The 576,716-nt window shown below is 40.4% G+C and overlaps 2 protein-coding genes across 5 annotated transcripts; one reads left to right on the top strand and one right to left on the bottom strand.

Moving 5' to 3' along the window:
- Positions 1–122,853: 122,853 nt before the first annotated feature.
- LOC129456330 (uncharacterized) lies at positions 122,854–123,335 on the bottom strand (the record flags this gene model as incomplete). The annotated part of the gene is made up of 2 exons (XM_055222550.1): positions 122,854–122,938; positions 123,247–123,335. Coding segments are annotated over 2 exons (174 nt in total), but the record flags the coding sequence as incomplete, so codon positions are not given.
- Positions 123,336–269,366: 146,031 nt separating this feature from the next.
- LOC117372641 (leucine-rich repeat and immunoglobulin-like domain-containing nogo receptor-interacting protein 1) lies at positions 269,367–515,707 on the top strand. Of its 4 annotated transcripts, none has more exons than XM_055222500.1 (3): positions 269,367–269,453; positions 383,910–384,049; positions 513,603–515,707. In XM_055222500.1, the coding sequence occupies exon 3, from the start codon at positions 513,615–513,617 to the stop codon at positions 515,463–515,465; it is 1,851 nt and encodes a 616-aa protein (XP_055078475.1). In that variant the 5' UTR covers positions 269,367–269,453; positions 383,910–384,049; positions 513,603–513,614; the 3' UTR covers positions 515,466–515,707. The 4 variants fall into 4 exon arrangements, with proteins under 4 accessions (XP_055078475.1, XP_055078478.1, XP_033824355.1 ...); XM_055222503.1 differs by lacking the exon at positions 269,367–269,453 and adding an exon at positions 316,160–316,193; XM_033968464.2 differs by lacking the exons at positions 269,367–269,453; positions 383,910–384,049 and adding an exon at positions 463,390–463,675.
- The last annotated feature ends 61,009 nt before the right edge of the window (positions 515,708–576,716 follow it).

Below are 576,716 nucleotides of genomic sequence, written 5' to 3'. Positions count from 1 at the left end.
TTCATTTTTCCCTTTATAAAAAAAAAAAAGAGGTTTGAATTGCTAATGGCAATAGCAACAGTGCCCAGTTTTCATTTCTCTGAACCCACTGGAGAGACGCAGTACTTCACTTGAGCACACATTACTTTGATCGTGTGTCGTGTAATCTGAAGTGAGTTCAGTCAGACAGGTTGAATTTGGCGAATTATTATTGTAATTTTTTCTCTCTAAAATCCCAGAAACTGACTATTTCATAATAAAATGTCAGTTTAATTTTCAAAGCAGAGCCGTTCTGTTTTGGATTCACTTTGCGTCCTGCCTCTCGGTGGAGAAGTGGTGACTTGTGAAAGGTACAGCTTGTCACCGTGGCGAACAAAAATCAGACAAAAAGAAGCTGATTCGGAATTCAGATCTTGTTCGCGCAAACTGATAATGTTTTTTTGGGGGGATTTTTGGCTTCATGACAAAATTCTAATGGAAAATCATGGCTGTGGAGTCTCAGATGAGCGACATGCTACACCTGTCCTTTATTCAAATGAACCACTATTGTTGAAGAGGGGGCATTATGCTAAATCAACTTTTTGGAGTGTTCTACCATGTGATTACGTTGCTCCCTCTTCAAAAAACATGCCTGAAGAGGTTTTAGATGTCATCCATTCATATTTGAGTAATCTACCTACTCTCCGGGGAGCTATTCAAACCCAGTTAGCAGCAAGACTCTGTCCAATGCTCAGCTCTAATGTCCTCAAAAACAAGAGACACCAGTGGACAAGTGCTCTGGTGTTGTGGGACGTCTGTTCTAAAGTGTGACTGTGGGGATAATGGATGACTGGTTTTGACAACAGGAAGTCAATGAACATAAAAACACTTCAGGGGTACAGGAAACAAGTGACTATGTTTGTAAAAGTGTTTTTGAATCCAGTACACACACACACACACAAACACACACAGTCAATCTTTCTGTTAAATGCATGAATGAACTCTGAACTTTTGGGGAAAGCTGATGGATTTAGCTTCCCCTTAATGACCGATATAAAGATCTTGGCTTTGAAAAATCGTGTTGTGATGGCAAATTATGGACATGAATTATATCCCAACACAAGACATTTGTTTATATCATGCCATAGTGTTTGTCTGATGATGTGGTGTAATATCTTTAACCCATTTCAATGCACTGGTCATAGTGACTACAAATGTGCACTTTATCATTAAAAACTGAACGAATAAAGTCACATGACCAGAGATGTTTACACCATGACACCTTGAGAAGATCATGTTCAGAAAGCTCTCAAATAAGAGGGTAGTTCTTTGACACAGAGCTGATTTTTGGTACACTACATCATGTAAAACCTAGTGCTTTGTCTCTGATCTCGATGGAGAAAAGCCGTGTTTACTGCCGGTCACATGTTTGACAGAGATAGGTCGCACACACAGCGAGAGGAGGGCTCACTCTGCGATCAAGACTCCAAATATCAGACACGCTTCATATCAGACACAGCTCTTCTTTGATGGCACAACGGTTCTAAATGTAATCTCTGTCCCGGCCTCACTGTGAGACACTATTTTAAACCAACAATCTTTCACTGCAGATGGACAGTATCATGCAGTAGAGACGCAACTCCAAACGCGGAGTCAAAATCACATGTTCTTTCCCCATCTATGTTCATCTGAAGCTTATCACCCGACATTAGCTAGACCTCTAATTATTGCACTCCTCAAGGACGTTATAAATGACCTCATCTCCTGGGGCTGGTCCAACCTGGAGTCAGCCATCCGCACCACATCTCCTTATATTATAGTCACATGTCCTGATAACACACACACACAGTAGACACACAATACACACGTAATACACACATTAATAACAGTAGAATCATTAATCAAGGTGTTTGTGCTCGGGGGGGGGGGGATCCTTCTCATAATTATGAACGTGTGAACAGCTCAGAATCCAGGGCAGCCTTTGAAAAGACAGAAAGAGACAGTTTTTTGTCATTTGTTTCACTTCCTTCTGTGAAACACTAACATCCCTGTGGAAAAGCTAATATCATGGTGAATGTGACAAGACAGATGACAGTGGTGGAAGGTAATGAAGAACAAGTACTAAAGTACTGTACTCAAGGGGAATTTTTAGGTATCTGTACTGTACTTAAGTAAATGTTACAGTAGATACTTTTTACTTTTACTTCACTATATTTAAGAGCAGGTATCTGTACACAAAATGTATAAGAAAAGTTAAGAAATTGATTCATGTTCTTACTGTCGTCCAAAATGCACTTATATTTACACTTAAATGAACAACACTTGTGTGAAATATTACTCTTTAAGTAAATTTTTTATACGGGTACTTAAATATTTTTACTTGAATATATTTTTTCATGTGATACTTTTACTTGAGTAATTTTTTTTTTTTTACCTCGGTGCTTGTATTTTTACTTAAGCAAAAAATAAATAAATAAGTAACAAAATGCAATGCTTCTGAATGATTATCAGTAGTTTATTTATTTATGTACTTGACCAAAATGTCTTCCCCCAGTACAGATATAGTGTATAAACAGCTCTTGAGATCAAAATAATCTGCTATGTACTGTCTGCATCTAAAGTGTTATAATGTCTGATAATAAGGAAGTGCACGATTGTTGTTAGCATTACAGTGACGGCAAAAATCCACTCTGGCCTCTGAAAGTTGTGAATAGCACTTATAAACTCATCGCAGTGAATAATTAGGATGTTCTGAATGCATAAGGTCAGTGAGGAATAACATTGGACCACTGCAAACTGTTTAAAATGAACTATTTCTGTTTTTCACATTTTAACTTAGTAAAAATTAGCAACTTAAATTGCTCAGAGTCAGTAGCGGCAGGTGCACAGCTGGTCCAGGGTGGGTTAGGGTCACAGCCACACCTTAAGAATGCCTCGTTTAATCTCAGACGCTGAACAGGGTTGGGTCTGGTTATTAAGTGGATGTGAGAATGATGTGAGTGGCTCTACCCCATACGGTTGTTGTATCTTCAGGCAAGACATTTCACCCCTCCTTACGAATGCGGTGTGTGAGTGAGTATTGGTGGTGGCCAGTGGTGCAGATTGGCAGCCTTGCTTCTGTTAGTCTGCCCCAGAGCAGCTGTAGCCACATAAGAACCCTACCAGACAAAAGTTTGGACACACCTTCTCATTCAGTGTTCTTTTTGTTTATGTTTACTACTTTCTACATTTTATATACACACAGAATACATTAAATATCTTCTACATTTACATTATTTATATATATATATATATATATATATATATATATATATATATATATATATATATATATATATATATATATATATATATATATATATATATATCCTCCCTTTGCTTTGTTGACAGTTCTGCAAACTCTTGGCCTTCTGTCAATGATCTTCAAGTCCCTTGAGATGGTTTTCACTTCACAGCTGTGCTAAGAAATGCCAAAAGTGCAAACCAGGATTCAAAGCAAATAGTGGATATTTTTAAAAGTCTAAAATTATTTTGCATTTATTTATTTATTTATTTTTTTGCTTCATGCCATATGAGTTCATTCCTGATTATGAACATAAACTAGTTTGGACTGGTGTGGTTTACCTCCACCGAGTACAAAATGAATGAAGAACACTGTGTAAAGGATGTTTGGCTTGGCTTGTTTCTCTTGTAAGGCACTATATCTGCCCAATGTGTTATTATCGTTGTTAGTAACTCACATTAGATTGTTTTTAACTCCACTCAACTCTAAACAAGATGAAAAATAAAATAAAGGTTTTTGAATGACATAACATAGATTACATATAAACATTCCCCATTGTTTCTGTCCTTGTGTAACCAGCTGCGGTTACACAAAACCCTTATCAGCATCAAACATCTTACAAAAATCCATTTGAGGAAAACACCAGGCTTCAGTGCACTGTAAATACCCAGAATCCCACACTGAGGAGACGGTGGGGCAGAGCTGTAGCCTGCAGCTGCTGGAACATCACAGTGAAACATGTCTCAGAACACTGGTCTGTGGGTGTGGGAGCCTGATATAAACCTTTTGTTTTGTTCACACTGAAATACAGGAGGTGAATGGATTTGTGTACTGTTTTTATTTAGTACTCGACAATATGTTGACTGTCCAAGATGGTGGGCACGGCATAATGGGGACAGAGTCTAAAGAATTCATATCAACACACGAGTTGGACCAGACCACGCAGTTATCAGATTTTAGGATAATCCATCTCCTTTTGAATATCCCCTTGACATTTTTATCTTTCAAATGTCAATGTATCAAGTGTAAACTCAGCAACTGGTTCTGGGGTGCAAAACAAGGTCTGGTATATCCATATTGTGCTGATGCTATGGTGGGCGTAACTCAAGGCAGAAGATCTATGTCTGTAGTGATACATAACCATCCAACTGATACTTTACAGTGACATCGCACTGGGGGTGTTTTACAAGTATGTGCATGGTGAAATGTTTAGAAGTTTCCATGGTGACACAATGTACTCATTAGCAAACACTGGCAAAAAAGTTTTAAGATTGTTTGAAAACTCAAGAGAAAATATAAAATGGATTTGCGTCGGATGCTATCATCACTGATAGACTCGCGGTTGCGGACTTTCCATTACCGTAATTCCGCAACCAATTATGCTCTCATGTAAATTCAAACGGCGTCTCAAAGCAGAGGCATGGGGCTCTTTAAATATGTTACTTTCATTACGCTTATGTGCTTACGTTGGCCCTCAAAGATGACCAATCAGAGTGAAGGTGCCGTCGGGATTCCCCCAGTCAGTTATTTGATGCATCAAAGGAAGAATAAGGATGGGTATGTAAAATAGAGGTCGCTTTGTTTAAAAAAAAAAAACGGCAAAAGTACATCTGATACTTCCTTTAACATGATTTTTATGGCTAAAAAAAGAATAAAAGTCCAGGTGAGCTGTAATGGTCTATAATGTGCTCAGGCCTTAAAGGGTTAGACAACACATGAGCCTGTGATCAAAGCGAGCGTTCAAAATCCTGTTTAAGTGTTTGATTTTCATCCAAAAAGGTGAAAATGGATCTGTTAAAATAACTGGACAAGGTATTGCTTCTTAGAGCTGTCTCGAGTTAGACTAGTGGCCACTCATTGGTACTACAATGAAAAAATCCTCCTGCCCAGAAAGGATTTTTGTCATAGATCGTAATGTAATCAAAAACTGCTCATGTTCAGCTGACAGGGGCTGACAGGGGCTGACAGGGCACCTACAGCTTTCACACAGATCAAATTTTTACCTATTTTCAGATCATAAACTTTTTCTCGGCTCAAATCCATCTGATGTCTTAAAAAACGTTTTTTAATCGTTACCTCTGGCTACGCTCTATGTCCGCTCTAGCTAAACTCAAGGGCTGATTAGTTAGAGCGGTCACGTAGTACGACATGAACGAGCATGTGAGCGATGTGAACGAGCCCAACTGTCAAGAACAAACCCATTGACTCCAGTGGATGGCCACGTTTAGGACCCTGGACTTGGGTGAGACTGACTAACTGAAAAACTGTTAGCTTTTGGTACCTACCTTGTGACTGTAATTTGATGTCTGACAGATATTTAACAGCACAAATCACCTCACCTGTTGTAGCTCCAGCTAAATCAGCTCTTTCTGACTTCTTTATACAGTCCGTCACAACAGCAGTCACCTCACAGAGCTTCACCAAAATTGTTACTTTGCCCAACAAAAGCAAGGAGAATAACAAACAACCGAACAGTCATCAGTCAATAGGACGAGCACATTCACCCACAGACAAGTCGATAGCTGTCCCAGGCGATCCCATGTCCTTGGACCCTTATTCTCGGCAAGAAAAAACTCCAAATAAACAAGTGAGAAAATGTTAAACCTCCAGGAACTCTCAAATTCACCATCGCTACTTAGACTTTGCTGCTTTGACATTTCTTGTGTAATAACATTTGAGAAGAGAAAGTGCTCCCAGGTTGCTCACACAGACATCACAGCGTGTCCTTCTTCCCCGATGAGCTGCTCAGACACTGTGAAACCTCGGCCCGCCCCCTCAGTCCTCCCCCTCCGCCTCCCGCTCCTCCCCTGCGCTCGCTGGCTCTCGTTCCCCCGGGGGCCGGTTTAAATGTCGCGCCCGGGACACAGAGATGAGGTCTGCGCTCAGGTCACTGTCATCGCCTTCACAAAAGTGCACCATGAGTTTGACTGCAAAACAATGAGACAGCAGGGGTACGGCGGAGGCAGCTGCAGGGCCGACCGGTTTAATGCTCGCAAAGGTCACGCGGGAGAGGACGTGGTGAGCGGGAAGAAATGATGGATTATTATGGGGTACCTGTGCAAATCTGGAAACAATTATACACTGCGAAAAGTAACACGGTTCTACTTACGATCAACTTCTGCCTTAAGGTTCTAAGTTCTTTTAAGATGTGACTTTTAAGGTAGGTGTTCCAGTGCTTCTACACATCAATCCAGGATGGCTCTCGTTAACAGTTTGGGAAAAGGTGGAACGCCATGATGAATATTTGAATCTGATTGGTCGAAACATCATAACAGTGGAACAAGCCCAAAAAATCAAACTTTTGTTAAATCCACTTTGCTAAATCAGTCATTTTGTAAAATTAAAATAGGCTAAAGTACCTCTGTGGTGCCATGTTTGATTTGGTTTGTTTTTGCTGTGTTACCTTTGGTTTTGTCCATGGTATGATATGCTTTTATTGGAACGGGAACAGTCCACAACAATATAAAAAAAACTAGAAAGATGTATGGTGCCAGGTTATAGCAAAAGTACTAATTTCCATCTGTAGTCCCTGGACAGGCTGATGTCTAAGTAGAAGTAACAGTGACTGGTCCAAACCATCGGTGGCCCAGGTCCAACCACAGACGAATTGTCATGAGTTTGTGAACGCATCGTGAGAAACCATCTTGCTGGCCAGGTTGTCCTCCACGTACTTGACTCAGCGATGTCATTGCTTTGCCTGGAATGAGACGGTGTCATTTCTCATTCATCCAGGACAGAAGAGAAGGTTTTCAGTTTGACGGTACTGGTTTGAGACGCTATATCTGTACTGGGGCAAGACTCATTTTGCTCAAATACATGGGAGACATGTCCTTTAAAAATACAGGATGCCCCACTCTGCTATAACCTACATTTTTCATTGTCTGAATATAAACATTTCCTGTGTATGTTGTTTTTCTCTACCCTTAACAAGCTGCTTTATGTTTCTGCGGTGTACATTTATATATGCCCCTCTTACTCACTGTTGGTGGTCCATTACACCATGTACTTGCTTTCTTTGCTCGCGCGTTAAAGAAACATGCTAATGATGCGCCGCTGCGTGTGCTATGCTAATTTCAAAGGCAGTTCACCCTGAAATTGTTCAAAAACACACATGGCCCCAGTCCATACAGAATAACGCCACATGAGCTGCGCACAAAGAGTAACAGGATCAAACACAATTCACTCAATAAACCGCTCCTAAAATGTAGCTTTATGAGAACTCAAATGTATAATTATGTTATTATCTTGTGAGTTAAAAGTAGGAGTCTTAAACGTATTTGCTCCATTGTATTCACAGTGCATTATGATCTGCACCGTGAAGTTTCCATGACAACTGCATTAAACATAATTATTGTGGTTCCCGTCGTTAGCAAAAGAAAGTAATTTTGCTCAATAAAGATTAAGAATATCAAGATTTTTTGAGCTACATTTTTGATTGTGTAATCGCTTGTGTAATCCGAGATCACATACTGTGAAACTATTGTCCATAATTACTTAGAAATTGTTATTCATTGAACAAAGTGCAGGCTGAGGAGCGGCAGGAGGAGCTCAGGGCAGAGACGCTGCTCCTTCACAGAGAGAGGCGGTTTCAGATTTGGCATGGTTTGTGTTGGCCTGGTTTAAGAATTCCCAAAACCGAGGGAACTTTTTGGAGTGAACGGGGGAAAGGACATCATTCATTTGTTTACTTTTGCCATTGTTAATTCATTAGAGACGGAGGTGTTGTTCATAAAGTTTAATTTCCAAAGCTGACATTATTCCAAGTCAGAAAATGTGAAATATTTTTCCCAAGGTGACCAAAAGCATGTTTAAAAGGGGATTAAAGCCACAAGAATGCGTAATGTGTGTAACGTTTCCATTAGCGTACAGCGTAGCATCACAGCAGAAGGTTAAAAAATAACTTTCTAAACTTCAAAATAGAGTTACGAGAACACTTATTCACTCACTTTCAAAACGCTTTCTCAACATCAACTTAATTATTCACTGTGATGAGATTATAAGCTCTTTTCACAACTTTCAAAAGCCAGATAGGAGTAATCCAAGCAACAACTAGCATGCTAACAGCGCACCAGCCTTACTTTCTGGTTCACGGATTATAAAAACACTCTAGAATTTGATGCGGACAGGACATAGCAGGACATTTACGTTGACCCCATGAGCTGCTTTTCCAATTTTTTTCTTTTTTAATTTCACACACGTCTTCATCTCCAAACCTCAAAATGCTCTGTTCCACCTTGTGATGTCATGAAGCGGTTGTTTTCAAGTTAACCGTTCCGTTTTATCTTTAGTCCAGCAGATATTGGCAATTCCAGAGCTGAAATTATCCAAATGATTGTAGTGAAGGTGTATGGAGTTTAAAAACACAGTGGAGCACTTCCTGTATTACCACATGATGACATCACAAGGTGGAACAGAGTATTTTCGGTTTGCGAGAAGAACTCAGCGTAAATATGCAGGGTTTCTGTGTTAAGCAAAACAAAACTCCACATATGTCTTTGATGAGGATACATTATAAAATAGATCAGAAAATAGTGTAATATTGTTGTTGTGAGGTTTTTAAACGGATAAACGTGTGTTACGAGAATAATTGAGCGTGTGTTGTACCTTAACCTGCGCTGGAGGGTTCTGACTAATGCTCTGACATACTGCTGCTGTCCACTGCACTGTTTATTATCAGACCAACACCGGCGAAAACACATAGGATTAAATGGAAGAGTTATAAGAGCCGCAACGATTGACCTTTAAGCAGTCTTCGAATGAGAAACCCCCATTTTTCCCATCATGCTTTGCCTGTCTGCGCGAATGTCCACAGCTAGCACGGGGAGACAGATAACCGGCGATTCTACCGAGCCAGAGAGGAGAGGGAAGAAAACTGCACCGTCCAATCCGCCGTGGCCTTAAGACCTATGGCGATCCCGGAGATGAATTTATCCATTATCAAAGGTGAAGGGTCCGCGGAGGGGGGTGCTTACATGGGGGACAGAGGGGAGAAATTGGGCAGTTTGGTGGCCAGGATTTTTGAAATACGACAAAATAGGGAGAAGCAAGAGAGCGACCACGCCCGTATAATCTCACGCCTATAATTGGATTTCCTGGAGAGTTTCTTAAGGAGGTACAGCCAGGATACGAGCGACAGACAGAATTTGGATGTTTTGTCAAAGAAAAACAAAATAAATAAAATTCCTATTGTTGAGTATTGTCGCAAGTTATAATTCATGTTACAAACAGGCGTGAAATATTCTTAAAATGATAAATAAAACTTTAATGGCAGGGAATTTTCCACTATTTTCATTATTTCGTTATCGTCTTGCCTGGAATGCTCCACAGTACGGCATTAAAATAATACTGTATATCTTGCTTTTTATTCAAGTACAGGTGTTTTACTGAAAAAAGTAAACCATGAGCGGGATCACCTCGCCACAGACCTGACCTGTAACTTGGCCTGGTTGCATCACCTGCTTGTCTCCATGGCGATAGATACTGTAGAAAATAAATCAATAAAACAACCAAGGAGACGAGCAGACGAAGAATGGTCGTCCACCTTTAACAGACTGTAGATGTGTCGTTAGGTGAGACATTTGATGATCAGATTTTTCTTGGGTGTCACATACCAAAAGTCTGATATAATCATTTTGAGTCTGACTTTTCTCGTTATCTGATTTTTACTGGTCCGGTAAATGTAACATTGTTTATCCAACTATTTCTATTCCTATCTGTGGACGGACAGGTACAGCGCTCCCACAGTGTATTAGTCCTGAGATATTGGCATCTATGACAGAGGCTAGTCCCTCCCACGCACAGAAAGAGAGAGATGGAGAGAGAGGGGGGGAGAGAAGGAGAGGGGGGAGAGAGAGAGGGGAGAGGAGGAGAAAGAGAGAGAGGGGGGGAGAGAGCAGGAGAGAGGGAGGGACAGGGGGAGAAAGAGAGAGGGAGAGGAGGAGAGAGAGAGAGAGGGACAGGGGGAGAAAGAGGGGGAGAGGGAGAGAAAGAGAGAGAGAAACAGAGGGGGAGAGAGAGAGCCAAAGAGAGCGACGGGGAGAAAAAGAGGGAAACAGTGGGAGAGAGGGGAGGACGAGAGAGAGAGAGAGGGAGGGACAGGGGGAGAAAGAGGGAGAGAAAGAGAGAGAAAGAGAGAGACAGAGGGGGAGAGAGAGAGCCAAAGAGAGCGACGGGGAGAAAGACAGGGAAACAGTGGGAGAGAGGGGAGGACGAGAGAGAGTGAAAGAGAGAGTGGGAGAATGAGAGAGAGGATGGGAGAGAGAGAGACAGAGAAAGAGATGGTGAGGTGAGAGAGAGGGAGAGAGGCATAGACAGAGGGAGAGAGAGAAAAAGCGAGAGAGAAGGAGGAGAGAGACAGAGGGGGGACAGACAGAGAGAGAGGGGGAGAGAGACAGAGAGAGAGAGAGAGGGGGGCAGAGAGGTGTTCACTTAATCCTCTTTAAGACTGCCGCTCTTAATGAGAGACGGGTTCCTCACATCAGCAGTAGCTGTGTCCCTGTGGGCGGCCTGTTCTCTCCACAGCTCTCATTCAAACCTTCACAGGCTGCTCAGAGGAGAAGGACACTGCCTTGTTACTACTAAGTACTAAAAATTGTCAGTTCAAGCTTGGGTACCTTATTTTCACACCGGGGAAGGAAGAAGCAGGTATTTAAATCTGTCTTACTTGTTCGTCGCTCTCACAAACATTTTGGCACATGGTTAATAGGAGTTTTCATGCACATTTACAGCTTTACAAAGATGGGAAAGTGAAAACTGAGGTGGGACGCCCAAGCACAGCCAATCAGAGCGCTGCCAGGTCACAATGACACTTATGAACGATTAGATCATATGAATCCCCCAGTGCTACAAACTTAGGAGCTTGTCGTCTTTTGTGGAGTGGGGGCAAAGTTTCCTACACCCTTAAGATGTTTTCATCCTTTCTTTTCTCAATAACAACTTAAGCCGTTCTTGTGGAAACCGGTACAATGGTCGTGGACTTAAGAGATCAACAATAACACTAAAGCGTCCTTGAGGAACACTAACCCCCGAATCTACACCAAAGCAGTAACTGACCAGCAACGGACGTACTGTAATTATGCTACGTGTCCCCCTAATTAGGTTGCCGTTTTAATTTTTCAGTGTCAGTGGAGCGTCTCCGGGTTTTTCAGCAGGATAAGACAGGAAAGCAAAACTAAACTTCCGATGCCCTTTCAAAATAAGTTCTCTAAAAACACTTTCAGTCACATTCAGGACCTTGGGAAATGACTCGTGATGGACTAGGCGAAGAATAATACACTTTGCAACACGGTAAGAGAAGATTGTAGGAGTGAAACCGTTTAGCGCTTTGGATGAGAAACGGCTTTACTCCTGCAACTTTTTGTCCAGTTGACAGATCTGAATCCAGAAGCGCAGGTAGGCATCCCACTAATGAAGCTACTGCACATCGCATCAGGTTTGTGAAGTTGAAGTGTATTTTTTTGTGCTTTTGTATATTTATGGAGAATTGCCATGTGGGTGCTTGGGTGACGTAGGCTTGTGGACAGGCTCATACTGCAACCATAATGTGTGTTCGGATAGGGTCAAGGAGAGATCATTTAAACTTCTTCAGACATGTTTTTGATGCAGGAACAGCGTTATAACATGGTAAAATGCTCCACAAAGTCAGTTTTGTATAATACTTCCTCTTCAAATAAGAGTTAGTTAATTATACTGTTTTTATTTGCTCCTCAGTGATCACACCACTTGACATCTCTGACTAGACTGTCTGCTCAGAGTAGGTCAAGACAAGGTGCACGCTGGGAAATAAAGTTAGCAACGGCCAATTTACCGGTAATCGCTCCGAAGCAAACTGTATTTAGATGTTTAACTAATTAACACGCGCGGGTGGGCAGATCAGCACCAGTATGAAGACACTGATGCTTAAGAGATCGTTTACAACTGTGCTAATGAATGTTGAGGTGACATTAACAGTGTTATCCAAACAATGAAACTATCCCATGAGAAAAAGACCAGCCAACACCTAAGCATACAGGTCCATGAGTGCTCCTCAGGCATGAAGGGAACGAGGCTGTTGCTAATTAGCACATGTTGACTTAATTAAAATGCCGTCATGCTGAGAAGAAGAGGGAAAAAATACTGGACAAAAGAAATAAAAATTAAAGTTGCAAGCAGCATCGAACAGCCCTCACAGGCTCCACTTTGCACTCGGTCGACCCGGCACTCCCTAAGGATCACACTGACGTGCCACTTCTGTTACTGCGGCTTTGGGCTGCACTTGTCACTGAGCAAAGTCAACACCCAATGGAAGCAATGATGCACTAAAATGGAATAACATGTTTTTTTTCACGCATCGCCATGGCAACACCATGCAAAATACAACTTTGGCCGTGGGACTTTTTTGACGGGGACCACCTGAAGAGTCACTGTGCCAAATTTCACATTCTTCAATTAGGATAAGTTGTTATATAACTTTGAAAGTTAGGAAAATGTCCCCATTAGAATAACAAGGAGTTTTGCACATTGCCATGGTAACACCATGTAATATACGACATGGCTCCCATTGACTGTTTTGATCGTGACGACATGAAGTCAATTTCACATTATTCCATGAAACTAATATTTTGGTCATGAATGTATCACTCCCATTAGGATAATATGGGCACTTTGGCGCATCGCCATGGCAACACAGTGCAAGAAAAACAACATGGGTCCCATTGACCTTTATGATTGGGATGACCAAATGGAATTTTGACTGAAATTTCATTTGGAAACAAATTTTTCAGCCCATCCAACATATTTATTTGTTGTTCTGTAGGGGGCGCTATCACACCAATGTTATTTATTTTACAATGAGTAGGTTTAGGCAAGAAAGTTTTACAACTGATTTGAATTTGAGCCCAGTCGGACTTTGTATGCTCAAACTGGATGAGATTTTGAAATTAATTTTAGAGAAGAGAGAGAGAATATATTCAAATTAACATTTTTTTTTAGCAAAATCAATATATCCGTTATCACTGCAGTGACATATTATATGTTTTGTGAAAGCTCCCAACATTCCCCACGACGCCATGGGTCAATGGGAAATGATGGGCGCTAACGGGCGCTAACGTAATTGTTTAGCAAATAACGTGTTTACCTAAAGGGCCCATGTTGCACTATTTTCTGATCTATGTTAAAATAGTATTTCTTCATCACAAACAGACCTGGAGTTGTGTTTTGTTTCATTCACACATGTTTAACACACAAACTCTGTATATTTAAGCTGAGTTTTTCTCTCAAACTGAAAACACTCTGTTCCACCTTGTGATGTCATGTGGTAACACAGGAAGTGCTCCACTGTGTTTTTAAACTTCACACACCTTCACTAGAATCATTTGGATGATTTCATCTCTGGAATTGCCGATCTCTACTGAGCTTTGGAGATGCAGACAGATTAATAATAAAGTGTTACTCAAACATGTGTGAATGAAACAAAACACAACTCCAGATATGTTTTTGAGGAAGTAACAACATTCTGGCATGGCTTAAAGCTCATAAGAGTCTATTTTACGTAATATAGGACCCGTAATATTTTTGACAGCAGTTGTACTTGTGTCCATGGAGCACGGCTGGGACAGTTTTCCATTTGAGGACAACACGGAGGACGTCAATAACCAACTGAGGCAGCACTGATACAGCAGGAAGAGCATGAAGTATGATCTATTAGACATACAAAATGGAGCAGGACTTTTTCAGAAGTGACTCCAGTGATCCTTCAGATGTCGAGTCTGATTACATTCATGGTCACTTGGTTAAAACTTCCCCTCTGCAGTCATCGCTAATGGGCTAATAGCTTTATCCCACTTCAGTGAATCAGGCGAACATGACAGTGTCCTTAGAAACTATGCACCGAGTAGCGATTATGAAAAAACAGGTTTAATATTCAGTGTCGGGAAGCATACTTGTACTTGAATATTGTGAATACTTTTACATTGAGTTGCATTATATTATAAAGCAACATTTGATCACAGCTGCTTTGTGTTTGGACTATTTGATATTAATTTATTTATGATTATGAGTCTGGTCACCGGGGAATCTCCAGTAGCCAATCAGGGACGCGCATGGTCCTCCATATTGGGAATAATAAAGGAAAAACATCACAGGGGCTGAAAAACATTGAGGATTTCTGCAGAATCAATGAGCGAAGGGGTGACCAGTGAGCGCTTTCGTTTCAGATGTGTCGCTGAAAACAGAGGACCTGGGACCAGACTTACATCAATCTATAAAAAATACAGAGAAAGATCAGTCTGGATTTGACAAACAGAATCAGTAAAGACCTTGAATAGTTTTTTTCTTCTGAAGTGCGTGTCATTTTTGTTCTGGCTCATTGCGTGTGTGTGTGTTTCTGTCTAATTTTAAATGTAAATGCTCTTGAATGCTTTTAAAATAGAAACTGTGATCTGAATCTTTATTTTTACAATGAATTGCAATTTATAAAAGATGTAATTTGACACAAGGACACAACTGTAAGTGCTCCGACAGCCAGAGACCATAGGTAGATAGAATTCTGGTGCTATAAACCATGTTTAATTGGGACATTTTTTATCATTTTACAATAGATGGATGTGTATAATATGTCATCTTTCAAACTTGATGACACTGCAACGTTTCAGTCCATTCACTTACGCGATATACAAAAAAAAAAAGAAGTCACCACCTGGATTTAACTAAACAAATATATACGAGCCTCCTGCAGTTGGTCAGGTCTAGGTTCAACAGAATGAGGTCAGCTGACACTTGAATATACTGAATGACCAGGTTATTCCGCAAATGGATTTTTTCTTCCCTGATGACACGGGCATATTCCAAGATGACAATGCCAGGATTCATGGGGCTCAAACTGTTCAAGAGTGGTTCAGGAGCATGAGACATCATTTTCACACATGGATTGTCCACCACAGAGTCCAGACCTTAAGCCCATTGAGAATCTTTGGGATGTGCTGGAGAAGCTTTGTGCAGCGTCAGACTCGACCATCATCAATGCAACATCTGGGTGAAAAATTAATGCAACACTGGATGGAAATAAATCTTGTGACATTGCAGAAGATTATCAAATGTGTGCTGTAATCAAAGCTAAAGGCGGAACAACCAAATATCAGAGTGTGTGACCTCCTTTGTTTTTTTTTTGGCCAGTGCACTTGAACCTCAACTAAGAAGGATACAATTTCTAATGGATTGCAATATCGTTATCTTGAAAATCTGCCATAATATCAAGAATTGTATTTATTTTATCTCAAAAGTACCCACCCCCAACGAGAACCTAAAGCCTCTGACAGAGCCTGGAGTAAAATGGTGATAGAATCTCAAAGGCCTAAGTCGGCATTCTTCACAATCACCTCCGCGACGCTCCTCCCCTTCAATTCTCCTGCTCCGCTTTCTATCGATGGAGCCCCTCTCTCCTCTCCCCCTCCACACACTCCTCATTCTCATTCTGCTCAGCTCTCTGTCCGGCCCCGGTTCAATATTTCAGCAGGCCTCTTCCAGACAGATGTTGGCTGCAAGAATTCCCGAAGGTGGGAGGCACAATCACATTCATAAAAAGTCCACTTACACAGATCGCAAATCCACCGAAAACACGAGGGCGGTGAGCGGTTTGACAGCCATGGAAATCAAGGCTATTCTGACAGGAGAGTTTGACAAAGCGACACGGTAATGGTGTTTAAAGCAAACCGGGTTATTTATGGTTTTTGTGTTGACAAGGAAGAATGGGTCCTCACAAAATACTGGGAAATGCGGGCGTTTTATTTCGTCTGACCTGAGATTTATGGGTTTATGGTCAGACGCCGAGTGAGAGCGGGACTAAAGAGGCCAAGTGACAGCACGCCATCTCGACTATAGTCATCTGAAGTTCTCAAAGGTTCTGTATTAAAGGTGCACTGTGAAACTTTTCCTCCTGCTTGTCTCCATGTAGATGTGACTGATTTGCCCGTAATGTTTCGCAGTATAGAATTAAACGCATCCATCTTGCATTTCAATCATTGCTGAAAGAGTACACCCATTCTGCGCAGTTCTCCACAGATCTGACCTGTAACTTGAACATTCCAGGCAAAGCGGTGGCATTTCCCTGAACATGAGTACGCGTAATTCCTCCAGCAAAAAAGTTACATAGTGAATCTTTCATTTCAATCAAAACCAAATAACTAAACATTGTAAGATGGGTTTCATTCTAAAGTGTGGCAGAAGCCTGTATTTTTGGCCTGGGAATATGTTTGGAGCTGGTCATTCAAGTTCTCCAGCATCAGAGACTGAAAATCAGCTGCTAAAAAGGGAAAAATGTAAATGAACTATAATAGGTACATTGATATGTGGAAAGATATATGTTAATTTCAGTAACATGTCAGTCCTCTGCAAAGCCGAGCACTGAGACTCTAAATGAGCCGACAGGGGTCATGTAAAAGTGCCACTCAAATACGACCTCTTGAAAATGACCGCCTGCTTGGCCAGAAGGTTGATAAATTCGCTCTAAATTAAATGCGCTGTTTTGCATAAATCTCAAAGTTGGGATCAAAGGGGATTATTTTTGTAGTTGTTTAGGCTTTGTTGTGAGTCTTAGGAAATGTTAGATCCTGTTCATAAAAGTGATTGTAGCTGCCAGCGTTTGGGCAAAGTTCCCAAGAAAATCTGGCAGAAAAACAAAGTGAGAGCGGAGTTACTGTAGGCAACTGTGAAACATTACAGCTGTGACGGAGAGCCGTATCTCATGACAACAAACGTCTGATACAAGGCTCGCGCTCCAACAAACTCATTTAGGCTGTTTGACACCAAAACAAACCAGGGTAAAGTACGATTATGGATCATATGGGCTGCTGTAAACTTTCTGAATGATGTGCAGTGTCTGCATAATGTTGGTAAAGTGAGTTTTTTCATTTGTGCAAAAACACAAAAATCATCTTTTACTTATGTTTTCTTTTTGCCTTTTGTCCACAGTATTGTGGGTCTTTAAACACTGTTCAGTATTGATACTAAGAGGCTTAATATGTGTTTCAAAGGATGTTTCAAAGTTTCAAGTAGTACTTATATTAGTACTATTAATAGAGTAGTATTTTTTAGATACTGATACTCAATACTTGATACTCAACACTAGTCTAACCTTATGAGTGGATGCATTTCAATAAATGTTTAAAAGGGGTTCAAACAGGCTCTAAAGGATCATATTCTGCTGGTGGAGGTGTTTTAACGCAAAATGAAGACATGGCCCTTACATGTCTAAAACCAATGCTGAGGATTAAACTTGACGTATGTGAACTGTCATGATCCTGCATTTTCTGTCTCCCTGCGTGCTTTCCCCTCCTTCACCTGTTTGAGCCTGGAGCTGGGCGGAGTTCCTGGCTCCTCCCAGGAGCCAGGACTAGACACTTGGGGCGAGATCGTTGTCGTTCCTGTGTTTCTTCACCCTGTTCTGTGCTGGATTATCTGCGTATCTTCATCCTGTTCGGTGCCGGATCCTACGCATGTCTTCACCCTGCTTGCTGGACCGTCCCTGCTCCAACCCTGCTTCCCAGCCCTGGTACTGTCTTGGCTTATCTTTGCACTCCACGTTACTGGACCCTGGCTTGCACTCTGCTCCCTGCCCTGGTGCTGCCCGCATCGTTGTCTCCGCTGCACTCCACATTCCGCTCCTGGATTCTGGCCCGCACCTGGCTTCCTGCTTACCAACAGATCAACCCTCGTTTCTGTGATATTATATTATTATCTGTAAATAAACACCATAAATCTGCCCCGAGTCTGCACTCTTTGGTCCGCTACACCCACCGTTACGACAGTGAACCATGTGTCCTCTTTTTGTTCGATGGTTGGTTCCTTGATATTAAGTGTTCATTGGAGACACAAAAACATTTAAGTTACCTCTCGAGCAACTGAAGACTAGTGATTCAAAAACAGATCTTTTATGGTTAAAACTTTGACACATGTATTCACACTGTGACCGCCTCACCTCTACACAGAGCTGACATGTGACTTGGCCTGTTGGCGTCACATAATTGTTTAAGTAAGAAGAGAACACTTCAGGCAACGCAGTAACATCTCCATAGAGACAGGCAGGTGGCGGACCCAATACCTGAAAAGTTGCACCTGCTGAAAAGTTGCACCTACTAAAAGTTTGGACACATTCTCTCATTCAGTGGATTTTTTTTTTTCTTTAATATATAATTCAATATATCTTCATATATTTGATGTCATCTGTATGCATTTAAATGTAGAAGGTAATAAAAATAAAGAAAGTTAAATATTAAGATGATTAAATATTAGATATATAAGATTGAGAGGGTGTGTCCAAACTTTGACTGGACAGAATGAACAGAAATGAAGGACAATAAGATTCTCATATTGTCCATAGGGGAAAGGCAAGGAATCTGTACAGCACAATTCGCACACAAAGTAATTCAAAGTGCTTTACAGAATAAGAAGGACATTAAAATCACAATACAACAAATCAAGACATAAATAATCATCATAAAATGGACATTAAAACAGAAAAGTGCAGAATAAAAACCTTTCAGTCATATGCACAGCTTGTAAATAGAACCATTTTGAGCCCGGATTTAAACATTGTCAAAGTCGAGGCCTGTGTCACATCTTCAGGAAAACTGTTCCAGGTTTTGGCTGCAGAAAACTTAAACGCTGATGATGATTTAAATGCCCATGTTTAGTCCTGACCCTGGGCACCAGCAGGCAGCTTGGACTAAACCAGGACTACATCTGGACTATAGCAAGAGGCCGGTCCCTGAAGTCCTCAGAGTGTGAGATGGTTCATGTGGCTCTAACCTGTTGGAGTAGATGTAGAAAACTTTGGGTAGACAAGGTGTCTTTCAGCTCAACGGTTTAGATAATTTAATTCACTTTCTGCTGAAACACCAGCGATGCACATTTGAAACTATTACAGATATTAAATATATTACAATGAGAAGTCAAACAGTTTAACAGTCTCTTTACACTGTGATTACAAAATTGGAATTTACCTGCACAAAAGTGTGTGGATGTTATCTCACACCTTTGCCCAATTACCAAAACCATTTGCATTTTAATGGCTGAATGAAATGAACTGAAGAGCTAAGAGAAAGCGAAAGTGAACTCTGGTTTCCCAAACAAACTCGTCTTCAGAGAAGGCACCGTGATGAGGAAGATTATGGTGCAGTACTTCATCACTTATAAAGTCAATCAGTACACCTGATTATAGAGCTGATTTAAAGTGACTAAAACATCTAAACACTACAAGAGCATCCCCTTCTCCTCAACAGGATGTTTAATGCCATACTGTGGAACATTCCAGGTAAAGCAATGCTCCATGGAGCTTTAAATGGAGCGTATGTATAATATGTAGATCAGACTGATAAACATAGCTGGTCCAAGATATTAGGCCAAATGTATCTACAGTGAGAACATCTTGTGTGTGTGTGTGGGGGGGGTGTCCTGTATCTACAGTGAGAACATCTTGTGTGTGTGTCCCATGTCTGCACTGCACACCCAGGTTCACTGGTGGCTCCAGGCTGTGGCGTCCCTTTAAAGTAACTTGCTTGCATACACTTTTTGAAGTGAATGTGATTATTGTATTGAGTGTGGTCCACAGGAGGAGGGAGCAGATGGACAAAATGACAGACAGAATGAAGCTAAGGCCTTTTGACGCGCTGTTTATGAAGTGTCACTTTGGATCAGGATCAAGCCTCACAGAGCCTCACAGAGGCTGCACCGGCCCACTGCATTTATGCTCAACACTGCCCTGACAACCATTTCTCTGGAGGGAGGGAGCTGAAAGTACTCAGGTACCTTGAATATTCAAGTACAATTACTTATCTGAATTACTGTTCATGTGGTTGTTTTTATTTCCGTTTTGTTCTTTTCAAATGTTTATGGAGTTCTGCTACAAAAACACAAAATTAACTATTTTAAAAATATTTATTTTGTAACTTTTTTGCACATACTTATGATGGCGGGAGTAACCAAAATTTCACATTAGCATCCGTTTTACACCAGCTAAGATCATGTGTTCAGATGAACACCCAGGTACTTGTATGAGTCCACTCTCTCAATGTCCCTTCCCTGGATGTTCACTGAGGGGGCAGTAGAGTGGCGTCTGCGGAAGTCCACCACCATCTCCTTAGTCTTCTCTACATTGATGATGAGGTAGTTCTGCTGACAGTCCTCTGTACTCCACATCGTCATCATCCTTGATGAGGCCAATGATGGCAGAGTCATCAGAGAACTTCTGCAGGACGCAGCTGTCCGTGTTGTGTCTGAAGTCTGCAGTGTAGAGGGTGAAAAGAAAGGGTGCATGTTCTCAGTTACAGCGGTGTTCAGGAGAATACACGTGCTTTTGTTTAGTGATACAGAATGCTGCAGAGGCCTAGAGTTTTTATGAATAGTGAGTGTCATAGACACAGAATGTGTGTAAATAGGCCATTGGTCATCATGGCATTTGTATTTCATGTTTTTCAATGGAAAACAATTCTATATTTAAAATACGTCTGGCCTGACCAGATCTTGACCTCGACAGAAAAGCGCAGCAGCCTGACTTCTGAGCGTTCTGACAAACCTTGAAAATTAAAATGATTAATTATGAAGTGAATGAAATCAGATATAAGTTCAGGTAAAGTTACAGAAGTCACAGAGTGACAGGCCTCTACTTTGACAATGTTTAAATCCAGGCTCAAAACAGTTCTGTTTAGCTGTGCATATGACTGAAAGGTTTTTCTTCTGCACTTTTCTCCTTTAATGTTAATTTTATGATTATTTGTGTTTTGATTTGTTGTATTGTGATTTTAATTTGTTTCTTATTCTATAAAGCACTTTGAATTGTTTTGTGTACAAATTGTGCTGTACAAATAAACTTGCCCTGCCTTCACAGTTAGTCAGACGTCTCTGAGTGATGATATGACTGACACATTCACATATATTTCATGGTCTGTTGAAAACTGTTTTCTCATTTTATGATTTGAGTCCATTTGCTTGGTTTTACATGTGTGTACAGAGGACCGTGGGCTTGTCAGTGTCTATAGGCAGCTGTGCAGTTTGACTAATGTCAGAACATATTAATCCTGGTCTGACAGAGGTCCTGCGGCTATTCCCATGATCAACCCTCTCTCATCCCGGCGTTCCCATTCCCACTGTCTGCTGTGTACTGTCTGCTGTGTACTGTCTGCTGTGTACTGTCTGCTGTGTACTGTCTGCTGTGTACTGTCTGCTGTGTACTGCAGTGACTCAGGGCTTTTCCAGAGGGATTATTATTACCCTGTTCTGTTCTTGTTTATGCGTTTGTGACTTGTCCTCCTCCTCTCCTCTCTTTTCTTCCCTTGCTCCGAACGCCAAGTCAGCTGGATTATTTGTGCTTGGTGTTTTTAAAGGAAAGCCTGCTTCATTCCCCGTGACACGTCATTTGTTTTGTTTTTGTGGAGTAGCACAAAGGCCCATGATGCACTAGTTCAAGGCCACACCAACAGTGCTGTGTTTGTCTGGGTTAGCCTGTGTCATAGCCAATGGTTCATGACATAAACACCCTGACACTTCTGTATCAATGAACGATACTCAGATAGGCTCTACTGTCTCCACAGTGTGACTTCAGTGGGTGTGACTGGCTAAAGTGCAAAGATCCAAGAACACAGACATGTGTTTCCTTTAGCTTTTGCTTGTGCTTTATTTTTAGTTCTTTGTATATTTCATGACAGTTCCCTTTCCGCAGCGCTCCTCTCCTACATTGTTCTGATTGGTTGGTTGGCGCTGACCCCGCCCCCTGCTCTATAACACAGCTTCAGTCAGAAATCCGGGGTTGACAGAGAGAGTTGTGATCCCACTTTGTAGTACTGCTTATCCAGCTCATGTTTGGGTTAGTTTATCCGGGTAAGAGAAACTTAACCAGGATGAGTTAAACCAGCTTCAAAATACATGGGCTGGTCTGGTTTAGTCTGTGTTAGCCTGGGTTAAACTTGGTTAGTCTGGATTCGATTGGGTTAGTCTGGTTTAGCCTGTGTGTTAGCCTGAGTTAATCTTGGTAAGCCTGGATTCAATTGGGTTAGTCTGGTTTAGCCGGTTTTAGCCTAGGTTAATCTTGGTTATCCTGTGTTAGTTTGGGTTAGTCTGGTTTAGCCTGTGTTAGCCTCAGTTAGTCTGTGTTAGTCTAGGCTAACCTGGGGCTGGGCTGGATTAGCCTAAATTAGCCAGGGTTGGATCTGATGATACAACAAATATTTTGCTTGGTACTAGGTGTGAAAAAAGTGAGAGCCCTTGTTCTAGGCTAGCATAGGTTAACCTGGGTTAATCTTGGTTAGCCTATGTTAGATTGGGTTAGTCTGTGTTAGCCTGTGTTAGCCTGGGTTAATCTTGGTTAGCCTATGTTAGATTGGGTTAGTCTGGTTTAGCCTGTGGTGCCCTGGGTTAGTCTGTGTTAGTCTAGGTTAGCCTAGGCTTGGCTGGATTAGTCTGAGTTAGCCTGAGTTAGCCAGGGTTAGATCTGATGATAAAACAAATCTTTTCTTAGTTGGTGCTTGGTGTGAAAAGAATGACAGCCCCTGTTTTAGGTTAGCATGGGTTAACCTGAGTTAGCCTGGGTTAGTTTGTGTTAGTCTGTTTTAGCTTGTGTTAGTCTGGGATAGTTATAGATTAGTGTAGGTTAACTTTGGTTAGTCTGGGTTAGCCGGTGTTGTATTGTGTTACTCTAGGTTAGCATGGGTTAACCTGTGTTAGTCTGTTTTGTCCCGTGTTAGCCTGAGTTAGTCTCTGTTATTGTCATTGTGTCCTTAGGCAAGACACTTTACTCACTTTACACCTAATCCCTGGTGGGATTGGGAGGGTTTTATGCTGCAGATTGGCCTGGTTTATATCAGTCTATCAACACCAACTATGAGGCGAATGCTTAATGCAGTGTAACGCTCAGTAGTATGTTAAATGTGCTATATAAATACAAAGGTACTATTATATTAAGTATTACTTTGCAGAGGAAATGTATATTCTTGTATTGGACTGTGCTAACATAACAAATAGACAGTGAACCGAATAAGTGTCTGTCAGTTAATCAGATAATGAAAGCATAAAAACAAATTATATATATATATATATAAATAAATCTTAGTATAAGTCGCACCCCTGGCCAAACAATGAAAAGAAGTGCAACTCAATTTTCCTCAAATCACAAGTCTCTCTTTATCTTTTTATATGACATAAATGCATCTAAATCCATATCAAACTTAATTTGCTTACAGTTTTTTCTTTCTTTTGCCGTTCCCCTTTTTGTTTAAGTACTGTTGGGATTATCAGATTACTCCAGTAGATTTTACTGGCCATATGCATGTATCTGTGGATTAAGATCTCTCAAGTATTTAACTAATAAACAATCTGTTATTGAGTATTTGCTAGCCTCGTGCACACTGGCTAGCCATCTTACACACACGGTCTTATATCATATTTATGTTTTAACGCTTGTGATATTCTTAAACCGTCTGTTTATTGCGTTTTGCTTTTCGTAATAAAACATTTCATGACGACAATTTTCCCAAAAGTGGATTCATAAAATGCGCTAACGATGGAAAACAAAAGCATTTAAGATGTTTTATCGCCTGGCAACAGCAGAGCGGCGTTCTCTGGTTGCGTAGCTAGCTTCTCACATTAAACTAGTTCTGATTCATCGCGTCATTTTGGTGCAATTTTATCACGTTTTTTCTCGACAGAACTTGGATTGGCTGTGGGGCAGAAAAACACTCAGCGGGTTGTTGATCTATATCTTAAAGTACCTGATTTTTATTGTCTTAAAAACGTGAAAAACATAACTAGATTAATTTACAGTGATCCAAAGTTATTGGTCACTTGCCTTATGCACTCAGAACATCCTAATCATTCCCCATGATGAGTTTATAAGCTCTTTTCACCACTCTCAGACACTCTCAACACACTTCCTGATTACGGGACACTAAAATATATTATAATTAGATGGAGACAGTACACAGTGGACATATTTTTTACCTCAAACACATGGAAAAAAACTGTCCCTGCTCTCGTCTGCCTGTGCGCTCAGATTTTAATTGACACATTTAATGATAGAAATGGGAAGAGAAAAATAATTAGATCCACTTAAGGATTAATATTTCATTTTGGTGTTACGATAATTGTGAAATGCTTAATTTTGTTTCATTACAGCCTAATGTAATTCCTCTTGTATCAGATGAGCTTTATGAAATGAAACTTCATGAATAATAAAAGGCGGCTACAGGGGGAGCTGGGGATACTAACATGAAGTGTCTGACAGGTTACAGTATAATTATAAGAACTAAAAACACAACAACTGAAAGAAACACAAAATACATCATTTTAATTAAACAAATACGCAGTAAAAAGTAACCCAGCAAACAAAAAGCACTTTCTGTCAAAATAAAGGCCACTAACATAACATAACATATAACATAAGCAGACATTATGTTTACTTCTTTTAAAGGTACACTATGTAACATTTTGGAAGTGGCACGTCACCTAAATGATTCCATGGAAATAGAAAGTTAAAACCATACATCGGAACATTCTGCACACAGTTAGATGCATTTATTTATAGAGGACGTATGTTATATTGTGGAAGAGTATATCAAAAGAACAATATTTCCATGGAAACAATCAGGAGAAGCCCCTCCTCCAGGCCAAATATGAGTCAGGTTTGTGGATATGCAAGCCCACACACAGTAACAATGCATGTTTTTAGTGCATTATACATTTAAAAAGCTTCATTTCAGTATATTTTTGGCAAAAAATTTACATAATGTGGCTTTTAGTATAGACTGAATGGAAATGACTTCTTATTAAAATCATCATAATAGGCTCTGTGCAGAGCAGCGCTCGGTAACCTCACTGTGAGCGTCACTACTCTCCTGTCCAAGTTTATCTCTAGGAGGTTTTTCTGAGTCTCACTAAAATGAATAAATATTTAAAGATGAGGCAGTGACAGGGAGCTGCAGGTGAATGTCACTGACAACATGTTAAACACTAAAATAAAATGAATACTTCACCAGAGACACTTCTGTGTTTAGAAAGAGACATGTTTGTGTCTTAATGCTAATGCTAATGCTAATGAGGCAAAGTGTGGTATTTCACATATTAAAAAAATCATAATTTGGTGGTCTTTATTTTAATTAATTTGAATTTTAATAAGTTGTTTATTTCATGTTTCCCAATTTTAATAAAAGTGACCGTTAGCTTTGAGACACAGTGAGCTGATTAGTAGTTACTGTGATTATTGTGTGACCTGAATAGCCACAGTTATATATTAACCAAATAACATTGCCTTCCCTGCTGTGTACGTGTGGGTGACCTCTGTGTTTGTGAATGGGACGTTATCAGATTGTCCTTTATGGTGCCTCCTTCACCCAAGTGGAGAATTGCTTTATCAGGCAGCGAATGGCGTCTGTAATGTGGGATTAAGAGTGGACACAGGCTTTCATGAGCAGAGGACTAGCATTGTGTTAAATGAAAGATCGTTATCTGCTCTGCTGCTACAGTCCGGCTCCTACTGTAAAATACTGTCATTAAAACGCTCATGAATATCTTATAATAGTTTTGATTTAGAGTTTTATTGGTGTCTGAACAGAGCAGCCTCCATCACTGTGGTCTTAAAGTGCATATAAAAGGTTTTCATGTTTTTATAATTATGACTTGGTTTGGTGGGATACCAAAATTATTTATATTTGCTAATATATATTTCTATTTGTCTAATGAGACAAGGATTTTTATTTTTTTTTACTCAATTATTCATTACTTTCTTCAAAGTCAAAAGTTTCATACAGTAAGATTACTTTGCCAATTTGGGAAAACCCAGATGATGATGTCATGTCTTTGGAAGCTTCTGAGGTTTATTGACAACATTGGAGTTCATCAGAGACACACCTGTGGATGTATTTGAAGCACATCTTTACATTTGTGTAACATCATGGGAAATTCAAAAGAAATCAGCCAAAATATCAGGAAGAGAACTGTGAACTTGCACAAGTCTGGTTCATCATTGGGTGCAAACAACAACAACAAAAACAAAAACAGATTACAGTTTGCCAATGCACACAGGGACAAAGACCTTATTTTGTCCTGTCCTGTGGTCTGACGAAACATATTACACTGTTTTCTTACCTTCTGTTATAATGTATAACAAACCTGGAGTTGAGTTTTGTTTCATTCACATATGTTTAACACACAAACCCTGCATATTTAGACTGAGTTCTTCTCTTTGTTCCACCTTGTGATGTCATGTGGTAATACAGGAAGTGCTCCACTGTGTTTTAATAAACTCCATTCAGCTTCACTAGAATCATTTGGATGATTTCAACCCTGGACTTGTCAATCTCTACTGAAATAAAGGTGTATGCGGCTGTTAACTTGAAAACTGCCACTTCATGACATCACAAGGTGGAGCAGCATTTTGAGCTTTGGAGATGTTGACAGACTAATAATAAAAAAATAAATAAATACTCAAACATGTGTGAATGAAACAAAATACAACTCCAGGAGTCAATTTTGTGTAATATAGGACCTTTACTAGAGCTAGTAAAATGAGTCATCTGTCAGTTTGACTTTAAATCCTTCTATTTTTCACTTTATAATCATCTATCAAGTATTTGAATTATGACTGGTCTGTGTCTATTGGAAGCATGCATAATTAATCTATATGCAGAACAGAACTGTCTTCACTGTAGATGCCAGTTGGCTCTGTGCACGACGGCAAACGGCTACTTCCTGTCTAATTATCTCTCTGTGGGATTTTTGCTGAGTAAAATGAATAAATCATTAAAGAGGGGGTATTATTTATTCTACGGGGGGTATTCGCTGCTAACATATAACATATTAAGATCATCATGTTATCTTTTATTGTTTTGAAAATGTCATATTCGCAGTATGACCTTGTCTTGTTTCACTTTCATTTTTGATGCTCTGAGTGTCCTCTCCCTTTGCTCCCTGTATTAAGTCACTCCCCATTCAGAGCACTGTCACAGCACAATCAGCTTGCCTTCCGCTAATGAAACCACTGCACATCACATCAGGTTTGTGAAGTTGTAGTGTACAGTTTTGTATCATGTTTTTGTATATTTATGGAGCACAGGTGATGTAAGCTAAGGAAGGTACAGATTAAAGATAACGCAGTGGAGTGTGAGTTTTGGGTGGATGTTATGTACAATTTAAAGACTTTGGGTCTTTTTGTCTCAACGCTAATGTCTGTGTAATCCCTCAGTCGTCTAGATCTGATCCATATCGAAAGGTGAAATTTCTTAAACAGGGAAGGGGGCCTAAGACATACTCTCTCATCGATCTACAACTCTATCTTCAAATCCAAATCAAACATGAACAAAGAGAACAATAGACCGCCATTACAAGTTGAATAGGGTTGTTGAGGCTGAAACTGGAGGCAATAGCTGTTTATAGTTTCAGTGTAGTTAGCCCCTCCCTTCAGACAGATATAAGGCAGTGTCCAGTAGCAATCTGACCAGAACTGAAGAAGCGGCTTGGATGAGTATCGAAACGTCTTCACTCCTACAACGATTTGTCCAGTTAACAGATTTAAATTTCATCTTTTGCTCTCAATGCTAATGCTAATGCTAAGTTTTAGGGCTAAAAAATATTAAATATGAAAATAGCGCCACAAACTGGAGTAATCAACATATAAAGACAATCAGTTAGTTTCATAGTTTGCTTTATATTTTATGTTTTAATAAAAATAAACATTAGCTTTGAGACACGGCGACATAGTTAGCATGCAGCTGTTCACTGAGCCTATTGGAATTGCCTTTCAGATGACAACATAACATTCTACGGGGCAAAAATATGTGATACAGATGGGAATAAAAATGCAGATTCTTATTGATTACAGCTAGGTCTTAGGCCTGCTCACTAATGAAAACGATCAGGTTCAACATGTGTGCATTTACCTTTTGAATATTCCATGGCAAAGTACAGTGTAATCAATAGGGGAAAAACATCTCTTGCCGTTGACATCTAGAATCTGACAAGCACCAGTGGACCAACAATGCAAATCAAACTCCACTTTCATACCACACTAATGAAGGCTGAGTGACAATAATTGGAAACTAAAGAGTTGCCACTAGCAAGGACTTTGGCGCCTAATTGAAGGATTTTAAAAGTTATCAGCAAAAAACAGTGACAATATCTAGAGGCAAAGTCACTTTCAATTCAATTAACATTATTAGTGGCAGAGAGGCAACTAACTCGTTTAAACAGTTCACATTCCAGACCAGAGCAGAACAAACTCACCAAAAGAACCAGCACTAAAAATCATATATATATATATATATACCATATATACGCAGGGCAGGTACAGAACAATATGACAAACCCTTTGGAGTCTATGTCATGTAATCTAATTAATAAATAAAGATTACAACATTACAAACATTAAAAGTTCTGCTTGTAATTTCTTAGTTGAAATCTAGTGTTGTACTGGTTTTGATACTGGCATTCTAACAGCACCTTGCATTCTCAGAGTTGGTTACTTAGTTCATGTTTACCTTGCACAGTAAGTCTGTGTTTATGCTCCAGCCACTGGATGACCAATCACAGGGCAGAGTTATGTTTTGTTGGAAGCCAAAGGTGAAGCGCCCACTCAGACTTAAGTTGTCGCCTTTTCAGTGAGAGTAATCCAAGACTGGTCATGTGTAGACTTACTAAATATACCGTATTTTCCGAACTTTTCACACTTTTTTTTTATAGTTTGGCCAGGATCAAACAACTGATACTCAGATGCAACTTATATGTGAAAATCCTAAAATATATTATATCAGCCTGTTGTTCTCTATTTTATTGTTATTATTATAACTTGCCTTTAAAGATAAAATGTCTGTTCTTGAGCTCAGATTTTGTAAAATAAATTTCCCCAAAAATTGTGACTTATAGCCCCGTTCGACTTATATATGTTTTTTTTCTTCATTATTATGCATTTTTTGGCTGGTGCGGCTTATACTCCAGAGCGACTTATAGTCCAGAACATACGGTAATAATGATTCTTCTTCTTCACGTTTAACATAGAACACAATCTACAACTGTAAGGAAAACTTTTACGGACTTCTACATCCCTTCCCAAACTATTTTCTTGCAGTGTTACTTATTGTTCAACCCCGTTCTCTATTTTCTACAAAATATTCTGACACCCAGAGCAATCTGTCGTAGTTCGACAGTGCTCTCTGCTGAACGCTGCTTGGCCTATACGACTGTTCTGTTTAGTGACTCCCAGGCCCTCTGCTCCCAGCTACACTTTTAATGAGACCAGTTTATTCTATCAGAGCTGCTTTAGAGAGAGATGGAGAGAAACGAGAGAGGAAGAGAGGAAGAGCAGAAGAGAGTAGGGATTTAGTACTTTAGTCGGAGAAGGTACTGAGTGAGCTAGCTGAAGATTTGGGAGTGAGTCTGCCTTTTTTACATACATATAAATACATAGTTTCCTAGTACTTTTTCTGCATAAATAGTTATTTTTGCATGAAATCCCCCTGCAGGTGTGGTTTTGTGAGTGCAGTTTGGGTCAGATACACAGAGATACTGCATAGTTTTAAGAGCTTTTGCCATACCTGCATTTTTATTTAGACCATTTGACTGAAGGCATGTTTTAGTCAAACAAGAACGTCTTTAGTCGACTACAGCCATAGAAGAGAGAGAGAGGGACCAATCACACAGAGAGAGAGAGACAGAAAAAACAAAGAGAACCATAGAGAGAAGGATCAATCACAGAAAGAGAGACAAGCAGACAAATAGAGAGAAACAGAGAGAGCAGGACCAATCAGAGTGAGAGAGAGAGAGAGAGCAAGAGAAAGACAGACATAGGGAGAGACAGAGGTAGAGAGGGACAAAGGAGAGAGAGAGACAGACAGACAGATAAACAGAGAGAGGCAAAGGAGAGAGAGAAATGAGAGGGAGAGAAGCAGAGAGAGAGAGAGAGAGACCAAGGCAGAGAGAGACAGAAGTAGAGAGAGCGAGAGAAATGAGACAGAGAGAGAGACATAGAGAGACAGAGGTAGAAAGAGAGATATGCTGAGCCAGAGGGAAAGAGCAACAGAGAGAGAGAGAGAGGTAAATAGAAACTCAGAGAGAGACAGAGGTAGAGTCAGAGGTAGGGAGAGGGACAGAGAAAGATACAAAGCTAGATATAGACAAGGGTAGAGAGAGAGTGGCAGAGAAAGAGAGACAGAGGTAGAGAGAGACAGAGAGAGAGACAGAGAGCCAGAGGGGGAGAGAGAAACAGAGATAGAGACAGAGGTAGAGAGAGAAACAGGGAGAGAGGCAGTGGTACCAAGAGGGACAGAGAGAAAGAGACAGAGAGAAACAGTGGTACAGAGATGTAATCCGGCTGTCGCACTTTGTGCCAAGTCTCTCAAACCTCAGAGGTTCTATTTCCTGTACAGACGGAGCGCTCACCGTTGACCAGGGAACATTTGATTTGACGCTGCACTCTGGACTTATATTGCGATGGGAAATGAGTCGACATTTTTTTATCCATCTTGTACTAATTCAACAAGTACCCCCCGGCCACAAAGCCCACTGTCTCAATACAGTCTTAAAGAAGCTCGCCAACGTATTGTCTCTCTCCCTTTCAAATCCTCTGTCTTCATGTCAACTTCACTGTAAGCTTTTGGAAACGCCTTATATTTAAGTTGGAAAGTCATTTTTTGGTGATTGCAAGCACACCTCTTCAATTACCAGCTGACTGCGACTTCTGAAATCCCCCCGGAGCTTTCACGTCTGGCTTTAAAATATTCTTTTTCAGACATTAAGACGCCGCAGATCAGCAGGTGGCTTTCAAGGCGATGTGTCAACTCGGCGGCTCCGTCCACCCACGTAGTCGAATGACATGGAGAACGAGCAGGGACACCGCGCTCCCGAATGTATTGCAGGTTCATATTTGACATCTAAGTATTTTTAAGTAAAAGTGCTGAGGTGATTACGGGAGAAGCAGATGGACTCAACAGTATGGTCTGAAAGATGTTAAGAGAGCTAAAGCAGCATGTTGGTTTGAAATTATATGAAATAAAATTTAGTGATTCTTGCGATTAATTGGACTGACGGAGTGTAAAAACAGAGACAGAGGTAAAGAAAGAGGGACAAAGAGAGAGGCAGGGGTAGAGAAAGAAAGAGACAAAGAGAGATGGCAGAGGTAGAGAGAGAGACAAAGAGAGAGGCAGAGGTAGAGAGAGAGACAAAGAGAGAGGCAGAGGTAGAGAGAGAGACAAAGAGAGAGGCAGAGGTAGAGAGAGAGACAAAGAGAGAGGCAGAGGTAGAGAAAGAAAGAGACAAAGAGAAAGGCAGGGGTAGAGAGAGAGAAGGATAAAGAGAGATGGCAGAAGTAGAGAGAAAGAAGGACAAAGAGAGATGGCAGAGGTAGAGAGACAAAGAGAGAGGCAGAGGTAGCGAGAGGTAAAGAGTGAGGCAGAGGTAGAGAGAGAGGGTCAAAGAGAGAGGGAAAAAGAGAGGTAGAGAGAGAAGGACAAAGAGAAAGGTAGAGGTAGAGAGAAGGACAAAGAGAGATGGCAGAGGTAGAGAGAGACAAAGAGATATGGCAGAGGTAGCGAGAGAGGCAAAGAGAGAGGCAGAGGTAGAGAGAGGGACAAAGAGAGGGGCAGAGGTAGAGAGAGGGAAAAAGAGAGAGGTAGAGGTAGAGAGATAGAAGGAGAAAGAGAGATGGCAGAGGTAGAGGGAGAGAGGCAGACGTACAGAGAGGGACAAAGAGAAAGGCAGAAGTATAGAGAGAAAGGCAAAGAGAGAGGCAGCGAGGTAGAGAAAGAGATGATATACTGCTCCAGAGCCACACAGTGATAAACAATAATACTGAACTTACTTTATGGCACTGACAATTACAATAATTCAAGATAATTCCAGTAAACCATTTTTAAATAGACAGTATCATTAAAAGACATGAGCTGCAACAATTTTAATAAATGAAGCTATAATTAGCCATAAAAGTCACTTTTTCCAACCTTTTACAGCTTAAATGTTATTGGATTACAACAAAAATACACAAATTCCCCTAATTTTATGAAGAAACTGTTCACAATATATTGTTCTAATGGGCCTTGTTTTAGTGGGCCTGTAGAGAAATGTGTCCTCTGCATTTAACCCATCCTTCAACGCCACTCGGGCTGCCTGTCAGGAGCAGTGGGACCCATCTCTAGATCTTAAGCTAGTCTTGGTCAGGAGTACCTTAGCTGGAGGATTTGACCTACTGAGGGTTTTTTTGTGTTGATGGGGAAAATCAGAGAGGGAGAACATGCAAACTCTACACAGAAAAGCCCGAGAGTCGAACCTGGAACGTCCTTGCTGTGAGGCGAGAGTGCTAGCCTCTGTCCTTCCAGACTTCCTCGCACTACGTCGAATAAAACCACAGTACATGGCATTATAATGTTGTACTATGACAGTAAACTACTAAATATAATACATACTTATAAAATGTCAAAGGAAAGAGACATGCAGGGATCTCTTTTCGGCAAGCTAGGTTTTACAGCTGTCCATTTGACCTACTGGTATATCATCTCGACAAGATTAATATAGAGAACCTTTATCTGTCCCACAATGGGGAAATTCCAGTGTTGCCACGAACAGTTCAAAGGCATCAAGAGAATAGACAAAGACACTCACAAATCAAGTCAAACACATATTAGAAAACAGATTTAAATTTACCATAACAGTGAGCAAATACAATCAAATATCACAGCGCAAATTTCACATAAATTGTTCTTATAAACTTTCAGAAAAAAATAAATGATATCAAAAGCTTGGTGTAGCATGTATAATGCTGCAATATGATAATCATATAATAACTACCAATGATAACAATAGTACAATAAAATAGGCTAGCATCAGAAGATATCATCATGGAAGGAAGGAAGATGGCGGATGGTGCAGCACGCTATGCGCCAGCTGCTCCTACATTTGTGCCTTCTAGACTGAAAACTGAAGTCTATGAGACAGTGGATGGTAAAATAATAGTGGAAGATGAATTTCTAAACTTCCTTGCTGTGAAATCTAGAACTTTAACCCAGGATGAACTTGATTTACTGGCTGCAAACACGTTTGACACAGAGTGGATAGAGGCCTATAAGAAAATATTGTTTGAGCTGTGCCCTACTACTCAACGTAACATATCTCACAAGGGAGCGCAAAAGGACATTAACAACATAAAGAGCTGCTTAAGAGTCCTCAATGAATGCGGAGAAAATGTACCGCGATTTGTATCCCACTATTTAGATGATCTGCCTCCTGTGACATTCTCAAGCATGGATGTGTGCGGCCTGCTCAAGAAGATGGAGCAGTTACAAACCGACATCAATGCCATGAGGAGAGCGCTAAAGGTACAAGTGGATATGTGCGCAGATCTCCATGCGATTACAACTGACGTGAACCGCCGGGTGTGTAGCCTGGAGTGTGCTGCGGTTGTGACACGAGAGGAGGGCCTGGACGCACGCGGATCAGCGGCGCTAGAGGCCCCCTGCAGTGACGGAGGCGGCGGCTCTGAGGTAGGCACCGAGACCGAGCAGGTGACTGAGGCTGCCGGTGGCGCTGCTGCTTCTTCTGGAGAACGAGAAGAAGATGGAGTCCTAGTTGAGAGCGGCGAGGGAACTGCTGAATGGAGTGCTGTTGTAAAAAGGAGAAGGTGACAGCCAGGAGCAGTTAAAACGTCTGTGCACCCTGGTACACCTGGGGCGAGAAACCCGCGCAAGTGGTTTGCAATCGTGGGCACGGGAGCAGCGAGCCACATAAAAACGGTGACAACTAAACTGGTGAGTGTTTTCGCCACCAAATTCTCGCCTGATCTAGATGTCCAGATACTGTCTGACTATTTGCAAGCTCAACTTAGCCGTGAGGTTACGTGCCAAAAAATAACCACTGCTAATGGTAGATTTGCCTCGTTTAAAGTTACGGCTGAGCGCAAAGATGTGGCAGAGATGTCCAATCCGGAGATTTGGTCTGTGGGCACCTACGTGCGGCGTTTTTATGAGCCTCAGAGCAGGGCTGGTGCTGGCTGTAACCGAGCTGGTGTGGGCGCGCAGTTGAGTGGTGTCCCATCGGCCGTTGGCACGGAGGCGTAAGAACTTATATGAACTTAAAAGTTATCTCATACAACTGCCGCGGCCTGCGCTTGGGGCTGAGGACAGAGGATATAATGCGCAGAGCTGCTGTGGACCACCTGTTGACCCAATGCGACGTATTGTGTTTGCAAGAGACATTCCTAACGAACCAGGATTTGGAAGGATTAAATTCACTGAATCATAATTTTCACGGGGCTGGGGAGTCCTGCGTTGATATTGGTGATGGGATAATAAGAGGGTGCATTCCTGGTGGAGTTCCAATCCTCTGGAATAAAAGGCTTGACTCTTTTATTAATGTGATTAGACTTGAAGTGGATTGGTGTATAGCGATCCATCTTCCAAAAAATGGCAAGGAATGTATTATTTTAAATGTGTACACCCCGTATGAGTGCCATCTTAATGAGACAGAATATCTTAATAGACTGGCTTTTATTAATTCATTTGTACAAGACAAGAAGTTTTTAAATGTGGTTGTAATTGGAGATTTTAATCAGACATTATGGACGATAAGTCTATGTTTGGCAATCACCTGAACCAGTTTTGTGAGGATAATGGTTTAATACTGTCAACTAAGGACCTCTTGCCTGCAGATAGTTTTACTTACATAAGTGAGGCTTGGCACTCCACTTCTTGGTTGGACCACTGTATAGCTACAGCGGATGCACATGCATCATTGACAGATATGAAAATATTTTATGAGCTCACAACAACTGACCATATTCCATTTGGGATGCAAATAAACTGTCAGTACCTTGGACTGAGATTTACAGGGAAGAATGTGATGCATTGATTTTGGACTGGAGCTCTCTCTCAGAGGAAGAAATACTGTCTTATTCTGTGTGCACGGATAATTTGCTAAGAAATATCTACCTGCCCAAGGAAGCAGTCGTGTGCAGTGATGGCAGCTGCAAAAATTCTGAACACAGAGCAGCCATCAGTGCTATGTATGAGGATATTGTCAAAGTGTTGTTTAAGTCAAGTGAAACTCTTCATAAAACAAAAGCTAAAAAGAGGACGGCCAGGCTGGAATGCCCATGTGGCTGAATTTTATGCTAAGGCACGAGGGGCTTCCCAGGAGTGGATACAGGCAGGAAGACCAAGAAGTGGGCCTGTGTATGAACAAAAGCGGGTCACAAATGCTCGATATAAGTATGCCTTGCGTTTTATAACCAAAAATGAGCAAGCCATGAGAGCGGACTCGTTTGCCAGAAAACTCTCTTTCAACAACACGTTTGGCTTTTGGAAAGAAGTAAAAAAACATGACTGCCTCTAAAACGTCTTTGCCATGTGCAGTGGATGGCACCTCCGGCACTGAGAACATCTTGGAGCTTTGGCGTCAGCACTACAGTAGATTATTTAACTGTGTTCAGAGTGAGCCTTGTGTTATGCCTGATGTTGACCATGCAGATGTAATCCTGTCATATGAAGTCCTTAAAACTGTCACAAAACTGTCTAATAATAAGGCCAGTGGGCAGGACGGTGTTTCAGCAGAGCATTTAAAATTTGCAAGTGTGAGGTTAGCACCACTGCTTTCCATCTGTCTCACGGGTTTCCTTATTCATGGATGTTTACCTGACTGTTTGTTAACTGTACTGCTAGTCTCTGTCATTAAAGATAAGACTGGAAAAGTTGGCAGCTCTAACAATTACAGACCTATAGCTCTGGCCAGTATAGTCTCAAAAATTATTGAATTAATCTTGCTGGACAGGATCTCCCACTGTATTAAATCCACAGACAATCAATCAAACAAGATTATTGACAAATACAGGAGGCAGAACTCATCAGTTTTTATGTGTTTTTTAGATGCATCCAAGACATTTGACAGAGTGAATCACCGAAAATTATTTATGAAGTTGATTCAGAAAGGTGTACCCAAATATATTGTGCGTATTTCAATTTATTGGTATGGACAGCAGACAACGTAGATTAAGTGGGGAAACAGGGTTTCTGCCCCATTTAGAGTCACCAATGGGGTTAGACAAGGAGGAATCTTGTCCCCAGTTCTGTTCAACTTGTATTTAGATGAACTGTCTACAAAGCTCAAAAGATGTAAAACTGGATGTGTGGCTGGGAATTTTGTCCTTAATCATTTAATGTATGCAGACGACTTGGTTGTGTTTAGTCCGAGCACCGCTGGGTTACAGCAGCTACTCAACATCTGTTCAGCTTATGGTGTGGAGTATGACATCAAGTATAATGCAACTAAGAGCATGATCATGATTTGTAGGACTAAAGAGGATAAACACATGCGGTATCCTGATTTTTGCCTGTCTAATGTTGTTGAATGTTACAGCTAAAATTAAATATCTTGGGCATATCATCACTGCGGACATGGCAGATGATGATATTTATAGACAATGCAGGATGTTGTATGCACAAGCTAATACTCTTCTGTTCAAGTTCGGTTCATGCTCTGATGATGTAAAGTTAATGTTATTTAAATCATATTGCACACCACTATACACTGCCCACCTCTGGACTCAATACAAAAAATCCAGTCTCCAGAGGCTGCAGGTGGCTTATAATGACGCGTTGCGGGTGCTCTTGAGGAGGCCACGATGGACCAGTGCGACTGAAATGTTTGTCACTGCACGAGTGAATACGTTGCAAGCTGTAGTGAGAACTTTAATGTACAGGTTTATCTGCAGACTGTATAAGTCAGAAAATGAAATTATACAGTCACTCACAAGCATAAGATGCAGTGCAATTCGCTACCAATCCAAAATGTCAAGACATTGGTATGGTTGTCTTTTTAAAACACAGATGTTTATTGTTTTGTATTGTTACTGTCTGTCTGTTTTTTGAATGGACCACGAGTCCGAAATAAAGATGAATTGAAATTGAATATAGGTCGGCTCGGAGGAAAATGGGGTGCTCAAAATAGACTCAAATATTGGAGTTGAGCTCAGTGGTGATGTTATTTACAAAAGTACTATAGACAAACAGACATTATATACAATAATTTTCAACATGTGTGTGTGTTGTAGAACAAAAATGGATCCAATGCATTTAAGGAGTTATTTAGGTTGAGTGCGCAAACTGAGATTTTTTCCCACTGTTAACCATAAAAATACCCCATAAAAAGAGTTCATAATCCATGTAAGCGCAAAAAGGGTCCATAAATCCACATAGGCGCAAAAAGAGTTCAGATTTGGAGGATCGGTGAACCAGTTGTCGGTTTGTGCAATACTTGCAAAGTCCAGAACCCTATCACCAGCAGAGATTGTTGGTGTGCGTGCAAGTGTGTGTGTGGGGAGCGGCTGCAGCGCCTCCTACCGCACTGGCGGACGGGCGCACTCAATATTTGTCCAGGCTCGAGGCCTTCTAGCTCGCCATCCAGTTCTGGAACCTGGCCTGTACAAAACAGGACCAGCAATAAGTAATACCATAAACCATGTATCACAGCTAAGTTACAAAAAGTAACTGACAGTACAACAATGTGTCACAATAAATCATCATAATGATCATAATTCAAACCCATGTACATGTATAAATATTTGTTTCATCACAGAGTACTCGTTGTATAAAGGTCATATCATTAGCACAATAATTCAAAGTGCATTAAGCTTTAAATACTAAACACCACTCAATAGTTTCAGTGCTAACATTATGTAGAAAATGTCAATAATTCTGTGCAATGTATATATTAATGCATTTCAAAACAGTACAGAATAAATATAGCATTTTAAGAAATGATTGTCTTAATCTTCATAGGACCAAGTGCAGCTAGCGCCAGCACCAGCTGACGGGTCCGTATCTTAATACAAAGGAGCGCTAGCATTAGCATGGTAGCTCCAAACAACCAATAACAAGTCAGCAGTCACCAGTTCCACTTAATACAGTCAGTCACAGCGCACCGTCACGCAGCAAGAGGCATCTAGAAAGGTCGGCAGCATAACAATTACTTACAGATCGTTTTAAGCCGAGATCAGTGAGTTTTAAAGGGCTAAATGTCTACCTGCAGCAGCTCAACCACTCCCCAGACCCACAACACTCGCGAGCCGCGTCGCAGCACCATATTTAAAGAGACGCTCCAAATCTCGCAATACGTGTACGAAGTCTCACGATACTTGCGACTTAGTCTCGGGGCAAAACCCAAGGCAGAGACGAACCGGGAGCAGAAAAATACCCGGGTTACATCGGTCTGGTATAATGAGATTCATGTAAATAAACCTCCTGTATATGTAAATGGATATAGCTAACGTGCTAGCCACTGCGCTTCAAAGAGGAAATGATCATGGACTGCACTTCCGGCTCCAATTTACTTTACATGAGAAAACTGTTGACCCTCTTTCCGTAAATGCTGCTGTCAGGCTCGTCATTTTGGTCTTAAAATGTTCGTATGTGGTGTTTTTATTTCATTATTGTGTCCGTAACTCAAGGTATGAACATATATAAGAGACAAATCAGCTGCTTTTTTCCCCCCCGAGGTCACTAGCATTAGCAACAGCAATTGCATTTTAAAACAACTGCATGATGGATGTTAGTTAGCATGTAGCTGGTTAGCCTAGGTAATGCCTTTGAACTCTAAATGTTTTAATTTTTCAAAAAGTCTATGAGAAAAATGAATGGAAATGTACTTCTACAACCTGGGCGGTAACTGTTGAGGTCTGTGGTTATGTACAGTGCTGCATACGAACAGGACAAACAGCAGGTAAAGCGACTTCAGTACATTATACAGGTGAGGATTCATAAGATGTTACAGTACTGGTACAAGGCCAACTCCACAGAACAGTGACATCTCATTCTAACAGGAGGGAAAACCATTCTTCCACAGAGCACCAGTATTGTTCTAATCCAACAGTGGAATCTGCCCACACTGCAGGCCCTGGACCGGCTGTTGGAGCGGAGGTGCAGTTCTAGTGAATGGGGATAATCATCGGGGATCGTCACACACCAATTACCGCACACCGCAGGACGCCTTTAGCCCGGCCATGTTATAATCAGAGCGCGGCAAGATCATCGAGACCAATCCAAATTGTTTTTAATGTGGAAATACAACTGTTCATTTGAGCCAGCTGAATGTGAGTGCAGTTAGCTTCTCTCTCTCTGCAGCATCAGGATCTATTGTTTTCCCCGGGCCATAATCCTCGCGTCACCCAAAGCTTTTTATATAATTAGCCATTCTCTCTCGTAGATGGAAACGATTTAAAGTCATTTTAGAGTCAGCCAAACTGGGAAGGTCTGTGAGGTTGTGAAGAAGTCAAATTGGAAGAATAAAAACTCCAGCAACAGCCGATAGCTTGTCACACGTGCATGTTTGCAGTTTGAGCCTACATAAAGCTCCTGTTAGCATCATGGTGCTAATTAGCCATGCTCGTTTTAGCATTTCAAACTGCCTCAGTCATAGTGGCTGCTGCAGATTTTTTCCCCCCACATATTTAAGCAAAATCTGTCTTGTCCCAGTACAGATATATAATATAAAGATAAAATAAGTCTACATCTAATTGTAAAGGGCTTTATTGCCCAAGAAACAGGAAGAGTGCTGTTAGCGTGCTAGTTGCTCTTAGCAGTACTGTGATGAAAGTTGTGAAATGTGCTTTTAAACTCATTGTGATGATTAACATTGGACCACTGCAAACCGTTTAAAACAATCTAGTTCTGTTTTTCATGTTTTTAAGAAAGTAAACATCCGGTACAGCACCTTTAAGTGTTTTTAGTACAAGTTGGGAAACACTAGCTGAACTTGTTGAACTTGTTATCTCCATTGGGGCCTTGACATGAATGGCTGAGGTGGCTGGTCATTTTGCTGCTGCGGTGGACAGATAACCTCCTGATCCAATCTTTAAACTGGAAAGTGAAGTCAAAGTGGTGCACAAAAACATGTTTCTCAAATAAATGATAAAAGGAGGAATGTGTCTACCACCAACATGTCTCCATGGAGATGTTTTTGCTATAACAAGAATATTCCACAGTATGGCATTAAACTTATCAATCTCTATGGAGACAAGCAAGTAGTGCAAGTACTGCAAGTTACATGTCAGATCTGTGGAGAGGACACCATGCTAACACAAACACATGTATTTTCAAGATACGCTTTTGGCTATGAAATACATGTTAAACCCCAGTGTTTCTCAAACTGTGGTACGCAGACTTGTTCTTGTGGTGTCTGGATTCCCCTTAGGATCTAATGTTTGGTTCACAGTCAATTTTATCCATATTTGAGTTAGTCCTTGTTTGGAACTTCTGTAGCAATGGGTTAGTGTTATTTCAGAAATGGAATAGTACCGTTACACACTTGGTTTAGATCTGGTGGTTTTTGGAAAGCCAAATATTCCAAAGCAATCTCCATGGAGACGCACAAGTAGCAGGTCCCAAATAGAAAAGTCACATATTGCACCTTTAGTAGTCATATTACTACTACAATACTATTAGTACTAAAGTCACATTTTTATTTAGAACTTTTTCACCTTCTAGGCACACAAAGTACTTTACATCAAGGAACCACTCACCCATTCACACACACACATTCACACATTCACACAGACACTAGGGGGTGAGAGTGGGTTAAGTGTCTTGCCCAAGGACAGAGCAAAAGCACTCATCTGTGAGAGGTGGATTCGAACCGCGAACCTGTGGGTCAGTGGCACGCAAACATCAGTGACTCTACCAATGATCTTTATGTCGACAGTGGGATTCGAACCACTGACCTTCAGATCAGTGAACAAACACTTTACCAACTGAGCAACTGTCGCCCCTAAAGTTGAAAACAGTTTCTCAAAGCCCATCTTTTAACTTTCATAAATTCAAAATGTTGGTATGTCAAATTAATAAACATGTCATGCAAAGTGGCTTCAACACGAGACTGAGTTAATGTGTTTTAATGCCACTGAGCCTCACATGAAAATAAGACAAAACAGGACCATCACCGAAGCGTCGTTTAAGAGTTTAGCATAATAAATGTGTGAGGGAAGTTAGTCTGTCTCCATTTAAATTGCTGATGGGACATTATAATGCTATTAGTGATGTGAAGTTAGAGTCAGGAGATGGCACGGTGATGATTGATCTTCATGTTAAACAGCTAAATGTAATTTCACAAGCACATTTACTGCAGAAAAACAAAACAGAGCTTACATTAAGTATTGGCCGTTATCACGATTTATGAGTGGCGCTGGCATACAGACGCAAAATGGCGACGTTTACTTAAATGTGCAATGTGACAGAAGAATAAATACGATTTTGATGGATCCTTGGGGAGTGTGGTGATATATAATCATGCTATACACTGTTTGTTTCTGCACCCGCCTTTCACTGCACTGCATTTTAAGTCACGACGTGTGTCCGAAATAACGATTTGGTGATGATAATGGGAAATATATTAATTAAAATGCATTACTAATTGGTTTTCTAAAATTGAAGAGCACCATGTACTGTGTAACTGATGGTATCACACCTCTTTCACTTGTATCTAATGTTTCCTGAAATGTGGCCCTAGCCTTTAAGGGGCCCTCAGCTGAATTTGCCCTCGGGGGCCCTCTTCACTTCAGTGCCACATATTCATATTTAACAAGATTAAGATATCAACACAACCACTGATAAAAAGACTGCTAATTCTAGAGGCTCACAACAGCAATAACCACAAGTACAACAGTATAAAAACATGTAAGAAAGGACCTGCCAAAGAAATGTAAAATTCTGGACATCTTTTCTAGGTTTCTGGTGCATTTTAAATGTGTTCCACTTGACTAAAGTGGGCTTACATTTAGCCATTATTTATGTCATAAAATACAGAATTGGATAGAGCAGCCAAACGATGTACTTAAACAAGAGTACACTTACTTCTAAATCATATCACTCAAGAAGTACAAAGTAGTGATCCAAGTTAAGAGTTGCATAAGAGAAACAGCCTGGACATAACATCAGATTTATAATCATCACCTTATTAAGAACTGAACATTAAATTAAAGAGAATTTTAGAATCAAAATATTTTTATGTTTATTGCCAGGCTTTGGATGCTGTGATTTCATGTAAATGCACATATTAATGAGTAGAGATGCACAGATACCGATACCAGTATTGGGTGCCAGTACTCGTACTCGTCAATGCACTGTGCTGTTCTGCACATTAAGCACAGCTGTGATCATATGTGACTGTCATATGAAATATACAAAATATTTAGGACTTTAAAGGTATTTCTAGTTCACAGAGGATATCAGCCCAGTGCTTGTGTTTACAATAGTAGCATGCTAAGGCTGCTAATTGGCACTGGCGTTAATTTGCTTGTGCTGCATTGTAACTTATTATAATTGACAAACACATTTAAGGACTGACCAGAGTGGACTCAGAGCTTTAAAAAGAGGTACAGCAGGAACATATGTGTGAAAGTGTCACTGTGGTAAAAGTAACAACACTCACTGTTATGCTAACAGTGGCATGTAGCAGTTAGCGCGTTAGCTCGTTAGTAGTCAGCTCGTTAGCAGTTAGCGCGTTAGCAGTTAGCTCGTTAGCAGTTAGCTCGTTAGCAGTTAGCGCGTTAGCAGTTAGCGCGTTAGCAGTTAGTGCAGAGGGCAGTCTGCAAAGCCGAAGTGGTAAATATTAAAGCCAGGTGCAAACTACAGTGATTTCAGTAGATAAGATAAGAATTCTAAGTAGACTATACTATTCTACAATCAAACACCAGTAAAAATAATGTCTGGAAACTGTATTTTTAATCGATATCGGCGTGTACTCAAAATGAAATACTCGTTTTGCAAAGTGGTATCGGCACATCCCTATATGAGCATTCATAATGCATTCAGGAGTCGTTCACAGGTCGTTCTTTCATACAGCAGATGTAACAGAGGTCTGTGCCATAATCAACATATTTAATTTGACACAGGAGCAGTGACGCTTTAGCTACACTAACGTCATCTGATGTTTAGAGACAAAAGGATCAGACGCAACCAAAAACAGCCAGTGTAATAAACGGACTCACCTGCTCTCCTCTGTCCCTCTGAGGTGTGTCCTGTCTGTCCTCTGTCCCTCTGAGGTGTGTCCTGTCTGTCCTCTGTCCCTCTGAGGTGTGTCCTGTCTGCAGAATTCCACACGTCCAGCTTCACTGTTTTATCTGCAGGTCCATTGATGTTAAAATGTTCACATATTTCGAGTCTTCTCTGAAAAGTCCCTCTTTCCCCAAAATGATCTTCCTCTGGGCTCTCTTCATACACTGTCTTGTACTTTAGGTAAACTGAACTTCACTAACTTTTAGTCTTTTAGTTTGTAAAAGACCCTTTCAAATGTCCCTCTGCTGCCTCAGTGCACAGTGCACCTGGAGGGGAGGGGTCCTTCACTCCAGTGTAGCTGTCCACACCACTGCCCGACACAAAAAAATGTAGTCAGCATATATCTAGCTACTGGAAATAAAACATATCTAATAGTTTAAGATGGATATGTAGACTAGTATAAACACCTGAGTCCCATTTAGTGTTTTATAAAAAATCCCAATAGTTATTTTCAATATAAATGCATGGGGTCTTGGGGGCCCTCTGGTGGCCTTGGGACAATAAAGCGGCTGCTTAGTCTACTTAAAGGCTGGGCCGGCCCTGGCTCCAGTTTAATGCTGCTCATCGAGGCTAGCTGCTCTTGGGGCCAATTTGGAGCCGTGATCTATATTTGAAATGCACACCATGAGTATCATAGCAACCGAAGAGCCAATCCAGAGTAAGATTGTTGAAGGTTACGCCCATCCTGCACCACTGGTTTAGCAGGGAGCAGGCACTATCAATCAAACCTGTTGCTAATCCTAGCGGGAGCAACCTGGTTCAAAGAAGGGACCTGATGTGTCTGTTTTTAATGTTAATATGTTAATTTATAGACAAAATAGCGAAATAGGATCATGTAGAGCAGGTTAATGTGAACATTTAAGACCAGTAAGCCTGACAGCAGCAGTTATGGAGAGAGGGACGTCATTAGACGTCGTTAGAAAGTGAATTGGAACCAGAGTTGATGGAGCTGGAAACGTGCCTATGCTCACTTTCTATTTGGAACATGGCGGCTAGCGGGTTAGCTATGGTCACTTATATATACAGTCTATGATGTGGACAGAATTAAAGTGAGTGCAACCAAACGGATAAACAAAAGAGTGTCTTTGATGTGAGCCGTATGAGCTGTAGGAGGCTCGTGTCTGTGTCCTCTCCATCACACGAACAGAAAACCAGCTCTGCTTTCAAGCCGCTGAGATATCTTCATGTGAGAAATTAATTTAGTTTTGGCCCGAGATGCAATGAATAATAAATTGGCATAAAAGTCAGTCTCCCATCTGTGGACGTGGAAGCCTGGATCTCCGGAGGGTAAAACTTTAAGACCACGACGCCTCACTGTGTCTGCCACGGGCATTCAGAAGAGTTATGTAAGAGTTGTGTTCTGTGTTAAGATTAACTTGAGGATAGAAAAACAAGTTTGGTGCAAATCTACATGGAGAAGTAGTTTTATATTAGACAACATATAACAAATGCAAGACTATGGTCCAGTCTGCACATCAACAAATCACATCACAATTAGGATTACTGCTTTAATCAATTACAAAAACGTGTAAGTCAGTAATCGAGAACTTAAAAAACAGTTTGCAGTGGTCCAAAGTTATTCCTCACTTACCTTATGCATTCAGAGCATCCCGATTACTCACCGGGAAGAGTTTATAAGCACCTTTCACAATTTTTAGAGGCCAGAGTGGAGTTTTTTTTCCATCACGGTAAAGCTAACAACTAGCATGCCACTGTGCACTTCCTGATTATCAGACGCTTTATGATAAATGGTTACTTTTTATACAAACTGGGGGCAAGGTGGGTTAAAAACACTGATCTGTAGGAGCTTAATCACACCGCTAACCTGATTGCTCTGCCAATGATGTTTACGTAGAGAGCCGGATTTGAACTGCCAACCTTCGGATCAGTGGACAAACACTCCACCATCCAGGCTACTGTCGTTCATAATTATAATTAGATGCAAACGGTTCACAACGGACTTACTTTGACCTTTGCCTATACAATATATATGTCGAGGCTCTTTAAGTGCGTTCATCTCTCTGTCACCTACTTTCATCTGTCCGTTGTCTTTATTTTAAACGTTCTGATGCCCACCTTCTCTGATTTGATTTCAATTATGATTTAAATGCAGTTTTCCCTCACTATAACGCGGTTCATCTTTCTTGGCCTTGCTGTTTTGCGGATTTCTTACCGCAATTGTGCATGCTTTATGTTCTGCGTCCTGATTGGCTGAGGGACTGTAGACCATTGTCCATCAATCTCCTCTGTGCCGTGTCTCCTGTACAGTACAGAATGTGTTCTGACAAATTTACATAAATGTTGGATCGCAGTGTGACTCTGAAGTGCTGTATGTTTGCAAGTTTTCTCCCCGACAAAACCCACAATGTCGATGAAACGTTCTGCACGGACAAAGGCGCCTACAAAGGTTTGAACTTTGAGAGAGTTTAAACAAGAGAGAGAAATGTGAGAAAATGTTAACGCCTGTGTGAGAAAAGTGTATAAAGTGTGTGGTGAGGGGTTTTACAGCCAAAAACAGATATAATAATTGGAAAAAATAAAGCTGACTACTTCGCGGATTTCACCTATTGTGGGTTATTTTTTGAACGTGACCCATGGGACCACTGTAGCTGATTTTCTGTGGGACGCAGTAGGTTAAGCATACATCGATGAACCAGAAGAGTAACGCTTCAAGTGAAATCTGAGTGTTGTGACTGATTGCGACTGGAAGGGCATCGGGCATAAGAAACACTGCATTAAGCTTTTAATGCAATGGGTTCACCGTGGGAACGCCTTTATATTAATCTTTCTTATTATCAAAGAGACTGGGTGCATTATATAGTCACTGTTCGCATGGCTATTTAATGCAATAACAAAAAGCACACACATGGACACACATACGTTCTCACACAGTTGCTTTAAGTATGATAAACACATTGAAATTAGCGCTAACTGCCTTTTAATTGAAGTCTGAGGGGGAGTGGATGGTGGAGTAAAGACGCCCATAAAATACACGGATTACAGTGGTCCTCCTGGTTCCTAAGCAGCCCTGTTGGTCCAAACGGATTCCACCAGTTAATGTGCTTATGACCGCTGGGCCGTGTGCAGAGCCAGAGCGTTGTATCAGCTGTATACACTATCTGTGCTCTCATAATGGAGGGACATAATGTTCATTAGCCAGAGAGGACTCCACCACTGCTTTTATTGTTGTCTTATGATGCAATGAAAGAAGGGAGGGTATGTAGAATTATTATTTAAAACATAATAAACCTCGTGTCTCCAGATTTGATATAATGTTGCGTTTACAGGTAACAATTGTAATGGAGATTTATTCATAATTAAAAGCTTTGGACATGATGATCAAGTTGTACATGTTTTAATTTTGTGGTTTTAATGTTTTGGTTTGGTTGTCCAATTAGAATGCAGAATGAGTCTCACATTAGCCCTACGTTTGAGGTTTAAAGCTAAAATGACTCTCTCAGATTTGAATGGTCACTACCTAAACTCCAGCACCTGCAGCTAATCATGAGTTAGTGCTAGTCCAGCCTCTGCAGCTCACAGAGCGAATTTCTGCCCAATTCTGCTGTAAATGTGACTAAACCTTGCTTTCTTCGCGGTTGCACTTCCACTTTCTTTTCAGTGGTGAATTTGAGAAAGGTTTTGTCGCTAAAGTCTGATATAAAGTAGTCTGATTGGTGTAAAATGTTCTATGTTCATGTGACCAACAACTGAACATTGCACTGATTCTGTGGAGGCTTTAAATGGCTCCGTAGTCCTTATAGAACGTATTTGGTGTCAAGATCAGCAACCCTGTGCAAAATAATACAACCCCAAAGATAATGGTGGTGTCCATGGCAACTTCAGGAATAAGGTGGATACTGAGAATGAGAAAAACCTGTATGTAGTCCTCATAATGTAAATGGCTTTTTTTTTTTTTACTAGTAAGGCCACAGGGTACAGGTCCTCCCTTTACATTTATAAATACGAAAATATATCTTTTTTAACTTATATATTATTATTATTATTATTATTATTATTCAGTGTTTTATGCTGCACTTTATCACCGAAGAAAGTTCCTCGTTTGTGAGTTGTGTTCACTGACAATGGCAATAAAAGTCTTCTGATTGTGATGAAACTATACAATGCAGGGTTAAGCACTGCACGGCCCGCCAGGATAAAGTGGATAGACGGTTGTTGCAACTGGAAGAGCTGGTTCAAGTAGTAAAGATAAAAAGTGTAGCAGTAGTCGTAATTGTAGTAGTGGGGCAACAGTACCTCAGTCGGTAGAGTGTTTGTCTCTTGATCCAAAGTTTAGTGGTTCGAATCCATCATTGGTTGAGTGAGATTCCAGCTCCAACAGATGAAGGCTGACGTTGTGTCCTTGGGCAAGACACTTAACCCACCTCTCCCCGTGTCTGTGTACTCTTGCGTATGAATGGGTGAGTGGTTTCTTGATGTAAAGTACCTTGAAAGTGCCTTAAAAATGGAAAAGCGCTATATAAAATTGTGACTATTTACCATTTAGTAGTAGTAGAAGTAGTAGCGGTAGTAGTAGTATTGGTAGTAACAGTAGTAAATAATATTCTGGCATGGTTTGATCGTCTATATGCCCGCTGTCACTACACCTCATTGGACTTGTTTACACATGTTCTCACAGTAAACACAGTGAAAAACGTCGTTGTGCGGTATAATGTAATTAGCTCTTGTTGTAAAGCTGACACTGCCGTCGCTGGATTAATCAACACAACTTGTCCTAATTAATTGTTTGTAATTAACTTTTCCACTCCACTGTGATTGTAAATGTTTGTCAGGTGATATATTTTCGCTCTTTTCCGTCAATAAAACACCGTCTTACTTAAAGAGCGGGTATTAGGCAAATCATCCCTCATCAAAACACGCCTGAAGGGGTTTTATATGCCATCCATTCATGTCTGAGTAGTCTTGCGGCCTCTCCCGGTCACTATCTGAACCTGGAGGAAAGGGGGGACTCAGAGCTTGAATATTTTGCGGTATTTTAGCATTTTCAATTGAATAAAAGCTAGCGTGGTCATCTAAATATGTTATGCGTTCGCAATTAATTTGCAAGAACGGTTAATTTCTTCTTTATGTGTTCTTGTTGTCCCCATAAAGCACATGTAAATTGTTGTACCGTCGCACTTTCTTGGTAGGTTAAGAAATCCTCTGTCTCTTATGTAAAGCCCATTCATCGCCGTCCTCTCGTGGTATTAATGGCGTCTAATTGCTGTTGAAAATGAGCCGGCCTGTGTCAAATTGTTTATTGAGCTGTTAATGTGCGCCCTGCTCTTGTCACCTGAGGCCAGCGCACACATGTATACACACACACACACACGCACACACACGCACAGGGACCAAAGAGGCTCCCGGATCGATGTCACTGTGTCTCTGTATCACCAATACAGCTGTACACTTCAATACACTATACTGCAGGCTATACTCAAATATGCTGCTACACAATAAATGAAACTTAAACAAACTAATGTATTGTAAAAATAAATAAATAAATAATAATAATAATAATAATAATAATAATAATAATAATAATAATAATAATAATAATAATAATAATAATAATAATAATACATGGAAGGGAATTTGACATATATTTAAACAAAAAATCTCAATAAATGTCTTTTACTGTTTTGAAAAATTAAAGGACCTGTATGTTTTTTTTCCCCCATGTTTTAAAGCCAAATTTGTCCTGCCCCAGTACAGATATATTGCATAAGGTGCTCTTGAGGTCAAAATAAGTCCTGTGTGCTGCCTGCATCTAATTATGAAGCATTTTACTGTCTGATAATCCGCTAATGTGTGTGATAGCATGCTAGTTGTTCTTTAATGTCGCAGCAAAATCCAGCACTGGTCTCTGAAAATTGTGAAAAGCGCTTATAAACTCATCGTGGTGAATAATTAGTAGGCTTGGAATGCATAAGGTAAGTGAGGAGTAACTATGGATCATTTCAAACCGTGTAACATGAACTAGGTCTGGTTTTCATGTTTTTGAGACAGAAAAAAACAGGTACAGCGCCTTTAAAGAGGAGCTAAAATGGGTCAGTTGAAGATTCTCAGTTTCATTTGGCAGGAAATGATGATAATTCTATCTTTTGATACAGAATTTTACTTACAAACGGATGTTAAAAGTGCAATATGCAACTGCTGCCTGCTTGTCTCCATGGAGACGCTATGGCTTGGCCTGGATTATCCCACAGTATGGCTTTAAATTTATCCCTCTCCTTGGAGACGCCACCGGGCCAGCTTACGGACTGGATTTGTGAAGAGCCTATGGTCTGCCGGGTTTTCAAATGTGTTATTTTTTTTAGCTATAAAAACACCTGTACCTGAATACATTACAGATAAGTTTAAAGTCATGATCTGGAACATTCAGGCAAACAAGATCTCCATGGAGACAAGCAGGTGGCATACCCCTCACAAGAAAAGTTACATAGTGCCCACAAATAAAATGCATGCTTCACTCGAGGACTATTCTGTGTTTAGAAACAGACATGTTTGTGTGTCAATGCTAACGCTAATGCTAATTTTGAGGCATAATAAATATTAAAATCACACCACAAGCATAAAAATAATTGGCTAGTCTTTATTTTAATTAATTTGAATTTAAGAGGTTGCGTATTTTATGTTTTCTGATTTGAATAAAAGTGACTGTTAGCTTTGAGCCACAGAGCTAGCTAGCATGCTGCCGTGTGGAGCGTGTACAAACTGTAAGCTCATACATCATGGCCTCTTACAGTGTTTACAGTGTACTTCCATTGTACAGCCTATAATGCACCGACTTTTCCACATAAATGAAACACTATTGACACAGTGAGCAGCGACAGGACCGTCCTGTACTCACATATTTAACCTAAGCTAACTCCGCTCTGCTCTGACGGCCTCTTTTATCTGTGTATGAAATATTAAGCTCCAGACCAATGGCTAAGTGTTTCATACATATTACATGGTGTGGAAAAGTAATTGCTTCCTCCATCTATAATATCTGTCACCAAAGGCCAGCTGGAAACCAATGGATTTTTCTTATTACATTTAGCATACAGACCAGAGCTGAAGCCAGATTTCACAAAGGCAAATCTGTACATAAAGATAATTACCTTTTTTTTCAGTAATTAAGAATATGACAAGACCTGTGTCAAGGCCCTAGACTGTATAAAGAAGTGGACTAAGAGAGTGTGACGTCGCCAGTTTTCAGCTCCAGTCAAATAAAGTTCGAGGCTAGAGCAGTTATACAGGTGAAGTTGGATCCATTTGCTCATTTTTATATATTCCTTCAATCTATAACTGATTTAAAACTGTGATCACAACGTGTTTAAAGGTGCACTGTGTAACTTTATTGGTAGAAGGTACGCTACCTGCTTGTCTCCATGGAGATGTTCTGGCTTTGACTAGAATGTTCCACAGTATGTAATCAATCCTGTCCATCTCCACAGACGAGCCAAGTTACGCACTCACGATAAGAATATATGTTTTTTTTAGCAGTAAAACACCTGAAATGTGAAACAAATAAATAAAATGGTTGCTTGTATGGCACAGTAGGGAATTTTTTAATGCCATACTGTGAAACATTTTAGGTAAAGCAATAACATGACTGTTTTGATTGCTTCAGGTGCATTTGGTGAATCTAACCGTCATAACCTGAACCTAGTCCTGAAAACACTGAGTGAAACGTGGGAAAAGAGCATAGTGCATTGTGGGATGCCACATAGGAATCTCCCATGGGTCCTACACTAAATGAGCTATGAAAGGAAAGAACACAAGGTCCATCTTCAGGAGCGAGGAACTTTGTGGCCAATTTGACAAATTCAGAACGAGTTTGAGTCATGGTCCACCAGAAAATTTACATAGTGCACCATTAAAGAAGAAACTAATGACTTTTTTACAGATTCAAACTTGATTTTCCAGCTCTATGACATGGACAGGACATCTGAAATGAAAAGCTTTTCAAGGAGTACTATGGAACATTTCCACAGAAGGGTCTGCTGTATGCTCATCTCCATAAAGATGTGGCCTGGAATGTTCCACGGTAATGCATTAAACTCATTTATCCCCATTGAAACAAGCTGCTTACACCACCACGCCAAGTTAAAGGTCAGATCTGTGGAGAGGCGACCCCACTCACAGTTAGGACACATTTTTAAAGGCATTTTTGAGCAGTAATTTAATGAATGCACGATCACGCCCTGCTGTAGAGTAGTCCAGGCAAAGTAATAACATCTCCATGGAGACAAGCAGAGGGCGACAGTCGCTCAGCTGGAAGAATGTTTGTTCACTGATCAGAAGGTTGATGGTTCAAATCCTGCTCTCGGCATAAAAAATATATATATATATATATTGTCGGTAGAGCAGTCAAAATCTACTGATCCACAGGTTGGTGGTGGGATTGCAGCTCCCACAGATGAATGCTGCTGTTGTGTCCCTGGGCAAGACTCTTAGCCCACCTTTCCACCAGTTTATTGGTGTATGAATGGGTGAGTGGTTCCTTGATGTAAAGTGCTTTGAGAGCCTTGAAGGTGGAAAAGCGCCGCAAAAATATGTCACCATTTACCGGATGGCGTACCCTCCACCTGAAAAGTGACATACTGCACCTTGAAGTTCACTGTATCAACTGCAAAAAAGACGTTAGCTCCAATGACTGCTGGAAGAATACACCCATTTTTCTTTTTGTTTGTGAAGAAATTTGCTTCAGAATGAGATAATGACTGAGCACTTGAACTGGTGGTTTATTGAGGAGCTGTATTATCTGGTGTCCTTGTCACTGCCTGGTTTCTGACTAACTGAAGGATTCAATAGTGGGATCAATACTTCTAATGTTAGCAGTGTTTCAATTAAACAGAGGCCTGAAAATCGTTCTTACATGCTTCTCCCTTCAAGGCTTCCACCAGCACAAAGATAAGAGCCATGTACTTAAATGTGTTTAAATGGTTTAAACTGAGAGTGGGACTGTGTTTACCCTTTGGAATTATGCAGAATCTTTATAAAATGTTGCACTAAGATAATAATAATAATTGTAATGTTAAGGTAAACTTTTAATGATTCCAAATATGTTTCTTTCTGTGCTGATTCTTGTGTTGGTTCAGTGTTTAAGTATAAAAGTGCATAAAATTAGAAAGAAAAATATTCAACTCTTTTAAAAAATGAGACCCGGATCCAAATGTTCACGTTAAGGAATCGTTCAAAAGAGCCGACTGGTTCACGAACGTCGCTAGTTTCATGAGGGTGTGAATAAAAAGAAAATTTTCTCCAAAGAATCGCCTCCAAATATCCACTACACTAGGCCAATTAACGAACACATATTATACAAATTTGAATTTTTACACTTTTGAATTATATGATCTTCATCAAAATCATACCTGGAGTTGTATTTTTGCTCCTTTCACACTTGTTCCGATGTAATCTAAAGTCATCTTCTTTGTGCACTCAAAAATCTTCTGTTCTCATTTTGCACTTTTAGTTACGTCATAGACAAAACTCTGGATTTTCCTACACAGTTTTAAAGTCCATAAACCATCACCAGACTTATTCTTTAGTCAGATTGTGTTCACAACAAACGTACGGCTCTATTAGCATAGCATTCACAGGGATAAGGACTTCATTTGTTTACTCTGACATTGTTCATTCTTGTTTTTGTTCAAGTAAGAAAGTGCAAAATACTTATCAAGGTGACCAAAAACTTGTTTTAAAAAATAGGACCAAACAATGCAGAACTCAGGGAAGGTTTACAGTGTTTATTTATATGTAGTGAATGAGAGGTCAATAATGTGGGCAGATCTGGCGGGGGACGGGGGCGAGGTGCAGGCCGGGATCCAGGGACGGAGCTGGCGGCGTGGCAGAGCCGACGGTGCGGGCAGCGCCGGGGCGGGGAGCAGGGTGCTAGCCGGGGTCCGGGAACGTGGGGTGCAGGAACAGAGACAGGACGACCAGAGCCAGAAGAAGGAGCAGGGTGCACATTACTACATTACATTACATTACACTACATTACATTACACTACATTACACTACATTACACTACACTACATTACACAACTAGCATGCTAACACACACTTCCTGATTATCCGACAATAAAATGCTTTATAATTAGACGCAGACAGCACACAGAGACTTCAAGAGCTGATTACGCAATATATCTGTACCGGGCCAAGACAAATGTTGCTCAAATACATGTGAAAAGTCGTGGAGATGCCCTTTAAAGCCTTTGACGTGATTTTCCTGGAGAGTTGGGATCTGTGGGTTTGTTGTGCCAGAGTAAGCAATCTGTATGATGTGCCACTGAAACGTGTTTGGTGTTTTGGTGTCTTTGTTGGTTTCAGAAATAGGACGCAGAGAAGCGTTTGTGACAGAAGCGAGTGAGAGGAGCCACTTTCAAACCCTCAGCTCTTTCCACGACGTCCCTAAATAATAAATGACGACTTGAAGATGGCCACTCAAATTTGTCTCACTTCAACAAACAAACAACAGCTACTTGGTATTGTAGTTTTGTTCTAGCTCATTCTCTCTCTCCCCCTTTCTCTTTTTTCCTATGTCTCTCTATACCTTTCTCTCTTTCTTCCACCATGGCATTGTAGTTTTGTTTTCCCGCTCTCTTCCACTATCTCCCCCAATCTTTCTCTTCCTGTCTTCTGTCTTTCTCTTTCTCCCTACTCATCCCCACTCTGTTTGACTCTTTGTTTCTCTCTCTCCCTCTCTATTTTCTTTGCTTTCTCTCCCTGTCTCTCTCCCTCTCAATTTCTTACACTCTTTCAACCTGTTTTTCATTCACAATCTCTCTCCCGGTATCCCTCTCACTCTCTCTCCCCTTTTCTTTTCTTTTCTCTCTTCTCCATCTGTTGCTCTCTCTTCCTGCCTCTCATTTATTTTCATTCACTCTCCCATCCCTCTCTCTTTTCCCTCTGTCTCTCTTTGTCTCTTCTCTCTTCCTATACTAGTATGATATTGCCATCCTGTTTTATGTCAATCTCTCTCTTATTTTTCTCACTTTTTCTTTCTTTCGCGCTCTGTCTCCCTTTATATCCATCTCTCACGCTCCCCCTTCTCTCTTTTCTCTCTTTTTTCTTGTCTCTAGTTCTCTCTGTCCCAAAACATGCACCATACTTACAATCCTCCGAGATAGTCCTAACCTAGACTTATTTCTTTCTCTTCCCCCACTCTTCCCCTCCTCTCTTCTTCTCTCTTTCTCTCCTTCTCTCTCTCTTCATTCTCCCTCTCCAAACCCATCTCTCTCTCTGTCTTTCTGCACGTACAATCTATCAAAGAAGCATCAGCGGAGCACATCTCAGAGCCGAGTACCTTTAATGGGACTGTTTACATATGTGCAGTGTTTTAAGGAAGTGAATGAAACTCCCAGAATCCTCTGCTCTGCTGCTCTGAAGAGGCTTTGTAGCAGCTTTGGCAACGCTCTGGATTTGCTCCGGACACAAGAGCATTATGAGACGATCCGCTAATTTGGGTTAATAACGCCTCGGGACAGTCACGGCTGTGGTCAGGCCTCCTCTCATAGTGTTTTAGTGGAGAGAGCGCAGTGCTTCTCAGAGCTCATTTTACATTTCAGTGAGGATATAAAAACGACACTGTGCTACTGTCGATATTAGGTCAACGTCAGGTCCAGATTTAGTTCAAGATTCAAATGTACAGTGGTTCCTTGTTTCGCGGGGGTTAGATTCTAAAAATAAGCCGCAATAGGTGAAATCCGCGAAGTAGTCAGCTTTATTTTTTACAGTTATTTTATATGTTTTGCAGCTGCAGCACACACTTAATACACTTTAAAACCTGAAAATATCTGTACTTCACAACACAGTGGCTGCCTAGCACTCTCATTTCACATCAAGAAGGTTCTGGGTTCGACTTCTGCGTTCTGTGAGACGTTCTGCGTGGAGTTTGCAGGTTTCCCCCATCATCCCAAAATCATCCAGCTATGCTAGTCCTGACCAAGCCCGGTGCCCACTGCTCCTGACAAGTTACCTGCAGAGGATAAACTTCCCTCTGGGGACTATAAAGTGTATTAACCTTAACATTGGATCACTGTCACTAAACACTGATGCTGCGGATAGATGGTAGATGAACTTTCAGAGCAATGACGTCTTAAAATGGTTGTATAACTCATTTCATTAAAACATAGTTAACTTTGTCATATTTACTAAAAATCTTGTTGAATTAAAAAAATAATAATAATAACTTCCTGGTTGGACATGGGCTTTTGAGATGACATACACAGGGGTAATTGCTCTATGCACAACGGTAGCAGTTAATTCCAATCAGAAGGACAGTTAGCTCGACCATTTAATCTGTAATTTAATGTCTTTGAGGTTTAATGTAATGTCTGAGTCGCACTAAAATCACTATATCCTGACAGATCAGACAGTGGACAGGGAGCTGCAGGTGGATGTCGATGACAACACTTAAACACTTTATAAATGCGAGGAAGACTTCACCAGAGGAGAAGATACGTCTTTGTGTGTCGGAGCTAATGCTAATGATAATTTTCGAAGCCTAATAAATATTTCAATAACACCACTGACTGAAATAATCTAAACCTCGTCCTTACAGCAAACTGAATGTAGTTAAGTTACATTTAACATTTTAATAGAAGTTAGCGTTAGCATTGACACACAAAGACATACAGTGACGTGTTTATGTTGTCAGTGACATTCACCTGCAGCTCTCTGTCACTGTCTGATCTGTCAGGGTTTATTGATTTTAGCACCACTCTGCAAAAACCTCATAAACATTACATCACAGAGGAAACGCTCGAGCCGACTGTCCCTCTGATTGGAGCTAGCGGGCTACTGTTGTCCCACGACTGTCACCGCAAGACCGCTAGAACACTCATAAATCACTCAAAATACAACAATTACAACAACTACATTGAATTAATTATTGATGAAGGGAAATCATTATGTTACGTTTAATCAGTTTAGCATAACATGAGTTAGCATTAGCGCTACACTGTCCCTTTTTGTGTTCGCAGTGATGGAGGTGGTGTGTTTTACGGCCCTGTACACAAAAAAGAGGGTCATATCTACTGATCTGTCACATATCTGCCACATGCATCCATCGTCTCTCTCCCGCATCCTCGGGCGCCATGACGACCGCCTCAGACCTGTCACCGCGGCGACGGACCGTGAGCCCGAAATCACGCTCCAAATCCCAGTCTGTCACAGCACACACTTCCAATTTCACAGCCATTACTGCACTTATGAGGCCAGCTGAGACGGTACCCTGCCCTCATCTGTCAGAGCCACAGGGAAAGCGCTCGCATTGGAATAAATAAGGAGAGTAGAGCGCCGTTTATACATTTAACCACCTTCCTCTGTAAAATATAGGACAATTTACAGTATACGGCACTGCTACTTCTGCGCAGCCTGAACATATATGTCAACACAAACTATGGACACATTTTAAAAGCTGTAACGCACCGCTTCACACTATATTAGCAATGAAAATCCATCCATCACCTGATATTGTTTTGAAAATGTTACATTCGCCCAAAACAATGTATTACTTTCGCTTTGACGTTCGTTTGACGTTGCTCATCTATGTAGCTATGTTGTTTCCTCATTAAAAAGCAGACCTGGAGTTATGTTTTGTTTCATTTACACATGTTTAACACGCAGACGCTGCATATTTAAGCTCTTACGTTCTTCTCTCAAACTAAAAACACTCTGTTCCACCTTGTGATGTCACAGAAAGTGCGCCACTGTGTTTTTCAACTCCATAGATCTTCACTAGAATCATTTGGATAACTTCAGCCCTGGAATTGCCAATTTCAACTGAACAAAAGGTAAAAGGAGCTGTAAACTTGAAATCTACCACTTCATGACATCACAAGTTGGAACAGAGCATTTTGAGCTTTGGGGATGTAGCCAGACTAATAATAAAGTGTGCATATGGATGAATGAAACAAAACACAACTCTAGATGTGTTTTTAAGGAGGTAACAATATTATAACAAGGTTTAAAGCACACAAAAGTCCATTTTGTGTAATATAGAACCTTTAAGCCACTCCCCATTTCGCTAATGAAACAACTGCACATTGTATCAGGTTTGTGAAGCTGTAGTGTACAGTTTTGTATCATGTTTTTGTATATTTATGGAGAATTGTCGTGTGGGATCATGGGGGACGTAGGCTTGTGGGCGGAGCATTGAACAGAATCTTACAGCTAACCATCAGCAGGGTTTAAATAAGGCCCGGAAGAGATCTCTAAATTACTCAAACATGCATGGATGACATCTGAAACCTTTAGGCATGTTTTTGACTAGGGAACAATGTTAGAACATGGTAGAAAGCTCCAAAAAGTCAATTTTGCACAATGCCTTCAGTTTAATAAGTGTCATGAGGGGAAAAAAAGCAGTTTTAAGAACCATTAATCAAACTTTAAACCATAAGAGACAGACGAGACGCAAAAATCCTGTGTTTTTGTGTCGCGCATATGAGTTTTTGTTAAGTCATTGTTCCCTGAAAACGGCAGAGGAGCTGACACATACGTTTGTCAAATGCACCTCTCCGCATCGTACATCATTCCTCATGATAGTGGCTCACGTCGCACTCCATAAAGCACCAACGCGGCACTTTTTAAGCACAAAATGGCTCCTCTGACGCCAAATGGACCGGCACTGCGCTCCAACATCATCCCGAAGTGAGTTCATTTAAGAGGAAGAGCAGACGATAAACAGAGCGATAAACTAAAGGTCAAATCGAGCTTTACCGGAAGCTTACACGCCGAGTTTTAACCCGCTCACAAAAGGCACCGAAAACTAGCATCATGGGTTTGAATGGAGATGTTGACTGCAGAATACCGAATAAACTAACTCTATGCGCCATTTTGATTTAAAATGTCATAAACCTGATCGATCTGTGTCTCCACATGTGAGGTAGACGTGTTCAAATCAAATACAGGCTTTACTGATCACGACTGTGATGCTGATTTATTCTTAACAGGCTCTGAGCACAGCAGCACCCAGCAGCCTCACTGTGAGCGTCACTACTTCCTGTCTAATTTTATCTCTATGAGGTTTTTCTGAGTCTCACTAAAATGAATAAATATTTAAAGATGAGGCAGTGACAGGAAGCTGCAGGTGAATGTCACTGACAACATGTTAAACACTAAAATAAAATGAATACTTCACCAGAGACACTTCTGTGTTTAGAAAGAGACATGTTTGTGTCTCAGTGCTAATGCTAATGCTAACTTTGAGGCATAATAAATACTAAAACAACACCACTAACAGAAATATTGTACATACAACAATAATTGAGTAGTCTTTATTTTAATTAATTGGATTTTAATAAGTTGTTTTATGTTTTCCAATTTTAATAAGTGACTGTTAGCTTTGAGACACAGTAAGCTAACTGTGCACAGAGCCTGTTACAAAAACATAGGTGTTTTTGGCCTGAAGTCGATTAAGTGAAAGCAGAATGAGCCTCACATGAGTCTCTCATTTGTGTTGCAAGTTTCAATACTCAAATACAGTTGTTTTAAACCTAAAATGCCTCTCTCTGATCTGAATGGTCTCTACCTAAACCCCAGCACCTGCAGCTAATCATGAATCAGTGCTAGTGCAGCCTCTGCAGCTCAGAGAGGGAATTCTGGGGGTTCTGAGCTTTCACATGAGGCCTGTCCATAAACTGAGAATGAGACACACTTGTTTGTGTCTCTATCTGCAGGTGAAGGCTCTGGACACACAGGTTCAGTTGTGATAGTAATATAGTTTTTCATGCATTTATATAACAGTGGTGACACCTCCTAGTGACAAAGTCTAAATCACACTGTTATGATTTGACAAATACTAACTCTTGGCATATAGGGGGATTCTTCTTAGAGCACTATTTCTGTAATCTAAAACATTTTGCTTTCAACTTTTCTTCACAAACTGCCATTTAACTGATATAAAGCAACTTTACCACAGGCACATTCCACAAACAACATAATAGAAAAAAGAAAAAAACACAAACAAAAAAACCAAAAACATGAAAACCATAGCCATATGTTCTTATTTAGACAATCCATTCAGACCCATAGGTTGGCAGTTTGACTCTAGCCACTAGCAGTGCACTCTCCCATTGTGTCCTTGGGCAAGACACTTAACATACTGCTGTACTGTTTGCCCTCTCTTGACAGAAACAGCAGTCAGCTCTTTCCCTCTCTCCTCTGCTCCTCTGCTCCTAAAACTTCTCGTGCAATTACAAGTTGATTATCCTCGGCGACATCTCGCGCTTATGTTCGGTTATTGCTTTATGTAATATTTAAGCCGCTCTGTTTGTGACTTCATCCAGTCGACAAACACAGAAATCTAATTATGAGTACAAATGAGGAGCCGGCGACGGGTTGGGACACTCTCGCCTCTTTAACTTTTGTGCTTACTGAAGCTTGAAGCCACTTATGCTTTTTACCTCGTGTTTTTTTATTGTCTTTAGTCTATCTGACCTACTTTAACCCTACCCAAGGCCCAGAGCAGCTCCTGTAGCCTTTCTGCATAATCAAGTGGAGGTGTTATGCAAGAAATGGTAAGGTCAAAGCTACGACGGAAATACAAAACACTTGAAACATTTGCAAACTTTTTTCTTCCTTTCTTAGTTAAAGATGTCTGGTTAGTACTTGGATGTTGTTGTGTTCTTAGGCAAGACACTTCATCCACAGCCTAGAGTGAAGGTGGTGTGAGCTGGTGGTGGTTGGAGGCAAGGTGGAAGTTAACAAAGTACTGTACTTAAGTAGAATTTTAGAGTGAATATCTTTTACTTTTACTTCACTAGATTAGAGAGCGGTATCTGTACTTTTTGCTCCACTACATTTTTGAGCTGGACTGAAAAATATAAAGTACTTTCATTTAACATCCTGACTAATGTTTTCGAGTTTAAGCTTCAACTTCGATCAACAAAAATAAATTGAATTCATACGGAAAATTAAGAAATCGATCCGTGTTGTTACTGTCGACCGAAATATGTATATGAAAGTTTAATCAGTATCACGACAATCTAAAAATGAACAACACTTGTGTGAAATACTTTAACTTTTTACTCTTTCTTTACTTTTTACTCTTACATTTTTAAACGGGTACTTAAATACTTTTACTTCAGTAGATTTTTTTATGTGACTTGAGTAATTTTTATTTTTATTTTTTACCTCTGTGTCTGTACTTTTACTTAAGTAACACAATTGAGTACTTCATCCAGGGGGCGGATGGCACAGATTGGCAGCCTCACCTCCGTCAGTCTGTCCCCGGGCAGGTGTGGCTACAATAGCGTGGAGGAAATGAATAATACACCAAACTGTACTGTGAGTTTGAGCGTCTGGGGGAGCTGATGTATTGTTATTATTATAATTACTATCAACTACAGAATGTTTTTGTTACTCGTCAGAAAAGCTTCCAGATGCTTTATTATGTATGATTGTGTGGAAATATCATATCTGTTGTTAGTGTTGGAAAGTTACTGAATACACGTACTGGAAATACATATTCTGAATACGCATTTTGAATAACTGTTTTCTTGGACAGTTACTCTTCATTAGGTGATATTCAGAGTACACTTACTTTCCTAGAGTGAAAGTAATACATGACAGTACTTTATGCAATTACGGCTTTGAACAGCACAGTATTAGTGAGAAAAAAAAACAAAAAAAAAACAACTGTGATTTTCTCTGTGTATAACACTGATTAATGCAAGACTGTGGAACATTCCAGGCAACACATCAACAAGCAGGTGATGGACCCTCTACCAGAAAAGTTACATAATGCACCTTTACGTATTTACGGAGCCTGGCATAGGTCATTTGCAAAATATAATATTAAAGCATGACCACAAGATAATAAGACTTAATTATCACAGTGGAATGAGATATTTTTATTTATTTATTTTTTAAGTTAAATATATTGTGCGCTGGTGAAAATATATGTATAGAAATGATTATGATTATGATTTTGTAAACAGACCTCACCTTTGACAATATGCAATTGCTGTGCATATGACTGAAAGGTGTTTATTCTGCACTCTTCTCTTTTAATGTTAATTTTATGATGATTATTTATGTTTTGATTTGTTGTGATTTTAATGTTTTTCTTATTCTGTAAAGCACTTTGAATAACTTTATGTACGAATTGTGCTATACATAATCATTTCATTTCAATGAGAACGTATGAAACTAATGCAAATATATTTAAAACCCCACTGCGTGATCATTTGGGGGTGAGAATAAGTACTTTTTTGACTATTTCGTGTCGAGTAGTCATGTGAGAGGAAGAGCCCCACTGGGATGAGAGGGAAAATAGCAGAGATCGCTCCTCATTATAATCTGCCTCCAGTTCACAACCCAGCGAGTGCAAATGACTTTCTGCATTTGTGGAGTAAACTGTACCTTTTTTACAATCCTCCAACTCAACTGCTCAGTTGTCACATCAGAATTGTGCACCGCGTCTACAGAAACACGCCTGTTTATGACAAATAAATAAAGTAAAACATTCAAATTCATAGGTGAGATCTGCGGAAAAGGCAAGGCCGCTCCCAAAATACAGATGCATGTTTTTTAAGTTGTTTTGAAATGATAAAAATACTTCAGGAAATGCAAGAAATAATGCTGTACTGTGGAACATTATAGCCTAAGCACTAACATCAGGCGTCTTTTAACTAACACAACTCACAGAGACAAGAAGAAAAGGCTCAATGTGCATCTTTAAAGAAGTTTTAGCTTGTTTTTTTTTTTTTTTTTGTAGTGTTTATTGCACTGAAAAAGTAGAAAAAACATGCTTTGATTCTATGAGTGGGCTTGCATCTCCACAAACCTGACTCGTACTGAGCCTAGTGGAGGGTCTTGTCGAGCTTGTTTCCATGGAAATGTTGTATGTATAGACTGTATAGACTGTGTAAAGAAGTGGACTAAATAAGTGTAACGTCATCCACAGTGTTCGGCTCCAGTCAAATGAGGCTAATCGAGGATAGCAGTTATAGGGGCGAATTTGGAGCTAAGTTCTATATTTGGTAGTCCGCGAGTATCATAGCAACCAAAGAGCCAATCCGGAGTGAGGCTGTTGAAGGTAACTCCCTTCCCGCCTGCACCACTGGTTTAGCAGGGAGCGGGTGATTAGCAACAGTGTCAAACAAATCTGCTGCTAACGCTAAAAGGAGCGACCTTGGGGAAAGAACGCCTGATTTGTCTGTTATTAATGTTCATATCTTGATTTGCAGACACAATAGTGAAATTAAAACACCAGGATCATGTAGAGCAGCACTCACTGCAGCAGCTACACAGAGAGAGAGGCGAGAGTTGTTCAGTAAAAAATGAATTGGAGCCAGTGTCGATGGAGCCGGAACCATGGCGCCATGGCGAATGACGGGCGCGTCAGCGCTAAAATGAATGGAAGTCAATGGAAGGTCAATGGTGGACCCCGACGTCATGACCCCACGGTGACGTGGGGAAAGTCGAGACCTTTCAAAAAACGTATAATATGTGTTTCTAATGTTATCGGATATATTGTTTTTGCTAAAAATATTATTTTTAGGCCCGAGCCCATACAGGGCGTAGGGCCTATTACTTACTATTACTACTGTCTTAATGAAGTTGCGCCTTGCACAGACTCCTGTGTCCTAGCATAGGACATGCATATTTGTTCTTGCTAGCATGGCAGCGTCAACATTGAGTCAATGAAGCCCATTGACTCAATGTTGACGCTGACGCAGCGCGAAACGCTCATGTTCCCAAACACACTCCTGGCATCGAGCCCTATCCAAGCCCCATGCCGCAGGCATGGGCCATCTTTATTACTGCTAAAATGAATGGAAGTTAATGGCAGGTCAATGGCGGACCCCGACATCATGGCGCCATTGACCCCACGGTGACGTGGGGAAAGTCGAGATGCCACATTTTCGTCAACTCCTCTGAAGACGCTTCACCTGCAGGGCTGAAATTCACTGTACATCATCCAGACAAGTGGGGCATCAAAAGTTATCCAATTCATGATGATGGCTATCACGGTTTTTCGTGTGGCGAAGCCGCAAAATTCCATCGGAATTTTTGCAATTTTCAAAAGTCAAAATTTGCTCCCGTTTGCACATGCAAAGTCCGATTTCGCTCAAATTCAAATCAGTTGTAAAACTTTCATGCCTAATTCTAATGTTTGTGAAACAAATACATTTGGTGCGACACCGCCCCCTACAGAATAACAAATACATTTGTATGGAAGGCTGAAAATTTAGTTTTTCCAAATGTTACCAAATTTGACACAAAATTCTATTGGGTCATCCCAATCAATAAAGTCAATCAGACCTTCCAAATGTTCCCAAAGTCGGCCATCTTGGATTGAAAATTCCAAAATGCCGACTCAGCATTTTCGCTGACATCGCATTTTCGTCAACTCCTCTGAAGGCGCTTTCTCCTGCAGGGCTGAAATTCACTGTACGTCATCTAGACAAGTGGGGCATCAAAAGTTATCCAATTTATGATGATCCCTTTTACGGTTTACCGTTTGCGCAAGCAAAGTCCGATTTGGCTCAAATTCGAATCAGTTGTAAAACTTTCGGGCCTAAAGCTACTCATTATGATAGAAACTAAATTGGCGCGATAGCGCCCCCTACAGAACATCTAATACATTTGTATGGAAGGCTGAAAATTTAGTTTTCCCAAATGTTACCAAATTTGACACAAAATTCCATTGGGTCATCCCAATCAATAAAGTCAATCAGACCTATGTCGTCTTTTGCAACGTGTTGCCATGGCGATGCGCCAAACTGCCAATGTTATCCTAATGGGAATCCTCCCAATTTTTCCCATCCATCCATCCATCCATTTTCTTCCGCTTATCCGGGGCCGGGTCGCGGGGGCAGCAGTCTAAGCAGGGACTCCCAGACTTCCCTCACCCCGGACACGTCCTCCAGCTCCTCCGGTGGGACCCCAAGGCGTTCCCAGGCCAGCCGAGAGACATAGTCCCTCCAGCGTGTCCTGGGTCTTCCCCGGGGCCTCCTCCCGGTGGGACATGCCCAGAACACCTCCCTAGGGAGGCGTCCAGGAGGCATCCTGAGCAGATGCCCGAGCCACCTCAGCTGGTTCCGCTCAACGTGTAGGAGCAGCGGCTCTACTCCGAGCTCCTCCCGTGTGACCGAGCTCCTCACCCTATCCCTAAGGGTGCGCCCGGCCACTCTGCGGAGGAAGCCCATTTCAGCCGCTTGTATCCGCGATCTTGTCCTTTCGGTCATTACCCAGAGCTCATGACCATAGGTGAGGGTAGGAATGTAGATTGACCGGTAAATCGAGAGCTTTGCCTTCCGGCTCAGCTCCTTCTTTACCACAACGGACCGATACAGCGACCGCATCACTGCAGACGCTGCACCGATCCGCCTGTCAATCTCCCGCTCCATCCTTCCCTCACTCGTGAACAAGACCCCGAGATACTTGAACTCCTCCACTTGGGGCAGAGACTCACCACCCACCCGGAGAGAGCAAACCACCTTTTTCCGGTCGAGAACCATGGCCTCGGATTTGGAGCAGCTGATTCTCATCCCAGCCGCTTCACACTCGGCTGCAAACCGCCCCAGTGCCTGCTGCAGGTCCTGGCTCGAAGAAGCCATCAGGACAACATCATCTGCAAACAGCAGAGATGAAATCCTGTGGTTCCCAAACCAGGCCCCCTCCGGCCCCTGGCTGCGCCTAGAAATTCTGTCCATAAATATAATGAACAGAACCGGTGACAAAGGGCAGCCCTGGCAGAGTCCAACATGCACCGGGAACAGGTCTGACTTACTGCCGGCAATGCGAACACAGCTCCTGCTCCGGTCATACAGGGACCGGACAGCCCTTAGCAAAGAGCCCCGGTTCCCATACTCCCAGAGCACCCCCCAAAGGACACCACGAGGGACACGGTCGAATGCCTTCTCCAGATCCACAAAACACATGTGGACTGGTTGGGCATACTCCCATGAGCCCTCGAGGGCCCGATGGAGAGTATAGAGCTGGTCCAGTGTTCCATGACCAGGACGAAAACCACACTGCTCCTCCTGAATCCGAGGTTCGACTATCGGTCGGATTCTCCTCTCCAGTACCCTGGAATAGACCTTACCGGGAAGGCTGAGGAGTGTGATTCCCCTGTAATTGGAACACACCCTCCGGTCCCCCTTCTTATACAGAGGGACCACCACCCCGGTCTGCCATTCCACAGGTACTGTCCCCGACCGCCACGCGATGTTGCAGAGACGTGTCAGCCAAGACAGTCCCACAACATCCAGAGACTTGAGGTACTCAGGACGGATCTCGTCTCCCCCGGAGCCTTGCCACCGAGGAGCTTGCCAACCACCTCAGTGACTTCAGCCAGGGTGATGGACGAGTCCGCCTCTGGGTCCCCAGTTTCTGCTTCCTCCTCGGAAGACGTGACAGTGGGATTGAGGAGATCCTCAAAGTATTCCTTCCACCGCCCGACAACATCCCCAGTCGAGGTCAGCAGCTCTCCACCCGCACTGTATACAGTGTTGGTGAAGCACTGCTTCCCCCTCCCGAGGTGTCGGACGGTTTCCAGAATCTCTTTGAGGCCGTCCGATAGTCCTCCTCCATGGCCTCCCCGAACTCCTCCCAACCCCGAGTTTTTGCCTCTGTGACTGCCCGAGCCGCGGCACGCTTGGCCCGCTGGTACTCATCAGCTGCCTCAGGAGTCCCACGAGCCAACAAGGCTCGATAGGACTCCTTCTTCAGCTTGACGGCATCCCTTACTTCTGGTGTCCACCACCGGGTTCGGGGATTGCCGCCGCGACAAGCACCACAGACCTTACGAGCACAGCTACGAGCAGCCGCATCGACAATAGAGGTGGAGAACATGGCCCACTCGGAGTCCATATCATCTCCATGTCCGGAGATCCGGTCGTCAAGGTCCCCGCCTTCGACTGCCGCCCGGATCTCTCTGCACCCGCCCCGCATGGCTCCTCCCGCAGGTGGTGGGTCCACGGGAGGACGGCCCCACGTCGTTCCTTCGGGCCCGTGGGGAAAGGCCCGGCCACCAGGCAGTCGCTGCCGAGCACCCACCCAAGGCCTGGCTCCAGGGTGGGGCCCCGGTAACGCCAGTCTGGGCGACGTAACTGGCCTTGTTCTTTGTCTCTTCATGTACCGCAGGGTACACACCACCATGAAGGTCCTGCCTTTTTGTTCCCACTTACATCTTCCCCTAAATTTAGCGTCTGTGTAATACTACTCCATTCATTCCAATGAGACTATTTATGACAATTTCACACTTACACAGTTGGAAATAGAGATATGTCTTCAGTGGGTTTTTTATTCAGTGATGTGCAGAATATGTAATATATGTAAATATTACATTAAAGATTTGGCCTGTAACATGTAACAAAGCATGATTATACAAGGTTCATTGTACAAATTGTTTTCCAAATGCATTAATTAAATTAATAATGAATTTATAACATTTCAGTTAAATAAACACAGCAGAAAAACTTTGAACAAGGTTTACCCTTACCTATTTGAATATAATTTGGTCACATTCAGCGAGCCGGATTAATAAACTCCAAGAGCAATGTGAGGCCCCCGGGCCGCAGATGGCGGCGCACATGGTCACAGCGGCTCATGGCTCTCTGTGTTGTATTGGAGGGTGAGTTGTTTTTAATCTCGCTGTGCATGTGTATGGTGTTGTGCATGTGTATAGTGACAATAAACGCATTCTATACTCCTCACATACAAAGCTCTCCACAACCTGGCCCCTCCATACCTGTCTGACCTCATTCACATCTCCACACCCGCCCGCTCCCTCCGCTCCTCCTCTTCCCTGCACCTCACTGTCCCTCCTGCCCGTCTTGTCACTATGGGGAGCAGAGCCTTCAGCTGCTCTGCTCCCCAGCTCTGGAACTCCCTCCCTCACGACCTCCGCAACACACACTCACTCCCACACTTCAAATCTAAACTCAAAACTTATCTGTTTAGAAAGGCCTTCTCATCCTGACCTCTCTGACCATAACTGCTCTGTCTTTTAATCTATATTTGTTTTTAAATGTATTTTTAATCATTTTACATTGTTCTATTTGTATTGTGTATGTGTGTATATGTGTACGGCGACCTTGAGAGCCTTGAAAGGCGCCTAACAAATAAAATGTATTATTATTATTATTATTATTATTCTATTCTAGTTTGCCCATGTCTGTCTTAAACCATAAAAGCTAGAGTCATGTGACTCTCATATTGTGACCCATCACAGATAACACACCTATGATTTTTTTCATAAATTCACACCAAATATATTGTGTTATACAAATTTTGACAATAAATCCAGAAGAGGGCGCTTGAGAGCCATTTTGTGAGATACCATCATGATTTGCGTCTGCAAATCTGCATAAGCACTCTATTGGCTTTTTCCAAACAAAAAAAGAGAATATAAAAGAGAATTTTTGTAGGCCTGAGCCCCTACAGGGCGTAGGGCGAAAGCTATGCACTCATCATTGTGGTCTGTTTTCACAAAGTTGCGTGCATTGCATCAGCACCCCTCATTCGTCATTGACCCCATGGTGACGTGGAGAAATTCGAGAGCTTTCGAAAAATGTATTATATGACAAGAGTTGACTAAAATAAAACAAAGCTAGTCTAGAATATAGAATATAGCAGTGACAAAACAGTGAGTAGAACAGGATTCAGGTCCAAAACCATCTCAAAACAGACTAAACCATACTTTAACCCGGGACACTGGACCTGCCCGGACCGGGACTAGACCAGAACACAAGTGAAAACTTCTATCTGACCTGAGACACATCAAACCACACACACACAAAACAGACTCTCGCTGCAACAGCATAGCAACCGCATAGCAACCAAGATTCCCGCTCTTGAAATGAGTGATATAATTGGCTGTTTCTAGGCTCACTGCTTTCTGATTGGTTAAAGGACGCAGGCACACATACACGGGCACACACACACACGGGCACACACACGGACCAGAACCAGGACTAGACCAGGTCTAAACCAGGCCCAAAACAGGTTAAAACCAGGACTCAACTAGGACTAAACCAGGACTAGACCAAGACTAAACAACAAACATCATAATGACTCAACATCAATTGTGAAAAGCTTAATTTTAAAATCACAGATTATCTGTGCAAACGAGTTCATTACATTTACATTACATACAAGTCCCCAAAATCCAATACACAATACACAAATTGTTACAACAAGAGTTGACTAAAATAAAACAAAAGCTAGTCTAGAATATAGAATATAACAGTGACAAAACAGTGAGTAGACCAGGATTCAGGTCCAAAACCATCTCAAAACAGACTAAACCAGACTTTAACCCAGTGGTTCTCACTGTAGTACTGTACGCAGCGCGTATGCAGCAAAGAGCAGGAGAGCGAACAGACTGTGACACAGGGCAGTGAACAAGAAACACTTTTGCTAAAGAGACAATATGGAAAACATTTTAACAGGGATGAAAAGAAAGGCGGAGATAAACGGAGGTAAAGTCACCCGAAAAATAAGACGAGGAAGTCTGAAGCGTATTTAGCACTTGGCTTCACCGTGACTCCGGTGGGACACGTGGACAGACCGGTGTCTGCTGTGTCTGAAAATGTTTGCAGCGGACAGTATGAAGCCAAATAAGTTAAGACGCCTCATTACACCTTATTCACGCTGATAAGACGCTGGAGTTTTTTCAGCGTAAATGTGCCAAATATTGCCAACAATCATCCGCTTTGTAAATGTCACTTAAAGCAGCAAGCACTGAGCATCATATAAGGTGGCGTCCCAAATTGCTAAATTACTTGTTTTAATTTGATATTTATTTAATTTTAATGTATTATTTTGATATTTATTTAATTTTAATTTATTCATCTAATTTTTTTATTTGATATTTAATTAAATGTCATTATATCATTTCATTTCTTTTATTTTTCAGGGGGGGGGGGCGCGAAATTTTTTCTTCTTTATAGGGGGGGCATGATAGAAAATAATTGAGAAGCACTGCTTTAACCTGAGACACTGGACCTGCACACATAATACCGGGCCTGATCAAAACCAGGACTAAACCAAATCATAGCAGAACTGAAAGTGGTTCCTAACAAACAGCGCAGTTTTGTCCTAAGCTGCAAGTTTACAGTCACGTCCACGCATAAGGAACTCTCCTGAGGCCCTGACACGTGCTACGGGATCCAGCTACGACGAGCTACCTACTAACTCCCAACAAACACTATTACGCTATTATTAACACTTTAACGCAATAAAGTTATATCTACATAAGTACAAATCAGCCACAAGTTACAAGACCGAGACTAAAGAAGAATATTACTACTTTTAAGCACACAAAAACCTATATATAGGCCAGTATTTGGCACCATGCAGCTGGGATTAGCGGCTACTAGGCCTCGCTTGGTACTAGGCCTCACTAGCACTTTAGCGCTAAAAGTATAGTCCGTAGAAACACATACAACCACACGTTACAAGACCGTGACTAAACAAGAATATTAGCACATTAGCGCGCACATACACAGCCCATATAAAATATTAGACACAGCACATGGGGAAACGCCCTAAATAAAACGTTAGCTTAGCTTTTACAAAATAGACGGTGAATATTAGCACATTAGTATGCACACATACACAGCCCATATAAACCATTAGCCACACAGCACATGGGGACACGCCCGAGAAAAAAAGTTAGCTTAGCTTTTACACAATACACGGTGAATTTTCACTACAGCTACGTTCAACTAACAAAGCAGCTTTATTTAACACATATTTGAAGTAACCAGCAGTGTAAAGTAAATAAAAGTCAGATGTCTCAATCACATTCTGGAGAGATGGCAGCCTAGTTCTGTTCTCTTGCCAGTACATAGTAAATTCCTCCCCCTCAGCAACTAAGACAACTGAATTCAACAAATAAATTGTGGAATGGAAGGGGGAAACAAACAAGAAGGACGTCGTACTAAAAGTGCCCGAAACAAAGCATTGGAACAAGATGTGGAAAGAGAAAAAAACGTGGCATGCACCGAAGCTAACACGCGAGCGGCTAACGCACCAGCGTGGAGATGCTATCAGGCCTGGTAACAATATTGGAAGATTTAAAGCAGGAAATAAAAAACGGGTTTGCATCGTTTAAAGAACAAGTGAAGGCTGATATCAGGAACGAATTTGACGCATTTAGAACTGAAATAAACAAGAAACTTTCTGACAATGAGAAGGAGTTACAGGAGCAGGAGGAAAGACCAACACACGGAGCGACACCACCGTCTATGATTGTGAACTTTCTCCAGTTTGACACGAAAGAGTTGATACTCAAGAAAGCCTGGCAGAAGCGTTTGAAAATAGATGGAAAACCTATATTCTTTGATCACGATTATGCCCAAGATGTGGTTCAAAAACGAAAAGCTTATGGAGGCATAAAGGCGCTAAAAGAAAACAGGGTCAGATTTCAGACACCTATGACAAAGATAAGAATTCACTGGACGGACGGGACCAGAACATATGGAAATCCACATGATGCAGCAGAAGAAATGAAGAAACGGGGTTTTGCTATGACGGCTGGGTCTACGGAGAGAGAAGACGAGGAGCAGCGGAGGATTCAGCAGGCCTGCTCATGGGAACGCGGGCACACATGGGATACACGGAGCAGATCTCCAGGACGGAGAGCGAGGGAGAGACTACAGGAGTTTCGGAGATAAAATATAAGAGAATGATGGGAGGTAACTGCTAACAGGAAAACAAACAAATACATTTAAATATTAAAGAATAAAGAAAAAGTTTACCGATATAAACACAGACAAGCATGTGGAAATCCGGCAGTACGCTTCTTTAAAAAAAAAAAAACGTCTCATGAAAAATAATGATACTGGCAAGAGGGAATTGAAAGTAGTTGGACATTGTAGAATGGAAGTTAGACTTTTTGAGTCAACACTTACATCTACAGAGGGGCCCTTCTTTTGTGGGAGGCGTAACCTCTCCCCTACCAACAGGACACTAGGGTCACCCATAGGCCCAGACTTTTACCAGGGGGTACTGTTCTTTAATATTTTAGTTAGGGTTCATAATGTTCACTGGGTTGTTACGGTCATGCTGTCAATATTTTTTTCCTTGGTTAAAGATGTGTACCAGTAAAGTGAAGATTGTCTCTCTGAACGTGAATGGCTTAAATAATCCAATTAAAAGGGGCAAAGTTCTTAAAAAGTTAAAGAAGGAAAAGGCAGAGATCATTTACCTACAAGAAACTCACCTGTTTGATACGGAACATGAAAAAATGTTCATGTCCAGGTTTAATCAGAATCCTTTTAATCCTTTTTTAAAGTTCCCATTTAAAATAATAGAGCCCATGAAAAAAAAAAGAATAAAATAGAATACTGGGACTGTGTCCGATTGTCCACCTTAGTCTCTAACCACTCATTCACTACATAACCCCACACTCTTTAAGCAGATTATATAGTGCACTCCTTCACAGAGTGATTCGGACACACAGCACATTACAATCAGGTCATGTGACTCTGGGTCTGGGTGAAAAAAGTATAAAGGCGAAACTCTGCTAAAATTTGATCTCTGTCATAAATAATGATCAGATTTGACTGGCACACAAATAGTTATGGATTAATATTAATCATACTAGTTAGCCTCAAGATGGACCTCACGCAAATGGATTGGATTATTCTTTTTTTTAAATCTGAGATGTGGAAATTGTTGCTATTTTAAACCAAAATGGTTTATTTAAGACTGTTTTAACCATAATCAGGATCAACAGTGTTATACAACAGCACTTCCTTCTGCTTCATTCAGTTGTATTGTAGCTCTGTTGTTTCCAACTCTCGCAGTGCATTGTGGTCTATATTGACCAGTGTAGTGACCACTGATGCCCGGTACTTTTCAAGGTGTATTGTGGGAAATTTTGAGTGCCCTACTTTTTCATCTACTGGACATTAGGACACCACGAAAAATGACGTGATCCCTAAATAGTGTCCTAATTAGGGAATAGTGTGGATGTTTGGACAGAGTCTTGGAAATATGACACAATGACTCTTCATGTCATCCTGATCAAAAAAGTCAATCAGACCGATGTCATATTTTTCACTGTGTTACCATGGCGATGCATAAATGATCCCATGTTACCCTAATGGGAAAATTTCCAAACTTTCGTACATTTCAAAGTCTTATAACGAGTTATTCGCTTCACTGAGGAATGTGAAATTTGGCACAGTAATTCTTCTGGTCGTCCCCGACAAAAAAGTCTGGGGGGGGCCAAATTTGTATTTTGCATGGTGTTGCCATGGCAATGCCTGGAAAATCCCATGTTTTTGCATTTTGTGCATCAGCACTTCCAATGTGTTTTCACTTTGTTTGATGACAAGTACAGCCCAAAGCTGCAATAACACAGACAAAACTGGCACGTCAGCGCCACCCACAGGGAGTGCCGGGTCGGCCGAGTGCGAAGCACGGCCCGCGAGGGCCGTTCGATGCCGCTTGCGGCTTTAATTTTATATTCATTTTTATATAGATTGCTCTCCTCATGTCCTCTGTTGCATCTCAAGCCCAATCAAATGTGATCGTCCAATCAGATTTGTTTTTTTTCAGTGACATGCGAAACGAAGGAGCTCATTGGTCACCTGTGATTTACAAATAAAATCACGCTTATCTTGACTTCAGATTACTAGTTTAGTGCTTTGTTCATTGATCTGCAGAAATCTGTCATGTTCTTCAGCCCCTGTGATATTTTTTCCTTTATTATTTCAGATAGAGACAGACAAGGCGTGTCCCTGATTGGCTGATCCACCTGTCAATCACTGCCATTTAAAAACGGGATGATTCACCAATGACCAGACTCACATCTTCATAAAGTGTTGAAGAAAGGTGTATTCTGGATCCCAGGCAAATTTCATTGTGGTCAGTAGTTCAAATCTTGGTCAAATTGTGTAATGTTGATGTGTCCCTGAGCAAGACGCTCCAATGGTTGTAACACTGAAAACCGTTTTAAGAAATTACAGCTGTAAATAAAACTGAACTGACGAGTGTCTCTTATTAGTACTTTGGCATGAGTCTATAGTAACAGAAACACTCTTTAATAACTCAAATACCATCTATCGTGGTTAAGTATTAGAGTTTCAAAACCAAATGTGTCCAGAGGCTACATGTTCAATTAGCCTGTTCCTCCTCTCTCTCAGTTTGTTCTCTTTCTCTTTGTTCATTCTCTCTCTGTACATTCTCTCTCTCTTTCTCTCTGTTCATTCTCTCTCTGCCCTCTCTCTGTACATTCTCTCTCTCTGTTCATTCTCTCTGTCTGTTCATTCTCTCTCTGCTCTCTCTGCCCCTTCACTTTGTTTTCTCTCTGCTCTCTCTGTTCATTTTCTCTCTCTCTGCCCCTTCACTTTGTTCTCTCTCTCTCTGCTCTCTCTGTTCATTCTCTTACTGTCTTTGTTCATTCTCTATGCTGTCTCTGTTCTTTTCTTCTCTCGCTGTTCGTTCTCTCTCTGCTCTCTTTCTCTCTCTCTCTGTTGATTGTCTCTATGCTCTCCTGTTCTTTCTCTCTCTATTCTCTTTCTCGCTGTTCGTTCTCTTTCTGCTCTCTCTCTCTCTGTTCTCTTTCTTTCTCTCTGTTCTCTCTCTCTCTCTGCCCCCCACCTCTCCCTCTCTCCCTCTCTCATGTTGCCTGTGCTCAGCCTGAGGGTGACTCCTACAGCACATCCACAGACTAATAAACTCTGAATTATGTTTATTAAGGCAAAAATGAAACATGAAAAGCTAATTTGAGTATAGCTTTCTTGACGAATGGAGCTCCAACATGTTTGAAGCTGAGGTCGGTAAAGAAGCCAATAACTGCACTTAAGGGTCATGTAGCTGATTTTTAATTTTTTTTTTTTTTTTACTATTTTGAAAAAAACGTGAAAAACACAACAAATATTTTAACCAGTTTCCAGTGCTCCAACGTTACTCCTCATTTACCTTATGCATTCAGAACATCCTAATTATTCACCACGTTTCAGTTTTCAGAGGCCAGAGCAGAGTTTCCGCAGTAGTTCTAACCACAACTAGCATGCTAATAGAGCACTTCCTGATTCTCAAACAATAAAACTCTTTATAACTCTATATTGGATGTCATTGGACTATAGACTATTGTGATGTCATCTGAAACCCACGAATTAAAGTACAGAATAAAAAAGTAAAAGTATTTTTCACAGATTTTGAGTTTTAGAGTTTTAGAGTTTTAAATATAGTGATTTTGATACAGATTTGGGGTGAATTTTGTTTAACTGAAACAACTGAATCGATTGTTTTTTTGTTTGTTTTTTTTAGCTGTTTTTCTTTGTATATTTGTTTGCTCAAATTGTGAACATGCAAATAAACTCCTTGGGCTTTAGGGTTAGGAGATTAGAAGGTCTCAGACTGTAATAATGTAATGTAATACTTTTACTTTTCAGTCCTGTTCAAAATTAGTGGAGTAGAAAGTACAGATACCTGCTCTCAAATGTAGTGAAGTAAAAGCAAAAAGTATCCACTTAAAAATCTATTTAAATAAAGTACAAATACCTAAAATTTACACTTAAGTACAGCACTTTACTACGTTTACTTTGTTAGATTCCACCACTGATGATCAGATCGTGTTTTGTCTGCGTCCCGTGTGCAGTTAGTCGGTCGGAGCAAGGATGGAAGAGAAGACGAACTCGCGAGAACTGATACAATCCTACAGAAAACGAAAAGTAACGGGACGTGTCTGTCGATGTTTATTTGGCGTGTGGACCCTGCGTGTGTAGTCGTCTCAAGTCCAGTTTGTTGCGTGCCCTCCAGCCGGCGCCGTGCTGCTGGTGAGAGGCAGGCCCAAAGATGTCAACAAGGTAAACACATCTCCTGTTCTATTGTGTTGGGTTTACATATTACCTTTTATATGTTAGATTGTACATTATACTTCTATTCTATTCCACTTTGCCTCAGTGTATTTGTATGTATTGAGTTGGACATGTTTTAATAAGCAGAAGCCTCCCTCAGAGCAGCGCAGCGGGGGAGTGCTTAGCAGAGCACTCTTAATTCTCTATGCAAAAAAAAATAAAAAATATCGAGCATCATCTGAAACACGCTGCTGTGGGAATAAATGTGTTGATTTTAACAGTTCAGTGAAAATACACAATTTATGAACTATCTTATCCAACCAGGTATAGATCATGGTCCCATGTTATAAGACACACATGAATTAACCTTAAAAAAGGATTTAAAAAAATAAAATAATGAACAGTTTATTAAAGAGAGGGTCTTTTATGTTCACGTTACCTTTTATTGTTTTGAAAATGCTATTATCGCCAAAAAAACCAACATATTATCATGTTTTATAAGTTACATTTTCATTTTTCACGCTCTGAGACTCCTCTCTCTTTCCTCTCCACGCTAAGTCACACCTCCTTCAGAGCGCTATCACATTACAATCGGTGCGCAACCGGCTACTCATGAAACTCACGCTTATTTATGGAGAATCGTGTAGGAACATTGAACAAATCTTACAGCTAACAGTAAGAATGGTTTGAATAGTGCCCAGGAGAGATCACTACATTACTCAAACATGCATAAATGGCATCTAAAAACTTTTCAGCCATGTTTTTGATGAGAGAACAGCGTTGTAATATGGGTGAAAGCTAAGCGTCCTTTTGCTGAGTGCTGTCCATGGGTTTCAGAATGATTTTTTTTTTTAAATTGCACCGTTGCCGTAACAACTGACACAAACAAAACATTATATCTTTTGAGCCAGGAAGCTGAAACCCTTGGATAATACCTGAACATCCACTTTCCACAGCACAGCCCTGAAATTTCATGAGAATCCAAGTGTTGTTTTTCTCATCAGTCAATCAGTCTTCCAGTAAAAGTTCAAATCCGTCCGGAGAGTCAGTCTGTAAATACATCTTTCTGTATAACCTTTTATGAGAGCGTGTTTGGAGCGCTGTGGCCTGGTTGTGCATGTACTCACAGAAGTGGAATGCACTGTATGTTTACCAGCGCGTCTTCAGAGGAGGCCTCGAGTGCGCTCTGCCTAACCCCTCTGATGCCGTGGAGTACGCAGCAAAGGACTTTAATGGAAGGCTGCTTTTAAGACGGAGCGAGCCATGAAAAAACATTGCCGGAGATGCACAATACGCACTTCCCCCCAGTGTTTTCAAAGATGTGAGTCTGGTGAGGGGTGGATATCGCGAAATTCAGATGGGTGTGAGTAACAGGTGGAGTAGCCAGTTAAGGATATGCGCCACAATTCTGAGCTGTCTCCAGTTCAGTTTTAAATGTTTGGGATTGGGTCTATTCACATGAAACAAAAACTGGCACAAAGTTCAACGTCATCTCTGTCGGTATAAATAAACAAAAGTTAATTTTTTTTTTTTCCTCATAAGATGATAATGCCATTTTTCAAACCCAAAGATGTGATTATTGTCAGTTGAGCCACATGATTAATATATTATATTTTTTTGGGGCCAATCCCAAAACAAATATGAAAGTTAAACATTTGTGGGTTATAAATTGGGATATTTTTATCAAAACTAATAAATCTCCCATAGAGTTCCTTGCATGTAATCATAAAGCGCTTTGTTGTCCAATAATCAGGAAGTGCAAGTTAGCATGCAAGCTGTTGTTAGCATTACCACGATGGCAAAACTCCACTCTACTCTTTGGAAGTTGTGAAAACCGCTTATTAACTCATCATGGTGAATAAATAGGATGTTCGAAATGCATAAAGTAAGTGAGGACTAGCACTGGACAAGTAGAAAACATTTAATATGAACTAGTAAAAATCAGGTATAGCAACTTAAGAGGCTGATGTTGAGTGAGAAAGTTGGAAAACCTTTGGGTGGTTTGCAAATAAATCACATTCGAATGGAAATTATGACACAGCTCGTGCACAAAACCCCACCTCTTGTTGTTAACCTTATTAAGCAGATAGTTTAGTTTCATTTTTACCAACTTTAGGCTTTAAATCTGCCCGCGGCACCACTTTTTGAAGACAAAATTTCAGATGCAGCAGAATTCTAAAGGTTAAAAAGTGTCAAAAGAATGTTAAATGTTGTGTTAGGATGCAATGGTAAAACAAGGACGCACAGGGTTTTTGGCCCCTCTGTGTTAGCGACAGCATTACGCTACACGTCGCTCTTCACCTCTGCTCGTACGGACTAGTGCACACCGGACATACAGATTCCAGAGCAATAACATCTCCATGGAGACCAGCAGGTGGTGGTCCTTGAGTCTGAAAAGTTCCCTAAGCCTCGTTTCCATGGGCATGGTACACTTGGGGCCATTTTGGAGCTGCTCAGTTTAGTTGGGCCAGCTCCAGATAGAGTAAACACGAAACTACTTCTGGTTTATCAGCCTTTTCAGCGTTTACTTCTTCACGCGTCTGTGGCTCTGCACTTTGCTTTAACGTCTCTTTATATAACGCAGTGGGTTTGGTTGAGATGTATTAAGCTTTGCAAATATTACATTTTTGATCTCAGAGCCTGTGCCGTGCATCAGTAAACATGAAAACAGCTGTTGCTAACGTGCTAGCTTTGTTTTGCTCATCGTGTCTGCTCAACATACAAGTTCAAATCATTGGAAATACAGCGGTTTATTATGACGGAGTATATGGGTCACTTAAATTTAAAAAATTATGCGGGCGCTATGAGAAAAAAGTCATAATATTACGAGAATAAAGTTTAATAAAGTTTATGAGAGTATAGGCTGCTGTGCGTGAATGAATGACCAGTGCGTTACGGAGAATTTAGAGCATTTTGTTCAGATAAACTTTTCAACTGGGGTTTACGCACGATGAAATACTGTGTCTTTTATCCCACCATCACCACACTATCATTAGTATAAGTACTTTGAAGGGACACTGCCAGCATTTGAGTTTGTTTAGTTGAAGGAACCATACAGATTTGGAAGAAATTGCTATATCTGAACAAAATGCTCCAAATTCTTCATAATGCATTAGTCGTTCACAGCAGCCTATATTCTCATAAAAATATGACTTTATTCTCGTAATATTCTGTCTTTTTTCTTGTAATATTACGACTTTTTCTGGCTTCGACTTTATTCTTGTAAAATTACAAGTTTAATGTTGAAATGCTACATCTTTATTCTCGTAGCGCCCGCATAATTTTTTTTATTTAAGTGACCCTTATACTCCGTTGTAGTTTATCACAAGATCAAGTCAGCGTTTGGTGAGAAACACCAATTTTCTTTTTATATCTGTTTTTTTTTCTCCTGTGTCTGTGTTTAGTCTTGTTTGGTTTGCTTTGGAGCGGATTGGTACAGCCCACTGCCTCCATAGACTTAAATGAGCCGTAATGGCCCCTTTTTTGGAGGTATTATGAGGACTTTAGCTCGTTTTGGCTTAGATCACTTTAGCTATGCAAAAAGCTGAACAGATAAAAGTAAAGTAAAAAGCATTTACATTGTCCGTTAACCAGGATGTAAGGATGGTGCTCTGTTTGCATGCCAGTTGTTGTTAGCATTGCTGTGGCTTTAGTGCAACATTTATAGGGCCCATATGACGCTATTTTCTGATCTATGTTATAATATTGTTTCCTTATGTTTTGTTTCATTCACACATGTTTAACTCACAAACCCTGCATATTTAGGCTGAGTTCTTCTCTCAAACTGAAAACACTCTGTTCCACCTTGTGAGGTCATCATGTGGTGATACAGGAAGTGCTCCACTGTGTTTTTTTGAACTCCACACACCTTCACTAGAATCATTTGGATTATTTCAGACCTGGAATTACCAGTCTCTACTAAACAAAAGGTAAAAGGCAACTGTGAATTTGAAAACTACCACTTCATGACATCACAAGGTGGAACAGAGCATTTTGAGCTTTGGAGATGTAGACAGACTAATAATAAAGTGTTACTCAAACGTGTGACCAAAACAAAACACAACTCCAGGTACGTTTTCAAACTGCATTATAACATGTCCTAAAAGAGTAAATTTTGTGCAACACGGGACCTTTAACCATGATTTAGAGAAAGTGTTACATCTCATCAGAAGGTTGTATTAACCCTTTAATTGTATTACTATATGCAAGGCTCTCAAGTACATATGCCTTCTCCACTTAAAGTACTGCTAACATGCTCCAAGAATTGCAAATACCCGTTTAATTAGGTGCTTAAATATTCCATCAGGGCTCTCATTACTTAAGCAGGAGGAGGCCGTGTGGGTTTGACACAGAGCCCAGTGCACACTGCATGTCTGCTGCTCTGAGATAGTGAGAAGTCCCATACCAGAGGGGACAGTCTGCAGCAGCTAACCAACCATGGAGCCAACATTTAAGAGACTGGAGCTCGGAAAGGGCGCAGTGTGTATGTATGTGAGATATGTCTAGATTTAAGTCGCTTCCTCAACTAATAAGACAGTCCATTTTCAAACAGCATTTAAGTGTAATGTGCCAGAGTGTGTAAAGTGACAGATCACAGTTGCTGTAAAAAGAGTTTCCCTTATGCAAAGCTTGGAACCTGCAGAATCTGTAAAGTGGAACGTCAAGGGTGTGGTTTTAATGTCTGAACTTATTTATTACTTTGTGTCATTTTTTTGGAGGTAAAGTGACAAATTTTATGATATTTATATGATATGTAGGAGGGTCCGCTACCTGCTTGTCTATATAGAAATGCCAGTATTAAACATATGTATTTATGGAGACAAGGAGGTAATGCAAACAGTCCAAGCTACAGGTCAAATCTGTGGAGAGGCAAGTCCGCTCACAGCAAGGATCTAAGTTTGTCAGTGTTATAAACTGCGAGCTCTGGAACCAAAAGTAGAGCCCAACACAGGTAAAGGTTAACAGGTTTATTTTATGGGTGGATTTGGAGCTGGAGAGGGGGGTCTGGTGGAGCAGGCAGGGACTGGGCAATGGGGTCCGGTGAAGCAAGAGCGACGTGGAGACAAGGTGAGTTGAAATTGTAGATATCCAGGGAGCACTGAAAGCAAAGTGACCAAATTTCAAAAGGCAAAACGTTCAAAAATCACAGTCTTCAGAAAGGAGCCAAGAGGTAGTTTGCACATGAGGAATAACTGGTCAACTGGCAGGGAGCGGAGGAAAAAAAAACAGACTTATATAGACAGGACTTGATTGCACCATCTGCAGTCCAGCATCTTCAGGAGCGTAAAAAGAAAAGGAAACAGGGAGGGCATGCACACAAGCAACAAAACACAAAGTGGAGCAGAAGCGACTCAAATGGACCAATTCTGACCATTGTAAAAGAGAGAACCACGTTATGGACTGGGACGGAGCAAACATCATCGAGACAGAGGATCACAAACATCGTCGCTGGATTAAGGAGGCAATCGAAAAACGGAAACATGCACACGGGACTTTAAACCGGGACGATGGGGCCTTTTTATTCTCACACACCTGGGTTACTGTCCTGAAGAGGTCGGACTGCAGATGGCGCTGTCGTCCTGCCTTCACCAGTAGGAAGACAGTGCCAAAACCTGTTTAAATCAGATGATCCGACACTTCACAGCAACATCACGAGACCACTCTGAGGAAGAGCACTAGTGAACAGTCCGAAAAAATAATCTGTTAAAATAAAAGTTGCGGACAATATCGTCATCATCTAATATATATTTAGCATCTGTAGTTCTCCAACATAAAACCAGCAACCAGATCATGTAAATACTCACTGCTAGCCCAATGCTCATGTCTGCAGCCCACTTTTACTACTCACAAATCCTGCATTTTACCCCCATAGATAAAGTTAGAGGAGAAGTCTGCGGGTTCCACCGTCACAGATGGTATCAGATCTATATATTTGCAGTACTGTGGGGTCCATCTGGGCTCCTCACTGCGGCGCTGTGTCTGATGAGCGGCCCCTGTGGAGACCCTCTGAGTATGTATTGCCGTTGTAAATGTTGTGTACTATAGAGAGCAGGCTGTTTAAATATTCAGAAATCTATATGAAAAACCTGACCGTTATCAAAAAAGCAATATATCACAACTTGACTCTGTTTTTATAATATTTACATTTCTTGAATTAAAGAGGGGGATATTATGCAAAATCGACTTTATGGATCTTTCTACTATGTTCTAGCGTTTTTCCCTCATCATAAACATGCCTAAGGAGGTTTTATACGTCTCTTGCATGTTTGACCTCTCCCGGCCCAATTTAAACCCTCCTTATGGTTAGCTGTAAGATTATGTACAAGGCTCTGCCCACAAGCGTATATCACCCAGGCTCCCACATGATAATTCTACATAAATATACAAAAACAAGATACAAACTGTACACTACAACTTCACAAACCTGATGTGACGTGCAGTCGTTTCCTTAGCGAGATGCGCGCTGATTGTGTTGTGCTAGCGCTCCGAAGGGGGAGTGACTTAGCGCGGAGAGCAAGAGAGAGCGTCCATAAAGAAAGCGATACTTCCAAAAAATGTTAATATGTTGTTTTCGGCCAATGTAGCTTTTTTCAAAATAATACGTTGTAACCTGGTGAATGTAAAATATGTGTGCTTTCTGCATGGAATCGTAAAGCATTTTTATCACTCATGAACCAGGAAGTGATGCCAGAGAGCTATTAGCATGCTAGATGTTATTAGCATTAACTTACCTCCATCAAGAAAAGCCATATGTCACTGCCGCTTATGCAACTGCACGGTGAAACGGAAACGCTCACTTCGACACGGCAGCCACAACTGGACTGGATGCAGTTTGAGTGAAGAGTATGATAAAAATAAATAAATAAGTAAAGCCTTTTTATCGTCTGTGAACCTGGAAGTAAGGCTGGTGCACTATTAGCATGCTAGTTGCTGTTGGTATTACTGTGAAGGCAAACTCTGCTCTGGTTTCTGAAAGTTGTGAACAGATATAAACTCATTGAGGTGAATATTTAGGATGCTCAGATCGCATAAGGTAAGTGAGGAATAAGTTTGAACCAACGCAAATCGTTTAAAATGAACTAAAAGCAGGTACAGCGCGTTAAACTTTCCATTTCTCACATTCAGTCTTGCTTCTTTGTTTATTTCCACACTACAGCAGCCGCTAATCTGTAACCAAATGGAAATATTAGTTCATTTTGTGCAGTAGAAATGTGCGCTCGTGGCCGTAGCAGAGCCAAAACCAAGTCTCCTGGCAGCCCGCGAGCCAGAGGATCATATGGAAGCCCTCTGAGCCTGCAGCATCAACACATTGCATAATAGGCAGTTTCTTCAAAATGCTAACAGCCTCAGAAAAGGTCTTAGCAATTCTCCGATTTGATGCATGTGAGCAAGAGCCAAGATGAGGGGGAAAAACAACACGGGCTCTGCAGCTGACAGTGTAGACAAACCATCTTCCTCCGGCATGTTTTAAATGAGACAGAAAATGTGAAAAGGGCATTTCTGTGCAAGACATATTTCTGCAGTTAGCACAAAGTTTGGGGCGTTTGAACAGTGGATTCAGAGGAGTATCTTGAAGCAACGCTGGGTAAATACTGAAGGAGTCACATATGGAGATATATTACAAAAAATCCCATGTAGGGTGTCAGCTTCCTGTTATTCACGGCTTTCAGAATTATGGATTATTAGGCCCGTTGCTATAGAATATACACTTGTACAATACTTTACAAAGATGTGAGTCTGGTCACCGTTGAATCAGGGGTGTATTATTTGTTCAAAATAATAGATGACCAATGAGCTCCTTCGTTTCACTAAAATAAGTAAATCTGATTGGACAGCCGTGTTTGGTTCTGGCTTGACGCGTGACGGAGGGAGTGGTGACCAGACTGATATCCCTCTGTATGAAAAAATACAGAGATCATTCTAAAATTGCCAGGGGATTCACATTTTAAATAAAACAATTATATCTTGTCAATGGGGAAAAGTCCTCAAAATGTCGCAGTTAACAGAAACTCATGAATATGCAACCTTTTGAGGACTTTTCCCCAGTCACTATTTTGTGTGGTAGCTATGGCAACGGTTCTAATTTCCCTAAATTCTACTGCGCCAAAGATACATTTTGTCACTTGAATCGCAGGTGTACATTTTACAGACAAATATATGTGCTGTTTACCTTGACATGTTTTGACAGACCATTGCAATTTACTTGAGACGATTCAACGTAAAGATGCCTCCAACTATAATTTTCTGTCTGAAAAGAACCTATTTACATATTTTAAGGTCTAAATGCAGCTGACAACTTCACCAACCACAGCCCCAGAGAACGTGGATGGACTTTCTTGGATGAAGGACACAAACGCAGAATTATTGAGGAAAGCCTGAGCAAATAAATAAATATAAAAATGAACATGCCAACCTTTACTCATCCCACAAGAAGAGAATTGCAGTATTTCTTCAGAAAAGTACAAAGAACTGTTTGAAGTACCAGAATCATTCCAGATGAACAAGGATTCAACTAGGCCTATCGTAGAACTGCGTAACTTTTCTGGTGAAGATGGATAATTTATTGTTCAGAATGTTCCACAATATTCCTTGGCTGGCCTGGTAACGCCTTGGGGTCCCACCGGAGGAGTTGGAGGACATGTCTGGGGTGAGGGAAGTCTGGGAGTCCCTGTTTAGACTGCTGCCCCCGCGACCCGGCCCGGATAAGCGGAAGAAAACGGATGGATGGATATTCCACAGTATGGCATAAAAAATATCTATCGCCATGGGAATAGGCAGGGAGAACCACCAGGCCAAATTACATGTTAGATCTGTGGAGAGGCCACCGCTACTCACAGTAAGAAGAATGCCTGCTTTGGAAACCCATGGCTGATAGGAGGACTTTGAGGTACTCGGCTTGTTCGGCCTTGAATATTCTTTGTTTTTCTGTATGTGTTTGTTTTATCTGCATGTTTTTATTCAATTTAATTACTATACATATATTACTATCTATGTATTCTTTTAATTACTATCTATTTTTTGTTGATCTCTGCCTAGTATCAAATGCGATACGGAGATGTTGAATGAAAAAATATAAGCCTTCAAGCTATTTCAAGGTATTTTTGACTAATTAAAACAACTAAATAAATGCTAGATATCCATTTTTCTGTAATAAGTAAAATATGTGCGCTGTCTGCATCTGATTATGAAGCATCTTTATCATCTGTGAACCAGGAAGTAATGTGGGAGCGCTGTTAGCATGCTAGTTGTTGTTACCATTAGCACTCAAATAGGCGCAACGATCCGCGAGTATTCCTTATAAATTAAAAGTAAAAGAAGCTTGGACAGCACGATCAAAACAACTACATAAATGCTAGATATACTTAATGCCCTACTGTGAAACATTCCAATCTGATCAATACCTTGTTCTTTTTAACGATCCTTTTTTTTTTTTTTTTTCTTTGACTCGCTACAGCGTAGGTGGCCATAACTAACGACCAAAAACAAATAAAATCACATATACGCACACAGCACACAGGCAGCCTCGGTCCCGCCCACACGCCAATGCAGAACGCTTAGGGACCTGTTTTCTTTCCCCAGCTCCTGTCGTACGGTTCGGGGGCTGTCACTGCTCCTTCATTGCGATAGGTTATTAATTAAGTCACCTTTAGCCCGTATTTACTTTAGCTCGCACGTAGCGACAAAGGAAAGGCAATTTCTGTTGGCTTATCAAGAGCTGGTGTCAAAAGAAATAGTGCATTCATCATTTGCTGTGTGGGTAGAAAACAGGTTTGTACAGAGTCCCTGGGGACCTTGGGAGAGAGTCAACAGTTTGCCTGGAGATTAGGGCTGTGCTTTTGTAAATAAAATAGCAGCTGCATCTCAGGAGGAGGGTTTCAGTATTGGCTCATTCATACGACTTAAGTCCTAACGTAAAACAAAGGTAAAGCAAGATACACACATGGTCGCAGTATGTGTGTATCTTACCTTCATGCACATGTGTCAAACTCAAGGCCCAGGGGCTAAATGCAACACGCCATGTAATTTAATGTGGCCCGCGACAAGGTAAATTTAAATGTATGACTGTCTTAAAATGTCAGTTTATCAGGAGTTACGCAGTTAGACAGACATATTTTTTATCTCTTTGCAAACTTAGAGCGAACCATTTTGCTGATGTGGCCCTCGGTGAAATTGAGTTTGACACCCCTGCCTTAATGTGTCTCCTGCATTTGACCCATCATTCAGTGTCTCTGGGGCAACCTATCAGGGATCCATCTCCAGATCTTGACCTAGTCTTGGTCAGGACTACCTAGCCTGTTGCTATAGTTACTATATTGACTTATTCAAAATATGACAGATGTTATTATGTTCATATTTTTGTGGATTTATCATGTGCACATTTTTATTTATTTATTTATTTGCAATAGTGGCACATTTTTGGCTAGATAATACGATTTAAGCCATAAAAGGTTGAATTAATATTATTGCAGCTCATGTTTTTTTTAACAGTATTGCAGATTTAAAATAGTTTTTTTGTGGTTTAAATCTGCTCTTGCGTTTTTCTTCTTGGATGTCAGTGGCATCAATTAGTTTCAATATTATCGGTTATCGTCTATATTTACTTCAGCGATATATCAAACTTTGACATTTTTTATTGTGACAGGACTAGGACTTCCTTAGCTGGAGAACAGAAATGTGCTGTCCTGATACTGTTGTCATTAGAAAAAATAAAGATTACCACAATTAAGAAATAAATTAGGGCCATCAAAGCAAATGTGTTAACTCATGTGATTAATTAAAGAAAATGAACACATTTTTCATTAATTAGCACAAATAAATCACACAGCGCACTTTGAACACGCCTGTTTCGGTCCCACACAAAGAGAGACTTCCCTGACAGGAGGAGCTCGGTACTTGGTTGATGGTTGATAGCACTGCTTTAGACAATATCTTTCGGTTTGTCAAACTGAATTGTGTGGAGCTGTAGTCAGGGCTGCCTTCAGTTGTCAAAGTAAAAAAACAACAAAAACTTGTTGAAGTAGCTCTCATGAACAATCTTTATTCAAAAACACATACTATATTTCTCCTGATTTTGAATACATATTTTGCCTTCAATACTACAATACTACTTCAATACTACTAGAATACTAATGCAGTGAGCCTCATCATTTTGGTCTTACAATTGTCCGTATTAACCTGCTCTATGTATTTCCAGTGTATTTATTTTGCTATTTGTCTGTAAATCAAGATATTTGATAGATTAAAAACAGACAAATCAGGCACCTTCTTTCTCCAAGCTTGCTTCCCCTAGCGTTAGCAACAGGTTTGATTGACAGCGTTGCTAAGCACCTGCTCCCTCCTAAAATAGCGGTGCTGGCAGGAAGGGGAGTTACCTTTAACAGCCTTGCTCTGGACTGGCTTTTTGGTTGCTTTGATACTCGTGGTCGGAACTTGGCTTCGGATTCGCCCGTGTAACTGCTAGCCTCGATGAGCTTCATTTGACTGGAGCCACTCACTTAGTCCACTTCTTTATACATGTGTCACTGAAATAAACAAATCTGATCGGACGAACGTGTTTGGTTCTGGCTCGAGGTGCGACGGAGGGAGTGGAGACCAGACTGATATAGACCCTCTGTACAAAAACACACAGAGATATCATCGTGGACTTGCAGATCTTGCCCTACTTAAACCGATCACTCAGGTGAGCGCATTGTTCTTGTCTCTAAAGTGGAGCTCTGCCCTAGTACGAAATCTCAGCAGACTTGTGGAGCACGTGCAGCACATGACTCCACTGTCTCTGCACAAGGAGAATTTCACTGTGTAATTCTACATCGAGCAGCTCTCACTTCTCTGCTAAAACTGTGCTAATATGTGCAAAGCCTGTATAACAGTACCACCAGCTTCCATTGATGACACAAGGATTGGTTTGGATGATGTTAAAATCTATCTTGCAACAAAATTGGTTTGTGATTTGGGGGAGTTATTATTTTCAAAACAACAGCTGATAGTCCTCTATTCTTTCAGTCATTTTGTGTGTGGTTGCAATGTAAAAGTCCTGTTTAAATTGGAGTGGGACAGTTGACCAATTTCACTGTTAATGTGCGCGTAAACGTAAAGTCTTGTCTATTGAGAGCAATTTGAGTGGTAATCTTCCAAACAAAAGTATAAAGTGGCACAGGTGGTTAATTTCATGGTTAAATCGCTTTTTTCATGGCACTTGAACTTAAGGTGCAGTACTTAAGGTACTTAAAAATGTGGAAAAACAGAAGTACTTCATTAAGCCATGTTAGAATATGGTTACCTCATCAAAAACATAAAACTTTAAAATCTGGTATAACGCAAAATGGACTCTGGGGTTGTGTTTTGTTTCATTCACATATGTTTGAATAACCCTTTATTATTAGTCTCTCTACGTCTCTAAAACTCAAAATGCTCTATTCCACTTTATGATGTCATGAAGTGGTAGTTTAAGTTAACAGCTACATTTTACCTTTTGTTTAGCAGAGATTGGTAAATCCATGGCTGAAATCATCCAAATGATTCTAGTGAAGGTGTGTGGAGTTTAAAAACACAGTGAAGCACTTCCTGTATTATATCATGACATCACAAGGTGGAACAGAGTGTTTACGGCTTGAGAGAAAAACAGCTTAAATATGCAGGGTTTGTGTGTTAAACATGTGTGAATGAACCAAAACACAACTCCAGGTCTGTTTGTGATGAGGAAACAACATTACAACATACATCAGAAAATAGCATAATATGGGCACTTTAAATGGTTTGTGGTCCAAAGTTATTCCTCACTTCCTCACCTTACACATTCAGGGCATCCTAATTATTCATCGCAATGAGTTTCTAAGCTCTTTTTACAACTCTCAGACACCAGAGCGGGGTTTTGCCTTAATGGTACAGTCAACAATTAGCATGCTAACCTACATTTCCTGTTCATCAGACAATAAGACACTTTATAAATTGGCGCAGGCTTACCTCAAGACCTGTTTATACATTATATCTGTACTGGGGCAAGACACATTTTTCTCAAATACAATAAAAATCACTGTGTCAATATCATCATCGCTATAATACAACACATTTATGTACATTATTTCTATTCAGTCTTCATTTCTACCCTTAATTTCAGTTCATAACATTACACAGTGCTTACCCTCCTATACTTCCCCACACATTTAGGAGAAAGAAGTTCTTTCCCATTCGTCACTGTCCTGTGCTGTCCATGCAAAGTGACCCCATTGGCTGCTCCAGAGTCCACCTGGCCCCCCCACCCTGCTCCGCCTTGGTCACAGTCGGTGGGGTGTCGCTCTGGTCAGTCTTTAAGTGACAAAACCTGGCTCTACCTCATCATTCAACTGGGTCAGAGGGGGGCCCCACTGTGAGCGCTCTGCTGGAGAACGGGCACAATTAGACCAGGAAAAGTCACATAACACAAGGAGGAGGTCATGGGGCGTCGCTATGGAGACTGTGCCACTGTATTCGGATATGGCACATGGGACTGTAATAAGATCTGGAAGGTGAATCACAGATGGTGTCATATTGGTTTAAATGGCCTGTGTTTGATAGTCCAGATTTAAAGGTCTGATATTACACAAAATTGACTAAAGTTATAATGCTATTACCTCTTCAAAAACAGACCTGGAGTTGTGTTTTGTTTCATTCACACATGTTTGAGTAGCATGTTATTATTAGTCTGTCTACATCTCCAAAGCTAATTTTCATGTTAACAGCTCCTTTTACCTTTTGTTCAGTAGAGATTGGCAATTCCAGGGCTGAAATCATCCAAATCAATCTAGTTTTAAAACACAGTGGAGCACTTCCTGTATTACCACATGACATCACAAGGTGGAACAGAGTGTTTTCAGAGGAACTCAGAGAAAATATACAGGGTTTGTGTATTAAACATGTGTGAATGAAACAAAACACAACTCCAGGTAAGACATATTTGTTTAAAGAGGGGGTATTATTACACTTCTATGGGGTATTATTTGCTAACACACAACACATTTAGGCTCCCATATTACCTTTTATTTTGTGTTTTTGAGTCTCCCCTCCCTTTGCTCTCCACACTAAGTCACTACCCCTTCAGAGCACTATCATAACACAACCAGCATGTGTTCCACTTAATCACAGCACATTGCACCAGGATTGTGAAGTTGTAGTGTATTGTCTTGTACCATGCCTTCTATATCTATGGAAAATTGCCTTGCGGGATCATGGGAGGTTTAGGCTTGTGGGCTGAGCCTTGGACCAGCTCGTACTGCAAGACCGTAAGGAGGGTTTGAGTAGGGCCCGGGAGAGATCACAAGATTACCACCTATTTAATAAAGAAAAATAAAGACACTTCCTCCAGCTCCTCCTAGATTTATGCAGAGCTAAATGTTTGAGACAAGTAAAATTTGTGAGAATAGCCAGTTTCAGCAATACCAATACCAATAGCCAGGATGCTAATAGGTGTGAAATCACTCATTAGGGGCTTGCATGGCTATGCTAAGTAGGATTCAGGCAAAATGCACACAACAGACCTAGCCTACAAACAGGAAACAATAGGTGTTTACAGTTTCAGTGTAGTTAGCTCCTCCCTTCAGACAGATAAAAGGCAATATTCACAAGTAACCTGACCAGAACTGAAGAAGCAGCTTGGATGTGCAGCGAAACGTCTTCACTCCTACAATTTACTGTCCAACTGACAGATTTGAATTTTCATTTTACAACCTGGACAAAGCAGGGCGTTCATGATTAATCTGTAGAGGCCCATGAGATTAGGAGAGGCTCTGTACAGAAGAGGTCTAGACACAATGGCCCGATGTCTTTGTGAACAGATGGATGTTTTGTCTATGTTTGGAAGCGCCGCTGGTATCAACAAGGTAATAAGCTTTGAGCCGCAGTGTAATCATATAAATAATACAGTGCTCAGAGGCAGGCTGTGAGGAAACTATTCTACTGCAACATCCCAGAGCGGGGACAAGTACTCTAAAGCTACGGAAGCTACAAATACTCTTGCTTTACTACTGCTACTTCTACTACTACTACTACTCTTTATTGGTTCCAGGAAAATCATTCCTTCGTGGTTTGAAGGAGTTCGTAAAAACCTTTCCCCATTCAAAAGACCCATCCATTTTCTTCCACTTATCCGGGGCTGGGTTGCGGAGCAGTCCAAGCAGGAACTCCCAGACTTCCCTTACCCCAGACACTTCCCCCAGCTCCTCCATAAACAAGATGTAATATTTTCTTTGAATTGTTTTATTGCTATGGTGATGGAGGACCATTGCCATAGACAGAGGTGGGTTGTACTCAGTTACATTTACCTGAGTAACTTTTTTAAAAACAAAGTAATATATATATGTATCTTTTTATTGAAGTAACAGTACTCACTTACACTTGAGTAAAAGTTGTGGTTCCTTTTCCCACTGTCTACAAGTGAAAAAAGCTCTATGTTGACAGTATGAAATGATTTGTTTGTGTTTCTTGCTCCGGTCCTTCAAATATGATTTAGTTTGTGTCACTTTTCTTTCGATCCTTTGAAAACAGCAGATTTTGTGCATTATTTATTGTTTTGTCCTTCAAATTACATTAACTTGAAAATGATAAATCAGATGTTACACCCCAACAGTTACTCTTAAATTACTCTTACTTGTGCCGTCGTTTTTCCAAATACTTTTTACTATTATTTTGAAGTGATTCTAGTTTTACTTAAGAAAAAAATGTATCTACTCTACCCACTAGAAGTTGAAATCATATATAAATGGACATATGTAACCTCATGGGCGTACTTCCGGCTCCATCAGTTTTGGAAATGTTTGTATTAACCCACTCTAAATGATCATAGTGTTTTCATTTCACTATTTTGTCCCTGATTCAAGATATGAACATTAATAACAGACAATTCACTCACCTTTTTTCCCTGTTAAAAGCAACTTATGTAGGTTTTTTGCAGGAATGGAACTGTGAACGCACCCTTAGAAACTACCCACAAACACATCTGAAATGAAACTACATATGTAAAAAGAAAAAAAGTCAAAGTCCATTATGTAGTTCTCATCCTTAGACATGTGCAAAATGCAGATAAGACCCTGTAATATCTGCGGTTCTGCTGTTTATCATCTAATCTACAGGTGCCACAGAACAAAACACTTGGATTTGAGCAGAACGCGGGCGCTTTCTTCTGCAGCATAAACAGGCGTCTTCTTCTTGACAGCCTCCTCTGTTTCCAAAGATGTGGGGAAAGCCTGAGATGGTTTTATAACAATGATAAATGTTGATGCGGTTCACAATGAGATGCATTGGGTGATTCTTCAAATGTGTCTGTGCTATCAGGACACCCAAATGAATACAGATGTGAGGCAGGAGCAGAGGCGACAGCAGGAGCAACAGATGCTGGCTCACGCGGGGACGGCACGGGGAGAGACGAGAGGGCGTCTCACACATGTACCAGCGGCCCACTCTGATATGACATTTGTGTGATGTGATTGTGAAAAAAGACTGAAATGAAGAGTAACAGATCATGTGTACACTCCCTCTTCAGAACACTATCACAACACACCCAGCATGTTCAGCTAAACCACAGCACATTGCACCAGGATTGTGAAGTTGTAGTGTATTGTCTTGTATCATGCGTTCTATATCTATGGAAAATTGCTTTGCGGGATCATGGGAGATGTAGGCTTTTGGGCTGAGCCTTGGACCAGCTCGTACTGCAAATCATAAGGAGGGTTTGAATAGGGCCCGGGAGAGGTCGCATGATTTAAGAAAGAAAAATAAACAGATTTATGCAGAGCTAAATGTTTGAGCCAAGTAAAATTTGTGAGAATAACCAGTTTCACCAATACCTACTAGCCAGGATGCTAATAGGTATGAAAGCACTCATTAGGGGCTTCAATGTCTATGCTAAGAACGACTCAGGTACAGTGGCCTCTTTGGGAAGCACAACAGACCTAGCCTACAAACAGAAACTGTAAACAATTACTCTTTGGAGTTTCAGTGTAGTTAGCTCCTCCCTTCAGATAGATATAAGGCTGTGTCACCCAGTAATCTGAACAGAATGAAGGAGCAGCTTGGATGAGCACAATTTAGTCCTAGAGTCAAAAGGTTAAAGGTGTACTATCTAACTTTTCTGGTAGGTAAATTACAAATGTCCATGAACTCTCTTTACAATATAAACAATGCCTTACAAAAGCAATTGATAAGATATCTTAATCAGACTTGTTCTATTGTACTCAGTGGCTTCCAAACTTTTTGAGCTCATTTAATACACCCCTATAAGGGCAGCATTAGTCGCATGAAGCACATCAGGATGGGACTGGATTTCTTGCCATGTTCACTGTAGCAGAGCCTCATCGATGGCTGCAATCACATCTGCACATCTGTATCGTTTGCATTAGTTCAGTTATGTCTTATCTTTGTTTGATACACGAGACACAATACACGATAACCCCATAGAAAGAAATCCAGAGGTGTGATATCTGGTGAGTGTGGTGGCCACAGAATTGGTCCATCTCTTCCAATCCAACAGTCTGGAAATGTTTGACTGAGGAGCTCGCGAACATGCAGACCCCAATGTGATTACAAACTTTTATAACCACTGACTATTGTCTTTGTAATTACATTTTTAAATTGAGACTTTATGGACACCCCGTAGAATGAAGACTTGTTTTGTAAATGTAATTAGCTATGGTTAGCACGTAGACCAGTGTCACTTTCTAGTCTAACTGGATTCACACTTTTCACAACACCTTGGTGACTGTCACAAATCATGTACAATATAAATCTGTTAATTAGTTTTCACATCAATGTAAGCTTGGAGCTTCAGTTTTCAGCTGAAGAAAGTAAGTATACACCAAACACGTGCGGTATGTGCCCGTGTTGTGTGTGGGTGTGTTGCATGTGATGAAATGTGCGTATTATTTGTGTCGCAAACTGATTTATAAATGATAGTATCCAGCGAGTGCAGAAGTTTGCCTCCGCTCCCATGAGCTATTCAATTCTTGAAGTGTTTCTTGTGAATTAACGCTTGGGACAGATGTCCTTATTTACCCGGAACAGTCCCAGTTTTGAGCCCTGTGTCCCCTGTCCCAGCAGAATTATCCAAACCAGTGATTTGTCCCAGTTTTATACAAGAAATGTCCCTGATGGTGTTTGATCAATCTGATTTAGACCAGGTCTAAACTAGGCCTAAACTAGGACTGAACCAAGACTAAACCGGGTCTAAACCAGATCTAAACCAGGTTTAAACCAGGACTAAATGAAGACTAATCCGTGTCTAAGCCAGAACTAAATCAGGTCTAAACCAGGACTAAACCAGGTGTCCCTATTTTTGATACCCGTCAGCAGTAAAGAGTGGAATATATTGTTATTTGTTTAGCTCAAATACAGGAAACTGTTCTTAAATGAGCGTAAGCCAAAACATGCACCAACAGAAGTCCCTCAGATTATGACTCAGAAATGGACAATGTTACATGCTCTTTTCACATTTTATTTATACCAACCATCCCAAGCCGAGTGTGTCCTAGTTTTGAATTTTGAAAATATGGTTACCCTAAGTGTGATGGCCCCTCAAAGGGAAAATAAAAGCAGCTCCGGAGGTGCTGGGCACATAAACAGGATCGATATCAGAGGAAACAACAACACCCATAAGAGTACAGCCACATGCTACCTGACATTCCCCCGTGTTCAACTTCAAATGGAACCAATTACCGATGCTTGGCTCTGCTGCTGTAGCGAGGGCTATCAGACAACAGACTTTAGCATGGTTTCCTGCTGATTCCATAAAGCTACACTCAAACTTCTGCCAAATTGGTGCCAAGTTTAGAAACAAACACAATTCACTGACCTCTTCTATTTTCAGCAAACAGCAGGATATGAGGAATGTCTGGGTTTCAGCGACTAGGGATAGGTACAGAAATATACCAGGATTCACTTGTTTGGAGGTTTAGCTATTCTGAACCACAATATATGGACATATTTTCAAGTAGACTATAATTACATACAAGTTTAAATGTTGTTACCATTATTAAAATTCCTGTATTATGCAAAATTGACTCATTAAGCCATGCTATAAAACTGTTACCTCCTAAAAAACATACCCGGAGTTGTTTTTTTTGTTTCAGTAACACTTTATTATTTGCCTGTCTACATCTCCAAAGCTCAAAATCCTCTGTTTAAAAACACAGTGGAGCACGTCCTGTATTACCACATGACATCACTCTGGACTGGCTCTTTGGTTGCTATGATACTCGCAGGCAAAATTCCAAATGTGGAAATTGGCTTCAAATTCACCCCTAAAACTGCAAGCCAAAAGTGGACCAAACCATATTTAATAAGGACACAGAAACAAAGATAAGGGTTCAAAGCTTACTTTTTAACGCTCTGGTTCTTAGGCATTTAAAGGCATTGGAAAAAACCTTAACAAACCCTGTGCCCAAAAAAAGTAACAAAGGAAAAAGATGATGGTGAGCGGGCCAATGTAAAATAAGGACAGTGCGCTGGGCAGGACAACCCAACACAGGGCCATCAGAGCTGCCAGTGCGCTGCTGTTCCTACACTAACCAAAAACAACTCATAAACATTCCCTACACAAAATCAAGAATGAAGACAGGACGTCCGGACTCACCAGGCCAAACGAAAGCAGCCAGGCTAACAAAAAGCTAAGAACCTGGCATAGATGTGCCAGCAGCGAGCAGCGCACAGGAGACTGACGGAGAGCGGCGAGAAGAGAGAGAACGAGCGCGTCAGGCTCAAGCTGTTTAAAGGCTCCTGGGCGCCAAACAAAACGACCAGGAGCAAAACTATGAAAAAGGAATACTTTGCTAAATATTAAAAAAAAAAAAAAAGGTAAAAAATTCTAAATCAACTAATGACTATAAATCACAAAAATATTACTAGAGCCGCACGCTATGAGTGATGTCACACAGACTTTGTCCACTTCTTTATACAGTCTATGGATGCAACAGAAGCATGGGGATCAGACTGATATCCATCTGTTTAAAAATACAGAGAGATATCATTCTGTGTTTTCTGAATTGATGTACCATATTGTGATTTAAAATGTCCATGATATAAAATTATGATCCATGGTGTCATAGATTAGAACTGTACCAAACAGAAGAATAATCTCCAAAGAAATCACGTCATTTTGTCTTTGGATACTGTATCAAATTATAACTGTAACGTCATAGGTCCAGTCCAATAGAAAACTACACACACTAGCCCTGGTTTGGCTCTGGTTATCAGAGACTAGACTTGGTTTGGCCCTGTTATAGTCCTGGTTTAGTTGTGTAATTGTTGTGTAATTTACAAATGTGATGTTTGCCTGTCACAATAAGGACGATATCGACGTACCTTTCAATACATGACAGGGCGAACAGTAACTTTTGGGGGTTAATATTTATCGTGTGAACTTTTTCTTTGCACCAGTGGAGAACATTTTAGCATTTTCTTATTTTTCTATAACATTTCAGCAGTGGAGAGTTACATAAATAACTTCTATCTACATACAGGATAATTTTTGGGGGTAAATCCTGCTTTAGAGTGACAGTGGAAAAAATTAGTTTCCATATTATCGTTAATTGTCTATATTTTCTTTAGTGATATATCGTCCATCAAAATGTGTTTTCGTGACAGGCCTAGTTGATATTGGCGAAGGCAGAACTCCAAGCTCTCTCTTAATTAACGGCACAGTCTACATGACTTGTGCTAATTGGTAAAGTGTTGGATTGGAGACACCGCAGGGGGTATTTTTAGCTCCAGAGGGGATGTTACTGTAAATTAGCCATTAAGATACAAGACACAAGCAGAGGTCTCAGTCCATAGAACTGTCAGCTACATAAAAGACGAAATAAAATGAATTATGAACCCATGACTTTAGCTGTCAAGGAATTGTACATGTGGTGAAGCTGTGTACATTTGTAGATTTCAGTACTGCTGTATTAGATTTGCACCTTGATCAGACTTGACAAACAAGAACAAAACTGAAAACTGAGCTAACTTCTTAATTCATACAGAAGAGATAGTTTATTAGGAACTATTTAGGCTTAGTAACTAGGGGTTAGGGTTAAGTTAGGATGCAGAAGCCCTGGATTAGCCCCAGACACATCTACAACCTGTTCATCAAGGTTTAGCCCAGGTTTAGTCCTGATTCAGTCCCAGTTCAGTCCTTGTTAAGTCCTGGACATATCTACAGTCTGTTTGTCTTCGATGGGTCACGTCTGGTCCAGTTGTGGTTTAGTTTAGTCCTGGTTAATTCCTGGACACATCTACAACCTGTTTGTCCTGCAAGATTCAGTTCTGGTCCAGTAGTGGTTTAGTTTAGCCTTGATTTGGTCCTGTTTCAGTCCTAGTTCAGTCTTGGTTTATTCCTGGTTCAGTCCTGGTTCAGTCCTGGTTTAGTTCTTATAATTGTGAAGGAAGTGATCGCAGAGCAGGTAGAGAGTTGAAAGAAGTTTATCTCATGAGATGAATGAAGATACAAACAGCAGGCACGTGCGTGTGAGTTACATCACAAAGGAGCCTCCAGTACTTCCACTCTGAGAAAGATACTATCTATAGAAGACTGGTTCTATAAGGACTTAAGTTTACATACTGCCAGTGCAAGGTCATAAATGGATAGACAGTTAACTATTGCCAGAGGGTAGAATATGCCACTGAAAAGAATGCTTACAGAGGTCTCTTCTCACAAAACAAAAGTAACAGGTGTCAGTGAAGACATCTTAAAATAGGCATGTGTAGCATTCTTACAGAGAAACAAGTTCACCTCCAAAAAAATCAAGCTTTCAGTCCTGGTTAAGTCCTAACTCAGTACTGGTTTAGTTCTGGTTTAATTAACTACTTACAAAGCCTGAAGATGAATGCTGCCCACCTCACCCCCAGTGTCTGTGTACAATAGTGTATAGATGTGTGAATGAGTGAGTGGTTCCTTGATGTAAAGAGCTTTGAGTGCTTAAAGGTGGAAAAGTGCTATATAAAAATGTGACCATGTGTGTTGACCTTGTTTATGGTTATAATATCTCAGCATCTCTGTAATTACCGGGCCTATCCATAAGAAACAAAAACTGGCACAAAGTTCAACATCTTCTCTATCTGTATAAATAAACAAAAATGAAATTCGTTTTTCATAATAGCCTCAGACGTGATGCTATTGGGGTCCCACTGGAGGAGCTGGAGGAAGTGTCTGTGGTGAGGGAAGTCTGGGAGTCCCTGCTTAGACTCCTGGATGGATGGAAAGCATTTGTACATTACCACAGGTTCATCATTGGGCTAAAACTTGATGACAATTATATCCAAAGTAAAAGTTTTCTCCTGGCTGTCATACCTGTCACTGTTTCTGCTGCTCCAATTATCACCACTAAAATCTGAACATACATAAATATTCATGGCATTGTGTTGTTTGAATAATGCAACTGTCAAAACAGTAACTCCATGTGCTCTGGTCATGCCACACTGGGCCTCACCTCCCAGTGCAGCAGAGGAGAGTCCGCACCACATTTACATTTTATTTTTTAACTCATTTGCCAACTGCAGTTATAACAGCTGTTTTATGGCAAATGCGTCTAATGGTTTAGTTCTGGTTCAGACCTGATTTAGTCCTGGTTCAGTTCTGGTTCAGTCCTGGTTCAGTCTTGTTCAAAGCTTATTTAGTCCCGGTTTAGTTTTGGTTCAGTCCTGGTTCAGTTCTGGTTCAGTTCTGGTTTAGTCCTGGTTCAGTCCTGGTTCAGTCCTGGTCCAGTCCTGGTTCAGTTTTGGTCCAGTCCTGGTTCAGTTCTGGTTCAGTCCTGGTTCAGTCTTGGTTCAGTCCTGGTTCAGTCCTGGTTCAGTTTTGGTCCAGTCCTGGTTCAGTTCTGGTTTAGTCCTGGTTCAGTTCTGGTTCAGTCCTGGTTCAGTCCTGGTCCAGTCCTGGTTCAGTTTTGGTCCAGTCCTCGTTCAGTTCTGGTTCAGTCCTGGTTCAGTCTTGGTTCAGTCCTGGTTCAGTCCTGGTTCAGTTCTGGTTCAGTCCTGGTTCAGTCTTGGTTCAGTTCTGGTTCAGTCCTGGTCCAGTCCTGGTTCAGTTTTGGTCCAGTCCTGGTTCAGTTCTGGTTCAGTCCTGGTTCAGTCCTGGTTCAGTCCTGGTTCAGTCCTGGTTCAGTTCTGGTTCAGTCCTGGTTCAGTTCTGGTTCAGTCCTGGTTCAGTCCTGGTCCAGTCCTGGTTCAGTTTTGGTCCAGTCCTCGTTCAGTTCTGGTTCAGTCCTGGTTCAGTCTTGGTTCAGTCCTGGTTCAGTCTTGGTTCAGTCCTGGTTCAGTCCTGGTTCAGTCCTGGTTCAGTTCTGGTTCAGTCCTGGTTCAGTCTTGGTTCAGTTCTGGTTCAGTCCTGGTTCAGTCCTGGTTCAGTCCTGGTTCAGTCTTGGTTCAGTCCTGGTTCAGTTCTGGTTCAGTCCTGGTTCAGTTTTGGTCCAGTCCTCGTTCAGTTCTGGTTCAGTCCTGGTCCAGTCCTGGTTCAGTTCTGGTTCAGTCCTGGTTCAGTCTTGGTTCAGTTCTGGTTCAGTCCTGGTTCAGTCCTGGTTCAGTCCTGGTTCAGTTCTGGTTCACTCCTGGTTCAGTTCTGGTTTAGTCCTGGTTCAGTTCTGCTTAAGTCCTGGTTCAATCTTGGTTCAAACCTTATTCAGTCCTTGTTTAGTCCTTATTCAGTCCTGATTCAGATCTGGTTCAGACCTGATTTAGTCCTGGTTCAGATCTGGTTCAGACCTGATTTAGTCCTGGTTCAGATCTGGTTCAGACCTGATTTAGTCCTGGTTCAGTCCTGGTTCAGACCTCGCATGTGTGAATGAAACAAAACACAACTCCAGGTGTGTTTTTGACGAGCTAACAATGTTCTAACACAACTTAAATCTTGCAAGAGTCAATTTTGTGGTTGGATCCATTGCTGAGGGTAAGGACAGGGGGCGCTCTGTGACAGTTATCCATTTGCTTGTTCCTTGTGAATGCCATAGTTCATCAGCACTGAAGTCTCATGTAACTCTGAGGCATCGACTGAAGTTAGACCAGAGCAGTGAATCAGTGAGCACTTGCACTCTTTCAAATGCACATCTCTCCATTAATCCAACCACATTTCTCTTGAGTTACCAGGACTTTCGAGGACTTTTTGTTCCCTATCTTTTCCCTGTCAGGCCTGATCATGCAGTGATGTCTTACTCCCAGCCTTATAATGATATTCTAATCTAATACTGTAGGGCCTGCACTGGGCTAATTAGGGGGCCTTATTGAGTCCTGTCTATTTGCATGTTTCCCATCTCCAGCGCTTGTTTGTCTCATCCATATTTAAACCATCATTCGCATGTCAGCCGCCCAAGCCTTCAGCATCAATATTTTATGTCCAATCATGAATTAATTTGCAACTGAGACTTTGTGCGTAACTTAAAAGAACATTGTTTTTTTTTTGTTTATTTTTACGGGACTGGGGTAACGAGATGCAGTGGGTAGCTTTTTCCAAACATAACCCACATTCTTGTTCAGTGTTGATTCAGACAACAGTAACGATTAATTTGTCAAAAAAAGGTGAAGAAAATGCACTTGTAAAATTAATATTCAAGTGGAGTATTGTAAAGTAGAGCGTAAAGGGCCCGTATTACACTAGTTTTCTCTGTTATAATGTTGTTTTCTCATCAAAAACATACCCAGAGTTGTGTTTTGTTTCATTCGCACACGTTTAACACACAACCCTTGCAGTCTAAGTTCTTCTCTCAAACAGAAAACACTCTGTTCCAACTTGTGATGTCATCTGGCAATACAGGAAGTGCTCCACTGTGCTTTTAAACTGGATAATTTCAGTCCTGGAGTTGCGAATCTCTACCAAACAAAAGGTAAAACGTAGCTGTCAACTTGAAAACTACCACTTCGTGACATCACCAGGTGGAACAGAGCATTTTGAGCTTTGGAGATGTACACAGACTAATAATAAAGGGTTCCTCCAACATGTGTGAATGAAACAAAACGCAACTCTGGGTATGTTTTGATGAGGTAACAGCAATATAACATGGCTAAAACAACACAAGGGTCTATTTAGTGTAATATAGAACCATTAAAGTCGAACCTGAGTTAAATTCACCCTCGTGGGACAAAATATTTATACATTGCAGCGTCTCAAACAAGTACCATCACTGTCCCACTCCGAATGAGGGATCACACATGTCATCGAGTGTAGTTTTCTTAGAGCCCACATGTTTTAGCGATAATTACGATGTTCTAGACCTTAATAGGAGCGACAGTGACTCGCCTGGAGCATATTACTGCAATTAGACACTGGCCTTTTAAGTCATTGTCTCTGTCGCAGAATGTAGGTCTGTACTTTCTATAGAGCTAAAGTGCTGAGTGAACACTATCCACACCGTATGCTCCGACAGTAACAGCGGAAAAAGTTAAAACAATAACTCATTTTTGTTTTATTTATGCTGACAGAGAAGATGTTGAACTTTGGGACGGTTTTTGTTTCATGTGAATAGGCCCGGTAATTATCTTAACCATTAACCAGGTCACAAATCTGCTATACGTCAGCTAAATCCACCATACATTTCTAACCTGTGCTTTTAACGTCATACAGCGGGACGATCCAGGTAAGGGGATAACATCTCCACGGCGACAGGGTAGATTATTCAGAAAGAATGTTACATAATACACAGTAAAATGTCTAAGCTCTAAAGAAAAGAGTGATTGAGCCCATGTGATTATATTCTATATGGACCTAATAAAGGAGTGACTGGAGCATGTTACTGCAATTAGACACTGGCCTTTTAAGTCATTGTCTCTGTAGCAGAATGTAGGTCTGTACTTGCTATAGAGCTAAACTGCTGCGTTTTTTAAATTTATACTGACAAAGACGTTGAACTTTGTGCCAGTTTTTGATTCACGTGAATAAGCCCGGTAATTACAGAGATATTACCCCTAAACCAGGTCAAAACATCTACAATCTGACAGTTAAACAGCAAATATCACTATACAGCTCTGACCTGTCATACTGTCAACAATCCAGGCAAAGGAATAACATCTCCATGGAGACAGGGTCGACCTTCTACCAAAAAAAGTTACATAATAGACTCTTACTGCACTAAAAATGTCATTGAACAGTACAGTGTAAAGAAGGTTTCAACTGTGGTTATCTGGACCTAGCCACTGTGTTCCAAATATAAGAAGTGAGCATGGATGCACTTCCAGCTTCATCGATTCTGGGTCTGATTCATTTTATATTGAAAAATCGTCACCCCTCTCTCTGTAACTGCTGCTGTCAGACTCATCACTTTGGTCTTAAAATGTTCACAATAACCCGCTCTACATGACCCTGGTGTTTTTATTTCGCTCTTTTGTCCGTAAATCAAGAGAATAAGAAGAATATTAATAACAAACAAATCAGGCGCCTTCTTTCCCAGTCACGCCCGCTAGCGTTAGCAACAAGTTTGATTGACAGCGTTGCTAATTGCCCGCTCCCTGTTAAACCAGTGGTGTGGGCGAGAAGAGGCGTTACCTTCAACAGCCTCACTCCGGATTGGCTCTTTGGTTGCTATGATACTCGCGGTTGGAATTTTTAATGTGGAAATCTGCTGTGGGTAACGTCACACTCACTTAGTCCACTTTTTTATACAGTCTATGGTCTGGACACTGTTTTTGCAATCAAGACGAGACGCTAGAATGCATACTACACTGAGATGGATAAGTTCTGCCCCAAACGAAGAGGTTTTAGACTGAAACTGCTCTTTGGGGCTAACTCAGCGTAGTATAAATCCTAATAAACTAGTATCATAAGTGGAGCACTCCAAATGAGAGGTCAGACCGTCTCATCGAGCAGTGCAGTTTTCTCAGAGCCCACACGTTTTAACGATAATTACGATGTTCTAGACCCTAATAGGAGCGACAGTGACTCGGCTGGAGCATATTACTGCAATTAGACACTGGCCTTTTAAGTCATTGTCTCTGTCGCAGAATGTAGGTCTGTACTTTCTATAGAGCTAAAGTGCTGAGTGAACACTATCCAAACTGTACCAGCAGCCAGCCCCCGGGGGAGGAATAAAACCCTCCAAACTTTTCATCCAAGTTCATTGTCGTCCATGTCCCTTCTTTTAAACCCCCTTTCCCCTTATGTGAGGCTATATCCTTCACTGTTTAAATGAATATATATGTAGTATATTTAAGAACTTAGTACAGTTACAGTGGAGCAGACTTTGAACTTTAAAAAATGTCTAGCTCATTATAACTGCTAATCTTAGAAAGTGAAAAATGCTGTAAGAACGTTTCTCCAAGAGCCCAGGGAAACTGACAATTTAAGATTCATGAGGTTGCATAATGGTCAGTTATTAAACAGTTTGGGGGGAAATTCCCAAAACACAAGACACTGATGTGGAATTTTCAAGTTTAAAAAAATCTAAGCATTGCCGACTTTTGCTTATGCGGGATTTTACCACATAAACACGGATTTGGAGCGATACGTTTTTTTTGGATATGGTTATGATGTTTTGTCTCCACACGGACCAATCGTTTTCATATCTGTGTAACTGGTGAGCAGAATGGCAGAGTGGTTAGCCCCGTGCTTCGTAAGGATGTTGTGGGTTCACGTCTGAATGCCCTGCTCGAACGTGGGACTGTCACTTGGAAGAATACTCATAGCTGTGAGGAAACATTCATGCAAAATTGACTTTTTTGAGCTAAAACCATGTTACAACACTTTTCCTTCATCAAAACCACACCTGAAGTTATTGATGGGTTTCAGATGAGATCACAACATTTTACAGGCTAATCATATTTAATACAGATGGGAGCAGCTAAAATGTATATTGTTTAAATGCAGATTTTTGTTGTAATATACTGATTCTTGGGTTGAGTCACTAATCAAGTAATTTTAACAGATTTTAACTGTCCTTATCTGTGTTCGATATTACTGATCTATAGAATGGGGTGACGCCATCTTAAACCCAGCAGTAGAATCCAAGACTCTCCTGCAATTTTTAAGTCTGTAAATTATCATCCGATTAAAATTTTGAACGTTTTTGCCGTCAGATATGATTTCGCTTGCATATCCGGTTGCTACGTGGTTGCTATGTTGCTTTTTCATGAGTAATGCCTATTGTTTTCATGAAAAGAAGCTCTAATTCAAAATGGATCGCTATCAGTGAGAAAAAGCATGTTTAGAAGTCAGTAAAGACCAAAATGAAGCTTGATACATCGTCCTAAAAAATAAACTCTGTGCACAATAGCACCTAGCAGCCTGTTAGCGTCACTACTTCCTGTCCAATTGTATCTCCATGAGGTTTTTTTTTTTTTCTACAAGTATTCTACATATAAAAATAAGTAGTAGTCTTTATTTTCATTTATTTGAATTGTATTATCTTTTATGTTTTCAGGTTTTAATAAAAGACACAGTAAGCTAGCTAGCATACTAGTGTGCGCCGAGCTTATTCCATATATCGTTTCGTAAATGAAAGCCATTTACGTCACAGAGCTCAAATACCGACAGGGGTCAAAAAATGATTGAAAAGAGGAAGCTGTGTTCACCCAGAAGAAAACGAGAGTGAGGATGGTCGATAGTTTAATGCCATACCGTGGAACATTCCAGGCAAACGCAATGACTCAAGCAGACAAGCTGAAAAAAGAAAAAAAAAGTTACACAGTGCACCTTTATTTGACAGCGTTAGGCAACTGGGCTTCGGGCCTGAACAATGGCCAGTTAACTCAGAGCAGACAGCCAATTTCAGAAGCACATTTTCAAACGCTAGACCTAAATGAATCACACACTGACAGGACCTGGGCACGGCATTTTTACACACAGTAAACTCTGCGATAGACCCAAACATCTCCAGGACTGCAAACACAATAAAATATATGACATCGAAACTCTGATGGCAGTTTTGTCACTACTATTTGAACTTATCACCTCAACATTGACCAGGATCAGCACTTCAACGCACACACAACGCACTATCTGTTAGAGTCATGTGGCTAAAAACGCACAACCAGCTGCTTACGTATAGCTTCTCTTCACTCTTTTGTCGGCTATATAGTTAGAATCTATGACACGCATGGATCATTATGTTATATGGACGTTTTAAATCGCAATACTGATCTAAAAAGTACGCTGCCTTCCGGGTTGGAAAATTGTGGGGCCCAACGGGAGCCGATGTTGCTGTGAATGTTCCTGCAGATTAAAGATGACTCAAACATACGTGAATCACTCCAAATACACCTTCGAGAGAGTAAATGAGACATGGAAATAACTATACTATGGTTAAAAGCTTTGCAAAGTCGATTTTGCGTAACAGGTTTGCTTTAGATTAAAACGCTGATGTAAAAGGTTTAGATTGCTTTCCCCGTAGGAAGTTTGTCCTTTGACCCATGCATCAATTCCTGAAGCAACCTGTCAGCAGCATGAGCGCCACAGTGCAGCGCCCGGGGACCTCCAGATGTTAGCTAGGCTCGGGCAGGAGTACATAGCTGGAGGATTAAACGGTCTGTATCTGATTTCCATCTATTATTGTCAAGATAAACGCTCTTTACGTCATGCGCTCGTGCTGTAAAAGCAGCTAAATAAGAAAATAATTGAGACACATAGCATTTCCTCTGGTGATCACTAATACAGAAGGTGCTGACAGGGTCCAATCAAGCACGTTGTTACTAAGAATCATGGGAAAACAACTGCCTGATACTATCCCAGACACTTGATTAGCTATAATGGTGCAATTTCAAGAGCGATAAAAAAGCAAATAGAAGCAAAGATTGGAGAACTATATGAAAACAAGTGTATGTAACCAAACCAAACAGTTGTTTCTGTGTCATGGTGCAATATCACAGAGACAGAAAGGACTAAGTGGGCGGGGCTAAACATTCAAACTAAAACATGTCACTGAGTCATGGTTCGAAATAAGGTACAGGCCCTTATTATATATTCATGACTTCCCATTGGGCACCGCAGTGAATGGGCTTATTTCTTTTATTAAGTCTTTTTAGATCAACGTTGCTATTTAAAATGTCCAAATTACAAGTACCATCTAAAAAAACATTGCAAAAATCAAAGGTATACTGTCAAAATCAGACTTAGAGAGACTTGGCTTTGCCTTGATGATCCACGGGTGTCACTGATTATAACTATATAGCAGACACAAGCACAATATGTCTTCTTACTTGAGACTAAACTTAAACTAAAGTGATTGTTTTAGGTGTTGCAGGGGGAAAAGAAAACAATAGAAGTAGCATGAAATGAAATAGCATGAAATAGTATTATTATTAGTATTATTGTCCAATCGATTAGCGCGAATACACAGGAGTATGTTGAAACCACAGCACAGCAGGCAGTGTACTGAGCGCCTGCATGGTCTGTGTGATAGATCCTCTCCATTAGTCAGACATCAGCGGGCGTCGTAATGTTCAGGGCTAATTGCAGGTAGTGAGGAGAGGAAGAGCATTAGTTGTGAGCTGGACGCCTGAAGGGAGAAGCCCACCTCACAGTAAACTAATGGGCCGTGAGTAAACAATGTGCACTTCGCTCCACTCTTTGGCTTCCAATATAAATGATTTCTTCTCTAATAATATCATAACCTGCAGAGAGCAAGAGGAAGAGTGTACAAGATGGATGGATGCTTTAAAGACAGTGACAATGCAGAAGGCAGGAGGCTGAGTAGACAGATGTTTACATTGTCTTTCAGGGTGACAATGGGTATGTGATGGGTAGAGGTTGGTGGTAGAGCAGCCAAAACTCAACTCAAGTACATAAGTAGAAGTAAAACATGTATTTGAGAAACTACTATTTAAGTAAGAGTAGTTGTATGAGCCGGAGTGGTTCAATTCGACGGTTGCACACTTCCTCGGGTGAATTAAAGGGCACTTATGTAATTTCCAGTGCGACAAGGCCTGTCCCATTTCATGCGTGCCACAAATACGGCCGAAAATGTGCCCTGCGTTTCCATGGAGATCGGCCGTGAATGAAGCGTGCATCCGAGCAGACTTCGCGCACTGCTATATCCCATCATGCACCACGCGTGACTTCTTCTATGGGAGAAATAAGGTATATATTTTCTTAAAGTTATGAAGTAGCTACAATTGGGGAAAAAAAAAAAAATCACCTCAAATGTTATATTTGCCTATTGATATTCAAAGGGAAAGATCAGAAATAAACGGCTGCGACAACGACACCTTCAGTCTTCTTTTATTACTGTAAATAATAAAGAATTAAAAATAAAACTGTAATTATTTCAGCGTCCATTTTGCACCTTTAGGTCATAAGTCAACAGCCGTATAGCTCATTAGTCAACAGTCGTCACGGTTGCTAGGCGACGCAAAGTAAGCGCACAGACAGCGGTTGAAGTACGCTCCATGGTGTAGGCCTGTCCCATTTCGGCACAATGGTGGCCCTTCATCAACTGATGATGTACTCACTTAAGTAAATGTACAGATACCGATGTAAAAAGTATAACTCAAGTGAAAGTAAAAGTATCACTTGAACAAAATCTACTTAAGTAACAGTATTTAAGTACCCGCTTAAAAATGCACTTTAAGAGTGAAAAGTAAAAGTTTTTCACAGAAGTGTTGTTCATTTGTTAGTGTAAGTGTTAAATATAGTGATGAAAAAAATATACATATCAGTAACAATACAAATCAAACAAAATACAAACATAACCGAAGCTTGAACTCGAGAACTTTATCCAGGATGTTACCAGGAACATTGTAAAAATAACCCTCAAATCATATGAAAGGGACTTTTCACTTTTCAGTCCAGTTCAATAATGTAAAGTAAAAAACGTCCACTGTAAAATTTACTTTGGTAAAGTGCAGGTACCTAAAAATTCAGTAAAAGTGCAGTACTTTACCACTTATCTTCCAACACTGTGTATGAGTCTCACTGCAACATCAAATTTCAAGGTAATGTTTTCATAAACCACAAAAAAAAAAAAAAAAAAAAAAAAAAAATCATACTTGAAGGAGCGGTGCAGGTAATGTTCAAATCATTTAACACCGTTGACAAAAAGCTTTTGTAACTTTTGCTTGCGTCTCTCTGCCATCGTTTCTTCTCAGCGACAGTGTCATCTAAGCTCATGTTTTGTATGAAGCAGTTTTATCATGTGTGTTTGGAGAGTCTAAACGTTTCATGATGATTTCTGTAGTCCCTGTTTGTCTTCAAAAACTAAAGGAAACAAGTTCATCTTTTTACATACTCCATTCTGGTTTCCATGTTTTCCCTTTCAGATTTATTATTATTATTATTATTATTAATTCCAGTTTAATTCCAATCCACTCCTATGGGCTGAGGGGTTTATTCAAACAGGGGTTACTTCATTAAAATTTGAGCACAAACTGTTACTGTCATTATCTGTGAATGGCACCACTCACATGAATGTGCTTTGGGAGTTGGGTGCAAACATAGTGTAATGATACAAAAATATAATGAAAACATCAGGGGTGGGCGTGATGGCAAACATTCACATGACAAGTTTATTGGAGCCAGATCTGGACTGATGTACTATTTTTATTTTTCTATTGCTTTTTAAGAGACATAAAGTCACCTTCAGTGTGACTGGTTGAACACACCAGCCCCTCTCAGAGTCTTATATTTGCTAATCATTTGGAGAAGTGGGGATGAGTGTCTGTGTATATGCATTAAACAGAGAATAAATGAATCACAATATGACGATGTAACCAAAATTGGTAGTTTTCAGTTTCAAGAAAGTGAAGATGTCATACTGCCAGACAGGGGCAAGAAAGTGCTTTTTTGTATTGGTTATATTGTACTTTAATACGAAATATTGAAGAGAAAATGTGACTAATGTTGAACCTCATAAATTCTTTTAGTGACTAGACCCTATAACTATCTATATTATAACAAAAATCTGCATTTTACCAATTTTAACTGCCCTCATCTGTATTAAATAAAATTGTCCCAGAGGATGTTGTGATGTCAACAAATGCAGTGATAGGAAATTATCACAGGAATGAGGTCACCATCGATACTAAAACTAGACACACATTAGAGCAGGTACCAATACTGAAAAAGTCACAGGACAGAAATGAACCTTTCCTGAATATCTTTAGAATGATCTTGAGCTGCATCAGAACAAGTATAAGACACAGACTAGAAAATGTCCCTTAAAGAAAATCCTATTCTGCTGAGTCCGATGAAGAAGAGGACGCAGTGCTTCATCTGCCTCTGGAGCAGGTGGAGTTGTTCAGAAGCGACACCGAGGATGAAGAATTCAATTGATTTAGTGATTTGGAGTGAGATCCAGAGTAAACTTGTTAGCTTGTTTTTTATGCTTTAGTTATGTGATTAACTGTTAATATCTTACGTTAACAGACCAGACACGTGCTCAGTTCTGTTTATGCTTCATGTAACTGAATAAATATAAATATGTTATGTTAGCGTGCTGTACTGATATTCAGTCTGTTGTTCTCTATTTTATTATTATCATTATAACTTGTCTTTAAAGATAAAATGTCCGTTCTTGGTCTTGGATTTTGTAAAATAAATTTCCCAGAATAATGTGACTTATAGTCCAGTGAGACTTATATATGTCTTTTTCTTCATTATTATGATATTTTTTTTTTTGACTGGTGCGACTTATACTCCAGAGCGACGTATAGTCCAGAAAATACGATACTACCATTTAACGTTAAAAATTACATTGTGTTGTCTAAAGACCTTAGTATTGAAATTGAGCTTGAAATTTTAGCATGGTGACAACAGCACCGGCTGCCTCGTCACTATCAATCATCCACACAGACCAGGCAAAGGTGAGTGCAGTGTCTTTCCACAGAACACAAAGATTGCAGTGCTAGCATTATTAAACCGCCCTCTGATCTGATTAGAAATACCATCCATCCATTTTCTTCCGTCAAACGGGTCGCGGGGGCAGCAGTCTAAGCAGGGACTCCTAGTCTTCCTTCACCCTAGACACTTCCTCCACTCCTTCAAAATACATAAAAAATACATTATCTTAAATTCAATCTATTTTATGTTGACATGAAAGTACACTCACCGACTTTAGCATTTTACATCCCAAGTTATCCAATCAAATCCTCTTGAATTTATGGCACATTTGATTTCCTTAGATCTTGATTCTAGAGCTGATAAATCCGTCAAACGGTTACACACAGTACAGCAAATGAAATATGTTAATGAAAAATGTATTGGCATTTTGCTTCTTATCGCAATCTCCGTGGACCTCCTATCTGCGGAAGCACATACAAATCTCCCCTGCAAAGAAACACGTCTGCAGATACAACTGGGTATTTCAATAAAAGCGCAACACTGTTTACAGAGAAGTTGAATGCTCCCTACAAATTACATAAACCCACAGTACATCGAATAGAAAGACCAGGTTACGATTTTAAGGCGCTTTACCTGACTTTTTACTGGTTTGTAGTGGTCCAAAGTTATTTCTCACTTACATTTAAAACAGTAAACATCAGGTAGAGTGGCTTTAATCATGCAGACGACCTGTAGATAAAAAGCATAGGAAACATCAAACGGAGAACCCCACAACCTTAATGCGTTTTTTTCCTGGTTAAATCCAATCACTTTCTAAGCAGTTTGTTTAATTTATTAGCCAATTTAAATTTTACCACTGCGAGACATGAGATTTGCACTTTATTTCACTCCCTTATTCTACATTACGTTTGAGGACTTAGATCAGTGTGGACATGACGTATGATTTGAACTGCAAAGTGAAGTTAATTAACCAACCTTGAGATAGCACCTCCCAGATCATAGAAAGGAATAGGCTGGATAAATCAGAGGAACGACCAGCACCTGACAGCTAACGGTGCTCTGCATATGGAGCAGGCGAGGCACAGAACATACTACGTAGAGGGAGGAGCTGACACGCACAGTTTGACTAATTTTCTCCCTGTTACTAAAATATGAAAGAGGCCCCTAGTATTTTTTTTTTGTTTTGTTTTCATACGTGAGAGTTTCGACTGTTCACAAATGCTCTTCCTCAGAGTGGTCATGCGATGTTGCTGTAACTTGTCCGGTCAGCTGATTTAAACAGGTTTTTTCACTGTCTTTCTACCGGTGGAGGCAGGACAACAGCGCCATCTACAGTCTGTATCCCAGGTGTGTGAGAGTAAAAAGGCCCCCTCGTCCCGGTTTAAAGTCCCGTGGGCACGTTTTCATATTTCAGTTGTTTCCTTAATCCAGCGACGATGTTTGTTGTCCTCTGTCCCGATGATTTTTGCTTCGTCCCAGTCCATAATGTGGATTTGGACTTGAATACTTTGAGAAAATTCATGAATATATTAAATACATATAAGTTATTAACTTACTTTCTATTTCTACATTTCTATTGTTTATTATAATATTCTTTGATTATTTGATTTTCTCTTTCATATCACTATGTCCATATCAGGTTTTGCTTCCAAATACTCCCACTTAAAGGTGCACTATGTAACTTTCCTGGTAAAGTGTGAGCCACATGTTGTTTCTTTGGAGATATAAATGTTTTGGTTGCACAGATTTGACCAACAACCTGATCTGGTGGTGCCAGCAGCTGCCCCTCTCTAGTGTTATAAAAAACTTCAATGCCATACTGTGGAACATTCAAGGCAGAGGAATAACATATCCATGGTTGTGTACTCTATCAGATATAGTTACAAAGTGCACCTTTTGATTACTACAATGGCTGCTAATATTGGCAAAAACTGTAAAAGTATTATTCCTCCCAGTACTAACATCTAATGAAAACTTTTAACAGGTCACGCCCATAGACTGTATATATAAACAGACATAGCTAACCTGCTAGCCGCCATGCTCCAAATAGGAAGTGAGCATGGTTGCATTTTGGCTCCATCGACTCTGGCTTCAATTCACTTTCTATTGAAAAACTGTCACATCTCTCTCTGTAACTGCTGCTGTCAGTCTTGTCGTTTTGACCTTAAAATGGTTGTTTTTGTTTAACTATTTCAGCCATAAATCAAGATATGATCATTGCTAACACACCAATGCTCCGCTTTCTTTCCCTGAGGTCACTCCCGCTAGCGTTAGCAACAGGCTTGATTTCTAATTATCCACCTCCTGCCAAACCAGTGATGCGGGCGGGAAGGGGCGTTACCTTCAACAGCCTCATTGTGGAAAGGCTCTTTGGTTGCTATGATACACACCCTCGCATTTCCAAATATGGTTCTTGGCTCCAAATTAGCCGCTATAACTGTTAGCCTCGATTGGCTTCATTTGACTGGAGCCGAACTCTACGGGTGACGTTACACTCCTTCAGTCCGCTTCTATATACAGTCTATGGTCACACTAAATTTGTCACCTGTGACTTGTACAAATGGTGGTATAGGGACACCCCTGACTGAGCGATCTTATCTCTGTTATCCGCCTCCTCTGAATGTGTGTGAGTGTGTGTGTGAGTGTGTGTGTAACTGAAGGACGCTGCTAAGCCTGGAGATAGCCATTGATCCAAAGCCTTTGACTCCAAAACGCAATTAGCAGATTGGCTGTGACTTTGTGGGTGGTTATCACAAAGAAGGAGAGCATTAAGATGTGTGGATCTGAAACACACAGCAACGATTATTTCCTAATTACTAGAGGTTGGATTCCTGTGACTTAATGTCTTCCCAGGATCAATTACAATAAAGGTGGATCTTGTAGAGCTTGTGTTGGAAGGGGGTTACATAGGTTTAAAATTGAAATGTGCTTTCTCTGTCTTGATTGGGTTCAGTTTGAGTGGTGTCAGGGCGTAGGAGTGGACTGGAGCACTGATAAATTAGCTGTTCACTGAGAGTTCAACCTGTGGCTAATCTCCTCCCACTGTATCAAGTTCTAATTGAGGAATATTGGACAGTCTCCAGTACAAATGTTGAGCTGTGTTTACTTCTGCTTGAGAAGACTCAGCCTCCATCCTTAATGTGTTGTATAAAATTACACATTATTGGACTTTTAAAAATGGCGAGAGGAGCCAGCTGAGGTGGCTCGGGCATCTGTTCAGGATGCCTCCTGGAGAGGCTTAGGGAGGTGTTTCGGGCATGTCCCACTGGGAGGAGGCCCCGGGGAAGACCCAGGGCACGCTGGAGGAACTAAGTCTCTCGGCTGGCCTGGGAACGCCTTGGGATCCTCCCGGAAGAGCTGGAGGATGTGTCTGGGTGGGGGAAGTCTGGGAGTCCCTGCTTAAACTGTTGCCCCGAGACCCAGCCTCGAATAAGCGGAAGAAAATGGATGGACATTTAAAAATGTGTTTCTTTCATCCACATAAAACAAAAACAGAGAGCAGTTAACCATTTGTATTCAGTCAAATCAACCATTCCATGGTGTGAATCTGGACCATAGACTGGATAAAGAAGTGGACTGAGTGTGACGTCACCCACACTGTTCAGCTCCAGTCAAATGAAGCTCATCGAGACTAGCGGTTACAGGGGTGAATTTAGAGCCGAGTATGACCGGGAGTATCATAGCAACCAAACAGCCAATCCAGAGCAAGGCTGCTGAAGGTAACACTTCTTCCCGCCCGCATCATTGGTTTAGCAGGGAGCGGCCGCTTAGCACCGCTGTCAATCAAACCTGTTGCTAACACTAGTGGGAGCGACCTCGGGGAAAGAATGTGGCTCATTGGTCTGTTAACAATGGTCATATCTTGATTTATGGGTGAAATAGCTAAATAAAAACACAAACATTTTAAGGTCAAAATGACGAGCCTGACAGCAGCAGTTACAAAGAGATTCGATAGCTTTTCAATAGGACGTGAATTGAAGCCAGAGTCGTTGGAGTCAAAATGCACCCATGTTCACTTCGTATTTGGAACGTGGCAGCTAACGAGGTTAGCTGTTCCCTTTTATATATACAGTCTATAATCCGAACCAATTTCTATTCCAACCCTACCAAATTTAACAAGTATAACTTTTTTTCTAGCTAATTACATTTTTTGTGTGATATCTGCTTCCGCTTTTACAAGGGAATTGCAGGAGAAGTTCAGTTGGTAGAGTGTTTCCGAAGTGATCCGAAGGTTGGCGGTTCGAATCCCGCTCTTGACATAAACATCACTGTTTGAGCAGTCAGATCCACTGACCCACAGGTTGGAGGTGTGATTCTAGTTCCCACAGATGAATGCTGCCATTCTATCCTTGGGCAAGACACTTAACCTACCTCACCCCCAGTTCATGCATACACTGGTGTATGAATGTGTGTGAATGGGTGAGTGATTGCTTGATGTAAAGCGATTTGAGTGCCTTGAATGTGGAAAAGCGCTATACGAAAATGTGACCACGACCATTTACCACCGTCAAAACCCCAAAAAAGTCAGTCCAACATCAGCTATTCATGGGTTTCAGAGAACCAATTGTGTTCTGATTTGAAGGACTTTGAAGGACTCCCCATTCAAAATACCTAATATTTTGACGGTTGCCATAGCTTGAAACCCATTATTACCCCAAAAACAATCTAAGCGGGGTTTTAAATCAGATTTTCCTCTAGCTTGTTACTTCTTATAATTAGAAAATGCCTCCAATGACTCAAAATGCAAAAGTTCACCAGTACTTCAGCTGTCACGAAGTTGTCACCATCTATTAATGAACTTTTGTCTATTTTTGTTTGTTACTATTGCAAACTTTACCTCATTTAAAATTGCTGAAAAAATATTATTCCACACTTTCCTAACACATTCATATCCCAGTTATTCATAATCACTTTTCACCACAAGCATTTGTATTGCAGACAATACAAATGCTCTATAATTAGATACAGAAAGTACACAAGAGTCGATTTTAAAATATACCTATAGTGGGGCAAGACATTTTCTTTACTGCATGAAAAAATCAGGTCCATGCAAATACAGTACAATGATGCAGTTGCAGTAATCACTTGAAGTAATCATAATTCTAGTTGTTTCCAATAATAACAACACAGAACTTTATGGCTCATTGTTTCCTCTTAGCTTTACTTACCAACAACACTGCTGTTTGTAAGGGGCCTATTAAAAATGTATGGGGTTAGAGGCGTCTCCACAGCTCTGTTCCCTGCTCACGATCCCAAAGGTGAATGATGCAAAACTAATTGGTTGAATGACACACTTCTTTAAATCACTATAACATATTGACATATATACAGCTCATTAAACCAGGTAGAACGCACAGACCGACACACACAAAACAGCTGGTACGAACTGGAAGCATTACAAGGGGAAAACTGCACTTCAAACATGGGGTTGTATTGATACTTTTTGCAGCTGACGTCTTCAACGCTCCCTGGGGAAAGGGGAGGTGATGCTAACTAGAGGCACTGCTTTGTCTGACGCTTTTGTTACTCAAGACTTTAATCTTTAACACAATCTGGCTCGCTCTCACCTTTTTGTTGAAAATCAAACTCCTAAACAGGATCATGAACGCTCGTATTGATCGCAGGCTCCTGAAAATGTGTCATTTAAATCCATTTTGTATTTTGTCTTAATCTAAATATAAATCTGGCTTTGTTTGCTAATGTGTGCATTGTGTAACTGCTGAATATTCCTCCATAGACATACATGCAGTACTCTCCAGTCACTGCAAAGTATCAAAAGGTTGCATGTTCTACAATTTAATGAAGTATAAATCGCACTGTAGTATAAGTCGCACTGTAGTATAAGTCGCACTGGAGTATAAGTCGCACTGGAGTATAAGTCGCACTGGAGTATAAGTCGTACTGTAGTATAAGTCGCTCTGGAGTAAAAGTCGCACTGGAGTATAAGTCGCACTGGAGTATAAGTCGTACTGTAGTATAAGTCGCACTGTAATATAAGTCGCACTGGAGTATAAGTCGCACTGTAGTATAAGTCGCACTGGAGTGTAAGTCGCACTGGAGCATAAGTCGCACTGGAGAATAAGTCGCACTGGAGCATAAGTCGCACCAGCCCCCCCGTATATTTCACATATAAATCACATAAATTTTAGCTTTTTGAAAATATAATTTCTTGTGAATAACCAAATATTCTCCTTTCCATGTGAATTATAAACTGCCCTGACAAACGCATTTCTTCACTGTTACATTAGATTCATAAAATTCTTGTCATACAGCTGTTATATTCCAGTATATGTGCATCATTTGACATGTTTATTAATGGTTTGAATATAAAACTTGACAAACGTGCATGAGTGAGCCGTCTTTGGAGAGAACATCATAAACATTACTGAGTGACACATTTTTGCTGATGATAGTGCTGTTTTGTACAGACGCAGTAAACAGCTGAGGAGGCAGGAGGCGCTCACATGAGAAATAAGTCCGATGCACAGTGACCGCAGGCAGAGAAAGAGCTGCGGTCATCACATAGCACAGATGAGACGCGGCTTGTTTCTACACACACCAACAGCATACAAACTAACACAGCAAATTCAAAAGTCTTATATTTACAGTGTTGGTGTAGAGGGAAGCAGAGATGGGACTTTCGGCTCTTTTACGTGATCCGTATCTTTTGGATCTGTTCATTTCAAAGAGCCGTTCAAAAGACTGGCTCTTTTACTTTACTTTACTTTATATGACAGAAGAAAATGGACAAACCTCTCACTCTGTCGCCTGCTCTGCTTCTGTGCTGATTCTTGTGTTGGTTCAGTGTTATCAGTATAAAAATGCAGACTTATTAGAAAGAAAAAGATTCAACTCAAAAATAAGAATGGGATCTAACCGTTCAAAAGAGTCCACTCGTTCATGAACGTCACCTCACTAGAATGAAGAGTTACTTTAACTATGGCACTGTTGTAGAGTCAGATGAGTAGTTGTTGATTCACATTGTTCATGCTTAACACTGACAAAGTGTGTGCATTACAAAGTGTGTGTATTACAAAGTGCGTATTACAAAGTGTGTGTATTACAAAGTGCATTTTGAATGTAACTCTACATCAGTGTTACAGACTTCTGTAACGTGTCCAGTATTTTGGAAGCATCTTTCAATTTATTGTAAAATAATAGCTGTAAAATAATTCAGATTTAACAGAAATGTCCCTGACTGTAGCATTGTGCTAGCTTAGCCTTATGTCAGAGTTATTAGTTATCAAATGTGTGAGAGTGAATGTTCCACTGATGATTTTGATTCTTAAACAAGAAAAATCCAACAAAATGAACATGCAGGACTGTTGTTACGCTGAAGTGAAGGGCAGGTTAGCATTAGTTAGTTTAGCTCTTTTCACCATTTGAAAAACCTGGGTCCTGCACTCATTTGTTGTTTTAAAACAATACATTATGAATGTGCACACTTGAGTTGAGGCAGAGTATTGTACCAAGTGGGGAATTGTAAAAAAAAAAAAAAAGTGTAGTGTGTAAGTGTAAAGTGTAGTTTGAGAATTTCCTTTTTCCTTTGTTCTGTGACTTAGCGCTGGGACCTTCATTGTGAGGGCAGTATATTGTAATGGGGGTTTGGTCAAAGTCACATTTGACCAAAATTCAAGCATGAGGAGAGTTGTTACATCACTCTACCAGTGTTAAGCCTCAACACCTTGAACAGTGTGGAGTCTACATGACAATGAGAGTGTTAAAAACAACAATACAAGAGTTGAATTGACACTCTTGAATTTGCTGGACACATTTGGCACATTTGAAGGTTCCTCTTGGTCGTAGCTTCCAAAATGGTCTAACCTGCTTGATCTAAGGAAGAGCTACACACCACAGCCACTGGATTAGAGCGAACACTGACTCACACGTAAAGCAGACATAATAATAAAGTCATTTCTCACCAAATGCTGACTTGATTTTGTGAAAAATCAATGTATTTCCAGTGATGACATGCTTGGTAAAACAGAGCTAGTGCACATTAGCAACAGCTGTTTCCTGTTTATCAATCCACGACACTCAGTAGAAGATAGAAAATATTACATTTGCAGTTCATGGTGCATCTAACAGCCCAATAAACCCAATGTGTCCTCTGCATTTGGTTTAGATAGACTAAGTCAGGACTAGCTGCAGGACTTTACCTATAGTTTGTGTTTTGGGTTGAGAAAATAGGGCTGAGCGATTTGCGAAAAACAGCAAATTTCAATTTTTCTGACAAGGTTTGCGATTGCGATTAGACGTGTGATTTATGTTTTAATAATCAGATTCGGTTCAAAGTTCAAATTTGAAAAGGTGACCAAGAAAATTGACAAAAAGACTGAAACAGGAACTGAAAAACGTGTACAAGAATCACATTTCAGAACATGTTTGTACAGTATTGGCTAAATGGACACATTAGAACCATGTCATATACGAAAGAAACTTTACCTGGATTGTATCTGTCCCTTTCAAATGTAGCAAATTTCCATTTCCTGTCAGCTTTTCTTTTTCGTCTTGTTTACCTTTTCTGACAGTGACTCGAGAGGTGAGCAGAGTTAATGATGCTAGTGTCTCCTCTGCCGCCCCATAACGAACACTGATCCTCCTGCTCCTACCAACACGCCCAACGAAAGCAACTGTGTGCGCGCTTTAGCTGGTAATTACGCCCTCTGGATATTTCACCTCCCCACCCACACTCACCTCCACCGTCCCCCGGCAGGACCCCCAAAGTCACACAGCCTGCGCGAGAAGAGGACTTGAACTAATTAGAAGCAGGGATACTATATCAAAACATTGCTAACATCATTATATTTAAGATTTTAAGTGTATAAATTGACCTGGTTGGATCTGGTTGGACACGGGCAGCAGATATGACGTACGTAGAGGTAATTACATAGCAGTTACCTAGCAACCATAATGTAAACAAGGGCCAAAAATTGTCTAAATTACACATTAGTTATGATGAAACCCATAAATACATGAAAATGCCTTTTCTTCAACTTTTTTTAAATATAAACTGCCACTTGCCCCTGATGTAAAACCATGATAACGATTTAGCACAGGCACTAGCTCTTCACAATAATAATTAGAAAACATAAAATATTTGACCCATCATGAGAAAACGACTTGAAGCAGGGGTAACATGAAGTAGGGATATTGTGTTCCCAGAGTCTCCTCTTAGACAGGAGACAGGTGCTATATACCAGCGGGCCAGCTCTAATGCACATTTGATATGATCTCACGGGCCACATATAATTACACAGCGTGCCAGATTTGGCCCCTGGGCCTGAGTTTGACATACGTGCCTTAGACCATCCATCCAGGGCCAGTGTGAGGGAGACAGCTGGAAAAAGACAACTCCAGTTCAGAAGGAGAGGAAAGCTGTTCTTATAACAGGACCAAACTCCCTCTACACCAGAAATACTCTTGAACCAGGAACACATCTGAATAAGTGTCAATACACCTAATGTCTCTGCTTTGAACAATGCATTCATTCACCCCTCTGACTCAGCCATGTTAAAACAATATTTTTAAGGTTAAAGACAAGATATTTGACTTCTGTGGGGTATTATTTGTGAATACATAACACATGAAGATCACCATGTTGATTTTGCTTAATACCCCCTTCTGCATTTGACCCATCCTGAGAAGAGGACTTGAACCAATTGGAATCAGGGACACTGTATCACTAGAGTGCAGTGTGCGGTGAGTGAGATCGCTGAGAGGGACGCCTCCAGTTCAGATGCAGAGGAGCCGTTTCCTGGTTCAAACTGGATAACAAGGAGTTGGTAATGAGGAAGTCTTTAAATTCGACTCAGTTTGGACTGGACGAATTGAATAAAACGCATTGACTCAGGAGGGCTGTTTTGGCTGCTTTGAAACCTGGTCTAAGGACACAGGTCTTTGAAGAATTGTAATCGTCCATGCAGGTGAAATAATTAAATCAATCTGTCTGATGTCAGGACTTGGCCATTTCATTTCCACAAATTTTTTGAATGGAAAGTCTTGTTTCTGTGTGATGTTATAATCCAGACAAAAGGGCTGGCAGTGTTCTGGTGATGGACTCATGCAGATAAAGGGAGGGCATCTGAGGTAACACTGAAATTAAAAGTCAGCTACCTGCTTGTCTACATGTAGATGCTATTGCTTTGCCTGGAAATATATCTATGTGCATCGGATCTGTGGAGTGGTAAGTCTATTTATAGTAAGAATTGATGGTTTGCAATAAAAAAAAAAGTTAAAAAATATGATATACTTAAAGGGATATTATGGTATATTCTAAGCAAACCACTGACATTTCCATGGAGACAAGCAGGTGATGTACCCTCTAATGAAATATAAACATTTATTAGACAGCAAAGGTTAAAAAAAGTGAATTACAAGTTATGAAATGTTCTAATGACCTTTGCTGTGGGTGTAAACAGGGGCGGTGCCAGGGGGGCTTGAGGGGCACTAACCTCAACTAGAATGGCCAATGCAACCCCAATAGCTCCATCAAGGCTTTTTGCCCCACTTTCATAGCACATCTTGACCAAAACTGTTCAAAATGACACCCCAATAAAAAAAATAATAAAAATAAATAAATAATAATAATAATACAAATAAATAAATACATAATAAAATATATACAAAATAATAAAAATAAATATGAATAAATAAATAAATATGTATTCTGTTATGACCCAGCTCATGTAGGGAAGTGACAGAAAAAAAAAAGATGGAAAAATTGGAAAAGTCAGATGTAAATTAATGAACAGGGTTGTAAGAGGTAAACTAAACAATATGGATCCAAAATATTCAAACAAAAGGCAGAGTGCAGGGTTTAAACAAAAGAGTACCAAAGGTAAAGAAAAAAAAAATCTTGATAGACAAACACAGACAGTACTGGCAGTCGAGTGTCTCTTAAACAGAGTCACCTCCACGTTAGTGACATAACAAGAGACACGGCCACAGAACGGCATAGACGCAGGCCAGCAGCTCCGAACAGGTGAGCTGAATCTCCTTAAGTAGAGGAGGCAGCTGCAGGTGGGTCACGGGATTGGCCAGGTGGGGAAACAGTCCTCCAATCATCAGCAAGGGCTCACACAGGCAGGGTTTCATGGGGAACAGATTCAGCAACACACATGAAACATAATGGACAAAAACTACCAATGACAAGAACTTAAGGCCTAGGATTATAACAAATTCCATAGTAGCTTTTATAAATCACTACAGAGGCTAACTACAGTTAAACTTATGCTCCGTCGTTAAAAGGCTCAAAATGTTAATTCAGCACCCACACTGTAAGCACCGCCTCCACTGCTTCTGCCGCTGCCTCTGGGTTAACAATTAAATATGTGATTGGATACAAGATACGGGACTTGTTTTTAGTACAAAGAGAGCCGTAATAAAACTGTAACTTCTTGCAAATCCTCCTTATGGTGAGGAATGCTGTAGTCAGTTTAGGGTTTAAAGGAAAGTCTTGTAGAGCTGAAGTGTGTCTGCAGCAGAGTGCAGCTCAGAGCCCTGTGTCTGCCAAACACTGGGTTATTACAGAGAGCGGAGAGGGCAGGAGAGGAGAGGCCTGCTCAGAATGCACAAAATACAACATAGTTTTGTCTAACAGATGTAGTACAGCAGAAATACGCACCTTTATCAGTGGTATTTCAGGGTATTTCATTGTGTCAAACAGTTACACACGGCTACTCGAGTATGAAGAATCATTTAAAGAGTAACTGTTTAGATGTATTGGATGTATATCACCTCATTTTGATTTATAATTGTAAGTTGAATCATTCTCTTTCTAAATTTGATGCGTTTTTACTATAGACTGTATATGTTTTTTACATGATCAACAGAAGAATCAGCAGAGGAGCAGAACAAGCGACACCAATGAGAGATTTGTGCACAAAAAACATATCTGGCATCATAATCAAAGTTATTATTATTTTTGTAGTGCATAATTTGAAAGAGTAAACACACCCACTCTCAGTTTGAACCATTTTAAACACATCTGAGCCTTGGTCGTGTCTCTCTGTGATTAGTTTGTTGATAAAATGAGTTCTCACATTTTGTTCTGTCATGTAAATAAATATAAAAAGAACCAGTATTTTGAACAGCTCTTTGAAATGTACAGATCCAAAAGATTCGGATCCCACAAAAGAGCCAAAAGTGGCTTTTTGTTCTGTTTGACCGGCTCCTCAGGTCCACCTTTCTGTTCATTACTTTTACCAACTTTCTCTCTATACCTCTTCTCTCTCTCTATGCCTCTGCTCTCTTTCCTGTGTCTTACTTTCTGTCTATCCCTCATCTCTCTTTCCCCTGTCTCTCTATCCCTTCTCTCTCTATCCCTCATCTCTCTTTCCCCTGTCTCTCTATCCCTCCTTTCTTTTCCTCTCTCTCTATGCCTCCTCTCTCTTTCCTGTGTCTTACTTTCTGTCCATTCCTCCTTTCTCTTTTCTTCTGTCTTTCTCTCTTCCTCTCTCTATCCTTCCACATCTATCATTATATTTAAGATTTGACAAAAATATCTCTCTAACTCTTTTCTAGTTTTGTTTTAATCATTATAAATCCAGTTGATGATGTGACTTCCTGTTTGGACGCGGGCAGCAGACATGACGCCCATAATGCCATAACTGTTACCTAGCAACCATAAAGTAAACATATGTTGTTAAATTAATGCATGAAGAACAGCTGATGACATGAGGAGATTCTGTGTTTTGTCTTTTTTTCTATATTTCTTTACAAACTGACTTAAAAATGATGAATATTTACCTCAAGTACAATCCCACCAAACCAGGTCCTAATTATAAAAATACATTCATGTGTCAAATGTCTTTTACTCTGCAGAGTCGAGGTGAGCCCAGACCTGCCTCCGTCCCGTCATGTGTGGAGACGTGGTATTAGAAAAGTGCCAAGGTCAATAGAGAGTGGCCCGGGAGAAGAGGACAAAATGGCCGCCTGACTTCTCTGTCTGAGGCTGGGAGCGAATCACCTCCACAGACCCGACTCAGCTCTGTCGGGACAATTTCTCCAAGCGCTGAGGTGCAAAAAGGCCCTGAAACCTGTTTTACTCCACTTGCTCTCTCTCTCTTTCTCACTCTATTCCTCTCTCTCCCTGTCTGTTTCTGTCCTCTCTCTTTCTCATCTCTTCTTCTGTGCCTTACTTTCTCTTTCTATTACCTTTCTCTCTTTACTTCTCTCTCTCTCTGTCTCTTACTATCCTCTCATCTCTCTTACCCTCTGTCTTACTTTCTCTCTCTATCCCTCCTGTCTCTTTACCTTTTTTATCTCTTGCCATCCTTTCCATCTCTCTTCTTCTCGGTCTCTCTTTCTATTCCTCCTCTCTCTTTACCTCTTACTGTCACCTTTCTCCATCTCTCTTCCTTCTCTGTCTTACTTTCTCTCTCTATCCCTGTCTCTCTTTCTCCTTCTCTCTTTCTTACTTCCTCTCACTATCTTCCTCCTCTCTTTCCTCTCTGTCTTACTCTCTATTCCTCCTCTCTCTTTCTATCTCTTTATCTCTTCTACTCTCAATTTCTCTCCTGTCTCTTTCCATCCCTCTCTCATCTTTATCACTCTCTCCCTCTTTCTCTTCCTCTCACTATCCTCCCACTTTCTTTCCTCCCTTTCTTACTCTGTCTCACTGTCTATTTGTCCCTTTACTTTATCCTTCTCTTTTCCTTCTCCCTCTCCTCTTTACCTCTAGCTCTCTCTTTTTACATCTTTCCTTTCCTTCCTGTCCTTTTCTGTTTAAATCTTCAGTTCCCGCTCTCTCTCTTTCTGTCTTTCTCCTGTTGCCTCTCATCTCTCTTCTCTTTTCCTTTCTCTTTCTTTCTCTCTTTCCACCTTTCTATTTCCTCTCCTTTCTCTTTTCCTCTCTCGCATCCTCTCTCTTTTGGCCCTCTCTCTTCTTAACCCCCTCTTTCACTCTCTCTTTTCATGTCTCTCATCCTCTCTCTGTCGATCTTTGCTCTTTTCATCATTCTCTTTTCTAGCTTTCTGTGTTTCTATTCTCTCTCTTCTTTGCCCCCTCTTTCACTGTCTCTGTTTCTGTCTCTCATCCTCTCTCTCTGTAGATATTTGCTTTTTTCATCATTCTCTTTTCTAGCTTTCCGTGTTTCTGTTCACTCTCTTCTTTGCCCCCTCTTTTCACTCTCTCTTTTCCTCTCTCTTTTGGTCCTCACTCTTTTCATCATGTTTCTGTTCTGTCTTCTTTAACCACTCTTTCCCCTCTCTTTTCTTTTCTCTCATCCTCTCTCTCTTTCAGTTCTTGCTCTTTTCTTCATATTTCTGTTCTCTCTTCTTTTCCCTCTCCTTTCCTCTCTCTCTTCCCTTGCTCTTTTCCTCATATTTCTGTTCTCTCTCTTCTTTGCCCTCTCTTTTCTTCTCTCTCATCCTCTCTCTCTTTCGGTCCTGGCTCTTTTCACCATATTTCTGTTCTCTCTCTTCTCTCTTCTTTGCACCCTCTTTCTCTCTCTCTTTTCCTCTCTCTCTTTCGGTCCTGGCTCTTTTCTTCATATTTCTGTTCTCTTTCTTCTTTGCCCTCTCTCTTCCTCTCTCTTCCTCTCTCTCTTGTTCTGTCTCTCATCCTCGCTCTTTTCATCATATCCTCCGTCCTCTCTCTTCTTTACCCTCTCTTCCTCTCTCTCTTGTTCTGTCTCTCATCCTCTCTCTTTTCGTCATATCCTCTGTCCTCTCTCTTCTTTACCTCTCTTTCTCTCTCTCTTGTTCTGTCTCTCATCCTCACTCTTTTCATCATATCCTCTGTCCTCTCTCTTCTTTACCTCTCTTTCTCTCTCTCTTGTTCCATCCCTCCTGGGCGGAGGTTAAGTGTCCCGGGCCGTCACCATGGTAACCTCATGCAGTATTTCTCTTGAGTGTTGCCTGTTGTGTGGGACACATTAAAGCCCGTGGACAGTGGAGATGAGGAGTGACCCTGCGCCTCTTTAACATTCCCAACATGGACACAGTGCCCCCAGTATTATGGGATGTTTACGTTTACGTTCAAATATGTCAATACTTTAGGTTTTAATGTGGATATGTTTTACTTTTACTTCAGGTCTCTGTACTTTCTACTCCACTACATTTTTTAACTGGACTGACAAGTAAAGTATTTTATGATAAAGAATGAGGGTTTATTTTTAACATGTTCAGAATTCAGCACAGATCTTTATCAAAATCATTACATTTGGAGCCCTAAAAGACCTCAAAAGCTGTGTGAAATACTTTTACTTTGTACTTGTTAACCTCCTAGGTCCCGGTGTCCACATTTTGGGTTGTCTACCCCACAATACAAGTTTTTTCTCCACAAGGTCCTGGTGTCCACATATGAGGACATTACACTGCCCCTCAGTGGTGACAGAAGAGTATAACACATTATAGTTCAGACTCCAGATGGACTTATGTGTCTTCCAGCTCGTGTCAGCAGCTCTTCTCATGAGAACTCAACTGTTGTTTCTCATTTTATTTTTACTTAGGAAAAATGTTGCTGTTTCAGGCATTTAATAAATAGTTTTTGCAAATCATGATTCAAATGTGACTTTATTGTGTTTGATCAAAATGATTAAAATATAGAACAAATGTCCTCATATGTGGACAGCATTTTTCTCATAATGTAAAAAGATAATTACTCATCAGGTCCAATCAGCTCAAAGAACAAAGTGACATTAATAAAGTCACAAAAGAGCTCGGGTCCAAGGAAATCAAGCACATTTTTAAACTGGTAGTTTTAATATTTTTACTTACATGTGATACTTTTACTTGAGTATTTTTTTTATTTTTTTTTACTTTTGCTACATTATTTGTACTTTTATTTAAATAACAATATTGACTGTTTCTTCCACCACCGCATGTAGCTCAGTACTAGTAGTACTAGTACTTACTAGAGATATTCTTTTTCAGTATTTTGCTCCTATCAAACATTGTATTAAAGCTCTTGTATTTTTTTCCTCCATGTATCTGAGTAAAATGTGCCCAGGGACATAAAACAACATTGTCTCCATCTTATTAGAAAACATTTTATTTTCTGGTAATTAGGAAGCGTGCATTAGCATCCTAGTTGTTAGTAATACCGTGCCAGAAAAAAAAAAAAAAAAAGTGCTTATAAACTCATCATGGTGAATAATTAATAATTACTCAGAATGCATAAAGTAATAGTGATGATGTTAGACCACTGCAAAAAGTGAAAAAAAGAAAATTCTGTTTTCCATGTTTTTAAAATCAAGTACAGTACATTTATTGATTTACTTTTTATTTGTTTATTTATTTTCAATTGGCAAGCATCAATACTTACAACATGGAGTATATATTTACAGGAGAAAAACACATAAGTAATGTGTAATGTGTAAGAAATATGAGATGAGAAACAGAGGTGTGTAGTGAGGTACTTATCAACGTAAAGGGACAGATGCAACAGAGAAGTGTAAGTTCAATATAATATGGGCAATAGCAGCACAGTGTTTGTCCACTGATCTGAAGGTTGGGGTTCGAATCCTGCTCTCGATGTAAACATCATTGGTTGAGCCTTGGTCCAGCTCCACAGATGAATGCTGTCGTTGTGTCCTCAGGCAAGACACTTCACTCCCCAGCGCCCCCAGTGTCTGTGGACGCTGTGTATGAATGTGTGTGTGTAAATGTGTGTGTGTGAATGTGTGTGTGGTTCCTAATGTAAAGAGCTCTGAGTGTCTTAAAGGTGGAAAAGCGCTATATAAAAATGTGACCATGACCTTTTACCATAGACATTGTTACAGTACAGCCCTTTAGTTGGAGTCAGAGTTTGATACTTATTGTACATGGCATGTGAAAAAAAAAAACAGTGGACTAGAATATGTCAGACAAATGAAATCATTCAGAGGTGTTTTAAGTGCACAGGACAGTTAAATAAGTATTGTAATAAATGCTTTTTTGGAGGTAGATGAGATCTGCAGAGAACAAGTTAAACACTGTTGTATCAAATCGCTGGTTGCATAACTTGTACATGACCCGATAACTGGAACAACTCAAACTGCAGAGGCTAATGATGAACACTGGTTCTGGTTAGAAGAAATAGAATAACTGCATCATGTAATTACACATATGCCAATGTGGTCATTCAAAGTAAATCAATTATCAAAAGTATTACTGCATTTTGCCAATTTTCCTTTTTTTTTTTTTAAACAATCATAAACCTCACTTTGGTGGTGTTTATTGCGGTATTTTCTCCTCATGTTGTTTGTACCAGGCCTTTAGATCACAGTGGTTAAGCATCAGCTGGCGTTCAGATACAGTCACGCTCTGATTTGCAAATACATTTTTTTGTGTTGTTTTTTTAACAAAGGGAAACATGACCATTTGAAATCCACTGGGATCCTCTCTCTGCTCACGGAAATGTTTTATCCAAGCCATTTGTAAAAAAGACAAAACAAAGTATCTCTGTGAACAGCAGGGACAGCAGTGTGTATACAGTGTGTATACAGAGTGTGTACAGTGTGTATACAGAGTGTGTACAGTGTGTATACAGAGTGTATACAGTGTGTATACAGTGTGTGTACAGTGTGTATACAGAGTGTGTACAGTGTGTATACAGAGTGTGTACAGTGTGTGTACAGTGTGTATACAGAGTGTGTACAGTGTGTATACGGTGTGTATACAGTGTGTGTACAGTGTGTGTACAGTGTGCGTACAGTGTGTGTACAGTGTGTATACAGAGCGTGTACAGTGTATGTACAGTGCGTATACAGTGCGTGTACAGTGTGTATACAGTGTGTGTACAGTGTGTATACAGAGCGTGTACAGTGTATGTACAGTGCGTATACAGTGCGTGTACAGTGTGTATACAGTGTGTATACAGTGCATGTACAGTGCGTATACAGTGCGTATACAGTGTGTATACAGTGTGTGTACAGTGTGTATACAGAGCATGTACAGTGTACACACACTGTATACACACTGTACATACAGTGTGTATACAGTGCGTGTACAGTGTATGTACAGTGTGTATACAGTGTGTGTACAGTGTGTATACAGTGCGTATACAGTGTGTATACAGTGCGTGTACAGTGCGTATACAGTGTGCATACAGTGTGTGTACAGTGTGTGTACAGTGTATGTACAGTGCGTATACAGTGTGTATACAGTGTGTGTACAGTGTGTATACAGAGTGTGTACAGTGTGTATACGGTGTGTATACAGTGTGTGTACAGTGTGTGTACAGTGTGTGTACAGTGTGTATACAGTGTGTGTACAGTGTGTATACAGTGTATGTACAGTGTGTATACAGTGTGTATACAGTGTATGTACAGTGTGTATACAGTGTATGTACAGTGTGTATACAGTGTGTATACAGTGTGTGTACAGTGTGTATACAGAGTGTGTACAGTGTGTATACGGTGTGTATACAGTGTGTGTACAGTGTGTGTACAGTGTGTGTACAGTGTGTATACAGTGTGTGTACAGTGTGTGTACAGTGTGCGTACAGTGTGTGTACAGTATGTATACAGAGCGTGTACAGTGTATGTACAGTGCGTATACAGTGCGTGTACAGTGTGTATACAGTGTGTGTACAGTGTGTATACAGAGCGTGTACAGTGTATGTACAGTGCGTATACAGTGCGTGTACAGTGTGTATACAGTGTGTATACAGTGCATGTACAGTGCGTATACAGTGCGTATACAGTGTGTATACAGTGTGTGTACAGTGTGTATACAGAGCGTGTACAGTGTACACACACTGTATACACACTGTACATACAGTGTGTATACAGTGCGTGTACAGTGTATGTACAGTGTGTATACAGTGTGTGTACAGTGTGTATACAGTGTGCGTACAGTGTGTGTACAGTGTATGTACAGTGCGTATACAGTGTGTATACAGTGTGTGTACAGTGTGTATACAGAGTGTGTACAGTGTGTATACGGTGTGTATACAGTGTGTGTACAGTGTGTGTACAGTGTGTGTACAGTGTGTATACAGTGTGTGTACAGTGTGTATACAGTGTATGTACAGTGTGTATACAGTGTGTATACAGTGTATGTACAGTGTGTATACAGTGTATGTACAGTGTGTATACAGTGTGTATACAGTGTGTGTACAGTGTGTATACAGAGTGTGTACAGTGTGTATACGGTGTGTATACAGTGTGTGTACAGTGTGTGTACAGTGTGTGTACAGTGTGTATACAGTGTGTGTACAGTGTGTGTACAGTGTGCGTACAGTGTGTGTACAGTGTGTATACAGAGCGTGTACAGTGTATGTACAGTGCGTATACAGTGCGTGTACAGTGTGTATACAGTGTGTGTACAGTGTGTATACAGAGCGTGTACAGTGTATGTACAGTGCGTATACAGTGCGTGTACAGTGTGTATACAGTGTGTATACAGTGCATGTACAGTGCGTATACAGTGCGTATACAGTGTGTATACAGTGTGTGTACAGTGTGTATACAGAGCGTGTACAGTGTACACACACTGTATACACACTGTACATACAGTGTGTATACAGTGCGTGTACAGTGTATGTACAGTGTGTATACAGTGTGTGTACAGTGTGTATACAGTGCGTATACAGTGTGTATACAGTGCGTGTACAGTGCGTATACAGTGTGCGTACAGTGTGTGTACAGTGTATGTACAGTGCGTATACAGTGTGTATACAGTGTATGTACAGTGTGTATACAGTGTATGTACAGTGTGTATACAGTGTGTATACAGTGTGTGTACAGTGTGTATACAGAGTGTATACAGTGTGTGTACAGTGTGTATACAGAGTGTATACAGTGTGTGTACAGTGTATGTACAGTGTGTGTACAGTGTGTGTACAGTGTGTATACAGTGTGTATACAGTGTGTGTACAGTGTGTATACAGAGTGTATACAGTGTGTATACAGTGTGTGTACAGTGTATGTACAGTGTGTGTACAGTGTGTGTACAGTGTGTGTACAGTGTGTATACAGAGTGTATACAGTGTGTGTATACAGAGTGTATACAGTGTGTGTATACAGTATTTTGTATACAGAGTCCGGTCAGCACTGGTCACCTCCCACACGCATGAACCAGACTCAAACATGTTCGCCCAATCAGATTTCTTTATTTCCATGACACATGTAAAACATTGATCACTCATCAATTTGTGATCAATTTTGAACTCAGAGATTCACCGGTGACCAGACTTGCATCTTCATTAAGCATTGAAAAAGTGTGTATTCTGGATCCCAGGCAAGTTTTTCAGTACAAATCTTTAAACCTCACTCTGGTAGTATTTTTTTTTTCTCTTAACAGCGTCATTCCCCCCCCTCTGAGCCCCGTGTCACTGCTGTAGCCTGATGATGATGTAACACAGTAGAGGTGACGGCCGTGTGTCAGAGCTCCCTCCACGCCGCTGCCGTGTGTATGTTTGTATGACGACATCTACAGTAACACAGCACACGCATGAAACAACACACTGTCATCCCTCTCTCTGCGCTGAACGCTAATGCTACTAAACGCTACTGAACCGAATCCACGTAACACTCCCCTCATCCCTCTCTCATCTCATTCTTCATCGTACTCTCTCTCTTTCTATCATGTAATGGACACAATCAAAGCCAGCCTTTCTGTCTCTCTCACTCTTGTCTAATAATTAGGAAGTGCACATTAACATGCAAGTTGATGTTGTTCTTACCGTTAGCGTGACGGCGAAACTCTGCACTGGTTTGCTCCCTCTGTTGCTCTCTTCTCTGAGTATTTACGCTACTGAATGTTACTGAATCCAGTCCAGACCAGCCTTTCTCTCTCCCTCTCTCCCTTCCTCTCTCTCTACCTCTCTTCTATCCATCCCTCTCTCCTCCGAGTCCAGCTTATCCCCACGTACTGGACCCAATCCAAGCCAGCCCGCTCCAGCCCGCTCTCCGAAATCATCACATCTGGTTTATACCTTTGTCAGCATTCTTCCTCTTTCCATCTCTCTCTCTCTCATATCATCTCTTTACTGTCTGTCTCTCTCCATCTCCATCTCTCCACCTTCTTTCTCCATCTGTCCATCTCTCTCTTTCCGTGGCATATGTCCGCTGCTTCAAGTTGCTGGTGTTTTAATCTCAGCGTTGTGTCAAGAGCTGTTTGTCTGAGGTGAACGCGGCGCAACTGGAACAAATACTACAACAAATACTACTCTTAGAATGTTTTCAGGTATATTTCGTGTTGTGGTGTACTACATATTCAAATTGTACTACTAAAAATACTAAAAACTTACTGCGCGCTCGCTCGCCTCTCCACAGATCTGAAATAAAACCTAGCCCCATGATGTCTCCTTCTTGTCTCTGCAAAGCAATAACATCTCCATGGCAACAAGCAGGGGGCGGACCCACACTAAGCAGCCCCGATCCAAGCTATAATTTAAGTGCGTGTTGCTTTTGTGTCACTGGGCAAGACACTTTACAAACCCACTCTGTGCTCGTTTATAGCAGAGATTACGTTTTAAAAATAACCCGCAATAGGCGAAATTCACTTTATCAGCTTTATTTTTTACAATTATTCTATATGTTTTTGGCTGTAAAACCCCTCACCACACACTTTATACACTTTTCTCACACAGACATTAACATTTTCTCACATTTCTCTCTTGTTTAAACTCTCAAAGTTCAAACCTTCGTAGGCGTCTTTGTCGGTGCAGAACGTTTCATCGACATTGTGGGTTTTGTCGGTGAGTTTTATTTTTTGCAAACATACAGCACTTCAGAGTCACACTGCGATACAACGTTTATGTAAATTTGTCTGAACACATTCTGTACTGTACAGGAGACACGGCACAGAGGAGACGGATGGATAATGGTCTACAGTCCCTCAGCCAATCAGGACGCAGAACACAATGCAGGATCATACACTGTAAAAAAAGATACACAATAGCAGTAAAAAAAAAATCTGCGAAAAAGCAAAAAACGGGAAAGATGAACCACAGTATAGTGAGGGACAACTGTATTTGAATTGTACTAAAATTATGATAACTATGGTACTTTTATAGACAATTTAGTCTTCTTCAGTTCTGACAGTTGTGGTTACTGGTACATCAGGTAAGTCACACCGAGGGTAATAAACTTATCTAATACTTTTTACTGTAAACAACTAGGCAATGACCTGAGTCAGAACTGAGGAAGCTTCTTAAAACAGATATTAAACGTATTCAATCAACTTTTGTCCACTTGACTTATTTTAAAATATAACCTACCTGGACAACTGAGGGATTACAAAAACTACTTCTACTACTACTCCTGCGATTCTTCTCTCATCTTCACATCTACTTTTACTGCATCACAGCTAATAACAGTCTATTATACAGTCTGGCTAAACACATCCTCTTTTGAACGCTGCCAAAACTCCTAAAAGCCTTTTGCAGTACTAGTATTTGTAAAACAATCAATGACTAATTACTACAAACAAAGCAGTTACGAGAACTGCCGCTGCCAATGATTACTACTACTTTAAAAGGTACAGTGTGTAATTTTCTGGAGGTGGCACGACACCTGCCTCATTCCATCAAAATAGAAAGTTAATACCATACTTTGGAACATTTTTCACGGGGATAGACGCGTTTGACGGCACACTGTCGAATGTGAAAGCCAGAGGAACAACATTTCCATGGAAACAAAGGAGGAGAGTCAGGTTTGTGGAGATACAAGCCAGCTGACAGTAAGGACACATGTTTTTCTGTGCAATAAAAACAACCATAATTAAAAAAAGAAAAAAAATAGAGGTAGACCGACTGATATATCGAGCCGATACTTAGGCTTTTTAGTGTATCAGATATCGGCCTTAAATCTCCAGCATTGGCCGATATTTTGTTTTGGTCGATCTGCTGCCAAACAAAGCTTTATATTAACACTTAAATATGAAGAGATAACTGCACAAAACATGACTGCACAGCTCTTTTATAGGTTTGTGGCTTATATGTTGGCTAAAAAGGTACTTACTGTGGCTTTAAAATGAAACTACAAAAAGGATTTTAATTTTGAACTTCAACACTGTACCTAAGAGAAAAAAGTTACATATCATACATTTGGTTTTGACCTTTACGCAATCAAACACATTTCCGCCGCTTTGAGCTAAACTTTTTGTGAATGTTCTTCTTTGGTTGTGAAGTGAAATCCCATCCCACACCGTCAGCGTTGTCATGGCACCTTCCCATAAATAATAGATGTGGAAGCGGCGCACTCAAACTCACTTTACCTGATGCAATAGTCATTAATTATACAGGACAGAGGAGTAAAAACAGGCGGCCCTAATAGGATTTCATTGGTGCATTGAAAGCCTCAGAGACTGCTCCGGCTGCTTCTGTCCCTATGGTTCATGTCAAACTGTCAACAATGATTCAGACACAACGATTCAAATAATAGAGTCATGTGAAGTATAGGGAAAAGCACAGAGATGGTGAAAGTGCATTTAAGCTGATTTAGCATTTTAAACTTATAATAAAGTCGTTGCAGTAATGGTAATCTTTAAGGGAGCACAAAACACTGTTCTCTGATCTGTTCTAATGTTGTTTCCTCATCACAAACAGACCTGGAGTTGTGTTTTGTTTCATTCACATGTTTAACACACAAACCCTGCATATTTAGGCTGAGTTCTTCTCTCAAACAGAAAACACTCTGTTCCACCTTGTGATGTCATGTGGTAATACAGGAAGTGCTCCAATGTGTTTTTAAACTCCACACACCTTCACTAGAATCATTTGGATCATTTCAGCCCTAGAATTGCCCGTCTCTGCTGAACTAAAAGGTAAAAGTAGCTGTTACTTACTTGAAAACTACCACTTCATGACATCACAAGGTGGGACAAAGCATTTTGAGCTTTGCAGATGTAGACAGACTAATAATAAAGTGTTACTCAAACATGTGTGAATGAAACAAAACACAACTCCAGGTCTGTTTTTGAAGAGGTAACAGTATTCCAACATGGCTTCAAGAATGGCACAAGAATAAATTTTATGTAATAGGATCTTTAAATAATGGTAAATATATATACTGTATCTACATGAACATGTTATTGCTTTGCTCAAAATGTCCCACAGTATGGCACTATTTTCATTTTTAATTTATTCAGTTACAGATGTTTCATGCAAAACAATATACCTTAAAAAACTACATTTATTTACAGTGAACAGGGTTGGCCTCTCCACAGATCTTACTTGTAACTCAATTTTCTATGCTGTTTCCCCATAGAGACAGATTGGATGCTGTTGTGTGGAAATTCCAGGCAAATAGCACCCGCTCCAGAGACCACATCACCCCTGTCCTCAAACACCTCCATTGGCTCCACATACAACACAGCGTCCAACTGGCCCCTTGTTGGACCAAGCCTTGCTTGGCTGCCCCCGCCCCGGCGTTCTGGAGCTAACTCCCACAACCCATCAGGAACTGGGACTCCCTAAAGCACTTCAAATCACTACCAAAAACTCACCTGTTCAGTCTGGCATTGCCCCCATCATTTACACTGTTGATTTCTACTGTTTTCTTAATGTTTGTAAAGCGTCTTTGAGTGTCTAAAAGAGCACTATATAAGTCGGATTTATTATTATTACTATTATTATTATTATTATTATTATTATTTAAAAAACAAACAAAAAAAAAACCCAAAACATTAACATTATGAAGACTAAGCCTAACCAGAAACGTTACATAGTGAACGTTTAAGCCAGAGGTGTCAAACACATTTTCACCGAGAGCCACATCAGCAAAAATGGCTGCTCTCAAAGGACCAAAATAAATCTAACTAATTTTATAAATTGTTCATTAACTGTTTCTGTCTTTATTACCTATTCAAGTTACAAATATCGCATGTGCATTTGCCTAGATGTAAAAATATGGCTCTATAACTATGTATCTCCTGATAAATTGAGATTTTAAGACCATCATACCTTTTAATTTACCCTGTCGAGGGCCACATAAAATGATTTGGAGGGCCAGATTTGGTCCGCGGGCCTTGAGTTTGACACATGTTGTTTAAGCAGTTATATGAGATAGAGGGTTGGCTTTGAGTGCTTTTTGTGAAATCTGCATCAAGCCATCAATGTAAAACAATGGTCACAAACTTTTTTACCCCCATCCAGCAGAAATTATATAAATATTTAGTTGTTTTGTTTTGTTTTTTTTTTCTTTTTAAGGTACACTGGCAAAACGTTAGTCTGAGAGTGTGAACAAACTTCCATTCTACGTTGTTCTGTATACACCTTAAATCATGGCAAACAGACACATTTTTATATAGCGCACTCCCAAAGCGCTTTACATCAACGAACCACTCACACACATTCATAAACAGTGCACACAGACACTGGGGGCGAGGTGGGTTAAGTGTCTTGCCCAAGGACACAACAAAAGCATTCATGTGAGAGCTGGAATCACACCGCAACCAGTGGATCTGACCACTCAACCAATGATGTTCATGTCGAGAGCGGGATTTGAACTGCCAACCTTCGAGTCAGTGAGCTGAGCTACTGCCGCCCCAGTAACATTTCACTTTAGGATTAAAAAGGAAGTCAGACAAAACATACAACAAACCTGCACATTTACCATAATAACCACATTTTAGGATAGGCACAGATTTAAATATTATAAAGACCTAATCAGTTTGTACCATATTCATTTACCCATCAATGATCAGGTGTTAAATGTCCCACAGTATCGAAATGATTCTAGTGAAGGTGCATGGAGTTTAAAAACACAATGGAGCACTTCCTGTATTACCACATGACATCACAAGGTGGAACAGAAAGAAGAACTCAGCCTAAATACAGAGGGTTTGTGTGTTAAACATGTGTGAATGAAACAAAACATAATGAAATAGATCAGAAACCAGCCTAATAAACCATATCGCATCTGACACAGGCACATTTGCATCTAAAGACCTAATCAGTTTGTCTCACGCACTGTTCTGACATAGAGCGTTGTACGTATTTGAATTGGTGCTGTGACATATAGTAGCACCAGCAGACAGCGCAAGAAAAACTGCCTCCCGCCACATAGAAGGTCATGAGCGTCTTCATCATGAGAACGGCTGCTATAAAATATGAAATCCACTCCTCTCTGAGCAAAACACATACAAACCAAACGCACAGGACAGCTTTAATGGCTACGCATGTGATTTTCTCTGCGTATTTGAGAAAAAACGTGTCTTATATTGTTTAAATAGTTCTTGAGGTCAAAATAAGTCCACTGTGTACCGGCAAGAGTTGCGAAAAGCTCTTATTAATTCATTGTGGTGAGTAATTAGGATGCTCGGAATGCATGAAGTAACTTAGGAATAAGTTTACATCATTACAAACATTTTAGTTACGGTAGGAATATTAATTTTTCACATTTTTAAGCCTGTAAAAAGCAAGTACAGTGAATTTTAATATTATCAAGTTATGCAGGATGTTGTGGCTAATGAAATGGGCCAAATACAATCAGAAAAAAATAAATAAATAATGAAAAAGCCCTATGTACCAGTTAAAACGCTATGGGGAAATTACAATGTCGCAACGTGAAGCTCAAAAACAGCAAGAAAATAGTTGCGTAGGATACAGATACTTCAAGAAAATGTGCGTCTGGCCAGTGTTGAATCTCCCCCGAGTTCTGGTTGAGTGTGATTGACAGGTGGATTAGCCAATCAGGAGCATAAATGGTCTGTCAGTATCAAAACAAATATGGCTGCTTACGAGAAAGAAGGAAAAACATCGTGGATATCTGCAGAATCAGTGATCTGAGGTGAGGGAAATGTGATTTTGTTCATGAATAATTGAGCTTTGTTTCATGTGCGTTACTGAAATAAACAAATCTGATTGGACGGCCATGTTTGTGTTGCTCGAGGCGCGATGTAGGAAGTGGCGACCAAACTGAATTCCCTCTGTTTAAATACACACAGAGGTATATCATTCTGTATTTCATATAAAGGCTAAAACTGTACCTCTAGTATTCATAAAAACAATCCTGTCTCTGGTCTCTCCCCATCGGCCTGGTCCCTGCCCGGGTCAGTCTCGGTGACTCACTGGCCGCTCTACGGGGCGGTGTTGACAGAAGAGGCGTCTTAATCTTGGCCCCGGACCAAACTGCAGTCTCCGGGCCAAATGCTCCCAGCCTGGTCCAGTCCTCTCTGCGGTGATCGTGCCAGACACAAGTCCAAAGACAGTGGCACAGAGAGGAACATATGCAGCACTGTGGGATTTCAAACACACCAAGCCCCAGTCTGGAGTGTATTTATGAATGGCAGAGTAAACAGATGGGCTTATAGGGACAGTAGAGACACTTTGGGTTTTTGTTTTGAAAGGGGTCCGTGCTAATAAGGCAGTGTATATGTGTAAGTGTGACACTGGACTCACAACTAAAATTTCAAACTCGATTTTTGATACTAAGGAATAGACTCCGTAGTGATAATTAAATCCAGTTTTTGGACAATATAATGTGATTTTTAACATTAAATCATGGTACTTTCTTGTATATTCCCATGTGGCCTTATATCAGTGTCCAAGTAGGTTCCATATTTTAAAAAATAATAAAAAATATACATTAATGCACAGTAAGAATGCATGTTTTAAGGTATTTTAAAGCAAATAAATAAATAAATAAAAAAGTTTTTGAATAAATGGAAAATAGATAAGTTTAAAGCCATACTGTGGGACATACCATGGATACCAGCAGGTTGCATACCTCTACCAGAAAAGTTACAACGTGCAGCTTTATAGATAGACCAAGAAATGTGATATTGTGCACATATTCATTTATAGTAAAAGCCAAAAGTAAAATCTGTCAACTGGACAAATCGTTGCTCATCCAAGACACTTCTTTAGTTCTGGTCAAATTACTCGTGAACACTTCCCTACTTTCACACCTGTGGTCATCCTGGCTAGCTCTGTTGTTCTAAGGATGGAGTTACAGATGGGGGAATGATAATGAATTATCTTTTCCCCCATCTATAACTCCATCATCAGACCCAAAGCAAACAAAGGAAACAAAGAGAACATCAAGGTTAGCCAGGATTCCAATTGGTGTGAAAGTACCCATTAAGAGTTGAATGAATATTCTAAGTATGACTCAGGCACAGAGCACATTTAGTGTAGCTCAATAGACCTAGCCTACATACAGAAACTGTAAACAAAAGCTGTTGCCAGTTTTAGTGTAGTTAGTTCCTCCCTCCAGACAGATTTAAGGCAGTGTCGACCAGTAATTTGACAAGAACTGAACTTGGATGAGCAGCCAAACGTCTTCAGTCCTGCACCTTTTTGTCCACTTAACATATTTTACTTTTGGCGATTCAATTTCAAATTAAGTCCGCAAGATTATTCACCATCAACGTAAAACAGCCATGTGTGGTGTTTTTGTATTTGCTCCAAGATAAATTGTGGTTGTTGATTACTACGGGCATGTTGGCCCACAGGACCTGCCCAGTGAAAGTAATGCTGTATCTTTCATCATTGTGACAGGTTTTTATGCAGTTGTGCTTTAAACTAACTTTGATGAATGTGATACTTAATTTAACTGTGATGAAACCACACATGGTCATCTTAATTGACTGTTCCACTTCATAATGTAGGATGCAGTTTAAGACAAGATTGAAAGCCTACCTCTTCTCCCTGGCATTTAATACTAGCTAGACAGGATGTCTGGTGTGTTATTGTTCTTTCCTATAGACTGTATAGTTGATACCAGACGTTTAAGGATAACAAAGTCAGTGTTTTGGAGTGGTCATCACAAAGCCCTGATTTCTGATGTCCTATTGAAAATTCATGTGCAGACCTGAAAAGACATGTGTGAGCAAGACGGCCTACAAACTTGACTCAGTTACACCAGTTCTGTCAGGACGAATGGGTGTTGTGTAAAGTTTGTGGATGGATTGACACAAGTCATATAGTTTAAAAGTAATACCAAATACTAATAAAATGTTTGTAAACATCTGACTTTGAAAAAAGTATGAAAAATTGTCAAAAAAAAAAAGAAAAAAAAAGAAAAAGCAATCCTAAATGACCTAAAACAGGAACATTTTTTGTCTGATTTCATGTCAGACAGTGTCTTTTTATATAGTGTAAACTTCTGGTTTCGACTGTATATATAAATGGACATAGCTAACGCGCTAACTGCAACGTTCCAAATAGGAAGTGATCATGAGCGCACTTCTGACTCCATCAACTCTGGCTTCAATTCACTTTACATTGAAAAATTGTCACTCCTCTCTCAGCATCTACAGCAGTGAGCCACATCATGTTGGTCTTAAAATGTTTGTATTTACCCGCTCTACATGATTCTGGCATTTTTATTCCGCCATTTTGTCAGTTTTTTTGTCCGTTGCTCTGCGCCCGCTCCCTCCTAAAGCAGCAGTGTTTACGCGAAGGGGCGTTACCGTCAACAGCTTCGCTCCAGGCAGACTATTTAGTTGATATGATATTTGCAGTCTGAATTCCAAATATGGAGCTCTGCTCCAAATTCTCCCCTATAACTGCCAGCCTCAGTGAGCTTCATTTGACTAGAGCCAATGCTATGGCCGATTGGTGGAACAGAAATAGTGTCAGCTGCTACAGCTTCAGTGCTCTTTGATGAAATCAGGTTGTCAGGTAAAATGAATAAAGATAAATGTTGTAAATAACTCGATATTTGAAGATTTCTGCAGACTGAAGGACAGGGAAAGGCTTGAAGTGCATATAACAGGTTTTCATGTTTATCTAATTATCACTTCATTTGGTGGCATAGTTACTGTGGTAAATATTTATCATAGTTTACATTTACAGTTAAGTGGCGTTTTTTGAAAAAGTTGAGAAGAAAAGTACAAAAATACAGGAATTAACTTTGAGTTCTAAAGGAATTCTCAAGGATATCGCTACCTATGTCATCAACACGGAAAATCCCATCCAAAATGCAGAGACAATTTACACACAAGGAAGGATTTTTTTTTTTTTCTGACAGTTTAAACATTGATTTAAAGGTCTTATCATCTATTTTTATTTGTCTAATTATAACTATTGAGTATTTTACACAAGGTTTGGCTCTCGTTGACATTATAGTGACTAGAAACAGAACTAAAATTATCTCTACGTATGTCACATATGTTGTCCATGTCAAACCAAGAAGTAAAATTATTAACTTACATTTAAAAACTGCAAAAAATTATTTAGATAACATTTTAAATATAATCATATCAAACATGATTTGGATAAATTATATTACACAAAATAGACTCTTGTGAGCTTTAAGCCGTGTTAGGATGTTGTTACCTCATCAAAAACATGAGCTGTATTTTCATTCACACATGCTTGAGTAGTCAGTCTACATGTTCAAAGCTCAAAATACTCTGTTTCACCTTGTGATGTCATGTAGTGGTAGTTTTCAAGTTAGATTACAATGTTCACTGAGTCCAGGCTCAGACCTACCACTGCTCCAGCCTTTTTAATGAACTTGTTCGAAGGTTTTTGTCCTCCATGGTGGTACTCCCATCCCAACACAGTACTGCATAAAACAACACACTGGCCACAACACCCTGATAGAACACAGTCAGGAGCCTCCTGCTCTCTAAGGATCTGAATTTCCTCAAAAAGAAGTATGTGACTGAGCCTTTTTGAAAACAGCATCACTGTTCCTCAACTATTTCAATAGACTGCCCTTTCATGACCACTGGAGAGACAGCTTGTTTTTTTCCTTTCAAAGTCATTAATTAGTTCCTCTATTTTGCCCACATTAAGCTGTAAAAAGTGGGAATCACACCAGCTAATAAAGGAGCTAACATCATCCCTGTAGTCCAGGCCATCACCCTTGGAAAATAGGCCCAGAAGGGGATTGTCTGAAAATGTTTGCATATAACAAGATTCAAAACTGTGCCTTTACTCTGCCATGTACTACGTAAATAAAAGGGTGATAAAATAGTGTCCTGTGGAGCTCCAGTGTTTAACATTGTCACCAAGTCTCACATACTGAGGAGGATTTAAAAGATAGTCCAACACACAAAAAACTGTTGTTAGGCAACTTAAGACTCATTAATTTATTTGCTAAAATATGTGGTTGAATCGTATTAAAAGCGGTATTTAAAAAAACAAAAAAAACCAAACATAATACGGACAGATACCAGGTGCTGGTAAATAGTGTGGAGCATGTACCTGTAGGCAAACTGTAGTTGGTCCTGAAGTGATCTGACCCAGAACAACTTATTCAAAGCATTTCTTTATATGTGATGTCAGTGCAATAAGTCTAAGATTAGACAAGGTGCCACTCACATTAGTCTTTTTAAGGATAGGCACTAAACAGGAGGTTTTCCACATAGAAGGAGTTTTAGCACTTGATAAAGACGACATAAACATAAAATACAAGACAGGCCCAAGTTGCTCAGCACAGACTTTGAGGGTGTGGACGAACACCATCTGGGCCACTGCCTTGTTAGACCTCAGGCGCTTAAGCTGCTGTGGACATCACTGACACTAACAGAGTCCTCCTGACCATCAGCAACAAGTACTGAGAACAGTTTTTGATGTCCATGTGCAAAATGTAATTCAGCAAATTGTGCAAGGTATTGGTTCAATTCATTCACATTAATCTCTGTGCTTGGCAAACTGGACCCCAGATCCATATCCAGTAATCATTTTCATACTGTCCCAGAGAGACTTAGTGCTGGAATCATCAATGGAGCTCTCAGACTTTGAGCTCTTTTTGTGCACTCCTAATCTGTTCTTCATCACCGCTATAGAATGCAAACTTTTCCTTGTTTATTGCCACTTTGACCTCTCTATTCACCCACGGTTTATTATAAGCAAAAACTTTCACCTGCTTACAGGGCAGCACTAAATCAATGCAAAAATTAATGTAGCAAGTCACTTTATCTGAAATGTCCTCCATAAACACAAACCAGTCCATGCACTCGGAACATCCTCTGAGCGCCTCACAACTCCTCCCACCAAATGTGCAGTCTTATAAGTAGCTGGCTGCCTTTGCACAACAGGTGTATATTTGGATTTTAGTAACAGGCTGTGATCCAATTGTCCAGGTGGAGGGAGGACAGAGGAAAGAAAACTGCCTTTCATGCTTGTATAAAACAGGTCAGTAGTCTACTTCCCCCTCGTGGGACATTTAACCATTTGTCTAAAAGAAGGCAACGCTGATGAAAGAGCAGTGATTAAAAGTCCTCTGTAATAATAAACAGTGTGTCCGGGGGAGAACGCTGCAGCCACGCAAGTTTGGAGACACTCCTTTACCTTGCCTTTTAGCTGTTAGGCTAATCTCGGCCTATTCTGTGTAGCATAAATCCATCAATCTTCACGTGGGACTCTGCCAAGTTTCCGTAAAATATAGTCGTATCATGGTCCCAGTCTGTCTTGCTTTTCTCCACTGTTTTCCCCCCCTCCCTTCTGTATCTGAGCCTGGAGCTGGGTGAAGATTCTGGCTCCTCCCACACACCTGCAACTAATCAGCAATCAAGCTGCACCTGGGGAGGACAAAAGGAGCCAGGACCTAACGCTCAGCACCAGATCGTCCGCGTATCCACAGTGGTACAACTCTGCTTGGCTCAGTTTCATGTTTTTGCATTTTGTACTCCTTCTAAGTTGGATATTTTTGCTCCTCGTCAGATCCCGCTCCCTGGACCCGCTCAGCTCCTCTGTCTCCGACCCAGCTCTCCACAACCAGTACGAACCTCACGTTTCCTGACCCAGTTCACCTCTACCGGTACTGCTCACCTCGTCTCAGACCCTGCTGCTCACGCTTCACTCCTGGACCACGGCAACCCCCCCGCTCTCAACTCCCTGATCGATCTACCTTCATTTGTACATTTAAAACTGTCAGTAAACATTGTTAAACTTTTCCCCGTGTTCTGTCTCTTTAGTCCCTCCTGTCAGTCGTTACAACAAGTAAACGGCTCCTTTTACCTTTAGTTCAGTAGAGATTGGCAATTCCATGGCTAAAATCATCCAAATGATTCTAGTGAAGGTGTACGAAGTTTAAAAACATAGTGGAGCACTTCCTGTATTACCACATGACATCACAAGGTGGAACCGAGTGTTTTCTGTTTGAGAGAAGAACTCAGCCTAAATATGCAGGGTTTGTTAAGCATGAGAATGAAACAAAAACACCTCCAGGCATGTCTTTGATGAGGAAACATTATAACATAAATCAGAAAATAGCGTAATATGGGCCCTTTAATAAAATGTTGTAAATGACCCTATATTTGAGTATTTCTGCAGGTTGGAGCGCAGGGCAAGCTTCAAACATCAGTGGTTTGTCTTTAGGGTTGGGGTGCTCATTTCCACCGTGTTGCAGCATCATTTGGGGTGGCACGTTTGGCGTTGGGAGACACCCTGCTGTGCTAAGCTCCCGCTCTTGGCCTCATCCTGAATCCCTTTTTTGGCAGCGTCACCTCCATGCTAGCACACATTCACATTCTGTTATTTATTTGTTTGTTTTGGCTCAGAAATAATTGCCTCACGTTGGCGAACCTACCCACATCTCCCCTCTCTCGAAGCCGGCATCCATGTGACAGTGTGCTCTCCCATAGCCAGCACGTGGCCATGATAAATTAGCCTAATGCCGTGCAAATATTAATCACATTGTCACTAGAGCTGAGCGGGGCAGGCATTTCAGTGCTGCAGCCTTCACCAAGCCCCATTTATCAAACTCTGCTCTGCTCCTCACATCCCCTCTCCCAAACACGAGCTCTTACTGCCCAGTTACCAGTCACCTATCGCTGTAACCAACGGCAACCGAGCCCTGAATGCATCTGTTTGATCACACGCAGGTACAAATGAGGAAAGTCTTACCAGAAGTGGCTAGCACTCAGTTTACATTATTTTGACACCATATAGTATATTATATATACTATATATATATATATATATATATATATATATAGTGTAACGGTACTTGAGTAAAAGTTTTGGCTTCTCTTCCCATTGTACTACAAGTTTACCAGTTACACAATCTTATCAATGCTGCTACAATGAGGAAGTTAAACAGGGAATTGCCTAAAGCCCCAGACTGTAAAAGAACAAATTATTAGAATTTTATCACTCATATTATGCAAAATTGACTATCATGAGTTTTAAGCCATGTTATAATGCTGTTACTTCCTTAAAACCATACCTGGAGTTGTGTTTCATTCACATTTTGAGTATCTCTTTATTATTAGTCTGTCCACATCTCCAAAGCTCAAAATGCTCTGTTCCACGTTGTGATGTCATGAAGTGGTAGTTTTCAAGTTAACAGCTCCTTTTACCTTTAGATCAGTAGATTGTCACTTCCAGAGTTGAAATGATCTAAATGATTCTAGTGAAGATGTATGTTTAAAAGCACTGTAGTAAAAGCACTGTAGTAGCACCTGTATTACCACATGACATCACAAGGTGGAATAGAGTGTTTTCAGCTTGAGAAAAGAACTCAATTTTCAGGGTTTGTGTGTTAAACATGTGTGAATGAAACAAAACACAACTCCAGGTCTATGATAAGCAAACAACATTATAAAATAGAAAAACTGTGTGTGTGAAATGTGCAAAGAGTGGAATGTGCATTTTTGTATTTTTATTTTAGCCCTTTTGTGACCCAAGCCCATGGGACAACAGATGGAAATTAGCCTTTGGCCATCATCCAGTGTGTTTACATTCATGTTGTATCATGTCTGTTCATTAGCATGCATTGTCCCAGTCAAATGTGTCAATAAATAAAAATGTCATATATGAGGCGCCTCAGAACATTAATTGTCTAAGACTCCAAGAGAACTCTGGGTACAGTATGCACATTTCTAGAGATGGCATGTCACCTGCATGATTCTATGGGAACAAAAAGTTAAAACCATATTTAGGAACTTTCTTCATATCACATACAGTGTTGAGCAAAAGTACTTGCCCCCTTACTGACTTGATGCTTTTTTTTCACCTTTGTCACTCTTAGCCTTTTTCAGATCAAGCAAACTTAAATATTAGACAATGATAACTCACAAGTAAACACAAAATGCAGTTTTAAGTGGAAAAAAAACAAACATCTGAAGCTACTTGGCCCATGTGAAAAAGTAACTGCCCCCTAAATCTAATAACTGGTTGAACCACCCTTAGCAGCAACAACTGTAGTCAAGCGTTTGCAATAACTGATAATGAGTCTTTCACAAGCTGTGGAAGAATTTTGATCCATTCTTCTTTGCAGAATTGTTTTAAATCAGCCACATTGGAGGGTTTCCGAGCATGAACCGCTTCTTTAAGGTCATGCTACAGCCTCTCTACTGGGTTCCGGTTCTGGAATTTGTCTAGGCCACTCCAAAACCCTTTTTTTTTTTTTTTTTTTTAAAGCCATTCAGAAGTGGACTTGCTGGTTTGTTTTGGATCATTGTCCTGCTGCAGAACCCAAGTGCACTTGAGTTTGAAGTCATGAATTGGTGGCCGGACATTCTCCTTCAGGATTTGTTGGTGTAGAGCAGAGTTCATGGTTCCTTCAATCACAGCAAGTCGGCCAGGTCCTGAAGCAACAAAGCCCCAAACCATGACACTACCACCACAATGTTTCACTGTTGGCATGATGTTGTTTTTATCAAATACTGTGTTCATTTTACGCCAGATGTAACGGGGTGCACTCCTTTTCTTTCATCAGTCCACAGAATATTTTCCCAAAAGCTTTGGGGATCATCATCATCAAAATGGTTTTTGGCAAAAGTGAGTCGAGCCTTTTTGTTCTTTTTTGTCAGCAGTGGTAGTTTTGTCGGCTGGCCACTCCTGGGAAGGTTCACCACTGTACCGTACTTTCTCCATTTGTGGATAATGGCTCTCACCGTGGTTCGCTGGAGTCCCAAAGATTTAGAAATGGCTTTGTAACCTTTCCCAAACTGAGACATGCCAATTACTTTTCTTCTTATCTGCTCCTGAATTTCTTTGGATCACAGCATGGTGTCTTTGTTCAATATGGTCGACTTCACCTTGTCAGACAGGTTTTATTTATGTGATTTCTTGGTTTGAAAGGTCTGGCAGCACCAGGCCTGGGTGTGGCTATGAAATTAAACTCAACTTTCCACAATAATATGATTAATCCCAGTTACCTCATGATTTAACAAGGGACAAAGTTACTTTTTCACACAGGATCATGTAGGGTTGGATAGTATTTTTCTTTTAACAAATGCAATTGTCGCAGAAAACAATGCATTTTATGTTTACAGGGTTATCTTTGTTTAATATTTACATTTGATGATCTGAAACAGTTGTGTGTGACAAACACGCAAAAAAGTAAGAAATCAGGACTGTACTGCACTGTACTGTATAAATCCATGGAAACGAGCAGGGAGAGGCCATTCTCCAGACCCAATAAGAGTCAGGTTTGTGGAGATGCAAGCCCACTCAGAGTAAGGACACGTTTTTCAGGGCAAAAAACACCAAAAAAAAAAAAAAAAAAAAAAAAAAAAAAGCATGCTTTTACTTTTAACAGCTAAAAAAATTCCATACTGTTGCCTCAAATGACTTGGAAATGTGTGTTTCTTGCACCGTTCCTTCAGATATGATTTAGTTTGTTATTTTTGTCTATCCTTTGAAAAACCCACATTGTACATTATTCCATTGTCTTTTCATTCCTTGACTTTGAGAGGTGATTCTATACTAAACTGTTCATTTATACATTTATACGCTGTTTATTCTTGTCTTGACAGCACATTATGTTATGTACCAGTGTGATTACTAAACACCGGGCCATTCAATGTACTAATCAAGACTGATTGCCATAACTGCGACAATGACCTCTCTAAACACCAAGATTAATTACATAATTCAAGTGCTTTCTGTTGAGGCTATATTTATACAGCGATTGTTTATAGCCCTGTTCTTTTGACAAACAGCTACTTAAAAGCGCTGTACCTGATTGTTATTGTCTTAAAAAATGTGAAAAACAAAGCCAGTTCATTTTACACAGTTTGCAGTGGCCCAAAGTTACTCCTCACTTCAGGGCATCCTAATGATTTACCATGATGAGTTTATAAGTGCTTTTCTCAACTCGCAGAGATCAGAGTGGAGATCTGCCGTGTCCGTAAACATTTGGCATACTAAGGCACACTTCCTGGTTGTCAGACAATAAAACGCTTTTTAAATAGATGCAGACAGTACGTATCAGATATATATTGACCTCAAGAGTAGACACCCACCGATGTGTTTTTTTTTTTCATGGCTGAGGCCAATACTGAGTGTTAAGCTCTGTCGATATTTTTAGGACGATATGTGGAGCTGATTTTGATTTATTTTCCCCAAATTATATGATTTAACTTTACTAGAAACTCCCCCCAAGCCCTTTTTTAACCACACATCTATAATACAGCTATGTGCGTTTTGTGCAGCTGTCTCTTTGTATTAAAGTGTTAATAGAAAAGCTTTGTGTTTATTTTTTAGGCAGCAGTTCGACCAAAACAAAATATCGGCCTGTGCTGGAGATTTAAAGTCGATAGCTGATACACTATAAAGTCCAAATATTGTCTTGATATATATCGGCCAACCAATATATAGGTCTATCTCTACCATAGACTGAATATATAAATGGACATAGCTATTTTGCTAGCTGCTACCATTACCTTCAACAGCCTCACTCCGGATTGGCTCTTTGGTTGCTATGATACACGTGGTCGGAATCCTCAATATGGAACTCCACTCCAATTCACCTCTATAACCTCCAGCCTCGATGAGCTTCATATGGTTGGAGCCGAACGCTGTGGGTGACGTCACACTCACTCAGTCCACTTCTTTATATAGTCTATGATGCTAACACACACTTCCTGATTATTGACAATAAAACGCTTTATAATTACATGCAGACGGCACTCAGTGGACTTGTTTGACCTCAAGAGCTGTTTGTACAATAGATCTGAACTGGGGAAAGACACATTTTGGTCAAATACATAATACAGAGTTTTAAATAAACTTTTCCTACCATTTTAAAAGTCTTTCTTTGTTTTCCTTGCTGTATTAGTATGTAGTGTGCCAGATTTGTGGACACATTGTTTTGGCAGTGTCTGTGTTGTGCCCTGGGCTGTTTATTATTGTGTCGTCAATGCTGCGTCGTGATCTGGATTAAATCTTCCTGTTTTGTGGAGAGGCTCTGACGGCTTCAGCATTGAGGTCATTGTAATCGCAGTGGACACTTTTCACCTGCTGCCTTCAGGGAGTGTGTGGGCCCCAGACAAGAAAATCCCAAATATTAAACAAGAGTGAAGAAAATAAACAGAAGGAAGGGAGTTACTGTGTATTTACTGTGCTGTCTTAAAGGGCCCATGTGACGCTGTGCTCTGATAATTGTTCTAATGTTGTTTCCTTATCAAAAACAGACCTGGATTTGTGTTTTGTTTCATTCACACATGTTTAACACACACACCCTGCATATTTATCCTATATTTTATTATTTGAAAGCACCATGTAGCTTTCTGCAGGTGGGACCTGCATGATTACATGAAAACAGATCATTAAAACCAGTTTAAACCATATTGTGTAATATTATATATATATATATATATATATATATATATATATATATATATATATATATATATATATATATATATATATATCCTCCTCACCCTCCGCCGGTGGTCTCATACCCTCTTTTTCACTGTCACTGTCCCGAGTGCTCCGATGACCATGAGCACCACTGATACCTTCACCTTTCAGGCCTTCTCCAGCTCTTCTTTGAGCCCCTGGTATTTCTCTAGTTTCTCATGTTCCTTTTTTCAATATCTTTATCTCCATCTCTATAGCTCTATATCTCTATCTATCTCTATCTCAAGCTATCATAAAAATACTTTTACTTTTCAGTCCAGTTCAAAACTGTAGTGAAGTAGAAACTACAGATACCTGCTCTCAAATGTAGTGAAGTAAAAGTTAAAAGTGTCCACTGTAAAATGTACTTAAGTGAAGTACAGATACCTAAAATACTTGTGTCTGCTAATATACTTTTTTAAATGAATGTTTTGTTTCACTGGCCTTGACCCAGGACACATCTATGCCCCTTAGAAATTTCTCTGAGGTGTTTTAGACTAAATACAGTTATTATATTTTCTGCTTCTTGAATACCTTCTGTACTTTTATCATAATTACATTTTTGAAGGGTTTGGTGCATTTTTTTCATTTATATGAACAAAAACCTATTCCACTATTTCATTATGCTCTATAGGTCCAAACTGTAAATCTAAACATGTCAGAACTACTTAGAGTGCAGAATGAAGAACCATTTAACCGGTTGGCAGTTCAAATCACACTCATCATTGGTAGCAAGGTCAGATCCACAGACCCAGAGGTTGGCAGCGCAATTACAAGTCCCACAGATGAATACTGTCGTTGTATCCATGGGCAATGCACTTAACCAACCTCAACTCCGTGTCTGTGTCCTCCAGAGTAATAATGTGTGTGTCAATGGGTGAGTGGTTCCTTTTGAGCGCCTTGAAGATGAAAAAACGCAATATACAAGTGTGACCATTTACCATTCTCAATAGTAATAATCTCACTGCTACGACATCACAGTTTGCACTTCATATCTGCGCCTTTTTTGTGATCTTTACCATGAGTTGTAGGTCAGTCATCCCAGCTATACCCTCGTCTCCTGGGGCACACCGCTCCGACTGGCTACTAATTTGGTTTTATTGGAGGAAATCAGTGTTCTAGACCAGAGCCTCATTGAGTGGCACCACGGGGAGCACTTTACCCATTAGTGACCAGAACACGACCTTCACACGGTCCATCCATTAGAGCCGTCCTGCCCCCTTCACTGGGCATGGGCCGGCTCAGCGCTGCCAACAGCACCCGGTCAGGCCTTTTGGAGTCAGGCGATTTGGCGTACAGTAGAATTGCTATGAAGTGCAAGGGCAGGAGTGATATTTGTAGGGCGATGGTAGTTTTACGGTGAGAGTTGGTATAAAGAGGTTACGATGGAGACGAGCACAAATGTAATTTATTTTGTATTTATTTATTTATCTTTAGTTATACTGGGAATGCAATGAGAGCACTTAGACTCTCTTTTTCATGGGCGCCCTGTTCAAACTACAGACAAAAAATAATAATAATAGCGCAAACAAAATGAATAAGAATACAAGTTCATTAAAAAAAGGTGCAAGTGTGTGTATGAAAAGTTTGTTGCCACATTATTAAAGTGCATTTGTGGCACCAAAGCATCCAGTTTTGCTTGTCCTTGAAATATATTTAGTTTTTGTGAAGCAAAACAACCGAAAGCCCTTTTTCTCATTTCAGTTCTGGTGCGGTCCAAACCATATAAAGAAGTGGACTAAGTGAGTGTGACGTCACCCATAGTGTTCGGCTCCAGTCAAATGAAGCTCATCAAGGGTGAATTTAGTGCTGAGGTCCTTAAACTGCGAGTATCATAGCAACCAAAGAGCCAATCCAGAGCGAGGCTGCTGAAGGTAACGCCCCTTCACACCCGCACCTCTGGTTTAGCATGGAGTGGGTGCTTAGCAACGCTATCAGTCAAACCAGTTGCTAACGCTTGTTGTTGTTAATATCTTAATTTATGGACAAAATGGCGACATAAAAACACCAGGGTCATATAGAGCGGTTAATACAAACTTTTTAAGATCAGAATCACAGGGCTGACAGCAGCAATTACAGAGAGGGGCGACAATTTTTTGACGGAGCCGTAAGCGCGCCCATGCCGACTTCCCATTTGCAACCCGGTGAATAGCAGGTTAGCTAACTTTACATATACAGTCTATGATTCAGGCTTACAAAATCATGTGATCTTGTACTAAAAGTTCCTGTATCAATGATTAACAAGCAAGTGAGATATTCATGCAGTCTATCAAGTAGTCCCTTTGAAATAAATGTCGTAGTGTTGTTCTTTTCTGACAGACAGCGAAGGCCAACCCACCTGTTCATAGAGCAGACATTAAAGATCAGTGAGATGACACGCGGGTGATGCAAACCACTTAAATCTGACTTTGACTGAAAAAAACAACTGTTGAATCGCATCATTATTTGTGAGAGATTTGCTGCACAAACTTAGTTCTTAGTCCTTTCAACTGACAACAGCTGGGTTGAATAATGGAAACTAGTGAGGAGAAAAATGTATATTGTAGCGTTCTGGTGTAAGGAAACATGCCACATTTCTTCTTGTGTATTTTCTGAACATAAGGATTATTGTAGGCCGTAACCCGCGCCAAAACAAGAGCAAAACAACAGTGTCAACTCACTCAGTCTCCAGAACAGACCAGTGACTGACCAATGTAAACTTTACATCAATTCGTCGCCATAGCAACCAGGTGTCACATGCACAAGTAGCTACGTGACGACAACACGTAAACAGAGGATTGACCTATTTACAATACTTTGTGTGATTAATTGCAGAGATATTAACCATAAACCAGGTCAACAAATTCCACCATTGACCTCTGACCTGTCTCTAGCTCAGTGTTAAACTATAGAGATACTACAAAGTTGCGATGTCCATGGGATTCAGAATAATAAAACATTAAGATTTGGATGATTTTTTTAATACAAAAAAATAAAATAAAAATCCGAAATATCAATGAATTCCAAGTTTTGAAAAAGTCGAAAGTTCTCAAAGCGATGTCCACTACAGAAAAAGGTCATGTCATGGGGCGACAGTAGCTCAGTTAGAGTGTCCACTGATGCACAGGTTGGCGGTGATTGCAGCTTCCACAGATGATTACTGTCGTTTTGTCCTTGGGCAAGACACTTAACCGTCCTCACCCCCAGTGTCTGCATGAACTGTTTTATGAATGGGTGAGTGGTTCTTTGACGTAAAGTGCTTGGAGAGCCTCGAAGGTGAAAAAGCACTATATAAAACTGTGACAATTTCCACGTTTTTGAAGCTCTATAATTCAAGTCAAGTTTAGAGTCGTCAAATTTGTCCGCCAGCAATTGGAAGTCGAAAAAAATCTTGTATCAGTAAATAATCTAAACCTTGGCATGTGCAGCTATAGCGTATAACCCAGGACCTTCTCACTATGAGGCAGAAGTGTTATACCACTGTGCCACCAAGACTTATTGCTTATCAAGAATAGATTTTTACCAACACAAAAATATAGATTGCAGCTAAAATTGCAAGAGTTTGAAATGATTTCTTTATTTCAGCCCATCTTCTCCAGACCATCGAGGAAAAATAAAACTAAGCATTTTCCAGCTCTTTTGGGCTGAGGCAGTATACATTCTTTTACTGTACGATGATGATTCATGCATTCCATCAGCAGAGATCTGACTTTATGGTTGGAGGGGGAAGCGCAGTATCCAAACTGCAGCTTACTTTTAGTTGAGGTCAATCAATATTTGAAGAAATAAAAAATCTATGTATATTTTGATGGTATTTTCCCCTCCATAGGACACAGTGGAGTCGTTGGCGGTGACCTTTTTGTACTTTCCTCGACTAGCTCAGAACTTCTCGACATTTCGGTGTCTTGGGCTGTTTCCGAATGTCCACACTATCCCATACTTAGAGCACGATTTAGGGATCACGCCATTTTTAGTGGTCTTTGAACGTCCAGTTGGTGAAAAAGTGGAGTACTCAAAGTTTCCCACAATGCACCTTGAAAAGTGGTGATCATCGGTGGTCACTAAACTGATCGTTATAGACCACGATGCATTGCGAATGTCGGAAAAAACAACAGTGGACACAACACGACTGAATGAAGCAGATAAAATTGCTATAATTTCCACATCTCAGACAAACATTTTTAAAAATCGAATCCGTTTGCTCTAAGAGGGACATTCAGACAGACGTCCAATACATGTTCTTGTGCAAAAGTGCTGTAGCTAGCCTGTACATTTTAAGATAGTCGCCATGTTCTGTCACGATCCACTGACAGAACAACCATTTTGAACATTTCAGCAGAAAGAAACATAAAATAAGAATAGACTAATTTAGAACTTAAAAGGCACCTTACTTGAGTTTCTGTTTTACAATTATTTGCAGTAAAATGTAAGCATAAATCCTGATTAAAAGTGTTTCACAGCTTTCAGAGACCAGAGTGAAGTTTTGCCATGACTATACAGCTAACAACAACCAGCATGCTAAGGCACACTTCCTGATTATCGGACAATAAAATAATTCTAACCTCAAGAGCTGCTTATACAATATATCTGTACAGGAGCCAGACACATTTTGCTGAAATTCATGAAAAAAATCGAATTCAGAGCCTTTAAAGAGGTCACTTTAATTGCGTTTCCCAGAATTTTCCCCAGTAAGGCATTAAAGCTAACAAGCGTTTGTTCAATTACATTTGGTTTAAACTGCTCAACAATACCTTGAAAGTACACATTCTTCTACTGCGACCTACAGCTTGACCTGGTGGTGTTCCCTGTTCATTTCCTTGAAGTTACATAATTCGAATGCCATACTTTGGAACTTTCTAAGCAAAGCAATAACAAGCAAGTCAGTCAAGTCAAACCCTCCACCCAAAAGTTACATAACGCCCCTTTAAAAACAGAATCCCGTCAAAGAGCACATTACCTTGTCTCTCTTCATCACTGCAAACCCAATGCTGTTTTTGCTCTGACAGGCCTGACATTAAAAATCAATAAGCCGCCATAATTTGAGCTGTATGTGAAAAGGGTCTGCTTCTTCTTTCTCAGAACTGTAGCCTGCCAGTGTAGCTGGAAGCATAATTATTTATCGATCTCACCTCTAGATCGACACACGCCCACGGAGCGCATGCAGATCCAGGTGAAAGGAAATTTATGATTGAGACAAAGCTAAGGCAGGCAGCAAATTAACTCCACATTGATTTATGTTTACAGGTCAGACCCACACTGACATAAAGACCATATATTTTGACTGGAGGCCCCACTCGTCAAGTCTGCTGCCAATACACTGTGCCGTGGACAATCTGTAAGGGTCATTCTATGCATGTGCCATTATTTTTACTCAGGATTAGGGATTGTAACAGTTACTCAAGCAAAAGTGATCATAAAATGCGTGTATTTACAACAGAACCATATTTAGGCATATATTGCCTATACTGAAGGTGACGTAGTGGGCAACAGTAGTTCAGTTGGTAGAGTGTCCACTGATCCCGAGGTTGGAAATCCGAATCCCGCTCTTGACATAAACATCATTGTCTGAGAAGGCGGATCTACTGACCTACAGGTTGGACTTCCAATTCCAGCTCCACAGATGAATGCTGTTGTTGTGTCCTTGGGCAAGACACTTAACCCACCTCACCCCTTGTGTCTTGCCTACACTGGTGTATCACTGTGTGTGTGAATGGGCGATTGTTCCTTGATGTAAAGTGCTTTGAGTGTCTTGAAGGTGGAAAAGTGCTGTATAAAAATGTGATGATGACCATTTACCAAATGCTCATGAAAAATGGTGAAGTTTGATTTTGTTACATTGCTATGAGGAAACGCTCTTGGAAGTAAGACCAGCTGCAAAATCTGAGAATTAAAAGGACATTTATTCATATATTTATTCTTTTTTTTAAAAAGGAAATTTATTCATATATTTATTCTTTTTTTTTTTTTTTTTTTTTTCAAACTGTGAAAGGAGAAAGTGGGTATTTAAATGCATCACAAACCCTTTGGCACATCTTTACTCACATGGGCTCAATTTTGGGCACACACGTTTTTTCAGGCGGCAAAGTGAAGCAATGGTGGACCAGCACAGTTTGACCATAAAAGATACTTTAGTGAGTTATTATTTGAAGAGCATCTTTTATCTTATATGTAATTTACCTCGTTTTCAAACCATACACACTGCATTCATTTGAAATTTCAAGAACAACTGACAAAGCAGTGCAAAAACATCTTATAGTTGGCACAATGTCTGTGGCTAGTCTCTCACCTCACAGCAAGAAGGATCAGGCACTTCTGTTTCTCCCATCAACCCAAAACATGCAGAATATACAATAAGTATAATATAATCCTCCAGCCAAGGTAGAACTGCCCAAGATTAGCTCAAGATCTGGAGATGGGTCTCTGCACTGTGGCACTGAAGAATGGGTCAAATTTCCTTATAGGGACATTAAAGTGTATCTTAAAAGGTCCTATATTACACAAAATTGACTCCTGTGAGCGCTAAGCCATGTTAAAATTCTGTTACATCATCAAAAACATATCTAGAATTGTGTTTTGTTTCATTCACACATGTCTGAGTAACCGTTTATTATTAGTCTGTCTACAAAATGCTCTGTTCCACCTTGTGATGTCATGAAGTGGTAGTTTGTAAGATAACAGCAACTTTTACATTTAATTCAGTTGAGATTGGCAATTCCAGAGCTGAAATCATCCAAATGATTCTAGTGAAGGTGTATGGAGTTTGAAAACACAGTGGAGCACTTCCTGTATTACCTCATGACATCACAAGGTGGAACAGTGCGTTTTCTGTTAGAGAGAAGCAGCACATAACGCCACTGGACATGACAGAACTTCTATCTCGGGCTTTACTTGACGTTAACTACATCCAATGGAAAGATGAAAAAGCAAATAACTGAACACCAATGAATCAGGTGAGAAAAATGACCAAGCGGAGCCATATATTGTGATTAGCTTGATACATAAATAAGTGAACCAGGTCTTCCCCACACTGCATACAGACACTATTACACGTATTAAATCAAATTAACCTCATGATAAATGACTTCATCTCCACACGTTTGCTTTGTCAGTGCATTCTGTTTGTGCACACACGGAAAAATTGCTTACACATAACGTCCCACTTTTGCTGATTAACGACTCTCCCCGATGTGCCGCTGTAAATCTCCATAGGTTTGCATTGGCAGCAGGCAGAGTTGGGTAGTATTCGCTTACATTTACATTTAATACTTTATAAATTGTACTTTAGAGAGTACTCTTCAAGCAGCGTACTTTTACTCCTACTTGAGCAATAGTTTTACTGAAGTGCTCGAGCAGAGTTGTGTAGGCTTGTTTGTTTGTCCATCTACATGTAGTTACAGCAAGACAAACCTGGGCCCTGGTTTGCTCTTCAGTGGAAATATCACTTTCTGATGGTTAAATGTGTTTGTACAATACGCCACATTATGCCCTCCCTCCTCCCTCGCTCATAAATTCATCTCAGCAACAGTACGAAAACACAAGAACAGCGTGATGTAAGGTTGCCACACGTTTGTCTCTTGTCTTGGCTTCACGTCAAGATTTCAGTCAGTTTAGTCTGCAGTGAGTTACTTCGTGCATAATCAATGAGTTACGCTGATTTATCTGTACATTTGTGTGCATTAAAGCATATTAAACTGTTTAATCCATACAATGTATATATAAATGGACATAGCTAACCTGGTAGCCGTTGCCATCCAAACAGGAAGTGATCATGGGTGTGCATCCAACTCCAATTCCAGTTCCAATTCGCTTTACACTCATCATTTTGGTCTTAAAATGTTCGTATTAACCCGCTCTACATGATCCTGCTATTTTTATTTCACTATTGTGTCTGTAAATCAAGATATGATCATAAAAGACAAATCAGGCGCCTTCTTTCCCTCAGGTTGCCCCCGCTAGCAACAAGTTTGATTGACAGCGTTGCTAAGTGCTCGCTCTCTGCTAAACTAGCGGTGCAGGCTTCAACTGTTTCACTCTGGATTGGCTCTCTGGTTGCTATGAGACTTGCGGTCGGAGTTCCAAATATGAAACTCGAAACTCCAAATTCAATAACCGCTAGCCTCGATGAGCTTAGTCCACTCACTTAGTCCACTTTTTTATACAGTCTGGTTTATTTACATATTTATTTGAATTTTTCCTGCATTTATTGAACACAAAGAACATGATGATGAAGTCAAACTAAAGTGAACGTTTCTGGGGCAGTGTATAGGACCTAGTCACGTTATGATAAAGAGATGGTGACCCTATAATATTCAGGCTACAATGAATAAGTCAAAGTGTTATGTTGAAGTATTCAGTTCAGTTTAATGTAATCACACTTGAGCCAACTGGAATACATTACAATACATTAGAAAACAGGAAAAATGTCTGTACTATTCCAAATTTTCTGCCCCCTCTGGTCATCAGAAATGTATTGTTGCTAATTTGTTGGGCCTATCATTGTTCTCAGCCTCTATAAATGCCTTTGTACTTCACTGTCTGATGTGGTATTACAGATACATAGTGCAGATGATGCCCGAGTGGCACTGAACTGACGAGGACCTCCAAGCCAAATTTCGCTTAGCGTCCCCTGAAGGTTAGACCCTGCTCTGTACTAAACTAAAGGTTTTTAAATACTCTTCCCACTGTCAGTAAGTCTACAAGTGACAAAATTTTGATGAAATGATTTGAACTTTTGTGTTTCTTGCAGCGCTCCTTCACATATATCGTAGTTTCTCATTTGTGTGTCCCATTTTGTGCATTATTTAATATTTCGTCTTTGTCTGTCCAAATTACATTAACTTCAAACTATAGATCAGACGCTACGCCCCGATAGTTACTCCTACTTGAGTGGTATACAGTTTTCTTTCGCTTTTTAACTCTTACTTGAGTAATTTCTTGGTCTACTACGTTGTACTTCCACTTGAGTAATATTATTTTATAAGTAACGCTCTTACTTAAAGTACAATTTTGGCTACTCTACCCACCTCTGGCAGCAGGGGGCAGCACACATACATAAAGGCATCCGCAATACACAAGCATTAGTCCTCCCAGCATGCATTGTGCCTGTCCTTTTGCTTGTCTGGGTGGCACGGCTTTCGTTAATTGGGTTTTGCGATTTCGAGATACAAGGCTTAGATCATTCGCGGCGCTCACCTCCCCTGTGTTTATAAAGCTCCATTACTGAACTTTCCACAAGCAAACTGAGTGGGGCATCTTAATTAGATTGTTTCTCACTGCATTTATAATATGTGACTAATTAGCGGGAGACAAAAGGAGGCTGAAGAGGCGTTGTACCGCGGGTGAATTTGGGGGTTTATTTCAGATACTCAGTAGGTCACTCAGCAGTTCTATGCAGGCAGATTAGCCAAATGTTGCCTACTGGGTTTAGCTTATCTCTCATTGACAAGACTCTTTGAGAAGAAGCCCCCAAATCCACAAAAGAATTTAGCGCAAAGAAAGGTCAAAGAGGAGTAATTAAAGCCCGTAAAAAAACTCCAATTATACAAGCCACTGTATTCAGACACTAAACCCAATACTGTTCAATGGACCAGTTCAAAGTGGGGTCTCTGCTGTAAGACAATAATGATTTGCTTTATGTGCGAAGAATCAGAGGTTAAAGACGGGGTAGTTTACTTCCACGGGGTATTAACCGCTAACACATAACATGTATAGATCACCACGTTGAATTTTATTGTTTTGAAAATCCTATATTCGCAAAAAAAAACTACGTATTAACATGTTTTATACGTTGCATTTCCGTTTTGGACGGTCTGAGCCTTCCTTTCCTTAGCGCTCTGACAGAGGAGTGACTTAGCGCAGAGAGCAAACACAACACAATCAGCGTGCATCCTGCTAAAGAAACTACTGCACATCGTCTCAGGTTTGTGAAGTTGTTGTGTACAGTTTTTTATTTACAGGGTGAGTGGGTGAAGTGGGCTTGTCGGTGAAGCACTGGACACAATCTTATAGCTGAAATACGGCCCGGAGAGATCGCTAAATTACTCAGACATCTAAAACCTCTTCAGGCATGTTTTTGATGAGGAAACAAAAAGAAATAACGCCTCGTCTTTAAAGTAACTGCATGTAGTACATATACATTTACGTCGTTTGATTGTGTCTTGTCACGAGTCTCAAAAGGAGAAGATATTTTGTGAACCAGAGGAAATTAATGTGCTCCATAATGACTCGTTTGTAACTGGGGAATTACAAATCTTATTCAAATTAAGTCGGTGGCCAGGTGAGATGTTATTTGTCTGGAATGTTACAGAATCTGGCATTAAACATATCCACCTCCAAAGAGACAAGCAGATGCCAAAACCAGGTCAGATCATATAATGCATGTTTCAAGGTACTGCTGAGCCATAAAAACACTTGTAATTTAATTAATACATACCGTGAACCATGCAGGCAGGCCTTCTCTTGGAAAGTTACATACTATACCTTTAACTAACAAACTTAAAAACTTAATAAAAGAAACAAGTCCGCTGCCATCTGATTAAAAACTGAGGCGCCGATCTCTGCTCGCCCCTTTACAGTGCGTCAACGCCCTGTCACGATAATGACTATATCGACTTCTCGTTTAATATATGCTAGATTAACAATATTTTTTCACGCTCAGCGTTTATACCTACGCGCTAGTAGGGTATTTTTCTTCATTTGATGTAGTATTAGGCCTGTATGATGAGATCTGAGTTGTCGATGATGCAATAATTAACTTACACGACACATTATAGATACTAGAACTAACTGTTTTAATGTTTCATTGCGCTATTTATATATTCCTGGCCACATTATGTTTAAAATGAAGGTTATTGTTAAGGTTATTGTGAATGTGCTATACATTTATTTCAATGCTATTGTTTACTGTAATATATATATGTGTTATCATGCTAGGCCTAGTCAACGGCATCTCAAATGCAGGAGAATAAAGAGGAATTAAACATGCATGAACCCAATACAACTTTGAGTGGGTGAGTGAAAAGGAAAGCAACAATAACATAAAAACAAAGGCTTTTCAGACTTTTTGCTGTACACAATCCCTTTAAAGAAGACGTCCATACTGTAGTTATAATCTATGAAACCTGTGGATCATTATGTTATAATTTGGACATTTTTGTCAATATTGATCCAAAACAACTGACTTTCGCGTTAGAAAAGTGTGGTGCCCAATGGGAGCTGACGGCAAGGCAAGTTTATTTGTACAGCACAATTGGTAGACAAAGTAATTCAAAGTGCGTTACAGAATAAGAAAGACATTAAAATCACAATACAACAAATCAAAACAAATAGTCATCATAAAATTCACATTAAGAGTGTCGAATAAAAACCTTTCCGTCATGTGCACAGCAAAACAGAACCGTTTGAGCCTGGATTTTAACGAAGTCGAGGCCTGTCTCACATCTTCAGGAAAACTGCTTCAGATTTTAGCTGCACAAAACTGAAAATCTGATTCCGGCCCGGTAAACATCATCACAACAAAGTGCCGGGGAGATAGAAAACTACAGATCACGCTAGCTAGTAGTAGTTTCTGCAAAAGTTGCTACGCAAAGCTGTCAAATTCTACGTGCGTTAGTGATTAAGAAAATAAAATTGAAGAGCGATGTAAGTGCATCACACAGGCGTGTACCGGTGTGAAGGAAGCAATGACGCCTTGAATTATAAAGATTATACAAACATGAATCACATTAAATGCAACTTCGAGAGGGTACATTAAAATGGAAAACAATTATAGCGTGGATAAGGCTCGTCCAAGTCAGTTTTGCATCACACGTCTCGTTTAACATTTGCGAGTACTGTCCTACTTTAATGTTAAAATGAAAACTATTAACAAGAGAAGTCACGGTGACCCACATTACAACAAAAACTAATAAATATAAAAATAGGTTTCATTTTAACCAGTGGGCCCTGAGTTCCATTTTCCAAAACAAATGTGGCTTTAGGGAAATAATAAAGAATGATCCCGTTTCAAATTGATCCCGATGGAGGTGCCACTTTATTAGATCATGCACAAAAGATAGATTTTATAAACACGTTTTATTTTCAGAAGCAATTAGCCCTCTCCTGGAGTCTGCAAACAAAACGACTTAATAAATATTTACAATCAGGGACAGCAGAATCCGACTAAATCATTTAAAATGTTGAGTGTCGTCCCCGATGCTGCAACATGAAGTCAAAGAGATCCCTAACCAACCAATTAGTCTCCGACTCAATGCTCGTCAAGGCCTATTAATTAAAATGAGAGAGGAACAAGGCTACGCGGCGGGCTCTGCAGACTGGCGCGCAATGCGGTTAGCGGCTAATGTGAAATCTCGCGGTGATGAGGTGAGGGAGGGGTCAGGGAAGGTAAGGGCTTGTTAAATTTGGATTGAGCGACGACCTGCTGATTCAGAAGTGAAGATAATCAGTCCCGTGGAGCACTGTGCCGACCATATAGAGAAAACAGGAAGAAAGAGATCGATACGAGCTCGGCACAGGCAGCACTTTGTTAATTATGTCTACAGCCACTGCACACGGCCCGCTACCAACTCACTCACCTGTCCTGGAGGTGCTTAAAGGTTTGTGAATTAAATGTGTACAGTTAGGAATAGCAAAGGCAAGATGAGGTGAGGCTATGAGGAGAATGGAAGTATAAGTTTACAGGTCCTATATTACGCAAAATTGATTCTTGTGAGCTTTAAGCCATGTTATAATGTCACCTTTTCAAAAACAGACATGGAGTTGTGTTTTGCTTCATTCACATGTTTGAGTAACTCTTTATTATTAGTCTGTACATCTCCAAAGCTCCAAATGCTCTGTTCCACCTTGTGATGTCATGAAGCTGTAGTTTTCAAGTTAACAGCTCCTTTTATCTTTATGAAAGCATGAATTTTTTGTTTTATTACTTTCCTCTCAAACCTTGTGTTGAATACTGGGTGTTTAAACACTGAGGTGAACTTGTTTCTCTGTGAGAATGTGGCACATGTTTATTTTTAGATGTCTACACTGGAACCTGCTACTTCAGTCACATGATACGGGTATTCATCTTTCGATTGACAAGAGGTCTTGTAATACATCTGTTCAGTGACTGTAAGCATCTTTTAGTAACTTATTCTACCTTCATGTAAACAGCTAACTGTATATACATTTATGACCGTGTACAGACAGTATGGAAATAGGACCAGACTTCAATAGATAGTACCTTTCTCGGGGTATAAGTACTGGATGGTTCCTTTGTAATGTAACTCACAGACATATGCCTGCTGTCTGTAACTTCATTCATCTGATAAACCTCTCTCAACTCTCTACCTGGTCTGCAATCTCTTTCTTGACACTTACACTTAAGTTCAGTAGAGAATGGAAAATCAAGGTCACTACAAAACTATTTAAATATCTGTCTCAGAATGGACTGACTGAGTCGACACTGTCTAGCTGTGACGGCAGAAATGTCAACATTGTCGGTCTTAAACCTGAAAAAGCGTAAAGGTGACCAGGCTGTGTGTGGCACTGCTGCGTTCAATGAGTAAGAGTAACAAATACGACCTTCAGAGATTTAGATAATAATAACATTGACTGATTTAATGTGGTGTTTTTTGAACATTTAAAGCCTTTTAATATATTCTAATGCAATTTTATCCACATAAATGGAGTTTTAAAATATGTTTTTTTTAGCAGCTGAACAATCTGAAATCTGGACACATAGATCTTGGATCAAAGCAGGGGTCTCAAACTCGCAGCCCGGGAGCCAATTGCAGCCCGTGAGACGATATTTTGTGGCCAGCAGGACAATATGAAAGTTTAATGTTTTTGTGGCGTTACTATGTTGCATGTAGAAGCTTCCGCCAAATCCGCAAACCCCAAACACACGTCTCTCTGGCTGTGTACTCTCCTCACAAAAGATTCAACAAATAATGATCCACAAGAATTGGCATATTTCTTCATGCATGTTGAAAACAGCGATGACGTCTGAGAAGATTTTAATAAAGTGTTTTTTCTGGGATACTTGACCAACCTCACCCAGACTCTGCCTCCTGCGGCTCCCAGCTAACAATTTTTCTATACATTTTTGTGCTTGAAAGAGGACCTGTTTTTCCCCAACTCACAAGAATGATCGACATACATTATTATTATTATTTTTTATTTTTTTTTCTAATGAGGACAATGCACAGAAAATAAACATTTCTGTATGCTGTTCCATATCCGCCAGTATTAGCAGTGCAGATACTTTCCAACTGTAGTCCCCAGGCAAGTGTAAAATGCCGGCACAAAAGATAAAATTTACATTATCTACAAAAAAGGTTAGTAAAAGTTATAAAAGTTAAGATGCCACATAAAAGCCGACAACATAGACCTGTAATCAACAACAGTTACAACAAATGTATGCTTGTAGTCTGCCTTTAAAAAGAACTAAAGTTTGTAGATAAATATAAAAGTAGATATAAAAATAAGACAAAAAACATAATTGGTAAAACCGAGGTCTGCTTTTTAGCCAGAGGATCCATAAACCCAAACCACATGGGGCTCATTTTACTTATTCTCTTGGCAAAGTGTAAATCTGAACTACAACACAACATTTAAACGAACTATTTAGCAGTGTAGAAGACCTGGGATTTAATCTGAACCAACCACCAGCTGATAAAGTCACATGAGATGTGCTCGCATGAAGATTAAAGATGTGAGCGTAATCCTACCTAAACCTCACCTTGACTTGGTTGTTGGGTGAAGGCTCCTCAGCTGTGAAATGTCGATCATGAATAATCCTTGTAATAATCCTAACCCAGTTTAAATTATCATGGTAAAAATATGTGGAAACTGTGATTTCCTACTTCCAATTGCATTCCACCGTACAGTACACTGCTTTATTAATCTGGTCACTAAAATGTAGGTCTGTAGTTACATATGTTAAGGGTTTATGGATTATGTTATCCAGCATGCCTTTTTGTTTCTGCAAATGGGGTGGGTTACTTCTTTTGTGGGTTTTAGGGGCACTTTTTCATCCGATAAGACCAATACTGACCGATACTGCCGTCTACTGTTGGGTCATTATCTATTATTATAGATAATGATTCAAGAATATTATATATTCTTGAATAGGGTTCAGGTTTCCTTTTCTTCTTGGTTTTAATGGTGAATGGCATTCATAAAAGTTGAAATTACAGCTGTCTACTGAATTTTTTTAAAGTGCTTTTTAAATGGATTCAGGAAGAGAAAAATAAAACAGCAATACCATTAAAACCACAACAGTGACTTTTTATTCATTTCCAAGTGATGTTCTCTTTTCGTACACTATTTTGAACAAATCCTCCTCAGTTATAGCCTCCAATGTCCAAAAACATCTTTGCTGCATTTAAAATCATATCAATCCTGTCAGAGTTTTTCTTCAGAGTTGACGCACAGTTCACCACCATCACCATGAACGCCAAAAAACACTTCTTGTCAAAGGTAAAAAAGTTTGGACTATTGTAAGTGTCCACAGAATCTCTCTTCTCATGATTCTTGAGTTATTTTGGTGCCACAGTTTATGTAGAAGAACCTTTAAGAACCTTTGAGGGAAAGGGTCAAACGCTCAAGCAGGACATGAAATGTAATCAAGGTAAATACGTTCTGATGACATGTAAGAGTCAAACACGCTGAAGTTGAGTCTTCTTTCATCCCATTCATAAATCTTGTTGGTCATTTAACTAATGGATTTGTTAAAATGACTGAATAGGATATTACGATCTTAGAGCTGTCTCGAGTTGGATTAGTCACTGCTCATTGGTACTACAATGAAAAAAGTCCCTCCTGCCCAGAAAGGAATTTTTCTCACCAATGTAATCACAAACTGCTCATGTTCGGCTGACAGGGCACTTACAACTTTCACAAAAGTTCAATTTGCTGGGATTTTTTTTACCCTATTTTCAGATTATAAACTTTTACTCAGCTCAAAATCCATCTGTTGCCTTAAAAAACACTTTTAGCTTCGGCTACGCTCTATGTCCGCTCTAGCTAAACTCAAGCTCTGATTGGTTAGAGCGGTCACATGGTACGACATGGACGAGCATGTGAGCGACGTGAACGAGACCAACTGTCACTAACGAACCACAAGTTTAGAACACGGTTAAGAAGCTCCTGGAAGCACAAACATTAGCATTTATTATAATTTGTAATTTATTTATTATTCCCTTGCCTCCTTCGTGGCTGCTTCGTTCATTCACAAAGTCTCATGGCCGGACGCTCGACTGTGCATGGTCGATTGGCAGGACCGGATGTACCTAGCTGCTAAAGGCTAAACTCGCAACATCAAGAAAATGGTATTCATCTAAATTACAGGGGACGTGTCGTAATGGCTAGTGCGGGTGTGGACCAAGGAGTGCAGGCTCGGGGCAAATTGACAGTGTTTATTTACAGTTTGTGCTAAAACAGTTTTCAATAGTTCGTTTAACACACACGGGGAGCAGGGAGCGGGAGGCAGACCAGGGACAGGAAAACCAGGACAGGATCAGGACGAGACCAGGGCAAGCCAAGCAGGGGTTGTCCGGAGCGGGCACGGAGACAGCCAGGGCCGGAAACGGGAAGCAAGCCGGAGACCAAGACGCTACAGGAGGCAAGGCAGAAGGGTGGACTGTACCGGAGCTGGAGTGCAGGAGCAGGGGCAGGAACGAGCGAGAGCAGGAATGTTGACACACGGACGGTCTGGCTCTGAGTGTCTTCTGCCGAGCCCTCAAATACTTGGCAGCAGGTGGAGGTAATTGTGCTGATGCGCTCCAGGTGTGCGCGGGAGGAGTCAGGAACTCCACCCAGCTCCAAGCAGACAGGTAGGGGAGGGGAGAGAGCACTGGAGGACAGATAATGCAGGCCCCATGACAGGACGCCACTCATGACTCCTTTTTTTTGAACATATTTCCATGAAAAACCAAACATTGGACAGAGCAAAACCATATGTAGCAACCAATATTTATATTCTCTTTATATTCTATTCTCCTCTCTGTTTCCTACTTCTAAATGCAATAATAGAGTCTCACCTTGTGTCACTCTCACAGATCGAACACATCCAAACATTCTGTCGATAAATCTCCCAATCTCACTGAAAATCCTGTCGTTATCGTTCACAGTGATCATACCCATAACATACTCCTCACTAACTGAACTTTTTGCCAACTCCTTTGCAATCTTCACACTCAAATACATCCATTTCTACCATGTTGCTGCCTCTACTCAACCTAGAGCTCAAGCCAGGTTTCAAAACGGCCACTTCTTTTTGGATGGCTGGACTCTACCATTTGACTACAAACATTAGGGGTGTCTAACATATAGGCTAACATTTGTAGCTACTATATTTGCTGAGTTTATTTAGTTATTGATTATGTTAAGATGTGTAGTTCGATCATAACTTTACTTTGTTTTACAGTTTCAGTTTGATTTGTTTAGTTTGTAATAGAAATATGAACAGATAAGGGTCAAATTGTCCTGTTGTTTAAGCTGAAGTCATCTTTTTCAGCAAATCTATATAAGTGGTTAGATTTTCACTTGGTGCATGATGTGAGTGTCTCTCTGTTGTGCATTTTACTGTATTTTTCTGTTTATTTAAGTTATCTGTTTAATCCCTCAGTCGTCCAAGTCTGATCCATAGCAAAAGAAAAATATAAAATCTGTCAGCTGAACAAAATGTTGTGGGAGTGAAGATATTACGCCGCTCATCCAAACCGCATCTTCAGTTACACTCAAAATGTAGCTAGCTCCTCCCTTCAGACAGATATAAGTCAGTGTCCACCTGTAATCTGACCAGAACTGAAGAAGCGGCTTGGATGAGCAGCACAACATCTTCACGCCTGCAATGTTTTGTCCAGTTGACAGATTTTATATATTTTTTTTGCTATTTATTCAAGTGTTGATGATTCTGTCTCAAGCTGACCATCTGCAGCTATCCACAACACAAGAGAAACAGCCAAAAATGACAATGTACTTTTTTCTCTGATCCAATACATTCTCTAGGCCACACTCACACTTAACAGAATGGATTCACTTTGACTTTGTGCAAGTTTCTGTTTGTATTTGAAGTTTGTTCTGATGAGAAGCAGTGTTTTAAATGTACTTATTTACAATTTATGGAATTAGCTTGACGCTAACGAAATATCATGTCACGTGTAACCGGTTCATATATATGTATAATTAATGTATAATTACACAAAATGCTGCTTTTGTTTGTCACAGTTTTGTCCATACCTGGTGTTTTGATTTTATGTGCAGCCTTGGTCCTCCAGCCGCTTCTTCTTTGTTTTTCTTTCTTCTTCGTGTGTCCCTCGCCTTGCTCCTGGTATAAATTCGGGGTTTGACTCCCGCCTCTTCCCTTTGCAAACCCGTATTGGGAAAAGGTCAGTCATTCATTGTAATCCCAAGTGTCCTCTTTTAATTGTCTTTATCTTTGTATACATCTGTGGTTATATTTTATTTGTATTTAAGTTAATATTGATCTCCTGTGTCGTTTCGTTGTTTTTGTTTGTTCATGTGAGCAAGTGCGGGAAGATGTTGATTTTCTCTATTGTCTTTTGTTGTATAGTGTGGGCTGGACCGATGTGTAGCGGCACGTGTTCATAAAGTTTCATGCTTTTTATTGAACAGGTATGTTGTTGTTAGCCCTTTGCAAACCCGTATTGGGAAGAGTGTGGGCTGGACCGATGTGTAGCGGCACGTGTTCATAAAGTTTCATGCTTTTTATTGAACAGATTAAAGGCGATTCAAAAGTTCCCGCGGTGTCTTGTGGTTCCATAGCACCCTTACAACACAACGCAGAAGTCCACCGGTCACACTTGGTGCCGTGACCCGTGACATCGCCATTCAGCGGTCTCCTGGCCTCCGTGCCGCTGTCGGTGTGCCTTGGCTCCTCTGCTCTGCTGCCGCTCCCTCCCCGCAGCTTTGGCGCGCTGCGTGCTGGACCCTGTGACGTCACCTTGCCGCTAAGTGCTTCCCTGAGCGCTGTCTGCCAGGTTTTGGAACGTATTGACTGTTTCATTCGGGCATAACGCTGTTAAACGTGACTTTTGTTTTGAGAACTAAAACAAAAAAAGGGGGTTCTTGTTTGTGTTTTGACCAACATGTTTAACTCAAATCCGCCTTGTATTGGGAGGGGCATGGCTTTAAATGCTGATAGTAATACCATGAACTCTGTCATTAATAAGACTATGTTAAGCCCACCCATTGCCACTTCTACTCCTCTGGGTAATGTACACTCAGACCCCACTCGTGTTGTGACACATGATGCACTTAGTGGTATAATAACTGATCTGGCAAAACAAATAGGGGATAGTATTGCTAACAATCTGAACACCATGCACCAGTATCAGCCCTACCAGACCCAGCTGCCTGCTGTCGGTGTGCCCCCCTCTCACCTGGACCCTTCCCAGCTGAAAGTTGTGGTGCAGTCTGAAGCCAAAGCCCCACCGTTCTTCAGAGGTGACCGGAGTGACACATTTTCCGTGCAGGAATGGGAGGGGATGATGAAGTGCTACCTGTCTAGGGCTAACTGTGAAACGCCTGAAGAAAAATATGAACTGATAATGTCTAGACTGGCAGGAAAAGCTCGTGATGTGGTGAAGGTGTCACTCCGCTGTCGCCCTGACCTGGGTGGGAGCGATTTGATTTCTGCTGTATTTGACATTCTAAAACGCCACTTTAGTGAACTCACATGCTCCAACATGCCAATGAGAGACTTTTACAGTACTGTGCCAAGGCCAGGTGAGGATGCGATGGACTATTGGATTTGTCTGAATAAATCTATTGATGCTGTGGATGAGTGCCTCAGGAGACGTGGTAAATCCGTGGAGGACCCCAGCTCTGAGGTTGTGATGATGTTCATAAGTCACTGTCCTGACCCTGCTCTTTCTCTGTCCTTTCAAATGAAGGCCCCTGAGGAGTGGACAGCTGTTGAGGTCCAGCGCCGCTTGGACAGTCGTGTGAGACGAGTGGGGGGAGTTGTATCTGCTAATACCCACATAATGGCTGGTGCTTTACCTGAACCATCTATCACACCAGACTCTGCAGAGCAAGCACCTTCTTGTCTAGGCTCCCTGTCACCCAATACTGCCTATGGGTCCCAACAGCCACTGTTTGGAGCTGTAACCCAGCCTCAGCCTTTGACTATTTCCACGCCTCTGCCTACTGTGTCTGCAGCCTCCAGTGTCGCCACATCTGAACCTGTCGCCCAGCAAATGGTGGCCATGTTTGACAAGGTGCTTTCTCTGTGCACTGCCTCTGTGGCGAACAACCAGAAGTGGGCAGGTCACAATCAAGCCCCCCAGCGTCCGCAGCGACGGGCTTGTCAAGTTTGTGGTTCCTGTGAGCACACAACACATTCACATTGTAGATTGTACCGGCTGTGTCTGAACTGTTTTGGACCTGGACATATGAAGAATGAATGTACACAAAAGGCCAGGCCTCTGCCCACCACTCCTCCCCCTAATGTTGATTTAAACTAGTCAGCCCGTGCGATGAGAGGGGCAACACGGGCGATGTCACTAATACCCTCACCGATCTGCCTGATGCTCACTCGGTGTATGTCAACTGTTGTAAAAGCTACCCTGAAGACAAGACCATAATTCTGGTTGGGTCTCAAAAGATTGAAGGAGCCAGTGAGCTGTTTTATACTCCTGTGTCTGTCAGCGATAAGATGTCTTTGAGAGGGATGCTGGACTCTGGCAGTATGTCATGTACACTCAGTGAGTTGGCAGAGGCCAAGTTGAGAGATGCCGGTCTGGTCTTAAATCCGCATCCTGTCCCTGAGCGGGTGGTTTTCATCGGTTGTGGTGGTCTCGTTACTCAGCCTCAATGTATCTATGAGTTGGACATTGAGATCTATGGCTTCAAGTTTAGAGTGCCAACATTTCTGGTTCCTGGGCAGAAGGATGAGTTTATTATTGGCACAAATGTGATCCGTCCCATTGTCCAGAAGATGAAATCCGACGAGAAATATTGGGAAATGATATCCTCTCGTACCTTTGATTCTGACTGTGAGCAGTTCCTCCAGTTGTTCTGTTGCACCTCCCGGTGGTTGGGCTCAGAAATTCCGGACAAGGTTGGTACGCTGAGATTACAACAGGCTGTTACGTTGCTGCCGCAGATGGAATACATTGTCTGGGGCAGGTTGCCGCCCTCTGCTCCTGTGTCACCCGGCAGCACTGTCATTGTAGAGCCCACATCTGCACGTTCCACGCCCAAGAACATCATGGTTGGCCGAGTCGTTACACCAATGTGGGGAGATCGCTGGGTCCCCATGAAGGTCCTCAATCCCACACAGACTGCTGTCACCCTGCGACGAAATGCCAAGCTGGCTGATGTGTTCCTCTGTATGGCCTTAGAAGACTTTCCTGTCACCCAGGGTCTCTGCAAAGTTGAGGAGGGTCTGTTCACAGCTTCATCTGTCCTTCGAGGTACCCCTCCTGACCCTGTGCAGTTGTTGAAAGACTGTGGCCTCGGTGACATTGACATAGAGGGCTGTCAAGTGTCTGGTGAGTGGAAGAACAAGCTGGCTGACCTGCTGTTGAGCTTCCAGGACGTGTTCTCCAGGGATGGGCTGGATTGTGGAGAAGCGAAGGAATTTGTCCATCGGATTCATCTTACCGATGACCGTCCCTTCAGGCTCCCTTTCCGAAGAGTTCCACCTGCTCACTATCAGAAATTGAGAGAAGTTCTGTCTGAGATGGAGATGAGAGGCATAATCAATAAGTCCATCAGCGAATATGCCTCTCCTCTGGTGTTGGTGTGGAAGAAGTCTGGAGACCTGCGGATATGTACGGACTTTCGCTGGCTTAATGCTAGGACTGTTAAGGACGCCCACCCACTGCCCCACCAGTCGGACTGCCTTGCTGCCCTTGGAGGGAATGCCTTATTCAGCACTATGGACCTGACCTCAGGGTTTTACAACATCCCTCTCCATGTATCTGACAGACGTTACACGGCCTTTACTACACCCCTTGGCCTGTATGAGTACAACCGCTTGCCACAAGGCCTCTGCAATAGTCCTGCCTCCTTTATGCGAATGATGCTGAGCATATTTGGTGACCTGAACTTCTCCAGTCTCCTATGCTACTTGGATGATTTGTTGGTGTTTGCTCCTTCTGAGGAGGAGTCTTTGAGTCGCCTCAGTGTTGTCTTCTCCCGGTTGAGGTCTAGTAACTTGAAGCTCTCACAGAAAAAGTGTCATTTCCTCCGGAGATCAGTGAAATTCCTTGGACATGTTGTAAGCTCCAGCGGTGTTTCTGTAGACCAGGAGAAGGTGTGCGCCATCTCTAGGTTTAAAAAGGAAGACCTGATGGAACCTGATAGCTGCACTCCGTCCCAGCAAAAGGTCAGATCTTTCCTTGGAATGGTTTTGTTTTATCAACACTTCATCCCAGCATGCTCCCGTATTGCCAAGCCGCTGTATGCTTTAACTGCAGGGCAGAAGCGGAGATTTAAGGCCAACCAAGGTAGAGGAAGACCTGGAACGTACAGGCAGTTGACTCCACAGGATTGGACCCCTGAGTGTGAGACAGCCTTTGAACAACTGAAGACAGCGCTTCTGGACTGTGTGGTTTTGGCCCACCCAGATTTTGAGAAACCTTTTATTCTCTCCACTGACGCCTCCACCGATGGTCTTGGAGCCGTCCTTTCTCAGGTACCTGCGGGTGAGAAGAGGGCGAGACCAGTTGCTTTCGCCAGTAAGTCCCTGAGCCGCAGCCAGGCTAAATACCCTGCTCACAGACTTGAGTTTCTGGCCCTTAAGTGGGCAGTTTGTGATAAGTTCAGTCATTGGCTCAAAGGTCATCAATTTACAGTCTGGACAGATAATAATCCACTCACGTACATCTTGACCAAGCCGAAGCTGGATGCCTGTGAACAACGCTGGGTCTCCAAACTGGCTCCGTATAACTTTGACATCAAATATGTTCCTGGCAGGTTGAATGTTATAGCGGATGCCCTGAGCAGAAAACCTTTTGTCAGACCTTTGGCTGAGCGCCTCCTTTCTGAGCCTTATGTTGATCTGTTGAAGCAGGCCTGTGAAGTAAAGGAAGAGTCTGTGCAGGGCGCTTTCCATCTGACCTGTCAGCCCCAGTCATTGAACCACCCACTCTCCACTGCAGTCGAGGTCTCTATGTCAGAGGATGAGGTCTCTGCTGTTTTATCAGCATCTGATGATTGGGAGATTGGATCCAGACACCGTGTCACTTCTCTGGCTGGCCATCTTAATGCAGTTGTTGGTCCGGAACCTAGTCTGTTTTCCGCATTGTCCAAACCTGAGCTCCAGTCTCACCAAGAAAATGATGCTATGGTGTCCAGAGTGGCCTTCTATGTGAGAAGGAAACAAAGGCCTTCTAGGCGTGAGCGTGCCCATGAAAGTCAGCAGACCCTGAGGATTTTGAAGCAGTGGGATAGGCTGACAGTCCTGGATGGGATTCTGTACCGCGTCACTAAAGATCCTCTGACCAAGCACAAACGCATCCAGTTTGTTGTCCCAGAGTCCCTCAAGTCATCTGTGCTCTCTGGCATCCATGACAATGCTGGTCACCAAGGGCAGCCACGCACTCTATCACTGGCTCGTCAGCGTTTCTTTTGGTATGACATGGAAAAGGATGTACGCAACTATGTAAAACAGTGCCCACGATGTGTCCTCAGTAAGACCCCTGAACCATCTGCTAGAGCTCCACTCGAGAACATAAAGACCAGCTTACCAATGGAACTGGTGTGCATTGACTTCTGGTCTGCCGAGGACAGTAACAACAAGTCAGTGGATGTCCTTGTGGTCACGGACCATTTTACTAAGTTGGCCCATGCTTTTCCTTGCCGTGATCAGTCCGCAAAGAGTGTGGCTAAGAAGCTTTGGGAGGGGTTCTTTTGTATCTATGGCTTTCCCCAGCGCATCCACTCTGACCAAGGTCCGAGCTTCGAGAGTGAATTGGTGGCAGAGTTGCTGGAAATGGGTGGCGTCATCAAGTCTCATACCACACCATACCACCCTATGGGCAATGGAGTCACAGAGAGGTTCAACAGGACATTGGGGAGTATGTTAAGATCTTTACCCCCACGGGCTAAGCAGAAGTGGCCACAGATGGTTCAGGCTTTGACATTTGCATATAATTGCACAGCTCATGAAACGACAGGATTTGCGCCCTTCTACCTGATGTTCGGGAGAATTCCCCGGTTACCTGTTGATCTCCTCTTCAAGAATGTTCTTCATGATGACTCTGTTGGCGACTACAATGCCTATGTCAAGTCACTCATGGATGATCTTCATTCTGCCATGATCCTAGCCCATGGAAACAGCATTGTTGAGCAGAAACACCAATCAGAACAGTACAATAAGCGTGTCAAGGGCTTACCTCTGTCAGTTGGGGACCGGGTGCTGTTGGCAAATAAGGGTGTCAAAGGAAAGAGGAAGCTGTCGGACAAGTGGGAGGCGGTAGTCTATGATGTTGTCGCTGCTAAGCCAGACCTTCACATCTACAAGATCAGAGATCAAGTGGGTAATGAAAAGACTGTGCACCGCAACTTGCTCCTTCAGGTCAATTTCCTTCCACTGGATGTTTCACTGGATGTAACAGAGGCTGCTGGTGTCGCTTTTCCCCTAGAGGAGCATGAGGCATCCATGGTAAATGGAGAAGCCGAATCCTACCCTCCCAGTGCCCCTCTGAGTCTGTGTGAGTCCAGTTTTGACCGCACCACATCCTGGGTCCAGCATCAGTCGCCCAATGAAAGACCGGAAACTGATGTGATGTCTTATAGTTCCTCTCCCGCAGTTGCTGGTGTTGCTTGTGATGTGTCTGACAATCCTCCTGATGAATCTCAAGTCACTAATTTGGGTAACAACCTTACTTCACGATTTGGTAGGATTGTGAAGCCAGTGTGTAGATTGATTGAATCTATGACTCAGATAGAATCGCTGTTTGGCCCAGAGAAAGTTCCTTCTCCTGTTATATCTATTTGACTTATGGGGTTCCGTTTCCTATTAACTGTTACCTGGGGCGAATTGTGATTATTGGGTCACTTACTACCCTATGTCTATGTTCCTCCTATTTTATGCACATTGTGAATGGTTGTTTCTATGTGGTGTAAAGGGCACCACTTTTTGTCTCTTGACCTTTGGATAGATGGTTTTCTTGCCTACTGGGCCTATGATTTCTGTGACTGGTCTTCTTTTTTTTTTGGCAACTCGTGTTATGTGCTGTTAGTATTTTGTGTAATTCTAGGGGGGTGAATGTAACCGGTTCATATATATGTATAATTAATGTATAATTACACAAAATGCTGCTTTTGTTTGTCACAGTTTTGTCCATACCTGGTGTTTTGATTTTATGTGCAGCCTTGGTCCTCCAGCCGCTTCTTCTTTGTTTTTCTTTCTTCTTCGTGTGTCCCTCGCCTTGCTCCTGGTATAAATTCGGGGTTTGACTCCCGCCTCTTCCCTTTGCAAACCCGTATTGGGAAGAGGTCAGTCATTCATTGTAATCCCAAGTGTCCTCTTTTAATTGTCTTTATCTTTGTATACATCTGTGGTTATATTTTATTTGTATTTAAGTTAATATTGATCTCCTGTGTCGTTTCGTTGTTTTTGTTTGTTCATGTGAGCAAGTGCGGGAAGATGTTGATTTTCTCTATTGTCTTTTGTTGTATAGTGTGGGCTGGACCGATGTGTAGCGGCACGTGTTCATAAAGTTTCATGCTTTTTATTGAACAGGTATGTTGTTGTTAGCCCTTTGCAAACCCGTATTGGGAAGAGTGTGGGCTGGACCGATGTGTAGCGGCACGTGTTCATAAAGTTTCATGCTTTTTATTGAACAGATTAAAGGCGATTCAAAAGTTCCCGCGGTGTCTTGTGGTTCCATAGCACCCTTACAACACAACGCAGAAGTCCACCGGTCACACACGTTTTCCCATCAGCACAGTGGCTGGGAAGGTTTCCTCCATCAACCTAAAACACGGAGAATACGCAAAATCCTCCAGCTAAGGTAGTCCTGACCAAGACTAGCTCAAGATTTGCATGGTAAATTGTAAATTACAGTTCCCCTACGTGGTTCCCCTTTTGCAGTCTCGCAGATTTTTTTAGTGCAATTTTACATGCTTTTACAGTGTCTGGATTCGAACCAACAATCTTCGGATCAATTGACAAACACTACAAACTGATCTACCGTCGCTCACTGCCCCTGACATGTTATATTATTAAAGTATACGATTTAAACAGACCACCATTACATGACTTGAGAGCCCAGATGTTTCCCAACTTGGCACCAGCAGTTATCAGCACCCTTGGGCGTCAGACGGCTCGAAATACTGCTGTCTTGAGGTTATTAAACATGCACTTGCCTCATTTTGTTGTTTGGGCTTCGGGAATGGAAAACATGGAGATGAAATGTGTCTGTGCTATTGAAAATCTGTCCCGTCTTTGTGGCATTTCGGAGTTTTGTACACAGCATCTCAATTTGTCTAATGGGAGGGAGTTCCGTGGTAATAAGGTTTGTTTACAGCTTGCCAACATGGTGAATTTACCCAAAACAAGTGAAATGAGAAGTTTCTGAATGTTGTATTTGTGTGTAGTTTTTACAGTCTCATTATTTTTTGCCATCTCATTGTGTTGTTTTTGCTTCTTTCAAGGCACACAGCACCAGAACAATTTAGCACTAACATCGGATTTTAGATTTGCAATCGTTTTCGTTTTAGGACTGACTTTTGGACGCATTCAGGAGAATTGTCAAAAAGACTGAAATATGAACACATGACAAACTTATACAAGAATCTCATGTTTTTCAGAACATGTGCATAGCTGTTTGAGAATAGTTCCTCTTTAAAGGTTCTATATTACGCAAAATTGACTCTTAGCCACGTTAGAATCTTGCTACCTCATCAAAAACACACCTGGAGTTGTGTTTTGTTTCATTCACACATGTTTGAGTAGCCCTTTATTATTAGTCTGTTTATATCTCCAAAGCTCAAAATGCTCTGTTCCACCTTGTGATGTCATGAAGTGGTAGTTTACAAGTTAATAGCTACATTTTACCTTTAGTTTAGTAGAAATTGGCAATTTCAGGACTGAATGATCCAAATGATTCTAGTTAAGGTGTATGCAGTTTAAAAACAAACAGTGGAGCACTTCCTGTATTACCACATGATGACATCACAAGGTGGAACGGAGGGTTTTCCATGTGAGAGAAAAACTCAACATAAATATGTAGGGTTTGTGTTAAATATGTGTGAATGAAACAAAACACAACTCCAGGTCTGTTTGTGATGAGGAAACATTATAACATGGCTAAAAATTCTCAAGAGTCAATTTTGCGTAACATAGAACCTTTAAAGTGGAACTATTCTCAACCAACTGTGCACATGTTCTGAAATACATGAGATTCTTTTATAAGCTTGTCATTTGTTCATATTTCAGCCTTTTTGTCAATTCTCCTGGATGCGTTCAAAACAGAGTCTTAAAATGAAAACGACTGCAAATCTAAAATCCCTATTTGTGATGAGAAAACATTATAACACAGATCAGAAAATACAGTAATACGGGCACTTTAAAAGTCCTGCACCTCATTTTCTTTCCTATATATTTGAGAATTGGAAAGTTGGTCTTGCCCCAGTACAGATATATTGTATGAGCAGATCTTGAATTCACTGATTATAAACCGTTTTATTGTCTGATAATGAAGAAGTGCAGGTTAGCATGCTATTTGTTGTAGCATGACCCTGACGGCAAAACCCTGGTCTCTGAAAGTTGTGAAACGTGCTTATAAACTCATCATTGTGAATAATTAGTATGTCCTGAGTGGATAAGGTAAGTGAGGAATGACTTTGGACCACTGCAAACTGTTTTAGCTCTGGATTAGTTCTATTTTTTCATGTAAAAATCAGGTGTAGCGGCTTTAATATCTTGGTAAAGGTTGGGGTCAAGTAGGGTGTGCTGCAGTTCGCCGAGTTTTGCTTCACTACCTATTTCCCAAAGCACAAACTCCACAACATTGCAGCGCTGTACATAACCACTGAATATGTGACAGTTGTGAATGGCTTTTTGAATACATCCAGTCCATTCAGACAGAAGCAATAGGAGCCCAGACTCTGCTGTATGGGCTCTGCTAATCTCACGTCCTACTTACCGACTGGCTCTGTCTATGGACTCGGTTTTGTATGGTCTTTTATACGCTGGCCTTTTATACGAGACTGACAAATGAACATGCCATTTGAATGTTGGATAAAAACACAAAATAAATTGTAGCGCTGGGGACAGACTTGTGTTTATGATATAGCACATCGAGATTGGAGGGCGACTTTCCCAACTCACAAAACAGGACCTTTCTGTGAAGAGTAAAGAGTGTCAAAGTAACCTAAAACAGGCGGAAAGACTCATCTGCTGGCTGGTACTGAAGTGTGCTGTTAGGATCGATGGTTTCACTGTTTCTGGCAGGTTTATCCCCCAGTTCTACAACAGTGACAAGAAAGTCTAAACCTTAAAAGACCTATGTGTTGTGTCCCCATATGCAACATGTTCAACTTAAATATAGACTTTACTAATAACAGTTGTAATGTTACTTTATTCTTCATTACAAAACCATTGGACCTGATGCCCCATTTATTTACAATTTGATGTTTTGGATCTCAAGATGTTTATCCAGTCAGAAAGCAGAATGCCCCTCTCGTTTCATTTGCCAGTTTCAGTGCTGAAATTCATTTGGTTTAAACCCAAAATGACTCACTTAGATCTGAATCCTCATTGAATTCTGGATGTTCTGAGCTTTCACATCTTCATCATCATGGATCTTCACAAAATTGAGTCTTATTTGACATGGAGAAAGTCCCTCTGCTGCGCCTTTGGCTATAATAGTTCACAGTATGGAATAAACTGTATCTATATCTATAAAATGTTCTGAAGCATGGTTTTAACTTTCCATTTCCATTGAATCATGCAGGTGACGTACCACATTCAGAAAGTTTGGAAACAAACAAATGTGAACTTTATATAATCTAGATTTTCTTGACATTATTTCCAAAACCACACAGTTTCTACCCGTTTCAGCTCTTCACCATTATAAACATAATCAAATAGAGATATTGTTGTGAATGTAATTACAAGTCCATTAGAGGTAGTCAGGTTTAATTATTGTCACGGCAGCATCACAGCACAGTGTTTATCTGCTCTGTCTGTTTTCTATTGTGCTCCTCCATTTGCTTTGTGGAAGGTTCACTAGTTTGTGATTAACACTTAATAGAGCTGGGACATAAATATCAAACCTCATCATTACAAAGTTCTGCTGCTTTGGCATTTGCGATCTCTGATGTGACAACAACTCTTTAGTTATATCCATACACATGCCAGAGTATATATTTAAAGCTGCACTGTATAACTTTTGTGCGTGTGTGGTGGTGTGGTCTGCCAGTTGCCTGTCTTCATGGATGTAAGTGCTTTGGCTTCCACAATATGGAATTAAACATATCTATCTTGCATTTATCTATTTTTACTGTTAAAATGCATTCTCACTGTGAGTAGACCTTGGCCTGATGGCGTCACCTGCTTCACCTGGAGATAAGTTTAATGCCATATTGTGGGACATTTCAGGCAAAGCAATACTCTCTACAGAGACAAGCAGGTGGTCTTTACCAAAAAAGTTACATATTGCACCTTTATGTTTAGCAGTGTCCTCAGTTTGGGTGTGAGAATACTCTGCTGTGACCCAGGACCTTGTGCTTAGGTCGACTGCAGCTGAAGCGTGGCTGCCCCCTTCTGCAGTGGAGGGTCACTGCTTCACCGCTCCACTCACCTGATCCAGACTTGACAAACCAATCAGTGAGGTTCAAAGAAAACACAGTACTTTTATACTCTGAAATAGACTGACATCTATTCAATTCAATTCAATTCATTTATTTTTGTAACGCCCAAAATCACAACAACAGTTGTCTCGAAGGGCGTTCATGTTTTGGTTGATCTGGTTGATATTGTTGTACAGCTGGATGTTCTTAAGAACATCCAGCTGTACAACAATATTCTGTTCTTATACCAGGCTATACTTCAGTGGATGTTTTTTGAGAGGTCTGATCTGAACTTGGCCCCTGCTTCTAAATGCCTGGTTATGTCCAAACTTGGAAGCTAAGCAAGGTTGGACTTGTTTAGTACTTGGATGGAAGATGGCTGTGAATACCAGGTGACATACAGGGGTCTAATATGTTGGTGATGGTCAGAGGAGCCAATAGTGTTCATGAATGAATGACTGTTTGGTTGTTCACATTTCAGTTGCAATCAGCCTAGTCTCTTACAACAACTGATTAATGAAAGAATGAATAACGCACTGTAAAGCATCTCTGTGTCCAAAAAAGCTTTACAAATCAAATGTATTATTATTATTACAATTCTAGACAAAGGAAGATCATCTCCATGGAGACAAGCCGCGGGCAGTGGACTCACCCGCAGACAAGTTCAACAGTGCAACTTTAAAGATGAGTCTAAACAGTGATTGTGTTCATTGTAGACCTTGGTGCATTTGTGATGAGTGAAGTGCAGAGGTGGAAGGTTGCGCTCTCTATCATGACTCATGGTGCGTTCACATTGAGGCGTCAAGAACACGTTGGACGCCTCTGCATTTGAGGGAAGACGCCTCCGATGTGTGTCATGGATGCCCTGGACGCCAGAGCATCTGTTGCGGTCTCCGAGAGCTTTTGGATGTTTGTGTCTGTGAACGCTGCAGACCAGGTTAAGAGTGACTTTAGTGTATTTATTACATAAAACTCATCAACAGAGGCGATCGGCTCTGTGGAGGCGTGTCTGTGACTAGCCTTTATGCTAGCCGATGCACCCAGCATAATTAAGTTGCCTCTAGTTTGTGACTGATGTCCTTCTACTTTGTCCAGATAATGATGTTGCTCTGTCACTGGAGTGTAGTCTCTGATTAGTTGACGCTGCATGTCAGACGCCAAAAAGTTCAGCTTTTTCAACTTTTAGACACGTGAACAGTGTCTGACGCCTGTACGCTGAAGACACATCAACGCCAGATTCTGACGCTTGAAAACGTGCCGCAAAACCTCAGGACAGCCAAAACGCACGTCCACCATAGACTCCCCCGACGCCTCGGTGTGAACGCACCATCAGAGTTCTGTTATTCTGTAGACAGCAAGTTTTGTGAATACGTTTGATTGATTCTTTACAGTGTGAATATGGAGCAGACCCGAAAAGTAAAGTTATGTTTTTCTCACTGTGCATGTGACAATAAACACATTTGAATCTTTAAAAACTTGGAAACTTAGAGCTTGTGCTGGAGTGAAATTAAACATACAAGACCATTGGAAAGGTAACGCTGGATGATATTAGTATAAATTTTTAAATTTATTTTTTTTTTTACTGCATATCTCCATACAGCCGATAGGATATGTTAGAGCTCTTGGTGTGTCTATCTTACCAAAACAGGGGTGCCCAAAGTTTTTTCCTCGATGCCAAAATGAATACGGAGTAGCAGGTCGAGGGCCAAATCTAATGACTTGTTCTGCCAAGAACTTTCTGCTTACCTTGACTTGAAACATTAGGAAATAGACTGGACTGGCCTCCTTTCCATCTCCTGACAGTCTTTTCAATACAAAACTGATCAAAATAGATTTTTCTTAAAATCTCAGAGCTCCCTTGTGGGCCAAAGTAGGCCAGATGGCCAATTTTGATCCACAGGTTCCATTTTTTCGGCACCATACAAAAATGTAAAAAACAAAAAAAAAAGGAAAAAACAAAAACAAACAAACAAACAAACATTGATTGAGTAAGTGTGTCCAGAATTGTAACTGGTAGTGCACATATTGTCTATTAAAGGTTCTATATCATGCTATTTTCTGGTCTATGTTATAATGTTGTTTCCTCATCACAAACATGAGTTCACTCAACACTCTGTTCCACCTCCTGATGTCATGTGGTAATACAGGAAGTGCTCCATTGTGTTTTTAAACTCCACACTCCCACTTAAATCATTTCAGGCCTGTAATTGCCAATCTCTACTGCTGTTAACTTGAAAACGACCAGTACATGACATCACAAGGTGGAACAGAGCATTCTGAGCTTTAAAGTGTTACTCAGTGTGTGTGAATGAAACTAAACACAATGTGGTTATGTTTTTGGGGAGGTAACATCATTCTAACATGGCTTAAAGCTCTCAAGAGTCCATTTTGTGTAATGTAGGACCTTTAACAGCTCTCAAAAATCAGAGGAGGGCACATGTCGCCTTATCTCATTATATAAAGTGTATGTTTTTATGTGTTCTGGCTGTAAGCTCCAGTCTGCTGTGAGTGTGAGATCTGTGGGCACTGCCTCCATCTGGCACCATGTTACAGCAGACAGTCTGTCTTTGTCCCCGGTCTGCTCCTGTGTCTGTGCTGCAACCAGACCACAGGACCACAGGACCAGAGGACCACAGGACCACAGGACCACAGGACCACAGCCTCTTCTGTAGCCCACTCTCTCTATCCTCTCTCTGTCAGTCGCTCTTTCTCTTCCTCTGTCTCTCCTCTCTGTCTGACTTTCTCAAAACTCTTTCAAACTCTCTTCATCTCCCTGTTTGTCTTTCTCCCTCCATTTTTGGCTCTCTATCTCCTCTCCCTTTCTCTTTTCTCTCCTCTCTCTTGCTCTCGATCAGTTCTCTCTCCTCTCTCTCTTTTCAAACTCTCTCCCTGCTTGTCCCTCTCTCATTCTCCCTCCATCTTTCTCTCTCTTTCTGCTCACTTTGCTGCTACTCACTCTTGGTACTCTCTCACAGGTCTCTCTCTCCTCTCTCTCGTCTCTGTCCGGAGGGCTCTCTTGGTACTCTCTCACAGGTCTCTCTCTCCTCTCTGTCCGTAGGGCTCTCTTGGTACTCTCACAGGTCTCTCTCTCCTCTCTCTCGTCTCTGTCCGGAGGTCTCTCTCTCTCGTCTCTGTCCGGAGGGCTCTCTTGGTACTCTCTCACAGGTCTCTCTCTCCTCTCTGTCCGTAGGGCTCTCTTGGTACTCTCACAGGTCTCTCTCTCCTCTCTCTCGTCTCTGTCCGGAGGTCTCTCTCGTCTCTGTCCGGAGGGCTCTCTTGGTACTCTCTCACAGGTCTCTCTCTCGTCTCTGTCCGGAGGGCTCTCTTGGTACTCTCTCACAGGTCTCTCTCTCCTCTCTCTCGTCTCTGTCCGGAGGGCTCTCTTGGTACTCTCTCACAGGTCTCTCTCTCCTCTCTCTCGTCTCTGTCCGGAGGGCTCTCTTGGTACTCTCTCACAGGTCTCTCTCTCCTCTCTCCCCTCTCTGTCCGGAGGGCTCTCTTGGTACTCTCTCACAGGTCTCTCTCTCGTCTCTGTCCAGAGGGCTCTCTTGGTACTCTCTCACAGGTCTCTCTCTCCTCTCTCCCCTCTCTGTCCGGAGGGCTCTCTTGGTACTCTCTCACAGGTCTCTCTCTCCTCTCTCTCGTCTCTGTCCGGAGGGCTCTCTTGGTACTCTCTCACAGGTGACATATGTGAGTGTGATTAGCATATGGCTGTGGGTTAGCGTGTTAGCTTGCCGCAGGTGCAGAGATCCAGAGCTGCAGGGCGGCTGTAATAGAATCCCAGTCTGAGTGTTTTTTACCTGGAGCAGAGGCACTAGTGGCCATTCCATCAAGACATGTTTATTAATGGCTCTTTGAAAGCTGGTTTTATTTTTGTAAGTTAGTATTTTTATTTCTTTTTCTCTCTCAAAAATTATAGTGTAAAGCAGTTCTTAGTTTCAAAATAAGACAACTGCACACTTTCTAGTAAATGGTCATGTTTTTATATAGCACTTTTCCACTTTAAAGGCACTTTACATAAAGGAACCGCTCACCCATTCACACACACACACACACACACATTCAAACAGCGGTGTACGCAGACACTAGGGGCGAGGTGGATTAAGTGTTTTGCCCAAGGACACAACGGCAGTATTCATCAGTGGGAGCCGAACACAACCTAACCAGTAATCTTGTGTGTATCCATATGTCTGTGTTGTAAAGTGTTGTTTTAAATTGACTATAATCCCAAATTGTTTAATCGTTTTTCTATTTGTAAAAGCCTTATTTTGTCCATTGTTATTCCACACCACTGATTTCATATTTGTAATAATATCCAAGACAATTACTGAAAGCCTTCTAATCTCCTCTTTATCTGTTAAAAGGCAATAATTACATAACCACAAAATGTACTTCAAATGTTGTCAGAATCTCTTTAAAAATGCCACTTTAAATGCTCTTTATTTGCTATTTTCTTTCATCTTTGTGTATCAGACCAAAACAGCTCGATGTCTTTCTGTCAGATGTTGTTCCTCTGCAGGGTCGTGGAAAGGTCATGGAAAAGTCATGGAAAGGTCATATGAAGAAGAGCTGTGAATGTACTGATAACACATTAAAGACCAGATCCAGAACACACACTTTCCCAGTACTTTACAAAGATATGAGTCTGGGCACAGATGAGAGTGATTGACAGGTGGATTAGCCAATCAGACACAGGCACAATCCGTCTGTATCAAAGCAAATATGGAGCTTACAAGGAAACAAGAAACGGAAAAGTGTTGCAGTTTTCTGTAGAATTAATGAGTGAAGCCGAAACTCTGAATCTGAGGTGAGAGAAATTTGATTTTGTTCAAAATGATGAGTGACCAGTGAGCTCCTTCATTTATATGTGTCACTGAAATAAAACAAATACAATTGGTTTGGTCTGTATTGTGTCTGTGTTGCTGTGACAAATGTTTTGTAGTAGTACCAGAATCAGTAGCAATATTAATAGTAGTAGTAGCAGTTGGAGTAGCAGCAGCTTTTGTAGTAGTAGCATCTTATGTAGTAGTAGTAGCAGTAGTAGTAGCAGTAACTTTTGTAGTAGTAGTAGTAGTAGTAGCAGTAAGTTGTGTAGTAGTAGCAGTAGTAACAGTAACTTTTGCAGTATAAGTAGTAGGAGTAGTAGTAGTAGCAGCAGTAGCTTTTGTAGTAGTTGCAGTAGCAGTAGCTTTTGTAGTAGTAGCAGTAGCTTTTGTAGTAGTAGTACTAGTAATAGCAGCAGTAGCAGTAGTAGGAGTAGTAGCAGTGGCCGTAACAGCAGTACTCGTAGCAATAGTACTGGTAGCAGTTGCAGCAGAAGTAGTTGTTGACTAGTAGCAGTATCACTAGTAGTAGTTGTCACTGTAGTAGTAGTAGTAACAACCATATTTGTTATATTTTTTTTATTAGATATTTCCCAGTTTTGTCACTCTTTGTATTCTTGGCTCAGTATTTTCCCATCAAAAGTTTGAAAACCACTACCTTACTTCCTGTGTGTTCTTGCTGACATGTTTGCGACTCTTCCTGACCGGAGCACCGACTCAGCCTCACCCGGCCCGGAGGAAGGTCCAGGCTGTTAATTACTGCACAGAGGAGAAATACTGTCTCCCTCGTCCACCCAAAACTGCTGACTGTGTCCAGATCCTCCCGAGCACACACAGTTTAGACCCCTGCTCTGATCACTCCACAGACCCATGTTCTGCCTGAGCTCACTGGGCTTTTTCAGAGTCTTTAATGTGATGATGTCATACGGCGTGATGTGGGCCCGAGCCAGCTTTTTGTTTGTTATGATACTTGTGGTCGAAATTCCAAATATGGAACTCGGCTCCAGATTTGCCCCTATAACCTCTAGCCTTGATGAGCTTCATTTGACTGGAGCCGAACACTGTGGGTGACGTCACACTCACTCAGTCCACTTCTTTACACAGTCAGGGACAGGTAAAACTGCAGTGAGTTCTTGGGTGTAGTCAAAATACAAATGGGTTCAACATTTGTGCATTCACCTTTTGGATATTTAATGGCAAAGTACAATGTAATACTGGATTTTGCCCCCTTCTGGGAGTATGACATCATCACATTTAAGAATTTGAAAACCAGTTGATCACATTACATAATTTACAAATGTTGGCCCTGGTCATTTTTATTAGTGACTAGACTGAAGAACTTACTGTATTACAACAAAACCCACTATTTTAAAGTGGCACTAAACACTTAAACTCCGCCCACAACCACATTTCAAATAGAGCTGCTAACTTGGGCAGCACCTGGAGGACTAAAGAAGAGAGGAAAGGAGGGAGGGGCGGGGCCTGGGTGTATGAGAAACATTGTGGTTGGTCCAACAGGTATCCACACTTTAAACTCCGCCCCTGCAGCCAGGTGTTTGTGATCAGAAACACGTGGGCAGTGCTGTGTGACATCACATAGTACTTGAGACTACACAGGTCATTGGAGGCACACGCCCAGTTTTTGACTGTTTTTTTTACGAGAAAGCTGCACTAGCAATAATACTGCCAAAAGGGGTCAGGGGTCAGCAACCTTTAACACCCAAAGAGCCATTTGGACCCAGTTTCCACAAAAACAAAACAAAACAAAAAAAACAAAACACTGGGAGCCACAAATACATTTTGACATCTAAAATGAAGATAACACCATATATTGTTTTTTTTTTTTTTTTTTTTACCTTTTGTATAAACAACTATAGTGTGTTGCTTATGGAATCCATGAAGTACTACAAAGAAAATACAATTTTATTTATCTAATGAACACATTTTGAACATTTTGTAACACACCGAGTTGAAGGTCTCTTTCAAATAAATTAAAAAGCTGGACTTAAATGATCCATGTAGCAAACAAAAATCCTGTGAGCCTTATATGGCCTTTGGGCTTATTTCGAGCAACACAAAATAATAAAATCTTTTAATGTTTCAAGATCACAGTCATCTTCCAATTTAAACTACAATTTATAAAAAGATCTAACACAAATAAAATACACGTCAATTAAATACTATTATTATTTCCCAAGCCACGGGAGCCGCAGTATAAGGACTTGTTGATTTAGTATTTAGTTTACTATTTTCACAATATTCATTTTACCTGCCCCGTCATCTGTATTAAATATAACTGACCTGTTGATGTCATCTGAAACGCCGCCATATGACCACAATCCAACTGCCCCTGTTACAAACCTATGCCATCTCTCTGCCATTTTGCTTTAATATTTTCATCAAAAGTAGAAGCCAAGTGTTGGAGTTGTTCCTTTGTTCTTTCACAGTTGAAGTGGGGACTACAGCAATGTGAAAAAAGATATTAAAGTCTGTAGCATAGGTCAAGTCTTAGCAGAAATTCAAAATTTTAAAACCCCTTTAGTTTTTTATGTGAGATTTGAATACCATTATCCAACAGACAAAAATGACCTTGGCTGTTGCATGTTTTATTACCCGGCACTTGTAATGCGCTTTAAGCTCTCAAAGTGTCTCTGCAACATTTTACAGAACCTGACATGGAGTGAAGTGAAGCTCTAACTTTTTAAATAATCAAAACTAATGACGTTGGTGTGATTATGGTGTGGTGTGGGGGACAGGGGGCGGGTGAAAACAGACACATTCTGAGCACTCAAGGACAACACAGGATTACTCAAACATACATGAAGAAGTTGAAACACAGCTCTAAAGCAGCTTCTTCTACATTTCTTGTTCTATATCTCAATATCTACTAACTGGTGGATGGGCTGGCCTGGGAACAACTTGGGGTCCCACAGGAGGAGCTGGAGGACATGTCTGGGGTGAAGGAAGTCTGGGAGTCCCTGCTTAGATTGCTGCCCTTCTGGATAAGAAGAAGGAAATGGATGGACGGATAAAATGTAAATACATAAAAAGATATGTCGTCATACTCCTCTAAAACCGTTCCATCTCTTTGGTTAAAATATGAATCTTACAATCTTCAAAAAATGAGCAAGAGCTTAAAACATTGTCCAGATGAGTCTTTCTGAAACCGTATACCGAGGTCCACACCGGGTTGACTGAGGGATTACATGTACTTACATAAGAAAAACTCCAATACTTGGTACATCTGCCAGTCATAAAGCTGCAGTGCGTGACTTTCTTGCCAGCTGCTTTGTCCATAATGTTCCGCAGTATGGCACGACCTCCTTAGAAGACACGCAGTGACACCATCAGGTCACGGCTAGCAATGAAAACACCTACACGTACGACAGATAAGATATACGCTTGCCATACTGTGGAGGTAATACAATCTCTATGGGAACAAGCAGGTGGCGTACTGCTCGCCAACACAAAAGTTACAGAATGCACCTTTTATATGTACTCTGAAAGAATAAATAACCAGCCCAGAAGTGTTTGCCATGACTTGAAAAACTGATCTAAAAATTCAAAGTTGACTTGTTCTAATAATGGAGGAAACTAAAGTAATCTAATGTGTTTTGGCAGAGGTACACAGAGGACAGGCACATGCAGACAGCGCTGAGGGGCCAATCTGTCCCTGTTTACACATGAATCATTCATGGAGCGCGCATTGATTTCACATTTGTCCAAAACAGGAACAACTTTATGTCCGGAACACGCAAACAAGCCACACATCTGCTGCAGCTTTCATCACAAAGCGTGCACACATGAAGGAGCTGGGAATAATTGGGATGAAAAGTAAATAAAAAGTCCCAGACATGAGGACTGGGAATTATTAGGATGAATCGTAAACAATTTTCCTTCAAATACAATCAAATCAATGACAAATGATTAAATGTGGACTTTCACTTTAAAAGTAGAGGGTTCGCAACCAGCTTGTATCCATGGAGATGTAATTCTTCTATGCCGACAATGTTCCACAATATGGCAGTAAATGAACACAAATGCTCCCAAGACGCTACAAGGCTGATTAACTGGTCAGATCTGTGGAGAGGTGACCCCGCTCAGTTTTATATTATGTTTGAGCAATAAAAACACCTGTAACTGAATAAATATAGTAATAACATCTTCATGGGAAAAGCAGGTAGCAGACCCTCCACCGGAAAAGTTACACCGTGCACCTTTAAAACAAGAATGTCATATTTTGCATTGTACATTTCAAGATTCAAGGAATTACCGGTACTTTCATCATCACAAGTAAAAATGACATTACATTTTAGAGCATTAAACAGTGAGCGCGGATGTAGTGGAACAACAGCAGAACACGCCAATAGCTCCGGGCTGGTGTGGCTGTGCACGCCGCCATCTTGGACTGTTTACATTTACCTTTACACTCGAGAAAAGCACTGAGCGCATTGAGTGGAGGGGATAGCAAATGTATCAGTGTTATACCTTATTTCTGTTTTAAATCATCTTTATATAAATATTATGTCGACAATTTAATTTAGAATGTGAATAGAAGAGTTAGATGCACATACTGTATTGGTTCTGTAAAGTAGTTGAAATACAGGGCACCGAGGTAAAAAAGTTTGGGATAAAAAGTAAAAGATGCTATTTGAAAACTAAAATCTAATGGATGGTCACATGGTCACATTTTTTTTATACAGATGTCCCTCACTATACTGCTGTTTTGTGGATTTTTTAGTACAATTTTGTATGATTTTTTTCAGTCTATGAACGTGCATTGTGTTCTGCGTCCTGATTGGCTGAGGGACTGTAGACCATTGTCCATCAGTCTCCTCTGTGCCGTGTCTCCTGTACAGTACAGAATGTGTTCAGACAAATTTACATAAACGTTGGATCGCGGTGTGACTCTGAAGTGCTGTATGTTTGCAAGTTTTCTCCCCGACAAAACCCACAATGTCGATTAAACGTTCTGCACCGACAAAGGCGCCTTTGAACTTTGAGAGTGTTTAAACAAGAGAGAAATGTGAGAAAATGTTAATGCCTGTGTGAGAAAAGTGTATAAAGTGTGTGGTGAGGATGATAATTGTAAAAAATAACGCCAACTACTTCGTCGATTTCGCTTATTGCGGGATATTTTTAGATCTGTATCATGCTTTTCCTCCTTCAAGGCACTCAAAGCTCTTTACATCACGGGTCAACTGAGGGTGAGGTGGGTTAAGTGTCTTGCCCAAGGACACAACATCAGCGTTCATCTTCGGGAGCTGGAATCGCTACGCCAACCTGTGGGTCAACGGATCCGACCGCTCGACCAATGATGTTTATGTCGAGAGCGGGATTCGAACCGGCAAACTTTGGATCAGTAGACAAACGCTCTACCAACTAAGAACTTGAACAGAACAGATCAAATAGACTGAAATTCTCTGGAAAAGTAGCTGAATTAAAACACATCTGAAAGTTTAACACAAAGAAAGTTTATTTGTTTGTTTGTCTTTTTTTCTCATTGTCGTTTTTATTAATTGGGTTTGTGATTAAGGTGGTAATGATGTGTGAATAACAACACTTTAAAGTCTAAAAAAAGATACAGCAGAGTCACGATTTTTCCTACAATCGACTGCCTCGCCTAAGAGCTGGAGGACAGGTCAGAACGAACCCTTTGTGCTGTCAGATTGCAAGTGTTTTGTTTTGGTTTCAGGTTACTCTCCCTGTAATTAACTTGCGATGAAAAAATGTTCTGCGTCAACAAAAAAGTAGTGCCATTATTCAGCTCCAAAGACGATTGTTGTCAGATGAAAGGACCATAGCCATAAGATTAATATGACAAATTTGTGACGCAAATCCCAAACAAGTAATGATATGGTTCAGCGTTTATAGGAAGTAATGTTGGATATTTCTTTCAAAAACAGTAACTATCCCAAAAAGCAAAAGAAAAGTTCACATCTGTCAACTGGGGTGAATACGTTTGGCTGCTCATCCAAGCCGTGTCTTCAGTTCTGGTCAGATTACTGCTGGACACTGCCTTCACATAGATATAAGACAGTTTAAGGCAAAGTTTTGTTTCGCTATGGATCATACCTGGACGACTGAGGAACTACACAGACCTCCCGTAGAGTTATAACGCCCCCTACCCACCAGTGATGATTATGACATAAACAAATTGTGGAACGTGAACACAACCAACAGAATGGAGGGCATGAGCCAGATTTTCCTATTAATAACAATGTATTTTAACAAATGTTGAACCTGATCGTTTATATTAGTGACTAGATCCAAGAACTCACCACATTACAGCAAAAATCCGCGTTTTAAAGGTCCTATATTACACAGAATAGACACTTGAGAGCTTTAAGCCGTGTTATAATGTTGTTACATCATCAAAAACAGACCTGGAGTTGTGTTTTGTTTCATTCACACATGTTTGCGCAATCCTTTATAATTAGTCTGTTTACCAAAGCTCAGAATGCTCTGTTCCACCTTGTGATGTCATGTAGTAGTAGTTTTTTTAAGTTAACAGCTCCTTTTACCTTTTGTTCAGTAGATTGGTAATTCCAAAGCGGAAAACATCCAAATGATTTTAGCGAAGGTGTGTGGAGTTTAAAAACACAGTGGAGCACTTCCTGTATTACCACATGACATCAAAAGGTGGAACAGAGTGTTTTCTGTTTGAAAGAAGAACTCAGCCTAAATATGCAGGATGTGTGTGTTAAACATGTGCGAATGAAACAAAACACAACTCCAGGTCTGTTTTTGATGAGGAAACAACATTATAATATAGACCAGAAAGTAGCGTAAAATGGGGCTTTAACAATATTATTTTAGCTGCCCCTGTCTGTATTAAATATGATTGGCCTAAAATGTTGTGATGTCAACTGAAAAGCAGCAATAGCCTCTAGAAAGTGGTGCCATTTTTTTTTCAATCCCAGAGATGTGATTGTTGGCAGAAGTTTGTGAAGCCACTCCATGACAAAAAAACAAAACAAAACATAAATAAATAAATAAAATGTGATTTATGAACAAAAAATACCACATTTTCCCATGTACATTCAGACATATGGATAACTTTAATTATTTATTTATTTATATTGATTTATTTATTTTTCTTTGTCAGCACCCAGACAATGGAACAGCGCCCTCTGCCTGTCAGATCCTCTCAGTCTTTAATGCAGTTTAAGACTTGACTGAAAACTCACCTCTTCTCCCTGGCATTTAACACCAGCTAGACAGGATATCTAGTGTTTTATTATACTTTTGCTATGCATCATGTGATCTGTATATATTTTTATTTATTTTTTGATCAGCTGTAGTTTAAATGTGCTATATAAATACACTTGAATTGATCTGATCTGATCCACACCTTAGCCACTGACATCTAAAATCACTTTACACGCTGGGCTAACACTAACGACAGTGTATACAGCACTGATTAAGCCCTGATGAAGATGATGGCGGCACATCTTCATCAGGTTTTAGATGAAGCTAGCTCTCTGCTGCATGCACACGGCAGCGCTGCATCCTAACCACGCTAATCCCTCCACTAAAGCAGATTAGAAAACTGGCAGCAATATGTCTCGTTACGGTTACGCTCCCGAAGTGACTGTACGGATGTCGGGAGCGCCGCGATTCGTGTAGAGTTATCATCTCGGAGAGGCGTCGCCAAGGTCAACTGCTGTCAAAGCTTTCTGGGAAACGGAGGTCGCGCAATGATGATGCGGATCCATCAAAGTCAGTTTAAACACGTCTGTCCCCGCGGCAACACAGAGCCACATGACTTCAAAAGGCTCATTTGCAAGAAAGCGTTTACGGTCAATTTGTGCGTGAATTATGGCTTAGTTTGGGGTTTCCTGAGCACTTTTGGCGCTGGGACGAAAGCCAGTGTTCTATATAGCTCTGTATTACTGCCAAAATGTTGGATTATTTGCTAGCTGTTTTCGCCTCAGCTCCAAATGTCTTCACTATGTCTCATTATCGCTCTGCTTTTTTTCGGGTTTCTTGGTCTTTTGGTTTCCACTGCAAATCAGCTCTTTTATGTTTACAGCTGAGGTCAATGTTAATATTATTCATGCTTAAAGAGCCCATATTATGCTATGTTTTCATCTTTGTTATAATGGTTTTTCTTCATCACAAACAGACCTGGAGTTGTGTTTTGTTTCATTCACACATGTTTAACGCACAAAACCTGCAAATTTAGGCTGAATTCTTCTCTCAAACAAAAAAACACGCTATTCCACCTTGTGATGTCATCATGTGATAATACAGGAAGTGCTCCACTGTGTTTTAAAATTCCATACACCTTCACTAAAATTATATCGAGAATTTCAGTCCTGGAATTGCCATTTTCTACTGAACTAAAGGTAAAAGGAGTTAACTTAAAAAACTACCGCTTCATGACATCACAAAGTGGAACAGAGCATTTTGAGCGTTAGAGATGTAGACACTTTACAGCTTTGCCAATTATCACTTTATCTTCTATCATTTTAACTTATTTCATTTTAATAAAAGGCACAACTTTTCTAGTGGAGGGTCTGCTTCCTGTTCGTTTCTATGGAGGTGCCACTGTATAAAGTGGTTTTGTTATTGCGGGAATGTTCCAGAGTATTATGGGATTAAACTTGGCTGTGTTCATAGAGACAAGCAGGTAGCGCCACCATGCTAAATTACAGGTTAGATCTGTGGAGAGGCAACCCTGTTCTAAGTAAAAATCAAGGTATTTTTGTGCAAAACACCTGTAGTGAAACATGTGTGTAAGCAAGAAAGATAGATAGGTTTACTGGCAAAATCTACGAAACAGCAAGACCGCGAAAGATGAACCGCCATAGAGTGAGGGACAACTGTACTGTGAAACATCCCACGCAAAGCAGTAACAACTCGATGGAGACAAGCTGGAAGCGGACCCCCATCAGAAAAGTTACATCGTGCACCTTTGAAGATTACAGAGATTTTTGTCCAACTATATCTTACATTGTATCTAGCAAGCTTTCATTCTGTACTGGATTATGGAGATATAATACACATGCCTCCACTTTGAAACCTTTAGATTCAGTCTTTCACTCAACCCTTCGTTTCATAGCAGCTGATGAATTTAAAACCCATCTGTGTTCACTCTGAAAAAGTAGGTTGGCCATCGCTGTCTGTCAGAAGAGAACAGCACTGTATAAAATGTATTTATAAGGGACTATGGAAATAGACTGACTCAGTATCTCACCTGTTTGTTGAACTTTGATACCGGAACTTTTGATACAAGATCTCATGGCTGTAAAAGTCTATTGGCTGCACCAGAAGTGAGAACTTGGACTTTTTAAATGGACTTACTTATTTGTTTGCATTTTGTCTGTATTTTGAGCAGGTCGCCCATGAAAAAGACAGTCTAAGTCCTCTCACTGGGCAAATAAAGGATACATACATTTGCTACATCCTACTCAAATAGCACTTAAATAAAAATGAAAACAACTAAAGAAAAGCCACTCCATTCAGTTCCACCAACCTGAGTCCCACGTTTGTCTTGTTGATTCATTTCTGACAATGCCTCGAGCGTGGGCCTTTGACGCGATAATATGGAGCTCATGACTTGGAGCCAGTGTTCCATGCCAGTCGCGTTAAACCCATTTATCCCTCTTACCCTGCGCAGGGCATCTCTTTGGGGGTACACACAGTCACTCACACCAGCGGCCATGACAGGCACAGCGCCAGCCCACATGTTTTCCACAGCGATATGAGACGGGCTCGGTGTCTAAATGCTCCCCCTGCTCCATCCGTCTCCATTGGCCTTTCGATATGCATACTTGAGTCTGTTCTCTGGCTCTCGGGGCTGTGTGGATGGGCCCATAGGCAGTAGCAGAGAGCTCTTTTCCTCCCTCACGCTCTCTTTCTCTTCACTGGAGTGGTGGGACAGGGCCAGGAGAGGAGACGCGTCAGGACTGCTCATTTAAAACTAATGGATCATGTGAATGTAATAAGCCAGAGTGGAGTTTCACTGAGCAGAGGTTAATGTAGTTTAGAAGCTCCAGTGCTAAACTAACTGTTCAGGGTAAAGAATACCTACAGCCTGTCTCCACACCATAGACTCTATATAGAAATGGAGCTAATCTGCTAGCTGCATTACAAAGGAAGTGAGCATGGGTGCAATTTGGCTCCAATTGACTTTCTATTGAAAAACTGTCATAAATGTTCGTATTAACGTGCTCTACGTAGTCCTGGGGTTTTAATTTAGCCGTTGTTTTTTTTCCATAAATCAAGGTATGAACATTAATAACAGGACAAATCAGGCGCCTTCTTTCCCAGACATCTCTCATGCTGTCGTTAACAAAAGATTTGATTGACAGCGTTGCTAAGTGCCCGCTCTCTGCAAACAGGAAGGGGCGTTACCTCACTCCGGAATTCCAAATATGGAAGTCTGCTTCAAATCGGCTCCTATAACCGCGAGCCTCGATGAGCTTCATTTGAGCGGAGCTGAATGATACGGGTGATGTCACATTCACATAGTCTACTTCTTCATACGGTCCAGACTCATTCTTCTACCTGAAGTCACTGATGATGACAGTTTAAGTACTGTCTAGAAGTGAAATTCATATGGACTTAAAATGAAACTACACACTAAATCCACTTTTTAACTACAAAGCTGTGTACATGGAGTTTTAATAGCATCATATACCGCTCCTATAGTCATTTTATTTGAGCAGTTTTGGTGTAAACTAGGTTAATTTGCAGCTTTCTGGTCAAAAACACCTGGTAGCCTCTGCCATTTCAAGAACTACATAACATCACACATGACCTGATTACATCCAGGTGTTTCTGATTATAAACACTTGGCTGTAGGGGCGGAGTTTGAAGTGTGGATACCTGTTAGACCAATAACACTTATACCTCCACACCACGCCCCTCCTCCTCCTCGCTTACTCTCTTCTTTAGTCCAGTTTAGCAGTTCTATTTGAAATGTGGTTGTGGGTGGAGTTTAGGTGTTTAGGTCCACTTTAAAGTATTACTTTCAGCTTTAGCCTTAAGATGGTGGTACCTGAGAACAGACTAGGGATGTTGAACTAGGCCTTCCTGTTTCTGTGGCCTATTGTTTTGTGTGTTTTGTTTCACTACAAATGTAAGGAATGGTTTATATTTGCCAATCAATATGTGCTGATCCTATTTTAAAGCAGCGGATTTTTTTATATTATTGTTTTGTTTTTTTCATGCAGAATCCTACGTGTATCATTGATTAACAAAATAAACCTGATGAACGAAGTGACGGTGAAAACGAGGGTTGATCGGCAATATTTCGTCTTAAAAATAAACAATTAAACGCTGCTGGAATATACACGTATCAATCCATATACAACTTAGAGAGGGTAAATTAAAGGGGAAACAGCTATACCATGGTTAAAAACTCTCTAAAAAGGCGATTTTGCATGATAGTTCTAGCTTAAGTATTATTTGATGCACTGACTATACACTGTGTTTGCAGAACCACGGCCATAGCAATGTAAAATATCAAACTGCATTAACTGTCTCCTGGTAGTCTGTGGCTACAGTTAGAACACTCACGCTCTCCTTCTCTTCTTTGGAGTGGTGGGACGGGGCCAGGAGAGGAGACACATTGAGACTGCTCATTTAAAACTAATGTATGATGTGAATGCAATCAGCCAGAGTAGAGTTTCACTGAGCAGAGGTTAACCCAGTTTATCAGCTGCCAGGCGTCTTAAGTGGCGGGTGGGCTGCAGACATGTACATGGTTAGTGAAGATTGGATGTCGCGGTTTACAACTTTAAGAGGCATTACTTGAACTGCTCCTTATGTTTCTAATTGCATTGATTCCTAGACAAGTAACAGTATCAGTTAAAGGTTTGGATGCACTTACATATCATCATATATTTGATGTCTTCTGTATGTATATAAAATGTAGAAAGTAGTAAGAAAAAAAAAATCGAATAAGATGGCACGTCCAAACTGGTATAGTTTTTCATAAAGTCTGGACACACTCTCCCATTCAATGCTTTTTTTTTTTTTTTTAATATTTTGACTACTTTCTACATTTTAGATTCATATGAAGTGGAATTATATAATAATAATAAAAAAGCAAAAAACAATTCTACTAAATATTTTTTGACAAAGGAAAGGTTTGTGAATATACTTTGAGGATGTGATTTTTTAAAATTTATTTTATTGTAGACTTGTTTGACTTTTTTCCTTTACTTTGGATCATTCTAGGCAATGCAACAACATCTCCGCGAAGACTAGCAAGTAGGGTGAACACATAAAAGTTACATAGTGCTCCTTTACTTAGTATTTACATCTTGCAGAAACCGTATTGTGCTTTTGTCTTCTATAATTCTAATCTGTCATTTATATTTTGGACATATTACACATTACAAATGACTCTACATACAACTCTGAGTGGGTAAATAAGAAAGGAAAACAGTTACAAAAGTCAATTTTTTTATGTTTTACTCAAAGATACAAAGTAGACGTGTGGTATCTGAACCCGCAAACTTTGGAATAACTTAGAGGGTGGACTGTTAACACCTTAGCAATATATTCCATGCGTCACAAGTCCCTTTTAAACTATCTTTGTCACCAAGGCTAAGTGCTATGGCAACATGGTACTTATGGAGAGCTGGCGATAAGAAGTGGAGGTCATTTTCCTGTGGGAGCTGTGCATCTCCGTGTCCTCTCCTGTGTTTCTTAATGGGAATATATGTGAAGGTCTTGGTAAGGAGGAAAAGAAGCAATCTTTCTCACTAGTAACATCTCTGGAGCTGCGTACACTCCTGATTTACACATGCTTGAGTGCCTGAGCCTGTTGTACATCACAAACGCCCGCTGTGGTCCGGGAGGCGGTCGCAATTCCTAAAAATAAATCTACGCTTAAGTGCTGTTGTGGAGGACTACATGTGCTGGACAAGACTTAAAGGAGTAAATACAGCCCATATGTAACACCGCTTTTGTACAGCGGAGGTAACAGCGTGGAGCGGCGTGCTAGCTGTGCTACTGTGAAAGAGCAAAGAATTGTGCTAACACATAATTAGGGTTTCAAACTGGATTTCAACAACAAGGAATAAACGTCATGCCCAATATAGAGTCCGATACCTCAAATATACTTAAAAACACTCTTTATTTAGACAATAAAATGTGATTTTCAACCTTAAATCATAGTACTTTCTTTTATATTCCCATGTGTCCTTATATCAGTGTAATCCCTCAGTCATAAAGGTAGGTTCCATAGTGGTCCAGGGGCGTATACTAGTCTATGTGTCTTATACTTCATAAGCAAATCAGGAAAGGTTCATTTCTGTTCAGTGTATGTACCTTTTTAGTTTCGATACCTGCTCAAATGAGTATGAGTAGTTTTAAAGAGGGGGTGTTTTACTTCTTTGTGATATTAATTGCTAACATATAACACATTTAGATGACAATGATGCCTTTTATTGTTTTGAAAAAGCTGTAGTCTCCTTTTCCTTTGCTCTCCGTCCTAAGTCACTCCCCATACAGACCACGATCACATTACAATCACCGTGCATCCCGCTAATGCAGCTCATGGTTTTGTATATTTATGAAAAATTGTCGTGTGGGAGCATGGGTGACGTAGGCTTATGGGCGGAGCATTGCACAAAATCTTACAGCTAACAGTAAAAAGGGTTTGATTGGGCCCGGGAGAGATTGCTAGATTACTCAAACATGCACGACATCTTAAACCTCTTCAGACATGTTTTTGATGAGGGAACAATGTAATAACACGGTATAAAGCTTAAAAAAGCACTTCTGCAGAACCCCATCTTTAAAGCTATGGGTATACACATACACAAGCAGATGCTGACATTTGCTTTTGTCTTTCAAAACACTCACGTCTTGATGATTTTGCAGCGTTTCCAGGTCTTTCTTCTTCCATTTGAAACTGTTTTTGAAGTGATTCTGTGATGTCCTTTTGAGTGCATCCTTCACAAATGCAGGGCTTAGCCAGCATTATGTTAGGGCAGGTATGTGTGCGGTAAGCTGCCCACATCAACAAGAAAAGAGCTACAAAACAAGAGGCGGGCTCGGCTTCAGCTCCTATTGGGGTTAGCGCAGAGACAGCGGCGCAGCGATCCGACAGGTATCCATGTACATCTGAGCCAAAGACAATACACCTGCCCGCTAACGTGACACTTCAGTCAGTATTCAAACGTAAGTCCTCTCATGACCTCCTCCGCTACTAAACAAAAAGGGACTCAAAGGTTGGATCAGATCACATGGGTGCCATTTTGGGATCCACGTAAAATGAAGTATCAAGTATGGCAAACTTTTCTTCTCTCAAATCCTTAATCCTCATACTTTTTAAACATATATCGCACATATCAAGACACTCAAAGCGCTTTATATCAAGGAACCGCTCACACATTCATACACCAGTGTACACAGACACTGGGGGCGAAGTGAGTTAAGTGTCTTGCCCAAGGACACAACGACGGCATTCATTTGTGGGAGCTGGAATCGCGTTGCCAACCTGTGGGTCAGTGGATATGTGCTCTACAAATGGTAGCTTTAACCGTTCATAATTTCAGGTGATGTAATTTTGAGGTAGATTAGGGTCTGAAACCTTCTTTTCACAATCCTTTGTCATCTGATCCGAAGGTTAGCGGTTCGAATCCTGCACTCGACTTAAATAAACATCTTAAATAACTTAAATAAACATCATCACAGATCCACTGACCCACAGGTTGGCAGTGCGATTCCAGCTCCCACAGATAAGTGCTGTGGTTGTGTCCTTGGGCAAGACACTTAACAACCGGTGTCTGCGTACACTGGTGCATGAATGTGTCCGTGAATGGGTGAGTGGCTCCTTGATGTAAAACACTTTGAATGCCATGAAGAAAGCACTTTACGTCAAGGAAAATGACCATAACCATTTACCGATATGGCCTAAAATTTTGCAGTCTCCATAGAAACAGCAGGTGACTCACTAAATTTGGCCATAAAAAACGCTGTAATTGAGTTGATATAAATGCACATCCATCCATCCATTTTCTTCCGCTTATCCAGGGCCAGGTCGCGGGGGCAGCAGTCTAAGCAGGGACTCCCAGAGTGCCCTCACCGCAGACACGTCCTCCAGCGGGACCCCAAGGCGTTCCCAGGCCAGCCGAGAGACATAGTCCCTCCAGTGTGTCCTGGGTCTTCCCCGGGGCCTCCTCCCGGTGGGACATGCAGAGAACACCTCCCTAGGGAGGCGTCTAGGAGGCATCCTAAGCAGGTGCCCGAGCCACCTCAACTGGTTTCTCTCAATGTGTAGGAGCAGCGGCTCTACTCCGAGCTCCTCCTGTGTGACCGAGCTCCTCACCCTATCCCTAAGGGTGCGCCCTACGGAGGAAGCCCATTTCAGCCACTTGTATCCGCGACCTTGTCCTTTCAGTCATTACCCAGAGCTCATGACCATAGGTGAGGGTAGGAACGTAGACTGACCGGTAAATCGAGAGCTTTGTCTTTGGGCTCAGCTCCTTCTTTACCACAACGGACCGATACAGCGACCGCATCACTGCAGACGCTGCACCGATCTGCCTGTCAATCTCACGCTCCATCCTTCCCTCACTCGTGAACAATACCCCGAGATACTTGAACTCCTCCACTTGGGGCAGAGACTCACCACCCACCCGGAGAGGGCAAACCTGGAGAGGGTTCTCGACCTTTTTCCGGTCGAGAACCATGGCCTCGGATTTGGAGGAGCTGATTCTCATCCCAGCCGCTTCACACTCGGCTGCAAACCGCCCCAGTGCCTGCTGCAGGTCCTGGCTCGATGAAGCCATCAGGACAATATCATCCGCAAATAGCAGAGATGAAATCCTGTGGTCTCAAACCAGACCCCCTCCGGCCCCTGGCTGTGCCTAGAAATTCTGTCCATAAATATCTGGAAAAGTCTGACTTACTGCCGGCAATGCGAACACAGCTCCTGCTCCGGTCATACAGGGACCGGACAGCCCTTAGTAAAGAGCCCCGGACCCCATACTCCCAGAGCACTCCCCAAAGGACACCACGAGGGACACAGTCGAATGCCTTCTCCAAATCCACAAAACACATGTGGACTGGTTGGGCAAACTCCCATGAACCCTCGAGGACCCGATGGAGAGTATAAAGCTAGTCCAGTGGTCTGCGACCAGGACGAAAACCACACTGCTCCTCCTGAATCCGAGGTTCGACTATCGGTCGGATTCTCCTCTCCAGTACCCTGGAATAGACCTTACCGGGAAGGCTGAGGAGTGTGATTCCCCTGTAATTGGAACACACCCTCCGGTCCCCCTTCTTATACAGAGGGACCACCACCCCGATCTGCCATTCCACAGGTACTGTCCCCGACCGCCACGCGATGTTGCAGAGACGTGTCAGCCAAGACAGCCCCACAACATCCAGAGACTTGAGGTACTCAGGACGGATCTCATGCACCCCCGGTGCCTTGCCACCGAGGAGCTTGCCAACCACCTCGGTGACTTCAGCCAGGGTGATGGATAAGTCCGCCTCCGGGTCCCCAGTCTCTGCTTCCTCCTCAGAAGACGTGACAGTGGGATTGAGGAGATCCTCAAAGTATTCCTTCCACCGCCCGACAACATCCCCAGTCGAAGTCAGCAGCTCTCCACCCGCACTGTAAACAGTGTTGGTGAAGCATTGCTTCCCCCTCCTGAGGCGTCGGACGGTTTGCCAGAATCTCTTTGAGGTCGCCTCCTCCATGGCCTCCCCGAACTCCTCCCAACCCCGAGTTTTTGCCTCTGTGACTGCCCGAGCCGCGGCACGCTTGGCCCGCCGGTACTCATCAGCTGCCTCAGGAGTCCCACGAACCAACAAGGCTCGATAGGACTCCTTCTTCAGCTTGACGGCATCCCTTACTTCCGGTGTCCACCACCGGGTTCGGGGATTGCCGCCGCGACAAGCGCCGCAGACCTTACGACCACAACTATGAGCAGCCGCATCGACAATAGAGGTGGAGAACATGGCCCACTCAGAGTCCATGTCCCCAGCCTCCCCTTGGATCAGGGAGAAGCTCTCCCGGAGGTGTGAGTTGAAGACCCCTCTGACAGAGGGCCCAGCCAGACGTTCCCAGCAGACTCTCACGATGCGCTTGGGCCTGCCAGGTCTGTCCGGCTTCCTCCTCCGCCAGCGGATCCAACTCACCACCAGGTGGTGATCAGTTGACAGCTCACCTCTCTTCACCTGAGTGTCCAAGACACACGGTCAGAGATCAGATGACACAACAACAAAGTCGATCATCGACCTCCGACCTAGAGTGTCCTGGTGCCATGTGCACCGATGGACACCCTTGTGCTCGAACATGGTGTTTGTTATGGACAAGCTGTGACTAGCACAGAAGTCCAATAACAAAACACCGCTCGGGTTCAGATTGGGGAGGCCATTCCTCCCAATCACGCCCCTCCAAGTGTAACTGTCATTACCCACATGGGCATTGAAGTCCCCCAGGAGAACAACGGAGTCCCTGGTTGGTGCACTGTCTAGTACCCCTCCCAGGGACTCCAAGAAGGCCGGGTACTCCAGACTGCTGTTTGGCCCGTAGGCCGACACAATAGTGAGAGACCTGTCCCCGACCTGAAAGAGCAGGGACGTGACCCTCTCGTTCACCGGGGTGAACTCCAACACGTGGCGGCTGAGCTGTGGGGCAATGAGCAAGTCCATACCAGCTCGCCGCCGCTCCCCGCAGGCAAAGCCAGAGAGATGGAGAGTCCAGCCCCTCTCAAGAAGTTGGGTTTCAGAGCCCAAGCTGTGCGTGGAGGTGAGGCCGACTATATCTAGCCGGTAACGCTCAACCTCCCGCACAAGCTCAGGCTCCTTCCCCCCCAGCGAGGTGACATTCCATGTCCCCAGAGCTAGTCTCCATGTCCGGAGATCCGGTTGTCGAGGTCCCTGCCTTCGACTGCCGCCCAGATCTCTCTGCACCCACCCCTCATGGCTCCTCCCGCAGGTGGTGGGTCCACGGGAGGACGGCCCCACGTCGTTCCTTCGGGCTGGGCCCGGCAGGGCCCCGTGGGGAAAGGCCCAGCCACCAGTTGCTCGCTCACGAGCACCCACCCCAGGCCTGGCTCCAGGGTGGGACCCCGGTAACGCCAGTCCGGGTGACGTAGCTTGCCTTGTTGTTTCTGTCTTCATGGGGGGCTTCTGAACCGCTCTTAGTCAGACCCGTCTCCCAGGACCTGTTTGCCATGGGTGACCCTACCAGGGGCATGAAGCCCCCGACAACATAGCTCCCAGGATCATTCGGGTGCTCAAACCCCTCCACCACGTTAAGGTGGTGGTTCGGGGAGGGGTAAATGCACGATTTCACCCAAATTAGTTTGCGGTTTACAATAGCCATGTCTTACAGCGCCACAAACTTGGAATTAGCAAACATTGTTCTGCTAATTGCTATACCGCAGCTAAAACGCTTCATATACATCACACACTGCTGGATAAACAATATTGTAGCCCCAATGTTGGTGCAGTCAGTACACAGCACGCAGTTTGGTGTTTGGATGATAGAATGGAAATCAGCACAGCTTCTTCTTGGGTGTTTGACTTTTAATTTAAAATAATTGTTGTTTCAGTGCTCACGTTTTTCAAATTAAAGCGTTTCAATTGTTATCCTGCAGCGACATACAATAATGGTAATGATAAGGTTTGTGTAGACATGCTGTACCCATAATGAATGTATTTATACTCTATTTAGGTTTGAATTGGAAAATGCAGTGAAAACATCTCTTTTATGGGCCCTTGAATTGCAGCTTTTATCATTCAGACATCTAGTAGCTATGGCAACGCATTTACGCTTCCCCCATTTTATGAAGTAATAAGCGCAGATTTGTCAAAAACTGTATTTTTCAAGTCATTTCGACATCGCGCCATCTGCATATAGATATAAACCACTTTAGCGACTTGACGAAGCGCCGTGAAGCTGAGGCATGTTTTTTTTTTTTTTTAGTCTTATTGTGCAGATGGCGATATGCATAATGAATTCAAAAGTACACAGTGGCCCCAACGTAGGTGTGTACAGTACTAGACAATATGCAGCTTGTGCTAATGCATAAGATATAGAAAGAAATGTAACAACAGACAGTCAGGTGACATTTTAAAGGTTAAAAAGAAGAGACTAGAAATGATGTGGTTCATAAAAGAAGAGAGAATGAACAGAGGGAAAAGCAGGCAAAGGAACAGGCAGAGAAACAAAGTACTTAAAGAAGACCTATTCTGCAAAATTGATTTTTCAGAGCCACGTTATACTTGTTTCTCCCTCTCATTTACCCTCTAAAAGTTGTTTTGGGAGTGATTTGTGCATGTTTGAGCAATCTTTAATCGCTTATTTTTCGCCATATTGCTGATCAATCCTCGTTTTCACCTCCGATGGCATACACCCGCTGCTCTGTACTTACATCGTTCTTTAGTTTTATTTTCTTAATCAACGATATGTGTGGGATTTGGCAGAGTCGTGTAATAGTTTTAGTACAAAAAAAAAAGCGCTAACAGCTCCACAGCGCTTTGTTGTGATGATGTTCACGGCGACGTCAGCTCCCATTGGGCACCGCAGTTTTCCAACGTGGAAGTTAGTGTACTTGTTTCTTTTATGAAGTCGTTTCAGATGAATATTGTGATCTAAAATGTGTACCGTATTTTATGGAGTACTGGAGTATAAGTCGAACGGGAGTATAAGTCGCACTGTAGTATAAGCTGCACTGGAGTATAAATTGCACGGGAGTACAATTTGCACTGGAGTATAAGTCGCATCAGCCAAAAATGCATAATAATGAAGGAAAAGACAAATTTCACATATAAATTGCACCTGAGTATAAGTCGCACCCCCAACAAAATTATGAAAAAAAAGTGTCATTTATAATCGTGAAAATGTGTCATAGATTATAACTATAGAGCAAATAGAAGCACAATAGGTCTGCTTTAACCTCCTGAGACCCGAGCTCTTGCATGAGATGCTTTATTATTTTTTCTTTCTTATTTGGGCTGGCTGGGACCTGATGAGTCTAAATACAAAGAATTATCTTTTTACATTATGTAGATTCTGAGAAAAAATTATGTAAATCAAATGTCCTCATATGTGGACATTTTAATCATTTTGATAAAACATTTGAATAATGATTTGCAAAACCTATTTATTAAGACCCTGAAAACGGCAACAATTGTCCTGAATGTAAAAACAAAATGAGAAACAACAATTGTGCCTCTTGGAACAATGTGTCTCGTGTGAAGATCTGCTGACAGGAGCCGAAAAAAAAAAAAAAAAAAAAATTAAAATAAAATATTCTAAACATTCTAAACTGTTAAAAAATGAATATGTAATATATTTACATTGTTGCTGTTCTTGGTGCTGTTATTCTTCATCTAATAATTTGCACTGTGGCCTAGACAACCCAAAATGTGTCGTCCACATATGAGGGTGCCAGGTCTCAGGAAGTTAAAGCCACTCAGAAACAATTAGTTCAATTTAAACGGTTTGCATTCACCCTGATGATTTTATAAGCAATTTTTACAACTTTTGAGACTAGAGCAGAGTTTTGCCAAGAACAGCTAGCATGCTAACTGCACACTTCCTGATCCTCTGACCAAAAACACGTTATAGTTTAATGCAGACAGTACATATTGGAAAAGATATGGGCAAAAGAAAAATTGGTAGAGGTCCTTTAAAACTGGTGTCCACTGTGATGTAACATGACTGTGAGGAATAGCTTGGGTTTCAGCTAAAAATCATGGGTCATAGGTTTCACAGTGAGACCAGGAGAAAGATTAAACTTAGAACGACCAAAGACGAGCCGATATCGAGTGCGTCTGGTGTTTTTGGCTCTTGGTCACAGAGTGGGCCCTCCTCTCGCTGTGTCTGCCATCAATCTTTGTCAAACATCTGAGGAACAGCAGAGGAGCCTTTGCCGATGTTCATGTGGTGTCGGATAAATCGGAAATATGACTTTCTGAGCGGAAGTTGGAGAAATGAGAATTCTGGAAGTGGCATGAACGACACGAGTCAAGTCAAAATGGAGTTTACAACAAATAAGATATTTTGTATCAAGTGAGCATTAAGTTTTGGAGAACTCCTGTTGGTATGAGCTTCAGATCAAAACAGATGCAGAGAGTGACAGGTCAGAGGTCACCAGTGTTGGGAAGAATACTTTGAAAATTAGTTATAGAATACCAAATAACTGAATTAAAATGTATTTTGTGACATATTCCCTTTCATGGTCCAATCAGAGTACTGTATTCTGAATAGTTGGAATACTTTTACATTGAGTTGCATTTGAATCATAAGACGCAACATAGGATTAAAACCAGCTTTATGATTGTTCCACGGTTTGTTATCTGTTGTTATTTTACATTTTTCCCACTAGTTACCTGCAGTTTGAAGCCTAAATTTAGTTAAATACTGCAATATATTCCTTTGATTTTAGGAAAGTAACTGTACTCTGAATACCACTGAATGAAAAAGTAATTGTACTGGAGAACAATCCCTCAAAATTTCAATTTGTAATACGTATTCTCGGTACATGTACAACAGCAGAGGTTTTAGCACCTGATATTTGCTCAGACAAATGCTTCAGACAAATTAGAGTTGGTGCAAGTTTTACTGCAGGATAATGGATACAATTTTGTCACAGAAGAGAAAAAATAAATTGTACTGACAGAAAGGACAAACAAAAAAAAGCTGAATTGAGCATCTGTTTTTGTATTTCCGTGTTTTGAATATCCCCTGAAAGATCTTAAATTATTATGCGCAATCCACTTTTTGGAGCTTTCTACCATGTTATAACTTTGTTCCCTCATCCAAAACATGCCTTAAGAGGTTTGACTTAGTGACTTATCGCAGAGTAGAGGGAGGTGAAGCGTCAAAAATGAAAGTAAAACACATAAAACATATTAATACATTGTTTTCTTTTGCAGAATTTAGCATTTTCAAAACAATAAAGGGAAACATGGTGATATAAATATGTTACGAATTATAATACACAAAAAACGAATTATAATACACAAAAACATTATTATTAGTGTGTCTACATCTCCAAAGCTCAAAATGCTCTGTCACACCTTGTGATGTCATGAAGTGGTAGCAGCAACAGCTACATTTTACCTTTAGTTCAGTGGAGATTGGCAATTCCAGAGCTGAAATCATCCAAATGATTCTAGTGAAGGTCGAGTTTAAAAACATAGCGAAGCACTTCCTGTATTACATCATGACATCACAAGGTGGAACAGAGTGTTTTCAATTTGAGAGAAGAATTCAGCCTAAATATACAGGGTTTGTGTGTTAAACATGTGTGAATGAAACAACATTATAACATAGATCAGAAAATGGGCCCTTGATGAGTCTTCGCTGTCAAATAACTTGTATTTCTCTGTAGGAAGCGTTTGGGGAGTAAGAAACCTGGCCATCACTGAATCTCGGTATTTTTTTTCGATAAGTGGTTCATATATCTAACAAATACGCACACACATACAGCTATAGACTCGTCCTATAGAAGCCCTCTTTCGCTTTAGAGTCTGGTTGCACATCTAATTGCCCTGTTGTGTGCATGTACCGTACAGCAGCATCCATCACAGATTCACTTAGAGCCTTGTCTCAATCCCACAAACTCACAGGGATAAACCACTTTGCTTTGCCTTGCACATAAGCACCATTTGACCTGTTAAATCTTTGTCGTGGGTCGCGCTTTTCAGAAGGTGACGGATAGATTTCTTAAAGTGGACCTCTTAACTCCTCTCATCCATCATGGTCTTAAGGTGACAGGGGACTCTGCTTTTGTAACCCACATCTCGCCAAATCAATCCCGTTACAGGCTTACACGTGTCTCCAATAATTCTGATTCCAAAGTGGGATTAGCTGCTGTGGCTTTATTTGTGTTGCCAGATAATGTCAGTGTTCTGGTGAGGGAAATGTTGTTGCTTTGCCTGGATTGTTCCACAGTATGGTATTGAATGCACATTTCCCCATGCATTTTAGTTTAATTTGTCTCGCCCTTGTACAGATATATTGTATAAGCCACTGCTGGGGTCAAAATAAGTGGGCAAATAAAGGATCGAGCATTATAGGAACGTTTATTAAGGAAGGGGAGTTGGTAAGATTCCAAAATATAAAGCACAGATTTGATTTAGAACATCAGGATTTCTACATGTTCATTCAAGTGAGAGATTATTATCAAAAAGTGATCAGACTGGACCTCCTGAGTGAATTAAATATAATCACTGTGATACTTTGCGATGCGTATAAGAACAAGAGTGCAAAAATTATATCTAAATGGTATAAAGATTTAGGAGTCAACAGGAAAAATACGTCGTTATACGTTAGGGATAAATGGGCGAAGTTAAAAGAGAAATAAGTGATGATAACTATAAAATTTGTCAAAATCAGATAACCTCAACTACTTCAACAAATTGGTGAATCTTTTGCTGGAAGAACAAGAATTTTCAACATACCAATAATAAAAAAAGCATCACTATCACCATGTTGGAGACAATTGGGGAGTATAATGTGGGAAATGTGCATGTGTTTTGGCAGTGCAACAAGGTGAAACAATTTTGGGATTCTTTAGGCAAAGAAATGGGGAAAATATTTGGCTACACACTACCAAGAACATGCATAACAATGTATTTTTGGGCAAACCATCCGAAAAAAGGACTATTATTTAATCAAGATATTATTGGCAGCATCAAAAAAAGCCATTACACGCAAATAGCATAAGGAAGATCGCCCTACGCCTGGCAGCTAGAAGGACATGGTGGAACAAATATGCGTTATGGAGAGACTTACATATATTCTAAGGTTACAAAAAGAAAAATATAAAGAACACTGGGAAAAATGGAAACTGTATATGATAATTGTAAATGACAGCTGACCAATTGTTCACTGTTCTAATGTTATGTCTTTTAAAAACAATAAAATACAAGTAAAAAAAAAGAATAATAATAAGTCTGCTGTGTGCTGTCTACATCTAATTAGAAAGTGTTTTATTTATTTTATCTAGAAGTGCACGCTGGCATGTTAGTAGTTGTTAGATTTACAACTTACAAACCTACAGTGGTGAATAATTAGGATGCTCTGAATGCACGAGGTAAGTGAGGAATAACTTTAGATGACTGCAACGCGTTTTCAAGAGAGGTAAAATCAGGTACAGCGCCTTTAAATTGATCAGTCAAAAAATTTGGGATTTGGCGTGGTTGTGTGACTTACTGGAAATATGTTTAATGCCATTCGTAGCAGTAATAGCAGTAGTAGCAGCAGCGCCAGTATATTTATCAGTGTATTCAGATATCAGAGTCAGATATCTCAGTCATTTGGAAATGTCCCTAAAATGTACCTGACCTGTGGGGTGCCCCAGGGTTCAATCCTGGGACCCCTGCTGTTCAATCTGTACATGCTGCTGTTAGGCCAGTTAATACGTAGCAATAATGTGTCTTACCACAACTCTGCAGATGACACTCAGATCTATGTCTCACTGCAGCAGGTGAATATGGACCAGTGGAATATGGACTCTGCCACTTCATCCAACAGATCAGTGTGTGGATGCAAAACAACTTTCTTCTGCTAAACTCAGACAAGACTGAAGTCATCATCTTTGGCCACAGAAACATAGAGAAAGTGTCAGCAGTCACCTCCAGTCTCTCTCTCTAAAACCTTCAAATCAGGCTAGAAATCTAGGGGTAATAATGCACTCAGACTTGAACTTTAACAGACACATCAAATCAATAACATCAGCAGCTTTTTACCACCTAAAAACATAGCAAAAATCAAAGGTTTACTGTCAAAACCAGACTTAGAGAGACTTATCCATGCATTTGTCTCCAGTAGGTTAGACTACTGTAACGGTCTGCTCACTGGCCTCTCCAAACGAGCCTTAGCACAGCTGCAGTACATCCAGAATGCTGCTGCTCGGGTCCTGACTAGAACCAGGAAGTACGAGCACATAAGTCCTGTGCTCAGGTCTCTGCACTGGCTTCCTGTAGCTCAAAGAATAGACTTTAAAGCAGCTCTGCTTGTGTATAAGTCTCTCCATGGCCTAGGTCCAAAGTACATCTCTGACATGTTGGTGACATATGAACCATCTCGCACTCTGAGGACTTCAGGAACTGGCCTCCTGCTGGTGCCCAGAGTCAGGACTAAACGTGGGGAATCAGCGTTTAAGTTTTATGAAGCTAAAACCTGGACCACTCTTCCTGAAGATGTGAGACAGGCTTTTACTTTGACAATGTTTAAATCCAGGCTCAAAACGGTTCTGTTTAGCTGTGCATATGACTAAAAGATTTTTATTCTGCACTCTTCTCTTTTAATGCTAATTTTATGATGATTATTTGTGATTATTTATGTTTTTATTTGTGTGATTTTAATGTCTTTCTTATTCTGTAAAGCACTTTGAATTACCTTGTGTACGAATTGTGCTATACAAATAAACTTGCCTTGCCTTGCCTATGTTCCATAGTGGTCCATGGGTGTATACTAGTCTATGTGTCTTATACTTGTTCTGATACAGCTGAAACATCATTTTAAAGCTATTCAGGAAAGGTTCAAAGGTCCTGTGAATATGACTTCATTAGTATCGATACCTGCTCAAATGAGTATCTAGTTTCAATACTAGTTTTAGTTTTGATTAGTATCTGGTTTTCAATACTTCTGCCAACCCTAGTAGTAGTAGCAGGCTTCCCCGTGCTCCTAATGTTCATGATATCAACATGTGATTATCCTCCACGCCCTTGTTGTGTGCTAGATAGATTGGAACCTGCTCTTTATTGCAGTAATTTTGCGAGCCTGAGGAGAGTAGATAGCTACTACAAGAAAAATGTATTAAAACTCATTTATCTACAAGGAATGAAAGTGAGGTGGCAGACCAAGAGGAGTAATTGTTTAGCTTAAGGTACATATTAGCTTAGGAAAATGAATTTGTTGTCAGGAAAGTCCAATATAAGTTTGAGAAGAACTTTGGGCTCAGAAATTAGTTTGCAGAATGTACACAAGGCAGATTTCTATTTTGTTGTGGACATCTACACTGTTATCTGGTAAAAGTTTGGAAAATAAATACACACAAAAAAGTTTTTTGTCTATCTGAGAAAATATATTCTTAAAAGCAAACCTATATAACCTGTACACTATGCAAAGCCGAGTGGACGAAGTGGGTGGGACGTCACCCACATCAATGCTAGCAGTTATACGGGCGAATCTGGAGCCGAGCTGCATATATCCTCTTTTGTCCCCCCAAAAGCAGATACAAACATAACTGAATAACATTTTTAAATTTTGTCTTACTGGCCAGAAGTAAGTAAAGTTGTCACCCAGACAACCAGGTTACGCCAGGTAAATTTGTCTGACCACAACTTATGAAAAAAACCCGAAAAAAACCCCAAAAACTATTGGATAGTATGCTGCGTGTTATTGATGTGTGTATTATGATTCGTGTATTCACTTTGACCCAGAAATTTGACAAATCTTCCATTTTTTTTTCAGAGTTTAGGTTTGGCATCATCCAGGCCTGGCCCTCCCAGAAGATGGGCCCTCACTGGTAAGAACTGTCTGCTCCTGTCTGCTCCTCTTGTCCTGCTCCTCTGACTCTGCTCTTCTGGCTCTGCTCCTTTGGGTTTACTCCTTTAAGAGAAGGTTCTTACATTGACCATGATATTTGCGTCCAGTTATTTTTTCATGCTTTATTGTAATCTGATTTTCAGCTGAGGGTCACTGTGGGTCATAGACGTCAGAATGTACAGCATGTAACACAAATTCCTCAAATATTTAAAGTAAAAGCAGTGCCTTCTTGTATTATACCGTAAATTTCGGATTATAAGCCGCTACTTTTTTTCCACGCTTTGAACCCTGCGGCTTATACAGCAGTGCGGCTTATTTATGGATTTTTTACTGGATAACGGCCCCTGGGTTTTATTTTCACGGACAAGCCTTCTACACGTGGCAGATAAATATGGCAAAAACAACTTAAGTGCATTAAAAAAATACAACTCACCAAACCGCTGCATCAGAGGGAGCCCTGCGCTGATTATGTGATTATGTCTACTCTGCTCCGCAGTTTCTTAAAAAAAAAAAAACAAAAAACAAAAAAAAACCTCTAAAGGCATATTGTTTAATCCCAGGTGCTTATTCTCCATGTGCCAAAGCAGTTTTGAAGGTTTCATTGCCTTATTTGCTTTTCCCGTATGTTACGTAGAGCGGACTGTGCGTGTGAGTCACCTGCAGCGACAAACCCAGATTTTAAGTAGGTATTGTCTGTTAAATTTATCTTTCTTTTTCTTGGAGGTCGTAGTCTCCTCTTCTGGCTCCTCAGTTGTCCTTTTCCCCTTTGTTAAAAGCTCTCCAAAGACTTTTGTTTTGGCTCATTTTCACTCGCTTGTGGCTCTACTTTTGTGCGTCGTGTCTGATGTGTTATACGTGATACGTCACCGCGGAGACAAAAGCAGATAATAAACTTGCTACTACATCAAATAGATTTCTGTGGCGATTTCCAGCAGGATTTTCATGATACATCTACGGACGAGCTTATTAGTGTGTCATTAGGGACGGGCGAAAGTTGCTCCTGACCCCTGTGCGCACAGCGTTTGAAAATCAGGGCTCTTTACGCAGGACTGTGAGCTGTGTGTCAGTGTCTGTCTCTGTCTCTGTGTCTGTGAGACGTGAGACGTGTGCGGTGTTTGTTTTGAACATTGTTCCGCGAGTGTGACGCTTATTTTGAGCAACGAAAAATAAGAAAATATAATTTTATTTTAAGATCATAATAATCTTCCAATTTAAACTACAACAAAAAAGAGCTAACACAAATAAAATACACTTCAGCCACGCAGAGCCGCAGTATAAGGCTGAAAGAGGCGCATGCGGCTCCGGAGCCGCGGGTTGCCGACTCCTGAAATAGAGCCACTGCACGTAAGCTCGACATCAATGAATCCAACTTGGTCAATGTAAAAGACGACAAAAGTTTTCAGAGGAAATAAAAGCAGATTTTCCGTTTTGGTGCAGTTTTATTTTCTAAACCTGCAGATGTGTTCATCCCGTGTTGTTGTCGTGTTGGTTCCAATTTTCAGGCACAGTTTAAAAAAAAAGCGTGTCAGTGCACCGTCTTTCTGTGTAAATATCTCATGTTACAATATGAAAACCTGCGGCTTTTATTCAGGTGCGGCTTATATATGTACAGAATTGATTTTCTCTTCAAATTTAGCTGGTGCGGCTTTTATTCAGGTGCGCTCTGTAGTCCGAAATTTACGGTAGTTTCATTTAATTTTAAAAGCACTGTATGTCCCAGCCTGTACAGCAGAGTTATATGGGGAACAGTTTACACAGTCAAAGACTTTCCGGTTTGTGCCTCAGTTTCCAGATTCCACAGCTCTGCTAATGCAGTCAATGTAATATGTAATATGTAAGTCTGTGTACATCATCAAGCTCTCATTATACACTGCACACCTCTATTTTTATTTTTACCAACTCATTTTGCACCTTTTAGAGATAGACTGATACATAATTTTGATAATATATTATTTGGTTGATATATCGGTTGGCCGATATTTGGACTTTTTAAAGCAGGGGTGTCAAACTCAAATTCACAGAGGGCCAAAATTAAAAATTGGGACTATATTTATTGAAACATTTTAATACATGGGGTGGATTAAATTTGATTGAGGCGACAGGTAGCAGATGCTAATGCGTGTCAACAGAAGTCATGGGGACCGGCGCCAACGTATTTGCAAAGCATTCTGGGATTTGTAGTATTAGATGTGCATGAGCTATACTCACGCGGGCCAGCGGGTCAGCTCTAGTACATATCTGATATGATCTTGAGGCCAAATATACTTATATCGAGGGCCAAATTTGGCCCGCGGGCCTGAGTCTGACATGCCTGACCTACTGTGAGTGTGACCTTAGAATGATGAGTAATTAGAACTGTTGCTATAGCGATGAACAATTTAAAACCCAAAATGTTGCACAGAACAGAAAACCTATGATTATGATTACGATGACTGTGATTATTTTTATAACCAACTAGTCACGATTAGTCAATTATACATTTTTACAACACATACAACAACATTTTTACAACTATACAACACAAGATGTTGTGGTCAAACGTGCAGGAAGAAATTGATTTGACAGTAGACAATATAATTTCTGGATATTTTGGCTCCTTCCAGATAAAGGAGATGAAAGGAGAAGGCGTCTTTGGGCGTATAGCCCGGTGCACTGACCTTACAACAAACAAAGATGTGGCCTTGAAAATATCTAAAGTTAAGTGGTCTAGAGCAACCAAACATGAGGCCAAACTTCTCTGGGACCTTCGCCATTTGAGCAAAGACAAAAACGTGGTTGAGTTTATTACATCGTTCCAATGCCAGGGCCATTACTGTCTGGTCATGGAATATTTAGATCAAAGTCTGCACGATTTCATGGAAAGCAGAGATTACGAACCTTTGCCCGTTTCAGACATCTGATACATTGCCAAGCAGCTGCTGGGAACGTTCAAAGAACTGGCCAAATGCCAACTTATTCACTCCGATCTCAAACCAGACAATATAATGCTGGTTAACCATGAGCTTGAACCATTCAAAATCAAGCTAATTGATTTGGGTGTTTCTACTACTGTGAGAAGCCTGGTTCCTGGTTATGACATCCAGCCTATTGGATACCGGGCCCCGGAAGTGTCTTTGGGAGCAGAATTGAATGAGGCTGTCGATGTGTGGGGTCTTGGCTGTGTGCTGGCATTTTTATATCAAGGCCAACATCTCTTTCCTATTCATTGCGAGTGTGAAATGATGAGAATTATCACACAGATCCAAGGCATGCCTGATGTCCAGCAAGTCGTAGAAGGGCTTTTCACACACTATTACTTTACTCAAAAATGTGGCCGATATGAGCTGTGCTCTCCACAGGAGTACACAGCCCAAACAGGCAAGCCGGTCCTACACTGTCGGAACTGGTCCAGAAACTTCACCTGTTTGGAGAACATGACGCGGGTCCACCCCAAGCCAGTCCTCGAAGCACAAAAGGAAGAGACCAGGCATTTTTTGGACCTTTTGAACCAACTTCTGCAAGTAAATCCGGCAAAAAGGATCACCCCGGAAAAAGCACTGACACACCCCCTTATCGTGCAGAAGGCCCATATACAGAAGAAAGAAATGTCTTTCATCAGATGGATCAAATCCGTTAGCTTGTCTGTTACTCCCAACGAAAATGGAGACACATCATCTGTTTCAAAGGAAAAACTCTACACTGTTGAGACTAGCACCAACAAAATGAAGGCATTTAGTATAAAACGGCCCAAAACTACTAGGGAAAATAAAGGCGACTTGGATTTCACTTTTGAAGATGAGGGCACTCCGGCAACCTCCAGCTTGGTAAAAACTCGAAAGATTCAAAAGTGAGTGTCCCATGTAGAAAAGGAAAACAAAGACAGTGACAAAAGCCAAGCCAAAGGGTCAACAAAAACAAAGGGGAAAAAAATAAATGACACGCCACACCCTTCAGTTGTTGGTAGAACGGAGTCAAGTTGCTCTTTGCCAAGTTCTGAAGATGAGTGTGAAAGTTGTCCAATAGTTGACAAAACACAAAATATAGAAAATATAGTTCAAACAAGAGGGGACAAAACAGGGGGGAAAGAAAGCAGACCAGGAAAACCATACAGTATCAAACCTGTTGTACAAAATGAATCGGCCCAAAAAACAACAGGTACAAATGTGGACACAAGCAAAAGACGCAGGAAGAAACCACTAATTGACAGAATTAACAGTGTCTTTTCTAACATATTTATCTATGGTGGGTCCTGGCAGGATCCCCCTTGTGAGCAGGAAAGTGAGGTAAACATATTGCCTCCTTTCTTACTGTAATACTCACTGTTGAAATTCCTAATATTCCTCGTACACAACTCCAAACTCCAAATCCCTTCATTTAGACTTTCTACAGTCTAGTTGAGGGATAAATGAAAGGCGTTCCTGTTGGGGGGTGTGAGTACTGGTCATACCTCACAACAGGAGGGTTGTGTGGACCCAGGCAGACTAGTTTGTGTGAGCTGACTTCAGATATTGATAGGCAAAACAAGGTAGATATAAATGGGTAACCAACCAGCACTGGAACCGACAACCCATGATGTGGAGCAATGTGAAAGCTCTGGTCTGGTATGTACATGTACATGTACGTATGTATGTATGTATGTATGTATGTATGTATGTATGTATGTATATATATATATCATCTTAATGAGGGTAAAATGCCGCTACCAACACTGTCTCGGCCTTTTGCTCACAAATATATGTCGCCACAGCATCAGGTACGGAATTTTTATGTTGCTCCAAAACAATCAATTCTACCAGCTGTTCAAAATTAGTGACTTTTGCCGCTGCGCACCAGCGCGTAAAATGCGTTCTTAAGTCACGGACAAACTCCAAATAGCTTTGTCCAGCGGCCTTTCTGCATGATCTAAACCGTTGTCGATAAGCCTCAGGCACTAATTCATATGCCTTCAAAACAGCAGCCTTCACTTTACCATAGTCCTTGCTATCGGCCGCAGACAGGGCAGAAAAGACCTCCTGCGCACGCCCTACAAAAACGCACTGAAGGAGCATAGTGCACGCAGAGCTACTCCAACCGCGCGCCTACGCTAAACACTCAAAAATGAGAAAAAAGGAGTCAGGATCATTTTCTGAGAATTTTGGCAGTAAGCGCAAATTCCCAATGACATCAAATGCGCCATCAGAACTGTCAGAAGACAGAGAGGAAGAACGCTCAGCTTCGGTCTGTCGACCCTCTTTAATTTGCTCCAACTTTACTCGTTCAATTTGAAACTGCAGCTCCAACAACCTGACTTGTTGTTCAAATGTTAAACTTGGTACTGAGGCATCTATATTCACTGAGGAACCGCGTGGTTTGTCCTCAAGCACCCCATTTTCAATCAAATTAGCAATTAATATCGTCTTCACATTTTCTTTCAATCGTTTAACGTCAATTTCAATTCCATAATGCTTACCAATTTCCAATAATTGCTCTTTGGTACACTGAGCCAAAAACTCCTCAGATGGAGAGTCAGAGATATTCACCATTTTTTTTCCCAACTATCACACCAAAATCAGAAATCAATGTGAAGTGAAGTGCTGACTGTGCCAAATGCGCACCTAACAGACCCGATGCCCCGCTAAGTCTAACCTCAACCCCTAATCTTCACACAGTTCTACGGTGGGATTTTAAGCACTCCAAGGGGAGATCAGTGGGTCCACAAGGTTGTCTGAAACAGACGACCCCACGAGACACCACGATTTGTGCACCCGAGAACACCACGCAGCGCACGGTGAACACTAGCTGACTTAAAACAAAAAGGTAGGCGCAGCCAAAAGAGCAGCGCAACTGAGCCTAACCGGGACACCGGCCTGTGGATAAAGAGTTAAGGCGCGCCTAAGTCAACCACTTTACTCACCTTGATTTACTGAAAGCGGGTCAAATGCTCACCCTTCCACTCCCAGCCAACAAACACCATGCTCTTCCTGCCATTGGCAGTACGGAAGAGACACCCAACGGAATCTCCCACAGGAAAAACCCACTGGATGTCAGCGACATTCAGAGCCAACCCTTCAAACAAGGAATTGCACCTGCAAACTAACACTACCAAAACCAAATGAACGCAACAAACTTTAGCACACACAAGTTACCAAATGCGTCCTAAAACATTAATAGTTTGGACGATCCCCCAATCTGTCATAACCCGGCTCCAAGCCATGACAGAAAATACACAAAACCAAGTATTCAATTAAATAAGGTGTTTATTAACCCAAACGAATTGCGAAATAAGGTAACAAAAAGAAGTGGGAGACGCGCAGGTGACCGGCTGGGAGCAGGATGAGCCAGCACTAGCTTCTAAAGGTGCAGTGCGTCGGGCCCTTGACGCACGCACCGGGAGTGCATCATCCAGCTCCACCTGCACAAAGTAATAACATAACACACGGTAATTGGCCGTGACACCCCCCCTCATAAAGATGGGGATTCCCCCCAGGAATCATCGTGCCCAAAATTACATCATATAATAAAACACCAACACCCAGTGTCAACCAAACCAAACTCAACCACTGTCACACAGACTTCAATCATCCTCAACCACTCTGGCGCCTAGAGAAGATGAAAAGTGACAAAGTTAGACCAGCAGGAGTGTCAAAGCATAAAACTTAATCCAAATGCACACCTAACAGGGGGGGGGGCTGGCTCATCCTGCTCCCAGCCGGTCACCTGTGCGTGCGTCTCCTACTTCTTTTTGTTACCTTATTTCGCAATTCATTTGGGTTAATAAGCCTTATACAACCTTAATACACCTTATTTAATTGAATACTTGGTTTTGTGTATTTTCCGTCATGGCTTGTCCTTTCGGTCATTACCCAGAGCTCATGACCATAGGTGAGGGTAGGAACGTAGATTAACCGGTAAATCGAGAGCTGCGCCTTCTGGCTCAGCTCCTTCTTTACCACAACGGACCGATACAGCGACCGCATCACTGCAGACGCTGCACCGATCCGCCTGTCAATCTCATGCTCCATCCTTCCCTCACTCGAGATCAAGACCCCGAGATACTTGAACTCCTCCACTTGGGGCAGAGACTCACCACCCACCCGGAGAAGACAAACCACCTTTTTCCGGTCGAGAACCATGGCCTCGGATTTGGAGGAGCTGATTCTCATCCCAGCCGCTTCACACTCGGCTGCAAACCGCCCCAGTGCCTGCTGCAGGTCCTGCCTCGATGAAGCCATCAGGACAATATCATCCACAAATAGCAGAGATGAAATCCTGTGGTTCCCAAACCAGACCCCCTCCGGCCCCTAGCTGCGCCTAGAAATTCTGTTCATAAATATAATGAACAGAACCGGTGACAAAGGGCAGCCCTGGCGGAGTCCAACATGCACTGGGAACAGGTCTGACTTACTGCCGGCAATGCGAACACAGCTCCTGCTCCGGTCATACAGGGACTGGACAGCCCTTAGCAAAGGGCCCCGGACCCCATACTCCCGGAGCACCCCCCAAAGGACACCATGAGGGACACGGTCGAATGCCTTCTCCAGATCCACAAAACACATGTGGACTGGTTGGGCATACTCCCATGAACCCTCAAGGACCCGATGGAGAGTATAGAGCTGGGCCAGTGTTCCACGACCAGGACGAAAACCACACTGCTCCTCCTGAATCCGAGGTTCGACTATCGGTCGGATTCTCCTCTCCAGTACCCTGGAATAGACCTTACCGGGAAGGCTGAGGAGTGTGATTCCCCTGTAATTGGAACACACCCTCCGGTCCCCCTTCTTATACAGAGGGACCACCAACCCGGTCTCCCATTCCAGCGGTACTGTCCCCAAACACCACGCGATGTTGCAGAGACGTGTCAGCCAAGACAGTCCCACAACATCCAGAGACTTGAGGTACTCAGGACAGATCTCGTCCACCCCCGGAGCCTTGCCACCGAGGAGCTTGCTAACCACCTCGGTGACTTCAGCCAGGGTGATGGACGAGTCCGCCTCCGGGTCCCCAGTCTCTGCTTCCTCCTCGGAAGACTGACGGGGGGATTGAGGAGATCCTCAAAGTATTCTTTCGACCGCCCGACAACATCCCCAGTCGAGGTCAGTGTTGGTGAACATGCACTGGGAACAGGTCTGACTTACTGCCGGCAATGCAAACACAGCTCCTGCTCCGGTCATACAGGGACCGGACAGCCCTTAGCAAAGGGCCCCGGACCACATACTCCCAGAGCACCCCCCAAAGGACACCACGAGGGACACGGTCGAATGCCACAAAACACATGTGGACTGGTTGGGCAAATTCTCATGAACACTCAATGACCCGATGGAGAGTATAGAGCTGGTCCAGTGTTACGCGACTGGGACGAAAACCACACTGCTCCTCCTGAATCCGAGGTTCGGTTCAATATACAGTACAACTAAGCAGAACTATCCCGGGTTTGTTTTGTTTAGTTTTCAGTTAGTTTACCTTGAATTTAATTACCACACACACGTTACTTTAAAGACACTTTATTTGGTGAAATGTAGTCAATTCAGATAACACATTTATCCACTTACCTGAATATCCACTTGGTCCAGACAAGGCTTGGGTGTGGTCGTGGGCCAGACCACGTGGAGGGGAGAACTGGTTTATGTTCGTTTGCTTCTTCTGTTTCAATGTCTTATGTATTTAGTTTTAGACATCAGTGTAGCCAGGGAACACACAGGTTCTTCTCCTTAATTTCTGTTGCTTTGTTAAGTTGAGCACAGTTGATTTTTTTGTAAATATATATTATTTTTGATCCACGGTTTACCACTTTGCTCGAAATAAATTTTGTCAATCGGGACTTCTGAGTCTGCCTCCTACTTTGACCACATCAGCCCAGCTTCCCCACACTCCCGATACATATGCATTCTGAGCATCCTAACTGATCACTGCAATGAGTTTATGAGCGCTTTTCCAACTTTTAGAAAACAGAGCATGTTTTTTCCAAGATGGTAAAGCTAACAACGACTAGCATGCTACCAGGCTCTTCCTGATCATCAGACAATAAAATGCTGCATAATTAGATGCAGTCAACACAACTTATTTTGACCTCAAGAACTGTTTTTACAATATATCTGTACTGTACTGTGGGTCACGAACAGGATGACGTTAGCTTCCAGGAATTATCAAAACACACACAGTACTTAAGTCCAGGTTTGAATCTGTTCTGTCTACACAGAGATTACCTTCTGTTACTGTAATCTTCAGTCATTTTATATTTATGTTTTCATGTATTAGACTTTTGCTCCTGACCCATATACTGCAACATTGACCTCATATCAACAAAACAACAACAGTGTCAAATTAGGAGCCAAATATCAACAGTTTAATGTCGGGCACAACCAAGCATCCAGATTTAAGTTCTTTGGTCCTCAGGCTGGAAGATTACAACAACATCAATGCGGAAAGACGAAGCTCCATTCTCACCAAAACATTACGGAGAGTGTCCATAGACGAGACAGTGGGATTCTGAGGCCAGGAAAACCTGCAGCAACCTTTCCGGCAAAATCATAACCCAATAATCTCGAATCAAAGGCAGAACAGAGGGAAGAGTTGTCCGGACTCAATACACAGTGGGAATAACCAGTCCAGTTTGCGGAATACACTTATGGAAGATGGCGTCCAAGAGTTGAACGAGAGTAGGTTTTCTGTAGTATCTGAGGATGACCGGGTGGAGGAGGTGTTGCTGTGTTTGAACATGTTTCATCACGGTTTTCACCTTCTGAATGGGCAGACGAGGCACTTGGGTTTGTCGTTTATCACAAATGCGCAGGGACAGTAGAAGAGGGAGCAGGTGCAGTCGTCTTTCAGGAAGAAATTTTCCGTAACTCCACGGTGCGACCTGGCCTCGGAACTCGATATATATATGCAAGAAAGCTGTCCAAAGATGGTGTGTGCAACATCAGTGAAGATGTGGACGAGTAGAACATGGAGGTGAGAGGAGCTATACAAATAAGGGAAAGAGAAACTGTCTCTGAGGGGAGCTGTTGAAACATAAAGCATTGGGATTACAAATTTATTCCTACTGTAAAGCACGGAGGTGGATCGCTGATGTTATGGGGATGTGTGAGCTATAAAGGTACAGGAAGCTTGGTCAAAATTGATGGCAAGATGAATGCATCATGTTATCATAAAATACTGGGGGAGAATTTGCACTCATCAGCCCGGAAGCTGTGCATGGGGCGTACTTGGACGTTCCAACATGACAATGATCCAAAACACAAGGCCAAGTCGACCTGTCATTGGCAACAGCAGAATAAAGTGAAGGTTCTGGAGTGGCCATCTCAGTCTCCTGACCTCTCTCTCTCTCTCTCTCTCTCTCTCTCTCTCTCTCTCTCTCTCTCTCTCTCTCTCTCTCTCTCTCTCTCTATATATATATATATATATATATATATATATATATATATATATATATATTTATTTATTTATTTATGTATTTATTTATTTATTTTTTCCTGCAAATAAATAAAAATTGTAAGAAAATGTATTTGAAACTTCAAATATTCACAAAGAAACCATAGGAGACACAGTGGAGCATCATGGGAATTGTAGTGTTTGAATATGAATGGAGCCTGCTGCATCTGTCAGTGTGTAATGCAACTACAGTAAAGATTAGAAAAAGATTAGAGTAAAAATATGAGAAAAACAGGTCTAAACCAGGACTAAACCAGGTCCTGAGGTAGAACCTTGTACCTTGATGTAGTGAGTGACCACAGCACCAATGTTTTCCTGGAGTCTGCCTTCAACTCCATGAAGCATCAGGTTTCCATGTTTAGTTTCTATTAAGCCTTGGTTTAGTCTTGGAGTTAGTCCTGGTTCTATCTTGGTTTACTCCTGGTTTTGCCCCTGTTTATCCTGCTTTAGCCCTGGTTTAGTCCTTGGTTTAGTCTTGTGAACGTGAGCGTTAAATGTGTAAAATGGGTCACATAGTTTACCAAATGACAATAGAAGTCTGGCTGGTGTAATTTCATATTCATACATGTGTAATATAACACACTGGTAAATAACAGGCCAACCCTATCTGGCAGCTTGCCACACCGTCTACAATGACATTTGAATTGTGAAATGAATTAATTATTTTTTTAAAGAAAATGTCCAAAGAATGCCTCACATTAGAACATCTAATCATTTTAATGTATTTTTACATATTACATATGAAATAATGTTTCTTATTTGTCAGTTTGAAATAGTGTTTTACCTAGGTTTCATATGTCATTACAGTGTTCTAAGACAACATTTATATTACGAATAGGAGGTTGCTAAAATAAATACAGTCAAAATACTGATTTTTGTTGTATTAAAGCTAGTCACTAGTATAAATTATCAAGTAAAACATTTGTGATTATACTTTTTTGGATATTTCATAGCAAAATACAATGTAGAATGTTACCATGTAAAGTCTCTTGTCCCTCATCTGAGTGTATGACATCACATTTTCTGATATTATAAATACCAGTGCTGAAAAGCAGTGGTATTTATAATACTATTAAATTGATTGACAGCCCTAATTACAAGCTACAGTACTAATTTTTGATGTGAGACTTTAGTCCAATAACATATTGACCTATGAAAAAGTAGTTGTGTGTTGTGAGCCTTGGTCAAACATCTTAAAATTAGATTAATAGTTGTTTTAAGACTCTTAATATCAGATTTTAAAACTGAATGCCTAGATACTTTCTAAGATAATAAAGTATTACAATCTTAAATCTAGTAGAATATTCTTTCATGGCAATATTGTTTTTAAAAAAAATATTATTAAAAAAATCTTATCAGTTAGAAAATAAATATTTTTAAGTTTATTTCAAGTTTCTATATCTTACCAAGATTTCACTTTTTCCATTGTGTGAGTGCAATCTGTTCCTCTGCGGATGAGTCCACCTGTTTGTCTCCATGGAGATGTGTCTGCTTTACCTAGAATGTTTCACTGTATGGCCTTAAACGTGTCTGTCTTTGTAGTAGGTAGTGGGCGACACAAGCTCAAGTTACAGGCCAGATCTATGGAGAGGAGGCCCTATTCATAGAGAGGGCATGTTTTAAAGGTCCTACAGTATATTGCGCAAAATGGACTCGTGAGCTTTTAGCCATGTTATAATGTTGTTATGTCTTCAAAAACATATCTGGAGTTGTGTTTTGTTTCATTTACACATGTTTGAGTAACACTTTAGTCTGTCTATATTTCCAAAGCTCAGAATACTCTGTTCTGCCTTGTGATGTCATGACGTGGTAGTTTTGAAGTTAACAGCTAACTTTTACCTTTAGTTCAGTAGAGATTGGCGATTCCAGGGCTGAATCATCCAAATGATTCTAGTGAAGTTTAAAAACACAGTGGAGCACCTCCTGTCTTACCGCATGATCTATAACATAGATTAGAGAATAACATAATGCGGACCCTTTAAAGTTAATTTTGAGCAATAAAACCGCACGTAACTGAATAAACGCAAGATGGATACATTTAATGAATACATTTAAGGCAAAGCACTAACAACAGAAAACCCTGCACCAGAAAAGTTACTTGGAACACCTTTAATAATGTCCAAAAGTCAAAATATGAGATGATAATGTAAAAAACAGATGGAAACACTTTGCTGTATCAGAGCTGTGTCCTGTACATGTTTAAACGCTGCAGACTTTTGAGTGTTGTGCTGCTGCTGTCTGCCTCCGCCCCACAGCTCTGGGCTCTGGATCTATGGCTCATATTTCTGACAGTGACACGCTCAGTGCAGTCTCTGAAGGTCACATCCGCTGCACGGCCTTCCACAAGAAATGAATCAAACTCATGGATGGGGCGTTTCTAGGGACTCACATGTAGATCCTGAATACTTAATGTGGTCAACAGTAAGAGATGTCCTGTTTCATCTGTACAGGCTGCACAAGTGTAAGCACGTAGCGATAGTGATAATGATATAGATGGTTTGCCTAAGTTTGTAAAACTACAGATACAGAGGATGTCTGTGTAATCCCTCAGTCATCCAAGTGTGATCTATATCAAAAGTTGAAGGTAAATCTGTTAACTGGACAAATCGTTATAGGCGTGAACACGTTTTGCTGCTCAATCAAGCCTCTTCTTCAGTTCTGGCCATATTACTGGTGGACACTGCCTTATGTCTGTCTGAAGGGAGGAGCTAACTACACTGAAACTGTAATTGTAATTAACTGTAAAAAAAAAAAAAAAATTACACAGATTTTGGTCAATAGTAAGAATAAATATAAATGTTTTAATTTTTCTCATGAATTTTGTGTATTTGGTTGTGTTTGCTCAAAGCTAAAGCTTGAGCTTTAAAGCTTAGTCACGGAGTTTCCATGAACATGGTAAAAAAATAACCCCTCAAATCATATGAAAAGTACTTTTTACTTTTCAGTCCAATTCAAAAATGTAGTGGAGTAGAAAGTACAGATATCTAATCTCAAATGTACTGAAGTAAAAGTAAAGTATCCACTGTAAAATTTACAAAAAGTACAGCTACCTAAAAATTCTACTTAAGTACAGTATTTTAATACTTGTATTATGTTCCACCACCGCAACATTGTCCCATCTTTTGTCTCTATCAGTGGCAATGCAATGTTTGATCCAATAACAATGCTAACTTAAGGTGCTCTATGTAACTTTGGTGGAGGGTCTGCCACTTGTTTGGTCTCCATGGAGATATTATTGCTTTGCCTAGATTGTTCCACAGTATGTCATTAAACTTTTTTTTTTTGTGGTCAAAACGCCTTGAAAAACATGCATTCTTAAGGTGGACGGGGTCACCTCTCTACACATCTAAATTGTAATTTGGCCCTCCATCCATTTCCTTCAGCTTATCCTGGTCTGTGTTGCGAGGGCAGCAGTCTAAGTAGGGACTCTCAGACTTCCCACACCCCAGACACTTCCTCCAGCTCCTCCGGTGAGACCCCAAGGTGTTCCCGGACCAGCCAACAGTTCCTCCAGCGTGTCTCCTCTAGCCCAAGCTCCTTACCCGCTCTCTAAAACATGTCATGATCATAGGTGAGAGAACATAGACTTTAACTAGGACTAAACCAGGGCTGAACCAGGTCTAAACCAGGGACCATAGGTGAGAGTAGAAACGTACATTGAGCGGTAAACCGAGAGCTTTGCCTTTCAACTCAGCTCCTTCTTTACCACAACAGTCCGTTACAACGTCTGCAGCGATGCCTGTCGATCTCACGCTCCATCTTTCCCTCACTCATGAACTCCCCCACTTTAGACAGCGACTCCCCACCACCTGAAGAGTGCACCACCTTTTTCAGGTATAGTCCCTGGAAATAGATGTGTTTAATATCATTCTGGGAAGTAATAATAGTACGGTAGTAATTTATTTCCAAGTAAGCTAGGTACAACACATCACAGAGGTAATTAGTTTTTGGATCATTTGTGTAGCAAAGCCTGAATAAATTGTGTTGCGTCTAGAAAGGCATCCAAATAGTATTCAAAGTGGTAGTAAGCAAACCTATGCCGATGATATAGAATACTGTGTGGTTACCGCCTCTTTAACGATGTTTCTGTAGGATAATTTCATCAAAACAAGAAAATGTAATAGTTATAAATGCTGTTGTACTAGTAAGCAGATTTATGAGTATCGTTAAAAGTGAATACTGAGCGTACTCAAGACAAAAAAAGTTGGGAACCACTGCCTTAGAAGGAGAACTTCAAGGGTCTATTCAAATATGGAAGGGGTATTTTTTCATTTTTGGTTACTTTTTCCATTCAAAACATCAGACTCTACAAGACCTCACAGCACATTTCTCTTTCTCCCACTTTTGTTTTTGTCTTTTTGTGCGTGTGTTTCAAATATAATACAATTACGCAAAACCTCTTCCCCGGCTCAGCTCCCTTTGTGCTCTGGCTCTATTCAGTTTGAAGAAGGAAGCCACAACAAGCGCTCGGCAACCCCAAATATGAGGTAAAGCCAATTACGTTTGAGTCTTTTCTGTGTTGACAAGATCAGTTCTCCGCGGGGCTGGTTCTGAGCTGCAGGTCGACAGCGTAGAGGATAACATGACAGAGTTTCAAGTCGCTGCTCCCACCGCTCTGCATTTATTTAGCCTGTATTTTGTGCTTACCTGAGTGTCTCATACCAGCCCAAAAGTACATGAAATTATATTAACAACATGTCATCAAATCTGTAATCAAAATGGGTTTCAACACAGATAATTAACACAGCAAGTCCCAGTTGCTGAAAGACTATCGCATGGGAAATACTGGAAAAGTTTATTATCAGGGTTTGTCCGTTGATCCGAAGGTTGGCGGTTCGAATCCGCTCTCGACATGAACATCGTTGGTCGAGAGGTCTGATCCACTGACCCACAGGTTGGCTTTGGGATTTCAGCTCCCACAGATGAATACTATTGATGTGTCCTTGGGCAAGACACTTAACTCACCTTGCTCCCAGCGTCTGTGTACATTGCTATGTGTGTGTGAATGGGTGAGTGGTTCCTTGACGTAAAGCGCTTTGATATTGGATATGATGAACTAATTTATACACTGTACTGTGTTTTTCTTATTCTTAAAGGGGAAGAACTCGATGTTTATCTCCTTAAAGATGCACTATGAACTGATTTGCCTGTAATGTTCTAAAGTATGGCATTAAACCTAAAAAAGAAATCAATAGAACAGGGTGACCTCTCCGCAGATTCGACCTGTAACTTCACCTGCTTGTCTCTGTGAACATAGATCAGTAATGCTATATTCTCAGCAAAGCATTACCATTCCATAGAGACTGACCACTGAAGTACCTTTGAGTTTGTGAACCTTTTGCAACTTTTACTTACTCACAATAGGAATAAGTCAAATATTTAATCACGCAAAAGTACCATTATACTGTAAAATATATTACTCAAGTAGAAGTATGCAGAAGTACGTACAATTTATTGAACAGTTAGTTCAATTAATGTACTTCTAGGTACTACCCACCTGCCGATATGCAACGCAGTACAGGTATACTGTAAAAGCAGCTCTTCAGGTCAAAATAGGTCTACTATGTACTGTCTGCATCTAATTATTGAATTATTGAAGAATCAGGAAGAGTTAGCACTACCGTGACAGCAAAACTCCGCTTTAGTCTTTGAAAATTGTGAAAGGCACTTATAAACTCATCATGGTGAATAATTACTATGCTTTGAATGCATAAGGTAAGTAAGGAGTAACTTTGGATCATTGCAAACTGTTTAAAATGAACTACGTCTGTTTTTTCATGTTTTTAAGACAGTAGAACTCAGGTATAGTATCCCAAAAGACAACTATTACAGCTTGCTTTTTATGTTATCAACCAAAACTAATTTCATATTATTAATAATGACATAATTCTAGCACAACACATTTCCAAAGGCCAGCTCGGATTGCTCTCTGTCAACTTTTATCACCCAATTCTTACTTTTACCCATTTTTTGACCATTTTGGCATTTACATTTTTTTTTTTCTCCCTCAAATGAAAAGTCATGTCATATCTATTTGAATGTTGTCTTCATAATAAGTCAATCTTTTTGGTCCAAGTTTGCATTTGGAGATACAGACAGAGAAATGTGGGCTGTTTAAACAATCTCAGGGCCCCGTGCCGTCGCGTGGTGTGGGATGGGGGGGGGGGTTGGCCTATCCATTCATTTCAGCCAAACCTTTTACTGACACACTTGGTATTTCTCATCTCATTATTTGGGCTGATTATAATTCATAGGCTATATTAAATGTCACAGAAAGGCCAGGGATTGTTATGCAAATGTTAAGCATAGATTGGGTGCTTTCATTTGAATGTAGTGAGTTTTTTTTCTCCCTTTTTCCATTAGCTGGTTAAGAAAGCAAATACCGATGACAATGTAATGGACTGCTACGAACACAAGGAGGAATTATTCAGTGAGGTGTTGTGGCGTTCTGTTGGATCATATCGTACAGGATTATCAGTTAAAGAATAGTAGTAGTCAGTTGCGGCCTCTGATTTGTGACATTTATTACCTTTGATGGTGTTCATTAAAGCTCAACTTCACAATTTGAGTCCAAACCTCCATGTTTTAATCACAGACTGTAGAAAGAAGTGGACTGAGTGAGTGTGACGTCGCCCGTAGCGTTCGGCCCCAGTCAAATGAAGCTCATCGAGGCTAGAGGAGTTACGGGGTGAATTTGGAGTTCCATATTTGGAATCCCGGCCGTGAGTAGAGTAACGGGTATATTGGCTAGAGACCCAAGTAGACCCGAGGTGTAGGTTGTAGTAGCACTAGGACCGAGTGCAGATCGTTGGGCTAGGATCAAAAGACCAGAAACGACTCGTTGAGAGAGTGGACAGAGACAGTACGTTGCGTTTAAGTGGTACCATATGTTAAATGTTAAGTAGACAACAAAACAGACAGACACACAAACGTTCATTGAGCGGTTCACAACGATAATGTACAGTTCGGCTAGTTCAAATGCCCCACAACCGGGTTAAGAGCTCAAACACATTCAGAGCTCATAAATACATTGAGGTAGATTGTAAACTGTATCAATTTGACCAGAAGGTGGAGTAGATTTTAAACGTATCAATTGCGCACAAGGTGGAGTAGATTGTAGGCTGTAATAATTTGACCAGTTGGTGGAGTACATTATAGGCTGTATCAGTTTGACCAGAAGGTGGAGTAGATTGTCGGCAGGTGCAATTCAAAGTAGGGAAAAGTCTTCAGATTTAGGCTCGAGGATTATTCGATAGCTCGCCCTCCAAGAATGAGAACCTGGCCCACTCCCCTTTATATCACGGAATCACACTCCAGATGTGGCAAGGACCCGATGACATGTACCGGCTTCGCATGCTCCTCGCGCTACTTCCTGAGTGTGCGTTGCTGTCGGCTAATATGATTGGACGTAACGACGAGCCACATGAACGAAAACCAGTCTCGCGAGGGACACTGCGGAGAGAGAGACAACTAGTCTGCGTTTGTCACCCGGGTTACACCAGCGTAGCAGCCAAAGAGCCAATCAGGAGCGGGACTGCTGAAGGTAACGCCCCTTTCCCGTCCACACTGCTGGTTTAGCAACGCCGTCAATCAAACCCGTCGCTAATGTGAGCGGGCGCGACCTCGGGGAATGAAGGCGCCCGATTTGTCTGTTTTTAATGTTCATATCTTGACTGACAGACATAATAGCGAAAAAGTTAAAAAAAACAGCAGGATCATCAGCAGCAGCTACAGAGAGAAGGCGACAGTTTTTCAGCAGAAAGTCCATAGAGGCAGAAGTAATTTCCTATTTATTACGCGGCGGCTGGCGTGTTAGCTATGTCCGTTTATATATACAGTCTGTGGTTTTTAACATCGCAGTTTTACTATTTCCTTACCAGTTAAAGTGAAAAGTATCAGTTCATATTTGTCTATTTAATAATATCTGGACATTTTGGATTCGCACTCTGACATGATACTTTCTCAGTCCATGTTGTGTATTCTTCCCCGTGGCCTCCCTCCTCATTGATCCCTGTATTATTATTTCATTAGTGGATTGTGAACACAGTGGAGGGGCCGACTCCAATTAGGAAACACAAGAAACACTTCAGTTTGACTTCATCCCAACTGCAGGCTCGTTAAGACCGACTCTGGGAAGAGGAGGTGACAGAGGAGGAGGAAGAAGAGGGGAACGGAATGACAGAGGAGGGAGGAAGATGGAGGAAGAGAGGAGAGGGATAAGAGAAGGAGAGACAGAGGAGCAAAGAGAGAGAGAAGGGCAGGGAAAGGAGGAGAAAGAGGAGGAAGGAAAATGGAGGAGGAGAGGGGAGGAGGAAAGAGAGAGGGAGACAAGGCCAGAGTGCGGAGGAAGAGGAGGGAGGAAGATGAATGAGGAGGAAGAGAAAGTGAGACAGAAAAGAAAAGAGAAAGAGCAGAGAGAGGAGGAGGGAAAGGGGGAGGAAGAGAAGGAGAGACAGAGGAGCAAAGAGAGAGAGAATGGCAGGGAAAGGAGGAGAAAGAGGAAGAGGAGGAAGGAAAATGGAGGAGGAGAGGGGAGGAGGAAAGAGAGAGAGAGACAAGGCCAGAGTGCGGAGGAAGAGGAGGGAGGAAGATGAATGAGGAGGAAGAGAAAGTGAGACAGAAAAGAAAAGAGAGAGAAAGAGCAGAGAGAGGAGGAGGGAAAGGGGGAGGAAGAGAAGGAGAGACGGAGGAGGAAAGAGAGAGAAAGAGCAGAGAGAGGAGGAGGAGGGAGGAAGATGGAGGAGGAGAGGGGAGGTGGAAGAGAAGGCTAGACAGAAAAGAAAGAGAGAGGAAGAGCAGAGAGGAAGAGGGAGAGGAAGATGAAGGAGAAGAAGGGAGGAGAAAGAGAGGAGGAAAGAGAGAAAGAGCAGAGAGCGGAAGAGGAGGGAGGAAGATGGAGGAGGAAGAGGAGGCAAAACAGGAAGAAAGAGAGAGAAAGTGCAGGGAGAGGAGGAGGAGGAAGAGGAGGGAGGAAGATGGAGGAGGAGAGAGGAGGGGAAAGAGAAGGAGAGACAGAAAAGGAAAAAGAGAGAGAGAGCAGAGAGAGGAAGAAAAGGAAGAGGAAAGAGAGGAGGAAGGGCATTTCTCACCATATTTCCTTGGCACTGGCTGCATCATTACTGCTTAATGGAGCCCCAATGAGCTATGAGAGCCTGGGTAGGTTTCCATTCAACCAGAGGTCAAGCTGCTTCCAAACACATTAGTGTTGTCACGACGATAACATTTCAACTCGATTTCAGTTCCTCTATTTTAGACGGAAGAGGCTGGACACACGGTACTGATTTCAATACCACAAAATAATATTAAATGTGTACTGTGTAACTTTCCTGGTGCAGCGTATGCCACTTGTCTCTCTGCAGATGTTACGTATTTGCCTAGAATGTTTCACAGTATGGCATTAAACATATCTATCTTCTGTTTATTGAATTACAGATTGCGCAACTCTCCACAGATCTGAGCTGTGACTTGGTTTCACCCAGCAAGTTTGATAGATCAGATCGACCCGACCAGTTTAAACTATTGAGGATGAAATTCGTATCTTTTTTAGTGTCAAAACTCAAAATTCAAATCGAGTTTCAATACTGCTTTTATTATCTCCATTTTTGTTTAACCAAATTCAGTTGGAATGGCCAGAAGGAACATCTGGCCCATTTAAAGTGATCTCACAATACTTTATTTAACTGTTCCAGCTGTGAATACAAACACCACATTATATTTTGTCTTTTTATCTCAGTTATGCATTCGTATTTCTCATTGTACAGGTGTGAAAGGGACAAGCGAAAATACTTAAAAAAAAAAACAAAAAAACAAAAAACACTTTACATATGTCGAAATTTTTTCTTCAAACTGGCAAACCAACCATAAACTGTGTGTATAAATGGACATAGCTAACCTCCTAGCTGCTGCGTTCCAAATACAAAGTGATCATGGGCGTGCTTTTGGCTCCATCGACTCTGGCTTCATTTAACTTTCTATTGAAAAACTGTCACCCCTCTCTCTGTAACTGCTGCTGTCAGACTCGTCATTTTGGTCTTAAAATGTTCATATTAACCCGCTCTACATGATCCTCCTGTTTTTACTTTGCTACTGTGTCCGTAAATCAAAATATGAACATTAATAACAGACAAATCAGGCACCTTCTTTCCCTGAGGTCGCTCACACTAGCGTTAGCAACAGGTTTGATTGACGGCTTTGCTAAGCACCTGCTCTCTGCTAAACCAGTGGTGTGGGCGGGAAGGGGCGTTACATTCAACAGCTTCACTCCGGATTGGCTCTTTGGTTGCTATGATACTCTCAGACTCAAAACGTCTCCTCTATAACCACTAGAATCGATGAGCTTCATTTGACTGGAGCCGAACTATCATTTTTCCATGTTATTCCTTCTTACTTATTCGAATGGCAGAATCACCACAGCACAAACGCAGTAATGACAGCCCCATTAAACCCGTGTATACGCCGGTATGTAAACAAAAGCAGAGAAGTTTTCTCAAGGGAAGCTTTGTCATACAGACCATAATTAACGCTGTGCTTTGGGAATGAGCAGAAATAATGAATAGTACTTAGGCTTAAGGAAAGTGTTCATTTTTCAGGATTATATGATGACTACGGAATTTTGTTCCCTTAGATACAATCAAATTAGCACTGGTCAACAATAGCAACCGAACAGCAACCCTAGCAACAGCGATGCCTCCATTCATACCCACATTATGAAGTTAAAATACTGCTAATGCTGTTAAAATACTGTCATCACGTACAATGTCACTTTATTGTTTGAAATGTCGCTTTGTTTGGATTAAAAGGGTCTATACCTGATTTTTTTCCCATGCATTTGAGTGAACATTGTCTTGCCCCTGCAGAGATACATCTACTTAGAAAGCATTTTATTGTTTCATGATCAGGAAGTGTGCATTTGTGTGCTAGTAGCTTTGGCAAAAATATCATCATTTGTGTGTCCAAACCATTTAAAGGTCCTGTATTACACAAAATTGACTCTTGTGAGCATTAAAGCATGTTATAATGTTGCTGCCTCATCAAAAACATACCTGGAGTTGTGCTTTGTTCCACCTTGTGATGTCATGAAGTGGTAGTTTTCAAGTTAACAGCTCCTTGTACCTTTAGTTCAGTAGACATTAACAATTCCAGGGCTGAAATCATCACCAAATGATTCTAGTGAAGGTGTATGCAGTTTAAAAACACAGATGAGCACTTCCTGTTTCACCACATGACATCACAAGGTGGAACAGAGCAAAGTATGTAAAGTGCTTTGAGTGCCTTGTAGGTAGGAAATGTGCTATATAAAAATGTTACTACTGAGGAAGAACATGAGCAGGAGACAAGCATATGGCGGTTCCTCCACCGGAAAAGTTACATTGTACATGTTTAACTGTAAGATGAGTTTCAGCCACATAACAGGACGATGTGATGCGTTTTACTGTGGTTGTATTTGTGTAGATGACAATTAGCGAGCGGCACAGATGCTAAACTCTGCTGAAACGGCCAAATGCTACATTAACAAACTCACTGATGTCCAGATGTGATGTGAGGCAGCGATTTTTCATAACCACAGAAAATATATGCATTTCAGATACACTAAAATACTAAAAAACGAATGCAAATATATACATGTAGTGAAATTATCTGATATTTTGAGTTTAGTTCAGTGTTTGGTGGTCTCTGTTTATGTGTTGTTATGTAAGTGCTTGTGTATGTGACTCTTGGTTGCTATGCCGACATGTTGATGTGATGTTTTATTGGTCAGTCACTGGTCTGTTTTGGAGACTGGCTCTAGTGAGTTGAGACCGCTGTTGTTTTGCTCGTGTTTTGGCGTGGGTTCGGACTACAGAATGATTTTGGAGGATTGGTTTAAGAGTGCATTAGTTCAGGCAGCTTTTTCACCTTTCTCGTTTATAATAAAATTGCATATTACAAAAAGCACAAATCTGAAAATATCAGGTCAGCTGAAGTATAAAACCCATGCTCTGCTCTCAGAAGTCTAACATTATTTCTCAGTTGCATATACTTAGCTTCTGGCCTGCGTCCGGGTCGTCCAGCCGGGGCCACTGCTGCAGTTTATTGGACCCTCCAGCCTCCACCCAGCCTCCACCACCACAGCCTGTGAAACCCTGCAAATAAACAGTGAAACCGTACCTGTCTCTGACTCTCCTTTGAGGTCCACATTGCAAAAAATGATCTAATTTCTTTCTGATCATGGCCTTTTTGATTACTCACATCAGATTTTGGGGTTTTCATGTGATTTGATAATTTTGATTTTGGTGTGCATGGAAACAGGGCCAGTGTCTCTACTGATTCTTCTAGGCTCAGTGGTGGATGAAGTACTCCATTTCATTACTTAAGTAAAAGTACAGATACAGCAGCTAAAGATTACTCATGCAAAAGTATCACATGGAAAAATATAAGTATAGAGTGCTGCTTAAAAAATGTACTTTAAGAGTAAAATGTAAAAGTATTTTGCAGAGATTTTCTGAACTATTAAAGGCAACGCAAGTTTATTTGTATTGCACGATTTGTACACAAAGTAACTCAAGATGCTTTACAGAATAAGAAAGACATTAAAATCACAATACAACAAATCAAAACATAAATAATCATAAAAAAACATCATAAAATGAACATTAAAAAAGAGTGCAGAATATAAACCTTTCAGTCATATGCACAGATAAACAGAAATGTTTGAGTCTGGATTTAAACATTGTCAAAGTAGAGGCCTGTCTCACATCTTCAGGAAGACTGTTCCAGGGTTTAGCTTCATAAAACTGAAACACTGATTCCACATGTTTAGTCCTGACCCTAGGCACCAGCAGGAGGCCCGGACTAAAACAGGACTAAAACAGGACTAATACAGGACTAAACCAGGGCTAAACCAGGACTAAACCAGGACTAAACCAGGACTAAAACAGGACTAAAACAGGACTAAACCAGGGCTAAAACAGGACTAAACCAGGACTAAACCAGGACTAATACAGGACTAAATCAGGACTAAACCAGGACTAAACCAGGACTAATACAGGACTAATACAGGACTAAAACAGGACTAATACAGGACTAAACCAGGGCTAAAACAGGACTAAACCAGGACTAAACCAGGACTAAATCAGAACTAAACCAGAACCAATACAGGACTAAACCAGGACTAAACTAGGACTAAAACAGGACTAAACCAGAACCAATACAGGACTAAACCAGGACTAAAATAGGACTGAAACGGGAGTACAGCAGGAGGCCGGTCCCTGAGGTCATAAGGCACATCAAATGTACTGATTTCTATAAAGATTTTTTTCAGATTTAATGTGATTGAATCGATTTATATATTGTGCATTTTATTTGCTCAAAGTTGGGACGTTAACTCAAATGTGCTAAAAATAAATCTCAGCCATTTCAGCTGGTCTCAAAGCATAAAGAAAAGCACTTTGAACTTTTCAGTCCAGTTAAAATATGTAGTGGAGTAGAAAGTACATCTACCTGCTCTCAAATGTAGCGAAGTAAATGTAAAAAGTACTTTACAGATTACTTTACGATGAGCAGTACTTGCCACTACCACTGCTTTGACTAGAGACAGAGCTTTTTCAACCTTTTTCAGCTGCAACACTTTTTTTTTGGTTATAAAGAAGATTCTGCAGCACATCACCTACTAAAAGGAAATTACACCATTTAGATTGAAATTCTGCAAATATTTTTTCTCGACTTCTGCCGAGGACACTCCGAAATGATAAATTATTCCATTTAATAGTTGTATAAATTAACTTAAGGGCCCTGCATAGCAAATTTCCCTTTATGAGCTAAAATGTGTCTCACCTCAGTACAGATATATTGTATAAGCAGCTTTTTAGGTAAAAATAAATCTTCCATGTGCTGTCTGTATCCTATTTTACAATAATCAGAAAGTGTGTGTTAGCTTGCTAGTTGTTGTTAACTTTACTGTGACTGCAAAACCCTGATCTGGTCTCTGAGAGTTGTGAAACGCCCTTATAAACCCATCGTAGTGAATAAAGAGGGTGCTCAGACTGCATAAGGTAAATGAGGAATAACTTTGGAGCACTGCAAAGTCTAAAGTACACATAGAAATACCTGAAGGCACACCGGTTGAAATTCAATGGACTAGAGTAGACTATAGGAGGACTGAAACGGCACAGATCTGAGCCTGAGAAGCTGTACAAAACTTAACCTAGATTAATATTGGACCTTTTATTAGCCTCTAAACAACATCTGTCAAACTCTCCTGGATGTCGTAGCCCTCTGGTCTTTAGAAAACCTCTGCACAGCGACAGAAATGACCTGGAATGAACCCACCAAACTCCTGTGAATCACTAATGCAGCAGTTTGGCTTCAGAGGAAGAGCTACGGGTCCAAATGTCAACAATGCGTTTCTATTTGGCCCATGATGATAACCCTAATGTTATGCAAAGGTAATATTACCAGCGCTCTCTTATCCCGTCTGCAGTGTTGGGAAGTAATTGAATACATTTGAAAAAGTACATTTTAGATAATCAAACATCTCCACACCAGTCTAGTTAATTTGCAGTGTTCCGTTTCACTGTAAAAATGCACATAATGATTTCTTTATATTGGTTTGGACTGTAGGAAACATACTGTACATACATTTTTTGTATTTAACTGTTAATGTTAATGATGAACTGAACTATGTATTTTAATGTGTGTTCACCTGCACAGGGACTGCACATGGAAAGCAGCAGTAGCTAAATCTGGTCCAAATCATTTTTTCTTTTGTAAGATTAATAAATCTGTCCATGGTCCCTGACAAATAAAGAAAGACTGTACTAAAATATGTATTCTGAGTACTACTTTTGAAGTGTTTTCCGGTTACTCTTTCATTTTGTGGTATTCAGAACACAGTAACTTTCCTATATTGAAAGAAATACATGACGGTACTTCATGTTACAATTTTGGCTTTGAACGGCACAGTATTAGTAAGAAAAATAGAAAACAGTTGCAGTTCGTCCGTGTGCAGTTTCCTTCTCTAATTAGACATAAATGGGTGCATAACAAAATAAAGCTGTTTAAAATGTATATGTCCAATATAAAATAATCCAACTCAGTGTAAATATCTGTGTAATCCCTCAGTCATCCAGGCCTGATCCATCGCAAAAGAAAAAGAAAATCTGTCAAATGGACAACAGTGAAGATGTTTGGCTGCTCATCCAAGTTTCTGTTTTTTCTTGAGTTTCTGTTTGTAGGCTAGGTCTATTGTGCTATCCTGAATGTGCAGGAGTCTTACTTAACATAGTCATTCAAGCACCTAATGAGTGATTTCACACCTACTAGCATCCTGGCTAGCCCTATGGACTCAGACTATAAGTTGCACTTTTTTCATAGTTTGTCTGGGGGTGTGGCTTATACTCAGGAGCAACTTATATGTGAAATAATTAAATATATAATTCCTGAGGATGAATAATTCAATGGATTTAGTGTATTAGAGTGAGATCCAGAGTAAACTTGTTAGCTTGTGTTTTATTAAATATTTTAAAGCTGCACTGTGTAACCTTTCTGGTGTTTCCCTCCATGGAGTTGATATTATTTTACTCAGAAAGTTCCACACTACAGCAACTTTATCTTACAAGGTACCTCTCAAAAAACCTAGAAATCTGATCTGCAGATTGTCCTACTGTCGCACCTGCTTCCATCGACCTTAATAATGCCATACAGTGGAACATTCCAAGCAAAGCAGAAACGTTTCCATTGTGGGGTTTATAGAAAGTTACTATGGGATCACAACACCAATACCCAATAAATGAAACTCAGAGAACCCAGGTTATAATCCCCAGGTGAATTCACTTCATTTTATAGCTCCATGGCCGTTCCATCCTCCGTGACATATGGACGTCCCTCTGGAGCATCCATTTTAACAACGCGCTAGAAATGACCCAGTAATATCGCGGCCACGTTTTTTCTCTATGTAACAAAATGCTTTAAAATTAGTCTGACATGTAACCTAGTGAGCCGGCACGCCACACTTAACCCTGTCGCCCTCGCCGTAGCGCTCATAATGGAAAGAGCTATCACTAATTGATAGGGGCTTGAAGGATGGGCAGCCCCAGACAACAGTGGCATTTGTCTCTCATTGTACAGTGCTCTATTCCCCATTGGGTGCATGGTCAGTCACGCCTCTGGACATTAACAGGCTGCTCGCGTGTTCCTCACTGCCCTTGTACGCTGGGTGGTTGCTGTCTGCATGCTAAGTTCAATATTACATGAAAAACCAATTTAAAAAAGGGGCCCATCAGGAAAAATAAAGTTGCTGGAACATGCACTTGGAATTCCATCAACAAGTCTGGACTCCGAGGGCTCTGTGTGACTTTGTACCTTTTGCTTTTCATGTAAAACAGGTTTTGTTAGTGTAACGCCTCCAAAGACCACAGTTTATCCAGAGAATATCTAAAGTTTGTTTTTGAAAAAGTCCAGGTTGGAGAAAGGCAATGGGAACAGCGAGTACAACATGCATTTTGGATGATTCTGGTTTGAATAACAAATGTATTATAAAAATGACATAAAAGAATAAATAAAATAGAATATATATAATTTAACCAGTGTTGGGAAGTACCAAAAAAACATGTTCTGAATACAAAGTTACCCTTTCTTTGGGTGGTATTCAGAATACAGTTACTTTCTTAAATTAAAAGCAATACATTGGCTTTAAACTGTGCAGTATTAGTGACAAATAAAGAAAACACAGCTCTTGCAGTGCATGTGTGAGTTTTCATCTTTTACACTATAACATAATACAACTCAGTGTAAAAGTACTCCAAGTATTCAGAATGCAGTACTCTGATTGGACCATGTAACAGAACATGTTACAAAATACATTTTAATTCAGGTCTTCAGTAACTTAATACATTTTCAAAGTATTCGTCCCATTACGGAGTCTAACCATGTCTCTTTATTCATTTTTCATTATTGCATGAGACTTTTGTGCTTGTGTTTCATTATTTTGGGTAATGTTCCTAAATGTGAAACGAGTTTAAAGATGTCAACTATGTAAAATATGACTCAGTGACAGTTCACACCTTAGGTCTAGTTCAACCGACTAATAACTAACTAATAACAAACGTTCCTTACTGTAAACAATTAGGGTGTGCTGGTTTCAGTGTAGTTAGTTTAATGCATAAGAAACAAAAATAAAGCTGTTTGCAATTATACGTCATGTTTTTAAATTATAATATAGTGCAACTTGGTGTAAAAGTATTCCAAGTATTCAGGATACTGTACTCTGATTAAACCATGTAACGCAATACTTTACAAATACATTTGGGTAATGCAGTAGGCAGTAATGGTCTATGCAGTCAATGACAATATAATTATTTGAAAGGTGCACTGTGTAACTTTTCTGGTGTTTATCTCCATGGACTTGATATCGTTTTGCTCAAAAAGTTCCACACTATAGCAATTTTATCTTGTAATTTCTCATAAAAGAAAACATACCTTTACGAATAACAGATACCCCTTCATGTAAACCAGTGGTTCTCAAATAGTGGGGTGCGACGCCGGGGGGGGGGGGGGGCGCGTATGAGCATGCTTTTCTTTTGCCGTACTAGAATAAAGTGTAATTGCACGTCCACTATTGTAGGTGGCAGTTGCGCTCTAATTGTCAGAGTGTGCGCAGGCCCTACACCATAGAGCTAATACTATGCCGTGTACGAGCGCAAACCCTACACTGTAGGTAGCACGTACACAGCAAAGAGTAGGAGAGAGCGAACAGATCGTGACGCAGGACAGTGAACAAGAGACACTTTTGCCAAAGATAATCAGTTCACATGAAGTTCACATGAAGGAAACTCAAAAACACTATTCTCACTCCTCTCACAGATCACAAAACCCTGGACTCACTTCCACCTCACCTCTATTCCTCAGAATTTTGCAATAACCTGGCTGCTTTCTTCACCACCAAAATTCAACTGATTCATCAGCAACTCAACCCCTCTGTTTCAAACCCACCTGTTTCATCTTCCGCTTCCCCAATGCACCTGCTTTCTTCTTTCACCCTGCCCTCTGTCACCCAAATCTCTACTTTCATTCGGAACTCCAAATCCTCCACCTGTCAACTAGACCCTCTCCCTACTGTCCTCATCAAAACCTCCATCCCTGCACTGTCCCCCCTCATAACTGATATCATTCACTCCTCTCTCACCTCCGGTACTGTTCCCTCCACCCTCAAAACTGCTGCCGTCACTCCGATACTCAAAAAACCCGGTTCTGATCCCTCTGACCTCAATAACTTTCGTCCCATTTCAAACCTGCCCTTCATTTCCAAACTCCTTGAGAAAACAGTTGCTGCCCACCTCCACACTCATCTTTCCTCCAATAACATCTACGAACAATTTCAATCTGGCTTCCGTCCCCTCCATAGCACTGAAACTGCCCTTTTGAAAATCACAAACGACCTGACTCTGGTTCACTCTCCATCCTCCTCCTGCTAGATCTCAGTGCAGCATTTGACACCATTTCACACTCCATCCTCCTTGACAGACTTTCCTCCATTGGTGTCTCTGGTACTCCCCTCTCCTGGTTCCACTCCTACCTCTCAGATCACTCTCAGTTTATTCAGCTCAAGTCATTCACCTCACACCCCTTCCCTGTCACATCAGGTGTTCCTCAGGGTTCTGTCCTCGGTCCTCTGCTCTTTCTAATCTATCTTCTCCCCCTTGGTTCCATCTTTAGAAAACACCACATTCACTTTCACTGTTACGCGGATGACACCCAGCTCTACATTTCCAGTAAACCCAACTCTACACTTCCACCCTCCTCCCTGACAGACTGCCTCACTGAAATACAAACCTGGTTCACCTCAAACTTCCTCAAACTTAACGGCAATAAAACAGAACTCCTACTCATCGGCACCAAATCCACCCTAAGCAAAATAAATCCTTTTTCCATATCCATTGATGGTTCCTCTATCTCCCCCTCCCCTCAGGTAAAGAGTCTGGGTGTCATCCTCGACAGCACACTTTCCTTCACCTCCCATATCAACAACATCACCCGGTCCGCCTATTTCCACCTCAGAAACATCCACCGCCTCCGTCCCTCACTCACCCCACACACCACCGCCATCCTCATCCATAGCCTGGTCACTTCTCGTATTGATTATTGCAATTCTCTTCTGTTCGGACTCCCACAGAAATCACTCCATAAACTCCAACTGGTCCAAAACTCAGCTGCCCGCATTATCACACACCCTCCCATCACCACATCACACCTGTCCTGCAACAGCTCCACTGGCTCCCCATCACACACCGTGTACTCTACAAAATCATACTCCTCACGTACAAAGCTCTCCACAACCTGACCCCTCCATACCTGTCTGACCTCATTCACATCTCCACACCCGCCCGCTCCCTCCGCTCCTCCTCTTCCCTGCACCTCACTGTCCCTCCTGCCCGTCTTGTCACTATGGGGAGCAGAGCCTTCAGCTGCTCTGCTCCCCAGCTCTGGAACTCCCTCCCCCATGACCTCCGCAACACACACTCACTCCCACACTTCAAATCTAAACTCAAAACTCATCTGTTTAGAAAGGCCTTCTCACCCTGACCACTCTGATCATAACTGCGCTGTCTTTTAATCTATATTTGTTTTTAAATGTATTTTTAATCATTTTACATTGTTCTATTTGTATTGTGTATGTGTGTATATGTGTACGGCGACCTTGAGAGCCTTGAAAGGTGCCTAACAAATAAAATGTATTATTATTATTATTATTATTATTATTAAAGAGACACTATAGAAAAAAAAATTAAACAGGGATGAAAAGAAAGGCGGAGATAGACAGAGGTAATGAGACGCACGGAAGTCACACGAAAAGTAAAGTCCAGCTAAACACTGAGCAGGAGCTGAGAGTTGCAGTATCAGGCTTCAAACCCCGGTTCGAAAAGCTGTGTCCTGCAAAACGTGCTCATTGCACCATTAATCCTGACTTCTTCATTTTGATAAAGAAAAAAAAAAAAAAAAACTGGACAAATTGTTTTATTTATTTTTGTCTTGTTAATGTTGCTGATCAATTAATGTATTATTATTTATTGATTTTATTTAATTTGAATGTTTTAATGTGATATTTATTTAATGTTAATGTATTATTTTGATATTCATTTCATTTTCATTTATTCATTTGATGCTTATTTAATTATATATTTTTATTTGATATTTAATAAAATTTCATTTTCTTTTATTTTTTCAGTGTCAAATGGTTCATTCAGTTGTTCAAAAATGTGTATAGTTCAAATAAGGATAAATATATATATATATATATATGAATTTCAAGGAAATTTATGCATTTTACATTTTACAAAAAAAAACAATGTTATGTTAAACTAACATTTCCAAGGCCTAAACTGTTATATTTTGACTATTTAACATTTTATTTTATTCTGTAAAATGTGTAAGAAGGCTAGTTGGATGACAATTTCTTGTTTGTTTTTTTTTGTTTTTTTTATTTATTTATTATTTTTCACTCCTTTTTTTTTTTTATTGTATACATACAAACATAATGACCATACATATACAAGTGGTAGTAAGACATTCAAGACATGCCAAGACGTAACAAGACGTGACATGGTTTTGTAGACATAACAGCCATTTACAGACAGAAGTTCATTTTAAAAGTAACTGTTGGTAACCCAAACTATTTCCTGAACCTTAACCATAATCATTTTCCTAACCTTAACTAGTCTGCACACTCACCTAAACGGGTGACAGTAGCTCAGTTGATAGCGTGTTAGTCCACTGATCCTAAAGTTGGTGGATGAATGCTGTTGTTGTGTCCTTGGGCAAAACACTTAACCCACATCACCCCCAGTGTCTGTGGACACTGGTGTATGAATGTGTGTGTGTGAATGTGTGACTGGTTCCTTGATGTAAAGTTCTTTGAGTGTCTTGAAGGTGGAAAAGAAATTGTCGCTAGCACGCTTGAGGTGTCCCTGCTAGCATAAAAAGACCGGACATTCAATGACAAGATGGCTGTGCCCGTGATTAGCCGTGACCTTTGACCCCTGTCTCCAGGAGCACGGTGGATCTGACCCCGGGTTCAAACTGTTAATGAAAATCAGGATTTGAACTGTGGTTATGTGGAACAGGGCCACCGCGCGAAATGACTCAACAGAGCAACAAACACGACGAAAGGGGCAAGGTCTACGGCGAGGATGTCAGAAGCGTATGTGTGTGGGTTTAACGTTAGCTTTGGGAGGATGTGTAAGAAAAAACGCACAAAATCATAATGCTTCAGTAGTGTTTTGCAAATATCAGGCTTCACTGAGGAAACACTGGTGCTTGGGGTTGATGCTTTCCCATGAGCCAGAGGGTGAACAGTTAACAATCCTCAACACTATGAGTCATTACTTCAGTCACACCTCGAAAACCACATTTCTAGCTTCTTCCGATTTGACCAAGATTTATAAAATGAGGATTAAATGAAGATTGTGTAAGGCAGATTTAAAGGTCCTACAGTCATGTTATAATCTTGTTACCATAAAACCATAAAACCATACCTGGAGTTGTGTTTTGTGTCATTCACGCATGTTTGACTATGTATGCATTATTAGTCTGTCTACATCGCCAAAGCTCAAAATGCTCTGTACCACCTTGTGATGTCATGAAGTGGTAGTTTTCAAATTAACAGCCACGCCTTTTATCTTTTGTTCTGCAGAGATTGGCAATTCCAGGGCTGAAATCATCCAAATGATTCTAGTGACGGTGTATGAAGTTTAACAACACAGTTGAGCACTTCCTGTATTACTGCATGACATCACAAGGTGGAACAGAGCATTTTCTGTTTTAAAGAAGAACTCAGCCTAAATATGCAGGGTTTGCACGTTAAATATGTGTGAATGAAACAAAACAACAATGTCTGCGATGAGGAAAAGAGATCAGAGAACAGTGTCATATGGGGACTTTAAGTTATCCTTTATTGTCCCCGTAGAGTACTTTGTCCTCTGTATTTGACCCATCCTGCTGGGTTAAACCTCTCTAGATCTTAAGCTAATCGTGGTCAGGACTTTGGTCGCCGGAGGGTTGTAGCTGTTATGCATATTTTGGGTTCAACGCCCAAAGGAAACCCAGGGAGAAACATGTCAGGTGGCATGGGAGTCAAACCTGGAACCTTCTTACCACTCAGCCACGTGGAAAGTACCTTATTTTCTGGTATTAATGTTTTTCAGAGACAACGCAAAGGATAAGAAAGAGAACGACACCTCACGTAAACCTGCAACTGTCTGAAAACCACCTCACATACAGAACACGAATCAAAGAAAGTTAAACAAACTCTGAGTGCAAGAGTTCAGCGCGTTCCCTCCATATGGCCATGCATATACAGTTTATTATCCAAACCTATTCCATGAAATATGCAAAAGTACAACAGAAAAACTCATTACATTTACATCACACCCAGCCTTCAGCTCACGGAGAGAAGACACGTGGCTAAAGCGCACGTGATCGTATGCAAGTCGTGAGCTAGCTTTGGAAATGGGACAAATTTCTGTGAATGAAGCTCAAGGATAAGTGGCCCATTATGTCCACTACTTTGTACCTGAGAGAGTGCTCCACAGCGCTGCCAATGACCAGCTATTAGCGCTTGGCAGGAGAGCCGTTAGCATTTCAATGTAAAAGTGACATTTCGGGGGGAGCAGATGACGCTATTGACACTGAGATAGGCAGTAATTAGCTCCCCCTTTAGCATTCATTGTACGCGGCATTTCATCACTAAATGTCAATTTTCATGCAGGCTCGGTTCTGGCCTATTCGGTGCACAACCTCCAGTGATATCAGTAAGCGTTAAAAGTGAAGGGTGCCTTTAAGAATAAGCTGACTTTATCCCAACCCTGACAGCTCTCTTTGACTGTATTAAGTGATATGGAATAATGTAACATTCATACGTTCAAAGGGAATTACCTGCCTGAAGGGCTCTGCATACAAAGGCGTTTTCAAATGGGACCAGACGAAGCTGAAAATACCAATGACCAACGATCCCTGAGAAAAAGACAAAAAATCAATGTTGCTTCAAGTGTTTCTATTGAAGTGGACATGCAAACGTCATTAGAAATCTCACCTTATCCAACTGTTTCTTTGACAACAGCAAAAAGACACTTTGTATAGGGAAGCCAATCAAACTGGCATCAATAGAGCTTATAGGAGTGACGTGTTTAGAATCAGCTCAGCACGCATCCTTCTGCACCCATCCATTCTGTCAAACGCATGGGGTAGCAAAATAAAAACTGGATTTTTTACATTTTATGAAAAAAAAGTTGAGGTCTAACTTCCCACTCCACTTTCTAAAGTTCACTAATTTAAGTAAGGTCTGTACTGCTTAATGGATTCAAACAAACATTTCATCGTCACTGTGACTGTTCAGGTCTGCAGTTTTATCAGTACAATTATTTTATCAGTACAATTGTCCAGCAGAAAATGAGTCAAAACTGGAACACACCCGGGTTGGGATGGTTCGTATAAATAATAGTGAAAAACATTGTCCATTTTTGACTCATTCGTGCGTCATTATATCTGAGGGACTTCTGTTGATGCATTTTTTTTTTTGCCTTATGTTGATTTTCAAGCAGTTTTATGTATTTTAGATCAACAAATGACAATATATTCCCCTCTTTACCTTTAGTGGGGATCAAATTGGTTAAGAATATGGACATCTGGGACATTTCTTGCGTAAAACTTTGGATGAATCTGCTGGGACAGGGGACACAGACCTCAAAACTGGGACTGCCCCGATCAAAACCAATGTCTGGTCATCGTATATTAAACAATACGTGATCATTAGCTTTTATGCAAATTTTAGCACTAATCGCTACATCCGTATGCTAAGCTAAACGCTAAAAGCTGCAACACGCTGTTTTCTAATGAGGCTCTGATGTTGCTCACAAGTGGTCCAGTGGTTTTTCATAGTTTGTGATGTTTGGCGGCTAATGCTAACTCTCCCATTGAAAATACATTGCAGCTAATGCACACAACTGCTGCCGCTCTGTAAACACTGGTTTTTCATAGTTTGTGATGTTTAGTGGCTAACGCTAAGCCCCCATTGAAAAAGCATCAGAGCTAACATTCCATATGGTACTAGCCTTTAGAATATTCTGTTTACACTGTTTTTATTTATTTATCTTCATAGGACAGGGGGCGCTCTGGAACAGTTATCCATTTGCTTCTTTACTAGGAATGTTGGTGAATGTGCTTGTCTGACCAATGCCTGTTTCAACGTTTGATTTTGTACCTTTTAGCTGGTTGAATCAACAGTTTTATCATCCCCGGAGTAATGATTATATTGACTTATTGTTCCGTATATGGAAGTATATTTTCGGGGGTTGGTGTTTGTTGTGTTTCTTTGCACTAGTAGGAAATGATGCGATTTAATGCGTTTTTGGCATTGGGATAAGAGACTAATCTAATTACTAAAGTCGTGCATTCTTCTTTTTATTTATTGCAGGTAATTTTTAACCATCTTGTACGTTTATAATAGAATATCATATAGGGATAAACCCGCTTTAGTGCTTTTATTTTGTCAGTGGCATAAATTACTTTCAATATTAGCATTTATCGTCTATTTACTTGAGCAATATATCGCATTTTGAAATGTGGTATTGTAACAGGCCTAGCCCCAATCCAGAGTGAGGCTGTTGAAGGTAACGTCTCTTCCTGACCACACCGCGGGTTTAGGAGTGCTTAGCAACGCTGTCAGTCAAACCTGTTGCTAACACTAGTGAGATCAACCTCGGGGAAAGAAGCCACCTGATTTGTCTGTTATTGATGTTCATATCTTGATTTACAGACACAATAGTGGAATAAAAACCCAAGGATCATGTAGAGCGGGTTAATACGAACATTTAAGACCAAAATTATGAGTCTGACAGGAGCAGTTATGGAGAGAGGGGCCACCGTTTTTCAATAGAAAGTGAATTGGAGCCAGAGCCATACTCACTTCCCATTTGAAATGCAGCGGCTAGCAGGTTAGCTATGTTCATTTATATATATAGAGCCATGGCTGTAAACAATACGCCTACCTTGTCACCTTGAGGCAGGGGGGCTGGATCTTGGCTGATCTTCACAGGTAAAACAGATGAAGTGTTTTGCTCAGGGACTGAACATAAAGTACACTTGATGAGGGATTTGAACTGCCAACCAATTGAATCTGTATACCCCTTGGACCACTGTGATCCAGGTATAAAAAGAAAATCATATGACAGCGTGTCATTTACAAACACATGGCTTCAAACTAGCGCCCCCTGTTGGATCTGTCCCGCTGTGTATGGGCAGCGTGGGTGAGATATTTTTACTGGAGAGACACGACTATTCTGAGGGAGACGTTTGAACAGGAACGGTTTATGTGCAGCCAGAGAGCATTCTACTGCAGAGCCATCAGCCAGGGGTCTGCCTGCAGGGGAATACACTACACTGGGACAGAGAGAGACGAAAAGAGAAAGGCAGAGAGAGGGGGAAAGAGAGGGGTGGTGAAGAGAGAGAGGGAGGAAGAGGGGGAGAGGCCAGGGTGGATAAGAGAAAGAGTGAGATGATAGAAACAGAGGGAGAGAGGGATGTGGATAAGAGAGAGGAGAGAGAGAGAGGGGTGGGTAAGAGAGAGAGTGAGAGGATAGAAACAGAGTGAGAGAGGGATGTGGGTAAGAGAGAGAGGGGAGAAAGGGAGAGGGGGAGAGAGGGGGTGGGTAAGAGAGAGAGTGAGAGGATAGAGACAGAGTGAGAGAGGGGGTGGTTAAGAGAGAGAGAGGGGAGAGAGAGGGGGTGGGTAAGAGAGAAAGGATAGAGACAGAGTGAGAGAGGGGGTGGTTAAGAGAGAGGGGAGAGAGAGGGGGTGGGTAAGAGAGAAAGGATAGAGACAGAGTGAGAGAGGGGGTGGATAAGAGAGAGAGGGGAGAGAGGGAGAGGGGGGGAGAGGGAGAGAGAGGGGGTGGGTAAGGGAGAAAGTGAGAGAGAGTGAGAGGATAGAGACAGAGTGAGAGAGGGGGTGGTTAATAGAGAGAGGAAGGGAAAGAGAGTGAGTGAGAGGATAGACACAGTGAGAGAGGGAGAGTGAGGGATAAGAAAGTTAAAGAAAGGGAGTGAGAGAGGGGGAGGGAGGGAGAGCGAGAGTGAGTGGGTAAGAGTGAGAGAGAGACTAAGCAAGAGAGAGACAACACGAGAGAGGGAGGTGGGTAAGAGAAAGACAGAAGGGTGAGGGGGTAAGGAAGGAGAGAGAGAAAGAGGTAGGGTAAAAGAGAGGGAGGTGAGTAAGAGGGAGGGATAGGTGGGAGGGTGAGAGAAAGAAAGAAGGCAGTAAGAGAGCGGGAGGGAGAATGAGGGGGTGACAGAGAGAGGGGTAAGAGATGGGGGTAAGGGAGAGGAAGAAAAGGAGGGAGTTAGAGTGAGAGATGATGGGGAGAAGAAAGTGAGAGAACGCAGAGGAAAGAGAGAGAAGGAAAAAGAGATATGAGATATAGACTGTGGGGAGAAAGGACGAGGGAGAGAGAAAGCGAGAGAGGCATAGAAAGCAAGGGAGTGAGAGGGAATGGGAGAGAAAAGGAGAACAAAAGAGTGAAAACAGAGGGGAATAGAGAGAGGGAGAGATAGATACTTTATTCATCCCAAAAAGGGGGAATTCAGGATTTAGGAGTGAGAGAAAGTGGGTGAGAGAAGGAGGGCAGGAGATAAAAAGAGTGTATAGGTGAGGGGTGAGAGAGGGAAAAAAAAGGGAGAGAGCTAGACAGACAGAGAGGAAAAGAATGAGAGATAGAGAGAGAGAAAGAAATGGAGTGAGAGGAAGACAAATAAACATGTTCTCTCTGTAACTGATACCTCTGCTTTTTAACCTGCCTGCGATGTTCCACAGTATGGCATTAATCACATCTGAAAAAAAAAAAAAAAAAAACACTCAGAAACATGTTTTATTCCCTTTCCAAAGATCTCATTTTATAAGTTCACCCTCTTGTCTCCATGGAGGAAGTTTAATAAGAAGTTTAATGCCCTAAAGTGGAACATCTCCATGGAGACAACAGGTGTCTGCCCTTCATAAACTTTACACTTTTTACTGTTTTAAGTTTTTCAATAGCAAAGACCTGCAGATTGGGTGAACTGGCAAATGAAAAATCCCATGTTTTAAGGACATTAAAGCTGAAATAATGTCCAGTGTGTTGAAAATATACAAAATATACTTAGACTTTGGTTTGATTCTGAGTTTGACCGAGACAAAGTCGGGTGAGAGCGCCTGCACCTGTCACACTGTGTACTTTGGACAGGTCTTACTGCTCACAATATCCACTCTACTTCAGTTATAAGAGAAAGAACAGGGTTTTTAATACACACATAGTAACATAATATCCCTATTCCCTAAATATCTCCTCTGAACATTGATTTGCTTTGTCTCTTAGTTCCAAAAATATTACCATATCTTTGTAGTATTTAGTATTTAACTTTAACCGAATCATTATTTCACAATTTGTTCATTGAAAACAGCAATTTTGATCTAAAATGTTGATCTGATTGCTTTACCCTCCTTGACATTTCACTGTAGCAACAGAAATTCATTTGATTTTGTTGATGAAAAATGGTTAGGTGACATTTTTAAGTTCTTCATGTTTGATGAACCGAGAATTAGCACAAAGCTGTGGGTGGAGATAGGGGGTAGGGGAAAAGTGTCATTTCAGAGCACTGGTGGTTTGAATCTTTAGGATGATAATGGACCAATCAGATCCGATTATAAGTGTGATGATGTCATACTCCCAAATGGGCGACAAGAGCCAGTTTCACCTATTTTTTTAATGCACTTTGCCATGAAATATCCAAAAAGTCAATTCACAAATGCTGAATCTGTAAATTTCTATTTTTGTCTAGACTCAAAACTTGATTTTTTTGGTGCAATTTTGGTTTTGTTTGCAAGTTTTCTCCCCAATAAAACCCACAATGTCGATGAAACGTTCTGCACCAACGAAGGCGCCTACGAAGGTTTGAACTTTGGGAGAGTTTAAACAAGAAAGAAATGTGAGAAAATGTTAATGCCTGTGTGAGAAAAGTGTATAAAGTGTGTGGTGAGGGGGTTTACAGCCAAAAACATATAGAATAATTGTAAAAAATAAAGCTGATACTACATGGATTTCGCCTATTACGGGTTATTTTTAGAACGTAACCCCCGTGACGAACAAGGGACCAATGTAACAACAAAAATCTGGATTTTAACAATATTTATTTAGCTGCCTCACATCTGTATTTAATATTATTGGCTTAAAGAACGTTATGATGTCAAAATACAGTAGCGAGCTGAATGTGTGAAAAGATACATATCCATCATCTTGACTATTTCGTCTGGGAAATTCTTCGACTTTAAATACCTATGGCTAACTGTTTGTCTTTCATTTATTTGTACAATTCTCCAAACAAGTGCAATTACAAGCGTGGCCACTAGGGTTTTCCTGAGAAACCAATGGACAGAAAAATAATCTCATGTAAAATAGACAGTTTGAACACGATTTCTCCGTAAATGAAATGTCCCCTCTTCACTGTATGAGCAGAACAACCTTGTGCTGCCGACAGAAGGTTAGATCTCCCAAACAGCGTAATAAGAGCGCTGTGTCATTGGATGCACAAAGCAGCATTGTATGTGAGGCTGCCACTGTTCATTTAATCAGAGCCTCTATTGTGAAGCGGGTAATGCCCTCAAGAGCCCGCCACAAAACGCCATATTTATGAGTAAATTAAAGGGAAATTGGATCCTTACTCAGAGGACACTTGTTTGACTCTATCAGACACCTTCACACTGCTCTGTCACTGCACAATTCAAAGGATTCGTTTATCTTTTGGAGTTCTTTGAGAGTTATAACAATGGGTTGAAAAGAGACGCTTCAAAATAGCATTGTTTTATTTTTATAATCAGGGTCAGCCGAGTCTAATCGTCAATGGGTCCCGCTAAATCATCAATTGAACTATTCTCTTTATTGGAATGTGAGAGACGGGAGTTATTTTGCAGTATCACCAATATGGGAGCAGGAGCTGAGTGGTTTTGATTTGAGATAAAACAGATAAAGCTGCACTGTGTAACTTTTCTGCCACTCATCTGCTAGAGTGTTTGTCCACTGAATGTGTATTTGAGAAGTAGTTTTCCCAAATCCTTTTTACTCTTACTTCAATCATTTCTTGGACCATTACTTTGTACTCCTGCTTGAGTTATATTATTCTGAAGTAAAGTTACTATTATTTTAGTAAAATGTTTGGCTCCTCTACCCACCTGTGTCAGATGTTCACCACAAATATTGTTTTATCTCCACATGAGAATACAAATACAACTTTACTAATAGTACAAAAGCTCATTTAGCCAGACCTCAAAGACACATTTTAAAACACTTTCTTACATTTACATAATTTTTAATTAAGCATTAACAGAGAGAAATGCTGCACACCGTTTTACTTGCAAATTGTGGATTTTATTAGGACATCAACAAAGTTTCAGCACTAGGCCTTCATCAGGCATCCAGTAATTTATTAAACAACGAAGCACCGAGTCTTAGAACAACACAACGCTCTGTGAGTTTCTTTCATTTGGATTTTTTACTCTACTCTTTAATAATAGGAATAAAATAATGATCACCTTGAGACTCTATGTAGCCTCGGTCTTGGTTCACATGCACATCAAACTCTGATTATCTGATTTCTGGACATGGTTACTATGGTCTTGTTTGACTGCTTTTGTGGTCGACTGTCTGGCACACTGAGGAACTTTTTAAAGTATTATTATTATTATTATTATTGTTATTTTTATATTTTACCAGCTAAGAACTTTATGCAGTGTAAAGGACAGAAATAAAGTATTACTGGATTGTGTGATTTGAGCAGTTTGTTTATCCTGTATCCACTGTGACCCTGCATGGATCTAACTATGTTAACCAGCTAGCTCTGAAATACTACAGACTTTTTATAACAATACAACAGGTTTTCTTCACAAAATATGGCAGAAGACGATTCTGTAGAGAGAACGGCTTGTCTCATCACCGACCAAAACAACAGAGCAGAGAGTGAGGCTCAGGAGAGGCTCTCCTGTGGTGTCTCCAGAGTTCACCTGGCTCCCCCTGGACACTGTTGGAATACCTGGACTTGAGGACATAGCGGATAGAGAGGACATAAAGGAGGGACACTTTTGTCCTGAGGGCTGTTACTAACCTCAAACTGCCCTAACACTGAATCTGTTGAGCTGCACAGAGACATTTGTTGGAGCTTTTTATTAATATTGTATTTTGCTCAATGACCCTTGGGGACAAATACAGTGATTAAAGTATTAAAGTTGTTTTTTTTTTTTTCTTTTACCAACTAAGATCCTTGTGCAGTGTAAAAGTGTTAAGGACAGAAGTAAAGGACTATTGGATTCTTTGATCTGAGCAGTTTGTTTATGTATCCACTGTGACCCTGCATAGATCTACAGACTGTTTATAACAACAGGCTTAACAATACAACAGTACATTTTCTACAGATGTTTGTATAAAAAGAAAATGTCCACAGATCTGACTTGTAACTCTAGTCTAGGGTCACTTGTTTGTTCACACGGAGATCCATAAGTTTAATGTCATACTGTGCAACATTCCTGGCAAAGCAATAGCATCTCCATGGAGACAAGCAGATGGTGAAAAGTTAGATTGTGCAGTTTTAAAGATGGGAGGAGAAAACCAAGAGTGCAAACGTTTATGTACAAAAAAATGTTATCTAGTTACAGTATGACAAGCTCAAACTGCACAAACCTGAGGCCATGTGAGCACCACGATGTACACCTGCATGAAGAAACATTAAAACATCTCATTTTGACTCATGGACAAAACCAGGGACGAGCCAATCGATACACAGCAAAGAGCCAAAGCTGAGGGAGGAGCTGAGTCAGGGGCAAAACTATGCAAAAATAAACTCCTTAGAACAGGTGGTGGTGAGTCAAACCAAACAAAAGCACAGAGCAGCACTGTCCTGGTAAAACATCTCAAGCAGGTGGTCTGGTTTTCTCACAATATTTGAGATAAGTCCCATTTTTTCACAGAAACTCAACTTCATTTGTCTTTTCCGATGGCAAGATGTGTGATTTCACTATGTCATGGTTACATTTCTTCCTTTAAAATCCTTAGTGGCATAGATTCATAACAAACTAGCCAGCTATTTTGATGCTCAGATAATTTCAGTAAACACAATTCTACATAATCTTACATTCTGGGTTTGAATTATTTTTATTTTTATCTCAATTTCATGGATCACAATTGGCTTGCAAACTGGTTTTACTCATCAGGATCTGGCAACCCAAAGTGAGCAGCTCATTCTGTTTGTCTGATTGGGAAATATCTTGAGAACCAAACCATAAAAGAGCCACTAAGCTAAAAATCACACTTTATTTCCAGCTGTTTGACCACTATAAACTGCATATATATATAAATGGACATAGCTAACTTGCTAGCAGCCATGTTCCAAATAGGAAGTGATCATGGGCGCGATATGGCTCCATCGACTCCATCTGTGTTCGTATTAACCCGCTCTACATTATCCTTTTGATTTAACTATTTTGTCTATACATGAGGATATGAACATTAACAATAAACCAAAGAGGCGCCTTCTTTCCCTGAAGCCACGCCCACTAGTGTTACCACCAGGTTTGATTGACAACGTTGCCAAGTGCCCGGGATGTTATCTTCAACAGCCTCGGCCCTGATTAACACTTTGGTTGCTATGATACACGCAGATTTTCAAATATGGGTCTTGGCTCCAAATTAGCCCCTATAACCGCTAGCCTCAATTGGCTTCATTTGGCAGGAGCTGAGCGCTATGGGGTGACGTCACACTTCTTTATACAGTCTGTAATGATCACTCAAGACCAAAGTGCACCCCTAAGGCTAACTCTGTCCACATATCAATGGCTGATGTATGGATAGAGTTAGCCTATAGCTTCTTCTCCGCTTCATTCCTCTGTTTTTTTCCTATTTCCCTGATGATTACCACGCACAGATGTTTGTTGTCATATTTGCAGAGTTTATCCGCAGTTCCGCCTGTGATCGCGGTCGTCCCGAAGGATGCCGACGCTGCCAGGCTCCAGACAGGGCCAGAGCCAATGGTAATGGGCCCCTGGACGCTGCTCAGGGTGAGTGATGCATAATGAGCCTGTATAAATATGCATGGGTCACTGGGTGGCCATTAGAACGCCACAGGAACAGGTCCGGCTCGTACCAGCGGTGTAGACACAGACGTGATGTTCTCAGGCCAGATTTCTGAAGTGTGTAGTACTCACAGTTACATTTACTGGAGTAGCAGCATATTGTTATTCCTAATTGATATTTTCATCAGTAACAGTACTCCAACTTGAGTAAAAGTGTTGGTTACTCTTCCCACTGTGAGGCTAAAGTGACTGAATGATTTGAACATTTATGTTTCTTGCTTTGATCCTTCAGATATGATTTAGTTTATTTTTGTCGGTCCCTTGAAAATACCAGATTTTGTGCATTGTTTAATGTTTTGTCCTTCAAATTACATTAACATTAAAATACAAAATCAGATCTTACGTCCCAATAGTGACTCTTTAAGTTGCCTTTACTTGAGTAATAGTTTTCCCAAATACTTATTTCCTCTTAGTTTAATATTTTCTTGGACCATTACGTTGTACTCCTGCTTGAGTTATATGATTCTGAAGTAAAGTTACTATTACTTTAGTAAAATGTTTGGCTCCTCTATCCACCTGTGTCAGATGTTGACCACAAATATTGTTTTATCTCCACATGAGAATACAAATACAACTTTACTAATAGTACAAAAGCTCATTTAGCCAGACCTCAAAGACACATTTTAAAACATTTTCTTACATTTACATAATTTTTAATTAAGCATTAACAGAGAGAAATGCTGCACACCGTTTTACTTGCAAAATGTGGATTTTATTAGGACATCAACAAAGTTTGAGCACTAGGCCTTCATCAGGCATCCAGTAATTTATTAAACAACGAAGCACCGAGTCTTAGAACAACACAACGCTCTGTGAGTTTCTTTCATTTGGATTTTTTACTCTACTCTTTAATAATAGGAATAAAATAATGATCACCTTGAGACTCTATGTAGCCTCGGTCTTGGTTCACATGCACATCAAACTCTGATTATCTGATTTCTGGACATGGTTACTATGGTCTTGTTTGACTGCTTTTGTGGTCGATTGGCTGGCACAAGGAGCAATTTTTTAAGTATTATTATTATTATTATTATTATTATTTACCAACTAAGAACCTTGTACAGCGCAAAGGACATAAGTAAAGGACTACTGGCTCCCCCTGGACACTGCTGGAATACCTGGACTTCAGGACATAGGGGACAGAGAGGACATAAAGGAGGGAGGAGGGACACTTTTGTCCTGAGGGCTGTTACTAACCTCAACCTGCCCTAACACTGGATCTGTTGAGCTGCACAGAGACTTTTGTTTGAGCTTATTATTATTATTATTATAGTATTTTACTGCTCAATGTGATTAAATTGACCATTGGGGACAAATAAAGTGATATTGATTGATTGATTTAAGACTGTTTAATTGACATCCAAACTGCAAAATCTTATGTGACTAAATCAGATCCGTACTTTAACTATTATCACACTGTTTACATGTCATTTAAATGGATGTATAACAAAACAATCAAATAATAATTAGATTTAGAGTGCACATGTAACTGCAGACACTGTTTAGCCTCCATCAGTGACTTCCACGTTAGCACTTAAACATGACCTGAGCCTGTATATGTCTGTGCTCACTGCGAGAAGAGCGTAAACATCGGCAGAGCAGTAAAAGTCAGGATTACAGTTTACACTCTGAGAGAAGGAGACAGAGACAGAGGAGATTGGATTTTAGATTCTAGACCAGTCACCTCTGCTCACCTCTAGCTGCTGTTTTTTTGTTCTGGATCATCAACCCACTCAATATAAAGAGATAGAAGAAACAGGGTCAGAGCAGGGAGGCCTTTAGTGTCTGCTGTCGGACACTCAAATGGAAAAGGAATGTGTCAATTTTGTGCATTCACAGTTGTCCTTTTTTGGTGATAGTTTTAGCCCAGTTTTAGTTTAAATGTAGATGTAAATAGTTTAAATGTAGATGTAAATGTGGCACTGTTCCAGTCCTGGTTTAGTCCTGGGCCAGTCCACACGTAGTCCCTGTTTAGTTCCAATTTTGATGTAGTGATTGTGCAAGTATGAACGTACCTGTAGACTGCAGCACCATATTGCAAATGATCACATGCTGTTCTGCCTGATTAGAGGCTTTAGGCTTTTATACTTGAAGGACCCATATTACTCTATTTTCTGATCTACTTGAAAACTACCAGTACATGACATCACAAGGTGGAACAGAGCATTTTGAGCTTTGGAGATGTAGGAGACTATCAGCAAGGGTTTCTCAGACGTAAGGGTTACACAGACATGAGAGAATGAAACAAAATAGAACTCCAGGTATGTTTTTTGGGGGAGGAAACAGCATTATTACATGGCTTAAAGCTCCCAAGAGTCAATTTTGTGTAATATAGGACCTTTAAATGACATGTAAACCACACAATATGCATATATAGTTTTTGTTGTTGTTGTTGTTGTTTTGTTTTACGATCTGTGTGAGACAGTTCCCTTATAAAAAATCTTCATAAATGCTTAGAAGAAGCAAAAAGAAACCAAAACAGAGGTGATTTTATTTGGGCCACACACAAATCACCTTGAAGAAATCTTTGTTTTTTATCTTAATTTTGAAAAAAAAAAAAAAAAAACCTCAGTGAAGGAATATTATTAGAGGCAGTTTCTTCCAACTCTCCTCCACAGCTAAATTAAACTAATTCTGTCTCACCAAGACTTGGAAACAAGTATCCATCCATTTAAAGGCACCAGGCTGGACTGGACCTTTGTATTTGTGAACCTTCCAAACACCAGCGTCCACAGATTAGAGCTGGTCCAAAACACAGCAGCCAGGTTTTAAACAGGTACTTTAAAAAAATGAGATCACATCATTTAAGTTTTAGGTCAACTCCTTTAAAATGTTACTATTTGCTTTCAAAGCTCTTAATGATGCTGCCTCAGGTTACTTGTCTGATCTCCTGGCTCTTTACCCGGTCTCTCGAGCCTCAGATCAACCTCCCAGCGTTCACTTAGAGTTCCTCCATCCCGTCTCAAAGCCAAAGGCGAGAGGCCGTTCTCTGTCAGAGCCCTGGACCTTTGGAATGAGCTCCCGATCCATGTAAAGAATGATCATTTTAAAACTCTATTAAAGACTCACCTCTATGATCTGGCTTTAACTACTGCTACTATTTTACGACTGTCTTGTTGTTGCTAATGTCTGGTTGTTGTTTTTATATCTTTGTATTTTATTGTGGTTTGCTTTTCTGTTTGTGAAGCACTTTGGTACAACTTGTTTTTAATAGTGCTATATAAATAAAATGACTTGGCTTTATTCTGGAAATGTGGTTACCAAAAAGCCTTGCAGGATACACTGTCCCTTTAAGTACCTAAGAGCAGGCTGCACATTGACCATTGACCTTTATGTCACTGGTTTTACTGTGTTTTAAAATACAGTCCACCATTACAACCCAACATCTCTCTAACAGAAAAACTGCGTACAAGCTGGTGGGTTTGTGTCAGAGGACGCAGCAGGCGGCTCTTTGCAGGGTTAGGTTTCTATGCAGTCGATAGTCTATTGTTTTCATTGCAAAGACTAATGCATGTGTGTATCAATAAAATATGCATAAAAACTCAATGGGGAAATTAAAATGCAGCAGTGACACAAAATTGATTAACCTGCTTTTATATGAATAAGACACGCTACGGTTTCTCAGCCAAGTCTGGTGTTTCTGTTGAATTGTATAAAAATTACAATGTGATAACAGAGGCGTTGAAGTAAAATGCAAAACCAGAATAGGCAGAATACAATGCCGCATTCAAATATTTATAAACAAGCATGAAATTAATTATACTGAGAATGTCCAATTTTATCGTAAGCTTTGCAATGATGGGTCTTAGAAATACTCTCTTTATGCAAAATTGGCTTTTTTGAGCTTTAACCAGGTTGTTATCCTCTCATCAAAAACATACGTGGAGTTAATCTAAAGTCATCTCAGTTTTGTTACGTCATAGACAAAACTCCAAACTTCTCCTACACAGTTTTAAAGTCCTTAAACCATGACCGGACTCATTCTGTAGTCAAACTGTGTTCACAACAAATGTATGGCTCTATTAGCATAGCATTCACGTGGATAAGGACTTCATTTGTTTACTTTGGCATTGTTCATTCTCGTTGCTGACAGCAGAGGGAGCTCTAACGCCTATAAACTTCACTGGAAACAGAGGTGTAGTTTGTAAAGTATATTTTCTAAATGTAGACATTATTTTAAGTTAGAAAATGTGAAATACTTATCCCAAGGCGACCAAAGGCATGTTTAAAAGAGAATTAAAGCCACAATATTTTGTTTTTCTCTACAGCACCGAGCGCTCTACCCAAGACAAATTGCCTCTCGAGGACAATACAGTTTATTCTATAGTATTCTCTTCTAACACTTGGATGAGAGACCGCTGGGAATACTGTCTGCTGGAGTAGGAAAGTAGTGGCTGTAGCATATACTGTTGTTCAGTCCTTAGGCAAGACACTTCACTTGACCAATAATTGCCTTATTGTTTTATTTTCTAAATGTTTGTGTTGGTTGAATCAACAATTTTGTGAAGACCTGCAAGGAGTCTGCTGTTGTGCTTTTGGGCTCTATAAAAAATACATTGAATTTATTTGAGTCATAAGTTGTTGGTGGTCAAAGGGCTAGACAGCGTGAACTGGCAGCTTTACTTCTGTCAGTCTGCCCCACGACGACTGTGACTATAAGTGCGATGCAACTTATTCAGGATGTTGTCATGGCAAATAAGTTCTATTCAAGGGTTTCTGCTTCCATTTTGAGAACTTTTTCGCCACTCAAAAGCCATTATATTTAGTTTTAAATTGTTAATCTCTATAGCAACAGTTGTAATTTCTCATCATCGTGAAACCCATGAATGCAGACCACAAAGCCGTTTTCACATCACTTTTTACATTTATGATATACATATATGTTTTTTCCTGCAAGACTTCTTTAACTTTAACTCAACTTTACCTCTTTACACAGGGAGGTGCGGCCAGTGCACTTGGGCTGTTGGTAACTTTTGGGAAGAGCCCTGTAACTGGAGCCAAGTCTTTTGCAGGAAGCATAGTCGATCTCCATGGCGATGCCCTCAGTCGCCCGCTCCTTTGGATACGTTTCAATATGGGACATTTCTCTGTATCCCAGGAAGTTCTTGAACGAGTTAAACAGCTCTGGAAATTTCCTATTTAAAGACATAAAGATGTGGGATAAGATCTTGAAAATTGCTACAAAATGTATTTTAGTTGTTTATATTTAGATTGAGTTGTGTTAGACTTTGAAGAGAGCAAAAATGAACTGAAAATGGACTGAAAAAAATATACCGTGTTTACCGGACTATACATTGCTCTGGAATATAAGTCGCACCGGCCAAAAAATGCATAATAATGAAGAAAAAAAAATATATACATATATATATACGCACTGGACTATAAGTCGCACTATAAGTCAGTATTTTACAAAATTCGAGACCAAGAATAGACTTTTTTTTTAAGGCGAGTTATAATAACAATAAAAATACAATAAAATACTATAAAATTTCTACATAATATGATCTACATAACGTGATTGGTCAACTCATCCATTTTTTTTTTTTCGACTATGACGCCATCAACCTGCTTATTGACTAAACGACTAAAGCGCTTCAATCCGGGTCTAAAACATTATTACTCATGAAATATATGTACCTGCATTCACTATTATTCCATTATATGAGACGGGCTCTTTCCTGCTGTTTTGCAAACCAAGTCCACAGTATATAAAAGCTACTCGAGCATAGTGTGGTGGTGTCTTGGTGATGAATTAGAGGCAAAACATTTGAGTGTCTAAATGAACTCTCATTATAGAGACGAGACAGAGGAGGTAATAAGGCCAGGCCTGCACAGGTAATTAGATCTCCCTGGCAAATGGCTCCGTAAGCAAAGCCCCACAATAAGACAAAGTGCGGTTTCAATGTCTGCTCTTTATGAGGAAGCAAAATATGAAAATATGATAGAAATTTGAGGTAGCGTTTGTGAAAGAGTATACCTCACTTACAGACTTAATATATTTGAGAATAATATCAAAGCGTTATGAGTTCAGAATACACATTTCTTAATAAACCATTAAACAAGTTGAAGGTGTGCTGTGTAACTTTCATAGTTGGGGTCCACGGTCTGCCTGTCTTCATGGTGATGTTATTGGTTTTTATGGCTTTTTATGGAATGTTCCACAGTACGGCATTACATCTCTCTACCAAAAACAAAATGTGACTCAATGAACATTTTAATATGTTGTTTTGGGTGAATATAGCTTTTTCAAAACAATAAAAGGTAACATGGTGATCTAAATATGTTATGTGTTAGCAGTTAATACCCCATAGAAGTGTAATAAACCCACTTTAATATATTTCACAGTAACAATAAATCTTTGAATCTTTAATGTTCCACAGCATGGCATTAATTAAACCTATCTATCTAGTGTTTATTCAGTTAGTTGTTAGTACAGCTAAAAAAAACATCTCACTGTACAGATATGACCTGTAACTTAACCTGGCCTGTCTTCATGGAGATAGAAACTTTTAATATCACATATTGTGGAACATTCCCAGCAATTCCCAGAGAGATCAGCAGTTCCTCCACCAGAAAATGTACACAGTGTGTCTTTAACTTAGCTCACTAAATACTGTAAATAAGTGCCAATATTTATTTTAATAGATTATTTTTTCAGACCAAGGTTTAGTGTGTTTTCATACCTGAGACCTCTTCCTCAGAGTGGTCATGTGACGTTACTGTGACATGTCCGGTCAGCTGAATTAAACAGGTTTTGGCGCCGTCTTCCAACAGGTGGAGGCAGGACAACAGCGCCATCTGCAGTCTGGCCTCTTCGGGACAGTATCCCAGGTGTGTGACTAAAAAGGCCCCCTCGTCCTGGTTTAAAGTCTCATGGACATGTTTCCATATTTTGATTGCCTCTTTAATGTTTTTTGGTTTGAACTTTGGTCTGAAAAAATAATCTATGAAAATAAATTATTGTAAAACCAGATGAACCTCATTGGACAAGTGTCAATATTAATCAGAACATAATTAAATAAGAGATTTTTTTTTTTTTTTAACATTTTGTACTTGATTTGAGCAATAATTGTCATCATGAAGACGTGATTAACTGCACAGCCCTAATTGTTAATTTCTTAATTAACCTCAAACTGTCAGCGCCCTCATGCAGATTATCAAATACAAAATGGTGTAGAAACCCATTATATTTGAGCAAAATGAGTCTCTTTTCAGTACAGATATAATGTATAAGCAGCTCTTGATGTCAAAATAAGTTCTTTGTGTACTCTCAGCATCTATGTATAAGACATTGTATTGTCCGATAATCAGGAAGTGCACATTAGCATGCTAGGTACTGTCACCTTTAGTGTTACGGCAAAACTCCGCTCTGGTCTGTGGAAGTTGAAAGTGAAAAATGCTTAGAAATAATAAAAATATGAACAATTTGGATGTTCAGAATGTATAAGGTAAGTGAGGAATAACCTTGGACCACTGCAAACCTGTTAAAAATGAATCAGTTCCGTTTTTCACATTTTTAAGTAAAAATCAAGTACAGGGCCTTTACATTTTTGTATTGTTCTCAGTATTGTTGATGAAAATGGTGCCCACGGAGCTGCTTGGACCTGTTCGTCTTTCTCACACATAAATACATATATTCCTTGGACCTGGCTCTCCACAGGGACCTCCCCGGTACACACTGGCAGAGGTCACATGATCGCAGATGTCGTGCAGAGAGCCGTGATTTTCAGACCGCGTTACCCTGGGGAGCGAGCTGAAAATGCTAAACAAGGACCATGAATGCAAAGCAAAACGGGAGCCATCTTGGGTTGGGATGGACATAAAGTGTACAGATTGCTCACGGTGTTGTTTAATAATTCATGTGTGTGTGATTGGCTGCTGTAGTAGTCACTTGTCATAACATACATGGGGCAGTGGTTCTCAAAATGGGGTGCAGGTACATCTGGTGCAGGTGCTGGTGCTGGTGCTGGTATAGGTTGACGTGCAAATGGATACTCATATTAGTAAAATGTACACCACCAAGCAACAGTTTGGACACACCATCTCATTCAATTTGTTTATTTGTTTTTTTTACATTTATTCCACGATTCAAACTTTATACCAAAAGCACACAGATTTTTCCAAAGAGGCTCCATGCTGTTAGGTGCTCAGTTGTACAATGGGGTTGTACTTCCCGGTCACGCTTTTACCGCAGTTTGTTTTATATTTTTTACTTTTTAAATATAGAAAGAAAAATTGGATTACACTGGGGTCCGTGGCAAATTCATAGTACCGTGTTTTCCGGACTATAAGTTGCACTTTTTTTCATAGTTTGTCTGAGGGTGCGACTTATACTCAGATGTGACTTATATGTGAATTTCACATCTTAGTTATTGTCACACTGACGACTGCGTGAGGGAAATCTAGGCTTGAACCAGTATGGCAGCCATCTACTTCCAGAGCGACGGCTCATCTGCCTCTGGAGCAGGTGGAGTTGTTCAGAAGCGACACCGAGGATGAAGAATTCAATTGATTTAGTGATTTGGAGTGAGATCCAGAGTAAACTTGTTAGCTTGTGTTTTATGCTTTAGTTATCTGATTAACTGTTAATATTTTATATTAAAAGACCAGACATGTGCTCAGTTCTGTTTATGCTTCTTGCAGCTGAATAAATATAAATGTGTTATGTTAGCGTGCTGTACTGATATTCAGCCTGTTGTTCTCTATTTTATCATTATTATTATAACTTGCCTTTAAAGGTAAAATGTCTGTTCTTGGTCTTAGATTTTGTGAAATAGCTTTCCCTAAAAAATGTGACTTATATTCCAATGTGACTTGTTTTTTTCTGCATTATTACGCATTTTTTTTGCTAGTGTGACTTAAACTCCGGAGTGACGTACTGTATAGTCCAGAAAATACGGTAATTCAGTTTGTATATAGACCTAAAATGGACCAGAGAGACATTTTCAATCACTATTAGCTTCAATGAAAGAATGAAAAACAGACCAATTTACAGACATGAGCGTTCACACTGGAGTAGAATCACCTGAGGAGCTCTGAGTTTACTAGAAACACAGACAACATTCGTAATTCTTACAGTTTCCCAGGGGACCATAGGTAAAACTAGTACTGCATGAATAGAGCTTATGTTATATCTGCCGCCTGTGTCCAACCAGGATTATAACGTTCTCCAAATTACTAGCACACTAGCAAAGACTATTTGAATCTTACATATAATGATATAATGTTCACAATGTTTTAGAGAAACCAGTTGTCCAACCTGTCATATGCACTGTAATTGAGCGATAGTTTACTACTTCACCTGCCAAAAAAAGGATTCTAATATTTAAGCGTGTCCTAAAAGAGCCTCCGTAGACAAACCCAGTGGTTACATATTTACATTATGGAGGTGTGTGGTTGGTCGCACTCTGGCTGGACCTAAAACAACAAGCAGAGCTATCAATCCAATCCCACAGTGGTCCGCTGGGCAAATATTGACTGGGCTCACAGATAGGCAATCATTGTTTGTCCTGCTGTTTATTAGCCATTACTGTTCACACTAAACTGTCCCGCGTTGTAATTTAGTTTTACATTTGAGATAAGGCCACGTTAAAAAAGCAATTTCCCCATGATGCCTTTTCTAATCCCCCTGATCACCATGCTAATATGTACATACTTTATTTCATAGCGGTTATTTTATTTTAAAATCACTGCCTGTGTAAAAGTTGATGGAGTTTATAAAGGCAGTGGATGTCACACTTGTATTTGTAATGACATGCGGTAACATTTAAACATGGAAACATTGCATTACATATTGTTCTCATATATAAATGTCATCATAAGCCTACCACACAAAGGATATGGAAATGTATCACTGTATTTTTTAACAATAAACACGAGCAGATGAAAATGCGCTTGTTGCTGTGGTGAAATGCCACTTTGAAGAGGTGGGGATTCTCAGTGCTACAGTTTTGAACAGAAAGTCAATGTGGTTTGAGCGTTTTAGATCAATATTACATTATTATTATTATTAGTATATATTAAGTGCTATCTGTATTGTGTTGGCCTTTACACATGCTCTTGGTGTAACTTTGCTTTGGTGTTTCATGATTTAAAACTTGAAACGACTCATTAAAGCACCATGTATTATTTCCCGGCTTCAGCGCTCCTCATACTGGAATCCTACTGACAGCAAAGGGAATTACCATGGGAAAAACAGTTAAACTAAACTGTTATGTAGTTGTAATGAACGCAGTTGGAAGGAAGAAATACTTAAAACAAGTCTGGCTCTGCAGGGGTTCTGCCCGTGACGCAACAATCTGGAAAAGTTAAACCATGTATTCTCTGAGACTCAGGACTTATTGAGGATTACTGAAACCAGCGTGAATTAAGTGAAATACAACTCTAAGTGTGTTTTAGATGGGGAACAATGTTATAATATGGTTAAAAGTGCCTTTGGACTAATATGTGTCTTGGTGTTATATTTGTATATTTGTTTGTGCTTTTTAAGCAGCTGTAGTTGTTTTAAATGTGCTACAGAAATACTTGAATAGAACTGAACTGAAAAAGCACTGTCTTTAATTACTTCAGTGGCCAAATCTGCCTTGGGGTAGACTGACCTGAGCAAGAATAGTGGGTAAAGTCCAATGGCAGCATGGTCTGGTTGGATATGGAATCAAAACAACTCACCTTTCGGTTGGTGGGTGAATGCACTGAACCACTATGGCTACTGCCAATACAAGGAGTGGCATTTCAGTTAATTTACCTCATCCAACACAATTTACCACTACAATTACTTCCTACTTTCCCACTATTCCCAGCACCCCTCTGCCACTGAAACACTCACCCTGGTCTCTGGGTGGACCATAAAGACTGTCACATTAAAGTTTAACTGCATGAACATAAATAGAATCCTGTGTAAATGACAGATGTTGTGATCCATACATTATTTACACCTGCCGTCCTCAGCACATGGAAACGATTACACAGGGAAAACAGCTCTGCACATATAGACAGTACTTTCAGAAAACACTCAGAAAAATTAATATTTAGCTTTGACTTTATCTGCAATTCACTGTAAACTATCTTCGGTTGGAAATGCACGACAGTCATAATGCATGTATTAGCGGTTGCTATGCGTATAACGAAATGGTCTCCACTGTCCTTAAAAGCCATAAAAGTGCTGTGGCTGCATGGAAATGAAGAGTATATTTTTACTCAGAAGGAATAAATTAGGTTAAGGTTGAAGTACATTTTATTGTCTCTGTAGGGAAATTCGTCCTCTTCATTTGACCCAGCCTTCAATGCCACAGGGTCATCTCCTCAGGGACCCATCTCCTGATCTTGAGGTAGTCTTGGTGAGGACTACTGCTACTTCAGCTGGAGGACGTGGTAGACGGGAGCGCTCAGAGGAAACCCACCCATTTTCCTTTGTAACAAAATCAAGTTTGCAATTTTAGCATCATGATTGATTGATGGACTGATTTTGTATCGCACCAATGTTTACTCCAAACCGACAGCGTGGAAACTCCATGGACTCACTATTTGGTTGCTTTAGGCATGTATTGTTAAAGGTGCTGCCCCTTTAAAAACCTAAAAACAAGGGAATAACATGGAGGTGATGGCAGGAAAGGTTTCAGAGGAGGTCATCTGGACTCAAGTCGTCTCAGCTCCCATCCTGAAGCCATTTCCAATTTGATGGGTTTTCTCCCTTGGACCATTCCTGGACAAATGCGCGATTACACCATTGTGGTTGGAAATTTGTCTGCGATTTAACCCACACACCAAAATGCAACCCTTTAAATGTTCCCCATGCTCTTTTGTAACCTTCTATATCACTGCTGCTGTTTGCCGTGTCCGAGGTCATCCAGGAGGCACAGTCTTTTGCTCTGGTTGGATAAGCACATTGAGCCAGCTGAAACATGCCCCTATAAGAGCACCCACCCCGCACCCCACAGCCATCGCACCCCTCCACACCCACCCACCTAATCCCGTCTGTACCCTGCTCACAGTGGGACGTCCCGGCTGCTTTCGCCACCCATGCTCTTAACCCCGGCCTCGAAGACTGCGTCGATTTGGAGCGTGAATCATGAGCGTAGGATTATGTATGTGACTCATGTTGGCTGTGGGGAGCCTGCTGTGCTTTTCAAAGGCAGCTTGGTGCAGGGATCTGGCTCTGGACTCGCTTGGTTGGACACTGCCAGAGAGGGGAGCAGTGCAGAGGCGAACACCAGAGGCTATTGTGATACTGGGTCAAATTGGACTTTCTTTTAAAAGTTTCTGCAGGCAACAGTTAGGCGTGCTATTCTTGGCGCGTTATCGAACCCAGCAGCTGAAAATATCGTGTTATGTTCCGCACAGCTCCATGCACAGAAATAAAAGTGGAATTTTCAAGGACTACTGCCTGTGGTCTCTCAGCTGTGTGCTCCGTGTCTCTGTTGTAGTTGGTTGTGTGGATAAAAAGCTGCTCTTTTGTCAAGCATTTTGTCAGCCATCTTGTTTTTATTGCCATTGCATTGTCAGGGAACAAAACAATGTTTTTTGACAATATGGTGCAACATAAAATACTACTACTATCAATAATAATAATAATAATAATAATAATAATAATAATAATAATAATGGTAATAATAATAATAATAATAATAATAATAATAATAATAATAATAATAATAATAATAATAATAATAATAATAATAATAACAGTAATAATAATAATAATAGTTTGTTAAGTATGAAAAAAAAAATCTGTTCTTGGCTCTGTCTTGTAGCATCATGTCTTATTGTCCTGACATATCCATAAGAAGAAAAAAACTACAATCACTGAGTTACACTGACTTAATAATCACACCTTAATTTGCCTTAATTAAGCATCAACAGTTAATTAATTTGAATCATAATATTCATAATGAACAGTTTATTCATAGTTTATTATGATGATTCAAACTTACGACTCAGTTAAAGGGTTAGGATCAAATACTGGCCGATATGGGTTTTTTCATGACCGATGCTGATACCGATTGTTTCACATCCATAGTAACTAATGGCGGATAATATATGCCAATATTTTTGGACTGATTTTTATTATTTTTCCCAAATTCTGTCATTTAAACTGACAACAAGCTCAAACTCTTTGTAACTTCATGCAACAATGATTTTGGAAGAAATATCCAAGGGACTGGCTTCACAAACTCACTATATTATTGGTTTTGTATATTGTATAACTTCCTAAATTCCTTTCAAATGACACTAATCACATAATTGGGGGTGAAAATTGGACCACTTTATGCAGCTACTGAGAAAACATGTAAATTCTGAAGCAACAGGGATGTCACAGTCTGATGTACCAAAGGCTTCTCCAACTAGTACATACAGAGAATGGACAGAGTTTGTAATGCGTCTTATCTGATGTAATGCAAAAATGACCATGTTCACCGCCAGCAGGAAAACCAATCTATATTCAAATTAATAGGCAGATTGTGTTACATCTCTCTTACAAACTCTCGTTAATTTTTTGGCGAGATCAACTTTTTGAGTAGAGACTGTAAATCTGCCTGATGGTGCCTGCTCAGATCTTTTATTTAAAGCTCCGCAGGATTCTGTTTGTAGTCTGCGACCTGCGGCTGTTTCACATGCCCTCCATAACAAAGGTCTGTGTGTCTCGTCATTTAGTGCTATTTCATGACAGTTACTCCAGACTTACACAAGCAGCCTTTTATCAAGAGCCTATTAAAAGTGCGCTGGTTTATTTATGGTCGCTGTGTAATCCTGAAAGATGGTCCCGAAAGATGTCACGCTATTAAACTCTTAATTAAAGGTGCACTGTGGAACATATTCCAGTGGGAGGGCCTGTCAACTATTGGTTTCCATGGAGATGTTAGAATTTCTTTTTCAGGTATTTAGTATCAGTAATATCTTCAGGGCACTCAGAGAGCTTTACATTCAGGAACCGCTCACTTAATCACACATCGATGTACACAGACACTGGGAATGAGATGGGTGAAGTGTCTTGCCCAAAGACACACGGCAGCATTCATCGGTGGGAGCTGGAATTGCACTGCCAACCTTCGCCTCAGTGGACAAAAACTCTACCAACTGAGGTACTGTCGCCCCAGTGTCATCATTTCGCCCTGTGTTTATTTTGAAACACAATATTGATCTAAAATGGCTTAATAAAAACTGCCTCGCTTCTAATGGCACGTTACCATAGCAACCTGCCTATTTTCATCTATGTTATTTTTCTAATGTTGAAAAGTGGCTATGTGAACCCTGCACATGTGACCTGGAGTCTGAGAATAATGTCTGAATAATCACAAGTGCAGGCAGAGCAGTAGGTCGGTGAAAACGGACATTTTCAAAGCCACGCAAGACTAGAATATATAGGGTAATATAGGATTTCACACACACATGCACACACACACTCAAAACACAACTCCGAGTACACTGTTATAACATAAAAAAAAAAGCTTTTAAAAAACCCACAAAATTTTGCATTTGCGTTCCCTTTAAAGGCTTGACAGACACATTTACAAGCCAATTCTGGGGAGAGGCGACCCTGCTCACACTAAGAATGTATATCTTTCAAGTTGTTTTTTGCAATAAAAACACCTGTAATTGAATAAATACAAGATAGGTGGCAAAGTCTTCAACAAAAAAATAAGACCGCCCAGTTTTGGACAATAAATAAAAACGTCTAATAACGATTTTAAATAATTATGTTGTTTAAAAGGATTGTGGTAAGCGTGCATAACTGTAAACAGGAGCATTAACATTTGATAGAAAACTGAAACCTGAGCTAATAAACTAATACAAGAATCCCATGTGTTTCAGAACACGTTTGCATAAAATGTTCCAAACTGATCCTTTATTTTGACCTCCTTCTGTACCAGTCCATAGTTAGAGCAGAATAGTGTTGTCGCGATGCTAACTTGATTTCGATACTAAGGAATAGACTTGATAGCAATTCCGTTACCACCAGAGCACATGGTTTGAATGTGCACTATATGTACAGAAGAGATACTAACGATAACACACGATATATTTTACCTACAATTACATCAATAGCAGAATAAACCACGCTTACCGAACGAGAACAGCATCCAATCCATCAAAAACTAAGGTCCTTTACTCCTGAGTCCACTGTGGAATCTTCACTCTTTGCCACACACCGCCCCGGGTCCGAGATGCCTCTAGTATAACTTTTACAAACATCCACGGTGTCCTTGATCACGTACTTCCTTTGTTTTGTTTTTTTTCATCATGATTTCTGCATACACTCGACTTCGTTCTCAATTCGCCAAAGTGCCCTTAAATGCACCGTTCGCAGTGTTCGTTGAAGGGCACTTGCGTCACTTCCGGCAGGACAAGGGCTGTCCCGTTTGGACAAGATGGCGACCACATTGAGTATACTTGATTTCAGTACTAAAGAATAGATGTGATACCAATTCCGATACCACGGGAAAAAAAATAAAAATCTTTCTTTAGACAATAGAATGTGACTTTCAACATTTAATGACAATAATTTCTTTATATTTTTATGGTTCTGGTAGGTCCCATAGTGGTCCATGGGTACATACAAATCTATGTGTCTTGTATTTATTCTGATACAGCTCAAAATCACGGTAAAGTTGTTCATTTCTGTCTTGCGAATATGATTTTTCAGTATCGATACCTGCTCAAATGCGTTTCTAATTTCGATACTAGTTCAAATATCGATTAGAGACAGATATTCCATACTTTTGGCCCAGCAGACTGGAGCTTGCACAGATTTACCTGACATTGGCTGTGCTGTGGCTCTGCACCCACTGCTTCAGCCTCTTGTGTTTCTCATCTGTCTCTGCCATCTCCAGTTCTGCTGCTTTTGTGCGTCGCATTAGTCAGCAATTCCATCCACGAAAACAGGAATATTTTTAACCTCCTGCTCCCGTACGGATACAAAGTCAATTTTCATGCTGCTTTGATAGGCGTTTCTTTCCATACCTGTTAGTACTCATCCACATAGAAACGGTATATATTTGCTTTATAGGAACAATACGTTAGATTTTGATTTAAAATGACATAAACACGATCTAACTGTGTCCCTGGATACAAAATAAACACGTTCACATCAAATATATAGCTAATATTGATAACAATTGTAATACTGATTTAGGTAGTTTATGTTATAATGTGTTTTGGTTCTGATTCTACTATTATCCAATCAGAAAGCAGAATGAGCCTCACATGACTCTAATATTTGTGTTGCCAGTTTCAGTGCTGCAAAACTCTCTAATCTGAACCGTCACCACCTAAACTCCGGCACCTGCATCTTTTTTCATCTTAATAAAACTTCTGATGGATTAATATTAGTTTCTTTATAGATACAGTTAATATTCTTCAATAATTTACATAATTTACAGCCATTTTTCACCAAAACGTATTAGATAAAATGACTGTACAGGATAGACTAGTCAATTTCACATGTAATTTTGATAATCACAAATAATTTTATGCTTGAGACTTTATTTTTAACTTTAAGAAAGAAGTGCATCATGTCATTTCATCATTTACTTTACACTAATAACGGAAACACATCTGGATTTAACGTTTGTTCTTACTTTAGCAGATTCAATTGATACAAAACTCTTAAATTATAACGACCAACTGTCAGTTTAAAGAGATTCTGCATGCTTTTGGGGAGTTATATTATTTTTAACTGGATAAACAAACTATTAGTTGATCATTGGTGAGGAAAACGTATATGTATTTGTATCGATTTACTTCACACAGCTCTGTTTTTACATTTTTATTAAAGGACTTGTACGGCGATGTGATCAGTGATTTGATCTTATACTATTGGACTGTGGAATGTGTCTGAAATATCTGCAGTGACAGTTACATAAGGCACCAATACTCCTGGGTGAGCGCTAGAAAATGCATATAGATACACAGTGGATTGAAGTTTATACGCATATGTATATATACGTATACCAGATACTCCAGAGAAATACAAGACACAGACACAGGACGACACTCTTGACCTTGAGAAGGGGATGTGTGATGCCTCTCCACATTTAACTCTATAGTGATATTTTCCTGTCAATATAATTCAGATCACATCTCCATTACAACGCTAATTTACAACCAAGAAAGATTTCCAAATGAGTCTTGCTTTTAACTGTCCCGTAATAGTACAGGGTAGCACTTTGTAATGGCACCTCATTAGCCTTAATATAGCATGGACGAAGACTTATTTCACAATGCACAAATAGTTTATTGCGATCTTTGCTCAGTAACTGCTTGATCAATGTGTTAGGAGTAAGATTTAGGCTGTTAATAAAGTCAAAATGAATCTTAATAATTGCTTTTTTTATTAATTAATGCGGGATTAAACACGTAAACTCCTCCCACAACTTAATTTCAAACCGAGCTGGTAAATTCGGCAGTACTTGGAGGAGTAAAGAAGTCGGGACAGTTGACGCGTCCCAGTGCAACGGTTGCACCCTTCGAAGGGACCGGTCGACGAACATCTGTCTGTGCGCTTACGTTACGTCGCTTGTGACAGTTGCTGACTCAATTTTTCTCCCGTAGAAGAAGTAACGAGCGGAGTGCATGACGAGATATAGAAGTGCATGAAGTCTGCTCGGGTGCACGCTTTGCTCACAGCTGATCTCCGTAGAAACGCAAGGCACATTTGTCGGCCTCATTTGTCATGGGGTGCGTGAAATGGGACAGGCTTTGCTGCGCCGGAAGTGACGTAAGTGCCCTTGAAATGGAGCCGACAAATTGAGATACTGTCGAATTGGGACACGGCAAGTGAGGACGGAAGAGGGGGGCGGTCTGGAAGTATAAGAAACAGTGTGATTGGTCTAACGGGTATCCACACTTCAAACTCCGCCTCTGCAGCCAAGTGTTTGTAAACAGAAACACCTGGCTTTAATAAGGGCAGAGTGATGTCACGTAATACTTGAAGTTGCAGCAGCCACTGGAGGCAGCACACCCTCAGTTTTTTGACAGTTTTTGAGCGCAAACCTGCAAATGTTCCTAGTTTGGGCTAAAATTTCCCAAAAAATCACTAGGAACGTTGTTATTAGACGTCTTCATTAAATCTTCCATCTGCCATTTATCTCTCACAAACGTCTTAAAATACAAAAAGTGTCAGTTTCTCGTTGTGCCACGTTATTTTGAACTCATAACGATTCTCTGTTCATATGATAATGCCCAGCTATATATCGCTCAGTGTCATATCTGCTCTTTAATCATTTAATTAGCACAGACTGGCAGCAGCAGTAGCGGATTGTCATAGCGAAATAGCTTGTACAAGAACCTATTCTCTCCTCCTCCTCCCCTCGCTGAAACTTTCACATCTTGCACACTGCAGCTCCACCTTCCTCCAGACCCCCTCCTTTTCTCTTCTCCTCTCCTCTCCTCTCTCTATCTCTCCATCCCTCCACCGGTCCTCCATAGACCCCTTTGCTTTGGCTGGATACACCCTCCTGTCTCGTGCATGTGCGTGGCTGCATGGTCCCTGCATGCGCCAGACAGTTCAAGTGCTCCGGACTTTGGATATCAATTTTCCTTCTCCGGCAAATCTTCCCGGCAGTTAGCGCGTCTCATTTTGCCTCGGCATCGCCATCTCCATGGAATCTTCAATCCGCTGTTCAGGATCTGGGATTTAATGAGCAAGTCGCTGCGGACCGGGAACAGCCAATTTTCCGGATTCTCTCCCTCTCGTCCTGGTTCTCGTCGGCGCTGGTAAGGACGTCTTTTTCCCATGCGTCCTCCATCGCACTTGCTCCGCTCCTGTGCTTGCATACTGAGTGATTCTGCGCTAGTATGGGGATGCTAACTCAGGCACAGCAATCTCTTTAGGACATGCAAATCGGGATAGAGATGGCTTATGTTTTTTGGTTTTATTGTAAGTGGCATTTGAGTGGAGTTTGGAGGTGACGCTAGCAGTGTTCCTCTTGCTGTTATGGGAAGTCCAGAGGGAGAGATGCTCTACTTGGCTCTATTGATCTGCAGTTATTTTCAGCACAAACCCTTGGAGACAACTTTGCATTGGTCTATATCTAACAGAAGTGTGTCTAGGTTTGAATGTTGCAATAAGTACGGGTGTTGTGATTGGCTGATGGTAATACAAGGGTGTGTTGACGTACTTGTTCTGAACAGAATGGATAAGGGATAAGTGACGATTTTGAGTCCTGGACTGGGATATGGGACATTACTCGCCACATTGCAACTATACAAGATTTTGGAATGATTTATCTTGAGGTTCATTTCTGCTCCTTAAAGGACACATTTTTTGCCAAATTGCCTTTTTTTTTTTTTTTTTTTTTAGCTTTTAACCATGTTATAACATCGTCTCATCAAAAACTTACTTGTCTTTTCATTGACACTTGTTTGATGAATATTGTGCCGTAAGTCTGCCTCCCCCGGGCCATCACAAAACACTCAGTTTGAAATTTCACAGTATTGTTGCATCAGAGGTAGAAGCCCTGTGCAGTTTCGTTTTAATCCTTTTCGAGACCTATTGCGCTTGTGTCTGCTGTGTAGTTATGATCTATGAAACTCGTGGATCATTATGTTATAATCTGCACATAGCAAAAGATGAAGTTTAAATCTGTCAACTGGACAAATCGTTGATGATTGAAGACATTTTGCTGATCATCCAAGCCCCTTTTTCAGTTCTGATCAGAATACTGCTGGACACTGCCTTATATCTATCTAAAGGGAGGAGCTAACCACACTGAAACTGTAACATCTATTGTCTCCAGTTTCATCTGAAACTACCCTATTCAATCCTCAACGACCCTGCTATTGTTCTCTTTGTTTTGGGTCTGAGGATGGGGTTATAGATGGCGGTGAGATTATTTGAGATAATTTGCACATTTTAAAACCCAATATTCACCTAAAATTACTTAATAAAAGACACAAGTCCACTGACTTTCACACTTGAAAACTGTGGTGCCCAATGGGAGCTGACGTCATCACAACATAGAACCATGTAGCTTTTGGCACCTCCGATGGATAGCTGCAGATCACGCAAGCGGGCCGCGGATATTTTTTTATTTGTACCAAAATGACCATGCAACACTGCCAAATCTTACGAGTACGACCGATTAAGACATTTGGAGAACAAAGTAAATACAGAGCAGTTGGTGTGTACCAATGAAAGTGAAGACAGGAGCTGATTGGCAAAATGGCATCTTGAAAAAAAGCAATTAAAGCTTTGCTCAAACATGCGTGAATCCCTCCAAATACGCCTTCAGAGGGGAAACGAGAAGGAAACAACAGCAACACGGTTAAAAGCTCTGAAAAGTCGATTTGCAGAACGGGTCTACTTTAATATGTCGGGGTTTGTTCATTATTAGTGAAGATTAGTGTTTTCCTCATGTTAATTCACTCTGCTGACAGTAGATGGCGCTCTACATCAAATTCCAGCATGGGGAGCACCCAGGCTGAAAATGTGATCTTTACAAAGCCATTATTTTAAGTTCTAAAACATGAAATACTAAAGCACAGGTGCTCAAGAGCATTTAAAGGCCAATAATAAAACACATAATGCATAATATGTTCCTTAAATGAGATCACAAAATAACTGAAATGGCTTGTTTATATACAAATGAGTTATGGTTGGCATTTAAATTTTGGGGGATTTCTTTCAGAGCAATTAATGTGTGGTTTTCACAAGTGCCAAGTCAATTTTGAGTTCTGTTCTATTGCAGTGTAGAGTATTAGTTTCAGCTTTTCAAGTTTATATAGCTTTGAATGGATTTTTTATTTTTTTTTATAACATTTGAAATATTTATGTCTTATCAATACTTCTGCTCACTAAAGGTCCTATATTACACAAAACTGACTACTGTGAGCTTTGAGTCATGTTATAATGTTGTTCTTAGTTGTGTTTTGTTTCATTCACACATGAGTAATCCTTTATTATTAGTCTGTCTACAACTCCACAGCTCAAAATGCTCTGTTCCACCTTGTGATGTCATGAGGTGTTCTGTTCTGTTGGGGTTTGGAGTATTAGTTTCAGCTTTTCAATAGGCTATATGAGCTAACAGATTTTATAACCTCTTATCACCATTTCTGCTCATTAAATACGATCACAAAATAATAATGAAAACTGTTTATATGTAAATGTGTTGTGGTTGGCATTTGAGGTTTGAAAATTTGTTTCAAAACAATTTCACAAGTACATTTTGAGTTCTGTTCTGTTGGGGTATTAGTTTCGGCTTTTCAACTAGGATATACAGCGAATAGATTTTCATAACATTTGAAATATTTATGTCTTTTGGCTGTTTCTGCTCATTAAATAAGATCACAAAATAATTGAAAGTGTTTGATTGTTTGTATGCAGATGTGTTGTGGTTGGCATTTGAATTTTGGGGATTTGTTTCAAAGTGATTCATGGCCATTTAAAAAACTTTTTATAGTTTTCGCTTCATTGAAAAGAGGTTGTTACAGCTGGAAGCAACATTTAGCATAGCATAACTGCCTAGGTAATTTCTCATGGCTTTGCAAAAACGAAACTGCCTAAGTTAAAGTGTACATGTTACACTATTTTCTGATCTATTTCATAATGTTGTTTCCTCATCACAAACAGACTTGGAGCTGTATTTTGATTGTTTGACGTTTAATACTCAAACACTCTGTTCCACCCTGTGATGTCATTAAGTGTTAATACAGGAAGTACTCCACTATGTTTTTAAACTCCATACACCTTCACTACAATCATTTGGATGATTTCAGACCTGAAATTGCAAATCTGGCAATTAGGAAGAGATAAAATATAGCTGTGAACTTGAAAAAAACTTCCACCTCATGACATCACAAGGTACAATGGGTCATTTTGAGCTTTGGAGATACGGACAGACTAATAATACAGCGTTAACGTGACATGTGAATGGAACAAAATGCAACTCCAGGCATGTTTTGGATTATTATAACATGGCTTTAAGCTCACATGAGTTCATTTTGAGTAATGTAGGACCTTTAACACACAAATCCTGCAAAAAGATATGTTTTATACCATGCTGTGGAATATTAGAGCCGAAGGAACATTGCCATGGAAACATGTATGAAGAGGCCCTCCTCCAGGCTAAAAGAGTCAGGTTTGTGGATATGCAAGCTCAGAGTAAGGATGTATCAGGTAAGTATGGTTTTGTCAGTGCAATAAACACAACCAAAATGGGGGAAAACATGCTTTATTTGTGTATTTTTTGGCAAAAGTTACATACTTCGGCTTTAAGAAAATGACTGGTTTGTGTTATTTTGAATGTAAAAGTCTTTCCGATTGGCTGAGAACGGAGCCAATCACACCCAGAGGTGCTGCAGGATCTGGACAGACCTCCTGCCTCTCTAGTATGGTGAACTTACATAAGAGCCATATCCTGAAGTACTGTCTGGGTGCAGGCTCACAGCTGTACACTACCGCCACTGTAGCATTAGAAGTGCTCCCCTGCTGCTGTGACTTATTCATTATTTATATGTGTTCAAGATGGGCTCTGTGTGAAAGGTAGTAAACACAACCAGGTAACACCAGCTGACCTTCTGTGTATAGTGTGGTGTGCTCTAAACATCTGTGAAACTATGGGACCTGTGTTTGGTAACTTTTTAAACCGACTCTATGTAAGAATTGGATTTTTAATTTCATAAGTTTTCTTTCTTTATCATTATTTAAACAGGGAGACCCAATGAGGGCACTTAGACTATCTTTTTCATGTGCGCCCTGTTCAAAATACAGACAAAAAATAAATAAATAAATAAATAAATAAAAGTCTATATATCACATTAAATAAAGGAGCAGCTGTGTGTATATAACTTCGTTGCCAGATTATTAAATTGCATTAGTGGCACCAAAGTACTCAGTTTTGCTTGTCCTTGAAATATATTACATTTTTGTGATGCCAAACTGCCAAAGCCCTTTTTTCCCATCTCAGCTCTACTGCAGCCAGTCCTTAGATGTATAAAATCATGTGATCTTGAATTAAATGTAAACCTGACTTATCTTTGTCCCCAGATACAAAGTAAATCTGTTCAAATCAAACATATTTTTTCCTGATTAAAATTCCAATGCTGATTTATTTGTGATTACAAAAGCGTGATGGCCCATTTATTCATGTTATAATAATGCCGTTTTTTGTTTGTTTGTTCTCAAGACGATTATCCAATCAGAAATCGGAATGAGCTTGGCACAAATCTCTCATTTGTGTTGCAAGTTTTGATGCTGAAATCCAGTTAGTTTAAACCTAAAATTCCTCTTTCTTATCTGAACTTTCTCACTTTCTAAACCCCAGCACCTGTAGCGTATCACGAAACAGTGCTAGTGCGGACTCTGCAGCTCAGTGAGTGAATTCTGGAGGTTTGGAGCTTTCACGTGAGGCCTGTCCAAAAACTGAGAATGAGAAAAACTTCTATCTGCAGGTTTAGGCTCTGGACACACAGGTTCAGTTCTGATTGTAGATCAAATCAGTAATTTGTCCCACGAGCAGACTACTCTTGTGATTTTGGGCTCTACAAAAATAAATTGAACTGAAATCGAAGGTGTCCAAACCACGGTTAATAGAGGCAGAATAATACATAATTTGCACTGCTAACATCCGTAATATACCAGTACGCTATTCCAAATCCCACCCCCGTAAACAGACAGCAGGTGTACCCAGAGCCCTGTTAGTCGACGGGCTCATCTGGAGGCAGGAGTTGACGAAGCTATTTTTGTCCCACTGTGAATGTGTGAGGAGCCCAACCCTTTTATCCTTCTGATGTGCGCTTGTTCATTCTCGGCTCATTTCTCTCTCTTGTCTCTGCAGCTCTTCTGGGAGGAGAGGAGGGGGAGGAGAGGGGGAGACGATGCGGAGTGAGTGGGGAAAGAGAATAGGCAAATGATAATAACAAAAGATTGACAGGAAACTGGCGAGGGAATGAATGACACTGAAAAGCAAGCCAAATTTCTTCATGAAACGACGAAACGGAGTAAAGGTACTGTTGCTTCATAGGGGTTAACTTACCTGGTGAGATGCTGTTGCTTTGTCTGAGTATTACATAGTTCCACATTATGACAGTAAAGTATTTCTTATGCTTAAAGAAGAGGTATTATGCAAAGTTGACCTTTTGAAGCTTTCTACAACGTTCTAACGCTTTTCTCTCAACAAAAACATTCCAGAAGAAGAAGGTTTTAGATGTCATCCATGCATGTTTGAGTAATTTAGTGATCTCTCCTGGGCCCTATCCAAACCCTCCTTATGTTTAGCTGTACGATGCTGTCCAAAGCTCCACCCACAAGTCTACGTCACCCATGCTTCCACGCAATAATTTTCCATAAATATACAAAAAGCATGATACAAAACAATACACTACAACTTCACAAATCTGATGCAATGTGCAGTAGTTTCGTTAGCAGGAGGCACGCTGATGGTGTTATGATAGTGCTCTGAAGGGGGAGTGACTTAGTGCACAGAGTATAACTGAAACACATGAAAGTGATGTAAATATGTTTTGTGTTAACAGTTAATACGCCATAGAAGAAAAATACCACCTCTTTAAAACACATTTTTTGGTGCAGTTATGTAACACTGTTGAATAATTAACCGGCTGTAGTAAAAATCATGTCAGCGGGGGAGAACTGTACTATTTTATAAGTAAGCAAAAATAGGGAAAAGTCCAAAACGTTGACAAATACACTACCAGTCAAAAGTTTATATGCACCCTCTCATTCAGTTTTTTGGTTTAGTACTTTATACATTTTAGATACATCAAATATATGAAACCAAATGTATACAATTATGTTTTATAATTTATTATGTTGCAAAAAAAGAGAAAAAAAGTTACATGCATTTATTTATTTTTATTTTTATTTTTATTTATTTATTTTTATTACTACTCTCATATTTTCAAAGTATCCACCCTTTGCTTTGTCGACAGCACTGAAAACCCCCATTCTCCGATTTGAAGGTTGGCAGTTTGGCTCCAACTCTAGACATAAATATCAAACATAGAATTAGGCATATGCAGCAATTTTACTTATATATTTAGTTTTCTCTCCGAATTTTATACAGCCATATACGCACAGCCATATTTCAACAGCATCATTTCAACACAGAGGCAACAGTAGCTCAGTTGGTCGAGTATTTGTCCACTGATCCGAAGCTTGACCAAGTCTCGTGAAGTGTGTTTTTACTCCACAGCTGTCTCAAGAAATGCTAAAAGTTCAAAGTAAAATGTAGATATTTTTAAAAATCTAAAACATGTATGGAGTTATTTTGGGTTTATCTTCTGTTTACTACATTCTATAGGTGTCCACTCATAGTTTTGTTGTCTTCAGTGAGAATCTACAGTGTAAAAAATCATGGAAAAAAGCCAAGGTAAGTTAATTTGTACAGCGCAATTCATACGCAAGGTAATTCAAAGTGTTTTACAGAATAAGAAAGTCAATCCGCTGGTCCATATTCACCTGCTCCTAGTGAGACATAGATCTGAGCGTCGTCTACAGAGTTGTGACAGGCTGAAACGTGAATGAAACTGTTGAAACTTTTGCCTGACATGGTTTTACCTCAGTAGACCAGAGCGTGCGTACACCACCAGCCTGCAGCCGCATTTCCTGTTGCAGACATCAATATTTATCACATTGTGTATTTCACCAAAGAAATCCGGATCACACTGCATGATGGGAAAATAATGGCCGTTAAAGTGAATTACCCGGGCGGCCGGTAGACAGGCTACGGTTTCATTCCTGATACTTTTCCAGCACTTAGGCCTGTGTGAGTGATACGCAGCGATATTAAAATCTGGGTGCAAAGGCAGTGGATACGGTTTTACTGTGGATGTGGTGGGAGCGTAAGCGAATAACTCCATGGAAATGTGGCTTCATGAGAAATATATTTAGGCTAACTCGGATTTATGGAGATTTGGAGCAGGCTGTTTTTGTCAGGGGAGCGAGAAGTCACTAGAGGTATTCACAAAACTGACAGAGAGAAACTTACTCAAACTCATGACTCACAGATGACATTGTCTTTGAGTGTTGTCGAGGCACACTTTGAAAACATAATCGTGATTAAAGTTGCACTGCGAAACTTTTCTGGTGGGGAGTCTACAACCTGCTTTTCCCTTGGAGATGTATTTGACTTGGTTTTCTGCAGAATAGCATTAAATGTATCTAGCGGTGTTGGTATTGCTTAAAAATGCATGAACTTTTACTATGAGCAGGTTCACTTCTCTACACATCTGCTTGTCTCCATGGAGATGGATACGATTAATGCCATATTGTGGAATAGTGCCATGGGACTATAGCTATACACATGTTTAGATACATTCATATGACTTTTCTTTGGACAAAAAAATATAGTTATTAGTCAACAAAATGGAGACAAACTGCACATGCACATGGCTCCTTCAACTCAGAGCGCCTTAAAGATCCTGTGTTAAGCAAAATGGACTTGAGTTGTGTTTTGTTTCATTCACACAGATTTGAGTAATCCAACATTATTAGTCTAGTCTAATCTCCAAAAGTCAAAACACTCAAAAATGTTCCACCTTGTCCTGTCATGAAGTCGTTTTCAAGTTACTGCTGCCTTTTACCTTTTGCTCCGTGCATATTGGCAATTCCAGGGTTGAAATTCTCCAAATGATTCTAGTGAAGGTGTATGGAGTTTAAAAACACAGTGGAGCACTTCCTGTATTACCACGTGACATCACAAGGTGGAACAGAGTGTTGTTCCTTTTGTGTTTGAGAGAAGGACTCAGACTAAATATGCAGGGTTTGTGTGTTAAACATGTGTGAATGAGACAAAACCCATCTCCAGGTCTGTTTGTGATGAGGAGACAGCATTATGGCATATCTCAGAGAACAGTGTAATATGGGCTCTTTAAAGACGGCACAGTGCTGGTCTGAGTTGTTTGGTCTGCAGACAGAATGTGATGCAGTGACTCACACACACTGAATCTGCCCTGCGCCAAATGGGAACTTAACAACTCATTTTCCCTCAACTTTCAACGCAATTATTCTCAAGGCTGTTACAGCGAATAATGGCCATTACCAAGGGGCTTTTGTGATTTACCATGATGCATGAAATGAAGTTGGCAAATTTGTTCCAGCAATTCTCAGCTAATAATGTCCACAGTGGGAACTCTGCTGCAGACACGTGCATGTTCACTGCTTCTGGCTTATGGCTCCACACAACAGATTGTAATTGATATCGAAAAACCAAATTAAACCAAAAGCCTGGATGTCCCCGGGGTTCTCTTCCTCCTGTTGCTGCATAAAAGTGAATGGTCTAATCAATGTTAAAGGTGCACTATGTAATTTTTCCAATAAAAGTCAAGTAAAAGTAGTAAAGTGCTGTACCAGTAAAATGTTAGGTATCTGTACTTTAAATAAGTGCATTTGAAAGTGGATACTTTTTACTTTTACTGTACCACATTTGACATCAGTTATCTGTACTTTCTATTTCACTATATTTTTTTTTAACGGGCCTGAACAGTAAATTTTTTTTTTTTAAATTTTAGTTGAGACCTGCTGCAAAGCCTGAAGGGTTTAATTTTAACACGTTCATAATATGAGCAAACAAATATATGCAGATGAAAACAGCCAAAAAAAAAATAAAAAATCAATGTTGTTTCTGTTCAGCACAAATTTGTATCAAAAACACCACACTTTTACTTTTTACTCTTTAAGTACATTTAAACAGGTTTTTTCTAAAGTTGATTTTTATGCAGTACTTTTTCTTTTACTTGAGTAGTTTTCTTCCATCCCACAGTTACATGCTGGCTGCTATGGAGGTAGTAGACAATTGACGAGAATGTTCTTCTGCACAGCAAAATCTGTATCTACACTCACCTAAAGGATTATTAGGAACACCTGGTCAATTTCTCCTTAATACAATTATCTAATCAACCAATCACATGGCAGTTGCTTCAATGCATTTAGGGGTGTGGTCCTGGTCAAGACCATCTCCTGAACTCCAAACTGAATGTCAGAATGGGAAAGAAAGGTGATTTAAGCAATTTTGAGTGTGGCATGGTTGTTGGTGCCAGACGGGCCGGTCTGAGTATTTCACAATCTGCTCAGTTACTGGGATTTTCACACACAACCATTTCTAGGGTTTACAAAGAATGGTGTGAAAAGGGAAAAACATCCAGTATGGGGCAGTCCTGTGGGCGAAAATGCCTTGTTGATGCTAGAGGTCAGAGGAGAATGGGCCGAGTGATTCAAGCTGATAGAAGAGCAACGTTGACTGAAATAACCACTCGTTACAACCGAGGAATGCAGCAAAGCATTTGTGAAGCCACAACACGCACAACCTTGAGGCGGATGGGCTACAACAGCAGAAGACCCCACCGGGTACCACTCATCTCCACTACAAATAGGAAAAAGAGGCTACAATTTGCATGAGCTCACCAAAATTGGACAGTTGAAGACTGGAAAAATGTTGCCTGGTCTGATGAGTCTCGATTTCTGTTGAGACATTCAAATGGTAGAGTCAGAATTTGACGTAAACAGAATGAGAACATGGATCCATCATGCCTTGTTACCACTGTGCAGGCTGGTGGTGGTGGAGTAATGGTGTGGGGGATGTTTTCTTGGCACACTTTAGGTCCCTTAGTGCCAATTGGGCATCGTTAAAATGCCACGGGCTACCTGAACATTGTTTCTGACCATGTCCATCCCTTCATGACCACCATGTACCCATCCTCTGATGTCTACTTCCAGCAGGATAATGCACCAGGTCATAAAGCTCGAATCATTTCAAATTGGTTTCTTGAACATGACAATGAGTTCACTGTACTACAATGGCCCCCACAGTCACCAGATCTCAACCCGATAGAGCATCTTTGGGATGTGGTGGAACGGGAGCTTCGTGCCCTGGATGTGCATCCCACAAATCCCTATCAACTGCAAGATGCTCCTATCAATATGGGCCAACATTTCTAAAGAATGAATCAGCACCTTGTTGAATCAATGCCACGTAGAATTAAGGCAGTTCTGAAGGAGAAAGGGGGTCAAACACCATATTAGTATGGTGTTCCTAATAATCCTTCAGGTGAGTGTATCTCTGGAGAGAAGCAGGTGACATCATACAGGTTAGATCACTCACAATAACACAGTGCCATTATTCAACCCCAAATGTCCGATTATTGTCAGCAGAAAGAACTTTGAGCCATGAGATTAATATGAAAAGTATGTGGAGCCGATCCCAAACAAATATTGGGAAAGTTTAACAGTTTTTGTGGATCATACGTTTGGATATTCCTTTAAAAACAGCAAATCTCCCACAAATTTATATAGACCGTGCCCTCCATCTGGAATTATGACAATTTCTACAATGATACCAGTGATTTCTGTTTCAGTTTGAGAACAATATTGATCTGACACCAATACTAGTTAGTTTTGTCGCTCCTCCTCCTTCGATGCCTCCTGGACACCTCACTACGCCTTAGGGTCCCACCGGAGGAGCTGGAGGACGTGTCTGGAGTGAGGGAAGTATGGGAGTCACTGCTTAGACTGCTGCCCCCGCGACCTGGCCCCGGATAAGAGGAAGAAAATGGATGGATGAAATGGTTCTACTATGAAAAATTCTATATATAGGCTAGAATATATTTAGAATTCTCGCTCCACCTCAATCTGAACTGATCTAAAAATGACACAAAACAAAAATAGAAACAATGTACTTGCAATATTCGTATCAGTATCATTATTATTTTTTTCATTGGGAAGTTTTAAAATTTTAAGTCAGTTTTAAGTCATCAATAATGTATTATTAATCTGCCCATTGTGTTTTTTCTGCCCTTTCTTCCAACTGTACTCTACATTAAAAATTCAGTAGCTTTTATCTTTTGTATTGTGAACCATTACAATAGATTCTGTGTTGAGTGAGCTAGCCGTGACCCCTGCGTGACCTCTGCAGACTGACGCACGTTGCACAAACTCCCCACTTGGCCTTGAACCAAAACACAGCCAAACATTTATTTTCCCTCAACCAAAACACCCTGTTTCTACTGCACTTTTTGGTTCAACACAGCTAAGGCTTGAACAATGTGTTTGCTGTGTTTGTGCTTGTTTTGACACATTGTGCTACAGCTTAACTGGTCTGAACATAATGTAGAAACCACATCGTGAACTGTGTTGGGGATTTACTATTTACTATAGCTAAAACAAGCTTCTCAAATATTTCATACCATGAGATAATATTTCGATTCCAAGCACCACTAAATCTAAAGCCGGACTATATCAGTGTGTGCTACTGTAACGTCCTGCTCACTGGCCTCTCCAAACGAGCCTTAACACAGCTGCAGTACATCCAGAACACTGCTGCTCGGGTCCTGACTAGAACCAGGAAGTACGAGCACATAAGTCCTGTGCTCAGGTCTCTGGCTCCTGTGGCTCAGAGAATAGACTTTAAAGCAGCTCTGTGTGAACAAGTCTCTCCATGGACCAGCACCAAAGAACATCTCCCACATGTTAGAGCCACATGAACCATCTCACACTCTGAGGACTTCAGGGACCTGCCTCCTGCTGTAGTCCTGATTTAGTCCTGGTTTAGTCCTCTTTTAGTCCAGGTTTAGTCCTAGTTTAGTCCTGGTTTAGTCCAGGTTTAGTCCTGGTTTAGTCCTGATCTAGTCCTGGTTTATTCCCAGTTTAGTCCAGGTTTAGTCCCAATTTATTCCCGGTTTAGTCCCGGTATAGTCCTGATTTAGTCCTGGTTTATTCCTGGTTTAACCCTGATTTTGTCCTAGTTAAGTCCAGGTTTAGTCCTGATTTAATCCTGGTTTAGTCCAGGTTTAGTCCTGGTTTAGTCCTGGTTTAGTCCAGGTTTAGTCCTGATTTAGTCTTGATTTAGTCCTGATTTAATCCTGGTTTAGTCCTGGTCTAGTCCTGATTTAGTTCTGATTTAGTCCTGGTTTATTCCCAGTTTAGTCCAGGTTTAGTCCCAATTTATTCCCGGTTTAGTCCCGGTATAGTCCTGATTTAGTCCTAGTTTAGTCCAGGTTTAGTCCAGGTTTAGTCCTGATTTAATCCTGGTTTAGTCCAGGTTTAGTCCAGGTTTGGTCCTGGTTTAGTCCTGGTTTAGTCCTGATTTCATCCCGGTTTAGTCCTGGTTTAGTCCAGGTTTAGTCCTGGTTTATTCCTGGTTTAACCCTGATTTAGTCCTAGTTTAGTCCAGGTTTAGTCCTGATTTAGTCCTGATTTAATCCTGGTTTAGTCCAGGTCTAGTCCTGATTTAGTCTTGATTTAGTCCTGATTTAATCCTGGTTTAGTCCTGATTTAGTTCTGATTTAGTCCTGAATTAGTCCTGGTTTAGTTCTGGTTTAGTCCTGATTTAGTTCTGGTTTAGTCCTGATTTAGTCCTGATTTAATCCTGGTTTAGTCCAGGTCTAGTCCTGATTTAGTCTTGATTTAGTCCTGAATTAGTCCTGATTTAGTCCTAGTTTAGTCCTGATTTAGTCCTGATTTAGTCCTGATTTAGTCCTGATTTAGTTCTGATTTAGTCCTGATTTAGTCCTGGTTTAGTCCTGATTTAGTCCTGGTTTAGTCCTGATTTAGTCCTGATTTAGTCCTGATTTAGTTCTGATTTAGTCCTGATTTAGTCCTGGTTTAGTCCTGATTTAGACCTCATTTAGTTCTGGTTTAGCCTAGTGCTGATGCCCAGAGTCAGGAGTCACACGCAATGTCCACGTTTCAGTTTTATGTAGTTAAAAATATAATAAATAAAATTGTCTGATTGTCTTGTCATGAACATATGTCCTGTGCATTTGACTCATCCATTTGTAGAACTTCTGACCATTCAAATGCTATAATTAGTTTGAATTGTTAATCTCTATGGCAAAGGTCTTGTGATTTGTTACTTGAAACCAGTGTCTGGAAAATGATGTGTTGTTTACATGATCAGGACTGAAAAAACGTGTCATCTAATTGTGTTAATATTAAATTGGAAACATCACACTAATTAGTTTGCTACATTAGGCCGATAATGAACCTTTTTTTTCCACGTATTTGAGCAAAACGTGTCTTGTCTCAGTACAGATATATTGTATAGGAACCTCTTGGGATCAAAATAAGTCTGCTGCAATGTCCCCATCTAATTATAAAGTGATTTATTGTCTGTTACTCATGAAGTACACGTGAGTGTCTTGCCTAAGGACACAACAACAACATCGACATCAGTGGGCGCTGGAATCGTATCGTCAACTTGTGCGTCGGTAAATCTGACCGCTCGGAAAATGATGTATATGTCGAGAGCGGGATTCGAACTGCCGACCTTCGACTCAGCGGACAAACATTCTACCAACTACACTATGAAGTTTTGATGTTTTATTTTTCTTTTTTTTCCATTATCATCATTACGACTTACACTTTGACTGTTTCAAATTCCATATTTCCCTCACTTTTGTATATCCACGCTCGCTTGTAAGTATGTACTCCACGTTGTAAATGTATAGAAGTTTGCAAAAAATAAAAACATAAATGCTAATAAACTCATCATGGTGAATAATTAGGATGTTCTGAATGCTTAACGTAACTGAGGAGTAACTCTGGATCACTGCAAACTGTTTAAAATGAACTAGCTCTATTTTTCACATTATTAAAACAGTAAAAATCAGGTCCAGCACCTTAAACCGAACCCCCCTCTAACGATAGTATAGTGAGAGAAAGTGTTTTTGTCTGTGAGCTGTTGCCGGCCTCGTTCTGTGACGCTCTGCTCCTTCGTGCGTTTCTTTAATTACATCAAAGCAGACACAGTGAAAGCCTAATTGAACACATCGACTTCCACTTTGGTGCGTGTGAAGCCTGTTATTTACATCCCAAAAAGCGGCATTCATTAAAGGGACTCATCAGCTCTGTGTCACCAGGGGAATGAGATTTTCACAATAAAAGCATTTAGCTGAAAACTTATAAACAAAAGGAGCCACGGGGGTTTGTCACATTTGAGTTATACTGTTCATCTAACCTTCAAAAAGTGAATATGAAAGGCATTGGGGAATGAGTTCTTTCACAATAAAAGTATTAAAGTGAAACATATAAACGGAGCAGCAGGAGGTTGTCAAGTATATGTTTAAGTTATAGTATTCATATAAACTTCAAATAACGAATGTGAAAGACATTAGGGGATATGTTTTTCACAATAAAAGCATTAAAGGGAAATGTAAAAAGAAGATCAGTGGGAGTTTGTCACATGTACGTTTGAGTTATATTATTCATATAACCTCCAAATAGAGAATATGCAAGACTTTTGGGAATGAATTTTTCACAATAAAAGCAAGAAAGAATATGAAAGACATTGGGGACTGAGTTTTTCACAATAAAAGCAGAAAAGTGAAACGTTGAAAAGAGCAGTGGGAATCTGTCACATGTACATTTGAATTATACGTTTCATTTAGCCTTCAAACAGCGAATATGCAAGACTTCTAGGAATTAGTTTTTCACAATAAAAGTTTAAAAGTGAAACGTAAAAAAAGAGCAGTGGGAGTTTGTCACATGTACGTTTGAGTTATATTATTCATATAACCTTCAAATAGAGAATATGAAAGACATTGGGGACAGAGTTTTTCACAATAAAAGCTTAAAAGTGAAACAAAAAGAGAGTAGGTATGTTTGAGTTATTCTGTTCATCTCACCTTCAAACAGTGAATATGCAAGACTTTTGGGGAATGAGTTTTTCACAATAAAAGAATTTAGCTAAAGCTTATAAACAATATTTCTGTTATAATATTCCTATTACCATCAAATAGTGAAGATAAGACATTCGGGAATTAGGTTTTTCACAATAAAAGCATTAAAGTGAAAAGTAAGAAAACAGTGGGAGTTTGTCACATGTATATTTGAGTTATATTATTCATCTAACTGTCGTAACAGCTAGTGCGGGTGCGGACCAAGGAGTGCAGACTTGGGGCAGATTTACAGTGTTTATTTACAAAATGGTGAAATTCAGTTTTTAACAGTTCATTTAACACACACAGGGAGCAGGGAGCGGGAGGCAGACCAGACAGGCGTAGTGCAGAGCAGGAACGGGAAAACCAGGACCGGAACAAGGACAGGATCAGGCTGAGACCAGGGATGTCCAGAGCGGGCACGGAGACAGCCAGGGCCGGAGCACGACGAGACCAGGGACAGGGCCAGGGAAGACCCAGCAGGAGTAATCCAGAGAGCGGGAGGCAGGGCGGGAGACGGGAAGCAAGCCGGAGACCAAGACGGGACAGGAGGCAAGGCAGAAGGGTGGACTGTACCGGAGCTGGAGCGCAGAGGCAGGAGCAGGAACGAGCGAGAGCAGGAATCTGGAAGATGGCAAAAATCCAATGATAACAGGCAGACAGGTAACAAAATGCAAAAACTAAGCTGGAGCATTCACGTTGACACGCAGACGGTCTGGCGTCGAGTGTCTTCTGCCGAGCCCTCAAATACTTTGCAGCAGGTGGAGGTAATTGCGCTGATGCGCTCCAGGTGTGCGCGGGAGGAGTCAGGAACTCCGCCCAGCTCCAAGTAGACAGGTAGGGGAGGGGGAGAGAACACAGGGAGACAGAAAATGCAGGCCCCATGACACTAACCTTCAAAGAGTGAATATGAATGACATTAGGAATGAGTTTTTCACAATAAAAACTTTAAAGTGAAACATAAACAAAGGCAGCAGAAACGGTTTCTCACTTATACATTTGAGTTATATTATTCGCATAACATTCAAATAGTGACTATACACGACATAGGGGAATGAGGTTTTCCACAATAAAAGCATTAAAATGAAACGTGGATACACAAAAAGAGCAGTGGGAGTTTGTTACATGTACATTTGAGTTATACTGTTCATCTCATCTTCAAACACTGAATATGCACTTTAGGGAATGAGTTTTCACAATAAAAGCATTTACCTCAAACATGAGAAAAAGAAGCAGCGGGAGTTTGTCACATCTTTGTAAATTTACATTTATTCATAGCACAGATGCGGAGTAACCTTCAAATAGTGAAAATGAAAGACGTCGACACACTTTTTGCAAACGACACGCGCAATGTGACGTCTGACTGGTAAAAAGTTCAGACTAATACTCAGAAGTGACAGGGAACAGTCTTTAATCAGTAAACCACGCACACCCATTGAGATAACTACCTGCTGGTCTCCGTGGAGATGATATGGCTTTGCTAAGAATGTTACGCAATATCATTAAACGTGTCTATGCAACTAAATCTGAAAATACAAGTTTCTGTGTCAAAAAATACTTAACCGCAGATCTAACTTGTAACCTGTTTGTCTCCTTGGAGATAGAAGGATTGTCCTGATACTAAAATTTCAAACTCGAAGGAATAGATTTGATACTTAATACAATTACGATACTATGACGATAATAAAAAACAAAACAACAAAAAAAAACACTTTCTTTAGTCAAAAAGAACGTGATTTTCAACATTATATCATAGTACTTTCTTTATATCTTTCTATAGTCGAAGATCTACAGTAACTTGTAACCTTTCTGTCGTACCGTACTGCAGAATATTCCAGGTGAAGCTATTAGCATCTCCATGGAGACAAGCAGGTGGCCCACAAAAGTTCCACAATGCACTTTTAATGTAAAATGATCTCAGTATTTTGGTTTCTGGCTGAAGACGACCCAATATTCATTCCTAAACACAACCTACAGCCTGAAACTAAGGTAAAAAAAGTGGACATGCAGATCACTTCCACAAAACAGTAACGTGAATAATAATACAACGTAAATACAGGCGTTTAATGCAACTCGAGATCAATGACCACGGTAATGTCGGTCCATCACTTCACGTTCCTCAAACCTCTTCAGAGTTTGTCAGTTCGCGTCTTCTCACCTCTGGTCCCAGCGTGAGCCTCTGAAGCTTCTGCCAATATCCACAATAACCAGGTCCATCACCAACTCCACGGGACGCCTGCTCCTCTAATACGGCCCTAATGTGTCGAGACAACTGGGATCCCCTCAGAGCGTGGGAGTGGTCAGTCACAGAGTCAAATATATGGAGCCATGAAAGAGGCTGGTGCTGATTTTTACTGTCAGAAAGTGTTGAAAATCAGGTACTAACTGACACTAAAACTAGTATCGAAACTAGATACGCATTTGAGCTGGTCACTACTTACTACCTAAAAAAAGTCACGTTCATAGGACAGAAATGAACCTTCTCCTGAACTATTTAGAATGATCTTGAGCTGTATCAGAATCACATAAACGATGAGACTACCTAGACGACTGAGTGATTACACAGATATAAGGCCACATGGTCGTATAAAAGAAAGTACTATGAAAGAAAGAGTAGTTTTAATCATCATTTTGGTATTGGAATCCATATTGAGTATCAAGTCTATTCCTTAGTTTTGTATTGTGACTGCTACTACAACTACTACTATGTAATGATATTTTAGTTATAATATTTCTAGGGAAAATACTTTAGTCTTGATGTTAAAAGTGCTGTACTAGTTCATTTTAAACAGTTTGCAGTGGTCCAAAGTTACTCCTCACTTACCTTATGCTTTGGGAGCATCCTAATTATTCACAACAATGAGTTTATAAGCTGTTTTCACAACTCCCAGACGCCAGAGCCGACACAGTAAAGCTAATAACAACTAGCCTGCTAACACATACTTCCTGATTACCGCGCAGCAATTACTATGCAGCACACATTGGACTTATTTTGACCTCAGGAGCTGCTTATACAATATAAATACGAGGGTAAAACCATTTTGTTCAAATACATGGGGGGTAAACCAGGGTACAGGACCTCGAACATAATTAATATACAGTAATGAATTTTGAATGTCAATTGGTGTCTATGCTGAATTACAAATCAAGCCTGTATTACTTTAACCTGGCCCAGAGCAGGTGCAATGCTGTAATTTGCAGCTACAATCCCATTCTGCTAAATATGTAATGGCACCTGCAGAATAATTATATGGAGGTAATTAACATCAATTCTAAATGGCAAAAAAATGAATCTGCATCTCGAGTCCATCCGCTGGTGTTATGCACAAATGTTTAGTCTCTGGAGCCATCTCCCGCAGTAGAGACAACAAGAAGAAGGTTTTAAAGTCTGCTAATGCGTCCAAACGAGGGGGTCTCAAACCGGGGTGCAGGTGCCGCCGTTTGTAAGTGAACATCTTCTTGTAGTAAAATGAAAATACTTCTCAGTTTACGGCGATGTTGTGACAATGCTAAAATTTCAAACTTGGTTTTAATACTAATGCCATACTGACAAACATTCCATGCAAAGAAAGCAATAACATGATGGTAAGAAGCTCAGACCCCCAATCTGAAATGTTACTTAGTGTACCTTTAAATAAACCTGGCTAACGTTGCTAATAGTGTTAGAAGAAGTATTCACTTTCAAAAAATCTCCTAAAGTACCGTTTTAAAAACGTACTTAAAAATAAAAAGTGAAAGTAATTCATGCAGACTTTGAGATCTAATAAAGCTTTAAATGTATCGATTTTAAAAAAGATTTTATTTCTGTATTTGTGTTTGCTCAAATTATGAACATCCCTTTTCTGCAAAAGCAAAACTTTTACTTTTCAGCCTAGTTCAAAAAATGTAATGGAGTAGAAAGTACAGATACATGCCCCCAATTGTAGTGAAGTCACTCAAGTAAAGAACAGATAACTAAAATTTGTACTTAAACGTAGTACTTTATCACTTTTACTTTGTTACGTTCCAGCACTGCTAATAGTTCACACATATTGTAAAACCCACAATTAACACATGGCTCCAGTGACATTAGTTATTACAGTGATCCAGGTACAAATCGTGGTTATCTCCAAAAGTAGCATCTTACACCCTCCCATACCCTCCCACACCTTCCCATGCCTTCCCACACCCATCCATACCTTCCCACACCCACCCATACCCACTCATACCCTTCCACACCCTTCTGCACCCTCCCATACCCTCCCACATCCCCCCCAACCGTTCCATACCCTCCCTCACCCTCCCATAACCTCTGATACCCTCTCATACCCTTCCACACCCCCATAACCTTCTCGTACCCTCCCACACCCTCCCATAACCTCTGATACCTTCCCATACCCTCCCATACACTCCCATAGAGCCAGTTTGAAAACAGTGCTGCATAAGAGATAATTATTGCATGAAAATACTTCTTACTTTGTTGTGGTGAGATCCAGGCAGTGCAGAGCGGTGGTCTATTACCGAGCCCCAGCTGGGTGAGGCCGTGCTGGGTCAGATGTGTTCCCATATCTGCCTCTTTCCAATCTTCTCCAGAGATGCACCTTGTTTAAGAGAGTACACATAGATAATAATGAGGGACATTGGACCAAAGCTCGATTGGCTCAGCGGGCGAGAGAGAAGACATGATTGAATAAAATGTAAAAGTATTTTTTTCTGTCTGCAAATGGAAATGGAAATAACTGAGTTTAGACATTTTTTTAAAAGTCAACTCAATTATCTGTCCGTTTTTTTCCACATCTTGGCCGAGTACAGATACATATATTTTTTAAGCAGCTCTTGAAACAAAATAAGTCCAATGTGTACTGCAAACAACGGGTGTTATTGTCCGAGAATCAGGAAGTGCACGTTAGCATGCTAGTTTTCGTTAGCTTTATCACGATGGCAAAGCTCCACTCCGGTGACTTATGAAAGTGCGAACTCATTGTGGTGAATAATTAGGATGCTCAGAATGTATAATATTAAAAAAAAAAGACACTCACAAAAGTACTTTAAATATTTTCCGTAGAAATACTGGCTGCTAAAATATCATTAGCAACAACGGCAGTAATTCTAATAGCACTTAGAAGTAGCCATAGACTCCAGCCAAAAGGAGTCACAGTTTTTCAATTGAAAGTGAATTGGAGCCAGAGTCGATGGAGCCGGAAGTGCGCCCATGCTCACTTCCTGTTTGGAACGTAGCGGCTAGCAGGTTAGCTATGTCCATTTATATAAACAGTTAAAGAGAACAACCAAAACGTGAAGAGGTTAATAGGATAGTGGTACGACCAGTTGCAATAATAGTTGTACTTGCGGAGTAATCACAGAAAAAGTATTTATCTCTATCACTAATGAAATCTGTAAACTCTGCTGCTTATAATGAAGTACTGGGAAATCTATGGGGGGGTTTGGCACTTGCTTGTCTCCATGGAGATGTTGCTACTTTGCCTGCATTGTTCCACAGTATGGCATTACACGTATATATATGCCCTCAGACTAAATTGCAGGAGCATACCTTTGATCTAGTTCCAAATCGAGTTCTGTGTAACTCTCTTCATCAGTATTCTCCTCTGCGCTCTCCTTTTGGACACTTTCCAATCTCAAACCATTCTCAGAGTTTTGTTACAAGTCGGTTTCTTTCAGTGAAATTCTGTCCAGGTTTAAGGCAGATGCCATTATAAAGCTGTTTGCTGTTTGGGTAATTTCTTTGACACAGCATCAACTACAAAAGAGTACAAAGCAAAACATTCAATATGGAAATAGATGGAAATAGATAGAGCATTTGTTCTGGTTTTTTGTCTTGAATTTAAATGAGAAAACCCTTATCCACATCTAAAAACTGCTGTGTCCTACCATAACAACAAAACTGTACAGTGTTTATTACTGTACAGTGGTGCATCATTTATTGTGGGGGTTACGTTGTAAAAATAACCCGAAATAGGTGAAATCTGCGAAATAGTCAGGCTTATTTTTAACAATTATTCTATATGTTTTGCAGCTGTAAAACCCCTCACCACACACTTTATACACTTTTCTCAGACAGGCATTAACATTTTCTCACATTTCTCTCTCAAAACTCAAACCTTCGTAGGTGCCTTTGTTGGTGCGGAACGTTTCATTGACATCAGGGAGAAAACTTGCAAACGTACAGCACTTCAGAGTCACACTGCGATCCAACATTTATGTAAATTTGGCTGAACACATTCTGTACTGTTCTGTACGTTCACGATTCCAAACTAGCATAGTGACTGTTATTATTACTTCACAGCTAGAAGCTCACGGGTTTGACTCCTGGAGGATTTCCTTCAGGCATCGTTGGGTCAAATGCTCCAGCTGAGGTACTCCTCACCAAAACTAGCTTAAGGGGTGACAGTAGCTCAGTGGGTATTTTTCATGACTGTTTGAGACCTGCTGAAAAGCCTGAGGGGTTTACTTTTATCCACTTGATAATTTGAGCAAACAAAAATATACAGATAAAAACAGCTAGAAAAAAAATATCGATTGTTTCCAAAATTCAGCACAAATCATCAAAAGCACCATGTTTGAAGCTTTATTAGACCTCAAAATGTGTGCAAAATACTTTTAGTGTGCAAAATACTTTTACTTTAAGTCAATTTTTTTCATGTAACTTTTACTTGAGTATTTTTTTGCCAGTATCTGCACTTTTACAAAATGAAACAAATTTGAGTACTTGGGCGACAGTAGCTCAGTTGAGTGTCCACGTTACGAAGGCTAGCGTTTTGACTCCCGCTCTCAACATAAACATCACTGGTCAGATCCACTGACCCACAGGTTGGCGGTGTGATTCCAGCTCCCACAGATGAATGCTGTCGTTGTGTCCTTGGGCAAGACACTTAACACCCCTCGCTCCCGGTGTCTGTGCGCACTAGTGTATGAATGTGTGTGAATGGGTGAGTAGTTTCTTGTTGTAAAGCGCTTTGTATGCCTTGAAGGTGGAAAAGCGCTATATAAAATTCTAACCATGACCATCTACTTCTTCCATGATCTTTTCTCGTAGTTGTCAGATGCAACTTTGAATACACAAAACACACAACACGCTGCATTATGCACTTGAAGCCCGCATCTAGAAATCCCTCACTGTCTTTACGATAGGCCATTAAGTTGTAAAGTGCATACATGTAATGACTTTGTGACCCATCGTTCCTTACAGGTTCCATAGCGCATCACTGTGGCGTGCTTGTGTTAATGGCGTTTGGCGTTTGTGAAGACGCGCAGCTGCTTAAGTGTTTTAGCGAGCTCTGTGTGTCACATGTAAGTACTCTCCCAGAATCACGGAAGAACTGTGCACGTCTCACCTTGTGCCTTCACCATCTGTCTACAGGAACCATACACCACAAGGACACCAGGATTATGACCTCGTGCTGATTAGACTTAACAAGTGCTGCCCCTGGTGGTGAAGTCAGGTCTTTAAAAGTCTATGGGTGAAATAATTAAGCAGGTGCAGCAATTTTACTAACATATTTTTTCTTGTTGGTTGAGCGATCAGATTTACTGAATCACATGTCCCACAGATGAATGCTGCCGGTGTGTCCTTGGGCAAGACACTTAACCCACCTCGCCCCCATTGTCTGTGTGCACGGGTGTATGAATGTGTGTGTGAATGGGTGAGTGGTTCATTGATGTAAGGTCTTTTGAGTGTGTTGAAGGTGGAAAAGTGCTGTATAAAAAGCTCAAAACTCTTTGCAGTGTCATGAAAAAAAAAAAAAAAAAAAAAGAGAACAGATCTGCAAACAACAATTATATAACAAATAAAAAAAATGTTATGGTGACTGAAGGCTTCTAGAAAGTGACAATTGTTCCATTTTGCCATTTTGATTGATCCATTATAGTGATAAAACAAACCAAAATTACCAAAAAAAAACCCCCACAAAAAATCAAGAAAAAAACAAAACAAAAACATATATAAACAAATATAAATAAATAAAAAATACAGATAACACAATACATAGAAAATTAACAATAAAACACCAAATTATTCTGGCTAGCTAGTGTTAAATACCAGGGACAAGAGGTGGATTTTCAGTCTAGTCTTAAACTGCGATAAAAAACATCTTCATGGAGACAAACAAACGTCATAAATACCGACTATAAATGTATTTCCGAAAAGATTGACACAAATTCAGTGCATCAACTCTTCCATTTTATATTTTTCAGTCCTTATTATGTATTATAAATGTCAAGTTCCAGTTACGCCCACACAAAAGCAGGAGCAGGACTAAAATATGTGCTTGTCAGAGCCTGATCTGGTTTGATCTCAGAAGCGAAGCAGTGCTGGGCCTGTTTAGTACTTGGATGGGAGATCACTTGGAATATGAGGTGCTACAGTGAGGCAGCAGTGTCCTTGGGCAAGACACTTCGCCCACCTCGCCTAATGTGAATGTTGTGTGTGAGTGATGATGGTCAGACGCAGCCTCGCTTCTGTCGGTCTACCCCAGGTATGTCCTACCAGAGGTGGGGACTTGCAAGGACTTGAGACTTGATTTGAAAAAATGGAGTAACACTTGGGATTCAGCATGGACTTGAACCCTGTGACTTGAGATGACTTGATGCTTCTTGTCTTACAGTGATATTGGGGCTATCACAATACATTCAAGTACAAGCTGCCTTACTCAGACACATTTTTGATGCAGCAGCTAAAACAGTGGATAAACCTCCGTCTGCCCCTTATTTGAGTGCACCCTGTCCCTTACTTGAGTGGGTTCTGGCCCTACAGACTTGACTTGCACATGTTTCTCTTTTTCCCACTGGGCTTTTTTGAGTTTTTCCTTGCAGAGAAGGTGGGTCTAAGCACGGGGGGCGCTCTGGGACAGTTCTTTATTTGCTTATTTTCTATTGATTAATATGCTTGTCTGTTTCTCTTTCATTTCTGATTTTCTAACTTTCTGTTGGTTAAATCAATTATCATATTCAGCCCTAAGAAGCAACTGCTATTTGGGCTTTACAAAAATAAATTGAATTGAAAACAGATGAAACTGCCGTGATCCTTTGCTCCATTTCAGCGCAGACGAAGTAACTGTTATTACATTTTTTAAATCTTAATTCTTTGGATAAATATTGTTCCATGAGATTTAGATAATGTTACATCCCTTTGCAGCTCTTACATTTGTTCCATGAATTTTTAATATTGTACAATTTAATTTAAAAAGCATCTACATTACAAAAATGTAAGCTGAATTCAGTACTTCGGTTTAAGGACTTCAAATGACTTGAGGCTCAAAACAGGAGGATTTGGGACCTGACATGGTCTTTGAAACCAAAGACGTGAGACTTACTGGAGACTTGCAAAACAACTCTCTTATTTTCTGCACAATAAGTTGCACTTTTTTTCATAGTTTGGCCAGGGGTGCGACTTATACTCAGATGTGATTTATATGTGAAATATGTGTTTTTTTCTTCATTATTATGCCATTTTTGGGTGGTACGACTTATACTCCAGTGTGACTTATACTCCAGTGCGACTTATACTCCAGTGTGACTTATACTCCAGTGCGACTTATACTCCAGTGTGACTTATACTCCAGTGCGACTTATACTCTGGAAAATACTTGGTCACAACTCTGTATCTTACACCTCTGAGTATGGAGTGAATGAACGCGCTGTAAATCGTCTTTGCGTGGCCCAAACAGCACTGTATAAATGAAATGCATTATTGTAAAATGTTTGAATTAAGATGGCGCCCCATGCAGAGCGGCCATGCACAGCTGCAGTTTGAGCCCAGCAGCTGTGAGGGGGGCAGGCAGGTGAGCACGGAGACCTTTGGAGCAGAGTGCTAAGTGGCTTTGGCACAGCAGCAGCGCGTGGAGAGCCCTGCCCAAGCCATTATAACGGGACACTGCCTGCAGCGCCAAGACAAAAGGCCACACTTGATTTTTAGGGTCGCAACTGGACCTATTCATGCGGCGCTTCTCCCTGTTTTATGGCGCCATTTTGAGGACGGTTGACCATTCAATTTTGTTTTTAATTGTTAATCGCTCTGGCAACCATCCTAACTGTCATCATCCTGAAAGCCATAGATAGAAAGCTGTTACCTTGAAAAAAAACATGCATTGTTACGGTTTGCAGGTTTGCATCTACGTAGATTTGACCCGTAACTTGCCCTGATAGTGACATTTGCACGTTTCCATGGAGATAGGTCAGACAAAGCATTGGCATTTCTGCTTAAAATGATAAAAAAGCAGACCATTTTATGGTAGTTTCCCCTCAACATTTACTCAACCAACATTGTTTTTTGGAGTAATTCATGCATGTTTTAGCGATATTTAATTGCTTATTTTCAAGATGCCACTTTGTACTGACTTTGTTCTCCAGTTTTAGTTTGTTAATCGGTGATATGCGCAGGATTTGGCAGCATCGCGTAGCCATTTTGGTACAAATGGAAAAAAAAAATCTATTGCTGGCTAGTGTGATCCGCAGCTATACGTCGGAGGTGCCAACTCTCCTCAGCTCCCATTGGACACAGCAGTTTTCTAACGCATAAGTCAGCGTACTTTTTCTTTTATTAAGTCGTTTTAGGTGAATATTGCGATTTAAAATGTGCAAATTATCCACAGGTGTCATAGATTATAACTATAGAGCGGACACAAGCACAATAGGTCTGCTTTAAAGCGAATCTATTTTGTATTATTGACTTGTTATGTGAAAAGCCACGATGAAGAGGTGAGGCTTATCCCTCTTGATAGTTATGAAGAGGAAGTCAATGCGTCTGTTTCTATCAGTAAGCATTTTTAGGTCAGTATTTCACTTTACAATGAACAAAGTGGAATGTAATGCCCCACTTATGTTACAGTTCAATATTAAGCACCAAATATGTCTCCTTTAAAACAGGCCCTTCTCTGCTTCGTCTGCGGTCACGGCCTTATTTAGATTCCGGTCTGATTAAGGAGGATGCCGTTACAATGAAGTCATTCCAGGTCATGTTTTATCTTGTATCACTGTCTGTATCTTGTTATCGCTCTAATTCACTTCTGTGGCCATTTTGGTAAAGAGCAGGAGTCAGGGAGTGTAAACAAAAACATGGCTTGACTTGATAAGACCCTATCTTCTAATAAATAAAAGGCAATTACATACACTGAAATTATTACCATAGATCTTTGTTTTGTTTCATTCGCACATCTTCTCTCAAATTGAAAACACTCTGTTCCACCTTGTGATGTCATGTGGTAATACAGGAAGTGCTCCACTGTGAGGAGGGGCGGGGTCTGGAGGTATAAGGAACATTGCGATTGGTCCAACAGGTATGCAGACTTCAAACTCCGCCCCTGCAGCCAGCTTAATTTTAAAAGAACATAAATTTTGTACATATATAGGCCACACTTGAATATTAGCCGCAGGTTTTCACGTTCTAACATGAGATATTTACACAGAAAGATGGTACATGGAGTTGTTGTTTTTTGTTTTTTTTTAACTGTGCCTGAAAATCTGCAGTACGGCACCAACACACCATGAACACTGGATGAATATACCTGTATGTTTAGAAAATAAAACAGCAGGAACACAGGCCATCTTCTTTTATTTCTGAAAACTTTTCTCGTCTTTTCACAGTGACTAAGTTCTTCCCGCTGCCGCCCCCAATACCGCACCATCGGTTCATTAATGCCAGACTTACGTGCAGTGGCTCTATTTCCTTCATTGATGTCAGATCCATTGCCTTTATCTTAAAAGCTGCGTCATTTGCATTACTTCTTGTGTTGATGTTGCTGTGTGCATGATGCGCAAAATGACAGTTCAAAATCAAAACTAGTGTATTTTTCAGCGTATGATCTTTCCCCACGTCTGTCTCAATTTTGCATTTACTGTTAGAGAGTTCCCCTAGTAAAAATTGATAAATTAGCCGCACCGTTGTATAGGCTGCAGGGTTCAAAGCGTGGGAAAAATGTTGCAGCTTATAGTCCTTATACGTAGTTACGGTAATGATAAAGGATTATTCAAACATGCGTGAATGAAGGTCAAAATAAGTCCACTGTGTACTGTCTGCGTCTAATTATAAGGTGTTTTACTGTCTGATAATCTTAAAGTCCACGGTTAGGAGTAACTTTAGACCAGTGTAAACTGTTTAAAATTAACTAAATAAATATTGTCTTTCGCTATATACCTTTCAGTTGTCCTTGTACACCATGTTCCATCTACTTGTCCTAGTTTGCATTGCGTTTAAGGCTGTAACACTTTGGCTGTTGAGAAAAAGTAACTTGAAATTCAGTGTTAAAGATTGTAAAAGTCTGTTCTTAGTCTGTTCTTACAGTGTGAGATGGCATCAGCGGCTCGCGCAATGACCTCGATGTTTCTCCAGCACATTTTATACTAATAAAATACAGCGCTACTAAAAAGCTATTTGAATTAATTTTCCCTTTAAATGCTCTTATTTACATACAACTGCAGACGCGTGCTTTAATCCATACAAATGTTAGCTGCGGAGGTGCCCACATTTTAAGTCATGGGTTTTAAATTTTTTATTTGCTTCGGTGATGAAAACTGGTGGATTTGAACAGCAACATTTCACAACTGTCACTGTTTCCTAAGCTCTTTGTTTGGCAGTGTCATCTCATACAAAAAACTGGACTAAACCGGGACTAAATCAGGACTAATCCAGGATTAAACCAGGACTAAACCAGGACTAATCCAGGATTAAACCAGGACTAAACCAGGACTAAACCAGGACTAAACCAGGACTAAAACAGGATTAAACCAGGACTAAACCAAGAATCAACCAGGACTAAACCAGGAATCAACCAGGACCAAACCAGGACTAAACCAGAACTAATCCAGGTCTACTCCAGGATTAAACCAGGACTAAACCGGGAATCAACTGGGACTAAACCAGGAATCAACCAGGACTAAACCAGGACTTAACCAGGACTAAACCAGGACTAAACCAGGATTAATCCAGGATTAAACCAGGACTAAACCAGGACTAAACCAGGACTAAACCAGGACTAATCCAGGATTAAACAAGGACTAAACCAGGACTAAACCAGGACTAATCCAGGATTAAACCAGGACTAAACCAGGAATCAGATGGGACTAAACCAGGACTAAACCAGGATTAAACCAGGACTAAACCAGGAATCAACCGGGATTAAACCAGGACTAAACCAGGAATCAACTAGGACTGAACAGGACTAAACCTGAACTAAACCAGGGCTAAACCAAGACTAAACCAGGACTACACTAGGATTGAACCAGGACTGAACCAGGACTCAACCAGGACTAAACCAGGACTAAACCAGGACTAAAACACAACCAAATTCAGACTGAACCAGGACTAGACCAGGACTGAACCAGGACTAGACCAGGACCTCAGAACTGTCCCTATTTTCTAAGCTTGTTGTTTTGCAGTACCATCTCATATTCAAATAAAACTGTAGATAACGATTGTTTTAGGAGTCAGCTGGTCAAAGGATTATTTCTATTGTATAATCAGATTTGCTGAATACAATTTTGAGTCAAGCAAGAGTTGAAATATGGCTACTGAAGGCTTCTACATACAGAATAATAACAAATGAAATGTATTATTTATTAAAATCACAAATTCTTTAAGTACTGTGTAATGGGCATATATATGGGGTAAAGACCCGAGTAATAGTGCTAATACCTTGGGCTAGGATCAGAAGACTAGGGATTCGGCTCAAGGAGAGAGTGACAGAGACTGTATGCTGCAGTTGGTACCATGTATTAAAAACATGTAACACAATAGACAAACAATGGCCATACACGAATAACAAATTGATCAGTGAAATCCAATGATAAAGTTCATCCAATGGTAGTTCAAATGCCCACAACCCCCCTCAGTCTATATGCTGCGAGCAGCAGAAGTTCAAACAGTCAGTTTATAAAATGTTGGAGGTAGATTGTGGCCGGGTCAATTTGACCTGACGATTAAAAGGTAGAGTAAGGAGAGGATTGGAAGTAGAGTAGGGGTGAAGTAGAATTGAGGTAGAGTCGCGAGGCAAAAAGGGACTGGCTATAAGCCTCCTACCAGCCCGACCAGAGCAGGTGCAGTTCACTTGTTGCACAAGTCTCCCGATCTAGGTTCGTGGGTCAGTCTGTAGCTCGCCATCTGGGAATGAGAACCTGGCCAATTCCCCTTTATATTATGAAATCGAATCTCATCCCTGATGTGGCATTTCCTCGATGGTGTTGCATGTTCCTCGCGCTAGCCTCGCACATGTGTGTGTGGAGTTGCCGGCTAATATGGGCGCTGATTGGCCGCAACGAGTCATGTGAGCGGGCATGTGAAATTTGTGCAGCGAAGGGGAATGAGAGAGAGAGAGGAAACTGATAGAATCCACATTTTTTCACCCGGGTTACACCTGACTGTTACATACAATAAAATGGGACTGAACAGCCAAACCACAGAAACACCACAGAAACACCTGGCTGTAATAAGAACAGTCTTGTGTGATGTCACTAACTAGTTGAAATTGCAGAGAGGCAACACAAAATACAGATTTTTGCATTTTTGATCAGAAAGATGCAAATTTGCCCAGTTTGTGCTGAAACTGACAAAAAAAATGCAAGAAAACACAACGTACACAGCCCTATTCAAAGTTTAGTTAGTTTTGATGTGTTTTGTAATTTTAACCCAAGTTAGTCTTGATGTGAACCTAGGTTTGGTCCAGTTCTAGTCCAGGTTTAGTTCGCGGTCTAGTCCCAGTTTGTATGTGGTTTTGTGTGGTATTTCGGTTGTTTTTCTTCTGCTTCTCTGTGGTGCACTTTTGCCTATAATTCTGCAGTTAAATTCATGTGCAGGGCATTCTGTTTTATTGTTCACTGGATGCTCATTGAAATTCAGATTAGTTTTGCAAATAACAGATTTTATGCAAATGCGGTCGGCTGCTCGCTGCTTACCTTGTGTAGTGACAGTAGCAGAAAACACAACAGTTTGAAAGACAGTGAGAGGGGACTGACCTCAGAGCGACCGGTGAAGCAGACAGGCCCCGAGTAATAAAAATTTATATGTAATAGGATTCACCCACTTTGGTTTTCTTTGTTTGCTTGACCAAACATTCAAATGGAGTGAAGTTTTGGATGTTAAGTCACAGTTGGAATATTATTGAACATTTTAGTATTTTTAAGGTGAGACTCTGGGATAAAAACTGCATATTGAAACTCTTCTGTCGAATTATAATAAACGATTGTAATTATGGACTGAACTAGTAACAAAACAAGATTAAACCACAATCAAACCAAGGCTGAACCAGGACTCAACCAGGACTCAACCAGAACTTAACCAGGATTGTACCAGGACTAAACCAGGACTGAACCACAACCAAACTAGGACTGTACCAGAACTGAACCCGGACTAAGCCAGGGACTGAACCAGAACTGAAACAGGACTGAACCAGAACCTAAACCAGGACTCAAGCAATGTTGAACCAGGACTAAACCGCAACCAAACTAGGACTGTACTAGACCTGAACCAGGACTAAACAAAGACTAAACTACGACTCAACCAGTATTGAACCAGGACTAAATCATAACCAAACCAGTACTGTACCAGGACTAAACCTGGACTAAACTCGGACTAAACCAGGACTGAACCAGGACTGAACCAGGACTGAACAAAGACAAAGAAAGCAGTAGATGTGTACAGGACTGAACCAGGAATAAACCAGAAATAAATCAGAACCAAACCAGGACACAACCAGAACTAACCCAGGACTAAACCAGGACAGACAGGCTGTAGCTGTGTCCAGGACAGACACACATGCTTTTGAGTTTGTGTGTAGAGCCAGACCCCCCTGAGACAGGACAAGGTGAGGCTCTTCCAAGCAGGTGTGGGGTTGATGATGTGTTATGTTTAAACATGTAAAAATCTAAACTTTTTGAACAAAATCTGAATATAGAATCCAAAAAATCCTGTATTTGAAAAGCAATATTTTTGCTGTGTTTTTGTCATGTTTGGAGGCTTTAAATGACAGCTGTGCCTCTGTCTCTGATCAGATCACACTCTCTTGTCCCGGAGTCCAGAGATTCCTGTTTGGCTGCTCCACAAAACCAACTCGGATCAGCTCAAAACCACAGAAGTATCTTCAGAGCGTGCACAAGCAAACAGCGCTCCCAAATCTGAGCGAGCATTTCACAAAGGCATTCTTCACTCCAGCAGTGTTCAACAATCACTATCTGACAGAGGCTGGTTCTGTCTTATCAAGGAAAATGCTTCACAAATCGATTTACTTTGTGTGTCTGTGTCGGGTTTGGTGTTTTGGTAAACCCAACCAATGCAGGTGCTGTCAGATAAGGCCAGTTTATATATAATAACACTAAGCTTTAAAGGGGAACTAAATCAACTGTCTCCAATGGACACTGCAATTTCAAGTACTATGCCATATCACACAGGACTTCCCTGATTACAGACTGGTGTTGCTAATTACAAACACCTGGCTACAGGGGGGGAGTTTGAAATGTTGATATCTGTTAGACCAATCACACTGTTTCTTATAGACCCCACCCCTCACTCTCCCCTTTAGTCCTACAGCCACTGCCCTGTTTAGCAGCTCTATTTGAAATGTGCTTGTGGGCGGAGTTTAGGTGTTGAGTCCCACTTTAAATGCATTTTATACTTTTCACGTTGACAGCAGTAGACACTAGTGACATGATTATTATGTGCTGCTTGCATGCCTTCAATTTATTTATGTTGTACCATGAGCTTGTGCGGGAGGTTGAGCGTTACCGGCTAGATATAGTCGGCCTCACCTCCACGCACAGCTTGGGCTCTGGAACCCATCTTCTTGAGAGGGGTTGGACTCTCCATTTCTCTGGCGTTGCCCGCGGGGAGCGGCGGCGAGCTGGTGTGGGCTTGCTCATTGCCCCACAGCTCAGCCGCTGCGTGTTGGGGTTCACTCCGGTGAACGAGAGGGTCGCGTCCCTGCGCCTTCGGGTCGGGGACAGGTCTCTCACTGTTGTGTCGGCCTACGGGCCAAACAGCAGTGCAGAGTACCCGGCCTTCTTGGAGTCCCTGGGAGGGGTACTAGACAGTGCACCAACCGGGGACTCCGTTGTTCTCCTGGGGGACTTCAACGCCCATGTGGGTAACGACAGTGACACTTGGAGGGGCGTGATTGGGAGGAACGGCCTCCCCGATCTGAACCCGAGCGGTGTTTTGTTATTGGACTTCTGTGCTAGTCACAGCTTGTCCATAACAAACACCATGTTCGAGCACAAGGGTGTCCATCGGTGCACGTGGCACCAGGACACTCTAGGTCGGAGGTCGATGATCGACTTTGTTGTCGTGTCATCTGACCTCCGACCGCGTGTCTTGGACACTCGGGTGAAGAGAGGGGCTGAGCTGTCAACTGATCACCACCTGGTGGTGAGTTGGATCCGCTGGCGGAGGAGGAAGCCGGACAGACCTGGCACGCCCAAGCGTATTGTGAGGGTCTGCTGGGAACGTCTGGCGGAGCCCTCCGTCAGGGTGGTCTTCAACTCCCACCTCCGGGAGAGCTTCTCCCTGATCCCGGGGGAGGTTGGAGACATGGACTCCGAGTGGGCCATGTTCTCCACCTCTATTGTTGATGCGGCTGCTCGTAGCTGTGGTCGTAAGGTCTGTGGTGCTTGTCGCGGCGGCAATCCCCGAACCCGGTGGTGGACACCGGAAGTAAGGGATGCCGTCAAGCTGAAGAAGGAGTCCTATCGAGCCTTGTTGGCTCGTGGGACTCCTGAGGCAGCTGTTGAGTACCGGCAGGCCAAGCGTGCCGCGGCTCGGGTAGTCACAGAGGCAAAAACTCGGGGTTGGGTGTCATGATGTCAGTTTCCCTGTCCTCCCGTGCTCTCTCCCCCTCCCCTACCTGTGTGTCTGGAGCTGGGTGGAGTGCCTGACTCCTCCCGTGCACACCTGGGGTGCATCAGCCTAATCACCACCACCTGCTGCTGAGTACAAGAAGGCTTGGCAGTCTACACTCGGTGCCAGACCGTCCGCGTGTAAAACGTGAATGTTTCTTGCTAAGCTTTGTTATATGGTACTTTCCGGCAAATGCTCATTTGGATTTATGCACCCTCCAGATTCCTGCCTCTACTCGCCCAGCTCCTGCCGCCACGTTCCAGTCCCGGTATCGCTTCCAGCTCGTCTTGTCTCCTGCTCGTCTCGTCTCCTGCTCGTCTCGTCTCCTGCTCGTCTCGTCTCCTGCTCGTCTCGTCTCCTGTCCGGTCCTGGTCTCTGGTTTGTCACCCGCTCCCCGCTCTGGTCTTCGTCTGCTCCGCCCGCCCTGGTACCGCACCTGCTTCTATCCCCGTCCTGGTCCTGTCCTGCCCGCCTCTACCTGCACCGCACCCGCCTGACCCGTCTCCCGCTCCCTGGTTCCTGTACCTGCTCTTGTGACCTGTTTAAAGACTGCATTTTCACCGTTGTAAATAAACACTGTTAAAACTGCTCTGGTCTGCATCCTTTGGTCCTATCCGCACCGTTACGACAGAACGGTCTGGCCACTATGGACCAAGCAGGCTCAGATCCGGACCAGACGCGCCGCCTCACGCACTCTCACCCCGAGGCGGTGCTGGGTCAGCATGAACAATCCATTCGAACTCTATTGGAGCTAAATCAGACATTGTCCCAGCAGGTGGCACAGCTTAACCACCAGGTGGCCGCGCTCCTCGTCACCCCGCCTGCTGCAGCTGGAGCGCCGCCACGCCTCCCGGAGCCGAGAGGCACGGATCCGGAGCCGTATGCTGGACAACCTCACCTCTGTCGCGGATTCCTGTTCCAGTGCGAGTTCATGTTCCAGCAATGCCCTTCTCGTTTCAGCTCGGGGGCCACCAAGATCCGATATATATGTGGATTACTCCGGGGCAGAGCTCTCCAGTGGGCAGAGGCGCGCCTAATGAAGACGTCTGTGGATAGCCTGGATTTTAATGAATTTGTGTCCACGTTTAAGCTGGTGTTTGACCACCCGCACTACCAGGACAATGCTGCCTCCCGGTTATTGACTCTCAGCCAGGGCTCCAGGACGGTAGCGGATTATTCCATTGAATTCTGGACACATGCGGCGGAGCTGGACTGGACGGACAGCGCGCTGCGGGCTGTGTTTGTGCGGGGCCTGAACGAGACTTTGAAAGATGAATTGGTTTCCCGGGACGAACCCCCCGACCTGCGGACCCTCATCTCCCTCACTCACCGTATAGACAACCGCCTACGGGCTCGTCGCCGAGAGAGACGCCGGTCACCGGTCCCGCCGGAGCCACGCGCTGCCCCGCCCCCGCCGGATGAGCCCATGCAACTCGACAGGACCCTTGTGTCGGCCGAGGAGCGTCAACGGAGGCGTCGTCTGGCCGGGGCTTGCCTCTACTGCGGTGAGCGCGGACATTATGTGGTCACTTGCCCAGTTCGGCCAAAAGGGGGGGCCCACCAGTAGCACTGGGAGTACTGGTGGGCGAGCAACACATCCTGGACTCTTCTAATAGACTGCGGCTCAGCGCCACCCTGTGCGTTCGCACAGAGACCTTATGCGTTTCCGCCCTTATCGACTCCGGGGCTGAGAGGGACTTTATTGATGCCCAAGTCGCGGAGCAGCTCGGGGTCTACCTGGAGCCCCTCGAACGCTCCTTAAATGCCCAGGGGCTCAATGGACGTTTTCTGGGGCACATCACTCACATCACAGAACCTGTCACCGTGATTCTGTCCGGCAACCACCAAGAGAACCGTCAGTTTCATGTCCTGTCCTCCTCCGCTTCTCCTCTGGTCCTTGGTTACCCCTGGCTACGCGCCCACAACCCTGTTTTCGATTGGGCCAGGGGCGGAGTTTCGGGCTGGAGTCCCGATTGCCACGCCAAGTGCCTTCGGTCCGCCCTCCCTCCGGCCGGGAGGTCCGTTCCTGTCGCTGATCCGTCCCCAGACACCCCCAATCTGTCCTCGGTGCCTGCTGAATATCACGACCTGGGGGAGGTTTTTAGCAAGAGCAAGGCCCTCTCTTTACCGCCCCACCGTCCATATGACTGCGCCATTGACCTCCTGCCGGGTGCCCCACTACCATCTAGCAGACTATATAACCTGTCTAAACCTGAACGCGAGTCAATGGAGGACTATATCCGTGGGTCCCTGGCTGCCGGAATCATCCGCCCGTCCACTTCACCCGTGGGAGCGGGGTTCTTCTTTGTGGCTAAGAAGGACAAATCCCTGCGGCCTTGCATTGATTACCGGGGTCTGAACAATATAACCGTAAAGAATAAATACCCGCTTCCCTTACTGGACTCGGCATTTACGCCCCTCCACGGTGCGACCATCTTCTCAAAGTTGGATTTGCGGAATGCGTACCACCTGGTGCGCATCAGGGAGGGAGACGAATGGAAGACGGCCTTCAAGACACCCCTGGGACATTTCGAATACTTGGTTATGCCCTTCGGTCTCACCAACGCCCCTGCCGTATTCCAAGCCCTCATCAACGATGTGCTCCGTGATTTCCTTAACCGATTCGTCTTTGTTTACTTGGATGACATCTTGATTTTCTCGCGGTCCCCCCAGGAGCATCATCAGCACGTTCGCCAGGTTCTCCAGCGCCTCCTCGAGAATAAACTGTTCGTGAAAGCTGAGAAATGCGAGTTTCACGCAGAGGAGGTCAGCTTTTTGGGCTTCATTGTGGGGCGGGGCCAAGTAAGAGCTGACCCTGAAAAGATCCAGGCTGTCACTGAGTGGCCCGTTCCTACCAGCCGGAGACAGCTCCAGAGATTTATCGGCTTTGCCAATTTTTATAGACGTTTCATCCGGGATTTTAGTAGGGTTATCTCGCCCTTAACTAAACTCACCTCTCCTGCTTTGCCGTTTGCCTGGTCTCCTGAGGCGCAGACAGCCTTCGAGAAGCTTAAGAGACTATTTACCTCCGCTCCCATCCTGCACCAGCCCGACCCTTCACGGCAATTCATCGTGGAGGTCGACGCCTCCGACTCGGGAGTGGGGGCCGTGCTTTCGCAGAGGTTCGACCCCCACAACCGCCTCTGTCCCTGCGCCTTCTTTTCCCGGCGATTGTCCTCGGCCGAGGTCAATTATGATGTGGGGGATCGGGAGCTCCTTGCCGTAAAGCTGGCCTTGGAGGAGTGGCGCCACTGGCTCGAAGGGGCGGAGCAACCATTCATCGTCTGGACCGACCATAAAAACTTGGAGTACATCCAGTCCGCCAGGCGCCTCAATCCCCGTCAAGCTCGTTGGTCCCTCTTCTTCAGCCGCTTCAACTTTCTCCTCACCTACCGCCCCGGATCTCGGAACGTCAAACCAGATGCCCTCTCCCGCCAGTTCGCCCTGGAGGATAGCCCGGTCACCGCAGAAACAATTATCCCCTCCTCGTGTGTGGTGGCCGCGGTCCATTGGGATATCGAGGACACCGTCCGAGAGGCCCAGACCAACGACCCCGACCCAGGTAACGGCCCTCCAGATAAACTGTTTGTTCCCGATTCTGTCCGGTCTCAGGTGCTCCAGTGGGTCCATGCCTCCCGTTTCGCCTGCCATCCTGGTGCCGGTCGCTCTCTCTCCCTCCTCAGGAGACGCTTCTGGTGGCCCACGATGGACACAGACACCCGGGCTTATGTCGCCGCCTGCCAGGTATGTGCTCGGGCCAAGGCCTCCCACTCACCCCCTTCTGGTCTCTTGCATCCTCTCCCAGTTCCTCGTCGCCCTTGGTCCCACATCGCCTTGGACTTCGTGACGGGCCTTCCCCCTTCCCAGGGGAACACGGTGGTTCTCACCATTGTGGACCGCTTCTCCAAGGCCGCCCATTTCGTTGCCCTGCCTAAGCTCCCCACAGCCAAAGAAACTGCCGACCAGCTGACCAGTCATGTCTTCCGACTCCACGGCATCCCGGTGGACATCGTGTCCGACAGAGGGACCCAATTCACCTCTCAGGTATGGCGGTCTTTCTGCGACAGTTTGGGGGCCACGGTTAGCCTCACGTCCGGGTTCCATCCACAATCTAATGGGCAGACGGAGCGGGCCAACCAAGACCTGGAGTCGGCCCTACGGTGCACAGCCTCCGCCAACCCCGCGACCTGGAGTACTCACCTACCCTGGATAGAGTACGCTCACAACTCCCTCGTGAGTTCCGCCACTGGTATGTCCCCCTTCGAGGCATCGCTGGGATATCAACCCCCTCTCTTTCCCACGGAGGAGAGGGACCTCGCCGTCCCGTCTGTTCAGCGCCATCTCCAGCGCTGTCGCCGGATCTGGAAGAAGGCCAGGGCGGCCCTTCTTCGGGCTGGAGCGCGCACTAAGGCGACGGCCGATCGCCACCGTGTCCCGGCGCCCGTATACCAACCTGGCCAGATGGTTTGGCTCTCCGCCAAGACGGTCCCGCTGAAGACGGACTCCCGTAAGCTGTCCCCCCGATTCCTGGGACCGTTTAAGATCATGAGGATCATAAATCCATCGGCGGTGCGCCTCCAGTTACCCCCGTCTCTCCGGATTCATCCGACCTTTCACGTCTCCCAGGTTAAACCAGTCCGGACCAGCGACCTGTGCCCTCCGGCCGATCCCCCACCGCCCGCCCGAGTCATTGACGGCCACCCGGCGTTCACCGTCCGCCGCCTGATTGACGTTCGTCGCCGTGGTAGGGGCCTCCAGTACCTCGTCGATTGGGAGGGTTACGGTCCGGAGGAGCGATCCTGGGTGCCCAGGGCACGCATTCTGGACCCCGACATGGTGAGAGACTTCCACCGCGCTCATCCTGACAAGCCTGGGGGTCCACCAGGAGGTGGACCTTAGGGGGGGGGTACTGTCATGATGTCAGTTTCCCTGTCCTCCCGTGCTCTCTCCCCCTCCCCTACCTGTGTGTCTGGAGCTGGGTGGAGTGCCTGACTCCTCCCGTGCACACCTGGGGTGCATCAGCCTAATCACCACCACCTGCTGCTGAGTACAAGAAGGCTTGGCAGTCTACACTCGGTGCCAGACCGTCCGCGTGTAAAACGTGAATGTTTCTTGCTAAGCTTTGTTATATGGTACTTTCCGGCAAATGCTCATTTGGATTTATGCACCCTCCAGATTCCTGCCTCTACTCGCCCAGCTCCTGCCGCCACGTTCCAGTCCCGGTATCGCTTCCAGCTCGTCTTGTCTCCTGCTCGTCTCGTCTCCTGCTCGTCTCGTCTCCTGCTCGTCTCGTCTCCTGCTCGTCTCGTCTCCTGTCCGGTCCTGGTCTCTGGTTTGTCACCCGCTCCCCGCTCTGGTCTTCGTCTGCTCCGCCCGCCCTGGTACCGCACCTGCTTCTATCCCCGTCCTGGTCCTGTCCTGCCCGCCTCTACCTGCACCGCACCCGCCTGACCCGTCTCCCGCTCCCTGGTTCCTGTACCTGCTCTTGTGACCTGTTTAAAGACTGCATTTTCACCGTTGTAAATAAACACTGTTAAAACTGCTCTGGTCTGCATCCTTTGGTCCTATCCGCACCGTTACGACATTGGGAGGAGTTCGGGGAGGCCATGGAGGAGGACTATCGGACGGCCTCAAAGAGATTCTGGCAAACCGTCCGACGCCTCAGGAGGGGAAAGCAGTGCTTCACCAACACTGTTTACAGTGCGGGTGGAGAGCTGCTGACCTCGACTGGGGATGTTGTCGGGCGGTGGAAGGAATACTTTGAGGATCTCCTCAATCCCACTGTCACGTCTTCCGAGGAGGAAGCAGAAACTGGGGACCCAGAGGCGGACTCGTCCATCACCCTGGCTGAAGTCACTGAGGTGGTTGGCAAGCTCCTCGGTGGCAAGGCTCCGGGGGTGGATGAGATCCGTCCTGAGTACCTCAAGTCTCTGGATGTTGTGGGACTGTCTTGGCTGACACGTCTCTGCAACATCGCGTGGCGGTCGGGGACAGTACCTGTGGAATGGCAGACCGGGGTGGTGGTCCCTCTGTATAAGAAGGGGGACCGGAGGGTGTGTTCCAATTACAGGGGAATCACACTCCTCAGCCTTCCCGGTAAGGTCTATTCCAGGGTACTGGAGAGGAGAATCCGACCGATAGTCGAACCTCGGATTCAGGAGGAGCAGTGTGGTTTTCGTCCTGGTCGTGGAACACTGGACCAGCTCTATACTCTCCATCGGGGGTGCTCTGGGAGTATGTGGTCCGGGGCTCTTTGCTAAGGGCTGTCCGGTCCCTGTATGACCGGAGCAGGAGCTGTGTTTGCATTGCCGGCAGTAAGTCAGACCTGTTCCCAGTGCATGTTGGACTCCGCCAGGGCTGCCCTTTGTCACCGGTTCTGTTCATTATATTTATGGACAGAATTTCTAGGCGCAGCCAGGGGCCGGAGGGGGCCTGGTTTGGGAACCACAGGATTTCATCTCTGCTGTTTGCAGATGATGTTGTCCTGATGGCTTCTTCAAGCCAGGACCTGCAGCAGGCACTGGGGCGGTTTGCAGCCGAGTGTGAAGCGGCTGGGATGAGAATCAGCTCCTCCAAATCCGAGGCCATGGTTCTCGACCGGAAAAAGGTGGTTTGCTCTCTCCGGGTGGGTGGTGAGTCTCTGCCCCAAGTGGAGGAGTTCAAGTATCTCGGGGTCTTGTTCACGAGTGAGGGAAGGATGGAGCGTGAGATTGACAGGCGGATTGGTGCAGTGTCTGCAGTGATGCGGTCGCTGTATCGGTCCGTTGTGGTAAAGAAGGAGCTGAGCCGGAAGGCGAAGCTCTCGATTTACCGGTCAATCTACGTTCCTACCCTCACCTATGGTCATGAGCTTTGGGTAATGACCGAAAGGACAAGATCGCGGATACAAGCGGCTGAAATGGGCTTCCTCCGCAGAGTGGCCGGGCGCACCCTTAGGGATAGGGTGAGGAGCTCGGTCACACGGGAGGAGCTCGGAGTAGAGCCGCTGCTCCTACACGTTGAGAGGAACCAGCTGAGGTGGCTCGGGCATCTGCTCAGGATGCCTCCTGGACGCCTCCCTAGGGAGGTGTTCTGGGCATGTCCCACCGGGAGGAGGCCCCGGGGAAGACCCAGGACACGCTGGAGGGACTATGTCTCTCGGCTGGCCTGGGAACGCCTTGGGGTCCCACCGGAGGAGCTGGAGGACGTGTCCGGGGTGAGGGAAGTCTGGGAGTCCCTGCTTAGACTGCTGCCCCCGCGACCCGGCCCCGGATAAGCGGAAGAAAATGGATGGATGGATGGATGGATGTACCATAGCGCTGAAGCATTTTCTAATTTGCTAATTTTGTTCACTGACAAAAATTTCTTCTAATTGATGAAGCAGGTTCCATTCACATGACATCTAAACACACACATGTAAAATGAATACTTCACCGGACGACACTTCTGTGTTTAGAAAGAGAGATGTTTGTGTCTCAATGCTGACACTAATGCTACATTTGAGGCATAATAAATATTAAACAACACCACAAAACTGAAGTATTCCACATAATAATTGGTTAGTTTTTATTTTAATTAATTTGAACTTAATAGGTTGTTTATTTTCTGTTTGCCGATGTTAATAAAGAGAGACACAGTGAGCTCGCTGACGTGCTGCTGTGCACAGAGGCTTTTGAACTGGAGACGCGTCAGAATTCTATGGTGGGATTTTCAGTTTAACTGTCAGATGGCAGTGCTGTTGACCTGGTTTATAGTTCATATCTCTGTGATAACTGACAGCAGAAATAAACAAAGGGGAAATGATCTTTTCACAACAGCTTCAGAAAGTGGTGTCACTATTCAGCTCCATTGTTTAAAAGACTTTAAGCCATAAGATTTATGTGGCTAGTTTGTGAAAGCAATATCTGATAAATGAAAAAATAAATACAATGAAATTAAATTGAATTACCCTACCTATTTTTCGACAAAACAAAGGGTGGCTACTTTGAAGATTTGAATATAAAATAATCCTGCCCCAGCAAAAAAACAAAAAAAAAACAACATACATTTGATGTCTCCTGTTTGTATATAAAATGGAGAAAGTAGTAAAAATTAAAAATAATAAAAACATTGGATGTGAGGGTGTGTCCAAACTTTTGACCAGTAGTGTATATGTATATATAAGAAGTGCACCCTACTTCAGACTATAGAAGCTCAAAAAAAAAAAAAGATTTTGGTTATAAACAATGATTTCTCACTAAAAATGTGTCACAATACATTTGACATTTCAGATGAAGTGCACAGAGAGAGCAGAGCTTTGGACTCCACCAAATCACTTTCCACATTTGACATTGCATTCGAGATTCAGAGAAACCTCTGGAAGCCACTAAAATGAACAAATTACTTTACAGTGGCAGACAAAAGTTAGAGAGGGATCTTTGTTGTAAATTTGAAAATCTCATTTTGAAATCAGTTTGAACTTAACACATTTACAAAACACTGTTTGGTCTGTGAAGTGAAAAATGCCCTCCAGCCCATTTCTCGAGGCTTCAAACGAGAATTAGTTTTTCAGAAAGATCCAATTTATTCAGAGCGTTGGGTGACAGAGCAGATTTTCACTTTATTTCATCAAATTGAAGTTAGATAAACAGAATTGTTAAGGTTCTGGGTTGGACATCCCTCTAATTACAATGTGCTGCAATTTGTGTTGGCTCAAATCTTTGTGTTGTTGGTTCCATTATAATCCACATGCCTGTTTTGCAGTTGTATAGTCATATTGATACTTGCAGCTGATGTCGTCAACATTCCCTGGGGGCTGTGATGCTAACTGTGGACACTGCTCTGTCTGAAGCTCTGTTAGACTTTAATCTGAGCTTTATTTTAACACAATCTGACCATAAAGAACTACAACAGGTGAGCTGATTTGTGCTGTTAATCAAGTCCCTCTCAAATCACATTACAGTCACAAGCTAGCTAGCATTAGCAAACAGTTTTCAGTTAGTCACTGTCATGTTTTTGTTGAAAACCAAACACATAAACAGGTCCATGGGCACTCATATTGATTAGACTCCTTAAAATGTTTTGTTTCAATCCACTTGGTATTTTTATTGAGTTTTCTGACTATCGTAACCTTTTTTTTTTTTTTGGCTGTGTTTACTAATGTGTGTATTGTGTCACCATGGAAGCTGCTGAACAATCTGCCATTGACATCCATGTAGAACACCCCCAGCATGATGTCACTGCAAAGTATCAACACACTCACTGTCTGCTCTTCCCCCCATAGAGCAGATTGGTAAACGATGTCTAACCAAGATTAATATTTTAAAAAGTTGAAAACAGGGGACTCTACTGGCAACACTCCAGTCAAAATCCTCCATAACATATTTTTACAAGCAGACAGAATATATATATATATATATATATATATATATATATATATATATATATATATATATATATATATATATATATATATATATATATATATATATATATATATATATATATATAAAAATCCACGATTCAACAAGCACTCAACCAAGTTAAAACTAATTATAAAGCAAGTCAAATTAACTAGCCCATGCATGTAGACCCTTCTAACTACTGCACACAGCCTGCCATATAAACCGCCCCATTCATTTTTATGAAGTAGGAAAATAAAAACTGTCATTTTGTCATTTATAGTCGACGCAGATAAATGGTTGTTTATATGTTCATTATATTTCCCATTGAGAAGAAATAGTCCAAATCTAACTTTCATGTCCAATTTCTAAAGCAAAAATTTAATTATCAAACCTTTCATCATTAGCCATTATAATGCTAATTTTGACGCTAATTGCTACGTCAATAAAACTATGCTAAACACTTATACAGACGGTAACCATTTCAAACAAGGCTCTGATGTTACTCACGTGTGGTTAAGTTGTTGTTAATCACCAAAACAGCCCTAGTTCATACTTTGCGACGTTTGGATGCTGACGCTAACTCTCCCGTTCTGTTTACGAACACTGAACGGGTCACTATAACTACTAAAAAGTTGTTTATTCTAGACACCTGAGTTAACCAATGTAAATTTCAAGATAACCGTTTCAACAAATAGTTATGTAATTGCACTTATACATAGGTGTAGGGTGACCAGACGTGCTTATTTACCCGGGACAGTCCCAGTTTTGAGCCCTGTGTCCCCTGTCCCAGCAGATTTATCCAAAACCATCCATTGATTTGTCTCAGTTTTATACAAGACATGTCCCAGGTATCCCTTTTTTGACCAATTTGACCCCAAAAGTAAAGAGGAGACTATATTGTCATTTGTTTAGCTAAAATTCAGAAAATCATGCTTGAAAATGACGCATAGACTTTAAAAAGAAGTTCCATTCAGCTCCAGTCAAATGAAGCTCATCGAGGCTAGCAGTTACAGGGGCGAATTTGGAGCCGATAATGTAGAGTGGGTTAATACGAACATTTTAAGACCAAAATGACGAGGCTCAGTGCAGCAGTTACAGAGAGAGGAGTGACAGTTTTTAATATAAAGTGAATTTGAGCTGGAGTTGATGGAGCTGAAGTGCGCTCATGCTCACTTCCTATTTGGAACTCGGAGGCTAGCAAGTTAGCTATGTCCATTTATATATACAATGACCATAAGGCAAAGAAAAAAATGCACCAACAAAAGTCCCTCATTCCATACTGAGTCGAGAATGGCCAGTGTTTATGTGCTATTTCACCATTTTATTTATCCCAACATCACAACACAAGTATGTCCCAGTGTTGAATGTTGAAAATCAGGTTACCCTACATAGATGACATAGGTGATAAAGGTGACAGAGCTGACACAGGTGACATAATAGGTGAGACAGGTGACATAATAGGTAACATAGGTGAAATAGGTGCCATAGGTGATATAGATGATATAGGTGACACAGGTGACATAGGTGAGATAGGTGATATAGGTGACATAGGTAACATAGGTGACGTAGGTGATATAGGTGACATAGTGGCATAATAGGTAACATAGGTGACATAGCTGAGGTAACATAGGTGACATAGGTGACATAGTGACATAGGTGACATAGTGACATAATAGGTAACATAGGTGCCATAGCTGAGGTAACCTAGGTGACATAGGTGACATAGTGACATAGGTGACATAGTGACATAATAGGTAACATAGGTGACATAGGTGACACTGGTGACATAGGTGATATACGTGAGATGACATAGGTGACATAGCTGAGGTAACATAGGTGACATAGTTCACCTAGGCGACATAGGCGACATAGGTGAGATAGGTGACATAGGTGACATAGTTCACCTAGGCGACATAGGCGACATAGGTGAGATAGGTGACATAGGTGACATAGTTCACCTAGGCGACATAGGCGACATAGGTGAGATAGGTGACATAGGTGAGATAGGTGACATAGGTGACATAGGTGAGATAGGTGACATAGGTGACATAGGTGGCACAGGTGACACAGATGACATAGGTGACATAGCTGAGGTAACATAGGTGACATAGTTCACCTAGGCGACATAGGCGACATAGGTGAGATAGGTGACATAGGTGACATAGTTCACCTAGGCGACATAGGCGACATAGGTGAGATAGGTGAGATAGGTGAGATAGGTGACATAGGTGACATAGGTGAGATAGGTGACATAGGTGACATAGGTGGCACAGGTGACACAGATGACATAGGTGACATAGCTGAGGTAACATAGGTGACATAGTTCACCTAGGCGACATAGGTGAGATAGGTGACATAGGTGAGATAGGTGACATAGGTGACATAGTTCACCTAGACAACATAGGCGACATAGGTGAGATAGGTGACATAGGTGAGATAGGTGACATAGGTGACATAGGTGAGATAGGTGACATAGGTGACATAGTTCACCTAGGCAACATAGGCGACATAGGTGAGATAGGTGACATAGGTGACATAGTGACATAATAGGTAACATAGGTGACATAGGTGACACTGGTGACATAGGTGATATACGTGAGATGACATAGGTGACATAGCTGAGGTAACATAGGTGACATAGTTCACCTAGGCGACATAGGCGACATAGGTGACATAGTTCACCTAGGCGACATAGGCGACATAGGTGAGATAGGTGACATAGGTGAGATAGGTGACATAGGCGACATAGGTGAGATAGGTGACATAGCTGACATAGGTGAAATAGGTGACATAGGTGACATAGGTGACACAGGTGACACAGATGACATAGGTGGCTGGTTACTCGCTTCTCTCCATTCTGATTGTAATCCCACACAGGCCATGCTATGACTTATTCAGAGCTGCACTTGTGTTTGCAGTGACACAGATGCTGTTAGTTCTCGACCCTGCTGTGTCCTCTGTGAGTGCAGTCTGAGCTGATGTATTCATGCTTTAGTGAGGGGAGCAGACGTGGTTTTACCTGAGACTATGGCTGGGCAGACTCTGGCTCCTCTCCACTCTCCTCCTGCGGTTTGTTTCATAGTGCTTTTCACTTATTTATTGATGGATTCCTACTACGCGGCCGCAGCACCAGTGTCCATGGGATTACTTTTTTATTACTCGTACTCCATTTGCACTTCAGTAAAACAGACAGAATAACTACAGATAGTCAAATGGGTGATTTGACTTTTTCCACCTTAAAATATATGTGTGCATTATAGTATATTCACGGTAATCAATTCTGCGGTTGCCATGGTTGCGTTTGGCTGCTCTTGTGGCCGACTGGTTGGCACACTGAGCAGTTTTTAGACCTTTTCTATTTTTATGTGAAATTTTTTACTTAACATTTGGGGATTTTGACCAGCTAAGAAGTGCAATTTGTGCAGTTCAAAGGACAGAAGATTACGACTATTGGGTTGTGTGATGTGAGCAGTTTGTTTTTTCCTGTATCCATGGTGACCCTGCATGGACCTTGCTATACTACCCAGCTAGCTTTTAAATGCTGCAGACTTTTTATAACAATACAACTTTCTACTCTAAATATTGCAGAAAATGTTCTAGAGAGAATGGCCTGTTTCATCACCGACCAAAACAACAGAGGATAGGGTGAGGCTCAGGAGAGGCTCTCCTGTGGTGTCTCCAGAGTTCACCTGGCTCCCCCTGGACACTGCTGGAATACCTGGACTTCAGGACATAAAGGACAGAGAGGACACAGAGAAAGGACACTTTAGTCCTTAGGGCTGTTACTCACCTCAAACTGCCCTAACACTGAATCTGTTGAGCTGCACAGATACTTGCGTTTGGCTTTTCTATTATGACTGTATTTTACTGCTCAATGTGATTAAATTGACCATCAAGGACAAATACAGTGAAATTGATTGGTTGACTGAATAGTGTAAAGCAAAACAAACAAACAAACAAAAAACAAACAAATAACTGAAGGTGTATTATATATCTATTTAGATGGAGTGTCTACTACCTGCTTGTCCAATGGAGGAGATGTTATTGCTTTGCCAGAGTTGTTCCACAGTATGGCATTTAACTTATCTGTCCTAGAGGGAACAACCATATGATTCTACCAGCCCAAGTTACGGCCGTGCACACTAAGGCCACATAGGCAGTCCAGCACATATGTGCAGGGTGGAAGATTCTGCAGGGAAAGCATACATGGAGCGGCATAACCAAGTGGAACAGTTCACAGAAACATCTGTGCGTCCAGACTGGAGACCTAAAGGTCAAGGTGAGAAACATCTTCAGAGGTCGTGGAGAAGGACCGAGCCAAGATCCTGTGGGACTTCAGATACAGACTGACAGAATGGTGATGAATCAACCGGACATGTGGTGGTGGATAAACAACAGAGCAAAGCCGCTGTGGTGGAAATGTGGAAAGCCCCATGTAAAAGGCTCTAATAAAAAACAAATGTGAGAGCCAATAAGATTCTTCAATACGAACACAACAAGTTACACAACAAGTTTGCTATGTAGCTGTTGTAATCGGAGCACTCGGAGCAGTGACCCCCAAACTGGAGGAGTGGCTACAGCGGATCCCCATGAAAAACATCGAACACAACAGAAAAGAGCAGTACTTGAAACGGGAAACATACTGCGCAGAACCCTCAAGCTCCCAAAGGTCTGGTAGGGATTTATTTTTGTTCATATGGTGTGAGATCTGAACTGTTGTATGAGCTTTTTTTTACTTGTCCAGCCAGAACCATGAGCTTTGACAAAACTTTACAAAGACGAGTGGATCTGGAGTTGCATCCTCTTTCCCCGGTTTCAGAGAGCGTGATTGACAGGCGGATTAACCAATCAGAGAGATGTATAGTTGTGTTTGTGTCAAAAACAAACATGACTGCTCGCAAAAAAAAAAAGAACCATACTCTTATTTATCGCAGGTTTGGCTCTGTGTCTGGAGGATTCCCTAAATTTCCCCGCAGAGGACACTTAAGCCTATGTAAACCTCAGTGCTTTGTACGCACTCTACAGGTGTGTATAGCGAATGAATGCTAAATCCCTGTTGAGCGCATACAGGCGTCTCTCATTAAGATGCACGGCGGCGCGGTGCTTTGTTTATGGTGTGGTCTACCCCTCGGGCTGTTGCTACTTTGCTGACGGCAAGGCAGAGCAGATTACACAAGGCACACGTATCGCCTAGTTTTGATCCATACCACGACCGAGATCCTTGACCTTACAGGGAGACAAGAGGTAAATGTGCTGAGCTTGTGAGTTTTTAATCAACCGAGGCCCGCTGTTCAGGCATCTCCCATTTATGCTGTTTTGATTTGAATCGCAATTGTGCCTTTTACCCTGACATTTGGATGATAGTGATAACATACCTGAATACTGAACGCTTTTCCTCCTTCACTATCACTTATGTGTGCGTAATTGTCTTATTTGTGTCATTTTTAAGCCTTCTGTAACTTTTCCGGGGGGGTTTCTATTTGACACCTGTCTCCATGGTGATACTGTTACAGTGTTATACTTATAATGTACCACAGTATAACATTAAAGTTACATTTTCATTTTGGAAAACATGCATTCTGACTATGGGCGGGGTCTCTTTTCCATAGATCTTACTTGTAACTTGACCTGATGGCATTTCCTGCTTGTTTGCAAGGAGATAGAGGAGATAAATGACACCTGAAAGGAGATTATTATGTGGCAGATTCTCCACCAGAAAAGTTACATAATGCACCTTTAAATGTCTGTATTACTCAAAATGCTCTAATTACCACTATTATGCAGATTGGTAAATTGTCATTATTGTTAAAACTAAGGTTACATTGTATATGGATTTCACAGCAACCAACACCAGATCTGGCTTTTACAGTAAAAAAGTTCAATGTAATAGTTAATTGTTACTTAACAGCTGCTGCCTTCAAGATTCCCTGGGGGTGTGATGCTAACTGTAAGCACTGCTCTGTCTAATACTTTGTTAGACTTTAATCAGAGCTTTATTTTACCACAATCTGACCATAAAGAACTGACTTAGCTGGATCTACAACAGGTGTGATGTGCACGTGAACAAGTCTCTGACACATAAAATGACAGTCACAAGCTAGCTAGCATTAGCCAGTAGTTGTTCAGTCATTCTCACCTTTTGTGCTAAAAATCTTGTATGTATTGTGTGTCCATGGTAACTAGAACACCCCCAGTGTGATGTTACTGCAAAGTATCAAGTAAATATATCACTAACTGTGTACCCACTGCATGACGTCTTCAACTTTTGGTTAATTTTTTTTAATCTCCATAAAAGAGCATTTTAGTGTGTATGTGTGTGTGTGGGTGTGTGTGTGTGTGTGTACATGCAAATGTGGGTGTGTGTGTGCGCGTGTGGGGGTGTGTGTGGGTGTGTGTGTGTATGGGTATGTGTGTGTGTGTGTGTGGGGGTGTGCCGGAGTGTGTATGCGTGTGTGTGTCTCTATGTGTGTGTCTGTATGTGTGTGTGTGTATGCATGCTTGTGTGTGTATGGGTATGTGTATGTGTGTGTGTGATGTGTGAGAGTAGTTCGTAAACCTGTGGAGCTGGTATTGATTGTGCTTCTTGATGAAACATGTCTCTCTTCCTCCAATCACTGTGTCATGAGTGGCGTGTCGTTGTGTGCGGCGTGTCGTTGTGTGCGGCGTGTCGTTGTGTGCGGCGTGTCGTTTTGTGCGCTGTGTCAATGTGTGCGCCGTGTCGATGTGTGCAGTGTGTTTACTCTCTGCAGGCTGCTTCCTTCAATCAGGCCCGGGCCAACAAGGCAACATTTTACATGCCCTTCTTTACAAACATCACAGTTAAAGCCCGGCCATGTGGGACGCTCAGTCATTGTTTCACAGCGGTGCCTAATGGTTATGTCAATGTGAAATGAACACGACACCACAAAGACTATTGGACAGGATTTTACCCCAAAACAATCCATGAACTTCAGACTAATTATAAATGACCACTGTTGCCATAACAACAAATATATCTTTTGAATGGTGAAATGTACTTTAAGTGGGCAACTATAATAACCTGGCTCACATCAGATTGATACGTGTAGAACACTGGACTGAGTTATATCAGTCTGTTTAGGAGCTTTACCTTTGACCTCCACTCCAAAATGCTGCTCTGTGATTGGTCCACCACAGCAGCCAGAGCACCAGGAGCCTGACAGGATTTCTTGTGAGTTCCTCACAAGTATCGTGAGAATTCATCTTTCTGCACAAAGGAAGCCAATAGAAGGTTTTATTTCTGTGTTTAGCCTCAAATGTAAAACATTAAATTTATTTATCTCCATGGAGACAAACAGCTGACATCACCAGGCCAAGTTACAGGTCAAAACAAACCTACTCACAGTAATAATGCATATAATAAATATATGACATATGCATTCAGTGGAACATTTCAGACAAAGCAATCACATCTCCATGGAGACAAGCAGCATTTCTAAACAGTTAGTTAAAACAGTTACACAGTATAGCTTTAATCATTGTTAGTACATGATAGTTAAACAAACATGAACTGTCTTCACCTGTGCTCAGCCGACAGACTTATTTACACAAACCTGTGAGACACACTACACATAAATATATAACTTTAGAATTTAGAACGTTATGTGTGTGTGTCAGCACTGAAAAGAGAGAAGAGAGGAGGAGGAGGAGAGGAGGGAGAGAGGGAGAGAAGAGGAGAAGGGGGAAGGAACAGAGGGGAGAGAAAGGAGGAAGAGAGGAGGGAAAGAGCAGGGAGGGAGAGAGAAGAGAGAGAGGGGGGACAGAGGAGGAGAGGAGGGAGAGAGGAGAGATGAGGGAGAGCGGAGGAGGGAGGAACAGAGGAGAGAGAGAGGAGGGAAAGAGGAGAGTGAGGAGGAAGGGAGGGAGAGAGGGTAGACAGGAGAGAGGAGGGGGGGAGGTGAGAAGGAGGAGGGCGAGAGAAGAGAGAGGAAGGAGAGAGGGAAAGAAGAGAGATAAAGTGAGAGACGAGAGGGGAAAGAGACAAGATAGGAAGGGGGTAGCAGAGAAGAGAGATGAGAAAGAGGGGTGAGAGGCAAAGATAAAGATATAGCAGAGGAAAGGAGAGGTGAGGAAAGAGGGGAGAGACAGTGAGGAATAAGAGGAGAGAGAGAAAGCGAGAGATAGAAGGGGGGGAGACGAGACCGGAGAAGTGAGGGGAGAAAGAGGGAGAGAATGATAGAAGAGAAAGGGAGATGAGATGAGAGAGGGTGACGAGAGAGCGGAGGAGAGGTGAGATGGCACAAACACAAATATAGCTCTATAATTGTTGTGTGTGTGTCAGCTCTGAAGAGGTAACACAACCTGCAACGCCAATTACCCACACCTCCACCTCCTCCTCCTCCTCCTCCTCTTCTCCCTCCTCCTCCTCCCCCTCTTCCTCCAGCCATCCAAGGTTATCCACTAATTACAGACTCAGGGAGAGAGAGTGAGAGGGAGAGAGAGGGAGGGAACGAGAGACATAGAGAGTGAGAGGCAGTGAAAAGGATGGGGGATGAAAGATGGAGGTCAAGAAGAAGAGACAGAGGGAGGAGAGAGACAGAGATGATCAAAGAGAAAGGGATGAGGGAGAGATAGATCGAGTAAGAATGAAACAGAGGGAATGAACAAAACAAGAAAGACAGATAGAGAGAGGGAAAAAAGAGAGGAATGGGAGACGGTAATAGAGAGAGAGGGATAGAGAGAGAAGAAAGAAAGGGATGGGAGACAGAGATGGAGAGAAAGAGGGATGGAGAGAGGAAAAAGAGGGATGGGAGACATGCAGAGGGATAGAGAGAGAAGAAAGAGAGGGATGAGAGACAGATAGAGATAAAGAGGGATAAAAGAGAAGAAAGTGGGATGGCTGACAGATGTAGAGGGATGGAGAGAGAAGAAAGAGGGATGGGAAACAGAGATAGAGAGAGAGGGATTGAGAGAGAAGAAGGTGTGGGATGAGAGACAGGAGAGGGATGGAGAGAGGGAAGAAAGGGGGGATTGGGAGACAGAGATAGAGAGAGAGGGAATGAAGAGAGGGGTGGGAGACAACGAGAGAGAGAGATGGAGAGAGGGAAGAAAGAGAGGGATGGTAGACAGAGATAGAGAGAGAGGGAAGGAAGAGAGGGGTGGGAGACAACGAGAGAGAGGGATGGAGAGAGGGAAGAAAGGGGGGATGGGAGACAGAGATAGAGAGAGAGGGATAGAGAGAGGGAAGGAAGAGAGGGGTGGGAGACAAAGATAGAGAGAGAGGGATGGAGAGAGGGAAGAAAGAGAGGGATGTGAGACAGAGATAGAGAGAGAGAAGGGGCAGAGTGATAGTGGGATGAAGAGAGAGTGAGAGAGTTATGCTAATTAATGTGCTGGTTTTCTAGAGGCCACAGTGCGGGTCATTACCCCCCTCACCCCCTCCTCACCCCCTCCTCACCCTCCGACATCTTGACCAATTACCAGGTCTAAAGTGAAGCTGGTTCAAATCTGATGCTTCTGCTGTAACATCGTTAGAGCTCGTTTCAGCTTCAAGTGTCGGCGAGGCGGCGAGTCCTACGGCACAGATCTGAGACACGCACATATTTGAGTCAGAATGATGAGCGTCGCCGTAGCGATCGCACAACTGTAATGACTCACACACAGAGGGATCACTGTCCTCTGTGCAGTTTAGCACTCGACTGAGGTCAGAGGTCACAGGGGCCTCACCACTGGGAGACCAGAGGGAGGGAAAGAAGGGAGGGAGGGAGAGGGGGAGGGAAAGAGGGGAGAAGAGAGGAGAGAGAAGGAGGATAAGAGGGGAGAAGAGAGGAGAGGGAGGGGAGAAGAGAGTGAGGGCAGAAGAGAGGAGAGAAAGGGAGGACAAGAGGGTAGAAAAGAGGAGAGAGAGGGAGTGGAGAAGAGAGGAAAGAGAGGGAGGCAAAGAGGAGAAGAGAGGAGAGAGAGAGAGAAAGAGGAGAAAAGAGAGGAGAGAGGGAGGGAAAGAGGGGAGAGGAGGGAGAAGGAGAAGAGGGGAGAGGGAGAGAGGGGAGAAGAGAAGAGATGGAGGGGAAAAGAGAGAAAAGAGAGAGGGCAGAAAGAGAGGAGAGAGATGGAGAGAGGGGATGAGAGGAGAGGAAAGAGGGATAGAAAGAGAGAAGAGAGGGAAGGGATGAGAAAAGAGACAAGAGAGAAAGGGAGGGGAAAAGAGAGGAAAGAGGGGGAGGGAAAGATGGAGGAGAGATGAGAGGAGAGAGGTAGGGGAGGGAGGGAAAGAGGGAGGAGAAAAGAGAGAAGAGAGAGGGAGGAGAAAAGAGAGGGAGAGGAGGGAGGGGAGAATAGAGGAGCGAGAGTGAGATTTTATTACAGAAGAGGTGCCCTGCAGTCACTCAAGAGATCTGGGGATGATAATCATTAAATCTCCCTCTGACAGTGTTGCGTCTCCGTTCTTTAAAGCAACTGACTGTGTGTAACGTTTTGATTGAAAATTTCATAAACTTGACCTATCTGCGTCCCCAGATATGAGGTAAACATGTTCACATCAAATATAGCAGATTCTTAATTACAAAAACATTGGACATGATGTTCTATTTATTGGTTATTTGTTGTTTTGGTTCTCAAGCCAATTATTTTTTAAAGCAGAACGAGTCTCATATGGGTTCAGTGTCATTGCTGAAATCCACTTAAATCCAAAATGCCTCTTTCTGATCTGAATCCTCACTGCTGAGTCAGTGCTAGTGCAGCCGCTGCAGCTCAGGGAGTGAATTCTGGAGGTTCTGAGCTTTCACATGAGGCCTGTGCATATCCTGAGAATGAGACAAACTTGTATGTGTCTTTATCTGCAGGTGTGAGGCTATTTTAGCAGGGAGTGGGCACTTAGCAACGCTGTCAATCAAACCTGTTGCTAACGCTAACGGGAGAAACCTCGTGGAAAGAAGGCGCCTGATTTGTTTGTTATTAATCTTCACATTTTGATTGACATACAAAATAGCCAAATAAAAACAGCAGGATTATGTAGAGCGGGCTAATATGAACATTTTAAGACCATATTCGCACTAAAAACGTGGTTTATTTTGACAGAATCCAGCTTTCTTTTGTCGTAGAATCCTCCATGCGTATCCATATGTGCTTGGAGGTAGAGCACAAATGAACGTTCGGTCACTGTTTTGCATTAGTACAGTTACAAAGCAGCTTAGAGCACAATGCACCGGGTCTATTGTGAAAACCTCCGTACCTGCCTCTTCCCGTCCTCTTTCTCTCCCTCTGCCCCTTTGTCTTGTCCCTCTGCCTTCGTGGTGCGGTTGTTAAAGTTTGATTGCGATAGTGTCCCAAAATAGATTGCGTGTTGTGTTGTCCTGTGTGACTTTGGACCCCGGCTCTCAGCATGCGTGTGACAAAGGAGCGCCAGAATTAGCAGGTCTGCGCCCCTTTAATTAAAGACCGGCGGCGGCGGCGGTGGCAGAGAGAGAACTGTGAAACAAGAACGGATTTTCAATTATTTATCGACCAGAGGCACAAAGTACACCTCAGACTGTACAAACATGTGAGGAGTGTCCACTGCTGCTGGCAAGTCCTAACTCTGTTTTGATCCTGTCTCTGATGTGCGCGTTTAAGATAGAACCAACCAAGACTGCACCAAGTAATTAAAGAGGAAGTATTTTACGTCTATGGGTTAATTACTGCTAACACATAACATATTTAGATCACCATGTTTCCTTTTATAGTTTTGAAAATGCTAAAGTCTCCGAAAACAATGTATTAACATGTTTTATAAGTTTCACTTTTGTTTTTGATGCTCTCAGTTCTCCTTCCCTTTGCTCTCTGCGCTAAGTCACCCTCCTTTCAGAGCACCATTGCATTACAATTGAAAACTACTGCAGGTCGTGTCAGGTTTGTGAAGTTGTAGGGTGAGAACGTAGGCTTGTAGGGCTCGGGAGAGATCACTAGATTACTCAAACATGCATGGATGACATCTAAAACCTCTTCAGCCATGTTTTTGATCAGGGAACTTCATAACATGGTAGTAAGCTCCAGAAAGTCAATTTTACGTAACACGCCCTCTTTAAGGTGGTGAGAAAGCGACAGAATGAGGCAAGTAGCAAGAATAACAGCACCAATAAAAAAAAAAAACACAAAACATTTATTTATATTTAGAAATTGACCAGTTTATAACTTAACTTTTTGCATATGTCTTTAAAGCTCCATATGTTGTTTAAGCTGACACGTTTGACACTGCTTCTCTAACATGTCTTTATTCAAATGATGTTTTTTAATGCTCATACCTTTAAAAAAAACATATAGTGTTACTATGAGCAGGGTCACCCTTCCACAGATCTGACCTGTAGCTTGTCCTGGTCCTGTTTTATGCGTGTCTCAGTGAAGATGGATATGTTTAAAGCCATAATGCGGACCATTCCAGGCAAATCAATTCAATTTGTATGGAGATAAGCGAGTGGCAGGCCCTTCACCAGAAAAGTTGCATTGTGTAAGATATTTTTTGTTGGGTAAAGCAGTGGGCAGTAACATTATAGTCAGGTAAATGATAAAAAATGGTGCTATATATCGGCCTCTGGGTCTTAAAATGGACAATGAAAAGTATAGGCGTAGCTAACTATGAGATTACATTATTTTCTACCGTGTATCTTTGAATTTAAACTGTGTGACAACAATTTATAAGTCACAAATTAGTTAACTTTTTGGAGCTTTCTACCATTTTATAACACTGTTCCCTCATCAAAAACATGGCTGAAGAGGTTTTAGATGTCATCCATGCATGTTTGAGTAATATAGCAATCTCTCCCAGGCCCTGTTCAAACCCTCCTTGCGTTTAGCTGTAACATTCTGTCCAATGCTCCGCCCACAAGCCTACATCACCCATGCTCCCACACGACAATTCTCCATAAACATACAAAAACACGATACAAACTTTACACTACAACTTCACAAACCTGACGTGACGTGCAGTGGTTTTATTAGCGAAATGTCCGTTGACTGTGTCGCGATAGTGCTCTGAAGGGGGAGTGATTTAGCGTGAAGAGCAAAGGGAGGGGAGACTCAGATCATCAACAAAGAAAGCAAATGAGTGAACTTATTAAACATTTTCATACGTTGTTTTTTGGTGAATACAGCATTTTCAAAACAATAAAAGGAAACATGGTGATGTAAATATATTATGTTTGAGCAGTTAATACCCCATAGTAGTAAAGTAAAATACCCCCTCTTTAAACAAAAATAAAATAATATCTGGAAACATAGCAGTCCCATTGTTTTGTGAGATGGAGGAGCCTATATAAGACACTTGCATAACCGTGTTTGTGCACAATATGTTTTGAAAAAGCATTTATACAATTTGGAATTACTTTTTCCATTCAGACTAAGGCAATCTGTTTAGTTTTTACATTTCAAGGATTGCAGCACACAGTCACTCAACCTGAGGACTTTAGCAGCCCTCTCTCCAAGAAAAAAATCACTTTATTTCTGCTCGCTCTCCTTTCTCCTTCCTCTTGTTTCCATGGCAACGTGACAAGGAATGAAGGACAAGCCACTGGTTTTGCACGTTTTCCACACACGCTAATGAAAAAGCTCCGGGAAGTGGCACCCAAAGTAAAATATAGCACAGAATTACATACATACTGAGCAGACTTTAAAGACCAGCTGGTAATTTACTATATTGTGGGAAGTTTTTGTCTTTATCTGTGTTTTATCTTGGAAAAGAGGAAACTTGGTACACGTAAAAATAACTAAGCCTTAATAAATCATGACCAAATCCATTATGAACAAATAGTTTCTTAAGAATGATTCAGACTTAAGAACTAATGTTAAGATTAAGGTGGACTGTTTTATCCCCGTGAGCAAATTTGCCCTCTTCGTTTGACCCATCCTTGAATGCCGTTGAGACTTTTCCAGATCTTGAGCTAGTCTTGGCTTTTGGGTTGATGGGGGAAACCGGAGTGCCCCAAGAAAACCCACCCAGACACAACAAAAACACGCAAACGGGGCACAGAAAGTCCCAGGTGACCCACCACGCCACCAACTACTTAAAGGGCCCATATTACGCTACTTTTTAATCTGTTATAATGTTGTTTCCTCATCACAAACAGACCTGGAGTTGTGTTTTCTTTCATTCACACATGTTTAATGCACAAACCCGGTTCTTCTCTCAAACAGAAAACACTCTGTTCCACTTTGTGATGTCATATGGTGATACAGGAAGTGCTCCACTGTCTTTTTCAACTCCATACACCTTCATTAGAATCATGTGCATAATTTCAGACCTGGAATTGCCAATATCTACTAAACAAAACGTAAAAAAGTAGATACTAACTTGAAAACTACCACTTTATGACATCACAAGGTGGAACAGAGCATTTTGAGCTTTGCAGATGTAGATATGTAATAATAAAGAGTTACTCAAACATTAGTGAATGAAACAAAACACAACTCCAGGTATGCTTTTTAGAAGGTAGGGCCTTTGATTAAGGGGTTATGAGCTATGAATAGTATATTAATAAAGCAGTTACTAACGCTGAATCTTTGTTAATTGACTATTTGTTCATTACGAGTTTATTCCATTAAAAGTATATATGCTATTATAAAGTGTCAGTGGCAACCTCACTCACTGTAAGAGCGCATGTTTTGGTCATCATCAGTGAGATAAGCTGATCGAGGCCCCATCCTGAAAAGTTACACAGTGCACCTTTACATTTACATTATATAAAAACAACTTAAATGCCATACACACATTTTGTCCATGTATTTGAGCGTAAAGTGTTTTGCACCAGTACAGATATATTGTATAAGCTGCTCTTGAGGTCAAAATATGTCCACTGTGCAGTATCAGGAAGAGCGTGATTAGCATGCTAGTTGTCGTTAGCGATACCGTGTTGAAAAATCTCTGCACTGGTTGATAAAAGTTGTGAAAAGCTCTTAAAAACTCATCATGGTGAATAATTAGGATGCTCGAAATCAGACAATCAGGTGAGTGCGGGGTAACTTTGACCCACTGTAAACCTGTTTTTCACGTTTTCCACGAGTAAAAATCTGGTCCAGCGCTTTGAAACGACTCTGTTTTGCGTTGCCGGTTCGCTGCTGTCTGTGTCTGGGATCAGAATGACTTTTAATACAGGCTCATTTATTGCTTAAAATGATTAAAGTAACTCGATCACCATTTTCTATTTGAGAAGAAATGTCAGAGTAAAAGTAGGTCAGAGATGGAGATGAAACACAGGAAATGGCACAAACATCAAGTCTGTCTGTAGGTGGTGATAACTGAAGAGACAAACGGCTGCATTTTGGATACACGCGCTATCTGAAGGTCTGCAGTTCAATCCATGTTAATAGCATTACTTATTGCCTTTGTGTACTTGAGCAAGACACTTCAAAGATCCACTTCTTGAATGAACCTATGGACGTGTAGGCTGTTGGTGACAGAGATAAACAAATGCAACTTTAATGGTTAAGCGCATGCCATCTGTATGTCTTCCTGGAGATGCTATGCTACGTTAAGCTTATCATTCTTCCTAGAAACCAACAGGTGACACCTCCAGGCCGAGTTACAGATCAGATCTGCGGAGAGGTGAGCTCCATTACAGTAAGAAACGCCTGTTTTCCAAGGTATTTTAAAGCAACTAAAAAAACATCTGTAATTAAATAAATGTATGACATGTACTGGTAATGTTAATGCAATACAGTTGTTGTTGTTGTGTCCTTGGGCAAAGCACTTCACCCACATTGCCTAGGGTGAATGTGGGGTGCGTGTGAGTGTCATTGGCAACTTTGCTTCCGTAATTTCGCCCCATAGATTGTATATATAAAGCATGGGCGCGCTTCTGGCTTCATCGACTCTGGCTCCAATTCACTTTCTATTGAAAAACTATGGCCCTTCTCTCAGTAACTGCTACTATCAGGCTTGCCATTTTTTCTCTTAAAATGTTCATATTAGCCTGCTCTACATGATCCTGGTGTTTTTATTTCGCTATTATGTCCAGAAATCAAGATATGAACATTAATAACAGACAAATCAGGCCCCTTTTTCCCCGAGCTCCCTCCTGCTAGCATTAGCAACAGGTTTGATTGACAGCAAAACTGTAAAGGTCTATAGAAGACTAATGCATTGTTATTATTATATCGAACATTCTAGTCAAAGCAATATCAGAGAAAAGTGCCAGAAAAGTCCTAGAGTGTACGTTTAAATATGAAGCTTTTGTGCAAAATACGTTTATTTTTATATCGCAGTTTTACGCACAATGCATGTCTAATTGTTTTTAAAAAAGGAAATGTAATTAATTAACATGTTAAAATATGAAATAGTAAACAAACGTACATTTAACTAGACAGGCCTAAATGATACTGTTATATTAGCACTTTGTCAGATCAGAGTCTGTCTCACATCCTGCAGACCTTTAGCGTTAGCAGCTAGGATAAATGTTACTACGTGTTGTAACTACATTAGCGAGAGCGTCGTGCTGCTAATAGCATTGCTTTAAGTCGGCCTGTGGCAAAGATCAATAGCGCCTCATCAAACAGGGACATTTTTATCTGCGCCGCGCCTCACCTTGACATTCGGAGCTTAAAGTTCATTGGCCAGTTCAAAACCGCGACGGAGGGATGTGTTGCCATCAGAAAACGTTGACGCAGCACTTGTTTCCGCCGTAATTCAGGATCACTCCGCGCCGCTCCGTGAAATCGATACGAAGGCGGGATAAAAAAGCTCGGCAGTCAGCGCGAGCCTGTACGTCACGCTGTTGACGCACACTGACAGGCGAGCCGCGGGCTACGCTACATTTACTGCAGCTGTTTGATCCTCTTTCAGAGATAATGTGGGTTAAAAGATGAGTTTGAGCGGTCGGGTTGAATATCCTCACCATCAAAGCAGTTCTATTGTGACAAGACGCGCTGCCAGACGAGAACACATGAAGGTCCATATGAGGTTACAGGGCCCATATTACACTGTCTTGTGATCTATGTCATAATGTTGTTTCCTCATCACAAACAGACCTGGAGTTGTGTTTTGTTCCATTCACACATGTTTGACACGCAAACCCTGCATATTTAGAGATCTTAAACACAATACAGGAAGTGTTCTACTGTGATTTTAAACTCCACACGCATTCACATTTCAGCCTTGGATTTGTCAATTTCTACTGAACAAATGTTAAAATGTAGGTGTTAACATGACAACTACCACTTCATGACATCACAAGGTGGAACAGAGCATTATGAACTTTGGAGATGTAGACAGACTGATAATAAACGATTACTCAAACAAACTCCGGGTAGTTTTTGAGGAGGTTACAACACTGTAACATGGCCTAAAGCTACGAGAGTCACTTTTGTGTAATACAGGACCTTTAAACTATAGCATTATTTTAGTTTCCATGATAGCATAAGATGAGATTTAAGATAGAACTTTATTGATTATTGCAGTGGAAAAATAATGAAATGATTTTTTTTTTTTTTTAAGAAAGAATGCAATGGAAATATAGATACAAAAGATAAATATTTAACAGTAATGACAATAATGCAATGGAATGGAATGTAACAAAGTAAAAGTAGTAAAGTATTGTACTTAAGTATACATTTTAGTACTTTACTTAAGTACATTTTACAGTGGATACTTTTTACTTTTACTTCACTAAATTTGAGAGGTGTTTGTACTTTCTACTCCACTGAACTAGACTGAAAAGTAAAAGTATTTTTTATTATAGTTTAAGACATGCTGAAAAGTTTGAGGGTTTATTTTTTACATTTATAGTAAAAAAAAAAAAAAAAAAAAAAAAAAAAAAAAAAGATGGAAAGAAAATCAATTCCATTCAAAAATTCAAATCTTTATCAAAATCAACACAATTGAAGCTTTATAGGACCTCAAAATATTTTTAAAGGGGAACTTCAATACTTTTACTTTTTACAGTTTTTTATTGTGATACTTTTACTTGAGTATGTTTTTGCTCCAGTACTTTTGAGTACTTCTTCTACTATTGCAATAATGATGCCCTGGGACAGACTGACAGAAGTAAGGCTGCCAGTCTGTTCCATCAGCCCCTCACACACCACATTCATACTGTGCAATGTGGGTGAAGTGCTTTGCCTAAGGACACAACATCAGTTTGGAGATGCACTCTGTAACTTTTCTTGTGGGTGATCTGCCACCTTCTTATCTCCATACATGTTTCTGCTGTGCCTGGAATGTTCCACAGTATGACAATAAACAGATGCTGAATAAAAACACGTGATATTGTATACATACTAAATAGACAGGTTTAATGCCATACTGCGAAACATTCCAGACAGACAATAATATCTTTGGAAACAATCACATTACTGTTGTCATTACATTTAACAGTAATGACAATAATGCAATGGAATGGAATGTAACAAAGTAAAAGTAGTAAAGTATTGTACTTAAGTATACATTTTAGTACTTTACTTAAGTACATTTTACAGTGGATACTTTTTACTTTTACTTCACTAAATTTGAGAGGTGTTTGTACTTTCTACTCCACTGAACTAGACTGAAAAGTAAAAGTATTTTTTATTATAGTTTAAGACATGCTGAAAAGTTTGAGGGTTTATTTTTTACATTTATAGTAAAAAAAAAAAAAAAAAAAAAAAAAAAAAAACAGCTGGAAAGAAAATCAATTCCATTCAAAAATTCAAATCTTTATCAAAATCAACACAATTGAAGCTTTATAGGACCTCAAAATATTTTTAAAGGGGAACTTCAATACTTTTACTTTTTACAGTTTTTTATTGTGATACTTTTACTTGAGTATGTTTTTGCTCCAGTACTTTTGAGTACTTCTTCTACTATTGCAATAATGATGCCCTGGGACAGACTGACAGAAGTAAGGCTGCCAGTCTGTTCCATCAGCCCCTCACACACCACATTCATACTGTGCAATGTGGGTGAAGTGCTTTGCCTAAGGACACAACATCAGTTTGGAGATGCACTCTGTAACTTTTCTTGTGGGTGATCTGCCACCTTCTTATCTCCATACATGTTTCTGCTGTGCCTGGAATGTTCCACAGTATGACAATAAACAGATGCTGAATAAAAACACGTGATATTGTATACATACTAAATAGACAGGTTTAATGCCATACTGCGAAACATTCCAGACAGACAATAATATCTTTGGAAACAATCACATGTCAGTGCCAGACAAGCACACAGAGGAGAATGAAAGTGGAGTGGTTCTAAAGGTCTATTTGAGGAGATTAAACGAGCTTTTGTTTGGGGAGATCATAATGTGTTTTCATGACCTGATTTCATGGAGCTGTTTTGTTCCACATTTGTACAGAGTGTAATTGAAATATCCATGCAACTCTGAATATAATGAGGATACATTTATTTTGAGGGAACTGATTTGTTTATTTAGATTAGTTTAAACAAATGTTTCAGTAAAAAATGTAGAATGTATATGTTTTTACAACATGTCTAAAGTTGTATTGAAGCTATTTAGCAACAAAACTACATTTAAAGTAAAAAAAAAGCATATTTTCTTCATCATTTTGGTTGTTTTTATTACACTGAAAAAACACGTGTTCTTACTCTCTACGGGCTTGCACCTCCATCAATATGACTTTTATTTGGCCTGGGGGAGAGCCTCCTCCTGCTTGTTTCCATGGAAATGTTGTTTCTCTGGCTACCTTCCCAATGTGGCAAACAAAAAAATAAAAAAAAAACCCTATCTATCGCCATGGAGAATGCTCCAAAGTATGGTTTTAATGTTCTGTTTCCATGGAATCATTCAAGGTTGTTGTTGTTTTGTCTGTTTGAATTAATCCTGTTTAGTAAATCCATTCCCTCTAAGAAAAAAAACAAAACAAAAAAACAGACAATTTAAAATTTCCCAAGGTTGTTACGTCACAGATAAAAGTCCTGTGGCCTCCATAAATCAAAATCATATTTCTGGAGCCAAATCGCATTAATTACAGCTGCACACTTAAATTGGTAGGTTTGGACGTTTCGCTAACCCCAACTGTTGTGTGATTTTTCCGAAGTAATTCCCTCCGCTGCACGTAGATGGCGATCTAACCCTCAATATAGGTATCGCACCTGTAGAAACAAGCAGTCTTTTGTCAGAGGACCAACATTATTTTAAGTTCTAAAACATGAAACGCCAACGCACAGGTACTCAAGAGCATTTTTAAAGAGCAAGAACAATACAAATAATGCATTAAATGTGTAATGTTCATTTTTGTTGCAGACGTGTGTCCTGGTTTACCTCCTTCCTCCATTTCCAACTATCAGAGGAGCCTTTGTTATTCCGGTGCAGTCAGCAGTCTCACTCTTTCTGTGGTTTTTCAGAGGCACTATTAGATCTGAGTAAAATGTTTGTGTTGTCGCGTTGCACAAATCCTTAAAGTGATACTCCTGCCTTAAAAACCTCCAACAACAGCCTCACAAAGAACCAAAGTGTATGATAAATGTGTGGTCCTGCCAACAGCTGCTGACAACCAGGGCGCGACGCTAACAACAACAGGCACAACAACAGACACAACTACAGACACAACAGGCACAACAACAGACACAACAACAGACACAACAACAGGCACAACAACAGACACAACAGGCACAACTACAGGCACAACAATAGACACAACAACAGACACAACAGGCACAACAACAGACACAACAACAGGCACAACAACAGGCACAACAACAGGCACAACAACAGGCACAACAACAGGCACAACAACAGACACAACAACAGGCACAACAACAGGCACAACAACAGACACAACAACAGGCACAACAACAGGCACAACAACAGGGACAACAACAGGCACAACAACAGATGTTATTCCGTAGCGTTGGTAAGTTCCAGTGTACATCATTAAACATGTCTATAATATCTATGTATTGTGCACAGAAATACTTTTGAAATTATGCATTGTTACTAAGTGCAGGGGCTCCTCTCCACAAACCTAACATGTAACTCAGCAAGGTGGCATCATTTGCACCACAGAACACCTAACTGTGCGACATCCAAAAGCAAAAACATCTCCATGGAGACAAATATGGGATGAACCCTGCAGCATAAAAGTTACGTAGTGAATCTTTTGCAGGTGACTGACAGTTTGTTGTATTGGGATTTTTTTGAGATTCAGATAGAGGAGACACAGATACTTCCTCTAGTTCCTGCAGTGGGACCCCAAGGCGTTCCTAGGGGTACTAGAGGAAGTGTCTGGGGTAGGTCCCTGCTTAGATGACTGCCCCCACAACCCGGCCCCGTATAAGCGGAAGAACATGGATGGATGGATGGATGGATGGATAGAGGAGATTGTTAATATAATAATAATGCATTTGTATTATACAGCGCTTTTCTCAAAGTCGCTTTACAGTTTGTTGCATTATTCATTCACTTCACTCTAATATTGTAGCCACAGCTGCCTTGGGGGTAGGGTAACAAAAGCAAGGCTGCCAATCTGCGCCATCCGCCTCTCCGACTGCCACCAACACCTCACATTAGGCAAGGTAGGTGAAGTGTCTTGGCTATGGACACACCAACAACAATACTTAAATCTAAGGCGTATTTCTCTCGATATCCAGCCTTCTTTTTTCATATTTTATTTATAAATACAACGGGAAGTTCAATGTTTATATTTCTTTCTGTATTTCTATCAAAACTGGAGAAGTGTGCCTGGCTTGTCCTAGAAACTCACCTTGGTTTGTCCTTTGGCTGCTGAAAAAAAGCCGTTAGTTGAAGGCCCCGCTGCTGCATATGCACTGTGCTACCTGGCACGGCACATAAAAGCCCACACGAAGCCTTTGAATGTCCTCATGAAGAAGCGGGAGAAGCACTTGGAGTCTCACCTTTTATAACATTTACGCTTCTTTGATGACAGTTTGAATCGATAGGACCTGGTGGTAATGAACGGCTGAGCTAGAATGTATCACTGTATTAAACAAGAACAGGCCGTATCTTCTATAGGCTTATCTGAAGGAGATTATTAAAGGAGTCATTTTGAACTGACCAGCGCACATTCAACAAAGTCATTCAGGATCATTTGTGCAGCCTCATTAGCTTTGAGAATGTTAAAGGCCCTGTACTTATTTTTTTCCCATGTATTTAAGCAAAATGTGTGGCCAAAGTACAGATATTACATAAGCAACTGTTGAGGTCAAAATGAGTCCGCTGTGTGTTGTCTGCGTTTAATTATAAAGTGTTTCATTGCCGAGAATCAGGAAGTATCTATATATCTATCTATAGTTCATTCCTTACATAATATTTCAAGGAGCATACAAGCCTTGTTTGAGAAGGTGATGCTTTATAAGAACGCACATTTAATTACCTCTGAAGTGAAATGTGTGATTAACATTGTAATGAATTGTTCTGAGACTACGTTAGCTAAACACGTTAATGTAATGAAATGTGGAGAAAGTGACAAGTATTCTGTTGTCAACATCAGGTTTAAAAAGCATCAAGTCTGTGTACAGAGCTCTGATCTTTTGAACTGTTTTTCGTTGTATTTACATTATAGGGAATGCACTATGTTACTTTTCTGGGAGGGGGTCTACAGCATGCTTGTTTCCATGGAGATTTTGTTTTACCTGTTTTGCCTGAATGTTCCACAGTACCTTTAAAATAAAACATAAGCTGCCCAAAATGCTTCATTCAAAAGTCAGTAAAACAGATAAGCAGAAAATATGATAAAGAACAATAAAACAATAAAACACCGCAATATCCTATCTAGCTTATAGACTGTATTTATAAATGGACATAGCTAACGTGCTAGCCACCACGTTCCAAATAGGAAGTGAGCATGGGCGCACTTCCGGCTCCATTGACTCTGGCTCCAGTTCACTTTACACTGAAAAATTGACACGTCATTTCAGTCTTAAAATATTTGTATTAACTGGCTTTACATGATCCTGGTGGGTTTTTTTTTCACTATTGTGTCTGTGAAGGTCTCGAGGTCTCTCCCGCTAGCGTTAGCAACAGGTTTGATTGACAGCGTTGCTAAGCGGCTGCTCCCTGCCAAGCCAATGGTGCAGGCAGGAAGGGGCATTACCTTCAACAGCCTCGCTCCGGATTGGCTCTTTGGTTGCTATGATACTTGTGGTCGGAATTCCAAACATGGAAACTCACCCCTATAACCACTAGCATCGATGAGCTTCATTTAACTTGAGCCGAACGATATGGGTGACGTCACACTCACTTAGTCCTCTTCTTTATACAGTGTGTGGTCTGGCTAGAATTAAATACCAAATGTGTATGTATTGATTGATTGATTTAAAAAAAATAAAATAAATAAATACATGCTTTCTTACTGCAAATGCGGTCACCTCCACAGCTCTGACATGTAACTTGGCCTGGCAGAGGTAGTTCAATTTCAAACTGCAGAATAATCTAAGCAAAGCAATGACATCTCCATGGATACAGATAAGGACCCTCCACCGGAAATGTTCCACAGTGCATCATTAACATATGTAAATGAATGATATGTCTTAAGATTACGAAATACAAGTACTTTTAAATGGTTAAAAGTGCAGAGTAGACTTCAAAGCTAGCACTGTTACACTGTGTTAATGCATTATGAAGCTAGCTCATTTCCTCCTCTGGATCTGGCTTTCATCATGGCTCTTTAAAGACTAAATGAACAGGCCTCTCACAGAAATCACACGTTTTAATGGAGGATCACTTCACCTGAAAGAAGTTGAAAGAATCTCGTCCCTCCTCAAATGAAGCCTTCAAACTGAATCATCCAATTATATACAGCCGTCCCTCTCTCTGCCATTTGTGCCAAAATGTTTTATCAGGGCGTGGCTTCAGGTAAGAGCCCTTAAAAGCCCCAGAACAATTTTTCCCCATTATTTGAGCAAAATTAGTCTCACCCCAGTAGACACAGTATATTGCAGAAGCAGCTCTGGAGGTCAAAGTAAGTAATTGTTAATTATAGTTTTATTTTCATTTTTGGCGCTGTGAGTCCCCTCCTTCCTTTTGAGGGGGAGATCAGAAAGATTGTAAGATTACTTTAAAAAAATAAAATAAAATTGACAGCAAAAAGATGTCAAAGATCAGCCATTGAAACTGAAAGTAAGAGACATTTAAAGATCCTTAAAAGCACAGATGTGTCACTCCAATATTTGAACTTAAAGAAAATGTAAATCCTTAATGTTGTTTAATCAAATAAACACATTTGAACTGATTTTTTTTCCTTTAATAAGTGAGTAGTATAGAGTATGTATTTTGTATCCAGGTAAAAGATATTCATTTAAAGTCAATATATTACAAACTTTTCTGATCTATGTTATAATGTTATTTCCTCATCAAAAACAGACCTGGAGTTGTTGTTTTTGTTTCTTTGACACACATTTAACACACAAACCCTGCGTATTTAGGCTGAGTTCTTCTCTCAAACACTGTGTTCCACCTTGTGATGTCATAATGTGGTAATACAGGAAGTGCTCTACTGAAGGTGTGTTTTTAAACTCCACACACCTTTGCTAAAATCATTTGGATAATTTCAGCCCTGGAATTGCCAATCTCTACTAAACTAAAGGTAAACAATAGCTGAAAACTACCACTTCATGACATCACAAGGTGGAACAGAGCATTTTGAGCTATAGAGATGTAGACAGACTAATAATAAAGGATTACTCAAACAACTCCAGGTATGTTTTTGACGAGGTAACAGCATTATAACATGACTTAAACCCCACGAGAGTCAGTTTATATGAGGCTTTAAATAAACGGACTGCTTTGGTGCATTCAAATCATTTTCTGGTGCACCCAAATGTAAAATTTTTGTCACCGCGGTGCACCCAACTCAAGTCATTACCCCGGAGCCCTGATGTGTCAAATAAGCTAAAATTTACACCACATACTCAATCATGACAATTGATTTTTCTTGTTCTTTAGAAGAATAAAAATATAATTGGTTCCAACATGATTTGAATCCTTGTCGTCCTTTCTTTTTGGTTGAGCTGTGGTTTCTTATAGTAAACCTCGTGAGCCTTTGAGCTGTGTGGTGAGTGGTGTCAGACTGAGTAGAGCGCTGCTTTGATTGTGGAGCCTCAGACAGACAGCTGGGAGAATTCAGCCTGACGTGGGTTTGGTGCGGCCCATTCAAAGTCAATGGGAGATGTGTCTGCGCTGGTAATGCGTGGGACTAACGGGGTCTTTCATGGTGCGTGTCGCCGCAGGTTTTAGCTTTGTTAGGTCAAATCAATTATTTTTTTGTTGAATTCAAGTCTAGGGCAAGTTTCATTTAATTCAAAGATATGTTCCGGTTTTAGTTTGCATCCGTTTACATCAAAAGGTATAACATCCAAGGCTGTTTTCTCAAAATTCATTTTTCTCCCTTAGTAACATAATTATCATCACTTAAAATAACACCTACATACATCAAACTTTTTAATCTTGTTTAATGCAGTTTTGGCAGATCAAAGTGTTTGTTGAAGTGAAATTTGAATTTGTATGCCATCAGTAAGATGTATAAATATGATGTCCAAATGGAATAAATCATGCAAATAATACATTCAATTAAACAGCAGTAGGCATTAGGGAGCTGGGATTGAACTTCTGACTAACCCACACGTCGTCTGGTTTAGTTCTTGTTAAGAAATGACATAATCCAGATACATTTATTTCTAATTCACCTGGTTAAATCCTGATTTAGACCCAGTGTAACATCATCCATCCACCTATTTTCTTCCGCTTATCCTGGGCTGGTCAGGGGGGCTGCAGTCTAAGCAGGACTCCCAGATTTCCCTCACCCCAGACACTTCCTCCAGCTCCTCCAATGGCACCCCAAGGCATTCCCAGGCCAACCAAGAGAGAGTCCCTCCAGCTTGCCCAGAACACCTCCCCAAGAAGGCACTCAGGAGGCATCGGGAATAGATGCCAAGCACGTCACCTTTCTCCTCTTGACGTGGAGGAGCAACGACTCTACTCTGAGCTCTTCTAATATGACTGAGCTCCTCCCCTCTAAAGGACCACCTAGCTGCCCTGTGGAGGAAACTCATTTTAACCGCTTGTATCTGAGAGCTTGTCCTTTTGGTCATTACCCAAAGCTCATGACCATAGGTGAGAATAGGAAAAGAGCTCTAAACCAGGACTAAACCAGAACTAAACCAGGACCCTCACTCGTGAATAAAACCCAGAGATACTTTAAGTCCTCCACTTGAGGCTGAGGTTTAAAAGACACGCTTAATTAAATAAAAGTTTAACATTAGGATTTAATATTAGACTGACTTGTAAATAAAACTTGCAGTATAGTCATTATTTTGCCATTGTTTAGCTGCTGTTTTGCCTAATTTTAATGAAGAGAACCAAACCTGGACTAGATTAGGACTAAACCCAGGCCCTGACCACATCTACATCAGGACAAACCCAGGACCAGGACCAAGCCCAGGAGTCTCTCAAACATAGAACATCTGAGGTCAAATATTGAGATGGTTAAGCAATCCACTCCAGCCTAAAGGATATGTTCAAATGAACACATTTCCTTGAACAGTACAAAGAAACCCCTTGGCCAGGCGATGATAAAGAATAGATGAGGCGTGTGATAATGGGGAGGGATCCAGTTTCACCCCAAAAGATGAAAGGCGATAGTTTAACATAAGTGACATCACAGAGGGAGGCAGTTACATCAGCAGCTTCAAACAGGCCTAAAATACGATGTAGGAAAGGGCCACTGCAGCCTGGTCTCTCTGAGTAAAGGTCTGAATGAAAGGAACCCTCAAAAGCATTTATCTGTAATACAATGAGGATGAAGGCACAGTAACACTCGCCAAAACCAATACTTTACAAAGACATGTGGGCCTGGAACCTCTCCTCTTCCAGTAAGGAGTGACAGACAGGCAAATTAACCAATCAGAGAAACACATGATCCATTTGTGTCAAAACAAACATGGCGGCTTATGAGTAAAACAAAGTAATGCACAGGACTGATAAACAGCATGGATTTCTGCAGATACAACAAGCAAAGCACCAAAATCTTATACAGGTAAAAGAAGTTATTTGTTCTGAATGATACAAGAATTTTTGAGAAATGTCTTTCACATTCGACTGTATAAAGAAGTGGCATAAGTAAGTGTGACGTCACCCATAGTGTTCAGCTCCAGTCAAACGAAGCTCATCGAGGCGAATTTGGAGACGAGTTGTATATTTGGAATTCCGACCGCAAGTATCATAGCAACAAAAGAGCCAATCCGGAGCGAGGCTGTTGAAGATAACGGCCCTTCCCGCCGGCATCATTGGTTTAGCAGGGAGCAGGCGCTTAGCAACGCTGTCAATCAAACCTGTTGCTAACGCTAGTGAGACCAACCTCAAGGAAAGTAGGCACCTGATTTGTCTGTCTATTTGTCTGTTGTTTACGGATACAGTAGCGAAATAAAAATACCAGGATCATGTAGAGCGGCTTAATACGAATATTTTAAGAACAATATGACGAGTCTGGCAGGAGTCGATGGAGCCAGAAGTGTGTCCATGCTCACTTCCTATCATCATATTCATGTACAGTCCATGGTAAGGGTGGAGTATGGTTCGATTTCATATAGGAGAAACTGCCTGGTGCAGCAGTGATCAGGCAAGCTACCATTGCTTTTTGTAGTAGTACTGTGGAAGTAAACTCAAGTTGCACCTTTAAAGGCCGTGAATAATGCAAAATTGAGTCTTGTGAGCTTTAAGCCATGTTTGAAGGTTGTTACCTCCTCAAAAACATACCCAAAGTTGTGTTTTGTTTCATTCACACATTTCAGCAATCCTTTATTATTAAGCTGTCTACATCTCCAAAGCTCAAAATGTTCTCCTCCAACTTGTGATGTCATGTAGTGGTCGTTTTCAAGTTAACAGCTCATTTTGTTAAGTAGAGAAAGACAATTTGAAGTCCAAAATGTTCCAAATGATTCTAGTGAAGGTGTATGGAGTTTAAAAACACAGTGGAGCACTTCCTGTATCACCACATGACATCACAAGGTGGAACAGAGTGTTTTCTGTTTGAAGAAGGACTCTAAATATACAGGATTTGTGTGTTAAGCATGTGTGAATGAAACAAAACACAACTCTGAGTATGTTGTGTAGTATGGATGTGTATTATGGGCGCTTTAAATGTGCAGATGTGATGTGCTGTGGTGGGGTCAGTATTCTGTTTTCCTTTATTGTTGGATGCATTAAAGTGTCGTGTCTGGGTTGTTGGCGAGAGAGGCAGTTGTAGCCAGAAAGGGATCAAATAAATTGGAATCAACTCAGACACTCTACCATCCTGAGAACAGTGAGATGGCCTTAGATCACGCTGCCTCCTGCTGGACAGACGGATCTCACGTTTATTTGAAGTGTTGCACTGAATAAAACATAAAACGGAACAGACTCAATCAGCTGTCACTTTGCTGTGCACTCAGGGGCTGACGGCACTACATTTCCCATCATGCCTTTGGTCTTTGAGGTCCATGGAGAGTACAGGAGCCTGAGGGGTAGTCGGGGTGGCCCGTGCAGCGCAGGTGGGAGCTGGTTAACAGCAGTGGTGCTCAAACTGTGAGGGAGGGTCCAAAAAATGGCACAGATGTGTTAGGCCTAGAGAACAGTTTGTGTAGCGGATATTAAAAGTAAATCGCTTTAATCATAACAAAGTGTCATCAGATAAACGCAAAACTGCACCATAACCAGTGATGGGCAAAGTATTCAAGTAAAAGTATCACATAAAAATATCTTACACAAGTAAAAGTATGTAAGTATTAGTTTAAAAATGTACTTTCAGAGCAAAAAGTAAAAGTATTTCACACAAGTATTTAATTTGTTAAAGTGCTAAATGTAGTGATTTTGATGAGTTGAATGATTCATACTTTGGTCAACAGTAGAAATACGAATATATTTATTATGAATTTTGGGTTTTTATTTTTGCTTGCTCAAAGTCGAAGCTTGAACTCAAAAACTTTAGTCAGGATGAACCATGAATATAGTAAAAGTAACCCCTCAAATCCTATGAAAAGTACTTTTTACTTTTCAGTCTTGTTCAAAAATGTAGAGGAGTAGAAAGCACAGATACTGCTCTCAAATGTAGTGAAGCAAAAGTAAAAAGTATCCCGTGTTAAATTCACTTAAGTAAAGTGCAGATATCTAAAAAGACTACTTAAGTACAGTACTTTACTACTTGTACTTAGTTATTTTCCAGCACTGACTATAACCCTTTAAAATGCACAGTTTATTTATCATACTGAAATAATAGTGGGCTAATAGCAGCATATTAAACAACCCAGGCCTAAAGCATAATAAAAATAAATAAATAAAATACACCTCTAAAACTCACCAAATACAGGAAGCTACTATATACACACACTGTGCCTCCCATGATCACTGTAAAATACAATCTCTCAAACATGGAAACAGGAGATTGGATTCTTTAGCGATCGCCTGTGATAATAAAGCTAGCATGCTAATGGGCACTTCCTGATTAATGGACAATAAAATGCTTCCTAATTAAATCTAGACAGCATGCAGCGGAGTTAATATGACCTCAAGAGCTGGTTATGCAACACATCTGCACTGGGGTGAGACACATTTTGCTCAAATACATGAGTGTAAGATCTGTAAGTGCAGTGGACTTTCTCTTTGTTGTTTAAACACATGGACTCAGCTGTACACGTGTTTGTGGTGTTTATGTAGATGATGACCTCGCTGTCAGCTCTGGCCCTGACTCAACTGAGGAGATGTGACAAACGCGACAAAATGAATTCATGACAACTTATTTAGATATAACAGCGGTAATGGAGACGTGTAGCTGACACGTGGTAGACTCCAATGAAGTAAATCGAGTAAAGTACTATGCTTGAGTGCAAATTTGAGGTATCTGTACTTTACTTGAGTACATTTTTAAGTAGATGCTGTTTATTTCACTACATTTGATAGCAGTATCTGTACTTTCTACTCCACTACATTTTTGCACTAGACTGAAAAGTAAAAGTATTTTTCTGAAACCTGCTGAAAAGGTTGAGGGGTTTATTTTTAACACGTTCAAAGTTTAAGCAAAAAGAAATATACCAATAAAAACAGCAGTTCTGTTGAACAAAATTCAGCACAAATCTGTTTCAAAATCACTACGTTTGAAGCCTTATATTGTCTCAAAATCTGCGGAAAATACTTTTACTTTACTAAGTATATTTTTAAATGGATAGATACTTTAACACTGATGTTTTCATGTGATACTTTTACTTTCATTTGAGTATTTTGCTCTTTTTTTACTTTTACTTAACACATCTGAGTGCTTGTTACACCACTGTAGCCGACAGTCACAATAAATGTTACAGCACGGATAAAATTAACATATTTCACCAATCAGTTGTCAGACTTGACTTTTGTTTAATTTTTGTGAGTTTTTTTTACTCTGGAACTGATTTTGCAGTGAGAGTGGCTGCGTGTCAATTTGCGTGTTTCCCACTTTTAACTGACTGTTTGTGGAACACCAATAGGATAAAGTGGATGATTTAAATGTGCAATGTGGAACTTTTCTGGTAGAGGCTTCATCACCTGCTTGTGTCATGAAAATGTTACTTCTTACCTCGAATATTCCACAGTACAACCTATCTTTCTTTTTTATTTATTTATTTATTTTTTCCATTCCAAGGTTTTGTACTGCTAGAACACTTGGTTTGTTTAGTTGTTTAGTTTTGTCTCCATGGGCTTTGCTAAGTTTTACACTATTTTGTGGAACATTTGAAGACTTTTTAATGACTAGCTAAACTTTTAACAGCAATAAATGAAAGATGCATCAGTTTTTACCACTGTGGAAAATTCCAGGCAAAGCAATAGACTCAACATTGTACTTGGATTGGAGAGGTCAGGGAATTCGAGGTGCCACAGTGGTGTCAGTGGCAGAAACTGTTGTTGTGTCCTTAGGCAAGACACTTCACCTACATCGCTTAGTATGGTGCAGATTGGCAGCTTGTCGTCTTTCAGCTGTGTCTACGATTCGTGGGTTTCAGATGACTTTACAACATTTTATGGGCCAGTAATATGTGGATGGGACGTGTTCTCGGAGTTCTTGGGTCTAGTCACTGATAGAAATGATCAGGTTCAAAATTTGTGCATTTACCTTTTGGATATTTTGTGGTAAAGTGCATTGTAATCTATAAAAACTGGCGCTTGCCTCCGTCTGGGAGTATGACATCACATCCTAGAATCTGAAAGAACACCCCAAACTATAAAAGGACTCTGGGCACCTGGAAAAGTGTTTTAACGAATGCATCATCATCATCATCATCATCATCACTATTATCATTATTATTATTATCATTATTATTATTATTATAGTGATTAGCAGATGGCAGACCTCTAATTTTGAGATCTAATCTGTAGGGATTGGCTTCGTTAACAATCAAATCCCATATTCGCATTTTATCACAAAAACATGACATGAAACACACACATAACCTAATCGCAAACACATCTTCCTTATTCCTTTGTGTAAATAAATCTCGCAGCTCAGAACAGACAGCACCATAACCGTCACATGCATCTACGAGCCCGGTGACGTCACAACTCCAGCGGAAAATAGTGCCAGCCTTTATTTTTAATGGCCTCACTGGAGTAGCAGCAAAACCATGAGCTAGCGTTTCTCCTCGCTGTGCATTTTTCTAAATTTGGCAACAAGCAGCGCCCCACAATGCAGCTAAGGGAGCGGTTCAAAAGAGGTAAATGCTGTAAAAACGCACACTACAGATTCTTTTCACATCCTGTGCCCTTAAATGCGCAGGTGGGGCGCTCAGTTACGTTTACTTGAGTATCTTCTTGGGAACTTAATTTAAATTTTACTTGAGCAATATATTTTACTGTGTAATCATAGACTGTATATATAAATGGACATAGCTAACCTGCTAGCCATTGCATGCTGAATAGGAAGTGATCTTGGGCACGTTTCTGACTCCATCGACTCAAAAAACTGTGACTCCTCTCTCTGTAACTGCTGCATCGAGCCTCGTTATTTTGTTCTTAAAATGTTTGCATTAACCCGCTCTACATGATCCTGGTGTTTTTATTTCGCTGTTTTGTCCATGAATCAAGATATGAACATTAGTAAAAGAAAATCAGGCACCTTCTTTCCTCGAGGCCGCTCCCGCTACCGTCCACTTCTTTATACAGTGTAACAGTACTCAAGTAAAAGTTTTGGTTATTCTTACCACTGTGAGTAAGGCAAAGGACAAAAAAACAAACAAAAAAAAAACTAACTGATAATATTAATAATTCATTTGAACATTTCATGGTCTATACATTCGATAATACCACAGTCAGTAGATAATTTAATGCAGGGATGTCGAAACTTTTCTCATTAAGGGCCACATATAACAATACAGACAAAACTGAGGGCCACAGACTGGTCACCAATACAGTAAATACTTCAAATCTGTGTTATTATTACATGTTAGACTGAACCACTAGCCCTTTATTCATGCTTACATCCTCAGTGGGACACATTAAATATTTGATATGAGCTTGCTAAAATAGGTTTTCAGAAATGTACAGTAAAAAGTACTGTTCAAAGTAATATGGGCCAATTCACCTGGAAGCTTGAGGGCCAAGAAAAACTGGTCTGAGGGCTGCATTTGGTCCCCGGGCCAGAGTTTGGGCACGCCTGATTTAGTTGGCGTTAATGGCGCTAATTAATTTGATCTTCCAGTGTCATAAACTTCAAATTATAAATCAATTGTTTCATCCTCACAGTTACTCTAACGACTTTTTTACTCTTACTTAAATAATAGTAAAAAAGTAAGAGTAATTTCTTGAAACACTACGTTCTGCTTCTACTTGAGTAATATTACTTTGACCGTAGGCTTACTTGAGTACCTTTTTTAGCTACTCTACCCACCTCTGCTTAAATGTTAAAAATTTCCGTTTTAGCTACATGGCACTAGCTAGCCCGTGTGCGTGTCGTGTTTATAGCGCAGAGTTCCCCAGGGCCGTGGCTGCAAACAAGGATATGCTCTTAGCCTTAGACTGCTTTAAAGGGATGAAAGAGTTGGAAGTTTTGTTGTTGTTGCTTTTTGCATATTCATGTGCACACCGGCAGGTCAGTTGAGGTCCATTATAGTCTAGTTTGCATTGATTTAGCTGCAGGATGCACTGGGTAATAGTTGCATCATATGGTTCATTGTGTTTGAATATGAATATTGTGTCCTAATGGGATACGAAGGCGAAATTGGTTCAAATTAAACTGTGTAAATGAATACTTTCAGAATAAAGAGGGAATATTCATTAGCTTTTGTGTTATAACCTTATCAAAAACATGCCTGAAGAGGTTTTATATGTCCATGCATGTTTGAGTAATCTAGCGATCTCTTCCAACAACAGCATAAATATACAAAAACATGATACATAACTGTACACTACAACTTCACAAACCTGATGCGATGTGCAGTAGTTTCATTAAAACAGTAAAAGGTAAAAGGTATCAGTAACATGGCTGATTTTCTCCATAGAGGCAAATAAGTGAAATGCCATACCGTGGAACTTTCCAGACAAAGCATCAATATCAACACTGAGACAAGCAAGTGAAGGACCCCTCACCAGAAAAAGTTCAAGTTAGCTCATACAACACAACCAATAAAGTGTGGACTGAAGCTACTAGAGATCTGCACTCAACATCGACATTTCCATCCTCTTTTAACTTTAATATATGAGGTGTAGATTACAGAAGAGAACACTGCACAAAACCACTTAGAATCAAGGTAATTCTTTTATCTAAACCCAGAAATGACACCTGAACTCATCATTTAAAAGGATACGCCGCAGGAGCTGGGCTGTTCTGAGCAGATAAGAGTCCCTGTTGTTTAGTTCCACATAGAGACTGGTAGATGAGGTCAGCAGTACTACAGCAGCACTACAGCAGTACTACAGCAGTACTACAGCAGCACTACAGCAGCACTACAGCAGCACTACAGCAGTACTACAGCAACATTACAGCAGCATTACAGCAGCACTACAGCAGTACTACAGCAGCACTACAGCAGCACTACAGCAGCACTACAGCAGTACTACAGCAGCACTACAGCAGCACTACAGCAGCACTACAGCAGCACTACAGCAGTACTACAGCAGCACTACAGCAGCACTACAGCAGTACTACAGCAGCACTACAGCAGCACTACAGCAGCACTACAGCAGCACTACAGCAGTACTACAGCAGTACTACAGCAGTACTACAGCAGCACTACAGCAGTACTACAGCAACATTACAGCAGCATTACAGCAGCACTACAGCAGTACTACAGCAGCACTACAGCAGCACTACAGCAGCACTACAGCAGTACTACAGCAGCACTACAGCAGCACTACAGCAGCACTACAGCAGTACTACAGCAGCACTACAGCAGTACTACAGCAGCACTACAGCAGTACTACAGCAGTACTACAGCAGCACTACAGCAGCACTACAGCAGTACTACAGCAACATTACAGCAGCATTACAGCAGCACTACAGCAGTACTACAGCAACATTACAGCAGCACTACAGCAGCACTACAGCAGCACTACAGCAGTACTACAGCAGCACTACAGCAGTACTACAGCAGTACTACAGCAGTACTCTAGCAGCACTACAGCAGTACTACAACAGCACTACAGCAGCACTACAGCAGTACTACAGCAGCAGTACAGCAGTACTACAGCAGCACTATAGTAGCACTACAGCAGTACTACAGCAGTACTCTAGCAGCACTACAGCAGTACTACAACAGCACTACAGCAGTACTACAGCAGTACTACAGCAGCACTACAGCAGTACTACAGCAGCAGTACAGCAGTACTACAGCAGCACTACAGCAGCACTACAGCAGTACTATAGTAGCACTACAGCTGTACTACAGCAGAACTACAGCAACATTACAGCAGTACTACAGCAGTACTACAGTGGCACTACTGCAGTACTACAGCGGTACACCCAGAGTCTAAGGACAATTGACAAAAAAAGAACCAGTAACGGCTTTAGAATCAGATACCTTTTATAAATACTTGTGAGCAAACTATGACATTTTTTTATTTTAACTCTCACACTTCCTTGCGTTGGAAATACAGAGCATTTTTTGCTCCGCACTCACATCTGCACAACTGCACTGAGCCACGGCCCAGTGACATCATCACACGACACTGTTTGTTTACATGTCACACAGCAGAGCTAACACTTTAGCGGAGACAATAAGTCCAGAGGAGTGAAATATCTCCTAAACACTGAAGAAGATATAAACCCATCTCTGATGCTCCTCTGTGAGTTTATGGATTAAAAAACAGTGTGGAGCAGAGAGGACAACAGGAGACGAGGCTTCAGAACTTTTATCTCTGTCACAGTCCTTATTGAAGGTGCCATCTCGTCCAACCGGGACACTCACACTGGAGAAACGTGCTGTGCTTTAAATCAAAATCAAAAAAAGTTTAGGGACTATCCGCACTTGGACACAGTTCAATTGGGTCAGTGTGCACCCTTAGAAGTGATGTGCTCTTTGTGTTTGTAGCAGTCAGAGAAAAGCAGAGGAGTTTAGCACAGGCCCATTGCGGACTTTGAAATCAGTGACGTGAAAGTGTAAATCACGTTTTCCCCAACATCAGCTATGAGTTAACACTGTTATGGTTAGTTTGACCTCATCTATGAAATAGAGATGGATTTCCCCCAATGGCCAATGAGTTAAATATCATCACTTCTCAATGTGATGTCGTAGTAACATCACATTCTTTAGCTGCTTTTAAAAAAGCTTGATATTTATCTGCACTACAACTTGAATTTAAACAACTATACATCTTTTTGTTTTGTAAATTTTCTGTAGTTTGCAGAACCTTTTTAGTATAGCAGGAGGAAGAAAAACAAACATCGAATCAAAAGTCAATTTTATTTTTAGACAAAATTGCCGAGCCCTAGGTGAATTAACCAGTCAGGGAGACAAATGCTCTGTCTGTTTCAAAACTAAGATTTTTTTATAAATACTGGGTGACCAATGAGCTTGTCTGTTTCCCATTTGTCACAGGACTAAACAAACCTGATTGGACAGCACTGAGTTTGCTCTGAGACACAGACCAGACTGAGCGATCTTTATAAGATATACAGAGAGTACCAGTGTGAATGCAAGGCTAGTACCAAAGGAAGTAAAACTCATTGACATTTTACAAACTTAAGGGAAATATGGCATTTTCACGTGGGAATTCATCATCCATTTTAGATATATTGTATTGGTACCAATGTTATACACTTGAATTGCATAGTTTAAATAAAAGCTATGGTGCTTTTCACTGTAGTATTGGATTTTATGATGTCTGGTCCATTCCCATGTCCCAATTTTCACCATGTAATTGCAAAATCACATAATTAAAACTGTTGTTATCCATTTGTCGTTCTCAGGCAAAAAAACAATGAAATGTAATTACCAGATTTCAGGCTTCATCAGATGTTTGCAGTTGTGTACGCAGTTATAGAAAATGATACAGCAGCCAGCAAGAAACACGACCATATTTAAAGGTGCAGTATGTCATTTTTCTGGTGAAGGGTACATGCTTGTCTCCATGGACATGCCATTGCTTTGCCTGGATTTTTCACAGTATGGTGGATACCTCTGCCACCACTCCACAGTGTATCCAGGGCCCAGTCACTAGTGTTAAGCAGAGACTCCCAGACTTGCCTCACCCCAGACACTTTCTCCATCTCCTCCGGTGGGACCCTAAGGTGTTCCCAGGCCAACTGAGAGTCCGTCCAGTGTATCCTGGGTCTACCCCATGGCCACTTCTCGGTGGGACATGCCTAGAACACCTCCACAGCGAGGCGTCCAGGAGGCATCCAGAACAGATGCCCGAGCCACCTCAGCTGGCCCCTCTTGATGTGGAGGAGCAGCGGGTCTACTCTGAGCTCCTTCCGTATGACTGAGCTCCTCACCTCTAAAGGAATGCCCAGCTACCCTGCGGAGGAAACTCATGTCGACCATTTGTACCTGTAATCATCATGTGGCATTATACTGTCCTTAAGCATACAAGTAGATGATTCCAACAGGCCAAATTACAGGTCAGATCATTTGAGAGGCGAGCTTTCAGTTCAATAAGAAAAACTGTAATTGAAATGAGCAGGACAGATAAGTTCAATGCCATTCTATGGAACATTGAATTGTACTACTTTAATAAAACACTGGACGAGAGCACAAGGCGAGAGTATTCAAAGCTTCAAAATGTTCTCAGTGTTTTGTATAGGCCATATGAAGCTGAATGAGGGCGCTAATTACAACAGCGACCTCCCCAAAAGCAGGGCAGCAGAGGCCAGAGCACAGCTAATAGAGATTTATCAGTGGTGTTGTTTACATACCCCTTTGACTCCTCATTACACTTACTTTAAACGCTGATGTTAACGTCTGAATTTTGTCAGAACAGCTGAACCAAAAATTACACTTAACGTTTATTTATTATTCAACTTCATCCATGCATTACTTTTGTATCCTAAAATAGTCAATGGAGACAGTGTTAGCTGGGTCACAAAAGATAATTACATTCTGTCAACTGGAATAAAGTTATTATTATTTGGCCATTCATCCAATTGGCATCTTCAACACAGCCTTGTCCTTCTGAAGGGAGGAGCTAACTACACCTAAACTAACATACCCTAGTTGTTCACAGTAAGAGTATCTGACTTAACCTAAGGTGTGAACTGTCCTTGAGTCATATGTTGCATGATCATTCAAGCTTCTAATGGGTGATCTAACATCTATTAGTACACTCTGAAAACCCTTTGTTTTCTTTGGTTTGGGTCTGGGGATGGAGTTGTAAATGGGTGACTTACTGTTGTTGAACTGCTTTTAATCTGCTCTGTTGGGTGACCTTGAGGACTTCGAAAGGTACCTAGAAATAAAATGTATTATTATCACCAGTAACTTTTCCGAACTGAAGTCTCTTGGATGAATGGAGAAACGTATTCACTCCAAAAAACTTTTGTCAACTGGACAAAATGAATGTTCTTTTGTGATGGACCCTACATGGATGACTGCAGGATTACACAGACATTGTTAGCTGCTCTTAGAGTCAAAATGAGTCTGTTACTTCTATTGTCTGCATCTAATTGTTCAAGAACCAGGAAGTGAGCAGTGAGCATAGTAGTTGTTATCACTGTGACAGCAAATCTCTGCTCTGGCCTCTGAAGGTTGTAAAATGAGGACTTTGAAAGGCACCTAGAAGTAAAACGTATTATTATTACCAGCAAACTCTCAGAAGGGAAGTCTCTTGGATGAGTGGAGAAAGGTATTCACTCCAAAAACTTGTGTCCGGTTGATAGATTAAACATTTCTTTTGTGATGAACCTACCTGGATGACTGAGAGATTACACAAAGATCGTTCATTTATTTAGATCAAGGTTTAGTTTGTTTTCATACCTGACAGTTTTGACTGCTCACAAGCACTTTTCCTCAGAGTGTTCACGTGATGTTTCTGTGATGTGGTCCGGTCAGCTGATTTAAACAGGTTTTGGCGCTGTTTTCCTATCGGTGGAGGCGACAGCGCCATCTGCAGGCCATCTTCTTCAGGACAGTATCCCAGGTGTGTGAGAATAAAAAAGCCCCCTCATCCTGGTTTAAAGTCCTGTGAGTATGTTTCCATATTTCAATTGTCTCCTTAATTCAGTGATGATGTTTGTTGTCCTACATCCTGATATTTGCTCCATCCTAGTCCATAATGTGTAATCTTGCTTCTATTCTGCTTTGTGTTTAATTGCTCATGTGCACACCTTCGCTATTGCCTTCTCACATTCTGTCCTATATTCCTTTTTCCATGCACTGAATGCCTTCCCTGTTTCCCTGATGTACGTTGTTGTCGTCCTTCCTCCACTGGTAGAAAGATAGCACCAAAAGTCAGCTGACACGTCACAACAACATCACATGACCGCTAATGGAAGACCGCTAATGAGCAGTCCAAACTGTCAGGGATGAAAACCAACAAACCCTTGGTCTGAAAAAAGAATATATTAAAATAAATTTGCAGAAGAACAGATGAACCTCACTGGATTACAAACATTTTTTAGCTGGAACAACTTTGGGGTTAAGATTTACCCATAAACTACCAACAAATGAGTTCAAAAGTGAGACATTTTCAGAGTTTTCAGAAAAAATGCAGCATGCAAAACAATAAAACTTAGAGACTGCTAAATATGAACCCTGCTTATCCTCCTCCACGTTAGACACGCATGAATGAGTGTTTTCCATTGAACGCGATGTGCCCTCTAATGGTCTAAATATTCATGTACGCAGGTTCACTAAACGCTATTTCTGTTCGGGTCTGGGGTATGCTAGCCCCGTAAGCTTGTGCTGACGTCTGGCTGCTGTCAGATCTGTTATTCATTCTCATTCTCCATTCTTATTCTCTGCCTTTGTTCTTCTGTTGTATTATTTCTGTTCATTTTGAATCATTTACAAAGTTGTTTCGCTTCAGGGGAAACTTATGACTCTTATGATTCTCCCATTTCTTTAGTGCTTAAAAAAAAAAAAAAAAAACATATTTGGCAAATACGACCTAGAAATTTTGACTTTTATATATATGTTTTGCCCAGTCAAAATAGAGGTTAAAGCAGGTCTTAGGGTCAAAATGAGAGCGCTGTGTGTACCGTCTGCATGTAATTGTGAAGCGTTTTTATCGTTCGTGAACCAGGAAATGAGCAGTTAGCATACTAGTTGTTACCACTGTGATGACAAAACTCTGCTCTGGCCTCTGAAGTTGTGAAATGTGCTTATAAACTCATCACTGTGAATACTTTGGATGCTAGGAATGTGTGAGAAAAGTAGGAAAGGGAGGAATATCTTTGAACTGCTACAAAATATTTTAAAATGAAACCATTCTGTTTTTCATGTTTTTAAGAGTGTAAAAGTCAGGTACAGTGCCTTTAAGTAGTATTTTGGTTCATTCACACGCAGAATCACCTTTGTTGTGGTGTTACTTTGGAACAGTAAAAAATGCTATGCTATGGTCACTTCCAGTCTCTCTAAAACCTTCAAATTAGGCTAGAAATCAAGAGGTAATAATGGACTCAGACCGGAACAGCCACATCAAATCAATGACATCTGCAGCTTTTTACCACCTAAAAAACACTGCAAAATCAAAGGTCAAACCCAGACTTAGAGAGACTTATCCATGCATTTGTGTCCAGTAGGTTAGACTACTGTAACGTCCTGCTCACTGGCCTCTCCAAACGAGCCTTAACACAGCTTCAGTACATCCAGAACACTGCTGCTCGGGTCATGACTAGAACCAGGAAGTACTTCACACATGTGTCCTGTGCTCAGGTCTCTGGCTCCTGTGGCTCAGAGAATAGAGCCAATGGATCTGTTTATCTGTGCATATGACTGAAAGGTCTTTATTCTGCACTTTCCTCCTTTAATGTTAATTTTCTGATGATTATTTATGTTTTGATCTGTTGTTTGTTTGTTGTATTGTGATTGTAATGTATGTCTTATGCTGTAAAACACTTTGAAGTACTAGTAACCAACTGAAACCAGAGAGTTTTCCTGCTTGTCCATAAAGTGCACATACCTTCAGCAGACTTTAGTACTGATGATCTCTGATTACATTGCCTCCATTCAAAGCACAAGTTGACACAAGATGTTACCAGCAGAGGGCGTAGAGACTAACATCAGCATAGAAAAGGAATACGATTTTCAGTACTTTGGAGTTTTTTGGAGTTATTTTTTCACGTAAATATCATATTGATGTCATAATACCATAATGTATTTCTCTGATTGGCTAATCCAACTTTTAATCACACCCATCAGAACTGTGGGAGATAAAACCGGAGCCCAGACTATAATTTGCATTGTGGAGGAAACTGTGCAGTGCTCGTTTTGTTCTATCTGTATCTATATAAGTAGGGAATAAAATGTGAAATGCCAACACGGAGATGTCATAGGTTTCGTTAATATGAGATTCAGAGTGGAGTGCCGTATCCTGCTCTACATCAGATTTTCTAAAGTGAAAATTATGAATCTTAATTAAACTGCAAAACACAAGATGGTCTTATCCAGAGGGAATTAACATTTTGATGGGAGCTGTGCAAAAGTGTGTCCCTATCTGTATTCAGAATAATCTACTGCAGGCATCTGGCTGAGGACAGAGGCAGCGCTCGCAGCTCAATGATGTTTATGTTCCTCAAACTGGGTCTGAATAGAAGGTGGAGATTAGAGAGGCAGAGGGCTTTGTGCACCAAAACAAGATATAATTTAGGACTCATGCAGCAAGTTCAGCGTCTGCACCAAATCACTTCACATCAAACTTGGATTCATTTGTGGCAAACAGTGGCACGTCATTCGCACGATTCCATGGAAATAGAAGTTAAAACCATACTTTGGAACATTCTCTGTGGAGATAGGGATGTTTTGTGCCATACTGTGGCATATTTTAGCTAAAGGAACAAAGGATTTTAAGGGAAGCAAGCAGAAGGAAGTCCTCATCTAGGTTACTTTTTTTTGTTGCTTCTTTGTTCACTTTATCTGTGTAGAACTCATTAAACCCTTCTGACTTTACGTTTCAGTCTCTTGATCCTCTTTGACCATTACAGAAACAAACATTCTTACAAACACAACCAGAAAAATGTAACATACTGTGGCTTTTAGCGGAAAAAATACTGCATTTAATCTCAATTCAGTCTGTCCAAATTACAGTTTAAATTCAAAGTTGTTCACGTTTATAAAATCAGATCTCGTCAGTGGGACAGCAGCTCTAGTGCAAACCGTTGCCGTGTCCTTAGGCAAGACAATTCCCCCAACTTGGTGTGTGAGTGAGGGGCACATGGCACAGATCGGCAGCCTCACTTTCATCAGTCTGCCCCAGGGCTGCTGTGGCTATAACAGTTTACCGTCACTGCCTATGGAGCGAATGAGTAATGCGCGGAATTGTTAAGCGACTTCGAGCGTCTGGAAAAGCGCTATATAAGACTAATGGTATTTTTTTATTCACTTCCTGTAATGTATGTCATAAAATGGGCCTATTTGCTCTCCGTAGACCAAGATTAAATGTACTAACTGCTAAAATTCACAAAGCAGATAATCTCATCTATTATTCATGCAACAGAGATCATTTTTATGGCTCATTAATATTACATGTTTATGAGATCACTGTTGTTATAATTAGACTCTGCTTAGACTCTGCAGCCATCAGTGCAATTAACATCATTTTGTTAATTAACTTTTAAACTTCCTGAAAAAAAGAGCAGTGAATAACAAAATGAATTTCAATACCGTTTCCAATGATGTCGCTCTGATGTTTGATAATAACGCAGGCGAATGAGAGGAGGATATGAGATTTTTGCTTTGGGGAAATATGCCGTTGCTCTGGGAGACCGAGGGAAATGGCACTAAGCATTATGGGATGTGCAGTGTTTGCCTGTTACTTGTTAGACAGCTCATATTGGATTTTAATACGCGCAATATCTGGGCCAGGTGCCAGTCGCGGATATGTGTTGCATTTTCAGAGAGATTATATTTTTCTTTCTGAATATAATTTATATTTTAACTCCAACTCTTAATAACAATTATTTATTATTAGTGAAGCTTAAGGGTATATGCAGAACATCTAGCACTGTGAAGCAAGGACATATTCACCTGATATTTTACTTCATGAATTTAAAGTTGTCGTTTACTATAGACTATTTGAAATGGGGCCAACCACTCTGCCGCTGTCACACGAGAGGAGCTTGGAGTAGAGACGCTGCTCCTCCACGTGGAGAGGAGCCAGCTGAGGTGGCTCGGGTGTTCTGGATGCCTTAAGGATGCCTCCCTGCTGAAGTGTTCCGGGCACGTTCCATGGGAAGATGCCCCGCTGGAGACCCTGGTCATAATGGAGGGACTATGTCTCTTGGCTGGCCTGGGTGCTGGAGGAAGTGTTTGGGGTGTGGGAAGTATGTAGGAGTCCAGCTCAAGATAAGAGGAAGAAGACGGATGGATCAAACTCTGCCACCATAAGAATCAATGGTATTCATCCCCAGGTTCCAGAAGTAAATTTCCCATTCATTTTCCCTATAGACTTTCCACAACAATAACCTTAAAATTTGATGTAAAAAAATCTGAGTTATTACATTTCTGTTGTTCTTTTAGACCCCCAAAACTTTGAATTCTGTGACAAACTTAGACAGCAAGTTTAGGGGTAATTTACTTTGTGGTCTTTTCAGTCTGCTGCCTTCTACCCGGGCTGTTTTTGTACTTTGAAGTGAATGCTAAACAGATTGAATGTTTTGGCCTCTTTCACTTGTGATATATGGAGCCAAGAGCTACATTATGTATAGCTTGCTTCCTTTCACCTTTTAGTGCGGGCCAAGAAGACTGGCTTTAGTGAGAGCTGCTGTAAAACAGGAACAGATCAGACAGTCAATGGTGTAGAAAACTTGATGCTGTTGTACTATGTCAGGAAAAGTGAGCGCGCAGGTACATCACATTAGCGGTTAGTGTTGTGGTGAAAACTGACTTGCTTAATATTTTAGAAGTTACAATTCAGTTTTGCCCTGAAACAAGTCCACAGGTTTCTGGGTAAATACTTGAAGGTACATTTAAGAGGGAGAGAACTATAGTAATTGTGATAGTCAGTCATGTTTTATTTACATATTAGGGCAGATGAAAGGAGCACAAATCTTTTTTTTTTGTACTTTTCTGAGTAGTTTTCAGACATCATACTTTTACTGCAAAGGTACTTGTACTTGAATAAAAGTTGTGGTTACTCTTCCCACTGTGAGAAAGTCTACAAAAACTTTATGTTGACAATATGAAATTATTTGAACATTTGTGTTTCTTGCAGAGCTATTTAAGGTATGATTAATTTTGCCTCATGTTTGTGTCTGTTTTGTGCATTATTTAATGTTCTGTCCTTCAAACTGACCTCAATTCACCTCAAATTATAAAGTAGATGTTACCTTCCGACATTTAGTAGTACTTTTCCCAAATACTTTTTTTTTTTAACTTCTACTTGAGTCATTTCTTAGAACACTACTTTGTACTTTTATTTGAGTAACATTACTCATACTTGAGGACATAGTTAAAAGCCAAAGATACATCTGTCAACTGGACGAAAAGTGAAGACGTTTCGCTGCTCATCCAAGTCGCTTCTTCAGTTCTGGTCAGATTACTGCTGGACACTGACTTATATCTATCTGAAGGGGGGAGCTAACTACACTGAAACTGTAAACAGCTATTATTTACAGTTTCAGACTTAATGGGTCTACTGTCTTGCTTGATTGTTGTCTTTGTTTCCTTTGGGTCTGATGATGGAGTTATACATGAGGGACAGGTGATTTCTAAGGACCCTGTTCCTGTTTTCTTACTTGAGGATAATCTTTGGCATGTTTGAGTAACCCTTTATTAATAGCCTGTCTACATCTCCAAAGCTCAAAATGTTCTGTTCCACCTTGTGATGTCATGAAGTGGTAGTTTTCAAGTTAATGGCTACATTTTACCTTTTGGTTAGTAGAGATTGGCAAATCCAAGTGCTGAAATCATCCAAATGATTCTAGTGAAGGTGTATGGAGTTTAAAAACACAGTGAAGCACTTCCTGTATCACCTCATGACATCACAAGGTGGTTTCACTTTGAGAGTAGAACATAGCCTAAATATGCAGGGTTTGTGTGTTAAACATGTGTGAATGAAACAAAACACAACTCCAGGTCTGTTTGTGATGAGGAAACATTACAACATAGATCAGATAATAGTGTAACATCGGCCTTTTAACTTCAATTTATAAACCAGATGTTACGACCGGACATTTACTCTTCAGTAGTCGTTTCTCGGTCCACTACCTTGTACTTCTACTTGAGCAATATAAGTTTGAAGTAATGGTATACTTACTTGAGTATATCGGCTACCCACAGTATAAGTCCAATACAACCCCGCGGGATGTCGACTATAATAACCGTTCTAAAAATACTTATCGTTTGCGTGGTTGTGTGTTGGCGCTGTGTTGGTGCCATGTTTTATACCCACCATCTGTGTGCGCCAACAGATCTGCAAATGCCAATTATCTCCAATCGTCTTTGGTGCTGCTGTTCAGAGGAACCCGGGCTATTAAAAAGTAACCTCAGGGAAGGGTTGTACTGTGGCATTTTCAGGCCAGAAGAGGAGCATAAAAACAAAGGATTTTTACAATGCACTAAACCCATTTGATTTCCAGCATAAGTACTCTCATTTAAAGTTACACTATGGTACAGGGTTCATGGTTATTGTTTTATCTGGAGTGTTCCACAGTATAAATGTATCTACCGCCATGGAAACAAGCAGGGGATTCCACCAGGTTGCAGGTCGGATCTGTGGTAAAGCGACCCACAATTTAATGCTAAACTGTGGGACATTCCAGGCAAAGCAGTAGCATCTCTGGTAACAGACCCCCTCCACTGGAAAAGTAGTGCACTTTTAAGAATATAATCAAAAGGTTTTTAATGATGACTTCAGTTGTTAAGTTTTTAATACAGCACTTTTCTGCTTTCAAGGAATTTAAAGTGCTTTACAACAAGGAACCACACACACATTCATACACATATATTCACACACTCATTCATACACACATTCATACACACATTCATACACACATTCATACACACATTCATACACACATTCATACACACATTCATACACACATTCATACACACATTCACGCACACATTCATACACATATATTCATACACACATTCATACACACATTCATACATATATATTCACGCACACATTCATACACACATTCATACACATATATTCATACACACATTCATACACATATATTCATACACTCATTCACACACACATTCATACACACATTCACACACACATTCATACACATATATTCATACACACATTCATACACATATATTCATACACTCATTCACACACACATTCATACACACATTCATACACACATTCACACACACATTCATACACACATTCACACACACATTCATACACATATATTCATACACACATTCACGCACACATTCATACACACATTCATACACATACATTCATACACTCATTCACGCACACATTCATACACATATTCACACACACATTCATACACTCATTCATACACATATATTCATACACATTTATTCATACACTCATTCACGCACACATTCATACATATATATTCACACACACATTCATACACATACATTCATACACTCATTCACGCACTCATTCACGCACACATTCATACACACATTCATACACATATATTCATACACACATTCACGCTCACATTCATACACACATTCACACACACATTCATACATATATATTCACACACACATTCATACACATATATTCACACACACACACATATATTCATACACACATTCATACACACATTCATACACACATTCACACACACATTCATACACACATTCATACACACATTCGTACACACATTCGTACACACATTCGTACACCAGTCCACACAGACACTGGGGGCGAGGTGGGCTAAGAGTGGGATTTGAACCGACAACCTTTGAACCAGTGGACCAACACTATACTTATATACAGTACTTACAGTACTCTATCCCCATAGTGATCACTATGAGATCTGTCTAACCATCTAACTAAAGCTCTCCATTTCACCGTTTTTTTTTTTTCATAAATCAATGTAAAGGTCACCTCCTGCTCAGACAAACTGCATTCTGTCATTATGCTCTTGGGCAAGACACTTCATCCTCCTTGCCTTCCATGAATGTGGTGTGTGAGTGAGTGAAGCGTGGTGGCTGGTAGCAGATTTGATATATAATAAGACTTAATACAGAAGGAATATTTAATAGTTTTATAGTTTATGATGTGATATTATTTAAATCACAGCAAAGGTAAGAACAGTAAGAGGTATAAAGGTTATAGGTTAAAGGTTAAGGTTATAAAGGACACATTTCTTATAATTTGCACATTTTAAAACACAATATTCTTAATAAAATAAACAAGTGCAAATAGAATAAATACAAAATCAGAACCAACACGTCTGACTTCGCCCAAACAAAGCCTTGTGTCTCTCTGACCCAGATTCAAACTGAGTACACACACACGCACAAACGCACACACACACACGGATCATAATGGAGGAGCCCCAGCAGTGACGGAGAGACCTGATCTTGGGCCTGTCCATCAGCCTGACTGACAGCTCTTATCTGCAGGGAGGAGAGATGGACTGCACCCCCGCCCCAGTGCCACTGATCCATATGGGACAGTCCTCCAGAAGTGCATCACTACCACAGGAATGATAAGAGAAAGAGGGAGGGAGAGGAGGAGAGTATTGATGGAATGAGACAGCGAGAGACAGAGAGAGGGAGTGACAGGGGGGAGGAAGAGGGAGACAGGGGCTGGAAAAAAGGAGGGGGAGAGAGATGGATTGGGGGGTATTCAGTGTTCAGAGAAAGAGGGATGAGGGAGGGGGAAAGAGGGAGGTAGGTGATAGTTGAGAGCAGGGTATTGGAGTAGAGAGAGAGGAAGAGACGAGGGAGAGAGGAAGAGGGCTAAAGGGAAGAGGGGAAGGGAGGAATATTGAGGGAGAGAGATGGGGCAGGGGGGATTGATAGAGTGAAGGACAGAGAAAAAAAAGGGGGCAGAGAGAGAGGAGAGAAAGATGAAGAGGATAGAGAGTGAGGGACAGTGGGGTGTTTAGGAAGAAAAAAAAAGGGTATTGTTGGTGAGAGAGAGGAAGAGGGAGACAGGCACCGGAGGAGGAGGGGGAGAGAGATGGATTGGGGGGTATTCTGTGTTCAGAGAAAGAGGGATGGAGGGGAGAGAGGGAGGTGATAGTAGAGACCTTAGAACAGGGTATTGGGATAGAGAGAGAGAGAGAGAGAGAGAGGAAGACATGAGGGAGTAATGAGGGAGAGCGAAAGAGGGCTAAAGGGAAGAAGGGAAGGGAGGAATATTGAGGGAGCGAGACGAAGCAGGGGGTATTGATAGAGTGAAGCACAGAGAAAAGGAGGGGTGCGAGAGTACGGAAGAAGAGAGAGATGAAGAGGATGGAGAAGGAGGGGCGAGTGGTGTTGAGCGAGAGAAAAAGAAACAGGGAGAGAGAAAGAGAAAAGGATGTGAGAGTTGAGAGAGAGGATGAGGGTATTGAGGGGGAAAGAGAGAGAAAGAGGAGAGAGGAATGACAGAGACGGAGAAAGAAGAGGAGAAGAGAGAGGGGGGTGGAGAGAAAGAAAAAGAGAGCAAGAGAGAGAGGGGGGGACAAAGAGAAGAGAGATGGAGGAGGAGAATGGCGATAGAGACACGCAGAGGACGTATGGGTTCTGGGATGTCTCGGGAAATTCAAAATGTACATCATCCATTCCCCTCTTCATTAGGGCCCTCTCCACTGCAGTTATCCCGGTTATGAATTAAACTGAAGTACTCTGGGCAGTACTTTTGTCATGCGCTAATTCCTAAGTAGCTTCCAAAATCATCCCCACACCATCTGCTGCTTAGGATTCCCTCTCATGTGACTTCCTTTACTTTTTGGCCTGAGTCTTTTTGAACAGTTGTGAATGAAATGCAAAAGGCTGGTAACGAAAATCTGCATTATGGTTTATAGATGAGTATTTGAAGAATTCAGCAGCAAAAATAGATAAGTGATATTTTAAGAAGTGACCGGAGGCTTGTCGTTTATTTACATATGGACAAGTTTTTAAAAGCCAAATGTATTTTTACTGCTATCTAAAAATGATTCCATCTCTTCTTGATAAAATCCACGGTATTTTATTGTTTTTGCTGCTGAACTTTTCATTTGTTCATGTGAGAAAGATGAGTGTTAAGCATCTCTGTCTCTGCTGGCTCCAGACAGATACAATATAAAGTAAGTACATATAAAGTAAAGTAAAGAAAAGCTGCCCGGGCATAGCTTTATTGATAGATTCTCAAATGAATCTGTTTGCGATGGGACTATCAGCTCTTTTATGGGATTCGAATCTTTTGGGTACATTCATTTCAAAGAGCCGTTCAAAAAAATTGGTTCTTTTACTATTTATTTATGTTACAGAGGAAAATTGAGAACTAAACTTTAAGAAATCAACTAATTACTGAGTGAAACGACTAAGCGAAGGTCAGATTAAAATGGTTCAATCTGAAAGTAAAGTAAAACTTCTAACTACAATAATAATAATAATAATAATAATAATAATAATAATAATAATAATAATAATAAAAATAACAGTTATTATGATGCCAAATGTTGTGCTGATTCTTGTGCCGGTTCAGTGTTTGATCAGGATAAAAATGCATAAAATTAGAAAGATAAAGATTCAGTTCTTTTTAAAAATGACATCCATATCCAACCGTTCACGTTAAGGAATCGTTCAAAAGATCTGACTCGTTCATAAATGTCACATCACTAGAATCAGTGAAGTGGCCTCTGGTGGTGAGGATTACAGCTGTACAGAATGTAAAAGAGTTGTCATTTTGCCAAATGTTACAAATTCAGCTTTAGTTTGATCTGGTTTCAGTAAAAAGAAGTAGCAACCCATAGTAACCTTTTCTGCAGTGGTGGAACATATCAAAGTAAAGGTAGTAAAGTACTGTTCTTAAGTGGAAAAAATAAAATAAAATGGCATCTGTAATCTGTAATTATGTAGGTTTTAAAATCGATACTTTTTACTTCCACTTCAGTACATTTGAGAGCAGTATCTGTACTTTCTACTCCACTACATTTTTTAACTGAACTGAAAAGTAAGTATTTTTCATTGTTGTTTGAAACCTGCTGAAAAGTCTGAGGGTTTATTTTTTATTTATTTATTTTATTTTATTATTTTTTTAACAAGGTTATAGTTTAAGCAAACAAAAACATACAATAGATTTGCACAAAATTCAGCACAAAACACTACATTTGAAGCTTTATTAGAGCTCAGAATCTGCACAAAATACTCTTTAAGTACATGGGTACTTAAATACTTCATCCATGCGTTAGTTTTACATGTACTTGTATTTTTTTTTGTAGTTTTACTGAACAGAATTGAGCACTTCTTCTACCTCTGCCTTTCTGATTGGATATTCACAATACACTACAACTTCACAAACCTGATGTGATGTGCCGTAGCTTCATTATGCACGCTGATTGTGTTGTAAATTTAGCATTTTAATATATTGTTTCTGGCCAAAATTAGCATAAAAACATTAAAAGGTAACACGGCAATCCAAATATGGTACGTGCGAACACTGAATACCACATAGAAGTGTCTTTAATGGTGTTACTGCAGTGACTCGGGAGGGTTCAAGGTGATGTTAATTCTTTCCATATCGACACTAACTTTATGTTTATGTTAGCGCTGTGCTCCATACATGCTAGCTCTATGTCTCCCTCCATTCGCTCTGGCTCTGTATGTCCGTGTATGTCTCTGTACCATCTGTTTGTGGACTACTGCAGTACATTTACCTCGGGCTGCAGTGATGCCATAGGACCCGGAGAAGCAGCTGTTCCATTAGAGTTTATGTGTCCAGAGGCAGTCCTATAGAGCCCTCTGCTCATTTGCGAATTAATTCATAGATCATTTTACTCTTCAGATTTTCATTCCGCATTCATTCAGTGCGTCCTTATCTCAGAATAGTGCATTGTGGGAAATATTGCGCATTAATAGCCTGGTTAGCCATAATTACATGCTTTTCCTATGGATGACAGCAGCTCAGTTGGAGTGTTTGTCTGAAGGTTGGTGGTTTAAACGCTGCTCATAAACATCATTGGTAGAGTGGTGTCCTTGGGCAAGACACTTAAACCACCACCACCAGTGTCTGTGTACACTGTGTATGAATGTGTGTGCGAATGTGTGACTGGTTCCTTGATGTAAACCGTTTCGAGCGCCTTAAAGGTGGAAAAGCGCTATGTAAAAATCTGATATTTACCATCACATCTTTTTCATATACAAAGATGGAACTAAGTCGTGTCTTCGTGTCCCCATGGCCGTGATTGACAGCCCAGTCACCCAATCAGAAAAATGCGTGGTCTTTTTGGGCCCAAACAAACATGGCGGCTCACAGGTAAAAAATCAAAGTGAAAAATAAAAGGACTGCGAAACAGCTTGGACCTTTGCTGATTAACTAAACTGAGGTAAAACAAGTTCTGACTTTGATTAATACAAGAATATTCAAGTGGAAAATGTCTCCTGTAATCGAGGCAGGTCCTAGAAACGGCGGTAATTAGAGAGGCAAAAAGCTTGATATGTTGTGTGCTTGCAAGTCCCTAATGCATTTGAAAAGAAAGTGGTATTATTAATGGAATAATCGTATAGAGTTAGTGAGGACAGATATAGAGCTAATATTGTCACACGCAGGTTTTGTTGAGCTCATCCAAGCCGCTTCTTCACTTCTGGTCAGATTACTAGAGGACACTGCCTTATATCTATCTGAAGGGAGCAGCTAACTACACTGAAACACCTAGTTGTTTACAGTTTCTGTTTGTTGGCGAGGTTTGTTGAACTGCACTAAGTGTGAACTGTGCTTGAGTCATAAATTGCATAATGATTCCCTTAATGGGTGCTCTCCTAAATATGACTCAGGCAAAGTGGATGAGCAACAAAACGTTTTCAGTCAAAAAAAGGTTTTGTCCAGCTTACAGATTTAAATTGTTCTGTTACTATGGATCACACCTGGACAACTGAGGGATTAAACAGACAGTTCGCTGCATAGAGATTTTAAGAGACTAAATTCTAAACTTGTATAATAACTGCACATTTATTAGCCTTAATAAAGCATGAACAAAGACTTAACTCATAATGAACAAATAGTTTCTTAAGAATGATTCATACATAAGAGACAGGGGTATAAATGAAGTCATTATTAAGCCTGATCATTCTTAATTATTAAATGTTTTTTTCATACACTGTTTTTCCTAACACATCTCCACGGGCATTTTTTTTTTTTTTTTTGGCAGTGACGTAAAGTTTTCGACGTTCAATCCCGAGTTTTATTAGTAGTTTTCCCCAAGCTCCTCAGCGCCATGGCAACGATAAACAAACTGCAGCTGCTAAACTGTGATTGTGATAATGAGCTAAATGATGGCTTCTTCTCATCTCTAATTATCCGACCTTATTATTAGATGACGCCCTGAGAAACATCTGCAGCTTTGAAATCAGCGCATTTGTGATTACATTTATTGTTTTTAAAAGGACACAGCTCTCCAAGTCAAGGTGCCCTCGACAACCGCCTTTTTTTTAAAAATATCAAAGGTGCTCTACGTGATTTTTACTGTCTTAAAAAGCATGTAAAATTCATGTCAAACTGTTTGCCGTGATTCAAATTTTCTAAGCGCTTTTCACAACTTTCACAGACCAGAGCGGAGTTTTTTCAGCTATCCACAATTAGCATGCCATCGCACACTTCCTGATTATTTACTACCTCAAGAGCAGCTTCAACTAATTCATAAAACGTAGAAAAAAACGAGATCGGCTATGATTAATCCACCGATAATGGCCTGAGACGCTCTTTCCAAACCCTGTGCACTAGCGTTTACCCTCACCTTGAGAAATTGTGTATCTTTAGTGGTACAGCGTTTTGTGAAAGACTAGACTTGAAACAGTGCACGTTTGGAGGGTTGCCAGGTTGGGTCTCTGACTGTAGGCGTGCTCTGGAGGGTTGCCAGGTTGAGTTCCTGACTGTACACTGCAAAACGTAAGCTCTAGGTGGGTTAAAATGACTTGAATTAACAACATATTTTCCTAATTTTTAATAAATTAGACTTTCAAGTAACAAAAAAACATGCATACTAAGCAACGTATTTATTTTTCTTAGTTCATGGATGGCATACAATTTTATTTTGTTACTTTAAAATCCCACCGTTCTACATCTATATTACTTTCTGCAGTGCAGGTGTAGGTGCGCTCTAGAGGCTTGCCAGGTTGCGTTCCCGGTCTGTCAAGTAGTCTGGAGGGTTGCCAGATGGGGTTACGAGTCTTCAGGTGGGGTCTGGCGGGTTATCAGCTTGGATTCTCGACCTGTAGCTGTGCTCTGGAGTGTTGCTACGTTGCGTCTCTGACTGTAAGTGTGGTCTGGTGAGTTCCCGGGTTAAATTCTCAGTCTGTAGATGTTCTCTGGTCTCTGGAGCGTTGCCATGTTGCGTTATCTTGCGATCGTGACCGTAGATGCGGTTCAGAGGGTTGCCAGGTTGAATTCTTTGCCTGTAGTGTGCTATGGAGGGTTGCCAGATTAGGTTAGCAGTCTGTAGGTATATATACAAGAACTGATGTGTTCTTCTTATTTTCCTGTGCCAGAGTTTCATGTTAGGTTCATGAGTTTGCGTGTAGTTGTGCGAAGGGTTGCCAGGTTGTATTCTCGATCTAAATTTGCGCTCTACATTGTTGCTAAGTCGCGGTCATGACTGTACGCGTGGTCTACAGAGTTGCCAGGTTGAATTCTGAGTCAATAGACCTGCTTTGGAGCGTTGCTAGGATGCGTCCTCCCCTGTCAGTGTGGTCAGGAGGGTTGCCAGGTTGGTTTCTCACCCCCTTGTGTGCTCTGGTGCTGGTGTGGCAGTGTAATGAGTGCTTTGCTCCGGTGCGTGAGTCATCCATATTCAGGTGGCGGCACAGGGCAGCGGGTCGACACGAGCGGAGCACTAGACCTGTCCCGGGCCTCATCACCGGCAAACACCCCATGCATAAATATGAATGTGCTTTAATGGAGGACTGATCATTCCCTTTAGTGCAGACAGCATTTAAGCTAACCCAAGGACACTGCGTTTCAAACTCTGCACAGCCACACATCGATAAAGAGGGATGTATTCATCTATAGCCAAATCTAGTCAAATGTGAAATCTTGCATTTGATTAAAAGCCCTTCACCCGATTTTTTCCAGATATTTGAGCAAAACACGTCTTTCCCCAGTACAGATATATTGCATAAGCAGCTTTTGAGGTCAAAATTAGCCCGCTGCGTGCTGTCTGCTTCTAATTATTAAGCGTTTTACTGTCAGAGACTCAAGAAGAGCATAGTTAGGATGCTAGTTGTTGTTAGATTTACTGTTACTGCTATTTTCTCTGTGTCACCCGTATTCATTCATCTATTGTTTTAGCATATTTAATGGGTAATGACTATATTTTACAAAGGCCAAAGAGCAGAAATTACAAAGACAAAGACAAAACATACACTGCATACAGAGCATAAGCTAAAGTGAGCCTAAATAGCCTAGTTGTAGCTGTGAAACACACCTATTAACGCACTTATAAACTCATCACTGTGAATAATCAGGATGCTCTGAATGCATAAGGTAAGTGAGGAACAACTGCAAATTGCTTTACATGAAATAGTTCTGTTTTTCATGTTTTTCAGACAGTAAAACTACAATACTGTCGTTGCACTTTTGAGGTTTTGTATTTAAAATGTCTAGATATAAACAAAGGTCTAAATATATAACTGAGAAAAACATGCTGAGGTGCTTCTTTTGGGATTGAACTGAAAAATAAAGTTTTAGTCCTGATGGTTCGCAGGTTTAAATGGGAGCTTTGGGCTGTCAAACCTGGCTGAAGTGACAACGCGAAAAGTGTTAGTTCTTCCCCCACTGTTCTAAGAAGCATCCCTGCTGCCATGTTAGCACTGAAACCTGGAACTGATAACGAGCTAAACCCAAAGCAATAATGACCAAACAGAGAGCAAAGAACAAAAGCAACGTAACTTAGTGGACTGAAAGTTAAAACCGTACTTCAGAACATTCTCCATGGATATAGGTATGATTTATGCCATATTGTGGAATACTATAGACAAAGGAACAATTTTCATGGAAACAAGCAGTAAAAGGCCCTAGTCCAGGCCAAGTAAGAGTCAGGTTTGTGGAGGTGCAAGCCTGCTTAGAGAAATGACATGTTTTTTTTTGTTTTTTTTCTGTCGCTCTTTGTAAAAAAAAAAAAAAAAGGAAAGCGCAGTAAAAAAAAATGACATGTTTTTTTTCCTCTCTTTGTAAAAAAAAAGGATGTGAAGTAAAGTAAAAAAAGGCATGTTTTTTGTTTTTGCTTTTCCTCTTTGTAAAAAAAAAAAGTTATGTGAAGTAAAGTAAAAAAAACATGTTTATTATTATTATTATTATTATTATTATTATTATTATTATTATTATTATTATTATTATTATTTTTCTCTGTAAAAAGTAAATAAAAAAAGAAGAAAAAGCATGCTAAGTTTTGGCAAATAGTTACATACTATGGCTTTAACAGTGGAATAATTGCACTTCATGAATAACAAATAAATAAAGTCTTGGAAACACTGAGTTGTATAAAGCATCCTCTGTAGAAAGACGCCATTTACAAGACCCAGTTATTTCAGTTTGTTTTAGAACATCCTTCAGTTCTCTTTCTTTTCAGTCTGCATTTTAGTCGCTTTAAATTGCTCCTTGATAAGAGAAAGACTTCTGTGACATCTTTTAAGTGTTCAAATGTGGTAGGGTCATGGGATCAGACACACAGCAAACCATTTCCTCATTATGTTGCCAATATAATCACAGACAAAGACGTTTGCTCTTTCAAAACAACATCTATAACGTCTCTTATTTAGCAGAGGTTCACGCTTTCTCTCAGTTCTTTGTAACTTTTGTTTTGTTATATTTTTACTCAGAAGCCGCCATGTTTGTTTTTGGGGAGATGCTTTTCTCTGAGTGGTTAACCCAGTACAGGACTATACACACACACACACATACACCCACACGCACACACACACACACACACACACACACACATATATATATATATATATATATATATATATATATATATATATATATATATATATATATATATATATATATATATATATATATGTATATATATTCATTTACTGTTTGGCCAGGTTATCAAGTTATTTCTGGTTTTCAGATGACATCACTACATTCTATAATACATGTGAGGGCAGCTAAAATTAATATTGTTAAAATGCAGATTCTTGTTGTAATACAGTGAGTCCTTGGGTTGAGTCAGTAACAGAAATGATGAGGTTCAAATTTTGTGAATTTACCTTTTGGATATTTCATGGCAAAGTACAATGTAATCAGAAGGGGAAAAAAATGACTCTTGCGCCCATCTGGAAATATGACATCAAACATCTACCAGACACATTTCAGTTGCGAGAATTTGCTCCAAAACTATCAAACTATTTACATGTAGTTTAAGGTTAAATGGCCCATATTACTACTATTTTCTGATCTGTGTTATAATGTTGTTTCCTCAACACAAACAGACCTGGAGTTGTGTTTTGTTTCATTCACATGTTTAACACACAAATCCTGCATATTTAGGCTGAGTTCTTCTCTCAAACAGAAAACACTCTGTTCCACCTTGTGATGTCATGTGCTAATACAAGAAGTGCTCCATTGTGTGTTAAAACTAGATTGATTTGGATGATTTCAGCCCTGAAATTCGCAATCTCTACTGAACTAAAGGTAAAAAAAATGTGTTTTGAGCTTTGGAGATGTAGACATTAATAATAAAGCATTACTCAAACATGTGGGAATGAAACAAAACACAACTTCGGGTATGTTTTTGATGAGGGAACAACTTTATAACATGGATTAAATCTCACAAGAGTCAGTTTTGTGTGATATAGGGCCTGGAGTCTGAGCTGAGACCTCTCGCTGTGAGCTAATAGTACATATATTTGATACATCAGAACAAGCTAGCCCTCTGATTAAGCCTTGCCATCCCCTCTCCTTGAAAGGTTTCGAAGTCAAATGTTTTTTAATATTCACACAGGCATGTCTGAGTTTAATTGAGTGAAGAGCTATCGTATTAAAACTGTTTACTTCTGCCTCTGCTCTTCGGAGGAAAAACAAAATAAGCGAGCCTAGCTGTTATTATGGCCTTGACTATTAGCATAATTCAACACACATTAGTCTTCAAAGATTTACAATTCCTCCTGCACACATTAGAGCAGAATTAAATAAATACAACAATTAAACAGGTTGGAAAGATAGTGGCACTTTTTAAGAAAATTGCTTCACCCAATGCATGCCAATAGGTTCTTTTTATTGGCGGATATTTCGGGTTTTTCTCAGAGGAAGAAGCACAAAAGCGTGGGCTCTGGTCTCAGCTATATTTTGGTGACACTCGGTGATTAATGGATTCATTTAAAACGTCATTTTGGTGAACGTGTCTTAATGATAGCGTAGCATTAACCTGATTGTGTAGAGATGGTTTGACAGATTACTTAGACATTGGCGTAGAAGGGGGCAATTGGAGAGCCACGGCACATCTCTCAAAGTGAAATTAACACGAGCATACGGCGATGCGTTCACGGACAGCTGGGGTTTTTCGATAGCGGCTGCGGGGTATAAATCTGGCGACGTGAAATCACAAAACAGTGGTTGGCAAATTTTCTCCGATGACCTGTTTTCACGTCGTAAAACTCGATGATGTCATTGTTCCAGATGGACAGCTCACAATATTAACCATGTGAAACACCCATGGGTGTGTCATTCTCAAAATCAAAATGTTACTTTTTCCTGACAAAGTAAATATACGGTATATGTATGATAAAATTAAAGGGTCTGTTCCTCATTTTTTTCAACGTTTTTGAGCAAAATTTGTCTTACCCCTGTGCAGATATATTGTATTACCAGCTCTTGAGGTCTAAATAAGTTCGCTACTGTTTGCATCTAATAAAAAAGCCTTTTGTTGTCCAAGAATCAGGAAGTACGCGTTAGCATGCTAGCTGTTCGCATCACTGTGCTGGCAAAACTCTGATGTGGCCTCTGAAAGTTGTGAAAATCGCTTATTAAAGAAGAGCTATCGTGCTTGTGTTTGCTCTATAGTTATTATCTATGACACCTGTGGATCATTATGTTATAATTTGGACATTTTAAATCACGTTATTCTTCTAAAATGACTTAATAAATGAAACAAGCCCGCTGAGTTCTATGTTAGAAAGCTGATGTCTCTGTAAATGTCATCACGACAAAGAGCCAGCACGTCCGATGCATGGCTGCAGGTCACGCTAGCGAAAAGCAGATATTTTTTTCATTTGTACCAAAATGTCTACACAACACTGCCAATTCTGCACGTATCACCAATTAAGAAAATAAAATTGGAGAACAAAGTGAGTCCAGATCAGTTGGCGTGTGCTTGTAGAGGTGAAAACGGGGATCGATCTGCAATATGGCGCCTTGAAAATAAGTGATTAAAGATTACGCAAACAAGCACGGATCACTCCAAATACAACTTCAGGTGAGTAAATGTTGAGGGGAAACAACTATAACATGGTTAAAAACACTGAAAAGTTGATTATTCAGAATAGGTCTGCTTTAACTGTTATCACGGTGAATGATTAAGATGTTCAGAATGCATAAGTTAAGTGAGGAATTACTTAATAACTAAACTGAAACATTTCTGCTTTTTATGTTTCTTGGAATGGACGTAGTAGCATAAATCCATCATTTAGGTACTACTGATTCTTTCTTAGTATTTTCCCTCAGTTTGATCCCATTGTATAGAAACCCCTGTCCTCCTTCCCTCAAACGATTAAATGATTAATGTCTTGTCTATTAATTAGCGCGGCCCTCCACTGCTCTTCTCCCTGGACTCTTCTCACCTGGCCCAGTTCAAACCAACCTCTAATTAGCACCAGAACAAAAGTGACGTTGTTTGAGTTCTGAAGCATCTGTGTCCTCTCTGAAAAAGTCCGGACTGTCACCAAAACTTCTGTAATTACCCCGATTGCATTCTATTTTCAGATTAATTTAATTAAAGATGAAGTGCACTGGTTGAAGGAGGGGGCATTGGCTGGTGAAGCGTTAAAGTTAGAATTCAACAAGGACCTAATTACTTTTGCATTGAGAGGGTTTTTTATTGCCTTTTGGGGAGTGGACTCTTGTCTGGATTGCGCACTTGTTGGTACAAAATAGAAAATAGTTTCAGGAAGTTGCAAGATGCTTTTTACTGAACATCTTTAAAAGGGGGTATTTTACTTCTATGGAGAATTTAATACTAACACATAACATATTTAGGCCCCGGGGAAGACCCAGGACACGCTGGAGGGACTATGTCTCTCGGCTGGCCTGGGAACGCCTTGGGGTCCCACCAGAGGAGCTGGAGGACATGTCTGGGGTGTGGGAAGTCTTGGAGTCCCTGCTTAGACTGCTGCCCCTGCGACCTGACCTCTGATAAGCGGAAGAAAATGGATGGATTATATAAACTTCCATATATATCTCAATATAGCACGAGGGAAGGAGGGAATGAGGAAGTCAGGTGGAGCGCACAGACTACTCTTGTTTTACAGCTTCAACGTCGATTAAAACTGTCCAAATTGTGTTGATTGGGTTGTTGTGATGTTGAGTCCAGACTGGTGACCAGGCGCAGGGCTGTAACAGCGGCCCATATGGAGAGCACTGAGGCTGAGCAGGCTGTGTCTGTCACACTAAACAGAGGACATGCTCTCTGAAACTCTGTTATTGGATCACAGTCATATTTGTATAGGAAATTATTTAAGAAAGTATACAACTTACAATCATGGAGGAATTTTGTGTTGCATTATCAGAGTAATAATATTCTTATACAGTTGAATTTTTGTGCTCCTGGATTTGTTCTTCCAGAAGAACATTTTCAGTTAAGAAAACATTTTGCGAAGGCCAAGCTCGTAAGAAGGCCGTAAGTACAGATTTGTTTGTGAGAGTGCTTCATGAATGAGGCCCATTGTTTGGATTTTTTTTTTTTTTTCATACAATACAAAAAAAAAAAAAAAAAAAAGGCTAAATAAAGCTAGAGGCAAGGCAGCCTTTGGAGTGTAGCTGCCTGACAGTATCAAAATAACAATGCATAACAAATAAACTACTGCAGATACTGTATGTTTACAATGGGGTATTATTTGTACTTAATTTCATACAATACATCAAAATACATCATCATTGGCTTTTCATCTATAACTAGCACATAACAGCTACAAGCAAAGCAATCTTCCTCTACTTGACTTACAACGAACCTCATCAAAACAGACCCCGGCCAGTGCGACCCCTGCTCCACACGACCCGATCCCATCCACTTTAGTGTCATTTAGACATTTTTCACCATTATCTCCAATTTTCTTTCAATTTCAGACACCATGGGGTTACAACAAGCCCAAAGCCTATACAACCCCTCACAACACACGACTTGTACTTGCAGCTGACCCGGCCGTCACCTTGGAGACCTGGGTGCTTGTTCTGCGCGTGGGTCAAGCGCGCCGACAGCGGGGAGTGTCCCAGAAAGCAGCGGCTGTTGTCTCTGATGGGGCTGTGCGTTTGACCCGCCGCTCCGGGTCAACTGTCTGCAGGGAGCACCAGCTGAGTTTAAAGGAAACAGAAGAAAGTTTCACCACATTTTCAAAGACAAAACGCAGTCGGGTTGTGAAACTGGAACTGACAATGAGTGAGCCAAAACAACTTTAAAGAGGAAATATTTTGGAAATCTAATAAAAAATTTTTCCTTTATCAAAAAAAAAAAAATCTAAAATAGTGTTTAGTTAATTAATTAATTTTTCTTTCACCTCATCCAGGAAGTTGCCGTGGGCGCCGCTATTAGGGCTGTAGTTCAATTAATATACCAATGACGTCTTAGTTTACTCAAATTTGTGTTAGTTGACCAATCGTTTTAGTGAGATTATAAGGATTTATATGAGACAGAAAGGAGACGTTAGCGAGTGAGTGAGTTAGTTAGCTAGCTGAAGTCATTGTGTCCTTGGGCAAAACACTTCATTTGTATGTAAAAATGTATGCATTCCTAGTACTTTTTCTGCATAAATAGTTGTTTTTGCATGTACTCCCGTGCAGGTGTTGTCAGTGCAGTTTGGGTCGGATGCATAATAGTCTGAGAACTTTTGCCACGCCCCCATTTTTATTGGCAAAGCGACTGACAGAACACGTCTTTAGTCGACCAAGAATTTCTTTAATTGACCACAGCACTAGCCTCTATCATCATTTGTGTTGTATTATTTTGCATGGGGCTGCGAATCTTGACAGCAAATACTCATTGTTGACTTGTTGGTGCAAATGAACACTGATTTTACACAACTCGACCTACTTTATATCAGATTTTAGCGGCAATGGAATGGAATGGAATGAGATTTAAACATGATCGTTGAGAAGTAAAATCAAATAGTAATGGGTGGTTTGATGCTTTAAACAGAATTCCATTGCAGTGAAAATGAACATTGAATCTGCAGTCAAAATCTTATCTTATCTCATATGCGTTTTGTGTCATGATCCTTCAGTTCTCTCTCTTCACACCTCCCTCCTCGTGTCTTTCACTCTGGGGGAGCTGTTCACACCTACCTGGGAGGAGCCACGGTTCAACACCAGCTGCAGCCTGTCAGAACTCACCTGTGGTTCAGCTCCAATCAGCCTATATATAGCACCACCGCCACTTTCTGCCAGTTTGTCTATGTACCTTCAGTCGTTGCCGCTCTACGTGCCAGTTTTTTTGAAGATTGAGATTCTTACTCACCCTTGGACTTTTTGTAATTAGAATATTTTTGTTGTTCCTAGTTGTTTTTCCTAGTCAATTTTGAATCTCAAGCATCTAACTACACCTGTGGAACCCCCACAGCACCTACACGTAACTACACCTTTGGAACCCTTCAGCACCTGCACCTACCTGCACCTGTGGAACCTCCCAGGACCTAACCACACCCTTGGAACCCCCCAGCACCTAACTACACCTGTGGAACCTCCCAAGACCTAACTACACCTGTGGAACCTCCCAAGACCTAACTACACCTCCCAAGACCTAACTACACCTGTGGAACCTCCCAGCACCTAACTACACCTGTGGAATCTCCCAGCACCTAACTACACCTGTGGAATCTCCCAGGACCTAACTACACCTCCCAAGACCTAACTACACCTGTGGAACCTCCCAGCACCTAACTACACCTGTGGAACGTCCCAGCACCTAACTACACCTGTGGAACCTCCCAGCACCTAACTACACCTGTGGAACGTCCCAGCACCTAACTACACCTGTGGAACCTCCCAAGACGTAACTACACCTCCCAGGACCTAACTACACCTGTGGAATCTCCCAGGACCTAACTACACCTTTGGAACCTCCCAGCACCTAACTACACCTGTGGAATCTCCCAGGACCTAACTACACCTGTGGAACCCCCCCAGCGCCTGCACCTAACTACACCTGTGCAATTCCCAGCCCCAAACGCCTCTGTTAACAAACCATTTAAAACTGTTCTTTATTTTGGGTCCTAAGTCTTCACATCTGTCTGTAAAAGTCTAAAATATTTTTGACTTTTGCCTGTAAGCTAAACTCTGTGGGGTCGCTGTTTGCCGCTGCTGTCCCGGTTCTGCTCTTTACGCACTCAGAGCCTCAGGGCGGTGTGCACGGGCCACCCACCCTCTGCTCTCAGGTGCCTAACGCTCTCAACTAAGCCCGTCGCAAATGGAAACGCTTAGTGGGTTTACGATGGAGAGAGGGAGGATGGGAGGAGAGAGAGGGGGAGGACAGGTGAAAGAGAGGAGGAGGGGGAGCAGAGGGGAGGGGAGGAGGGAGGGGAGGATGTGGAGACAGTGAAAGAAAGAGGAGCAGGAGCAGCAGGAGGATAGGTGGAGGAGAATAGAAGAGAAGGGAGAGGAAGAGGAGAGGGAAGGAGGGAGAGAAATGAGAGGGAGAGGAGGTGGAGAGAAAAAGGAGCAAGAAGAGATCATGGGAGTAGGAGGAGAGATGGAGTGGAGGTGGAGGAGAGGAGGAGAATAGGAGAGAAGGAGATGAGATGGACAGGGAGAAAGAGAAACAGGAGGAGGAGGAGTGATGGGGGAGAGGTAGAGGAGAGGAGGAGAATAACAGAGGAGAGGCAGGGAAGGAGGAGAACAGGAGTAGTGTACCCCAAAGAGTCACTCGTCCATGTGCGCGGGGAGAGATAGGCTAATCTTGTCACTGATGCCGAGAGGAAGAAAGTCCCAGGCTCAGCCACTAAGACCTGTGCCCCTGAGATGAGCTGTTAAGTGATCCCACACAGGACAGAGGAGGAAGAGGAGGAGAAGAGAGGAAGAGGAAGGGAGGAGAGCGAGAAGGAAGGAAGGAAGGAAGGAGAGGAGGTAAAGTGAGAGAAAGAGGAGCAGGAGGTGGATATGGAGATGCATTTGTGCGTTTATTTATCCATTTCCATCAAACATTGTAATATATATTTTCAGGATTGTGAATGAAATGCAAACCGGTGCAACATTTGATTTTTGTTTTGGTTCTAAACATAATTTAAGCAGTCTATAATGACATAGATTTATTGGTCCATTGGTGGTGTCATGTCCGTCTCCTGGTTTTCTCTGAGATCTCTGAGTCTGATCACCACCTCCTCTGCATCTCAGGCCATAAGATAAACCACATGTGTCCCTGATTGGCCAATTCCCCTGTCAATCACACCAACCGCAATTCTGAGAGATAAAACCAGTGTCCAGATTGCATATCTTTATAAAGTGTTGAAGAAGTGTGTGCTCTTGGTTAGCAGGCTACCAGCTTGGGCCCCCCTTTTTGAGAGATGCTGACCACTTCCTCATCTTTATTTATTTATTTATTTATTTTAAATTCTGAAACAAATTTATTATTATTATTATTATTATTATTATTATTATTATTATTATTATTATTATTATTTATTTTTTATTATTATTTTTATTATTAATATTAATTTATTTGTTTTGTATTTTTATTATTTATTTTTATGATTTATTTATATTTATATTTATTTAGTTCCTAAAACAGTAGCAGTGCAAATTCTTGGCCCTAAGTAAACATCATCTTGGGGGGCCCACACTACATACTGTGTGAAAAATGCATATGACAGACTTTTTGTGTGGCCCCTCCCTGTACGGGCCCTGGGTAAACAGTACTTTTAACCCCCCTCCCAGTCCAACGCCCCTGGCACTAGGTCACCTGCCAACAGTCATAAGAGTACACCTGATTGGAGTAATTCCCTTAGTCCTGTACATGTGCACTTTTTACAATATAAAACACTCTATCCTTTTGAATAAGCTCTTAAACCTCATTTACCCCTTCTATCTCCTTACCCGTACTTCCCAATTCCGTTTGTCCCAGTGCTCCATTTGAACAGTTTAAATGTTAAATGCATTACAGATGGTGTTTATGTGACTCATCTCCTCTTCCTCCTCTCTCCTCCTCTTCCTCGTGGTAGGGGAGCCGGTAGAATAAAGACGTAGTTTTGAGTGCTTTTGTGGCAGTTGTTTTTTAGAGGAGAGGGTTTGCTGAAAGTAGGTCAGGCTCAGAGCTTACGAGGTTATGTGAGGTACAGGGCTGTCAAAGCTAGTGTCAGCTCCAGGACTCAGACACATGCTGCGGCGGCGGTATTGTGATCTTACCCTCTATGCAATTATACCTACTATTATTATACAGTAATGTGGACATATCTAGTGCAGTGGTTATTTGGAATTTTTTATTTTTTTTGTTATTGTCTCAGTCTTTAGACCAAAATTATTTTAGTTTTATTCAAAATTAAGTCAAGTGATGTTTTGTTGCCTTTGTTGCTCAAAGTTCTTTACATCAAGGAACCACTCACTCATTCACACACCGATGTACACAGACACTGGGGGTGAGATGGGTTGAGTGTCTTGCGCAAGGACACAATCACAGCAGAGTCACACTGCCAAATTGTGGGTCAGATATTGTATTGATATTTATGCTGAGAGCGGGATTCGAAACACCAACCTTCAGATCATTGGACTGGCACTCTACCAACTGAACCCCAACTCACCTCATCGGCAATCTCTTTTTTTTTTTTTTTTTTTTTTGACAGAGGACCATCAGTCTGGCCCCCCCTTTCATTGCATCTCGAGTCGGACCAAACGTGATCATGCAATCAGATTTTTTTTTTTTTCAGTGACACATGTGAAACAAAAAAGCTCATTGTTCATCTATCATTTCCAAACAAAATCACATTTCTGTCACCTCAGAGTTTAGTGCTTCACTTCATTTCGCTGCAGAAATTCTCCATGATTTTTAGTCCTCTGTGATATTTTTTCACAGACGGCCCATGCATGTCCCTGATTGGTTAATGTGACCAGACTCACAACTTTGTAAAGTTTTGGAGAAGTGTGTATTGTGGATCCCAAGTGTTTTGTCTAATTTGGTATCAGTGAGTTGCAAAATATGTTACAGTTAAAATAATTTGTTCAAAAGTACTTCAGTAAGTGCATACAAACAGATCTAACTTATCTTGTCCTGCTGGTGTCACCATGTTGTCTTCATGCTAGATGAGCTTAACGCCAAACTGTGGAACATTCCTAGCAAAGCTTTAACATTTCCAGTGAGACAAGAAGAGCTTCATAGTGCAACTTTGATTGAATTTGCTGTTTCACATTCATATACTCAATTCTAATAGAAGGAAGGTCGTCCAAGTGCCCAGAGTGACACGTGCCGTAGTTATGTGGCAGAACTGTCTACAATCTCTTTTTTCTTCCCTATTGTCAGTCTTCGTCGCTTCTTTCGCTGAATAACTTCCTGCACTTTCTCGCTAAATCCACAAATGTCTAAACAGTAAATCTCTTCTTTGGTCTCCTCCTGTGTATGGGAAATACAACTTCATCATCTGTCTTATTGATTCACTCCCTTCCTCTGTAAAAGTCTAAACCTTCTCCAGCTGCCCTCTCCAAATCTCTTTATTTAACATGAGCTGTCCTTCTGATAATAAATGTACCATAATAATGCATTAGTGTTCTTATATAGTACTTTTCCAGATGCTCAAAGTTGCTTCACTATTTCCCGCATTCACTCCACATACAGTGAGGATGAGATACATTGAAGCCACAGTTGCCCTGGGGTAGACTGACAGAAGCAAGCTTGCCAATCTGCGCCATCAGCCGACCACCACCAGCAATCACTTACACATTTTATTCATACACAATGACAGTTTCCATCTGTTTTCCAATGGCATTATCATTGTGAGCCTTCTTAACAATGGTGACTGTTTCTCCATCAACTATAAAGAGATATCTGTTTTCTGTCTTGGTGCAATGAGCGTCACTTAACTCTTGATGTGAACAAAACTAAGGAGATGATGTTTGACCCCTGACCTTTGCAAACTCATGACCCTTTTGTCATTGAGGGGAGACAAACTGAGCAGGTTGCATCTTAGAAATATTTGTGTGTGTATATCGACAACCTGTTCAAATGGAATGCACATGTTGATTTTCTTTGTTCTAAACTGTCCCACAGGCTACACTTTTTAAGGAGACCTAGACTTTTTGGTGTGAGCTGTTTTTATAATACCGTTTTGGAGTCATACAGTATAGTGTGGTCCAGCCTGGTTCGGTTCATTATCTGTCCAGTGTAAAACTAAACATGACAAACTGGTAAATAAGGCCATGAAGGTGATAAACAGAGTTTCCTTCTCTGCAGGTCATTTTTCAAAACTGTGCTTGTTCAGGCCAGACGGATTGTTGGGAGCCCCTCTCACCTGTTGCATTGTGAATATGAAATTCCATCATGCAGGTGCGACTGAGCGCGTAACTTCAAGAGTAACAGATATAAACTCTCATTTGTGCCAACCTCTGTTGCCCTCTTGAACAAGTCTGCTCAACAGCGTCGCACTGAAGTCACTTTAATTTCCAGTGTTCTTCAGGATCTGTGAAATCAATGTGTTTCATTTATGGTTGTTATTAATTGTATTTGTGAAATGAGGCTGGTGTAGTGACTCGGACACTTTATGGGTGTGTAGTCACAAAATGGACAATGGACTTTAATAATGGACACTTATTTATCTTTTTCATGACCTCTGACTGTAGTGTGATGTGTGAGTCTATCTATCCATACATCCATCCATCTGTCCATATTTATTTATTTAATTATTTAACAAGGACAGTGCGTATTGACCAACTGTACAACTGGCTAATATGCTACAGTTAGCGAAGAAGCTAGTTTCCATCTGTAGTCCTTTGCCAGATGTACAGAACTCTCCCTGGAAAAAAGAGATCACAATAAGAGAAAACAATCACACATTTCACAGAAAAACATATAGGTATGTTTGCACAGCAGCGGGAAAAGTCCCGACAGAGACACAAACGTTAATAGTCCGGGTAGATCAGCAGAGTAAAACACGGGCAGCAGCAGAAGCAAAGTTTAAGAGGCAGTGAATATAAACAATAAAACATGCAGGTATTGACAGGTTTAGTTGCACAATCCTGGATCTGTAATGAGAACTGCAAGATCGACTAGTGGCCGCTCCAGGTACTGCAGCTCTTGGGAGTTCCAGCCTAGAAGAAATTCTCCCATAGACCACAGTGTAATTTTGGGGAATTCAAACAGGCTGGGTTTGGCTGACGGGGAATCCACAGATCCACAAAGGTTGGTTCTTGTAGGGATTCTTCTGTATTTTCACAACACGGACATTTTAAGAGTCCTCAAAGCGCCTAAAAGGATTTTGCCTAGTCCTGCTCTGAGCCCACGCTAGCTCCACTCTAGCAGCTATCACTCTGATTGGTCAGAACTGATCACATGGTGCAGGCCTCTGTAGTCACATGGTCGCTGACCTTAGGCAAGTATTCAGAAATACTGTGTGGAACAAGATATCTTTTTTGGTCTTTCGCACCAATGAACTCAGGCCATTGAAAACAACACAACGCCATCTTTGATTCATCTTCCAGATCGTATTACTCTTCCATGAGCATAATAGTCAATTTTTTAGTTGGCTGAGAAATAAATGATATGAGGAAATTTCCCTGATGGTCACTGGAATGGCATTTCATTCCTCAGAAGCTCTGATGGAGAATGCTGACAGGCTAAAGGCTTTAATGTCTTTCTGAGAGGAACGACACAATCTCCTCTGGATGGTCCTCTGGTGACCCGCCTAGTGTTGGGCCTTACACTGACAAATCACGCAGACATCGTCGATATTATTAACACGAGTTCAAATTTTTGGGAATATTTCTGAGCTATTTCCAGTATTTTCTGTTATTTCAAGGACACATATCTGATCTGAAAACAGAACTTTGCAAATCTACTAAGCAACTCCAAATATCTCTCTTACCCTTGCTCAGTGGGGACTTGCCTTTCCCATGACGTGGAGGTTATCATTGTGTTTGCAGCCACACTTCAGGGCCTGGCTAATACTGTAATCTGTTTCCAGGCCAAACTGATCTGGGCCATTTTCGCCTGCAGTGCGCCCAAAGCCTTAAATCTCATCTGTGGGAACTACTTTGCATGCATTACGGTGGCAGCAGCATTCACCATACCCCATATGCCATTACTGTGATGGAGTGACAGCGGTAATGGTCGCCTGTCTAAACTGACGAGAATGAGCAGAAAAACAATGAGCCCACTTCTGTATAAAGGTGCATTTAAAACAGTGTCTGACATCCGGGCTATTAGGTCTTCAACAGTGAAAGTGGTTTTGTGTTTTGGAGTTAGAAATATGTGTAATATGTTTGATTCTGCCTCTTCAAACGCGATTAATATGCAGGCCTTGTTTTAGAGAGATCCTTGAGATGACCTATGCTCTGCGTGGCTCTGCATTCAGCCATGTTTTGACAGCAATTAGACTTTTTCAAATGGAAACTAGTCGGTTCTGTATCACTGCTCACTATCTGTAATATTTCTTAGTAGGAAACTTTATTAATAAATGTGTACGGTGTAACTTTGCGTACTTGTTCATGGAGATGTTATTGCTTTGCTTGGAATATTTCGCAGTATGGCATTAAACGTATCTATCTTGTATTTGTTTTTATTGTTAAACAAACATAGTTAACATTCTTATAGTCAGTGGCGTCAACCGGTATGTCTCCATGGTGATACATACATTTAGTGCCATACTGTGGAGCATTTTAAAGAGACAAATAATATCTGCATGGGGAGAAGCTGGTGGCTGACGGACACTCCATCGGAAAAGTTACATATAGAACCTTTAAATAAGACTAGATAAAATGATTGGTGAAAAGGTAATGTTGGACTTTAGTGTTATAAGGAAGTGCAGAGTAGAGGTATTACAGTTTTCTACCAGATGGGATGGTAAATGGTCCCATTTTTATATAGCGCTTCTGTACCTTCAAGGCTCTCAAGGCGCCTTACATCAAGGAACCACTCACCCATTCCTGATGGTGACACCAGCAGGACATTCTGAAACACAAGGATACCAAATTTGACAACAAAATACTTCTCCATTACAGTAGTCCCCCATTTGTTGTTGTTGTTGTTGTTCTAAAAATAACCCGAAATAGGTGAAATCCGCAAAGTAGTCAGCTTTATTTTTTTTTTCAATTTTACAATTATTCTATATGTTTTTGGCTGTAAAACCCCTCACCACACACTTTATACACTTTTCTCATACAGGCATTAACATTTTCTCACATTTCTCTCTTGTTTAAACACTCTCAAAGTTCAAACCTTCGTATATTATATCCCTCTTCCTCAATGATCACTTTAAATGTGTTGTTCACGTGCCTCTGCTCCAGCTGTATCCACAGAGGGGCCTCTCCATGCAGAGAAACACTTATAAGTCCAATGCATTTCCAAAATTTGTCGGTGCAGAATGTTTCATCGACATTGTGGGTTTTGTCGGGGAGAAAACTTGCAAACATACAGCACTTCAGAGTCACACTGTGAACCAACATTTATGTAAATTTGTCTGAACACATTCTGTACTGTACAGGAGACACGGCACAGAGGAGACTGATGGACAATGGTCTACAGTCCCTCAGCCAATCAGGACGCAGAACACAATGCACGCTCATACACTGTAAAAAAGCATGCAAAATTGCACACACACACAAAAAAAAAAACAATCTGCGTAATAGCGAGACCACGAAAAGTAAAGCACGATATAGCGAGATGTGAGGATTTTAGAGAAATAAATTATATTCGCATGGACAGTAGTGGGTGGTTGACGGACCCTCCATCGGAAAAAATACATATTGAACCTTTAGTGGAGACTAGATAGATTGACTGGTGAAAACTTAACTTTGGGCTTTAAGAAAGTGCAGACTAGAGGTATTATAGCCGCCTACCAGATGGGATGGTAAATGGTCCCCTTTTTATATAGCACTTTTCCACCTTCAGGGCATCAAGGAACCACTCTCCCATTCACACGCACATTCATACACCACTGCCAGGGACGAGGTGGTTCAAGAGTCTTACCCAAGGACACAAATACATCTGTCTTCTGTGGGAGCTGGAATCACACTGCCAACCTTTAGGTCAGTGGACAAACACTCTACCACCTGAGCCACCGGGTTTCAATAATTCTCAGTAGGAGACCAGCAAAAAGTGTATATATCTCTTAACCTTTAGTTGCATTGATTTTTATACGTGACACTATTTACAAGGAGAAGGTAAAAGTTGGAGTAACAAGTGTGACTCCCCTGGAACAGTCGGCTGCCAGGGCGAGCCATGTTTACATTGTGTCTGCATAATTATTTCCCGTGAAACATTAATTCTCCGTCTTTGCAGCTGTCTCTGAACCTTGTCATGAGTAATGTGACATTTAAGCTGTAGCGCAGGTGTTGCCAAATAATCGCAGACCAAATATCATGCTCGGGAATTAATTGTTTTGCTCATAACGAGACAGATGAGAGGGGGAACATCTTGCTGCCGAACAAGGTTTCTCCATTACTGCCAACCAACCGCCCTGCTATGAAATTACAGCTAGCCCAGATGCTCTGACACTTTGCCTCAGATCCAGGGCCTACTTTTTGCAGCCAAGAAATCAAAGGAACTTACATCTTTCTGATACCAGATCTTGGGTGCGCTCCGTTTGAACCGATCTCAATATAACCGTTCAAATGTTTGCTCAAATGTGGTGATGGTGCAGAGGGCCTTGGCTGAACCTTGATGCGACTGTGAGTCAGTGGCCCAGATAAGTGATTAAAATTCCCAAAACATGATTAACCCGGGATGTTTTGGAATGGTTTCAGTCAATGGGATTACACGAGGGAGAACGGTGTAGTGTATATTCATTGGTTGCATTCAGATGACTCTTTCCTGCCATTTTGAATTTGACAATTTAAAGTATGTGTTGTTTTGAATATTTAATTTAATCAGACACCATGGATAGGTCATGTGCTGTATTATAGTCAGCCATCAATCATATGCAACATTGTCCATGATACAGGCAGTCAGCTACTACTACTACTACTACTACTACTATATTTTTTGTGACAACACAGTTGTCCCTCACTATAACGCGGTTCACCTTTCGTTATTTCGTGACTGTAGACCATTGTCCATCAGTCTCCTCTGTGCCGTGTCTCCTGTACAGAATGTGTTCAGACAAATTTACATAAATGTTGGATCACAGTGTGACTCTGAAGTGCTGTATGTTTGCAAGTTTTCTCCCCAACAAAACCCACAGTATCGATGAAACGTTCTGCACTGACAAAGTCACCTACAAAGGTTTGAACTTTGAGAGTTTAAACAAGAGAGAAATGTGAGAAAATGTTAATGCCTGTGTGAGAAAAGTGTATAAAGTGTGTGGTGAGGGGTTTTACAGCCAAAAACATATAGAATAATTGTAAAAAATAAAGCTGATACTTCACGGATTTCGCCTATTGTGGGTTATTTTTAGAACGTAACCTCCGCGATAAATGAGGAACCACTGTATACTGAACTACACATTGTTATTTGAAGGTAAAACTACTCAAGGCTTGTTTTGCAAATAAGAACCATAATCATGAAGTTACAACAATGCAACAGTAGCTCAGTTGGTAGTTTGTCCAAAGGTTGGCTGTTCGAATCCCGCTCTCGACATAAACACCATTGGTTGAGCTGCCAGATGCACTGACTCACAAGTATTGGTGCGATTCTAACTCCCACATACTGTATAAATGCTATTGTTGTGTCCTTGGGCAAGACACTTAACTCACCTCACCTCCAGTGTCTGTGTACACTGGTGTATGAATGTGTGTGTGAATGGATGAGTGTTTCCTTGATGTAAAGCGCTTTGAGTTGCTTACGGTGGAAAAGCGCTATATAAAAATGTAAACATTTACCAACAATTTATACACAAAAAATTCTACACCAATCCACATTTAACATCGGCCGCTTTAGCCACCACTTTAAAGATGTCTTATGTAACTTTTTTGGTCTGCCATTTGCTCGTCTCCATGTTGTAATTGCTTTATCTGGGATGTCCAAAAATACAGCATAAACCTTATCTTGCCTCTCTACAGTCAAGTTTAAAGCCACGCTGAGGAACATTTCAGTCAAAAGAAGTATCCATACAGAAAACCTGCGCACTGCATCTTTAAAGAACAGGCCCTTACACTTCTCAGTTTCAAATTACAACTAAGGCAGTGTGTAATAGAGATGGGGAGCGGAGAAAATAACACCATTTACTCTTGTCAAACTCTTAACCTGTCATTTTGAATTACTCAATTCAAAAATACTCCATATCTTTGTGATGCTAGTTGTTCTGTCCATATTTTGTATTTATGTTCAGTCAAAGTCTATTTTTATTCTAATATGTATTTTAGGCATGCCTTTTATTCTATCATAGTTGACATTCGGATTCTGCCACTACGCAACTGCCAACTTTATAATGCAGATATAAGCCTTGTGTTTGTGTTGTCACGACTGCAGCCTGGTTTGAAAGCACTAAAGTGGGTTGTGTGCTCTCTCCTGCAGGTGGCTGGAGGTCTGAAGAAGCAGAGCTGTGTGGGGATGTGGATTACAAGGAGACTCTGTCCTCTCCAGTCCTGCACTCTCCCTCTCCGCAGCCAGTAAAGAGCAGCCCTATCGAACCAGCAGGCCGGCATTTACACCCTGTGAGTAGCAACGGGATTCTTATTATTGAATTAAATAGCAAATTATGGTTTGAGCTTAAAGAGGGGGTATTATGCAACATCGACTTTTTGGAGCTTTCTACCGTGTTATAATGTTGTTCCCTCATCAAAAACCATGCCTGAAGAGGTTTTAGATGTCATCCGTGCATGTTTGAATAATCTTGCGGTCTCTCCTGGGCTTATTTGAACCCTCCTTGCGTTTAGCAGTATGATTCTGTCCAAACTCAGCCCACAAGCCACAAACGCATGATACAAAACAATACACTACAACTTCACAAACCTGACGCAATGTGCAGTAATTTCATTAACGAAAAGCATGCAGATGGTGTTGTGATAGCACTCTGAAGGGGGAGTGATTTACTGAGCAAAGGGAGTCTAAGAGCTCCAAAAACAAACCTGATACTTTTATTTTATTTATCTAATTAAATCTAGCTTTTTCAAAAGAATAAAAGGTAACATGGTGATCTAAATATGTTAAGTGTGAGCAATTATTACCCCGTAGAAGTGCAATACCCTCTCTTTAAATGCGAGATGGAGAAGTGTTTCTTAAAGGCAGAACTTGTATCCAGGTGTGAGAAAGTCGATATGCCCCCTCATCCCGATTTACAGTGTGGTGGGCACGCTTCAAGATCCTGATGGCCTCCTTGATCCAGAATTGTTACTTGTTGCTCTCTGTACCTTTGACCATAGCATTGTCCCAGTTCATGAGATGGTTTTCCCTCTTTTCCTGATGTTGCCGACAGCTTGATTATGCAACTGGGATCATTATAAGACGTGAACGCAGATTACTATGCTGTGGAGGAAATGTTAGCATCAGTGCTAATACAAGCTTGCACTGGGGTTTATGACGGTCTGCTGGAGTTTATAGCTGTGTGAGTAGAGTACATGTGATCAGGGAGAATTGTGGGTGGTAGTAGCAGTATGTTTGGGTTCAAGTTTATATATCATTTTCATTTTAGTCAAGGGCACAGTTATTTTGACCTAGTTTGTTAAGAGAAAGAAAATATCTAACTCTGTAGAGACTAGACATTTAGTAGTCATCTTTCAATGACTAAAAAAAAAGTTTCTTATATTAATGTCAGAAGAGTTCATTTTAAAAGGCACTTAAGTGGAGAGTCCAGTGTATGGCATTACACATATCTATCTCCAAGTTGCAGGTTAGGACTGTGGAAAGGCGACCTACTCACAGTAAAAATGCACGCTTTATCTGTGACTGAATACTGTTTGTGCTTACTGACCCTAAACCTAACCCTACAAGTTACATGTAGTGTTAGGGTTGGGCGAGTTCCATGTTAAACGCAGCTCTACGGTCAAAAACACACCCACTCCTCCTATTGGTCATGGTCTGAGTGACAGGTGGATGTAACCAATCACAGTGAAGCGTAAACGTTCAGAAGCCGCAGGTACCTGTTATAGACTGTAGAAAATGTACAAAGAAAACATAAAAAATTGAAATTGTGATCTACTCTAAGACAATCATGATATGAATTTTTGGGGATTTTTTTTGGCATATAACTCACCCTGACATACTGCACTTTTAACACAGACAAAGTAGCATTATCTCTGCTCACTCCTGACTCTATAAACATGAAGGTCATACTGGTGGGAGTTCAATGGTCTCTCATGAGTTTATTGCACTTGGGAACGAGAAGGGGTTGGATCCACACTCACACAGGCCCTTGCACTGAGCGCGGCCCTCAGCTCAGCTCTGTGGCTCTTCCTCCCTGAATTAAAGCCAATTAACTTGACTGGAGCACATTTCAGAGGCATCTTTGGGCTGTACTTTACGCACGGCATGATGTGGATAGCTCTCGGCCATGTTAACACTGCTACTTATACTACTTCTCCTGACTCACTCACCACGAGGAGGGCTGTTGTTGGCACCGCACTTATTTTGGTTTGGGCTTAACAGTGCGACGGAGAAGCGGTTCTTAGAGGCAGAATTTGTGCTAGTTTTGGTTTTCTCTGTATTGAGTGTTGATACATTTCACCTGATCAACATTCCCTGGGGGTGACACTAACCGGAGCCACTGCTATGTCTGATATATCATGATTTAAACCTTATTAAAGCGAGGCAAGTTTATTTGTATAGCACAATTGGTACACAAAGTAATTCAAAGTGCTTTGCAGAATAAGAAAGACGTTAAAATCACAATACAAACAAATCAAAACATAAGTAATCATCATAAAATAAACATTAAAAGAGAAAAGCACAGAATAAAAACCTTTCAATCATATGCACAGATAAACAGAACCGTTTGGAGCCTGGATTTAAACACTGAAGATGTGAGACAGGCCTCTACTTTGACAATCTTATTAAATCTTATCATTGTACCTGATTCTCATTGTCTTAAAAACTGGGAAAAAACAAAAAAACAAAACATAATTCAAACAAATAATTCATTTTAAATGGTTTGCAGTGGTCCAAAGTTATTCCTCACTTGCCTCTTGCATTCTGAAAATCATAATTATTCACCAAAATGAGTTTCTAAGCGGTTTTCACACATTTCTGAGATCAGATCCTCATGCTAACAACAACTAGCATGCTAACATCCACTTCCTGATTCTCAGACAGTATAATGATTTCATTGAATTAGAAGATGCAAGAGAAATTTTGCCTAGATACATGGAAAAAAACAGCCCTTCATTTCATTTTGACCATTTTTCCCTTTCAAAACTGTACTCGGAATAATTCTCGACCCCAAAGTTTGAAAACCACAGCGCCGAATGATCCCGATAACACTCTGAATGTACTTAAATCACATCTTTCACTCCTTGACATTCCACAAACTATGAAATGAACAAGCTTATTTTTCAGATGGCCATAAAAGTCAGTTAATGGGGCCGATTTGTTTTGCGTAATTAACCCCCACAAATATCACCAAGCTCACTCAATGGGAAAAAGTATGAACTATGAACTATTTTCTGGTCTTTTGGAAATCTAATTTGGCTTTCATTCCACCAGTAACACCCCATGACACCACACAAGACACATTATCCGGCACTCTAGTTATAACACACCCACTTGTATGAGACTGCGCTACCCATGTCATTGTGGCTTATTTAAAATGATACATGGGACACTCCATCTATTAGAGACCATTTGTATTCTAAGAGATGTAGCCTAGCTTGATTGCTATTATTCATGTTAGATTAGCCGTAGATACTATGCGGGATCCTGATTGCGGGCGCGTGGCAAAGGTTAAAAGCCTGACCTCTACTATGTGCTTATAACGCCATGTGCATTATTATCACCCACATCAATCAATGCACCCACTTTCACTGTCACGCGTGTTATCGGGTGATTGACCGGTGCAAGGAGAGGAGGCAGCAAGGGCAGGGGGAATAAAACATATTTAGCCAATATCCAAACCAGGGCTAAAGACGATGAATGGCTCCAAAATGTTATAACGTACTGGAGATGAAATTAAATTAACGCGATATATCCATGGGTTTCAGAGTGATGAAAGATTTGGACTGTTGCCATAGCAATTAACTATCTTCTCGGTGGTAAAAAGTATTCAAAATGACACCTATAAACAGAAGCATAAAACCATGGATATTATCACTCACAAATTAGTTAGATTAGCTCTTCACAATGGCAGCTACTCGCCTACAATTATTTAAAGCACATGTGTCAAACTCAAGGCCCTTGGGCCAAATGAGGCCCGTCACATCATTATATGTGGCCTGTGACAAGGTAAATTAAAAGGTATGACTGTCTTAAAATGTCAGTTTATCAGGAGATACACAGTTACACAGCTAGTTTTTCATATCTATGCAAATCCATATGCAACATTTGTAACTTGAATAAGTAATAAATATAGAAATGATTAATAATTAACAAGATTAAAAAGTAGTTGCATTTCATTTACATTACATTTGGTTACATTTACATTTATAGTGTTTGTTTATTATTTAATGAAGGGACAATGCATATTAAGAACAGAGGCATGGGGAACGAATCCCACACCTGTAAATATGCAGGATTATAGCCAGTGCTAATTTTCATCCTTTGTCCCTTGCTAGAAAAAAAACAAAAAAAAAAAAACACCCAGCCACACCACTGCTTATAGAAACAATAAGTACAAAATACAATTTACAAAATACAAACCCTCTTTCATATCTTAAAAACTCATCCATAGACCACTGCCCTCAGATCACCAGATCTCTCACAAACTTACAGTACATACATTCACAATACAGTCCACTCGTACACCACATCTCCCTATAATCACAGCCTACACCTTAATAAGATAAACATTATACATTCATGAGAAACTACAATTACTGTCTTACAATTACATCTGCCCTTTGAGAGCAACCATTTTGTTGATGTGGCCCTCTGTGAAAATGAGTTTGTCACCCCTAATTTAAAGCTACACTACCTGAGTTTTCTAGTGGAGGGTTTGCCACCTGCTTGTCTCCAGGGAGATGTTATTCCTCTGCCTGGAATGTTCCAAAGTCTGGCAATAAACATACCTATCTCCATGGAGACGAGAAGGGGATGCAACTAGGTTAAGATAATGGTTTGACAATAAACTGCAAGATAGATAGTTTTAATGTGATACTGTGGAACATTTTAGGCAAAGGAATAACATCTTTATGACCCTCATCTGAAAAGTTACATAGTGCACCTTTAAAGTTCTTTCACCTAAAAAAAAAAAAAAGCAGGGTTAAAAGGCCTATATTACTCATCACAAACAGACCTGGAGTTATGTTTTCTTTCATTCACACATGTTTAACACACAAACCCTGCATATTTTGTTCTGCTTTCAAACGTAAAACACTCTGTTCCACCTTGTGATGTCATGTGGTAATACAGGAAGTGCTCCACTGTGTTTTTAAACTCCATACACCTTCACTAGAGTCATTTGGATGATTTCGGACCTGGAATTGCCAATCTCTACTGAACTAAAGGCAACATTAAAACATTGAAAACTACCACTTCATGATTTCACAAGGTCGAACAGAGAATTTTGAGCTTTGGAGATGTAGACAGACTAATAATAATAATGTTTCTGAGGAGGTAACATCATTATAACATGGCTTAACGCTCACAAGAGTCTATTTTGTGTAATAATCAACTGTTATAGGACGTCTGCTTGTTCTCTGCTGTACATCCAAAACATTCCATTGCCCACCCAGTCACTTAAATTCACGCTGATCGATAACTACATGGCTCAGACACACACACAGACAGACAGACCGTCAATCTCTCTCACGCTCTTTCATGAGGTTCAATTTACCATTTCACCTTTACAACCTTCACTAGAAAAATCACGTTTTATCAGCCTTCAAATGACACATATGAGCGCGACTATAATCCTTCCTTGTTACAACTCCATAAGTGGTGTTGTGACTGCTGTTCTGGTATTGACTGAAACACTTTTTGTCCCTGACCGGCAAATCTACTTAACTTTGACCTCGTACCTGTGACAAATAGAAAATAATGGCTAAATGAGGAAAAAACTGGCTCTCTTAGGTGAGTGTATAACGGTAATATATCCACTGGACTGTTGCTAGCTCCCCAAGTACACTGGCTTTCAAATAGAGCTGCATTACCGGAGAATGCCCTCGCTTCCACTGCTCTGTGTCAATTGCCCCAAAATGGCCAATTTCCTGAGTAGGATGTGTGTTTTCACATTTTATCATCCCCGCCTGTAGTTATGTGCGCGCTCGTATAGGCATCAGTCATGGGAGCAGCTCTGAGAGGATGCAGTGCGCAGTAAAAGTGACAGACGAGATTCCGCTTGGCTGCAGATCTACGAGCGCGGCCAGGGGAACGCTCGAATTGTATTTTCAAAGACAAGGTGCCAACAGGGAAAATGTCTACGCTCACAACGACGCCAGATGAAACAGTGTTAGGAGGGAGACGACTTCATCTTTGGGGGGTAGAGTGAGTTGATGTACGCTACCAGTCAGAAGTTTGGACACGCCAACGTCTCCTCAGAACCGTTTCAGGAGACTTAATCGTGAAGATCATTGGGAGATGGCAAGGGTTTGGAGCGATGTCGACGAAGCAAAGGGTGGATACTTTGAGGAACATCACCATTTTTTTTCTCCTTTGCTACATAATTCCATACATCCTGCTTGATATACTCACTGTCTTCTGTTTATCTACGGTGCTGAAAGTAGCAAAAGAAAAATTCGATAAAAAAACGATACCAAAAATGATGGAGAAGTCAGTATGCTAATAGGTATGAGAGCACAGCAAACAGAAACTGTAAACAGTAGGTGTGTGAGTTTCAGTGTAGTTAAGACCCACCATTAATCTGACCAGAACTGAAGAAGTGTCTAGGATAAGCAGCAAAACATCTTCACTCTAAAACTTTTTGTTCAATTGAATTTTTCTTTTACTATGGATCAAACCTGGGGGACTGAGGGATTACACCGAAATGCTGAAAGTAGTAAACATAAAGAAAAAAAGTAAAAGCCAAATGTAAAATTTGTCAACTGGACAAAAAGTTGTAGGAGTGAAGATGTTTTGCAGCTCATCCAAGCCGTTTCTTCAGTTCTGGTTAAATTGCTGGTGCACACTGCCTTATATCTGTCTGAAGGGAGGAGCTAACTACACTGAAACTATAAACAGCTGTTGTACAGTGTTTCAGTTTGGCTTTTACTATGGATCAGACCTGGACGACTGAGGGATTCCACAGACACAAAGGAAAGAACAGTGAGCATGTGTGTCCAAACATATGACTCGTGATCTGTTTTTCAGTTGCAGGTACAAGTTTGAATATTTTTAATATATTTTAAATTTGAATATAAAGTGCTTTTGTGCAAGACACTGTTTAACTAATCAGCGTTTTTGATGTTTGATGTTTTTGATGATTGTGTTTTTTGCATCATTCTGCAAAAAAAAAAAACAACAGCTGCCTATAGGAGCAGAACACACACATGCACACAAATTACAAAATGAGTCTGGTTACAGTTGTGTTCAGATACGATTGACAGGTGGATTAGCTGACCAACCACGAGCTGTTCATACCAAAACAAATATGGCTACTTACGAAGAAAAAAGAAATGAAAACTAAAAAAAAAAAATCACTGAAAAACATGGTAGATTTCTGCAGAATCAATGAGCAAAGCACTAAATTCTGGCTGTGTCCGAATGTCTCGTTGGTGAAAAAGTAGTGCACTCAAAATTTCCCACAATGCACCTTGAAAAGTAGTGGATTGATGGACATTGATGGACACTGGACTGGTCAACATAGACCATGATGCATTGCAAGAGTCAGAAAAATAACAGCGGACAGCGACAGGTGTTTAACTGGACACAACACGACTAAATGAAGCAGATAGAAGCGCTGGTTTACCGCGGTGTTGGTCGCTGACTATGAATAAAACACTCTTAAATAAACCGTTACTGCGTAAAGTTGCTAGCGTTAGCCACTTACCTTAGCTCGAGCTGTTAAAAGAGCGAGAATTTCCACATGTCAGACAAAAATATAAAAACCTACTCCGTTTACGTGAGATCTAGCTGGACAATCCGCTCCAGACTGCAGGGTTGTGTAGTGAATGAGGGGCTAGGATGGACATTTGGACACATTCTCTGTAAATCTGAGGTGAGATATGTTTGTTTTTGTTGAAAATGACGGGTGGCCAATGAGCTCCTTCGTTTCACATGCGCCACTGAAATAAACTAACCGGTCATGAACTCTGAAATTGTATCATGTCATTTTTCCAGGAAAGATAAGACTCACTAAGAAACCCTCAAACATTCAGATTTATACAAAAATAAATAATAAATATGTGTGAATCACTGGACCTTTTTCCTCACAGTGCATGTTTCTTTTTAAAAATCTGTGAAAAGGAAGACATCAATACTCCGGCTTTTGAGTGGCTGTATTTCAATAGTTCTGAATCAAGAGTACACACCATTAGGCGCAGCACAGGCCCGAGATGGTCGTAAATTTCTCCACAAAGAGCATTTGGCAAACAGCTTGTTTATTTTGATACATAGAAGATAATTGGATTCCTGTGCTTTAGGGCAGAGCATCATTCTTCAGAATAAGGATCCTGCTGTTGTCAGGGAGTTTCATTTTACACTTGTCAGAAGAAAATCATTATGTTCACATCTGACGGAGAGGTTTTTTTTATCTTAACAACCACAGTTTAAATGAAATATCAAACAAAAAGTCTTCTTTGAAAATAGTTTGGTAAAATAAAGTCATTTATCCAAAAACACTGAGTTGAGACAGACAAGGATTTTATAAGTGTAACTGTGGCTCTGTTCACATCATGGACTGTTTATACAAATGGACATAGCTAACCTGTTAGCCGTCGCATTCCGAATAGGAAGTGAGCATGGACGCTCTTCTGGCTTCATCGTCTCTGGCTCCAGTTCACGTTCTATTGAAAAACTGTGGCTCCTCTTTCTGTAACTGCTGCTGTCAGGCTCGTCATTTTGGTCTTAAAATGTTTGTACTAACCCGCTCTACATGATCCTGGTATTTCGATTTCGCTATTTTGTCCGTAAATAAACATATGAACATTAATAACAGATAAATCAGGCACATTCTTCCCAAAGGTTGCTCCCATTAGCGTTAGTAACAGGTTTGATTGACAGCGTTGCAACACATCCGCTCCCTGTTAAACCAGCGGGGCAAGCTGTAAGAGACGTTACCTTCAAAAACCTCGCTCTGGATTGGCTCTTTGGTTGCTATGATACTCACAGTCTGAATTCCAAATACGAAACTCAGCTCCAAATTAGCCTCTATAATTGTTAGCCTCGATGAGCTTCATTTGATTGCAGCCGATCGCTACGGATTACGTCACAATCTCTACTCTACATACCACCAAATAAAAGCGTAACTCAACTTAAATGCAGTTACTCACAAGTCTGAATATGTTTTGGGGGTTTTTTCGGTTCAGGTTGGGTTCATGTGACATCACAACATTCTATAATCTCTGTAATTCAACATGGAGCTGGAGACTGTTTAACTGTCAGATTACAGATGTTTTGACCTGATTTATGGTTAATATCTCTGTGATTATTGGGCCTATCCACATGAAACAAAAACTGGCACAATATCTTCTCTGTCTGTATAAACAAACAAACTATACTATAGCTTCAGAAAGTTGTGCCATTGTTCAACTCAAAGAACGTGATTGCTGTCAGTTAACAGGATTTTAAACCATGGGATTAATTTAGCAGGTTTGTGGAGCTAATCCCAAACAAATAATGAGAAGGTTCAATGTTTGTGGACTTCTACTTTGGAAATTTAATTCAAAAACAGAAAATCTCATACAGAGTTAAAGAGACCCTGACATACCACATCAAATTTAGGATTAAAGCTTCTGCTGCACTACATTTTTGAACTGGACTAAAAAGTATACCGTAAATTTCGGATTATAAGCCGCTACTTTTTTTCCACGCTTTGAACCCTGCGGCTTTTACAGCAGTGCGGCTTATATATGGAATTTTACTGGATAACGGCCCCTGGGGGGCGCTCTCTAGCTGTAAACGTAAAAGTGAGACAGACGTGGGGAAAGATTCTGCTCTGAAGAATTCACTAGTTTTGATTTTGAACGATCATTTTGCGCATCATGAAATGGATATGATGCAGTTTTTAAGATAAAGAAACAGAAAGGAAACAGAGCAGGGGTCGGCCTTTAACACGCAAAGAGCCATTTGGACCCACTTTCCACATAAAATAAAACACTGGGAGCCGCAAATACTTTTTGACATCTAAAATGAAGATAACACTGTATAATAACAATAATGTAACGGAATAATGTAGGTTTTACTTTCACGGACAAGCCTTCTACACGTGGCAGATAAATATGGCAAAAACAACTTAAGTGCATTAAAAAAATACAACTCACCAAACCGCTGCATCATGCATCGCGCTGATTATGTGATTATGTCTACTCTACTCCGCAGTTTCTTTAAAAAAACAACAACAAAAAAACTCCAAAGGCTATCGTTTAATCCCAGGTGCTTATTCTCCATGTGCCAAAGCAGTTTTGAAGGTTTCATTGCCTTATTTGCTTTTCCCGTATGTTACGCAGAGCGGACTCTGTGCGTGAGAGTCACCTGTAGCGACAAACCCAGATTTTAAGTAGGCATTGTCTGTTAAATTTATCTTTCTTTTTCTTGGAGATCGTAGTCTCCTCTTCTGGCTCCTCAGTTGTCCTTTCCCCCTTTGTTAAAAGCTCTCCAAAGACTTTTGTTTTGGCTCATTTTCACTCGCTTGTGGCTCTACTTTTGTGCGTCGTGTCTGATGTGTTATACGTGATACGTCACCGCGGAGACAAGAGCAGATAATAAACTTGCTACTACATCAAATAGATTTCTGTGGCGATTTCCAGCAGGATTTTCATGATACATCTACGGACGAGCTTATTAGTGTGTCATTAGGGACGGGCCAAAGTTGCTCCTGACCCCTGTGCGCACAACGTCTGAAAATCAGGGCTCTTTACGCAGGACTGTGAGCTGTGTCTGTGTCAGTTCCCAAGCCACGCAGAGCCGCAGTGTAAGGCTGAAAGAGGCGCATACGGCTCCGGAGCCGCGAGTTGCCGACCCCTGAAATAGAGCCACTGCACGTAAGCTCGACATCAATGAATCCAACTTGGTCAATGTAAAAAGACGACAAAAGTTTTCAGAGGAAATAAAAGCAGATTTTCCGTGTTGGTGCAGCTTTATTTTCTAAACCTGCAGATGTGTTCATCCCGTGTTGATGTCGTGTTGGTGCCAATTTTCAGGCACAGTTTTAAAAAAAGCGTGTCGGTGCACCGTCTTTCTGTGTAAATATCTCATGTTACAATATGAAAACCTGCGGCTTTTATTCAGGTGCGGCTTATATATGTACAAAATTGATTTTCTCTTCAAATTTAGCTGGTGCGGCTTATATCAAGGTGCGCTCTGTAGTCCGAAATTTACGGTAAGTAAAAAGTATCACTGTAAAATTTACATGAAAGTAAGAAAAGTACAGATTTCAGAACATTCTACTCATGTAAAGTGCTATACTACTTGTTCTTCATTACCTTCCAGCACTGATTAAACCAGGACTTTACATATTAACTTTACTCTACTTTACTACCTCCGTCAACATGAAATACCACCATCTTTGACACTCTTTACGATGCATACAGTGTGTACAGTTCTCTGAGGAAATGAAAAAGGGGTACAAGGTTATACAAAGTGCCTTATATAACTTTTTGTGACCTCCTCCAAAATCTGTGTCCTGGCAACAAAAAGCACAACACATACTTTTTGCTATTGCCAATGGCCCTTCCCACTCTCTCCCACCATATTACCTTGCTATCCGAATGCTTTCATATTGAGTGGTGAGGGAGATGTGGAGACAGTTGCCAAAGATTTCAGCCTGTGCACACTCTTGTACACTTGCAAAATATAACCTTGGTATTGAATCGTCATGTTTCATTCATGGTGCTGCCCAAGGCCTTACTCTGTGCAAGGCCATCACTGTTTATCCAGCTGTGCCATTCAGACCTGCAGAGCTCAGACTCATGTAAAACAGCTTGTACTGAGAATTAGCACTGTTTTATATCGCTTCTTGAATAAGTTTTACCATTTAAAGAGTACATATGATGTCATTTTCTAATATATGTTATAATGTTTCTTCATCACAAACAGACCTGGAGTTGTGTTTTGTTTCATTCACACATGTTTAACACACAAACCCCACATATTTAGGCTGAGTTCTTCTCTCAAACAGAAAACACTCTGTTCCACCTTGTGATGTCATGGGGTAAAACAGGAAGTGCTCCAAGTGTTTTTAAACTCCATACACCTTCACTAGAATCATTTGGAGAATTTGGAATTGCCAGTCTCTGCTGAACTAAAGGTAAATGGTCACATTTTTCCACTTTCAAGTCACTGAAATCACTTTATATAAAGGAACCACTCACCCATTCACCCCCCCCCCCCCCCCCCCCCCCCCCACACACACACACACACACACACCCCTTCATACAACAGTGTATGCAGACAGGGATTTAAACAACCTTTAGATTAGTGCACAAACACTCTGGCAGCTGAGCTAGTGTCACCCCAAAAGGTGGCAGTTAGCTTGAAAACAGACATTTCATGACATCACAAGGTGGAACAGGGCATTTTGAGCTTTGGAGATGTGACAGACTAATAATAAAGAGTTACTCAAACATGTGTGAATGAAACAAAACACAACTCCAGGTCTGTTTTTGATGAGGTAACAACACTACAGTTTAATATGTCTTAAAGCTCATATTAATCCAGTTTGTGTAATAAAGGACTTTTAAGAAAAACACAAACATGTCCATTACAAAGATTGGGCAGTTTGGTTAAAGTGCCCTATGTCACCCATACAGCCAGAATTAGTAAAGTGTGTACTCTATATGCAAGTTTAATTGTTTAAAACTATAAAAGTGCAGTTTACATTTTCTTTAAATATGCACTATGTAATTTTTATAGTTTCCAATGAGATGTTATTGCTTTGTCTGGAATGTCCAACAGTGTGGCATTCAAGTCTTATATATCTTGTAAATACAAAAAAATAAAATAAATAATAATAGTTAATTAAAAAAAAAAAAAGAAAAAAAGAAAGAGAAAAATACATTCTTATGAGCTGGGTCACCTCTGCACAGATTTAACTTGTAATGTGACCTGGCTGTTCTCCATGGAGATAGATACGTTTATTGCCATATTGTGGAAGCAGAAATGTTACACAGTGCACCTTTTTTCATATATTTATTCATTCTATTGCTATTCTATTGAAATGGAAAAAGACCAGCCACATCATAAAATCTTAGTATTTTGAACATTGCTCAGAACAGTGTGGTTCAGTGACATACAGGAAATATAAAGCAGCTGTAAACATAATTCATGTCATTTTGAATTCTCAAGTCCACTCACAGATATTCTTTATTTATATGTAATCACATATCTGTCTGCTCAAGGATACCAAAACACTTACCCAAAGTCAAACCCACAATTACTGCACACACTGTTTGTGAATGTGTTTTCCGAAGTCATTCTGTTACCTATTTGTCAAAGAGACCGCATTTGGCATCTAAGTAAATATATCTACTTTAAATTCACCCATCCTTTCAGTCGGAGTACCCTCTGTATTTTCAAAACAAATTATTATTTTCTTAGGCACATTGTTTAGGAGTTCAGCTTGACTTTCTGATTTTTTTTTTTCTTCTCGCGCCATATCAGTAAGTTGCTTTGCCTTTGAGCTCGACCTACTTTCAACACAAAACCAACAGATAAGACACATTTCACCCTCTTCGACAATATTTCTTTCCTCGTCTTGTCAATAGCCACATATTCCCGTCCCACGTTATATTGTTTTGCATTTTGCTGAAGTCATAAGCTGGGGCGAAGACACGACGCAGATATCTCGGAGCAAAATGTATGTTGGAGGAAGATTTCTGCTAATCCTTCCAGCTAGCTAAGCGCACATCGCAGATTCAAGGTCAGCGCTGCGGAGGAGCTAGCTAACGCGCTCCATCACATATGAAGGTATTTCGGAGCAGAGGTTTTTTATGCTGCACAAGTGGCATTGTCTTTGCTCACTATATATTCATGAGCACATATACAGAGGGATAACGGAGGTGTTTTTTACCGCATGAGACATTAACTCAGCTGGGCCATATGCTCTATTCTCCAGCAGACAATACGAGATGCCTTCAGAGCGCTGGCGACGATAATCTGTGTTTATGGTCATCTTTTCTGTTTGTGTGTCGCCATAGAAACGGAGTGATTATGCAGAAGTAAACGCGCAAATGTGTGCGTTTACATTTCATAGTTTGTTGTATATTTCAGTGCTACAAAAAGGGAATAAGCTTCGTTTGGGTAGTTTTCTTACAATGGTAATGGTGATGCATTCAGGCGCAGTCGGCCCTCTGGAACATTACAAGGAAGAAAACACATTTGGTGAATTACTCAGATTGGTGCTTAACAACGGTGTGTGGAAGACATTCAGGACCGCACCGTGGTTTAGTGGGTAGCATTCTCACCTCATAACAGTAAAGTTCTAGGTTTGACTCCCGGGTTGACCGAGTCTTTCTGTGTGGAGTTTGTATGTTTCTTCCTGTGTCTGGGTGAGTTTCCTTGAAGCACTTCTGTTTTCCCCCATGGTAAGGTAGCCCTGATCAAGACTAGCTCAAGATCTGGAGATGGGACAGGTTGCCCCAGCGGCTTTGAAGGATGGGTCAAATGCAGAGGACAATAATATGTACCTTAACCTTTAACCTTAAACGTCAAAATGGATTCCTATGAGCTTTAATTCATGTTATAATGTTGTTACCTCCTCTAAAACACAATCTAAAGTTGTGTTTTGTTTCGTTCACACATGCCTGAGTAATCCTGCATTATTAGTGAGAGAAACTGGCAATTCAAGGGCTGAAATGATCCAAATGATTCTAATGAAGGTGTATGGATTTAAAAACACAGCACTTCCTGTATTCCCATGTGACATCACGAGGTGGAACAGAGTGGTTTCAGTTTGAGAGAAGAACTGCTAAAATATGCAGGGTTTGTGTGTTAAACAAAGCTCCCGGTCTGTTTGTGATGAGGAAACAACATTATAACATAGATCAGAAAATAGAGTAACATGGGTCCAGAAAATAGAGTATATGAGTGTAGAGTAGAGAGTATATGATTTTGACTGTCTGCTATGAAAGACTTCTGATTGTGGAGAAAATCTCGAGTCGTATCTCTAAATCACCACAGTAAGACCGTGACAAAAATTAAACTTAGAACCGTCGTACGACCAAAGACAAGCAATGACCCCATAAACTTTTGCCATAGCATCCACTGATCATGTGCATTTAAATTCTTCATATCATGTTGTGTGGCAAATTACAATTTTATAAGAAATTTAAAAACAAAATAAAAAAAAAAAAAACAACTTAAGCCTAGACACCTGGCTTAATCTGGATGGAGTCAGGCAGCTCTTTTCCTGGGAAGGATGTACAGCATTTAGCCTTCCAAATATGGTTTGAACTTCCTGTTTATAGGCAACAAACTGGAGACATCCGACAATTCAAAAGATATAATATTTGATTTGTGCTACTGTTTTATCACTAAATCTATGGATAAAATATTTGAAAATGTGATTATATTTGTGCTGACTTGGGTAACCTTTGTTAAAGTTTGGAAACTTTTGACCCAAAGAATCAACTGCCTCGTTATCCAGCAGTGATTCTGAACCACCCACTTCTTAACGCAGTACTTTTTGCATAATTGCACTGCTAAATGTCCTATTTTGAAAGGCCCATATTACACTATTCTCTGATCTATGTTATAATGTTTTTTCCTCATCACAAACAGACCTGGCGTTGTGTTTTGTTTCAGTCACACGTTTCACACACAAACTACATATTTCGACTGAGTTCTTCTCTCAAACGGAAAACACTCTGTTCCACCTTGTGATGTCATCATGTGGTAATACAGGAAGTGCTCCACTGTGTTTTTAAAATCCACACACCTTCACTAGAATCATTTGGATTATTTTGTCCCTGGAATTCAAATCTCTATTGAACAAAAGGTAAAAGATAGCAGTTAAATTGAAAACTACCACTTCATGACATCACAAGGTGGAACGGAGCATTTTGAGCTTTGGAGATGTAGACAGACTAATACTAATAAAAACGTGTAAAAGAAACAAAACACCAAACATAAACTCGAGGTATGTTTCTGATGAGGCTATGACATTCTAACACGGCGTAAAGCTCAGAAGAGTCCATTTTTTATCCAAATTCAAAACATGCATTATTGTTATTCTCCCCATGCATTAAAAGATTGTCAAACCCCTCTGCTCATATACCTGCACGGTGTTACTTGACTCACCACTTCACATATTGAAATCATGATTGTGAGTGCATCTCAGTATACAGTTCAAAGGTCAAGGCACGCCGCAGCTAATCTCAGCTCGGGCATATTGTTATTTCAGCGTTTGTCGAAATTATTCACACCCATCGACGGCCCAAGGATGAGAGGGGCCCGATGCTTTTGTAAGGGCTTATCTCACTCATGCCGTTACTGCTTTTAAAATGATTGCAACGCATCTGTGCATGAAGGTCACGGAGGCTGCGATGCTAGCACTATACGCTACAGCTAAGATTATACCCCCGCGCAGACCAAGGTTAGCTGTAATGGTGAGTAGCGTATTCTTCATCTAATATTGATGCGTTTAACAGATGGTAAAGGACCGGCCAGGCCCAGGCACACAAGACAAAGAGCAGATGGAGGATCACGACGGGAGGGCAGGATTCTGGTGGAAATCGGCGGTGTAGGCAAAAATCCGCCGGTGCAACTTGGCTCCTTACGAGACCATAAATAAACCACGTTCAACCAGAAATAAACACGCCAGACAGGGTTTAAAAATGACTAATAGTGACGCTGAGGAAAAGGAAAAAAAAAACAGAGATATATTATGAGATGTGTTTGAGTCTGAATGTGATTAAATCTGTTATGTAAATTAAAATCTGAGTCCAACTAGTCATGCATTTATTAATTTCATAACAAGATGAGAAAAAGACAAAATATTTACACACAGTTACAAGCATAAACTTTTATTCTTTAACATTTTAACAATTTGAATTTTTGATTTTTTTTTTTTTTTGGCAAGGTAAGTTTATTTGTATGGCACAATTCGTACACAAAGTAATTCAAAGTGCTTCACAGAATAATAACGACTTTGTGAATCTGGACAACTGAACTTTTGAATTTCCAGGCTAATATAACTACATAAGTATATCTATCTATCTATCCATCCATCCATCCATCCATCCATCCATCTAGTCATGTAGAAAAAAAAAAAAGAAGCAAAAGAGAACAATAGAAGGGCCATTAAAGGTTGAATAGGGCCATTAAAGGCTGAAACTGGAGAAAATAGCTGTTTACAGTTTCAGTTTAGTTAGCCCCTCCCTTCAAATAGTTATAAGGCAGTGTCCAGCAGTAATCTGACCAGAACTGAAGAGGCAGCTTGGATGAACAGCAAAACGTCTTCAGTCCTACAATGATTTGTCCAGTTGACAGATTTAAACTTCATCTTTTGCTATCTAGTCATGTACTAATAAATGCTTCATACATAGAGCTAATTGCTTAACTGTTATTTAGCAATCATAATGTAAACAACGGCCAAAACGTGTCTAAATTCCACAGTGGTTATGATTAGCCTAATAAAAATATATGAAATGAATATTGCACTGTGCAGCGCTCTGGGTGTCATGAAAGGCTCTATAAAAATCCAACGATTCATTAAGTAATTAGCATTAGCATTAGCCCCTACACACAAAAATGTATCTTTGTAAACAGAAGTCTACTCCAGTGAAGTTTTCCCTGTCCACTGCCTGATCTGTCAGTATTTATTGATTTTAGCGAAACATTACGCCGGAAATGGTCGAGCCGTCTGTAACCTCTGATTGGAGTTAGCCGGCTACCGTTGTGCACAGAGCCAACTGATCTAAGTGTCCAAAGATATATACAGGAGATTGGGGAATAAATGATCTACATTGTGAAAGAGAAGACATATTTGTGAGTGCATTTTAACTTGTATGGATCCCAGACAGACAGCGAGATGTAGACTGAGGCAAATGTCATACACTCCCACATATATTCACAGGTCTGATTATAACAAGAACATGAGTAGATTATAATCAAATATTCTAAGTTCTACAAGTTTAAATCAGTACTTTTAATACTACTTTATATATTGCAAAGCCTATAATTTCACTGATTGTCATCCCATGTCTCTGGTCTTCTGTATATGAAACACGTCTTCATCCTTTCTCCTTTATCTCTTTATGGTGCACATTTTTATTATGGTCCATTTCATTTTGCCTCCCACCGTATGTTCTTATCAAACTTGATTTACCCGTATTGATTCTGGTGGACTTTATTGTTTAGTTCAAGGTCAGAAAGACACTGTAGGCTGCCCCTGTTGTGGTGGTGGACATGGGATTTGTCAAGCCCCGTTCACACATAGATCTGGGAAAATTACTGGGTATAAAATGGTAGAATTGTCACTGCTGGTTCAGCTCTGTTCATACTTGGCATTTGGGTCTCTGCGCTCTCTCATAGCAACGTACTCATTGACTGTATATATAAATGGACATAGCTAACCTGCTAGCCACCGTGTTCAAATAGGAAGTGAGCATGGGCGCACTTCCGGCTCCATTTTTATTTCTCTATTGTGTCTGTAAATCAAGATACGAACATTTAAAACAGACAGATCAGGTGTCGTCTCACTAGCTCACTAGCATTAGCAACAGGTTTCCTCGCTCTTGAATTGGCTTTTTGGTTGCTATGGTAGCCCCTATAACTGCTACCCTCGATGGGCTTCATTTGTCTGGAGTCGAAACACTACAGGTGACGTCACACTCACTTAGTCTACTTCTTTACACAGACTATTTATACAGATTGTAATGCAACCATCGAACGCCTATCTGCTAAAAAGATTAAATTCTGTCTCCATCTTGGTTAAGAGAATGTTTCAAAATGCTTTTCGTGATAACAATGAAGTGGAAAGTGCAGTGTTACCGTCGTTGCAGAAAGGTCAAAAGTGCATGGTTAGACATTTCATTATATTTAAAATTGTACTAAATTCTTGCAGAAAATTCTTGCCTGTTCTGCGTCCACGGGCAGCAGATGTGACATATGTGTAGGTCATTACAAAACTGTTACCTGGCAACCCTAGCGTTAACAAAGAGCAGCACTAAATACATGTTTGGACAGAGAAATGTTTCGCAACCTGTAAATGCATTTGGGATGAGATTTTTGATGTAAGGAATTCCACTGAGAACAAAGCGCTATTTTACTGTATTTTTGTACATTTCTTCTCTACTTTTCCACATAAACTGATACATAACTGATGTAAAACTGATAAATATTTACTACAGATACTATCCTACCAAACCAAGTCACAATTAGAAAAACATAAAAACCTCTTACCGTAAATTTCGGATTATAAGCCGCTACTTTTTTTCCACGCTTTGAACCCTGCGGCTTTTACAGCAGTGCGGCTTATATATGGAATTTTACTGGATAACGGACCCTGGGGGGCGCTCTCTAGCTGTAAACGTAAAAGTGAGACAGACGTGGGGAAAGATTCTGCTCTGAAGAATTCACTAGTTTTGATTTTGAACGATCATTTTGCGCATCATGAAATGGATATGATGCAGTTTTTAAGATAAAGAAACAGAAAGGAAACAGAGCAGGGGTCGGCCTTTAACACGCAAAGAGCCATTTGGACCCACTTTCCACATAAAATAAAACACTGGGAGCCGCAAATACTTTTTGACATCTAAAATGAAGATAACACTGTATAATAACAATAATGTAACGGAATAATGTAGGTTTTACTTTCACGGACAAGCATTCTACACGTGGCAGATAAATATGGCAAAAACAACTTAAGTGCATTAAAAAAATACAACTCACCAAACCGCTGCATCATGCATCGCGCTGATTATGTGATTATGTCTACTCTACTCCGCAGTTTCTTTAAAAAAACAACAACAAAAAAACTCGTAGCGTATCGTTTAATCCCAGGTGCTTATTCTCCATGTGCCAAAGCAGTTTTGAAGGTTTCATTGCCTTATTTGCTTTTCCCGTATGTTACGCAGAGCGGACTGTGCGCGTGAGTCACCTGTAGCGACAAACCCAGATTTTAAGTAGGCATTGTCTGTTAAATTTATCTTCCTTTTTCTTGGAGGTCGTAGTCTCCTCTTCTGGCTCCTCAGTTGTCCTTTTCCCCTTTGTTAAAAAGATCTCCAAAGACTTTTGTTTTGGCTCATTTTCACTCGCTTGTGGCTCTACTTTAATGCGTCGTGTCTGATGTGTTATACGTGATACGTCACCGCGGAGACAAGAGCAGATAATAAACTTGCTACTACATCAAATAGATTTCTGTGGCGATTTCCAGCAGGATTTTCATGATAAATCTACGGACGAGCTTATTAGTGTGTCATTAGGGACGGGCCAAAGTTGCTCCTGACCCCTGTGCGCACAACGTCTGAAAATCAGGGCTCTTTACGCAGGACTGAGCTGTGTCTGTGTCAGTTCCCAAGCCACGCAGAGCCGCAGTATGAGGCGGAAAGAGGCGCATGCGGCTCCGGAGCCGCGAGTTGCCGACCCCTGAAATAGAGCCACTGCACGTAAGCTCGACATCAATGAATCCAACTTGGTCAATGTAAAAAGACGACAAAAGTTTTCAGAGGAAATAAAAGCAGATTTTCCGTGTTGGTGCAGCTTTATTTTCTAAACCTGCAGATGTGTTCATCCCGTGTTGTTGTCGTGTTGGTGCCAATTTTCAGGCACAGTTTAAAAAAAAGCGTGTCGGTGCACCGTCTTTCTGTGTAAATATCTCATGTTACAATATGAAAACCTGCGGCTTTTATTCAGGTGCGGCTTATATATGTACAAAATTGATTTTCTCTTCAAATTTAGCTGGTGCGGCTTATATCAAGGTGCGCTCTGTAGTCCGAAATTTACGGTATATGCAGTTATATGTGAAAATAATGACATTATAGTTACTATCAAACGTTGAAAACTACAGTTAACGGTGTTATGCAGATGTTCCCTTGTCTGGCAAACCTGGGCTGATCTCTTACTGTATTTTTTATACAGATCCCCATGTCTTCCACTGCATCTGCGTATCAAACATGATCGTCCAATCAGATGTATTGTTTTTCAGTGACACCTGTGAAACCAAAGAGCTCATTGGTCACCTATGATTTACAAATAGAATCAAACTTCTCTCACATCAGATTAACAGTTTAGTTTGTAATGTTTTTTAGTCCACTGTCATATTTTTTTTCCTTCATTTTGTCCCTGACTGGCTAATCCACCTGTCAATCACATCCATTTGACTCACATCTTCGTAAAGTGTTGAAGAAGTGTGGATCTCAGGCACGATGTTTCCCATTTCTATTATTGGTGTTATGTAAGAGCCACAATAACTCATGTATTGTTCAACCATATTTTAACGGCATAACAGATTTGATAAATTTATACAAACTAATCCCAAAGTAATGTAGAGTTACTTTCTTGAAGCAGCAACTAAGTAGTGTAATATATTAGTAACGTTGTTGAAAGTAACTTCCCCAAATCTGTTCATATGCACTTTATATGTACTTACTGTTATTAAACACAATTAGTTATTCTCATCCAAGACTATTATTCATTTCCGAGTATTAAAAAAGCAATTAGAGTCTTGTATGAAGTGACAAACATATGTTGAATGCATAAACAAGTCTATGAAACAAAGGCCAATGTGTTGTTGTTAATTAGTCCGAAGAAAATAATAGATCAATTTAACTTACAATGGGACTGATTACTTTTAGCGGCATGTGCAATCTGTTCATCTGCTAATTTGTTGTATAATGTAAGCACAATGCAGAGAAAAATCGAAATAATGAAAGACTCGGGCCTGTACAAGGTCGTTTCATAGCCTTATAAAGAAGCCTGTCCCGGCGTCCATGGGCCTGAGACGGGGGTGGACTGTATACTCTCTGCACATACATGTTAAGACTCTGGAACTGGTTGTAGCTGATGAAGTACTAGCTTATAAAAAACAGAAGTAGTCTATTTTAAGTGGTTTGCGGTCGTCCAAAGTTATATCTCACTTAACTTATGCATTCGCAGCATCCTAATGATTCACTGTGATGAGTTTATAACCGATTTTCACAACTTTCAGAGGCCAGAGCGGAGTTTTGCCGTCATGGTAAAGCTAACAACAACTTGCATGCTAACCGTGCTCGTCCTGATTAATAAAAAGCTTTCTAATTACATGCAGACAGCACACAACTGTACAAATTAGATGTCACAAATATAGGTTAAATGAAATATGGTGAAGGAAGGTATGTCGCACATGCACATGTCTCTAGTCCTACAATCACATCTGAACCTGGACCAGTTACAGGAGTGGAATTTGGACCCGAGATCCATATTTGGAATTCCGACCGCGAGTATCATAGCAACCAAAGTCGTTAATGCCCCTTCCCACTCGCATCGCCGCTTAGCAACGATGTCAGTCAAACCTCTTGCTAACGCTAGTGGGAGCGACTGCAGGGAAAGAAGGCGTCTGATTTGTCTGTTATTAATGTTTATATCTTAAGTTACAGATGAAATAGTGAAATAAAACACCAGGATCATGTTGAGCGGGTTCATACATAAACGTTAAGACCAAGATGACGAGTCTGATAGTGGCAGTTGCAGAGAAAGGACACTGGAGCCGGAAGTGCATGTTCACTTCCTATTTGGAACGCGGCTGCTAACAGGTTAGCTTTGTCCATTTACATATACAGTCTATGACATACACAAAACTCATGATTGGCTGCAGGTGCTGGGGTTTGGGTAAAGACGATTTAGATCAGAGAGTTGTTTTTTTGTTTTTACTAACTGAAATTGGCTGTTGAAACTGGCAATCCAAATGAGAAACTGAGTTCAGAACCAAAACACCAAATGATAAAATAAATAGCTTGTCCATGTGTGAATGATCTTTTGTCGGTGATTTTGAATAGTAGAACATATTTTTGCAGATATAATTTCTCTACTTCTCCACAATATTCTCCAGATCCACCTCAATATGTGCAGGTCACATGTCTGAAGCACACTCTGAATCCCTTTATATTGCAATGGCAGAGATTCAAGTAATTTCATTTCATGTTTCAATATGTTTACACAAAGCCTCATAGTCAGAGTTATTCTGTATCATTTCATATATGCTTCTATACGTGTGCCAGCACATCCCCCCATCTCTCATTTGCATTGTTTTTATGATAGTCACATTTGGATTGTTGTTTCAAAGCAGGAAATTGTGCCGCCGCTTATTTAAATAGAGAATGCAATCGTCGTTTTTTGCAATATATCAAAGTAATCCTAGGTTGCATTCACAAGAAAATGTTTTTAAGTAGACCTGTTGCGCTTGTTTTTGCTATAAAATTATAATCTATGACACCCGTGGATCATTGTGTTATAATCTGGACCTTTTAAATCACAATATTCATCTAAAACGAATTAAAAGAAACAAGTTCGCTGATTTCCACATTAGAAAACTGCAGTGTCCAATGGGAGCTGACATCGGCGTGAACGTCATTACATGGATAGCTGCACATCATGCTAGCGAGTCCGATTTTACTCCTTTTCATTTGTGCCAAAATGACTATGCGACGCTGCTGAATCTTGCACGTATCACCAATTAAGAAAATAACATTGGAGAGCCAGGTAAGTACAGCGCAGTAGGTGTATACTGGTGGTCAGGGGAGTTGACGAGGAGGGCCAAAGGGATCTGCTGTCCCGGGCTCAGGGTCTTAGGTGCCCAGAAATGAACCCCCTCCTATTAATTTATATTAGATACAGGCCCATGTGAAGCTTCTTGCGCTGGGCCCCAAAATTTCTATTGACAAGGTGGTGATGAAAATGGGGGGGTTGATCGAAGCCATGACATCTCAAATTACTCTAAAAACAACTCTTAGAAGGTAAACGAGAACAAAACAACTACAACATGGTTAAAAGCTCTGAAAAGTTGATTTTGCAGAACAGGTCTGCTTTAAGGCACAGTGTTACGCTCTTTACATCCTCAACCATCAAACCTTAAACATAGATTGGTTACTAAATTCATATCTTATCATGTAGCACTAAATACTGCCTTAAAAGAAGAAGTTTAAAGGGAAAGTAGGCTAGCTTATGACCCACATAACTACTGCAGTCAGGCTTTGATTTCAGTCTGTGGGATTGAGATGCAATTTGGAAAGACCCAAGTCACTTTCAGTTTGTGTAATGCATCAGGCTGTAATCCACATTATATCCCAACACGTATTTGCTTCTTAAAAGGTGCACTATGTAACATTTCTGATCCGCTACCACCTGTACTTCTCACCGCACGTTATTGCTTTGCCTAGAGCAGGGGTTCTAGCCCAGGAACGGTATGAAAATATCCCAAAAGACCTCTCTATGGTCCTCTGCAATGGCATCACAACACAACCCAGAAGTTTTGCAACCAAATCTGGACAAAAAAAACAAAACAAAATATTTATCATAATTCTTGTTACGTTGTTGCAGTTGCTTTCATCAAACACCTTACACCTTTGAGATTGCAGAAGAAACTGCAGTATTCAAGTAAAAATCAGTTGTTATCAAAATCTTTGGAGACCCATGACACACGACCCCAAGTGTAGGTGTCCCCGGACCCCGCTTTGAGAATGACTGGCCTTGAAGTTTTGACAGTTTCGATTGTGTTTTTCATACTTCCCTGCAATGGTTAAGTTATATTGTATCCCGAAGACAAATGTTCAAACACAGCCGAAGAATACAATATTAAAAAAGCGTATAGTTATTCAGACTACATCCCTCAGATCTGTCAACACCCCTTTGTTTCCTGTGTAAAGATCCGAGGCGTATGCGCAAAGATTTGGTCTCACATGTCTCCTCCACTGTGCCATAAACCCTATACAAAGAGCCTGTACCATCTACGTATACAACGACACATAACAACCCAGTGTTACTTATACCCATGAGGTGCGACGGATGCTTTTCCTAAGCTGTAGCAGACAGGTGGGAATAAAAGTGACACTGATCGCTGAGGAATCGCTCCTCAAGGTCAGAAAGAGCAGCGCACACAAAGGTAGATTGCTTTTTCATCCGCACGGACAACATAAATCTCCCAGTGAAAATAAATAAAAACATATAGACGTTATATGGCCTTGTTTGTTCATGATAAAGACGCGTGTGGCCGTGTGCCATGGAGACAATGTCACAGTCTACTGGGCTCTGTTCTTTAAACTACATCTGCTTATTTATGATTTGACACGTGCACGAGTAAGATAAGTTCAATTTGTTTGTCGTTGTAGTATTAGCAAGTGTTTGAACAGCTTATTTCTCTATTAGCTACTCTGCCGTGTGTTATTTGGCACGCCCCAATTTCACACGCAACATGCAAAAAACAGTCGAGAAATAGAACCTCGGAGTTGCTTACTGTGAGACTCAAGTCCGCTAAGCTAAACCAGATTCATTCTAATGCTGCATTCAAACTGCGGCATCAGGGTTGTCGGGGTTACATGAAAAGTGTATGGGGGACGTGAGTCAAGGCTCATCCGATGTTCCTGCAGCGTGTTTGAACATTGATGCACCGGGGGTTAGATTGCGGAACTTTCCTGGCAAAGCAATACCGTCTCTATAGATATAAGACAACGGCAAACAATGGCTGGGACTATTGATATCAAAGTATGGATATATAACGATACTGACAGTGAAAATGGGGGTATTGATACTGTTATGCAAATATCACTATGGAATAAAATACAAATGTTAAGGCTAGCGTCAATCTTGAACATGTTTGGGCCATTCTAAAACACTTTCACCAGCTGCATTTTGGACTGATACCAACATTTCTGGTTCATCCCTATAGCAGAGCCTCCACCAGAGAAGATACATAGTATACATTTAAACGAAGAAGTAAAAAAATAGTGTGATTAAAGATAAAACTTCAAGGCGACCCAAACTCAAGGTAAAACAGGCCTGATCTACTGGCAGAGTTCAACTACAAACAACAGCCTCTTGTTTACTCACTTTATGCCTGTGCAATCAGGAGGAAGTGGCAGCTCATTAAAGAGATGCATTCTTTGATTAAACCACAGGTCTTGTTTATTAATGAAATGTTGATTTGAGATTGTGATTGTGAAATGACTGGTTGCCACGGGATACCGGCTTCTTGGAGCGACAGAGGGGAGCCCATGCATGCAGTGTGATGGGAGGCGGCGAGCAGCGGGCGCTAATTGATACCACCAATTATTCTGTCCGAAACATCAAAACACGGCAACTTGGACACAGCGCTAACAAGGCTCTGGCATGTGGGTTTCCTTCAACTTACTCCCGAAAGTGAATAAATACCATAAATACATGTGAATTAGATGTATGTCAAGTATTTTCTAGTGTGGAGGACTTTTTTCCATCACATTATACAGGACCGGGATGGACCATGAAAGATAATAGTCGCATAAGATCAATACTTTGCTATTTTCTTCTGACCAAGGCAAATAACAGCTCTAAAAGTGTAACACAACTTCATTAAAGGTTTATTAAACTAACACAAAATACAAAAAACTAGTCCTAACAGAACTAGTCCATTAAAAATCATTGGCAGTCATCCAAATTGAGTCCTAAGTTACTTTATGCATTACAAACATCTTAATTATTCACCATGATGAGTTTATAAGCTTGGTTCACAGCTTTCAGAGGCTAGAGAAGAGTTAAGCACTAACAACAACTAGCATGCTTCTGTTTCGGGACTTCCATTTCGTTACATGGGCGGAGCGTTAATTTTTTTTCAGATTTTTTTAAGCAAATGTTTATTTTTTACCTATTTCACTATCAGATCAAGATTAAGGTTAAGATTAGGATAAAGTTTAGAGACAGTTCTTTTGGTTAATTTTAGGGCTGTGGGACATGCAAAGTTAGTCCCGCCTCATGACAAATCCCACAACTCTAACAACTTCTTTTACGTTTCATCTGTACTGGGGCAAAACAGACTTATTTACATTCAAATAAATCAACTACATGCCCTTTATTTTATTCAAATTAGCGCCAGACTGACTTTCTCTGTGTGTAACTGAACAGTCAGATGGCTGGACAGGCTATAAACAAACTGAATGTTATTTGCAAACCAAGTTGAGATGAAATATTGATGCAAGTCCTAGCAACAAGGGTGCAACAGTGTCAAGAAACAGAATCACATAGAAACACGATTGGACTCTGTTAGGGCCAGATACTCACAAATATAAGGCTAACTCGTTGGTGTAATCCCTCATTTGTCCGGGAGTGGTCAATGGTAGAAAAAGGTTCCAAAGGCAGTCGCTGACACTGTTTTTGCAATCAATTTATGACGGCCATCCAGAAGTCATTTTCAGTCTGAAGGTTCTGGTGTAAAGGCAAGAATTTATACTCCCATAAGAGGAGAGCTAGATTAGATTTGAAGCTGAGAGAAGTGATAGTCTGAAAGAGGGTTTAAGGAGGTGATATTTGGAGGGTCGACCACCTGGTTGTTTCCATGGATATTGTTTCGCAATGTCCAAAATGTCCCACAGTTTAGAATTTGTCTTATCAATCTCTGCGGAGACAAAATAAGAATGCTTGTATTTGAAGATATTTTTGAGCAATAAAAACACCTTTAACTGAATAAAGGAAAAAATAAATAAATCTAGGTTTAGTGAGACAAGTGTGTAGCTGACCCCACCAGAAAGTTACATAGTGTGACTTTAATCCTTAGTCAAAAAATAAATAAATAAATAAAGCTAGTCAACCAGGTACTTAAAGCAGAACTATTATGCAACATTGGCTTTTTAGAGCTTTTAAACATTATATAATTATTTCTCTCACCATTTACTCACTTGAAGCCCATTGCTCGGTACTTATTTCATTCTCAAATTGTTTTTTTCTTAATCGGTGATACATGCAAGTCTTGGCAGTATTGCATAGTCATTTTGGTACAAATAAAAAACAAAAAAAGCTGTTTGCGAATTCAGTTCAATTCAGTTTTTATTTTCACAGTGGTCACCATAATGTAAGACACATCTACACACTCAGCTCACATACTACACTTTACATACTACATGCAGAAGGGCATATTGTACACATATTTCTAGTTACATGTGCATGCACTATATAAATGACCCTGTGAAAAACATGGAACCCCACGAAGCTGTACTCCATCACCCTGTGCAAAACACTCCATTTGAGGCTTGGCAGGTAGTTGTGTTTTACTTTTGCCATTAGAGTTTGACACGCTATTTTATGAAAGCAGAAAACTGTAAGAAGAAGAGAAAAAAAAAAGAAAAAAAGAAAAAATATAAATAAATAAATAAAATAGAGACAAAGAGAAAGAGGTATACATACAATAATTAAATTGAAGAGAAAAACAAGTAATAAAATGAAGTAAAATAATAATAATGATATGAATAATAAGATAGTAATATAATGAAATAAGATTAAAATAAAGCAAAACAATAAATAAATAAATAAATAAATAAATATAGGGTTCTTTGTGTTCCTTGGTCACTATAGCACATACACACACATATACACACATATATATATATACATGTGTGGTATGCAGCTCTCTATCAGAGGTGCTGATAAGTTTTTTGCTGTTTTGATGTTTACAGCAACATCAGCTCCCACTGAGCACCGCTGTTTTCTAACTGAAAAGTCAGCAGACTTGTTTCTTTTATTAAGTCGTTTTAGAGGAATATTGCGATTTAAAATGTCCAAATTATAACATAATGATCCCCGGGTGTCATAGATTATAACTATAGAGCAGACAAAAGCACAGTAGGTCGCCTTTAACAGCTCTGAGTGAGAAGCAAGAACTAAAACTACTCATTAAGCATTCAAGTCTAGAGCAAGTTTCAGGGTCTAACTTCTCCTTTAGGACACAACTAATCTATATCTCCTCCATATAAATTCTGTCTCCTCCGACCACTACCTTCAGACTGATAATGGCTCTGGGTGGCTGTCGAAATGTCTTGATTAAAGAATAAAAATAAAACCTTGCTAGACGATTACCTTTGAAACCATGTCTATAAAGATAAAACTAGCATAGAAGTCCAAGTCTCTGTATTGTATCTGTAAGTTCTACTGTGACAAATAAATGGATATTTCCAGTGTAATTGAACAAAATTCTCTTGAGGTCAAAATAATCTACTGTGTACTGTCTGTATCTAATTATGTAGAAATCAAGTGTCAGTGGAAGTGCGTGGTTAGCATTCTGGTTGTTGTTGTTGTTGTTGTTGTGACCATGACTGGTTATATACCCATTGAAGTGAGTAATTATGATACTCAGAATGCATAAAATAAGTGAGGAAAAAAACTTTGGACCACTGCAAACTGTTTAAAATGAACTAGTTAAATTTTTCGCTTTTCTTTAAGACGGTAAAAGTCAGGAACAGCACATTTAACCTTTATTATTTGCACATCTGACATTGTTCTCACCGTTTCCATTTCTTTCTTCTTTTTACCAAAGTAGTTGGTCAAACGGTCACACATTTTTATATCTCGCTTTTCCACTTTCCAGGCACTCAAAGCACTTTTACATCAAGGAACCACTCACATAGTCATTGATGTTTTATGTCGAGAGCGGGATTCGAACCGGCAACCTCCGGATCAGTGGACAAACACAGCTCGGTCATTCAAATACAGTGATTATTGATTGAAAACAGCCATTATTCTTGTAAAACATATAGAGCTACTTTGAGGTGATGGATCTGCAGACCGAGGCAGCTCTGGAAGCATCAGCAGCAGCATCATATAGAAGATTTATGTCTATGTTTAGTACCAGTGTGCGATCTTATGCCATAGTCGATTCACTATCTTGCTGCAGAGCTACACATGTTGTCCCTGCAGTAAAACAGGCCCTATAGTCTCGTAAATGATCTCTACTTAAAACGTTAAAGTTAAATGGAATAGTAAACTGCTCGGGCAGAGAGGTGAGTCATCGGATGGGCGTCTTTGCAATTTCCTGTTTGAAATGATATGGGGCGTTTCGACATTATCTGGTTCAAATGTTCTCAAAAAATCCATATAAAAATAATTGTACTTTAAAACAATGATGCATGACACACCTCCTGGAGATTGATATAAAGACGTGGTTTACAGGAAATAAAAGTCTATCTGGGTCTCACAATGGGAAATGTGTTTTAGTGATCAAAAGTTTACGTAAAAGTGCACTGTGGAACTTTTCTGGAGGGGTCCACCACCTTCTTGCGTCCATGGAGATGTTATGACATTGCTTGTATGTTCCCACTCATTAAAAGTATTTGTCTTGTTTAATTACAGGTGTTTTATTGCGTGTAAATACGTTGAAAAACATGCATTCTCACTGTGAATTGGGTTGCCTCTCCACAGATCTGACCTATAACTAGGCCTCGAGCAACACCTGCTTAAAATACAGAGGACAAATTTCCCTATGGGGACATTAAAGTGAACATTAACCCGTAACCTCTATGCTTGATGACAGATGTGTTTAATGCCATACTATGTAAGATTCCAGACAATGAAGTAACATCTCCATGGAGACATAGTGCACATTTAAAACTGGGCCATTTGTAAATAGTATATTGTAAAAATAGCAGTTTTTGAGCAGAGCACACTTTGCTGTCTGCATCTGTGGTCTGCTCAACATTTGATCTACTGTGAACCCGAGTGTCGGAGAAGTCGCTGTGTTACATTTGTGGATGAGCAGAGGCTGGTAAGAACAAATTAGACTCTCATCTTTTGACCATTTGAAAACTGGAAAAAGGTGCCCCAGCTTTAATAATGGTGTGTAATGTGTAATGTAATGTAACTGTGCTGCTGTCTTGGCCAGGACTCCCTTGAAAAAGCGACTAGTAATCTCAATGGGACTTTGGAAATTTCTGCCTCTTGGCCAGGTCGTCGTTGAAAATGAGAATTGGTTCTCAACAGACCTACCTGGTAAAATAAAGGTTAAATATATATAAATAAATAAATAAATAAATACACAAATACATAAATAAATACATAAATAATGACCATTTTTATTACTGGCAGAGTGATGAACAGTTTTTGTATTGCACTTTCAGGAATTGGAAAACACATGCTTATAGTGAATACATGTGCAATTATAGTTCTTGTCTAATCTGGGTTAAATAAACTCATAAAAATTGTTTAAACAAATAAAGCTGGTTTGAACAAGTATTTTTTACACATTAATGTGATGGAACTTAACGTGACAATGAGCGTTTCCTCAGCCTGTACACAGCACACATGGATGATCCTGGTGTCTAAATGAAGCTAAGACTTTGTGCTTTCTGTCTGCTGTTAAATAATGCCTTTATATAACATTAGAAATAAGTGTATTAGAGTCAAAAACGACACTTTCAATTCTGCTGGACTAAAAAAAAAAACTAAATTCAAACAGAAAGTTTAAACTTTGCAGGTGCATTCTGGGACACTGATAGTAAAAATAACATGAGATTGTCAATTGTGCAAAATTTGGTGCAGAAAAGTAAATGGTCATCTTTACAATCTTGCCAGGCCAGTGCCCATGTGCCACCGCATCTGTTCGTTGGCAGTTGGTGGCATCAGCAGATTTTATTAGCATAAATCAATTATTGAGATAGAAATGCAAATTCTGACTCAGAAAACCAACCAAAAAATCTACAAATAATTAATGTCACAATCTGACTCAAAATAAAGATTGTGTAATGTGTAATATGTAATTATATTTAAACCTAATTCAATTACTTCATCTTCAAATTTTCATAATTCATGTTTATGCCTTTGAAAAGATGAACAGACACGCTCACTCCCTATAAATGTTTTTGCTGTATTTTTTTGTACATGTACATGGTACACGGCAATGATACTAATGCTAACACTAGCACTAGCTGGCACCATGACGTGTAGGACTACAAGGGCCGGAACGGGTCACAAACTGAAAACAACATCATAGAACGTCAAACTTTAGTAACTATTTTTTCTGTATATCATGGTTTTAGTTTACCAAAAACATGGAGGTTTAAGCCTGAGGAAGTAACTTTTAATGGAAAAAAGGTAAGGTTTGTAAATGCTTTGACAATGTGGCTCAGTTTAGACATTTGGAGACATATTTGCTCTTTGGCTGAGCTGTGTTCATGTCATGTCTAGCTGGCCCTTCTACTGTTTCCTCTGATTACAAAGGTATACGAATAGACTCAATAAGATCATCAGGAAGGCTGGTCATGTTGTGGGGGAGGAGCTGGACTCTCTGACTGTTGTGTCGGACAGGAGGATGTTGACCAAAGTCAGGACTATTCTGGACTCTCCCCTCCACCCCCTCCATGAGGTGTTGGCCAATCTGAAGAGCTCGTTCAGCCACAGACTGTTACTGCCACGCTGCTCCACTGAGAGACACAGGAAATCTTTCCTGCCTGTCGCCATCAAACTGTTAAACTCCGTTCTGTAACCAAACACTTCAATATTCCAATATTCCATTTTGTACATAGATGTAAATAGTGTGTGATTTTGTGAGATGATCTATTTATTTATTTTGTTATTTTTATTCTTAATTCTATCCTGTGGTTGTGGCATCGGTTAACTAAGAGAATTTCCCTTCGGGGATCAATAAAAGTGATTCTGATTCTGATTCTGATTCTGATACGGCATGTTTATGGGCGTGGTGGGCGTGGCAGTGGGCGGTGGCCTATAGGGCTTAAAGTGTTGTAAGTATTCAGAATGCAGTACTGAATGGGTCATATAACAGAATGCATACATTTTAACGCCAGTATTCAGTATTCTGTTATAAATACAATGTCAAAGTATTCCCAACATTGCCCATCACTACCACTAACCACAAAATCCCTATAGAACATTAAAAAAAACAAAAAAAAAACTGCTGACCAAATGTGTAGAATTTTCTTATAACCAGAAAGAATCAGGCTTAAAATGTCGCTATGATGTTACAAATGTTTCTACCCCCAGCCCACGTTTACCTTAAGCTTGTTGTCTGTTTACCTTCCTTATCTGACTGCTCTTTGCAATGGAAATGAGTCTGAGGGGTTTGTGGCTGTGCACCTGGAGCCCTGTTTTCAAATGTGGCCCACTCAAAGCTCACATGTGCTTCTGACAAACTCCCCGCTGAGGTGCCAAGTGCCCAAGTGCAGAATAGCATTGATTGTGAAGGAGTCATTTACTCCCTATCGAGCAGCAATTTGTCCAGTGTTGTTTTTTTTTGTTTGTATAGAGGATCTTTTCTTCGATAGGCCTGTTGGGGGCAGTCTCGATGATGTGAGTTCGAGCCAAAGGTGGTCTAATGGTGCGAAAAACTGATCACTTGAGAAGAGACAATGGATTATGTGCAATAACAGACTTTGTCATTGGGATCGGGGGACTTTTTGATTTGGTTACCCATGATTCTTTGTGGTTTTGAAGATAATGCATTAGAAAGGAGACAGCAATGTAGATAATGGGATGTATATCGGAAAGATTAAGGACAAATTAAAGTTCTTGCCTCCTATTTGAGTACCTTTCTTGGACCAAATTTTCAAATACTTATTAGAATTAAAAACAGAAAAAGACAGCCTCCATGGAGATAAGTTTATGCTGTACTGTGGAATATTATAGCCTAAGCACCAGCCACTCAACAGGCCAAATAAGAGTCAAGTTTGTGGAGATGCAAGCCCGCTCAGAGTAAAGATACAGGTTTTGAGTGCAATAAACACAACCGACATGGCTAAAATGCTAAATACTGTGACTAGATGGTTCTATTAAAATGCCCCATTGTTTGGCGATTGCTTTTTTCCCATTGACTCTCTCCAGTATCTTCGCACATGCAGCATTACAGTCAGTCTCTCTCTTCTGAGTTTTACTGTTGACGTATGCGGTTCTTTTCTTTCACCGCTCCAGAACTTATCACTCTAAAAACAGGTGTGCTCAAATATGGTACTTCTCCCTTGTCCCGCAGTAGACACAGCCTGGTGGGCTTGGGTAGGTCACATGATAAGCAGTCCTGTATGCAAATAAATACAGAAATACCACACATAATCGCGTTTTTAAGTTGGGCAAAATAAGTGGTGGAACTTAAAGTAAAACTAGTGAAGTATTGTATTTAAGTGTAATTTTAAAGTATTTGTATTTTACTTAAGTAGATTTTAAAATGCTTACTTTTACTTCACTACATTTGAGAGCAGGCATCTGTACTTTCTACTTCACTACATTATTGAAAATGGCAGAAAAGTAGAAAAAAAAGAGAGTATTTTTTTATTATTGTCTGAGACCTGCTGAAAAGGCTGAAGGGTTTGATTTTAGCACGTCCGTAGTTTGAGCAAACAAAAATAAACAAAAAAGATCAATTTAATTGTTTCTGTTGAACAAAATTCTGCAAAAATCTTTATCAAAATCACTACATTTGATGCTTTATAAAACCTAAAAATCTAATTTAACTTTTTACATTTTTTTGGCCTAGTTGAGTCCTGGTTTAGTCCTGGTTTCGTCCTGGTTTAGTCCTGGTTTCGTCCTGGTTTCATCCTGGTTTAGTACTAGTTTAGTCCGGGTTTAGTCCTGGTTTCGTCCTGGTTTAGTCCTAGTTTTGTCCAGGTTTAGTCCTGGTTTCATCATAGTTTAATCCTGATTGTGTCCTGGTTAAGTCCTGGTTTCATCCTGGTTTAGTCATGGTTTAATCCTGGTTTAGTTCTAGTTTCGTACTGGTTTAGTCCCGGTTTAATCCTAGTTTAGTCCTGGGTTTGTCCTGGTTTAGTCCTGGTTTAGTTCTGGTTTTGTCCTGATTTACTCCTGGTTTAGGCCTGGTTTAGTCCTGGTTTACTCCTGGTTTCGTCCTGGTTTAGTCCTGGTTTAGTCCTGGTTTAGTCCTGGTTTAGTCCTGGTTTCGTCCTGGTTTCGTCCTGGTTTAGTCCTAGTTTAGTCCGGGTTTAGTCCTGGTTTAGTCCTAGTTTTGTCCAGGTTTAGTCCTGGTTTCATCATAGTTTAATCCTGATTGTGTCCTGGTTAAGTCCTGGTTTCGTCCTGGTTTAATCCTGGTTTCGTCCTGGTTTAGTCCTGGTTTAGTCCTGGTTTCGTCCTGGTTTAATCCTGGTTTAGTCATGGTTTACTCCTGGTTTAGTCCTGGTTTTGTCCTGGTTTAGTCCTGGTTTAGGCCTGGTTTTGTCCTGGTTTAGTCCTGGTTTACTCCTGGTTTAGTCCTGGTTTAGTCCTGGTTTAGGCCTGGTTTAGGCCTGGTTTAGTCCTGGTTTAGGCCTGGTTTACTCCTGGTTTAGTCCTGGTTTCGTCCTGGTTTAGTCGTAGTTTTGTCCAGGTTTAGTCCTGGTTTCATCATAGTTTAATCCTGATTGTGTCCTGGTTTAATCCTGGTTTAGTCCTGGTTTAATCCTGGTTTAGTTCTAGTTTCGTACTGGTTTAGTCCTGGTTTAGGCCTGGTTTAGGCCTGGTTTAGTCCTGGTTTAGGCCTGGTTTAGTCCCGGTTTAGTCCTGGTTTCGTTCTGGTTTAGTCCTGCTTTCGTCCTGGTTTAGTCCTAGTTTAATCCTTGTTTAGCCCAGGTTTAGTCGTGCTTTCTTCCTGGTTTCGTTCTGGTTTGAGCCAAGTTTAGCTCTGACGTAACCTTGTCTCGGTCCAGTCTTGCTTAGCCCTGATTTATTTACTTTTCTGTTTAGTCACTAACTCACCGACCTCCAAACACATGAAATCCGCACCACCTTCAGCCCCACACCTGTGACGACGTCCTTCTCCAATAACACATTCAGCTTGATCCTGTATATCAGAGCTCCTCAGAAATCTCCCTCGGTGCCAGTAGACTTGTCCTCTGTAGACCTTTTAATCCCTGGGCTCCGCTGTGACATGGCATGACTCCAGCCGTGAGCAGCATGTCTTTATTGGCTCTGTATTCTTCTCACCTTTAATACACCCCTCCCCTCCACAGACCTGCTCCTACACACCTCCACACACTTCAGCTGTCAGCGGTATCAGAGGGACACCGGAGTGAGCAGGTCAGGGGCAGCACTGTCCAAACTTATTTCTGTCAACACAATGTTTATCACCAGTGTTGGCAATTCTTCTGCATAAAGAGAATGCAACCTTAAAGTGCACATTTAAAACAACTTCTGCTGACCAAAGAGCTTCACATAAAAGTAAAAAAAAACAAAAAACAAATATACAGAAAACACGATACATAGGAAAGGAACAATAAAACACCAAGTTATCATGTCTATGTCTAGCTAGTATTAAATGCCAGGGAGAAAGTCTAGTCTTAAGCTGTGTTAAAGGCTGAGAAGTTCTAAATTTCTCTCGTTTTTTTCTACTTTTTAAATTTTATTTTTGCATTTTGATGACTTGTGTAGATGTATTCAGTTTTAGAATTCAGTCCTTCTTGTATTTTTGTACTTTCGCCGTGTAAAACCTCAAATGATTCATGAAGCTGTGAATGTTGTTTTGAAGAAATGCAAAAAAATGAATATTAGGCATATAGTTTAAAGTAAAAAAAAAAAAATCTCAAAATGCTGAGAGAGATGATTAAAAACAAAAATGGAACAAAGTTATGTTGGAATCCTTCAAACAAAGGTACGAAGTGATATATCTGCACTTTTTTGTTGGTAGTTTTACGTCCTTTCACATTTGTCTGAAGCTTAAACCTCAACTAATGCATTCTGAATTAATTTATTAAATATCTACCCAGTCTCAAATGAACAATGAATACTGTGTTTGTTGTTCCGAGCTCACACCAGAAGGCAGATATCACTCATCTGTACTAGTGATTACTACTAGTACTATAGATTACACTGTACTTTGACGGTGACATGTCTGGTCATCTGATTTTAACAGTTTTTGGCAGTGTCAGTGTAATCCCTCAGTCGTCCAGGTCTGATCCATAGTATAAGCCCAAGTTATATCTGTCAACTGAATGAAACGTTGGAGGAGTGAAGATGTTTCGCTGCTCATCCAAGCCGCTTCTTCAGTCAGATTTAACTTTGGCTTTTAACTATAGATTTTGGCACTGACCATCTGCAGTCCGATTTCTTCAGGGCAGTATCCAAGGTGTGTGAGAGTAAAAAGGCCCCCTCATCCCGGTTTGAAGTCACACGGGCACGTTTTCATATTTCCAGTAGGAAGATGGCGTCAAAACCTGTTTAAATCAGCTGACTGGACATGTCACAGGAACATCAGGTGTGAAAATAAGATGCAAAGATGAAAATTGTAGCTTTGACATGACTTTCAGAATGTGAACAAACAATAGTTATTCTGTGACTACACTTGTGCTACTTCCACAGAATTCACAATTAGTGGGGTAGTACATTTACCCAGTTACATTAACTCGAATATCTTTTTAAATAAATTCTACTTTTCTAGAAGCACACTTTTACTCCTACTTGTGTAATATTTTTATTGAAGTAACAGGACTCTTACTTAAGTAAATCTGTGGTTCCTCTTCCTACTGTGAGTAAGTCTACAAGTGACAAATGCTTTATGTTGACAATTTGAAATGATTTGAAGATGTTTCTGGCTCTGCTCCTTCAGATATGATTAAATTTGTCTCATGTTTGTGTCTATCCTTTGAAAATATCAGATTTCGTGCATTTTTTTAACGTTTTGACCTTCAGATTGCATTAACTTTAAATTATAAATCAGACAGCACAGTCACTTTTTAAGTTACTTTTTACTTGAGTAGCAGTTTCCCCGCTCTTACTTGAGTAATTTGTTTGACTACTTTGTACTTCTAGTTGAGTAACATTAGTTTAAAGTAACGTTCTTGTCACTTGAGTACACTTTTCGGCTAAATGACCCACCTCTGCAAATGAATCCCATCATATATTGTCAAAAATATGTGTGACTCAGCTCCACCCGGCCCATCTTGTTACTCAATAAACCCTGCACTCCAGCACGCCCCATTTCAACCTGTTAAATACCGGCTTAGTGTTGTGGTATTTACATTAATCAGTATTAGAGTCTGTGTAATTAAAAGGTCAGATCTGTTCACATAGAAAGGCTCTAACCTTCTGTGTCAGTCTAATGAGCTCCTCCCTGGCCAGCATCATTTTTCATAATTATCCCCTAAATATACGACATAATTCTTCTTTTTACCCAGAAAGAGCCGAAGTTACGGGCGTTTGCTGAGTCAGGACTTCTAGGATTGTGTGCTGCGGGCTCTGTGTGGAAAGTCATTAAGGAGGAGTGCTTTTCAGGGAGACCTAGTTTTGTACTTTGCAGCTACATCCAATGAATAAAATATAAAACCCGGTGATGGTGATTTAGACCTCATTGGTTTGTTATATCTAATCTGCACTTTGAAAATGAAACGGAAATATGGCCATTCATCCGTCGTATGATCGCTGTTATAGGTAGATCTGTGGCTGTTATCTCTATCGCAGCATACTGAGGCCATGTTACACTGAGTCCTATGTTCACTGTACGATTTTTTGTCTTATAAGATGTTTGGATCCTACACTAAAAGATGTTGGGAATTTTGAATTGCAAGACGGCACACATGCACTTTTTTCTGTTTTATCTATAGAAGACTGGTTCTATAAGGACGTAACTCATTTTACATACTTTGTTCTTTTTTATTATTATTATTTTGTTTCATTTAACTGTGGATCTGGTAGACCAATAAGTACGAGAAGGAAAATACCCACCTATAACGTTCAACATTTCTCAACCTTTCCGGTGCCCCGTGTGGCCGTCTAAGACACTCATTAGATCTCTGTAAGCTAACAATTGAAATAAAAGTATAACATATTGAACATTTTACCAAACTGTAAATACTACAGTCATAAATACTGCATGACAGAGTAGAATTAGCATAAATGTTTCCACCCCAAACCAACAAGACGGGGTTCTCACAAATTCTTTCAGCCTTTTCTTCTCTTCTATCAATACTCGTTCTGAGTTTTCCTCTGTCAATCTACCCAATTTCTCCTCGATCGCCACCTCGATTTCTCCTCGATCACCGTCTCGATTTCTCCTTGATCGCCATCTCGATTTCTCCTCGATCACTACCTCACTTTCTCCTCGATCACGCCTCAATATCTTCTCGAGCACCGCTTCAAATTCTTCTCGATCTCCACCTCAATTTCTCCTCGATCGGTGTCTCGATTTCTCCTTAATTGCCACCTCGATTTCGCCGCCTCAGTTTCTCCTCGATCACCCCCTCTATTTCTTCTCGATTGTGGTGGCGATTTTTCCTCAATCGCCGCCGCAATTGTTGTCTGAGTGCATATCAAGCTCTATTCAGTTCAAGTTTATTTATATAACACTTACATTAAAACAACTTCAGCTGACCAAAGTGCTTCACGTAAAAAAAAACAAAAACAAATATACAGATAACACCATATATAAGAAAAGTACCATAAAACACCAGCATATCCTGTCTAGCTAGTGTTAAATGCCAGGGAGAAGAGGTCTTAAATAGCGTTAAAAACTGTGAGGATCTGACAGGCAGAGGGCGCTGTTCCATAGTCTGGGAACTGCCACATGAAATGATCTGGGTGGAGGACAGGGCTGCAGTAACTATCTTAAATGAAGAGGAGCCACATTTAAACACAACCAATAACATTTTGAATTCCACAGTTACTGGACAGTTGAGGCTAAGTGCTACATGCTAGCAGTGTTTTTGCCTCAGCATAAGCTACTGACTGAACGAGAAATGGGGAGAGATGGTGCCGTTCACTGCTGAACTCTCAAACATTTGACCAACAGTAACACTTACACTCTATCAAAGTAACAGCAAAGATTGTTTGCAGACACAGTAAGAGGAGGGCTCACACTGCAATAAAGACTCCAACATGTCAGACAGGCTTGATATCAGTCGCACCTCGTCTTTGGTTGTACGATGGTTCTAAGTTTGATTTTTGTCCAAGTTTCACTGTGAGACTTACGACCTTTGATCTAGAGGCACGACTCAAGACAGGATCACAAAATATAAGCGACGATAACAACTCTGCTAACAACGAGGTTTATCATTATTGACCCATTTTAATCAGGGAGTCAACACAGGTATTTATCATTAATTAACTCTTTTATTTTTTTGTGCCAGAAAAATAAGGCTACTTCAGTATTTAAAATTGTTGAAGAGTGTAGAACCACCATAATAATAGCACCCCAATTGTTTCCAACATATTGCTCAGTCAAATTAGCACTTTTTTGAAACAATCTTGCTCTACTTTGACAATGTTATGACTCAAAAGTTTTTATTCTCTACTTTTATCTTTTAATGTGAAGTTTATGATGATTATTTATGTTTTGATTCATTCGTTTGGTGATTTTAGCGTCTTTCTTAATCTGTAAAGCCAATTCAAAACTAAGGATAAGTCAGTAGAGATACGTTAGCGTTGGTGAATGCGTCCCTCGCTGGAGCCTGCCTACGTCATATGTGTTTATTAATAACTCTTTGACGGAGGATGTGTTTTGACGTGCGCCGAGGTCCTCCCACAGTATAAAGCTTTAATATATAACACCACACACAAACCCTGACATTATTTTAAAGAACACAGGAAACTACTGGATTCAATGGCCAATCATGCACTTACTGTCAGCGCGGCTATGGTACGCCTCAGCGATCACCACGGTAACTAGACGCTACAGCACAGCGAAATGTTCAGTGTTCCCAGACGTTTTAGACTATATTTTACTTTCTTTTCTGGTGCGGTTTAATGGAGCTGCTCGCAATATCTACATTTCTGTTCTTCTGTGTGACATTTTTTTGTTAGTACTACTGTCAATACTGTGTGTAACCTGTGTTCTTACCATTTTAAAAGGTACTAAAATCACAACTGAACCCGTGTTGCCAGAGCCTAAACGTGCAGATAGAGACACATACAAGGCTTTCTCATTCTCAGTATATGCACAGTACTTTGTTTGAAAGCTCAGAACCTTCAGAATTCACTCACAGATCTGCACAGGCTGCACTAGCACTGTGATTGGTTGCTGAGGTTTAGGTAGTGACTGTATAGAGCAGGGGAGTCAAACACATTTTCACCAGGGGCCACATCAGCAAAATGTTTGCTCTCAAAGGACCAGATGTAAAATAAATCTACTTTTCTAACTTGTTAATTAACTGTTTCTGTATTTATTACTTATTCAGGTTAAAAAATATTGCATATGTATTTGCCTAGATGTAAAATATGGCTGTGTAACTGCATATCTCTTGATAAAATGACATTTTGAAACCATCATATCTTTTAATTTACCCTGTCGAGGGCCACATAAAATGATGTGGAGGGCCATATTTAGCCCACGGCCCTTGAGTTTGACACATGTGGTTTAGAGTATAGAGAGGCATTTTAACTTTAAACCAACTGGATTTCAGCATTAAAACTGGAAACCCAAATGAGAGATTTGTGTGATACTCATTGGATAATCGTCTTGAGAACCAAAACATCAAATTATAACATGAATAAATGGGTCACCATGTCCAACGTTTTTGTCATTAAGAACCGTGGGCGACGTAGCTCGGTTGCTTGAATGTGAATCCACTGATCATTAGGTCGAAGGGTCAAATCTTGCGCTCTACATAAACATCATTGGTTGGCGGTGTGATTCCAGCTCCCACAGATGAATGCTGTCGTTGCGTCCTTGGGCCAGACACTTAACCCACTTCACACTCAGTGTCTGTGTACACTGGTGTATAAATGTGTGTTCAAATGGGTGACTGGTTCCTTGATGTGCTGTGCTTTGCATTATCATTTCAACAAGACCTGGGTTGTGTTCATGTTGTGGAGTTTGACGATGTCCTGATTTCAGATGGAGGGCAGGGGTCTGTGTAACTCTGTAGGAAATTCCAAGTTTTGGAAATAAATATCTAATCTATTCTTGTATTTTTGTACTTTTATTCTCAATATTCTTCCTACAAACTGCCCCCCCTTTTTTATTTATTTGATTTAATTTAATTGTATTTACGTTTAAAAATAAATAAATACATATATAATAATAATAATAATAATAATAATAATAATAATAATAATAATAATAATAATAATAATAATAATAATAATAATAATAATGTATGAAAAAAATTGCTAATGTTTTATTATTGAGCAGGTAAAATGAATGAATGAGTGAGTATAGTTATGAATTTAAAACTACTTTGGACATTCAGATTCAGGGGTTGAGTCTACAAACTGTCACTTAACTGATGTCTATCCTACCAAACCAAGTCATAATAATTAAAAAAAAACAAAAAACTGTCATATGCATTTTAAGTCTTTTCACACATGCTTTTTTATTTATTTTTTTATTTTCCCTTTTGAGTTTACTGAGCAGCACGTGTCAACCATACAATTCTACATTATCTTGAAAGTAACGATAGGGAGGTATTTTGATAAAATATTTAAAACTCACAAATAATAAATCTATAGATGTCATCTCTGAGCGTGGAGTGGGGTATGCCCTGGTAGATAATTGCTTTTTATGCATTTTTTATACTGACAGCTTGTCTCTTTCCAATTCATGTATTCATTCACTCATACATACATACACTGCTTTTAAATAGGATAGAGATCAGAGCGTATACCGTGTTATACTTTCAATACGGAGCTAGCGTAAATTTAATCTGGAAAACATCTCCCTTCATTGTAATGTCTAATGCCGACGATGACTAAAACTCACTGATACGTTTCTCTTTGAGTGTCTCCAGGTTGAATTGACCGATGGGAATCCAAATTGTGAAACTGTAAAGCTATGTGTTTCAGAATGATGAAAACATAGGTCTGTTGCCATAGCAATTAACCATTTAAAACCAAATATTACATCTTTTGCATGCTGAAAAGTCCTCAAAATGTTGCCGATGACCGACAGCTGAAAAACACAGATTTTTTAGCACGCTAGAACAAGCTAACTGTGCTATTTTAAGCTAACTGAATGTTCGGTGTTATCATGAGGTCATCTTTGGCATTTGACCTGGGTTCTGAACAGTGGAAAGTCATTGGTCATTGGTCAACCCCAATTACGATGTTTTTTAGCACCTGATACGACCTGCCGTGTAAAGCCAATTGAAAAAAAAAATAAAAAAATATGACCCTATCAAATATAGCTCCAGAATAGAAATCTATAGCTTTTCACCTACCAAATAATTGCCTGAGAAGTGTAGGGTATAATGAGATGTGCCGACAGCCCCTCACGGTCGTCTGGAAATTGGCTTTGGTTTCCTGCTCGCCAAAACAATTATACTGCCTGTGTCAAGATATACCTAAGAGAACATGATAGAGTGGAGTTGTCAAGGAAGTATAAGGCAGTGTGGTGAGCAATAGATTTCAGGGGTTAGGGTTTAGGGTTTAGGGGTAAGATAGGGCCTGTAGTCGCCAATAGATTTCAGTCAGAATTCACCAGTCGTAGCCATGGGATGATATTGAAATTTTGTGTCACAATTATCATCGTCAAAGTAATTAATGTTAACGATAATATCAAGATAATTTAAAGACAAACTGACAATTGTATACTATGGAAACTATTAACATTAATATACATGGGTTAGAAGTTTAGTGTTAGGGGTTAGGGTTAGGCTTAATTTTGGTTATATTTTGGTTGATAATCATAATTAAACAAAAATGTACCACAAAATTAAACAATTCAACTTTATTATTATTATTATTATTATTATTATTATTATTATTATTATTATTATTATTATTATTATTATTATTATTATTATTATCATCATCATCATCATCATTAATTCATTTATGGATTTATATTTTTATTTATTTATTATTTTTATGTATTTTTTTACTTGTGAATTTTAAACCAGTAGTGATTTTGTGGAAAACTCAATGGCACCACCGCAGCTGCATTCTATGACAGAATCAAGCCTTTCTTTGGTCAAACAAACATTTTAAAAGCTGTCTTTATTAACTATAAAAACAACTGGGGCGACAGTGGCTCAGTGGTTAGAGTGTTGGTCCCCCAACTCGACGGTCGGAGGATTGAGTCCAGCTCGGACCAAGTTATGTCGTTGTGTCCTTAGGTGGTGGTCGGAGGGGCCGATGGCGCAGATTGGCAGCCTCGCTTCCGTCAGTCTGCCCCCAGTCTTGCCTATGGATTACATTTTTTGCCACTGTGGCTGCTGGTATTCCAAGCCGTCTCCCATTCAAGTACTAACCAGGCCCGGCCTTGCTTAGCCATGCAATAAAAAAATAATTGAATAAAAAATGCCATTGTCTCTAATATAATCCATTGCTCCATGTACGAGGACAGATCTATACTGACAGGGAAAACAATTGTCCATACTTCTGCATCATCAACTATGTCCCAATACGTACCCAACCACTTCAGTCCAAGTGGATATAATGCTAACAGACCTAAATGCTTGTGCTCTGTGTATAAGAGATATAATACACCTCTGTAAGCCTCCACAGTGCAGACAGGTTGAAGAGATAAATTGGTTTTGTTTGCTATATTTGCCCGGCTCCTATTTCCATCCCATTGTGTGAAATTGCTGTTATATCATAGGTACACGTAACCAGTGACACCAAAAGCTTTAAATATGTAATCCAGCTATAAAAACAGACTTGGTGAAAGTGTCAGCCTGTTTGGAGAGAGGTTTCAACTGTCAAAGCATCAAATAGCACTAACATGCTTTTCATTGTGGTACTTTGTATTTTTGCCCACAGTTTGAGATGTCTTTTATTGGAGAGATTTCGGTGAGTAATTACCTTTGCTGAGACTGTTATGTGATCGCTGTCTGCTGGCGGCTTGGATGAAAACACTTCTGACAGTTTGAAGTAAAGAAGAGAAAAGACTTTACTCACCAGCATTATATAACCCCAGGTTCAGGTTTTGGGGTATTTTTGAAAGGTGTAGTTAATAAAAACATGTGCATTGTTTCCATTCAAATTACTTTTGCCTCTTGCTGTTTAAAATGCATTGTCACATATGATAAGGAATATTAACTATTCATTGGATTTATACAGAGCACATTATTCATTCACTGCACTCTCGGTGCTGGTAAGATAATACTGTAGCCACAGCTGCCCTGGGGGTAGACTGACAGAAGTGAGACTGCCAGTCTGTGCCATTGGCCCGTCTGTCAACCACCAACACTCACACACCACATTATAGCAATAGTCAATGTGAGTAAAGTGCCTTGCCTAAGGACACTATAACAGTTTTGGAGCTAGTGCCCCACTGTGGCACCTGGGAGTCTCAGTGGTGTCTTATTCACGAGTGAACCAGGTCCAGTCTTTCTTAGCTTCTGAGGTCTGATGACATGGAGCTTTGACCAGCTAGTATGGCAGGTAAGAGTTAAGTTTATGCTTCATCTGACAGCCCTTTGGCTAATTTTCTCTAAACAAATAGTGGTAATATTTGCTTACAAGTTAAAGGTGCACTGTTCAAGTGATCAATATAGAGCATAATACATTTCAAGAGTGTGAGAAACAACAGTGTGCGGTGGCATGTCCTCAGACACATATAATGAAAGCAGATAAAAGCTGTTTTAACAGTGCTGAGTGTCTTAAACCACTTAAAGTGTGAAGCTGCTAATGTTAACAGCTCACCATAACCAGACCTCTACCTTAAAGGCACCGTATCTGTATTTTACCACTTTAAAAACATGAAAAACACAACTAGTTCATTTTAAAAATGTGCAGTGGTCCATTCCTCACTTACCTTATGCATTTCAAGCATCCTAATTATTCAACCTTCAGAGGCCAGAGCAGAGTCTTGCCATTGCAGTATAGCTAATAACTGGCAGGCTAACACAGACTTTCTGATTTTTGGACAGTATAACACTTTATTATTAAACACAGAGAGCACACACCTCAACAGCTGCTTGTACAATATACCTGTACTGGGGCAAGACACATTTTGCTCAAGTACATGGATACAGACCCTTTACCTAACACTCACTATGATACGACTTGACTCAATTTACAGTACATATTTACGGCATGTTGCACTGCACCAAACCGTGCCATAAAAACAAAAGCATCAAAACCTGTCATGTCAAATTCCCTGCACACTGCTCTATGGTGGAGTTTGTATTGTTCCTTCACTGCAGTCACGCCAGACAGGGAAAAAAATGGTACAGCAATAACCATTTCCTGAAAGAGGTTATATTTAGTTTGAATGAAAAACACATTGATTCCGGGAGATTGTTCCACTTAGCGATTTAGATAATAGGGGCTCTGTTCACTATCCAGACAAAGTGTAAGAGTATTATGGATTGTTGGAAAGCAATATGATGTTAAATACAATTAAAGAGCAGATTTCCTCCAGGCAGTACTGCGCCGTAAAGTGGAGATATTATGATGATTCACGGCACAGTGCAGATCAGTCAAACTTTGGCCATTCTCGAGCTCAAAGGAACAATGAGTCAGACTTAAGTACAGACCTATAACAGCCATTTTCAAAGGATGCCAGGGTTTCATGTTTTTATAGTTATTACTTACTTTGGTTGGGTTGTACTTGTTTAAATATGTATCATAGTTTTGCATGATTTATGTGGCAGTTTGTAGAAAAAAAAATAGAAAAAAGTATAAAAATACAGGAAGTATCGCTGAGTTCTAAAGCAGAAAAACTCTACCTACGTCATCAGCATTGGTCCACACAAAATGCAAAGAAAATGAACGCACAAGGAAGGCACTTTTTGGCAGCATTAAAATACATAGCACTTGTCCACTTTTACAGCACCTAAAGCGTTTTACATCAAAGAACTACTCACCCATTCACACACACATTCATACACAGTGTAGACAAACACTCAGGGTGAGATGGCCTAATCATGGCTCTTGTTTTGGTTGTAGTCGCTGGGTAACATTTATGGACTTACCTCTATGTCATATGTGCTGCTCATGTCCAACCAGGAAGTAACATTATAAACCAAACCACCAAAACAACAACAGACAAGATTTTTATTAAAACAGTTCAGCACTTTCTCTGTCAGTATAAATAAACTAAACTATATCTAAATAAATAAATAAATAAACAAATAAATAAATAAATAATACAGAAAAAAATAAAAATCAGCTCATGAATCAATGAATGATTTTTTTTACATTTTATTGAAATTGAAACAAACAATTTTCTTCATTAATTACAACAAAAAAGGACTGGGCTGAAGACATGTGTTTATGTGAGGCCATCCTGATCAACACATAACTCCACACTACAGTAACATAAAAAATCCATTTACTTTAATCAATATCTTAAACACAGATGTCTTGACTTGTATAACCTACAGCAATGTATATGTATGAATGAAATCATTTTTTTTTTTAATTTAGAGAATTTTAATTAACTTAAATTCATCATTAAGATCATTTCAAAGTCTTATTCCTAAAACAGACGCACATCTTTGCCTGACATTAGTTCTTTTACGAGATTCAAATCGAAGTGAACCTTTTAAGTTATAGTGACTACTTCTTAATACTCACGAGGACGGTTGATTATAATGGCAAGTTTGTGGAGCCAGTCCCTAACAACTAATGAAGAGGTACAACTATTGAGGATCATAACTTTTTTAAAAACAGTAAATCTCCAGTAGAGTTATAGGCCCCTGCCCTCCATCCAAAACCATGACAACATCAAATTCTTGGACAAAACGTTGTAGGAGTGAAGACTTTTTGCAGCAAAATGTCTTTTTTCTACATCGTTTCGTCCAGTTGAAAGATTCTATAATTTTCTTGTACTATAAATCAGACCTGGACGACTGATGGATCAAACAGACATGAGGATATACATAGGTTTTATGTCATCCATGCGTTTGAGTAATCTAGTGATCTCTCCAGGCAAAAATAGAACTGAAACTTATTAAACATTCAAATATGTTGTTTTCTGTGAATTTAGCATTTCCAAAACAATAAAAGTTAACACGTGTTCGCAGTAAATACCCCATCAAAGTGTAGTATCCCCCTCTTTAATAAACATATTTTACAGTCTCCACACATGCGTATCTGCTAATGAGCTAACTGGGCTAAATGAAGCTTGTCAATAAGACGTGCATTTCCAGTGCGTCTCCACCTTGGCAAAACACTGCATCAGATAAAACCATTAACTTTGTGCAAACTCAAGCAATTTCTTCTGTCAACTGTGCTCTGGGTTAAGGGAGACCCGCTGTCAGTCGCTTATTATGGAAATAGTCTGTAGAGAGTGGAAAGATGTTAAGGGGAAATAATGGGTTTTTGATGCTTGGGGGGATTCTGGATGTATAGCACATGTCAGTCTATCACTGTTGGAGCGACAGGGAAAACCTACTGGGACCATTTGACACAACAGGAGTAAAGCATGTGGAAAGCTGGAGTTTGTGAAGGTTTGGAAGTGGTAAAAATACACCAAAAAATGAGTTAGACTGCATTCGAACTTGCAAAGCACATCAAGGAAGACCTATTGGGTTGTTTCTGCAGTATAATTATAACCTATGACACAACCGTGGACCGTTATGTTGTAATTTGCACATTTTAAATCGCAATATTCATCTGAAACGACTTAATAAAACAAGCAAATCCGTTAACTGCAGTGTTCAATGGGAGCTGACGTTGCCAAAATGACAACACGACACTGACAAAACCTGTGTCTAATCAGGTAGTTAGCATCGTAGTTGTCGCTGGCTTTACTGTCACGGCAAAACGCCGCTCTGGTCTCTGTAGAGTTGTGAAAAGTGCTTGTAAAGTCATTGCGGTGAGTAATTAGGATACTCGTAATGCATGAGGTGAGTGAGGAATAACTTAAGACCAATCTGCTTGTTTTAAATACACATTAATTAGTCCGTGCGGTCCTTAAAGAAAACATCACATATAAGTACACCTACACTTCTCGGAGTTAAACAGTCCCATTCGTATCGATCACGCTACACCTCCTTCTACCTCTGCGCAGTATTCCCCCCTTTCCCGATGCTCCGTGCTGGCTGCTGACTCCATAGATTGTGGACAGCCGGTGTAATTGACCTAAGTGCAATGTGGCTGCTTCCATATGTGTTTCCCAGCCAATCTACTGCACATACATGGAGCCGTAATATTTCCATGACTCTTGGCTTTTACGCTCCTAAACGCCTCCGTAGTGTTAAGTGAGCAGGGACTGGAAAAAATCAAATGAAGCTTTAGCCTCTATAAGCAATTTTATGGACCCTGTATCAGCAAAAGTGCCCTGCTCAGCTGTTACACTTATCTAATAAAGTCATTTTATGTGCAATTACCTACATATTTCACCTTTAAAAATACGTGCATTTATTAGTATTAGCTCATTTAATTTTAATTTTGTAAAGTTAAAGGCTCTGTCTTTGTGTCCTTGTGTATTTGAGCAAAATTTGGTCAAATACGTCCACTGTGTAGTGTCTGTGTCTAATTAGAAAGTGATTTATAACTAGATAATCAGGGAGTGCCCGTTAACATGCTAGTTATCGTTCGCTTTACTGTGATGGAAAAACTCTGGTGGAAAATTATGGTGAATTTTTAGGATGCTTGGAATGTATCGACTTTGGACCACTGCACATTTTAAGATACATAGATTTTAATAATATTACATTGAATTTTAAAGGGGAGATATTATGTAAACTCAACTTTAACTCATTATTCATAGATGTTTGAGTAATCCTGTATTGTCCTACAGTTGAAAGGCTTTGAAAATATCTGTTTTCACCCATCCCCTGTCTCCGCCCACTGCTCTGCTGCTTGGTTGAAAATCAGCTTTGCAGTTTTTAACAGGACGAATTGACTTGTTTCTGTTATTAAGCCATTTTAGATCAATATTTTTATTTACAATGAACAAAATGTATAATAAGGATAAACGTACACTAACAAAAGTTTGGATACACCCTCTCATTCAGTTTTTATTTTCTTTATTTTTACCACTTTATATACACACAGAAGACATCATTTCAACTTAAACTGCCCAAAGTGTTTCACAAAAAGTCAACAAAGCAGGCATACAAACATACAGAAAATATGACATAGAGGCAAAGAACAATCAAACAGTAAAACACCAGTATATCCTGTCTAACTAGATTTAAATGACAGGGACAAGAGGTGAGTTTTCAGTCTGGTTTTACACTACGTTAAAGACTCAGAGGATCTGACAGTCAGACGGAGGCTGTGCCTTGTAACGAAATGCCAAGAGTGCAAAGCAGTGATCAAAGAAAAGGGTAGCTATTTTTAAAAATCTAAAATAAGTTTTGAGTTGTTTTGAGTTTATTTTTAGTTTACTACGTTCCATATGAGTTCATCCATAGTTTCAATGCCCTCAGTGAGAATCTACAATGTAAATAGTCATGGAAACAACGCAGAAACATAAATAAAACAGTGTGTGTCAAGGCACTCAAAGCACTTTACATTACGGAATCACTCACACCAAACGCAGACACTGGGGGCGAGGTGGGTTAAGTGTCTTGCCCAAGGACATGATGACAGGGTTCAACTGTCGGAGCAGGAATTACACCACCAACCTGTGGGTTAGTGGATCTGACCACTCAACCAATGATTATTATTGCTATTTTTTATGTTGAGAGTGGGATTTGAACTACCAAACTTTGGATCAGAAGACGAACACTCTACCAACTGATAATACTAAATATCTGAAGAACTATAAGAGCAAATAAACTAAACAAACGTAAAAATATATACGACTTACACTCCTCGTTCACATAATAGCCCCCTTCAGTTTCAACTTGTATGTAAATGTACTAGAAAGCCTCAGTCCATTCTCTACAATAAAGTTCCTTGTTGTGTGTACTAAGTCCCGCGGTGCAAGTTTTGGCTGCAGCCCTCCGCCCCTCATCAGGGCTGTGATTGTTGACACAAAGAGAAAGTTTAAAGTGTGCCTGGTTTCAGTCATTCAAACGCTGGGAGAGTAAATGCGATTAGAGCGTTAGCAGCCTGCAATCACTCAAAGGATCCACGTCCATTTGGTGCCAACAATTTACTAAAGCAACGGGCGGCTATAGACTGATTGAAATCTTTATGTGCTAGAAAAGGCCCAGGAGTTAGAGAGAAGTAATCACAAAAATGCATGAAAGAGGTTTTAGCCGTGGCTTCTTTTACCCCTCACAAAAAACACAATAATGGCTCCATAAGACTGTGTGTTTGGGGCAGGGGTAAAGTGGAGCAATTTGACTTTACTTTGGTGCATGTTTATGTTTTCAACAAATTGTGATTCAAAGAAAAGGGTTCTCAGGCTGCAGAAAGTACAGGTTTGGACTGCAAATATTTAATTTACTATCATTAGTACGACTACTTCTACCACTAATAATAATAATAATAATAATAATAATAATAATAACAATAATGATAATACATTTTATAAGCACCTATCTAACACATTTTACACGTAGACATAATAAAAACAAATACAACAGCAACTGCTACTACTGCTACTGCTACTACTACTACTACTACTGGTACCTCTGCTACTAATATTAATACTTATACTAATACTAATAATATTATGAATACATTTTATAAATAAGCACCTTTCTAACACATTTTACAACATGTAGACATGATAAAAACAAATACTACTACTATTACTACTACTATTAATACTTATACTACTGCTAATAATAAGAATAATAAAATATGATGAGCACATTTCTAACACATTTTTCAACATGTAGACATAAAAAACAACAACAACTACTACCACTGCTACTACTAGAACTATTACTACTATGAGCAAATTATATTTTTTTCCTGAAGTACTTTTTTGCCTCCCCTCTTCTCCTGTGTTGTTTGTTTGTTGTTGTGTTGTTTGTAACAGATATTCTCTATAGTTTAAATGGCAGCATATGCTTTAGTTGTAATCTTCTAGGCCCTCAAAGCACTTTACATCAAGGAACTACTCACATATTCATACACCAGTGCACACAGACACTGGGGGGTGAGGTGGGTTAAGTGTCTTGCCCAAGGACACAACTGGGAGCTGGAATCTCACCGTCAACTTTCGGATCAGTGGACAAATACTCTACCAGCTGAGCAACTGTCTCTCCTACAACTGTAACTATAACTCTCTTAAAATTTGTATAAACATACAAATATAATAATGACAGACAAGCATCATAAATTAAAGGAAACTAAACTATAAGAAATAACATAAAGAGACACTGACTAAAACCTAAGTACACTGAATGAAGCTACATTATGTGCAGTAGTGTAAACTGCAGTGTAATCCATATACACGTTTGTTGGTACAGATCCTGCTAATTGTGCATTATTTAGGCCTCTCCTCTGCTGCATTCTGACATATGTTTGTTTGTTTACCACTGCAAAGGCGAGCAGCATTATGTGTTTGTGTGTGTAAGTGATCTTTTACACTGCGCCGTGCTGTCAGGGAGCTATTGTCTGCGCCGGATGACAGCCGTGTATGGGCCCGACGATGAATAGCGCCCCCAAGATGAAAAAAAAAGAAAAAGAAATAACACCACGGCATTGTTGCAGAGACTATGAGCTGAATAGCTGTAAAGTCTGGGCCTGTAGCAAAAGCGAGTATATGGAGAGAATGATCCATCATGCTTGTCTAAGAGCTGTTGATACTTTGCAGCGGCTGTCATCAACATTCCCTGGGGGGTGATGCTAACTGGAGGCACTGCTCTGTTAGAAGCTCTGTTACTCAAGTTAGACTTTTATCTCAGCTTTTTTTTTTTTTTTTTTTTTTTTTTTTTTTTTTTTTTTACAAAATCTGATCAAAGTCTTAGCTGGAACTACAACAGGTGAACTAATTTTTCTCTCTAAAATATTGCTACAGTCACCAGCTAGCTAGCATTAGCCAACAGTTTATTTATTTATTTTATTTTATTTTTTTGAATTGACCACAGGCTCCTGAAAATGTGTTGTTTAAATGCATTTTATATATTTCATAAGTTTTCAGACAGTCTTAAAACTGTTCTGGCTGTGTTTTGCTAATGTTTGCATTGTGTCACCATGGTAACTGCTGAACATTCTGCCATAGACATACGTGCAGAACCCGCACAGCAAAATATCAATGGAGAAAATCATCTGTCTTGCTCGTCCAGTAGTTACCTTTACTCATGTCCCATTCACACATGCAGTCTGACCCGGGAATTTTCCTGCATTTTACCAGAAAAGAGTCATGTGTGAACGGAGCCAGAGCTCATTATCCTGCATCTCCTGGGTGAATGTGCAGCAAAGGCTTATATGTGAATTAAAATAGAAAAATTACAATACCGCCACTTGTTTTCCTTGGTTACGAGCTTGGTTTCCTCTCGTTATGAGCGTGGTTTTCTTGGTTACGAGCTTGGTGTCCTTAGTTACTCTTTCTGGTTCTGAGTGCATATGTGAATGGGGGGCACTGCTGAGTGTTCTGGCATTTTGTACCTAGTAATTTACTAGGACCCATGTGTGAATGGAGCTTTAATAAAATGTTCTTTTACTCCCATTTGTGTACATATTTGACAGTGTAACAGTTCTTGAGTAAAGGCTGTGGTTACTCTTTCCACTGTGAGTATGTGCAATGACAAAAGCTTTATGTTGACAATATTAAATGATATCTTTTTAAAATACCAGATGTTGAGCATTATTTAATTACTGCCCTTCCAATTACATTAACTTCAAAATTATAAATAAGATGTTACGCCAAGGTCCTATGTTACACAAAATAGACTCTTGTGAGCTTTAAGCCATGTTATAATGTTGTTACCTCCTTAAAAACATACATGGAGTTAGCAAAAGATGAATAAAATCTGTCAATTGGACAAAACGTTGCTGGAGTAAAGACGTTTCACTGCTCATCCAAGCCGCTTCTTCAGTTCTGGTCTTCTGAAACTACACTGAAACTTTGTAGGCTACTTCTATTGTGCTACCTTAAGCGTGCAATGTGCCTGAGTCCTACTTAGCATAGTCATTCAAGCCCCTAATAAGTGATATCACACCTATTAGCATTGTGGTTATCATATGCTTGGAGTTGTGTGTTGTTTCATTCACACATGTTTGAGTAACTCATCATTAGTATCATTAGTCTGTCTCCATCTTCAAATGTTAAAATTAAGTTTTTTTTGGCTACTCTACCCACCTCTGGCTATTAAAATCTCGATACAAAAGGCTAAGGCCAAAGTGTGCGTCTGCTTTTGATGCAGAGGTGAGCGGCGTCATGCATTCTCTGTTATCAGGCTTCATTATTCCTCCAGGTCCTGTGCTCCATTCATCTGGCTTCAGCAGAGAGTCTATTAGAGCCTGACAGAGGAACATGTGAGCAGCCCTGGCCTTTGCAATGATGCATTTTCAGAGCCATCAACAAAATGTCATAGACTCTCTCTTTCTCCCTTGCTCCTGGCACACTTTGGGTAAAATATGAATGTATAAACTGGCTATAATTTCACCTGAGCCACAAGGTTTTGGTTTCAAATCCTGGACTGTGTGGGGTCTTTCTGAATGGAGTTTTCATTTAGAGAAGAATGTGTAGTCAGTGGTCATGCATTGTGAATGTTTCAGATGAATATGTTTCCCAAATGCAAAACTGAATAGCCTTCAATACGAGTAAATTAGAAATACTCACTCAAGAAGACCTATTGTGTTTGTGTCTGCTCTGTAGTCATAAACTCTGACATCCGTGGCTCATTATGGTATAATTTGCACATTTTAAATCGCAATATTCATCTAAAACAGCTTCATAAAAGAAACAAGTGTGCTGACTTCTGTGTTAGAAAACTACGGTGTCCAATGGGAGCTGACATCGCCGTAAATGTCATCACAACAAAGAGTCGTGGAGGTGTCGGGCTCTACTCTGGATAGCTGCACATCACACCAGCAAGTACTGGATTTCATTTTTTTTCATTTGCACCAAAATGACTGTGTGACACTACAGAATCCTACGCATGTCACCGATTAAGGAAATAAAATTGACGAATGAAGTAAGTACAGAGCAGACAAGCACAAATCAGTCCAAATCCAATGAATGTGAATGAGAAGAGGAAACAACAATAACATGGTTAAAAGCTGTGAAAAGTCGATTTCGCGTAACAGGTCTGCTTTAAATGACTTTTTCGTCTTCAGCTATTTGAGAAAGATAATGGGATATCACCTATTCTATTCCAAAGGCATTTTGTTGAGTGATAACCTAAAGCCACTGTCAGGAACATGGTTTAGCAGAGTTGGATGAGAACCATAATGAAATGACTACTTGCGACAGTCAGTTGTTTTTACCTTGTTATAGTACAATATTAACTGATTGTGCTAAAACATGTTCTTCTGTCAAAATTCAAATGTTCCAGCTGCTTTAACTTAAAGATGTGCTATGTAACTTTTCTGGTGGATGGACCTGCCACTTTCTTGGAGATGGAGATTTTCATTTATTCACTTAGGTGTTTTAATTACTTAAAAATACATTGAAAAAGCTGCATATTACTTTCTGCGAGTGGGGTCCCCTCTCCACAGACCTGTAGCTTGGCCCGATGGAGTCACCTGCTTGTCTCCATAGCAATAAACACATTTAATATCATGCTAAGGAACATTCCAGGCAAATCTTCGTAGAAACAAGCAGGTAGTGGACACTGCACATTTTGGTAACAGTTACACTCGAATTCATACACCAGTGTACATAGGAGATGAAGTGTCTTGCCCAAGGACACAACAACAGCATGTGGGAGCTGGAATTGCACCGCCAACTTGTGGGTCAGTGACGGAAAGCATGATTATTTTGTTTTATTACTTTACTCTCAAACCTTGTGTTGAATACTGTGTGTTACAAACATAAGAATTCGACACATTTATTTTAAGATGTCTACACTGGAACCTGCTACTTTGGTCACATGACACAGCTCTTCATCTTCAGGTTGACAAGAGGCCTTGTAATACATATTTTCAGTGACAGAAAGCATCTTTTAGTGACATATTCTACCTTTATGTGAACAGCTAACAGTATATCCATTTATGACCTTGTACAGATAGTATGTACATCGGACCAGTCTTCTATAGATAGTACCTTTCTCGAGGTATAAGTACTGTTTGTAATCTTCATTCATAAAACTTCTTTCAACTCTCTACCTGGTCTGTGTTTGCTTCCTTTGCAGTCACAGTGAATTTGATTGTGCTACCAATGATATTTACACCAAAGCAGGATTCGAACGGCAAACCTTTGGATCAGTGAACAAACATTCTACCGACTGAGCTACAGTTACCCTCTTGTTTCATTCCAAAACATGAACAGAAAATATTAGATTCAGTAGAACAGTAAACATGCAAATTGATCTACCATTGTTTTCTTAGTCCCATGGCCGCCTCCCCCCAGCACATGCACACACTCCATTGAACAGCAGACAGAACTAAGTGTTCCCTGCACCCCTCGGAGCGCTTTGGTTCTATATCTCCCAGTCTGCTTGCTTTGGTCCTCGTCGATACAGAAAAGACAGTGCAGACAAACAGAGCTGTCAGTCACTTTGCACACGGGAGCTGTAATCTGGGAAAAACTCCAACCACTGTCGCGCTTCACGTTTAGTGGCGTCTGGAGACAGCCAGGGGGCGGCAGCTGCGGGGTGGTCTGAGGAACTGACAGCTTTTTTCTTGCAGAGTGCAGTCCAGCGTGAAATCTCAAACAGGCAAAAGACGCTTGATAATTCCACTTCAGTATGAACGTAATTAAATCATATTAGTTACTATTGATTTTGCAGGAGTGATTCCAGTTGACGTTTTACATGGAATAAACTGCCTGGGGACCTTTCTGTGATCCAATCAAATTAAGTTATTTCAACTGAGGGTTTTCATATTCTCGAATGTGATGACGTGATACTCCCAGATGAGAGGAAAGAGACAGATGTACTTTACCATGAAGTATTTAAAAGGTAAATTCACAAATGTTCAACCTCGTTATTTCTATTTGTGACTACACCCCAGAACTGTACTACCAAAAACAACAACAACAGCAAAAGTATTGATTTATATGTATTTTTACAACAGGACTGACAGTAGCTCAGTTGGTAGAGTGTTTCTCCACTTATCTGAAGGTTGACAGTTCAAATCCCGCTCTGGTTAACATAATCCGTTAAGCCAGATCTACTGACCTACAGGTTAGTGGTGCAATTCCAGCTTCCACAGATGAATGCTGTCATTTCGTCCTTGGGCAAGACACTTAACCCACGTCGCCCCCAGTGTCTGCGCTCATTTCAGCTGTTTACGTTTGACAACCTGAAACCGAACAATTTGAACATTCCTGGAACAAGCACAATGCAGAAACTACTAATGTTTTGCTGAATAATCATAACTAAGTATTTGTCTTTGTTATATATTTATTACAGGGCTCACCGTATGTAACTTTTCATGTTTCAGGTGCTTTATCTTCTCTCTGATTTTATTTGCATTAAATGTTCCAAATGTTCCAGAGTATCCTAATTATTCACTGCGATGAGTTTATAGTTTTGTTGTAATGACAAAGCTACCGCAAACTAGCATACTAACAGTATACTTTCTGACTATTGAACAGCGGTATTATGTTGACCTCAAAAGTTGCTTATACAATATATCTGTACTGGGGCATGACACATTTTAAAGATGCTAAATGCTAGTCTTAGCGTTCGTTCAAATCTATTCTGACCCTGTAGAGCTGACAGATGTATTCACCAGTAGGGATCCATTTGTTAATCGGGTTGGTCCACTGTGCTTTTGTTTACTTTCTGATGTTGTTTTTCTCATATATTTCTCTGAGAGTTTTGCACTACTGCCACAAACACTACCCAATTCATACCCAAACCGACAGTATCCCCTTGATTAAGTAGTTACTAGTTAAATCATTCTTATTAAACCAAGTGACCAAAGCTTTATGTTGACAATATGAAACGATTTGAACATTTGTGTTTCTTGCAACTCTCCTTCAGATATGATTTATTTTGTCATTACCACCACAAAAAGAGAGTATCTCCATGGTAACGGTTGTTGGTTTAGACGTTCAACCCCGAGCTCTATCAAATATTTTCTTTGTTGTTAAATTAATGGCACGAACACAAAAAAAAAATTCACTTCAAATTCAAAGATATGTCGTTGTTGAACATAGAAGTTAGTTACAAGTTGTTTGTTGTTGCTTGTTACATCGAAGGACGTGACCAGGTCCAAAAGCCACAGACTGTATATGTAAATGGACATAGCTAACCTGCTAGCCGCGTCCCAAGTAGTAAGTGATCATGGGCTCCATCATCTGACTTTACATTGAAAAACTGTCACCCCTCTCTCTGTAACTGCTGCTGTCAGACTCGTTATTTTGGTCTTAAAACGTTTGTATTAATCCGCTCTACATCATCCTGGTATTTTTATTTCGCTATTATGTCCATAAATCAAGATAAACATCAATAACAGACAAATCATGCACCTTCTTCCTGCTAGCGTTAGCAACAGGTTTGATTGACAGCGTTGCTAAGTGTCCGCTCCCTTCTAAACCAGCAGTGTGGACAGGAAGAAGGGGTTACCTTATTTATTTATTTATTTTTTATCTTTATTTACCTTTAATAGTCTCGCTCCGGATTGGGTTCTTTTGTTGCTATGATACTTGCAGAACTCGGCTCCAAATCTGCCCCTTTAACCACTAGCCTCGATGAGCTAGATGCTATGGGTGACATCACACTCACTTAGTCCATTCTTTATACAGTCTATGCCAAAAGCACAACTATGTAACGTATAATAAAGTAAAATGGTGCTATGCTAACGCGTGTGCAGAGAGGAGACTGCAGAGGATTAGAGAGTCTCATTTAGGTGTTAGCAGCAGATTAAGCCCTGTATTCACTCACATTGTGTTTTGTTCTGGGGTGGAAGTGACTTTGCCAAGACGCGCTAAGATAAGCAGCTAACTGTTTTTAATTTAACCGCTGTGATAGTCTGCTCAAAGCGCTTTGTGCTAATGGAAACTCAGATTTGAATTTCCACTTTTTTATTTGTGATAAAATGAGCCCGGGGGAAATGAAGATTTTCCTTTGATGATAGTACAATTTAACAAAACTGTCAAATGATAATAAAACGTGTGTTAAAAAGTATGTGGTTTATTGATGGAGGAGATGCATTATTGTTTTAATTTCATTCATTGTCAATTTTGTTTGGCTGTGAATGAAACTAACTGAACACAGCTGTGGCTATTAAACGAACAGAAGATAAAAAGAAAGTCTAAAATAAAAGCATCTCTTTTTTGTCTTTTTTATGTTTTCATTGCACTGAAAAACATACGTCCTTACTGTGAGCGGGCTTGCACCTCCACAAACCTGACTCTTACTTGGTCTGGAGGAGGGCCTTCTAATATTACACACAGATAAAAGTGCATGACATAAAACATGTTGGATTTAACTTTCTGTTTCCATGAAATCATGCAGTTGACTTTATAGAAGTCCAGAAAGTTACACAATGTCACTTTAAATATGTATCTATTTTATATTTGGTCAACTTTGCCTGTTTTAGGTAATATTATTATTTATTTATTTTTCTATTGCCATTAGCATCATCCACTCAAATGTATCCAAGCCACTAAGAGGTTCTCAAAAGGAAAAGATAATGTGTCAGTTGTGGTACTATTATATCACTTTAACCATTAATTCAATTCAATTCAATTCATTTATTTTTGTAACGCCCAAAATCACAACAACAGTTGTCTCGAAGGGCGTTCATGTTTTGGTTGATGGGGGAAACCGGAGTACCCGGAGGAAACCCATCCAGACACGGGGAGAAACATGAAAAACTCCACACAGAAAGACCTGGTGACCCGGGGATCGAACCAACCTTCTTGCTGTGAGACATGAGTGATGGCACTCAGTCACCGTGCCGCCAAGACACAAAAAACAAAACAACAGGAAGAATCAGACACAACAAGAAAAATCAGACACAACAGGAAAAATCAGACACAACAGGAAAAATCAGACAACATAAGAAATCGGCCAGGAGACCAGACGAGGAGGAGGAGAGCCGGGCGAGGAGGAGGAGAGCCAGGCAAGGAGGAGGTCCAACTGTCATCGGGGCATCTGAAAGAGATACACTCCACAGGGGGAGTGGGACAGGGGACAACATGTGAATAGCATTGCTGATGAGAAAATAGGGCAAAGTAGAGGATAGTGCTCAGGTTGCCATACTTCCCCCAGCTAGTTACTCCTACTGCAGCTTATCTTATCCCGGGTTTTAATAACCCTAACTCCCTCACTAAGTAACCTGGTCATATGCTATACCGAAGAGGAAGGTTTTAAGCCTGGTCTTAAATACAGAGACTGTGGGGGCCTGTTTAACATCAGCAGGGAGTTGATTCCATAGCACAGGAGCTTGGTAACTGAATGCTCTCCCTCCCACTGTACTTTTGGACACTCTAGGAACCACTAATAGTCCATTACATTTATGATGTACAAGTATAAACATTTTAACCGGACACAATAAGTAACTGTAACCTAATTCAGACCCTAACCCTACCCTACCCCTAACCCTACTCTAACTCTAACCCTAACTCTAACTCTGACCCTACTCTAACCATAACTCTAACCCTACTTTAACCCTGACCTAACCCTGAACCTAACCAAACCCTAACTGTAACCCTAGCCCTAACTCTAACCTTAACTGTAACCCTACTCTAACACTAACTCTAACTCTAACCCTAATTCTAACCCTAACTCCAACCCTACCTACACCCTAACCCAATTCTTACCCACCCTACCCCTAACTTAACCTTAACCTCTAAACCTAACCCTAACACCTTATATATATATCTAAATTATAACACAATCCGTTCCCATCTAAAACTGCATTATTGTAGTGTCTTTCTCCCTTTGTTTCCGTCTGCCCTGTTTAAAACCATTACAGTGTCCTCCACATAGCATGCCAAAATGACCGCTGGTTTAACCCTATAATCCTCCGAGCATATCCTTTAGCACACAGATAATGGCATTAGGGGATTTCCCATTGTGTAGGTAATACATGTACTGTGATGAAAGCAGATGTCACAGGGCAGAGCCAGCGCGTCGTCTGCATTTGGTTGCTGTCTGTATAAGCTGCTATAACAGGACTTACTCGTGATTTGGACAATACAAAGCTCATTGAAAGTCATTTAGCCTCTAGCCTTGGTGAATAGTACATGTTTTTTCTTTTGGTATTTTTTTTTTTTTATTTTAATTTTTTTCTGCAGTGGCTTGCTTCCATACAGGCTTGTGCATGGGAGAAGGGAGACCAAAGAAGAGACCACTAGGGGATTTTGGAAGTGATGTGTTTTGTGTTTGTGATGGTTGGTTGACATCTGGAACATCTGAACATAAGGAAACTAAAAATAAAAAAAAAATAAATAAATAAAAAAAGAAGATTATACTAGATTTTCTTGATCCTAGTTTTGTCATTTTGGTGTTTTGTTAGTTTTTTTTTAACTTCTTGATTGGACATGGACAGCAGATATGACATGCGTAGATGTATGTTACCTAGCAACTGTAATGTTAACAAGGGCCAAAACAGATGTATTTTGTTAAATCAATGTTTAAACTGTCAGAAAAATGCCTCCCTTGTGCATAATTTGTCTCAGCGGTTTGGATGGATTGATGACAGCTCATGACATAGGTGAAGAAGCAAAAAAGTTGAAAAATACAGTAAGTAAAATGGTGGTACCTCCTGTATTTTCCAACTTTTTGTTTTCTATATTTCTTCATATATCTCCACTTAAGTGATATGAAATTATGATGAATATTTATCTCACTGAACCAAGTACTATTTCCCTAAAAATATATGAATCTGTCAAATCCACTTATTTCATCCCATTGAAAGTGCTCACTAAAGACCAAGCCAATTATTCAAGTTTAAAGAGCAAATTCCGGTTCATTTAAAATATGCATCATCTAAAATGCACATACCGACCTTTTAACTAGAAAAATGCACATGTTTTGTCTATGAAAACAGACACTGGAGTTAACGTTTGACCCACATAGCTTCACACCACGTCACAAATATAGTTTAACATTGAGCTGGAGAATTCTATGGTGGAATTTGCAGTTTAAGTGTCAGATTACAGATGTGTCGACCTGGTTTATGGTTAATATATCTGAGATTAACGGGCGTATCCACATGAAACAAAAGCAACAATTATTCCACCCCAAAGATGTGATTGTTGTCACTTTAAAGGACTTCAACCCACACTAATATCACACCTTTGCGGAGCCAATCCCTAACAAATAAAAATAGTCTTAAAACATTTGTGGACTATGTTTGGTAAGTTTCATAAGTGTCAGCTACCTGTTATACGGTGACATTTTGAGGATGATACACCATTAAAAAGATATAATATTTTGTTCTGAATTGTGAATTGCTATGGCTACGATGCTAACTTTTCGTCAGTCTGAAAACCATCGATAGGCCCCTTCTCTTCATCTGAAATTATCACATCAAATTCAGAAAGAAACCTGTCAAAATAACCCGCTAACCGCCACGTTCCAAATAGGAAGTTAGCATGGGTGAGCTCTGGCTCCAATTCAATTTCTATAGAAAAAGAAAACTGCTGCCCCTCTCTCTGTAAATGCTGCTGTCAGGCTCCTCATTTTGGTCTCATATTTGACCCACTCTACATGATCCTCATACAGTTGTTCCTATTTTTAGCGCTATTTTACATGCTTTTTTCCACCTTATGAACGTGCATTGTGTTTGATCGCAGTGTGACTCTGAAGTGCTGTGTGTTTGCAAGTTTTCTCCCCGACAAAACCCACAATGTCGATGAAACGTTCTGCAACGACAAAGGCGACTATGAAGGTTTGAACTTTGAGAGAGTTTAAACAAGAGAGAAATGTGAGAAAATGTTAAAGCCTGTGTGAGAAAAGTGTATAAAGTGTGTGGTGAGGGGTTTCACAGCCAAAAACATATAGAATAATTGTAAAAAATAAAGCTGATACTTCACAGATTTTGCCTATTGCAGGTTATTTTTAGAACGTAACTCCCACGATAAACGAAGGACTATTGTATTTATATTTCACTATTTTGTCCGTAAATCAAGATATAAACATTAATAATAGACACAGGTAATGGCTGCCCTGTTGCCTTGATTGACAACGTCCCTAAGCACCCACTCCCTGCTAAACCTACAGAGCGGGCAGGAAGGGGCGTTACCTTCATCAGCCGCGCTTGTTGGTTGCTATGATACTCGTGGTCAGAATTCCAAATATGGAGCTCCAAATTGACCCCTATAACTGCTCACCTCGATGAGCTTCATTTGACTGGAGCCGAACACTATGTCTGGCGTAAAGCTCCCTCAGTCCACTTCTTTATATTTTCTATGGTTGTTGCTCTTTTAAATGTAAAACATGTGTAAAAAACAGTGACTTGTGTTGACATTGAATTAGCTTTAGCGTCATAGCACTGCTTTGTGATCTCGCTCTGACTGAAACACTGTGCAGTTTTAGGGAGCTAAAAGTAGCGTCTGTTAGCATTTAGCCCCCAGTGACTGAAGTTGTTTTTGACACATGAGTAGTCCCACTTTCTTTACTTGTGTAGTCGTGTTTACACAGAGCAGAACTGGAGATGTGTGCACAACAAAACATCTGACAGTGAGTGCGTCTCTATGTGTGCGCCCTGAGCATTTCAAAAGGGTTTGCTAGAGAAAAATGCATGGGAAGTGTCCGGAACAATGAAACTATTACACTGTTATTGAACTGTATGTTTTGGTTGATTTGATTTTATGTTTAAAATATGTTTTGTTGTTTTGTATTTCTGGCTCAAGGCGATGACTTGTATTGAACTTCTTTCATGCATCATTTAGCAGTTGGAACTCTATCGCAGCTGCTATTTTTTATTTATTTATTTATTTATTTTTTAATATTGACTCAGCGCCTTTACTTTCATGATCAATGCTCAGTCTTTTGTTTCCCCCAATATATTTGACTCAACACTTATTTTTAAGGTTTGTTTATTTATTTTTTAATAGTAAATGGTAAATAGTCATGGTCACATTTTTATACTTTACATCAAGGATATATCTGTGTAATCTCTCAGTCATCCAGGTCTGATCCATAGCAAAAGATTAAGTTTAAACTCTGAGCCACAAACAAAGTAATGTAGACTACTTCATTCAGTGTAGTGAAGAGTGTAGTGAGCGTTACATTGGAGAAACTAAATAGCCACTTCATAAGAGGATGTACCAACACCGGTGTGAGAGTTCCTCTGGACCACAGTCTGCTGTACATCTACATCTCAAAGCCACTAAACACTCCTTTGAAGATCGTGAGGTTCAGGTCTGAGCCAGAGAAAAGAAATAGTTTGAGAGACGAGTTAAAGAAGCTTTTTTGTGAGGAAAGAGAATCCTTCCTTAAACAAGAATGTGGCTGTGACTGTAGCTCCACCCTTCAGATAGATATATGGCAGTGTCCACCAACATTCTGACCAGAACTGAAGAAGCGGCTTGGATGAGCAGCCAAACATCTTCACTCCTACAACAATGTGTCCAGTTTACAGATTTAAACTTTGTCTTTTGCTTTACATCAAGGAACCACTCACACATTCACACACACATTCATACACCAATGTACACAGACACCGGGGGTGAGGTGGGTTAAATGTCTTGCCAAAGGACACGAGAATAGCATTCATCTGTGGGAGCCTGAATCACACTGCCAATTTGTGGGTCTGTGGATCTGCCTGCTCAACAAATTATGTTTATGTTGAGAGCTGGAATTGCACCACCAACCTTTGGATCAATGGATCTCTTCTGACCTACTGCTGCCCCTTAGTATAATTGATTAATAATGGTCTGAGGAATGTCTATGCTATTGCTGTACCGCAGTATGGCATTACATTTATCTTGTACTTCATTACAGCAGTTATTATTGCTTGTTATTATCACCTCTCCACAGATCTGACCTGCAACTTGGCCTAGTGGGTTCACCTGCCTGTTTCTATGGAGACGGACATGTTTCCTGCCATACTGTGGAATACTGTAGGGCTAAAACAAATTATGTCTTTGTTAATCACAACTAAACCTTTAAAATAATAAGTCACCAATTTAGTAATAAAAAAAACCTCATTATCTGATCTAGCTATCTTAAAAAAAAGAAAGGAATAATCACTATTTTAGCCAGAAACATATTAAAAAGTGCTCCTTTAAAACACATTATTTAGACAATACCATGCATCGCAGTTGGAAGCTCCTTTGCCGTGATGTTTCGGGTCATTTTTGGAGTATAAAAAGCAGAGATTGTCATGTACTCAGATAGCGAAAGAACCGCTTTGAAGACGTCACAGCTAAAAGGGACACGAGGGATTCTGCGCTGGAGCACTGATTGGTCTCAGAGAGGCACTGCACCGCGAACGGCCCGACGTCTTTACACAAGAGAAGCTCAAAAACATGGAAAACACAGAGATCACACAGTTTCAAGATGTCCCGCTCAAAAACATATATTCCTTTTCATGATGTTTATTTCAAGCTTTGGAAATGTATACAGTGAGGGCACCAAACTTCCCATCTTTCATGCTGGAGAATCCTTTTGAAAGCCTTTTGAAAAATATTGACACAGGACACAGTGATTTGTCCTCATTTTGTAGAGGAATTTCTGTTGTTGGCTTGCGGTAAATAGAAGCCCCAGTCAAATAATTGTGCTCCACAGTGCTTGGCCTTGTGTGGTGGGTTTGAAAGCGAACATGACACGGCCGCAGCTGTGGGCCTATCTCACGCTGCATGGTTTTGTCCGTGGGGTTGCAGCCAGAGAATACAAAGATTGACCATTGTATCACGGCACTTTGAGGGAGAGTGACTAGTGACTGGCGCTGTCCGTGGTGCTGGAATGAGCAGGGAACACAAACAGCATGTGGTGTTGGCTGGAATGTGTTCATAGTATTTTATGAATGGGGAAACTGCTGACGGGGCAGTGCTGAGTGGGTAAAATGACTGTACTGTGCTTAAAGAAGACCTATTGTGCTTCTCTCTATTGTATAGTTATAATCTATGACACCCGAGGATAGTTAGAATTTGCACATTTTAAACTGCAATATTTGTTTAAAATGACTTGATAAAAGAAATAAGTTCACTGACCTCTGTGTTAGAAAACTGCGGTGCCCAATGGGAGCTGACATCGCCGTAAACTTCATCACAACAACAAAGACCCGTGTAGCTGTTGGCGCCTACTATGGATAGATGACACTACCGAGTACCACTTTTTTTTTTTCATCTGTACCAAAAATGACTACACAGTGCTGACAATCTTATGCGCATCATTGATTAAGAAAATCAAATCAGAAAATTAAGTAAATACAGATCAGTGGGCGTGTACAGGTCTTGGTGTTGGTGAAAACGGGGATTTATCAGCAATATGGTGTCTTGAAAATAAGCGATTATTGCTCAGACATGCATGAATTACTCCAAATACAACATCGAGAGGGTAAATGAGAAGGGGAAACAACTACGACATGGATAAAAGCTCTGAAAAGTCGATTTTGGTTAATAGGTCTGCTTTAAGTCTTATCATTTCAGCTCTGCATGGTGGTGCAGGCCAGTGGTTCCCAGCTATTTCCCTTCTTTATTATAATTCAAGATGCCAAATTTGGGCATTTAGAAAATAAATATTGCAGTTATATCTAATCCATATTATTCTTTCTTCAGTATTATAACATCTCTTTTGTAATAACTGATTGTCTGGGGGCTGGCGCTGTCCATGGTGCTGCACTGAGCCATAGAAACAGCATGTGGTTTTGGCTGTAATGTGATCATAGTTCGGATGTGATACAGATTTCCATACAGTGGCTTTAAATATCTGCCAGTGCGATGTCAACAGATACTAGTGCAAAGACTGAAAACATCATTTTATTTACTTTAAACAAAAATAAAATAAGAAAAATGGATCTAGATGTGTTATGTGGCTGTTGTTTATCTCTCAAGTAGTGACAGAACAGCTTTGTATGAATAAAAGTTCAAACATTATGTGACTTTCTGGGCAGTAAATAGTCATATTACGTCAATGTGTGTGTCCAACCAGGATATCGGCTCAACCAATATTACAAAGATCCAGCACATTTTCCAGTACTGGTACCAATATTTGATATCAATGCCCAATCAGAGCATCCCTAGTTCATATTATTGTATGAATGAGAAAATAACTGAAGGGGTTATACTGGTTTTCAAGTAACTCAAAGCCTTAAGGAGGTACGCAAGAATCTTCAGATGGCAGAAAACACTTTACCTTTTGTAATTTTGTCTAGAAATATTAGCGGATAAAAAGTCCCGCTTACTTACATCTGGTTTTGTTTAGTTGAGTTTAGTCTTTATTTGAACGGGCAATGTACAGAAACATTAAGCTCATTAAAAAAAAAACATGATGTCCTTCACCACATTGTAGCTCAGCGGCTAGTTTCTATCTGCAGCCCCTGATTTACAGAAATAAGTGATACGATTCAACTACATTAAGTCAACAATAAGAACATTTCACACTGTCCACTCTCTGGCTCACGCTTTCACACAGTATCACACATTAACAAAGTGAAACAGAGATTGTCATGGAAGCGTCTTAGTCTGGTCCTGATTAACGCCGGTTTAATTGAATAAACTAATTGCGAGATGGAAAACTAAATATATGGAGTAGCAATAAACTTGGAGTAAATTGAATTAATCAGTTATTTACTGAAATAGTCATTCAGTTCTTTCAAGAGACTGGATGGTGGTTGTCGCTGTCCATGGTGCTGAAATGATGGGGAACAGGCCTCTACTACTTTTGTTTGTTTGTTTGTTTGTTTTCTTGTTTTGTAGGTTTAGACACAAATACTTTTGGAACAGCTTAGTCCTGACTTGAATCAGATCCTTTTCATTTGTCCAGGTTTTAATCTTACTCTAGTTCTGGTATAGCCTTGGTGAGGAGCAGAGCAGGGTCAAGCTCTCAAGCAGGTGTTAAGTCAAGTATTTTTGCATTATTACAACAAAATATGAAATAAGTGTAGTGCATGGGTCAGATAGCTTCAAACAGAGTCATATAATGAAGTTAAATACTGTGTTTTTCTCTCTGGTTTATATTAATAACAGAATAGTATGTGGCTGGTGTTGCTTTTGGCTGGACGAAACAGAGAGAGCATTTTTTATCAGATTTTTTTTTTGTGCCAAATGAGTTTCGGTCCTTGTATGAAAAAGGGAGGCTTTGCTGGATTTTAATTCAGATTTCTGTTCATATTCAAGGCTAAGAGTTGCCTTTAGCAGATCAGTTTTTGGAGTTTTAGGTGTTTGTCGAATATTACTGTGGCCTACTGTATCATGTAATCAATGACAAGAAATTACACTGAGCCAGGCTTTCAGGGTTCAAATTATAATTCATTAATAATTCACAGGTGGGAAACTGGGCTCAAATGAAAGTTCAACAGAATATTTCAGATCAGAGAGATAAACAACTTGGGATTAAAATGTCTTTATCAATGTAGAGGAACTGTAATATTTGCATTTTAAATCGGGCATCAGTTGTTCTGTTGGTAGAGTGTTTGTGCACTGATCTGAAGATTAGAGGTTCAAATCCCGCTCTCGACATAAACAGCATTGCTTGAGTGGTCAGATCAACTGACCCAGAGGTTGGTGGTGTGATTCCAGCTCCCACAGATGAATGCTGCTGTAGTTGTGTTGGGCAAGACACTTAACCCACCTCGCCCCAAGTATCTGTGTACACTGGTGTATGAATGTGTATGTGAATGTGTGAGTAGTTCCTCGAGTGTCTTGAAGGTGGAAGATCGCAATATAAAAATGAGTGAACATTTACCATGTGATCATTTAAATTCCATAAACATGGCCCTTGAGATCTGTTCAAATCAAATATAACTTTCACTGTGAACAAATGTAATATCAGGAACAATGTGATTGGTCTAACATGTATCCATAGCTCAAACTCCACCAGCCAGAAAACCTGGTCAGGGCAGTCATGTGTACTGTCACATAGTGCTTGGAATTGCAATGGCCACTGGAGGCAACACACATTCAGGTTTTGACTGTTTTTGAACACAAATGTACCTAAATGGCTTCAAAATGGCCAAAAGGTAGTAGGGACAGTTCACCAAAAAAAAAAAAAAAAAAAGTTTACCTTGTGTTTAGTTCCACTTAAAGTGCCCATATTACACAATTTTCTGATCTCTGTTATAATGTTGTTTCCTCATCACAAACACACCTGGAGTTGTGTTGTTTTTTTTTTTTTTTCCATTCACACATTTTAAACACACAAACTCTGCATATTTAGGCTAAGTTCTTCTCTCAAACTAAAAACACTCTGTTCCACCTTGTGATGTCATCATGTGGTGACACAGGAAGTGCTCTACTGAGGTTTTAAACACTATACACCTTCATGAGAATCGTATGGATAAGTTCAACCCTGGAATTGCCAATCTGTACTCAACAAAAGGTAAAAGGTCGCTGTTAACTTGAAAACTATCACTTCATGACATCACAAGGTGGAACGGAGCACAGAGTTACTCAAACATGTGCGAATGAAACAAAACATACAGGGTCTTTTTGGCATGAGAGGCAGGTGAGGAGAGCGTGAAAACAGAGAGGCAGTAAAAGACGGACTGGAACACACTCTGAAATGGAGCTGGATTAAAACCAAAAAAGAACAGGCAAAAGAGTGACAGATGTAACCACTTTTGCTGAAGAACTTAAACTTCAGTGTTGTCCAATCTTGTGCATTTTAATTGAATTTTACTCTGAGTTGGGTTGAGGATCTTCTTGGCAATACGTTTTGTGCAAAGTGCTAAGGCTCCATTTGTCACCTGCACTGGGGACAGACAAACACGTCCTTTTTCTGAACGACAGAATTTAATTTAGCCGAGCAGAAAAACGAATTAGTTTCTTTTCTCACGGACACATTTGAGCATCTGCCGTCTTTTTCTCCAAATGAATCTTTGCATATTGTGTGGGCGTGTTATTATGAAGCTATGAAATGTATTAAAATCTGAGCGTCGGTGATGCTGAGTGAGAGCGACACGCAGCAGATATTGTTGCATATGAAAAACAGCCGGGCTCCTCTGTGTCGACCTATAAGAAAAGACTTATCTCAACAAGTCAATCTGGATTATATCAGCTCATCACAAACTACGTAATGCTTAAAGTTGCTACTCAGTAATAAAGTTGTGATCTCTAAGCCGTGTTAGAATGTAGTCACCTCCTCAAAAACAGACCTGGAGTTGTGTTTTGTTTCATTCACACATGTTTGAGTAACACTTTATTATTAGTCTGTCTATATCTCCAAAGCTCAAAATGCTCTGTTCCACCTTGTGATGTCACGAAATGCTAGATTTCAAGTTAACAGCTTTTTACCTTTAGTTCAGTAGAGATTGGTAATTCCAGGGCTGAAACTATCCAAATTCCAAGATATTTTAGGGATTTTTGACAAAGAACACACTAGTGCTAAATGTAAAACATACAACAGGCTTATCTTCTAGCTATAGATAACTTGGACCAAACTGCATTTAACCCCTGCTCCTGACATGTTACCCCTGCGGCAACTGACAAATGGGTCAAATGTAGAGGACAGATCTTCCACTTGGATCAAGAGAATGAAAACATAAACATTAACAGCTGAATTAAGGTAGGCTGCCAATCTGCGCCATCGGCTGGTCCAACTACTGCCAACATTCACGCACACACCACATTGATAATAGGCAAGGTGGGTGAAGCGTCTTGCCCAAGGATGCAAAAACAGAACTAGGTCTGAGTGGGAACTGACCCTCTGACCCTCTGACCCTCTGAGCCACTGCCACCCATGATAACCATTACGGTCCAGCTTGAGGACACAAAAGGCAATGTTTAAGACCTTTTTTGGAGCATTTATTAAAAACAGATCAGTGTATTCTCAGTCAGCGTATCTGGGTTATGTGCTACAGGTGTGTGTGGTGTAAATGAGAATCAGTTTAATAACGGTTGTGATGTGTAAAGTGTGAAATGCAGGTGTAGGTGTCTGCAGTGTGAGGAGGAGCAAAGTGAACTATGTCACAGTCAAGGCATTTTATACCCACAGACACACTGGGACCTAGTGGATTCACACAGTAACATAAATTGGGCCATAACGATAAAACTGCAACACTGGTGGTTGAAAGTTACTATTGTAGCCACAGCTGTCCTGACAGAACTGAGGCTGCCAGTCTGCACCATTGGCCCATGTGACCACCAGCATGGAAATCAAACCTGTGACCTTCAGGTTGGTGGATGGGTGCTCTAACCACGAAGCTACTGTCTGAGCCACAACAGACCTTACCTTCTTCCTGGTTTAGTCTGCACATATCGCAGGTTTAGTACAATATTTCTTGTCTTTTTAATTATGTTGTCTTAATTTTCTTGCTTCTTTTGAAACCTATGGGTGACAGTTGTTTGGAGTGTGTATCTTGGCCCACGTGGAGACCTGTAGAACAAAAGCCTGTGCGTGCCTGCCCAGAGAAGCAGCAGAAACATTCATTATTGATAGGCTGCTTTCAAAGGCCTGGCGTCACTCGTATCCATTGTTACCTCTGTTGTTGTTCTATCTCCGCTCTTCGAAAGGAAGGAGGAGGGGGGGGGGTTGCACCTACTGTGAACTTGGCCTCACTTCTGTGTTTCGTCAGAAGAGCAGCAACGCCAAAGTCAATTTTCCCCGGTTCTGATCTCCTCCTCTGCAGCTCGCAAATTATCGAGCACGCCTCCGAACCCAAACACTGTGGATGCCTCTGGATCCGTGCTCTTCCTAAAGCAGAACAGGAAAACCAATAAATGTCTTACACCAGTGTATAGCAGAAAATATTTCCCTTTGCTTACCATCCTGAAGGGAATAATATGTAATGTCAATGTATTCGTGGTCAGACCAAATGGGCAGAGGGGTCGGCTACCTGTCCTGCTTCACCTGGAGTGTTTCATGGGAAGTCTTGCGTTTATTCAGCAGGTCTTTTTATTGCTAAGAAATGCCTTGAAAAACATGTATTCTTATTCGTTAGAGAGCTTGTCATGGAGATATGTTTAATGTCATACTGTGGAACATTCCAGACAAGGCAATAGCATCTCCATGAAGACAAGAAGAGGACGGACCAGTTACGCAGCACACATTTAAACTTAACATATATTGCTAGTTTTACTGGGGGAAAAATGGTTTCTTTGATGTAATTTTCACTCAGCTTGTATGCATCGAATGTTTGGGTGGATCATGATATAAGACAACACGTGTTTTCAACTTTCCCTCTCAAATTGCCAGTTGGTTGGTGTAAAACTCTGATTGATATTTACCACTGATATTATTCAACCAAAGTAAGTAATAATTAGAAAACCAAGAAAACCTGTCCAACATGTTAGTCAGCTGAAGTGCGTCTTTTTAAATTACTTATAGTGCACATTTCCATGACACAATTATAATAATAATGTCTCCTTCATGGTATCCATGGGGCAGACTCTACACATGTCACTGACCATGAGAATGAAGTTGCAGGGGGAGTTTTACCTGTGCAGCGCTGGAGTGATGTGAAGTGTAAAGAGGAGGTGGGTTTGGCCCTTTAGGACTGGACTGTAAATACCCTGCAGTGGTGTGAGGGGGCCCGGGCTATGTGTAAAGTGCTGCTGATGACATTCCCATACAGAGGAAAGTCTGAGCGGTCCGAGCGGCTCCCGGGGTCTTAACAGAAGCAGCACAAAGCTAAAACAGAACTAACACGGAGCTAACATAGAGTCAACCCTAATATGGAGTTAAGACAGAGCTAATATTGAGCTAATGCGGAACTAATGTGAAACACCGGGCTAAAGCAAAACCAATGCCCGGGATCTAAACATGGAGGCCATTTGAAGTCAATGGGCCGTGCTCAATGGTGCATGTCGTGAGTTTAGTCTTTAGCAGCTAGGTACATCTGGTCCTGCCCGTGGACCATGCACAGTTGAGATACCCTCCATGAGACTTTATGCAACAAGTATGTGCATAGAGGCCGCGAAGTCAAAGGAATAATAAAAAAATACAATGTTTATGCTTCCAGGAGCTTCTTAACCATGTTCTAAACCTGCGGCTCGTTCCTCACAGTTGGGCTCGTTCACATCCCTCACATGCTCGTTCATGTCGTACCACGTGACCGCTCTAACCAATCAGAGCGTAGCTGAACCTAACGACCTGAACCTAACGACCACAATATTTGACCTTTGTGAAAGTTGTAGGTGCCCTGTCAGTCCCTGTCAGCCTGATTACTTTATGTTATATGAGAAAAATCCTTTCTGGGCAGCAGGAATTTTTCCGTTGTAGTACCAATGAGTGGCCACTAATCCAACTCGAGACAGCTCTAAGCAGCAATAACCTATTCCGTTATTTTAATAGATGCATGTACAAAGCTAACACTGTGCTAACATGGTGCTAATGCAAAACTCACATTCAGCTAACATGAAGCTAACACAGAGCTAACACTGAGCTAACATCTCCACTGCTCCAGTAAAATGTGTGATGAGACAACTTAAATACCAGCATTTGTTATTTTCAAATGCTGTGAACGTTGTGTGGATTAGACGATATTGTACGCAACACATTTGAGGGCTTTTGTTACAGTGATTTACCTGCATCATTACACCGCTCAAAGTCGTCTTTTGCGTGATTCATGCTTCTTTGAGTATTGTCCTGCATTTGAGGCTCCATACAGTTTTCACTCATCCCTATACAGGCCCACGGGTCTGTGTTTACTTCACTCTTTGAAGTTTTTGTTTTGAAATGCACACAAGGTTCAACTGCTTTGGTATGGCACAAAAACACATCCACTGTAGCTTAAAGCCGTCTACATGGTCTGGGATTGGGGGCTTTGTTGTGATCACGTTCCTTATGAAGCGGGTAGGGTTATGGACCTGTTTCTTTATTTAGATGTTTTAGATCAATATTCCAAAATGTGTGTTATAGACCAGTGGTACCACCAAAGAAAATATTTGGCTTTCCAGATCTAAACCAGGTCTATAACAGGACTATTCCAGGTTTAATCTCTAAATCTAAGAGTGGACTACAAGAAATTATCTAAAGGAGGACAAAAAAGTAATAAAATGAACTCTAAAGCCCACAAAATTAAGAGTATGTACCACAATTTGAGAAACACAAGGGGCTATTAGCTGCTAAGACATAACATATTTAGATCACCCCATTACCTTTTATTGTTTTGAAAATGCTATTTCAACGTATTAACACGTTTTATCAGTGTCACTCTCTGTGCTAAGTCACTCCCCCTTCAGAGCGCTATCACAACACAATCAGCGTGCCTCCCACTAATGAAACTACTGCACATCACATCAGGTTTGTGAAGTTGTAGAGTAAGTTTTGTATCATGTTTTATGTATTTTTATGTAGAATTGTCATGTGGGAGCATGGGGGATTTAGGTTTGTGGGTTGAGCATTGGACAGAATCTTACAGCTAACAGTAAGGAGGGTTCGAATAGGGCCCGGGAGAGATGACTAGATTACACAAACATGCATGAATGACATTTCAAACCTCTTCGGGCATGCTTTTGATGAGGGAACAATGTTATAACATGGTAGAAAGCTTCAAAACATCAATTTTGCAGAGTATCCCCTCTATAAAGATTATAAATAAATACCAGACAAAGAATATGTCTTTTTAAAACCTTTTTAGACTTGGCCCCATACGTTTTAGTTCCACCTCCAATGATGCACCACATGATGCATGTTTTGGGCTGATGGTGGAAACTGAAACCCACGCAGACCCAGGGAGAACATGCAACTCCCACAGACAGTTATGTGCAAGTCAAATGCAACAACATCTGAGGCAAGATTACTGTTATTTTTAATCAAGAATTTAAATAGCTTTACTTTAATTAATTTTAATAAAGACCAAGAGCTACAGCGTATCCAAGTAATTTTAGCCTGAAACAAATGATGCTGATTCATTATAGAAACATAGATTGGCTGTATTCTGGGAGGCACAGAGTATAGGCCAGTGTACTCCACATAACACACTGGATATTAATATGACAAGATAAGAGTAGCATTTAGGTTTAATAGAATCAATAGAGTGCCTTCCCAGGATAAACAAACTATAATTTATGTAATCATCTTGTAGGGGCACGTAGCAGGCTAATTGAAATTAAAGCACTTATGCATTTACTGCAACATAAATGAAGTCAAATGCATTCGTTCAAAGCACTCAGTTGGATTTCCTGCTTAATTATAGCATTTGGCTCAGTGTGTGGAGGTTATTACAGTGTACCGGGTCCTCAGAGTCTGCTGTAATGTGCCAAAATTATACCTCCACAAGAACGCAGTGCAGGGCTGAGATGGAGGGGAACATTAGTGATGGGACTTTTGGCTCCTTGTGGGATCTGAACCTTTTGGAGTTGTTCTCTTCAAAGAGCTGTGCAAAAAAACTGGCTCTTTTAATATTTATTTTTATGACAGAAACATAGACTGTATACATAGCTAACATGCTAGCCGCAGGAAATGATCATGGGTATGCTTTATGGATCAGTTGGCTCTGGCTTCAATTCATTTTACATTGAACAATTGTCGCCCGTCTCTCTGTAACTGCTGCTGTGCGCCTCGTCATGTTGGTCTTGTAATGTTTGTATTAACCCGCTCTACATGATCCAGGTATTTTTATTTCACTATTGTGTCTGTAAATCAAGATTTGAACATTAATAACAAACAAAGTCCACTTCTTTATACAGTCTATGGACAGAAGCCAATGGGAGAACTCCATTTATCTACAAACCAGTCATAGAAAGAAATAACCAAAGCTCAAATCTGTGCAAAATAGTTCGCACCAAAAGCCCGCAACACGCAACAGGATTTTTCAGTCTTTTATTTAAACGTGCAACAAAAAGGTGCAGACCACAAATGCAAGGAAATCAGATAAGGAGAATATGACAGCGAAAAGACCGCACGCCACAAGCTAAACGTTGTGAGCGCAAATCAAATGTGTTGCAGCAGTTCAGACAAATGCTTTTAATACATATAAGACTAGAGGGAAACTACACAGGAAGTAGAATCGTGTTTATTGTAGCAGCTTCAACCCGATCCACGCTGCGTAGATTTATGTAAACAGACACAGGTGAAGAACTACTCTCACCTTTCTACTTTTTAAAGAACGCTTCAAACTGGATAGGAGCACTGTTTTGTGGACTGGGCGTCATTATTTCAGAGGACAAATTGTAATGGATAAAATGGATGAGAATGCAGCAGTTTTACTTTACAACTGGACAAGAGGTGTGGAATAAATAGTCCAATGGGGTTCATCTGGTCTTCCATGCATTTATATTAATAGCTCTTTTCAGATCAAGGTTTGGTTTGTTTTCATACCTGACAGTTTGGACTGCTCACTAGCGCCTCAGAGTGGTCACGAGTAATAAAGTAATGAGTAATAAACTCATCTTTAAATTATCACTATTTCCTGAGTTTGTATCTTGTGCCTCTGTGTCCGTCAGTCCGTCTGCCCCTTACGATCTAAATCAGGGAGAGGAAAATCAGATCCGGGCCAATGATCCTGTAGTGTGTGGAGGGCTCCAGGGTAGTTCAGTGGATATACTTCATCCTCAACCATTTCAGGTACGTTTTAGTAAGTTCTGATAATTCCCATTGTATTGCCTGAATATTGTCATGACGATTAAACAACACAAACAAACATAAAAACACACTGAGATATTAATTTCTGTCAATATCTCCTGACCCTATTAGATACAATTTTTCATCACCCTCAACATGTGACTTTAAGCCTTAAAGGTACAGTAAGTAACTTTCTGGAGGCGGCATGTCACCTGCATGTTTCCATAGCAATAGAAAGTTGAAACCATGCTATGAAATAATCTCCATGAAGACATATACGTGTCAAAGTTTCATGCTGTACTGTGGAATAGTATAGCCCAAGGAACAACATGTCCAAGGAAACTAGCAGGAGATTTGCTCACAGTTTTTTAGTGCAATAAACACAACTATAATGAAAAAAAGGGTTATTTTGTGTATGTTTTGGCTAAAAAATTACATAATGTGGCTTGAAGTAGCACAGTACTGATCGTGTGGCCTCTGTACAGCTCCCAAGCCCGTTGTCTGCTGTGAAAAGCATCACTAGTCCTCTCTCTTCTGTACAAATCCAATACTCTTCTGTACTAGCGAGGTGTAACCTGCTCAGTATTCTCTCTGTATACTTGAAGAGGACAGATAATCCTGTACATTAACCCCTAGCCGCTCCTTGTCGGCTTAATTTTAACCAATACGAAATGAATCTATACCAGTGTAGATTGGCCAGATCAATGCGATCTATGTGGGGTGATTATGGCGGTCCTGCTATGGCGTTTGAAGTAGCCACTGAAACGCATGTAAAAGCAAAGCCAGTGAACAGGAACTAATTGTCTTAAGGATTGTTTACTGCATGTGAATATAGACTGGCTAGACATTGATCTGCACAGAAAAGCATTTGCCTAGTTAGCTTGTTGTTTGCTAGTTGTAATCTATCGGTTTGTGGAAATAAGAAATGGTTTGAGCGGATAGAGACTTTTGGGGTAAATTTCCCAAAATGAATATAGTATACTGGCCGCAGGAGTGTGCAGTGACTTTTATGAGTAAGCAGACTGGGGTTGGACATCAATATTTAGTCGATAACAATTAAAAACACAACTTTTTATGCAAACTATACTGCAAATTTGTATATTTATTTGTACTGACATTTTCAATCCATTTGGAGTCTAAATAGAGAAGCCTACACCTATAAAGTTTATTAATATTTGTATATAAAGAACTGTATCCTGCCTCATCCAGATCCTCTATTTCACACAAACTCGCCCGGAAACTAGCTCATGTTTGATTAAATGGCTGTATTTCAAGCTAACACCTAATCACCAGAATCGTGAAGCTAAAAGAGAGTTATTTTTAGACAGAGTGTTGAAAGTTGGTGTTGCTGTTGTCATTTCCTGCTGCACATCTGCACTCACTAGAAATCTCCAGCTCCTCCAGATTCCTCCATGGGGTTTATTCAGCGTTGTTTGAGCTGGATATGCATGTGCAAGTCTCTAAAACAACCTGCTGGCCTCTCCGGTTGTAAAAGCACATGTAGAGAGTCCATAGAGCAGCACAAGTTAATGAGACGTTCGGAACCGCGGTTGATGCAGTCTGCTCAGTGGCCAGTAGGGTGTACTAAAGTCACTACAACCATGCTTCAAACAGGCAGAAGGGAAGGGAAACAGTATTATTTGGATATATTTCAAACAATTGAATCATACTTTTGACACACAATGATTTTAAATTTTATTGGACGCATGCTGCTCGCCTTGATTCCCTTGATTCTCAGTTGTTGAGATCAGATTTAGCAATTCCCTTCCAGCTATTGTAATGCATTCTTGTAATCACATTGTTCAGGGGTACGCGCCTATTAGCAATTGCTTCAACTATGCTCCTGTGTAATGTATGTACAGTAAATTGCATGTAAAACCGCGCAGCTAAACTAAACTACATGCTACACGAGTGATATAACACAAAGTAAACTGGACTTTTTCATATTTTTATCAGATGTTCCTGTCTTGTTGAGAGATTGTGACTATTTCATCTGCTGTCTTGTTTATCTTTAACCTATGTTCTGTGTAATAGGGTCGTCAGAAGAATCAAAAATGAAACAGGAAACAATACTGAAACTACATACTCGTTTGAGCCGATATCGAGGTTATGTCATGTGTATGGACTGAATGTTTTGTAACTGTTACGTCCTGTCTTGCTATCAACGCACCAGTGGGACCAGGCCCAGGTCTAAAGAGGTGCAAAAGGGGGCACAATCATTTCAGGCACCTAAATCAATGCCACTTAATGGAAGGTTATTATGTTTGCACCTTTTTGTCAGTCCGTTTGGTTAATTCTGGCACGCGCTGGACAAGCATGTTACATTGTTCCATATTTAGCATTATAAGCACAAACATAATGAAATAAACATAAAATAAGACTTGTAGGCCTATAAATGTTTCTTTTACTGACGTTTTAAAGTGAAGTCAGGTTGGTGATATTGACCAAAATGTATGTCTTATATTTATATTGTTATGAACTTGATAACGATATTCAGACGCTTTTTGAACAATGCATCAGTAATGTGCTAGAATGTGCCTGTAACTGTTTCAATTAAGGTTCAAGCGTCACACAAAACTTGTAATTACAATAGAATTAACCCGACAACTTCCGTAACATCACTTTACACACTTTTTGGGAGATTAGAAGCGTCTATTCATTCAGAACAACCATTGCGATATTATATGGTTTTCAATATCCATCTCCCACCTCTAAAAACCTACCACGTTGAATTTTACTTCAAATTCAAATTCACTGAGCAAAATAAAATAGCCAAAAATAAAAAAAAAATATAGGGTTGTCAGTCACAGAAGACAAAGACAGCAGATGGAAATGAAATATCTGGGGTGAGTAAAGTGTGCGTATTTATCCATGCTACTGTTATACACCTTTGTGATCGTGATTTGAGGCCGCCTCCTCCAGCTCCTGCTTCTTTGGAAATCAGATAAGACCACACAGCCCCTCTTGTACATGAGGCTGACAGTGCCACCAGGCGGACGCGCTCGAAAATACCACAGTTCCGTCTCTCTTTTTCTCATTTTTCCCTCGCTCGCAGACACTCCAATCTAATTTCATTTCTCCATCAGATCTCACCACAATCCTGCTCTGCTAATCTTACATATTGACGCTTTTGTACAATCCGGAACGCGCAGTCTGAAGGGGCGTTGTTGGTGTTGTTGTAGTTGTTGTTATTTTGCGCCAAAAAAACTGGACATTGATGCAGCGCGTAAAAGAGCAGTAGCCGTGTTATGATCAGACACATATGTGCGCTGAGTGACGGGTCCACGCGCGCATGTGAGTGTACGACGATCGTCCCCTCCCTCCCTCATTCCCTCCTTCCCTCTCTCTCTCTCTCTCCCTCCCTCCTCCCTCCTCCTCGTGCGTTCTGGCTGCTGCGCGCGGATCGCCTCTGCGCCTGACGACAGAAGCAGCCTCGCGGTGGAGAGACCTGCACCAAGGAGCCAGAACGCGCGTGGGAGTCTATCTCTCTCTCTTCCTCTCTCCCTCTCTGTCTCTCTCTTCAGCTCTGGTCGCTTCTACCTTTCCATTCGCATTCCTCGGAGTTGAATTCGCTGGGAGTCTCTCGGACATGCGACGCATCCATCCATCTACCGTGCGTCACCGTCTGCGGGTGTCCAGGTTAACAGACTAATTGGTGGATTTTGCTTGTTCTTGAGGGTGTTTCTTCTCGTTGGCTTTGGTTTTTGAGGACGTCTGTTTGCGCGGAGAGACTTGAGAGATCTGTATTGAAGTAAGTGTCGCTGGCTGGCTGGGAGTTGCCGTCTCGGAGATATGCGAAAGGATGCTTGGAAGCAGTGAGGGCTACAGCAGGTGAGTCTGGTTCTGGCTCTGAAAATCTCCATACTTTTAAGAATTCATTGCATTTGTCGATGCTGTCCTATAGATTGCACCTTTTTGGATATTGGTTTAGCTCAAGAGACGAGCTCCGGACGTGCGTTGTAGTTTTGTTGGTGTCTTTACGCAGCAACAAAAATCTAAACAAAAAATCTTCCATTTGGCTGCGGTTTAACGGGACGGGGGGACATAAACAGGGGCTTGTCTCTGTGTTTGCGCGGATGTGTGTGTGTGTGTGTATGTGTGTGGCAAGGCGCGTCCTCTGCAGGTAAAAAAATAAAATAAAAATCCGAACTGATTCCAAATTAATTTCAGAGATTTGTTATCGTTTTGACAGCCTAATCGCCTTTTCGAGTCATTTTGCGTCTGTGAGCGTGTGTGCACGGCGTCTGGATGGACCGGCGAGAGGTTTAAGCCATTAATCAAATGTAATTGTCCCGTGGATGTGTTGGGGAGCGGGTCTGTGGAGTGCATGTCGGAGGATATAGACGAGAGAGCGATGGATAGCCCGTGTTATCTCAATCTAGCCTCCCTTTGCCACTCTAGGCTCCTTCGCTGTAGCAAGATTTCTCATTTAGTGCAAAGCAGTCGTGATCCTCCGCATTTGCCATTTTATGCGTCTCCAAAGATGGCTATCTGCTAAATGGGCAACACGAGCGCTTTTTTGCTCCACTGCTGCAGTGTGTTGGGCTCATTGAATAGATGCTCTGTAGGCTCCTATCTGAGAGAAATTACAGCGAGTTTCTATTGTGCCAAAAGAGGATGGACCAGTGTAGGTATTATAAGGTTGGCAAAAGTATTGAAAATCAGATAGTAGTCGACATTGAAACCAGTATCGAACATAGATATTCAATTTAAAGTATCAAAATCACATAAACGTGACAAATGTGATCTCTTTTGAACAGTTTTAGACAGAGGAATCTTGTACTTTGCCAACACCAGTACAGACCCTTATGGTAACTTTAAAAAAGCAGGATTATTTTGTGCTGAAAATGGAGTGTGCTTGTTTTTTCATCACTGTGATATCAAGCCTTTCCCTTAGTGTCAGAATGGTGTTTGGAAGTTTAGTATCGTGACAACACTAACGTGATAAAGAACAGGTGAGGCTGTCTGGTAAAATGTAACTAAAACAACCAGGTGTGAAGCCATTAGCTAATCCAGACTGAAGGGGGATTAAGGCAGGATTAAAGCAGGACCAGTGAACTAGATCTAAGGCAGACCAGGCCAAAGTCAAATCCAAAGACACAACCGAACTAATGCAAGAAACAACTGATTAAAATCACCCAAGCGCAGGTCTATAGGTCTATAGGTAAAGACTACAAATGGTATACAAATGTGTCCATTATGGGGCTATAGTGCATGACAAACGTGCATGACAGACACTAAAACGAGATGGAGATGGGACCAAACCCAACCTCAAACCAAAACACTACACTCAAACTATGCTAACGAACACAAGAACATCTATTAATTATCTTTAAATGTGATTGAACCCAAGAAATTAACGTATCTGTCTTGCAAAAAAAGAGTATTGTTGCCATAGATACGATAAAGGGACCTGTTTGGCTTCATGGAGGTAAATACATGTAATGCCATACTGTGGAAAATGTCAGACTAAACAAGCAGTCAGTGTACCCTCAACCAGAAAAGTTCCACAGTGCAATTTTAAACCACTCGTCTAAACTCCATCACCGTTTTGATTATTACAAACCCAACGACAGCTCTCAACAGCACTCAAACTAGGTGCTCGTTTGAAATATCGGCCACGTTAGAATCAAACTTTTCAGGTAGAGAGTCTGGTAAATTTCATCGTATGGTTTTTAATCTGTTTCCATGGTGACAAGCTAGGGATACACCACCGTGCGTGTCAAATTACAGTTTAAATTTGTGGAGAGGAGAGAGCACTCGCGGTAAAACTGAGCATCAAAACACCTGGAGTGAAATGTATGAGGTATAGGTACGTTTAATGCTGTACTGTGGAACATTCCAGGCAAAGAAATTACATGTACATGCACCTTGTTGAGATCTGAAAATGTCAGGGGTTTTTTGTGTTTTTTTTTTAAATTATTATGGTATCAAAATCTTTATAAAACCTTGTAATTGATAGCAACATTGAGTTCGATTTTTTATTTTATACTTTTTTTTTTTTTGGCAAGATCCCCTGCTCTTATGTATTTTCTGGAGTATAAGCCGCACTGGAGTATAAGTCGCACCAGCCACAAAATGCATAATAATGAAGAAAAAAACATATATTTCACATATAAATCGCATCTGAGTATAATTCGCACCCCCAAACTATGAAAAAAGTGTGACTTTTAGTATAGAAAACACAGTATATATGACCTGTTCTACCACCCATGCTTTATTACCCCCCTCTGTTTATTGGTCTGGCCTCTTCTCACTCCGGACCCCCATATAAACCGGTAGGAGCCCACCGCCTTGAGTTTGAGTGCTGCCTGCGGATATTCTGTAGCTGTATTGTTATAAATAGCCAGAGGGAGCAGAGCTATTGCAGCAGCGGTAGAACAAGGAGAGAAGAGGAGAGGACCCTATCTGGACGGGCCATCCTTTATGACAGATCGCTGATTCTGTGGGAGATATTTGGGGGAAGGGTGCGGCACAGAGGGCATGAGGGGTCCATTTTTTGAGACCTGAACCACGATTTCAAATTCTCTTTTATCTTTACGAGTGTGACAGGAAGGAGCCTCAGTCAACGCGAGAGGTTAGGAGGAGCCGAGAGCGAGCGAGTATGCTTTAAAATTCAAATGAAAGCAGCGTAATGGATAGGTTAAAGGTAACACTAAGCAACTTTTTCTAGTGCAGGGTGTGCTACGTGCTTGTCACCATGGAGATGTAGTTATTGCTTTGACTGGAATGTTCCATAGTATCACAGTAAACATTTACAAGTTGTTCATTATTTTCATTGCTAAAAAATCATGTGTATTGTATTTTTAATATCTTTCATCAATATAAAAAAATATAAATAAATAAAATAAAATAAAATAATAATAATAATAATAATGATGATAATAATAATAATAATAATAATAATAATAATAATAATAATAATAATAATAATAATAATAATAATAAATACATTACTTACCATAGAGATTCACAGTATATTTAAAATTGACATCTGGCCCAGTTCATTCTAATTATTCAGAATTAGGTTAAGCACAAAGAATACAACCTTTTCTACCCTTTTACTAACTGAGAGTGCATTTATTTTGGTCCTGATTTGAGCCTTGTTTAGTCCAGGTGTAGGTGCGGCGTGAACCTGTTTCTAGTCCTGGTTTAGTCCTAGTCTAGTCCAGGTTCAGTTCTACAATCACTCTTGTTTTTATGTGCAAATTGGGAATTCAGTGAGAAACATTGTACAGTACGTTCTTCTATCCATGTTTCTTACATTATCTTCAACAAGGCTGAACGATTTGGGAAAAATAATGTCAATTTTGTCTGACTAACACCGTGATTAGATTTGCGATTCATGTTTTATTAATGGGATTCTGTTCAAAGTTCACGTTTTAAACACCTACAGGAGAATTGATTAAAAGACTGAGATATGAACTCTGAAAATACAATACAAGAATCACATTTCAGAACATGTTTGTACAGAAGTACAGGGTTAGCAGTTTGTACTTTGAAATGATGATACTGCAGTCTTTGCGATTTGCTGATTTCACATTTAAATTTCGATTTGATTGCAATTAACCTCGTATCTAGGTCTGTCATGATAACATATTTTGAAGTTTGATACATTGCCGAAGTAAATATTAATGATAAATGATAATAAAGTAAAATTATTCACAAAAAAGTAGTCTACAATTACCGTATTCTCTGGAGTATAAGTTGCACTGGAGTATAAGTCGCACCAGCCAAAAAAAGCAACTTATATGACAAAATACGGTATATTATATTGTTAAAAGATGAGCTGCAATAAATAAATAGCAGAACGGTCTGGGTTAAGTGTCTTGCCCAAGGACACAGTGTTAGAATTCATTTTGTGGGGGTTGGAATCGTTCCACCAAACTGTGGGTCAGTCTGCTCTACCGCCGATGTTTACGTCGAGAGCCGGATTCAAACCGCTCAACCGCGCCAACTGAGCTACCATCGTCCACATGCAACACTTCAGTAATCAGTTTGTGATTTTAGTTCATAATCCAACGTTCTACAGCTCAAATCTTACATCACAGAAAGAATAACCAAACATGCTGAATTCCTAATCTTTTCTTGGTCGTTATTAACCTTTTATACTGGGATATTGTTGATTTAGTCCTGCCCACACCACACTAGGTTTCATTAAACAAACCCATCACCGCTGACCTTGGCTGTGTCCCTTATGTCAATCCAATTCACCTCCTCTCCTTATGCTGGCCAACACGACGCATATCCCTGTTTATTCTTCATCCCCTCTCCTCCTCCTCTTCCTCCTCCTCGCTACTTTGACATTTTCTATCGAATTACAACATGGTGATCAATGTTTGCAATAAGCATAGGGCCGTATAGTGGGGAGCGGGGAGCTGTATTTCGGCGCGATCGGATGTCACGGTAAAATCATGCTTTATGTTGGGCGTTATGTTCGGATGGTCTGTTTGTAATTCAATCATAAGGGGAGCAGAAGGAGAAGAGGAGCGTGATTTGAATATTTGGCGATGAAGATGTGTCATAAGCAGACCTCACATGTGGGCTGAGAATGCCGGGGTGTCGGTGTAGAGGCTGAGGTTTGGGACTTGCTTAGACCTGGTTTAGTCTAGGTTCAGTACTAGACTAGTTTAGGTTTAGGTATAATTCTTATAGAGTGACGTGGCAAAAAATAATCAAATTTTTTCCTCTCTCTAATTGGTTGATCTTAATTTTTTATTTGACTTTAGGTTCTAGCTCAGTGTTGATTTTGTGGACATGAACAAGACAGGCTTTTAGTCATTACCATTTACACACCGCGCCAAATTTGTTCCTCCAAAGCCCAAACTCTGGTCCAAACCACATACTTTTACCTCCAGAGGGTTTGATGAATTGCCCCTTTAATGCAATTTAAGACCTCTTCTCCCTGGCATTTAATAGTAGCTAGACAGGATATCTTAGTGTTTTATTGTACTTTTCCTATGTATCGCATTATCTGTATATGTGTTTTTTTGTTGACATTTCTGTGAAGCACTTTGATCGGCTGAAGTTGTTTGTGTTTTTTGTGTTCTAAGCGTGCATTGATTTCAATATCATTACCTGGCCTCTGGACTATTTCCGTAGAGTTTGGATTTGATCATCATAAATCATAAAAGGTGGTGCAATGATCAGATTGCTAATGCTACAGTTTTACTATATGACCTTTTATTACAACGATTCCTGCTCTAAATCAGTTCATATTTTAGTCTTCTTGTTGTTTATGATGTGCACACTCTGAACAGAATCCTACTTTTTAATATATAAGTATTTTATTCATCAGCTTTTCAAAACACCCAAGTACAGTTACGTTAAAACAAAGCTGAATAGACCTGCCACGATAATGACTATATCGACTTATCGCTCAGTATATGAAGCCTGAACTGTATTTTTTGGGGTCTATATTTATCGTGTGCAATTTTCTTTGACCCACCGGCAAATTTTTGGATATTTCTTGGCTATACGATAAGATTAAAGCCACAAAAGGTTGAATTAATAACTTCTACGACAGATACAAACTAAGTACTAAGTGTTTCATTCTGCCGTTTATTTATTGCAGCTCATGATATTCTTTGTCAGTTTAGATTTGTTTTTGTGGTTTAAATCTGCTCTTGGGTTTTGTATCAGTGGCATAAATTAGTTTCAGCATTATCGTTTATTATTTCAACAATATATCAAACTATACTGAACTTGTTGAACCTGAGTAATACTAGCATGGATGTTATTGCATAAGGGTGACGGCAGATCGCAGAAGGTTTACCTCCTCCAAAAGTGCTAAATGAGCAGATTGGCGGTGGGGAGTGGCGTTGGGGGGTGACGTTTTGTGTGCACGTGTCTCCCTTAGATACTCATCGAAGTGTGAAGCTGAGATTAAGGTGTTTATGAGCTCCCAATAGTGTGGACGTGGAACCTGCACACGCTAGCAGCACACCAGGGACCGGGACGTACGCCGCTTTCAGAAGACACTACACCAATTAGCGCCCCCTGCCACAGACATCCAACGACCAGAGATGTTTGGCAAGATGAATCGAAATCGAAAGTGGGAACTAGGGTTGTCATGGTTTCTAATTTTAGCGGTCTGATTACTGCCAGAGGAAACAGCGTGATTTAATGATTATTCAGGATTTTTGACATCGGGACCAAAAAGCGAGATCTTTCATTTTGTTTTCCTCTTATTCCCACGACGATTCCTCAAGTACACGGCCGGTTTTATGAAATCAAACCCGGGTTTCAAACGATCTTAATGTGACGCAAACAGACAGATTACATAAGCAAATAAATAAATAAAATCGCTTAAACAGACGCTGACGTTTGTTGAATTGAAATGACACAATTGGGTTTTTAAAATGTTCACACAGTTACTATTTTTATTTTAGTTATGGTTATCAATGTTTTCTTCAGCTTATCCGGGGAGTGGGTTGCAGGGAGAGCAGTCTAAGCAGGTACTTCCTTCACCCCAGACACTTCCTCCAGCTCCTCCATAGAGACATAGCTGGTTATAATTCTGAATAATTCTCAGTTGTTGTTTAACAGAAGTCGAAGTAAAGAAGTTGACCTGGTTCTCACTAAACGCACTAACACAGTCTAAGCTTTTGGATCAGTCTGTTGGTGGGTTTCATGAATGTAGAGATATTACAGTGATGGAGTACTGACGGAATACTGACGATGTAGTACTGACGATACTGACGAGTACTGATCGAATACTGATCGAATACTGACGATGATCTTGTTTTGATTCTGTTTTTTATAATCCAGATAACATTATTTTGACTATTACAGCAATCAATCAGAAATATTCCAATTGTACATTTAATAAACAGTAAAAGTAATTTAAATAAATTTAAATAAATGTGATATAGTTGAAAAAAATATAGTCTAGTCTAGATGTAATCTTGTTGCTGGAACCTACTGGAAAATTGGTTCTCTGCATTTGATCCAAGAACCCAAGGGAGTAGTTGGTAAAATTGGCTTGCTTTTTTTTTTTTTTTGCATATTTATGTGTGGACAGGGGCCAGTATAAAGTACTTTGTTCATAGACTGTATAAAGAAGTGGACTAAGGGAGTATGACGTCACCCATAACGTTTGATTCCAGTGAAATAAAGCCTGATTTGTCTGTTATTAATGTTCATATCTTAATTTACGTACGCAATTGCAAAATAAAAACACCAAGATCATGTAGAGCGGGTTAATATGAACATTTTAAAACCAAAAGGACGGGTCTGACAGCAGCAGTTACAGAAAGAAGGGCCACAGTTTTTCAATAAAAATCGAACTGGAGCCAGAATCAATGGAACCGGACGCACACCCATTCTCACTTTCTATGTGGAACGTGGCGGCTAGCAGGTTAGCTATGTCCATTTATATATACCTTGTGTCCATGTCTGTCCTATAATGCTGCATACATGTACCAACAGTCTTTAAATGTTCTTTTTCTACCCAGACAAATACAAATTACAACCACTGCAGACCTATTATTATGTTTAAATGCACTTTTCAAAGGTAATCCATCTGAATCTCCTGCCTGTGTGTATTTAATAAGGAGAGAGAGGCCGCTGTCCTTGGTCCTGAAGGAGATAGGAGATCGTTGAATGTCACTGTAGTGTATATATACAGTATATGTATGGTTTTCCAGGTACTGTTCCTTTGAGTGTTCAGTCTCCCTCGTCTTGTTAAAGTGCTTCTAAAAATACCATCTGGCTTTGTCTCCAGCTGTTTGACTCTCTCAAGATTGTAGATCGGCGGTGAAATGGTGCGACAGGTTCTGCTTGTACTGGCGTTGCGGGTATCGTTTATTTAAGTAAGGGCTGTGTAGTTAATAGAGTTTTAATAGAGATGCAGTGATCTGTATTTTTCATTGATCAGTTTGGGTCTTTTCATTAGAGTGGTCCACAGCCAATCCTCTGTCTCAAAAACATGTGGTTTGGAGCTGAGTTTAGCCTTATACATATGCTTTCTTCTTCTTTTTTTAATTTTTTTATTGGCAATTCTTAAGATGTTGTACTCTGTTCGGGACAAAATCTAATCTAAGACTCATGAGGAAAAAATCTGCCCTGCACATTAACTTAATTACATCAACACCTGTATATGGCAGGGTTGTCAAAAGTATCACAATTATGATACTTATCGATACCAATAATAATTAGAATGATCTTGAGCTGTATTAAAACAAGTATAAGGCCCATAGACTAGTACTGTATTTTCCGGAATATAAGTCGCACCAGCCAAAAAATGCATAATAATGAAGAAAAAAACATATATTTCACATATAAATCGCATCTTAGTATAAGTCGCACCCTCGGGCCAAACTATGAAAAAAGTACTCCAGAAAATACGGTATGCCACATGGATCACTATGGAACATACCTGGATGACTGAGGGATTACACAGATATAAGGCCACATGGAAATATACAAGAAAGTACTATGATTTAATGTTGAAAATTGCATTATACTGTCTAAATTGTGTGTTTTTTATCATAATTTTGGTATCGGATATAAGTCGAGTATTGAGTCTAGTCTTTAGTATTGAGAAATTGTAGTACTGTGACAACACTAGTACAATCTAAACAGTATTTGCATTATCTTCCATGTGGCTGTTTCATAAGTAATAATCAAGTAGTTAAAATGAATGGAGTAGAAAGGATGTATTTGGTAATATTTTGAAATGACTGCAGATATATTTACTACACAATACTACATTTACTGCATCCTATCACTGCTTGGTAAAGTCAACAGCAGATACACACCGATTTTATTTTAGCTAAATGTTGAATATTTTTTCCAACCAATTTCATGATGTGGTGATTTGTCTTAAAAGGTTTGTCCCGTTTGTTCCATTAGAGTCTCGTTGTTCGGTTGGAGTACGTTATGTGATTAAATGATGTGCCAAATAAGTGGGGGAGTGAAACAGCTCCAAAATGGCGTCTCGTGACCTAGAACCATCACAGTGTCATATTTGGGCTCTAATCCTGCAGGTTTATTCCCGTTTGAACTCTTTTGGCGAATGTGCTAACTCTGCCCCCTCCTTTTCCCCTGGTCGCGCTTTCATTTCTCAAATCAAATAGTCAAATGAACGGCACTGACCTTAATCCCAGCGTCCTCCTGCATTACCATAATTACACAATTCTGAGTGGCAAGTGGTTGTCATTTTCTGAGCTGTAGTGGTGGGCGTATCGAATGTTGTGTGGATAAAAAAAAAAAAAAAGAAAAAATTGTAAAAGGTTGTGAAAGTGGTAATCAAGGCCACAAAAAGACTGAATAAAAGCCTGTGTTTTCTTTCATTTTGGTTGTTTATTGCACTGAGAAAGAAGAGAAAAGCATGAAAAGAAAAGCATGCATTTTTACTGAGAACGGCTTGCATCTCCACAAACCTGACTCTTATACTCTTACTTTAGCCAGGAAGAGGGCCTCATCTTTCTTGTTTCCATAGAAATGTGATTCCTTTGGTCATAATAGTCTATGCTATGTCATAAAACGTATCTATCTCCATGAAGGTTTGGGTTTAACTTTCTACTTGACGTGCCGCCTCCAGAAAGTTCCATACTGTACCTTTAAAAGTAAAAGAATGCAGTAGTAATACGCACTTTTGTGTTCAACTTTGCTTTTATTGTGGCGTTTAAGCCTTAACCTAGAAATGTAAGCACGTTTATAAAGGTCTATCACCTTAGGGATAACACACAAACACACACACAAACACACACACGCACGCACAAACACACCCCCACACACACACGCACAAACACACCCCCACCCCCACATGCACACACACACACGCGCACAAACACACATGCACACACACAAACACACATGCACACACACACACGCATGCACAAACACACATGCACACACACGCACAAACACACTTGCACACACACGCATGCACAAACACATGCACACATGCACACACAAACACACCCCCACACACGCACAAACACCCCCCCACACACACACATGCACGCACACACACACACGCACAAACACACTTGCACACACACACGCATGCACAAACACACATGCACACACACGCACAAACACACATGCACACACACACACATGCACGCACAAACACCCCCCCACACACACACACTTGAACACACATAGACACACAAGCACACATGCACACACGCACACACATGCACATGCACACACACACCCATACACACACACACTTGAACAAACATGGACACACACATGCGCACATGCATGCACAAACACACCCCCACACAGGCACAAACACACTTGAACACACACACATGCACGCACAAACACACATGCACAAACACATGTGCACACACACTTGAACACACATAGACACACAAGCACACATGCACACACACACCCCCACACACACACACCCCAACAAACATGGACACACACAAGCACACACGCACATTTTTACACATTTTTGGGCTGATATAAGACAATGTAAGGAGGATATAAACCTATAAGAGGGCTGTGTTGTCATCTTTTGTCTCTTTGTGTTAAAGTGTGTGTAAATATATAAAGCTTTGTGTAGTTTTTAGGCAGCAAATTGACCAAAACAAAATATCGGCCTTTTCCGGAGACTTAAACCCGACAGCCGATATGACAAAACATGACCAATCTATCATTAATCTGTCTCCAGGTGACACTACAGAGATTCCACAGTGTCCAGATGTTACGTGATCCCAGTCTATTCCAAACGCTCTTTTTCCATGGCTTGTATGGAATATTCCTTCTCCTAATTCCACTCAGAAAGGAAAAGTAGATAAGGCGACGGGATCGTGTCTATAATAGAATATGAATTAGCGGTGTATAAGTGAAATGTCAGCGTACAATGGGCCTTGTTAGAGCCGTGTCTAAATGGCATCCGTTTGCATTAGCCTGTAGGCTCTGGTCACCTCTGTGGCATTTATAACACACAGCTGCTAATCGACAACCTGGAATTATGTGGGAAATGTGTTTGAGGAGGAGGGAGGGAGAGAAAGAGACACAGAGGGAGAGAGGGGGAGGGAGAGGAAGAGACAGAGAGAGGGTGAGAGGGGAGAGGAAAGGAAGAGACAGAGAGGGAGGGAATTATGTGGGAAATGTGTTTGAGAAGGAGGCAGGGAGAGAAGGAGAGTGAGGGGAAGAGACAGGGGGAGGGAGAGGAAGAGATAGAGAGAGGGAGAGAGAGACTGAATTATGTGGGAAATGTGTTTGAGCAGGAGGGAGGGAAAGAAAGGGACAGAGAGAGTGAGAGAGACTGAGAGGGGAGAAGGAGGAGGGAGAGGAAGAGAGAGGCAGGGAGAGAGGGATTTATGTGGGAAATGCGTTTGAGAAGAATTGGGAGGGAGAGAAAGAAAGACAGCGAGAGGGTGAGAGGGGAAGGGAGAGGAAGAGACAGAGAGGGAGGGTGGGAATTATGTGGGAAATGTGTTTCAGAAGGAGGGAGGGAGAGAAAAAGAGTGAGTCGAAGAGAGAGGGGGAGGGAGGGAAAGAGAGGGAGGGGAAGAGACAGAGAGGGAGAGAGGGAGGAAGAGAAAGAGACAGAGAAAGAGAGAGAATTATGAGGAGGAGGGAGAGAAAGAAAGAAAGAAAGGGAGGGAAAGAGACAGAGAGGGGGAGTGAGAGAAAGAAACAGAGAGAGGGAATTATGTGGGAAATGTGTTAGAGAAGGAAAGAGGGGGAGGGAGGGGAATCGAGAGGAAGGGAGGCAGAAAGAGATAGTTGGTGTGGTGTAGTGTGTTACATGTTTAATGTATTTGTCCCTCTAAAATAAAAGAAATAAATAAAGAGAGAGAGCAAGAGAAGGAGGGTGAGAGCAAAATAGAGACGTAGAGTGAGAGAATGAGGGGGACCGAGAGAGGAAGGGAGGCAGAAAGAGAGAGAGACAGGTAATGTGTTGTAGTGTGTTACATGTTTAATATATTTATTCCTCTAAAATAAAAGAAATAAATAAAGAGAGAGAGACAGAGAAGGAGGGATGGAGAGAGGGTGTGAAAGAGCGAGAAAGGGAGAGGAGGGGCAGAGAGGGAGAAAGGGAGGGTGGAGAGTGACAGAAAGAGAAATAAACAGAGAGGTAGGGTGAAAGAGGGAGAGAGAGAAATCGAGATAGGTAGAGATATATAAAAAGAGAGGAAGGAGAGAGGTGAGAGAAAGAGACTGGGGAGACTGGGTGGGAGGAAGAGATAAAGAGAGGGAGGGAGGAGAGAGAGAGACGGAGAGAAGAGAGAGAGTTTGAGGGGATGAGAGAGACAGAGGGAAACACAGATGAAGGGGAGAGAGGGAAAGATAGAAAGAGAGAGAGAGAGAGAGAGAGAGAGGCTGAAATTAAAAGGTGAGTGTTTCCTCCTGTGTGACAATCTGAGCCGAGCGACAGAGCAGAGAGACGTATTGTGCCTTTTCTCACATAATAAAAACAAGATGCCATTAACTCCACCGCAGCTCAGTCGGAGGAGCATTTACACACACTGCACTTCAACAAACACAACTAACACATTTATAAACGAAAACTCTTCTCCACAATATCATTTAATTTAATTTAATAGCACCAGAAATGGTCAAATCAAATTATTACACAAGAGCAAGTGCAAAGAATAGTTGTGTTTTATGCCATTAACTCTGTTCTCCTCTATCTCAGCTTCTGAATATATTTGATTGTATCAGTATTTTACCATTAGCTAAAACGCGGCTAATGTCCACTGTATGGCTTTTTTGGGTTTCTTTTTAAAGCAGCAGTGTGCAACTTCTCCAGTGAGATATGGCATTATCCATATCTGTCTGTATCTGTATTTGTTCAATTGCTTGCGTTTCATTGCCAAAAACACCTTGAAAACCTGCAGACCTCTGCTGATCTGACCTGTAATGTGCCTCTATGAATATAAATAGAAGTTTAATGCCAAGCTGTGGAACATTAATTTTCAATAACCTTTACTTTATGAGGCAAACATTAAAGGGCCCATGTTACACTGTTTTCTGATCTATGTTATAATGTTGTTTCCTCATCACAAACAGACCTGGAGTTGTGTTTTGTTTCATTCACACATGTTTAACACACAAACTTTGCAGATTTAGGCTTTTCTCTCAAACAGAAAACACTCTGTTCCACCTTGTGATGTCATCATGTGGTAATACAGGAAGTGCCCCACTGTGTTTTTAAACTCCATACACCTTCACTAGAATCATCTGGGTATTTTCAGCCCTGGAATTGCCAATCTCTACTGAACTAAAGATAAAAGGAGCTGTTAACTTGAAAACTACCACTTCATGACATCACAAGGTGAAACAGAGCATTTTGGAGATGTAGACACACGAATAATAAAGGATTTTTCAAACATGTGTGAACAAAACACAACTCCAGGTCTATTTTTTGAGAAGACATTTTTAAAAATCCATCAGAAAAGCTACACAGTGGACCTTTAAACTGACATTGTGCTTGTATTGAATCTATAGGTGAATCTATAGAGATATTCACAGCTAAACCTGATCATTTGCATTGCAGCGTCTCATTAGCGCAACACGGCACTTCACCCGCTTCATTAAAACTGTATTGTTGGCTGTGAGGTGAGCGGTCAGGCATTCGTTTCTGTGCTTGCTGTAGCTCTCCTGTTAAACCCACAGGGAACGCATTTGTAGTCAGAGCATGGGGTCTAATCAATGGCGAGCTGCTCTGTTGCCGGGCAGAATTAAACTTAAGACATCCATCTTTCAGATAATCGTATGAACGCCACATATGTCTCTGTGCTAAAGCCCAGACTAAGAACGGCAAATGAGCGCTCAGGGTGGAGAGGCGGAGAAAATGGCTGCTCTTGGAGACTAGAGGCATTCAGTACTGGGGAAGTGTGCATGTAAAAGTACACAAAAGGCTATGGGGGGGTTCAGATACTACAATGTGATGATGTTATACTCCCAGATGAGGGGCTATAGATTACATTATACTTTGCTATGAAATATCCAAAAGGTAAATGCACAAATGTTGAACCTGATCATTTCTATCAGTCACTAGACCCAAAAACTCACTGTATTACAACACAAACCTGCATTTTAATAATATTTTAGCGGTCTCCATCTGTATTACAGGTACTATATTTCGCAAAACTAACTATTTAAGCCAACCCTTTAAGAATTGCATTACATATGCAAAAACATACCTGGAGTTGTGTTTTGTTTCATTTACACATGTTTGAGTAACCCTTTATTATTACTCTGTCTACATCTCCAAACCGTAAAATGCTCTGTTTCACCTTGTGATGTCATGAAGTGGTGCTTTTCAAGTTAACATCAACATTTTACCTTTTGTTCAGTAGAGATGAGCAATTCCAGGGCTGAAATTATCCAAATTATATTAATGAATGACAGTGAAGGTGTGTGGAGTTTAAAAACACAGCGGAGCACTTCCTGTATTACCACGTGACATCACAAGGTGGAACAGAGTGTTTTTAGTTTGAGAAAAGAACTCAGCCAAAATATGCAGTTTGTGTGAATGAAACAAAACACATCTCCAGGTATTTTTGAGATGAGGAAACAACATTTTTACATCAGAAAATAGTGTAATATGTGCACTTTAAATATTATCGGCCTGTAGAATGTCGTGATGTCATCTGTTACCAAGCAACAGCCAAAACACTGTTTGTTGTAAAGTAGCGTTGTTAACAAATCAACACCTATACTGATACTAAAACAAGCATCAATATCAAAATACTGATCAAAATGTAGTTTAAAATGTAAAGTATCGTAACAACACCAATGCAAATACCATTTAGTTTGAACCTCTGCCAAGGCACGAGCTCAAATCGCACTCTGCAGTAGAATGTGTACAGAAGCATTTAAGTCGCTGGTGTGATTGGCAGCTGTCCACACGAGGGTCCGACAGCTACACGCCGGCTTGTTGTGATGACGTTTACGCCGATGTCAGCTCCCGTTGGACACCGCAGTTTTCTAACGCAGAAGTCAGCGGACACATTTCTTATATTAAGTTGATTTAAAATGTGCAAATTACAACATAACGATCCACGGGTGTCATAGGTTACGACTATATAGCAAACGCAACGCACAATATGTCTTCTTTAGAGCACCTTTGACTCACTCTGACCCCCCACTACACCTAAAACCACTGAATGAAACTGAAATGAATGCATGCACATATGTTTCGTGTCTGAAATCGATCCTGTAACCTTTTTGTTGTATTGTTATTTTTGGATCTATATTTGTCATCCGGATCTACTTTCCTGGGAGCTTCTTGCGGGTCTATATTGTTGCTTATTCATGTCAAAGCGTCCCCTCAACCCCCCTCCTTTCCTCTCTGCGCTCGATGGACTGAAATCTGACCTCCCGTTTCCTCTCTCTGCTCTTAGCTTCCCTGCATCGACACAATTCGCTGCCAACGTTTTTTGGTTTTTTTTTCTGTCTTTTTTCAAACCCTGTCATTCTTTTATCCCACTGCGAGTGACACAGAGGAGCGAGCGAGGCTTTTCACAGAACTTAAGCAATGTGAGCTCAAAGAGATATTGAAAGTGAGCTTTTAGGGCCCTGGAGCAGCCCAATGCTTTAGACCTCAAAGCCTGTTGTCTCCAATACTGTGATGATGAATGGAAACACTGTCAGAGCATGAAAGGGACCAATAATGGAGGAGCTAAAAGACACTAAAATGTCTCAGAGGAGCGGACATCGATGTAATCACAATATTATACTGGAGGTGCCCAAACCTTTTTCCCCATCGGGTCGACATGAGTACGTTTTAGCGAGCCTATGAATGTTTTCCATTTAAAGTCTGTGAACATATTTAGGACTAATTAGTCTTGAGTTGTTGTGCTGCAGGAGATGGACTGCTCTCCTGACAGTTTTTACCAGTGCAAAATTGAATCAAAATAGATATTATTTCTTGCAAATGTCAGAGTTGGCTACTTACTGTATTGACTTATTGTTCAATATATGAAGCTGGAACAATATTTCGTTCAATATTTCATCGTGTGTGCCTTTCTTTGGACTAAAGACAATTTATTTGGCTGTTTTTTGGCAATATGATGAGATATGTGAACTTCCATGAGTAATTATAGATACTAATGTGTATGTTTATGTATTGCAGCTCATGGTTTTTAACAATATTGCACATTTAGAATAGTTATTTTAGGATAATTCTACTTCAATGTTATCGTTTATCGTCTATATTTACTTCAGTAAAATATTGCACTTCAAAATGTGTTATAGTGACAGGTGTACTCAGAGCCCCCACAAGTCAAACAAAAATCAGACCCCCATTTTGAGCACTTCTGTATTGTACTGTAGCGCTCCCACATGTGCAGCACAGCTCTGATGGAGGGTTGTGTAGGGTCAGATACAAAACCAAGAGAAAATAATCTGCCATATTTACACTGTTAAAAATATGATTACCGTATTTTCTGGACTAAGTGTAGCACTATTTTTTTTATATTTTGTCCAGGGATGCGACTTATACTCAGATGCGACTTAAATGTGAAATTATTCAAATATATAATTTCACATCGTCATTATTGTCACACTGACAACTGCACCAAGGCACTCTAAGGTTGTGTACCAGTACGGACACTGAGGATGAAGAATTCAGTGGATTTACTGATTTGGAGTAAACTTCTTAGCTTATTTTTTATGCTTTTACTATCTGATTAACTGTTAATAACTTGTTCAGTATTCAGTTCTGTCTATGCTTCATGTAGCTGTACTGCTCAGTCTGTTGTTCTCTATTTTATTGTTCTTATTATAAATTGCCTTTAAAGATCTGTTTGTCTGTTCTTGGTTTTGGATTTTGTAAAATACATTTCCCCCAAAAATGTGACTTATAGTCCAGTGCAACTTATATATGTTTTTTTCTTCATTATGATGTTTTGTTGTTTTTTTGTTTTTTTTGTGGTGTGACTGATTCTCCAGAGTGACGCATAGTCCAGAAAATGCGATATTTGGATTGTATACTGACCTTATTCCACCACGCATACTTCTGCACCAAAATGCTACTAAACCACAAATTCTTTGTAGTGGCACTTCACTGGAGAAAACCTGATATAAAGTAGGTTGATTTGTGTAAAATGTTCTATGCTGATGTGATCAGCAACTCAACAATGAGCCGATTCTCTGTGAGGCTTTAAAACAGCTCTTTAGTCCCTATGGAACTTATTTACTGTCACGATCGGCAGCTCTATGCCAAACAATACAACCCGAACGACGGTGACGATGCCCACGGCAACTTCAGGAATAAGGTGAATATAGCAAATGAAAGATTGGGCTTATTCTGCCTTTGTCTTGAGAACCAAAATACCAAATATACAAAGTCCAATGGAGCTGTGTTTGCCTAATACCTGGGACATAGTTATGTTTTTTTAAGTCTAAATCTTACACATAGCTCCTTTCTGACCTGCCCAAGTCAAAAACATGTAAGCACAAACATGCATTAAAGAGATACAGCAAAAAATACAAAATTCAGGTAATACAGTGGCAGAGTGGTTAGCATCTTTGCCTTTCAGAGACACTCGTCCAACTACAGGTGTGTCCGTAAAACATAGTATTTTACCTTTTATTTTGGCTTGCGTTTCAAACAAAGCCCTCCATCACAGGCCCTATAAGTACAAACTGAACGAGAGGACAATAGAGCTGCGATGATAGAGTTAGACACAGACAGAGCATATACTTCAACACGGTCCCACACTGTTTTAAGAGATCCATTTCACAGATAATGTTTTAGAATGGCAGAAACACAACCCAGCGCCTAAATGTACTTATATGAGGAAGACAATTGCCTCCTGTGGACTGAATGGACTCTCAGATGGAGCCGAGAGAGTGGAGAGCCCTCGAAGCACCCAAACAATGACGTCAATGCACTCCAGATGCCCTCCCGGCCGTTAGAACAGACAAGGGGGGAGCACGGAAACAAGGCCTGTTACAATTATGACTATTTTGACTTGCCGTAGAATAAGTGAGAGAAAAATACTATTATTTTGTGGTCAATATTTCCCATAGTTTTTTTTTTTAAACTATTTATTTACTATTTTAAATGTGCTTTATATGAATTGTACTGTCTTAAAAAAAAACCCTGATATTTTAAAGGTGCTGTATATGCATTGTACTATCTTTAAAAATGTGAAAAAAAGATATGTTTGAGGTGAATTGCATTGTCTTTAAAAAATGTGAAAAGAAAAACCAAAAATAAAAAAAAATAAATAAAAAAAATGATATTTTAGAGGTGCTGTATATGAATTATACTGCCTTTAAATGGAAAAAAACAAAAAAAAAAAACAAAAAACTAAAACAACAACATGATATTTTAAAGGTGCTGTATATGAATTGGATTGTCTTTAAAAATGTGTAAAAAACCAACAACAAAACACAAACAAACCCAGAAATAATGCATTTTTTTCATATGTTTTGGTAAATACAGCGCTTTTCCACCTTCGAGTCACTCAAAGCGCTTTACATCAAGGAACCACTCACCCATTCACACACGTTCATTCATACACCAGTGTACGCAGACAGTGGTGGCGATATGGATTAAGTGTCTTGCCTAAGGACACAACGGCAGTATTCAATTCATATTCCTCACTTACCTTTTGCATTCAGAACACGAGTTTATAAGCACATTTCACAACTTTTAGAAGCCACAGCTAGTATGCTAACTACATACTTCCTGATTGTTAAACTATAAAGGTTTACAATTAGATGCAGACAGTACACAGCGGTCTCATTTTGATCTCAAGAGCTGCTTATGCAATATACACTGGATCTTTACTGGGGCTAGACGTATTTTGCTCAAATACGTGGGGAGAAAATCAGACGCAGACTCTTTAAGAAACAATATATGCTACTTGAAAACGTTTCATATACTGACACGCCTCTTCACCGCCTTTATGCAGATCTGCTGGAGGGGGCCTGTCTGTGTAATCATGACAAAACAGGCTCGAACGGAGGTTTTGACAAGAGCAGATGCAACGTGTTATCATTTCAACACACAACGCTAATCAGAATCCACTGCGCAACCACTGACTCGGAATTCTGGGAAAGCAAAATTGGACAATAGTAATTATGTCTTCAGAGGCTGCAATTGTGACGGGAAACATCAAAACAAATGATGTCTGTGTTTCAGGATGAATTTGCATATTTTTACTTCTATGTATGTGCAGATTTGAGTAGTGTGATTATATGACAATTACTGTTTCAAACTCGATTCTGACACTAGGAATAGACTCGATACTCAATACTGATTCATCAGATTTCAACTTTAAATGGTAGTACTTTCTTTTTCCTATGTGTCCTTATATCTGTGTAATCCTCAGTGTCCAGTAGGTTCATAGTGGTCCATGGGTGTATTCTAATCTACGGGTCTTATACTTGTGAAAGATACAGCTCGACATCATTTTAAAACTATGCAGGACAGGTTCATTTTTGTCCTCTGAATGTGATTTTTCAGTATCGATACCTGCTCAAATGAGTATCTAGTTTTGGTATCGATTAGTATCTGATTTTTGATACTTTTGACAACTCTATGTGCAACTTAGCAATTTTTTATTCAAACTGATATGAACTTTAGTCTTTTGAAGAAGACACTTTTTTTTATTTGTTAAAGGTCTGTCTGTGTCTAGGGAATTAGGATTAAAAGGAGATTTTTTTTTATAAGAAAAACTCAAATTAAATCTAAATTTGAGACTGACTAATTCAATGAAAACAGTTATTTTTTTACCTTCATATTTTCAAAGGCGCACTATGTAACTTTTCTGGTGGACGCTATACTACCTGCTTGTACCTAGAATGTTCCACAGTATGGCATTAAACTAAACTACGCTACCGGTCAAAGTTTGGACACATTGTCTCGTTCATTGTTTTGTTTTTTTGTTTTTTAACTACTTTCTACATTTTGTATACACACATAAGACATCAAGTATATGAAGTAAAGATATATGGAATTATGTAGTAAAAAACAAAAAGTTAACTTACTCTACTATTTTTTTTATTTTTTTATTTTTTTTTGACAAAGCAAAGGGGGGCTACTTTGAGGATTTGAGGATAAAATATATACTAAAAATTGTAGAGTTGCTTAACATTTTCTTCTTTGGTACATAATTCCATATATCTTGCTTCATATATGTGATGCCTTCTGTGTGTATATGAAATGTAGAAAAATAGTAAAAATAAAAAATAAGTAAATAAATAAAACTTTGAATGAGATGGTGTGTCCAAACGTTTGACTGGTAGTGTTTTTTTTACATAGTTATTGGTGTTTTTATTGCTCAGACATTGATAAAACGTGTGTTCTTCCTTTGAATGCCTCACCTCTCCGTGGATCTGACATGTAACTTAGCCTCGTAGCATCACCCGCTGTTTCCATGGTGATAGATAAAATGCACAGTGCAGTTTTAAGTTATGTATTTTGTGTCCCGATCAGAGCGACTGTCTTTGTCCTGATGGGTAACCTTGTGTGTTTTGTAGATGTAATAAGAGCCCCGTTTTCTCTGAGTCCTGAAGCTATTGTCAGAACAGAACTGTGTGATGTGTTTAAGAGAGGAGGGAGGTGGCTGGGGAGAGGGAGAGCGTGGGTGGAGAGAGAGAGAAAGAGAGAGCAGCGAGAGAGGGAGACTGAAAGGGAGAGAGTGACAGAGAGAAAACTAAGCAAGAGCAAGGAAGGTGGGACTGAGAGAGAAAAAGAGCGGGACCAGTGAGAGACAGAAAGAAGAGAGAGAGGGGGAGAGAGACCAGAGCAAGAAAGATGGGACAAAGGGAGAGAGAAAGAACGACCAGTGAGAAAGGGGAGTGAGGGAGAATGAAAGGGAGAAAGCAGACAGAGAGAGAGAGGTAGGATTGAGAGAGAGAAAAAGAAAGAGAGAGAGAGATACCAGAAGAAAGACACATACCAGAGAGAGAGAGAGAGAGCAGAGCAAGAGTAAAAAAGGTGGGACTGATAGAGAAAAAGAGAGAGAGAGAGCGGCGAGGCAGGGACAGTGAAAGGGAGAGAGTGAGAGAGAAAACAGAGCAAGAACAAAGAAGGTGGGACTGAGAGAGAAAAAGAGAAAAAAGCGGGACCTGAGAGACGGAGAGAAGAGCAAGGGACTGATAGAGAGAGAGAGAGAGAGCAGAGCAAAAGCAAGAAAGATGGGACAAAGGGAGAGAAAAAGAGAGAGGGGCATGAGGATGAGTGAAAGGGAGAGAGCAAAGAGAGAGAGGTGGGATTAAAAGAGAGATAAAGGAGAGAGAGAGAGAGAGGGGGGGAGAGACCAAAAAAAGATACATACAAGCGAGCGAGAGAAAGCAGAGCAAGAGCAAGAAAGGTGGAACTGATAAAGAGAAAGAGAGAGAGATCAGAAAAAGAGCGGGACCAGAGAGAGAGAGCGAGAGAGACCAGAGCAAGAGCAAGAAAGATGGGACTAAGGGAGGGAGAAAGAGACCAGAGAGAGGGGGAATGAGGGAGAGTGAAAGGGAGAGAGCAGAGAGAGAGGTGGGATAGAGAGAGAGAAAAGGGGCAGAGACCAGAAAGACACGTACCAGAGAGAGAGAGAAAGCAGAGCAAGAGCAAGAAAGGTGGGACTGATAAAGAGAAAGAGAGAGAGATCAGAAAAAGCGCGGGACTAGAGAGAGGCCAGAGCAAGAGCAAGAAAGATAGGACTAAGTGAGAGAGGAGAGAGAAAAAAAGAGAGAGAGAGAGACAGAGAGAAAGAGTGGGGGTGGCAGAGGGAGAGAAGGTGAGAGAGGAAGAGCAGAGCGAGATTGATGAAACAGCCAGGCGGGCGATCAAAGGCGAGAAAATGAAATGGCATTTGACCCCGTTGGACGCCTGCAAGTGACGAGCTGCCACAGAAGTGCAAAGTAGTGTGAGACCTGTGGGACTGGGGCCTGAGAGGAGGGGGGCGGGGCATGTGCGGGGGGGTATGTGCGTGTGGGGCAGTGTAGCTAAAACACAGTTAACATGATTTTGCTTTTTTTTCATTTTATTCCTGGTAATTTCTAATTCTGTTACCCATAGCGACCATAATGTAAATAAGGGCCAAACCTTGTCTAATTTACTCACAAGACAACCTTTATTTTGTCACATTAAATTTTAAACTTTGGTGTTGTTGATGTGGGTAGAGGGAGTCTCACTTCCTGCGTTTTGTACTTTTCTTCTCAACTTTTTTTTACACAAACTGTCACTTAACTGATGTAAAACTATGCTAAGAATTCATCACAGGAACAATCCCACCAAACCAAGTCATAATTAGAAAAAAACATGAAAGCTTTAACCCTTCTCACTCCAAATCATGGCTTATGTAGCAGGCCGGCTCACTCCAGACCGGGCAACGACGGGTTAACACTATCAGGGGCGTGGCTTGAATCGTTATATGCAACATTTTGAGGCCTTTTTCCCATTCAAAAGATCTCATATATTGCTTTAAATGAGAGATTTTTGGACTTTTAGCATATGATCTATCGGCCTTAAGTCTCCAGCACAGGCCGATATTTTGCTTTGGTCGATCTACTGCCTAAAAAATACACACAAAGCTTTATATTAACACTTTAAAATGGAGTAATAGCTGCACAAAACGTGACTACACAGCTCTGTTACAGGTTTGGGGTAAAAAGGGCTTCGGGGAAGTTTGCAGTAAATTTAAATAACATACCGTATTTTCCGCAGTATAAGTCGCACTGGAGTATAAGTCGCACCAGTAAAAAATACATAATAATGAAGAAAAAACATCAATTTCACATATAAATCACATCACATCTGAGTATAAGTCACAAAAAAGTCTCTCAATCTCTGCTTTAAATTATTAATCGCTATGGCAACAGTCACGAAACCCATGGATAGGCCCTGTACGTGACTGCTCTGCTTAAGATAAATGCGCATGGTGTCATTCAGTGGATTGTAAATGCAGAGAACTGAGGTGGGAAAAAATCTAAACTGAAACTTACAGCCTACGCGTTTTGCAAAGCAGCTTGTTAAACTGATAACTTTGGGTAATAGCGACTGACAGGGACACCAGTTTTTGACCAGTGAAGCTAACAGTTTGCTAACGGTTGAGCTGATAATGTTTTAATGAGGTGTTTTTTGGTGTTTTGTCGTGTCTCTTGGTGGGGGACGTGCATGAGTCAGTGCAGCTCTAACATGGTTCAGCCTCGTAGAGTCCTTGTTTATTCTAGTTGGTTATGAATTATGTGGGAAAAAATATTGAATTGTGAGCGATTAGATTTGCGGTTTATGTTTTAATTATTGGATTCTGTTCACAGTGGTGGAACGCAACAAAGTAAAAGTAGTAAAGTACTATACTTAAGTACAAATTGCAGGTATCTGTGCTTTACTTAAGTCGATTTTGAAGTGGATACTTATTTGTGTATGTTTACTTCACTACATTTGAGAGCAGGTATCTACTTTCTACTCCACTACATTTTTTAACTGGACTCAAAAGTTGTTGTTTTTTTTGGGTTTTTTTCTGATAGATTGAGACCTGCAGAAAAGGCTGAAGGTTTATTTTTGATGCATTCAAAAAGAGCAAACAAAAATATACAAATAATGTATTGTTTTCAGCCTAAATCTTTATCAGAATCACCATATTTGAAGGTTTAAATTTGAGTAAAATACTTTTTTTTTGTACTCTTTAATAAAATCTTTAAGCAAGTACCTATTTCCAGTGTATAAGTTGCACTGGAGTATAAGTCGCACCAACCAAAAAAATGCACAATAATGAAGGAAAAAAAAAATATATTAAACATGTAAGTCGCATCTGAGTATAAGTCGCCCCTCCAGACAAACTAAAAAAAGTCTGACTTATAGTCCAGAAAATATGGTACTTTAATATTTTTACTTAAGTTGATTATTTTAGGTGATACTTTTTTTTAATTTTCTTTGCTTGGGTATCTGTACTTCTATTTAAGTAACAACACTGAGCACTTCCCCCACCACTGTCTGTTCAAAGTTCACATTTTATACACAGACGACAAACAGAAGCATCGACAAAACGACTGAAATATGAACTTACAAATGCTCGTACACGATTCACATATCAGAACATGTTTGACGAGCTCTAAACTACAGGGTTAGCAGATTTTATGCAGAATACAACATGACATTTTATTGTTTGTGGAGGAAATAATGTCAGCCTTTGTGATTTCCCAATTGTCTCTGATCAAATTGCGATTTCAGTTTGATTTCGATTCATCTCACGGCCCTGATTCTAGTACAAGTCTGAAATTTAGTCCTTGAGTTTAGCATATTTAGACATTATCATTGTAAAAATACGGTTCCTTTCTGTTTTAGACCGATTTTCCCCTACGCAAACGATTTCAGAATCCCTAATAGAAAAAGCAGTGGTAAAGATGTCTGCCTGACCTTAAGAAGACGAAGACGATCCTACCTTTCATAATAAAAGCTTTCCTTGAGCTGCATATGCAAATGTGTCGTATGAATAATTCAGATCCCTGTCTTCCCTCTGCGCAGCCTCCATGTTAGAAATAATGACTAAGGCTGCAGAGGAAAATATGCATTGTCTTGACTGTTTATGTCGGCATACACAGATATTAGGCCTCATTAGAGACGGCGTTTTAACCAGCTCTTATGTACTTTCACTGTCTGAGAGAGTAGCGCGAGCATATTAGCGTTAGCATAGAAAATGGCGTTTTTTAATATATATATATCGCTACCATATTATTGTAGCGTGTTCATAGCAGCAGTGACAGATTAAAATGTATATGACAGGTTCAGCGGTGGAACGTAACAAAGTAAAAGTACAGATTTTACAGTGAATACTTTCTACTTTACTACATTTGAGAGCATGTATCTATACTTTCTACTCCACTACTTTTTTGAATTGGACTGAAAACTGTTTTATTTTTGTTTTTTGATTGTATTTTTCTATATTTTAACAGAGCGGCGGTGAAAGGAGCATCTGAGTGCTCTCATTGGGCTCTCTTTGTATAAATAAAGATAAATAAATATCTCCATGGCGACTAGCAGATCCTGGCTGTGTATCAAATATACTTTATACTTTTTGATGCATTTCTGTCCAGATATTTTCCAGGACGTATAATGTGCCCTTGAGCAGCACAAAATTCATAAAACATACACAATTGGTTTTATATTGATAGTGATTTAAACAATAATCTAAACTAGGTTTAAGAAACATGACCAGAAATAGACTTATAAATAAATGACATCTTTTCTGGGCCAGCACTATATAAAAAATACCCAAAAACACTACAAATCAATGTTGTTGCTTGTAAAACTAGGCCAGTTTTGTAACAGCGCGGTATTTTGGTGCAGATTTATTTTCCTCACCGCTTCATACGTGCCCAATCCGACATCAGACCGTTAACATGGCAACGCTACAGTTTTCCTAATGGTTTATCCAGAGGCGAAACTGTAGGCTGTGTGTCAGTCTGGGTTCACAAAACTTGCGTTGTGTAGTCTGAAGATCGGTGTTAATTAAAGTTGAGTGGCAGACTGGATCAGATGAGCTGGACTCGCTTTGGTGAGACAGGCTTAGAATCTCATTAGAGGTTTGTACTGGGAAAGATGAATCAGAACAAGTGTCTTTTTCAGTGTTTTGGAGATGAAATGTAGCAGAGAAAGTGGAGAGGAGGTACTGATATTTGCCCGTAATGGTTGGTGACTCGCGTTCTGAGTTCTATTTATAAAAATGTTTCAGTGTTTGGCGTCTGAACTGATGTTTCTTAACTGGGCTTGTAAAAACTGCTTTAGTAAACGATCCTTTCATGTTTTTTTTTAATACAAATGCTTCCTAAAATGCCGCTCTGATACTCTGCTCCATGTATCAATTCAACGTGAAAATAGCAAAAACATGACTACATAAATTGCCAACGTTGGTGAGGAAAATAAATATAACTTTCCTGTTGGAGCTTACCTGTGTGTCTCCATGGAGATGTTATTGCTTTCTTCGGAATGTTCCACAGCATGGCATTAAACTTAACTACATCTAGCCAAGCAGATGACTCTACTAGGCCATGTTACAGGTCAGATCTGTGGATAGGCGCAAGGTATTTTATGAATAAATGCACGAAAAGTATCAGTTTTTTTGTGTATGTTTAATGCCATACTGTGAATCATTCCTTCTCCATAGAAACAAGCAAACAGAGGACCCAAAACCAGAAAAATTCCTTAGCGCAGCTTTAATATAGGACCTCTAATCAAGCTTAGTACTAGTGACCTTTCTTTATGTCATTACATGTAATCAGTTTCCCTCTTGTGAATCCCGTTTTAGCTTTAAACCCCACTTGCACATGTTGACCCCGTCTCGTCCTCCCTCCCTCCTCTCTTTCTCCCCTCCTTCCTCTCTTCTCTCCCTCTTTTCTCTCCACCCCTCCTCTCTCCTCTTCTCTCCTCCCCTCAACTTTCTTTCCCTCTCCTCCTCCCTTCACCTCTCTCATCCTTCCCCTTCTCTTCCTTCCCTCTCTTATCCCCCTCCTCTCACCTCTCTTCTCTCATCTTCTCTAAACTCTATGTCCTCTCTCCTCCTCTCTTCCCTCTATTCTCCCACTCACCTTTCCTCCTCCCTCCCCCTCTGTCTTCCGCTCTCCTCCTCCACTTCTCCTCTCTCCTCCTTCCCTCACCTCTCTCCTCCTTCCCTCTCTGCTCCCCTTCTCCTTCTCCTCTCTCGTCTCATGTATCCCCACCTTCTCCAGTCTCTCCCTCTCTCCTCCTCTCTCCCCCTTGTCTTCCCCTCTCCTCCTCCTCCTCCCCTCACCTCTCTCCTCCTTCCTTCTCTTCTCCCTTCTCCTCTATCCCTTACCTTCTCCTCCCTCTCCTTCTCTCCTCCTCTCTTCTCTCTCCTCCTTCCTCCCCCTTCGTCTTCCCCTTTCCTCCTCTCTCTCCTCTCCTCCTCCTCTCTCCCTCTTCCCCTTCTCCTCCTTGCATTTAGAGAATTGTCATGCCTTTACGCAGCCATCTGCTCGTACCGCAGCGGGTCACCTTGTCATTGATCTGTAGCCTAGCATAGCACGTGAGCTACCTCGACCGCCTCGCTAAAAGTGAGCTGGGGTCCCCGCGGTACCCCCCAGGATTAGCTTCGTCTGATAATCTTTTTATTTTTTCCTCAGCCCTATCTTTATAACCTCCTCTCATGTCCAATGGGGAGTTGTAGATAGGCGAAAAGCGCAGGCAAGGACAGCTTATAGAGTAATTTTGCCTTTAATTACCCGTGTCCCTGGAGTGCTGTTGCTTATAAGCACTTCAAAATTCTGTTGTTGTTTTCTCGCTCATAATCTTTTATTGTTTGGAGGTCAGCGCTTTTCAGTCTAAGCTTCTTACGAGGGAATTTGGAGCAGGTGGATTTCATCGCAGAGCAGCGCTTCTCAAACTGTGGTGACGGTACGATTAGCGGTACTCAGAAGTGTTTGGAGTATATGAACATGGAGAGCAGTAAATGGACGATTATTGATAGTATGAGCAACTGTTTCAACGATTAATCTTTAAAGAGGGGTATTTTACTTCTATGGGGTGTTAACTGCTAACACATAACATATTTAGATGAATTTTATCCCCATTTATTTTTATATTTTTGTTTATTATATTGTAAAGTGTGAGCTGCTATATCCAAGTAATGTCCCTTGTGGATCAAAATGTTTGTATCAAGTTTTAGTTTTTGCAGTTTAGTCCTTATAGATAAGAAATAGAAATAGAAATTTGCAGTATAAACTCAGAATAAATTACAATTACCCTTTTTTCTGGTGCCATGATGCAACAACATTCACCCGGGACTACAGGTCTTTTCAATTATGCATTTTTGTCTTAAGAAAAGAGAAAAAACTAAACAAAACATATCAACACATAGCAAATGTATAAATTCTGATTAGATTTTTTAGCAAATTTGAAACTTTAAGGCTGTATTATTCAAGCTGGGAACTCAATATCGTTTTTAGGGTTGTCAAAAAGTATCGATAATCAGATATTACTAAACTAGCATCAAACTACAGTAGATACTCACTTGCGCAGGTATCAATACTAAACATTCACAGGACAGAAATGAACCTTTCCTGAGTAACTTGAGAATGATTTTGAGCTGTATCAGAAGTATAAGACACACAGACTAGTGTACACACATGGACCACTATGGAACCCTATGCAGCGCTCGTCCTCATTATCATGGGCGCTCATTGACTTGTCTCATCTGTGGGTCTTGTTCTTTGCAGTAGCTGTAGCTTCCTCTGCGTTGGCTTATTCTACATTCCCAGTCCATATCACTGGTGTCATTATGTGCAGTTTTATCTGGCTAATTACGCCTTCATCTCTGTAGCTCATCTCTCAAGGGTCCAGATTAAGCTCTGCTATCTGTGTGCTGGGGTCGACTGGAAGGCCACCAGCCCTGTTCAATGAAAAAAAAAATATAAAAAAAAAACACAACAAAAAAACACGGTCGTTACTGAAGAAATTAATAAATACATACAAATAAATTAATAAAAAAACATAAATAAATAAATAAATAAATATATATATATATATATATATATATATATATATATATATATATATATATATATATATATATATATATATATATATATATATATACAAAAAATGTCAATTAAAATAAATAAATGAAATAAAATAAAACTAAATTTTAAAAAAGTTACATATGAATATTGTATGCTTGAAAATAAGAATGAAATCTTTTATTGATGAGAAACAGTGTGGGGGAAAAAAAATCTATAACAGAGGCTGAAAAACATAGAACTGATCTAATTTAGCTTAATCGGTTAATCTAATTGGTTGCAATTAAAGCTGCAATACGTAACCTTTCTGGTGGAGCTTCTGCCATCTGATTGTGTCCATGAACATGATTTAATCTGGAAAACATACATATTGTACATGTCTATCTCCATGGAAACAAGCAGGCTGAGTTTAGTCTATTAATAACCCCATTAGGTGACGCCGCCAGGCCGAGTTATGGATAAGATCTGTTGGAAGGTGAGCTTTCTCAATGTTTGTGGTAAGATTGCACGTTTTGCATTATGCAGTTGATGTCTGTGCAATCCCTCAATCATCCATGTTTGATCCATAGCTAAAGACATCCAGTTGACAGATTTAAACTTTGTCTTTTGCTATTATGCAATTGATTAAATATAATATCATTTTTTATAGAGCACTTTTCGAAACAGCAGTTACAAAGTGCTTTACAGTGCTAAAAATATCCAGACACCCCCTCACAGTAAAAAAAGAAAACAGAAAACAATAATAAACGCAATGCACTTAGTGACACATTAAATATCAATCAGCCAATTAAACAATTACCAAAATACTACAAGATACGATCAACCAAATAGTTTTTAGTTGTTTTTAAAAGTACTCAAGTGCCAGGATAAATAGGTTTAATGCCATAATGGGGAACATTCCTGGCAAAGCACTAACATATCTATACAGGAGAGCAGATGTGTAGATGACGCTACACCGGAAAAGTTACATAATGCACTTTAAGAACATGTCTGAAGAGGTTTATATAGAAAAGACATGTTATGAATAATGATCGGCTTAAGTGATTTTCAAACTTAAATAGCAATTTCTGTTTGATTTTGCTGAGTTACGCCCCCCTCACCACGTGTAGTTTGGTTGCCGACGTGAGCCTTGTGCAGGGATAGAGCTTGTTCCTGTTAATAATGTGATACTGTCTAAGTGGAGCTCTACAGTAGGAAGCTGCATTCAAATGAAGCATTGGTGAGTCATGCAGTCAACAAACATGGACGTATGAGGTCTGAATAATTAATGTGCATTTTTGATCACACATGTACAAAGCTATTTCTGTCTGTGCTTGTCTTTCTAGTACCAGGGCTTTGTGTGGTGTCTCCGGGCGGCTTCCTTCCTGTGCTGCTGTGGGTTTACTTAAGCTTTCTCTTAAAGTACAAAAGGAAAAAGATATATTATGTATAAATACAATTCAAAACTCTAAGGTATAAACTGTATCTTTTCAGGCATGTTTAGGAGAGGGGAAATAATGTTTTATAAATGAAGAAAGGTTTTACGATCATGATCTAAACCCGAGCAGATGCCCGAGTTGGTAGCAGTAAAATGAAGAGGACACATTTATGTTGTACGTCTAAAAAACAGCATTTAAATCGTTTCCCCGTTAACATACACTGGTCCAATCAAAAAATACACTGGTCCAATCAAAAAATACACTGAATTTGATAACACATGTAGAAATGAGCTAGAATTTTGAAGATTGTTTAAGTTACAGGGCTTTAAAATTAGAAATATTCAAACAAAAGAAGGTTGTATCCTCAGTGATTGCTACGCTAATAGAGCTATGTGTTCATTGTGAGCCCAGTTTTATTGCAGAATGAGTCCAGTGATAGTTTACGGGCTTACGGATTGTGCAGGAGAAGTTTGGAGCTTTATCTATGACGCAACAATCTGGGCAAAATGTAAACAGAGCATTTTTGGTTGCTCAGAGAAGTCGACTTTGGATAAATAGCTCAATGAAACAAAAGTACAGCCCCAAGTATGTTTTGTATGTCAGGGCGATAGTAGCTCAGTTGGTGCAGTGTTCGTCCTCTGATCTGAAGGTTGATGGTTGGAATACCACAGCGTCCACAGATGAATTCTATTGTTGAGTGGTTCCTTAATGTAAAGTGTTTTGAGTGCCTTGAAGGTGGACAATAATATGGTTAGAAGCTCTGAAAAATGTGGTAGAAAAGGACTGAAATATTCTCTTAAACTAAAAACTCCAAGGTTGGCCGTTCTATTGCCTAAACTACTACCATCTTTTGCAATTTGATATTTGCATCTATTCAAATTGCGATTTTGCGAGTGCGACATACTGTGTGCCCCTACTTGGCTATTCCTAACATGAAAACAGTCTACATTTATTTATATGAGTCTGCCTCTCAGGTCTGTCCTTGTTAACGAGACATATTGACGATCCTTCTGCTCATTTCCCTATAGCTTTCACATGTTTATATTAAGCGGAAAAACATACGCTGTATTGGTTTTGAGTTATGAACCTCCAGTCACCGCTAATGGTCCCGATTATTCCCCGGTCCCCGTTGGTCGATGCCGTTCCACTGTGTCGTATGCGCCCCATGGATTTGATGAGCTGAAAACCATTCGAATCCATAGTCGGGTCTGGTCCGGTTTGGTCCGGTGCAGTCAGCTGTAGCCCGTGGTCAAGTGTCTCCCAATCAGTTTGCACGCTTCACCAGACACCATTGGGTTTGCATAGACAAGCAGGTGACGGGTTTCAGCCTGCTTCCCACGTCTCTGTCACTGTTAGACTGTAGTGTGAGGAAGCTGTGTGGAGCCAGCAGGGTTTTGGTGTTATACGGGTTTCTTAAAGCATTTTCAGAGTGAATCAATGAAGGAATACATAAATTGGCAGGTAAGCGTTAAACCTAAAAGACGACAGACACGTGACAACACATCCGAGACACTAAAAGAGCCAAAAAACACACTAAAATAAACAGTTTTTTTGGTCTTTGGTTGTGTTTATTACAATGAAAAATATGCATTCTTACAATGAGCGGGCTTGCATCTCCACAAACCTGACTCTTACTTAGCCTGGAGGAGGGCGTCTTCCTGCTTGTTTCCATGGAAATGTTGTTCCTTCAGCTATAATCTTCCGCCATACCGTATAAAACTCCATCGACAATGTTCTGAAGTATGGTTTTAACTAGGGATATACCAATCCAGCTTTCGATATGATGGTTACTATGGTATTTGCCAGCGCAGAACCTAAAAATAGACTTTAGTTTCCTTAAAAAACTGAAGGATTACGTGGCAAAATGTGTTATGTAGCTGCTATTTATTTCTCACTATAGAACAATTTTGTGAGACTTTCTGGAACAACTATGACCAGTAAATTTGTGTACATCAACCAGGATATCGACAGAAATGATCATTTGGATCCAGCAAATTTCAGCTTTCTACTTCATGCCGGTGACGTGCCTCTTCTGGAAAGTTACACATTGTAGCTTTAAATCACAAGTAAAATCAGGCAGATGTGAAATACCCTTAAGGTTTATCTAGTACTGTTTGTTCCTACGCACATCCCCACTTCCCGATACCAAAGAAAACCACATATAAGTTTGCATCGTGTCACCTTGCCGCGTACGTCCAAACCCATCCAAACCCCCGTCCTCTTTCCTCCGCTCAGTTCACCTTCACTGTAAAAACATTTGAAAGAACTGTGCCGCTCTGAGAGATGTGCAAAATGACCCGCGCTCGAGGCTGTAGCGACGCGTTCACTTCGTCTGTTTTTTTCCCTTCTTCTGCTTTGATTCATGGGTAAAGTGTGATGGGCGCACATATAAAGCGGTACACAGAGATACATGGGGCGCGTGTGAGAGAGGATATGGCCCGGGGTGAGATGGGAAAATGCATATTGTTGTTGTGCTCTGGTGAACTGCCTCCTCTGAATGTGAATTAATGTCACATTTTAGGACTATTTTCTGAGGGGAACCGCCCCGGGATACGAGATGGTTAATAGTCTGTTAAATATCAGTAGAGGGCAAAGGAAATATATGTGAGTAGGTTTATTATGATTATATTCAAACTGTATGAACCATAACTGTGAATGTTAAAAAATAGGTTTGATTCTTTATGTTGAACTCTTTATGCCTTTACAATTTCAATTCTGGGTCTGCTACATGCTTGTCTCCGTAGATGTGTTGTTGCTTTGCCCTAAATGTTCCACAGTATGACATTACATTTATCTATTTCCATGGAGGTGATGACAACACATCAACCTACAGGTCAGATCTCTGTAAAGGCAACCCACTCATAACTAGAATGATTTTTGAAGTATTTTAAGCGATAATCTCACCTGTAGTGAAATAAATCCCAAATACAGTAGATCAGTTTAATGCCATACTGTGGAACATTCTCGGCGAAACAATAGCATCTTGTTCTTGGTCGACTGAAGACATTCCCTGCGTATCAATTGGTTGACTAAAAAGGGTGTGTGGCTATAGCACCTATTCATGTATCTGTCCCAAACTGCACTTACAAAACACACAAAAAAATACTTGGAAATTGTGTATTTATATTTCAAAAAAAGATAAAACTTATGATTCACTCACAAATCTTCAAAGTCCTACCTTGCACATTACAGGGCCCATATTACGCTACGTTTAAAGCGCAAACCCTGCATATTTAAGCTACGTTCTTCTCTCACACAGAAAGCACTCTGTTCCACCTTGTGATGTCATCATGTGGTAATACAGGAAGTGCTCCACCGTGTTTTTAAACTCCACACACCTTCACTAGAATCACTTGGATCATTTCAGCACCTGGAATTGCCAATCTCAACTGAACAAACGTAGCTACCACTTCATGACATCACCAGGTGGAACAGAGCATTTTGAGCTTTAAAGATGTAGACAGACTAATAATAAAGTGTTACTCAAACATGTGTGAATGAAACAAAACACAACTCCAGTCAGTTTTACGAAATACACGACCTTAAATAGTTGGATTCAGAACAAGTTGAGCGGGTCGTGTTCTTGACCTCTCTGCCCAGACAGCTGGATTGTAAATAAATCCTCCCTTTTTAAATAAACCAGTGTTTGTTTCTATAGGCAGACACTGAATCCTCCAGTGAGAGCGTAGAGTTTACTGTGGCATTTTCCGTATTGGGGTCGTCTTTCTATCAGCTAATTACTGCTCATTACCTCTAAAAGTGCGGTGTGGGAGACTGGAGGGGCTGAATAAAGCAACGGGAACAGTTTCTGCAGACTAAGCATACATGGTAGTTACAATTATAGACTATATTGTAGTGCAATTAGTGTTCATTTATATGCACAACAGCAGGCAAAACATGAAAAAGGATGTCCTGGTTTGAGCCATGTCTAGTCCTTGTGTAAACTCGGCTCCGTCCAGTTTTTCTTAAATTTTTATTCGTTTGAATTTATTGCTGTGTGAATGTTATTAGAATCAGTTTAGAAACAAGAACAAATCTATATATTATTCATTTGACCAGTATGTGTTGATAAAAAGATCAGAGCACCTCGAAAATGACCTTTAGTTCATTGCTTATTTTTATTTTATTTATTTTTATGTATCTTATTAAAAGTGTACTTGTATAAAGAAGTGGACTAAGTGAGCGTGGCGCCACCCATAAAGTCAAATAAAATGCATTGAGGCAAGCCGTTATAGGGGCCAATTTGGAGTCGCGTTCCGTATTTGGAATTCTGACCATGAGTATCATAGCAACCGAAGAGCCAATCCGGACTGAGGCTGTTGAAGGTAACGCCCCTTCCCGACTTTACCACTGGTTTAACAAGGATCAGGCGCTTAGAAACGCCGTCAATCAAACCTGTTGCTAATGCTATCTCAGGGAGTGACCTGATTTGTCTCTTATTAATGTTTATATCTTGATTTACGGACAAAATTGCGAAAAAGCTAAACGAGGATCATGTAGAGTGGATTAATATGAACATTTTAAGACCAAAATGATGAGTCTGACAGCAGCAGTTACCCAGAGAGGGGCCACAGTTTTTCAGTAGAAAGTGAATTGGAGCCAGAGTCGATGGAGCTGAAAGCACTCCCATGCTCACTTCCAATTTGGAACGCAGCAGCTAGCAGGTTATAATTGAATCCACAGTAGATACGAAGACACCTTTAATGCTATACCATGGAACATTCCCAGCAAAGCAAAAATATATCCAGATGATTGGAAGTTATAGTCATATCATTGTTATGTAGCTGCATTTAGTGTTATATCTGTTTTAACTATCCGTCTTGAGTGGGAAAAATGCCGGGAGAAACTCAGCGGTTGCCAGTTACGTAATGAGTAAAAAAAAACACCCCAACTTCTGCTCCTGCTCAAAACAACTGTCAAACTGAATCCATTCATCTTAAGGGAAAATGCATTCTTCCCAATTGGAGTAATTAGACAAATCTGTTTCCTGAATCCTCCTTAGTCTTCCCCTTCTCTAAAGTTAGCAGAGTTTTAACACCTCGTAGTGAGCACATTTTGGCTCGTAGCGTGTCTCCAGGTCTGCAGTGATGTGCGTGTGTACTAAATAGAATGTGACAGACTTTTAAGGGCCTGTTTAACACAAAGCTCAAAGCACAAAGCAGAGGTGGGGCTTCATTTGGTACATCGCATTAGATTATCGCTCATCAAACATTCATTTACTTCACTGGGACTTCTTTGTGCAGAAAAGTGGAGTTATTCAATATTTGTGCTTGGACTTTATATTATATATTCTGACAGCCAGAAGGTACAACTTTAAATTGTACTGTTATTAAAGGTGTGCTGTGTAAGTTTTCTTGCACGCCGTCTGTGAGCGGGGGTCACCTCTCCGCGGATTTGGCTTGGCATTTTAACATAACAGGCAAGACAACAGCATAAACGTGGAGACAAGCAGGACGATCCCCCAAAATGCAGTGTTTTTTTAAAATTATTTTTTAAACACTGTTGCTCAAAAATTGTTTTATTTTGTTTAATCGTTTTCCCCATTTAAAGCGATCATCGAGGAAGAGGGATATAATATACAAAAGTTTGAACTTTGAGAGAGTTTAAACGAGATGCCTGTGTGAGAAAAGTGTATAAAGTCTGTGGTGAGGGGTTTTACAGCAAAAAACATATAGAATAACTGTAAAAATAAAGCTGACTACGTGGATTTCACCTATTGCGGGTTATTTTTACAACGTAACCCCCGCGATAAATGAGTGAGCACTATATTTACCACAGCTGCAAATGGGACATTTTGAACGAGCTACATTTCCACGTATAAGAAATATGAGCATGTGCAAATTCCACCACAATACTATTATCTATCGCTGCGTTTCAGATACATCACAACATTCTATATTCCAGTGATATTTAATACAGGTGGGGGCAGCAGAGAGTTATGGGATTTAGTCTATAAATAGATCAAGTTAATGTTTGTGCGTTTACCTTTTGGATATTTCATGGTAAAGTACAATGTCATCAACGGTCTCGCTTCTCATCTGGGAGTATGACATCATCACAGTGTAGAATCTGAAACCGCCAAGTACACAAGGACCATATTTGGATGGTTTTGAGTTGCGCAAAGCCATTAGCGCATGTAGCCTTGTGAGTGCTAAGAGAATGTGTGGTTATGGAAGATTTGGCAGCGGGCTCGGTGCTTGTAAATGAGATGAGCGCTTACGTAAGGGCCTGTTTTCATGGCAGCGCATCAAAAACTGCAGCACAATCCTGTTTATAGCACTGCAAGATTCGCCGCGGACGAATCGAAATCGCAATTTGAACTAACGCAATCGGCAAATCGCAGTATTCTGAAGTACCACGTGTTCCCTCACAAGCTAATTTTGATATTAAAAAGGCTCAGTACCTATTTTGAAACCTAAATGATAATTTTGAAAGCTCTTTTTTTCAACAACTTGTCATTTTCAACACAAACCTATAGTATTTCTTTATTATAGAGAGTGTCAGATGCATTGATCCGAAGGTTGGTGGTTCGAATCCTGCTCTCGACATCATCAAATCAAATCGTTGGTAGAGCAGTCAGGTTGGTGGCGCGATTCTAGCTCCTACAGATGAATTATCGTGTGAATGGGTGAGTGGAAACTTGTCGTAAAGCGCCTTGAATGACTTTTTTGTGCTTTTTTGGCAGTATCAATAGTAGCTTAAATAAATTTCTTGTTTCGACACTAGTTTTAGTATCAATACGCATCCGATTTTCGATACTTTTGACAACCCGACCACAAACAAAATCTGCAATCTGCACACGTGTTATTCCGCATACAAACTGCTAACCCTGTAGTTTACATCTGCACAAACACATTCTGAAGTGTCATTCTCGTATTCGTTCGCTAGTTCATGTTTCAGTCTTTTTGTCATTTCTTCTGGACGTGTTTAAAATGTGAACTTTGAACAGAATCCAATTATAAAAACATAAATCATGATCACGTTTCATCTCAATTTGATGTTTTCCCAGCCCGTACCTGTTTGTCTGCCTGTTAGCGTTGTTAGCGTTGTTAGCGTTGTTAGCCTCGTGCTCTGTGGATTACTCCTCACTGTGCTAACGCTGAGATCTGAAGGTGCTGGTGTGCAGGGCTAAAAATAATTAACAGGAACAATTGACTATGAGGCGTGCAGAGAGCAGGTGATGCAGGAGGTGTCATGGTGTTTGCCTTCAAGTAGATGAAACAAAATCGTGAGCAAAACATTTGATTAATTTGATTCTCGTTTGGGATCTGCAGTTGGTTCTCATGTTTTCCACTGTGGCCAAATACTGTTTAGTCCTGCCATGTTAGACAATAGGTCTGATTTCACAATTTGGACTTCTGAATGTGTTTAAAATGTGAATTTAACTCAGAACAGAACAGAACAGAACTCTAAAAAACAATGATTGTTACAACAACAAAATTAATTATTATTATTATTATTATTATTATTATTATTATTATTATTATTATTATTATTATTATTATTTATTTATTTATTTATTATTTATTTTTATCAAATCGTTACCATTCTTTCTCTCTCTTTTTACCTTTCTCTATATCTGCCTGTCTTTCTCTCCCTTTCTCTTTCTCTCTCTCATTACCTTTCTCTCGGTTTCTGTCTCTTTTCCTCTCTTTTTCTCTCCTCTCTTTCTATCTACCTCTCTTCTTCTCTCTCTCTTTCTGTTTCTCGTTACCTTTCTCTCGAGTTTTGTCTCTCTCTCTCCCTGAGCCTTCAGGTTTAAAGGAAATAACCGTTCTACAGATCTCCTCCATCTCTCCTCTATCTCTCCTCCATCACTCCTCCATCTCTCCTCCATCTCTCCTGCATCTCTCCTCCATCTCTTCTCTGTCTCTCCTCCATTTCTCCTCTATCTCTTCTCCATCTCTCCTCCACCTCTCCTCCATCAATCTCTCCTCCATCTCTCCTCCATCAATCTCTACTTCATCTCTCCTCCATTTTGGTGAGTTTTCTTGCACTGAAACACACAGAAAACATATGTCCTTACCCTGAGTGGGCTCACATCTCCACAAACCTGACTCTTACTTGGCCTGGAGGAGGGCGTCTTTCAGCTTGTTTCCATGGAATGTTGTTCCTTTGGATATAATCCTCCACAGTATGGCATAAGATGCATCTATCTCCATGGAAAATGTTCTGAAGTTTGGTTTTAACTTTTTATTTCCATGGAATCAAGCAGGTGACATGCCACTTCCTGAAAGTTACACACTGTAGCTTTAAACTCAACAGTGGCCCATAGAACATTACTGTCTGCAAGTATGTTTAAATGGCATTGTAAAACTGAAATAATTTTTGTGTTATCACTCATCTCTGTTAATAATATTTTAGTTGATTATAATTTCATGCTAATTTTGTTGTATATTAAACCGTTAGCTGAAAAATATTACCTCCAAAATATTCAAATTCACTGCTGGTTAAAGAGGGCGTTAAGTTTATGTGTTTGAATGAAAGTGATATGAGTCTGCTGCTGGTTGATCCTTCACTTCCCACAGACTTTATGCAAATGAGTGTGCTCCAGGTGCATTCTGGGAGCTGTGACAAGTTTGTTTTCGCTGTCAAGTTGAGGCTTGTGCTGTCAATCTCCCCAACCAGGAAAAGTAAACAAATATGTCGCCACTGTATAACTAAACCAGAACAATATTCATCGCTTTAATCACTGCAGCTCAAACTGTTTAGCTCAGGCGACAGTGGCTCAGCTGGTAGAGTGTTTGTCCACTGATCTGAAGGTTAACGGTTTGAATCTTACTCTCGACATAAACATCATTGGTAGAGCAGTCACATCCACTGACCCATGTACATTTAGACGACTAAATAACTGAATTAGATGATGGGACAGTATAAATTGAAGTTCGCCAATGTCAGCTGTGTTTGTTTTTTTTATGTATTGTTTCATTAATCTGTCCTCGCTGATACGATGGCTCTTTCTGTTTGGAGCGACTCGCCTAATCCACGTTCACTTAAAACAAGTCCATTCTTCCTCTGATCCGTTTTCAACTGTGCGTAAATAATTGTTTCAAATGAGCATTATTTCAATTATAAATCAAATGCGAGTTTTTTTCTCCATAACTGAGCGCTGTGTTTTGTTTGCTCTGGTTAGACGGGAGGACACAGTGAAACGGCAGCGGCTCTCGTGTATGCTTCTGTTGTGTCCTTAGGCAAGACACTTGCCTAGAGTGAATGTGGGGGTCAGATGGGCAAATGGCGGAGATCGGCAGCATCGCTTCGAGTATGAATTGAATGAATAAGGTGATGAAAAGCAGAAGGGAAGGGGTGTGATCTCGTCCTACAAGATCTCACGGAACAAAATCGCTCGAAGTTTATGCACACATGTTGAAAATTCTGGTGAGATTTTTGGTTTGGTTTTGACGTAAGATGCTTAATCAATGATGAATCCCTTAGTCGTCCAGGTCTGATCCATAACAAAAGACGAAGTTTAAATCTGTCAACTGGACAAATCGTTGTAAGATTGAAGATGTTTCCCTTCTCATCCAAACCACGTCTTCAGTTCTGGTCAGATTACTGGTGGACACTACTTCATTCAGTGTAGTGAAGAGTGCAGTGACCGTTACACTGGAGAAACTTAACAGCCACCCCATAAGAGGATGTACCACCACCAGTGTGAGAGCTCCTCTGGACCACAGTCTGCTGTACATCTACATCTCAAAGACACTGACCACTCCTTTGAAGATAGTGAGGTTCAAATCTGAGAAAAGAAATGGTTTGAGAGGGGAGTTAAAGAAGATATTTTTGGGAGGAAAGACAATCCTTCCTTAAACAGGAATGGGGCCCTAAGAATCGTCTCCCACAGATCTATGATTCCACCCTCAGACCCCAAGCAAACAGGAACAAAGAGAACAATAGGAGGCCCTTAAAGGTTGAATATTGTTGTTAAGTTTGAAGCTTGAGACAGTAGTTGTTTATAGTTTCAGTGTAGTTAGTTCCTCTCTTCAGATAGATATAATGCTGTCTTCACGAAACAGCAAAACATCTTCACTCCTACAACGATTTGTCCAGCTGACAGATTTAAACTTCGTCTTTTGAACTGGTTTACAAATTATTCCAAAATCTCACCTTGTCTGTAGGTGTCTTGATATAAATCCAATGTGTTGTTGTTATTATTATTCTTCTAGCTAACTGCTGGGCCACCTAACCCCATACGCTGTCCCTCGCTTCATTAAGTATCTATTTGCTCTGCGTGTCTTCCAGCTTTGAACCCAACCATCTGGTCACCCTCAGGTATATAACCCCTCAGCTCTGTGTTACGAGCACAGCACCTGGTCCCAGTCTGCCCCTGTCTGTACCCGTCTGCACCTGTCTACCCTACTCCCGTCCCTCAGATCCACTCCTCCTGCAGGATTAGGGCTCCGCTGTCCATCTGTCTGTGACCGGCTTACCTTTAAAGCTGCTGTCATTTCATAGACTGCTCTTAAAGCGGGATCGCGGCAGACGGCTTAGCGCGCGCTGACAGGGGCTAACCTTGTGCACGTTCGGCTTGGATACATTATAGCTCTGTGAAAGTGATCGGGGTCAAGGAGCAGAGGTCAAGTCCTGGTTTAGATGGATTTAACCGAAGTCTGGAAACAAAAGAGAGAGAAAGACCAATCAGATCGTTTATGCCTGTGGATACACTGGCATCAGTCGATCTATATTCACTCGAGATGTTTCTGTTTTTGTGAGAAACACAAGAGTCATTGATATTCACTGATTGTTCTTCAAAATTGTTCTCACCAGATTCAAATCTGTCCATAACCTTGCTCTGTTTTGTGTTTTTAAGTTGAGTTTTTTGAAAGGTGCTTAGAAATAAAATGTATTATTGTTATTATTATTATTATTATTATTATTATTATTATTATTATTATTATTATTATTATTATTATTATTATTGTTATTATTATTATTATTATTATTATTATTAGTAACATTACTATTTTTTTATTTTTTTTATTTTTATTTTTTTTTGTAACACTGACATTTATATTATTTGTCCATGTTAAAGTAGCAATATTAAATGAAGTGGTAGATATAGCAGCCATAGGGATTACACAGACATAGCAATATTAATTTCAAACAATTTAATGAAAGAAACACGTATTAGAACATTTCTGTAGCCAGTGGGAGCTGAAGTTGCAATAAACGTCATCACAACAAAGAGCTGCCTAGTTGTTGACCCCTCCTCTGGTTATGTGCACATCACACCAGTGAGTAGTGGATTTTGTACCAAGATGACTGTGTGACACTCCCAAATCCTAAGTATATCACTGATTAAGAAAATCAAATTGAAGAAAGTGCAAAGCAGGGAAGGTGTGTTCGGTGATGTTGAAAACGGGGCATCATCAGCAATATGGTGTCTTGAAAATAAGAGGTTACAGATACAAGCACAACTTCCAGAGGGTAAATGAGAAGGAAACAACTATAACATGGGTAAAGGCTCTGAAAAAGTTTGTTTTCTGTATTTCTTAAACCTTAAACGTCTTCATTGAGGATACAGCACATACGTGGCGGAGTGAATGCTTCCTCACAGGTATTTAACAGTGGCATTCATCACAGAGCTCTCACTAATGTGCTCTGACAGGGAAACTCAGGCTTAAAGTGATTGTCTTAAGCATGGACAAGTCTAATTACTGTTTTCACTTCAGATGACCAAATGGTGACTGACAGCCTTCTCTGCACAACGCATGTCCAGTGCTGTTTAAAGCGCCTCTCTTTTGTATTCTTTGCAGTTTTAAAGGTCCCATATCACACAAAATTGAATCTTGTGAGCTTTAAGTCATGTTATAATACTGTTTCCTTCTCAAAAACATACCTGGAGTGTGACATGTGTAAATGAAATAAAACACAACTCCAGGTCTGTTTGTGATGAGGAAACAACATTACAACATAGATCAGAAAATAGAGTAATATGGGAAATTTTAAGAAAATATTTTTATTTATGTTCTGGTTCCTCATCTGTCATTGGTTGTTCATCGGCGCTGCCTCCAGATGAGTCTGATGGTCCGTTGTAGTATCTAGAGGATTAGCCTACTGTGCAGATTTAGGTCTTAGACAGGATAACTCCAAGGGAAGTAGCTGGGATTAGATTCAAGTAATTTCCTTTCCCTTTCTTAAATTTAAGAAGACATTTTGAGTTGGTAGATACTGAACTGTAACACGAGCAGGTCATAACTTTACATTTTGTTCGTTGTAAAATGCAATATTGATTCTAAAATGGCTTAATAATTGAAATGGAGTCTTTGACATGTTAAAAACTTCAAAGCTGTTCATTGTGGCGTTTCACTACAAGAGGCTTATTTTATGTATTAATTTTAGTTTTTTATTTAGTTTATTATTATTATTATTATTATTATTATTATTATTATTAGTAGTAGTAGTAGTAGTAGTAGTAGTAGTAGTATTTGTATTATTATTTGATTGTATTTTATTTATTTATTTATTATTTTTAAAGTGCTATGTGAGTTTGATTTTTCACATAATACCAGCAAGTACAAAGACATGGGTGGACATGGGGGGTAAGTGAAAACAGAAATTTTCTGAGTACCCAAGCTTTAAGACAATGCACATATTACACAAACATGCATGAATCAAAAATACAACACTGAGTAAGGTTAAAATGAGGGAACATTAGTATTACCAGGTTAAAAGCTCATTTAAGTTGATTTTTGCGTATGGCTCCTTTAATAATTTGTAGTTTAATAAGCTTAAGTCCAAAGTATCTATTATCTATTTTAAACATATCTGTTTTACCAATTTTAATGTCAGGATAATCAATGCTCATCTAGTTTCAATCTTTGTTCTTGTATAAATTCACATCTGGACATATTTATTCTTAGTAAGACTCACCAGTATATCACTATTTTTTTAAGCAGCTTTTCTACTTAAACTAACCGTACATACACAATTCAAAACATTAAAAACGTTATATCGCTCACTTATTAACCGTTCAACCCTTTCCAAACCCATTCCCAGTCCTTGCGTAAGCCCCCGCTGGTCCTCCTGGGGATTCCTTCTCATTGTTCATTTAATTACAGCCATAAATCCGCTGATGAAGAGTGGTCCCTTTGACAGTGATGAAGAGCAGAGAGAGCCTTCCACTTCCTGATATCAAACTACACTCTTAAGTCTTCAGTTGAGGTTTGACACAGCTCCATTAATCTCCCCATTCACCCAGAGACGATAAGCGGTACCCAACCAGAGCTGGTCCATTCTGCTTCTATTCAAACACTATTGTCCAGAGCAGTTAGGTATTTTAAAGGCGCTTGAACTGATTTCGACTGTCCAGAGTTATTCGTCACTGACCGTATGCATTCTGAGCATCCTAATTACTCAGTTCCTGATAAACAGACAATAAAATGCTTTCGAATTAGATTTATTTATACAGGGGAACCCATTGACTTGCACTTGGGCTCTCTATTTCATCAATGCCCTTTTTGAAATACAATACAAACAGAAAAACAAACAAAAAGTCCATATAAAACAGGTGTGTGCATAAAAGTTTGTTATTGGATTATTGAATTGCAAAGGTCTCACCAACGTATCTGGTTTTGATTTTCATTGGAGTGTGTTCTATTTTTCTGAAGCCAAACAGCTAAAATCCTCTTTCCCGTCTCAGTTCTGGTGCGGCGAGTCCTTAGTCTAATGCAGTCATGTGATCTGGTGTTAAATGTTCCGGTATCAAAGTGTAACAGGTGAGGTGAAGTATTCTCAAATTGTGAGATTCAGGAGCATGAGGCATCATTTTCACACATGGATTGTCCACCACAGAGTCCAGACCTTAACCCCATTGAGAATTTTTGGGATGTGCTGGAGAAAGCTGTGTGCAGACTTGACCATCATCAATGCAACATCTGGGTGAAAAATTAATGCAACACTGGATGGAAATAAATCTTGTGACATTGCAGAAGCAAAATCGAAACAATGCCACAGTGAATGTGCGCTGTAATCGAAGCTAAAGGCGGTCCAACGAAATATTAGAGTGTGTGACCTTTTTTTTGTTGGTGCCGACCTTTTTTTTTGGCATTGTAGTATCATATTATAGATCATTTTGACAAGCCTAGACAGCACACAGCGATCTTATTTTGACCGCAAGTGCTGCTTATATAATATATCACTGGAGCCAGACACATTTTCTACAGATACATAGAAAAAAATCTGGTACAGGCCCTTTAAAATAACTTCCTATTACTCAACCACAATTAACTGAAGTCTGTGAGGAGGCTGTTAATTGAATGAAGACGCACTGGAGCTGCAGCCTGCAAAACCACGATAACAACAGATCATTAACCAACAAGAGTGGTGCCTGTTATCCTCGGGTATGTTAATGTGCATCCACTGGTGAATATTTGAAGATGGAAGAAGAGAAGTGACAGTGGCTCAGTTGGTAGAGTGTTTGCCCATTGATTTGAAAATTACCAATTCCAATCCAACTCTCGACATAAACTCAAGACACCCATCTCGCCCCGTATGAATGTATGGGTCAATGGGTGAGAGGTTCCTTGATGTAAACCAATTTAAGATTAGGTAAATTTAATATGTATATTTTTCGATTAATTGGCTAATCGTGACAGTTGACTACAAATACATTATATTTGATCGTCATAATTGTTATCGTTAGCTGGATTAACAAAGACTAACTAATGAAGATCATGGCTCTATTAAATGAAAATGTCAAAGCAGAACAAACAGTTCAACTTCTGGTTTGATGAGTTCCTGACTAATCCAAAATGATATTACAAAAAAAAATCACAGGAATCAACAGGAATAATCGCTACTTGCAGTTCTACTTCCAGGTTCTATTGTTCAGTGAATCAAAATGTCCTCCTGGTGTTACATGTACATATGTGTGAACTGATGACTCTAAATAGCACCTTTTGGATAAATGAATGACTGAACGGTTATTTTTGTATCTGGAATGGAGTTTTGCCAGGGCGGTAAAGCTAACAATGACTACTAGCATGCTAACGCGCACTAGTAATGGCTCTCCATCAGAATTGTGTCTGTAATGTTTTGGTTGATGTTCAAAAAAATCATCACACTGATTACACTGCTCTTTATATATATATATATATATATATATATATATATATATATATATATATATATATATATATATATATATATATATATATATATATATATATATATATATATATATATATATATATATATATATATATATATATATATATATATATATATATATATATATATATATATATATATATCAGCTCATTTTTTACAGCCTTGTTATTTATTTTTTAATTTATTTTTTTACCACTGACAATACTAGATAATGCAAAAAAAAAAAAAAAAAAAAAAAAAGCCCAAAAAAATCTATTGTGATATTTTAATTTTTTTTTTAAATATATCTCTATGTGAACAACAGTCTCGTCTTTCTACACATGATGGGCCTTGCTTTACTCCATTAGTTTTGCCCATAGACTGTACATATAAATGGACATAACTAACCGAATTTCCAAATAGAAAATAAATAAGTGAGCATGAGCACGATTTGGTTCCGCTGACTGGCTCCAATTCATTTTCTATTGAAAAACTGTCGCCCGTCTCTGAAACTGCTGCTGTCAGGCTTGTCATTTTGGTCTATTTTGGACAAATCAGGCTCCTTCTTTCCCTGAGGTTGTTCCCGCTGGTGTTAGCAACAGATTTGATTGACAACGTTGCTAAGCGCCTGCTCCCTGCTTAACCAGCGATGCGGGCGGGAGGGGGTGTTACCTTCAACAGCCTCGCTCTGGCCTCTTTGATTGCTACGATATTCGCGGTTGTGATTCCAAATATGGAACTCGGCTCTAAATTGGCCCCTCTAACTGCGAGCTGATGTCACACTCACTTAGCCCACTTCTTTAAACAGTCTATGGTGTCGCCTTATTGCGCTCATGTATCCTGTAATTACACACCACTTTACTGTAGATACCACTTTAAATTCAACCGAGCATATGTGAACAGGTAGAACATAATCATCTGTCATTCTGCTCATGTTATATGCTTAAAGTGACATGACAAAGAAGCTAATCCCATTATAATCCAATCCCAGAATCCCATTATAATCCAGTCTCGTATCAAAACCAATTGGCTTCACTGTCTCCGATATTGTCAACACTATAATCAATAACCTATGACCCCTGTCGGGATCTAAAACAATTTCACACATCTCTCTATCTCAGTCTGTGTTGGATTACTTGGAAGATTCAATTTTCCACAGGTTTAGAGACTTGTTACCCCACCACTGCAGTCTGCCTTGTCTCCTCAAAAATAAACCGTTATATAAATTGCGTCACGAAAAAGAAGCCATTTTGAAACTAGGACGAACATTATGGGACTTCACTATTGACAGTTATGGGGCAGACATGTTGGAGTAGAGTGAATTTTAACTAGAGCTGGCACTTCAGAAATAAGCAATGTTCCAGAGTATGGGATTTAACTTATACATCCATTATCAGTATCAGTATTGAGTATCGAATCTATTCATTAGTATCGGAATCGTTTGAAATTTTAGTATCGCGACAACACTAAAAGATGCTAAAAGATACATTTAACGGCATAATGTGGAAGATTCCAGGGAGACAAACAGATAGCGGACCCCCCTCTCGAAAAATTACACAGTGTCTTTAATTAATCTTAACGTTAATTGGTTGTATACATATTTCCCGGTTAGTTTTTTTACCCATTCGATTAGCAGCAAACAGCATTTTAAAATCAGGTGCTCGGGGTGATGCTCAATAATTCATAAGTCATTAGTTTATTAGTTTCTTCCAAGCGAACACCTTGCGCATTTAAATATTCAGATCCACATATGCAAATGAGCACATAAGCGAGGATCACATGTACGCTGCACACTACCCAGCTGCCGTTGCCCCTCTTTGCATATAAATGAAAATCCCGTAATGATAAAATTAATGGGTAATTGCTTCATTATTGGAGGTCTGGAAGCTTGCTAACAGATGGCAGCAGAGAAATTACATGTGGTTTGTTTTCGTGTACCGAGCGTCTATTTGAACGTGCCTGCCAGCGCCGCGGCTAACCGGGATTTTAGGAGCGGACCAGTCAGTGATGAATGCTCCGGTTAGACGGATAGTTCAACAATTATTCTGTTCCGCATCGAGATGTTTTAAATACGTTACCAGCCAAATAAAATGTGAAAGATGGCGACTGGGGGGTTTTAGATAGAGAGAGATTGATTTGAAGCTACAGTATGCAACGTTTTACGAAACAAATACACCAAAATAAAATGTTTTTTGGTTGCTTGGCTTTTCATTTTTACCTGAAAAACAGACGGGCAAATGGGCTTGCTTCTCCACAAACCTGACTCTTATTTGGCCTCCTCCTGCTTCTTTCCGTGGAAATGTTGTTTCTTTGGGTATAATCTTGACATAAAACGGGTCTATCTCCATGGAGATTGTTCCAACATATGGCTTTAACTTTGTATTTCCATTGAATCATGCAGGTGAAGTGCCACATTCAGGAAGTTACATACTGTACCTTTAAATTGCAGCTGTCTGTGTTACAAAAAGCTCTTTCCTTACACGTTTTGGAGTGTGGATAGTCCAGATAATGATTAAGATGATCAAAATACCACTTTTTTCATAGTGGACTAGTCACGATTTCCCAGTTATTACCTGCTACACTGAATATTTGATTGTGAAGGATTGCATGGGGGCGAGTGTCAGCACAGCGCGTAAATACTGGCCCTGACACCTTCTCTCTTTGAAAGCCTCCTCCTGATAACATTGGACCCCTGTTGTGATATTTTCAAAAAGAAGCAGATAATTCAAAGGATGGAGAGTACAGCCAAAGCTCAGTGTTGACATCGCAGTCTTGATGCGTAGCAGGAGCACGTCAATAATTCTGAAAAAAATGAATTGGATATGGACTTTGTAGCGGGGAGTCTAAACGTTTGAAAATTAGTACGGAAAGAAAATAAAACGCATCTGCTGGTTTTGTTATAGACTTGTCACTTAACTGTCTTAACATGCTGCTACTACTGTTACTGCAACTGCAACTCCATGATTATAATGTGGGTAATGGTACTTTTAATGTTACTACAAATTTACATCATTGCAGTGGTGGAAGAAGTACTCCATTTTGTTACTTCAGATATCAGAGCAGAAAAATACTCAAGTAAAAGTATCACATGAAAACATCTACTTAAGTAAAAGTATTGAAGTACATGTTTTAAAATGTATGCAAAGAGTACAAAGTAAAAGTATATTGCACAGATTTTGTGAGCTTAGAAACAATTTAATCGATTGTTTTTCTTAGTATATTTTGGTTTACTCAGGCCACAAATATGCAGCAGGCCTAAAAAATACTAAATGTAATGGAGTAGAAAGTACAAATACCTGCTCTCAAATGTAGTAAAAAAAAAAAGTATTCAAGCACAGAGACCTAAAATGTGTATTTATTAAGTACTTTACTAATGTTACTTTGTTACCTTCCACCACAGCATCATGCATAATTCCATATCCTCTATTTTGAGTATTTAAACTTGAAAAAAGTCAGATTGCAGAGCAGTGGGTGGAGATAGGGGGTACGTGAAAACACAAATTTCCACAGTGTTCAAGCCTCAAATGCAGGACGTGACAGGAACGCTCAAACATGCATGCCTCAAAATACAACTTTGGGTTACAAGCCGACGGATGTCAATTTTGCATAATGACTCCCCTTTAATAATGTAACATACTAGGAAAAGAGACTGTTATCTGCTGTATTGAATTTCATCAACAAGTGCAAGAGACAGGGACCCAGATGGAATTGGATTATCATGTGAGAAATCCTATAATTCCTGGTGCAAACTGCAGTCATTCAGCCCATATCAGGGTGATGGCATTGACTACCATTGATCCTCTGCAAAGTGGTATGGGAGCTCCTACCACATACAGCGTTCTAAGCTGGATGCATGTAGATTAGCAGAATTACTGTACATCTTTTGATTTTTTTCCCAGTAACGATTTATAGGTTCTTTACCATCATAAACCCATTGGAGCAGCTTTGAAATTTCTATGTGAAAAAAGTGAACAATAGAACATTCAAAGCTGTCAGCAGTGTCAAATATGCAGCACATACCTCATTCCTAGTAACCTCCCACCTCTATTCATCTTGCATTGAGTCCATGAATATTTCAGAAGAATTCGTACTTGCAGGTTGCTTAGAAATTGTGTCAGAGCATCTTTTTGCCCTAGTGATTGTAAAACCGACCAGCTTGCAAGAAAATGGCCGTAAAGTAATTTTGAATGAGATTGGCGATGCTCCTCTTCAGTCGCATATGACATGAATATATTTAACAGAATAATGGAAATTTGAATGTCACTGCGGTTTGGAATTTTTGCTGGCGATGTACTTTTTGATTTAATTCACTCTCGTAGGAGGAGAATAGTTTCACGAGTCTAAGAGTTAACATGGCTTTGAAAAAAATTACCTTATTCCTACTTTATGTGGTTCCACAATTTGATTTAATGTGATCCGCTTGGGTTAATAAAATGGAATTTAAAATCTTCAAATTACATATTTGCATATTTTGTGTTATTAAAATCTTGCTTGGTTCTTACATGGGTCCAATAAAGGTCGAGGTTGGTCTTTTTTTCACTATCAATACTTCAGTCATCCATTTTTTGTCTTGTTGATAATAGTTTGAGTATCAATTAGTATCTGGGTCTTGATTTCTTTTCTTTTCTTGCTGATAAAGCCACAGTGTGTAACTTTTTAGCCAATAATGGTTTCAGCCAATTGTGTTTATTGCACTGAGTGACCTTGCATCTCCATAAACCTGAGTTTTATTTAACCTGGAGTGAGGCCTCCTAGAAATGTTCCTCGGGCTATAATCTTTGATAGTACGGGATAAAACTGAGCTTGCATTTGATACTAATGTAATTTTTCTCTCTGTGTCTCCTCAGGTAACCGATAAGATGGCAGCCAGGGAAGCGACTGGGCACAGCTACCTGGTGGCTTGCTGGCAGCCCATCCTGATCCTGATGCTGGGCTCTGTGCTGTCCCCAGCCTCCTCCACCGGATGCCCATCCCGCTGCGAGTGCAACCTCCAGGAACGCTCCGTAATGTGCCACCGCAAAAAGCTCATGACCGTCCCAGAGGGCATCCCCGCGGAAACCAAACTCCTGGATTTGAGCAAGAACCGGATTCGAACCATCAACCCGGATGAATTCGCCAACTTCCCCAACCTCGAGCAACTGGAGCTGAGCGAGAATACCATTTCCACCATCGAGCCCGGGGCTTTTAACAACTTGTATGGTTTACGGACATTGGGGCTTCGTAGCAACAAGCTGAAGCTAATTCAACTTGGCGTATTCACTGGTCTAAGTAATCTTACCCAACTGGACATAAGCGAGAATAAAATTGTGATCCTATTGGATTACATGTTTCAGGATTTGTACAACCTACGTTCCTTGGAAGTTGGGGATAATGACCTGGTCTTTATTTCCCATCGGGCGTTCCACGGTCTAAGCAGCTTGGAGCATCTGAGCCTGGAAAAGTGCAACCTATCCTCCGTACCTACCGAGGCATTCACTCACCTTCACAGTTTGATAACCCTTCGCTTGCGTCACCTAAACATCAACATTATCCGGGATTATTCCTTCAAGCGGCTATATCGACTTAAAGTTTTGGAAATAGCCAACTGGCCTTATTTGGATACGATGACTCCGAATTGTCTGTACGGATTAAACCTCACTTCTTTGACCATCGCAAATGCAAATCTGACCACTATTCCCTACGTGGCATTGCGTCACTTGGTCTACTTGCGTTTCCTCAACCTGTCTTACAACCCGATCCACACCATTGAAGGAAATAAACTCCATGATCTTCTTCGCTTGCAGGAGTTACATTTGGTTGGAGGTAGACTGGCGATGATTGAACCCTATTCTTTCCGTGGGTTGAACTACCTGAAGATTTTAAATGTGTCCGGGAATTCACTTACCACTTTGGAGGAGTCAGCATTCCATTCGGTCGGGAATCTTGAGACTTTAGCCTTGTATGACAACCCGCTAGCTTGCGATTGCCGGCTGCTTTGGGTGTTCCGTCGTCGCTGGAGACTTAATTTCAACCGGCAACAACCTACCTGCGCCTCTCCCGAATTCGTCCAAGGAAAAGAGTTCAAGGACTTCCCAGATGTCCTGCAGCCGAACTACTTTACATGTCGCAAGTCCAGAATTCGGGATCGCAAACCGCAGCAGAAGTTTGTCGACGAGGGGGCTATTGTCCACTTTTCTTGTCAGGCCGATGGAGACCCAGCTCCGGTGATCATGTGGTTGTCCCCTCAGAAAAAATTCATCACAACCAAAACCATCGGACGGATTTCAGTGTTACCAGATGGTACTCTTGAGGTACGCTATGCTCAAATCCAGGACAACGGTACTTATGTGTGCATAGCTAGCAACGCAGGCGGGAACGATACATCTCTCGCCCACTTGCACATTCACAGCTACTCCCCCGACTGGCCACATCAACCCAACAAAACTTTCGCATTTATCTCCAACCAACCAGCAGACACCGGAGCAAACGAAACCCGACCAAACGTCCCCTTCCCTTTCGACATAAAGACGTTGATTATCGCGACTACCATGGGGTTCATATCGTTCCTCGGCGTGGTCTTGTTTTGCCTGGTGTTGCTGTTTCTCTGGAGCAGGGGTAAAGGTAACACGAAGCACAATATCGAGATCGAATACGTCCCGCGGAAATCGGACGCTGGGATGAGCAGCACTACGGTGGATGCTCCTCGGAAGTTTAACATGAAAATGATCTAAAACTGGAATATAATCGTTTTGGACTTGTCGTATAAGAAAAAGAGGAAGGCAAGACTCTATCCTTTCTCTTACAAACCTGTGGATCCTGGTCTGTTAACATAAGAAGTAACTTTTTTCTCCTGACTGAATCACGATAGAGAGGACTACATTTCTAAAGCAAGAGGGACCGATGGTGCGTTCGGTGTTTCAGAGCACAATTTGTTTTTCACAGCCCATAATTACATCAAATCAGCTAGAATCCGTTATAGGGAAAACAAATTCAATACATTTAAATGGACAGAAAGGTTTAAATTGATTGAATTGAGTTTGCGTTTGCTATGGAGCCTACCTGGACGACTGAGGGGTTACACAGACATTCAAATCAGTTCAAATTTAAAATACGGGAAACGCTTCATGCAGATAAATACGACGATATAATTTGACTGTGTTAACGTCTGTTTTCATTTCAGTGCATTTTTCTTTCTGAGGTTAGATGTCGAGTTTTAAATTGGCTTTGTATGGGCTGATGAGTACACTGATACATGTTGACCCGTTTGAAGCACACAATTATACCAACACATTAGCGGCACGTTGCAGAGTGCGCTTTGTTATTCCCCTTATGTTTAGTGATGACTGTTCTGTACTTAATGTATTGTTGTTTTACGCAAAGACCATGCCCCAGCAATTAGTCTTAACATGCTAAAAACAACAGCGCAAGAGTTCAACAATGGAACAAATGTACTGACGATAACTGCCTCTATCCTTAAAGTGCATATAACATAAGGTTAGACTCGTCATTTCAATAAAACATAGTTGAACATTGTTATATTTAAGATTAAAAAATAAAAAAAACAGCACAGTTTCATTCTAGTTTAAAATTTTTTGGTTTATCCTTTTACTTCCTGATTTGACACAGGCAGCAGATATGACATATGTAAAGGTAATCCCATAACTGTTACCTAGCAACCGTAATGTTAAAAAGGGCCAAACTGCACAATACTTATGATTAGACTAATACAAATAAATTATAACATCACCAGAAAAATGCCTTCTTGTGCGTAAATTGTCCTTGCATTTTGGATTGAATTTTCCATATTGATGCGATAGGTAGAGGTAGTTTTAGGACTCACCGCAACTTCCTGTATTTTTGTACTTTTGTTATAAAAGATTTTCAAAAAAAAAACATCAATTGACTGATAGAAAATAAAGATAAATATGTATCCCACCCATCAAACCAAGTAATAATTAGAAAACGTGAAAACCTGTCATATGCACTTTAAGTAACCTTGGTAACGTAGAAATATATTGTTAACTGTATAGCAGGTTTACATAAGGCTCCCTAACGTTTTTTCCTGGAAAGGTGCTATATATAATGCATAGCCCCATATCAGATATCAGTGTCGATTTCATGCATACGTTTTCCCTATATAGACCTGAGCGTGTGCGAGCTAAGTCAAAGGTGTAATTTGAATGTGAGAAACAGCTATTAAGCTAATGTTCTGCATTTTCCAAACCAGATGTGTCATGTGGCATGGATACGTTGATATTGTACAAGGTTATCCCACTACGAGAAGCAGTTTCATGATGTAATCGTATTATGTTGTACTCATGGTGGTTGGAGTGATGACACCAAAATGTGCTCCCCAAGCTGTAGAACACATCGCTGTTCATACTTTTTTTTTTTTTTTTTTTTTTTTGGTGGGGATTTTACCATCTTTAATACCATCAGAGGTGGGTAGTACTCAATTACATTTACTTGACTAACTTCTTTTTCTAGCCGCATAATACTTTTACTCCTACTTGAGTAATATTTTAATGAAGTAACAATACTCTTACTTTAGTTGAAGTTTTGGTTATTCTTCCCACTGTGAGTAACTCTACAAGTGGAAAAAGCTTTATGTTAACAATATGAAATTATTTGTGTTTCTTGCATCAATCCTTCAGATGTAATGTAGTTTTTTGTTTGTTTTTTTTGTTTGTTTTTTTTCAGATTTTTGTTTCATATTCTGTAATATTTAGTGTTTTGTCCTTTAAATTACACTGACTTCAAATTTAAAACCAGATATTAAGCCCCGACAGTTGCTCTTTAAGTTAATCTTACTCGGATGTTCTGTGAAAGTTGAAAGTTGGGCAACAGTATTTTAGTTAAGGGGGTGCATTGACCATTCTAGGGGAGGCTAGTTCCCCCTCAAACCCCCCCTGGCGACGCCCCTGTTTTTAACTCCTACTCGAGTCATTTCTTGGACCACTACTTTCTACTTCTACTGTAATATTATTTCGAAGTAACGTTACTCTAACTTGAGTGCAATTTCTGACTACTCCACCCACCTCTGAAAACCATATAGACATTATTAGTTGGGCCACCTCCCGGGATCATATTTTTTCCATCTTTCAACTGAAAATATGCTGTTTTGACAAGGAAGAGAAATAATGGACTACCACCCTATGCTCAGAGCTGGCCCTGCATAAATATAGGAGGTACATGGAGCCTTTAACACACCTTGGACATCTGGGCTTGGCAATCGTGTGCTCGGATAAAGGCTAAATTATTTATGATGGATGGCATTACAGACAGCGCCGCGGTAATGGGCCGGAAGTATGGACCGAATATGCAGATGCGCTGAAATACACAGATGGAGCAGCTCTGGTGTAACCTGTTTTGAATCAAATGTGGAAAAAAACTAAACAGGAAGAAGAAAAACGTGGATTTGATGGTTAACGGTTACTGTCCCTCTTGCTGAATTCTGAATGCTCTCTATATGTTCAAGTGTGGCTACTGTATGGCCCCAAGTGAACTCTGGGTTTATGTTTATTTTTTATTTCCGACCCTTTGGACTATACCAACCATGTAGTCCAAGCCAACTTTTTACAAGAAAAGATATTAAAAAGAAATCTATGGAAAATACATTCAAATTGTTCTGTGCAATAATAATATGCAGATTCTTTTTCTTTCCTTTTTTTTTAAATTAACAAACTTTTGTTGATGTTAAATTGTTGAGAATATGGTATGTTGTATTAAACAATCTATGGACTTTTTTAAACACACGATGGTCTTATTTTGATTCAACTGGAAATACGGATTATGACAGAGACGATTACATTTCATCTATAGAGTGTATATGTAAAGGGACATAGCTAACCTGCTAGCCGCCGCGTTCCAAACAGGAAGTGAGCATGGATGCACTTCCGGCTCCATCGACTCTGGCTCCAAATCACTTTACATTGAAATATTGTCACCCCTCTCACTGTCATTGCTGCAGTGACCCTCATCAATTTGGCCTTAAATTGTTTGTATTAACCCACTCTACATGATCCTGCTATTTTTATTTAGTTATTTTGTCCGTAAATCAAGATATGAACATTAAAAACAGACAAATCAGTCACCTTCTTTCCCCGAGGTCACTTCGGTTAACATTAGCAACAGATTTGACTGACAGCGTTGCTAAGGTCCCGGTCCCTGCTAAACAAGCGAAAGGGGCGTTACCTTCATCAGCATGGGTCTGGATTGGCTCTTTGGTTGCTATGATACTCGCAGGCGGAATTCCGAAGATGGAGCCCGGGTGAACCAATCAGACGAGTGACACAATACACTTGCAAAACATAATTACAATACTGGGTTTATTTATCCTACAACTCCCATACAGATATTTACATATACACACTTTTTCATGTTTTAATCCTTTATTTAATCAAGATAAAATTGGATAAAAACCCACTGAGATTAAAAGTGAGTTAAAAAAAAAAGTGTCCTGGCTAAATATAGTGTAGTGTTCTGGTGTATGGAAACATGCCAAAATCCTTCTGTTTGTTTACTTTCTGAACACGAGGACGACTGTAGGCTGTAACCCACGCCAAGACATGAACAAAACAACAGATCCAGTCTCCAAAACAGACCAGCGACTGACCAATGGGACCTCACGTCAACTTGTCGGCATAGCAACCAAGTGTCACATGCACAAGCAGCGACGCGAACAACAAAAGGAGTCAACTTTGAACTACATTTACAAAAACGCGCAATATTCATAATTATGTGATGATAATTTCCAGAGAAGGTGCACAATGTAACTTTTCTAAGGTGTGGTCCAACTCCTGACAATAACAGTTACATAATGCACCTTAAATGTTAATCTGGTCATTTTTAAAGTACTGTACTGAGAGCAGAGCTGAACAAAACATGTAGCAGCTCCATTTTAATTGTTTTGAGAAGCAAACAGTGTCCAGGTGTCTCAGAGAAGCTGTAGCAACATTTAAAAGATGCCACTAGTTACACACGCCTGAAAGAAATCAAATGCGACTGTACTGTTTCGGATGAGGGGGTAACTTTACTTTGTCAAACTAAAGTCACAACTTACAGGGCCCATATCATCAACATACCTGGAGTTGTGTTTTGTTTCTTTCCCACACAAAACACAACTCCAAGTATGTTTTTGACGAGGTAACAACATTATAACATGGGTTAAAACTCACAACAGTAAATTCCACTTAATATAGAACCTTTAAGCTTTTAACATCTCCCTCCAGAACAGTGCGATTATTATTATTACTGTAACATCTAATACTGTCCAAATGAAACTTAAGATGAAGAATTAATTGAGAAAGTGATATTTTTGAGTTTGATGAACCCCATTAAATACCGATGTGGTCCGTGAGGTAATTGAACATGGGACGCTCCAGCAGTAACGACTTGTTTACATGGATGTGGGCTTCTCTGTTTGTGGCTTACATTAATTAACTGCCATTAGTGCAGGATCACAGACAAAACGATAACGCAATGATATTGTTAGTGATGCATTGTGCTCATTTGAAGAAATCAACGATAGATCTGAGTTAAAGTGGTGGAAAATGTGAGCGTCTGCACCTCGAGGAACCAATGGCCTATGCTGATATGTTTAAGAGAACATTATCTCGGTGCTCTGTCAACTTGTTTTGGAGTAGTCTATAATGAAATATACAACTAAAAACTCTAATTTAAAGACGCTGTGCCTGATTTTACCATCTTTAAATGATTTGCAGTGGTTTCAAAGTTACTCTTCACTTACTTTATGCATTCTAATTAATCACGACAATGAGTTTATAAGCATATTTCACAACTTTCAGAGGTTGTAGCCGAGTTTTTCCATCACGATAAAGCTAACAACAACTAGCAGGCTAATTTGCATGATTATCTGACAATACAGTGCTTTGTGATTAGAGGCAGATGACACACAGCTGACATATTTTGACATCTAAGAGCTGCTCATATCTACTGAGGCAAGAGACATTTTGCTCAACACGGAGAAGAAAAAAAAAGAAAATCAGGTACAGCCTCTTTAACTGCAGCACATTTTGAAACACAGTCCGCATACAGATCAGCCATTTTGTTGTATTTTGCCCAAGAAACCGCGAGTTATGTTATGAAAGACAGGAGGGGGGTGAGATGAACATCCAGAGTCGAAGGAACGGAAGCCTGAACCACCAGAGTGTGAATTTGTGAAGAAAACTGAAGACCAGCGGGACCACATGGGAAGCTCTCTATAAAGATACGAGCTCTGTGCAGAAGCAGTGGTACTAAACTCAAGTGGAAATATTCACACAGGGCTTGTAGGGACCTTTTTGTAGTTTCTGGTAAGTCTGGTAATTTTTTTTTTTTTACAGACCACATGCAGGACTGCTCTGTGCCTGTGTACACTTTTCATAAAAAGTAACTAATGGCAATTGAACATGGGTTGCCAGTGCGTAAACCTGCAGATAGAGGACACATACAAGTATTTCTAAGTACGTGGACTGCCTCAGAACCTTAAAATTCCACGCACAGAGGCTGCACTAGCGCTGATTAATGATTGGGGTTTAGGTAGTGACAAATCAGATCAGAAAGAGGCATTTTAGGTTTAAACCAACTGGATTTCTTCATTAAAACTGGTAACCCAAATGAGGCGCATGCTGCTTTTTGATTAGACAACCAAAAACATTCAATTTTGATATAAATAAATGGTTAATTTGAATAAGATTGCCTCGTATTTGGGGACACAGTTACGTAAAGTTAATGGAATTTAAATACACAGCTGATTACATGTCTATTCCAACTAAAGCACCTATAGGATCGTCGCACTCAGTTTCCCCTGGTGTCTTAGTTAAAGCTTTCAGGGTTAGGTCGATTTCCTGGAGAAGAGGGCGACACATCCTACAGTTTCATATCCATCAGCCAGGCTCCTGACCTAGAATCTTAAGCACCTCTCTAATACCTGAGCCCTTAAAACAATGCCTGTCTCTCCATTACTCCCCGAGGCTCCTTCTCTCGCTCTCCATTTCTCTCTTTTCCTCCAGAATAGCACCGCTCCTCCGCTCCTCCGCTGAGCTCTGTCGCTTTTTTTTTTAAGGCCGATGATAAATGTGTGGGCTTTGATTCAGCTTCCGGATAAAAGGAAAGTCGAAATTCCCAGTGGATGGCGCGGAGAGCGGAGTGGTACAAAGAGACAGAGACAGAGATCCAAACATGATGTGAGGAGGGATCCCGGCTGTACACAAGCATCACACTGGTCATTTCCTCTCTGCTTCAAAGCATGTCGAGTTATGTGAAAGATACTTCAAACTGCTCAAAGTACAAGATAGTTATTTACACTTAAGGTATTAGCGAGTTCCAGATGACCTCACAACATTCATAAAGCCAATAATATGTACGATATTTCATGACAAATTACAGTCTAATCTACTCATCTTATCCCTGAAGTTGCCGTGGGCGCCGCCATCGTCATTTGGGTTGTTTTGTTCTGCAAGGAGCTGCCGATCTTGACGGCGAATACGTTTTTTAGGGACTACAGAGCCGTTTTAAAGGCTTCCAGAGAATCAGTGTAGTGTTGACTTGTTGTTGCACATAAACATTGAACGTATGACACAAACCAATCCACGTCATGTAATGTTTTAGCAGCGAAACGTTTCTCTAATTCTCTATTGAAATGAACGGGATTTCCACTTAACCGGAAGCGCTACTACAAACAAAGCACAGTTTAGTTACATTTACGGAAAAAGGCCAACGGGGAAATTTGGCTTTTTTCCCCATCTAGGAGTCTGACATCTGTAATTGTGAAGGAAGAGATTGCAGACCAGGTAGAGAGTTTATCTGAGGTAGAAAGACGTTTATCTGATGGATGAACTTACAGACAGCAGCACATGCGTTACATTTCAAGGGAGTTTTTTTTCAGTACTTTTAGCCCGAGAAAGGTACTATCTATAGAAGGCTGGTCGTATGAGGACTTAACTCATTGTACATACTGTCCGTACAAGATCATAAATGGATATATCGTTAGCTGTTTACAGGAAGGTAGAATATGTCACTAAAAGATGCTTACAGTCCCTGAAAGATGTATTACAAGGACCTCTTATCAACCTGAAGATGAAGAGCTGTGTCATGTGACCAGAGGAGCAGGTTCCAGTGTAGACATCTTAAAATAAGTATGTGTAACCAGTTTACCTCAATGTTTGTAAGACACAATATTCAACACAAGGTTTAAGACAAATAAAACAAAAATAATGCATCAACATCATCACAATCTACAACTGGAAATCTATCAGTTGCTGGTTTTCTGCTCCGGTCTCTGAAAAACGGTTATAAATTCATCGTGGTGAATAATGAGGATGCTCAGAATGTATAAGGTAAGTGAGGAATAACCATGTACCACTGCTAAACTAGCTCTTCCTCACATTTGTAATCCAGTACAAAGCTGGTACAGCACCTTTAATGTCCAAACCAATGAAGAGACTTTATCCGTCAGAGAGCGTGGCATTCCTATTCTCTGAGTCACTGCAGGCTTCTTCTAAAGTGAGTTTAATTAATTTAACTCAAATGTAAGAGTGCCGTGCATTAATCAAAGCCTGTCTCTCAGTGTAATGGAAATGCCATGCACCAGGGCCCATATCCCAATCATTTTAATTAAACCTTATCAAACATCACAAGCAGATCTGTCTTGGGTGATACGGCGTCTTATTGCTGTACGGTCGATGTGTCACATGCGCGAGAAGGTGTGAGAGTAACCTTGTGATTTCAAACGAGGAACGCACTCAAAGCTGCCATTGGACTTTAATGAGCTTTGCCTGGATACATTTAAAACAACCATGTGTCTGAATGCAATCCATTATAGCGATGCACATATATAGCAAACAACAAAGTTAAATCTGTCAACTGGACAAATCTTGTAGGAGTGAAGACGTTTCGCTGCTCATCCAAGCCTCTTCTTCAGTTCTGGTCCGACCAGCTGAGTGATTAAGGCTGTAAAAACCCTCACCACACACTTTATACACTTTTCTCAGACAGGAATTAACATTTTCTCACATTTCTCTCTTGTTTAATTAATTAATAGTGACTCACGTGTATTTCACAGTTCCTCTGACTGCGCCTCTTCGTCCTGGCGCTGCTCTGCTGAAGTGTCCATCGAACATTTATGTAAATTTGTCTGAAGACATTCTGTACTGTACAGGAGACACGGCACAGAGGAGACTGATGGACAATGGTCTACAGTCCTGCACATTCTGGTCAACCAAACCAAAACCACGAAACACATGGACTTGCTTGTTGTACTGAAGTGAATTTACTCAGCAGCTGCTCAGTGGAGGCCTTCATCTCACTTCTCATACAATTCTGGTGAAAGTCAAATCAAAGGGCTGGAGGGAGCGAGGAGCAAGGAGAGTCCAGAGAGTCCGCTGTTCAGAACTGACAGGGAAAACCAGACATGGCATTTGATTTCGTTTCACCGGTCCAGCTGAAGTGACAGCTCAGGTCCACATGAGAGGAACAGCTCACGCTACATCACATTGCATCATCAGTGTGGACAGAAAAGCTTGCTACTGCGAAACACATACTGAGAAAACATTTGGAAACAGTACACAGTTTGGCCATGGCTCACTGTCTATATTGTTACGAAACTAATTAAGGGTGTATTATGTAACTTTTGGTAAATTGGGGGCAAGGTGGGTTGTCTTACCCAAGGACACAATGACACCATTCATCTGTGGGAGGTGGAACCGCCTGGAACCTGTGGGTCAGTGGATTGTGACCGCTCCACCAATGATGTTTCTGTCAAGAGCAGGATTCAAACTACCAACTTTCGGATCAGTGGACAAACACCCAAGCTACTGTTGCTCCTGTTGCAACTTTTCTGATATTTATATGGTTGCGGTATTGTGTTGCCTGGAATGTTTCACAGTTTGGCTTTAACATCATCTACCTAAAATGTACATCACATATGTCAAACTCAGGCCCGGGGGCCAAATCTTGGCTACAAAGAGAGACATAATTTATTTTATTTAGTATATTAATTCTACTGATGTATCTTTTATTTCAAACGTTTGTAATATCAAGCTTGAGCTGTTCCAGATTTTGTGTTTAAGCAAAACTAAACTTCATATGAAAAGGTTAAACATTACAAATCAGGTGCAGTCAATGTTTCAATAAATATTGAGTTTGGCCTGTGAATTTGTCTCAGTTTTTAATTTTGGCCCACTGTGAATTTGAGTTTAACACTCCTGAAGTACATAATTATGGTAAGACCTGTAACCTGGCAATGCAGATAATTTAAAGCTATATTGTGTGACATTGCAGACAAAGTAATAACATTTCCATGGAGACAAGACAGCTATCAGCTATCAGACAGCTATCATCCACCAGGAAGGTTACATAATGAAGTGAGTAAATGGGAAATCTAATAATTTTGTATTAGAAAGAAAACTTCAGTGCATGAATGGATTTTATAACAATTAAAAAAAAGTATTAATTGTGTCATTGACTCTTGTGAACTTTAAGCCATGTTATCATGTTTTTACCACATTATAAGAGACCTGGAGTTGTGTTTTGTTTCATTCACACATGTTTGAGTAACACTTTATTATCAGTGTCTGTTTATATCTCCAAAGCTCAAAATGTGATTTCATGAAGTGGTAGTTTTCAAGTTAACAGCTCCTTTTATCTTTAGTTCAGTAGAGATTGGCATTTCCAGTGTGTGTGTGTGTACACTGGTGTGAATGTGTGTGTCAATGGGTGATCATTTTGCCTTGAAGGTGGAAAAACACAATATAAAAATGTAACCATTTACCATGTGTTAGATGGAAAATACTGAAACTAAAACAAAATAAAAGATCACATTATGTAACTGTATCTCCTCAATAGACTTTATTTTAGATTTGCTCCCAATCTCTTGAAGCCATCCCCTGTTCTATTTATTTCAACTTTATCTGCAGTTATCCTCATCAAATAGTTCTTTGTGCCAAAATAGGCTCCAGTTTACACACTGGCATTAGTCTGAAAATACGCATCATTAACTTTCTAGGGGAAAAAAAGCAATAAGGCACAGTATTCCCTGTGCACAAATACATACAGGGTCATTAGCATATGATTGGATGTAGCAGGGATCTCCCATGGTTACCATTTCTACTCATGTGCTAATATTTAGAGGATGCATATTTAGTGGGAATGGGGTTTTAGGTTGAGGGTGGCTGGGACTTTGAAGAAGATCGTACAGGGTTTAAGTCTGGAGTTGATCCCAGGAGGAAACTTAGCTGCAGCTTTGAAGTTACGCGCGCACACACACACACACACACAGACACACACTCACACTCACACATACACACTCTTCTGCATAGTCAGTAAACAGGTCCTACAAACTAAGAAGCTGGTTTATTCAGTATATTAGACACATTCTCCAGTTTGGTGATTAAAATTGGTGTATTTCATATGAAGTTTGTGCAGGATCGATGTATCGGCTCCACTAAAACTAGGGCTAGGAATCACAGGGACGCTCACGATTTGATACAAAACACAACACATGGCTCAAGACGGAGTAATATCAACATTTTGAGATACATTCGATAGTCAATGTAATGTTTATGCGATATATCAGTAGTTTTTTTTAGAAGAAAATGCACATTAACAACAATATTTCTTTGTAAAATCACTAGCTGCATTACTTCCTCAATATGGGCTAGCCACCGTGTGACATCAGATTCAGAGCGATAACTGCTGAGCAGAAGTAGGCTAAATCTTACAAAGCTACTGTAACTTTTAGGCGCCTTGAGAATTTAACATTTTGAAATGTTCATGTTGTGAAACTATAGAAGAATGCCTACTAAATCCGACCTCTGTGAAAATGGATGCCCTATCAGCCAAACATGGGCAGATTGAATTCCTCCAAAATGCATTGTGTTCTATGAGAGAAGCTCCTGAGAACTGCAGTACCTGGAGTGGCCACTAGTTGATCTCGCCTAGTGTACACATCAACTTTTAACTAATGTAATGTAATAACCTATCTTTATATTTATCAGGTGCCACTGTGGTCTTGCCTTTTGGTGTGGTCTCGCCCTTTTCTCTGTAACAATGAAATTTCCTCAATGTGCAACAAACTTCAAGAAAAGAAGAAGTCAGATTGCAGATGGCACTGTCGTGATGCTTCCACCTGTACGAAGTCAGCATCAAAACCTGTTTAAATCAGGGGACCGGAAACGCCACTATGACATCATGTGACCACTCTGAGGAAGAGCGTTAGTAAAAAGTCCAAACTGTCAGCTATGAAAACAAACAAATAAACATTGATCTGAAAAAAGAATCTATTGAAATAAATCAATGGAAGAGCAGATGAACATCTTTGGACTTAACTTGAAGAAAGTCAGACTTGTGAAATACAGCTATGGAACTGTTCAAAAATAATTTCAAGCTAACTTACTACATCCTGTCATGTAAATAACTTAAACCGTGCCTCTGTCGGCTCAACAATGAACTTGCATTCCTCAGTTTAAGCCTCAGACTTGAGCCTATCTCAGGTGGCGTTGTTTGGCAATTATATTTTGTTACAATTAAAGTAAAAAAAACAAAAAACAGTACCCAACAGACCACTCCACCACATTTCACGGATCACGATATAGTGACATTTTGATATTTTGAAGTACAAAAAATAAATAAATAAATGTAATAAGATGATTAAAAAACAAAACAAAACTTGTTACAACATATTAGATTACAATATCGAGAAAAGTATTGTTGTTGTTTTTTTATAATAATAATAATAATAATAATAATCATCATCATCATCATAGTCATGATGATTGAACACTGGGGTTTCATTGCACCAAAATAAACCACTATAACTGCACATTGGCACCGGGCTGAATCAGGCTCCATGTTAGGCATATCTTATCTATTTTCATGTCTTTCTAGGCTGTGATTGGCTGATTCTCTACCAATAGGACCCCAGCAGCTCTTTTCACTTATGCCACTACCTAACCAAAGCATTTCATTAAAAGGTTCTGTCTTAAAAACATGAAAAACAGAACTAGTTCATTTTAAACTCATTGCAGTAGTCCAAAGTTATTCCAAACACTTACCGGTATTATTCATGGAGATACATTTTCTAACTTTTTCACAACTTTCAGACATGAGAGTTTTGGCATCACAGTAAAACTAACAACTAGCATGCTGAGGTGCACTTCCAGATGATTGTACAATTTTAATTAGACATTTGCCTGCCTAATTTTTTTTTCCTTTTCTCTATATTTAGTTTTTGTTAATTTATTAGTAAAATATAATGGTTGATGATTATTACTAGTTATTGTTTTATGTATCATGTATTGCCACTATACTAAAAATAATAAAAAAAATAAAATAAAACAAATTATGTACAAAATGCTTTATAATTAGATCTAGACAGCACACAACTGACATATTTTAAAATATATATATGTACTGAAGCAAGACAAATTTTGCTTAAATACATGAAAAAAAAAAAAAAAAAAAACACGTACAGGGCTCTTAATTGCTATGGCGACGAAGGACCTTTGCCATAGCTGGAAACCTATGAATAATAAACACCTTGCCCTATTGTTGAACTGTTTTGGCTGAGGTGGATTTATGAAAACAGTGCCAGGAGTGTGTACAGAGACACTCAGAGGAGGGCGGTTTGTGACTGGGACAAATGCCACCTCCTGTCTGTGTGTAGGCCACTCATTCTCCCTCTTTACTTATTCAGCAGCCCCATGAAAGAGCCAGAAGTGTCCAATTTAAAACTGCCAAAGCTCGGCATCTGGCTGTCCACTGTCAACATCTCGCTTATCTGGCAACCTCCGAGCACTGCTGACCTGTGCATAAGAACTGAAGGAGATGTTATTGTTTTTTGAATAAAATATTGCTGCTGTACTGATATGCTGATAAGATGATGCGCTATGTGCTTTTTAATCATGGTTTGTTGTTGTTTTCAGATGAATTAAAAAAAAGCTGGAGTTTCTGTTTAGCTATCCTGTTAGATGAAGTTGGCAAGAAAACTGATTCAATGCAATTCAAACTGAGAAATACACAGATAACATGATACATAAGAAATGAACAATAAAATGCCGATATGTCCAGTCTAGCTAGTATTAAATGCCAGGGAGAAGAGGTGGGCTTTCAGTCTAGTCTTAAACTGTGTTAAAGTCTAAGAAGATCTGACAGGCAGAGGGAGAGAGCTGATTAAAGGCAATGATGAGTTCTTGATAGGATGAAACCCAGAATTAAACCTGAACTAAACCAGGACTAAAGTAGGACTAGAACAAGGACCAAACCAGGTTTAGATGCAGGTCTAAACTGAGCTCACACCGGTACCAGCAATTATAAGGGTGAATGCATAGAAAAATCCAAAGTTAAATCTGTCAACTGGACCAGTCGTTGTAGGGGTGAAGACGTTTTGCTGCTCATCCAAGCTTCTTCTTCAGTTCTGGTCAGATTACTGCTGGACACTGCCTTATATCTAAAGTCTTACGTCCACCAGAAATCTGACCAGAACTGAAGAAGCAGCTTGGATGATCAGAGAAATGTCTTCACTCCTACAACGATTGGTCCAGTTGACAGATTTAGATTCGGGTTTGTTATGGATCAGACCTGGACAACTGAGGGATTAACAGACAAGTGTGAATGCAGGTCAAATCCTCCAGCTCCAAGTTAGTCCTGACCAAGACTAGCTCAACACCCACCTGGAGATGGATCCCTCTGCTCCTGACAGGTGGCCCCAGAGACATTGAAGTATGGGTCAAATGCAGAGGACAAATTCCCTATGGAGACAATAGTGTAAAAGTGTAAAGTCCCAGTTGAGTAAGTTGTAAGTTGCATATACATTTATATAGTGCAAACTATATTATTGCAAAGATGAGCAAAAGTACTTAACCCCTAACCGTTGAGTGTTATCGCCAATGATAAACCCGCGGTTGCTGACTTTCCATTACCGTAACTCCGCAACCAATTGTACTATCATGTCATACATCATGTCAATTCAAGCGGCGTCTCAAAGCAGAGGCATGGGGCTCTTTAAATATGGTACTGTCATTATGGTAATCTGCCTCCGTTGTCCCTCAAAGATGACCAATCAGAGCACAGGTGCCTCGGGGAATTTTCCCAGTCAGTCAAAAAAAAAAAAAAAATATGGATGATATGTAAAACAGAAGTAGTTGTGTGGAAAAAAAAAAAAAGCAGTACATTCTGATACTTCCTTTAACATGATTTTTATGGATAAAAAAGAATAAAAGTCTAGGCGAGATATACTGGTCTATAGTGTGCTTAGTCCTTAAAGGGTTAAAAAGACAAAACACAGCTTAATATAACCACTTTAATCAACATATAGCTTATTTGTTTATTTTGTGTCCTACCCACTTCTCAGGAGGACATACCCTGGACATTACAGTTGTTAGTTAACACAATGGCAATTCATTCGTTCTCCCGGGATAGTCCATTTTCACCTGTTTCTCCTGACCTCGTTGCCCCCTGTGTATTTGAATGGCACGCCTCCACTGGTGTGTGACCGTTCAAACACCAGCGCTCTATGACCTTTGCAGAGGGCCGGGTGTATCTGATTGTGAGTTAACCCTGGCCTAAAATAGACCGCCAATGGCCCAAATGTCAATAACAGATCAATGTCATGCAATGAATTAATAATAACAGCACCGATTCCGGGTCACTGTCACCTTCTCAAATCTCAAACAAATATCTGATTAGAAGGTGAATAACACGCCGATGATGAATGGTCTAACCACCGAAGAGCCATAGTTGCGGTAAATGCAAAAAGCTGGGAGCAAGGAGTGTGCAGGAATCTAAAAAAGACATTCACACTGCAGTATTAGCTACTTTCAGCCTCTAACTTTAAGAAAATCTGTTACATTTTGGACTGTTTCTGTGGTTCTCTTTGTATATACACATTATGAAGTTATAGATACAGAGCTGACAGTTACTCAGCCTCTCTCAGACTGCACTAGTTCACGTGATAACTATTTATTTATTAAGAGAAAAGGCTGGAGAGGCTCTGGCATTTAGCAAAAACACGCTCCTCGCTCCTCTCATTACTTTGAATTATTCGGAATACTCGTGGGAGCTGCATAACTACGTTAAATAACTGTTTTGTTTGCCTTGATCTAGTTAAATATTTTTCGCTGATCCAAAACAAAGCATTAAGATTTCAAGTCCTGTGAATCATATTAATGTTCATTCAGTGTGACAAGAAAAATAATGTAATAAGGTCAACGTTTTAGTTTTGAGCTCAACGTAGAAAAAAAATGAATACTTGCAGCACCAAATGTGTTCCAAATATTCACAGCTATTCATTTTCCATTGAAACCACAATCTTTAGCCTTTATACCCATAGATTTTATATATAAATGGACATAGCTAACCTGCTAGCCGCCATGTTCCAAACAGGATGTAAGCATGGACGCGCTTCCGGCTCCATCGGGTTTCACGCAAATTCACTTTACATTAGAAAACTGCTCCTCTCTTCGTAAATGCTGTTGTCACCCTTGTCATTTTGGTTTTAAATGTTCGTATTAACCTGCTCTACATGATCCTGGTGTTTTTATTTCGCTATTGCGCCCGTAAATCAAGATGTCAACACTGATAAAAGACAAATCAGGTGCCTTCTTTCCCTGATGTCGCTCCCGTTAGCGTTAACAACAGGTTTGATTGACAGCGTTGCTAAGCGCCCGTCCCCTGCTAAACCAGTGATGTGGGCAGAAAGAGGCGTTACCTTCAACATCTTCGCTCTAGATTGGCTCTTTGGTTGCTATGATACTCGCGGTCAGAATTCCAAACTCGGCTCCAAATTTGCGCGTTTAACTTAGCTTCTTTTGACTTGAGCCCACTTCTTTACACAGTCTATTTTTATAGCCCATGCACTGAATCTATGTTTTTCCAACTCTAGACAGCACTTAAAGCTATATCTATCTAAAATAATTGATAATACAGACCATAGAACATCATGCCTGCCTATGCCACCTCTCCACATGTAGTGTTTTGTATTGCATTTCCAGCCCAACACTTGAGCGTCTGCTGCGGTCTATCCAGGCCACAATAAGATGAACTCAGATAGCGTCTGATAAGAGGCTGAAAAACTACCCGGACTGGCCCAAACACAACAGCCATCAGTGGGAAAAATGAACCCGCCTCTCACTGCACAGATCTGGGAACAATGCTGACAAATGAACGCGGCGGCTTCCATCTGACGCTCTATCTCACCCCTGCACCTGTCTGCTCGCTCGCCCATCACATTTCAGCAGAGTGTCCTTGGGCGTCAGCACTGCAGCCGAATAACACCGAGACAGAGAACACGTTTCAAGGTGAACGGCGAATTCTCAATTATGTGTGGTGGCATATTCAGGACGTCCACCGGGGATTTGGATGTAGTGCAGACTTTTAGGATGGATAAACTAGAGCTGTTATTTACCAGCTCACCTATTTAACTTCAGTGATTTATGCGGGTTTGGCTGGCGTACCTACTTCTGCCTCTTTCGGGGAAGATGGTGTCACGGGCCTCTGGATGGAAAAGAACATCAAGAACTTCATAGACAAATCATGTTTTTTGTTTTGTTTTTTTCCAAGTACCTAGTATTAACCATCCTATATGAGCTTTAATCCATGTTAGAATGTTGTTACGTCCTCCAAAACAAACCTGAAGTTCTGTTTTGTTTCATTCACACATGTTTAACCCTTGAGTAACCCTTTATTATTGGTTAGTCTACGTCTCCAAAGTGCAAAATGCTCTGTTCCACCTCGTGATGTCATGTAGTTTACATTTTATTCAGTAAAAGTCTGAAATTATCCAAAGGATTTCCAAACACAAGCACTTCCTGTATCAAAACATGACATCACAAGGTGGAACGGAGTGTTTTTGAGTTTGAGAGAAGAACTCTAAGGCTAAATATGCGTGTAGTTTGTGTGTTAAAAACATGTGTGAATGAAACAAAACACAACTCCAGGTCTGTTTGGGACAAGGAAATATCATTATAACATCGATCAGAAAATAGTGTAATATGGGCCCTTAAAAAAAAACAAAAAAAACTTACAGATGCTGTTGTTTTGTTCATTGTAATTTTTGTTCATTGTAAGCCACAGTGTTGATCCATTGACTTCCTACTCAAAACTGCAGAACTAATCAGCACCACCTGTTCACAGTGGAGTTTTACTGTAGCAAGCAGCAGATTTTCAATAATATTTTTATTGTTGAAAAATGGCTATGCATCAGTTGGAGTCTTCATTTTTCATCTAATCACAACTGAGTAACGGGAAGTGGGTTGGGGCAGATAAAAACTGAAATTTTATGAGCATTCCATCCTCGAATGTCTCAAACATGCCTGACTCAACACAAAACCAATTGAGTAAGCTAACGATGAGAGAACACCTCATTAAACTTGATTTGGTAAAAATATTCGCGCCAAGATTCAATAAATAGATGTGTAGCCTATTTGAAATGAGTTTCCAATTTGACACATTCTTCATTCACTCCATCTCAAACTTCTACTTCTTTTGCATTCCCGTCTATCTGAAATGGCCAATCTTCTGGTACCTGGGCAAACTTAAAGGAGACATATAATGCTTTTGAGCTTTCAAAGGTCCTATATTACACAAAACTGACTCTTGTGAACTTTATGTGATGTTATAATGTTATGACCTCCTCAAAAACAGACCCGGAGTTGTGTTTTGCTTCATTCACATGTTTGAGTAACACTTTATTATTAGTCTGTCATCTCCTCAAGCTCAAAAATGCTCTGTTCCACCTTGTGATGTCATGAAGTGGTAGTTTTTAAGTTAACAGCTCCTTTAACCCTTTGTTGAGTAGAGATTCACAATTCCAGGGCTGACATTATCCAAATGATTCTAGTGAAGGTGTATGGTTTAAAAACACAGTGGAGCACTTCCTGTATTACCACATGATGACATCACAAGGTGGAACAGAGTGTTTTCAGTTTGAGAGAAGAACTCATATGCAGTGTTTGTGCGAATGAAACAAAACACAACTCCAGGTCTGTTTGTGATGAGGAAACAACATTATAACAGATCATAAAACAGCATAATACAGTTAAACCTGTCAAATGCTGTTCTCTCATCATTAACCGCTGCAGAGTTGTATTTAGATTCATGCATGTTTGAGTAATCCTGTGTTGTCCTACATTTGACATTTGATTAGTCAGAAAATATCTATTTTCACTTACCCCCTATCTCTGCCTACATCCCTGTACTTAAATGCAATTATTCCATAATAATTGACCTGCGAGTCATACACCTACATTTAAAATAAATAAATAAATGTAACAGCAAAAATAGAAACATATAAATGGATATCCACTGCTGTGAAACGCTGCAGTAAAGAGGCGGGGTCAACGACACACACACATTCATACACCAGTGTACACAGACACTGGGGGTGAGGGGGGATAAGTGTCTTGGGAGCTGGAATCACATTGTCAACCTGTTCATGTCGAGAACAAGATTTGAACCACCAACCTTCAGACCAATGGACAAACACGCAACCTACTGAGCTACTGTCATCCTATTTTGTTTTACAATCAAAAAATGTAAAAAAAAAATATATATATACATATAGACTGACGTTACTGAAAATGACACAAGTACCAGAAAACACTAAATATATTTTCTTTATGAGCACTGAAATATGTCACTTTATTTATGTGTGTTCATACAAAACTGTAATAAAATCTACTATGGAGCTCAACAGTTACCACCTGCTCAGGTTCCAGAACTAAATTTTCCATTCATTTTTCCGGTAGAGTTTTAGAAAAATTCCAATATTAAGATTTCAACGGCATCGCAGAGGCTAACCAGCTACATGCTAACTAATATCCATAACAAGGTTCTTTTAAATCCAAAAAGGCTGTTTAAAATGTGAAATCCTTTAATAACTTTGCAGTTTATGAAGTTTCAGCAACAGATTTTAATAAAATTATAAGTCTTATGCTCATTAGTTACCACATAGCTGGTGATCTCCAAGCAAGCTTTCCAACTTTTATTTTTTATTTTTTTGGAAAGTTTATGAGAAAAAAGAATGGGAAATTGGATCAAGTACAAGTGTAAGCACAGACTTTGTAAATACTGCCCACACCATGAGCTCATCAGCGTATGAGACAGTATAAGGCAGATGTTAATAGTCCTCTCGGATGCGTTCAAAGCGCTAATTGGCACCAAACACCTCGTGATGCTAACCACTCGTGACAGAATAAAAACAAGGGGAGCTGAACTGTGAGATCAGCTGTCTGAAGCAAAGAAAACTGTCACTTTACACCGTGGCTGCGGCCGTAACATTACACCAGCCCAGCTAATGCCGCATGGTTAGCGCTAGCGTTTCACACCTGAGAGCCCAAAGCAAGAAGCAGCCATGAAAAACCAGATCCCATTCCTATGTGGGCTCTCATGTGTTTGACCCAGCGGAGATATATTTTATAAGCAGCTCTTGAGGTGAAAATATGTCACCTGTGTGCTGTCTGCATCTAATTATCAGGAAGTGTGTGTTAGCATGCTAGTTTGCTTAAACTTGATGGCAAAACTCTGCTTTTGTCTCTAAAAATTGTGAAAAGCACTTAATAACTAATAGTGGTGAATAATTAGGATGCTCTGAATGCATAAGCTAAGTGAGAAATAACTTTAGACCACTGCACGGTTTGTCACTTCCTGCTTGTCTCCATAGCGATGTGTTTGCGTTGCGTTAAAATTGTGTCTTTTCCTGTACAAAAAGATCTTGAAAAAATGCATTCTTACTCTGCGCGAAATGGATATCACTGTAACGTCTCCAGACAGATTGAGATAATCCGCAAACCAGGAAGTAATTCTGGTGCACTGTTAGCATGCTAGTTGTTGTTACCTTTACCGTGACAGCACAACTCTGCTTTGGCCTTGGAAAGTTGTGAAAAGCGCTGGGAATATTTAGGCAGGGGAGTCAACTTAGGGGCTCAGAATTTGACCCTCTTCCAATTAATTTATCAGAGGGGGGCCCATGTGAGTCTTCTTGCCCCGGGCCCCCAAAATTTCTGTAGACGGGCCTGTAATTATAGGAATATATAAGTGAGGAATAACAAATGCAAACAATTTAAAATAAATGAGTACTGTTTTTTCATCTTTTTAAAAACATTTATAAAAATCAGGTTCAGGTCCTTTAAAACCATATTGTGTAACATCTCCATGGAGACAAGAGATGGTCCATTCAGTTACTTTCGAAGCAAATGTGTTCAAAGACAAGCTTATGTACGGATTGTTTAAACTGTAAACCCAGACAGGAATCATAGAAAGACACATTATGAGTTAAAATTGTAGGCAAATTAATATAATAACATAAAATAGAGTGCAGTTTCTTTGAATGTCTGGAAAAGGCTGTGTAATCCGGTCGCTCCCCCGCAATCTCAAACAATAGGGCCGCTGAAGTGCAGGTTAACAAACTCTTACTTAACACATAATGGATAGACTGAAATCATCGACCGCTTTGACTGTGTGGAAACTAATGTTCCCATGAGGCCCTGAGCTCCACAGCAGACAGGAACAACAATAATCTATTCACCTTTGACCTCTGGAGGGTCACGATCCAAAGACTGGGGTGAGAGAGAAACATAAACACACAGTGCACTCTTTTATTTATGTGTTTGTCAGAAGTTATAGTTACGTATTATTTAGTGACATGGTAATGTGCAACGCAATACCAAAAGTCTTAGGTTATGGCTTTTGACTGTTTAAAGTTTCACTGTGTAACTTTTGTTTGGGTATAACTACTTGTCTCCTTGACCCTATTGTGTTGTCACATCTCAGGGAATTTTCAATATAGCATCAGTGGTGGAAAGTAACGTAGTAAAAGTAGTACTGTATACATGTTAGGTTCATTTTAGAGTGGATATTTTTTTACTTTTACTTCACTCCATTTGAGAGTAGTATTTGTACTTTCTACTCCACTACATTTTTGAACTGGACTGAAAAGTAAAGGTATTTTTTTTATAACTGTTAGAGGCTTGCTGTAAACAAACATGTACCAATAAACATACCTAGGAAAAAAAGGAGTTTCTATTTAACAAAATTCAGCACAAATCTTTATCAAAATCACTACATTTGAAGCTTTATAAGACTTTTTTAAACTTCACTTCTATACTCTTATTTTTCATACTTTTTCTTTTACTTGAGTATTTTTTGCACCAGTGTCTGTACTTTTACTTAAGTAGCAAAATTGAGTACTTCTTCCACCACTGGTTAGCATAAAGTTAAACCCCACAGAGATGTTAAGAAGCTGAATACAAAACATGGCATTCATAGTAGTAGTAGTAGTAGTATTCTGATTATAATGTGATACACAGTGATGGGAAGGATTTTTTGAAAATGTATTTAATCACAGATTCTGAATACACGCATTTAAATGTATTGTGTAATGTAATCTGATACATGGTCCAACCAGAGTACTGGAATCTGATACTAGAATACTACACATTGAGACATATTATTATAGTGAACACAACATGCAATTCCAATCAGTTTTATTTTTGTTTGATACACATTTATTATTTGTTCTCACTAATTGAAAGCAGTTCAAAGCCAAAAACTGCATGAATAAGTACTGCTGTGTATTCTTTTCACTCTAGGAAAGTAACTGTACTGTGAATACCACCAAATAAAGAGTACCAGTACCAGTACAGTTACTCAAAATCAGTATTCTGAATATATATTTTTGGCACATGTATTCTTTCGTTCTCTTTGTCCATGTTGTGTTTTGGTAACTTTAGCCGTCAGCATGTTCACACTGTTTATAGCGGTGAGAGGGTTGTTATGGTGAGATTTTATGGTTTCCTCCACTATTTATGTACAGTGAATGCATCATGGAGCAGTGAAAACAGAGCTAACCCTCTGATCCAGCAGACCTGCGCATGGCTGGACTCAAACACAGCTTTACACTGCTAATATTTGCCTGGTCCTTCACTGTTTATAATGACATTTGCTCCGATCTGATTGGACTAAACGATAAGGACTGCAGAACATACCAATCAGGCAATACAACCAATGTACCATTATACCATTATATCATATACTAACCATTATAAGAACACATTTACCATGCCAAAACTAAATAAATAAACAAATAAATGCATTTTGCATCAATGTAAATAAAATATAACTTACTAATTAACAGTGATGGAAGAAGTACTACATGTTGTTACTTAAGTAAAAGCACAGATACTGCAGAAAAAAATAAAAATAATAATAATAATAAAAAAGTATCATATGACAAAATCTATTTAAGCAATCGTATTAAAGTACCTATTTAAAAATGCACTTAAAGAGTAAAAAGTATTTCACACATATTTTGAGTTCTTATAAAAGTACTGACTTTGATTCATGCTGTATTTTGTTTTGTTCAGTAGAAACAACTGAATCAATCATTATATATATATATATATATATATATATATATATATATATATATATATATATATATATATATATATATATATATATATATAATGATTGATTCTTCTCTCAAATTCTTCTCTCAAATGTGTTCAAGTAAAAGTAAAAAAGTATCTGCTTAAAATGTACTTAAGTAAAGTACAGATACCTAAAATGTGTATTTAAATACACTACTTTACTACTGTATTTAATCATTATGTTCCACCACTGCTGATACATTTTTCACCTTTGCTCAGTTTGGGAACAGCAGTGGCTACGTGATTAGAGTGTTAACCCACCCAAATGTCTTCGGTTCAATTCCAACCTGGACCGTTACATACCGTTGTTGTGTCCTTGAGCAAAACATTCCACCTACCCTGTCGCTGAGCGTAGAGTGAGTGATTGATGTTGTGAGGAGGGGGAGGTGGCTCATATTGACAGCTTTGACGTCCTTGTAACTGTTTATGTGTTGTTGTTAATGTACAGTACAGTAGACCTTAAACTGTGAAATACTTATCCCAAGGTGACTAAAAGTATCTTTAAAAGTGAATTAAAGCCACAAGAATCCATTAGATGTGTTTTTTTAAGGTAGACGTTACAGTTCCTGGTGTCAGTTTGTACAGAGGCAAATAGTGTCAACCCTGAACTAAACACAACATATCAGATCATTACAATACTTTATAAACCTCACCTCAGTTTTCAATGAGGGATGTAGGCGATGGAGCTCCCTCTGCTGTTATCAATGGGAATAAACAATCTGAAAGTACAGTAAACACATGAAGTCGTTGGGCCATATGGATGCTATGCTTATAGAGCCATACATCACAATTTACATACAATACAACACAGTTTGACTGGAGAATGAATCCATAGGTGGTGTATGGACGTTAAAACTGTGTAGGTGTCGTCCGGATTGTTACCTATGAGGCAACAAAACGGGCAAAATGCAAACAGAGCTTTTTTGAGTACTCAGAGAAGACAGCTTTAAATTAATGGATAATGAAACAAGCATCATTAAAACAAAATATACAACTCCTGTTATGATATTGATGACAAGACATAATAAAACCTGTGTATAAGCTCAAACTGGCTCATTTTCAAAAATATGTGCTCATTAAAATGCACCAGGAACAGTGACACAGTCCACTGATATACAATCATAGACTGTATATATATAAATGGAGATAGCTAACCTGCTAGCCACCGTGGTCCAAATAAGAAGTGAGCATGGATACACTCTGGCTCCAATTCACTTTCTATTGAAAAACTGTTGTCCCTCTCTTTGAAACTGTTGCTGTCAGGATTGTGATTTTGATCTTAAAATGTTCATTAACACACTCTGCATGATCCTGGTGTTTTTATGTCGCTATTGTGTCTGTAAATCAAGATATAAACATGAATAACAGACAAATCATGTGCCTTCTTTCCCCAAGGTTGCACTTCATTTGACTGGAGCTGAACGCTGTGGGTGACGTCACACTCACTTAGTCCACTTCTTTATACAGTCTATGTTTACGACCCTGATATATTTACACATATCAGATAATTAAGTGGAGAAAATATTTGAAAATATGTTTCTTTATTTCCACGATAGCAAATGAAAAACACTATTAACCACTTGTATGTGCAACTTGCTTGCTACAAATGAGCCACTTCCAAAGCACAGCTGTGACAGATTACAGCGCTGCTTTCTGGATGGAGAGCATTCACACAAACTTAACTGAAATAAAATTGCATATTACATTCAAATTGCTATGACTGTGTTTCCTATACTGCTGTTGCAATTGGAGAGATCTGAAAAGGACTCCATGCTGATGTTAATTACAAGCTGTTCTCAATAGAGCAGAGGCCTATTTAAAATCACTTATATCTGACACTGTGTAATTAAGGCATTGAGGAGAGCACACAGAATCCCAATACATTCATTATAGAAATTGCAAGATGTTTCTTTTATAATTCAAAGGGAGAAAATGTAATTCAGTTATGAGCAAAAGTACAATTACTTCAAATGCAATACAAACAAACTAGTCCTTTAGCCGTGACTGTAACTACTTCTACTTTAAAAACGCTCTACCTGATTATTAATTACTATGTGGAAAACAGAACTAATTCATTTTCATGCAGTGGTCCAAAGTTATCCATCTCTAACCTCCAGATAAGACTGAAGTCACAGTCTTTGGCCACAAAAACAAAAAGAAAGTGTCAGCAGTCACCTCCGGTCTCTTGCTTTAAAAACTTCAAATCAGGCTAGAAATCTAGGAGTAATAATAGACTCAGACTTGAGCTTTAACAGCCACATCAAATCAGTAATATCTGCAGCTTTTTACGATCTAAAAACACATCAAAACCAGACTTAGAGACTTATCCATGCATTTGTCTCGAGTAGGTTAGACTACTGTAACGTCCTGCTCACTGGCCTCTCTAAACGAGCCTTAACACAGCTGCAGTACATCCAGAACACTGCTGCTCGGGTCCTGACTAGAACCAGGAAGTACTTCACACATGTGTCCTGTGCTCAGGTCTCTGGCTCCTGTGGCTCAGAGAATAGACTTTAAAGCAGCTCTGTGTGAACAAGTCTCTCCATGGACCAGCACCAAAGAACATCTCCCACATGTTAGAGCCACATGAACCATCTCACACTCTGAGGACTTCAGGGACTGACCTCCTGCTGGTGCCCAGAGTCAGGACTAAACATGAGAAATCAGTGTTTATGTTTTCTTCAGCTAAAACCTGGAACAGTCTCCTGAAGATGTGACACAGGCCTCTACTTTGACTTTAAAACCAGACTCCAAACAGTTCTGTTTAGCTGTGCATACGACTGAAAGGCTTTCATTCTGCATTTTTCACTTTTAATTTTATGATGATTAGTTATGATTACTTATGTTTTGATTTGTTTGTATTGTGATTTTAATGTCCTTCTTATTCTGTAAAGCACTTTGAATTACTTTGTGTGCGAATTGTGCCATACAAATAAACTTGCCTTGCCTCACAGTAAAGATGCATTTTTAAGTAATTTTATTTATTTATTTACATATTTCTAGATATTTCACTATTTACTATTTACTACAAACATATGCTTTTATTTCAGTCCATTTTTGACTAAAAAGTTTCACACTGATGCTTTGAATACATCACAGACATAATAATTAACATCATACTGTGGAACATTCTAGGCAAACCAATGACGGCAATCCATGGACACAAGCAGATTGCACACCCACCATCAGAAAAGTCCCATAGCGCGCCTTTTACTGCTGAATTGCCTAGGAAACCAAAACAGCCAAAATATAGAGAGGCTTCTATTAGACAGCACGCAGAGACAGAACAGCTCTGGCCTGAAGCTTTCACTGAAACACTAAAGTCATGGTGACACCTTCGTTCTGCACTCTGAACAAATACAACGTGAAGGTAAAGCTGTATTCTGGCCCCATTTCAACCGGAGAATAAAACAGCCCCTTTTTTTTTCCCCTTTCGCTATAATTGAGTTTTTCTCAGAACAACATGGGGGCAGACCAAGCTCTCAAACACACTATTCTTATTTATTTATGCGTTTAGTCTTTTTTTTAAATCAATTGTTTGTGACATGGGGCTGATACACATGCCGGGTTTTCACACAGCTGAGCGACGATGCATACGCTGGTTTATTTGCCCCTGACTGTGTGGTTACATAAGGGCTTCTCATAACAGCCTGATGGATTCACTTACATACATTTGCATTAGACAGTAAAAAGGCCACTGAAGACTGTAATATGCTACTTCAAATGGGATTTAACTGACGAAATGTATGCGTGCGCAAGGGATCTGTAGTGCCTCCAGCGGTATTATTCACGATTCAAGATTTTATTATCATTATCGAAAAAAAGCAAAGGGCAAAATTCTGTTTAGAGCATCAAACACTGCGTAGTTTTGATGTAAAGTGCAATACCGAGGTGCCAGAGCCCATCCAATAACCCCATAAATAACCCCTGTATAAACATTAGCACAATAAAGAGTCCCTTAACCTTCACTTTAATAATGACATTCAGTGCGGCACATACGCAGACAGGAACAGATTTAGCATCAGCGTGAAGGGCGTATTAGCATTATTGCCTATTTTATATTAGACTCGGTTTTGTGAGGAGAACAATGCCGATATTACAAGTTTTGATTCATAAATATGTTGCCCGGTAAATCCAGACTGACATCTCTCTGTATTTTAAACACTGAGGGATATCAGTCTGGTCAAAAATCCCTTTGTCGCGTCTCAAGCCAGAACCGAACACAACCGTCCAATCAGATTTGTGTATTTCAGTGACTCATATGAAACAAAGGAGGTCAATGGTCACTGATGAGTCTGAACAAAAACTACTTCCTCTCACCTCAGATTGGCAGAGTTAAGCACTAAACTTAGCTTCACTGATTCTACAGAAATCCATGACATTTTTCAGACCTGTGTGATGTTTTCTTTTATTCACTTTTTCCTTTGTAAGCGGCCATATTTGTTTTGATATAGACAGACCGTGCTTGTCCCTGATTGGCTGATCCAACTGTCAGTCACACCCATCTGAATTCAGGGAGTTTCACCACATCTTCATAAAGTATTACAGAACTGTGTACTTTGAATCCCAGGCCATCAGGTTGGTACAAAATAGTATTAATGCTTTTTGCTGGTGTTTTTTGTGTCTTAGAAAAATGCAGTTAAATCAGCTTTATTATACAGCACATTTCATAAAAAAAATAAAAAAAATAAAAAAAATAATTAAAAAAAATAAAAAATAAAATAATAATAATACTAATAATAATACTACTTCTACTACTAATAATAATAACAATAATAATAATAATAATAACAACAATAATAATAATAATAATAATAATAATAATAATAATAATAATAATAATAATAATAATAATAATAATAATAATAATAATAATAACAAAAACACTTTCCAAAGAGATGTATAGTACAAATATGAAAAATAAATAAATTAAAAAAAAAAAGATTCTTATTAACATCTGTCTGTAACTACAACTATACATTAGACCTGTAGACCAGTTACAAGTAGGGTTGTGAAAAGAAATTCCGATACTAATTGATACCAAAAACTAGTATCAAAACTGGATTCTCATTTGAAAAAAGTATCAGTACTAAAAAAAACATTGACTGGACAGAAACAAACCTTTCCTGAATAGCTTTAGAATGATCTTGAGCTGTATCAGAACAAGTATAAGACACATAGACTAGTTACACCCATGGACCACTATGAACCTATTGGACACTGAGGGATTACGCAGATATAAGGACACATGGGAAAAAAAGAGAAAATACTATGATTTAATGTTAAAAAAAATCACATTCACAGTTTTTTACTATCATCACGGTACTGGAATCGGTATTGCGTATCAAGCATATTCCTTGTGATAGCAGTAGTTACATGCTAGTATATGTAGACCAATAAATAAATAAATAAATAAATAGGACCAGAACTGCTAACCACCCTGCCACAGTCCACTTTAAAAGCAATACCCCGGAATAACATATGGACAGTTGTAGAATCATTATAAAACATAGAAAATACTGATCATTGCCTCATGATATCATTCCCAAACTCACACGTACCAAAAACGCACACACTTGACAAACCAATTTCTGATTTCCGTTTGCGTTCCGTCTTGAAGCACAGTTGAGTCTGCCATTCCATTTTCTGATCAGCCTGATACCGCCTAAACTTAGCCATCCTCCGCTGGGATAAATACACCTCTTAAGAGTCAAGAACATTTCACGATGATTGTAAATATGTCCTCGGCCGCAGTCATGTGACCCAGCACCGCAGAGCCGGCCCTGATTAATGGGCGTAAGCTAATGGTGACAGGGTCAAGCGGGAGGGGGGTATCCTCAAGAGCTACATATGAGAAGCTGTAGCAGTGCTTTACTTTACCACAGAAAAGGTCGTCACATAAAGATGGACATAGACTGTTTATATAAATGGACATAGCTAACCCGCTAGCTGCCACGTTACAAATATGAAGTGAACATGGGTACGCTTCTGGCTTCATCCATTCTGCCTCCAATTCACTTTCCATTGAAACTGTAACTGTCATTCTTGTCATTTTTTGTCTTAAAATGTTCGTATTAACCCTCTCTACATGATCCTGGTGTTTTTATTTTGCTTTTGTGTCCGTAAATCAAGATATGAACGTTAATAACAGACAAATCAGGTGTCTTTTTTCCCTGAGGTTGCTGCCACTAGTGTTAGCAACATGTAACAGGTATATGGGGTAAAGACCCGAGTAATAGTGCTAATACCTTGGGCTAGGATCAGAAGACTAGGGATTCGGCTCAGGGAGAGAGTGACAGAGACAGTATGCTGCAGTTGGGACCATGTATTAAAAACATGTAACACAATAGACAAACAATGGCCATACACGAATAACAAATTGATCAGTGAAATCCAATGATAAAGTTCATCCAGTAATAGTTCAAATGCCCACAACCCCCCTCAGTCTATATGCTGCGAGCAGCAGAAGCTCAGACAGTCAGTTTATAAAATGTTGGAGGTAGATTGTGGCCAGGTCAATCTGACCTGACGATGAGAGGTAGAGTAGGGGCGGAGTGGAGGTAGAGTAGGGGTGAAGTAGAGTTGCGAGGCAAAAAAGACTGGCTATAAGCCTCCTACCAGCCCGACCAGAGCAGGTGCAGTTCACTTGTTGCACAAGTCTCCCGATCTAGGGTCATGGGTTAGTCTGTAACTCGCCATCTGGGAATGAGAACCTGGCCTGTGTAAACATAGGACCATGGCCTCAGTCAATACAGTTCATTTCAATGTGACACAATCATCTGAATTTCAGTGAAAATAAGTAGCAATTGCTAAAGTCTCAATAATCTGTCACAATACTTAACTGTATCAGTCAATAATCCTAGTAAATACAATGTACAATATGAGGCAACATTAATCATGTGCATAGAAAGTACGCATGCGCATTTGAGCATTCGGACAATTAGTGTTAATTTATACAAATCAAAAACATGATATTAATTACAACTGTGACTATGGCATGATATAAACTGGCAAAAGATGTGATGTAAGTTTCATAATATTTGCTTAAAACCATTGGAGTAAACAGGGGTTAAAACCCAATGCTAACCGCTCATTAGAATTGAATGAAGCATGTTAGGCTACCGCTAGCAAACAAATGGACTCACCAATTCCCCTTTATATTATGAAATCGAATCTCATCCCTGACGTGGCATTTCCTCAATGGTCGGTACCTATGGTTGAAGAGTAAGTTTGACGAAGTTGGAGAGTTGTTATAACAAAATGAACGTATATGGCAACTTTAAACCTACCGGCGTCGCATGCTCCTCGCGCTAGCCTCGCACCTGCTGGGTGTGTGGAGTTGCCGGCTAATATGGGCGCTGATTGGCCGCAACGAGTCACGGGCGTGCATGTGAAATTTGCGCAGCGGAGGGGAATGAGAGAGAGGGAACTGATATACCAGGAAATCCACAATTTTCACCTGGGTTACAAACAGGTTTGATTTACAGTGTTGCTAAGCGTTAACTTCAATAACCTCGCTCCAGATTGGCTCTTTGGTTGCTATGATACTCACGGTCGGCATTCCAAACATGTAACTTGGCTCCAAAGTTGCCCCTATAACCGCTAGCATCAATGAGCTTAGTTTGACTGGAGCCGAACGCTATGGATGATGTCAAATTTATTCAGTCCACTTCAACAGTTTGTGGTTAGCATATTTACACCATGCATCATATGGTAAAAGCTGCTGTAAAATATAGTTTGATCATTGTACATAGCGTTTTCTCTGGTGATCACTAACACAGAAGCTGCTGACAAGGTCCAATCGGGCGTGTTGTTACTAAGAATCATGGGAAATCAACTGCCTGACACTATCCCAGACACTTGATTATCTGTCATGGTGCATTTTCAAAAGAGACAAAAAAGCGAATAGTAGCAGAGACTGGAGAACGATGGGTCAGGGTTAACCGGGCTTCGGCGACCCAACCTGCGAAAGAGCGTCTGAAAAATACTCCGAAACCTGCGGGATGTACAGGGTCGCTGGATTTAAAACTGTATTTATAAAAGTAGCGCTCCCCTTGTTAGGTTCAGGCACTTTTTTTACATATATATTCCCCTGTGTTTCTTAATTTCTTAAAACTTTTCCCAGTTTTAATTCATAAGAAGTTATTCCTATTTTTTCCCGTATTATTTATAGTTCAAGTTAGTTCGTAGTTAGCTGAGAATTCTTACCTTTAAGTATATTTTTCATAGTTTTGCTCCTGGTTGTTTTGGTTTTGCGCCACCTAGAGCCTTTAAATAGCATGAGTCCAGCGTTACTCCGTGCGGGGGAAGTTTATAGTTTTTTTTTTTTTTTATTAGGTTCAGGACAGCGGCGTGTTGACAGCTCCTACGACTCTGTATAGGGTTGTCCTGTCCAGCGCACCGTCCTTATTTTACGTTGGCTGGTTCACCATGGTCTTTTTCCTTTGTTACTTTGTTTTTTTGGGGGCACGGGGTTTGATAAAGGTTTTATTTTTCTTCCAACAGCTTTCAAACTTAACAAGAACCAGAACTTATGGAAATAATAAACAGCTTTGAACCTTTACCTCTGTCTCCTGTGTCCTTCTTAAATATGTTTTGATCCATCCTTGGGTCGTATCAACCCGGTAACAAAGACCCGCATCTCCATAGAGCACGGATGGCTTTGTAAATGAAGATTTGTCACTGAAATTCACGACTTTTATATAGGATTATTTTAAGATCAATACATTTACAAGGAAAATAGCTCTGCTCAAACCCCTGACAATACTTTTTTTTTTAAGCCTGGACTGTGAAAGTACATACATGGCAACACTGCTACAAGGAAACAACTGCATGACACCGCACCAGACTATGTGGGCGGGGCTAAAAGTTCAAACGAAAACATGTTCCTGACTCGTGAAAGGTGCAGTATCTCACTGTTGTTAAGGGCCTTTGAGTGTTGGCATACTTTCACTGTACAAACCAGTAAGTAAACTTTAGTAACCTTTAAACGGCCTATTTTGGTTCCTTCACTAGACTGTGATAAATTACACAGTGGAGCTTTAATGTGACCATTTTCTTGTTACTGTCCAATGACTATCCCTGCCCAGAAGTTCAGGTGGTGAGTATTTTTCAGTCCTAGGAAGAGGTAGAAGACGAATGACAGCACTAAAACACTATAAGACAAACAAGAGAAACATCTTTGTGTTTTCTTTCCGTTTATCCTGTTTATTTCTTTCGATTGCTAAATGTATAAATGCCCTACAAATTTTAGGTTATAGTGTTGACTAAAAGTGGCACAGTGGAATAGGTATTCACCCAAAACCAGAAGGTAAACAGTTGGAACATCACCAAACCACTGCAGTGCTATTGGGTTCATGGGTAAGACACTTTAACCCAGTGGTGGAAAAAGTACTCCATTGTGTTACTTAAGTAAAAGTACAGATATTGGAGCAAAAAAAACAAACTCAAGTAAAAGTATCACCTGAAAAAAAAAAAAACTTAAGTGAAGTAACCATATAAAAATGTACTTACAGAGTAAAAAGCTAAGTATTTTGTGAATATTTCCAGGTTTTATAAGGCTTCAAATGTAGTGATTTGATAAAGATTTGAGCTGAATTTTGTTGAACAGAAACAACTGATTTTTTTTGTTCACGCTGTTTTATTTGTGTCTTTTTGTTGCTCAAATTATGAATCTTTTCAGCAGGGCTCAAAAAATCATAAAAAAATACATTTATTTATTTATGCAGTGGAGTAAAAAGTACTGATATCTGGTATCAAATGTAGTAAAGTTAAAAAAAAGAAAAAAAGAAAAAAGTATAGTACAGATACCTTAAATATACTTACACTTAAGAACAGTACTTTACTACTTTTACTTGGTTATTTATGTTCCACCACCACTTTGTCCACATGGCCAACACCACTTCACCCAATAATTAGATGTGCTGCTCTTTAAGGGCTGTATTTGAATGTCAAAGCCATTTTTTTTTTACTTTCTATATTTTGTATTCATTTTTGCATGCATATGGTGCAAAGGATCAGAAAGAAATCAAATTACTTAAACTAGATCAGTAGTTCTTAACCTGGGTTTGATCCAACCCTAGGGGTTCGGTGAGTCAGTCTCAGGGGTTGGGCGCAGGTCAAGACACACACCAGACTCATATGATTTGCGGACTGCGAGTGTCTCCAGAAGCTGGCCGTGTCGCAATTCGACAAATGCACCCTTGTGCCTATCAAATGCACCCTTGTGCTGACTTAAATGAGCCATTCGAATGGTATAAAAACATAAAACGAGATAAAAATGAAGAAAAGGAACAGACTTTGCTGTGAAAATGACATGAGAGTGGCCAAGGTGAAGCCATGCATTTCTGAACTGGTCTCTCAAAGGCAACAGAAGTCACACTGATTTGCAATAAATATTCATTATTATTGTAGCCTGATGGAAATTAGGTGATGGGTGTGTGTTAAAATGTTAAAAATAATAAATAGCATAAATACAATAAGTTAATTATTGGAATACATAAGGTTAAAAATTTAAATAATTTCAGTGTGGTAGTATTAAAAAAGGTCATGTCTTTGTGAAAAGGTATGTATGTAATTTGTTGTGAGTTCATGCATTGTATTGGTCTTATTCTTTGAACACAGTGATGTTAATGCACGGTTTATTTTGTGCACCAGTAAAACATCCATATGTCTTGAATTTGAAGAAAATAATATTTTATTTTTCAATAAAGAAGGGTTTGGTGAATGTGCATATGAAACTGGTGGGGTTCAGTACCTCCAACAAGGTTAAGAACCACTGCTCTAGATAGATATTCATAAATACTCATTATAAAATTAATTAAAGTACAGATACCTAAAAATTGTACTTAAGTAAATTTTAAGGTAGAAACGTTTTACTTTTATTTCACCACATTTGAGAGCAGGTATCTGTATTTTCTACTCCACTAGAACTGACTGTGAAAACTTTGACTTTTTATTCTTAAAGTACATTTTTAAACAGGTGCTTAAATAATTTTACTTTAATAGACTGACTTAAATTTTTTTCATACTTTTACTTTTACTTGAGTAACTTTTTACCTCAGTACCTGCACTTTCACTCATATACCACTGTAGAAGATCAAATTCTTCCGGTCATTTGCACAGTTCAGACACAGTTGAGACAAACTCAGAGACACAGTGACTTCTGATCCCCCCACAGTGTGAAAAAGGCACAACCCGATGCCCCCAGCGCTGTAAAACTACACCTCTTCGTTTGCTCCTCCACCTCTGCCACTCCTGAGAACACGCAGCAGATTGAGGTAGAGCCAAAACAATGCTTGGATAGATACTTAGGCAAATATGTGCTGATTTTTTTCTGTGGCGAAGGAACAGATGCGAGGAGTAAACACCATATGCAGAAGTGTGCGAGGAAGAAGAGTGTGAAACCAAAACACGCACTTTAGCAAATTATGATTTCAAGTATTGTGTCGAACGTCATGTAAAAGTTAAAGGTGGACTATGTGACATTTCTGGTGGACAGCGTGCCACCTGCTTGTCTCCATGGAGATGTTATTGTTGAGCCTGTAATGTTCCATGTTATGACATTGAACGTGTCTACCTCCATGGAAACAAGTACCATATTTTCTGTACTATAAGTCACACTTTTTTTCATAGTTTGGCCTGGAATGCGACTTATATTCTGTAAAATACGGCAGATGACACCACCAGGTCAAATTGCAGGTCAGATCTGTGGAGAGGTGACCCTGTTCATAGTAAGAATGCATGTTTTCAATGTATTTTTGAGTAACAATAACTGGATAAATACAAGATACGTGGAACATTCCAGGCAAAGCAAAGCATCTCTATGGCGCCTGGTCTGGTGTTTTTTTTTTTTTTTTCCATGTATTTGAACAAAACTTGATTAAAGCATTTTATTGTCAGATAACCAGGAAGTGTATGTCAGCTTGCTAGTTGCTGTTGTATTACTACGTCAACAAAATGCCGCTCTGCCTCGGAAAGTTGCAAATAGTCCTTATAAACCCACTGTGGTGAAGAAATAGCTTGGAAGGCATAAGGTAGGTGAGAAATAACTTTGGACCGCTGTAAACTAGTTCTGTAAAAATCAGGTACAGCACCTTGAAAAATTATATAAGGGGAATATGCTGGTGTTTAAAAAGGTACTACTATCACAGCTGCCAGTGCCTTAACCTGCATACAGAGAACACAAACTGTTTTACCTACTCTCTATTTGAACAGGCTCATGAGAAAGCTCAGAAACTCCACAACGGCGTCTATAAATACTGGAGGTTGTGCTCTGAGAGATAATTGGGTGCGGATGTTGGAGGTTTGGGTGGTGAGGATTTTGCCAACTTGTATCACAGGACAGTCAGTGCAGGTAATGGGGCAGTCTGCGTCACACCAGATCCTTCAAAGAGCTTTTCCACGACTTTACATAGACAATGGGCAGAGCTGGTTTTCGAAGAAGTAAATGCTCAAATTTGTTAATAACTGAATAAATATTGGGTACATTAATAGCTGGTAGAATTCAGATAACTTGAATAATCAGATAATAGATAAAAAGGCAATAATTATATCAGTTTATATCAAAAACAACTGGTGGAACGTGTCAGTTGATCAAGGTAACTGCTGTATATAAAACGCAAGGTACAACCAATATTGAAATAACTCTTATTTTTGTTTAGTTTGTCCTTTTTGGCATAATTCCTCATCAAATCCAGCACAAATGTGAACAATCAGAGAGAAACCCGCTTACTCACGTCAGATCTAACTGTTTACATTTCGATAATCTGATCACTTCAGAAATAAGATAATGATAGTTCCACCTTCAAGTCACTGAAAGCACTTTACAGCAAGGACACTGAGGAGGAGGTGGGTTAAGTGTCTTGCCCAAGGACACACTGCCAACCTTCAGATATAGAACTACTGCCACCCAACCAAACAACCACACAACCAAACCCAATTTGGTGGCCTCCATGCTTGTAACATCGACTACATTTTAGTTTAGTCATTATGCAAAGGGACATAAAAGTGTGACAGGTTTTTATGTGTTTTCTACTTATTACATCATGGTTTGTCGGGATTATAACTGTGGTAAATATTCATCATAGTTTTACATCAATTAAGTGGCAGTTTGTGAAAAAAGTTGAGAAAAAAAGTACAAACAGGAAGTAAACATTCAGGAAGTAGTCGTGAGCTCTAAAACTGAATACCTCTTCGTTTGTCCATCCAAAATGTAGAAACAGATTACGCAAAACGAAAACATTTGTGTTAGTGTAATCATATTTTTGTGCAATTTTGACGTTTAGGCCCTGTGTGGTTACTTGGTTTTAAAATGACTTATACGTATGTCATATCTGCTGCCCATGTCGAACGAGGAAGTACAATTATAAACTTCACCAAAATCTAAAAAAATAGAGGAAAAAAAGCCCCCAAAATGAATTAGCCAAATCTTAAATAAAATGATGTTACATATGCTTACAGATAAAGCTATAGATTGCATGTCAAAGTATTAGCGTGTCCGACTAATGTGACTCTACCTCTCACCTAAGTCTCTCAAAGTGTTCATTTTCCTGCCTGTGTCTCCGCCACTGGAGCTTTCTGCCAAGGAAGTGTCTTGTTTCCATGGCGACGGAGCGTGCTCAGTGCACGGGGCGTGGACACAGGGAGAGACAGTCTGTTGTTGTGCTTAATGAGCTCTGTTAGAGACACCTCTGACTGCACAACCAGCGGTAAACTAATGATGCCGGAGATACTGTGCAGATGACCAAACCCGTGGATCACGAAAAGTACAGTCTGAGCTGAGTTAGAGAGTGTGAATGTAGGCTGCAAAAAAGAAGACTGAAACTGAAACTGAAAATGTCAATAAATAAACGTAATATCAGGTCATACGTAACAGCGAGTCAGAAGTCTATAGAGATCAACCGTGAATGGGTTTAATGACTTGAAATGTGTAGGCTAAATAGCAAATACAAGCTGGACTACACAAAAAAGGTATATAGTAGTATTTTTGGCCACCTTCTACTCCCCATGGAACTTTTATTTGTATGCTTAGAATGTTCCGCAGTATAACATTCAACATCTATGTTCATGGAGGCGAGCAGATGATGCTACCAGGTCAAGTTGCAGGTCATAGCTACGGAGACGTGACCCCGCCCACAGTTAGCACGTTTGTCAAGGCAATAAAAAACACCTGTAACTTGAATATACTGTGGCTAGAGCTATAATGTTTCCATGGAGACACTCAAACATAAACGTTAAGATGATTTGATATTAGATTGTGTTGCGTTGTGTCATAATGGTTTGATCCCCACGACTTGTAATATGTATAGCTATTGTGTACTTTGACAAGACGCTTTATTTGCCGTGAGTGTCCGCAAAAAAATGTGTGGGTTTCTTTAAAGGCCCACTGTGTAACATTTTTTCATATTATATATTTGCTTATGCTAACTTTCCACAAACATGCCTCTTATTTGGCCTGAAGATGGATGGAAATGTTGTTCCTTTGGCTACAACGTTCCAAAGTATGGCGTATAACTTATCTACCTCTATGGAAAATGTTCTGAAGTATGGTTTTAACTTTCTGTTTCCATGGTATCATGCAGGTGACATGCCACCTCCAAAAAGTTCTGTGCTGTTGCCGCTCACACAGTAGTTCAAATAGCATAGCAAACTCACTTTTTAACATGTACTAGACACTTGGAAATTGGGTTTGTTGATCTGAAAGCGTCCCAGACAGACAGTCCATGAAATATTACTGTGTACTTAATAATAAATGGAGGGCACACATACACACATACACGGAAACTGTACACCAACCACAAACTAGCCTGATCAGGTAAAGCCACGAATCCACCACAAATAATTAGCTAGATGACATTAGTCCAGTTCATTACAAAGAGAGCTTTTACTGGATAGATTTTCCTGTCTCCTCCAGAGTAGACCTCCAGTGTAACGTTACTCGTAAAGGAAGTGCAATACTATATGCCCCTCCCACTGTCGTCACTCTCAGCCAATCAGAGGCCGGCATGTCAGCGAGGGTCTGTGCATTATTTAAAGAGAATCTGCATGAAATGTAATGAGTTAATCCCAGTCTGACTTTTGACTCAATCAGACTGATCCCAGAGCCATGACGACCATTAGCAGATGACAGTACAGAAAAAAGTATCTTGACAGAAAAATTTGGTAAAACAAGTATATTTCACTGAAGAACCAGTTTCTTTCGAAGGCGAGTGAAAATATGAGCTTATTCTTTATAATCTGTGAGGATCACTGGTCATAACATTACCGCTCCCTTTTAGACTGCAAAACTGTGAGCATATTTCCTGGAAACTGGGTTGCCATCTGAGGTCCAGAGGGCGGAGGATTTATGCACAGCACTTACTACTTTTATTTTATTTTTTTTCCAGAAGAAGATTGCTTTTTTCTTTAAAACGTTTCTATTTCCTGTGAAGGTCGAGGTGACATTTTTACCCAAGCCTTAATAAACAAGATTATTGGTTACCTAATCAGAATGACAGACTCAATCACTGCAGTCACTTTTACAGTTTTAATAAAGTGTGCCAAGGTCAAGGTCAAGGTCAAGTGTTTTTATAAAGTGCATTTAACAACAGCCCACACTGTCCCAAAGTGCTGTACAACACCCAATATGGCAATGCTGCATAAAGCATAATAAATACACAAACTAATAAAACAATTTGCAAATTCATACAGCTGTGGTACAATAAAACACAGTAATAAAAAATAACATTGTAATAAAAATGGTCAGTTCCTTGTGTTAAAGGGCCCATGTTATGTTATATCTGTTTTATCCTCATCACAAACACCTGGAGCTGTGTTTTGTTTCATTCACACATGTTTAACGTACAAACCCTGCATACTGAGAGTTCTTCTCTCAAACTGAAAACGGTCTGCTCCACCTTGTGATGTCATGTAGTGATACAGGAAGTGCTCCATTGTGTTTTTAAACTCCATACACCTTCACTAGAGTCATTTGGATAATTTCAGCCCCAGAATTTCCAATCTCTACTGAACTAAAGGTAAAATGTAGCTGTTAACTTGAAAAACTACCACTTCATTACATCACAAGGTGGAACAGACCATTTTGAGCTTTGGAGATGTAGACAGACTTGATAAAGTGTTACTCAAACATGTGTGAATGAAACAAAACACAACTTCAATGTTTGAGGAGGTAACAACATTATAACTTCTCTTTTAATGTTAATTTTATGATGATTATTTGTGATTATTTATGTTTTGATTTGTGTGATTTTAATGTCTTTCTTATTCTGTAAAGCACTTTGAATTACCTTGTGTACAAATTGTGCTATACAAATAAACTTGCCTTGCCTAATATGGGACCTTTAAAAGCCAAAAAAAGTTAATAGTTCTCTACAGAAGTGGCCGTTCTAAAGCTCAAAGGGAGAGAACTCCACAGTCTGGGGCTCGTTCTGGAGGAAGATCTGTCTTCTGTACTGTAACGTCTGGACTGTGGCATATGCCATACTGTAGAAGATTATAGCCAAAAGAACAACCTTTCCATGGAAACAAAGAGTGAGGGTGTTGAAGCCCCTTTCCTCCGGTAATGCTGGTTTAGTAGGGAACAGATGCCTTAGCAATGCTGTCAATCAAAACTGTTGCTAAGGCTAGCGGGAGCGAGAAAGAAGGCGCCTGATTGGTCTGTTATTAATGTTCATGTCTTGATTTATGGACAAAATAGCAAAATAAAAAGACCAGGATCATGACCGAAGGGTGCTCATGCTCCTATTTGGAATGTGTCAGCTAGCAGGTTAGCTATGTCCATTTATTTATAATAGAAGAAGGAAGTACTTGACACATGTGTCTGGTGCTCAGGTCTCTGGCTCCTGTGGCTCAGAGAATAGACTTTAAAGCAGCTCTGTGTGAACAAGTCTCTCCATGGACCAGCACCAAAGAACATCTCCCACATGTTAGAGCCACATGAACCATCTCACACTCTGAGGACTTCAGGGACCTGCCTCCTGCTGGTGCCCAGAGTCAGGACTAAACCAGGATTAAACCAGGACTAATCCAGGACTAAACATGGAGAATCAGTGCTTCAGTTTTCTGCAGCTAAAACCTGGAACAGTCTTGCTGAAGATGTGAGACAGGCCTCTACTTTCACAATGTTTAAATCCAGGCTTGAAACGGTTCTGTTTAGCTATGCATATGACTGAAAGGATTTTATTCTGTACTCTTCTCTTTTAATATCCATTTTATGACGGTTATTTGTGATTATTTATGTTTTGATTCGTTCTGTAAAGCACTTTAAATTACTTTGTGTACCAATTGTGCTGTACAAATAAACTTGCCTTGCCTATACAGTCTATGGTAAAGACGCATGTTTTTCAGTGCAACAAACACAACCATTTACTTTAGTCTGTTTTGAGGCTAAAAAGTTCCGTACTGTGTTGTTAAACCTTCCAATTCCATGTGAAGGTCGAGCTGACATTTTTACCCAGACCTTATAAAACAAGCTTATTGGTTAGCTAATCACCATTAAACATAACAGACTCAATTAGTCATTTCTTTGTGGGACTAATGAAAATAAAACAATGTGCCGAACTCCACTCTGAGCCGTTGGTAAATGACTAGAGACATAAATTGGCCCAGGGCTCCACCTCTTTTCCTCTGAGTTCGATTGTGTAATGAATTTATGAAGAATGGGCCTTGTTTTTGCAGGCGATCCGCACCCCCTGACTCCCCCATTAGAGATAATTAAACGCGGGAGAGACTGGGAAGGAGCTGATTGCATAGGCCCGCCGTTATATAAGTTTAATTCGAAACTAATCTGCACAAGGTAAATGCGTTTGCTCTGAACTCCAGGCCAAATAACAAAATGTGGCGTTCCCCCTCATCAATTATGCTCCTTCAACCAGCAGGACCTGTGTAATAATGCTGCGCTAAATGTGGAATAATGGGAAAGAACAGGAGCGGTTGTGTGGTATCTCTGAAAGGTATTATATCAACTTCCAGACAATGAGTTTTTTGGGGTTTTTTTTACATGCAAAACACTAAAAATCTAGTTAACTAATAGGCGAAAGTGATACAAATTTGCTGCATTTAAAGACATAAACATCACTAGTAGATCGTCTGACCCACAGGTTGGCGGTGCGACTCCAGCTCCCACAGATGAATGCTGTTGTGGTGTCCTTGGGCAACACACTTAAGGCGTGTGTGAATGGGTGAGTGGTTCTTTGATGTAAAGCGCTTTGAGTGCATTGAAGGGGCACTCAAATTTACCATAGCATGTTTGTTTTTTTTTCATTTGTAATCCTGACAAACTGGCAAATAAAGCTTTCTGTTTGTCTTGAGCTAGTCAAAGTGGAAGGGCATCTGGCTTTATTCAACTTTATTGCCAGCATACATTGTTATATTTGTGGTAAAATAAAATAGTTTATCTGTTAACAATCTGATTATAGCATGTTTTTGTTTGTTTTTTCTCATTTGTAATCCTGACAAATTGGCAAATAAAACTTTCTGTTCATTTTAAGCCAGTCAAAATGGAAGGGCATCTGACTTCACATTATTATATTTGTAGAAATTAAAGAGTGTACCTGTTAACTGATGTGTTTTTTTGTTTGTTTTGTTTTTGTTTTTTTCCGTAATCCTGACAAATTGACAAATAAAACTGTCTGTTCGTCTTTGTGGAAGTGAAAGGGCATCTGGCTTTGTTCAACTTTATTGCCGTTACACATTATCATATTTGTGTCAGTTAAAGCCTGTATTTAGACTAACTACTGTATATAGTGTCTCTTTTTTCATTCTGAATCTTAACAAAACAACAAATGAATATTTATCGCCAGTTAAAATGGAAGGGCATCTGGCTTTATTTAAGTTTACTGTCATTACGTATGTGGAAGTGCAACACAACACAGTCTAATATCTAATCCAACACACCATCAGTCTAACATACAAAACATTTATATTTGTGCTGATTAAAGATTCAAAATACAAATCTTTCTTTTGGTCTCAAGCCAGTTAAAACGGAAGGGCATCTGGCTTTATTCAACTTTTAATACATAAGTACAAGTGCAACAAAACCCAGTCTAACATGTGATCAGAAGTGCTGAGAGTTTCTTTTACTAGATCACAGTTATTATCTTTATGAATAGAAACAGACGCTGCTTTTAAATCAAGATGTGTACGTATCTGTCGCCATGGAGACAAGAAGATGCCACCGGGTCAGGTGACGATCAGGATCAGGCATACTGTGGAACATTCCAAGCAAAGCAACAACATTTCATTCCAGCTCCCATTGATGAATCCTGTTGTTGTGTCCTTGGGCAAGACACTTAACCCCCCTCACCCCCAGTGTCTATGTGCATAAATAGGTGAGTGGCTCTTTGTTTGCCTTGAAGTTGACAAAGTACCATATAAAAATGTGGCTCTTTACCCTTCACTAAAAGTTAGCACAATTTAAATATACAAATTGTGTTTTTACCTCAGTTTGTAAAACACTATATTGTTAATGTTTACAGACACAAGACGCATCTATAGAAAAAGCATCTATAACATATGATCCAAACATCCTGGTTAGACAAACATTCACAGAATCCTTTAGGAAACAGGAACGGTGTTTTTTTTTTGTTTTTTTTGTTTTGTTTTTTTTTACCAGGAAATTAGCTTAGTTTCCATTGATTACCAAGGAGCCCTGTAAGTGGTTGTTTTGTCATTGTCTGGTGGCAGGTGTTGATTGGGTAGCAGAGGTTTAAATATTTAAATATGTATATTGTACAGCTGTGCTTCTCAGAACTGACACAGCACACGAGGAGTATACACTTGCTTCATCTGAGTTTTATAGATCTGTTGGTTTATCTGTAATCAACGTTTTCTCTGTACAATAAAGCGATAACAACAATATAAACTGAAACATTACTCGAGATACAATACAATTGTTAAGTATAAAAAAAAGAAAGAAATATCTATGATGATTTGACCAAGGATGTAGCAAAAGGAAGAAAACAAAAAAAGGGAACTAAAACTTAAACTTCCACAAAATTTGGTATCTTTAACATTAACTCATCTGCCAAAATTTGAAAAAAATAAAAAATAAAAGACAATGTGCAAAAAAGTTAAAGGTTTAAAATACCTGTAAATGAATAAATGCAAGATAAATTAATGCCATACGGTGACACATTCCAGGCAAAAAACTTACATCACCGTGGATACATGCAGCTAGCATATCTCCTGTCAGAAAAGTCACATAGTACACATTTAATGACACAAACATACACACCAACGCCAGGCCTGGAGTTACAGCTGAAGCACATACATACAGAGTAGACATGGGAATTTCACACTGTATTTTACTGCTACTTTTCCACATAAACAGTGACAGAAAAAGGAGCTTCGCAGTCGGAGGTGAGAATGTCTCCAGGAAAGATAAGGAATCGTGTCCCAGTGCATGCATAACACAAACCATGAATACTAACACAATACAAATCAGGTTTAGCTTTGGGTTCGTCAGCATGTTTTTGTTACATCCAGGGGCTTTGGATATCAGTGCAGTGTGAAAAACCAATAATCAAGTGATAACGCCGCTGGCTGTGTGCACCATACTGACTTTGCACTTCATTTATTTTATGAAACGAAAGACTATTTTTAAACAAGCTACTTTGAATTACTTCACCGAGCAGTCAGATTTAATCACGGTTGACCTTTTTCTTATAGTTGGGATTATACACATCGTATTGTAGTAATCCTAATGTCTGACTTTGTATTCCGCCTTAAAGGGCCAGTACCCTTTTTTTTTTTTTTTCTCCCATGTATTTGAACAAAATGTGTCTTACCCCAGTACGGACATAATGCATAAGCTGCTTATGAGGTCAAAATAAGATTGCTGTGTGTTATTGTTTTAGAATCAGGAAGTGCGCTGTTAGCATGCTAGTTGTTGTTCGCATTACCATCACGGAAAAAAACAAAAACCTTTGCTCTGGTCTCTGAAACGCCATATTGTTAACGTTTACAAGCACAAAAAGCACCGTAACATATGGTCCAAACATCTTGATCCTGCTTAGACAAACACTCCCAGAATCCTTTAGGAAACAGGAATAGCATTTTTTTAAACAGGAAATTAGCATAGCCCATTGATTGCGAAGCTAACAGCCCTGTAATTTGTTGTGTTTTTTTATTGTTCACTTAACTGTTGCGGCAAACACTGCTCTGAAAGTTGCGACAAGCTCTTATAAACTCATCACCGTGAATAATTAGGATATACAGAATGCATAAGTAAGGATAAGGAATAACTTTGGACCACTTTAAAACGTTTAAATGAACTAATTCTTCACATTTTTAGATGGGTAAATCAAGTACGGCGCTGTTAAGTTCAGCTGCGACGTACAGAAAAATAAATGATGTCGGTGTAAAGGGTGTGATGGGCGGCGTGAAACGAAGGAAGCGAGAATAGATGAGGTTTTCACAAAAATATGTCGAATTTTGAATAGAGTGAACGGGCTTTGAAGGCACAGGGATGAGTAACGCGCGTTGGATCTACATCAGATTTCGGGCTGCGGCTTTATCCACTTACAAATCCCCTCAGATTTTAAATGGGCCGAATTTAATCAATGAAATTTATGTCCAACACAGAAAGAAGCATTATTAGATTGTAAACTCAAATGCACCGCGCAGGGCTGCCATAAACCCGCTGCACTCAGAGAATATTGGGTTTAAAAGTTGGCCTCATGAAACAATAAAAAGATATGACTTGGATGTAAAGCTGGAAATTAAAGTGTATTAAATTGGTGTGCTTATTAAAGTATGAAGATTTAATATTATGTTTTCAAAGCATGAAACGCACCATAAGGCATAAACGTATACCGTGTAACTTTTCTGGATGAGAGTCAATAACGCGGCGTACTTGTTATGGAGATGTTATGTTTAACTTCAGTATCATCATCGATATCAACGAAAACAAGCAGGTCAAGTTATGGGTCAGGTCAGTTTTTCAAAGTATTTCCAGCAATAAAATGCTTGAGGCTTAATCTTGTACTGTGAAATACTGTAGGCGAAGCAATAACATGTCCATGGAGACCCCGCCTGAAAAGTTACCTTAAAGGGATTGAATTGTAAATAGTCACATTTTTATATAGTGCTTTTGTCGTAACGTCTGGAGGATCAAAGATTCAGACTTTCAGACTTTCACAGTTTATTACAATCAAGGAAATGTGAATGTTGGTTGACGGAGCAGGTAGTAGGGAGCTGGGTCGAAGGCTGACGTCTTCAAACTGGTCGTAGGAAGCTGGGTTGGAGGCTGAGGTGTTAGTACCGGTCGTGGAGAGCTGGGTCTGAGGCTGAGGTGTTCGTATCGGTCGTGGAGAGCTGAGTCTGAGGCTGATGTGTTTGTATCGGTTGTGAAGAGCTGGGTCGGAGGCGGAGGTGCAAGGTAGGTCCAAGAAGCGGAATCACAGAGGATACACAAATGAATAAACTGAAGGATGACATGAAGGATGACTTGGCGATCTGGCAGCCTGTGTAGAGGCTTGATTGCAGATTAGCTACAGGTGTGTAGTGGGTGGTGCCAGAGTCTCCGCCCAGCTCCAGACAAGGACACAGAAGGGAGGGGGGAAGACAACACAGAAACACAGGGACAGCTCGGGATCTTGACAGTGCACAGAGAACACACAAAATAAAAAATCCTGACAGCTTTTCCACCTTCAAGACACTCAAAGCGCTTTACATCAAGGAACCACTCACCCATTCCCAAGCACACAACAGCAGGAATGATTTGTGGGAGCTGGAATGGCACCGGCAACCTGTGGGGGAGTAGATCTGACCACTTTACCAATGATGTTTATGACGAGATCGTGATTCGAACCACCAACCTTCGGATCAGTGGACGAACCGACTGAGCTACTGTCACAATCAATTTTAGCTTTTGGTATTGTAACTGAATTGTACCTAATTTCTATGTAATATAGATAGTACTGATATATTATAAAAGTTGTATGCCATGTACATCAAATAATAAAATGCTTTTGTCCTCTATAAACCAGGAAGTATCGTGAGTGCGCTGTTAACATGCTAGTCGTTAGTATTACCGTGACACTACTTCTTTTTCCACATTTTTAATACAGTGAAAACCAGGTACACTGCCTTTTAACTTATGAAAAACAAAACAAAAACTAAACTCCTGCAACTTTTGGTATTATTTGGAAACCATTAAAAGTGTGCACTATCCAGCCATTTATTTTGTTCCAATCTGTGCAGCTGTGCCACGATCCCCCATGTGCCCAACTCTATAGAAACCACTCCAAAACTCCCCCGCTTCGGCGCACACCACCGCAACAAGAAATTAGACCTTTTCTTGGACATCCGGTAATTTGCATCTGAAGATAGGCGCCTCGGTTGCTAGCCTGTAGATAAACGCTAATGTTTAGGAAGCATAAAGTAGAAAGAATGGGTCCGGCCAGCTGCGCCTACCTACTTAACTTCAACAAACACAGGAGCGCAAAGTCCCACAGGGAGAGCGATCCTTCCACCTCCTTTTCTAGTCTCCTCCACGGCTGCAGTTTGAGTGGCATTTAGAAGACATCTTTGGGAAGTGGAGACAACATCTGGTGTTTCCCTCTATAGAATCTGGCCCTCAGCTTTCAATTATGAGCCTTTGTAGAATGCCAATCTAGTGTGTAATTATTCTCGAGGACTCAATCATACAGGAAAATGTTACATAGGAATCAGCAATCTCTTACAGTTTAATTGTATTGAACCTGCCCTGAAGTAGCACGAAATAATTAACAATGTTTCAAAGAGCTAAAATTACCTTGAATCGTGACGAAATCCAAACTCAAGCAACTTTGACATTGAGTCGCATTTTATTTTTTTTAAAGGCCCATATTACTCTATGTTCTGATCTATGTTATAATGTTGTTTCCTCATCACAAACAGACCTGGAGTTGTGTTTTGTTTCATTCACATGTTTAACACACAAACCCGGTTCTTCTCTCAAACAGAAAACACTCTGTTCCACTTTGTGATGTCATGTGGTGATACGCGAAGTGCTCCACTGTGTTTTTAAACCCTGTACACCTTCATTAAAATCATATGGATAATTTCAGCCCTGGAACTGTCAATCTGTACTCAACAAAAGGTAATCTATTATCTTGAAAAGTACCACTACATGACATCACAAGGTGGAACAGAGCATTTTGAGCTTTAGAGATATACACAGGCTAAAACTCAAACATGTGTGAATGAAACAAAACACAACTCCAGGTATGTTTTGAGGATGTAACAACATCATAACATATCTTAAAGCTCATTTTGTGTAAGATACAGTAGGACCTTTAAATGATGCATCAATAAACTTAGTCACTATATATGGTGTGCTAATGTTTGTGATAATCTTCTGAATTGACTGAAGTGTGCATTTCCATGTGCTTGTTGTGGACATGTCATTGTGATGCCTGGAATGTTCCACAATATGGCATTATAGTTAGCAATATCCAGGCAGACGAGCAGGGGACGCCACCAAGCCAAGAATACATACAGTATTATACATTAACAAACCTAATCACTGTGCCCACATACACCAGTGTACACAGACACTGGGAACAAGGCGGGTTAAGTGTTTTGCCCAAGGACACAACAACAGGAGCTGGAATCGCACCTGTGGATCAGTGGATCTGACCGCTGTGTCAATGATGTTGTTATGTCGAGAGTGGGATTCGAACCATCAAACACTACCAACTGAGCTATCTTATATGCCCCTATACAGAAAAACTGCACTACATTTGTATGAATCATCCATTTTAACATTTACAGATTCCCACTCCCCTCGTCAGGACACCGCGCCTCCTCACTCCCCTCATCATCTCCTCATTCCACTCATCACTTCTTCACTCCCCTCATCACCTCCTCACTCCACTCATCTCTTCTTCATTCCCCTCATCACCTCCTCACTCCTTTCATCATCTTCTCATTCCACTCATCACTTCTTTACTCCCCTCATCACCTCCTCACTCCCATCATCACCTTCTCACTCCACTCATCACTTCTTCACTCCCCTCATCACCTCCTCACTCCCATCATCATCTTCTCATTCCACTCATCACTTCTTCACTCCCCTCATCACCTCCTCACAAACCTTGGGGGCGGAGCCTTACCTGCCGCCGCCACCCTATGTAACTCACTCCAACAATCCATCAGGAACTGTGACTCCCTGCAGCACTTCAAATCACTACTAAAAACTCACCTGTTCAATCTGAAATTCCCCCTGATTCCCACCGTCTTCTTCTGTTCCTTATTGTTTGCCGGGAGTATCCAAAAAAGTTCTATATAACTCAGATATATTGTTATTGTTATTGTTGTTGCTGTTATCATTATTAAATTATTTCTGCATTTTGGATGTAATATTCTGTGTTGACGACAGAAATAGGGGTAGAACGCAGCACTTCTTCCTGTATTTTTGTACTTTTTTCCCACAAACTGCCACTTCACGGTTGTAAAACTATGATAAATATTGACCACAGGTACTATCCCACCAAACCAAGTCATAATTGGAAAAACATGAAAACCACTACGACCCACTGACAAACCATCTCTTCACAAGACTCTAGTGCTGCAGTTTGAAGGCAGCATCTGCGTCTCTTCTCAGACTTCAATTAGCAACCATTATTAACCATTCTGATGAGACGATCTCCTGTAATTACAGCCCAGACAGGGAGGAGCATTCTTGAGTAATCAGATGTTCATTCAGCATGTGTGTCAATGCAATGCTGTATCATTATCTGGCTTATAAATTAAAAAACAAATACATGAAAAATATAGACCGCCATATTTTAAAAGGCGCACTGTGTAAATGTATTTGTAGAGGGACTTCTTCTCTTCAACAATCCTATTTTCTTGCATATATTTATTTAGAGATACTTATTGCTCAAAAAAACGTGAGCAGATCTGACCTGTATATTGTCCCGGTCACTTCATATTTAGTTTAATGCCACATTGCGTAACATTCCAGTCAAAGCCATAACATTTTTATGGAGACAAGCAAGTGGCAGACGCTTCACCAGTTACATAGTGCACCTTTAAAGAAAAACAACATTGGAAGTATCAAGTATATTGTACACTCACCTGAAGGATTATTAGGAACACCATACTAATATGGTGTTTGACCCCCTTTCGCCTTCAGAACTGCCTTAATTCTACGTGGCATTGATTCAACAAGGTGCTGATTCATTCTTTAGAAATCTTGGCCCATATTGATAGGAGCATCTTGCAGTTGATGGAGATTTGTGAGATGCACATCCAGGGCACGAAGCTCCCGTTCCACCACATCCCAAAGATGCTCTATCGGGTTGAGATCTGGTGACTGTGGGGGCCATTGTAGTACAGTAAACTCATTGTCATGTTCAAGAAACCAATTTGAAATGATTCGAGCTTTATGACATGGTGCATTATCCTGCTGGAAGTAGCCATCAGAGGATGGGTACATGGTGGTCATGAAGGGATGGACATGGTCAGAAACAATGTTCAGGTAGCCCGTGGCATTTAAACGATGCCCAATTGGCACTAAGGGACCTAAAGTGTGCCAAGAAAACATCCCCCACACCATTACACCACCAGCCTGCACAGTGGTAACAAGGCATGATGGATCCATGTTCTCATTCTGTTTACGCCAAATTCTGACTCTACCATTTGAATGTCTCAACAGAAATCGAGACTCATCAGACCAGGCAACATTTTTCCAGTCTTCAACTGTCCAATTTTGGTGAGCTCATGCAAATTGTAGCCTCTTTTTCCTATTTGTAGTGGAGATGAGTGGTACCCGGTGGGGTCTTCTGCTGTTGTAGCCCATCCGCCTCAAGGTTGTGCGTGTTGTGGCTTCACAAATGCTTTGCTGCATTCCTCGGTTGTAACGAGTGGTTACTTCAGTCAACGTTGCTCTTCTATCAGCTTGAATCACTCGGCCCATTCTCCTCTGACCTCTAGCATCAACAAGGCATTTTCTCCCACAGGACTGCCCCATACTGGATGTTTTTCCCTTTTCACACCATTCTTTCACACCCTAGAAATGGTTGTGCGTGAAAATCCCAGTAACTGAGCAGATTGTGAAATACTCAGACCGGCCCGTCTGGCACCAACAACCATGCCACGCTCAAAATTGCTTAAATCACCTTTCTTTCCCATTCTGACATTCAGTTTGGAGTTCAGGAGATTGTCTTGACCAGGACCACACCCCTAAATGCATTGAAGCAACTGCCATGTGATTGGTTGATTAGATAATTGTATTAAGGAGAAATTGAACAGATGTTCCTAATAATCCTTTAGGTGAGTGTAGTTATCTGTGTAATCCTTCAGTCATCCAGGTTATTCAATCTTTGTGTGTCTGTATTTCTACATGGGCTTGAAATCTAAAAAGAAAACAATGCTCAACTGGACTTATCAAGCTTAGAAAAATCTACAATTCTACCAGATGATCTAAAAGGATTGTCTGTGGTCCTTTCCTGCAGGTTGAATTACTCTCATTCTTGACATGAACATCATTGGTTGAGCGCTCAGATCCACTGACCCACAGGTTGGTGGTGTGATTCCAGCTCCAACAGATGAATACTGTCGTGTCCTTGGTCAAGATACATCGCCCCAGTGTCTGTATACACTGGTGGATGAATGTGTGTGTCAAGGGGTGAGTGGTTCCTTGATGTAAAATGCTTTGAGTGCCTTGAAGCTGGAAAAGCGCAGTATAAAAATGTGACCATTTACCACAGAACACTGTACTTGTACAAATAAAAACATACTGTATATTAATGTCGGCGCAAAACCATAGACTGTATATATAAATGGACATAGCTAACCCCCTAGCCGTTGTGTTCCAAACAGGAAGTGAGAATTGGTGCGCTTCTGGCTCCAATTCACTTTCTCTGTAACTGCTGCTGTCAGGCTCTTCATTTAGTCTTAAAATATTCATATTAACCTGCTCTACATGATCCTGGTATTTTATCTACCATTTTTTTAAGCAAGGGCCCTCCCTTCAACAGCTTTACTTCATTTGACTGGAGCCAAATGCTATGGATGACGTTACACTCACTTTATACAGTCTATACCTCAAACCAAAAAAAAAAAAAAAGGATTAAATGCACAAGCAGACATTTATAATATTATTGACATTACAAGCCACAGACATATCAATCAAGCAGCCACTTTCACAAATGGCCGTGTGACCTCGTGCCTGGGTTCATTCTGACAGTGTTAACCGGACGTCTCACTCTGGAGCTCTGAGGTGTGGCTGTGGAGGTAACGAAGACGTGGAACAGGTTTGAGTGCTGACAGCTGAAGATGCGAAGATTTCTACGGCTAACAGAGCGAAGAAAAACTGCTAATTGGACTCAAACGCAAGCACACGATGAGGTGTGGGGGGAATCTGTCTAACATAACGACTTTACCTTCGATGATGGGTTCCTTTCTGTTAAAGGTGACATTTTGAAAACTTCTAACAATTCAACAGGCACAATATATAGATTTAAACCATCAGGTGCTACGGCAACAGTCCTGATTGCTCATTATTCTGAACTATATAGATAGGCTGAGCTCATGCCATCGAACTTCATGATGGTATAATTTCACACAGCCAGTGTATTTCTATGAGAAATTCACTATTTATGAAAGAAATATCCAAACGTATGATCTTTTTTTTTTTTTCCTTTTTTTATTCAAAATTGGCTCCACTAATCCACTAATAGTTTTTGATGAAGACACTGGAGAGACTGGTCCTTGGCCACCTCCGCTCCACCGTGAGCTCAGCGATGGACCCGCTGCAGTTTACGTACCGGCCTGGCATCGGAGTGGAGGACGCCGTCATCTACCTGCTGCACCGCTCACTGTCCCACCTGGAGAACCCTGGCAGCACTGTGAGGATTCTCTTCTTTGACTTCTCCAGTGCTTTCAACACCATCCAGCCACTGCTCCTGCGGGACAAGCTGGAGACCGCCAGGGTGGACTGTGACCTGGCAGACTGGATCCTGGACTATCTCACAAACCGGCCCCAATTTGTGAGAGCCAAGAACTGCGTGTCTGATCTCATGACCTGTAGTGTGGGGGTGCCCCAGGGCACTGTCCTCGCGCCCTTTCTTTTCACCCTCTACACTGCAGACGTCAGACACAACACGGACAGCTGCGTCCTGCAGAATCATCAAGGATGATGCCGATGTGGAGTACAGAGGACTAACACAGGACTTTGTGGACTGGTGTCAGCAGAACTACCTCATCATCAATGTAGAGAAGACTAAGGAGATGGTGGTGGACTTCCGCAGATGCCACTCTACTGCCCCCTCAGTGAACATCCAGGGAAGGGACATTGAGAGAGTGGACTCATACAAGTACCTGGGTGTTCATCTGAACAACAAACTGGACTGGACTCACAACACAGATGCACTGTACAGGAAGGGCCAGAGCAGGCTCTATCTCCTGAGGAGACTGGGGTCTTTTGGAGTGAAAGGGCCACTCCTGAAGACCTTCTATGACTCTGTGGTGGCATCAGCCATCCTGTACTGTGTGGACTGCTGAAGCAGCAGCATCACAGAGAGGGAGAGGAAGAAGCTGGACAAGGTCATCAAGATGTCCAGCTCCGTCCTGAGCTGTCCTCTGGACTCAGTGCAGGAGGTGGGGGACAGGAGGGTCCTGGCTAAGGTAATTTCTATGCTGGGCCATGAGTCTCACCCCCTGCAGGACGCTCTGTCTGCCCTGGAGAGCAGCTTCAGTGACAGACTGATTCACCCTCGCTGTGTGAAGGAGAGGTTTTGCAGGTCTTTCCTTCCTGCTGCTGTCAGACTGTACAATGAACACTGTTAACACTGAACATGTGTCATTCATCCATACCTATGTGCAATACTCAAGTCACTTTACGAATATGTTATATTAGAGTCTATTTTTAGTTTATTTTTAAGTATATTTTTTAAATTATTTTAAACTATTTATCTATTATCTTGTTTTATTGCATGTACCATTTTCCTTCTGTTCTTTAACTGTGCGGTGCAATACTGGACTAATAAAGGCTTATCTTATCTTAATGTGCATCAAAATGTTAAACTCCATAAACCTTCACTAGAATCATTTCAGCCCTGGAATTGCCAATTTCTACTGAACTAAAGGTAAAGGTACAGCTTCTTGACATCACAAGATGGAACAAAGCATTTTGAGCTGTTGATGTAGACAGAATAATAAACCAGGATTACTCAAACGTGTGAATGAAACAAAACACAACTCCAAGTATGTTTTTGAGCATGCAACAATATTGTAGTATGACTTAAACCTCACAAGAGTCCATTTTGCATAATATAGGACCTTTAAAGTGACTTATCTCCATGTCAGACCAAGTTACAGGTCAGATCTGTGGAGAGCCAACCCTGGTCACAGTAGAATGCATGGTTTTTTGAATGCATTTCAACGTGAGAAACATCTTTAATTGATTTAATGCACGATATATGTGTTTAATGCCATACTGTAAAACATTCCAGGCAATGCAATACCATCTCCACACAAAGAAGTTGCACAGTGCACCTTTAAAGCCCTTGTAATCGACAACAATCCCATCTTTGGGGTTGAAAAATATTATCCTTTCCATGCATACGTCCGTCTGGCAGTTAAAGAAAAGAAAGAAATGGAAAAATCTGTCATCTTTAAGTTAAATATATGCTATTACTACAACAGTCCCTTATGTTCAAAGGGTCTGTTTCTATTATAACCCTCATTGGCTGACACGGTGGTTCAAAGCTGTTTGTCGTAATCATTGACGTGAGTGTTAACCTAATCCCTGCTCTTTATGTGAAATCACTGTCATTTTGGTGTATGAGCCTCAGGCAGTTATCCAATAGTCTGCCACCTACAAGAGTAAGAGCTCATGTCTTTACTGTCAATAACCAGAGATGGAAGAAGCGTCAAATAAATCATGTTTAGAACTAACAGTGTAATGTAGTAGTTAATATTGTAGTGTTCTGGTGTAAGAAAACACTCCAAATTTCTTCTGGTTGTTTATTTTCTGAACATAAGGACTGCATAACCCGTGCCAAAACTTGAAAAAAACAACAGCAGCCTCAACTCACTAGAGCTAGTCTCCAAAACAGACCAGTGACTGACCAATGGGACATGAACAGCAAAAGGTGTCAACTCTGAACTACACACAAATATCAGATCATGTTACATGCCATGTTACATGCTTGTTCCCTCGTCAAAAACATACCCGGAGTTGTATTCATTCACGTTTGTTTCATTAACCCACTGACGTCTTCTCTAGGCGCTCAAAAATGTTTGGATTTTGCCTGGATTGTTGCATCACAGGTAAAAATCCATGCTGCTCCTGCAGTTTCTAAGACTATAATCTATAACTGGAAAAGTCAAATTGTGTTCACAGCAAACGCACGACTCGTTGCACATGAGATAAGGAGGTTTAGTTGTTTATTTGTTTAGCTCGAGCTTTAATGCCTGAATACATAATCAGAAACGGAGGTGTAGTTTAGAAATGTAGACAATCGTTTTAAGCTATAAAATGCGATTTACTTATCCCAAGGTGACCGTTTCAAAGGAAGTTAAAGTCAAGAATGCATAATATGTTATTTAATATGTGTGTATTCACACTTCTTCATAAAAGAAGTGGGAATTGATAGACTGGGGTGTGGGAAAGACAGATTTTACATATGTACTTATGATTTCGTCTAAAGGGAACATCACGTGTGTGTTCAAAATATATATATATATACATTTTATACAATACAAACAGGACAAGAACAACTTCCATAACATTTCAGATTTCAGTTTACAGTCTAATGATATTGCTTTAACAACAAGAATAAGAAAAATAAATAAATGACATAGTATTAAGTCTATATATATATATATATATATATATATATATATATATATATATATATATATATATATATATATATATATATATATATATATATATACTGAGTTATTCATTCACTTCGTACTATAGCCACAGCTGCCTCGGGGGTAGACTGACAGAAGTGAGGCTGCCAATCTGTGCCATCGGTCTCCCTAACCACCACTCAGCACACACACTCACACACCACATTCATACTAAGCACGTTGGGTGAAGTGTCTTGCTTAAGGACACTACATCAGTTCCCACTAGAACCACTGCTGCCCAAATTACACAGATTTTGTCTATTTCTTATGTGATGCATTTGTGTCCACACCCATCTGCATAGAACAGTTAGACTTTGGAGAAGAAAAGTGAATATTTTTGCATATTTACCTGCTCATGTGGGCAGTGTTTAGAAGAGCACCAAGGCTGAATCCACCTACACCACTTCTGTTTGTCCTATGTAAGAAATCCATCTGCAGCGACCACCTTGAACTGTCAAAGTACCTTTTTTTTAAATTGGGAAATACTTTCACCTTCACAGGAAACCGTTTTAAATGTTTTTAGGCCTGATGATTCATTCAGTGAAGCAGATTTGTACAAAAGGGCAATCGCACAAAGAATAGAACGAACACAACACAGAATGTTTCAGCAAAGACGACCTGAGGAGAAACTTGAGGTAAGATATCTGCGTTTGGTCATTGGATTCACTTGAACATCATAAATTTTGCTGTTTAAAGTGGGACGAAACACCTAAAATCCTCCCAAATACTCATTACAAATAGTTCTGCTAACTTCGGCAGTACCTGGAGGACTAAAGAAAAGAGTGAGAGGGCGGAGGGGTGGGGTCTGGACATATGATTGACAGGCATACAAAGCTCAAATTCACCCCTGCAGCTAGATGTTTGTAACCAGAAACACGTCCTGTGTGATGTCATGTAGTACTTGAAATTGCAGTGGCCACTAGAGGCAGCACACATTCATTTTTTTTTTTTTTTTTGTCCAAAAAGCTGCAAATGTATCTAGTTTGTGCTAAAACTGCTCCAAAATGACTAGAAAACTAAAGACAATGCTATGAAATAAATATGTTTTTAGTCCCATTTTAAAGGCATATTAATTAAGAGCAGGAGTTTTCCTCATTGACCTTTTGGTGGCGCTGTTGTACCCTGAGCAGGAAAACAAACAGGTGCTCAAATGCGTAAATATATCCTCATTACAGCTGCTATTATTTTTGGTAGCAGGTCTGCACCATATTTATTTCAATATCTGGCAACAAAACTTTACAGCCTCAGTGTGTGCACTCCAGAGGATGTGAACGCTCTGCTGTCTCTACGTGCTCAAATGATGAGCTGTGTTGTTTGTGAATAATGGTGTATGTTCCTATTATTTTGAGTGATGACTATGATGGAGTTGCCCTTCTGGGACCAATAAAGTTATGTGATTTTGAAGTTGACTAATTAATCAGCACTGCACAGTGGCTGGTTTTGATCCCAGTTAAATCCATCATAGAATCTGTCCTCCAGCTTTAAAGAGCGTGTGACAGGTTTTCATGTTTTACTAATTATGACTTGGTTTGGTTGGATAGTACCTGTGGTAAATATTTATCAAAGTTTTACATCAGTTAAGCGGGAAAAAAGTGGTGAGTTCTAAAGCAGAACACCTCTGCCAATATCATCAGATGTCATTAATCCCATCCAAAATGCAAAAATAAAGGTGTTGTCATTTATTTTTTATTAGTCTAGGCAAATATTGTGCAATTTAGACATGGTTAGGCCCCTGCTAGCATTATGGTTGCTAGATAACAGTTGCCCATTATCTGCTGCCCATGTCCAACCAGGAAGTAAAATTATGCACTTTATCAAAACTCAACAAAGAATAGGCAAGATTTGAGTAGTAATTGTTCTGGTGAAGGGTTCACCACTTGCCATCCTCACCGTAGAGATTGTATTGCTTTGCCTGAAATGTTCCACAGCCTGGCATTACAGTGGTCCCTTGTTTATCTTGGGGTTACGTTCCAAAAATAACCTGCAATAGGTGAAATCCACAAAGTAGTCAGCTTTATTTTTACAATTATTCTATATGTTTTTGGCTGTAAAACCCCTCACCACACACTTTATACACTTTTCTCACACAGACATTAACATTTTCTCACATTTCTTTCTCGTTTAAACACTCTCACAGTTCAAACCTTCACAGGCGCCTTTGTCGGTGCAGAACGTTTCATCGACATTGTGGGTTTTGTTGTGGAGAAAACTTGCAAACATATAGCACTTCAGAGTCACACTGCGATCCAACATTTATGTAAATTTGTCTGAACACATTCTGTACTGTACAGGAGACACGGCACAGAGGAGACTGATGGACAATGGTCTACAGTCCCTCAGCCAATCAGGACGCAGAACACAATGCACGATCATACACTGTAAAAAACACAATATAGTGAGGGACAACTGCATACACATTTGCCTTGCAGTTGATTAGTTGCACATGTTTTATTGCTCAAAAACATTGTTATTGTGAGAAAGTCTGCCTCTATACCATCTGTCTATAACTTGGCCTGGTGATGTTACCTACTTGTATCCATGGAGACCGATTGAATGTCATACCTTGAAACATTCCAGCTATTCCATGCTGACTGAAATGAGTAGTCTAAACTATCACATACATTAAAGTGCCCATATTACACAATTTTCTGAGCTATGTTATAAAGTTTCCTCATCACAAACAGACCTGGAGTTGTGTTTTGTTTCATTCACACATGTTTAACACACAAACCCTTCATATTTAGCCTGTTTTCTTCTCCCAAACAGAAAACACTCCGCCTTGTTTCACCTTGTGATGTCATGTGGTAATACAGGAAGTGCTCCACTGTGTTTTTAAATTCCATACAGTTTCACTAGAATCATTTTGATCATTTCAGCCCTGGAATTGCCAATCTCTACTGAACAAAAGGTAAAAGGTCAATGTTAACTTGAAAACTACCACTACATGACATCACAAGGTGGAACAGAGCATTGTGGGCTTTGGAAATGTAGACAGACTAATAAACGAGGAAAGCTCAAACAACTGTGAATGAAACAAAACACAACTCCAGGTATGTTTTTGAGGACGTAACAGCATTCTAACACGGCTAAAAGCTCACAAGAGTCCATTTAGTGTAATACGGGACCTTTAAATGCTCACATTTTAGAACCACTGCCAGCCCCCCCGTCCCACCAGCCCAGGGTCATGTTTACAGAGACCCAGAGCAGAGCGAAGTGACCTGGATGTGTAGACCGTGGTGCAGCGGTGCATGGATGGCTCTGGATTACCCCCTCCACTCTTCGCATGCACTAATTCACAGCTCCAAAGCTTTCCATTCGATTAGAGAGCACTTTGTGAGCGCTCTGAAGGCAGACGGCAGGGCGTGTCAGGTTCTTCTTTTATGACTGTGATGCGAGCAGAAACCACGCCACTGCCACATCTACAACATCAACAACAGGCACCGTTTGGATCTGCGTTGTGAATGAAGGGAAAATGCTACCGCTACTTTCCTTTGAAAATCATGATCATTTTGCAGAACAGATGTTTGACGTGTCCTTGATTCACCTTCATTACAATTTTTTTTTGGTAAATTATGATTAAGCCCACATTAGACTACACTAAAGAGTTTTTTATTTTTATTTTTAGTACGGTTATTGCAATGAAAAACGTGCAAAACATGTGTTCTTACTGTGAGCGGGCTTGCATTTCCACAAACCTGATTAATATTCGGCCTGGATATGGACCTGCTCCTGCTTGTTTCCATGGATACGTTGTTCTTTTGGCTATAACATCCCACAGTATGACATAAAACGTGTCTATGTATGCTCCCAAGTATGGTTTTAATGCTCTATTTCACCTCCAGAAAGTTACACGATGTAGCTTTAAAGACATCACAGTGGAGAAAATGTGTGTGGAATAAACAGTGTCGATTTTGCAATATGAATTAAAAATATCCCAGTAATATTTGATAATAACAACGCATATTATGTTCGCTGTGAAGTCTTTATGCATGTTTTGAAGCTAATAAAGATACAGTTATGGTGACGCAAAACTGGATACGTTTGTGACACAATTGCAGGTTTTAATACTCTGGTAACAAACTTTTATACTTTCTTTCTTTCTCTATTCTTTATTTGTCGGGGACCATGCAAAAATTCATTAATCTTACAAAAGAAAAGATGATTTGTACCAGATACCAATAAAATGTCCCCATGTCCAATACAGCATGTTTCGTACAGTCCAAACCCATATAAAATAGTCATTATGTGCAGGTTTTTACAGTGAGACAGAACAGATCAAATGAACCAGACTGATGTCGACACATTTGATTATCTAAAATGTACTCCTTCAAATTTCTAGTGAAATTATTCAAATCTACAAATGATTTCAGCCTGTCTGGAGTTGATTCCTCTGTCTGATGGTTTGAAAAGAAAAGGTGACTGAGCAAACGCCCAGGATCTTTTTGGAACTATGCTTTGTTCAGAAGTTTAATCACACCAGCACCTGTTTTTAATGTTTTAGATTGACTTATATACCTGTTTTGTATTGCATTTTGAACAGGGCATCTGTGAAAAAGAGAGCCCAAGTGTTATCATTGGGTATATAAAGAGAAGGAAAATAAGCGGTACCAGTTTCACTCATTTATTTTGCTTTCGCGGTGTCATCTCTAGTGACAGTCATGACGTTGTACAAATGGGAGTGGAGCATACAGTTGCTATGAGTCCGGAGGCAGACTAAACATTTGCGGTTAAAAAAATGCTAGATAAGTTCAAACGGATCCAGTTGCCTTAGTAGAACTTCTCAGGCAAAGCAATAACATCTCCATGGAGACGAGTAGGTGGCGATTTCATATGCTCTCACCTGGAAATTGTTGTTTAAGCCGTGAGATTTCTGAATTGATCATGGCTTGTTGTTGTTAATGTTATAATGTGGTGTTTTGGTCCACTAGTTACAAAGGAGAATCAGTTTTCAATGAAATCTAGTTGGTTTAAATGCAAAATTCCTCTCTTTTCTGAATGGTCACTACCTAAACCCCAGCGCCTGCAGCCAACCACCTTTGATTTCTTGAGGTTCTGAGGTTTCACATGAATCACGGTCTGTCCATACACCAACATAAACTCGTATGTGTCCTCTATCTGCAGGTTAAGGCTCTGGCAACACAGGATCAGTTGGTACATACTGCATCTCTAAGCAAATCCCCACTTAGCCCAAACACTCCATAAGTGCTTATTGCTTAGGTAAGATGTATTGATACATGCCATGCCAATACAGATGTGTAACTGTAGCACAGGTCGCACATATTCATATCGATTTTGAAGCAGATCTGGTGTTATGAAACGCTCGACCGAAGGAGCAGCTCAGAGTCAGTCCAGTCCAACTCAAACTGTGAAATGTGATCCGCTGCCATCATCAAAGCAGCGCATTGGGAAAATGATGAGGAGTTTGATGTTCTTTCCCCAAAAAGTCTCTGCCAGTGATCCAACCCAAGCTGTCATGTTCTGGGGCCTTTCCATGGCTGTGGTTGTTTTACCAGAGAACACAAGGCTACACAAGGACACAACATTTTTTTCATATACGCTCCTAGTCAAAAGTTTGGATGCATCTTCTCGTTTCTTGTTTTTTTTTTCTTTTTTTTTCTTTGTTTACATTTTATACATGCATTTATAATGTATTTGAAATGTATTTTATACATTCATAAAACAGATTTACAGTATGATGCAAGATGTATGGAATTTTGTAGTAATAAAACAAAAAAAATTAAAATTAAAATAATATTTTGAATATTTTACATTCAAATCCTCCACTTTGCTTTCCTGACAGCGCTGCAAACACTGTAAGGTTAGCCAGGTGGGTGGACCAATCACAGAGCAGCATTAAGGTTAGTACAGCAAAGCGCCCAAGTGACCAAAACAAACATGGCAACAGATGAACTTCAGCCTATTTTTTTTTTTTTTTTTACTTCCGCCAATACTGACTATTTAGTTTGTGAAAAAAAATTGCAAAAGGTGAGGGCTTTGTGCATGTGGAAAGATCTTGTTCCACTGTTGTGACGCTGTTGTGACGCTGTTGTGACACACATACTGTATCAATCTAGCTTGAGCCAGGTTATCAAATCCTTCTATCAATGAGCTTCTTGATGTTTCCTGAAATTGTTTTCACTTGATAGCTGGGCCATATGAGGGTCTGGAAATGCAAACCCATGTTCAAAGTAAAGGGAAAAGACTATTTATTTATTTTTATTTATTGATTGATTGATTATTTTTGTTTTGTTTTTATTATTTTTTTTAACTTTTTGTTTATTTATTTATTTAATTTAATTTATTAATTAATATTTTTATTCATTTTTGTCATTTATTTATATATTTATATTTTTTTAATCTAAAATAATTAATTTCTAGTTATTATTTGTTTGCTGCATTCCATATGTGTCCATTTATAGCTTTGTTGCTTCAGTGAGAATCCACAATGTAAATAACTATAAAAAATAAAGAATAAAAATACATGTCCAAACGTTTGACTAGTTTGCTTGTTCTCAAATGTGTGAAAGTCAGTTCAAACTTACTCCAGCTCAGGATTCAAATGAAACACGACCTTAATCAGAGAATACGACTGAAAACACGTGTGAAATGACCTGTTATTGTCCAGGCTGAACGTGGGAGTTAGAAAGACGATTTATACCATGAATGACGTTGAGCTAAACAATAGATTAACACATAACCCACTGA

The sequence above is a fragment of the Periophthalmus magnuspinnatus genome, chromosome 6 (genome assembly GCF_009829125.3).
Source record: "Periophthalmus magnuspinnatus isolate fPerMag1 chromosome 6, fPerMag1.2.pri, whole genome shotgun sequence".
Classification (NCBI taxonomy): domain Eukaryota; kingdom Metazoa; phylum Chordata; class Actinopteri; order Gobiiformes; family Gobiidae; genus Periophthalmus; species Periophthalmus magnuspinnatus.
Note: the sequence above shows the minus strand (reverse complement) of the source record. Positions and strands in the feature narration are given on the sequence as shown.

Excerpts from the sequence above, each read along its gene's own strand:
- LOC117372641 (XM_055222500.1), top strand. The coding sequence starts at position 513,615 with ATGGCAGCCAGGGAAGCGACTGGGCACAGCTACCTGGTGGCTTGCTGG.